This window comes from Pelobates fuscus, chromosome 5 (genome assembly GCF_036172605.1).
Source record: "Pelobates fuscus isolate aPelFus1 chromosome 5, aPelFus1.pri, whole genome shotgun sequence".
NCBI lineage: Eukaryota > Metazoa > Chordata > Amphibia > Anura > Pelobatidae > Pelobates > Pelobates fuscus.
In genome coordinates this window covers 358,599,055-359,175,770 of record NC_086321.1, presented here as the reverse complement: position 1 = coordinate 359,175,770, position 576,716 = coordinate 358,599,055, and the positions used below count along the sequence as shown (strand labels likewise).

The window sequence follows — 576,716 nt, the reverse complement described above, 5'->3', positions numbered from 1 at the left end:
TGCGTTTCAGGGCCTGCCAGGGCACAGTGTCACACCAGTGCAACTCATATCTGGTGTAACAGTAGTGTACATTTAAAAAAAACTAGAAATTTGACTGTGAAATAATAGCAGTGAGTTTCCTTCACACGTGTGCGTTTCAGGGCCTGCCAGGGCACAGTGTCACACAAGTGCAACTCATATCTGGTGTAACATTAGTGTGCATTAAAAAAAAACCTAGAAATTTGACTGTGAAATAATAGCAGTCAGTTTCCTTCACACGTGTGCGTTTCAGGGCCTGCCAGGGCACAGTGTCACACCAGTGCAACTCATGTCTGGTGTAACAGTAGTGTACATTTAAAAAAAACCTAGGAATTTGACTGTGAAATAATAGCAGTCAGTTTCCTTCACGCGTGTGCGTTTCAGGGCCTGCCAGGGCACTTTGTCACACCAGTACAACTCATATCTGGTGTAACAGTAGTGTACATTTAAAAAAAAAAACTTTTTTGACTGTGAAATAATAGCAGTCAGTTTCCTTCACGCGGGTGCGTTTCAGGGCCTGCCAGGGCACAGTGTCACACCAGTGCAACTCATATCTGGTGTAACAGTAGTGTACATTTAAAAAAAAAACTAGAAATTTGACTGTGAAATAATAGCAGTCAGTTTCCTTCACACGTGTGCGTTTCAGGGCCTGCCAGGGCACAGTGTCACACCAGTGCAACTCATATCTGGTGTAACAGTAGTGTACATTTAAAAAAAACAACACTTTTTTGACTGTGAAATAATAGCAGTCAGTTTCCTTCACACGTGTGTGTTTCAGGGCCTGCCAGGGCACAGTGTCACACCAGTGCAACTCATATCTGGTGTAACAGTAGTGTACATTTAAAAAAAAACTAGAAATTTGACTGTGAAATAATAGCAGTTAGTTTCCTTCACACGTGTGCGTTTCAGGGCCTGCCAGGGCACAGTGTCACACCAGTGCAACTCAAATCTGGTGTAAAAAAAAAAATCTTTTGACTGTAATAGATTGAATAGCAGTTAGTTGTCTGCAAGCGTGTGTGTCAGGCCTACAGCGTCTACTCTGCCAACTTCTGCCAGTGCACAGTGACACTCATATCTGTTGTCACAGTAGCTTGCACGCATAGTACCACTAATCGAAAAAAAATGACAGGCAGAGGCAGGCCACCCCTCAGGGGCCGTTGTGGACGTGGTGCTGTGATTCCGTTTGGCCCTAGAATAATGCCCATTGTTCAGAGGCCACGTACCCTGAACTCGAACAGTTCTGAGGACATAGTTGACTGGCTAACACAGGACACCCAATCTTCTACAGCTTCCGCTCGGAACCTTGACGCACCATCCTCCTCCAGCTTAGCTTCGGGCACCTCTCAAGTTACCACTCGCCCGCCTGCCACCACCACCAACACTAGCACCACAGCCGCTTCACTTGATATGTCAGAGGAGTTATTTACACATCAGTTGGTAGAAATGAGTGATGCGCAAGCATTATTGCCGGAGGATGTAGATAACAGGGATATGTCTCAGTCAGGCAGCATTACACACATGGGCGTACGGTGTGATGATGATGTTGTACCCGCTGCTGCTTGCTTTGCTGAGTTGTCAGATACAAGTGAAGCGGTTGATGATGACGATGCGTCCGTGGATGTCACGTGGGTTCCCGCTAGAAGAGAAGAAGAACAGGGGGAAAGTTCAGATAGGGAGACAGAGAGGAGTAGGAGACGAGTTGGAAGCAGGGGGAGGTTGTCGCAAGGAGCTAGTGGCACAGTCAGACAGCATGCATCGGCACCCGGGGTCAGCCAGAAAGCACGCCAATCAACGCATGCTGTTGCCACCACCAGAATGCCGTCATTGCAGAGCTCAGCAGTGTGGCATTTTTTTTTGTGTGTCTGACTCTGACAACAGGGATTCCATTTGCAACCTGTGCCAAAAGAAACTGAGTCGTGGGAAGTCCAACACCCACCTAGGTACAACTGCTTGCGAAGGCACATGATCGCACATCACAAACGCCTATGGGATCAACACATGAGTACAAGCAGCACACAAACTCAAAGCCGCCATCCTCCTCCTGGTCCAGCATCTTCAGCCACGTCAACCACTGCTGTCCTCCTTGCCCCCTCTCAACCATCCGCCACTCCGTCTCTCGCCTTGAGCAGTTCCTGCTCATCTGCCCACAGTCAGGTGTCTGTCAAGGACATGTTGGAGCGTAAGAAGCCAATGTCACAAAGTCACCCCCTTGGCCAGCGTCTGACAGCTGGCTTGTCTGAACTCTTAGCCCACCAGCTTTTACCATACAAGCTGGTGGAGTCTGAGGCGTTCCAAAAATTTGTAGCCATTGGGACACCGCAGTGGAAGGTACCCGGCCGAAATTTCTTTGCACAAAAAGCAATCCCCAACCTGTACTCGATTGTGCAAAAGGAAGTAATGGCATGTCTGGCACACAGTGTTGGGGCAAGGATCCATCTGACCACTGATACCTGGTCTGCAAAGCATGGTCAGGGCAGGTATATCACCTACACTGCGCATTGGGTAAACCTGCTGACGGCTGCCAAGCATGGAGTGCGTGGCTCTGCAGAGGAGTTGGTGACACCGCCACGATTTGCAGGCAGGCCTGCTGCCACCTCCTCTACTCCTCCTACTCCATCCTCTTCCATAACCTCCTCGGCTGAGTCCTCTTCTGCTGCTGCGTCTTGCTCCACATCAACGGCTCCCCCCCAGCTCCCCAGGTACTATTCCACATCCCGGATACGGCAGTGTCATGCCGTCTTCGGGTTGACTTGCTTGAAAGCAGAGAGTCACACCGGACCAGCACTCCTGTCCACCCTGAACGCACAGGTGGATCAGTGGCTGACTCCGCACCAACTGGAGATCGGCAAAGTGGTTTGTGACAACGGAAGAAATTTTTTGGCGGCATTGAATTTGGGCAAGTTGACACATGTGCTGTGCATGGCTGTGACAAGAGCAATCTCGCCACATTGCATTGGAGAAGCCTGGCTGCCCGCCTGCTGCCTTTGGACTATGGCCCTTGGAGATTGGGCCCTTTAAAAACAGTATTCGGCCATACCAGAGTGTATGTCACTCATTCTGGCCCTTTAAATACAGTGGGGTCATTTGGTACTTGCCCTGTGTGAGCTGTGGTAACCCAGATAGCTATGCCATGGAGCCTATTCGTGTGATTAAAGAATTTGGCTCTATGGCGATTAAACTGTATTCGGTTGGTCTGAGTGCCATTCACCTAATAATGTGCACTCAGACCTGAGCTATCTGGGGATATGTGAAATGTCTGTGTGTTATGTGTAAAATGTGACTTTATGTATTTTAACCCCTTAAGGACCAAACTTCTGGAATAAAAAGGAATCATGACGTGTCACACACGTCATGTGTCCTTAAGGGGTTAAAGTGTTTTATGTCGTTTTGCAACCATGTGGTTAATGGAGTCTGCCTCTAGTCCTGGATAACTGGATTACTTCTCCAATTATCTCCAGGGCAGAAGGGAGGAAACCAGGATGCATTGTGCGGATGTTTTTTCTGCCAGCCAGGGGGAACAAAAGATACTTTTACTAACTTTTGAACCCCTGGTCTGATTCATGCCATTTTTTTAATATGTTGTTCCCCTGAATGGATTGATTGAGGATATGTATTTTTATGTGAATGTGATGTATGGTTTTAAAGTTACAGAGTATGTGTGGAAACTGTATTTTTACTGTATGTATAATGGGATTATGTGTCACACTAAGGGGAGGGGATGTGTGGGTTGCACCCGTGATACTATTGGTTATTTTATGCCTCCCCCTGGGTGTGGCCTGTATGTGTACTCATGTAATAAAAACCAGGCTGGGTGCTCCAGCACCTCAGACCACTGCTTGACCCTCAACACGGAGCCTTGTCTCGTTCTTGGGGGGATTCACTGTATGCTGTTGGAGATTGATTGCTAGGAGTGTAAGCTGATGTATGCTTTTCCTATTCGTCTTCTAGCAGCTATTCGTGAGGTTCCAGCTTGGAGTGCTATCTTATTCCCTGGTATACAGTTCGGGAGTTTGATGCATTCGCCTATAGCCAATTCGTGAGTTTTGATGTTCTGCAGTAGCTGTGCCTTTCTGTAAAAAGGGGATTATCGCCTAAACGGATTTTATTCCCTTTTATGCTGAAACGGTCCGTTACAATGGCACATGTGTGTAATCTGATCGTACAACGCTTTGTGCATAAGTACCCAGGCCTACAGGACGTCCTGAAGCAGGCCGGGAAGGTGTGTGGCCATTTCAGTCATTCCTACACGGCCATGGCACACTTTTCAGATATCCAGCAGCGAAACAACATGCCAGTGAGGCGCTTGATTTGCGACAGCCCGACACGTTGGAATTCAACACTCCTAATGTTCGACCGCCTGCTCCAACAAGAAAAAGCCGTTAACAAGTATTTGTATGACCGGGGTGCTAGGACAGCCTCTGCGGAGCTGGGAATTTTTTTGCCACGTTACTGGACGCTCATGCGCAATGCCTGTAGGCTCATGTGTCCTTTTGAGGAGGTGACAAACCTAGTCAGTCACACCGAAGGCACCATCAGCGACATCATACCATTCTTCCTGGAGCGTGCCCTGTGAAGAGTGCTGGATCAGGCCGTAGATGAGCATGAAGAGGAAGAGTTGTGGTCACCATCACCACCAGAAACAGCCTTATCAGCATCGCTTGCTGGACCTGCGGCAACGCTGGAAGAGGATTGTGAGGAAGAGGAGTCAGAGGAGGAATGTGGCTTTGAGGAGGAGGAGGAAGATCAACCACAACAGGCATGCCAGGGTGCTCGTTGTCACCTATCTGGTACCCGTGGTGTTGTACGTGGCTGGGGGGAAGAACATACCTTCAGTGAGATTCAGTGAGTGATGGAGGACATGCGGAGCTTTTTAAGTCCTACGCATCGCCACAGCCCTTCGAGGTCCACCCTCAGAGAACGACTCGACCGACAGGTAGCAGACTACCTCACCTTAACTGCAGATATTGACTCTCTGAGGAGCGATGAACCCCTTGACTACTGGGTGTGCAGGCTTGAACTGTGGCCTGAGCTATCCCAATTTGCGATAGAACTTCTGGCCTGCCCCGCTTCAAGTGTCCTGTCAGAAAGGACCTTCAGTGCAGCAGGAGGTATTGTCACTGAGAAGAGAAGTCGCCTAGGTCAAAAAACTCTAGATTACCTCACCCTTATTAAGATGAATGAGGGATGGATCCCGAAGGGACTGACAGTGGGTGATACATTCGACTAAAAAAGGCCTGATGAGGGGGACTACTTAACACACCACTCCTATCTGGTGGCACATTAGATTACATGCGCAGTGCCCCAAATTTGAAGTAGGAGGACCGACCAAGCATCTTTTTCCATCTCCCGGTTCCTAAAATCGATGCCATATACACGTCCCCTGATAGGGGACGTAACAGGGATTAAACTGATAGGAATAGTACTACTTAACACACCTTATAATAACGCAGAGAGAGGCAACGCAGAGAGAGGAGTCTGAAGAAGAGGAGTCAGAGGAGGAAGGTGGCTTTGAGGAGGTGGAAGACCAAACACAGCAGGCGTCCCAGGGGGCTTGTTGTCACCTTTCGGGGACCCTTGGTGTTGTACGTGGCTGGGTGGAGGAAGAGACCTTCAATGACATCAGTGAGGACAAGAAACGGGACATGGCTAGCTTGGTATCCAACCTTGTGCAAATGGGGAGTTTGCGGTTGTGCAAATGGACTGTTTGCGGTTGTTTGCAGTGCGTTAAACAGGGAGTTTGGTCTGTCACTGTGAAGCGGGCGTAACCCTTACACTACCTGATCGAGACAACATCATACCTGATGTTTTAAAGCACGTTATTCCAAACAATTTAGGAATGTTAGGTGATTTATGCCCTTTATGGATTAAAAACAGACTCTGCATTAACTATGTCATTTTCCATGGGAGTTTTGCCATGGATCCCCCTTCGGCATGCCACAGTCCAGGTGTTAGTCCCCTTGAAACAACTTTTCCATCACTATTGTGGCCAGAAAGAGTCCCTGTGGGTTTTAAAATTCGCCTGCCTATTGAAGTCTATGGCGGTTCGCCCGTTCGCGAACATTTGCGGAAGTTCACGTTCGCCATTCGCGAATGTAAAATTTTATGTTCACGACATCACTACTTCTCACTGATGAACATTGGTCTGAATGGCAGTGACTGCCACACGTTCACTGCGTGATTGAATGCCTCTCTGGGAGAAGCACCTGATGGGCATGACAGGTGCATAGTCACCATATGGGCAGGCAGAATCAGGACAAAAAAAACCCCACATACCTATCCCAATAAAACACGGACACTAGGGTATATGGGTCAAAATTGTCCACAGCTTTTATTAAATAGTAATACATTAACATAGAAAAAAACAGGTCATTGCCCGACACTCTGCCATCACATCCGTATCCTTCAGTTAGATAGAAAAGGCAATGACCCATATATAAATAACATATAACAGTATTCCAACATGATCATGACTTAAAGTGCCAGCATTTTAATTAACCATGGTAGGGGTATATTTTGTTTTATTATTGGATTGTTCCTTTAAGAAAATTGTATTTTCCAAGTTCTTCAGGGCTGGCAATCAGTGAATGTGCTCTGTACTGTTTTCCAATCCATTTTATTTGCTTTGGCGGGAAATTATTTGTACTGCTGTTATCACGATAAACTTTCAAGGTGATCCCTTAGAACTGTGTTAATATCAACACTGTGGGAGTCGGCTAAGTACAAAGAGAAAGCAACTGCAGCAGGGGAGAAGTTGTTACAAAACTCTCTATCTTTCAGTAGAACTCAAAGGGGTTACATTTTACTTATCACTTAAAAAAAAACTAGCAATTATAAAACTAAAAATCTTAATCATCAGAGCCTGGAATTAGACTTCCGTACGTGTTAATGTGTCACTGGCCTACAAATGTGACATGCTATTACTTTACATAGCCATAGACATAGTTATGTGGCCAACAGTTATATCATTACTTGAAGGTTTTATCATCTACTATGCTTAAAATAAAGATGATTTGTTCTTATGCCCAGGAGACCAAGTCACCTCCTCCCCTTTAGATGCCAAGAATAGGAGAAATTGAATTGAAAGTTAGTGGTATTATTTGGAAAGGGACTTTATGGGCCTGAAATGGTCGGGGTTACCCATGGTGGAAATGGACAGCACTACACCCCCCATTCCACTCAATAAATAATTAGTTCTGACCCAGCAGCCAACCTTCCAACACTGAGGTCATAAAACTAGGAGGGAAGGGGGCGTGGCTTGCCGTGCATGGAGTGAGTCGCACACCACAGGAGCTCCGCCGCCTCGGACCACAAAGCCCCATATCAATGCCACACTACACCACAGCGATGGGCAGAACGAAGCGCCAGGGCACCCCGGGACCATCTGGGTCCAGCCCGCAAAGAAAAACCGCAGGTCCGCTCGATGAATTCCTCTCCTTTTCTGATAGCACGAGACCCGCGAGACACGCGGACAAGATGGCGGCCGCTTCCCCAGGGGCGGAGAGTAATGCAAGCTCGGAGCCAGGGGCGGCCGGCGGAGACCCTCTTGCGAGGATCACTGCCGAACTGGCAACCATCTCAGCCAACATGCTCTCAAAGTCTGACAAGACTGCCCTAGTAGCGGAGCTGCGGTCGGCGATACGAGAGGAGATACAGGAGGTACGGAGAGACCTTTCAGCGCTAGAAGAGAGAGTCTCGGAACTAGAAGGGGAGAACCTCAGGGCCATACAACACTCCCAATCGGCAGACCATGCCACAGCTAGGCAAGGCTCTGTGCTGCTTGACCTCCGAAGACAGGTGGAAGACCTGGACAACAGGGGAAGGCGCAATAATATTAGAATTCGGGGCCTACCTGAAACTGACCAAGAAAACCTGACCTCAACCCTCACACAGTTATTTACCCACATCCTGGGCGACATCGCCCCAGAGGACTTTCAAATAGAACGTGCTCACAGGGCCCTGCGCCCCCCCAGGAAAGACGGCCTGCCACGTGACGTGATCTGCTGCCTCCTGTCCTTTCAACTTAAGGACGCCATCATGAGAGCAGCACGCCCTCAGACCATCACCTTCCAAGAGGCCACTATCTCGCTATACCAGGACTTATCCACCCTCACTCTGGATGCACGAAGGGCTCTGAGGCCTCTCACGCATGCACTCCAAGAGAAACGTATTCCCTATAAGTGGGGCTTCCCCTTCAGCCTCCAGGCCAAGCGAGGGAACACGTGGTGCACACTGAGGTGGCCCAACGACGTACCCAGTTTCCTGAGGACGATGGACTTGCCACCGGTTTCCATCCGCAACTGGATTTTGGACCAACCCCCGGCCCGCCCGGACCATCCTGAAGTACCGGCTCCGCTACGCAACCAGGCACGGAGCGACACACAGCCCACACGATGGGGAGGCCCTGATGAGCCCGAAGAATAATCTGATCCATACAGGCCCCGGAGCTTCCCTGCCCTCCTGCACTGACTTAACCTGCTGAGATTACCCCATGGCTCCGCGATATCAGATAAGTACTCACACTTTCATCCACTGGGGTACTGCCATGTTCCCCATCCTGCCAAGTGTAGGGGGACCTAGGGCCTATAGTTCTGACCATCACGGGTTATTGGGGTGGGCCTGCACCCCTCACGATCTGACTGTCTCTTGGGTGGGGTACGGGCGTGGGATTCACCGATGCCTTCCGGGTCAACCATGCAACGGAACTCACCTTACCGGGGTTCCTGAGTTGAGGCATACTGGTTTTGTTTTCCCCTCATGACATGCCATTGCCCCGGTTCCTTCTCGTAGACCGACTTACTGGAGGTCTACCTCCCCCCTGCCCCGCAGACCACCTCGCCAGTAACTGTTGACCCGCATGACAACCCATAAACTGGGGCCGAGTGGACACACACTGAACCAGGGTTGGGTGGCGGGGTTTGGGTATATCGGGGGTTCTTTGCCTAGGCTGGAATGTCACATGTTTTGTGAAATGTAACCTGCCCTGTTTCTTACACACCCGCATGCTATCGTTTGATCTTTCTGTTTGGGGCTCCTAGCACTTTGAGCAGATTGGATGGCCACACCGCAGCGACTCCCTAACCCACGGGCACCAATTGCCCCCCACCCACACGATGTGCCGCTCAAATGATTCCCTTAGCTGGGAGGGGGGAGGAGGGCCCCTTGGGGTGATCTGACCTAACCCCGGTGCTGTGTTGGGCTTGCCTGTCCCCCAGTTCTGTTATATGTCAGTCCACATGCCTCCACGCACCCATAAAGTTTGTTTTCTGTTAATTGCTTTTATGTTATGCTTGCCATGCTGCTGTCGTGTTTTCGCTCCCGGGGCTGAGCGGACCGCCCGTGCTGTCCATGGGACGGCCCGCGCTGCCACGGGACGAGAGGCTCTGGGGGCGGGAGGGCCTGGGTATGGTTTCACTCAATGGGGATATTGAGAGCAATGTATGACTTTGCATGATATGTACTGTTTGTGAACACCCGACTAACTCTGCCTATGTGTGCGACGATCCCTGGACTGGCTCGACTGACGTACCCTCATATACTGCCACCCCGATTGGTCCGGGGTCGGCCCGTGAACCAGGACACGGATTCATTCACTACACCCGACCCACCATGGCATGACTGGAAGGCCCCTATCGTTGCTACCCCCCTAGAGACATAGCATAAGACATAGTGCCCCCTTCCCGGTGCCCGTCCTCCGGATGCTCCGACGAACCTGACGGTTTACGGTAGGACGCCTCTGGGGATACGCGTTAATCCTGCCCGGACTTAATTCCCTGCCCGCCCACTCCAGCTACCTAACGAGACCCCCAGTAGACTTGCCGAGCGACAACGTGGTCCGAGGGGCCGCGGTCCCTGGTATATCCTGACAGACCACACCCGCAAGACTTCCGTGACCCCCTGCGACCGGCCCTCTTGTAAATTAGGTCACCCTAGCTAGACCTAGGGCTACGGTTGCCTATACCACAGAGCCCCTTCACGGGCTAGCACCCTAACCTCTCCCATCCACCCCTCTCCCTACTGTCCCTCTCTGCCCTTTACATCCCTTTTCCCCCTCCTCCTTTCCCCCGGCGCCCCGCTCCCTCCAGGAGTACGGTGCCGCTGCTCGGACATGGCGTCGGGCTTCAGACCCTCGCCTTTGCTCCTGAGGACACATAATGTCCGAGGTCTCAACTCCCCAAATAAAAGGCGCCACCTGCTGCACACTCTATGGTCACAAAAGGTTTCAGTAGCTTTTCTACAAGAAACACATCTGAAAGGAGTTGATGCCCCGCGGATTAAAGACAGGAGATTTCCATTGGGATTTTACGCTAACCACCCCGATGCTAAACGTGCGGGGGTTGCCATCCTCTTCTCCCACAACACCCCGTTTCTCAGCTCAGCGACACAGGCTGACCCCATGGGCAGATTTTTATTTGTTAAGGGCACGATAGCTGACCACACATACACGTTCGCTACAATTTACTGCCCCAATAAAGGGCAACACCGATTCTTGGCTAAATCCCTCGTGCAATTGGAGAGGTTCCGGGAGGGAACTCTGATCCTCACTGGTGACCTCAACATCCCCCTGGACCCCCGGATGGACTCTTCCGTGGGCTCTAGCGCCATTCCCCCGCACTGTATCCGACAAGCTAAGCAAGCCCTGTCCAGATCGGGCCTGGTGGACTGCTGGAGGGTGGCGCATCCTGATGACAAAGATTACACATGCTACTCAGCAGCACATAATAGGTATAGCAGAATTGATTATATCTTCCTAGCACAGGAATACCTCCCCTTCCTCATGTCCTCCTCGATAGGGCTACAACACGACTCTGATCACGCTCCGGTCCAAGCCACCATAAAGTCACCACTCTTCAAACCCAGTGACCGCCACTGGAGGCTAAACGAAACTATCCTGACGGACAACACTATCGCCACACAAATAACCCAGACCCTGACCCAATACTTCCATGACAATGTCAAGCCCGACACTGCACCCCTCACGGTCTGGGAGGCACATAAATGCGTGATCCGGGGACACATGATTAAATTGTGCTCCCGGCGGAAAAAAGAGCGCTCGGCCAGAACGCAGGAGCTGCTACGCGAAATAGCCGCCTTGGAGACAACCCATAAAGGTGACCAGACGGACGAAACATACCGACGCCTCACAGACACACGAAGGCAGCTTAGAGACCTGTTATCACAGAACTTACTTCAGACCTTACGCAAATCCCACAGACACTTTTATGAGTTTTCTGACAAATGCGGTAGGACACTAGCCCGCTCACTGCAGCAGACACGGAGACAACACCATATCCACCAGATTAAAGGAAAGGACGGGACACTGAGAAGGACTCCGTCGGATATCTTGCACACGTTTAGGCTTTTCTATGAGGAGCTATATAATCTAGATACCACGACACGACGATCAGATAGACCCCAACACCTGCACAAAATAAACGCCTTCCTCACAGAACACGTAGGCCGAACGCTCCCGGAGGAACTAGCCGAGGAGCTAGAACAGCCTCTGACGGGGGAGGAACTCGCAGCCGCACTCAAAAGCTCTAAGTCGAATAAAGCACCGGGCCCCGACGGTTTGACGGTCTCATACTTGCGAAAGTTCAAAGACATACTGTTACCACATCTGTTACAGGGTCTCAACTCCTTGCTAGACGGCGGGCGGTTCCCGACGGACACCCTCCACGCCACGGTCACGGTCATACCTAAAGAGGGGAAAGACCCCACTGAATGTGGGAGCTATAGACCGATCTCGCTCCTCAATGCCGATCTTAAGCTTTTCGCAAAAACCATCGCGGTGAGACTCGCCCGCGTCCTCCCCACTCTGGTCCACCCAGACCAGGTGGGGTTCATTCAAGGACGGGAAGCTCGAGACAACACCATCCGAGCCCTACATATGATCCACTCGGCTAGATCGACAAACAGCAGCCTAATCCTGGTCTCCACAGACGCGGAGAAGGCCTTTGACCGGGTCGACTGGCAGTACCTTGAAGCCACCCTCAGTCACATGCGGTTTGGCCCCCACATACGCTCGTGGATCCTCGCCCTGTACACGAACCCGACGGCCCGCATTCGGATTAACGGCGGTCTCTCAGCCCCCTTTGCCATCCGGAACGGCACCAGGCAGGGCTGCCCCCTGTCCCCCCTCCTGTTTGCCCTCTCTCTAGAACCCTTCCTAGAGGCGGTCAGACGGGACGGGGGAATCACCGGGTATAGACACCACCACTCTGAACATAAAGTAGCCGCCTATGCCGACGACATGCTGTTCTTTCTAGATAACCCCGCGGTCTCCTTCCCTAATCTCCTCCGGGCCTTCCGAATCTTCGGTGAGATCTCCAATCTCAAGCTAAACCTCAGCAAATCGGAAGCCTTGCCAATCTCACTCGCCGCCGAGAGAGTCACGCACTTAAAGTCGCAGTTTCGCTTTTCCTGGTGTGATACGAAACTCAAGTATCTCGGCGTCTGGTTGCCCAGTGACCTAACACTCCTGTTCCAGTTAAACTTTCTCTCCATCCTTTCAGTCCTTCAAGCGGATCTTCACCGTTGGAAGGGCCTCTACGTCTCGTGGTTTGGCCGAATTAACGCCGTGAAGATGAATGTACTCCCGCGCCTCCTGTACTTGTTTCAAGCCATCCCCATTACGATACCCAGGTCCTTCTTCCAAACATTAGACACAGCGCTACGGCAGTTTGTTTGGAACGGTAAGGCGAGCAGAATTAGCAGGAAGCTCCTAGAGCGCCCTAAAAGTAAAGGAGGCGCGGGACTCCCTTCCCTCCGGGGATACTACCATGCGGCACACCTACTCAGGGTTGTTGACTGGCACGCACGCCCCACGGCCAAACTGTGGGTCCCCATGGAGCGGACACAGGCGGGGGGAGTACTCCCCTCCCGCCTATGGCTCAGTTCACTCACTCTAACAGCGCTACGAACGGGCAATCCGCTGACCGACGCCACACTGCGAGTCTGGTGTAAATTACGGTTCACACATCAACTCACCACCACCGACGGTCCCCTTACACCCATTACACATAACCCACGGGTGGGAGGGGGACTCACACCTTCAGACTTACGCGCCTTCACAGACACCGGTTGGCTCAGTTTTCGGCAGTTGCTGCGGGGTACCCACCTCAGACCTCTCACCGATATACTGGGGGACAAGACACCAACTGGAATAGATCACTTTCATTACGCCCAAATTCGAGCTTACTACGCGACCTTCCCTAACAAACATTGCCTGACCAGACCGCCCACGCAGTTCGAATCCCTTTGTATAGCACAAATCCATCCGGAAAGGGGGGTCTCACAGCTATATGCGACCCTACTTGACGGCGAACATCAGCCCCCTCCGAGGTACATCGCGAAATGGGAATCGGACACGGGGACTACACTCACGGAGCAGGAATGGGACAAGATCCTCATACTGACTCACAAATGCTCCATCAGCTCTAAGCTTCAAGAGACTAGCTTTAAAATCCTCACACACTGGTATAGAACTCCAGACATTATACACCGTATAGACCCGAGTATACCAAACGAATGCTGGAGGTGTGGGGCCCCTGATGGCTCTTTTATTCATATCTGGTGGAGTTGCCCTGACATCACTCCCTTCTGGTCAGAGATTAGGGAGACCATCCGTCTCATAACGGATATTACCATTCCTCTCCAACCCCTCGCCATGCTCCTTCACCACACAGACATGTCCATCTCTGCATACAAAAAATCACTACTCAAACACCTGCTGTCCGCGGCAGCGGCATTAATCCCAACTAGGTGGAAACAGAAGGATGCGCCTACCCTTTGGCAGTGGCTGGACAAGGTGGGAGAGATACACCATATGGAATCACTCACGGCAGCGCTCTATGGGAGGCTTGAGAAATGTGATCGTACCTGGGCGCCGTGGTTGTGGTACCTTATGATGGATGGAGCGGGAAGCCGGAGGCCTTCACCCCCTTCCCCCCCCCCCTCTCCTCCCCCCCCTCCTCCCCTGTCTCGCCCCCCCCTGACTGAATAATGGACAATTGACCATTCGACTGAATAGGGACCCACTCTACCTCATAAACGCCCACCCTCCCTGGACGTCCCCAGTGTTCATATGTTCCAACTTCCACCGTACCCCACACCCACTGCTACTTACTTGTACGGCCTTGAGATGCCCGGACTCCGGCATCGACAATGCTTACAATGCACAGGCCCAATGCCTGAATGCCGCCCGCACAAACCCAGACGTGCGATTTGCTCCTAGACATGACCAGACGCCCGACAATCGGACCTAAGAGACCGGAACTACCGACATAGAATACCCACACGTAATAACCTCAGACAGAAGGATAGCAATAATCTGACGAACAAGACGGTACTCACTTACCATATGACTGAAATATTAATCTCACCGGGTACATGCATCTGGATAAATGCGCAACCCACTTGGGGTACTGACCTCCTCATTTCGCCCACGATACGTCCTACATGCTAGCGGGGGATTGCCCCCAAAGCGCCCCCTCTGGTAGGGACGCCCCGAGCTCCCGGTTCCCTGTACAGTCGCTGTCACCCATTTTGATAGGAAGCAATCACTGTTACAAGTTTTACCCTCAATGGTTGTTATGGTGCATATATAACAAATGAATAGTAGATATTGTTGTTACTAAACCGATGTTAACTTTTTTTTAGCCAATTAACCTGTTTTCAATGTCTATTGATATAAGTACACCTGTACCTCCCTTTTGATGTATGTCTACTATAAAACGAAAATAAAGATTGTCTAAAAAAAAAAAACTAGGAGGGAAGCATATGGGTTGGTGCCGTGATGGCACTCAGAGCCACCACCACCCAGAGTGCTATGACCTCACATGGGTTTTGCATGTTTTATTATACTCTTGGACTACTTCTTTCTGGGATAAAGTTACCCTAGTTGCTGTGTTTCCCTAAATATGTGCAGGCTATGATTAATTGACAAGAGACTAAATTATTTGGACAACAAAGGGATATGGTTTTGAGAGCTCCTGTAGAAGGAAGGTATGCTCAGAGGAGATACGGAGGTCATTAGGAAAGCTGAAGGATTGAGATGGGTTGTACTTTCTGAAAAGTGAAGCTCTGTAGATAAAATCAGACATTGTAACGCAGCAAATTTAGTGATTTGCAAGGAGGAAACCTGGATGACATAAAATGCATGACTGTCCTAAAGAAAATAGCTCAGAACAGGCAGACCTTGATGTGGCCATGCCACAAGAGCCGTGACAAATACTGAAATTTCAGGGTTGGTTTTATGGAGTCATCTTAGAAAATCAAGAAACAGTTTGCCTTTTTAGTGAGGTTTAAAATCAAGTACAGATTTTATATGCATAGCTGTATTCTAACTTAATTTAATATATGAAAAATACAATTTGTTCTTCCCGAGCATCCACAAATAATGTTTTGTCTATTTTCGATACCATATTGGCCAATGTATCAGTAGAGATGTGAAGGCCGGGTAAGAAAAAAAATAAACATAACAATTCCGAGGGAAATTTTTTTTTTTTCTTCTCTGAAAAAAACGTAGTTTTGCAATATTTACAGAGTGAAGTATAAAATACTTTAGAAAATATTTACTTTCCCAAAAATATTTTCTAAAAACTTTGAGGTAAATTTACACTGGCAATATAACCAGTTATATAAAAAAAAAGGGGTCACAGTGAGGTCCACCAAACTTCTATTTTCTTACCTTAAAAGAAAGAACTGTAGTGGAACCTCATCCCTGTGGTCAGGGCCGGCGCTACCATCAGGCAGCAGCCTTAGGGCACACCGGACCGTTGGGGACAGGATCCATTTGACCAGCAGGAAGGGGACGTACAGTACAGCGGTCCCCTACTGGTGATCACTGCATGTAGCTTAGCCGGGCTGCGGATCGCGGTAGAGGAGCTTCAGTAACCTTTACCCGGCCTGACAGGAAGGGCTCGCAGGGGAGGTGAGCTGGCACAGGGAGTAAAGGGGTAAGAGACATAGAGGTGGTGGATGAGACACAGAGGGACTGTGGGGAGACAGAGACACGGTGCTGAGGGGGAAGAGACACAAATAGAGCAGGGAGGGTAAAGAGACGTAGAGGGGATGGGAAAGGGGAGAAAGAGATACACAAAAGGGGCTGAGGGGAGAAAGAAACATAAAGGGGGGAAGAGAGCTGTGGAAGTGGCACAGAGAGAGACTGGGGAAGGGGAGAATGAGACACATAAAGGGGCTGGGGTAGAAAGAGACATACACGGGGGCTTGGTAGAAAGAGACAAACAAAGGTGCTGGGGGAGAAAGAGACACAAAATGGCGCTGGAGGAAAGTAAGAGACACACAAAGGTAAAAATAGGGGGGATAAGATATACAAAAGGGGAGTGTAAGACAAAAGGGGCATAAGAAGCACAACACGCGGTAAGAAATTAAGTGACACATAGGTGAAAATGCATTTTTGGGGGGGAATAGAGGAGCGGAAGCAAAATGCATCTTCTCCTGTGTAGCCAAAAATACTTGCATTGGCAATGCCTGAGGTCCAATGGGGTGCAGCTTGAATCAGTCCATGTTCTGAATGACCAGCTCCCAACAGCTGTCTATTGATGCCGGAGCTGGGCTGATGTCACATCCCGATTCCTGCATCAGTACAGGGTGCACAAGGTAGCTAGGAAATCAGTGCAGAGACATCCCAGCAGTCCCCGCACTGTACACTTCTCGGTCACTTCACGTAATTGCAACAACTGATCCAGCAATGTGCCGGTAAACAGGTCCCTACTCCGGCGGGAAGGGGCCACTCAGTGCATCCCCATATCACGTTTTACCCAGGACAAACCTACTCCTTCACCTGGTTAGTACAACTCTGCTCTAGGAAATATAACCAGATCAATGGCATGAAAATGCTTGTAGTACATACAGTGACCATTCAATGTATGTGATATAATCATGCCAGTTTAAAGGATGACTGGGTTGTAAATAATGAGATATTTATGTGTGGATAGTGAGACAGTTACCGGAACGTTATAGTGGCAATAAAATGACCTCTGGCTTCTAATCGATGTTTGGTTCCACACCCACATTTATTCTTATTTGAAAGGTAAATGTTTAAAGCTTACTAAAACTGAATTATTTTATTGCCATACCCTTTCGTAAATGATAAATTAATCCCCCATATCATGGCAACATAAATATAAAATAAATGTCATTTTTCTTCTCATTAAAATAGTGAGACTACCTTTTATTACCTTAATATGGCAAGTTCTGCCCAGTAAAAACACTGTCAAATGAAACATGGATTTCCAAAATCCTTGTATGTAAAAAGTGTCCTATGGATGCTATAGTGTCAAGTAACACAAACTTGTACTTCTGACATTGTAGTGTTAGACGAACTATTTAGGTCCCAGCCCACCTTAGACTGCAGTATATATGTGTTTAAATTTACCTTTTTTCCCCATGCCAATATCGTTGCAGCTGGCCCCGCCTCCACAGCAGAGATCATCAATCATGATGATCTCAGCCAATCCAATGCCTTCCCATAGGAAAGCATTGGGAGGCTATTTCACATGCACAGCAAAATACCACACTGCACCAATAATCATCTCCTCATATAGATGCATTGAATCAATGCAGAGCATTGATAATCTGAACGCCAGTGCTGAACACTGTGCAGCACTGGACTATGAAGCACCTCTAGTGGCTGTCACTAGTGACAGCCACTAGAGGTGTTCATATGCAGCAATGTAGCATTGATAATCTGAACGCCAGTGCTGAACACTGTGCAGCACTGGACTATGAAGCACCTCTAGTGGCTGTCACTAGTGACAGCCACTAGAGCTGTTCATATGCAGCAATGTAAGCACTGTATCCCCCCCCAGGGGGCAGTGTTTACATTAAAGGCCTGCACGGAAATGCTATAGGCATCATAACTATTACAAAAACTGTAATGGCTATAGTGTCGCTTTAACAAAAGTAGAGATAAACATTTCTTCTTCATTTTCGTTCTATGACAGTAGATGGCATTTCCCATTAACAACATCTTCTTTAAAGAAACATTACCAGCACTTTTTAGATGCAGTCGTCTGCAACGTGATCTGTTCGTCAAATGCCCTCAGTATGGTTTGAAAAGTGCGTTGTGTCTAATTAGATGCGTGTGCTGTCCCTTGTTCTGTTGTGCCCCCAGATGCAGGGAATCAAGAGCAAACCTGGTAGTACAGGACAGGACCCCCAAGTGTCCCCCTGAACTTGGGGTTTGCTCAGACATATCTTAAAGTACAAAGAAATCTCTACATGATACCTTATGAGTTAAGCTGCAAAAACGTCTTGAAGATTGTAAAGCCAATTTCTTAAGCATTCCTTACGTCTGTATCCGACAGTGAACATTTATCAGAAATTCCTTACCAAATGGCCAAGATAAAAATAGATGTTTTTTTTTTCTCTCCTAAGTGTGTCTCCACTTATAAAATAAAGGAAAGATTTCATAAAGAAATAGGGAATTTATTGCCATCGAACATATGCTGGGTCCAACATTCAAAGGCATATAAGTGATCGTCGCCCTGTTGCTACATTTGACTGCATTGCAAAGCAAACAGCACATTTAGTACTTTCAAAACATACAGAATATTGTCGATGATGACTGTGATGAAGACAAAGATGAAGAGGATTTAGTGGTGCAACACCCACATAGTTTTTCTCAGTTCCTCTCCTTTTCTAAGAATCTTTAGGAGATATATATTTTTTTATTTTAATACTATTGATAACTTCTTCAGTTTTAAGACTGACACCTTCTTCAACTGGCAAAAACCAAGAGGCGTATTTCTTCAGTGTAGGTGTTGCCTACATTTCAGGAAACAAACAAAAGTTGGAAAAAAAAAAATACGTTTGCAGTTAATATCAGAATAATGGACTTTCTAAGCCTAGAAGTCCCTTAGTTTAATATGGTCTTCTTGGCACCAAGGGGACAACCCTTATGCCCGCAATATTGAGTATTGAGTATTCTTCCATCCTGGACAACACTGATTGGCTTAGAGAGTGCTGGGGCATGTTGGAGACACTCTCAGCCAATCGGTGTCTCAGAGGCGGGACACAATTGACATTGTTAATTTTGTATTATCAATGGAATATCTCAGGACATGAAAGTCCTTTGGTTTATAGTAAACCTTTTTTTAAACAGTTTAATATTAAATTAGAGAATGGTACTGGGGATTTCTATGCAGCATACAAATGACAACAAGCTGTATTGGTCATATTGCTTAGAATGCCCACTTAATATTCCAAATATGATAACATTATGCCAAATCAGGTTATTTATAAAATATTTTAATATTTTAATAAAGTCATTCAGTGAAGTGTGCTAACATTACATTATATTGACTGTTTTGGGGGGAAAAAGTGTTTGTTTTTTTCTTTTCATTTTCTATGAATTCAACTTTTTTTTTTATAGAAAGTTTACATGTCTAGGTGCCAACGAAGCTATTATCTTCTTGAGACTCTCCACTAGAGGGCATGAAGACGCTAAATCTGTAAATGACTTATCAAGTGGAAAGTCTAAAATGTGTCTAATCTTGGGGGAGGTTTAATGACTCCTCGTCTGAAAAGAACATTGCAAATTAATGTGAAAAATGTGTGCAGAGATGTTGATTCATTAGCTATAAACCAACAATGAGAATCAAATACCAAAGACTGAAAAACCTTAAAAGAGGAGTCTTTTCTTTCTCGTTTGGAGCCATGGCGCTTGTTGTTAATGAGATTGGGTAACAGCATTATTTTAAACATTGACAAGACTGAAGGAGAAATGTTCTCTTAAAAAAAAATAAAAATTAAAAAAAAAGCCATCAGGAAGTCATCAGGGTAAGACGGCATTGCATAAAACAAAATTCAATGCTTTTTATAGAATGATAACATTTTGTTCACAAAGGGCGTAATTTTTTTTCGGATTCCTATTCACTAACAGGTCTATTCAGTAACAAACTCCCTCTTACATTCTGCAGTGATGGGAAAAATCTTGGATGAATAGTTTGCAAGGACTTTTTTAATTCTTAGACGCCAATTGGGAATAAAAAACAAAAAACAAAACAACGAAAATGTGTTTCTGAAGAGATTCCTAATTAGCATACAAAAATATATGTACAGGTCACAAACAGAATTAGAACTCCTGAAATACATTTTGAACAAATTAGCCTTACTGGCAATGTTTAAAACTAAATAAAAATTAGCGGTGTGGTTAACCTCTGCTACTCGTAAAGTAAACCCCTGACTTGTGAGTTTGTTCTCCATAGTTTTTGGAAACAAGCAATTATTCCAGAAGCTTTAGCTAAAAAACATCCCCGTACTGATGTAGTTTAATTAAAAGCATTGATATTTTTGATGTTGATAAAAAAAAAATTTAAACAAATTATTTTAATTTAACCAAGCTATAGTAATCTTTTTTTTTTTTTTTTTCTTAAACTTTTTAATTATTACTTAAACACCTGACTGATTTTTAAGCATGGGGGCAGCCATTTTTAAATCTTCAGTGACTGTTCAGAAACCCTGTGATCTTATCATAAGTCACCGAGATTGATTTTTCTGAGAGGTGTCTAACATTTCGCTGTGCGATAGAGAGAAACATTATATTTGAACTTTAAGATGTTGGCTACATAATTGACCCAAATGAAGTAAATGATCACAAGGTATAGGCCTTTCTTAAAGTGCCAGATCAAGATACGAAGACTAATTTAGCAAACAAATTTGCAGTGCAGTTAAACTCTTGTACTTGTGCTAAGTAAACCCCCGACTAAACAATATTGCAATACTGATATATTCTAATTAACAACATCCATATTATTTTTTATTCACATGATACTGTTGATAAAAATACGGCTAAGTTATTATTTTAATTTAACCAATCTATAGCATGTGTAGTTTGCCTTTAATTACTACTTTAATGCCTAGAATAGATCGAGATACAAAGACCATTTTTGATTAGTGGCACTCGGAAAGAATTCTGAAGGATGATTTTGCTACATATTTTAAAATCATCCTAATAAATGCATTAAATATAAAACAAAATATTCTCTTTTCAAAGTATCTCTTATGCTACATTGGTGCCTGTCTCACTGCTGTATCCAGTATGCTGTCCAGGAAGCGGTAACTATCCATTTCTCGGCCAACCATGGTCTTACCTTTACTGTATAGAGGAATATTGGTGAACATGTTTGTGTTTGAAGCCGTGTGAAGATGCACTCAATAATTATGGCACATGCACGTACCAAAGCATTGCAAGTGGGTTTTCATTCTCTAGGAAAACTTAGAGAGTCAACGATGAGTGTTTTTCATTTGCCTGAGTAGTTTCTCATTTATTTTACCTTGTAATAAACTGTAAAAAGAATAAACAGGAACTGATTTAATTTCAGACATTAACTGTATTTAAAAGTAAATTATGAGATTATTGCTAGTTGTTGAATGAAAGGTTAATTGCCACTTGGCTGGCAGAAGCTATTAGTTGAAAGATTTGGATCACAGTCTTTTTTTTTATAGAAGAAACAATTGGGAAATCATTTTTATCGTGTCTTACCATCAAGAACAAACATTTAAGATGATCTAGCTAAGGATTGTCTGCCCCAAGTCACCCAGGTATTGGACTCATCATTTTCTTCATTCCTAAGGTGTTCAGGGAATCACGAGAATTGTAGTCTAAACACATAGTGGTAACTTTGATTATCACCCCTTAAATCGATTTTTATTTTTTTTTACCATCTAAGGCAAATGAGTGACAGCTAGACTAGGGATCAGCTCTTACTTTCACCTGAAACAAATCACGAATGACATCAGGTTTACCTGATAACAGATGTTATCAGGTAAACCCCCAGCTGTTGTAGAAGTACTCGCCTATGTCGCATTATGATAGATGCTGTTTTATGTCAGCTTGATGTATCTGGTATGATTATTTTTTTTTTTTAAGGAACAATTCATTCACTGTCCCGAAAATATTTTTAAAACCACTGTTTAGTAGATATACTCAATGAAAACATGCGTGCATTTATTTATGCATCTTTTCTTTGGAGGTACGTAGATCTGAAACCAGCTTGAAAAAGCTGCAGATCTGTTGTCTGCAGCGCACGCAAGTCCTCCTATTTTCCCCCCAGCACAGACTAATACAGGTCACTGAGAAGAGAAGGCAGCTATGCACTTACACAGCACGCCTGCAACTTTAATTAGCCGGGACGAAAACTTTACTGGCTTTCTGATTGACAAGCATGGATGGGGTTTCTGCTCCCAATTATAAAAGTGCCGATTTCTTTTGAAATCTGCACTTTTTCTAAACTATCACTAACGTGACAGGCTCCAGATACATAAATCACTTCAACAAGATGAAGTGTTTAATGTGTGCGGAGTGTTCCTCTATCACGTCAGAATATAACAAAAAGTATGACAAAAAGCAAAAGTATATTCTCAAGTAGTGATGTCGCAAACATAAAATTTTCTGTTCGCAAACGGCGAACGCGAAGTTCCGCAAATGTTCGCGAACGGGCGAACCGGGCGAACCGCCATAGACTTCAATCCACAGGGACTCTTTCTGGCCACAATAGTGATGGAAAAGTTGTTTCAAGGGGACTAACACCTGGACTGTGGCATGCCGGAGGGGGATCCATGGCAAAACTCCCATGGAAAATGACATAGTTGATGCAGAGTCTGGTTTTAATCCATAAAGGGCATAAATCACCTAACATTCCTAAATTGTTTGGAATAACGTGCTTTAAAACATCAGGTATGATGTTGTATCGATCAGGTAGTGTAAGGGTTACGCCCGCTTCACAGTGACAGACCAAACTCCCCGTTTAACGCACTGCAAACAACCGCAAACAGTTCATTTGCACAACCGCAATCTCCCCATTTGCACAAGGTTGGATACCAAGCTAGCCATGTTCCGTTCCTTGTCCTCACTGATGTCATTGAAGGTCTCTTCCTCCACCCAGCCACGTACAACACCAAGGGTCCCCGAAAGGTGACAACAAGCCCCCTGTATTTTTTTTTTAAATGTACACTACTGTTTCACCAGATATGAGTTGCACTGGTGTGACACTGTGCCCTGGCAGGCCCTGAAACGCACACGTGTGAAGGAAACTGACTGCTATTATATTACAGTCAAAAAAGTTTTTTTTGTTTTTTTAAATGCAAGCTATTGTGACATTGAGATATGAGTGGTGGCACTGGGACCACCTTAAAAATATTGGATATCGCTAAAAATCATGATCACTATATACTTTCTCTACAAACCTCTAAAATGAACCAAACTACTCATCCATCCGCTATACCACTTTATCCCACCTAGAACAAGTGCCCAGTTAAAATACTTGACTCTTACTTACCCACACTCAGTCATGCCACACACATTTCACCACTACTCTCACTGAATCCCTCTGACTACGGCTAAATTCATCTTCATCAGAACACTACTCCAAAGATTGGGTTGTATCCATGTCTCGGGTCTTTCATTTAGAATAGGGGCAGCTTCGGTCTCCTTCAACACTGACACTCCAGTGCATATTATTAAAAGATTGGGCAGATGGAAATCCTCAGTCTACAACCGATATATTCCTCATCCCGAGAAAGAAATGAGGAAAGCTTTTAAAAGTTTGGCTTTGTAAATTTGATGCAATAAGTGTGTTTTTCTTTAATACCTTTTCACCCTCTTTGCATGAACCCGATTTACATATATTACTAATATGTTTCTAAACATATATATTATATTATTCACTCACTCACTCACTCACTCTCTGGGCCGGCCTAAGACATCATGCTGCCTAGGTCCAACGATAAATGACTATGGGGATAATGTATAATAAACACAGGTTACTGGCTATGGGGGGGATAATGTATAATAAACACAGGTTACTGGCTATGGGAGGGATAATGTATAATAAACACAGGTTACTGGCTATGGGAGGGATAATGTATAATAAACACAGGTTACTGGCTATGGGGAGGATAATGTATAATAAACACAGGTTACTGGCTATGGGAGGATAATGTATAATAAAACAAAAGTTACTAGCTATGGGGGGATAATGTATAATAAACACAGGTTACTGGCTATGGGAGGGATAATGTATAATATACACAGGTTACTGGCTATGGGGGGATAATGTATAATAAACACAGGTTACTGGCTATGGAGGGATAATGTATAATAAACACAGGTTACTGGCTATGGGAGGATAATGTATAATGAACACAGGTCACTGGCTATGGGAGGGATAATGTATAATAAACACAGGTTACTGGCTATGGGGGTGATAATGTATAATAAACACAGGTTACTGGCTATGGGAGGGATAATGTATAATAAACACAGGTTACTGGCTATGGGAGGGATAATGTATAATAAACACAGGTTACTGGCTATGGGGAGGATAATGTATAATAAACACAGGTTACTGGCTATGGGAGGATAATGTATAATAAAACAAAAGTTACTAGCTATGGGGGGATAATGTATAATAAACACAGGTTACTGGCTATGGGAGGGATAATGTATAATATACACAGGTTACTGGCTATGGGGGAATAATGTATAATAAACACAGGTTACTGGCTATGGAGGGATAATGTATAATAAACACAGGTTACTGGCTATGGGAGGATAATGTATAATGAACACAGGTCACTGGCTATGGGAGGGATAATGTATAATAAACACAGGTTACTGGCTATGGGAAGGATAATGTATAATAAACACAGGTTACTTGCTATGGGGGGATAATGTATAATAAACACAGGTTACTGGTTGTGGGGGGGATAATGTATAATAAACACAGGTTACTGGCTATGGGGAGGATAATGTATAATAAACACAGGTTACTGGCTATGGGAGGATAATGTATAATAAAACAAAAGTTACTAGCTATGGGGGGATAATGTATAATAAACACAGGTTACTGGCTATGGGAGGGATAATGTATAATATACACAGGTTACTGGCTATGGGGGGGATAATGTATAATAAACACAGGTTACTGGCTATGGAGGGATAATGTATAATAAACACAGGTTACTGGCTATGGGAGGATAATGTATAATGAACACAGGTCACTGGCTATGGGGGGATAATGTATAATAAACACAGGTTACTGGCTATGGGAAGGATAATGTATAATAAACACAGGTTACTTGCTATGGGGGGATAATGTATAATAAACACAGGTTACTGGTTGTGGGGGGATAATGTATAATAAACACAGGTTACTGGTTGTGGGGGGATAATGTATAATAAACATAGGTTACTGGCTATGTGGGAGATCATGTATAATAAACAGAGGTTACTGGCTATGGATGGAAAATGTATAATAAACACAGGTTACTGGCTATGGGAGGATAATGTATAATAAACACAGGTTACTGGCTATGGGAGGATAATGTATAATAAACACAGGTTACTGGCTATGGGGGATAATGTATAATAAACACAGGTTACTGGCTATGGGGGATAATGTATAATAAACACAGGTTACCGGCTATGGAGGATAATGTATAATAAACACAAACACAAAAAAAAATACAAAAAAAAATGAATGCAGCTTCAGAATTAATCTAAATTGTATGCTGTCTAGGAGGTGGGAGGGGCTTGGAGGGAGGGGCTGCTGCTGATTGGCTGGCATGTGTCTGCTGACTGTGAGGTACAGGGTCAAAGTTTACTCAATGATGACAATAGGGGGTGGACCGAACATCACATATGTTCGCCATCCGAGGCGAACGCGAACACGCTATGTTCGCCAGGAACTATTCGCCAGCGAACCGTTCGGGACATCACTATTCTCAATTTGTCAATGTCAATCTCCAGCCTTGATGTATGGCTGCTATATATGAGGTTTGCTTCACTATTAGCCATTCTGTTCCCTCCGTGCTCTTTTGTTATCACACCCCCCAGCATGCTTCAGTGACTACAAATTCTAGATGCCAGACAATCGTACTGGACTCAACCCCTTAAGGACAAAACTTCAGAAATAAAGGGAATCATGACGGAATATTTCCGCCATGTGTCCTTAAAGGGTTAACAACGTATTTGAGATTGCAAGTTGCAAGTTGCAAGTTGCAAGACCATCCTTCCAGATCCTAATGATTATTTTTAATTATTATTTTTACATCATGGCTGCTTCAGATACTCCAATATCAGTGGTGTCTGGTGACGTTTTAAGATAGTGGGGTGCTGTACTCCTCACCCAGACTTTTCTCCTTTCTATACAGTACAGAGATACTCATACAATACAGAGAGCTGATCGTAATATAGGGCCCTCTTCAACCTATTGTTCCTGTAAGTTTTCGTAATTGTCTCATTTATTGTTATATCTCCCCCTTTGATAATATTGTAAAGTGCTACAGAATATGCTGGCGCTATATAAATACCAGTAATAATACCAGTAATAATAATAATAATAATAATACAGAGATACTCTTACAATAAACTGGGCTGGGCACAACATAAAGATATCTGTAAAATACATAGAGTTGAGTACAATATAGAGATAAGCATACCAAAAACAGAGCAGAGAAAAAAATATAGACATAATGCACAGAGCTGGGTACAATACAAAGAAGCTTCTCCAAACAGCTATCGATGAGGGGTAGGGGCCCTGCAGAACTTAAAGCTATTAAAGAATTAAAGAGGCACTATTTTTTTCCCAGTATTTTTTTCACATACCACACTTCCCTCCAGAAAAAGAATCTAAGTATGTCTAAAATATTGCAAAACAGGTGGGCACTGCCCCAAATGTCCCTATGGATGATCCTCCACTGCCCAATATATGACCACATACTCCTTTGGAACCTATCCTTACTCCATGCATGTGCTGGAATTGGTAACTGCAAGGGTATGATCCTCCCAGCAACTTAGTTTCCGCTCATTAACAATAGGACCTCCTAAAGTGTTTATAGTAAGATAGAACTGCGAAAGAATGACTGTTTCCTGTCATGTGTTTTGGTCACTAGTCAGGTATGGTGTAGTTCAAATAAAAACTTTAAACTAGGGTTCTCCAGACTCTTGCCCTCCATATGTTGATGGCCTACAACTCCCATGGTTCTCTTGCTATCTAGTTCATTCAAAGAATCATGGGACTTGTAGTTCAGCATCATTTGGAGGGCCAGAGTTAAGTAAGTACACAGCCATTTTTGCTTTGGACGGGGATGAGGGCACTTGAACTTACAACAGGGCACTATAGCATCAGGAATATACATTTGTATTTGTATAACACTAGAGTGTTCCTTTAAGGGAGGCACTGCTTCATTTATCAGAAAAAAATAAAGTATTTATACTTTCACACATAAGTCATTGCTTTTTCTGTTATCCAGCTTCAAATGTTTATTTTCTATTTTATTATTTATTGTAAAATTATTGCCTGGTCTATTGCACCACTGCTTGTCCTTTTAGGCAGTTTTTAAATATAATTTCCTCTGCTCTTTGTAGACCAGGCAAAGAGACGTTTGGCAGAAAATGTGTGAGAAGGTTTTGAGTGTGTAATCCTTCTCCATATCTAGACTGACGACAGCTGCAATAACCTACGGATAAATCACACAGTAGTTTATAGAAGAAACACTGAGCCATCTTATATTTAAAGTCTCTATCTCACTTTCTGCATTCATGTCTACCTGATTTGACAGATTATGGAAATATAATGATCAGCACATTTAATGATACTCATTTTCCAGTGTACACTGCAGCCTCTACCGTATTAAGAGGATAATCACTTATTTTTTACTTTTTTAATCCTCCTCTCAAAACATTTCCTCATACTGGCTGGACATGATGGGAAATGTAGTCCAGAAACATCTGTAGTATCACAGCTAGCCATAAACCAATACAGTGTAATAATGTGTCATATCTATCAAGTGGTTGTAAACCTATAAGAAAGTTACCTAATTTAATCCCTTAGTGACCAGGCTGTTTTTCAATTTTCTTACCCTTAAGGACCAGGGCTGTTTTTACATTTCTGCTGTGTTTTTTTAGCAGTAATTTTCCTCTTACTCATTTACTGTACCCACACATATAATAAACCGGTTTTCTCGCCATTAAATGGTCTTTATAAAGATACCATTATTTTCATCATATCATATAGTTTACTATAAAAAAATTCTAAGATATGATGAAAGTTTTTTAAAAATACACTTTTTCTAACTTTGACCGCCAAAGAACACCCATGCTAAATAGTTTCTAAATTTTGTCCTGAGTTTAGAAGTACCCAATGTTAACATGATCTTAGCTTCTTTTTTTGTGTGCAAGTTATAGGGCTTTAAGTACAAGTAAGAGATTGCTGTTTCCAAATATATATTTTTTAAATGTATCAATAGTGACATTGTAACTTTGCTATTTGTCATCCATCTCTGAATCACACCTTACATGTACATATTTTTTAAAGTAGACAACCCAGGGTATTCAATATGGGGTATGCCCAGTCTTTTTTAGTAGCCACTTGGTCACAAATACTGGCCAAAGTTAGCGTTCATATTTGTTTGTGTGTGAAAAATGCAAAAAACTAGTTTGAATGCTAATTTTGGCCAGTTTTTGTGACTACGTGGCTACTAGAAAATACTGGACATACCCCATTTGTAATACCTTGGGTTGTCTTCTTTTGAAAATGGTATGCCATCATGGGGGTAATTCTCATTCCTGGGCTACCATACGGTCTTAAAGGCAACATTACCAATATGGCAAATTTCAATTTGAAAAAAAGAAAATGTAAGCCTTATATTGGACTCTGTAACTTTTGAAAACACCATAAAACCTCTACATGAGGGGTTTGGTTTTACTCGCGAGACTCCACAGGACACAAATATTAGTGTTTCAAAACAGTAAAACATATCACAACAATTATATCGTCAGTCAAAGTGCCGTTTGTGTGTGATGCAAAATGCAAACATAAACTGCACTTTTACGGACGATATCATCGTTGTGATATGTTTTACTGTTTTGAAACACTAATATTTGTATCCAGCAAAGTCTCCCGAGTAAAACAGTACCCCTCATGTACAGGTGTTATGGTGTCCTGGAAAGTTACAGGGTTAAATATAGAGCTTGCGAACCAAATTCTCTGGACTTTCTGCCTGGGTTGTCAGGCAGGTCACTCAAATTGTAATTAATAAAATTATTTAATTATGTAAAAATATTACATAAATATATTTGTAGAATTTAAATATATATGTATATATATATATATATATATATTTTTTTTTTTAATTCTTTATTTTTGGTTTGACGAAGCAGATGGTAAACATGTAGACGGTTACATTTATGTATGAGACAGTTCAGTGTTACATAATGGTTTACAGAATGCAAATGACAATTGTTAGTTTACGCATATTATATACATCATGTTTGCTGTGGGTGACTTCGTACTATGTACATTAGCTTTTAATGTGGAGGGTTAGGCTTGGGAAGTGGAGTGTCAGTCCCCGCCTCTTTGGGCGTGCGACCGCCCACCCGCTCCTTGCTATGTTCTTCGGGAATTGCGATCTGCCTCCCTCTTCTGCCGATTTGCAGGTCTGAGGTGCTTACCGTGAACAGATAGGTAGAAAGGAAAAGTAGAGAGTTAGAGACAAGTACATGCTTGTAAATATTAGTTTGGTATGTTGTCCGGTTGAATTAATGATAGAGGATTGCCAGTCCCCTCAAGCTGTGTTGTTCATTCCGGGTTTGTTCCCACCCCCGTCCGGTAGTGGTGCCGCTGCCACCCGTCCGAGTGTTGGTGTGGTTTTGGTGTTGGGTGAGTCCCAATCCTGCCATTTTTGGATTGTGTGGATGCCGCCCCACGCCCCGAGTCCTCTTCTAAGTATCGTACTGCTCCCATAGGTCCCAGACTTTTTGGAACTTATTCATGGTGTTTCGCACCTGGGAGGTTAGTTTATCCATTATATAATTGTCTCGCATTTTTGTCATAACCAAGGATATCTGTGGGAGGTCTGGACATGACCACTGCTGTGCCCGGGACCTACGGGCCGCCAAATAGAGCATGTTAAGGAGTCTTTGCTCGTGTCTGGTGAGGCCCTCTGTGGGTCTTGAGAGTAGGCAAGCCCATGGGTCTAACCCCATTCGCTTATGTAGGATTTGAGAGCCGAGCTCCACTATGCTGCACCAGTATTCCGTGACTTTCGGGCATCCCCACCACATATGTACATATGTTCCTTTCTCCCCACACCTATGCCAAAGATCATCAGTGGGGCTCAGTCCCATGTGTTTCTGTTTCACTGGGGTCGTGTACCATCTAAATAGTGTTTTATAAGATTGTTCTTGGAGTGTTACACATATTGTGGTTTTGCTGCATGCTTCCCAGATATCCTGCCACTCTGTTCCCTCCAGCACCTCCCCCAGGTCGGCTTCCCACTGGTCAGTATATCGAAGCGCGCCCTCCCCGTCCGGAGTCCCGTTGAGGTGGCTGTACAGTAGTGTGATGAGTTTAGTTTGTGTTGTCTCATTGTAGCACAATTTTTCAAAGAAGGTTAGTGGTGTCAGGGCCGCCCTACGTATTTCGGGTTTTTGTGCGAAATCTCGTATCTGCATGTACCTAAAGTAGTCTCTCGTTTGTAAGGTGGCTTTGGTGTTTAGGTGTTCGTATGTGACTACGTTTTGGTTCACATATAGGTGTATGTATCTTTGGAGCCCCGTGGCCTCTATCCCCTTATAGTCTCTTGCCTGCATTCCAGGGGGGAAAGCCCTGTTTCTAATAACTGGCGTCATTGGTGACGACTGGGAGCTAAGAGCGTATTTCGTTTTGGCTTGGTCCCATATCTGTATGGAGTTGAGTATGGCTGGATTCGCAGTTCTTAACATGGCTCTTTGTGTTTTAGGTGCCCATATGAAAAATTGTGGGAGATCCTGACCCGTCATCAGCGACTCCAGATCTACCCATCGTCTCCTGCCTGGAGGCGTGTGCCACTGTATTACCTGTGTCAGCTGTGCAGCTAGGTAATAGGCGAATACGTTAGGCAATCCTAGCCCCCCCCCCCCCCCGGGTTTTGGTCTGTACATGAGGGTGCGTGCTATTCGCGGGCGTTTGTTGTGCCAGATGAAGGCATCTATCGCTCTCTGTATGCCAGTCAGGTCCCCCCGGGTTACCCTTATCGGGAGTGCTTGAAAGAGGAACAGTATCCTCGGCAGCACATTCATTTTTATAGAATTTACTCGCCCCATCCAGGAAATGGGCCTGTCCGTCCACTGCTCCAGTTCCGCTAGAAGGGTTCTGAATAGGGGAGTGTAGTTGCGGGCATACAAGGAGGATGTGTTCGCTGTTAGTTGTACCCCTAAGTACATGAATTCCTCTGTGGTTATTTTAAAGTGATACGTGTCGCGTATGTGGGCTAGGTCTGGGGGCTCCAGGTGGAAGGGCATTGCCGCGGATTTGGAGTAGTTGATTTTGTACCCTGCTATTTTTCCGAATCTCTCCAGTACCAGCGTTAGATGCTAGAGGGAGTGCATCGGTTCTCTGAGTGTCAGCATGACGTCGTCGGCATACGCCGAGACTTTGAACGGTGTGCCCCCTATATCGACGCCCTTAATGTGTGGGTGCTGCCTGATGGCTTGAAGTAGTGGCTCTAAGGATAAGGCGAAGAGCAGGGGGGATAATGGGCAACCCTGTCTGGTGCCGTTTCCCAGGGTGAAGGGTGTTTTTCGTGCCCCTGTGATGAGAATCTGTGCTCTCAGGTCGGTGTATAGTGCTTGTATTGCTGTTGTAAAGGTCTCCGGGAACCCCTGAAATCGGAGTAGCTCGAATAAGTATGGCCATAGTACTCTGTCAAACGCCTTCTCCGCATCCAATGATAGTGCCAGAGAAGGCGCCTTGTTTTCCCCCATGTGCCAGATTGTGTTGACCCCTCGTCATGTGTTTTCATATAATTGGCGGCCTGGCATAAATCCCACCTGGTCCGGGTGGATCAAGCGCGGGAGTAGGGAGGTGAGTCTGGACGCCAGGATTTTAGCAAAGATTTTGAGGTCAGTGTTGATTAGTGAAATTGGCCTGTAGCTCGGGGCTAGTGTGTCGTCTTTCCCTGGTTTTGGCAGGAGGACGACGTTTGCCGTTGCCATGTCGCTGACGGGTGCCCTTCCCTGCATGAAGTGGTTACTAAGAATCGTGAGTGGTGGGGCTAACACGTCTTTGAATTGTTTATGATAACTAATGTCATATCCGTCTGGTCCTGGTGCCTTCTTGCCTTTCAGGGATGTTATGGCTGCCTCTACCTCTACTTGTGTAATTGGTTCTTGTAGTGCGTCAGCTTCTGTCCTGTTCACTTTTGGAATAGTGAGTTCAGAGAGAAATTGGTGTATGTCTGTTATATATGGCGCGTTGGTGGCCCGGAGGTGGGGTGAGTGATTATATAGATCTGAGAAATAGGATGTGAACACTTCGTTGATCGTGTCAGGTGTCCTGACTAGTGTGTTTGCTGTTGTGCGTATTTTTGTTATGGTTTTGCCTTGCGGTCTCGGGCGTAGCACCCTAGCCAAGAGTGTATCTGTCTTATTTGCCTTCTCATAGAACATTCGTCTGGACCATAGTATGGAGCGTGACACCGCCTCCAGGGTGAGATCTCTGATGGAGTGTCTGAGGCTATTGAGTTCCCTAAGGTTCGAGTCTGTTGGATTCGTTTTGTGTTGTTGCTCTTTTTTACGTAGGGCAGATTGTAGGTCGAGTAGCTGTTTTGTTTTAGCTCGCTTTTTCTGGGTAGCTAGTTTTATGAAGTGGCCGCGTAGGACCGCTTTATGCGCTGCCCAGATCGTGGTAGGGCTAGTTTCGGGGTTTGTGTTTATCGCAAAGTATTCTGTGATAGCTTGTCGGGTGGTGGCTTGTATTGTATCGTCCCTTAATAGGCTAGTATTGAGCCTCCATGACCAGTTGGATTTGTAGCATAGGTTGCCTAGTGTAAGCGTTATGTCTGCGTGGTCTGACCATGTAATACTGTTAATATCTGTGTGTAGAACCTTGGCCATCCCTGCTCCATTGAGGAACATGTTATCTATTCTGGAGTAGGTGTTGTGTGGTGCTGAGTAGAAAGTGTAATCAGTTGTGGTTGGGTGCTGTAGCCGCCAGGCATCTAGGAGGCCCGTGTGTGTCAGGAATGTGTGTAATTGTTTGTCTTGGCTCCCTCTGCCCTGCGATCGCACTGTGCCTGGTTTTGAGCTTCTATCGGTTGCCGGACTTGGCACTGCATTGAAGTCACCTCCAACAAGGAGGACTCCCCACCCCCCCCCCTCCCAGCCACCAACATCTCCAGATTCGTCCAGAATAGTTGATCTGGTTCGTTGGGACCATATAAATTAATGATATGCACTTTAATGGTGTAGAGGGTGCCCCCTATGTAGATAAACCTCCCTTCTGGGTCAGTTTGGATGGTCATAACGTGCAGTGGGCAGCTCCTTCGCAGGAGAATTGCCACTCCTGCCCGCTTACGTTGTGAGCGTGCTTCGTGAACTGTCGTGTAGGTTCTGTCCGTTAGTCTTGTGGCTGCCGACCTGGGGAGGTGTGTCTCCTGTATTTGTGCTATGTCTACTTTCTTTGTCCTTAGGTCTCTTACCAGTAGTCTACGCTTGTTGGGTGAATTGAGGCCCTTGACATTGAGTGATAGTACCTTAAGAGCCATATGGAGGTGCAATCTGTGCCATGAGTGTGGCGTGGACCCCCGTCTTCCAGGAGCCGCGGTTGGCAGTGTGTGTGGGTTCAGGTATGGAACTCTTCCCCGACGGCGTGGGCAGCATCCAGGCATAGGAATTGGGTTGGAGATTAGTACTTGTCTTAAAGGATAGTGGAGGAGAAAGATAGAAAAGTTGAGTAACAAAAAACATCATCGATAAACATTCATATTCATATATACATGGAAATTGAACATTTGATAACCATCTGGTCTTAACCTGTGCCAGATTAGAGTGGGGGTGTTCACCCCTTCCGAGTGGTGTGTGGAAAGTCACCCCTCGGAGTTGGTGAGTGCCCCGCGCCTATCCACTGTGGTGTGGTTGGCAACCGGCTTCGTGTTAGAGCCCTTGGTTTAGGGTCTTTTGATAAGGTCGAGGGTTGCATTACCCTCTGTATTGTCTCCCCTGGGTTTTTATTGCTTCAGGTGTAGCTGGACGTCCACTATGGTGTAGTTCCCTGACCCGTCCAAGTCGGATATGTCTCTGCGGGATGTGGGGGGGGGCTGCGTATGGCCTCCGCCTTGCTTTCTGCGGGTGTGGTGGGTCTGAGTCAAAGTTCCCCTTCAATTGTATGTGGGTGCTGTCTCGTTTTTGGTGGTATCTTCCGGGGTATCTTTCTCGGGGGAGGTATGGTGTGTGGGTTGTGCAGTTGTTGGGGTGGCTATCCCTCCCTGGTTGGAGGTTGGTCTGACTCCCTTACTGCGTCCCGAGTATATGGGCTTGTTCTGTGTCTTATGTGCATTATCTCTGTATTGTGTTGGTCTATATGTCTCCCTCAGGGCATGCGGTCTCTGTGCGGTTGGCTCTTTGGCATCTTTGGCGCCATGCTGTCTAAGTTTGTAGGCTTTTTGCCGGTTGGCAGCCTGCTTTTCTCCCCCGTCCCCCCTCCCTCCCCCCGCACCTACTAATTCCTTGTCTGGTGGTGGTTTCGCAGTCTAGCAATGTGTTAATGAGTGCTAGCCCAATAGATTATGTCTTAGCATGTCGTGATGCATCTCCCTCAGTGTGAGCGGTCACCACATGGTTTAGTCCAAGGGCTGTATTGTGTCCGTGGCACCTTGCTGTCGAATTACCCCCTCCCCCCCTTGTACCTTACAGTGCATCATTTAGAGCTTCCCCCCTCCCCCATATCATGCTACTGACATTTCTTACGTAAGTGATTCAGCCTATACAAGGCATATAAAGAAAGAGTGAGGGCTGAGCTAATAAAAGCAATATAGAGTACGCTTTTGTGTACCAAGTTGTGACTATTTAAGTGTTAGCGGTCCCAGTGCTTTGGGCCCCTCTGGGTCTAGTCTATGACCCTGGTACCCCTCCACCCAAAGTTTTGTGCAGATTTCCCAGTGTCTTCCCGCTCTTTCCCCCCTCCCCCTCCCCCCCATTATTCATCAATGAGAGTCCCATAATAATAGTTCAATAGAGAATGGTGTGAAATGTCATGGGGTCATCCTCTGGATGAACTTAACTGTCCTGTGTAGAGCTTGCTGCTTCAAGTACTGTGGCCGTTCAGCCCGGCTCCAGATTTTAGTTTTCTCTAGCCGCTTGCGTTGTTGCCGTGTACCAGTCCCTTGGAAGGGGCGTGAGAGCAGGTCGAGCAGGTCCCGGTAGGGCGAAGTCTCGCGGTGGCGCGATGTCCAGGTCCCGGAGGAATTTCCTCGGATCTCCTCCCGGTAAGTAAGCAAATGTCTTTCCATCTTTGAAGGCCACGATTTTGAATGGGTGGCCCCACGTGAAGCGGATTTCGTTTTGCCGTAGTACATCGGTTAATGGCCTCCACTCCTTCCTCCTTTGCAATGTGCTTGGGGCCAGATCCTGGTACAGGGATATGGTTTTTCCCTTGTAGGTAAGTTCATGGTGTCTATTGTGTTTCATTAGCGCCTCCTTAGTTGTAAAGTAGCGGAAGCATATTATTATGTCTCGTGGCGCGGCTGTGTTTGGGTGCCGGGCGCGCAGAGCCCTGTGCGCCCGGTCCATTGCCCACTGTACCTTGGGTATATCTGGTAATAGGTTGCTAAAGTATGCCTCCATGATGGGTGCCAGGGGGCCTTCCTGTGTCACTTCTGGCCATCCCCTGACTCGGAGGTTGTTCCGCCTGGTGCGGTTGGAGAGGTCCTCCACTTGCATTTCGAGTTCGCTAATGTGCTGATTTAGGGATGTGGAGTGTTGCACCACTGAGTTGTGGCCTTGTACTAGGGTTTCCATGCGCTGCTCGAGTTCTGCTGTGCGGGCGCCTAGGGCCTGGATCTCTGCCTTAATATCTAGGGCACTGCGTGTGATCTCCCCCGCCAGAAACGTTTTTACCTCAGTTAATTGCTGTAGGATTTGTGCGGTGGTATCGCCAGTCTGTCCGGGCTGCCCTTGTCTGTGTCTGCAGATGGGGATTGGAGACCTCGTGTGCCCGTCCGGCGGCCATCTTGTGCGGCCTGTGTAGCTTTGGAGGCCACGAACATGTCTGCCACTGTGGGGGAGGAATCAAGCGGTTCCCCTCGTTTTTTTCTGCGTGGGGTGGCACTAGGACCCTTGTGGGGCATGTAGGTGCCGGTTTGCGGTTGCGATGCGGATTGCCGGTGCTTGATTGAGCGTGGATGCGCGGGTGCTCCCTGGTTAAGCTGCCATCTCTGTCGGCTGCTAGGCCACGCCCCCATATATATATTTTTTATTATTATTTATTTATATATAGCTATATATGTGTATATATATATATATGTATATATAAATATATATAAACATATATATACATATATGTATTTATAACATCATACTAAATGTATTTTGATACATATAAATATATATGTATATTAATATCAAAATACAGTTAGAACAAATCTAAACCGGTATATCATTTTTAAAAAAATTTAATTTAATTACATTTTGTTATTTTTTTTATCTTTTTCAATTTATTTATTTATTATTTTTATTTTTTGACATATATAATTATAATTATATATCTAATTAACGTAATCTAAGTGTATTTTAATAAATATATATATATATATATATATATATATATATATATATATATATATATATATATATGATCTAAGTACTTTTATTTACTTTTTAAACTTTTTTCCAACTTTTATTAACTTTTAAAACTTTTTGAAGGCATGAGGGGGACAGGCACTGCACAAGCCGGCTATTCCGGGGTCGTTTTTTGTTGGACGTACCTGATACATTTGAGGTCAGGAAGGTCTTAAAAGGACATGTATCACCTTGAGACAGCTCTCTCATTCAAAAAGTTTAGCTTTGAATGAGTAATTTGCCTCACTCTGCAGGCTTAAAAAAGGAATGTAGATATGATTTTTTTTTCCAGCTTCTTTTTTTCTTATGCTTTCCACACCCGCTCCAGGCGTGACACTGATCTAACCAATCAATGCCCTATCCCTAGGAATGCTGGAAAGGGTCATTGGGCATGACTGACAGATTTACACATGGAAGATCTCTTCACCTTTAAAGCCTTAAGGACCAAACTTCTGGAATAAAAGGGGATCATGACGTGTCACACATGTTATGTGTCCTTAAGGGGTTAAACATCCTGTCAGAGAGAGAAGATAGGGAGTCTGATCATGTATCTTGCAGAGCAGGCTCCGGTGTCCGGTTTCTGTCTCTTGCTTCTGCACAATAATACCCTATTTCTGTCATTAGTGGACTGGTCTGAAACTGAGCTGGGTGTGTAAGAGGGATATGGGATGGGGGAGGATGAAGAAACTCCCCTAGCTAAGAGGCGTGTCCAATAATCCAATCTGACCATGTTTATAGTACATTTATAAATATGTATTTCATACTTTTAAATTTATTTTGTCTTTTTTTTTTTGTATATTTATATAAAAATATTTGCTTGCTGGTTTAAAAAAGAATTGTCAAATTATGCATGTCCCTTTAATTGAATACCTCTTTATTAGCATAACCTGGGTTCTGTATTTATTTTTACCTGGTAGATCAAAGTCTAAGAAAGTTATATTTTCTAGTTAAAAATGCAAATCAAAAATTACATTCCACTATAACTCAACAGTTAACGTTCCACCTTTATTATTCTTAAGAGAAATAGAACTATGAAACAATTCAGGATTAGTAAAAACTCAGTAAACTCGTTCAGAATTAGTCAAGCCACATTTAAATCAAAGCCACAACATATAACTTTAAATCCAGAGAGATCAGTTTGTTAGTGCAACAACAACTTAAGTTCCATTCTCAGTCCTTCTTGAGAGGTCACCTTTAGTAATTTATTCTTCTGACTGGTCATAAAAATGAATACCAGCGGAGATTTCGATGTATCTTTTCCTGGTAAAAAAAAAAAAGAAGAACTTTTATTATTAGGAGTGTCTAGACCTTTGTTTATAAGAATACCATGTCCCAAAGATGTTTTTTAGCAACATGTTTCATGACTAACTTTTTCCCATTTATATTTACCCTATCCAGGACAACTTGTAAAATATGATTTATGGTGTAGTTTAAGTATTATAGTTCTTCTTCTAACCTCAAAATCACAGGGAAAAAAAATTACATTTCCAGAAAAAGATCATACGTGACCTTTTGTTAGGAGTCTCCTTTAGAGGGATACAACATACATTTTATTTGACATTTCATAGTTTTTAGGGAGGTCTCAGCACCCAATCCTATGGAAAAATGGTTAAAGGGTCACTCCGATCCTTTTTTTCCTATGTTTGTTTTTAAAGTATAATCCCCTATTGTTATTATACTTTGCTTTGCTCGCTGATGACAAATGTAAAATATGGACATAATTAACATTAGGCATCCCGGAACAGGGATTTGGGCTCCCCAAGTCACGTGTGCTGGTGGGGCAACTTGCCCCAGCAGACAATTAAAAATAACTCTGTAGTTAAGAATACAAAGCTGTATTCCAAACACTGTAGTGTCCCTCTGCCCCCACTCCAAAGCCCCCTTCTCCCCTCCACGGTCCTCAAAGGGTTAAATAACCCCCTTTGTAACATGTACCTCATACCAGGGCCGAGGTCTGTCGGTGCCAGCTCTGTATCCACCTCCTCCGACGTCATTGCGAGAGGGAACGTAATATGCATGAACAGTGAGTGCCGAGAATTAGGCCTTCCCCATAGGAAAGCATTGAACCAATGCTTTCCTACGCGGATTTTAAGACGCTGGATGTCCTCATGCAGAGGGTAAGGACGTCCAGCATCGTTTCATGGACTTAAACTCAGTGAAAACAGCAGGGAGCTAATACTACTTTAATGTATTTGATAGGTTTTGGCCTCATTAATGTGCTGTAGTTTTTGCACGCTCAAATCTTTATAGTTTTTGCATAGAAATAAATAATTGATTTGCAGAATGCTGCATTCCTTTTTAGCTACACCCTTCTCACCAGAAAAACAACAAAACAACCAAAATTAGGAGGAGAGGACACCCAGGGAGCCATGTAGTACGGATATCAATACCTGTTTGTAGTTTCTCTGACTGTATGCAGCCAGGTTGTGAATTAAAAGCTGCTCACTCTGCGCTGTTAAGATTGAGACTGTGTGCATACTTTTGATAAGTTAGTCTTTCCGGCAAGAGAGGCGTGGCAAAGAAGGCGAACTGCTGGTGTAGAATGCTGCAAAATAGTGTTTTTTGTGCAAAAACTGTAAAGATTTGAGCATGCAAAAAAAATACAGCATATTAATAAGGCCAAAATCTATCAAATGCCTTAACGTTGTATTGGTGCCTGGAGTGTCCCTTTAAATATTAAACTGTAAATTTGATAGAATGTTTATTTTCTGTACATAAAATGGCTGTGCTTTGCAAAAAAGGGGGAAAAAATTACACAAAAGCAAGCCTCTTATCTAAAATAAAGGAAAAAAGGGTTCTGATGTTTTATAGCTATTTGGTCATATTTAGGAGATTTTTAATAATCGCTATTGACTTAGCCATCAGAGAACTTATTATGCTAGTAGCAATGGTGTAACCCAGCCTCTTGTCTCCTGATTTCGCCATCAGACAAGTTAGACATAAACACAGAGGTTTATTTTCTGCAGCCAATTAGAAATTAGACCTCAGGTGCACGCTGGGAAATATCTGTGCTCAAAACAAGTAAATATTTAATTGAAAACATCGGATTAAAAAATGCCGAACTGTTTTAAGAAAAACATCTAAAAATAGGGCTTAAAAGAACCCTTTTTTAAAATGTATTCATGTTGTTTTTAGGTACCATATCAACTTCAACTATTTCTGGTCCATTTGTGTGCACATTCCCAAATATTTTCTTGCTGTGTGATGCTATAGATAACATTCTCCATAGCCAGACTGTGCTAAATTGTAAACAAAATACAAATAAAGATAGTTTTTAGTGTAGAGTAAACCTATCATGTGGCTGGTTTAATTCATAGTTGTTTAGCCTTTAAAATAAACACATTCTTTAGTGAATGCGAAACTGCCAAACTATACCTGCCTGTACATTACACATAATATTATCTTTGTGTGTTAAATCAAATCGAGTCTGTATCAACTAATTCACAGTTAAAGCTTTGCTTTCACCACATGGACGTTTGAATGATCTCAAGATGCTCTGGGAACCTTGATTAAATGCGAAGTAATAAATCTATTTAATACCGCTCTCAGCATACATTAGACTACACAATCTTCTTATACATCGGCAGCTGTAAATATAACATTTTATTAAAGGAGACTCGTTAAAAGCAACTTTTTTTTCTTTTCTTTTTTTTGGGGGTATGTCAGAAAGCAGAAAAATGGATAACAGTCCTAAAATAGACCATTTGGCATTAATTCTCACCTCTCACAAAGACGCATCTATTAAGCATATAGAGGGGAGCCACGGGAATATTGCTCTTTATTTAAGTGATTTGTTGGTTCAAAATAAACAAAATAATAAAATATACCCTATTTCTTAAAATTATCTTATAAAAAAAAGACTGCAGGGGGCATGTATGTACGTAGTGGGGAATCGCGATGCAGCCTAGAACAAAATCTAACCCCATTAAACCCCCCAATAACGACAGACCACTTAGTATGGATGAAACAGGCCACAGCATTTATTATCACAACTAAATTACTGCATAACACATCCATAACTTTATTTATTAAATCTCTTCTTTTCTGTAACCAAAACATTAGACATAAATAAGCATAAATTAACATATATACATATATAACTCCACCCATAGTGTTATACAGTGACCCAACCGTCCTTGCCAATAAAAAAATGGAGTGGTTCCTAATCACCACTCCCTCTCACCTCCCCCCTCGTCATAAAAAATCTCGATCGGCACGAGACCTCAGGCAACCTAAAGTTAAACCTTTAGAGCAGGGGAGGTTTGAGACCTTAAAAAACTTGTTCATCTCATTCCATCTACTTAAACGTAACCTCAAACTCAATTGGCAAGGACATACCCCCGGCTAGCTGCGACAAAATATAGTATAGGGTGGGCGGGAGGGAAGCTGTTTGCTGGCCCGAATCCCAAGTGGCACTGAGGTAAGACCTCCCCCACACTGTCTTACACAGAACATAATCACACCCACAGACTCTTCCCAACCAATCCCATGCATCTATCCCCACACTCCTACATGTGCCCTTGTCCGCTTAGCTGCGCTATCTCCCCAGGGCCTGGATGACATTGAAACTGCAAAAACGTGTCCGCGACCAGAACAATATTTATGGCAGTCAGTCACTTCATTCCAAGACATTGATAGAAAGTAGCCAGTTATGGGCAACACATAAAATGTCTCTGCAAGGTAGCAGACCATAACAATATTTATTGCATGCACAGTATGCCAGTGGCATTCATACAAATTGTCCGTACACGGACAACATGTAGCAGTATTTACCAAAAGTGATATTTTGCATCAAAACCATATAGATTACAGGCTTCCCCAAACTCCGGCCCTTCAGATGTTGCTGAACTACAACTCCCATGATTCTATGAACGAAATAGATAGGCTGAGAATCATGGGAGTTGTAGTTCAGCAACATCTGGAGGGCCAGGGTGTTTGGGGAAGCCTGATAGAGAAGAACCATAGAAAGGATCCAGTCATAAGAGACATGCCACATTTAAAAAGCCTTTGGTTGGTCTTTTCCAAATAGATGAGGACCCGTTTTATCCGTTTATTGCCCTTCATCACGTTTTTTGCTATTAGTTTCCTCGGCTTCACGGTTTCTTACATCCAATCACCTGGTCTGTTATCCACAGTCACAGGCCTGTTGTTTTGATTCCTGTTGTCACTTATTGTCATAACTCTAACTCTCCTCCTTTCAACTCTTCCCTTTCGCTGCTCTGTTCTAATTCTTCTGTTGCTACCTCGTTTCTCTACCATCCTCTCTAATGCATTCTATTCAAGGATAGGCAACCTTTGGCACTCCAGATGTTGTGGACTGCATCCCCCACAATGCTCTTACACCCATAATGCTGGCAAAGCATCATGGGAGGTGTAGTCCAAAACATCTGGAATACCGAAGGTTGCCTATGCCTGGCTCTAGTCGATTGCTCTCCCACCTCTTTTCCATATTCCCACATGCTTATTAATGTCTCTCTACCCTTCTTCCTCATTCTGCTGTCTCATGTTCTTGTTTCCCCATATCGCATCCCTGTTCTTCATTCTTTTTTTTTTTTATTTCCCTTCCAATCATTTAACTATCCCTTTACCTTTTGTGGTTTTATATGATTTATTTTTATTGATTTTTTTTTTCATGCCGCCTTCTCACTCACCTAGCTTCAGGGCAAGAGGGACTGGCACCATCCCTAGTGTTTAGTGTACAAGCAAGCCACAGGTCTAATCTTTTTGTAGACTGAAAGATTATACACTTGAAATAGTAATAGAATTTATCATCGCTGAGAATCTCAAGAACTCTGGATCTTGGGAGGATTAAAAGATATATTTTAAAACCATTGCTCAAATCTCAAGTCATATTTGGTAAAGAACAGTTTTCTTTTTTTACTGCCAGGATAATTAATTTACACAGTACACAGTACACAGTATGTTGATTTATCAAGAAGTGAGAATTGTTATGTATTTAATATAATGTTAACACGGAAACGTCATTTCTATGAAAATCACTCCAAATGAACAAAACATTAAAAATCGCCTATAGCCCTTTGGTTTTTCTAATTTATCCTTTCTCTGTTCTCCTACATCTTTACATTAGTTCATGGTATACTCAGTAAGAAAATGACCTATAACTTGTAGCCGAGTAACAATATTTTTTTCATGTGATGTTTCATTTTCTTTTAAATGTTTGTTAAATATTTAGCAATTGACGTAAAACACCAGTTCAGTCTAGGTAGAGCCAGGGCACACATTGCAATAGACCAGGGTTAGGCAACCTATGGCACCTGTGCCATGCACGGCACTCAAGGTGTCTTTGCATGGCAGGCCTATCAGGAGTCCACGTGAAACTTCAGATATCTGCTAATACGAAAAGGTGGTGAAGGACAATCCTCAATTTATGCATTGCAGCACGTAGAGAAAGTCATCTCATATCACTTCCTCCCAGCACTTGTGAATGGGAATCCACACTGTAGTTGAGCAGCCCGCAGTTGCTGTTGCAGCTTCTGTCCTTGAGCTGTACATGGCCAGCCTGGTCCCCACTGGAACCCAAGGAAGCCACCCACACTGCTAAATATACACAGAAATGCACAATGACCCTCCCCTCATACGAACAGCCCACACACAAACATACACACAATCCACACAAACTCAACACCACTAACAATCCACATACATGCACACAACCCCACATGCAATATCACAAACAGCCCCACACATACACACAATGTGATATATACAGCCACAATCTTATTTCGGCACAGTACTGCTAAAAGGTTACCTACCCCTGCATTAGGCAATGAGAAAATGAAACAACATTTCGGCTTTATCTCCACCACTTACTATGGTCAATGACAGAAGAAAACAGAGCGTATTATAGTCATCGCCAAGGAGCAATGATGGTGGCACCCAGCTCTGGAATAGAGTTGAAAACAGCAGTGTGGATTCTACATGACATTTTATTTTTCAGAAAACACATACTTGTTAAAGATAAGGGAAAAGTCAACATCATACTAAAAAATGTGGGGAGTGACAATTTCTCTTTAAGTGTTTGTCATTCTGTTTGTAAGCCAATGTAACTTGCCGTTCTGAATATGGTGTGTTGTTTTTTTACATTTGTTTATTGTATTTTATTTTTTAATAAAGAATAATATGTTATTCTTTGACCTATATTGACCAGCAGGAAAAGTAAGTACTGTGTTATATCATTTAGCTCTGGACTCCCTGACTTTAAATCCGATATAGAATTTGGCATCCTCGGGGTATCTTCTCGTCCCCAGTAAATGGAAATTGGAAAAGTCACCATTTGCCAAGTTTCCCTGAGTTCATAATTTGGCTAAACAGTTGTACTGAGGGTAAGTTCACCGGACCCAAGTTTCGCCAAGTTCAGTAATTCGGGAAGCATGCAATATGTTTAATATGAAGAAAGAAGACAAAAAGCCGATGGAACCTGGCTAATTGCTTTAAGAGAATTCTGTTCCTTTTGTGCACCAACCACTTCTGTGTTTTGGATTATGGGTAATTCCTCTTACAGATTGCATTTTCATCGTTCTCCAGGGAGTTGTGGCTAGAGTCTTGTTTTTTTGCCTTACACAACACCTACGTAAAATAATCACAGTTAATAACAGGTCTTGACATTAGAAGCAAAACACAAACATTTTAAGGAAAGGCATCCTGATTACTGTATTACATGTAAAAACAGAAACACATGCATGGAAAAACTATCTCTTTGCTATAGCATACAGCCACGAAAGGGAAACGGCCAAGTTTCCCCGCTAAAAATGTCTTGTAAGGTGACATCATTATCTCAGTAAACTGCTTGGTGAGTTTGTTTAATATAAAGTTAACTTTGTAGGTTAAACCATTTGCTTTGGATTGTAGGAGGCCAACAAGCCATTCTCTGGTCGCCTGGGATTCCTGCGTCAATTTTCACGCTGGATTTGAGTCCATGACACTTATGACACAAGTGCCCTGCGTCATTCTAATGGGCCTGGTTTCCATGGCGTTATTCTTGCATCAATCGTCACACACATTCTGGCACAGTAAAACTACGCCTTCCAATAGAACATCCCCGGCGCCTATCCCTTCATATTCCAATCTGTTGCTAAAACAAATTATATACATATTCTTCCAATGTAAGCAAACTGTTATCTTTCCATGTGAAGAGATGTATGGCCTGCTAGATCCTTGGTAACAATCAAGGTTAGCAGTGGGGTATAGTTTATTTGAAAATAAAAAGGCTTTTATTTTCCAGATTACATTAATATAGCAAAATACTGCATTCACCAGAACATCAGAAAGAACATAGTATGACACAAAATACATTTTAGAAACATATTATTATTATTATGACTACCGATATCTAAATTGAACCTGTAATAAAAATTTTTACTTACCTTAAATTGGCTCCAGATACATTAAATACATCATATATCACAGTACTACATGAAGGATTCAATGTAAAATATCAGGATATTCGCATATCACCTCTGTTCCAGTGCCACCATCGTCTGAGCTTCATGAGCATTACTCTTCATGTAACACCCTTCTGTGATTTTCTCTGCTTGGGAACACTTCCTGTGTGAGGTTGCTCTGTTCCTATACTCCCTACTCAGCGCTACCAGTGTTGGGTAGGTAGTCACCATAGCAACCACAGCATATGCATGATGGTTGCGATATTTTAGAGAGCAGAAGTACCATCTGAGGGAGGTCTTTCCTGCTCTTCCTTTGTCACTAAAATCATCGTCATAGAATGTATGCTGAAGATTTGACTGAGAAGTGCGAGAAAGACCTATTTTGAAATAGGATTTACTCCCAAAATATATATTTGCTAGCAAATATTCAATGAAATTGCGTGCTCTTTCAATAGAGCATAATTAGTGCAATTTAATTTTAAATGGCAGCTGTAACATCTCTGGAATGAATACCTTTGTATAAAACAAGACAATAAATCACCTATAACTTGTATTAACCCTTTTTAATAAGATTCAGCATTTTTGTTTAAATTAAAATTAAAATTAGACTCAGAGCACCATAACCACTACGACACCCTGCACTGGTTATGGCACTACAGCGTAAGAAGTCAAACTATTTGCAAGCAGTTTAGACATTTACTTGGGGTCCGCTCCAAATGAGTCATAAGCTCTCTGCATAGATCTAGCCCAGTGGCCCATCTCTCAGCCAACGAGCCAGCCCTGCACTGTTAGACATAGATCAGAGAAGCTAATGGAAGCCTCAGGCAGAAACTTCCAGTTCTCCGGAATGCTGTGCATGGTGCCCAATGGACCACAGGTATGTTGTCACACCATTTGAGCTTTGTATTGGTTATGGTGCTTGGAGTGTCTCTTTTAAAATTTTAGCAAATTCAATCATAATCCAGTTTGACGGTAAAGCCAGGGAAAACATTGAAAATCACAAAATTACATCAAAACACTGCTCAGTTCTCCTTGCTTGTGTATGCTTTCTCTGTACGGACTACCAGAGGGCTATGATGGAGGCGATCACTTGCAGGATTAAAAGGAATAGATTTCTATATTAAATTGTATTTATCATACCTCTGAAACACGTATCTGTTAAATACAGATGTAAGTAAACATAATATCAAAAATCCTGGGCAGTCACGTTCCCCTTTAAATTTATTTCCCGTATATATACACTTTCTGTACCTCAAAACTACAAATGTTGCCTCATTACGTCTTGCAATGCTTGACATTCTCTGTAATAATTCATAACCGTTTCTGATAATTTGTTAGTCATTTCTTTTTATGTAATCATGTCAGTTATGATGCATTTGTGTCCCAGATAAGTGAATTTTCAATGGTTAGGTAAGCAAATCGTTGACGTATTGCCAATCCCCACGAGACTGGTATGCAGTAATTATATTTCTCCCATTTGTTTATTTTAATAGCATTTTAAAATTTCCACCTACACCACAAGTGCATGCAACTACACCCTCTGAGGGCTTATGTCTAATTATGTTGATGGGGATATGTGGTAACTTGGCAGAATTGCTCACCACATACAAGAATATGACTCCGAAAACACACATTAATCACATGACTACGACCTCCTCATCAAACTGGCCTGCAAAGTGTCTTTATACGGGAGCTGGTGGAGCCGTGAGAACACAAAAGATTTTCTGTAGACTATTAAACAAGGTAATTACAATGTTCTCCTCCCTTTACCTTAAATGACTTTTATTTGGGAGATCCCAGCACAGTCTGGTTCACACAGCACCCTGTGCTAGCACCCTTCTTGTTTGCAAGGTTGCAACCTTCTGGGTTGGAACAGGGAACAGGTGTGGGTTAAGGGGTTAATAAAGGGCACTTTTCTGATAAGGATTTACTTTGTTTCAACTGTCTATATTGTTATAGACTGTGACTGTCCTCCAATATCACATCCTACACACATTTGGGCATGATAATGAATGCCTTCTTCAGTCATCAATTTATTGTACATTATGTCTTACACCTTCATGTCTCTGTATTATAGGCCAGTTATTCCACCCCTAGAGACCCCTTTGTCCTCTCGTATGTTCGCCAGACATCATGTCCCTTTCCTGAAATACTTTCTATATTCTCTGTCCCTCCCTCCACGAATGTATCTCTCGCTCTCTCTCTCCAGAATAGGTTCCTGTTTGTCCCATAGATCTTGGACGTATCTTTTTGTATCTCTTCTCTTCGTGTATCTCTCCCCATAAAATGATAATGTCCCTCCATGCAGAATGATATGTATCTCTTCCGGGAGAACCATGTCCAGGTTTACCTTCTCACTACACTGTTGGTGCTTTCTCCCCAACATCATATTACTTATTATTATTTGCAAAGCACTGACATATTCCGCAGCTCTGTATAGTAAGTGTACAGGGCATGGCAGTAAAATCAGAAGGGTAAGTTTGACTTGCATTAACAAGCTTAATTCTAAAGAATAATTTTAATTTGTCTGGAACTCTGTGGTCAATTTATAGAAGGGATTTATTTGTGACAAATTAATTAAAAGAGTTACCTCACGCACTATAACCACTTCAGTGATTTTGAAGTGGTGATGGTGCCTGGAGTCTGTATGTGCAGCATATTGCTTTGAAATGATACATATACAGCGTTCAAACCCCACCTCCAGCTGCGGCATTGAGATGTCATCAGATCTGAACTAGAGTTCCAGGTTGGCTAAGTCACTTCCTTTCAACTTTTGTTGCACGTAATGTCAGTCATTGGCAGTCAATTACGGTCTTGCCTAACCCGTTATTGTAGGAATTGCCATTTTTACAGAATGACTAAGTTTTACATTAAAGGGTTCCACTGCATTCAAACCACTTGGCTGAGATGAAGTGGCCTGGGTGACTTTAGTGGTTCTTTAAACTACTTGTGAGTCATGAATTGCATTTCCCATACCTAGAGTTTATGACCAATTAGCTATGTGCCAAATGGAGAAATTGTTGTTGATCTCTGTCTGCAGAGAGTATAAGGGTCCAGTTTATGTGACTTCCATCCTTACACTTTTCACTGCCAAGACCCCAACTGCTAAGATTGATGTCAGTGAGGGGGGAAAGTATTTGATCCTCTGCTGATGTTGAACATTTGTCCACTGACAAAGAAATGATCAGTCTATAATTTTAATGGTAGGTGTATTTTAACAGTCAGAGACAGAATAACAAAAAAAAAAAAAAAACAACAGAAAAATGCATGTCAAAAAAGTTATACATTGATTTGCATGTCAATAAGTGGAAAAAGTATTTGATCCCCTATCATTGAGCAAGATTTCTGGCTTCCGGGTGACTTTTATACAGGTAACGAGCTGAGATTAGGAGCACTCTGAGCTTGTTACCTGTATAAAAGAAACCTCTCCACAGAAGCAATCAATCAATCAGATTCCAAACTCTCCACCATGGCCAAGAGCTGTCCAAGGATGTCAAGGACAAGATTGTAGACCTACACAAGGCTGGAATGGCTACAAGACCATCACCAAGCAGCTTGGTGAGAAGTAGTGATGTCGCGAATACAAAATTTTCAGTTCGCGAACGGCGGACGCGAACTTCCACAAACGTTTGCGAACCGGCGAACCGGGCGAACCGCCATTGACTTCAATGGGCAGGCGAATTTTAAAACCCACAGGGACTCTTTCTGGCCACAATAGTGATGGAAAAGTTGTTTCAAGGGGACTAACACCTGGACTGTGGCATGCCGGAGGGGGATCCATTGCAAAACTCCCATGGAAAATTACACAGTTGATGCAGAGTCTGGTTTTAATCCATAAAGGGCATTAATCACCTAACATTCCTAAATCACAATGGATATGGATTGACACCTGACATATGACATATTGACACCTTGACATATGGATTGACACCTGTCCTCAGAGACCCTGATACACACTGACACAGAGCAGAATAGGGACTGTTCCCCCTACATAGGGTCACTTGGCAGATATGGATTGACACCTGTCCTCAGGGATCCTGATACACACTGACACAGAGCAGAATAGGGACTGTTCCTCCTACATAGGGTCACTTGGCAGATATGGATTGACACCTGTCCTCAGAGACCCTGATACACACTGACACAGAGCAGAATAGGGACTGTTCCCCCTACATAGGGTCACTTGGCAGATATGGATTGACACCTATCCTAATGATCCCTGATACACACTGACACAGAGCAGAAATTGAATTTTTCCCCCACATAGGGTCACTTGGCAGATATGGATTGACACCTATCCTAATGATCCCTGATACACACTGACACAGAGCAGAATAGGGACTGTTCCCCCTACATAGGGTCACTTGGCAGATATGGATTGACACCTGTCCTCAGGGACCCTGATACACACTGACACAGAGCAGAATAGGGACTGTTCCCCCTACATAGGGTCACTTGGCAGATATGGATTGACATCTGTCCTCAGAGACCCTGATACACACTGACACAGAGCAGAATAGGGACTGTTCCCCCACATGGGGTCATTTGGCAAATATGGATTGACACCTATCCTAATGATCCCTGATACACACTGACACAGAGCAGAATAGGGACTGTTCCCCCTACATAGGGTCACTTGGCAGATATGGATTGACACCTGTCCTCAGGGACCCTGATACACACTGACAAAGAGCAGAATAGGGACTGTTCCCCCGACATAGGGCCACTTGGCAGATATGGATTGACACCTGTCCTCAGAGACCATGATACACACTGACACAGAGCAGAATAGAGACTGTTCCCCCTACATAGGGTCACTTGGCAGATATGGATTAACACCTGTCCTCAGAGACCCTGATACACACTGACACAGAGCAGAAAATAGACTGTTCCCCCTACATAGGGTCACTTGGCAGATATGGATTGACACCTGTCCTCAGAGCCCCTGATACACACTGACACAGAGCAGAATAGAGACTGTTCCCCCTACATAGGGTCACTTGGCAGATATGGATTGACACCTGTCCTCAGAGACCCTGATACACACTGACACAGAGCAGAATAGGGAATATTCACTAAATGCCAAACATTGTTATACAGGGGAATATTCAGTAAATAAGGATAAGGGAGGGGGCTACTGTCCTCCCGCCCCGGCCCCCACCCCTGCGTGGTGGGTGGGGGCCATAAACCACAATGGGGGGGACCTACTGTCCTCCCGCCCGCCCCCACCCATGAGCGGTGGGTGGGGGCCATAAAAATAATGAGGGGGGGGACCTACTGTATGATGTTGTATCGATCAGGTAGTGTAAGGGTTATGCCCGCTTCACAGTGACAGACCAAAATCCCCGTTTAACGCACCGCAAACAACCGCAAACAGTCCATTTGCACAACCGCAAACTCCTCATTTGCACAAGGTTGGATACCAAGCTAGCCATGTCCGTTCCTTGTCCTCACTGATGTCATTGAATGTCTCTTCCTCCACCCAGCCACGTACAACACCAAGGGTCCCCGAAAGTATGCTAATAAACTGAAAAAAGAAAAAATCCCCTAAGAAGGAGATCTAAAACTGGCATAGGAAAAGGTTAGACAACTATAATAAAGTGATACCTACAAATCCTAGTGATCATAGGTGTATAATAGAGGGAGAAAGGGAAAGCAGAGTAATGCTTCCTAATACTATGGTTAGTACCCTTTGTTAAAGTAAATTGAGTAATGGACAAAAGTCTTTATTGTATCATTTATAAATAACAAAGGGATACTATACTCATTTCCCTATAGTGGCTAATTGTGTAATAATGGTAATACTATTACCTATTATATAATATTGGTAGGGGCAAGGAAATTCCCTCTAAATAGATGGGTATAGGCATAGAGTATGGAGACCGGAGTGATAAAGTGTCAATAAGGTGATATAAAGTTAAATATATCACAGACACACAGCCACCCTTTCTCTTAGCTAGTTTCCAGAAATGCTGAATAGGTAGAAGGGCTATAAAGACTCAGAGAGGTCTAAGAAGAATCCTCTAAACTAGCCCTAATCCCCCTAATCACCTTCAATGGTGTTCTAAGCTAAAGCTCAATCTAAACGTTTAGATGACTGCCTGATTTCCCATCACAGATGCTGGCTAGGAATAACAGTGTGCATGACAAAGAGTAGGTCTAAGTGCCCATAGTGCAGTAAAGTGTCCCTAGTGAAGTGAAAAAGAGAATAACGAGGTGGCGCCCAAGAGAATAACGAGCTGGCGCCCTATCAGGGGACGTGTATATGGCATCGATTTTAGGAAGCGGGAGATGGAAAAAGATGCTTGGTCGGTCCTCCTACTTCAAATTTGGGGCACTGCGTGTGCACTCTAATGTGCCACCAGATAGGAGTGGTGTGTTAAGTAGTACTATTCCTATCAGTTTAATCCCTGTTATGTGCCTTTTTTTTGTTTGGTTTTTGAAGCCATAGTGCAGCACCAGAGACCCGAAAAATTAGGCATGTACACATGCCTGAAAAATTAGGTATTGTTGCAGCCGCTGCTGTAGCAGCGGCCATAAAAATTGATGTTTGTTTCCCAGGCAGAAAGTGCCCTAAAACATTGCGTCTTGAACCCTAGTTGGTGGCGGATCAGTCACCCAAGTCAACCGGCATTCAGACCTAAAATACTTAATAAAGGTGAGGTAATCTAGACTTTTTTGACCTAGGCGACTTCTCTTCTCAGTGACAATACCTCCTGCTGCACTGAAGGTCCTTTCTGACAGGACACTTGAAGCGGGGCAGGCCAGACGTTCTATCGCAAATTAGGATAGCTCAGGCCACAGGTCAAGCCTGCACACCCAGTAGTCAAGGGGTTCATCGCTCCTCAGAGTGTCGATATCTGCAGTTAAGGCGAGGTAGTCTGCTACCTGTCGGTCGAGTCGTTCTCTGAGGGTGGATCCCGAAGGGCTGTGGCGATGCGTAGGACTTAAAAAGCTCTGCATGTCCTCCATCAACAACACGTCTTTAAAGCATCCTGTCCTTGCCGGCGTGGTCGTGGGAGGAGGAGGATGACTTTCACCTCTTCCCCTGTATGATTCCCGTTGTGCTGTGACATCAACCTTATACGCTGTGTAAAGCATACTTTTTAATTTATTTTGCAAATGCTGCATCCTTTCTGACTTGTTGTAATTTGGTAACATTTCCGCCACTTTCTGCTTATACCGGGGTATAGTAGTGTGGACACCCAGTACAGGTCGTTCTCCTTCAGCCTTTTTATACGAGGGTCCCTCAACAGGCACGGCAGCATGAAAGACCCCATTTGCACAAGGTTGGATGCCGAGCTACTCATTTCCCGTTCCTCCTCCTCAGTGATCTCAATAAAGGTATGTTCTTCCCCCCAGCCACGTACAACACCACGGGTACCAGATAGGTGACAATGAACACCCTGGGATGCCTGTTGTGGTTGGTCCTCCTCCTCCTCCTCAAAGCCACATTCCTCCTCTGACTCCTCTTCCTCACAATCCTCTTCCAGTGTTGCCGCAGGTCCAGCAAGCGATGCTGATAAGGCTGTTTCTGGTGGTGATGGTGACCACAACTCTTCCTCTTCACGCTCATCTATGGCCTGATCCAGCACTCTTCGCAGGGCACGCTCCACGAAGAGAACAAATGGTATGATGTCGCTGATGGTGCCTTCGGTGCGACTGACTAGGTTTGTCACCTCCTCAAAAGGACGCATGAGCCTACAGGCATTGCGCATGAGTGTCCAGTAACGTGGCAAAAAAATTCCCAGCTCCCCAGAGGCTGTCCTAGCACCCCGGTCATACAAATATTCATTAACGGCTTTTTCTTGTTGGAGCAGGCGGTCGAACATTAGGAGTGTTGAATTCCAACGTGTCGGGCTGTTGCAAATCAAGCGCCTCACTGGCATGTTGTTTCGCCGCTGGATATCTGCAAAGTGCGCCATGGCCGTGTAGGAACGCCTGAAATGGCCACACACCTTCCTGGCTTGCTTCAGGACGTCCTGTAAGCCTGTGTACTTATGCACAAAGAGTTGTACGATCAGATTACACACATGTGCCATGCACGCCACATGTGTCAACTTGCCCAACTTCAATGCCGCCAACAAATTTGTTCCGTTGTCACAAACCACTTTGCGGATATCCAGTTGCTGCGGAGTCAGCCACTTTTCCACCTGTGCGTTCAGGGCGGACAGGAGTGCTTGTCCGGTGTGACTCTCTGCTTTTAAGCAAGTCAAACCCAAGACGGCGTGACACTGCCATATCCGGGATGTGGAATAGTACCTGGGGAGCTGGGGGGGTGCCATTGATGTGAAGCAAGACGCAGCAGCAGAAGAGGACTCAGCCGAGGAGGTTATGGAAGAGGATGGAGTAGGAGGAGTAGAGGAGGTGGCAGCAGGCCTGCCTGCAAGTCGTGGCGGTGTCACCAACTCCTCTGCAGAGCCACGCATTCCATGCTTGGCAGCCGTCAGCAGGTTTACCCAATGCGCAGTGTAGGTGATATACCTGCCCTGACCATGCTTTGCAGATCAGGTATCAGTGGTCAGATGGACCCTTGCCCCAACACTGTGTGCCAGACATGCCATTACTTCCTTTTGCACAATCGAGTACAGGTTGGGGATTGCCTTTTGTGCAAAGAAATTTTGTCCAGGTACCTTCCACTGCGGTATCCCAATAGCCACAAATTTGTTGAACGCCTCAGACTCCACCAGCTTGTATGGTACAAGCTGGCGGGCTAATAGTTCAGACAAGCCAGCTGTCAGATGCTGGGCAAGGGGGTGACTCTCTGACATTGGCTTCTTACGCTCAAACATGTCCTTGACAGACACCTGACTGTGGGCAGATGAGCGGGAACTGCTCAAGGCGAGAGACGGCGTGGCGGATGGTTGAGAGGGGGCAAGGAGGACAGCAGTGGTTGACGTGGCTGAAGATGCTGGACCAGGAGGAGGATGGCGGCTTTGAGTTTGTGTGCTGCTTGTACTCATGTGTTAATCCCTTAGGCGTTTGTGATGTGCGATCATGTGCCTACGCAAAGCAGTTGTACCTAGGTGAGTGTTGGACTTCCCACGACTCAGTTTCTTTTGGCACAGGTTGCAAATGGCATCGCTGTTGTCAGAGGCAGACACACAAAAAAAATGCCACACTGCTGAGCTCTGCAATGACGGCATTCTGGTGGTGGACACAGCATGCGTTGATTGGCGTGCTGTCGGGCTGACCCCGGGTGCCGATGCATGCTGTCTGACTGTGCCACTAGCTCCTTGCAGCGACCTCCCTCTGCTTCCAACCCGTCTCCTCCTCCTCCTCTCTGTCACCCCATCTGAACTTTCGCCCTGTTCTTCTTCTTGCCGAGCGGGCACCCACGTGACATCCATGGACGCATCCTCATCATCAACCGCTTCACTTGTATCTGACAACTCAGCAAAGGAAGCAGCAGCGGGTACAACATCATCATCATCATCACACCGTACGTCCATGTGTGTAATGCTGCCTGCCTGAGACATATCCCTGTTATCTACATCCTCTGGCAATAATGGTTGCGCATCACTCATTTCTTCAAACGGATGTGTAAATAACTCCTCTGACATACCAAGTGAAGCGGCTGTGGTGCTAGTGTTGGTGGTGGCGGCGGCAGGCGGGTGACTGGTATCTTGAGAGGTGCCCGAAGCTAAGCTGGAGGAGGATGGTGCGTCAAGGTTCCGAGCAGAAGCTGTAGAAGATTGGGTGTCCTGTGTTAGCCAGTCAACTATGTCCTCAGAACTTTTCAAGTTCAGAGTATGTGGCCTCTGAAAACTGGGCATTATTCTAGGGCAAAAGGGAATCACAGCACCACGACCACGATGGCCCCTGCGGGGTGGCCTGCCTCTGCATGTCATTTTTTTTTGGATTAGTGTACTATGCGTGCAAGCTACTGTGAGACCAGATATGAGTGGCAATGTGCACTGGCAGAGGTTGGCAGAGTACACGCTGTAGGCCTGACACCCGCTTGAAGACAACTAACTGGTATTCAATCTATAACAGTGGAAAAAGTTTTTTGGTTTTAAATGCACGCTATAGTGACACCAGATATGAGTGGCAATGTGCACTTGCAGAGGTTGGCAGAGTACACACTGAAGGCCCGACACCCAGACGCTTGCAGACAACTAACTGCTATTCAATCTATTACAGTGAAAAAACATTTTTTGTTTTTAAATGCAAGCTTAAGCTATTGTGACACCATATATGAGTGGTGGCACCAGGCAAGTGGGCACAGTATCCACTGTGAGCCTGACACAGAAGCTGGCAGGCAGGAAACTGCAATTACATTACACAGAAAAAAATAAAAGCAGACTGATGTTCCAGCCCTAAAAAGGGCTTTTTGGGGTGCTGTCCTTACAGCAGAGATCAGATGAGTCCTTCAGGACTGTAGTGGACACTGAATACCCTAGCCTAGCTATCAATTTCCCTATCAAATGAGCAGCAGCTACACTTTCCCTCCTCTATCTAAGAATGCAGCTTCAGAATGAATCTAAAATGGATGCTGTACAGGAGGTGGGAGGGTCTGGAAGGGAGGGTCTGCTGCTAATTTGCTAGAATGTGTCTGCTGACCGTGAGGCACAGGGTCAAAGTTTACTCAATGATGACGAATAGGGGGCGGATCGAACCGCGCATGTGTTTGCCCGCCATAGCGAACGCGAACACGCTATGTTCGCCAGGAACTATTCGCCAGCGAACAGTTCGGTACATCACTAGTGAGAAGGTGAAAACAGTTGGTGCGATTATTCGCAAATGGAAGAAACACAAAATAACTGTCAGTCTCCCTCGGTCTGGTGCTTCATGCAAGATCTCACCTCATGAACTTTCAATAACCATGAGAACGATGAGGAAACAGCCCCAGAATTACACGGGATGATCTTGTTAATGATCTCAAGGCAGCTTGGACCATAGTCACCAAGAAAACAATTGGTAACACACTACGCCGTGAAGGACTGCGCCTCCAGCGCCCACAAGGTCCCTCTGCCCAAGAAAGCACATGTACAGGCCTGTCTGATGTTTGCCAATGAACATCTGATGATTCAGAGGATAACTGGGTGAAAGTGTTGTGGTCAGATGAGATCAAAATCAAGCTGTGCGGCATCAACTCGACTCGCCATGTTTGGAGGAGGAGGAATGCTGCCTATGACCCCAAGAACACCATCCCCACCATCAAACATGGAGGTGGAAACATTCAGCTTTGGGGGTGTTTTTCTGCTAAGGGGAGAGGACAACTGCACCGCATCAAAGGGACAATCAATAGGGCCATGTACCATCAAATCTTGAGTGAGAACCTGCTTCCCTCAGCCAGGGCATTGAAAATGGGTCATGGATGGGTATTTCAGCATGACAAAATACACAGCCAAGGCAACAAAGGAGTGGCTCAAAAAAAGCACATTAAGGTCCTGAAGTGGCCTAGCTTATCCCCAGACCTTAATCCCATAGAAAATCTGTGGAGGGAGCTGAAGGTTCGAGTTGCCAAACGTCAGCCTCGAAACCTTAATGACTTGGAGAGGATCTGCAAAGAGGAGTGGGACAAAATCCCTCCTGAGATGTGTGCAAACCTGGTGGCCAACTACAAGACATGCCTGACCTGACTGTGATTGCCAAGAAGGGTTTTGCCACCAAGTTAAATGGGTCAAATACTTATTTCACTCATTGGCATGCAAATCAATTTATAACTTTTTTGACCTGCATTTTTCTGGATATTTTTTTGTTATTCTGTCTCTCACTGTTAAAATACACCTACCATTAAAATTATAGACTGATCATTTCTTTGTCAGTGGGCAATCGTTCAAAATCAGGAGGGGATCAAATACTTTTTTCCCTCACTGTACACGTTTTACTGAGGTGTATTCACTAAGCACTGACTTGTAATAAATTCAAATCTGATTTGTAAACTTTAGGCTAACATAGCCATTCTAGAATACAGTTGAGTTAATGCTTTGTTTTCTAAATCGTCACTAAAGTTTGCAATTCAGTTTGTAATTTATAATTTTTTTTTTGTGAATAAACCCCTTATAGAGAGAGAGAGAGAGTGTGTGTGTGTGTGTGTGTGTGTGTGTATATATATATTTATTTATTTATATTTCTTGAGAGCACTTGAGACCACTGGATCTTTATTAGGTAGACGGCTGACAACTATCATAACTTTAGACCTGTCTGCCTACCAATAAACGGCACATTTGAAATCACTGATAATGTCTTTTTGTCTCTTAAGACCTAGGTTGGTTTTCATGGGCTCTTAGTGTGTTTTCACTTGTTTATTAATTTTTACTGCTTCTACTCTGCAGTAACATTAATCCACTCAATGTATACTTTATACTTATTAAGTTGCTTTTAAAACGCGGTGATTAAGTAGTCATCAGTATAATGTAACATCTTGATTCGGGTGGATGAAAAATGATGTTATTTATTTTCAATTTGTTCCCTGTGATTACGTTACATTTTGTAGAACGGAACAGACAGTCAGTTTATATGTTATGACTATAGACATCGTACAGAAACATAACGCTATGCATTTGTGGAGCCTGTGTGTCCGGGAGGAATTCTCGCACCACGCTAGCTAAACATAACATTATTAATACCACTCCAGAGATTATTAAGCTGAAACCCTGCAGTCGCTAGCTGCATACTGTAGGTCACAGCCTGTGTTATTCTACTGCCCAGTATTCCTGGGCATGCTTCTATGAGGAGAGTTAGAACAAGCATTATGGTAGCAGGCCCAAGGGAAATAGAATGCTTTACAAAAGTGGTCAGTGCATAAAACAGCCTCTCAGAGGTGGAGGTAATCTAGCAGAACTCATAGAAAGCATTACTCTACCGGGATTATGAGAGGTAACGTATATAGCAAATTCATTTGCTTTAAGTGAAATACAGTTAAAAATCACTTAAAAAAAATTCTACAGTCATGTAATATTATATTACAGGATTAATTCATGTAACCTCAGATAAGCCAGATATGCGTGAGTTAATCCAGATATAACCCTTTGTTGAAATTACGTGATAACAGAATTAAAGCTTTTTAGAAATTAAATGCATCTCTCCCCCCGCCCTTCTATGTGTTCTATTTATGCCCCCAGCCCCTTCATGTGTCTTATTCAGGATTATGAGCGTGGCACTTATTGATTGGGGGACTTATTGTAAGCATGGCAATCTGAAGGGGGTGACTGTGTGTGTGGAGGGGTGACAGTGTGTGCATGTGGGGGGGGGGGGTTCAGATACAGACACACAGGTGCATACACTAACACACATACAAATAAACAAACATGCAAATACACACAAAATATCGCATACAGATACATACATGGACACATATGCTGATACACAGACACACAGAATGTCACACATTTAGATACACAGAATGTCACTTCTACAGATACAAACACTGACACACATACAAATAAACAGAGACACACACTGACACACATGTGGATGTGGACACAGACACATATAGATACACATGCAGACACATATGCAGACAAACAGATACACATACATACAAACATATACACATACAGACACACATACAGATAGATACACATATAGATACACATGTAGATACACAGACACACTTAATGAAAAACATTTAGATACACGGAATGACACTCATACAGATATAAACAGTGACACACATAGGGACACACACTGACACACATGCTGATACACATACAGACAAGCCAATACACATACAGACACACACACAGACAAACAGATACACACATAGATATACAGACATACAGAGACATAGCTGAAAAGAGACTTGTGTTGATCAAGTTCAGCCTTCCTCACATATGTTTTTCCTGTTGATCCAAAAGAAGGCAAAAAACCCAGTCTGAAGCGCTTCCAATTTTGCAACAAACAAGGAATAAATTCCTTCTTGACTCCAAAAGAGCAGTCAGATATCTCCTTGGATCAAGCAGCTATTACCCCACTAATTAGAAATTATATCCCTGTATGTTATGTTTTTGCATGTATTTATCCAATTGCTGTTTAAACATCTGTATGGACTTTGATAAAACCACCTCTTCAGGCAGATATTTCCATATCCTTATAGTTCTTACTGTAAAAAAAAACCTTTTCTTTGCCTTAGATTAAATCTCCTTTTTGCCAGCCTAAATGTGTGACCTCGTGCCCTAGGTATAGCCCTGTCTTTGTATAGATTTCCAGATAATGGTTTGTACTGGCCCCGAATATATTTGTATAATGTTATCATATCCCCTTTTGAGGCGACGTTTTTCCAATCTAAAGATATTACAAATTTTAACCTTTCTTCGTAACTAAAATGCTCAATTCCTTTTATCCATTTTGTAGCTTGTCTCTGCACTTTTTCTAGTGCCATGATATCCTTCTTTAGAACAGGTGCCCAAAATTGCACAGCATATTCAAGGTGTGGTCTTACCAGCGATTTATAAAGAGGCAAAATTATATTTTCTTCCCGAGAATTTATGCCCCTATTTATACATGACAAAACCTTACTGGCCCTAGCAACTGCATATATATTTATATAAAAATGAAGGAGGGAAAAATAATTTATACAGTGGTGTATTTTGGATCTGTGCTGCCCTAGGAAGGAAGGAACTCTGGCACTCCCTAATTTACATTTGCCCCACCCCTTCCTGCCAATGCCACACCTCTTCCTGTTAAAGACTAACACACACAATTTCACTGACAGACACACACTTTTAGATACAATGACATACACACACACTGATTTGACACACACAGGCACACACACACACACAGGGCCGGTGCTTGGATTTTTAGGTACATAGGCGAAGATGCATTCCCCCCCCCCCAAAAAAAAAAACATCTTCACCTATGTGCCTCTTAACCAGCCCCTCCCTGGTCCCTTCCCTGTCCCTTAGTGTTCTTCTCCCCTCTCCCCTCTTTTCCCTGTCTCTTGGTGTTTCTCTCCCATTCCCTCCCTGTCCCTTGGTGCACCCCACACCCCTTTAGTGGTCACACTCCCCTTCCTGGTGTGTCAATGTGTACAGAGTGTAGCGGAGCGCGGTACAGGAGCTTCAGTTTTCTGTACCCGGCCGAACTGACAGGGAGTGCTCTCTCTGTGAGCACCTCCTGTCAGTCTGGCCAGGTACAGGAAACAGAAGCTCCTGTACCGCGCTCCGCTCCGCTACACTCTGTACACACTGACAGTCACACACTCAATGACAAACACACAGACGTCACTGACAGACACAGACTCATTGACAGACACACTGATAGTCACACACAGACTCAATGACAAACATACTCTCACTGATTTGACAGACACACACTCATACACTTACAAACACACTCATCATACACTGACAAACACACTCATACACTCACATGCACACACACAGACGCACTCACTCACACAAAGCTGTCACTCGCAGACGCACACTCTGTCATTCGCAGACGCACACGCCGTCACTCGCAGACGCACACGCTCTCACTCGCAGACGCACACGCCGTCACTCGCAGACGCACACGCCGTCACTCGCAGACGCACACGCCGTCACTCGCAGACGCACACGCCGTCACTCGCAGACGCACACGCCGTCACTCGCAGACGCACACGCCGTCACTCGCAGACGCACACGCCGTCACTCACACACAGACACATACACTCACACACAGACACATACACTCACACTCACACACAGACACATACACTCACACACACACACACAGACACACAGACACATACACAGACACATACACACACACAGACACATACACACACACAGACACATACACACACACAGACACAGACACATACACACACAGACACATACACTCACACACACACAGACACATACACTCACACACATACACTCACTAATTATTTTACAAATAAATATTTTCCACCCAGCCTCCCTACCTGGAGAGCTGGTGTGGATGAGGAATCCTTCCCTGGGGTCCAGTGGGGCTGCTGGGCGGCGTGCGGCTGTGCTGAGATCAGATGCGGCGAGGGAGCTCTAACCTCTCTGCTCTGCTCCCTCGCGCGCTGTCTGCTGATACCGCGGGAGCCGGAATATGACGTCATATTCCGGCTCCCGCGGTATCAGCAGACAGGCAGCGCGCGAGGGAGCAGAGCAGAGAGGTTAGAGCTCCCTCGCCGCGTCTGATTACAGCACAGCCGCACGCCGCACCGGGGGCCGAGATGGTGGCCCGGCAGGAGGGAGAGCTTCCCTCCTGCCGGTCACTGAAATCTTGCGCCCCCAGAGCCCGTGCGCCCTAAGGCGGCCGCCTGTGCCGCCTTATGGACGCGCCGGCCCTGCACACACACACAAATCACTCAGACACAGGGTAACCCTCACAGACACGCACTGACAGACATACACACACACTCACAGAAACAAACACTCACTCACAGACACACACAATCACTCAGACACACACTGACAGACATACACTCACTCACAGACAGACACACACTGATAGCCAGACACACACGCACACACTGGCAGCCAGCCAGCCACACACACATTCCCCCTCTTCCCCCCAACACTCACAGATTATTTTTAATTTTAATTTATGTCCATCCTGTCTCCCTACCTTTGGGAGAGCTGGGTAGATTTTTTACCTGGGGTCCAGTGGGGCTGCTAGCCTGGCTGTTGTGGAAGGCAGGCATATACGAGATCTGTCTAGAAAGTATTCAGCCATGTAATATAGAGACATTTACAGAAAAAGATTCAAGATACAAAGGTACAAGAAACATTGTACATAGGACAATGATGCCTTAGTTCTCTTCAAAGTAGGCACCTTGGGACCTCACACAGTTCTCCCAGCATCTCTTCCACTGTTCAAAACACTCTGCAAAGTCCTTTGTTGGAATCGCCATCAGCTACCTCGTTGTGTTTGCCTGAATCTCATTGACAGTGTGAAATCTCTTCCATTTCAGGTGATTTTAGTTTTGGGAAAAGCCAGAAGTCGCAGGGCACCAAATCTTTCAACAGATTCTTAAACAATCTTTGTAGCATTTGTGCCACGCTCTTATTTGTGCTGCACTCATTACATTGTCCCTGAAAGCCTCCTGAATGATCCGAATAAATTCTACAGAGGTATGTTCAAGCTTAACGCAATATTTGATGCAGATTTGTTGTTCTTTTCGCTCAGTCAATTTGAATAATCTAAAAGCCAGAGGTGTGACTAGAGTATTGAGACTATATAAAGGTGAGTTTACCAATGTTTTTTTTACCTTTCACAGGGGTTCCTAATATTCTAAACAAAACAAGATCACGCTAATGTCAAAGCATTCCATTCAGATAAACATTGATCATTTGCTCTAACCATTTATTTTAATTTGCCGATTGCTAGTTTAAACTATACCATTCATTCCAGTACACAGAATGGTACACAGTCTAACACAATAGTATGTGTACTAGAACTAGTAACATGTATTGAAGTTGATAAACTGACCCTCAACACATATACCCGCGATAAAAACATGCATATTAAATGATGGCACAATAAAAAGAATCTCATTCATTTTGAAAGAAAAATTGTATTTCTTTAAAATGAAATGAAGGGAAGAAAAATAATTTAGCAAAACTTTACCACTCCCCACCCAGTGAATAAGCATTAAAAAGGGGGTGCTCAAAGGATGCCAGAGACCTTGTGAAGTAGACAGCAGAAGGTGTTGGGAACAGTCTCACTGGAGTCTCCAGAAAATCTGCGATCCTATCTATATGGTAGTTTTGAGCGGGTTCTACTGAGCCCACTGTCTCCTTGCTGTGTGCATTTGGTTCTGGCACATCACCCTCAAGTCCATTCTGTCTTTGCAGAATTATAGATTTCTGCTAAAGGTCTTGATCAGCGTGTGTTGTTGTGTACGCCAGAACTGCAGTAAGGGGTGGCATAGGGATATGATCCATGACTGTATGGACGTTCTCCAGGGTAGAGTACAGGAGACTAGAACTGACATGGTCGGACTGCAGCTGTAGTAGATAGTATTTTAAAACTAATTGTAAAAAAACAAAACTTTATCGTACAGCTGGGCCCGTCCATCTTAGCTCCCTGTCAATTATACGCTCTGTCTTTCGCGCTTGACAGTCAACACAGAGAAAACCTACAGAAAAGAGGAGAAATGTAAGATATGTTTCTCTTCCTCATTTACAATGCGGACCTTAGCTGTGCCTGGACTGAGCTGGGTTGTGATATTGATTTGTAAATCTTTAGTGTAAATAATAAAAAAAAAAAAACAAAGCATCACATAAAAAAGTTAACACGAGTTCTAGATGATTCTTGATTTTTTTGTGAACGGCATAATTAAAATGACAATAGTTCTGAGAGTTTATATTTTTGGTAATATTCTTCACAAAATCTGCTGAGTTGAGTGGCTAAAACAGAAAGCGCACAGTCCTTTGTTAGGTCTGTAGCTTTACTTTATTGCAGAGCCAGTTAAGTTCACTGTATTCCGCTATATCGTACTGATTATATTTAGGACATTTGCTTGTTTGCATGTTCTCTGCACAGAACACACTTTTCTGACATTTTGCTTAAATTATTTTATTTTTTTACTTTAAACTGGTACACATACAATTAAAGGAAAATTGTCTTTAATGCAGTGCAGGAACAAGTTTTTATGTATATTAAGCATTTTTATTTAAAATATATATTTTATGTGTACTGCTAATAAGCTAGAACTCAGGTAAAGTAATAACTACCTCTCGAATCAGTAATGTATCACTGAATAATACTATCCTCCTTGTTTGTTGTTATCTCGTGTAGTTTGAGTGAAATATAACATATATGCATCGTTTTATTCAATATTGTTCTTAATACAATTCTCTAAAAGAGAAACAGAAAATGTATCAGAAACCCATTCGCGACCAAATGTAAGGCTCTTACTATGACATTAGGCACCCAAAGTAGTGTGCTGTCCCCAAAAGCACCCAAAGTAGTGTGCTGTCCCGCGCCTCCTTACCCTGGACGAACCCAGTTTGGTCTGGGTGGACTAGGCCAGGAAGCTTCGCACTCAACCGTACTGCTAAGATCTTTGCCAGTAATTTAACATCGACATTGAGTAGCGAAATTGGCCTGCAGCTTCCGCAGGACTCCAGGTCTTTGTCCGGTTTAGGCAAGATAGTGATCGTAGCAGACAGTGATTCCTGGTGGAATCGGCCACCAGAGATTAAGTTGTTAAGAGCTTTCGGAAGTTTTGGGATCAGGTTAATGCCAAATTGTTTTGTAGTAATCTACTGTCAAGTCATCCAGTCCTGGTGCGTGGCCTGATCTCAAAGATTTGATGGCCCTCTGGAGTTTGTCTTCTGTAATTGGGGATTCAAGCATCTCGGCGTCATCTGCCTGGAGAGTGGTGGTGACGTAGTTAGCTAGGAATCTGGCTCTCTCACGCTCCCGAGCATGATCCTGCTTATTCCCCTCTGGTCGGGCAATGTTATATAGGGATTAGTAAAGGGTGCGAAACTCTACTGCGATTTCCTCAGGTATTTGAGTCGCTTGTCCATAGGTGGTTTTAATCTTAAGGACTTGTGCATGTGCTTGTTGTCCTCGAAGCATGCGCACCAACAGTTTACCGCCTTTAGCAGCGGTCGCTGCCCACAAGCACCAAAAAACGGAACTTCTTTTAATATTGCCAACTTTATTTATTTATTTATTTATTTCTCCATATTGTTTGTTCCCTACTCTCCCTCCTCCCCCAACAAGTGAACTGCTGCCTCAGTGCCCTCCCTCCCATCATTTCCACCCGGCCACGTACCAACTGCACCTGTTGCCCCTCAGAAGCAGATGTTTCATTGGTTTTGGTCAATCCCGTATTTATGTACCACCAGTATAGAATCAACTGTGGCAACCCTCAAAAAAAAAAATCCCCACAAATCAGCCCCAATAGCGCCCCCTCCTGTCCCCCAATGAGAACAAGTGAATTATGTAATATACCTGGTCCTGTCCATGGTCACAGGTGTTGCTAGAACATCAACAGTCAACACACACTGCATAGTGAGGTGTGAAGAACAGGTAGTGAGGTGTAGCCCCTGTGGTACCCCCTTCCCCCTGTTCCCCCTCCCAAATCCTGAGAGCTCCAGCCTTAGTTGCGAGTAAGACCCAATGTGGCGGGATAGATGGTGCACATCGTGAGGTCCTGGGATATGGACAGCCGCCTCATCGTAGTGTAGAGGAACCAGTGTGACCATGTCCCCATGGTTCCCCACGTCCCCCCTCCTAAAACACAGATGCCCCAAATACGACATCATGAGGGTCCATCCTGGTGGGAAAGAGATGACACTGCATGAGGGCCCAGGGTAGTGACAGTCTTCCAGTTATAGTAACCACTTGCGTCGGGTTTAGGCTGCCCACCCTCTTTCACCCCATCCACAAGAGTCCTCGATATTGGGAGTTATGTATCATACATAGGGGCAATATTAACTCAGCTGAAAAGTAGTAGGCCACACAAGCTTATGGAACAGAAACATTGAGTACGAAACAACAATATCCTACAATGCTTGGCATGTAGCGAAGATTTTAAATTATGAGACTCAATAACATGGTTATTCACTAATGTTATAATTCCAAGGAATTGAAAAAGATGATCCTGTTTACCGATGCACTCCTCCTGAACAGACAAAACATTACAGGAATATCACAGAGTTTTGCTGACAACCTCCCACGTTTGGCTTATAGGCAAAATATGAAGATTCACTTTACCACAGTCATTGGTTAGACTGTCATTGTTTTTGGAACCAGCCAAGTTACTTGATACAATTTATATGGAAGTAAAATTTAACAACCAAGGAATAGATTTATATGATTTCCATCAAGAAATGAATATTCCTGCTCTCCTCCTCATCATTAAACAGAAAGCTATAGATCAGAATAAAACGCAGACACTGTTATCACATGGACTATAAATTATAATTTACACTCGCCAGCATGTAATCAGCTTTTACAACAGCACATATACTGCTGCTAATACCAAATACACTGTAGGTAGTGTTCGTCTGATGAAAAAAATGTATTGCCAATGTTAAGACATTGTGGGTTGCTACTGCTTATATGAATAATGTATTCTAGAATGTTAAGAAATCAGAAGGTTTCCACTGAATTCCAATAACGCCATCAAAATCTGCTTCTTAAAGTCTCTTTGCTGAAATGGAATGCCCTGTTCGTTGTCGGATTCTACTGCAGTTTCGTTCTTAATGCATAGTTGCCAACAGTCCAGACTCTAGTGGGACAGTCATGATATTTTCTTACTAGTTTACTGTTTTTGGAAACACCGGGGAAAAGTTCACCCCAAAATCAGCTCTGCAATTTTCAAAAACATTGAAAATATAGCATAAAGCAAAGTAGGGAAGGCTGACAAATGTTGGAAAAACACAGGGCTTTTACCATCATCTTTTGTTCATTTCCAACAACCCATCACCCATCCTGCTAATGACAGGAGTGGAAAGGCTTTTCGGACGTTACATGAGTTGTTGTTTGGAGGAGCCTGCAGTATTGCATAGACCTATGTGTTGTACTCTCGTGCCTTAAGTACTTAGAAAAATAGTAAAGATGAAATTGTTTTTTTACTAAAAAAAAAATACACATTTTGGAAAATAAAACATATAACTATAAATTTGATTAAAATATCATATTAAAGAAAACTCCAGAGTTTATTTAGTTCTGTAAAAGTGTTACCTTCTCCAGAATAGGTGAAAACTTTTACCATTAACTTGTTGATTTATACATTTTGCGCCCACTTCTTTCACAGGGAAAATGTCTTAGCTGAGGAATGAAATCAACAGTAATGTGAATTTACTAATGAAGGGGTTTGCAAATAAATGTAGACTTTAGGTGCCAGGTAGAATATTTGGAGCCAGTGTGTTTTTGTAGGAGTCAGGCAGTGTGTAAATACACTGACTTGTATATGAAATACACTACTAAATTAACAAATATTTTTTGTAGCTATGGCTCCCCAGTTTCTGGAGAGTGTCAAGCCCTGTGGGACATTCACCACTTCCTATATACAGAAAGTAGTAATGCTCATGTACTACTTAACCATATATCCAACAACAACTTGAGTCTCCGGCATGCCATAACAAAGTATCTATTTGATTGAATTTCGTGAAACATTCGTGTGATTTTAGGTTTTGTGTATGAATGATTTTAGATTAAATTCCATTCATTTATTTTCTGTTTTGGATTAGAAATGTGTTTGTGCCTCGACCTCCACATTTAACCCAACTTTGTCCCATTACCAGACAGATGTACTTCATAGCAAAAATGAAAATCCAAACTGCCAGGAGTCGTACTGGTCTATCTTTAAAAAAATATGGCCAGGTTATTACTTGGACTGATATAAATCAGTTGGGGAAAGTGTGTCAATGCCCAAAGCACTTTCGTTTCTGTAAATGTCTTTGTCCCCCCAAATCGCATGAAATATAAAACGTAAGATATAAAGCACCTCTCCCAAAACTACTGCTGACCATTTAAATACCAAACGCAGGAGATCAATGTAAAACATGTGTTGGGAGCTCAAAAGGTTAAACTAATCTTGATTCCATGGAACTACGTAGAACGCTCCATTTAATCATTCAGTTTTACAGGAGCCTGAAACACAATATATTATATTGTCATTATTTCCTAAGTGTCTAGACATCAGATATTCTACATAGGAGGAGGGGGTTCAAGGCATAAGTAATAACGGAATATAATCAGGTACAAAGCCCTTTTTTTCTCTCTAAGGAAAGTAATAAGACGAAAGATCTCGTAACCCTCTATTTGCCAGGTGGAAGTCCAAAAGTATGTAAACTTTCCCATTGCCACTCAAAGAGTGTAGTCACTCCAAATTATGTTGAGTTAAGTACAGACCTAAAACCCGAAGAAGTTAGATCTAGGTACTTTGGAATTTTGTTGTGAGTGCATAACCAATTAACGATTCAAAGCTACTAAAATTTTCTAGACTTCTTTGTTGATGCATTGAATCCAAAGACAGCTCCACCAAGAAGATGCCAGTTCTGCCCAGATGAAGCTACTCACAGCAATTCAGCTTTACCAGGGACTATATATTTCACAGTAAAATTGGAGCATTTCTTCAGAGAGTGGTTATTGTTGAGCAATTGGCTTAAAACTGTAGAATGTTTGCGTCACCTCCATATTTGTCAGTCCCATGGAATCCGACCATCAAGATAGTGAAGACTATAAGTGTACCTGAAGAATAGGATAAGCACAATGGGAATTCAAATGAAATTTCAGGACAAAATAAATTGAAAACATAGCTATGTTTTCAGCTTAGCTATAATGGGCTAAAAGGTGATTATCACTTTGAACTCCCAACAATTCTCATGAATTGACTTTTTCGTAAAAAAAAAAATGTATTCAAAGTTGTTTTAACGTTTTTGATCCTTTTATGGGGCAAAACAAATAACTTTTAAATTGACTGAAAGCACCCAGAAGGAATTCAATGATTAATGTTGGCAACTCCCCATAGCTTACATACTAATTCTTCCAGACTTTCAAAAAAAAAAGTTTATTGGAGAATAATATATCTGAATTTTCCACAGGACTGCTTTATCATAAGGGGAAAACAATTGACCACCTCCAGTGGTCAGTCAAAGCCACATTAATATTTTGTACGATCTATACGTCCGATCTAGATGTGAATTGGTTGCATTAAAACGTGCCTTATAAAATGGAGGCAGTCCTTGAAGGGTCACTACAATTCTATGATCTTTAACAGATAACAAACATCTGGAATATTTAAAAACACAACATATACTGAATAATCAAGCATTTTGGGCTTTTGCCTATTGATAATTTGTGTACCATGTCCCATCAGACCCAACTCTTAAAATACAAAAAAGGCTACCTATTATTTATTAACCCATCAATGCATCCCTACCCTGCATCCCAAGCCATTTATGAATATGCTACTCTATCTCATAATCCAAACACAATGTTCTGTAAACATTGCCACACTTGTGTTTTTTGATGGATACCACTGAAAAATTCATCAACAATATGTATGTACTGGTCATCTAAGGTTACAATCTAAGAAGATTATACAAAAATGAAGTGTGCTTGCAGTGGTGGTGATGGTGAAGCCATTTTCAAAGATGGTGTACTCTATTTCTTCTCAACAAAACAAATGGCATGTATGTGCTTCTGAAGCCATTATCGCTGACTGATTTGTCAAATTTACTTTCCATTTCTGGAAATATTGCCATTAATAATGTCATTAATTGTATCCATATCAATCACTTTTTATCCGTAGTCAAATGGGCTAACCTAAAGAACAAACCAGAAACTTGAACACTGCTGAAACACATATCAAAAGCATGCCTGCCTAGTTTTCCTTGCTACTGAAGAATTCACATATTTGGAATTGTGTTTATGGCAAATGTACGCAAACTGTGCTTTCCACCCTTCTCGAGTACCAGACTTTCCCATTGTATGTTCTTAGTGTCAATGAATGTGTGAGGCTAAATCAGGAAAGCTTCCAGTGTACCTCTTCTGTATTACAAGATGCACAAGAAACCTTTAAATATATCACAAATGATTGCCAACATGTACGTAAGTATGGTTGTCCACGAAGCACCTAAAGCTATTGCGTTCCACAAAGCAAATATTATAGACACTATATCACAAACACTTTCTTCTGATTACCAAGATAGACGTAAAGTGTCCACCAAACACCTAAAGCTAGCATTATAGACCCTAGTGGCAACTAGCAAAAAATCAAGGTGCACCACTGAAATTTGAGAATGCCATCTTAACCCCATGTACTCAACCCTGGTCCCAATGAGACATCATGCCTTGTTTAAAACTATAAGCATAAAGAAATATATATTTGGGATAAAGCAATTTCCTTAACAAGGTCAGTCTTCATCCTTGATATTGTTACCCTATGACAGCCATAGAAGACAGGTGCTACTCACAGGGATACGTGATGTCACCAGTCCTGTTAGAACATGCTCAGGGGTATTTATAAAGAACATAAAGTGTTCCAAAAACTGGTGAATTGCCTCACCTGCTCCTGCACTGCACATATAACGTGATACAGCACGTTATTTACAAGTTTTTTTAAAAAAAAATCCTTCTTTACTCTTATAATTCCTAAGACTTAAGTGCGATTACCTAGCGATATGAAAGTCAATGTATTTCTGAGCTTGGTTCTGTATGTTGCACTGGTTAGTACATCTGCTTTGCTCACATTTTGTTTCTACTGTTTTTTTTCATGGAATTTGAAGATCCTTCGATGGAGAGCACTACTATCCAGGAATTGGTCTAATGTTGACTGGCAGGTCCTGATCCTTTGAGCATCTTCTAAGCTAGCTTTTCATGTACATATTTACACATGTGGGCACTTTATTGCATGGATTTTGCCACCTTTCCTGTTTCTTTGTTCATAACATTATTTTACTCCCAAGTACTGTACTATATATTCTGTCTAAACATTTAGACTACTAGACACTCTGAAACACCTTTTACACAATTCATCTTTGCCCAACATTTGGGAATAAGCAGTCAACAACTAACTGACAGAATGTTCTTTCCACATATCTACAGCATCAGGTAATTGTACTCACAAAAAGCACTCAAGACTGTCTGCAACCAGGTTTAAGTCCTCTAACAACTGGTCTGTTACAGTACAGTGGAACCTCGGTTTACAAACGCCTCGGTTAACATAATTTTCGGTTTACAAATGAAAATCCATTGAAAATAATGCCTCGGTTTACACATTTTTTACACAATACAAACAAATTTCCCCAGGATGCATTGCACCTGGGAGGTTTATAGCACCACCCCCTGCATGCTGGAGCCTGTGGGTAGCACGTGGCGTCGAGTGTGGATGTGTTGGAGCGGCTTTTACAGCGAGTTTTGGGGCCATTCCGGAAATTGTGTGAAATTGTTTTGGGACTTTTTCTCAAGCTGTGGAAAGGTAGGGAGCTGAGCTTCCTAGTTTGCATGCCTTTTATTGTGTTTTCCTCATTGTGGGTTGGTTCCCATGCCAGCTCATTTTGACTTTTTTTCTGACCTCCAGAACGGATTAATTGGTTTTCAATGCATTCCTATGGGACACCGCGTTTCGGTTTACAAATTTTTCGCAATAAGAAACGTCCAGGAGAACGCATTAAATTCGTAAACCGAGGTCCCACTGTATATCCAATTCCATTGTAAATAAGAGGTCATCAATGGTTCCATGTCCCCCAAACACGCACCTATTGAGGGTATCTTGCCAGATGATTACAAAACAGTTGAACTAATAGATGATAAAAAAAAGGTTGAGCACTTAACATTAAAATAAAGTCCAAACATTGACTTATTCAGATGGACAGCTACAAAGCCGATGAAACGTTTTCATCTGGAACATCATGGAGATTGACGCAAAACGAGAGAACTAAAAAGCAGCTATTTAGAACTGGCAAGGTTGTACTTTTTCTTCTGTGAGATGAAAGGGAAATGAACATTTTGCTTGTATTTTTTAATCACAGTTTGGAAGATCCTGTTTCTCACAGGTGGAGGTTTGAATACAATTGGTCACTGAGGTCCAGTGGTATTAAAAAGTTGGTGTCTGTAATTGATATGAAACATTGAAAGATATTTGAATTAGTATATCACAGCTTTAATTTCAACATATAGAGTGGGCTTGTTTGTGCTTATGTATGTATGTATAAATATATTGTTTAATCCACCAGCATTCTCAGTCTACACACTTAGTTTATAAGCAAACAGTTCAATGTTTCAGTTCAAGCGGAACTTTCTTTGGGACACTGTCACAACATAATGTCCTGAGGAAAGTTGTGATCGAGCTGAAGCGGAGTGCAGGGCATTATAATACACTAACCACCAAGTCTAAATCTAAGCCCTTCAGGCAGGCCGGAAATCTTTAAAATTTGGCTGCTTCTCTCTTTATAAGGCACCAATGAATCGTGTATTGCTTGTTTGTGCTGTCTCCAACATGTGCAAAATAAATTCTGTCAAGGGTGATTTATACGCACGGAAGCCGAAAAACAAACTGACATTTCTAACCCATCAAGTTCTCTGGCCTATTCATTCCCCTCTGCATTACGATTTCTTACTCAGGAGATATTAAACACTCAAGAGCTGTCGATTCTGTGTTAAATTTGTCATGCATGTTAATTTCTGCAAGTCTTAAGAATTACTGAAAAAAAAGGAAATGTCTTGAAATTCTAGAGGCCTAAAATGTCTGTTTTCTGTCTGGAATATTATCTAGTATTGGTATAGATCCACTGTTATTCCAGTGACATCTAGATAACACAAATAGACATTTAATATTGGTGGTTTCTGTGGACTCCTTTTTTATGGGTGGTTTAGTAGGAGACTACTGTCAGTGACAGAACTAAAGAAGACATGGCCCTGGTGCAAGGTTTTTTTCCCATCTGTCGTACATCTCTCACAATTCTTTGCCAGCTAGGGATCTACAATTTGCCCATCCTTGCAGAGGTTGTATTTAGCATTGAGTAGTAGTTTGTAGTAGTTGGAATGTAAGCATGTGTTTGTATGGAGTATGTGTGTGTGAATGTAGCGGTAAATTTGTGCATAGTGTTGTGTGTTTTTATGTTCTGTTGTAAAAGTTTAGTAAAAGATACACAGAAGCACAGATTCTCACACTGACACACATGCAGATACACAGGCACACAGAATGACACACAAGGAGATACAAATGCTTACACACAGAATGACACACAGATACACAGAATGACACACAAGGAGATACAAATGCTGACACACAGAATGACACATAGATACACAGAATAACACACATACAGATACAAATGCTGACACACATAAAGACACACAGATACACAAACAGACACACATGTAAAAAGTTTTTTTTTTGTTTTTGTTTTTTTGTCCCCCTCCTGTTTCCAGTCGGCTGCTAGAAGCCAACTGTACCCTCTCTGCCTCTCTGTGATCGCTGGAAGGAAGTTAGCTGTCACTTCCTCCCAGCACTGACATCACTAAAGGGGCCCGGTCAAGCTATTAAAGGCCAGGCCCCTAACTGAATGGGCCACCTGACAGGCCCCATCAGTCAGCTGGCAGTAGGCAACTTTCAGCACACCAGATGTTGTGGACTACATTCCCCCTGATGTTTTGCCAGCAGTATGGCTTTAAGAGCATTATGGAAGATGTAGTCCACAACCCCTGAAATGCTGAACGGTTTGCATCTTTCTGCAGTATAACCGTGCGCCTTAGCCACACTTCCCCTTTGCTCAAAACGTCTTCTACACAGTGTAAGAACTCAGCTGAGTTCTGCCGCACAGCTAATCACTGTCCTCTTATTATTTTCACCTTCTCCCCTCCGCACAGCTAAATACAGATAAAAGTGTAGTAATATAAGAGGATAGTGATTAGTTGTGGGCATCGACTCTCGGTGACAGAACATGTACTGCATATCTTCTAGTCAGGAAGATTGTGGATGAGGTTAAGAAGTCACGGAAAAGTGGCTCTGTTATCTTTACGGTTTTTTAAATATTTTCCAAAGACCCCAGTAATGGCATCACCATTTGTGGAGTGGTGGACTGGGGTGCAGTAGAGGAAAATTGTACTTACCTGAAGCTGTCCTCTTTGGTGCTGCCACCTTCTTTCTTCAGCTTTGGCTCTTCATCTGGCAGGAGCCACCATAAGTGCTATACAGGTAGTCCTCACTTCACGACTTACCTGTTTATAGATGGCTCAGACTTACCACCAGCTCTCTAGTGCAGGAATTCGAGGGATTCCCCATGTTACAGCGCTTGTCTATGTTCTGGAAATTTTCCCCGAACATAGATTGGAGGGATAACCTGATCTTGTGCATTTGTTTATGCTCTGTAGTCCATCCTCACTTACCGACCAAATCATTTTACGACCAAATCGTAAGAAGGGAACCAGGTCAGTAAGTTAGGAATGTCTGTGACTTTGCACATGTGCGAGTACAACTTCGATTTCAGTGGACCACAGAGCCACCACAGATATTGTCCTGCAATGAACAAGACAACGTCTGATTCTCAGAGCTATCGCTTGCGGTCAAACTACGATTTTACCATAAGACAAAGTTGACCTTATTTTGTCTTATGTTATCCTAATTACTGCTTTGTAATTTCTATAAAATTTGAGCATAGTCTTAATGAATGTTTCATAAAGATGTTATCTTCATGAAATGCTTATAAATAATTTTTGGATGATAGAGCTGCTTAAGTCGTTTTTATATTTTTTGGTGGCTATATTTGTCTTGTTTTTGGCCTGGTGAAATTGTTAGCAAAAAGTAAATATATATACAAGTAGATTGTTTAAACATACTTAAGGTTTAGACAGTGAAACCAATGCCAGTCGCTGTCCTTCCAGCCTCACTTGAACAAATGCAATTCATGACATCCAAATGATGCCGCCAGTTTTTTTTAATCTTTTTATTATTATTTTTTTTTTCAGTTTCAAGAAAATTGGTGCAATAAATAAAATAACTTTGTTTCTCTTTTCTCTATGTAGCTGTTTGAGCTTAATTGTCCGTGGCAGAGACCCTTTCCGATGGAATGTACTTTATTGAATTAAATGGTTAATTTAGTAGGTTTGTGTAACATGCATTCAATGTATAAAATACATCTGATATAGGAATTGCAGCAAACCTTTTTTTTATCGTTTCTATGGCGATGATAATGCCTTTACGAGAGTTTCCATGTTGAGGTTCCACTTGATGATTGAATTGCCGTTAGTGAGAATTGTACTGCCCTGTGTGACTTCCACACCTATTTTCTGAATGCGGTTTGAACAGTTTGAACAAAAACTGTCAAGGTCAAAACATTGCCTGTATAACTTCCGCCAGTACAATGAAGGGTCACAGTGATTTGTTTAAAGGTCTTGCTGTAGTTCTGCTATATACTGTTGGGGAATAGGAGCTTGACTTCTGCACACTGCGTTTTGCTTCCAGTATTCCTTATCTCCCCCTTTTTTCTTTAAGTTTTTCCCCCTCGACTCGTTTGCTGCTTTGGTATCACAAGATGTATTTTCTCAAGTTGTTTTTCGTATTTTTTTGCATCTTGTGCCTCAGTTGCTCTGTTACACAGTCAGGCTGTACCAGGCCCCGTATTATAATCTCATTTAGAGCAGAGAGACACGATTAGTGCACTATGAATAACTGTTCAGAGTTAGGGTTTGTAAGACCATTGGCTCAAAGCCAGAGTGTTATAGAACAAAGAAGGTAGCCAGCAAAGTAATAGAAAGGATAGGATCTGGTCTTACGGCTGCAGCCTAGAATGATATAAAGGGGTTAAGGCATTCGAAATTAATTGAGAACTATAAAAAAAAAAAAAAAAAAAAAAAAAGTCTGACTGTACAAACAAGGCCCGTCAGAAAATCTAGCTACAGCTGTCGAAAGATACGACAAAGTAAGATAGAATAACCGGCTAGACTCTGCGTAGTTTCTGTATGGGCTGTCAATCAAATATGACATAACACCCTAACGAACCAACAATAGTGAAACTGAGGTCAGTGTGTGAGTTTATGATGGCATCATAATATAGCCATAAGAAATTTACAGAATGATATGTTTCACTGCAATGCAACCCAAATTTAAATAATTATAACATTTAGATGGGAGCTCCAGGTATATAGTCATGTGATATCATCATTGGTATTTTAATTTATTGGCCAGTAGACCATGGTCAAACCTCAGATTGAACCTAAATACATTTTGTATAGGTAACTGGTATTTTCAAAGGGTTAATTCCCATGATGCCACTGATTGTAGGGTTTCCTCTATTAAACCCAAATGTTTTTAACCTGGCCCAATGTCAATTTAGGCGTGGAAAAACAGTGACAACGTTCCCATGGATCCTATTTTTCATTATTTCGAATAGGTAACTAATGTTTTCAAAGGGTTAATTGCCAAAGGGCCATCGATTTTAACTTGGATTTACACAAAGTAGTGTGGCCTCTGTTACACACAATTGTCATTAGTCTGGCCAGTGGTGATTTTGGCATGTAAAACAGTGCTAACCTAGCCATAGATCGATGCCTTTTTTCATCAATTTGAATAGGTAACTGGCAATATTTTCAAGGGGTTAATTGTTATTGGGTCCCATTGGACTGTGACAACAGTGTTTAAATTTGACCATTAGTCGTTTTGATGATGTCACTGCACTGTGCAGGAAGTGAAGCAGGGAAGATCAAAGACCATAGAGACTAAATAGAGGTTTTCAAACACTGCATGGCCCAAGGTGTATGTATATGGCTGAAGGGCCTTTAGATTGTAAGCTTACGGGCAGGGTCCTCTACTTGTTGTTTCGGTCTATTCTTATTGTGCCTGTCTTTTTGTACAGCGCTGCGGAATATGTTGGCGCTTTATAAATACCAGTAATAAATACATAAATAGGAATCCTGTCATACACTAAAGGTAGTGATGAGTTTTTCTCATTTGTTTACATCCCATTGTACAGCGCTACGGAATCTGATGGTGCTATATAAACAATAAAATAATAATAATAATAATATACTCAATTTAACACAGAATCCATTTCCTTGATGATCGTGTTAAAAGATAGTGTTGAGGTAACAGTTGTCCTTTAAAAGATCACGTAGTGAATTTTTAAAAAGCCCAGCGACAGCACGGTTTTGTCGACCTGTACTTATAACCAAAGACCATTGACAATGTCTTGTCCCAAAGAACAAGGTTGCGAGATGCACTGGTGTATATATTTGTACATTACAAAATAATACATACAGAGTCTGTTATATGTGTAATCTTTTTTTTTCCCCGTTAATGATGATAAAACAAAGTGTCACAGTTTTCCTTTAAGGTCACTCTGCTAGTTATCCGCCAGATATTGTGTCCATGTGACAATGAAGAAGCTGTTGAAAAGTTGATAGCACTCTTGACTTCATGCAGGTAGAATTCTCCTTTGTTTACATTTCAAAGGTTTTTACCAGGTTCAGTTTGTATGCCCCCCCCCCCAAAAAAATGTGCGCATGTGCGAGAGAACACCACTGATGTCTATGAAGACGGATCCTGTGGGAACCACAACAGACTGAACCTTTTTCCCTGTAGCAGTCACTAGTGATGGCTGGGGGCTTGACAAAGATTGCTAGTGGTACCTCTGCCTTTTTGTTAAGTGTACGGAAAATGCATTAGGCAAAGTAATCTCTACTTTGTCTTATGATACCGTTTGACTGGTTTGCAATTTCAGTGAAATTTCAACACAATGTTTCTGAGCATTTCATACAACTTGTATCTTTATGTTATCTTTATGCTCATTTTTGTTGTGGGGGTTGAGGGTAACAGAGCTGCTTTAAGTGATTGTAAAAAATATATTAATTCAAATAAATGTCCGACGAGAAGTCAGCTATACACCAGAAAACCTAAATTTTTAAATTAAAGAATATTCATTGATGGCCATCAGATGGCACTGGAGATGTTAAAATGGTCCATACAAGAGATTGACTTAATAGAGAGAGTTTGCTTCAAGGCTAAATATGTTTCTAAAAGGCCAGGATGTACTTGGCTGCTTGGCACAACTCAGGGGAGAGTCATATCTCTCGCAAGTTATTACACTCTAAAAGAGTGTTGCCCTGCATGGAGAATGACCCAGAGTTATTCTCTGAATTTAAGATTGTATCGAAATTCAAATCAGAATTACAAAAGTCTCCAACACCAATGCAGCTTTATTACTTTTGGCCCAGTTTTGCAATTATTAGGCTAGTTATTAGAGACAGCTTGAGTTCTGAGCGGGGACCCAACGAAGGGCAGGCTATTTCAGTTGCTGTCCGTTCTCAGAATACTCTTGCGACCCATTTTTTGCTCTCCATTAATCTAAAGGGTAATCCAGAAGTGGACCCCTTGCTCACGGTGCCTAGAGAAATATCAGCTATGCCTCACTGATGATGCCTAACAAGGCTGAAACGATCGTCTGGGGTTGCTGTGTCTCTCGTGCAGAGGGAACTTGCTGGCATTTCGGATCTGGACTGCCCGTATGAGTGGGACCAGTCTGATATGTTTCAGAGATGTTCTCTCTGTAATGGCACAAGATGAGCTAAAACCAGCTTGAGTTCTGAGCGGGCACCCACCGAAGAGCAGGCTATTTCAGTTGCTGTCCGTTCTCAGAATACTCTTGCGACCCGTTTTTTGCTAGTTATTAGAGACAGCCTACTTTGTCTAGGGTTAGGTAAAAGGTAAGATTGTCAGAGAAATCTAATAAAACAAACGTTCATATAGGCAACCCTGCAAATAATAGAGGGCGCCGGACACCAGTTCCAAGAGCTTCTATATAGTTACCATTAACAAAACTAAGGGTTCAATACCACCGCTCTAACTGGAAGATAAGCGTCTCTTCTATCTTCAGCATACTGAGTTCAAGTAAGTATGCCCAGTTCTTCTCCAAAAATAGATCATCTGTTGGGGGACCTTGTCATTAGCTCAACGTGTTTTGTCCTTTTAATCTTTGGACTTCCTCCGGAGTTGTCATCTGTGGCAGGCTTATCCATTTAAATATGTGGTCTTTTCGCGCCTTTGTGATCCGGCACTTGCACATATCGGTCCCGCCTTCCAGTCTTGGCATCTGGGGTTGCCGTGCATGTATTACCCAGCGTGGAATGCAAATAAACTTTATTGTTACTATATGCGTCATATCTGAAAAGCGTCTCAAGACTGACGTCTGAGACGTGCGATTGTGCATGTGCAAAACACCATGGTCCACAAAGAAACGTTATCAACAACTCATATCCGCACCAATACATTTCATCTCAGATTTGACTATGGAAACAGGACAAAAAGTCAGCAACTACAAGGTATATGCAATACTCAGTCTGTAAAAGGGGTGATGATGTACAGTGTCATAATACAAATATACAACAATTTCCTGTAACCAAAAGATCACAAAAAGTATAAGAAGCAGGAAGATTCTAATAAATGTAAATCAATGTAAATAATTTGTATTCCACAATATATCGAGAAGATCAGATCTGAAAAATATATACCAATGATAATAATACCCAGTTGTAAATAAACAAAATATATTTAAAAAGTCGTTAAATTAATATACATAATAAAAATATTTTAAAAAGACGGAATTAATACACATAATTAAAATATATGAAATATAAATAACTTGAAATATCAATCTGTAAATACCAATATATCTAAATCAGTATTAAAGCCTGAAGATACTACAATTTTAGTTTAAAAATCCATTCAGTATTTTTCCTTGGCAAAGGATTTTGCAACATCTCACCGATATGGACCCCTTTGTCTATTCCTATACAAGTAAAATGGTTAAAATCTATTTCTTTACATTCACAATATCTAGATTCACTGTGTTTATATTCTTCCTATTTATACCACAAAAATGTGCTATCAATCTGTCATGTAATGTCCTGACGGTCCTCCTCACATACTGAATACCATGACCATTGATTAAGTTATTAATTTTAAAATTGTTTCTTGTGGTAAAAATATTAAAACTAGTTACCTTTCTCTTTGCTTGGAATTTACATTTCTGGGGAATCTTTAGGTTTCTGATTTAGAAAAATTATTTTCTTAGGAATTATCATCTTACTTATTTTTTGGTAATACACATGGTGATAGGATAATTTTTAAATTCTCTGGGTTTTTTTTGTGTAAATTATACTGGATTTTTCAGGTAAAATCCCTTTTAAAAAGGTATCCCGTTTTAAAACAGGCCAATGTTTATTGATTGCTTTCTTAATTATATTTGCCTTTTATTTGCCATATATGTATGTTATCATATTTGGTTAAAGATGCTATGTCGAAATTACAAGCACACATTCTATTTCCCTTCTTTTTATCTCTTAGTATTACTTAACTTTTAAAATTATCAACCTAATTCTGTGTTTCAATTAAAAAATCCTCAGTATAATGTCTATTTAAAAACTTCTTATTTAAAACATGTACTTGCTCTCTAAAATTTCTAATTTATAGGCCTTTTGGAATATGTTTTAACCAATTTAGGTGACGGCAAATGGAGTTTTAAAAACAAAACATTCCCACGCATGGGTTTAAAATAGGTTTTATTGCACACTCTCCCCTCTTTATTAAAATATGTTAAATCTAAATAATTGATTTGTCTTCTCCATTTCTGTCGTGAATTTTAACCCATATGAATTAAATTAACAAAATCAAGGAAATTCCCAAATAATTAGGATGTATACATTGTTTCCATAGCACCAGGTTCACACTAAAGGGATTTCCAAGCCAGAGCTTTATGACTTCCAATCTGCTACAAAAATATTTGCATAGCTAGGAACGAACCAGGTGCCCATGGCTGTCCTGCAGGTCTAGAGGTAATAAAAAAAGTTCTTAGAATAAATTCAATAATTTCCTAATTAAAATTCAATCTGTAGAATATACATCTCTCATAATTTGGGCAGAATCTTTCACATAAGAGCATGCTTTAACAATATATCTTTGGGCGGGGCCTAACCAGCATGGCCGACGGACGTGTTTGTGGCGACCTCCTCACATACCCCAAGCGAAGCATGGTATAAGATTGAGGTGCAACCCCCAAGAAGCTACCAAAGTGACCACTTAATCACTACATACTGGAGGGAAGTCCTCCCAAGCGACTCGGGAGTCATGTCCACCGACCCGAGGCCAGAATCAGCTCTTGCGGCCTACTCATCTGGTGTGAGGAAATGGCCGATCTTCCAGTCTGGGACTGCTAGGGTACTACAGCCAAACCCAACCCCCCCCCACACCCCCCATGGGCCGGTGGAGGTTATCGTGGTCCACCCTGGGGAAGAAGAGGTTGTGTAATACAGGCATCCTATCAGCCTGTGCTGCCATGTCTTACCTCCAAGCCACAACCAAATGGCTGATGCAGCAGGGAAACTACTTGTGACTGACTGGGAAGCCAAATTCCAAGCCGACTTCGACAAGATCTGTGCAGCGTTCTGGAGCCTGATTGCATCTTGTGCAGAGCAGACGCCTACGCCTTTCATGCTGACATCCATATCTGCTTATGATAACTTGAATGTAAGTTAATAAATTTGCATTGTGCACTTTATCTTGGTTGCCTTATAATTGGTTTGCTTGCTTTTTTTTCTCATTTTGAGACATTGAAAGCTCAAGATCACAAACAGACCTGTATCTACAAAAAACACATTGAAGGTTTTATTACTTCCTACAATTGTGAGTGGTCATTTGATACAAATTTAAATCATTTAAACACACAGTTTTGCACTATGTTGTGCCATTTGTTCCCCTGACAGGATATTCCCTATTTGTATACACTGGTTATTTTTGAAGATTATGCTGAGGAAATCTTCAGGTTTATTATCCTTAAAGGGAAGTGAATTTATTCATTCATCCACTTTGTTTGTATAAACCACTATATTTATTGCAGTTGGATCACTTTATTTAGCTGTGGAAGGCACTATTGTTTTATAATATACGATCCCTGTCACACAGCTTTAGTCGGCAAACCTTACCACAAAGCACTCGTCAGAAACGGAGAATCATCTGGTGCAAAGCCCTCACCATCCAACACAACCCGCCATCCAAGTGGACAGCGCTGGTGTCTTGGCTGCACACTCTTCTTCTGGGCTAGGTGCTCACCTGGAGGTACCTCTCCTTCGCCAACCATACACCTAGGGCGAAGACCAGGACAGGGTGGAACCCTGGGCCAATGATCCTGATGATGGGATCAATGGTCCAATGGCACAAGCTCCCGTTAAGGCCTCAGGTCGAAGACACGTGGTACTCGGGCGCAACGAGTCCACGACCCGCTGGCGGCGGATTGCAAAAGGGGAAGTCAGATGACCATACGGCCAGAGAGGACATCCTGGTGGAATAATGTGGATCTCCAATCAAGCAGGGAGCCGATGGGGTTCCCCCCCATGGCATGATGGACTGGCTTCCTAACGCCATAACACCATCTAACCCTGTGGCGCGGGCTGAGCACCCTGACAGACAAACTGCTAGGCCCGTTACCCTTGCTAGATGTATATAGTTGATTTACTCATATGACAGTTACAGAGGGATAAGCAGCATAGTTATATATTAGATTTATGAGCAGTTCACATTAACCGATAGGCACATTATACCTAACAGTCCCATGCTGCGAGCTGGTGGGTGGGCTGGGGATGCCTAGGCTGAGTATATATGCTTACATACCCTAGGGTACTTCATACCAAGCAACACGTCAAATGTAGAAAGGGATAAACTCACACCCTTCATATGTGAACAGCAGACACGATAAACCTTCACCAGGTCACATCAAAGCTTACCTATATGCTTATAAGCCATGTAACCTAGACAGCTTCACCTAGGATGTTTGGGACATGTCTTTGTTCTTAGTCTTGACACGACTACCTAGCATGTTCACACTCTTGATTTAGTTATAAACGAAAATGAGACGATTAATTATCAGTTATAACCACCTAACCTAGTTTCTCCCCATTCTCTGTTTTATCGCTGACATGCCCACCATCACACTAACATCACGTTGTTTTATTTTATTTTTCTCACCAACACTGAGTTATAGCCACCATTCGTTTTAATCAAAAGGCTACTATTCACATAGCTATATGTCTCAGAAAAGAAAGATTGACTATATATATATATATATATATATATATATATATATATATATATATATCATTGTAGAAAGAAATCTACCAGTTAGAGTTGAGATTGAGCCCTTAGTAGCATTGCTTGATTTTCACATCTCTTTGTATTCGTGCATTTTAGTTTGTGAGTGTTTTTACTTATTTCTCTTGTAGCATATTTTTATACTGCACTTATTTTCCCTATGCACAGGAATATCTTCATCTCAGTGGATTAATACCAGAGTGAGATTTCTCATACCATATTGGTAATTGTACAAAACGTTTGGCACTTGTGTCTGGCACCCTCTATTGCATGTAGGGATGTCTTTATGTATGTCTGTTTTATTTGTATGTTAGAGGATTGGTGAGTCATCTGTTCGAGCGGCTGCCTTCACTGTGTTTCACCATTATTAGCCTGTTTGTATTTTGCACCTTTTTGTCCTAAAAATAAGCATTAAGGTATTTTAACGATCACCCACTGTAAAAGTTGTCCCATTTTGAAACACATCTTCTAGGGATAATGAGACACTAAGTGCTCTTACACTGGGCTTAGTCCATAGTGCAGTAACATTTCTGTGGACATAGGTAACGTATTAAGTTTTCTCTTCTTGATAAACATGGCACCCAGCCATGCAATTTTCACTGTCATAGGATGGCACGTTTCCAACACGTCAACTGCTCGAGCATCAACAGACAACAGTGAGCACTGTTATTTTAAAAGTGGAAATGTCTAGGCGCAATGACAACTCAATCACCAAGTACTTTGCAGTACGAGCTTACATAACGGGATCACTGAATGCTAAAGAGAGTGGCGTGTAAAAATTATCCCATCTCAATTGCAACAATCACTGCTGAGTTCCAAACTGCCTCTGGAAGAATGGACTCTGTGTGTTATATATTGAGTAGGCATTCCAGGAAAGTGCTCCTTATTAGTATAGTTTTAAGACAGCTCTCTCGGATTGGAGACAGTCCCTTCAAACAGAGAACAGATAGCTACAGTTGCAGGCAATGTCTTCAGATTGTGTATGTATACCTTCTTTTCAGGACTGCATCTTTATGCTAAGGACAGTACCCTCTTTATGAGGATACCCTGTTGCCTGGTGAAGGAAGTAGATCATTTAATTTAAGTGAAGAGCTTAAAATCTCTAATTTTCTGTGAAGCTATAGAAGTGTCTTTGTTAAACAGATATAAAAGTATAGATATCACAACAAGTCAGTCCATGGCTACTGTAGACAGATGTTGTTTCTCTCCTTTATCTGTAGTTCCTATATTTGACAAAATCCAGTAACTTCAATTTTTATACTCTACTGTATTTATAAATTGGTACATTTGTCAGTCTGTGATTTAATATGGTTTACTGTTTCAACAAATTCCAGCGTCTGTGAAGAACCTTAAAAACCTTTGTTTTGGAAGGTATTTGTCAAATTGAAAACTACAACAGATTCACTACCTTAAAACTGAAAACTATCACTCAAACATGAAAGAAAGCACTCATAGAGCTTCAAAATAAACAAAAGAGGGGGTGGCACCTAGCAGCCGTGCCGAACGGTCGCATTTCTGAGAGCTCCGTGCTAAACTACTCATAGTCAGCCACAATTAAAGCAAAAGCATTAAATCTTGCCTGCTCAAAAGATCCAGAGACGGGGGTCGACAACTGCGGCAACAAGCGACAGGTTTCTCGACCGAAACTGGCGGCTTCTTCCCGGGGATAGACCTGAGGCCTACTCAGACGGCGTGAGTGAGGTGGCCAATCCCTTCACTGACTGCGGCCCAATCGCCTGGAGGTCTCCCCAACACACTGTCCCCCCGCCGGTGAGGGATATCCCGGCAACCAAAGCCTGCGACTCAGCAACAAAGCTCCAATAGTGACATACCTGCAACCGCCGGACCAGCAAGGAATATCATGGCAGACGCCACGTTTAACCCCTTGACCAGCTCTCTGCAACCCTCTCTTGAGGAAAGGTTTGACAGTCTGTTCACTGCCTTCTGGGCCAAGCTCTATCTTCATGGGGGCACTGTTGAGGAGGCTCCACCGGCACTAACCTCACGTGTTACCATACAGCTGCCCGGGGCTACTGAACAGGGCAATGGTGCGGCTTGGATGGCGGGGAAGAAAAGGCGGGCAACCCAACAAAAGTCTCTATGCCACAGACCTAGACCAACGGTGTGCCACACTATTTCCCAGCAGGAACTACCCCATCAAAGCTTTGCCCCTCTCCCCCCCTCCTCCCCCCATGCGAACACCACGCCACCCACACGTGAGAAGACAACATACCGGGGGACTCCGAGCTCTAGCAGCAATATGCTGTGGGACTGATAGCACAGGTGCTCAGGAGTGCGCTGGTAACTGGGGCTGGCGGGGAGACAACACAAGAGACTCATGCCACATCTATCAAGCCAGCAGCACTCTCCATGCTGTGGGTGTAGGCTGAGAAACCTGAACATATTGTATATGTCATGATAGTTCCATATTGTGCAGTATATAGCTAATTCAGGTCCAACGTTTAGGTACCATATTGCTATCTCTCTCTCTAATTCTCTACCACTCCAAGTTTTACTATGGCACACCTTATGCCAGTTTCTCTGTCCTTCCACTACCTATGTGCAGCCCTATGATGTTCAGTCCCAGCGAACCTCAACTTGTTGGATTTAGTTTTGTTATGTGACATCTATATACCCACATGCCAAGCTCTCTCATGTATTAGTAAGCTTACCTTTAAAGCCAAGTATAGATAAGTATGTAACATAACCTCTTTAAAAAATGTGCATGTAACTGCTGAATGTCCTACCACATGTAAACTATGCACTATGACTTTCTTCTCAACTGCTGTTGGTGCATGACAAGACTGTATGTATTATCTTGCACAGCAAATATATATATATATATATATATATATATATATATGTATATATATATATATATATATATATATATATATATATATATATATATATGTATATATTTGTTTTAATAAACAAAAGAGCAGATTTGTTGAAAGCAGACCTGCATTTGCATATAACCAATGTTTCAGTACAACTACCTTGACATATTAAGGAATTGGACTGGTCCAGTTTGGTAATTGGACTGCAATTGTGAATGTATGCTATTGCACAGCAGTAAAAAAAAAAAAATGTTATCTTGCTCATTTTGAAGTAACAAGAGTGTGCTCTTGGGCTGACAACTGAATGATCTCAGTCAACACCAATTCAATTCCCATAGGAAAGCATTGGGAGGCTATTGCGCATGTGTGGCAAAACTCAGTGCTTCACCACACCAATCAGCATCTCCTCATAGAGATGCATTGCATCAATGCATCTCTATGGGGAGCGTTCAGCAGCTCCACGCAGAGAGTGTAGATGCTCAACATAGGTGCTGCACACTGTGCAGCACTGCACTAGGTAGAAGCTCTAGTGGCTGTCTGAGTGACTGTCACTAGAGATGTTCCTAGGCAGCAATGTAAACATTGCCTTTTCTATGAAATGGTAGCATTTACAGTGCTCAGCCTACAGGGGCAAGCTATAGACACCAGAACCAGTAAACTGTAAACTGTAGAAGTTGTGGTGACTATAGTGTCCCTTTAATACGAAGCCTTTCTCTCATTGGTCAACTCTAAATTACAGGGAGAGTAGGAGACACAAGTGAAGATACCCTTTGTTTGTGTCTTTCTCCCACAAGCCCCTTTCATGTGGCTCTTAGCCCCAGCCCCTTTGTCTCTTTCTCCCCTTCCCCAGCCCTTCTGTTAGTCTCTTTTCCAGGCCACAGCTCCTCTGTGTGTTTCATTCTCCCCTTCCCCAGCCCTTCTGTGAGTCTCTTTCCCCACAGCTCCTCTGCGTGTCTCATTCTCCCCTTTCCCAGTCCCTCTGAGTGTCTTTTGTTCATCTTTCTTAGCCACTCTGTGTCTTATTAGCCCCCCAGGTATCTCATTAGCCCCCCGGCCCTTCCATGAATCTCATTAGCCCCCCATTTTCCCATTACCTCCCTCCCAGCCTTGTATGTGTCTCATTAGCCCTTCCATGTGTCTCAGTAGCCCCCCCCCCCATGTGTCCATATTGCCTCCCAGCCCCCATGTGTCCAATTATAGCCTCCTACCACCGCTCTCCCTGTACCTTGCTGTAGCATGGTCGAGCAGGCAGACCGCGGAAGAGGAGCTTCTGTTGCCCTACCTGGTCTGACAGGAAGCAGTCATGTGCTTTCTCTTAACACTTCCTGTCAGACCGGGTAGGGGAACAGAAGCTCCTCTATGTAGCGTTACTTACCTTATCCGGGGGCCGGCGCGCGGCTCATCCGACTCTCCTAACAGGAAGGCGGGCAGTGACCGCGAGATGCGGTCACGTGTCCCGCCTGAATCTAAGAGCGCGCCGCGAGTCTCGGGCGCGCTCTTAAAGAGACAGTGGGAGCCTAAATTGCAAAAAGGCTCCCATTGGCCCCTGTCATGCCACTCACCCCATACACTTACCTTTTGGGGGTGTGGAAGTGACAGGAGCCAATCACATTAGTTTGGAAGCTACTTATACTTACCCTTTTCCCTTAGTTCCTTGCCCTATACTGGTTTCTGTTTCAGTTCCCTTTAGCGCTTGTTGTGTTCAGTTGTGTTCCTCCGTATTTGACCTTGGCTTTGTATTCTGACTTCGTTTTCGTTTTATCCTTGTCTGTTCTGTTTGCCGGCTTGCTGATTCCTGTGTACCAGACCCCGGCTAGTTCTCGTTTACGCTGTCTCTTTGTGCCCTTGACCTCGGATCGTTCCTGACTCTGTACTTCTCCTATATACGTTGAGTCCGGCCATTCTAAGGTCCGGTAGACGTATCTCTCCTCTGTGTTGTCTTCTATTTAGCTGGATCCTGCGTGTAGGGGTATATTCTCGTTACACTCTACCGCGGTCTGCCTGATCGGCCACGCTACACTCTGTGACCGCCAGGAGGGGAGCGCATCCCCTCCTGCGGTTACTGTGTAATTGGGCTGTGTGACCCACGGGCCGGTGCGCACTAGGTGGCCGCACACCATCCCGATAGTATGCCGGCCCACCAGGAAATTTCCCGGTATCCCGCTGGGCCAGTCCTGCCCTGCTTTTGCCCTCTCATTGTGTTTTCTGCAAATGGTTATGTTGCTTGTATTGCAATAACAAACCACATTGTTGCAGTTTTTAAGTTCTGTCCAAAACCTCTGATATAAATCTGCAATAAATGGTGGCTTGGTTAAGAAAAAAAAAAGGAAAATACATTAGCCTCTTACGGAGCTAATACCTGCTTCTCAAATCCTCTTTGTTCGTGTGGATTGGTTCTATTATACAATTTTTGAGATATGTGGCTTTTTTTCACCATGGCACATGAGAGAAGTATTTAGAGTCATATGTTTTTAATACACACAGAAATAAAAATAATACGTGGGAATATTTTAAACCCACAAACCATTATTATTTGATATAAATGTACCATTTTGAAAAGGAAGCAGAAAGGTAAATGCATATAAATTGGTAATGCACAGTGGCGTACACATGACCCATGGGGCCCCGGTGCGAAAATTTATCCGTGGGCCCCCCCCAACCCCCCGCGCTTACTCTGGCGGACCGGGGCCGCAACACATTGCGGCGGGCACCTGGTCGCAGGGGTTGCAGGGCTGCGAACCCTGCGACCGCGGTATGTACGCCAGTGCATACAGATGCACACACTTAAAGGACCACTACAGACACCCAGATCACATCAGCTCAATGAAGTGGTCTGGGTGTCAGGTCCCTCTGGTTTTAACCCTGCAGCTGAAAACATAGCAGTTTCAGAGAAACTGCTATGTTTCACTGAGGGTTAATCCAGCCTCTAGTGGCTGTCTCACTGACAGCCGCTAGAGGCGCTTCCGCGATTCTAAGACACTGAACGTCCATAGAAAAGCATTGAGTAATGCTTTCCTATGGGCGGTTTGAATGCGTGCGCGGCTCTTGCCGCGCATGCGCATTCGGAGCTGAGAGGCGGAGGGTTCCCCTGCGCCAAGGGAGTCCGGCGCTGGAGAAAGGTAAGTGCTGAAGACACACACACACTCTCACGAACAGACGCATACACACTAGCTAACAGACACACACATTTACTGACAGAGACACACTCAGCGACAGACATACATACACACTCACTTACAAAACATACACTCTCACTGACAAACACACACTCACTAACAGACATCAAACAGACTCACTAACACACACACAAACACACTCAGTAACAGACACACACAGTAACACAATCACTGACACTCACTAGCAGACACACACTCACTCACTGACACTAGCAGACACACACACTCTAACACACACACAAACACACACACAAACACACACAGTAACAGACACACACAGTAACACACTCACTGACACTCACTAGCAGACACAAACACTAACACTAACACACACTAACACTCTCACACACACACACACTAACACTAACACTAACACTCACACTCACACTAACACTCACACTAACACTTACACACACACACTAACACTCACACACTAACACACACTAACGTTTTTTTGTATTTAATCCCCTCAGCCTCCTTACCTTTTGGAGTGCTGAGGGGATTCCCTGGGGTCCAGTGGTGCTGCTGGGCTCCTGGGGGTCCGGTCACCCGGCGGGCAGTCAGGCTGGCGGGCGCGCGAGGGAGCACTCTCCCCTGAGTGCTTCCTCTTCAGCTCCCTCGCGCGCCACGTACGGATACCGGCGCCGGAAGATGACGTCATCTTCCGGCGCCGGCATCCCTACGCGGTGCGCGAGGGAGCTGAAGAGGAAGCACTCAGGGGAGAGTGCTCCCTCGCGCGCCCGCAGGACCGGCCAGCCGGGTGGCAGCAGGGCCAGCCTCGGGGGGGCCCGGAGGTGGCCGGCTCTAGGGTCCCCCAGGAGAAGAGGCTGGCCCAGTGGCTACATACCGGGTCGCAGGGGCGGCCGGGCCCCCTGATGGGCCGGGCCCGGTCGCAGCCGCGACCCCTGCGACCCTGGTATGTACGCCACTGGTAATGCACTTTATAAAACATACTGATTGTAATGAACCCTAAATGCTAGGGGGAGCTGTGCTTTATTTAAAAGGAATTCAACTAAGGCACAGATGTATAAGATTGTCTGGTTAGTAGGCAATAAATAGGAAGAGTGATTGCTCATCTACTTCTGACAAAAACATTCTATGTAAGTAATTTTTTTGACATTAAAGGAACACTTTAGGGTCAGGAACACAAACATGTATTCTTGACCCTATAGTGTTAAAACAACCATCTAGTCGTCGTCCCCCTCCTCCCCCCACACACACCTCCCGATTCCCTTTGCCTCCCTAAATATAGTAAAATCTTACTTGTATTCAAGTCTGCAACTGCTCTCTCTGCTCCTGATCTGCCTGCTTACAGCTGGCATCATCAGAAGTGATTCTGTGAGCCAATCACAATGCTTTCCCATAGTATTGGCTGAAACTGTCAAGGAGGCAGATCAGGGGCATAGCCAGAACAAGTTAAAAACACAGCCCTGGCCAATCATCTCCTCATAGAGATCCATTAAATCAGCACATCTCTATGAGGAAATTTAAGTGTCTGCATGCAGAGGGTGGAGACACTGAATAGCAGTCACACTGTGCAGCACTGCCCCAGGAAGCACCTCTAGTAGCCCTCTGAGGAGTTGCCAGTGGAGGTATCCCTAAGCTATAATGCAAACACTGCATTTTCTCTGAAAAGACAGTGTTTACTGCAAAAAGCCTAAAGGGAATAATTCTACTCCCCAGAAAAAAATACAATAAACTGTAGTTGTTCTGGTGACTTTAACATTTCCTACCAGTGGGTTCCTGCCTTTTTTCTATAAGGTAAAGTATGATGGGGAGAAGAAGAAAAAAGGGTCACTTGTAGCCAAACAGAAGTATCTCTATGGAAAGTGTGATCAGTACAGCCCATTAGGATCAGACTTTGTAGAATTGGGCTGACCAACCCTTAATGGATGTCGTGCATGTCTCCACAAGCACAATCTAAAGTCAGCGCAAATGCTATATAGTAGTTTATGAGCAAAATAGATTCTTATAAGGTTATGGATGAAAAGGAATGTTTTATTTTAGGTCCAGCCAAGCACTTGTATTTATGTAAGTGTGGCAGTATTGCCTATTATAATTGCACATGGAGGTGCCAATAATTATTCCTCTAAGCAAAAAGATGACAGGACCATTTCTGGAAGGATCCTTTGTGGATGGCAATTGGCAATTTAACAATTGTCCACATGGATCTTTGACTTACTTTTTTCTCTTTACGTCAACTTAGTGCTGCATATAAAAAATGGAAAACTGGGTCCTGTGGGGCAAGTACAAATCATCCATCTTAGCGTAGATGGCCCTACATATGTGACTCACGGATGTGACAGAAGGATGCTGCTGAAGTTTTACGATGTCCCATCCAATGTCCTTGCAATCTCCATCAGTATGATCTGCACGGTATGAAAGACAATTCACAGAGATGTGAGACACAATCTCTGCTTTAACCGATTTCCACCAATCACAACTGGCATGTGCTATAAATGTGGCAATCAAAATTGTATCGCACATTGCAATCACTGCACTGGTAAATACTTCTAGGGACATCACGCACAGTCATTGTAGTCTGAGAGACTAATGAGACTCAGGTATTCAACTCCACCAGGAAATACCCTTTTTGAGCCAGTCCAGTCCTGAAGAGCACAGACCAACACCCCATGCATGCACCCACTCCCTTAATTCTTCTCAACTTCTCTGCTGCTTTTGATATGATACTATCGAACGTTCACTCCTTCTTAAAACCCTCTACAAGCTTGGACTCCATGACACTGATCTTTCATGGTTTTCACCCTATCTTTCTGATGGTTCATTTAGTGTCTCTTTCTCTGTGCTACCTCCTCCCCATTGCCTCTTTCAGTTGGTGTTCCCCAAAGCTCTGTTCTTGGTCCTCTTTTCTTCTCCATCTACACTGCCTCTCTCTTTAACCTTATTAACGTCCTTGAATATCAGTACCATCTATATGCTGATGATACTTAGATTTACCTCTCCTACCCTGACTTCTCTCATGGTCTCCTAGAATGTGTCAAAAACTGCCTCTCTTCCATCTCGTACTGGATGTCCTTCCGGTTTCTAAAACTTGAACTTTCTAAAACTGAACTCACCATCTTTCCCCCTTCAAATAGTCCTCCTCCATCAATCTCCCTGTACGTCAATGGGAAACCTTTTACCCCATCCCTTCAAGCTCGCTGCCTTGTTTTTATTTTTGACTCAGGTCTTACCTTTCCTCCTCACATGAAGTCTGTCTCCAAAACCTGTAAATTCCACATTAAAAATATTGCCTGCATTTGGCCTTTTCTAACTCAAGATACAACTAATGCACCTGTTCATGCAAACATCATTTCCCGACTTGACTATTGCAAATCACTATTCATCGGTCTTCCAAATACCCACATTGCCCCTCCTCTGTCTGTAATAAAATCGGCAGCCAGATTCATCTTTTTGACTGACCACTACTCCCACACCTCACCGCTTTGCCAATAATTACATTGGCTTCTTGTGCACTTCAGAATCCAATTCAAACCGCTAACACTAACCTAAAAAGCCCTCACTAACTCACTGCATTTCCTCTTTACTCAGCAAATATACCTCTTTTCATTCCCTTTGCTCTGCAAATTACCTTCTCCTGACAATTGCTCGTTCCCGCATTGTCAACTCTCATCTGCGAAATTTTTCAAGGGTTGCCCATTCTTATGGAATTAATTACCCTGTGCCATCAAACTCTCCCCTAGTTTCCAGTTCTTTAAGAAGTCACTGAAAACACATCTCTTTAGGAAAGATTACTATCTTCCTGGGTGATACGTGTCTCATTTCACTGCCCTCATCAGTTCCCTCACCCCCATAGCCCAGCTCACTCTCTCTCCTGCCGCTGTTCGGTTCTTCCAAGTTCCACATACCACGTTTATTTGCTTATTTCGGCACAGACATCTTATCCGTCAATCACTCTTCCACTCTGACATGCTGTTATTTCTCTTGTGTGTCTTTACCCCTTCCTCAAAGATTGTAAGCTCATTTAAACAGGGCCTTCCTCACCTCTTGTCTCTGTTATATTCTGTATGTAAATTACTTGTCAAATATACAAATACAGAATACCCTGGTGCTAGATAAAGGATAATAGTAACTGTTTGTACTAGTATTATGTAGGATAACTTCTGGCAACTGGCTAAATAGAATCTCTTTCTGGTCTGTAGAGCTAAAGACAAAATACGTTCTAACATTGCTAGAAAAAGGTGTATGTTTGTCTTTAATTAATGGCATGAGATTTTCCATTTCTTTTCATTCAATAACCGGCCAACTTGCTGCCTCTCCTGGTTACTGTAATGCAGCGTTCAGATTACTAGTGTTTAAATAATATGAAATAATAACCCCTTTTCTTCATTTGTAGCTGAATAATAGTCTAACTTACTAACAAATTGTAACAAGTGTAATCAAAAGCGTTCCGGAAAACAATTAGATTTATTAATAGCCTTTCAATCTGTGAATTACTCCAGTTTGTACAGCTCTGAGGCTTAAAACCGATTAAAAGTCTTCACCCCATCCTGGCCCATGGCATTTTCTTGAATTGCTTGGTTTATTTAAAGACTTAAAATGCTATATTTGGAGCCTGTGTTTTGGGGATTAGACAAACAATGAGGCATGTTTGGAAATTTTGGTTAAACAAGTCTTGGCTCTTGCCCGAGGTTTCTGGTGGCCTACTCATTCAAAACTGAGCAAGTAAAGTGGAAATCCCACCGTACTGAGGTAGCTCACGGTGCGGATTTACAATATTTGCTGCATGGCCATATCTATAGCTCTATTCACAAAACCAGTTAATCCAAATCTCGTAAAGCTGATAGCAATTGCTGTCAGCCTGAGCACGTGTCCTGTTCAAATTGATGAGGAAACTGAACTGTTGTTGAGTCCTTCTTATTTGCTAGGCCGTTTAGTATTTGGCAAGCGGAACGAAATAACGCGAAAGAAGTGACAGATTTAATCAATCGCGACAAATATTCTCTGAAAATTAGACGTTTTAGTGTCTGTAACACTTTGATAAAACTCCCCCATTGTTTTTATTTCTCCTCTTAATTTGCAGTGTTTGCCCTGGATTTTCTCCTTTCGAAAGACAAATACCATCGATGGTATTCTGTGAATGTGCACTGTTAAAGCACTGCATTACTCAATGCTGCCATAGCTGTGGCACCAAGGCTGATACAGAATCTGGAACATTGCCGTTGATTAACATTTGAAAGGCAGCAGGTTTGCACAGTGTGTATCTTAGAAGGTATTCCTGATTAACACAAGTATTCAATTGTTTACATAGCAGAATGTAAAGCATTTTGTACTAAACCAGCACCAACGTTTACAAACTATTTCCTCGGCTAAAGCCGAGCTTTCTCTAGATCGCCCACTTAATTACCTGTGTTCTTTTCCTATATACACTATATGTGTCTTTCTGGATGTAATAGTTTAAAAACTGCTGCATTAATATTTTGCATATCGAAAATTGATTCTAGAAAATGATAATTTTTTTTTGTTGTTGTTTTACTTAATTTACAGATAGATTAATGTATTTGCTTTCTCGAATGTGCAGAGCGCGCCCATAAACCGATTTAACACTTCTTACCACATACAGTGAGGGCTTAAACAAACAGAAATCAGACTTAAACACACACATCAGCAAACATACCTAAATATATCACTTAGTTGATAGATTCATCACCCATTTCTCTCTACACAAAGTGGTTTTACGTCAGAGTAGAGAAAGGTGTTCCATTGGAAATAGGAACGTTTATTTTAGTGTTACGTTAGCAAAATCCAGGTTTTGCCTTTCTTTATATACGTTGTAGTATATATGATATTTGCATTATTTGCATTATTATACTAGAACAGCTTTGTTTGAAATTTTTGCATGTCTTGTTACAGTGTTGCAGTTGGAGGTACCAGTGACTTATTCCATTTTTATTTGGAAAACTGTGTTGTATTCGAAAATGTTGTTTTTACTTATTGTGCTGTGTATAGGTGTAAGTATGTGGGAGATACTGGAGGAAAACTACCCCAAGCCCAGCTACAGTGTCCACTTTTTCTTTTTCTCAATTCTTTATTTTTGAATGACAAGGCAAAATGACAATAGTGTATGACCGAGCTTGAGCACAAGCCATGGTACAATAAAGTGTCGTCACATTCTATGTTTCTATGTAAGTATAAATAATACAGCAAATGTGGATCACATAAGATAATGCAAATATAATACTAACATAATAAACATGGTATATAAAATGATTGAGTGGTATTGGTCATTGTATACATGGTATCATTTTTATATTTTAACAGCCTAATATTATGGTCTCGACAGGTGTGCTAAGTACCAGGTGCGTGGTGGCAACTGAAGGTTCTGAACTGAGTCCACCCTTAATACTCTACAATATGGATATGGGATATATTAAGATTTTTGGTGGTGCCGTGGATCAACTGTTTGGTGTCTTGTTCTGTTAACCGTCTGAACCGGGTGAGATGTACAATTATTATGGAGTGTCCACTTTTAAATAAAGTAATAATGGGGTTATTTATAACAATCGATGGTGAGGTAAAGTTGTTAAGATGTGAGTATCATCAGTGTAGCAAACTATACCACTGGATCATACCCATATTGCCTTCATGCTTCCTATTCCTCATTATTATTATTTATAAAGCGCCAACAAATTTCGTAGTGTTGTACATTGGGTGGACAAACAGACAGGTATTTGTAACAACATAATCTGGATGCACTGGTGCAGTGGGTGTTGCAGGCCCTACCCAAATGCGGGCAAGGGTAAAAAGGTAGGTTGCTAGAATCATTTTCAATTAGGTCTTTATTTAATTTTTTTGGATGGCACAGTTGCAGAAGAGAAAACAAGGTCCGGGGAGGGAAAGCTATTAACAGTTTAATTAGTATACTTTCCTGAAGGAGAGAGTTTTCAATGATTTATTGAAGGAATGGAGATTGGGTGAGACTCTAATGGAGTTCGTAGGAACGATGCAGCCCTAGAGAAGTCTTGAAGGTGAGCATCAGAGGATGAGAGTACGACTAGAGGATAGACTCAGGTCTTCAGCAAAGCATAGGGGCCTGGATGGGACATACTAGTGTATTAGGGAGGATAGATAGGTTGGAGCAGCATTATGTAGAGATTTGTAAGCAGGTACCAGAATTTTAAATTGAACCCTATATCTTATGGGAAACCAAAGTAGTGACTGACAGAAGGGGGAGGCGTGGGAGGTGCGGGCGGACAGGAAGATGAGCCTCGCCACCGCATTTATTATTAACTGTAATGGGGCACGTAAGACTGGAAAGTGGATTGCAGTTGTCAAGATGAGGGAGGGTAGCGGCATTGATCAGCACCTAAGATGCGTCTGACATTAAGCAGGGTCACATATGAGCTATGTTTTTTAAATGGAAGCGGCAGAATTTGGTGATCGACAGGGCATCAGGGGCGAATGAGAGGTTGGAGTCAAAGAGAACACCTAGTCAGCGAGCCTGCGAGGTAGAGCTGATGGTAGTGCCATAGACTTGAAAAGAGACAGACATAGAAGTAGTGACACTTGAGGGAGGAATGACTAGAAGTTCTGGTTTGGACAGGTTAAATTTACACAAACTGAGCATTTTAAACAAAGTAATGAAACAAATTGTTATACTGCAGATTTTCTTGGATGATGTATTTTTAGTAGATTTATACACTTTGGTTCTCCAGTAATGTATTCCACAATTTACCCCTTTTTAGTGCCAGATGGCATTGTTTGTTAGCCCTTTGGCACTCCGTCTTGGATTACATTCTCTCTCCGCTGATGGCCTGGCTATTACTTTGCTGCGAGACAAAAACGGAAGCTTTGAAAGCCTGCTATAAAATTCTCGTAAAAGAGCCGGATCACTTTTCTTGCATTAATGAGTAATAATAATTTTCAGAGAGCAAAAAAAAAAAAGAGATGCTACATATTATATTAACATGTTACAACCAAGTGAAAAACCCACATTTACTAGAACCCTATCCTATACTGTTTAGGAAACAAAGGATTCTGGGAAGCTTAAATGGTTTGATGTAAGTTCTATTCATTGGTCTCCATCCATAACTGCTATCTGATGTTACTGTTAAGCTATTTACATTTTAAAAAAAGCAACAACAAAAAACAAACATTTTTTTAAAAATTTTAATAAAAAATAAAGTTTGATGGCTGAGCATAAGGAAAATCTTTCTTATATTTTTCCAGCACAGAGCAATAGATAAAAGTGGTGATTATGACATCAGGTCTGATGTGTCTATGTATCAATTCATTATTAGCAAATAGTACAGCTCATTCTATTAAAAGTATACATGTAACCCTCCCAGCTGTCGCTCAGTTCTAAAACTGAATGTGGGCAGGACCATCACATCCATAAGGCGGCACAGGCAGCCACCTTAGGGCGCCAGAGCTGGGGGGCAAAAAAATCCAAATCCCCTGCCTCAAACTCACCTGTCTCCCTGCAGCCTGTAAAGTCAGCAGGTCCCTCATGATGATGTCAGGAGGAGGGGGCGAGGCTTTCCCCTGTCTTCTCCCAGACTTTGCTGTCTCCCTGTAACCCCACTACAGTCCATAGCCCCCTACTACACCCCCTAACTTTTCAATTACAGCCACTGCAACCTACTACCAGTGCCCTTCCCGAGATTAGGTTCCGGATTTGCCCCTGCTCTGTATGCCTGTATCTACATGACTATATATTACTGTGTCTGTATGTCTATATGACAGTGTCTGGCTGTCTCTGTATGTCTGTGTTGGTATGACATTGTACCTGTATGTGTAGATTGTATGACTGTGTGCCTGTATGACTGTGTTTGTCTGATTGTGTGCCTGCATATCTCTGTGACTGTGGGCCTGAATAATTCTGTGTGCCTTTATGGTTTGTGTTGCTATATATCTATGTCTATATGACATGGGAGGAAAAGGGACACCCAAAATGGGCTGAGGTTAGAGAGCCACAGAATAGGGCATGGGGAAAGAAAAATACACACAAAGGGGTTGGTGGGGAAGAAAGAGACACATAAAGGGGCTGGTGGGGAAGAAAGAGACACACAAAGGGGCTGGTGGGGGAAGAAAGAGACACACAAAGGGGCTAGGGGAAGTAAGAGATACCCAAGGGGGGTTGTAAGAGACGCACAGGTGAAGATGCATTGAAGACATAGTAAAGGGGGATAAAATACACTAGAGGGTAAGAAATTCAAAAGGGGTTTACGAGACACACAGTTGAATATGCAGATTCAGATGGAGAGGGGGGCAGCAAAATGCATCTTCGCCTGTGTAGCCAAAAATCTTTGCACCGGTCCTGGATGAGGGGTAAATATTTCCAAAAAATAGTCATTCCAATCTGTCAAAGTAATGAAACTTTTACACATATATTTTTGGATGTTATAATAATAAAAAAAAAAGTCTACTTTTACTTTCCTTATAAGTCAAACTTGGATAATGATGGAGCAGTATTTAACGAACTTGAACCAAGTATGAAAGTGTTCATATAATACCAGAGTGTGCCTATCCCAGGCCAGCATATTTACTGTACGTCAGTACATTTTCCAGAGAAACAAAAGACTGATATTTATATTTACCAGGAAAAGAAAAAGCATAAAAATCACATTATGACATTCTTCAATGTGAAAAAGAAAGTGACATTTAAAAAAAAAAAAAGAGTTAATTGTTATTATAGGTGGAGGACATTACATAAAACACATCTGCTATTGTCAGCACACATGTTAGAGACAATTACAGAAACATGAAAAACGATTGCAGCTCATGTCTGCGAAGAGGTGGTTAAAAAAATATTGGGGTTCAGCATTGTAAATATGTTACGTCTACAACTGCCATGCTGCGCATGTTCAAAAGGCGAACGATACTGTTTCAACTCTATGCTGATGCAGCCTTGGAATATTTCAGCTTCTAAAAGAGCACACTGTAAGGGGCTAATAGCCATAATGCCTTTTTTAGCCCTGCACCCCAATTCTCCCCATGACAGGTTTGGGTGGGTTATATGCAGGAACTGCAGTCTCTCTTTTCTTTTACCTGTGCGGAGTAATGGGAAAAAGTGGTGATTATGACATTATGCCTGATGTCTCTAAGTATCAATTCATTATTAGTACTTAGTACAGATCATTCTATTACTGTCATTCAGTTCTGAGACTGGACGTGGGGCAAATATGTCCATGAAACAGTCAGTACAATAAAACTTTTACACATATATTTTTGAATGTTATAACCGAAAAAAAATGTCTACTTTTACTTTCCTTATAAGCCAAACCCAGATAATGATGGAATGGTATTTAACGAACTCGAACCAAGTATAAAAGTGTTCATATAATAACTCCAGTGGAAGTCCTTAAAAATCTGACTTCTTCTTAATGAAAACTGATACTTACACCTTCATAAATCGTAATAAATAAGACGACATCTCCCAGGCGCAATACAGAAAAATAATTGAAAAGCAGTGAATAAAATCTATTAAAAAATTCATTTTCACAACTATTTTTTTAACAGCAAACTGAACATGTTCCCCTAATAATTTTAGCAGCAGGTTATTTGAGTTGGAATAAAACCTCACCCTGTTTCAAAAGCTCAATCTTGTGCTCTATTCATTACATCCATCTACAAAAGACCCATCAAGCTCCCAGAATCCACTGATTTATAATTTATTTGGCAGAATCGGTGAGCAGTGTTACATTTCTGCCATTAATATTTTTTTCCCCACTAAATATCTCTAAAAAAATGGCTATTTGCATACACTCCTTTTTTCCATTTTACAGTCAGAAAATACTGCTATCTCCATTTCTGGTACTGAACTGCAATATATTGCCAATTTTTTGGTACCTATTCATTCTATCCTGATTTGGATTTAATTTGAGTTTAGACTAATAAATGCACAGTGAGAATCTATTCTTTAACTTTGTGAATGGACAAAGCGTGTTCGTAGCCTTGATCCAAACATACTTTTTAATTTAAGGAGAGCTGGTTAATTCATTGTCAGAACTTGCAGTTATTGTATTGGCTGATGAGTTCCTGCTGAGTTTACTTTGACTCTATTTTCGCACTTCTGCCGTGCATCGATTTACCTGCAGACCGGTGTAAGCTGCAGAAGATGGAGAGGCACACGCCGATGTCGTTTTTTCAACAACCGGGTGCTAAACACAAACGCCGGCCTTCTAAGGGCGCCCACGGGGCCAGCCAGAGGAGTATGCTGCATGCCTTCGCGGCCTGGTGGGACCCGGACTGGCTCACACCCGATTCCCTTCAGGCACTGACCCAAAAACCAGAGGAGATGGGTAAAAAGACTCAGAAATCTCAGGTGCACATGCTCCAAGGAACGCAGGACATTGGCACGCTGCTCCAATGCACACCAAAGCACAGGGAGCTGGAGCAGGCCGAGACTGAGGCCTACGAGCCTCAAGAGAAGGGAGGGATGAGTGAAGATGCCGAGGGGCCACCCACAGCAGGGCTCCAAGCCACAAATACCCCAAGCAGCCTAGTACCTGCAACAAAACAGGACATTGATAATCTCTTTGACAGAATACAAAAGCTGTTTGCCGCCGACATAGCCGCGGTGCGGACTGAAGTACAGGCGGTCACCACCCGTGTCCAGGCCTCAGAAACCGACATAGCCGACCTGTAACGCAACCTTACAGCAATGGGAGACTTGGTTAAAAAGCTACAGGACACTGTGCTTAACAGGGGACTTCACGTACGCCCTTTTTCCTTTTCGATGTTTCCCCTTCTTAGAAGGCGGGAACAACTTTCTTTTATAACCTGACGTAACTTAAATACTATGCTTTGTTCAGTTCTATGTTATTACTGCTTAGCCGAATAAGCTTAATTATGCATTAAATTAGTGTGCAGGCAGTAATGGACCTAATGTTCTAAATAACACAGGAAACCTGTGCCACATGTGGCTACCAAAACTTATATAATGCCTAATTATTAAATTGACGCCTATGTGGACCTAGGTTAAGTTTTAGGATGCTGGCTTATGCTAGGTTTCCTCTGTACCCTAAGCAGAAATAGGCTTTATGTTACTATGCCTAAATATGCGGTCTTATCATTCTATGCTATTATTGTCTAGCAACTGAACCTGAATTAGACTTTGACCTATAGTGACAGATTGTGATGGAACTTACAATTTTACTCATAACAGAACCGTTTGACACATATGGCTATTAAATTAATATAACGCCTTGATACTAACGTGATATTTAGACATACTTAGACTAAACCTTATGATGCTGGCTTATGCTATTTTTTGTTATGTTGTTATGTAATATGCTATACCATGAAGTTCTATCGCTACATATTATTCTTTGATGCACGTATTTGCCTTTACTGATGTATGCAACGATCAAGCTAATAATCCTTGAATGAAAAAAAAAAAGCTACAGGAGCACCACTCCGCCATGTCGCTGAGAATAGATGCACTGGATGAAAGATCCCGCCAGGAAAACTTAAAACTCTGGGGTGTCTCTGACACAGTGACTATGGAAGAACCGCACTTCATTAGGCGACTAGTGACTACACTACTACCTGCAAAACAAGCCAAGCAATTTACAAATGACAGAGCCTACCAAATCGCCAAGTCCCCTAAGGCGCCGCTAACATCCCCAAGGCACATCATACTACGCTGCGGAACAAGACAAGACAAACAAGCCTTGCTAAGCGCTGCTCAAAATAAGCCGCCTATGGACTATGATCCTCACAAGATCTCACTTTTCCAAGATCTGCACCGCTCCAGTCTCTTATGGAGAAAAACGATGAAACCCATCACACAATGGCTGCAGGAGGCAGGAATACCATACAGATGGACTACTCCTAGATCCCTTATGGTCACCAAAGCAGGCAAGCAGATCAAGGCTACCGCCGTGGTGGAGGTCACCACCTTCTTGACAGCGATTGAAATAGGGAACGGAAGGCCCAAGCCACCAACAGCGCATGGGATATGGACAATATCACCCCTTTCCAGAAAAAGTCTGTGCTTATAATAGACCAAACACTAGTGAAGATTCAGAGCCTACTGACGGCCAACCATCGATCCCCCCCCCCCACCCGCCGACATCCCCACCGGTTAGCGGCTTCGCATTACCTCCACAAACCATGGTGTTTCCAAGCGCTTTTCAAAGCACACTGTCATTAGACAAATATGTTGACATATTAGGTACCTATCTTAATGTTTTTCTCTGTTTTCTGTTTTCATATAGTTCATAGCATGTTTATGCGACTACATGATCAATACGCACCCTAGTACGACCTGAGGGGCTTCATACACCTGACTACGAATCACCCTCACGGGCCCCGATTCCCAGACGACAAACTGACATAAGAACCTGTTAGGTGAGGCATGATTTCTAGTGTACATGACCTAGTCTACTATAACAAAAATCTAGGTGATCACAAAGTGTATATAATGTTCAGCGAATGCAACCACCGTGAACCAAGCATGTAACCTTTTAATCGAAAGTATTTTACCGCATCGCCTGCAAAAATAAAGATTTATTAAAAAAAATGTAAAACTCATGTATATTATTTCATATTACATTGTATTGTCCTGGAGTTCATCCCTTCCTGAATCTATAACTGCTCTATATGTGGCAATTTACTAAGATTATCTCACGAAGACCCTCTTTGCTGTAAACTTGGATGAGTGATTTGAAGTAATAATGTCTGTGAAGGAGTATATTGCATTTTGAGCAGGTACACACATTTGTTCCCATTTATTTTGTTGGAACACATCACAGGTCCTCTCTGGCAAGTTGGACATCCCCATCAGGGATTTTAATAGTACAGAGGGACCTCGGTTTACGAATATAATGCGTTCTCCGGGACGTTTCTTATTGCAAAAAATTTGTAAACCAAAACGCGGTTTCCCATAGGAATGCACTGAAAACCAATTAATCCGTTCTGGAGGTCAGAAAAAAAGTCAAAATGAGTTGGCATGGAAACCAACCCACAATGCAGAACACACAATAAAAGGCATACAAATGACAAAGCTCAGCTCCCTAGCTTTCCACAGCCTGAGAAATGCACCAAAAAGTCCACAATCGACTGCAAACAATTTCCAACGGCTCCAAAACTCGATGCAAAAGCCGCTCCAACACCTCCAACATCTCCACACTCAACGCCACATGCTACCCACAGGCTCCAGCATGCAGGGGCAGTGCTATAAACCTCCCAGGTGCAACTTGCTTTGTAATGCGAAAATAAATTGTAAACCCAGGCATTATTTTCAATGGTTTTTCATTTGTAAACCAAAAATCATGTTAACCGAGGCGTTTGTAAACCAAGGTCTTACTGTATTTGTTTGCTTGTGTTTATTGCTATTGACATCATAAATGACAGTGTTTATGTAACAATTGCTAGATAGTTTGGGAATGCTTAGCAAGGCCTTAAGATTTAAAGGGACACTATAGTCACCAAAACAACTTCATCTAAATGAAGCAGTTTTGGTGTATAGATCAGGCCCTTGCGCTCTCCCTGCTCCATTCTCTGCCATTTAGGAGTTAAATCGCTTTGTTTATGCAGCCCTATGCACACCTCCCTGCATGTGACTTCCTAAACACTTCCTGTAAAGAGTCATCTAATGTTTATACTTCCTTTATTGCAAAGTCTCTTTAATTTATTATTTCGTATGTCATGCTCTGTTTATAGCTTGCTAGACCCTGCAAATTATGTGATTAAAGTTCAATTTACAGAGCAGGAGATAAAAACTTTTAAAGTAAGTTACATCTGATTGAAAGTGAACCTTATTTGTTTCCATGCAGGCTGTGTTAGTCACAGATAGGGCAGGTGTGACTAAGGCAGGATAAAAAGAAACAAAGGTGATTTAACTCCTAAATTGCAAATATATGAGCAGTAAGACTGCAGGGGCATGATCTATACACTATAACTACTTCATTAAGATAAAGTTGTTTTGGTGACTATGGTATCTCATTAAGAATTGGGTTTTTAGGGGTATGTACAGGTGAGTTGGTCAAAGGTACAAATAATTTTGAATGTGAAATATGTGAATTGTCAAAAAATAATGCATAAAACACAGCCATCCATTAAATAATTAAAAATTCGACACCAAAGGCTCTATTTCTGTTTACATGTTCTATTTTTGCAAGAGTTGCCCAAAATATATGGGCGCCAAAGGGACTGCGCTTATTTGCGTCATTGGGTAAAGTTATTAGAGCTACTATTATCCTTAGTGAAAAAAAGGTTTCATTATCGCTGACGGATATAGAAATGCCTTGCATCCCATATGCTTAGGCTATTAACGCTCGCTATTGTTATTAAATTCACAGCAGCCTATTTTTCCTGGGGTTATGTCAGTGGCGTTTGCTGGCTGTCCCAGCTGAATACATCTGAAAAATGAATTAAAAAGTGGACCGTATCCTTTCTTTTTAAATGCAGGCTGAGCTCACTAGAGTACATCAAAAACACTCAATTAAAGGATATGTATCAAATGGAGCAAAGTTTTAAATGTAATTGTTGCAGGAACACACCATTTAAAAGCTGGCAGCCTGATGATAGTTAACACAAGCCTCTGTGGTAGGGTTTAGAGAACGAAACAACATATTCATGTTGATAGAACCTTTAATTCCTCAAAATTTGAAGTTTATTTTAGTGAATAGAACAATTGTATTTAACCTCATTCACAATATAAAAAATCCAAAATGTCTATTCTTTAGACCATAGAATTAGACACTTGGTCAGAGAATGGTTCTATAGCGCGGCCAGTATTGAATTGTGTCTCCTGTCTAGTGCATTCAGTTATGTAGCTCTCCAATAATTGTCCTTATAGTCTAAACATTGGCGTGTATTGTTTGTCTCCTCTCCAGCCCGATCAATGCTGGCCTTAATTAGATTTGAGCATGGCCATCAGATGTTTTTGAAATTTGTGCTGTCCAGGCTGTATGATATAATTGACTACAATCTTTTTATATTGGTACATGTTTCTGCTCCAATCTTGGCCAATCTGCTGGCCACCATCGTAATGGTGTAAAAAGCAGTCCATGGACACATATGTCCTTAGTCATCAATATCTATCAAAGAAACCACACTACTGACATCAAAAATCAACTTGAAAAGAACCGAAAAGTATAGACATCTCTGCTACTCATGAGTGGCCAACTAGATTATTATCGATCGGGGGAACTTGCCAGCAGTGGCTCCTGGTCTCACAATGATTCATTTCCAATCGCATAGATGGTTGGCAGGCTTACAGCAGGCTCAGTCTTTTATAGTCAATTTGAGTGAGTTGATAAGCACAGTTATATTGTCACTTCTACTGCATAGTAGGAAAGATGCATGTGTGAATAAAACATAATTTCCCCCATTTTCTACATATCTGCCCAATGTTCAGCAATGATATTAATATAAATGTAATGTGTAAGAGTGCCTGCATCCTGTCTAAATCTTAAAGAGACACTATAGGTAACGAAACAACTTTAGTTTAATGAAGCAGTTTTAATGTATAGCTCATGCCCCTGCAGTCTCACTGCTAAATATTCTGCCATTTAGGAGTTAAAGGATCACTATAGGCACCCAGACCACTTCAGCTCAATGAAGTGGTCTGGGTGCCAGGTCCATCTAGGATTAACCCTTTCTGCTGTAAACTAGGCAGTTTCAGAGAAACTGCTGTTTACCTATGGGTTAATCCAGCCTTTAGTGGCTGTCTCATTATGACAGCCGCTAGAGGCGCTTCCGCGCTTCTCACTGTGATTTTCACAGTGAGAAGACACCACGTCCATAGGAAAGCATTGAAAATGCTTTCCTATGGACTGGGTGAATGTCCGCGCATCTCTTGATGGGGAAAGGAGGGAGCCCGGCGGTGAAGAAAAGGTGAGTGATTAACCCCTTCCTCACCCTACAGCCCGGCGGAAGGGTGACCCTAAGGGTGGGGGGGCCGAGAGACCCTATAGTGCCAGGAAAACGAGTATGTTTTCCTGGCACTATAGTGGTCCTTTAAATCACGTTGTTTATGCAATCCTAATCATACCTCCCTGTGACTTACACAGCCTTCCTAAACGTTTCCTGTAAAGAGAGATCTAACATTTAAGCCTTCATTACTGCACATTGTGTATAATCTAGAATTTCTTAATTGTCTTCTAGATCCTGCAGAAGCCTCCTGTTTGTGATTAGAGTTCAATTTACAGAGCAGGAGATAAAAAACATCTAAAGCGAGTTAACATCTGATTGAAATCATTTTAATGCAGGCTGTGTGAGTCACAGCCAGGGGAGGTGTGGTTTGGGCTGCATGGATATAAACAAAGTGATTTAACTCCTTAATGGCAGAAAATTAGGCAATGAGATTACAGCAGCATGGTCTATACACCAAAACTGCTTAAAGATGTCTTGTGTATTAAAGAATATTTTGTCATCCCTCAAATGATGGTAGTTTGATACAATCATTTTACTTAACTCTAATAAGCTGTTATCACTCTTCTCCAGTGATGAATGAGGAGTCAGAAAGGATAGCAGTGGCACATCAAATATATCCAAAGTGCAGGATTTATAGAAAAAAAAAAGAAAAGAAATCTGTCCCTTTAAACATAGCTACAGGTGTGCAATTAATGAGGCTGGTACAAATATCACAATATGTAGATTACAACATATATCTATATTTTTTTTTTTTTTTTGTTAACTAGCTATTTTGCTGAACTGCTTAGATTTGGTCATGGACTCACAATTTTACTTGATGACCAGTTGTGGTCTTCTACCTCCTACTTGTTTATATTTTTTGCAATTTAGTTTTTATTGAAACATAGAGAATAGTAAATTCCAGGGAAAGTAGTATACATCCGATCAAGATATTACAGGTAACATAAAGCATAAAACACAATTGAACAACGTCTCTTATTCATTAAAGAAATTAAAGAAGCGAGTAATTGACCAGTGTCGAGTAGATGAATCAGCATCGATTATAAACACACGTTAACACCAGGTTTAAGCTGACTAGCAAGAGGTTAACTGCACTGACCTATGATAACGTCGAACAATAAGCATAAGATCATGTAGGTAACTAAGAGATATTAGGTTGCTTACATATACAATACCTCTACTATAACTTGTAGGCTTTTAAATTCAGTGACTTAACCACATAGAGTAGGATACCAGGGTGACCTGACATAAGATTCTGGCGGTCATATAAAAAACAAAGGTAAAATGGAACATAGTTGGGAAATAGTTGAGATACCTATGACATCTCTCAGCGTCTTGAATGTGTGTGTCTTGGTAGGTTAACTGACACTTTGTTGTAAATATAACAGAAGAGGCTGCTGAGGTCCATATAGGCTCGCTCCCCTCCCTGCCACAAACCCCAGAGTCTTAGAGACCAAGGAATAGACACCAACCAGCCCCCAGGCAGTCTTGCGGGCAATAACAATGCACTTCCCAGTCAAGATGCTCCAAGCATCCAGAGGTTTCCCACTGTAAAAAATAGTTTCAGAAATTTTGGTAAACCTCTGATAACTTCAGCAGAGCTGTGTCCCCAATAGAGGCAGGTCACTACCGATTAAGGAAATTCATGAATATCATGCTCAAAATTTAGCTGAGGAGCCTTTATAGCACGTATCCTGCTCGATCAGGAGTGAAGCCCAACCTTCTACCTCCTGCTCTTGTCTTTTATAACTAAGCATTGCGTGTAGGTATATATTTTTTTCTTTATTAAAAAAATAAAAATAAACAAAAGCTGATTTTCATGTATTACACTGTTGATGCAAATCCAAAGTGCAAATACAAGAAATGTGATATGATTTAAAGTGGCACTGTCACAATCTGGGGTCTTGGCAGAATTTGCAAACCTGAACCAATGGTGACATCATTGCTGAGGGTGAAATTATCGGTGAGGGTCCACTCCTGGGGGAGCAGGAAAAGGTGAGTTCTAGTTAACTGAACCTGTCGCTCGCGGATGCCGTTATCTTTCTCTTTAGCGGGTCCTCTTTAGCATATCTTCGGCACCTCTTTGACATCAATGCTGTACTCTCGTGCATGCGTGAGATTACAGCATTGATGTTTATGGAGGATCCCGCTAGACTGAGGGATCTTCCATAGACAGAGCCAATTCTCTGCAGCGGTCTCTTGCGAAGGCTGTTGATATACACTGTTTAGCTCCACTCATGGTCTAAGAAAGTCGAGCATAGGAAAAATACATAGAATAAAGAATCCGCGATTTTGTCTTGTGTTTTTTAGTTAGAAAGAGATTAAAATTGGAAGAAAAAAAAAGAAAGACAGAGTAGGAAAGAAGAAGCAAAGAGGAAGCGATAGCGAAAAGGTTAGTACGGCGAGGCATTGACGCTTTAAATAAAACACAAAAGGAAACTGTCTACTTCATACTTTAGACAATAGGCATTAGCTGTACAGAATTTCACCCTTTGTCTTGCAGAAGCATTCATAGCTATCCAACCTCCATTTCCATATTCCAACATGCTGTACTCATCTCTCTATGATATGTGCTTTGTTATTCAGCATCTATGCCATATTTAAACAGAGGAGACGCAAGGAGCTCAGGGTGAGAAGTTCAAAGTGAGGAAACCTCTGTCTAAACATTGGTTAGTCTCTAAAGGCTAATTAAAGGGAGAGTATACTACAAATAAGGTGTGCAGACCTTATGCGTTATACCCTTCTGATATAATAAAGAAAAGAAAATCATTTATTTATTTTTAAAGCTGAAGTGTTTTGTAGTTGGTTTTAATTTGTGGAATCCCCGATCGTGCAAAAAAAAAATGTACATTTTTTTTAAAAGTGATTACTGCTTTTTCCCTCCTGTGGGACCAATAGTGACGATTTCCCTGCCGATCCAGTGCATTTTCAGGCGGGGAACATGCAGAGCAATCGTGGCAACCCCCGGCAATTCTTCTTATAGAGAATCTTTGAAACCAGTACCTCTTCAGATAAAATGAGAATGCAGATATGGCCACAGGGGCTCTAAATGTTGAATAAAATTAGGGACGGGTATTTTGTTTAAGATAATATTTTATAAGTTACTGGATTCCAAAGGTATGAGTATATGGAGTTGAGTAGTATGATGAGATAGGCTTGGTTTTCTGTAAATAACAGCACGGGGAAATTCAGCTCTTGTAAAATACTAGTACAGTTTAAAAAGATGTCCATACAGGCATTCGTAACAAAAAAAGAAAGGAAACTGATAGTGTAATATGTAATATATGGTGGAGTAAAAAGGAACAAAAAGCTTACACTCACACGTTTTAGAGCTTGACTTCAGCTCCAACTTGAACGCTTGGGCCTAATGATGCCTGCCTGTGGATACAGCAAAGTACAGGTTCTGCACATAGTCCTTGTAGTGATAGGTATTCTCAAAGATATGGGAAAGAAAATCTGAATATATATTGCAGTATGCCATTGTGGTTTTATTTTCTCTTTTATGTATAGGGAGAGAGACCACCATCACCTATATCCTAGAGTGGGGATCATGCCACTTCACACTATACTTGTGGAGCCATTATTCAGAATTGCTCCATAATATGTGAGTGCACATTTCTATATTGATTTATTGCTGCTAATTGGTTTGGCATTCTGAACTATATATTGTGATTTTCTTTCACATATCTACGAGAATACCCATTACTACAAGGACTACGTGCAAAACCTGTACTTCATTGTATCCATAGGAGGGGATCATTCGGCCCAAGCGCTCAAGTTGAAACTTGTGAGTGTACATTTTTTCATTCCTTTTTACTCCACCATATTTTATGTATTACACTATTAGTTATCATTCCTTTTTCGCTACAGATACCTCTAAGGATATCTTAGGCGCTACAACTACCCTTCTGTTTTATCTTGGTTTTCTGTAAGTGAAATATTATTTGAAGTTTGGAGAAGTAAGCCTTAGTAGGAATACTGCATTGAAAGTTAATTGAGCAAAGGTAAGCACTTGATTTTCATGAAATAATTGATCAAAGTGAAGTATAGCGGCTTCTCTACACAGTTAGGAATTGAAGGTAATAATGATATAATGTAAAATGGATCTGTGTCAGGGTGTGTGTATGTGTCAGTGTCTGTATCTGTGTGTTAGGGTGTATTCATGTGTCATTGTATGTATATGTATTTCAGTGTGAATATTTGTGTGTCAGTGTATTCATATCTGCCAGTGTGTGTGTATTTGTCAGTGTGTATCTGAATGTGTGTGTATGTGACAGTGTGTTTATAAGTGTGCATCCGTGTGTGTTAATGTGATTGTATATCTGTGAAAGTACACATGTTTGTGACAATGTATGTGTGCGTGTGCATACATCCCAGCAATCAAATGTATACACTTCATACCAGCACACCCCTGCAATCAAACACAAACATTACATACAAACACACCCCTGTATTAAATGCCAAAATTATTATATAAACGCCCCATTATTCAGACACCAACACCATACATAAAAGCTCGCCTGCATTTAAAAGCCAACACTAGATACAAACACACCCCTGAATTCAAACGCAAACACTGTACACAAGTACACCACTGCATTCCAATGTCAACAGTATATAGAAATGCATATACTCTACACACAAACTCTATACAAAAAACAGGTTTACATTCAAATGCACAAACATTGCTCACAAATGCGGATACTACACTCTGGACGTTTTATGCTAATTACCAGCACTGTTATTATAGTCCATTCTATTTTATTTTATTTTATTGTTTTTGTGCATCTCCATTTTGGGATCTCTTTCTATTACCATCTGGAGACCAGGCCAAAACTTCATTATGGAGACATGCTGTTTTACCACTGATTTTCTGTAAGTGCAATCTTTGTAATAAATTTTTTAAATTTTATACAATCTGCACTATTTCTATTTTCTTTTATTCCTGAGCAAAAGTGATATTGCCGTATAAGCGATTGAATCTGGAACTTCTCCTCTCCATATACTACGAGACAGACACCTGCTTCCACTGCTATCCAGTCTCTATCATATACATCTGATCCTTCATTTGGACAATACCCCTGACAGGGTGACAGGCGTGATTACCATCTCTCTTTTGTAAGTTCTCTACCACGTGCAAAATTTATCTTTGCCTTATTTACTTCACCATATTTTGTATTTTTGCCATTCAATAGATTCCACGTTCACGATCAGCCATAAACAGGTTGTATTGTTTTGTACCACCCTCTACCTGTGTATATCACCCTTGGGGTTTTATACACGCTTTTGTGCATATTTTATATAGTGTGTGTGAGGTACACTTTTTGGGGGTGTGTCTTTCTAGTGTATTATATAGTAAGCTAATTTATTTTGTCTTTGCTCACAAATGCAACTTTGCAAGGATGGGCAAATAGTAGATCCCCATATTGGCATGTTGTGGGAATAGTACAACAGATGGAGATCTACCTTTTGGCCACCCTAGTGATTGAGAGGGGAGGGGGGGGGGACTCTTGTACCGGGGCCCCCTACTTTAGTTCCGCCACTGAATAAGGGTAGAGATATAAAAAGCAAAACAACAACAACAACAAAAAAGTTGTCAAAATATGTGCTTAGGGATTATTGATAAGGCAAAGGTAGCGTTTTTTAGAATTGCCCTCAAGAAAGATCACTTCGAACAATAAAGTGGCTTATAATGGGAGTCACAATATGGACATTTCTGGTAGCATATAGTCGGCATAAAGTTTTGCTTAAAAAATCAGAAGATACATTGGTCTGGATTTTTTTTACATTAAGTTTGATATTATGCTGGCTTTGAAATGGCTGTAATAATGGCTAAAAGAACATATTTTGTTAAACTGTACATTTGGGCAGCATCTATAACTAACGCATGGAGATGGGAAGTAAGAATATCAGAAAAGAATAATGGAATACTTGGAAAACTCATTAGATCCTAGCTGTTTCCCTTAGGTAGGGACAATATAGTATCAGCTATCTCTTTTGGAGAAAAGAGTGCTAGGGGAGTTTGTGTTTGGCAGTCGATAACGTAGGCTGGGAAACTGGGTCCAAAAAGAGCATTAATGTAATCAATAGGTGGCTGGGGTGTGAGGGGGCCCTTTTCCAAGTTATATATAATGCAATTATATATAATTCTTATGTTATGTGATAAATACTTTGTGTATCTGGTCTGCGTTATAATTTTGCTTTACCTTATAATGGCCTCAATTTAATATGTTTGAATAAGCATGTCAAATGATTTAATATTTTAAAAACTATTTATATATTTTCATATTTGTATCGATTAATATATTTTTCTATATTATAGATTTTTTTTAAATATATTTTAAGATTTTGAAAAAAGTTATTTCAATTTTTCCCCAAATTTTTTAAATAATTTGTCAAGCTGATCCAAAAATATTAAAGGGACGCTATAGTCACCAGAATAGTACAGCTTGATATAGTTACATTTTTCTATAACCTGTCCCTACAGGCTTTTTAGTGTTAACACTGCCTTACTCTGAACAATTACATATATTAATAAAATACACGTTAATATACATGTACATTCTATAGCCCCTATGCACTTGATACAACCCCTTTACCCACGCTCAATGCGTCACGGCAGGCGGGACAGTAAGTCCTGCCAGATCATGGTGGAATGGGGGGAATGGGGTGGACTTGGGGTAGCTTGAGCTGTGTAAGCAGCTCTAAAATTTCTGATGGCAGCACTTTATCTCACCCAAGGTGCATATATATGGCTGAAGGAACCTCCTCGAAGAGTTTTTGTTTTATATAAATATAATTACATTTTATTGTTTTTTTAAATCTTTTTCCTTTTAAAACTTGATGCAAGTATTATATTAAAAATCATATAAGCTTACAGTTGTCACTTATTTAAGGAACACTATAGTCACCTTAACAACTTTAGCTTAATAAAGCAGTTTTAGTGTATAGATCATGCTTCTCAGGTTTCACTGCTCAATTCACTGCCATTTAGGAGTTAAATCACTTTGTTTCTGTTTATACAGCCCTTGTCACACCTCCCCTGGCTCTGACTGACACAGCCTGCATGAAAAAAAATGGTTTCACTTTAAATCAGATGTAATTTACCTTAAACAATTGTATCTCAATCTCTGTAAATTTAACTTTAATCACATACAGGAGGCTTTTGCAGGGTCTAGCAAGCTATTAACATAGCAGGGGATAAGGAAATCTAAATTAAACAGAACTTGCAATAAAGGAAGGATAAACTTTAGATGACTCTTTACAGGAAGTGTTTAGGAAGGCTGTGCAAGTCACATGCAGGGAGGTGTAGCTAGGGCTGTATTAGTTAAAGTGATTTAACTACTAAATGGCAGAGAATTGAGCAGTGAGACTGCAGGGACATGATCTATAAACCAAAACTGCTTCATTAAACTAAAGTTGTTTTGGTGACTATAGTGTCCCTTTAAATTCTGTATGTGCAGCGTTTCATTGCAAGCCATTACACATACAAACTCAAAGCACCCCGACCACCTAAAATCACTGAGATGGTCATGGTGTTTGGAGTAGGTTAAGGATTTTTAAGAAGTTGAAGATGGGATATGTATAAACCTTTAAGATAATATGTTAGGATCTTCATTTAGTTTTATGACAAAAAAATATGCTAAATAGAAGTGAAATATCCAGTGAAGATAAATTGATCAGGAGCTTAGGTAACCAAATGTATCTGGTAGATATATATGAATTCCTTGTGAACAATATCTAAAAACATCTGAAGATTTTACAGGTATCTCTATAGGGCAGATGGAGTATGCTGAGTAGAAGTGAGAGAGGTCAAATTAGGGTACCCAGAACTTGGGGGGGACTTGTGATATTATCAAATGTTCTGTAGTAGAGCTTTCACAAATATCACAACTGTGCTGCAGGACTCGGGACGTCAATTAATGAGGTATTTTAATACCTTTTTTGTTGGAGTAATGGTAAGGAACATGAATAAACCGATATCACAACAGGATGCTACTTGTCTTCCCAAACATATCTAGAACTGAAATAAGATGTAATCCCTTATGTTCTAGAAAAACATGGAAAAAGTTAACAATTCAGTATATAAACTAAACTGGATTTAAAGGTGTACTTCTAGCACTATGACCACTTCACTTCTGGGCTGCTAATGTCAGCAGTGTTCATAGCATGGTGGCAATGGACGGCCAGTGCCACCCAGGATCCTTCAGGATTGGGCTTTAGGGAGAACTCAGCCTTAGAGACTGATTGCAGCAAACTCAAAATTTGTTTTGTTTATTTTAATTACAGAGGGTGGTTTATGCCAGCAAGGCAGTTTTGGTTGAAGTAACCCTTTAAATAGGGAATAATACCTAAATCCTACAAATTTCAAGTGTGGGAGCTAATATTCAAAATTTCATTTTTTTAAATGTATTTCTTTATTTTAGGTCACTATGTATGTCTGTTACTGGCTATTTTATGTTTTGGTACATATATACTCATCACCAACTGAAGTCTGGACGATTCCAAGCCAGGATCTTCCAAAGAATAGTTTTATTGAACTTAATACACACAGTAATCAGCGCAACCTGTTTTTTGTGTTTTGTTTTGGATTTTTTGCGTAGTTTACATAATTTTGGCAGTAACTGGTTCAGAAGTCTGCGTATGTTTGGTTGAAGAGTTGGAGTGGTGCAAGAAGTAGCATCTGTACCCTCTAGATTGCTGCCAAATGTCACCCCCCTTACATGTAAATTTAACCCCTTAAGGACCAAACGTCTGGAATAAAAGGGAATCATGACATGTCACACACGTCATGTGTCCTTAAGGGGTTAAACAAAAAGTTCAAGCTTTTATTATACTTAACATTTATTATAATTTATTATAAATCTACTGGTGCGAAAGCTGTATTGGTGACATTCGTGATTGAATTAGCCCGAGAGAGTGCGTGATACATTTTCTTATCCTTTTTTTGAAAATGGTTTCACAGAAATGGCTAGACACACATAAAATGTGTTGATATTTGGCCAACAAGATTCACTGAGTTTTCCTAGAAAAAAAAAAATCTACATGGATTTCAGCATAATATATGCAGTTGAGAAAGTAAGACCGCAAGATCGAACTAGCAAGTGTCTTTGGCAATAACGTCTGGGCAAATTTTTCAAAATGAAGTATTTTTTCTTCAAAATACATAAAGCAGTGTTTGTTTGCTGTAAACTGTACACACTTAGTTACCGGGAGGTGAGAAAGTTGGCCCGGAGGTAGATAAGACGTCTTAACCAATCAGAGGTCTATAAATACATGCATGAATAACTGCTGTATGATTCAAAAACAAATTCAGCAAAGATGAGTTGGTAAAAAGAATGAATGAACAGACAGGAGTAGAGAAGGTTCTCAGATCCAGTTGTGATTGCCAGCAGACTGCATCTGTAATCTGGAAATGTAATCTGTCCTGCTTTGAGGTATCTGTGGGAAGATATAATTGAGCTTTGACATACAACAATCTGCAAGGAATTTTTCTATTTGGTATAGAGCAGGAATAGCACGCCTGTGATTTTAGGCAGTATAAGATACAAGCCCAATAGTTCCCAGTCAGTCTTTTGGTTAATTTGTTTATCTGATGCCAACAGTAGGCTTAAAGGCTTACTCCGAGAATCATAACCACCACAGCCTGCTGTAGTGGTTATAATGCCAGAAGTACCATGAATAATTTCCCCGGTAATGGGGCAAACTGTTTTACAATGGTTTTCCCTCTTACTTGGGTGCCCGCTGGCCTCCAGTGGCCAGTGACGACATCTGGCTTCTGCAGAGTTGCAGAAGTCAGAAGTCGATCTCGCCGGCCATTCATTGGCTGATCACTCTCAGCCAATGAGTGCAACTCTACTTCCGTGCTGGTCTGGATAATGACAACCTAATGACGCTGCCAGAGGTGGAAGTTGGAATTGGTAAGCGAAACATTGCACATGCAGACTCCAGGCAACATGGCCACTTGAAATCACTGAAGAGGTCATGGTGCTTGGAGTAACGCTTTAAGACCTGCAATCAGAACTACTGAACATTTATGGCAATCGCCACGATCCGCAAATCCAATAGTTTTCATAGAGAAGCACTGAATCTAGTAATTCTCAATGAGAAGCATACTGTGTGTAATGATGCTGCCGAAAAAGGTATCAATGACGAAGCACATCGAATGACTATCTGACAGCTTCTAAAGGCATGTTTTTGGCAAAATCTAAACATTGCCATATATCGGAAACTGCAATGTTTTACATTGCCCAAGAAAAAGAACAGCATCGGTGCAACAAAACTGTTGCATTAAGATGTTATAACTGTGGTGCTAAGAGTGTCCCGTTAAAGGTTATTCAATCCTAGAATCAAGTTATAACCAATAACAGATAAATGTTCAAGGTTCCGTCCTTCCTATAACTAATAGCATATACCAATAACAGAGACATGCATATTTGGAAGGTGAATAAACTCATTTATATTTAATCTATATTTAATATCCAACAATTCAGGTTATACATCTTAAAGTAGAACTATAAGATTTTTGTACAAAAGATTAGGTAAGTATAGGTAGTCATTGGTTGGGTTATTAATTAACTGCATCTACATTAGATTAGCCACTGCAGCGGCATGTACAGTACTACTGAAGGCATGCTTGAGTACACATGGCTGGGAAATTGCGCATAAAGCAGAAGTGTTTTTTTTTCTTTCAGCACTTCACCTATGTTCACTGTGGTCAACCCTGCGACGGGGTGCAAACCACTGACAGTTCCTCTTTAATAACCATGCAGTCTATCTATTTTACAACCTGAAGATTAAAATAATCAAAGGGGGACAATCGTGTCAGGAACACGAGCTATAGTTCTAAAACCACAGATTAGGTGGTCAGCCCCCCTTACCTTATTTTAGAAAGCTGATTTATTCATCTTTTTCAAGTGCCGCGCTGGACCCCTCGCATCTTGCCCTGCTCCCGATCCACCTCTATGACTGACGTCATCAGAATTGATGATCTCAGCCAATCACAATGTTTTCCCATAGGAAAGCATTGGATTGGCTGAGATCGTCAATTGTGATTATCTCAGCCAAGAAGGCGGGGTGGGAGGCAGAGCCAAACGGTCCCCTTGCCAGTCAGCATCTCCTCATAGAGATGCATTGAATCAATGCATCTCTATGGGGAAAGTTCAGTGTCTCCATGCAGAGGGTGGAGACACTGAACGTCAGTCACACTGTGCAGCACTGGCCAAGTAGGCACCTCTAGGAGCCTAGGTGTTCCTAGACTGTAATGTAAACACTGCTTTTTCTATAAAATGGAAGTGAGTACAATCAGTCACTTGAAGGGACTGATTATACTCACCAGAACAACTACATTAAGCTGTAGTTGTTCTAGTGACTATAGTGTCTGTTTAATAATTTATTGGATCATTTGAATGTTTTATTCAAGTTCTACTCAGGATAATAATTCAAATTCTATTTGGACCTTTCTGCACATGTCTGTAAGTAGTCATGATTCACAAACAATCTACTAAGTAACTGAGAAGAATTGTCCTACATTTGAATATATCAACACCGAACTGATTTATTTAGGAAAATTTGTGGCTTTTTCAAAATGAACCACTTACATTTAAAAAAAAAAAAAATTTTAAACAGCTTGTCAGACTCTTGTGTACTTTTCGTTTTACATCCATAGAAAAATGTCCAAATTCATTAAAATGAAACTGAGCACGTTTCTCGGTTTTCTTGGTGTGATACAAAGCCACCATTGATGTCAAGAGAGGGACATTAAAAAAACTTTAACATCATTTTAACACTAAACGGTCTCTGTGGGGTGCTGAATAAACAGACACGGTGAATTTATTACACTATCTTTGCATGTCTCAGTTCTAGTATGTTCAAGTAATTCTTTTTCTAAAACCCCTGTAGAATTTCTGATAATATATACTGCATAACCTGATCTGCATTATTTCCTTTTCAAAATCACTAATCAAAAGCCGACCTATCATTACTCCTGCAGCGATTTTAAGAGAGCGCAAGACGACCATATTTCTGACAGCTTGTTCAGAGCTATGTGTTGACAACTGCAGTAAGTGGTGAGCAAGCCTTGGTGAAGTCCACGGCTTCTTTTCTCTTGTTGGCAAGCCTCTATGTTTGGATTCACAGGATATTTTCGTGTAAGATGATGCCATGAAATGTCTTCGTTATTCGCTTGAAATCTCTAGGCAGTCACTTTCGCAGGTGCTAAATAACTGCTGTGTAGTCTTATTTGGCTACTTGAAGAATAAAACAAGTCTGAGTGAGCAATGACATCCTCTCATAACTTGCCAGAAGGTGTACAGTGCTGCACTGGGTACGCTGCTTTTTAGATTGTTGTCTACTTTAGATCATGTTCTTGCCATTGCTATGCTGAATAGTTCTTATGCTCCAACCAGAGTTGGTTTCACACTCTGCAGGTAGGTGATCAAATTATGCTCCTATGCATTTCAATGCTTGTACAAACATAGTATACTCTATGCCAGTGCTCCTCAAGCCTCTCCTCAAGGCACACCTAACAGTCCAGGATTTAGGGGTTACCCGGTTGTGTCTAAGGTGTTTAGAAAAAGGGGGAAAAAACACCTTAGCATCTAAGGTGTTTATTTTTATTTATTTTTAACACCTTAGACACACCTGGGTAATCTCTAAATCCTGGACTGTTAGGTGTGCCTTGAGGAGAGGCTTGAGGAGCACTGCTCTATGCCACCCTTTCCTTTAATTATATCAACCCACCACCCATATATTCCACACGTCACACCCAGAGTCCTACTATGACCTTCAGGATTAAGATAGGACCTTGGTAATGGAACCACTTGCAGAAGATGCAACTCCTGCTATGCTAATAATATTGAATGCTGCTCCTATACTTTAAAACACAATTTCCGTTGGACAATAGGAGCGTGCATGTAAAATATATAAACACGACCAGCCAGCTGTTTTTCATTGTTACCAAAATGCTCAGTCCAGGTTCACCGGTGAAACGTAGAATTCCCATGCAACTGATTGAGTTTTTATTTTTCACTTCATGTCCTGTTACCTCTAAATAACATTATGTTTAAATACCACACAGCGTATACCTTAATGCTAAGTGCACGTGTATACTGCTCAGTCGTGAGCACTAGGCATGACCCAGGTTGTCACAGGCTGTAGGCTAATAACAAATTAACTGTGAACTTAAGATACTTTCTTGCCATGCTGCTATTTTAGAAAAAAATCAGGCTCTGTAACATTATTTAAGATTAACAGTGAGTTTATTCAATGAACTGAATTAGTTTCCATTTCTCATTCTTTGTTGAAGGGATACAAATCTTTTCACACTCAGTTTACTAACTTTCTGGCAGAGCTCCATAGGAGTAGCTGCCCACTGCTGCTGGAGTGCTGAGTGTTGCTTATTCTTGATTTAGGACATTTCCACCATAGAGGGTAGACAGGTCAGCGATGTCTATCCCGCACAGTAAAGGGGACAAGCTTCCCTCAGTCAGAATCTTTTCATAGTCAGGCTGATATTAGAGTGAAATGTCTTGTGAACCTCAAATGTACAGAGATATGATGTCATATTCCCGTGCCCTTATGTACTAGACACCGTGGGCCTGCATGAGATGGAAAGATGAGAAAGTACTGATTTTGATTTATCTGGATAGAGTTCTGAGATTATCCATCAGAGGTTATGTATAAAGGTTAACAAATTTAAATCTCTTTAGTTTGGAAAAACAACGCCTCAGAGGGGATATGAAAGCATTTTGTAAATATATTCGGGGCCAATAAAAACCATTGCCTGAAAATCTGTTCATAAACAGGACTCGCATTTAGAGTGGTAGAAATGAGATTTAGCCTAAGGCAAAATAAAGTTTTTTTTACAGTAAAAACAATAAGGATGTGGAATTCTCTGCCTAAAGAGGTGGTTTTATCATAATCTATGCATATGTTTAAACAGCAATTGGGTAAATACTTGCATTAACAAGTATTTAATGCGGTGATATACAGGGATATCATTTTTAATTAGTGGGATAATAGCTTCTTGGTTCAATGAGATATCGGACTGCCATTCTGGGGTCAAGGATTGTTTTCCTAGTTTGTTGCAAAAGTAGATCTGCTTCAGACTGGGTTGTTTGCCTTCTTTTGGTTCAACAGCAAAAACAAATGTGAGAAAAGGTGTACTTGATTGGCACATTTTCAGCTATGTAGCTATGTAAGGCAAACCTACCGTGCATGGCTGGTCTGACTGAAGCAAAAACTGATATCTCTCTAATATGACTGACTGAAGCAAAAACTAATATCTCACTTGGTCACTATTATTTTGAACACCTATGACTAAGTGCTACTAAATGTTTTAAAATATGTCAATTTAGACTATGAAGTGGTGACAACTGGATTTTGGGTGCTAATCTAATTTATATTTTTCACACAGTATGCTGTAACCCTAACAAGCCTGTTTGCTCTTTAATGATGTATTCAGTTGATGCTGGTATTTTAGTTTGAGTCCCTGAAGCAGATCCCTGTCAAGGTGAGTGTCCCGCAACATAAAAACCCAGGGCAAACTAGAAAAACGTATTATCAGCGCTTAGAGTGGCCGGGCTTAACGTTATAAAGAAAAAGAACCGTCTGAGAAGTCAGGGACAGGCCGGAGTCAAGGATTAGAGAAGCAAGCCAAAGTAAGGGAGAGGAGAAATCAGAATAAAAAAGGAGTAGAGCCGAGTAAAACCACAACAAGACGCAAACAGTCATAGTGCCAAACATTACGCTGTTAGCTATTGTCAAAAGTGATATCAAAACATACGAGAGCAGCATCGCTGGAATTATGTGATGTGGTCCGATACAGCACCAGAAAGCGACACGTGCCCAGGGAGGTATAACACGCCGGAGAAGGAGAGAAGTCCCTTTTAATGAATTATTTGTGAATCAAAAAGAAAACTGAAACAACAAAAAATGTTTGTTTGTGTATATATATATATATATATATATATATATATATATATTTGAATTTATGCTCATAGATTTCCACCATTTGAGTGACCGCAACCACCAAGAACCACACTATATCCATAGGCGGGGATTGTTCCCCCCAGGCATTTAAGTTGGAGCTACAATTTTAGTGTATTTGTTTTATTCTATTTATTTGGACAGTGACATACTACACTATATATTTTCCTTTTTTTCTTTTTTTCCCTGCTTTTATATATATATATATATATATATATATATTTTTTTTTTAAGGACACTTTAGGCGCTGCACCACTCTTTGTACTTTAATCTGTTTGTGGACGGGACAAGAGACCCCGGCTCCGGTGATTTAGCTGCCGTTTGGAATGTTCCAAATATTGCTTAGTGCTGAATACCCTTTAGCTTTTTTTCGATTTTATAGATTTTAGCTAAATTATTGGCTCTTTTTGGTTTTTTTTTTAGGGATGTGCATGGGCAAAGAATTTGGCTCAGTTCGGAAATTCGGGTAAGTAAAAATAATTTGTTTACATCGTCACTTTGGAACTTCGGCGCTTCAGAGCTTCACATGTGTGTACTCTGTATGGCTACAAACGAGAATTAATGAAGCCCAGTGAAAATATTCACAAGACTACATTTGGTATATATAATATATATATATATACTTTTGTGCATGGTAATGTTATTTCACAGTAATAGAAATTATGCTTTACAGCTATTTATAATCCTGCACAGTAGGAGAAACAGCTCCATTAAAGATTGAATCTATTGTTTTGCGCATAAGCATTTCTGACATATTGTCTAACAGGTAAGTGGCCACCAGAAATTATGCAATCATAGTAGTATTAATTGACTTACAAGTTTTACTTTTGCTAGATTTTTCAGAACATTTGACGTTAAGGTTTTATACTAAAATACCATATTAGAATAATTCCCCAAAACAATGTGTGGAAACAAGACAGTTTTCTCTCATTTCAAGTTGTCTATGATAAAATAGAGTGGCTGTAACACTGATTTGCAAATAAAGCAACCTGGCACTGGTTTGATTGGGGCTATTGAAACACTGTGTAGTTTTGAAGCAGTGAATGGGAGATTTTGCATTGCACTTTGCACCCTTGTTTAATTGGCTGAGAGTTTCTTGTGTTAACACACAAACAGAAGGAGAATGATTCCTGCTTCTAATTAGCAAACTTGGGAAAAAGTGACGAATGCCAACATATGTTTGGGATGCAAATGGCACTTTGGGTGGTATGCTCAAAGTCCGCCTAAGTGGGTCTTTAAAAAACAAAAAAATAACAGCTCTATGTGAATTGTTGTAGCATAAAATTTGCATATATGAAGAATTGATCGTTAAACACTCCAAAAATATATGCATTGCTATTTTAGTGTGCTTGTGCGTTCCTGGTTTTAAATAAAGTACAACTATTTATTAAAACCAACTTTTACTTATCCATTTGTGTTGTTATTGTTGAGCTTATTATTTATATGCAAAGCCAAGTTGGACTACTTTGTGACGTCTATAATCTTTATAAAAGTAGCAGAAATACAAGCAAGTCTTACTGGCACGTAAGTCCTCCCACGAATGAAGCCATCGATCATTATTGACTGGCATCACCTCGCACAGTAGGAACACTGTGACATCAGACATCTGGCAAAATAGGCTTATTTTAGAATCCTGAACGTGGGTAAGGACAAGATGAATTGATAGGCATTATGTTGAGGTAAGCATTCAGTAGCTTTCATTTTATTTTACTAGTTTTAAATTTGGGGTTCGTGGCAAATAAAAAAAAAAAATCTTGCTGTAAAATGAGCTATCTCCTATCATTAATTTCTCTCAATTGGCTTTTCATTGTGTATCTTTTACATTCTCTATTCAACTAGGGATTGGTGCTGTGCTCAAGAAAGCAAAGTTGCCTGATATACATGTTAGAGGAACACTATAGGGCCAAGAACACAAACATGTTTTCCTGACCCTATAGTGTTTAATCCACCATTTAGGTGGCTTGCCGCCCCATTAGCTCCCTTAGAAAAGGTGAAAACTCATTTGATTTTCAGTGCCGCGTGGGTTGACCGACGCTAGCCACGCCCCTGATCCACCTCCTTGGTGTCATCATCAGAATTTATGATTTTTAGCCAATCCAATTCTTTCCCATAGGAAAAGGATTGGATTGGCTGAAAACAGCAAGGAGGTGGGATGGGTGTGGGGTCAAACGCTGTTTTAGCCAATCAGCACCTCCTCATAGAGATGCATTAAATCAATGCATCTCTTTGAGGAAAAGTCAGCTTCTCCATGCAGAGCATGGAGACGCTGAATGACAGTGCTGCCTACTGTGGCCATCTGAGGAGTGTCCACTTGGAGGTGTCTCCAGGGGGCAATATAAACACTGCTTTTTCTCTGAAAAGGCATTGTTTGCATTAAAATGCCTGAAGGCAATGATTATACTCACCAGAACAGTTACATTAAGCTGTAGTTTTTCTGGTGACTATAGTGTCCCTTTAAGTCTTTAATTTAAGGTACACTCTAAGCACCATAACTTGTGAACAATTTGACAACTTAGCTGGAGTCTGCCAGGCACCGCTCCCTCTGCCCCTGGTAGCTTCTGGACTAAGAATAAGCCAAGTAGTGCAGGGTTAAGCTCATTGAGTTAGAGCACTCGGACGATGAGCTGGCCCTGTGTGGCAGTGGAGTTAACAGAAGCTCCTTGCTGGAGAAGGCAAACGGCTTCCAATGGATCCCAGCTAAGATGTCAAACCATTTTCAAACTGTTTGAATACTTAGTACTTACCTAGGGCACTCCTAGCATAATCTCTATCACGGACTGTAGCAGTTATGGTGCTTGGAGTGTTCATTTACATAGAGGAACCTGTTGACTGAGCACTGAGTTGTGGTGAATTGATAAACAATTTAGGCTTAAACAAAACCCATGCTGGGAAAAATCTCCAACTTGGCCAAGATAGATATACCAATAGTGGTATTGCCAGGCATGATCTTACCATCCAGTGTCAAAATATATTTAAGACGCACATCACGCTGCTTCTTCTCCAGTTCTCCAGCTAATGTGGAAGTGTTAGCTCGAGCAGTGCAAGAGCATTTGCGATAGGCATCAGCTGAGTAATCATGTATAGATTTGTAAGCAGTACTTGCAGTAGCGGACCAGTGATAACAGCCAGAGCATTGTCTGATGCTCTTATCCTATTACCACCACACTTCTCCACTGCCTTAGCCAATCACCAGAGAAGAGGCAGCATGACAGGTGCCTTCTTTGTTACACTAGTTCAAATTGGTGGAGTAACACTGGAAAGAAAGATGGTACCAGCCTCCATAACCACTTCATTGAGATGAAGGGATCCCTTGACAAACAACTGTCTATCTCTAGAGATTACACTACTCAAAGAAACATTGAAAATTGCCTATAACTTCTGTTAAGGTGTTTTCATGAGATGCGTTTTTATTTTTGTATTTTTTTTAATTTTTTTTATTTATATTGAAGATTTAAGAAATCTCACAAAACAGTTCAGACATATCAAAAACCAGGGCAAACACTGCAAATGAAAAGAAGATATAGAAACAATGTTTTATTCCACCTCCTCTCTGTATGCTTTCTCTGTGCTGACTACCAGGTCCAGAGGACATAGCTGGGTCCAGAGCTGCAGAACCTAGATGATGATCCTGTTGCTCATTAATTGGCTGTGAGCGTAAACTGACCTCTCCAATCCAATTAATAAGCGACTGTGCTTAGAAAATATACACAGATTGACATCAGTCAGTCCAGAACTCTAGTTTCACCCCTTTCAGCGAAGGCGTAAAACTCTGTATGTGCAGGATATCATTCAGAAACGCTGCACATACAGACTCCGGACACTGTGACCACTTCAAATCACTAAAGTGTTCATGGTGCCTTGAGTAGCCTTTTAAATGTATATACACCATAGCTAAAAAAATAAAATTAAAAAACGCACGTTCTTTCGCACAACATTTTTGCAGGTTTGTGCTCTGTTGATTAATTTACATGCACCATAGGATTTTAAATCTACTCCAGAATAAAAAAAAAAACTAGCAAATTCAGCAGTATCATTTGCCGTTAACAGGCAATGTTTTCCATTTAAAAACTTCTGCCATTTTGTTTGGCATACCATATTCAATATGCACTTCATAGGTGTCCGCAAGTGGTTTTCAAAGTCCGTAATGGAATATGATGCGATGCTGATTATGGCAAAAGAGGAATTTATGCTTACACCTTCTTATAAATCATATTGGAGACATTTTACTTATTACAAGAATAGACATGTTCCATTAAAACTGTTTACATTCTAAATATTAAATGCATTACATCAAAGTTGTTGTAACCAATATTTTCCTAATGGTTTCCAATTGTCTGTACGAATGCTTACAAATATTATAGCCTTTTTTCTCCAGAATGTCTGGATATTTATACTCTTCTTATTCTTCAAGTTCCTTTAGCACACACAGCCCTAAATTGTCATGCATCAATAACCATGAATTCGCTGTTGCTGTTAAAGCCTAATTTCCCCATATGTGCTCAGAAGACATGACAATCCGGAATTTCCTAATTAGCCAACTGTGTAACAATGATACCCCAATCATAGATTTTGTTATTATTATGGTATTAGCATTCCGCAAAGCATTTCCTGAAATGCAGACAACTTATAAAATGTGTAGTGTCTCCTGTCATCGGCTTATTTGATGCGTAAATTTGCAATCTTCTGCAAGATCGAAATTAAATCAGCAACATACGTCTGACCAGTCATCTACTGAGAACACGAACGCACCCCCCCACCCCCCACCCCGCTCAAATAATTCAAGCATAGTGCATATTAAAACTATTTAGAATCCGTGGATGCGGTATATTCTAGGAATCAAAAGTCTGTGGACATTTTAATATAGACTCTGTATACAATGGGACTAATTAGTGGGAAAACTAGCACAGAAGCTGGATGGTGGAAACTTCACTATTAATGAAATGGGAAGCATTGATTGTGTAAGATCATGAGATATATTTCAGATAAAGTTACTGGGACATTCTGGGCACAGGAGAACTTTCCTGCATATTGACATTTCTAACATTATTTACCTCGATTAATATGCGTACACAGCCTCAATTGGTTATACCCGTAGCTTCCCCCCAAGACGGAGAAGTAGACAAAAAGGAATGACATCAACTGATTATTCTCGGCCAATGAACTAAGCCCTGCACTGCTTAGAAACTTTCAGCCCTCCGGTGTTATTACTGGAAGTGGGGGTTGCTCCTGGGGGACCTCTGATACAAAGTCAAACGATTTAAAAAACGACTACTTACAATGGGGTAGGGGCACCCCTGGCAATATAACCACTGCAGCATGGCAACTGGAAACACTTGCCTTTATTGCAAAACATCACCTCTAAAACACAGAAACCATCACTGGTCCTAACACACACAATAACTTATAAAACACACATACCATCACTGGTCCTAGCACACGCAATAACCTGTAAAACAAACATACCATCACTGGTCCTAGCACACACAATAATCTATAAAACACACATACCATCACTGGTCACAGCATACACAATAACCTGTAAAACACACATACCATCACTGGTCCTAGCACACACAATAACCTGTAAAACACACATACCATCACTGGTCCTAGCACACGCAATAACCTGTAAAACACACATACCATCACTGGTCACAGAACACACAATAACCTATAAAACACACATACCATCACTGGTCCTAGCACATGCAATAACCTGTATAGCACACATACCATCACTGGTCCTAGCATACACAATAACCTGTAAAACACATATACCATCACTAGTCCTAGCACACGCAATAACCTGTAAAACAAACATACCATCACTGGTCCTAGCACACACAATAAGCCATAAAACACACATACCATCACTGGTCACAGCATACACAATAACCTGTAAAACACACATACCATCACTGGTCCTAGCACACACAATAACCTGTAAAACACACATACCATCACTGGTCCTAGCACACGCAATAACCTGTAAAACACACATACCATCACTGGTCACAGAACACACAATAACCTATAAAACACACATACCATCACTGGTCCTAGCACATGCAATAACCTGTATAGCACACATACCATCACTGGTCCTAGCATACACAATAACCTGTAAAACACATATACCATCACTGGTCCTAGCACATGCAATAACCTGTATAGCACACATACCATCACTGGTCCTAGCATACACAATAACCTGTAAAACACATATACCATCACTGGTCCTAGCACACGCAATAACCTGTAAAACACACATACCATCACTGGTCCCAGCACACACAATAACCTGTAAAACACACATACAATAACCTGTATAGCACACATACCATCACTGGTCCTAGCACACGCTATAACCTGTATAGCACACATACCATCACTGGTCCTAGCACACGCAATAACCTGTAAAACACACAAAACATCACTGGTCACAGCACACGCAATAACCTGTAAAACACACATACCATCACTGGTCACAGCACACACAATAACCTATAAAACACACATACCATCACTGGTCCTAGCACACACAATAACCTGTAAAACACATATATCATCACTAGTCACAGCACACGCAATAACCTGTAAAACACATATACCATCACTAGTCACAGCACACACAATAACCTGTAAAACACATATACCATCACTAGTCACAGCACACACAATAACCTGTAAATACACATACCATCATTGGTCCCAGCACACGCAATAACCTGTAAAATAAACATACCATCACTGGACCCAGCACATGCAATAACCTGTAAAACACACATACCATCACTGGTCCTAGCACACGCAATAACCTGTTAAACACACATACCATCACTGGTCCTAGCACACACAATAACCTGCAAAACACACATACCATCACTGGTCCTAGCACACACAATAACCTGTAAAACACACATACCATCACTGGTCCTAGCACACACAATAACCTGCAAAACACACATAACATCGCTCGTCCTAGCACACACAATAACCTGTAAAACACACATACCATCACTGGTCCTAGCACACACAATAACCTGTAAAACACACATACCATCACTGGTCCTAGCACACACAATAACCTGTAAAACACACATACCATCACTGGTCCCAGCACACACAATAACCTGTAAAACACACATACCATCACTGGTCCCAGCACTCACAATAACCTGTATAGCACACATACCATCACTGGTCCTAGCACAAACAATAACCTGTAAAACATACAAAACATAACTGTTCCTAGCACACGCAATAACCTGTAAAACACACATACCATCACTGGTCCTAGCACACACAATAACCTGCAAAACACACATAACATCGCTCGTCCTAGCACACACAATAACCTGTAAAACACACATACCATCACTGGTCCTAGCACACACAATAACCTGTAAAACACACATACAATAACCTGTATAGCACACATACCATCACTGGTCCCAGCACACACAATAACCTGTAAAACACACATACCATCACTGGTCCCAGCACACACAATAACCTGTAAAACACACATACCATCACTGGTCCCAGCACACACAATAACCTGTATAGCACACATACCATTACTGGTCCTAGCACACGCTATAACCTGTAAAACACACATACCATCACTGTTCCTAGCACACAAAATAACCTGAATAGCACACATGCCATCACTGGCCCTAGCACACACAATAACCTGTAAAACACACATACCATCACTGGTCCCAGCACACACAATAACCTGTATAGCACACATACCATCACTGGTCCTAGCACACGCTATAACCAGTAAAACACACATATCATCACTGGTCACAGCACACACACCAACCTGTATAGCACACATACCATCACTGGTCCTAGCACACACAATAACCTGTAAAACACACATACCATCACTAGTCACAGCACACACAATAACCTGTATTGCACACATACCATCACTGGTCCTAGCACACACAATAACCTGTAAAACACATATGCCATCACTAGTCACAGCACACACAATAACCTGTAAAACACACATACCATCACTGGTCCTAGCACACACAATAACCTGTAAAACACACATACCATCACTGGTCCTAGCACACACAATAACCTGTAAAACACACATAAAATAACCTGTATAGAACACACACCATCACTGGTCCCAGCACACACAATAACCTGTAAAACACACATACCATCACTGGTCCCAGCACACACAATAACCTGTAAAACACACATACCATCACTGGTCCTAGCACACGCAATAACCTGTAAAACACACATACCATCACTGGTCCCAGCACACAAAATAACCTGTAAAACACACATACCATCACTGGTCCCAGCACTCACAATAACCTGTAAAACACACATACCATCACTGGTCCTAGCACACGCTATAACCTGTAAAACACACATACCATCACTGGTCCTAGCACACACAATAACCTGTATAGCACACATACCATCACTGGTCCTAGCACACACAATAACCTGTAAAACACACATACCATCACTGGTCCCAGCACACACAATAACCTGTATAGCACACATACCATCACTGGTCCTAGCACACGCTATAACCTGTAAAACACACATACCATCACTGGTCCTAGCACACACAATAACCTGTATAGCACACATACCATCACTGGTCCTAGCACACACAATAACCTGTAAAACACACATACCATCACTGGTCCCAGCACACACAATAACCTGTATAGCACACATACCATCACTGGTCCTAGCACACACAATAACCTGTAAAACACACATACCATTACTAGTCACAGCACACACAATAACCTGTAAAACACACATACCATCACTGGTCCTAGCACACGCAATAACCTGTGAAACACACATACCATCACTGGTCCTGGCACATGCAATAACCTGTGAAACACACATACCATCACTGGTCCTAGCACACACAATAACCTGTAAAATATACAAACCATCATAGCACACGCAGTAACCTGTAGAACATGTGAGCATGGCCGTAGCACATGTAATGACCTGTATGACGCACTAGGAGACACTCAACCTTGACATCACTGGCGTTAACACATACAATTGTCTGTATAACACTCTAGCCCGCGTTGACCCTAGCACACACAATGACACATATAGTTCCCTAGACCTCATTGACTGTAGTGCTTACAATGACTGTTATAGCATATTATATGTCTCTGGACGTGTGACCAGTATTGCACTACCACAAGACATGCCGTTTAGGAAGTCACACTACCTATGCCCCCTTGCTCCAGTTTTATACTTATAAAGGCCTAGACAGTGGGGGCTTAACCATGCTCCTTTGAATTGATGTTGACATGAGTCTCTGTACCCTGCAGTTTCAAAACCATTTCCTACCTCCCTCTTTTGAAGGCATCTACTGTATCTGTCAACATAACCTCAATTGCTTGTGAATTCCACAACTTTACTGCCCTAATGTAAATAACCTTTTGCTTTGTTGTGTGTTAAATCTCCTGTTTTCTGTTACCAAACGACAGACCCACATCACATTTTTCAGCTTGGGGGATGAGAATCTGCTTTATGGGAGACAATTCCGCTGTTCTGGAACACATTTCTGGAACTGACAGAACTGTCTTTGGTGGGAGAGTTTGCTCTCGTTATCTGCTTGTGTGTCCTTCCTACTGCTCTTTGAGGTGAAATGACATGATTTCATTTTCTATTATTGTTACAAGACTTTAAGCCACTCTTGATAAAGTACAATCAACATACAACACACCATGACGTGATTTTCTTGCGTGTTGATATTATGACATTATTAACATTTTTGTCTTTTTTTTTTTTTTTATATATATATTTAATTAGTCTTCTTGTTACTTAACGTAGGAATTTAGGACAGCAATGCTGGCAAAGCATCATAGGAGCTGTAATTCCACAACAGTTAGACAGATACTGTTTGTTTATCCTGTTTTTGTGAGATTCCCCATTAGCTCCCAATGATATTGTAAACAACCACTGTGTTTATACCCAGTTATACACTCATAGTCACTGCACCTTATCTGTCTTAAATAATCAAATACATTGCTCAATGCTGTGGAGCTCTGTTACACTCTCACACACTGCACATTACAGTGGAGCTCTGTTACACTCTTACACACTGCACATTACAGTGGAGCTCTGTTACATTCTCACACACACTGCTCATTACAGAGGAGCTCTGTTACATTCTCACATACACTGCACATTACTGTGGAGCCCTGTTACACTCTCACACATGCTGCACATCACAGTGGAGCTCTGTAACACTCACACACACTGCACATTACAGTGGAGCTCTGTTACATTCTCACACACACTGCACATTACAGTGGAGCTCTGTTACATTCTCACACACACTGCACATTACAGTGGAGCTCTGTTACATTCTCACACACACTGCTCATTACAGAGGAGCTCTGTTACATTCTCACATACACTGCACATTACTGTGGAGCCCTGTTACACTCTCACACATGCTGCACATCACAGTGGAGCTCTGTAACACTCACACACACTGCACATTACAAAATATGTGGGTGCTATATAATAGTAATAATAATAAAGTAGCCAAACTGGCAATATATTCCAAGCCAGCTATGCTTCCAGTCTAGCTACTTTGGCCTTACATTTGAAACTCACTTTAAAGGACCACTATAGTGTAAGGCAGGGGTAGGCAACCTTTTAGCATCACTGTGCCGATATAGGATTGTGATGTCCCGTAGCGTGTCGGTTCAATTTTTTTAAATTGAGGTGTGTATGCTGCCGTATTCTGCTTGTGTTATTTATACTGTAATTGCTTTGTATTGTTGTATTTGTGCGTATATGAGCTATTATATTGCATATGTTCATGAGTAGTTTGTGGTATCGTGTATGATACATATGAATGTGGGCTGTGTTTGGTGGCTGCTTGTGGAATTGTGTGTGTGGATGGATATGTCACATTGCATGTTTGGTAGTGTGTGCGTATGTGTGGGGGCTGTTTGGGGTATTGAATGTGAGAGGCTGCACGTGGGGTTGTGTGCATGTATGTGGATTGTTAGCGGGTTACGTTTTTGAAAATCGTATGCCAGGATGGGGTTATTTTACTTCCTGGGCTACCATATGGTCTCAAAATGCAACACAGTCCCAGCAAACCAATCTGGCAAACTGAATCGGGCAAGCCCTATATTGACCCTGTAACTTTACAAAACACTATAAAACCTGTATATAGGGGATATTGTTATAATCGGGAAACTTCGCTAAACATAAATATGAGTGTTTAAAACAGTAAAACTTATCACGATGATGAAATCACCAGTAAAAATGCAAAAATGCTAATAAAAACGCTAACTTTGGCTAGCGTTTGTGGCTAAGTGGCTACTAAAAAAGACTGGACATATCCCATATTGAATACCCTGGGTTGTCTACTTTTACAAATTGTTTGCCATGATGGGGTTAATTTTCATTCCTGGGCTACTATACGGTCTCAAATGCAACTGTTCCTTTGTCAGCAACACATAACAGGAACAGAGAATCCATGCCTAAAGTACAATGTGAGACAAAAATAACACAAATAAACGACTACCCAAATGTTTGACAAAGACTAATAGTAGAATAAGTGCATGGAAAATGTTAAAATACCACAATTTGAAATACCGTAGGGTGTCTACGTTTCAAAAATATATGGTTTGATCTGGGTAAATTACATTGGCCGGCTTCAAAAATGTCCCAAAGAGGACATGGGTGCATGATGACCATCTGTGAGAATTCCAAGTTGGAAAACTGGAATGCGCACCCTCCAAATACGGTCTTTTAGCCCCCAGAGAACCCATGGGGGGTATCATTGTACTCAGGAGATGTTGCTGAAGACATATTGGGGTGTTCTTTGGCAGTAACCCTTAAAGTTCTCCGTACATGTATTCCAAAAATCACCAATTATTTATTTTATTTTTTTATTTGGCATAGATTGGTGGTAAAATGTTTGCATGAAAAGAGTCAAAATACCCCAAGTTTAATACCTTAGGTTGTCTTCTTTTTAAAAAAATATATACATGTGAAAGGGTATTCAGGGATTCCTGACAGATATTAGTGTTACAATGTAATGTTAATTTTGAACAAAAATGGTTTGGAAATAGCAAAATGCTACTTGTACTTATTGCCCTATAACTTTCCAAAGAAAAGATAAGAACATGATAACATTGGGTATTTCTAAACTCAGGACAAAATTTAGAAACTATTTAGTCAGGGTGTTTTTTGGCGGTTGTAGATGCGTAGCAGATTTTAGCGGTCAAATTTTGAAAAAGTGTGTTTTTTTATTTTTTCATCATATTTTAGAATTTTTTTAAGTAAATTATATGATATGTTAAAAATAATGGTATCTTTAGAAAGATCATTTAATGGCGAGAAAAACGGTATTATAATATGTGTGGGTACAGTAAATGAGTAAGAGGAAAATTACAGCTAAATACAAACAGGGGTGGACTGACAGTGCCTCGGGCCCCCGGGCAAAACTAGGACCTGGGCCCCTTACAGATTAATATCTATGCTGGTACACATGATAGTGTAGATGTACCGTGTATTTGATTATATGTGCATGTAAAGTGAATGCACACTATTCACTGTGAGCCCTGGTGTAAGCTAATATATGTATTTATATGTGTATTTTTGTGTGTTGTATCAGGATCCGTGGATTAAGAGTGTTTTTTTAGGGTAGTATTTATGTGTGTTTGTGTAGCATGGCTGTACCAACTACTATAGTCACCAAAACAACTACAGCTTAATTTAGTTGTCCTGGTGTGTATAGTCAGTCTCTGCAGGCATTTTAATGTATACCCTGCCTTTTCAGAGAAAAGTGCTTACATTGCTGACTAGGGACACCTCCAGTGGCAGTCACTCAGAAGGCCACTAGATGTGCTTTCTGGGTCAGTGATAGGCAATGAGCAGCACTGATGTTCAGTGTCTCCATGCTCTGCATGGAGGCGCTGAACTTTCCCCACAGAGATGCATTGATTCAACACATCTCTATGAGTACATGCTAATTGGCGTAAGCAGCGTTTTAACATGCGTGCGCATTAGCTTCCCAATGCTTTCCTATGAGAAAGCAATGGAAAGGCTGAGATCTCAACCAAGGGGCAGAGCATGGGCTGAGCCAGCACCGGCTGAACTGGAATAAAGGTAAGTTTACTTTTTTTTAGAGGGGAAGGGATGTGCTGGTGACCCAAACAGTGCTTTTAACACTATATATGCAAGTTTGTATTCTGACCCTATAGTGTTCCTTTAAATACACTTTTTTTTTATTTTTATTGTTTTTATTCATTCTAGTATGTCCAAGACATCAGTGTGTGTATACAGGGGCATACTTATTGAGAGTCTGTATGTGTGTGTAAATGCAAGACCAAATTAGCATGTAGTTAGTGGGTGAACACAGGTTTGCATGTGTGGAAGGTTAGTATACGTAAAAAAACAGGGGCATGTAGTGGTTATAGTGCGGAAAAGAGGTAATGGGGGCAATAGTGGACGCAGGGGGTAATAGAAGCCATTAAGTGTTCAGGGGAGGGATAGGGGCTGTAATAGGTGCAGAGAACAATGGAGGCTACAGGGGGTAATACGAGCTTTAGTATATTTAAGGGTTAATAGGGGATGCAGTGAGTGCAGGGGGTAATAGGGTCTGTAGAGGGTAACAGGGGCTAAAGTCTGTGCAGGCGGTATAGGGGTTGTAGTTAGTGCAGTTGCTGTAGTGGGTGCAAGGGATAATAAGGCTTGTAATAGGTGTAGCAGTTGTAGTGGGTGCAAGGGGTAATAGGGGTTGTAGTGGGAGCAGAGGGTTGTAGGGACTCTAGTTTGTGTAGGTGATAATAGGGGTTGTCGTATGTTTAGGGAGTAATAGGGGTTGTAGTATGTTTAGGGAGTAATAGGGGTTGCAGTATGTGTAGCGAGTAATAGGGGTTATAGTATGTGTAGCGAGTAATAGGGGTTATAGTATGTGTAGCAAATGATAGGGGTTGCAGTATGTGTAGTGAGTAATAGGGGTTATAGTGTGTGCTGGGAGTAATAGGGGTTATAGTGTGTGCTGGGAGTAATAGGGGTTATAGTGTGTGCTGGGAGTAATAGGGGTTGTAGTATGTGTAGCGAGTAATAGGGGTTGTATGTGTAGGAAGTGATAGGAGTTGTAGTATGTGTAAGGGATGTAAAGTGTTGTAGTGGGTATAGGGGGTGATGAAGGGGTGTGGGGGTGATGAAAGGATGTAGCGGTTATGAAAGGGTGTGGGGGTGATGAAAGGATGTAGAGGTTATGAAAGGGTGTGGGGGTGATGAAAGGATGTAGAGGTTATGAAAGGGTGTGGGGGTGATGAAAGGGGTGTGGGGGTGATGAAGGGGTGTGGGGGTGATGAAGGGGTGTGGGGGTGATGAAGGGGTGATGAAGGGGTGATGAAAGGGGTGTGGGGGTGATGAAAGGGGTGTGGGGGTGATGAAAGGGTGTGGGGGTGATGAAGGGGTGATGAAAGGGGTGTGGGGTGATGAAAGGGGTGTTGGGGTGATGAAAGGGGTGTGGGGGTGATGAAAGGGTGTGGGGGTGATGAAGGGGTGTGGGGGTGATGAAGGGGTGTGGGGGTGATGAAAAGATGTAGCGGTTATGAAAGGGTGTGGGGGTGATGAAAGGGGTGTGGGGTGATGAAAGGGGTGTGGGGGTGATGAAAGGGGTGTGGGGGTGATGAAGGGGTGTGGGGGTGATGAAGGGGTGTGGGGGTGATGAAAGGATGTAGCGGTTATGAAAGGGTGTGGGGGTGATGAAAGGATGTAGAGGTGATGAAAGGATGTAGAGGTGATGAAAGGGTGTGGGGGTGATGAAGGGGTGTGGGGGTGATGAAGGGGTGTGGGGGTGATGAAGGGGTGTGGGGGTGATGAAGGGGTGTGGGGGTGATGAAGGGTGGAGACATAAGAGCTGTGGGGAAAAAAAAGTTAAATAATGTGTTCCCCCCTCCCTGAGCCTTACCTTTGTCCATGGAGGGGGGGAATCCTTATCCCTGGTGATCCGGTAGCAGACTAAGCTTGTTTGCACCCCTGGTGGGTGCAGCCAATCCTGAAGAGCTCCCTCCCTGGCCGGCCATGGTACTGCAGTGGGGTCAGGCTGCCTGTAACACTGATAGAGCAGCTCCGCACGGGGCTGCTCAGTTACAGGCAGCCTGCATGCTGTGTTCAGCTCACGGCAGAGGTTCTGCTCCTGGAGCCTCTGCCGATTTTTTTTTTTCCAGCCCACAGGCAGCACTTTCAGACAGGCACAGTGAGAGACAGCCTGGAGGGTCTTTGATAAGGCCCCTGGGCTGTCTTTCAGTGTGCTGCAAGATCTCTGCTGCGGCCGACCAAGGGGGGGAAGTATTTAATAACAGGGGCCGCAGAAGGTCGTGCGGGCCCCTCACTTAGTGCAGGCTGGCCGAGGAGCTTGTTGAGCTCCTCAGCTGAGCCATTACTATGCTGCAGGCAGGCGGGCCCCCAAGAGCCTCGGGCCCTCGGTCCATGACCGATGTGCCCGAGTGCTCAGTCCGCCCCTGAATACAAACACCGCAGAAATTTAAAAACAGCCCTGGTCCCAAAAGGTAAGGTAAAATTGAAAAGTGGTCTGGTCACTAAGGGGTTAAAGTCACCTTGAATTCCAGACAATTGTCACTTTACTAAATAACCCTGGCTGTTTCACAGTGCAGACTTCAATGTTCAGGGTTGTGCAATGTTATATCATTAGGGCTTTTTACTAAAGTGAGAATTAAAAGTGAATTTTAAATTTAAGGCCAAAATAAAAGAATGGGGGAAAAACAAACAAACAAACTCTAATTCAGCAATGCTTCAAGTTCAGCTACTCTGTCCTAAAATGAGAAAATTGCTTTGAATTCACTTTGAATTCTCACTTTAGTTAATATCCCTGTATTATATATGAGATTTGTCATAAGCCTGCATCTTGAGCCGTGCAGATAATGTATCCATAGTCAAGAGAGCGATGTACAGTGCGGTTAATGCTCACTTTGCCCACAGTGTTCCATCATAGGGAAATGTCTTTTAAAAATATTGTTTTTGTTTTTTATTATTTAAGTGTTTAACTTGTCCTGGAATGGAAGTGATGTTAACCCGGGTCCTCGTTCTCCACCGTGCATCTTGGAGACTTTATACAGAATCTTCTCCTGTGAGGAGTCCATGACTTATGCTCTGTGACTACTTACACACTGCCTGTTGGCTTACAGTGTGATTCAGAGCCCAGCTCAGAAAGAGCACTGCAATAGATCAATGGGACATTACTAAGCAGTATGCAAATCGCCGTCCTTCCGACTTCTGCTGTAATTTGGGGTTTGATGGAAGAATAACGCTCTTGGTTGACCAGTTGATGGTGAGCCTAGTTTTGTCTGCATTTCCATGACGTGCCGGTACATTTTAGTTTTTTGGTTTGTTTTTTTTAAACATGTATGTATCCTACCTCACAAATATACCTACTTTGGAAGTCCTGTTCATATTTTGGACCCCACGTGTCTTTTTTTTTCTGTGAGTGTAAACTAGAATATCTCAGCAATACAACTCACAGTACTTTCTGTTGTAATGTTTAGAGGTATGCATGTGTAGATTGCTCAACCAGGATTTAAACCTATAAAATATATATATATATATACATATATATATATATTGCACATTCTGTTTAATCTAGAATCTCTTATCTCCTCCTCTGCTAATAGCCTTTTAGACCCTGCAATAGCTTCCTGTGTGTTATTACAGAGCAGGAGACAAAAACGTCTAAAGCAAGTTAACATCTGATTGAAAAGGAACCATTTTTTTCAACCTGGGGAAGTGTGGCTAGAGCTACATAAAAATAAACAAAGTGATTTAACTCCTAAATGTCATAGAAATTAGCAGTGAGACTGCAGGGGCATGATCTATACACCAAAACGGCTTCAATAAGCTAAAGTTGTTCTGATGCCTATAGTATCTCTTTAACGGTGACTTGTGTAGTTAAATAATTTGAACACTTTTTATAACAGATTGCGATCATTCATATCAAGGCTCTGGTAAGTGGTGGACCAGAATATCAAAAAGATTGATCCCCATCTCTTGTACAACTCCTACTATGCTATGCCAGCTGGGGATATATTAATTGCCTGTCATTACAGGGTTGTATTTGTGAGCAGTGTTTGTGTGTTTGAATGCAAGCATGTTTTTATATAGAGTATGTGAATGCATATAGGGGTGTTTTTGTATGTACTGTTGCTATTAGGATGCAGTGATGTACTTGTGTGTAGTGGTTGGGTTTTAAAGCAGGTGTGTGTGTGTGTGTGTGTGCTTCTTAATGCAGAAATACTATTGTGTAGAGTTGGTGTTTATATATAATTTTAGCCTTTTAATACAGGGATGTATTTGTATGTAATGATTGTAATTGCGTGCAGGTGTGTGTTTAGATGTTGTATTGTATTTAAATGCAGAAGCACATTGCGTAGTATTGATGTTTGAGTGAATGGCTGTGTTTGTATATTATTTTGTCATTTGAATTCAGGGGTGTCTTTGTATGTAACCTTTGTGTTTGCAGGGGTGTGTTTGTGTTTTGTGTTGGTGTTCGATTGATGGGACATTCATTCACAGATATACATACACATTAACACAGATACACATATAAACACACTGACACATACACACACACTTAGATACACACACTGTCACACAAATACATTCAGAAACACATAGACACACAGAAACACATGCATTAACATACACTCACACACAGCTTGTAATTTTTTATATTTGTAGCCACCCTCCTGTTAGATACCTTTTGTCTGCAGGAATGTGACTTTTGTGGGTTGCAGCTGGCTGAGGCTCCTGTGAGTCTGCAGTAGCTCACTACTCGCTTCTGCCTCCCTGTGATCGCTCTCTCCTGGAGGAAGTCACCTGACTCACTTCCTCCCAGCCTGCTGATACTACAGGAGCGTGATTGCGCTCTTAAATGTCTGCAGCACTCAACTAGGTCCCTGTTCAGCGACACCCAAAGGGTGCGGGCTCCGTTGCCGCGCTAGCCCTGGTGTTTCTTCTTTTACATGTTGTAATTTATACTGCTCATAGGCCTGGACAGCACATTAAATTAGTATTAGTACAAAATTATCATCTAAACTTTACTTTAAAAAATACCAATTAAAAAAATATTTTTGCTCTAGTGATTAGCACCTTTTACAGTAAAAGGTAAAAGGTTAGTCATGTTTTTTTATGTTTTGTTTTTTCTAAAAAAAAAAAAAAAACCCCAGCTGAGACCCAAGTAAGGGACAGCCATTATTAGGCTCTTGGCTTGTCCGGCTCATCACTTGCATAATTTGTAATTTTGCGTTGACCTGCTCTCCCTGAGTGTGTAGTCACCATCTTACATGTGCGTGTATATTTATATGCACACACTCTGTGATATTATCTTGTGAGTGTGTTAGAACGACACACAAATTGGAGTGAAACTGCCATACTCTTTTCTCATTTTCTGTCAGTTTGTTGGGTTATTTATCCTCTGTTTGTATAACTCCTCTTTCTTGGCTGAGATCATCAAAATTGACAATCTCAGACAATCCAATGCTTCCCCATATGAAAGCAGCGTTGCACCAATAAGCATCTCCTCATAGAGATGCAATGAATCACCACATCGCTATGGGGAACGTTCAGTGCCTACATGCAGAGCATGGAGACTCGGAACGTCAAAGTAGCACACTGTGCAGCACTGACCCAGAAACCTCTAGTGGCCATCTGAGTTACTGCCACTTAAGGTACTAATGTAAACGCTGCCTTCTCTCTGAAAAGACAGTTCCATAATGGTGTGACTACATACAGTCGGGGCGCATTCCTTGCCCCATAACTACTATACTATAGCATGATGTAGTGGTTATGGTGCTCGGAGTGTTCATTTAAGTTGTTCTAAACCAAATGGACTCACATAGAAAAAAATATAGAAAAAGTAGTCATTCTATTATTATTTTTTTCTCATTAATTGATAGATTTGAGATTTGAATTAATTTATATGCCTTATTCAAAATTATGTTTGATTTTAAATAAAAGCAAAAATCTCTTTACTTTGTCTGATATGGATTTATTCTGCTCCTTGTTTAGCGGCCATGGTGGATTGTACGGTCTACTAGGGCTTCTTAATAATAAGGAGGAAAAACAAAACATTCTTCTTCCATATGAAAAACCAAAAATGTGTATTATTACATGACTGGCAGAATCAGTGTCTGCATAAAAAAAATAAAGAAATATAGACAAAATAAACAGATAATTATATATATGTTTGTGCAGTTTGCCAATTTAAAGCTTTAGTCTCCTTAATTGTTCCCAGAGCAGATCACCAAACGTGCGTTTGTGTTTATATAATTATATATTTGTATAATATTATGGGGGAAACTGTATTACCAGGATAAAATAATATACCTGTCCCAAGTAACTGTGCCATGTTTGGAAGAGACATTTATAAATAAATGAACTGATTGACTTAAGCGACGTAACTGAAAGTAAAAATTGTGATTTGAAATTATTTTTTTTTTTTTCTGATAGATTGTTTTAAGGAGGTATTTAGCATTTATAATTAGTGCACACAAGATTTTGTTTTTAAAGTTGGGCATAAAAAGGGCAGTTTTTCAAATTCCTAATCTCTGCGTTACACACAAGGACCCATTCTAATTGGTTTTAGTCACCCAAAGGTGACACAGAGGGACAGTGTGCATAGATCTATGTGAAGTTCTGTCTGTGAGCGAGCAAATTGCTTTAATATTATATGTCAACAGGGGGGGAGTGTAACCCTGTCACATAGTCCAACGCTGGGCAAAATTTGTTGACATTTAGTCTTGTTGGCCCCAGTCCCAGCTGCAAATACTTCTGTTCATATAACGCTCATGTTTACCAGTAAAGAAAATGCTTGCTTGTGGCTTTTTTTTTTTTTTTTTTTTTTTTAAACAAACTTTTTTTTTTTGCAATTAAAATCCAGTGTGAAAAAAATAAAATTAATTTAGAAAAAAAAAAGTATTTTATATTCATCAATATATATGTCTACAAAGTTTTGGCCACAAACACAGCAAGTTTTTGCATAAATTCGTACGTGATGAATAGTTGATTCTAAAGCGATTTGGGCATTTGTCAGAACCTCACAAATATACATAGTAACGCTGGTTTGGGAACCCAAATACCTGAATATCCTCTTTCTTTGCGAAATAAATTAGGGGTATGTTTGCATGCCTGGAGTCACATTAGGAATATTTTAAATGTTCAGCATCTCATCCAGGCGCCACACAAGATTAAATGAAAAAAATCATAAAATGAAAGGTATTTAAACATTTAATCCTTTTACAATGAACTCTCAGAGTGGGCAGGACGTCTTGTTGTAAAGAGGGATAAGACAGATCTTCCTCTATATTACAGCTAATAAATACCCCCAAATTGCACTTAACCCTTCTAGTAGGGTTCTGGGGGGGAGGGGGGGAATGAATATTTGAGGCTTGAAAAAAAAAAAAAACATAGATTTATAAAAGACAAAAAATCAGAGGAGATATTTATACAAGACACATTTAATTAAAAAGCAGTAAGCGGTGGAATTTGAGCAAAATAAAAACACAATAAATATTTCATATGATAGCAAGGTAGAGAAGAGGGAAGGTCTATGTGCAGTCTCAGATGACGCTAAAATGACGAATTCATAAATGACGGTTCATAAGAATCTAGAAGGAAATACAAAATGTAGAGACGGGACGCTGAATCCCTTTTTGTTGGAAGAATGGGAACCACAATCTGTTAATGGATATAGCTATCAAACAACTACTACAAGCCTGTGGTACGAGACATAGTGACACTTCAAATTCTCACGTGGTGGGAAGATTTTTTTTTTTTCAGCTATCATGGGGTGGGGTCAAACCCTCCCTTGTAATATGTGAATATCGTGCTTTTATTAACCCATTCCCTAACGAATTGCACCGCTAGATTACAAACATGATTTGTGGCCAGTAACCAAAAAAAAATAATAATAATTTAAATGGTGCATTTCTCCTAGTGAGACCCTGCGGCAGCTACAATCCTATAATCACCCCTCACTCTAGCTTACTGATTGCCACTCGGGTCAATAGTGCCCATTTCTCTGCTGGCTTTTTCCTATGTGTACCACATGATGGCATAGGTTAAAGATATAAAAGCAAAAGTCAGAGAGAAGTATAGTATCACGCTGCAGATTCTGCATATGTGATCTTTAACCATCAATATAACAGACTACGACACACATCTGATGGGGGGGGTTCTAGCTGTACATTGCATAGAACATTTGATCCATGCATGAGCCAGCTATTTTCATATAATCATGACAAATCTGGAGCCTTGTTGGTCCATGAGAACTGGTTTGAAAAACACTGCTTCTCTGAGAAGGTGTTTGCTGATTACACAGGAGTGAGATGACCTTATCTCCTCTGATGTCCTCATTACTATAGATTGCTCAATCCCTTTTGTGTTGTATGTGCTGTTGATTTTAAACAATCAACTAACAAATACCCTGACACCTCTGAGTCTTCCCCTATTGATGTCACTCATGGCCATTAATCACTGATCAGATAAAAAGACACTTCTCCCTTCCACCCTACCCCCCTTTTCCTCACCTCCCAAACCACAAGTGATAGAATTTATGTTGACTTTGATGTAAGTCCTCCTCTACTTTAGATTCTAATCGCAGATAGGGGAGATGGGGATACTTATGTTATCAAGGGGAAAACGCTTCTGTACAACTTAACAGTCATCATCACAAGTGTGTGTAGGCTTGAGTAACAGAAGGGGAAAACTCAACAGCAGTGGAATCAGCTTAGTCAAAGGAAACACAGTTTGCTCTGCACCTAAAAGGGTCAAGTTTCACAAACTAGGTGTGAAAGCCACGTGCTGTATTCTAAATGGGATGTCAGGGAACCTACAGTGTGCACTCACAGAACGCACAGCCTTTGGCAAACTACACAAGGACCCTTTCTGATAAAAACAGAAATATCCCCCCCCCCAAAAAATATTATTATTATTTTTTTTTAAACAGAGTTGCTACTTTATAACATGTCAACATGTAATAACCTTTTGGTTTAAAAAAAAAACAAAAAAAATAAGGAAAAAAAAAATACCATCACTACAAGCAATCTGGTTTAAGCAGAGTTTGACACTGAAAAAAAAAGCATGTTAACCACAAACAATCTTTTTTTAATAAACATGACATGACTGCACCGGTTTCATATTTAGTGGTTCTCTTTTATTCTGCACTGTTTAACTTTTACTACAAGGGGGTGAATAAAAATAAAAGAATAAATAGCATAGTCTTCATTTTTTTTTTTTTTTACAAGATTAATTATTTAATGTGTTTTTGTTTTTCATTCCAAAAAAATGTGTTCTCTATGTACAATAACTGAAAAATATCTCACTCTGTTTTTTTTTTGTTCTATTTTTTTTTTAAGGGAGCTGGGGGGCGGGGGGGTGTTATCTGAGGTCCATTAAAAAAAAAATTCCCTAAAATGGGAAAACATTTTGTATTAAAAAAATAATAAAATAAAAGTAATTTAAAAAAAAAAAAACATTCGCAATGCGAAGAGCTCTTTGTTTATAAATACAGATACATTAGCCAATAAGGAAAAAAAAATATTAAAAATAATTATAATAAAATAAAATTAAACACAACCAGATTACTTAAGTCTTGGAAATACAGTAGACACTGGTGATTTAAAAGAATAATACTGACCTTTTAATAGTAATTTAAACTGATACCATATATACACACATATACATTCCTACATAGTACAGTGCACACACCATTAACCGGATAAAAGCTATGCCTTTTTTTGCAGAAGTCTTTGTGAGTCTTAGTTTTCTTTTAACAGGAACATTTGCACTCTGATATGATGGGGTATTGGATGGGGATCCATGCACACCTCTGGTGTAAACGTCTTTGGCATCTCCACCTTAACACGGTCAAATGCATAGACTTGGCAGCTTTGCAGACCATGCCCTCTGGTACAGAACAGGACCTCTTACTGTAGCAGCTTCCAACTTTCACATAACGAGGCCAAAACCTGTTGCCCAGGTCATTCCATGTGTATAAGACAGGGCAGTAAGTCTGACTCCAGAGCCACATCTGCAACTTTCTTCTGAGCTTCTTGCTCAACTTGTGCTTCTTGCCCTGAAGACCTTCATACAACTCCAGTCCCTTGATGTCAGCAGGCATAGCCCCAGAGGGCTTCTGCCTCAAGAGGAGGTCCAACTCCCCAAGGTCTTCTCCTGCAAACCTGTCCTCAGGTAGGTTGATGGACATGAAGTTGGGGTCGAAATGTCCAGCCATGAGACCCCTGAGCAAGGTCTCGTTAATGTCCTTCTCCTTAGGGTCAAATATGGGGTCAGGGTGCTCAATAAGATCCACCAGTGGAAGGTTTTCACTAGGTGCAGGTCTGATGTGAAGGTAATGTTGACATACCCCTTGGTCAATGCGAAGTCCCAAGAAGACAACCAGGGTATATATAGTCACAAGGCACTGGGAATGATACATGCTGAACACAGCCACACACGGTGAGAATACAGTTCTCCTGGCTTGCCAAAGATCATAAATAATTCATCAGAAAGGGGGGGAAAGGGGGTGGGGGGTTCTCTTAGAGCCAGCAGCCTTGGTGTCACCCCCTGCTCATTGCAGTCCAACAGAGCTCAGAACTTGCTGATTCCTTGTGATCTCTGCCCAGTCCCAGAGCTCAGCCCTGATGGCACCAGGTTGTCTGCCTGCTGGGTCCAGCCTCCCCCTTGTTAAATATTCTTCACTTTCAGCTGGGTCACCATGGTAACCAGAGACTCAATTTCTCCAAGAGAGAAAGCAGAAGAAAGAAGGAGGTGTAGCAAGACTTTCTCTCTCTCTCACACACAGAAAAAAAAATGTAGAAAGTCCTAAACAGACTTGGTTCTCAGCTACTCCTTGTGTAGTGGATGCAGCCAGTGAAATATGCTGGGTTCTCAGGTCTATCCATGCAAACTTGCAGAGTTTATCTGTCCTTGCATTATCTGCTGCTTGATCCTGGCTCTTGCTCGGGAGAACTCCTTCAGCACTTGTGTTACTCGTAGTAATCCTGTAGGTTCTGTACCTTGTCCCTCTGGCTACTTAGGATTTATTAGCCGGGCTCCATAGGGCTGTGATGTCATTTATGTGTAAGTACTGTGCTCTCTCCTGTAGCCGGGTGTGTTCTCCATTGAACACCTCCCTCTCCTCATGAGTGGTAGACTTAGAAAGGAGGGGGGGTGTCCTCTCCTGAAGACTGCAAGCCACTGGGACTGGGAATCTGGCGCCCTCTACTGGTTCGTTATCCCCTTAGGATTCCTACAAGACTTGTAATTGTAAAACTATCTCCTTGTAAGACACATGTAAAGCCATTTTTATAGTGAAGGGATAACAGAGATTCTCTTTTTATTGTTACAGGAATTAAGAGAGTGGTTGTAACACACGTAGAGCTGTATTTAATACAATCCATTCGTGAGATACAATACATGGAAGTGTGAACAAAACTAAAAGCAATGTTTCTTTGATCATGTACAAAACACGTGTGTGTATACAACTTTGCAAAGTATTGATATACTAATGAATTAAAGTTCACTTAGCATAAACTATTACAATTATAACCTTGTTCTAAGATTCTATGCACATATCTCATTAAGACACGTAGTTTATATAGAATATGACCCATTTCTTAATGCAGGGATTTAATAAACGTGATATTTTGTACATTTTAAAGTAGTTTGTGGATACACTCCCGGGTTTTATACAGGCAAAAATAAACTCTAAGAGTAGACAAGACATTGTTAATGTTTAGTGTATAGAGGGACAAAAAAATGCCAAACTCGTTACAATGTAACCAGCAGAATGTGAACGTTCTATTTAGGGTAAATATTTATTAAACCCATTAGGGATTGTGATTCTATAAGGAAACAACGTGCAGGCGTCCCACAGCCAGAATAAAATGGTTATATATGCTAAATCGTCTATATTTTCTTTTTCTTTCAGATCAGTTTAGTGTTATTGTAAATAAGAGTGCCACACAGCTGCAGAGTTCATTATAAGCCCCAGCTAAATATTTTCCTAAGGTATAGAGCTTGTGTTGATGCAGAGAGAGCTGATAAAATGTTTATCTTTGGTTTTATGAGGGGGCGCCTCTGTTGAAGTTTGGTGGAGACAGAATGCTCGCTGTCTGTATTAACCCATCTTGTTACTCTATATATCACGTTGGGAAACGCTCGATCTGTCTCTCCTGCACTAAATTCTTCTGAGTTTTGTGGAACATCTTAATGAGCGTTTAAATGGAGATGCCACACATCCAATTCTAAACCTCAGGAGGCTGAATACAGTTTTAATTATTTAGAATACATTTGTTTAGTGGTTTTTTTTTTTTTTGTTTTTTTTTTTTTTACAATTTGCAGAACTAACCTATCCTGTAAGATTGTAAAAAGTATGTAAATTGTTTTTGATTTTTTTTTTTAAATAATAATTTTCATTCAAATAAATATAAATGTATATATATATATTGTATTATTATTATTATTAATAATAATATGTTGATTTATTTTCATGGTCAGCATATTTGGCTGTTTTCTTTTTCTTGTTTTGAAAATGTATGCAGTTTTGTGGATTCAAAAATATTGTTAAATAAATGAAATAATAATGCAAAAGGATATAGATTTCTGTAAATATGAGATAGAAAAAAGGAATGCAATATTCTCTACTCTGGTGCTCAAAGAGTTAACTGGTAATCACACACAGAAGAGAAGAGGGACTGACAGAGGAATAAAACACAGAGACTTTCACAAAATTGATAGATTTAATCTCAGAGGTGTTAAACGTTTTATTAATATATTCTCTCTTTATTTTGTTGAAACAATGTATTCATCCTAAAAGCAGGGTGGCACATTTTTTTATTTTGTAAATTGAGAAATGACTGGAGAAATTCATTATTAGCCAAAACATCCTAAAATTTGCCAATTCCATTGTCAATTAGCCACATTGTCCTGTTCAGTGAATAAGTCCCATACAATATATACAATGACACAGTTATTATGTGTATATGTCTTACGGCGTCTTTTTTTACATTTTTTTGTTTTAAGATTGCATGATATAAAAAATATTCTTACTTCTTTATTGTGAATAAAAAAAAAATGTACTCATGGTGTGGACAACATATCTCATCATGCTTTGTCAAAAGTAGAACATAGAATCTTAATAGAAGAACATGTCTAACAATGCATCAGATGGTATACATACTATACCTACTGTAACAATTTGTCCATCTAGTTAAGTTCTGCATTTACCTTTGACTTGATGTGTTCTGCGCTACGTAATGTGTTGGTGCCATATAAATACATGATAATAACCGAAAAATGTAATGCACTCTCTGGGTTATTTACTAACAGAAATAGCCTAAATAGAAAAAAAAAATCTCTAAGCCAGCTATGCTTTTATTGTGGCTACTTTGGAATTTAATTCAAAATTCACTTTAACCCCTTAAGGACCAAACTTCTGGAATAAAAGGGAATCATGACGTGTCAGGCACGTCATGTGTCCTTAAGGGGTTAAATTCTAACGTTAGTATATAACTCTGACTGTCTTCAATAGGCTGTAGTCACTTTTGTCTACCGTTGACACAAATATTGTCCTATGGTAGGATGGGATATTCAGCCATAGCATACGTTTCAAGTAAAACCTTATATAAAATGTGATTTATAGCGGTTGAGGCCCTATGGTCGAATATTATAATCCCCATAATGTTGGATGGGAAAAAGGGATAATGCATTCGATTAAATACATAAAATAGATCAAATAAAAATCTGGTTTGCATTTCCAGAGAAATTTTATGAAAGAGAAGAGATTTGGCCTTACTAATATGTTTGGTGTTTGCGATCACACCATAGAATAGACATAGTTCATCTTGGCATTAAAGCTTTTTGTCCTGTCTATATTTCCTGGGCCTCTCCATTATTATTTATTCACTGAATTAAGCCAATAAGGGGGCTATATACATGTCATTGTAACACATGGTTCTTTGGCATTGAATGTATATGCCATCCTATCCATCTTGAAGGATGAAGGTCTTTCAGACAGGATGTAGTAGCTAAAACCATTGGCGTTCCAGTTGAGGTGGACTACGTTGAGGAACTCATTTGCAACTTTATTTTATACATCCGAATACAATAATCAAATAGAGTTGTCTTTTAATCTTTGATCATTTGGAACAGAGTTTCCATATTTTAGAAGAATAATGCTGATTTCAAAGTATCTAACCAGGGAGGGTGCATTCAACGTTTGGTAGTTTCCAAGGACATCCTGTGGTCTTCAGGTTATTACTGACCATTCTCTTTCTTGTGATGTACTTGAATTCACATCTGCTTTCAAATTGTCTAAGACAATGGAAACAACCAGTACAAATACAGCTTGCGAATCATACAGGGATATTCATCAAAGTGTGTATTGTCAGGGGGAATCAAAGTAAATTCAGTTTGAACTTCAAATTTTAAATTACATGAGGGGAACCGAAAACATAGACGACTTAGAGATTCCGTTCAAATGTTGGCCTAAAATTTCAAATTCACTTTCAATTTCCAACAATTTAGAGAATAATCTTGATAGGCCATAGCTACACAAAGCACAGACGAGAATAAACAAACGGCAGCCCCCAAGCCGCCTTAAACCTTGTATTTCTGAAACAATACGACTAAAAAGAGAAATGCTATGTAGCTTAGCACATGTATTTCAATTTCTTTTAATGTGATTTTTGTCCTGATCCTGAGTTGATATATTACTGATTCTTAAAGAAAAGTGCTATGGTCAAAAAGATGTCTATTTTTTTTTCTTGTTTGTTTTTTTTTTACTTTGTTTTATGTCTTTTACACATACAAGATAATTGTTTGTTTTAACCTTTCATGTATGAGATTGGTCTTATCCCCTTTGCATTAGTAGGTGAGACAAGGATCAAACAGAGGGAAAGAATTTACAATGGGCAAAATAGTTAGGAACTGTCAGATTCAATATTTCCTTTCTCTCAAAGCCTTAGTGTATTTGCACGTGATTAGCATACTTATTGTGTATACTGAGGAATTAAACCTATTGTAGGGACAGGTGACTGAGTTTCCTTTTAACTTACTGTGATTGGATAAAAGGCTTACAGTGTGTACTTGACTTCCCTTTCATCAGATTTTAGGAATTCAAATGTATCACCTAATTATGCTTTGATAATTGAGTACTGATTGGTTCCTAATTACTGGGTAAACAACATATAACTGCTTTAGAGTTCAAGTAATCAGCACTAGGTTCAGTCAGATAAAGATCTTTTTAAATATCCTCATTCTCAATGGTACTTAATGTACCATGTATTCACACACAGGTTGTTATAGTTATGGTAAATACAAAAGAGAAATTGTACATCTGATTGCAGCATTAAATAAAAATAAGACACAAACTACTACAAATCCATAAATGATGATATAAAGGTAACTCGTGTTTATTAGAAATCTAAGTGCAATAGCATACATAATAACAAAGTTTTTTTAATTTTGTAGCTCACTGCTACTCAAAGGGAAAAAGAAGGGGACAAGATTTAATATGTGAATTAAAAGATGAATAGAAATAGTTGTGAAAGAAAAATCTTTCTTTGATGGCATCTTTTTGTACGTGGCAAATATTTCCGAGACTGAGGCAAGAGGCAGTAAGATGATAAGACTTCATTTGATGCATAACAATGTATGAAATGTATGTGCTATGCTATTGTAATAATAAATGTGAACTTTTTTCTTGTGAAACATTTATTTTCAGTGGAGACGTGTCCGTAAGGGCACTTGGGGCAGTGCCCCAACAGTTTTATGTGGGGAGAAATTCATTTGCAGTAGTTTTGAAATACTAAGATTCTAGGTAATAAGCCAAAAAAAATGGAAAACATTATGTCTCTTTAATTCTGTAATAGGTTTTATTTCTGCAGGGCCCCAACCCCCTCATTGGTAACGCAGTCTAAGAAAATGGGGCAGTTTTGAAATCTGCCCTGTTTTAGCAGGTTTTGCACATGCCTACTGTTATTTAGGAAGGACCTTATCCCATGAATGAATGCATGCCATGCCATGTTCCTATATAGGAATTGAATATTAGGGCAAGGAACATCTGGTCTTCATAGTCCTATTATATAAATCAATCAAGGGTCTGGAAAAGTTGGGTTATCATCTAGCGTCGATGTCTCTATGGGAACTGGCATCTGTCCTTTTAAATTGGGAAGGGGTATTTATTGGACTGTTATTAGGGAATCAGTGGGGATTCCTGTTTTTTTTTTTTGGTTTTTTTTCTAATAAAGTGCAACTATATATAAAGTGCATAAGTGTATAAATGTCCTGCTGGATAGACTGGAATACCTCTAAATTCTGGCTCTGGCATGATAAATATATATAAAAGTAAGTATAACCTCCATAAAGTGTATGTGCACAAAAAGCTGGGATACTGTTTAACTTCAAAGGTATCAATCGTACAGCAAATTCTCACAAGGTAAGAAACATAAGAGATAAAAACGTATATAGTGTGGTACTTTAATACTCTCTACTTGAATAATTTAGTAAATCTTCCTCTGTAGTGGTGCCCGGGAACTCAGATTGAAATCTTAAGTTTCTGCCTCAGTAAGGAACATGAGAGGGGTATACTGGGGGACTACCAAGAGGCCCCTGGCCCACGGGGCATCAGCGATATTTTTCACCATTTAATGTTGTGCTTCATCTTTTTAAGAGTATTCTTGTTATGTTTTTTTTATATCCTTTTATGTATTCCAGTACTACACTATATACGGTTTTTATTTCTTATGTTTCGTTCCCTGTGAGAATTTGCTGTACTGTTGAAACCTTTGAAGGTAAATAGTATCCCAGCTTTTTATGTTTATTGCGCCAGAGAAACATTTTTTTTTTTTTTTAACAGGAGATCAATGCATTTGGAAGGGAACAATTGGTTTTTAAATAATTGGATGAGAAGAAACCAACGTGTACAAAACTAATTTCTCATAATAAGAAGCTTTTTTAAACCTAATGATTTGGATAATAAAATAATCTTACTGTTCAGCTGTTTACACACTCATCCTATCACTCTCTTCACTATTATGTGAGTCTCTAACACTGTTTCTCCCGCCATCATTTATGCCCCCATCCTGTATCTTTCTCCCCCCTCCCCTCTTTTCCTCCAGTCTCTCCCTCACAACCTCTCCCTCACAACCTCTTTCTCCCTTTTTTCCCCTCATTCTGTATCTCTCTCGCCCAATCTTTCCCACTTTTCCTCTCCTGTCTCTTTCCTCTTAACCTGTCCCTCTCCTCCTCTCCTCCTATCCTGTCTCTTTCCTTGTCCTGTTTTCCTCCTCTCCATCCTAATTCTCTCTTCTACACTCCTTCTCTTCTTCATCCCGACACTATCCTGTATTAAGTGGTGCGAAACAAAAAATAGACGTCATTCACCATTGTTAGGGAGGACAAAGATACAAATTAGGTATGCTATATAGACCAAAAGCAGCCATATGCAATCCAACAAGTGAAGATAAACAACTTTATTGGAGACACACCAGCAACATTTCAGTACACTCATGGGCTTTTTTCAAGTCTGTAGCTTGAGAAAAGCTCTTTAGTGGGCTGAAACGTTGTTAGTGTGTTTCCAATAAGTCTGATTAAACAAGACCACATGAGTGTTGGTTATTTTTATCCACATTCTGTCTCTTTTTTTTCCACCACTGTTTATCCTGTTTGTCTCTTTCTTCCATTTTGTCGGTCTTTTCTCCATCCTATCTCACTCTCCTTCATCTTGTTTGTCTTTCCAACATCCTGTCTCTCTCCTCATCATGTCTCGCTCAATCATCCTGTCTCTTGGTAATCTCGCCACCATCCTTACTCTCCCCTATTTTGTCTCACATCTCTCCATTCCATATCTCTCCTCTTTCACTCCTTCATTCTGACACCTCTCCATACTCTTTCTTTTTCTCCATCCTGTCCCTCTCTTTTCCTATACTGTCACTTTTCCCACATCCGGTCTCTCTCTTTCCCCATTCTGTCTCTTTTTCCACATCCTGTCTGTCTCTTTCCCCATCCCATCTTTTTTTTTCCATATTTTGTTGTCTTTTCACTTCCTATCTATATTTCCGCATCCTGTCTTTCCCTTTCCCCACCCTGTCTCTCTTTCCCCATCCAATGTTTCTCTCCACATCCTATCTTTCTCACTGTTCCATCCTATCTCTCTCTTTTGCTCTCTCTCCTATCCTGTCTTCCTCTTCTCCATATTGTCTCTCTCTCCTTCATCCTGTTTAATACCAACAATGTCTAACTTTCTACCCTGCCTCTTTGTCTTTTACCATAACTATGTCCCCCCACCAAATCTCTCTTTACCATTCCGGTCTTCCTCCTACATCAAGTCTCCCTTTCTCCACTACCTTCCTACCTCTCTCCTCCTCTGTCTATCATTCCCCGCACTGTAAGTGAGAGTCACCACTTTGGAATTAAAGTAGAGTGTCCCGAGCTCGGTGATGTCAGGCAAGGGAACCCGACCATACAATCCATCTATGTAATCATAGAAGAGATAAGGGCAGAACACATGTAGGGAGATTACAAAAACAAACTTCCTGCTATGTACATACTTTCCTCACTACTAGAATTGTTTAGAATCTTTCTATATCTGCTGAGTGCTTGTATTATGCATGTTGTCTTGGTCTGAGAGACCATTTAAAGGCTCGGAAACCCTTTGCAGGTGTTATGACTTACTTAGCTGATTAGAGTGGGACACTGTGAGCCTAGAATAATGCACCTTTTCACAATATTCTAATTTACTGAAATTGTGGATTTGGGGTTTTCATGAGCTGTAAGCCATAATCATCGCATTTATGACAAATTACGGCTTGAACTATCTCGCTTTGCATGTAATGCGTCTATCTCATATATTAGTTTCCCCTTTTACGTTGCATTACTGAAATAAATGAGCTCTTGAACAATATTCTAATTTTTCGAGTATCACCTGTATAATAAAAAAGAAGAAAAAACAAACAAACAATCTTTAGTGAGCTCTGGAATAAGACTTAATTAATAGGCGAAATAACCTTCGCAGCACAAAAAAACGAGAACTGACATTTCAAGGACGACATAGCTGAGCTTTTCCTTCACAGAGACTTAGATCTGAAGACAGAAGGCATCCGCTTCCTCCCTTGTATAATCTACATTACTGTGTGTTTACCATAGTGTACTGCACTTAATTCACCCAGAACGCACCCCCTACATACACAGACACACACACACACATATATATATACTCTCTATCTCTTGGTAGATCACAAATGACCATGTCCGTGCCTCAAGAACAAAGATAAAAAAAATATTGGACAGTTTAAAAAATTGACTAAAGACTTGACGAGAGATTTTTGTTTTTCAACTTGTCAATTAATGTGCTAATTACTGACAATTCCCTGAATATACTAGAATTTGGAAATTCTCCAGACCAGCTAATCTTTTGCTCTGATATTTAAGCCTATAGTGTACAATTTAATTGTCAAGTTTCCAAAATTTTAGTTCCCTTAATCCCTGTTTAGCGAATAAACCCCATCGGTTTGTAATTCAGCACAGTTTGGCTCCAAACAATTTTAGTTAATCCTATCACAAACATTATTGGAAAAAATAAATCAGGCTTTCAAAAATAGACCTCATAGGTCAAGTTCTCTTTTTTTGTCATGTTTGTAAAGGATGAGGGTTAAAATTTCCTCTGACTACAACTTAGCGCCGTTTCATAGAATGTTATCACCCTTGTGGCTTATCCTCATCATCTACTGCCATAACGAAGCGTGTCCGCAGTAAAATGATCCTTTTAGATCATCACTTTCAACACAAACAATGTATCACTCAGCCGCGAGCACTGTTATTTTTCTTATATCTTAAGTTACCTCCTGGGATTGTTTGCGTTCTAAAACAGAATCTGCTTCACACACCCCAGCCCTGTATTTAAACTGGGGGGTCTCGAAGGCTGTCCGGAGGTGGTCCATCCTACAGAAACCCCATATATCTTTGAAGTTGAACACACACATACAGGCCATTGTAAAATGGTCAACTAAATACATTTGTGCTAAAATATATATAATATAGTGACACTGTACTATGAAAGAAAAAAAGAAAAGGACTCCGTAAGTTCACAAAGTTCATCCTTTTTACACCATCTGTTGATGTAGAAGAAATTAAAATACAACCTGAGGCCTTTCCAAATTAGGTCCTTAGAGAAGGGGGGAAATCCTTATAGGGTCCAACATTCTCCATGGATCAACAAGCTATTATTAATAATGACCATAGTAACTATGATTGCCACTTGTGTCCTGATTTACTCATCATTTTTTTTCACTATTTCAAAGTCATTTATTGAATTCGACAAAACCGCCTTAAATGTTATCTCATTATCAACTACTCTGTTGTTGCTGAGCAGTTAGAGAGAAATATTACATCTCTCTGAATATACTGGGAGTTGCATTCCAGGTCGAAAAACATTTGTAGAGCTTCATTCCTTATTAACACATCCTGTGTCTGGTTTTAAACACTCTGGTGGAAAGTCATGATGTGAGAATTAGAATTTAAAAATGTAATTCTTTTGATTTATTACATAAATTATCTTCGAAAATCGGTATTTTAAAATGAAATTTAATCTGGGCCAACGTTCTAAACATGGAGCAATTGCCATAGAAACTAATTGGATTTTCCAACAGCCTGCTTCATGATTAGAACATTTCTTCAGAATCTGAATCCTGTTGGTCAATGGATCTACTTCATAGGTCTTTATGCATAACGTCATGTCAATTAATACATTTATTTTAGAGAAAACATAACTGAAATATTACTAAGCCTACCAAAACCTGTTATCCGAGCTGCAACTCCCAGAAATGTTTGCTGTGATTACTGGTGACAACTGGGCAATTGGAGAGACATAGGTGAAGGATCAACGCCTAATCTCTCATATCCTTTAGTTACATCAGTCAGACAGTGATAGCTTTCCTATGACTGGTCCTTATGTAAAGCAGACAGAGGTTCTAAGGGGAACTTTGGGGCTTATTCACTAAACTGTGGGTTCTGGTGAGTTCACAAATATGTTCACAACATACAACTTTTTTGTTGTGTCTTTTTAAGTCGCTTACCAACCTGTTGCGGTTTACTGTATACTGAGCAGCTTTGTATGTGATATCTGCAGACACAAGACTGTATAGGACATAATATCAAATAACAGCAATTTAAAAAAAAAAAACAAGAAATGAAGAAAATCAAGCGAAGAAAGAAAAACTTTAAATGATTTCTGCATGTTCTAAAGAAGGTTTCAAGGCCTTGGCAGGAGAGGAGCACACAGAGAGTTCCGTTTGTGGAACCAAGAGCAAACTTGACTTATTCCTGCCCCACTGACGATCCAGGAGACTGCAAAACCATATGCACAATGTAACCAACATAACCTAAATATTATAATATCAGAATATTAAAAGTATACCTGTACTGGGTATACACTGATCAGCCACAACATTACAACCACCTGTTGTATGTCAACCTTGTGCTGCCAAAACAGCTTTGATGCTTCGAGGCATGAACTGCACAAGACCTCTTAATATGTCCTGTGGTATCTGGCACCAAGACATTAGCAGTAGATCCTTTAAGTCCTGCAAGTTGGGCAGTGGGGCTTCCATGGATCGAATTTGTTGTTCCAGCATCTGAGGAATTTGGAGGCCAAGGCAACTCCTTGAACTATTTGTCATGTTCATTAAACCATTCCTAAACAGTTTTCATAGTGTGGCAGGGTGCATCATCCTACTGACAAAGGCCACAGCCATCAGGGAACACCACTGACATGAAAGGGTGTACAATCTCTAGGTAGGGGGTACGAGTCTAAATAAGATCCACTTGAATGCCAGGACCCAATGTTTCCCAGCAGAACATTGCCCAGAGCATTACATTGCCTCCGCTGGACTGGCTTGTTTCCATAGTGCATCCTGCTACCATCTCTTCCCCAGGTAAATGATGCGCACACACCCAGCCATCCTCATGATCTAACAGAAACCATAGTTCATCAGACCATACAACATTCTTTAATTGCTCCATGGTCCAGTTCTGACACGCACTTCCCCATTGAAGGACCTTTCGACGTTGGACAGGGGTCGTTATGGGTATTCTGACCGGTCTGCAGCTACGCAGCTCCATACGCTGAAAACTGCGATGCACTGTGTGTTCTGACACCTTTCTATTATGGGCAGCATTACGTTTTTCAGCAACAGGAGCTCTTCTGTATGACTGGACCGAATGAGCATCAATGAGCCTTGTGCACCGATGATCTTGACACTGATTCACTGGTTGTTCTTCCTTGAACCACTTTTGGTAGGTAATAACCACTGCATATCAGCAACACCCAAAAAGACCTGGAGTTTTGGAGATGCTCATCACTATTTGGCCCTTGTCAGAGTCACTCACATCTTATCACTTGCCCTTTTTTCCTGCTTCCAACACATGAAATTCAAGAACTGACTTTTCGCTTGCTGTCCAATAGATCCCACCCTTTGACAGGTGCTTTTGTAACAATATAATTAATGTTTTTCACATCACCTGTCAGCGATTTTAATGTTGTGGCTGATCAGTGTGTTTATGCTCTAATAAAAGAACATTTATAATGATCATATCAGGTCTTTAGATCCCCACCGCAAGGCTCTTAGTTACACAACATTCCAATACAATAACTGGACTCTTTGCAGATGCTTCGCAGGAGTTCCCCACTTCAAATAGTTTTCCCCAACTTGGACATGGAGGGACATAGAGAGTTTTATGGTGTGACAGGTTTTAAGCGGCCAATATTTATCTGTAACTAATCAAGTTATTTTTTAATTAAGAGTTTGTCTTATATGTGACTATTTAGGGTGTTTGGCACTGTAGCTCCGACACCCAGTATGTCCGTTTATTTAATATAAAACAATAAAATGTTTGGAAGAAAAACCAAAAACAAAACCAGGTATACAAGGTGCTAGAAGAAATGCTTGCAAATATGTACAAAAAGCTCCTTTCTCCTGCCTTTAAGTTCTTGGCACAGAGGTCTATGCGGAAAACAAGAAAAAAGGCAGCAGCCACAACCCCTTTTATTATGGCATTGTATATCAAAAATGTTTGCCACCGCTGATCAAAACATTGGCTATCAATTATACAATTCAATTATTAGTAGAATTTCAGTACAGAAGCATAAAAAAATAAAAATCAGCATGCAGATTGGGCCTATTACAGTGTGGGTCCTGGAGCTTCAGCTCCGATAGCCTCTACGTTAATTTGGCCCCGTGCAATGTGATAAGTATTAATCATATCAAGCAGTGCTTCCTGTATTCACACTGCGTACCCCATTCACTTGGGTCATGCATTTGATAAATTGGCCAGATTTTCTCCAAAGTTGTGTATCAACGTTTTCCTTCCCCAGACCATAGAGCCACCAAGTGCCAAATTCCCTGTCCTCTAACTACTCCCTAAAAATGATGTTTTGTTCTTGTACTTTCTAAACCACTAACCAGATATGGACTCTTATCAGTTTTGTATAAAATAATACATCAATTAATTTAGTGAGGTCTTTGACTAGGCATCCATTAAAATACAACAAATTTAAAGGGAGTATTTAAGCACGATGCCACCAACATTTCCAGCCTATCATTCATTTTTCAATGTTTTTAAAAAAAACAGAGATATTCCACTCAAAGGCCTAAGCAAAGTTTAGTGGTTATAGTGGCATGTCTCTTTAAAGTTTCTGAAAAACTGATATTTATCAAAATGAAAGGTGACGGTTTAATTCTGCCATCATTTTGAACATATTTATTAAAGTGTTCTAAGACTGATCTAAAAAGTGAGAGTTTTCTTCATAGTAAATTTCATCAGTTCACCACATTTAAGTCTAATTTCTGGCTAACGCTTGCCACAATTTATTAAATGTGTCAGATGTAAATTATGAATATTCACTACTTTTTCCAATGAGGGAAAGGAATCGTTGATCTTTACGTCACTTTTTCTGACAGAAAAGTTTGACTTACCTTTTTTCCCTGCTCAAATGGAAATGTGATTTGCATAATTGATTTTGAACAAGGTAATGATTTGAAAAGACTCACGACCTTTTAATTGTGTTATCACTTAGGTCGCCCACAGGGATACTGACATAATCTAATCTGATATAATCTAAGCAAGCAGATTACAGACAGTACTACACCTGTTTATCTGACGACAACAACAAAAAATAGGAAATAAAGGGTTACCATGATCACTCAATCAATTACCTGATCAGGACACCATTTGTGAATTGTGATGAATCTTCACATCTTGATTTGAAGACTGAGTGAGTTTTACTCGGTGTAGAGGGGGAAATGCCTCTAGTGGCTGTCTTGAAGACAACCACTAGAGGTGGATTTAACCCTGCAATGTAAACATTAGAGTTTTAAAAAACAAGAAAAACTGCAATGTTTTACATTGCAGGGTTAAAAATAAAAGACCACTGCACAGGGCTGATCCCAGGGTCTCTGATGCCTGGGTTAAAAACATTTTTTAGCGTTGTCGTGTGAGGATAGGGACTGTAGTGGTGGTAGGGACTGTGGTAAAGGTATAGGGGCTGTAATGGTTGATAGGGGTGTAAAAGGGGATGGGGCCGGCGCATCCGTTAGGCTAACTAGGCATTCTATGCCTAGGGCGGCATAAATCCTTGCACCGGCCCCGAAAAGGGGGGGTAGGGACTGTAGTGCCGGGATAGGAGCTCTGGTGGGAGGGATAGAGGCTGTAGTAGGGAAGTTAGGGATATAGGCTGTTGTGTGGGGTTATGGTTGAAATTGGGATAAAATAGGCTGTAGCTGGGGAATAGGGTCTACATTTGGAGAGCCCACTGTGAATCGGGCACACCACAGGATAGAAGGTGAGTAATACATTTTTTTATTCTTATTTGGACGGGGGAGGGCAGAAATCTAAATAGCCTCTAGATCACTCTAATGTTTGGTGTAAATGTTTGTATCCATAATATTAGGGTCCCTTTAACTGATTTCTAATTCTATGGGCAGAAGTTGGGGATCATATGATCATGCTGGATTTATTAAAGCATAGGGTTCTCAGAATGGAACCAGCGGAGTAGGTACTGCCACACACAAGTAATAAGGCATGTGTGGAAGCAGATGGTTCAACCAGTGACATAACAGAACGTAGAGAGATGCATGATCATCATCCAGGCGTGACACACACGTGCCTGACACAGAACTGCTGATGTGACGCATACAAATTATTCTGTCCATGCCCACGCAAAAGGCGAATGATTGATTGCATCCAGGGCCATTTCTGGAGGCAGAAACATTACAATAACTATCAGACTTGTAATAATAATTTATTGTTTTTTCTAGACTGACCCTGGCTGATCAGTGTAAACTGGCTGTAATAACTTTTCCCTCAACCGTCCACTGTTTTCACATGCTATTCGGATGCAAACGTGACCCTTTGTAATTAGACCCCCTTGGCTATTTTGACCCAAATTGTGTGTCTTTATAATAAGCTCACCACAACTCACTATTTAGTGAATAACGTCCATTGAGTTTTGGTTTTGTTATTGTATTTTATTTTCTCGTTAAATATTTGAGAGCTAAATTGATTTTCCCCAAATTAAATTGAATATATGTTTCGTGAAAGATTGCAGCCACATAAAATGTTTGCTATATACTGCTTTTTGCTTTCAAAGCGGGAGATGTAAGAAGAATAGATTGCATGTCCAGGATCCATCTGCCAGTCAACGAAAAACAGTTAATAATTGCGACGGTGTCATTTGGCTGTGAACTGGCACGTTGGGAGAATTCCTGGAAAACAGCGAAGCCTTATTCTTCAAAGTAATTCCTGATGAAGCCTCCTAATATGATCTAGTACTCTATCTGGTTTACAAGGGGCGAAGGGAGGGGGACAAGTGTATTTAACCTCCCTGACAGTGTAGCAGGGTTACATAAATACAATAATATGATACAACATTGCCAGAGTATAATGTAACAGTTATCACAGCTGCCCATACACAAATTTGGGGGATGAGAGATTTGCTTTTAAGCCTGTGGGATATACAAGGGATAGAAAAAGCAAAGCAAGAGAAGGCAGATTTTTTTGGCCTACTTACACTGTAAGGGTTAACAGGCAGCTAGTCAGAGGCACTTATATTTCAGTATTGTCACCAGTGTGGGGATCCTTAAAAAATAAAGTATAGTATACATCTCTCATCCAGGACCGGATTTACAGTTCAAGTACCGCTAGGTACACTATTTTATCTGCTACGAGAAATATCCACTTGATTGCTCTATGATTTGGATGAGAATATATATAAAGAAAAAAAGAATGGTGTATACTGCATAATACAGGTATAAGGTGTTATGGTAGAGGTACCTGCTATCTTAGAGTGAGATTTTTCTCATGATTGTGAGTACCGCTTGACATGCTTCTAATAAGTCCTGTTTAATATTTACAGTTGAGTGTTTTTGATCATTTATTACAGTTAGGAGTAGTTTCTATCATGCAAACGTTTCTAAGAAAAAAAAAGTGTGTGTGTAGTGGTGTACTAGTTTTCCATAAAAAAAAGGTGTCAGAATTATTGGCCCCCTTTTGACAGGGTGGATATATTGACTTCAGTTATGTTCACCCCAATATTACGACCATTTCTAAACTTCAAATCCTCCTGAGACCCAGCCCATTAACTTGTGTCCTCTGTACTGGACATTTCGTTCACATGTACCTACTTTTATTTTTGTGCGCTGCTCTAGCAATCCAGGCTGCATTGTAAAGAGGACCCACTGGGCTTTTCAGTGATATGTCATGTGATAGGCTGGGATGCCGCGGATTTCCTCTTCATTTTCATCAAAAATGGAAAGAAATTGGAAGACAATTTTTTTCTCGGTTCCTAGGAGGTTACACATAATATTATTATTAAAGGGACACTATAGTCACCAGAACAACTACTGCTTAATGTAGTTGTTCTGTTGAGTATAATAGTTCCCTTCAGGCATTTTCATATAAACACTGCCTTTTCATGGAAAAGGCAGTGTTTACATTGCCCCTAGGGACACCCAGGGATGTTTTAGCCATGAGGCAAACAAGGCATTTGCCATGGGGGGCATTTTCCAGGGGGCGGCAAAAAAAGCCGCCCCCAAATGCCCCGGGCAAATGCCTAGGGCAGCACAAAACCAAGATACACCACTGGGGACACCTCCAAGTGGCCACTCCTTAGATGGCCACTGAAGGGGGTTCCTGGCTCAGGGCTGTTCAGCGTCCCCACGTTCTGCATGGAGATGCTGAATTTCCCTCAAAGAGATGCATTGATTCAATGCATCTATATGAGGAGGTCCTGATTGGCCATAGAGCATTTGGACCCGCCCGTGCCGATTTTAGTCAATCCAATGCTTTCACTATGGGAAAGCATTGGATTGGCTAAAAAATTGGCCATTTTAATGATGTCACAAAGGGGGTGGAGCCAGCATATGGCGCTGAAAATAAGGTGAGTTTTAAACTTTTATAGGGCGACTGAGGAGGGGCAAGCCACCTAAATGGTGGGTTAAACACTATAGGGTCAGGAATACATGCTTGTGCTCCTGACCCTATAGTGATCCTTTAACATTTATACAGCACTAACATATTCCACTTTAGAATGTTAAAAATAGGGATGTGACAACAAATAATTGTCATACGGTATAGAGCAGAGTCAAGTGGTGAAGAAATATCCAAAAGCATATTGGAATTTGTCAACATAATTCTGCAAATAGTTAAAACGGCCTTTATAGGTAGTAAAACAGTTAAAGACTCAGTAGTGATGGGTTTAATTAAAATTAATGTGTCAAGAGTCACCTTAAAACTACAGGATGTCTGGCTAACGAAAAGTAACTATTTCAACTATTTTCACACCAAAGTATGTTGGGGGTTATTTGCTAAACCCAGCATTGTACTGAAATGAAATCTTTGAGTAAAACTGCTAAGTTTCTTTTTTTTTATTTTATTTTTTTTGCTTAAATGTATCAATTTAGTTTTTAGTTCTCTACAATTCAGTGCTTAGAATGTAAACCATTATTGTATTGCGTTCTGAAAGGGCGATAGAAAAATCATCTTGTTATGTTATCAGGATGATAATATCATGGTTTGGATAATTTCTCCAAATAGACTATTGTGGCCTACAATGTACAATTCATTTAAGGGGTTACTCCTAACACCATGACCACTTCAGTGATATGAAGTGGTCATGGTGCCTGGATTCTGTACACGCAGTGTTTCACTATATAAGACTGCACATACAATGTTTAACCCCTCAGCTGCTGGAGGTGTAACTCAACCTCCAGCAATTAGCCAGTCCAGTCCAAGAGTTCTAGAATGACTAATGTCAGTTCTGTGCATATTGGATGTCTGACATCAATACCTCTGTGCTCCCCAAGTCCTCTCATCAGCATGTCCTTCCCCTTCATCCATTTCCTTGACAGCTTGGTGAAATGACATCAGCAGAGGAGAACTTGGCTTCAGCGCTACAACGGAGATAAACAAGAAATGAGAAATTTTGTCTATGGGTTAACCCCTTATAGAGTGTTCCTTTAGCTTCCTTTTTCTCTCTTTTTTTTTTGTTCCCTGCAACGGAGATAGGTTCATGCTCTTCCCCCCTTCCACCCCCTCCCCTTCGTTTAAGAAAATAAACGAATTTTGAATTGGATTAATCATTCAACCCTATCTACAGTTAATTGTGGTGAATTGAAAAAAAATTAATGGCAAAGATAGGCTGAAATAGTCAAGTTTAAAATAACGCAGATTTGAAACATTTTCCACACTGCTTTAGCCTAGTTTTTGCAATCAACTTTTCATTAATCTCATTCACTGTTTAGTGAATCGATCCATTGTAATTTATAGACCGATAATATTATTGACAGATCTACAAACAACGGATACTTAGAAAGTAATGTAATATGACTGACTGATATATTAATTTTCCTATATAGTGGCATATAGACTATAGATATGTATTGACAGATTGTTAGTATAGCTAAATAATAAATACTATTTTATAAATTGCTAAATAAATTCATAGATATATATATATATATATATAATATTTTTTGGCAGCATGATAATGCTTAAATGAGAATAATGATGTTATTTTTTGGAACATAGGCATTATGGTTAAATAATATGTAAATGATTGGTGTAACATGGGGGATATTCCATTGGCCTTATTAATTAGTATACAGCTCTGAATGCATTCTGCAATAACCCATTTGTAGAATTCAGTGAAGATAAAGGTTGGAGTATATTTAAAGCGACTATATTGACTTAAACAACTTTAGCTTAAGGAATCAGTTTTGGTGTATAGATCATGCCCCTGCAGTTTCACTGATCAATTATCTACCATTTATAAGATACATTTCTTTGTCTATGCAGCCTTAGCCACACCACCCTGCATGTGACTTACACAGCCTTCCTAAACACTTCCTGTAAAGTGATATCTAATATTTAAACTTTAGAATTTCTTATCTCCTGCTCTGTTAATAACTTGCTAGACCCTGCATGAGTCTCCTGTATGTGATTAAAGTTCAATATAAAGAGCAGGTAAGTTACTATGTGATTGAAAGTGAAACCATTTTTTATGCATGCTGTGTCAGTCACAGCCAGGGGAGGTGTGGCTAGGGCTTTATATACAGAAACAAAAATGATTCAACTCCTAAATGGCAGAGAATTGAGAAATGACACTTCAGAGGCATGATCTGTACACACATCATAAAAATGATTAAATCACATATAAAATGTAAAGCTTGATTGACAAATCATATGATAATCAGTAGATATAATTTATTGGCAGTTAGATAATACATTTGAGAAATATGTATGTTTGAGTGGCACCTACACAATATGATTATGTGATTGATTATTGCTGATAGCTAGATACAATAGTTAAATTGTATTTTTACTGACAACTGATATTATTAAATGACAAAACCAGATAATATTTTGAATGCCTGTAATATTATTAAAGAGGGAGGGTAATCCAGTGGGCTCCCTGGTGGTCCGGTGGTGATATCCGGTCTGCAGCTCCGCAGTGTGTAGAGCTGCAGACCATGTGTCTCGCGAGATCTGGCCAATCAGAGCGCTGCTGCAGGTTCTGACCGGGTCTCGTGAGATACATGATCTGCAGCTTTGCACACTGCGGAGCTGCAGACCGGATATCACCACCGGACCACCAGGGAGCCCACTGGATAACCCTGGATAACCCTGGATAACCCTCCCTCTCAAATCACCCCCCTCCCGCTCAGTATCACCCCCCTCTCAAATCACCCCCCTCCCTCACACTAATACCCCCCTCTCACCATCACCCCCCTCCCTCGCACCATCACCCCAATCCATCTCACCATCACCCATTTCCCTCTCACCATCACCCTCCTCCCTCTCAAATCACCCCCTCTCTTACACTAATACCCCCTCCCTATCACCATCACCCCCTCCCTCACACCATTACCCCCCTCCTTCTCACCATCACCCCCTCACTCACACTAATGCCCCCCTTCCCTCTCACTATCACCCTCTCCCTCTCACTATCACCCCCTCCCTCTCACTTCACCCCCCACCTCACACCATCACCCCCTCCCTCTCACCATCACCCCACTCTCAAATCACCTCCCTCCCTCACACTAATACCCCCTCTCACCATCACCCCCCGCTCTCACCATCACCCCCACTCCGTCTCACCATCACCCTCTCCCTCTCACTATCACCCCCCTTCCCTCACACCATCCCCCCCTCCCTCTCACCATCACCCCTAGATAAACCACATTGTATTATATTTGTCTTGCTTCATAACATCAATATGCATTATAAAACCAGGAAAAGGTGAACATGGATGGTGAGCTGATTCGGTGGTGCAATGGACCACTTGACTGGATTTGGCCCCCAGGCCTAAGGCTGCCAGCCCTCCTCTGGCTGATAGATCCTGCCCCTCTAGATGCATTGGGTATAAGGAGTTGCACTTCTAGGTCCCAATAGGCTCTAAATACAATATGGGCTGAGATCAAGGTTTCTCCATATTAAAGAAGAAACTCTTAATTTCTTTCATTTCTCTCGAGCCTCTAGACCCTGTTAAGAAAGCCCCCTATATCTAACTCCTTCTGCAGCCCCCCATCCTGCTGTCGTTATCCCCTCCATTTGATGTCATGACTCCATGATCCTGCTAGTGAAACCCCCCTTTATATATTTTTTCCTCCAAAGCCACCCCATCCTGCTAGAGGTAGCATTCTTTATCCAAGTCCTCATTCAGAGCCCCCTGTGTTCCTATATTAGTTGTGTCTTCAATGCTATCTGTTAGAGCTCTGAGTCACATTGCATTGCGTGGAATTGCGCTTTATAAAGTGAGGGGACGCTTTATAAGGCTTTCCCCACCCTGCAAGCTCAGTCTGCGACGATCGCTTAAAAAATGAAGATGGATTTTTTTTTTTTTAGTATGTTCTTTTTAATGCGATTTTTTCATTTTAATAGTTCGACGCGACCTTATGGGGCTGAAAAAGGAAGATAGAAGAAAAAAAGAAGACATCTTAATGTTAAAGGAACACTACAGGGTCAGGAACACAAACATGTGTTTCCCCCCACCCTAGTCTTTTCTTACGACAGTGCTCGTTGTTTAGTTTATATGCTGCTGCTTGCAGCACGGCGGGTAGCGGAAGGAGGGAGAATTTAACCCCCCTCTACTAATAGTGGGTTATATGGACCCCAGTGGGTGAGAGGGAGACCATGGGGGAAATTTAGGAAGCGGCAGGAAACACAGCACCCCACAGCTTCTATTTTTAAATATTACAAAGAGTGAGCCGCGAGCCAAACAAATTTCAGTACATTAGCCAGATATTGTTAGTTAACCCCCATTACTATAAAGAGTACACTAACCCCAGATACTGTTAGTAAATCCCCATATCTATAATAAGTACATTAGCCCCAGATATTGTTAGTAAATCCCCATTTCTATAATGAGTACACTAACCCTAAGTATTGATAGTTAACCCCCATTACTATAATAAGTAGACTAGCCTCAAATATTGTTAGTGAATCCCCATTACTATAATGAGTACACTAACCCCAGATACTGTTAGTAAATCCCCATATCTATAATAAGTACATTAGCCCCAGATATTGTTAGTAAATCCCCATTTCTATAATGAGTACACTAACCCCAGATATTGTTAGTTAACCCCCATTTCTATAATGAGTACACTAACCCCAGATACTGTTAGTAAATCCCCATATCTATAATAAGTACATTAGCCCCAGATATTGTTAGTAAATCCCCATTTCTATAATGAGTACACTAACCCTAAGTATTGATAGTTAACCCCCATTACTATAATAAGTAGACTAGCCTCAAATATTGTTAGTGAATCCCCATTACTATAATGAGTACACTAACCCCAGATACTGTTAGTAAATCCCCATATCTATAATAAGTACATTAGCCCCAGATATTGTTAGTAAATCCCCATTTCTATAATGAGTACACTAACCCCAGATATTGTTCATTAATCCCCATTACTATAATGTGTACACTAACCCCAGATATTGTTAATTAATACCCATTACTATAATGTGTACATTAGCTCCAGATATTGTTAGCAAATACAATTTCTATAATGAGTACACTAACCCCAGATATTGTTAATTAACCCCCATTTCTATAATGAGTACACTAGCCCCAGATATTGTTAGTTAACCCCCATTTCTATAATGAGTACACTAACCCCAGATATTGTTAGTTAACCCCCATTTCTATAATGAGTACACTAGCCCCAGATATTGTTAGTTAACCCCCATTTCTATAATGAGTACACTAGCCCCAGATATTGTTAGTTAACCCCCATTTCTATAATGAGTACACTAACCCCAGATATTGTTAGTTAACCCCCATTTCTATAATGAGTACACTAGCCCCAGATATTGTTAGTTAACCCTCATTTCTATAATGAGTACACTAACCCCAGATATTGTTAATTAATCCCCATTTATATAATGAGTACACTAACCCCAGAGATTGTTAGTTAACCCCCATTTCTATAATGAGTACACTAACCCCAGATATTGTTAGTTAACCCCCATTTCTATAATGAGTACACTAGCCCCAGATATTGTTAGTTAACCCCCATTTCTATAATGAGTACACTAACCCCAGATATTGTTAGTTAACCCCCATTTCTATAATGAGTACACTAGCCCCAGATATTGTTAGTTAACCCCCATTTCTATAATGAGTACACTAACCCCAGATATTGTTAATTAATCCCCATTTCTATAATGAGTACACTAACCCCAGATATTGTTATTTAACCCCCATTTCTATAATGAGTACACTAACCCCAGATATTGTTAGTTAACCCCCATTTCTATAATGAGTACACTAGCCCCAGATATTGTTAGTTAACCCCCATTTCTATAATGAGTACACTAACCCCAGATATTGTTAGTTAACCCCCATTTCTATAATGAGTACACTAGCCCCAGATATTGTTAGTTAACCCCCATTTCTATAATGAGTACACTAACCCCAGATATTGTTAGTTAACCCCCATTTCTATAATGAGTACACTAACCCCAAATATTGTTAGTGAATCCCCATTACTATAATGAGTACACTAACCCCAGATATTGTTAGTTAACCCCCATTTCTATAATGAGTACACTAACCCCAGATACTGTTAGTAAATCCCCATATCTATAATAAGTACATTAGCCCCAGATATTGTTAGTAAATCCCCATTTCTATAATGAGTACACTAACCCTAAGTATTGATAGTTAACCCCCATTTCTATAATGAGTACACTAACCCCAGATATTGTTCGTTAATCCCATTATCTAATTCTTCCACCAACCCTCCTGATCCTTTCTACCTTCCCCAGGGAGGGCTGAGCCATGGCTGTAGATTTCACATAGAAGCGAGATCTCTTGTGTGTGTCCCCCCACCGTAGTAAATAGTGATGCTGGGATGTAAAATGCCTTGGTCGTACTTTGTAATTAGCAGGATCCACGGTTTCCTCGGCCCATTCTGTGCCTCTGGCGCCAGGTTCCTAGCCTGTACTGTGTCTATGTCAATGAGACTGGGACAATATTTCAGTTTGGAGCCAAGCCACAGGGATCCACTCTATAAAAGCTCACTAAAAATACCATCCCCCCATCCCCCACACCCCCTCACAGACAGCCCTTAGCACCCTGACTCATTGGCAGCCAGGCAAGCATGAAAAGGAGCTCAGCCCCCGACCCAGCTTTAACTTTCAAACTGCTGATTAACAGAAGCCCCCCCAAGCAGTGATCACCTCTCACTGACTGCCAGGGGGTCTTCCAGCTAAATCTCTGCCAGAGACTGGCACCTAGCAAGTATCTGTGCAGCTCTTAGGGATGGAGCAGTGCAATCTGTTACTATGTTTCAATCATTCTATGGTGCTAGTTTAAATTCATACTTAGTAACCTTAGTACCAGCAGGCAGCCGAGCAATGAGCTAACATTGTATACAGAGCTCCTTAGTGGAGCCCTTTTGTTTCACGAAATAATGTAACAACAATTTCATTAAAAAACATTCACTTTTTTCCCAAGCACTTGCTATTATCACTGGGGTCTGTTCACTAGATAGCACATCATGGGCATAACAGAGTCAAAATATAAACGTTGTAATATTATTATTATTATTATTATTATTATTATTATTATTATATAAAAAAAGCTACATTTTGGTAGTCAGCGTTTGAAACTTACTGCATTTGCTATATTTTTCATTAACCACTAAATGTGACATATAATATAATGATATATAATATGTGTGTGTTTGTGATACTTTGTGATATAGTGTGTGCCGATATCTATCTATCTATCTATATATCTATCTGTATATCATTATTATTATTTTTATTATTATTATTTTTGCCATTTATATAGCGCCAACACATTCCGTAGCGCTTCACAATATTATGAGAGGGGGGATTTAACTATAAATAGGACGATTACAAGAAAACTTACAGGAAAGATAGGTTGAAGAGGACCCTGCTCAAAAGAGCTTACAGTCTATAGGATCTATCTATCTATCTATCTATCTCTCTCTCTCTCTCTCTATCTTTCTATATATATCTTATTAATAAGAACATTGAACATGGATTTAGAATCTTTACTAAAGTGACATTGGATCAAAATGTGGAAATTAACTTCTGATCTGATCAATTCTGTGCTATGAGAAGAAAACCATGTAGAATAACACCTGTACAATAACAAGTATAGGAATTTGGACACACATCAATCACAAAATGTGGCAGTTTGAGGTTAGATTAAATGTACTTAGCAATAAACTGTAAGAAATTGCAATGAGTTAGTGGGATCACATTTGTTTAATTTCTCAACTAGCTGTCTCTCCTCCCTACCTGCATACCAATTAGTGATCTAGAAATGTATCCACCTGCTCTGCCATTAGGGGGCGCTGCTACTTGGCCAAAAGACCAGGGGCTCCGGGCAAAGGGTACCTTTTATGACCATGCTGTATAACCCCACTACATTAACCCCAAATGTTCTATGTTAAAACTCCACCCACTGCATCAAAACCTGCACCCACAGTAATACCCTAACACTGTTGGATTAACACGGAATATGGTGCATTTAAAGTGTCACTGTAACAAATTAGGTAATTATGTAATAATTTAACATAAAGGCAGAGTTTTGAATAGCAACAGGGAATCCTAATGCCAACCAATCAAACAGTGGCAAATAGTTCATAGATAGGTAATAATAAAATCGGTGCTCCCATCCCATTCTTCATATATATGGGCACATTGGTGCATCTTTTATAATGTTTCCAAGTAAAATGGTGCGCATGCATTGTTAATGTCTTTGAAGCCATTAAGAAAAAAGAAAACAATGGAATCTAACATAACTGAGAAAACATGAAATAAGAATAATGTAAAGTTACAAATGGGCGTAAATAAAGGGGATTTACACACCTTGTATCATGGATTGGGGACACTAGAGGCCTCCAGACCACTTCAGCTCATTGAAGTGGTGTGGGTGCACTGTCCCTGTCCCTCTTAGTCCTACAATATAAAACGTTGCACTTTCATAATATTGTAAAGCGCATCGGAATCAGTTGGCGCTATATAAACACCAATAATAATAATAATAATAGAGAGACTGCACTTTTTACATTACAGTACCATGACTGCCTCTACCGCTACTGGCTGTCTACCAGACATCCACTAGATGTGTTTCCTGGAGTCTGACTTCGTGAAACGACGCTGAACGACCTCACACTTTGTATGAGGACATCCAGCGTGTGCCGTGTGCATTAGGTCCTTCCATTGGATGACATCGGAGGAGGAGGGGAAAAAATCACTTTACCTTAATTTTTCCTGCACACTGGAGGGGAGCGGGGGGAAGAGGGGGTCTGAATGCATAGGGTTTGTATTCCTAATGCATTGTGCTCCTTTTAGGTGAACTGGTTTGCACTTTATTTTTCTAAACCATATATTTCTTGCACATCGATCGAAAAAAAAAAAAAAAGAAAATTAGTCTTTGCTTCCATTAGATTATTAAGAGGTCTTAGAAAACTCTGATCCATTTTATTTATTTTGGAGCTAGTTTAGAATTTTTCAAGAATCAATTCCCGAGTATATTTGCTCTCATTCGACTTGAGCTTAAATCAGCTCGTCTACTATGTTGGACAATACAGGCAAAATTCCTATAGAGACACATTCTAATCAGTTTAGAATTTACTTTCTTCACTCCCAATGACAATAAATTATTTCACTTTCCCGTCTCCAAATGGCCTCGAATAACTTTGGTTAAATATGTTACTGCAAATTCATCCTTTAATTAATAATGTTCATATAAGTTTCCTGCTGCCTCAGACCTGACCTCTGCCATGCCCTATCCCCTTCCCTTAACGACATTTACTACATTTTCAGTAAACTGCTCTCTACGCTACCCACAGATAGCAATTTAATGGGGTTATTAAGGTATACATAAATTCTGGGGTAATATTATAAAGGTGGTGCAGTGACCATGGAAACCAACGTAGTGTGTCTGCCAAGTACTCTACTTTGATAACTTTGTACAAATTTTTTAAGTTTATGCAAAACTTCAGATATTCCACTTTGTTCCCTATTTGTTTAATTGCGCCTCCGCTTCCTCCAAACTTCCACGACGAGCGGGCACTAGTGAACATCCATGGCAAATGTTGCACGTGCATTAGTCCTCCCCATAGCCTAGGAAAGCATTGGATGCTTTCCTATGGGGAAAAGGATGTCATCCTGGAGAGCGTGAGGATGTTCAGCATCAGTTACTGGACCAAAGGTCCGTTAGCATTTAGGAAGCGTCTTGAGTGGCTGTCTGGTAGACAGCAACTAGAGGCAGACTTAGTGATGCAATGCAAACATTTCAGTTTCTTTGGAACTGTAATGTTTAACTTTACAGCACTAAGTGCAATAGAGACACGGCACCCAGACCACTTCAATGAGCAGAAGTGGTCTGGGTGCCTATAGTGTCCCTTTAAACAGGAACTGGCACTTCTGAGTATATTTATGATTAGGTTAAGTTATCTGCTATATCTAACAACTACGTGTTTGTGAACTACGTGTTTGTGAATTGCAAAATACTCTTAAATATAGAAGGCTACAGTTTTGTATTTGATTATATCCTGTAATTGAGTGTGTCCATCTTGGTTCCCTGTCAATCATTATTGTAATCTCTGCTCTTTGCACCAGTCAGTCAGCATGAAAAGAGAAGAAATTGAAACACTGTTTCTCCTTCTCAAATGAATTGTCCTGTCAATTGCTAAATCTTTAAAGGGTATTTCCAACCCTTCTAACGTTAAAAAAAGAAAAGCATATGAATATGAATGCCCTATTGGGTAATATTCCTTAGGTCCCCCTTTTTCACTAACACTAAAAATAAAAAAAGTTTTCTACTTACCGAAATCCAGTGCTTGGCGAAGTTCCTTGTGTTGCTCAGGACACCATCACACCTGCCGTCTTGTGGTTCAATCAAAGGCTTCCCATAGTGAAGTGGTCATGGTGCATGGAGTAACCTTTTTTTTTTTTTTTTTTTATTAATTTAATTTATGTTTTTTATTAGAGTTTGGATACTCATAATATAACTTTGCCATAATATGAAGGTAATATCAAGATTAAGGTAACAACAAGATTATAACAACATCTCAGAGTTCACTTTGCTTTAGTGCAAAGTGACAACATGACTACGTCAACATACAACATCTGGTTATAGTAATAGCAGTCGTCTGTTGGGGGCTGCAGTTTTGGCAGAGGTGAAGTTTGAGTGAAGTTTTAGGTGGTGGCGGCCCTTGCGCCGCAGCTGGTCACTGTGCGGGATCCAAAGGTATGTGTGCTGCATCTATGTAGTGAGGCTTATGAGTGTCTCTTTGACAGTTTCGATAGATACATGCTTTTCTTCGGGCCAAGATTTCTTCTCTGGATTCCGGTCTGGCGGTCTCTGGGAGGAACTCCTTTTGGCGGAGGAGGAACTCCTTTTGGTCGTCCTTAGAGGTCAGGGTAAGCGTTTGGTTTCCCCGTGGTACCTCCAGGGATCCATCTGCTCCCCAACGGTATCTAACTCCTGCTCCTTGCATTTGTTTGGCCGCTGGTGCGAGTTGTCTCCGTTCCACAAGTGCTGCAAATGGTAGATCCCCATAAAGGGCCACCGTGCTACCCTCCATTTGCACAGTGCCCAGGTCTCTGGAGCGGGACATAATAGCGGAGCGAGTCGCCATGTCCTTCGTGACCGCTATAGTGTCTCTGGTTGCGTTTTCCGGAGCTGTTGCAGCTTTTCGGATTCTAAACGCTGATATTATTGCGTTGGGGTCTGTGCCTCCTTTAAGGCCCATTGTTGATAGTAGGCGGTGGATGTAGGGTATTAATGCCTCTCCCTCTACGCTTTCAGGGATCCCCCTGAGGCGTATGTTCCGCCTTCTGTGCCGAGCTTCCATGGTGGTGACAGTCCGGGTAAGTTTCTGGACTTGTGAGGAGAGAGTCTGCATTGTGTCTTGGGAACTCTGTATCTGGTGTTCCCTTGCACTTTCCCTGGTTTCCAGTTCTGTGAGCCTTTGCTGGAGGTCACCCAGCTCTTTCTGTGTACTTAATATGTCAGCTCTCCACACCTCTCTCATTTCTTTTAAGAGGTCCCTTATGTCTTTTTTCATTACAGGGGATGATTCTGCCTCTGATTCTGTGTCAGGACATGGGGGTTCAGACTCTGCTGTTGGTGAGGTAAGGCTTTCCCTGTCATCCTGGGAGTCCTCCTCCTCGCTGCTAACTTCGGCCGCCATCTTGGTGGCCGCCTGTGGAGTAGGCCTCGTGAAGGAGAGCCGTATATCGGGCATTTTGGGCATCTCTGATTGGCGACCCTTCCTGTTTTTGCACCCCATTAGTGTCTCTGTGTGGGAGGCGTATGCGTGGCCATGTTTGGGAGCCGGGTGTCGGGTAAATTGCTTACTTTATTATGCGCTGGTATGGAGCTCCACACCCTCGCGTCTTGTTCGCTTGGCAGTCGGCCCCGCCCCCCATGGAGTAACCTTTTCATTTGTAAATGTGCCAATTTCTAAACTGCTTTAGTTGTCTGGTTTGTTCCTTTAATTCCCATTTTAAAATAATAATCAAAATCCCATCATCCAGAAAAAGTTAACAAAACTTGATTTTCAATATTTTATTTAATGGTGTAATTTCTAGAAAAGTGACTGTTCTATTTACAAGTCCTTTTAATTTTACATGCTGCTACAGATGGTTAAGTCCATTTAAAGGGACACTATAGGCACCCAGACGCCTTCAGTTCATTGAAGTGGTCTGGGTGTGGTGTCCCTATCAGTTTAACCCTGCAATTGTAATTATTGCAGTTATGAATAAACTGCAATAATTACCTTGCAGGGTTAACTCCACCTCTAGTGACTGTCTACCAGACAGCCACTAGAGGGACTTCTGGGTGGTTCTGTGACTTTTGGACATCCAGTGTCAGCTAAAACCCCAGAAGAAAGCATTGATCCCAGCATTGATTCAATGCTTTCCTATGGAGTAGCCCTAATGCGCTCGCCACGCATGGGTGTTACATCCCAACTTCAGAGGAGGAGGAGCGGAGGCAGAGCCTGACCCAGCGTCAAGGAACATTGTCCAAAGGAAAAAGACCAAAGGGTTTTTAATGCTTTCAGCTCTACGGTGGGCACGGGGAGTGGGGGGTTACGGGCATACGAGGCGGGGAGGGGGCATAATAGAGTTACTTTGTATTCCTAGCACTATCGTTTCCCTTTAATGCATAACTAGAACAGATTTCCTTGCTGCCAGGCAAGCTTTCTGACTACGTCTTTATTTTCTAGACCTCCATTTAATGCTTCATATATTTCAAGGAAGTTTCCATAACCCAGGTACACATTCTATCAGTTACAGATAAGAACTGACTCTGCATTTCCAATCCAAACTAAATGGACTGCCCTTCATCCACAAGATAAACACAGGCTCTGAGATAAAACTGAAAGAGCTAGCCTTTCCACTGCAGGTTTCTCCTTCATATTTACTATCTCAGCTTAAGCCAACCTTCATATTTAAAGGGGCAATCACGTGATTAAAAAGTTTGTTCAAGCTTTGCAGGACAGTGAAAGGCCTTATACATACTTACATTCGATTAGGGCTTGCTCTTGCTGTGTCAAGTCTCACTCTTCTGGTGGTGTTTTTGGCAGTGTCTACTGAGTCCTTGTTTAAAGAAACGTCCCAGTAACAGATGACCCTCCCTTAGAAGTAATGACTTCAACCAAATTTATTTTATACTGATTAACCCGACATTTGACTTTCTGGTATGATTCTAGAATTTATTGGTCCCTTAACCCCTTAAGGACCAAACTTCTGGAATAAAAGGGAATCATGACATGTCACACACGTCACGTGTCCTTAGGGGGTTAAAGGGACACTATAGTCACCAGAACACCTACAGTTTAATGTAGTTGTTCTGATGGATGTAGTCAGTCCCTGCAGGCATTTTAAAACGGACACTATAGGCACCCAGACCACTTCAGCTCATTGAAGTGGTCTGGGTGCACTGTCCCAGGTCCCTTAACCCTGAGTTTTTAAGAAACAGCAAAAATTACCTGCTAGGGCTAACTTCACCTCTAGTGGCTATATCAAGACGGCCACTAGAGGGACTTTCGGGCTCTTATGTGACTTTTAGTCATCTAATTGATGCTGGACGTCCTCAAGCTATGCTTGGGGACATCCAGGGTCACCCAAAACCCCATAGGAAAGCATTGAATTTTCTTCTCAGAGAAAAGGCAGTGTTTTCATTGCTGCTGTAACGAGTATATACCCCTACACGCAGGATCCAGCCTAACAGAAGACAGTACAGAGGAGAGATACGTCTACCGGACCTTAGAGTGGCCGGACTCGACGTAATAGGATAAGACAGAGTCAGGAACGATCCGAGGTCAAGGGCACAAAGAGACAGCGTAAACGAAAACTAGCCGGGGACTGGTACACAGGAATCAGCAAGCCGGCAAACAGTACAGAAAAGGATAAAGCGAAAACGAAGTCAGAATACAAAGCCAAGGTCAAATACGGAGAAACACAACTGAACACAACAAGCACTAAAGGGAACTGTAGCAGAAACCACGATAGGGCAAGGAACTAAGGGAAAAGGGTAAGTATAAGTAGCCTTCAAACTAATGTGATTGGCTCCTGTCACTTCCACTCCCCCAACAGGTAAGTGTATGGGGTGATTGGCATGACAGGAGCCAATGGGAGCCTTTTTGCAATTTAGGCTCCCACTGTCTCTTTAAGAGCGCGCCCGAGATTCGCGGCGCGCTCTTAGCTGCAGGCGGGACACGTGACCGCTTCTCGCGGTCACTGCCCGCCTTCCTGTCAGAACAGTCGGACGAGCCGCGCGCGGCTCGTGCAGCCGCAGGACCGCGCGCGGCTTGAAGAGAGGACCGCGTCCGGCCCCCGGATAAGGTAAGTACCGCTACAGTACCCCCCCCTGAGGACACGCCCTCCGGGCGGGCAGGACCAGGCCTGGCAGGAAAACGCGAATGGAAAGAACGTACAAGGCGGGGAGCATGAACAGCATCCGCAGAAATCTAACTGCGCTCCTCAGGCCCATAACCCTTCCAATGTACCAAGTACTGAAGCCGACCCCTAAGAAAACGAGAGTCAATAACAGCAGATACTTCGAACTCCTCATGACCCTCCACAGAGACAGGAGGGGGAGGGGGAGTATGCCGGGTATAGCGGTTGTGTACGTAAGGCTTCAACAAAGAGGTGTGAAATACATTGGGTATACGCAGATTCTTAGGCAGACCCAAGGCATAAGAAACGGGATTAACCTTATGTATAATGCGATAAGGACCAATGAAGCGGGGAGCCAATTTCATAGAAGGCACCCGGAGGCGAATATTCCGTGTGGAAAGCAAAACCCTGTCCCCCACAACATTGGAAGGAGCCGCTCTGCGATGCTTGTCAGCCTGAGCCTTCTGGCGGGCAGCAGAGTCCACCAAAGAACGCTGAACCTGCTCCCAAGTATTACGCAAACCAGCCAAATGCTCATCCAGAACTGGCATGCCCTGAGAGGAGAATGCAGCCGGAAGAACAACGGGATGCTGGCCATAGACAACGTAAAAAGGGCTTTTGCCGGAAGAATCATGAGTGGCATTATTCCGAGCAAATTCAGCCCAAGGAAGCAGGTCAGACCAATTGTCCTGATGGTGAGACACAAAACAACGGAGGTACTGCTCTAGAGACTGGTTGGCACGTTCAGCAGCTCCATTAGACTGGGGGTGGTAAGCGGAAGAAAATGAGAGGGAAATACCCATCTCCGAACAAAAGGCTTTCCAGAACCTGGAAATAAATTGGCTACCCCTATCGGATACAATAGATAAGGGAATACCATGTAATCGAAACACTTCTCTAGCGAAGATAAGAGCCAATTCCTTGGAAGTGGGCAACTTGCGAAGAGACACAAAGTGAGCCATTTTGGAAAACCGATCTACTATCATTAGGATGACTGTGTTACCATTCGAAGGGGGTAATTCAACAATAAAATCCATTGATAGATTAGACCAAGGTCTCTCGGGAACGGGCAACGGATGCAACAGCCCACAAGGAACTCTACGAGAGGTTTTCATACATGCACAAGTAGTACAAGCACTTATATAGTCAGTAACATCCTTACGTAAGGTATCCCACCAGAAATACCGAGAAACGGCTGACACTGTTTTGGAAATACCAGGATGTCCAGCAGTCTTAGTATCGTGATAAAGTGACAGAATATCCCGTCTCTCGGGAATGTCAACGAACAATTTATCATTAGGCCTCTCGCTGGGTGCCATGCCTTGTTTCGCTTGTATGGCCTGCAAGAGGGACGAGGAAATAGACAATATAGTAGTTGCTATTATCCTGTCTGGGGGAATGACAGGAGTGACATCAATCTCCTGTTTGTCAATAGTCTCGAATTGTCTGGACAGGGCGTCCGCTTTAGTGTTCCGGTCACCTGGCCTATAGGTGATTATATAATTAAAATGAGACAAGAACAGTGACCACCTAGCCTGCCTTGAAGACAATCTTTTAGCTTCGCTAAGGTAGGATAGGTTCTTATGATCTGTAAATATGAGAATAGGATCCTTAGTTCCTTCTAGCAAATGTCTCCATTCTTTGAGTGCTAAAATGATAGCAAGGAGTTCGCGATTACCCACATCATAATTCCTCTCTGCCTTGGACATTTGTTTAGAAAAGAAGCCACAAGGATGCAATGGCTTGTCAGGAGACTCTCTTTGGGATAAGACAGCACCTACCCCTATATCGGAAGCATCAACCTCAAGTATATATGGCAATGAGGGGACAGGATGCTGTAAAATAGGGGCAGAGGCGAACGTAGTCTTAAGAAAGTCAAAAGCCTGAAGTGCCTCAGTAGACCAGACACGTGTATTGCCATCCTTTTTAGTCATACGAGTTATAGGCGCTACTATAGACGAAAAACCTTTGATAAAACGTCTATAATAATTAGAGAACCCCAGAAAACGCTGGATGGCTTTCAGACCTTGCGGCAGAGGCCATTCTATGACTGCAGCGAGCTTCTGGGGATCCATCCGAAAACCCTCGGCGGAAATCAAATACCCTAAAAACTGGACCTCGGACTGGTCGAATAGACATTTTTCTAATTTGCAATAAAGACCATTAGCAAGAAGGGTCTTCAGAACTGTTGTAACATGTCTGTGATGAGCGTGAATGTCTGTAGAATATATTAAAATGTCATCCAAGTACACAATAACAAATGAGTGAATAAAATCCCTTAAGGCATCATTAATAAATTCTTGGAACACTGCTGGGGCATTGCAAAGCCCAAATGGCATGACGGTATACTCATAATGACCTGACCGAGTGTTAAAGGCTGTCTTCCATTCGTGGTCCTTTTTAATACGTATCAAATTGTATGCTCCTCTAAGATCTAATTTGGTGAATACCGTAGCATGTTTGAGCCTGTCAAACAATTCTGTTATTAGAGGTATAGGGTAAGCATTTTTGATGGTGATCTTGTTAAGACCTCTATAATCAATGCAAGGTCTTAAATCACCTTCTTTCTTTGATACAAAGAAGAACCCCGCTCCAGCCGGAGAAGAGGATCTTCTAATAAATCCCTTGTCTAATGACTCTTTAATGTACTCCTCCATGACACGGTTTTCTTGAACCGATAGGGGGTACACCCTGCCCTTAGGAGGTATAGTACCAGGCAACAAATCAATAGCACAATCGTAGGGTCTGTGAGGCGGTAATTTGTCAGCCTCTCTTTTATCAAAGACAGTCTTTAAAGTTAAATACTGAGAGGGTATAGTCGTAGATAAAGGAGGAACAGTAGGAACGTTAATAGAATTCACAGGCGTGACTTCAATAGTACATGACTCATGGCAGGCTTCACTCCATGATTTTATCTGCCCTGTCTCCCAGTCAAAAATGGGATTGTGGGCACGTAACCATGGATACCCTAACACCAACTGTGAAGAGGGAGAGGTGATGACCTGGAACCGAATGGTTTCATAGTGTAGAACCCCTGTGTACATGTGTAGCGGTGCAGTCTCGTGAGTAACAACAGGAGATATCAATGGTCTACCATCTATGGCCTCAACGGCCAAGGGTATCTCCTTCTCTCTGATGGGAATATTGTTTCTCTTTACAAAACCAGAGTCTATAAAGTTCTCGGCTGCCCCAGAATCAACCAGGGCGTCTATGTTTTCAACTATACAACTCTCTCCCATATGTAAAGAAACAGGGAGAAGCAGTCGGTTAGGAGGCAAAGTAGGAGACTTAGAAATCACACCCAAGGCCAGTCCCCTATAAGGTCTTAGGTGCGAGAGTTTTCCGGGAGCAGAGGACACTCCTTTACCATATGGTCTCTCTTACCACAATATAGGCAGAGTCCCTCCCTTCTCCTATGTAATTTCTCAGTATCTGAGAGTTTGGCAACCCCTAATTGCATAGGTTCCTCTTCAGGTACTTTAACACTCTCCGGTATATTAACTCTGGGTTGAATAGGTGTAACAAAACGTCTATTCCTGTTCTTAGTATAGAGCCTGTCACGAATCCTATTATCTATATCGATGAGGTAGTCAATAAGGTCCTCTAAGGCAATAGGAAGCTCCTTAGCTGCTACCTCATCCAATATAGAGTCTGATAAACCTTCCATGAAGGCCGTAGTTAACCCATTATTGGTCCAATCGACCTGTGAGGCAAGGGTACGAAACTGTATAGCGTAATCAGCCACAGACCTAGAACCCTGTTTAACCCTCATTAATGCTCTAGCGGCATTCTTAGACCTTTTCATAGTATCAAAAGTTCTGCGAAAAGCTGTTAGGAAACTGTGAAAGTTATGCACCATAGGTCCATTAGCCTCCCAAATAGGGTTTGCCCATTCAAGTGCTTTGTCGGTAAGTTGGTGCATAAAGAACCCAACTTTAGACCTCTCTGTGGGAAATGAACGTGGATACATTTCAAAATGAAACTCTATTTGGTTAATGAACCCTCTGCATGTCTTAGAATCCCCTCCATACCTAGGAGGAGGCGTTAAATGTGCTGTAGCGTTAGGCATAGTCGATACTTCAGGAAGCAGGGGTGCAGGAGGGTTAGGTGCGGTTGCTGGAATGGTTCTAGCTAAGAGCGTCTGGAGAGCCTGAGCTATTTGATCCATACGGTGATCCTGCTCTACAAATCTAGCCTCATGGGTCGCCATCTGTTGAGCTAAATCTGCGGGGTCCATGGCCCTATCGTAATGTAACGAGTATATACCCCTACACGCAGGATCCAGCCTAACAGAAGACAGTACAGAGGAGAGATACGTCTACCGGACCTTAGAGTGGCCGGACTCGACGTAATAGGATAAGACAGAGTCAGGAACGATCCGAGGTCAAGGGCACAAAGAGACAGCGTAAACGAAAACTAGCCGGGGACTGGTACACAGGAATCAGCAAGCCGGCAAACAGTACAGAAAAGGATAAAGCGAAAACGAAGTCAGAATACAAAGCCAAGGTCAAATACGGAGAAACACAACTGAACACAACAAGCACTAAAGGGAACTGTAGCAGAAACCACGATAGGGCAAGGAACTAAGGGAAAAGGGTAAGTATAAGTAGCCTTCAAACTAATGTGATTGGCTCCTGTCACTTCCACTCCCCCAACAGGTAAGTGTATGGGGTGATTGGCATGACAGGAGCCAATGGGAGCCTTTTTGCAATTTAGGCTCCCACTGTCTCTTTAAGAGCGCGCCCGAGATTCGCGGCGCGCTCTTAGCTGCAGGCGGGACACGTGACCGCTTCTCGCGGTCACTGCCCGCCTTCCTGTCAGAACAGTCGGACGAGCCGCGCGCGGCTCGTGCAGCCGCAGGACCGCGCGCGGCTTGAAGAGAGGACCGCGTCCGGCCCCCGGATAAGGTAAGTACCGCTACAGCTGCCTAGGGACACCTCAAGTGACAGTCACTCAGACAGCCATTAGAGGTGCTTCCTGGGTCAGTGCTGCACAATATGCAGCAATGTCGTTCAGCAGAGCATGGAGACGCTAAACATTACAATGGGCAGACTAGATGGGCCAAATGGTTCTTATCTGCCGTCACATTCTATGTTTCTATTACCCATTGATTGAATGCATCTCTACGAGAAGATGCTGATTGGCCAGGGCGGTGCTTGGCTGCATCTGCGCCTGTGCACCAGCCTCTCAATTCGTTCCTATAGTAAAGCATTGCATTGGCTGAGATCATAAATTCTGATGATCTCAGCCAAGAAGGTGGAGCGGCAGCTCGGAGTCAGTAGTTTTAGGAATAAAGGCTAGTTTTTGCCTTTTTAATGGGGGCAGGCGGAGTCAGCCACCTAACATGTCTTTTTAAAACTATAATATCAGGAATACACGTTTGTTAATAAAACAAACCGCTAAGGTCATAAAAGTCTGAAGCATCTACAAAAAATTATCCCCCTATAACTTTTTCTAAAATACAATGTTTATATCAGACAGAACTTTTCTTATTAATGCCAAAAAAGTAAAATTTCCTTCCCCCTGTCCACAGAAGTATTACTTACAATAAACTGACATTGTCCAAATTCAGTAGATACCTAAAGATTAGCATAAAAGGTTCTGTGTAATCTCTTTGAGTATATGTTGAGTCCCTTGCTCTTGGGATTTTAGTTGAACAATATTGCTGAGTACCCTGTCTCTTTGAATAGGTATTGACTGATATAAAATGATTTACCCATGGGGTTTGTAGCTGTTAAACCTGATAAAGTACAGCATCTCTCTTTTATTTGTTACATTTTGTCTCTATGGAGACATGCATCATTAAGCGCAAGTGTTGATGGTGTGACAGTTATAGTTCCATAGAAGTTTAAGTGGTTTCTTTTTTTCTGATATAAAATGTGTATTTGGCTTAAAAAGAAGAAGCCATGATTCCTGGTGTGACGCTCAATCAGATGCATTCTTACACCTTACTAAGCACTGCCTAGAGTGTGCCTTTAATTAATGTAACCCATGTGAAGCGTTCCGCATAAAGACATTTTTATTTATTTAAAAAAAAAAAAAAAGCCGAAAAAGCAAAGGTGTGTTCGCTTTGGTTCCATAGGATAATGTCGGTTCAGCTTATTTAATCAGTTAGCCTGTCTGGTGGTAGTCAGCCACATTTATTAATCTGATCCCTCAGTTGGAACAAGTGCTTTGGAAAAGCGTAGAGAGCCTTTGCATTACATATGAACGCAAGGTAGACTTTATTAAAAAAAAAAAAAGGAGTTAGACGCCGGATTTAAACTGTATTTCGATGGACCCCTGTGGGCCATCCCATGTTAAGAAGATTAGATATACTGTGTCTATAGACAGATGGAATATATTTTATCATTAAGGAATAACATACTTTAATTAGTCAGGGTATTTAAATTCAACTTTATGGTGCCAGCCTTCTTATATTCTCATACAAAGTGTTCGTTCTTCAGCTCAGGAAAAAAGATCAGGAAAACTCTGAAAATGACTTGAAAGTAGATCTTTCACATTTAAAATAAATATATATTTTTAAGCCCATTGCAAATAATTTTGATTGTTTTATAATTTTCTTATTTTCTCTTGTGTTATTTTTTTTATTTTATTTATTTAGAATTAGATTGGGAAAAAGTTCACTGGTTAGTCAGCAACCAACTTTTTTAAAAAAGAGCTAATTATTAAATCATCTCAGCTGAACAAACCCCCTAAGGTTCCATGGGCAATAAAACTAATAGGAGAGCATTCTGCAGATAGCAATGATAAATCCAGTCATATATAATGAACGAGCACGTCATTTTCAGTGGAGGCTTGTCTATAGCGACAAGTGGGGCAGCGCCCAGCCAGTTTTTATGTCAGCAAAAATGTAATTTTGCAGTAGTTTAGAAACATACAGATTCTTTTTCAGGCGGGGAGGGTGGTAAACCCCAAAATATTAGTGTATCTTTAATTTTGTAACAGGTTTCAGTTGTGTAGGCTATGCCCCTTTATTGGTAGGGCTTCCAGCTTACTCAAGAGCATCTAGGCATGTCAAAAATGGGACAGGCTTAAATCCGGCCCTGTTTCAGCAGGTTTTTTCACATAGTGTCCTTTAACCCCTTAAGGACACATGACATGTGTGACATGTCATGATTCCCTTTTATTCCAGAAGCTTGGTCCTTAAGGGGTTAAGAAGGAATTTCCATTAAGTTGCCACTCGGGCAGCAGAGACCAGCTTCACCATGAGTGGCGGCATGCAATTGGCCTCTCTATTCAGGGACTACCATTGGCTCATACCACCAGGGGGTAGAGTTACATTGCCCACAGGACAGAAAAGCAAGAAGGCATCTTGGAAGCAGCACAGGGAGAGCACAACTGCTGGCCCCTGCCAAATGTAAATGTAGAACATTATCTTTTTATCTCCTTTAAAAGCCCTAGTGACTGCCTGAAGGCTTTTTTAGCAAGGCGATTTACTCAAATATATCATTAAAGGACCACTATAGTGCCAGGAAAACATACTCGTTTTCCTGGCACTATAGTGCCCTGAGGGTGCCCCCACCCTCAGGGACCCCCTCCCGCTGGGCTGGATGGAGAGTAAAGGGTTAAAACTTACCTTTATTCCAGCGCTAGGCGGGGAGCTCTCCTCCTCCTCTCCGCCTCTGATCCTCCCTTTCGGCTGAATGCGCATGCGCGGCAAGAGCTGCGCGCGCATTCAGCCAGTCTCATAGGAAAGCATTTACAATGCTTTCCTATGGACGCTTGCGTGCTCTCACTGTGATTTTCACAGTGAGAATCACGCAAGCGCCTCTAGCGGCTGTCAGTGAGACAGCCACTAGAGGATTTGGAGGCTGGATTAACCCTATTATAAACATAGCAGTTTCTCTGAAACTGCTATGTTTATTAAAAAAAAGGGTTAATCCTAGAGGGACCTGGCACCCAGACCACTTCATTAAGCTGAAGTGGTCTGGGTTCCTAGAGTGGTCGTTTAATATATATAAAGCTAGGGAAGCCCAGGAGTGACAAGGGGAGGGGGACATTTCTGACACAGAACACTAGGCTGCCTGTCACAAATAGTTTTAATAACTCCTACCAGACATGTGCAATTCATTTCCATCTGAATTTAAATTTGGACGAATTTCAGCAATTCGGACATTCGGATGCTTCCAGAATTCCAGAAGTGCTGAATTGCCAAAGTTCCACATTTCGGAAGTGCCGAACCGAACCGAATTACCGAAGTGTCGAATTGCCGAAGTGCTTCAGATTTCTGAAAAGTGGCAAAACAGGAGAGGGAGGAAAATTAAGGGAATGATGACAGGAATCTAACCCTAACCCTACCCATAACCCTACCCCTAACCTAACCCCAACCCTAACCCTAACCCTTCCCCTACCCATAACCCTTGTAGGTTTAGGGTTGGGTTAGGGGTTAGGTTAGGAGTAGGGTTGGGGTTAGGTTAGGAGTAGGGTTAGGGATAGGGTTGGGGTTAGGGGTTAGGTTAGGGGTAGGGTTACGGGTAGAGTTAAGGGTAGGGGTAGGGTTAGTGCTAGGCTTAGGGTTGGGTTAGGGAGTGAGAGGGAGGAAAATTAAGGGAATGATGACAGGAATCCAAGCCTAGCCCTACTCCTAACACTACCCTTAACCCTACCCCTAACCTAACCCCAACCCTACCCCTACCCCTAACCCTAACCCTTCCCCTACCCATAACTCTTGTAGGTTTAAGGTTGGGGTTACGGGTTAGGTTAGGAGTATGGTTAGGGGTAGGGTTGGGGTTAGAGGTTAGAGGTAGGGGTAGGGTTAAGGTTGGGTTAGAGGTAGGGGTAGGGTTAGGGTTTAGGGGTAGTGTTGAGGTTAGGGGTTAGGGGTGGGGTTAGGGGATAGGTTAGGGCTAGGGATAGGGTTAAGGTTAGGGATAGGGTTGGGGTTAGGGGTTAGGTTAGGGGTAGGGTTAGGGGTAGGGTTAAGGGTAGGGGTAGGGTTAGTGCTAGGGTGTCAGGATCGGGACAGGGATCCAACACGCAGAGTACAAACAGGTGGTAGGTACGTATACCGGACCTTAGAATGGCCGGACTTAACGTAAGGAGTAAGTAGAGAATGGTCTAGGAACAAGCCGAGGTCGAGGGAACGAGAGGACAGGTAAGTGAGAGACAAGCCGAGTCAAAGGGTAACAGAGATAAACAGGGTAGAACAAACAAGCCGGGTCAGAACCAAAGAGACAACTAGAATACAAGAGCACTGAGTGACTAGACAGGCTAGAACCACGACAGGGCAATGAGCAGATGCCGAAAGCCTTACTTTATACCTTGATTCTAGAGGGTAATCACGCCCCCGACGAGTCCTGATTAGTGCTCGGGACTGGACTGACAGGTCGACCCGGGTTGGCGTCATGACGTCGACTACTGAGCGTCGCGTCATATAAGGAAGTGGATCCCTCGCGGTCGGCTTGTAAATGGCCGAGAGAACCGCGAGGAACGGAAGAAACAACCCCTCTGGGAGGATAAACGTCTAAGTCTCTCACCTCCTCTGAGGTAGAGACTACAGGTACCCTGACAGTACCCCCCCTCTCAGAAACGCCCACCGGGCGGAAGGAACCGGGACGAGATGGAAAGCGGGAGTGAAAAGCCCTGCGGAGGCGAGGAGCATGTACATCCTCCTGAGGTACCCAAGTCCTCTCCTCAGGACCATATCCCTTCCAGTCAATAAGATATTGTAACTTCCCCCGGGAGATTCGAGAATCGATGATGGAGTTGATTTCATACTCCTCCTGACCCTCAACCGGAACAGAGCGAGGAGAGGATATAGTGGAGGAAAATCTGTTACAGACTAGCGGTTTCAGTAAAGAAACATGAAAGGAGTTAGGAATGCGTAAGGCAGCTGGAAGAGCTAGGCGATACGCAACTGGGTTAATTCGAGTCAGAACCCTGTAAGGGCCAATGTAACGAGGAGCGAATTTCATAGAAGGAACCTTCAAACGAATGTTTCTAGTACTCAACCCTACCCTATCACCTGGAACAAAAACCGGAGCCGCCCTTCTGTGCTTATCAGCGTGTTTCTTGAACAACATGGAATTATGTAGGAGAATTTGTCGAGTCTGATCCCACAACTTCCTCAAATTGGCAACATGAACATCAACCGACGGTACCCCTTGGGAAGGAGAAACCGAGGGAAGAATGGAAGGATGAAAGCCATAATTCATGAAGAAGGGACTGGAACGAGTAGAATCACAAACGAGATTCTTGTGTGCAAACTCCGCCCAAGGAATCAAACCGACCCAATCGTCCTGGTGTTCAGAAACAAAACAACGCAAATATTGTTCAATCTTTTGATTGGTACGTTCAGCAGCTCCGTTAGACTGAGGGTGATAGGCAGAAGAAAAATTCAATTTGATGCCTAGTTTCTAGTACTCCCTTCTCCCAAGTTAAAGAAACGGGTAGCAGAAGCCTGTGATCTTTATAATTAAGATTAGAGGACAAAATAGAAACACCCAAGGCCTGTCCTCTAGAGAAACTTAGGTGCGAGCGTTTCCCGAGCGATTAGGACAATTTAGGCGTAAATGACCTCTGACTCCACAGTACATACACAACCCCTCCCTTCTCCTGTACTGTCTCTCCTCTTCTGAGACGCGAGTATTGCCTATCTGCATAGGTTCTGGAAAAAGTGAGGTTGTGGATTCAGAACTTTGAAATGAAGGAGCTAGTTTAAAGGAAGGTCTACGGTTTCTCTCTCGAGTGTTCTGCCTCTCTCTTAAACGTTCGTCAATGCGAGAAATAAAATAAATTAAATCCTCCAAATTTTCAGGAAGCTCTCTAGTAGCAACCTCGTCAAGGATTATGTCTGATAACCCGTTTAAAAATACATCTATATAAGCCTGTTCATTCCACTTAACCTCTGCCGCCAAGGACCTGAACTCTAGTGCATAATCCACAAGTGTTCGGTTTTCTTGTCTAAGGCGCAACAGTAATCTAGCTGCATTGACCTTTCTACCTGGAGGGTCAAAAGTTCTTCTGATACCAGCTACAAAGGCATTATAATTATATACTAACGGATTATCATTCTCCCACAATGGATTGGCCCATCTCAAAGCTTTCTCAACAAGTAATGTGATAATAAATCCAACCTTCGCCCTATCTGTAGGATAGGAGCGGGGTTGTAATTCGAAATGGATACCTATTTGGTTTAAGAAACCACGACACTTCTCTGGAGAACCACCATAACGTACAGGTGGAGTGATACGGGAAGAAGCACCTACAGTGGCTACCTCTAGACCTGAACTCACAGGAGAGATAGAAGTATTACGCATCTCCTCTGGTTGATTACCAGAACGAGATAGTAACGCCTGTAGTGCTAGAGCCATCTGGTCCATTCTGTGATCCATGGCGTCGAACCTAGAGTCAGAAGGACCAACCTGAGTGTTTGTACCTGCAGGATCCATTGGCCCTGTCGTAATGTCAGGATCGGGACAGGGATCCAACACGCAGAGTACAAACAGGTTGTAGGTACGTATACCGGACCTTAGAATGGCCGGACTTAACGTAAGGCGTAAGTAGAGAATGGTCTAGGAACAAGCCGAGGTCGAGGGAACGAGAGGACAGGTAAGCGAGAGACAAGCCGAGTCAAAGGGTAACAGAGATAAACAGGGTAGAACAAACAAGCCGGGTCAGAACCAAAGAGACAACTAGAATACAAGAGCACTGAGTGACTAGACAGGCTAGAACCACGACAGGGCAATGAGCAGATGCCGAAAGCCTTACTTTATACCTTGATTCTAGAGGGTAATCACGCCCCCGAAGAGTCCTGATTAGTGCTCGGGACTTGACTGACAGGTCGACCCGGGTTGGCATCATGACGTTGACTACTGAGCGTCGCGTCATATAAGGAAGTGGATCCCTCGCGGTCGGCTTGTAAATGGCCGAGAGAACCACGAGGAACGGAAGAAACAACCCCTCTGGGAGGATAAACGTCTAAGTCTCTCACCTCCTCTGAGGTAGAGACTACAGGTACCCTGACATAGGGGTAGGGTTAGGAGTATGGTTGGGGCTAGGGATTAGGTTAGGGGTAGGGTTAGGGTTAAGGGTAGTGTTAGGTTTAGGGGTATGGTTAAGGGTAGGGTTAGGGGTGGGGTTAGGGGTTAGGTTAGGGTTAGGGATAGGGTTGGGGTTAGGGGTTTGGTTAGTAGTAGGGTTAGGGGTAGGGTTAAGGGTAGGGTTCGGTGTAGGGGTAGGGTTAGGGTTAGGCTTAGGGAAGTGCCGAATTCCCGAATTGCAGAAGTCCTGAATTTCGGATTGCCAAACCGAACCGCCGAAATGCCGAATTGCCGAAGTCCCAAATTTTGGAAGTGCTGAACCAAACCAAAATTTTGGCCCATGCACATCCCTAACTCCTACTGCTAATACCCACCATCTTCTTTAACCCCTTAAGGACACATGACATGTGTGACACGTCATAATTCCCAATTAAGAGTTCGCAGGAGATTCTCCTTTGATGAAAGGTAGACTCCGGGCACCAAAGCAATTTAATCACAATTAAGTTATTTTGGTGTAAGAAGGTCCAGGGTCATTAAAGGATCACTATAGGCACCCAGACCACTTCAACATACATACTTACACAGATAAACATACACATACACGGGCACACAGATTCACACAGTGGCACACAGATACACAAACTTGCACATACAAACACTGAAACACAGATATACACACCTTGACAAATAGATACATACACACACTGGCAGATACACTGACACACAGATACACACACTGGCAGATACACACAGATACACACACCTTAACACACATACACACACTGACACATACACTGAAACACAGATACACACACTTGCACATACACACACATATACACACAGATGCACACATTGGGAGATACACTGACACACAGATACACACACTGGCAGATACACACACTGGCACATACACTGACTCACAGATACACACACTGCCAGATACACACGCTGACACATACACTGACACACAGATACACACACTGCCAGATACACACACTGGCACATCCACTGGCACACAGTTACACACACTGACACACAGATACACACACTGGCAAATGTACACACTGGCAGATACACTGACACAAACACTGGCAGCAGCTCAATCCCCCCTCCTGCCGTCTCTCCGTCCTGCTCGGTGCTCTATATCTGGGAGGAAGTGACAGACTGTCACTTCCTCCCAGCATAGTGTCCAGGTCACAGTCTTAAAGTGCTGTGGCGCCTGACCTGGCCCCTGTATGGCGATACCCATGGTTACCTGATGGGTAAACCATGGCAGAATCCCAATTTTGTTCTTGCGGAACCATAGGTTTCTGTGGAACACCAATTGGGAAACACTGATCTAAATAGACTAGAACATTATAGCATTAGGAATACATGTTTAGTGTATAGTGTTCCTTTAAAATGTTAAAGTCTTAACCAGCTACTTCTCACTACCTGTAGGGACAGGTATTTTAGAGAGTAGTGGCTGGCCGGTATAAAGTTGTGACAAGTTTGTAAACAAGTTCTCTGTTTCCAATGAAAGAAATCTAGGAATTCAGTAGGTCTCTACTAGTTGTATATACAAATAGGACTGTCTTAAGGCAGTGATAAAACTCTCTCTGTGTATTCAATAAAAGCTGCTAATGTTCTGAAACAGAAAACTATGCAACACAGTTAACGGGTGTTTTAAAGGGTAAAAACATTGTAAAGAAAACAATTTATTGGCATTTTCGCTTTACACATTATCTTATACTGTCTGGCAGTCTGCAAGGTCCTGACACTTTCACTAAGAGCAGGAAGTGGGCAATTGGGAACCAACAAATAACTTCAAGGACAGTGTGGCCTTCGGCTATAGTCGGAGGGATGGATGGAAGGATGAGGGGGAGATTTAATGAAGCTTTGGCTCAATAAGAAGAAATGGAATCAGAAAAGAAATAAAGCCTGGATAGCAAGTATTGTATGGCCTGCCATTTATTGGCGTGTTAGATAATGCTAGATGACTGATAATGGATGCTATGGAGCACCAATCCCTTCGAGTTCTACTAGCTTGTGTTAGGCACAGATTTAATCCAATAACGTTTTCTGATTTCGTTGGTGTTACTAGCGCTAAAATGTTTTGTGAACTTCTAATTGCTTTGATAACTTTTGTATCAAACTGGCCAACAGTCATAAAATCACATCAGTTTTATTGCCGAAAATGGCTACAATTTAACACACATTTAATTGTTTTATATTTAAATACGAATTCATTTAATGTTAACCTGTTTGATATTTTATTTATTTTTTTACATCTTTACTTTTTGGAACAAAGTGTAACTAGCTGTGCTGTCTCTCTTTTTACACAACACAACCTTGAAAGGAGATGCTCGTTTCTTTCAAGCTGCACTATACCACTCAATGCCTCGGTGATAAGGAGAAGAAATTAGTCTTCAGGTGTATGTAATTGTATTATGGAACGTACACTCTCTAACCCAGGGGTCCTCAAAATGTGGCCCTGCAGATGTTGCTGAACTACAACTCCCATGATTCTTTGAATTCCATAGATAGCCAGAGAATCATGGGAGTTGTAGTTCAGCAACATCTGGAGGGCCACAGTTTGAGGACCCCTGCTCTAACCTGACATTGACATCAATTCCTGCATCACTCTAGTTTCCCCCATTCTGCGCCCACAACTGGACAAAGAGAGTATAGAGCCAAAGTCCAAAAAGCAATTATTCAAAACAATTAAAAATAAATAAATAAATAAATATATATATATATACTAAAATATATGTAAGTTCCTTACTGAGGAATTTTAAGTGATGCCGTAGGTTAAAGGGTTTTGAAGATACTCATATATATCGTCCTATGTTTTTCATGTAGGTGGGACCTAGTCTAATTTTATATGTTGGGTATGATAAACTAATCTGGATTAGTATAACTAGGTCACAGTTCACACAGTTTTATCTGCTTCACAACTCTCTGCTACAGTTTCTTTTCTAATTGCCTTTTTAATATAGTTTTGCATATTCTCTCTGAATCAATTTCTAAGGACAATATTATAGAGTCCCTGTGAGTGAGAGGTTAGTTCTGCTGCTTACGCCGGTAGAATGCTCATTGCTCCAAATAGATCTATTAGAAAAATATATGAAGCCAAACCCGAAACAATAATAACTTAACCCCTTAAGGACACATGATATGTGTGACATGTCATGATTCCCTTTTATTCCAGAAGTTTGGTCCTTAAGGGGTTAAAGGGACACTCCAGACCCCCTACGGCACTTTAGCTTGCTGAACACTTTCATGTGTGAAGAAGGTGTCCTGTTTTTTTCCATTTTGCAAAAAGTGCAGATTTCAAGAGAAATTGACACTTTTATCAATTAACCTGGTTACACCTCCTGACTTTCAAGCAGACAACTGATTCTGTTACTTCCTTGTTTTATTTAGCTTAGTGGAGCTAAACACAAGATACAGCAATTGAGCAGAGCACCTGTCTTTCAAAAACTTCTCATTGAGCTGCATTGGGAAGTCTGTGATTGGACAGCTAACGAAAGTCTGGCTGGGGAAGAAAGGGAGGGTTTGTGAAGGCAGCAGACAAAAAAAACTGCAGTTTTTGCAAGCTGATTTTAGATATATCTCCAGTTTTAAAAAATGCGTAATTAAATGCATGCAAATTTTAATTTAGTGTATATCTACAAAACCGTGATTTTTAATTATTTGGCATTTGGGCAGTGGAGTGTCCCTTTAATAGGTTTGAGACTTAACAAAAATACAAAAACCACCTCTTTCTTTTTCTGATTAAACTATTAACTAACACGTCCAATCATTTAATAGTTGTTATTGCATTTATTTGATTAGTGCCCCTGAAGGAACAGACTTGTGTCACTGCTCTCAGCGGTTAAGTCCTTACCTCACTGACCTTGGCCTCCCTTCTAGTCTGATCTGGTGACAATGTGAGCCGGGCGCCAGGTGTGTTTTGTATCTAGCTAACATGAAGGAGAAAGAAGAAAGAAAAAAAAAGAAATGCAGAGATAAGAATGTATTTCTAAGTAGTATATGTGGGTTGCACTTTACCTCTCTCGAACTGATGGGGGACAGTGTGGTCAGAGTATAGAATAAAAGGCTAAGAATAGACAGATATATGAATTATGACATCAGATCATCATTTGGATTGGATTTATAATGTCTACTTGGGATAATGCAGTAATATTATATTGTTTTTGTTTCGCTTTTTTTTATTTTTTTTTAGGTGACGATGCCTTAGTGGGCACTATGTATGCATAACTCACAAGTGTTCCTATTTAGGAGGGTCAGTTTGGGCCCAAGTCCCTCTGTCCCTCTTTTCTATCCTAATGTCCCTCTTTTCTAGGAACTCCATATTGTTTTCAATGTATTTTTTTTTATATTTCTTTTCTACATGGGGGGGGAGTGATGTTCAGAAAAGAAGATGGGGGGGTAAGAAAGATCAACTTTTACATACATAGTCAATCCGTGAGTTAACACACTGCATCGGTTTTAACATTCCTTGGGTCCTGATGGGTAAAATACATGCTATGGTAAAGTGCATGTTATGTTATGTTAGGCATACTTCAAGGTAAACCCCACGGGCAAGAGCTGCTAGTAAAGTGTGTTACACATAGATATTTTGGTCAATATTTCAACCTGCTTTCCCTGATCTCCATGATTGCCAAAGCTCCCAAGCAGCCATAGTGGTCGTTGTAGACGGTGCTATAACAGCGTTCGTATATACATTGTGTGTTTATTTCCCTAGGAAGGGAGGAAAAATTGGGGGGGGAGGTGGTGTAGATTTCCACGCTTTCACTATAGACTATTAGGCTGTCAAAATAATACAAGATATTAATTTCCTATTGTGTGCTGGTAGGTCCCCAGGCAGGCCTAGAAGAAGGTACATCAGTGAATTGAACAGTACTGTGCAGGTGGTCGTGTCCAACACCAACTGGTGGACTGATTTTCAGTATCGGATAATTACTGGACATTGCCACCAGATGTGTAACATAGTGCCATCTGTCTGGCCACATCTCCAGAACATTGGGGACATGGTTGGGAAAATCGAATGTAGCCACGCTTTGGTTCATGTACCATCTATACAATATCGTATTATGTTGTTCAATAAGAGTCGTGGATCTTAGCAGATTTTAGGGTTAGTGATTAGTGCCTCCCATTGTTTGCTGGAGATTGTGCATTGCAAGTCAGTAGACCATTAAATAGCCTGTTTTGATTCAAAATAAGGAGTGTATGATACCAGTGCACTATAGCACATGAAGATCAGTTTACATTTGTAAGGTAGCTTTTGATTCATACAGATTTCTTCCCATTTGGTTAGGCATTTAGTGTCATCTGCTATGGGGGTGTCTCGAGGTTTGTGTTTCCACAGGAAGGAACGAAGCTGAAGGTTCGAGTATTGCGATGTGCATGGTATGTGTAGATGAAAGGACTGTGAAGCCCGCCCATTCGTTGTCTTTATAGGCTTGGCTTAGATGTCTAATACCGCAGTCCCTCCAAGGTTTAGCATGGAAGGTAGGTAAGCATTGTATGAGTGCCATGATTGGGGTTTCCATAGAGAGGGGAGTGTCGTTGGTCAATTTGGTTCGGTTCATGTCCCATATTTGGATTGCTAGTTTCACTTGTGCAGGCGCCAAGTGGGTCGGTGGTCTCAACTTTTTCGGTAACCAAAGTAAGTGTGTTATGGTGAAAGGTTGAGTCAGTTGTTGTTCTAGGGCTAGCCATTGTGGTGGTGAGTTAGGGAGAAAGTGTTGCATGGAGGAGGCCAATTATAGAGGCATGATAGTAAATTTTTACATCGGGAAAGACCAATTCTCCCAATTTCAGCTGCATTTGTAACAGCTTATGAGCCACTCCTGGTCTCCCTCCCACCCAGACAAAGCAAGTTAGGTCTTTCTGTATCCTAGCGAAATAGTGTGCGGTATGGGTATCGGTAATGTGCGGAATAGGTATTGTAGCCTTGGGAGGATAGATATTTTGAAAGAAATCATTTATTCTGTCCACGTAAGGAATAATGGGGCCCAAGTGTGGAGTAGGTTTTTGCAGTTTTTACAGGCCCTGAGGTAGTTTTTAGCAAAAAGGTCTGTGTTGTTTTTGGTAAAGTCACCCCTAGATAGGTGAAGTTGTCTCTCTTCCAATCAAAGGTATACTGCTGTCCGAGGAGGTCGGTCATTTGTTTAGGGACAGAGCTACATATTTTTAGTGTCTGAGTGTATAACAAAGCTCTACAGCAATATACTCACATTTATTGTAGTGTCTTTACACTACAATAAATGTGTTTAAAATCAGTCTGTGTAAATAAGATACATTGTTCTTGTTCTAAACTACATTTTAGTTGTAAAATCGTTATTAGTAAGTCACCTAAAAAAAACAGCTCCATCCCTGGCCACATCCCTACTTATACCCCATAAATTAAAGTTTCCCTCTTTGTCCATGTAAAATGTTGAAATGAATGTGTGTGGTTTCCTTCTGATCAGCATGGTTTCTTCACAATCTGCTTTAATACGTATGTCCATGATTTTTTGAAGGAACGGAGACTGGGTAAGAGTCTAATGGAGCAGGTAAGATAGTGACGGACCACCTGGTCACCTAAGCTGGGCACATTTCTCCACAAATGCAGTGGTGTATCCTGGTTTTGTGCTGCCCTAGGCAGGACAAAACTCAGGCGCCCCTCCCGCCTATCCTATCCAGCACTCTTGAACTTTGCGACGGATTGGGGCACTTTTAGGACAGAATTGGCGCTCCCAGAGAGACCATTCCGGGGGATGGCACTGTTGTAGGGATGTGGGCACGGGAACTATATTTTATAATTAGTTTTGTTATACCTGTGCCAAAGTGTATGGTCAATAATTTAATTTCCAGCTCAGGCACAGACACCAAGGCGCTGGGTATGTCGCAATCTATTGTCCTTTTTTTTGAGACCCCAGGTATGACAATTTACTTCAATTAAACACTTATTTTTTTTTTTTTTCTTCTTTATTTTTCTTGTGCTTTACGTTTACAAACAGACTTGTAACGCCACAACAGCGAGTACCAGCTATGCATTGGTATACAATATCATGGCAGAGTTTACAGCACATTTAATTTTTATAATATGACACGCTTAGGATGCTCGAGTAGCATTTGTATTGGTTGTTACTTTGTTGATGAGTCTATTACATAGAAACATAGAATGTGACGGCAGATAAGAACCATTCGGCCCATCTAGTCTGCCCAGTTTTCTAAATACTTTCATTAGTCCCTGGCCTTATCTTATAGTTAGGATAGCCTTATGCCTATCCCACGCATGCTTAAACTCCTTTACTGTGTTAACCTTTACCACCTCAGCTGGAAGGCTATTCCATGCATCCACTACCCTCTCAGTAAAGTAATACTTCCTGATATTATTTTTAAACCTCTGTCCCTCTAATTTAAGACTATGTCCTCTTGTTGTGGTAGTTTTTCTTCTTTTAAATATAGTCTCCTCCTTTACTGTGTTGATTCCCTGTATGTATTTTAATGTTTTTATCATATCCCCCCTGTCTCGTCTTTCCTCCAAGCTATACATGTTTTAACCTTTCCTGGTAAGTTTTATCCTGCAATCCATGAACCAGTTTAGTAGCCCTTCTTTGAACTCTCTCTAAGGTATCAATATCCTTCTGAAGATAGGGTCTCCAGTACTGTGTACAGTACTCCAAGTGAGGTCTCACCAGTGTTCTGTACAATGGCATGAGCACTTCCCTCTTTCTACTGCTAATACCTCTCCCTATACAACCAAGCATTCTGCTAGCATTTCCTGCTGCTCTATTACATTGTCTGCCTACCTTTAAGTCATCAGAAATAATCACCCCTAAATCCCTTTCCTCAGATGTTGAGGTTAGGACTCTATCAAATATTCTGTACTCTGCCCTTGGGTTTTTACGTCCAAGATGCATTATCTTGCACTTAACCACATTAAATGTCAGTTGCCACAACTCTGACCATTTTTCTAGTTTACCTAAATCATTTTCCATTTGGCTTATCACTCCTGGAATATCAACCCTGTTACATATCTTAGTATCATCCGCAAAAAGACACACCTTACCATCAAGACCTTCTGCAATATCACTAATAAAAATATTAAAGAGAATGGGTCCAAGTACAGATCCCTGAGGTACCCCACTGGTGACAAGCCCAAGCTTCGAATATACTCCATTGACTACAACCCTCTGTTGCCTGTCACTCAGCCATTGCCTTACCCATTCAACAATATTGGAATCCAATATATATATCTATTGATTGTATATGCTAACATCCGATACACACTAGTGACTACAGTAAATGAGTATGCATTTTTTATCCTGTTAGATATAACATTGACATTCGAGTAGTTGATGACTGCTATTACTAAAGTTATACAAAAATAAAGTGATTCGCAAAAAAATGCAAAACAACCCTTGTGGCTATCAAATGGGGAAAGTAATATAAAATATAAATACCCCAATTCAGGAGGTGCAAAAGACTCCTCAATGTCTTTGATATCGTAAATATAAAACACTAAAAAGCACAACCTAAAAAGTACAAAGGGAGACCAATAGTGCATGAATGTAGATTTTGATATGGCATGTTTTTTGTAAATAACAATCATTCTCTTGTATTTTATATTTTTTTAGTTACACTATTTTTTTTAGTTACATTTTTTTTCTGAGACTATCTCTATTTTTTCTGATACTATCTCTATTTTTAAGAATTTGATATGTTTTATTTTATTTTATTATTTTTATGTGTATTTTATCTATCGGTTTTATGATACATTTTCTCTCCTCTGGAGCGCATTTGCGCTCCACATTTATAGAATCGAACATCACGGCATTTGGAACGCATATGCGTTGTTTTCCGGTTGTTTGTTTTCCCGTTGTGGAGGGACTGAGTTGTATTCGCACCCACTGAGAACTTCACTTCCTGCTTTCCGACGGAGTGGAACGCATTTGCGTTCCAGACATAGACGAACTGGGACTTCCGGGTTTGCGAAAAAGAGGCTTGGAGCGCACGTGCCTCTTTGAAGCGCGAAAAATAAGGAAACCTGATAGAGAAGATGTTCTACAGCTGGTTCCGATCGAAGAAACCTCCAGGACTGGCTGATTGTTTTTAAGGCAGGGTATTTAAGTGTTTTGAATGTATGTATTATGTGTATATTGATGCCACAAGCCCCTGATGAAGTCTTAACAGACGAAACGCGTAGGGTGGCAAGCTTTGTTTATTCATATATATTTTTTTACTGTGGACCTCTTCATCTCTCGTGTCTCTGAAATTGTGGATGATGAAATCGTTCCTTTGGTGGAAGACATCGATTTTGATTTGAAGGGCCCTTTTACTACTATTATTTTGTAAGTGTGTCCAATAAAGCTTTATCTTTAATATTATACAGCTATACACTATGGTCTGTCTTTGTGCTTCATTTTAAGCATCTGTTTCCACTACTGAGAAGAGAAGAAGCATTTGAAGAAGACCGATTATACCCTGCCTACTTTTTACGTTTGTTTGTGAGTGTATTTTAGTTTTTTACATTATGTGTTTTTAATTTTCATTACTAAAGTTATAAATGATAGTAAATAAGCTCTTCTTACGCTGACTAAAATAACAAGTATACATCTTGCTTGGCTGCCTGAGCGTTGTGAGAGTGGTTGCAGGTTATGTTATGCATTTAAGCTTAGCCTGTGGAGTATCCCCCCCAAGTGAGTCCCATGTCAGCCAGGCGAGGATCAGTCTTTGTGCAGCATGGCTGTTGGTACGGGAAGGTAGGTGGCTGCTCATAGTCCCTTTGTGAGTAGAACGGTCCGGCGCTTATCTCAGACTGGAGAGAGGTTCCAGAGATCATGTTTACTATGGGTGGTCAGTCCGTGTGTTTCGGCTACCTCACTGTGTGCAGCATGGTATGATTGGTAGGCGGTTATACCGTAATAGTTCTTCCTTAGTTCTTGGGGTCTTATTACTCTTTTTGCCGGTTCCCGCTCTGTCTGGTTGGATAGACTGTTTATGAGGCTACAGGATGTGACTGCGCCCGGCTGTCATCAGGGTCGCCTGCCACGTGGTCTCCGCCATTTTAAAAGCGGCCTGTGCGCTGGGCCTTCTCTGTCTCCGCTCCGAGTGCCAGCGTTGTGGAGTTCCGATGGGTCATGGGTTGGGGACCGGGATCACCCCCACCGGCCCAGAGGGGGGGGGGGGGGGCACGGGGCCGGACCTGCCTAGCCCCGGGTTTCTGCTTTACCGCTGATGGGCAGGATAGCTGGGCAGCGGCCGTCCACCCCGCTCACCGCCCGAGCGGTCCTCATCGCGCGACAGGGATCGCCCCTCTGAGGGACTAAAACTGCTCAGCAAGCCTCTCCTCGGGACCAGGGTGGCTTCTCACGCCGGTGTTCAGCATGCAGTTGTCAGGTAAGCTTGAAGCTGTTGTTTTAAGGCTAAAACCGGAGATTTTTGCAGGAGCTACTCCATTTTGCGTCCATTCAGCCTGGCGGTCCGGCCCTGCCCCCTCAATTAAACACTTCTAATTCACTCCTTACCCTTCACTAAGTATAGCCTAGTGTTGAGACTACTATATATTTTCAAGAGAGCCTAATCACTCTGGAGCTTCTACACAAGGGAAGGGCACAACCTAGGCATAATAACCTAACTACTCATGGGTATACCCCCACAGGAACGGTGCAGCACTAGAGAAGTCTTGCAGGTGAGAGTCAGAGGTGAGAGTACAAACAGAAGATAGACGCAGGTCTTTGGCAGAACAAAGGGGCCTGGATGGGAAATACTAGTGTATTAGTTAGGGTAGGTAGACAGGAGCAATGTTATGAAGACATTTGTAAGCAAGGACCAAAACTTTATGGGAAACCAATATAAGCACAGTGGGGGAAGCGTGGGAGGTGCCCGAGAACAGTTATATGAGCCTTCCTGCAGCATTAATTATAGACTGTAGTGTGGCAAGCAGGGAGCATGGAGTCCAGTGAAAAACGGTCAAGGCAAAAGATTATAGTGGCATGGATAAAAACTTTAGCTGCATCCGGTTTTAGCGACGGAAGGAAGCTTTGTTTTTTCGATGGAAGCAACAGGATTTGGAGAGATTGGCTGAGAGAGGCTGTTGGAGACATGATTCAAGAGAGATTCAAGATAAGTAGACGTCAGATAGTTTTGTGCGTCATCAGCGTAGAAGTGATTTTTGAAGCCAAAGGAACCAGATATTTTAATAAGGGAGAAGAGTAGGGGACCGTCGGACAGAACCTTGCAGAACACCAATAGAGAGTGGTTGCAGAGAAGTGTAAGAACAAGAAAAGGAGATGCTGAAAGAGCACTTGGATGGCCCAAGGATAGCCAGGAAATAGCAGAGTCTATTAGACGGAGGTTGTGAAGGATGAAAAGAGGTTCTTCAGTGTCAAAAGAAGCAGAGAAGACAAGGAGAATTAGATGGGAGTAGTGACCACTAAATGCAGCAATTAAGTAATTGGATACTTTTGTCAGAGCTGTTTCAATGGGTGATGAGTGCGCTGTGGTGGTTTGGTGCTGGGAATGTTCCTTTAAGCTAAGCATTCCGGTCACTGTGTCAGTCTCTCACTGTCATTGAGGAACCTGTGCCCCCACTGAGATTGTGCCTTGAATATGAACCCTGTCTACAAATAATAAATCCTGATTTCTAGATAAATACCATAGAGTAATACTACCTTTAAAATATTTAGCAGTAACCATTAAAGGAACACTGAAGGATCAGAAACACAAACATGTATTCTTGACCCTATAGAGTTAAGACCACCATGTAGCCTCACCCTCCCCCCCCCCACCCTGACCCCCTTGCCTCCCTAAATATAGTAAAATCCTACTTGTATTTAAGTCTGCAGCTGCTGCTGCTGCCTCTGCCCCTAATCTGCCTGCTTACAGCTGGCATCATCAGAAGTGAATATGTGAGTCAATCACAATGCTTTCCCATAGGATTGGCTGAGACTGTCAAGGAAGCAGATCAGGGGCAGAGTCAGCACAAGTCAAACACAGCTCCTCATAGAGATTAAATGAATCAATACATCTCTATGAAGAAAGTTCAGTGTCTGCATGCAGAGGGTGGAGACACTGAATTACAGTACTGCACAGTGTGCACCACTGTCCCAAGGAAGCACCTCTAGTAGCCATCTGAGAGTGGCCAGTGGAGGTATGCCTAGGCTGTGATGTAAACACTGTTGTTTTGTGTTTTTTTTCTCGGAAAACACTACAAAAAGTCTGAAGGGAATGATTATACTCACCAGAACAAATACAATAAGTGGTAGTTGTTCTGGTGACTATAGTGTGCCTTTAATGTTTCATGATGGAAACTTATTACAATTTACAAACTATGATTTATGTCCATCCATCTCTCTCCCACCCCAACATATAACAACAATTGGTTATTTGGTCAGATTTGTCTTTACATTCACCCGATGCTTTCACAAGTATTGTGCGGGACCTTCATATACAGAGTATATACAGAGTAAGCCTTGGCTGCTTATTATACCCAGTGGGGTTACACACAATGTGTGTTACACTCTGGATTACAACCTGTACTATGTGAATCAAGTAACATTATGCTTTACCTGTGCCATAATGTATTAATCCATTTACACTTTGGCTTTTACATAGACATATTTAGTTCTCAGACAAAATAATCAGTGTGATTAATTACCCTTTATTAGATAAGATAATTTTCTCTGTAAATAATCTCCTTTTTATACTTAGAGAAAATCAATTAATCCTGAACAGCAAATCAATGAACTGCTTTCAGGCAGGAAATGTCTTATCATTGTTAAATGAATTGTGTTTTGAATAGCTGGAATACACTGTACCAAATGAGATAGATACGAAAGTCAGAGATTATAATATTGAATAGCCAGAATTACTCCTGGCTGATTTATAGGAGATCAGCATGTCAATCAAAACATATAGTCTTGATCAAAACATTGTTCTGAAAATCTGTTTTAATCTGTTTACGCAAATCTGCTTCCAAGAGACAATACAGACACCAAAAGTATTAGCTTCCTGAAAAGCTTTATGTGTGAAGAGTGAGTCCTACTTTTCATTTTGGAAAAAGTGTAAATTTCAACAGAAATTGACACTTTTATAAGTTACCTGGTCCCCCCTCCACCCACACCTTTTCAAGCAGACAACCGGTCTGTTACTTCCTGATTTGGTTAGTTTATTTGCACCGAACTCAAGAGGCAGCAATTGCCCAGAGCACCTGCCTTGAAAAATGTCTTATTGAGCTGCATTGGTAAGTCTGTTATTGGAAGACTCAGAAAGTCTGGGCGGGGTTAGAAGGGGAGGGCTTGCAACGGCTACAGATGAGAAATCTGCAGTTTTTGCAAGCTGTTTTTAGATATAACGCCAATAACAAATAACATAATTAAATGAATGGATGTTTTCATTTGGGGTATACCTACTAAACAGTGATTTTTATTTATTTTGTATTTGGGCAGTGAAATGTCCCTTAAATTTTTATATACTTTGTTAATAAAGTGACCTTCTTTTGTGTGACACTGACATAGTGAAGTAAATATTCCACATTCATATATAGATTTTACCGAAAAATAATTTCTACACGAATAATTGTAATCGGTGATGTTGACATAAGGCATTCGTTTTGTGTTGTTCGTATCCATGTGTTTTTTATGGCCTCCAGCCTGTGTCAGTTACTTACAGGTTTTAGTCTTTTAAATTTCACAGTCAAAATTCTAAAAAAGAAGATATATTTTACTCTTCTAACATCCTTTAAAAACATTGGATCACTGGTTCAAAACAAAGTTTTAAAGTTTTATATGCTACCTCTGAAAGGAGATTTTGAGTTAAATTTCTAACAAATTCTGTCATTGCTTGGTCGCTGTAAAATCTTTATGTATCTGATGTTATCCTTGGGAAATTCTGTGAATTTGTCACACTGTCTTTTTAAGTCAGAAATTATATTATCAGGAGCTTCCTGTAAGTATTCTATAAATGTGGGTTAACAGTCACCCAAGCTAGTTAAATGGGATTCACACGTTTGTATGTTATCCTGGGGCTAAAATCTCACAGGTCAGATTCTAAAGTTGGAGGGGGCATGTTGCAGAGACCAAGTATTTGACGGACAAGGAGGGGATTCGTGGGATAGTGCCCCAAATACGTGTCAAAAGATGGTAAATGTTTATGCAGCATATATAGAGTAAAATTAACGGTTTATAAAACTTAATCATGGCATATAATACCATAAGAGAGGGAGACCGTTAAAAGTATCACTGAAAATTATTCTATCCTATGCTTCTGTTGGGCAACTCTTTTATAAATCCCCAAATCTCCAGCAACATAAGAATATTATGTCCAATGTACCCAGACCTCGCAGCCACAGTTGATCCAAAAGATGGGGCCCACTCACCCACACCTGGATTTCAAATTTTCGTCAAAGAAAGTGAGTGACTAACACTTTTCTGTTGTAAAAAGCGAATGGACAGATTGATAAGCAACAGTCAAGAAAAATTGTCAGAAATAAAAAAAATTGCACCTAAACTAAGTAATAAAAGGAGCGAAACTGAATGCGAACGTTTGTTAAATCTTCCACATTGTACTTAAGATGTCAAAGATCTAGATATAATTGCAATAAGAGGTAAATTTAAGCAACATAAAAAATATTGCATCATTATTCTGCATTCACTGTCATTGCAGAGAGTCGCATGTACCTGCAGCAATTTTTTAAATTGCTGCAGCTATAAACCAACCCAACTGGTCAGGGTCAACTGGGTCAGAAAATAGTCCCGCATATTTAAAACCACAGCGCGCACAATCACAATAACAAACATTCACACCAATAATTTAATGTAGACAGGTTCCTCCTTCATATTCTGACACAAGATAGAAAGGTGCTTCCTCATACTCTGTGATATACGGTACAGAAGTGCTTCCTCATACACTGTTATATAGGGTAGAGCAGTGTTCCCCTCATACTCTGTGATATAGGGTAGAGCAGTGTTTCCCTCATACTCCGTTGTATAGGGTAGAGCAGTGTTTCCCTCATACTCTGTGATATAAGGTAGAGATATGTTTCCCTCATACTCTGTTATATAAGGTAGAGCAGTGTTTCCCTCATACTCTGTGATATAAGGTAAAGAGATGTTTCTCTCACCCTCTGTGATATAAGGTAGAGATATGTTTCTCATACTCTGTGATATAAGGTAGTGCTATGTTTCTCTCATACTCTGTGATATAAGGTAGAGATATGTTTCTCATACTCTGTGATATAAGGTAGTGCTATGTTTCTCTCATACTCTGTGATATAAGGTAGATATATGTTTCTCTCATACTCTGTGATATAAGGTAGAGATATGTTTCATAATCTGTGATATAAGGTAGAGACATGTTTCTCTCATACTCTGTGATATAAGAAAGAGATATGTTTCTCTCATACTCTGTGATATAAGGTAGAGATATGTTTCTCTCATACTCTGTGATATAAGGTAGAGATATGTTTCTCTCATACTCTGTGATATAAGGTAGATATATGTTTCATATCTCTGTGATATAAGGTAGAGATATGCCGGGTATAGCGGTTGCATACGTAAGGCTTCAACAAGACTGTCCAGCAGTCTTAGTGTCATGATACAACAACAGAATATCCCGTCTCTCGGGAACATCAACAAATAGTTTATCCGTAGGCCTCTCGCTAGGTGCCATGCTTTGTTTCGCTTGTATGGTCTGCGAGAGGGACGAGGAAATAGACAAAATAGTAGTAGCTATTATCCTGTCTGGGGTATGACAGGAGTAACATCAATCTCCTGTTTGTCAGCAGTTTCGAACTGTCTGGACAGAGCGTCTGCTTTAGTGTTGCGATCACCTGGCCTATAGGTGATAATATAATTGAAATGGGACAAAAACAGTGACCACCTAGCCTGCCTAGAAGACAATCTTTTAGCCTCACTAAGGTAGGATAAGTTCTTGTGATCCGTAAATATGAGGATGGGATCCTTAGTTCCTTCTAACAAATGTCTCCATTCTTTAAGTGCTAAAATAATAGCAAGGAGTTCGCGATTACCCACATCATAATTCTTTTCTGCTTTGGACATTTGTTTGGAAAAGAAGCCACAAGGATGCAATGGCTTTTCAGGCGACTCTCTTTGGGATAAGACAGCACCTACCCTGATATCGGAAGCATCAACTTCAAGAATATAGGGCAGTGAGGGGACAGGATGCTGTAAAATAGGTGCAGAGGCGAACGCAGTTTTAAGAAATTCAAAAGCCTGAAGTGCCTCGGGAGACCAGACACGAGTATTGCCATCCTTTTTTGTCGTACGGGTGATGGGCGCTACAATAGAGGAAATACCTTTAATAAAGCATCTATAATAGTTAGAGAAACCAAGAAAACGCTGAATGGCTTTCAAACCTTGTGGTAGAGGCCATTCTATGACAGCAGAAAGCTTCTGGGGATCCATACGAAAACCTTTAGCAGAAATCAAATACCCCAAAAACTGAACTTCGGATTGGTCAAATAGACATTTTTCCAGTTTACAATAAAGTCCATTAGCAAGAAGGGTCTTCAGAACTGTTGTGACATGTCTGTGATGAGTGTGTAAATCTCTAGAGTATATTAATATGTCGTCCAAGTACACAATTACAAATGTGTGAATAAAGTCTCTTAAGACGTCATTAATAAATTCTTGAAAAACTGCTGGGGCATTACATAGACCAAATGGCATCACAGTATACTCGTAATGGCCAGATCTAGTGTTGAATGCCGTCTTCCATTCGTGGTCTTTCTTAATACGTATTAAATTGTATGCACCTCTAAGATCCAATTTAGTGAATACAGTAGCATGTTTGAGCCTGTCAAATAATTCCGTGATTAAAGGTATAGGATAAGCATTTTTGATGGTGATTTTATTTAGACCTCTATAATCGATACACGGTCTTAAATCACTTTCTTTCTTTGATACGAAGAAGAACCCCGCTCCAGCCGGAGAAGAGGATCTCCTAATAAACCCCTTTTCTAGTGACTATTTAATATATTCCTCCATGACACGGTTTTCTTGAACAGATAAAGTGTACACCCTGCCCTTTGGAGGTATAGTGCCAGGCAATAAATCAATAGCACAATCGTAGGGTCTGTGAGGCGGTAATTTGTCAGCCTCCCTTTTATCGAAGACAGTCTTGAGAAATAAGTACTGAGGGGGTATAACAGTAGATAAAGGAGGAGTAGTAGGAACATTAATAGAATTCAAAGGGGTGACTTCAATAGTACAAGACTCGTGGCAGGCTTTGCTCCATGATTGTATTTGCCCTGACTCCCAGTCAATAATGGGATTGTGAGTACGTAACCATGGGTACCCCAACACGACGTGAGAAGAGGGAGAGGTGATGACCTGGAACCGAATGGTTTCAAAGTGTAAAACCCCTGTATACATGTGTAACCGTACAGTTTCATGGGTAACAACTGGAGAACTTAATGGTCTACCATCTATGGCCTCAACGGCCTAGGGTATCTCCTTCTCTCTGATGGGAATGTTGTTTTTCTTAACGAAACCCGAGTCTATGAAATTATCAGCTGCCCCGGAGTCAACCAGAGCTTGTATGTGCTCAGCTATGCAACTTTCTCCCATATGCAAAGAAACAGGGAGAAGCAAACGGTTAGGAGGTAATTTAGGAGACTTAGATATCACACCCAAGGCCAGTCCCCTATAAGGTCTTAGGTGCGAGAGTCCAGCCCTTTTCCTATGCAATTTTTCAGTATCAGAGAGTTTGGCAACCCCTAATTGCATGGGTTCCTCCTCAGATACTTTAACACTCTCAGGTTTATCAACTCTGGGGTTAATAGGTGTAACCAAACGTCTATTCCTGTTTTTAGTAAAGAGCCTGTCACGAATCCTATTATCTATATCAATGAGGTAGTCAATAAGGTCCTCTTATGCAATAGGAAGTTCCATAGCTGCTACCTCATCCAATATAGTGTCAGATAAACCTTCCATGAATGCAGTAGTTAACCCATTGTTGGTCCAATCGACCTGTGAAGCAAGGGTACGAAACTGAATGGCATAGTCTGCAACAGACCTAGAACCCTGTTTAATTCTCAATAATGTTCTGGCGGCATTCTTTGAACTTTTAGTTATGTCAAAAGTTCTACGAAAAGCTGTAAGGAAACTATTGAAATTATGTACCATAGGTCCATTAGTCTCCCAAATAGGATTTGCCCACTCAAGTGCTTTATCGGTAAGTTGGTGCATAAGGAACCCCACTTTAGACCTATCTGTGGGAAAGGAACGTGGATACATTTCAAAGTGGAATTCTATTTGATTAATGAATCCTCTGCAAGTCTTAGCTTCCCCTCATTACTTAGGAGGGGGTGTTAAATGGGCCGAAGCATTAGGCAAAGTAGATACATCAGGAAGAAGAGATGCAGGAGCATCTGGTACGGTTACTGGAATAGTTCTAGATAAGAGCGTCTGGAGAGCCTGGGCTATCTGATCCATACGGTGATCCTGCTCTACAAATCTAGCCTCATGAGAAGCCATCTGCTGAGCTAAATCTGCGGGGTCCATGGCCCTATCGTAATGTAACGAAAATCTACCCCAACACGCAGGATTCAGCTAAACAGAAGACAACACAGAGGGAAGATACGTCTACTGGACCTTAGAGTGGCCGGACTCGACGTATATAGGAGAAGTACAGACTCAGGAACGATCCGAGGTCAAGGGCACAAAGAGACAACGTAAACTAGGACTAGCCGGGGTCTGGTACACAGTAAACAGCAAGCCGGCAAACAAAACAGATAAGGATAAAGAGATAACGTAGTCAGAAAACAAAGCCAAGGTCAAGTACGAAGTAACACAACTGAACACAACAAGCGCTAAAGGGAACTGAAACAGAAACCACGATAGGGCAAGGAACCAAGGGAAAAAGGTGAGTTTAAATAGCTAAACAACTATTTTGATTGGTCCCTGTCATCTCCACGCCCCCAAAAGGTAAGTGTATGGGGAGTGTGGCATGACAGGGACCAATGGGAGGCCTTTTCCAATTTAGGCTCCCACTGTCCCTTTATGAGCCCGCCCGAGACCCGCGACGCGCTCTTAGAGTCAGGCGTGACACGTGACCGCTTCTCGCGGTCATTGCCCGCCTTCCTGTTCCTGCCTTCGGATGAGCCGCGCGTGTCTCGTGCAGCAGCAGGACCGCGCACGGCTCGAACAGAGGACCCCGGCCGGCCCCTGGAAAGGGTAAGTACCGCTACAATAAGGTAGTGATATGTTTCCCTCATACTCTGTGATATAAGGTAGAGATATATTTTCCTCATACTCTGTAATATAAGATAGTGATATGTTTCTCTCATACTCTGTGATATAAGGTTGAGATATGTTTCTCTCATACTCTGTGATATAAGGTAAAGATATGTTTCCCTATACTCTGTGATATAAGGTAGAGATATGTTTCTCTCATACTCTGCCATATAAGGTAGATATGCGTTTCTCTCATATTCTGTGATATAAGGTAGAGATATGTTTCTCTCATACTCTGTGATATAAGGTAGAGATATGTTTCTCTCATACTCTGTGATATAAGGTAGTGATATGTTTCTCTCATACTCTGTGATATAAGGTAGAGATATGTTTCTCTCATACTCTGTGATATAAGGTAAAGATATGTTTCTCTCATACTCTGTGATATAAAGTAGAGAAATGTTTTCCTCATACTCTGTGATATAAGGTAGTGATATGTTTCTCTCATACTCTGTGATATAAGGTAGTGATATGTTTCTCTCATACTCTGTGATTTAAGGTAGAGATGTTTTTCTCTCATACTCTGTGATATAAGGTAGAGATATATTTTCCTCATACTCTGTGATATAAGGTAGAGATATGTTTCTCTAATACTCTGTGATATAAGGTAGCAGGGCCGGACTGGGAAAAAAATTAGGCCCGGGCATTTTTCAATCAGAGCGGCCTCCTAAGAAGGGGGCGGGGCCAGCGAGGGTGTGTTTTGTCATCACTAATGACAAGCACGCCCCCTCTCGAAGTGAGCATGTTAGTTCAATGCGCAGAGCCCCGCTGAAGAGCTCCGGCATTAGAAAAATTTGTTCTGCGCAGCGCAAGCAAATTTAATAACATGCTTGCTCTGTGTTTGCTTTTAAATTGTATCTGGTGTCTCCACAAGTGGGATACCAGAGGACAAAAGGGCCAGGAAAGTGCATGGTGCATATGTTTGGAGCCTGCTTGTGGGATTGCGTGTGTGTAGAGTGTGGTGTGGTATTGTGTAAATAGGTCAATTTAATTTGTGTTTGTGGTGTAATATGTGTGGCTAGGCGCTGTAGAGAGTGTGTGTGTATAGGGGGCATAGTGTTATAGGGGATGTAGCGAGTGTGTGCATACGGGTTGTAGTGTTTGTGTATAGGTGACGTAGTGTGTGTAGGGGTTGTAGAGAGGGTGTGTTTAGAGAATGTTGTATGTGTTTGCTGACAAGGAATGTAGTGTGTGTAGGTGGTGCAGTGTGTGTGTGTAGGAGATCTACTGTGTATAGGACCCAGAGTGTGTATAGGAGATTGTGTGTGTGTGTGTGTGTATAGAGGATTACGAGTGCATATAGGGTAAGGGATCTAGCGTGTATCTGGAGCGTAATGTGTGTAGTGGTGCAGTGTGAGGGGTGCTGTAGTGTGTGTGTGTGTGTGTGTGTACATAATATATATATATTTGGACGTATTGTATGTCTGAGGGGCGCAGTGTGTGTGTATGTAAGAGGGGTGCTGTGCGTGAGGGCGTTTTTATGTGCCGTCACATTCTAGGTTTCTAATTTTCTTTGTCTGTTAACTCATTGAGGGTTATTTTATATATATATATATATATATATATATATATATATATATGTGTGTGTGTGTGTGTGTGGGAGTGTGCTGTATATGTGTGAGCGAGGGTGCTGTGTGTGTGTCTGAGGGTGCTGTGTGTGTGTCTGAGGGTGCTGTGTGTGTCTGAGGGTGCTGTGTGTGTCCGAGGGTGCTGTGTGTGTCTGGGTGCTGTGTGTGTTAGGGTGCTGTGTGTGTCTGGGTGCGCTGTGTGTCTGGGTGCGCTGTGTGTGTCTGGGTGCGCTGTGTGTGTCTGAGGGTGCTGTGTGTGTCTGAGGGTGCTGTGTGTGTCTGGGGGTGCTGTGTGTGTCTGGAGGTGCTGTGTGTGTCTGGGGGTGCTGTGTGTGTTTGGGTGCTGTGTGTGTCTGAGGGTGCTGTGTGTGTCTGAGGGTGCTGTGTGTGTCTGAGTGATGTGTGTGTCTGGGTGCTGTGTGTGTCTGAGGGTGTTGTGTGTGTCTGGGGGTGTTGTGTGTGTCTGGGTGCGCTGTGTGTGTCTGGGTGCGCTGTGTGTGTCTGAGGGTGCTGTGTGTGTCTGAGGGTGCTGTGTGTGTCTGGGGGTGCTGTGTGTGTTTGGGTGCTGTGTGTGTCTGAGGGTGCTGTGTGTGTCTGAGGGTGCTGTGTGTGTCTGAGTGCTGTGCGAGTCTGGGTGCTGTGTGTGTCTGAGGGTGCTGTGTGTGTCTGGGGGTGCTGTATGTGTCTGGGGGTGCTGTGTGTGTCTGGGGGTGCTGTGTGTGTCTGGGGGTGCTGTGTGTGTTTGAGGGTGCTGTGTGTGTCTGAGTGCTGTGTGTGTCTGGGTGCTGTGTGTGTCGGGGTGCTGGGTGTGTCTGAGGGTGCTGTGTGTGTCTGGGGGTGCTGTGTGTGTTTGGGGGTGCTGTGTGTGTTTGGGGGTGCTATGTGTGTCTGGGTGCTGTGTGTGTCTGAGGGTGCTGTGTGTGTCTGAGTGCTGTGCGTGTCTGGGTGCTGTGTGTGTCTGAGGGTGCTGTGTGTGTCTGGGGGTGCTGTGTGTGTCTGGGGGTGCTGTGTGTGTCTGGGGGTGCTGTGTGTGTCTGGGGGTGCTGTGTGTGTTTGAGGGTGCTGTGTGTGTCTGAGGGTGCTGTGTGTGTCTGGGGGTGCTGTGTGTGTCTGGGGGTGCTGTGTGTGTTTGAGGGTGCTGTGTGTGTCTGAGTGCTGTGTGTGTCTGGGTGCTGTGTGTGTCGGGGTGCTGGGTGTGTCTGAGGGTGCTGTGTGTGTCTGGGGGTGCTGTGTGTGTTTGGGGGTGCTGTGTGTGTTTGGGGGTGCTATGTGTGTGTTTGGGGGTGCTATGTGTGTGTCTGGGTGCTGTGTGTGTCTGGGTGCTGTGTGTGTGAGTGTGAATGTATATTTTATTTAAATTGAAATTAATTAATAAATAATAATAATAAAAAAAAAGTTATATCCCCCCTCCTCCCTTCTTACCTTTAGCCTGGGAGGAGGGGGGGATCCGTTCTGCCTTGGAGGAGGGGGGGATCCGTTCTGCCTGGGGGGAGGGGGGATCCGTTCTGCCTGGGGGGTGGGGGTGTTCCGTGCTGCCATCCTTCCCTGGTGGTCCAGTGGTGAGAGTGAACTTTAGCCTGTAGGCTAGAGTTCACTCTCGCGAGATCTGAGCGTTGCCGCGGTAATGCTCAGACCTCGCGAGAGGACCCTGCGCAGCTGCTGGATAGAGCTCCGCCGGTCCTCTCTCCTGCCTCCCTCCCTCACACCCTCTCCTGCCGGCGGCCGCCTGTAACTGCCTCTGGGCCGGTGAGAGAGATCTTTGATCTCCCCACCGGCCCATGGAGGCACAGAGCATGGCCGGTGCTCGGGTAGCGCTGGCCCTGCAGGGGCTGGCAGGGGAGATCCTGTGATCTCCCCTGCCGGCCTCGGCCCCACAGCCATCGCGGCCCACCGGGCATTTGCCCGGTATGCCCGATGGCCAGTCCGGGCCTGTAAGGTAGAGATATATTTTCCTCATACTCTGTGATATAAGGTAGAGAAATGCTTTCCTCATACTCTGTGATATAAGGTAGAGAAATGCTTTCCCTCATACTCTGTGATATAAGGCAGAGATATGTTTCTCTCATACTCTGTGATATAAGGTAAAGATATGTTTCTCTCAAACCCTGCCATATAAGGTAGATATGCGTTTCTCTCATACTCTGTGATATAAGGCAGATATATGTTTCTCTCATACTCTGTGATATAAGGTAAAGATATGTTTCTCTCATACTCTGTGATATAAGGTAGAGAAATGCTTTCCTCATACTCTGTGATATAAGGTAGAGATATCTTTCTCTCATACTCTGTGATATAAGGTAGAGATATGTTTCTATCATACTCTGTGATATAAGGTAGAGATATATTTCTCTCATACTCTGTGATATAAGGTAGAGATATGTTTCTCTCATACTCTGTGATATAAGGTAGAGAAATGCTTTCCTCATACTCTGTGATATAAGGTAGTGATATGTTTCTCTCATACTCTGTGATATAAGGTAGAGATATATTTCTCTCATACTCTGTGATATAAGGTAAAGATATGGTTCTCTCATACTCTGTGATATAAGGTAAAGAAATGTTTCTCTCATACTCTGTGATATAAGGTAGAGAAATGCTTTCCTCATACTCTGTGATATAAGGTAGAGAAATGCTTTCCCTCATACTCTGTGAGATAAGGTAGTGATATGTTTCTCTCATACTCTGTGATATAAGGTAGAGATATATTTCTCTCATACTCTGTGAGATAAGGTAGAGATATGTTTCTCTCATACTCTGTGATATAAGGTAAAGATATGTTTCTCTCATACTCTGTGATATAACGTAGTGATATGTTTCTCTCATACTCTGTGATTTAAGGTAGAGATATGTTTCTTTAATACTCTGTGATATAAGGTAAAGATATGTTTCTCTCATACTCTGTGATATAACGTAGTGATATGTTTCTCTCATACTCTGTGATTTAAGGTAGAGATATGTTTCTCTCATACTCTGTGATATAAGGTAGTGATATGTTTCCCTCATACTCTGTGATATAAGGTAGAGATATGTTTCTCTCATACTCTGTGATATAAGGTAGAGATATATTTTCCCCATACTCTGTGATATAAGGTAGAGATATGTTTCCCTCATACTCTGTGATATAAGGTAGAGATATAATTTCCCCATACTCTGTGATATAAGGTAGAGATATGTTTCTCTCATACTCTGTGATATAAGGTAGAGATATGTTTCTCTCATATTCTGTGATATAAAGTAGAGATATGTTTCTCTCATACTCTGTGATATAAAGTAGAGATATGTTTCTCTCATACTCTGTGATATAAGGTAGTGATATGTTTCTCTCATACTCTGTGATTTAAGGTAGAGATATGTTTCTTTAATACTCTGTGATATAAGGTAAAGAAATGCTTTTCTCATACTCTGTGATATAAGGTAGAGATATGTTTCTCTCATACTCTGTGATATAAAGTAGTGATATGTTTCCCCATACTCTGTGATATAAGGTAGAGATATATTTTCCCCATACTCTGTGATATAAGGTAGAGATATATTTTCCTCATACTCTGTGATATAAGGTAGAGATATATTTTCCTCATACTCTGTGATATAAAGTAGAGATATGTTTCCCTCATACTCTGTGATATAAAGTAGTGATATGTTTCTCTCATACTCTGTGATATAAGGTAGAGATTATCTTGTGTGATGTTCTGTAGGAGAGAGCTATTTCTGGCCGCCTACTGTGTGATGAAAAAAGAGGCAGTTCTCTGACGTTCATTAGTGATGTGGTTCCCATACTCGGTGTTATACGGTAGAGAAATTACTGCGCGATCACCTGGTATGAGGAAGGAACTTTCTAATGTATTGACGCATGCCACGTAGCTCCATGGGGGCGGGTGCTTCCTGTGAGTTAATTTTTATTGGACGCGCAGTTTGGAATGGCCTGAGACATGGTGTGGGCCCCTGATATGTGACATTCATGGTGAGACAGGCCTGAAATATGCTGAGAGCCCCTTGTATGTGACATTCATGGTAAGACTGGCCTGGAACATGGTGTGAGACTCTTGTATGTGACATTCATGGTGAGACTGGCCTGGAACATGGTGTGAGCCCCTTGTATGTGACATTCATGGTGAGACTGGCCTAAGACATGGTGAGAGCCCCTTGTATGTGACATTCATGGTGTGTCTGGCCTGAGACATGGTGAGAGCCCCTGTATGTGACATTCATGGTGAGACTGGCCTGGAACATGGTGAGAGCCCCTTGTATGTGACATTCATGGTGAGACTGGTCTGAGACATGGTGTGAGCCCCTTGTATGTGACATTCATGGTGAGACTGGCCTAAGACATGGTGGGAGCCCCTGTATGTGACATTCATGGTGTGTCTGGCCTGAGACATGGTGAGAGCCCCTGTATGTGACATTCATGGTGAGACTGGCCTGGAACATGGTGAGAGCCCCTGTATGTGACATTCATGGTGAGACTGACCTGGAACATGGTGAGAGCCCCTTGTATGTGACATTCATGGTGAGACTGGCCTGGAACATGGTGTGAGCCTCTTGTATGTGACATTCATGGTGAGACTGGCCTAAGACATGGTGAGAGCCCCTAGTATGTGACATTCATGGTGAGACTGGCCTGAGACATTGTGTGAGCCCCGAGTATGTGACATTAATGGTGAGACTAGCCTGGAACATGGTGAGAGCCCCTTGTATGTGACATTCATGGTGAGACTGGCCTAAGACATGGTGAGAGCCCCTAGTATGTGACATTCATGGTGAGACTGGCCTAAGACATGGTGAGAGCCCCTAGTATGTGACATTCATGGTGAGACTGGCCTGAGACATTGTGTGAGACCCTTGTATGTGGCATTCATGGTGAGACTGGCCTAAGACATGGTGAGAGCCCCTAGTATGTGACATTCATGGTGAGACTGGCCTAAGACATGGTGAGAGCCCCTAGTATGTGACATTCATGGTGAGACTGGCCTGAGACATTGTGTGAGACCCTTGTATGTGGCATTCATGGTGAGACTGGCCTGAGACATGGTGAGAGCCCATAGTGTGTGACATTCATGGTGAGACTGGCCTGAGACATGGTGAGAGCCCATAGTGTGTGACATTCATGGTGAGACTGGCCTGAGACATGGTATGAGCCCCTAGTATGTGACATTCGTGGTGAGACTGGACTGGAACGGAACATGGTGTGAGCCCATTGTATATGACATTCATGGTGAGACTGACCTGGAACATGGTGAGAGCTCCTGGTATGTGACATTTATGGTGAGACTGGCCTGGAACATGGTAAGAGCTCCTGGTATGTGAAATTCATGGTGAGACTGGCCTGAAACATGGTGAGAGCTCCTGGTATGTGACATTCATGGTGAGACTGGCCTGGGACATGGTGCGAACTCCTGATATGTGACATTCATGGTGAGACTGGCCTGGGACATGGTGAGAGCCCCTGGTATGTGACATTCATGATGATACTTGCCTGGGACATGGTGAGAACTCCTGATATGTGACATTCATGGTGAGACTGGCCTGGGACATGGTGAGAGCCCCTGTTATGTGACATTCATGGTGAGACTGGCCTGGGACATGGTGAGAACCCCTGTTATGTGACATTCATGGTGAGACTGGCCTGGGACATGGTGAAAGCCCCTGGTATGTGACATTCATGATGAGACTGGCCTGGGACATGGTGAGAACTCCTGATATGTGACAATCATGGTGAGACTTGCCTAGAACATGGTGAGACCCCCTGGTATGGGACATTCATGGTGAGACTGGCATGGGACATGGTGAGAGCCCCTGTTATGTGACATTCACGTTGAGAGTGGCCTGGGACATGGTGAGAGCCCCTGATATGTGACATTCATGGTGAGACTGGCCTGGGACATGGTGAGAGCCCCTGTTATGTGACATTCATGGTGAGACTGGCCTGGAACATGGTGAGAGCTCCTGATATGTGACAATCATGGTGAGACTTGCCTAGAACATGGTGAGACCCCCTGGTATGGGACATTCATGGTGAGACTGGCCTGGAACATGGTGAGAGCCCCTTGTATGTGACAATCATGGTGTGACTAGCCTGTGACATGGTGAGAGCCTCTGGTATGTGACATTCATGGTAAGACATGATGAGAGCCCCTTGTATGTGACATTAATGGTGAGACTAGCCCCAGACATGGTGATACCCTCTGGTGTGTGACATTCATGGTGTGAGCCCCTAGTGTGTGACATTAATGGTGTGATATGGTGTGAACCCTTGTGACATTCATGGTGAGCCTACCTGAGATATAGTGAGAGACACTGGTATGTGACACTCATTGTGAGACATGATGTGAGCCCCTGGCATGTGACATTAACCGTGAGTCTGGCTTGTGACATGGTGAGAGCTCTTGGTGTGTGACATTTATGGTGTGACTGGCTCAAACATGGTGTGAACCCCAGGTATGTAGCAGTCTTGTGTTACTGTGATATTTCCCATGGGCTGCAGGATCTAGAGATGAGCAGAGTGACAGACTGTGATGAGTATGAATGATCAAGGTCTTCATGGAGAGATTGGTGATTGATGGCGTGATAGCACTAAAATATAGCAGATGTTGTGCGACTTCTCTGAAATACATGCCAGTCCAATTATCATTAAAATCACATTTGATTTGCATTTATTCAGTAAATAAGAGGGCTACATTTTAATAGAATAATGGTAAACGTGTTCGATCCGCTTATAATATTTAATGTCCAGAATGAATTTACCTGTGATAATAAAACTACCAAACACAGCTTATATTATGATTTCACTGGGAATAATAAAGAATGCAGCCTACGGTCTATATACTGTTTACATTCTGAATTGTTTAGTTTTAAAAAATAAATAAAAATTAATGTTAATCAGTGACGTGTTTGCCTTATTACCAGCAATATGTTTAGTCTGCTCTCCAGCAGAAGTGGCACCACCATGATATGGAAAGAGTTTAAACCACAGTATATACTATTTAGAGTATTAGAGCTTTGCATGTAAGACCTTCTTATCTTGCTATACCACAAGTTCTTAATCTTTATGAATTGCTCAAACCCAAAAACATTCATTGTTATTTTACAGGAAACCACGTTTATTGACTGGAACGTTTCTGGAGGATCTGGCGGCGGCTGTCTAAATGTTGATGATATCTTCTTACCACTAACGTGCTAACCGCTCTCCAGTAAATAGGACCACCATAACTTTCCGTGGTTGCTTTAGCACAGACCCTGTCCGATACAACTCGAGATTGGGAGAACTAGCTTGAGGGCCTGGATTCCAGAATTCAAATTATCACTCTAAAGGTATTTATTCTTTGAAATAAATTATATAATTCTAACATGTACAAATTGTACACAGCCGAGTGTTCTGATCTGCTAATGATATTTTTGCTCTAGTACTCTTTTAATACAAAACTCGGTGCACTTGGAGCTGTTGTTTTCGATGTGAAAACGTGTAAGTAAGTTTAACCTCATCCTCTGCAGAGAGCGATCTGATATAATTCTCATTCAGGTAGCGCTGTGCAATCAGAACACTAAAGTCAGCCAATGAAACTATAAACCTGCCTACAGAGACGAATCGGCGACTGGCAAATCCAGGTAAGAGGGCAAACCGGGGAAAGGCACCAGGGTACTCCTACTATCTGTAACAAGCTGTCCAAGTAGTGCATATTTGTTCCAGAAATGTTTGTTCTTGTTTTTAATATTAGTAGTAGTATTTTGTCAACTGTCTACCCGAGTTGATAGGTAGATTTCATAACTTGAGCCTTCGCCTGGTTTAGTAAATACTCTCCATCAATGTGTTTTTTTAGGATGGTTTGTGTCCATGGACTGCTGCAGTGCGCCAACACACACATACTGCTTGACAGTAACATTACTATTTTTCTTCTAATATTTCTTTCTGCCTGCATGTCTTGAAAAATCCCCGGCAGCTGTAAAGTTAAGGTTTGCTGCCCAGGGCACCCACAAGCTGATAAGAACAGTTCCTGAAGCTGGGAAAGTGATAGGGGCTGCAAGTCTAAAAAAAAAACAAAAAAACATAGAAAATCAATTTTGGAAGATAGAGAAATATTTTTCCTTTTGCATCACTTTCTATTTGGAGATTTCACTGCAGTGTTCATCCTTGGTTGTTTCACCCTGTTGGTATACCAGATTCTAGCTGTGTGAACAATGCCTCGCTGGTACTGAAAATGGTATTAAAGGGACACTCCAGGCACCCAGACAACTTCTGCCCATTGGAGTGGTCTGGGTGCCAACTACCACTACTCTTAACCCTGCAAGTATAATTATTGCAGTTTTTTTATAAACTGCAATAATTACCTTGCAGGGTTAACTCCACCTCTAGTTGCTGTCTACTAGACAGCCACTAGAGGGCACTTCCTGCTTCATAGCACAGGTTTTCTGTGCTAGAGCGTCGCTGGACGTCCTCACGCTGTGTGAGGACCTCCAGCGTCGCTCATTTCCCCATAGGAAAGCATTGAAATTATTTTTCAATGCTTTCCTATGGGGAGACGTAATGCGCCATTAGGTCTCCTCGGCCGGTGGGCGGGATCAGTCTCGCCCACCGGCCGATGCAATGAAGAGGAGGAGCGGCGCGGAGGAGGAGACAGCGGCGAGGGACATCGCCGCTGCCTCAGGTAAGTGACTGAAGGGGTTTTCACCCCTTCAGTAACCGGGGATTGGGGGGTGGGAGGGAGAGGGACCCTCCAGTGCCAGGAAAACTGATTGTTTTCCTGGCACTGGAGATTCCCTTTAAAGTCTTTTTCAAGTGGTTCACTTCTGACCGGGTTATTCACTACAGTGATTATTCAGGTATGCAATTAATTCAGCTACTTTGGCCTAATTTGGAATTTACTCTGAAATCTCTTTGATTCTCTTTTTAGTAAATAACCATGTGAGAGTTACACTTATCATTTTAAGATGGCAAATGGTTATTTTTCATGTCAGGTTGATTTGTGAAATACGTCTTTTAAATGCTTTAGTGCTATGTGTCCAGCGCTGCAGCATATATTACAGTTATGTGCATAAATAATTAATAAATGTTAACTTTATTTATCCATCATTCAAAAAAAAAAAAACAACCCAAGCACCATAACTATTACAGTCCTCTGTAGTGGTTGTGATGCCAGAAGTGCCCTGGCGCCCTCGAAGGGTAAGTAATCAAACTGTTTGAGAACTGTTTGACGGCATATCTGTGGTCTGTCAGATGCACTTCACCGCCTCTGGAGCCAGAAGCTCCTACAAGGAGCTTCTGTTAGGTTCCTAAGTAAAGTCCTACCATGCAGGGCTGGCTCATTGGTTGAGAGAGTCAGCTGAGTGGTCTCAGCTAATAGGAGCCTTCTTGCACTTAGCTCAGTGCAGAGCTTACAAGCTACAGAGAAGGCGACAGAGAGTGCATGGTCAACCCCAGGTAAGATGTCAAGCCGTTCTCAAATGGTTTGAATCTTTATCTTGGGATGGAGCAATTAAACTCACAGTAATTTGTCTTTAAACTACAGCAAAGATGTTTAGAATTTTTTTTTTTTGTGTTCTGATAGTTCTACAATTAAAAATGATTTCAGTCACAGCTATATTAACCATAAGATGACCTAACATGACTGCCTAAGGTCCAGGGTTCACACTTGGGACCAGGCAACTCAGCTCTTGCAAACACATTTAATTTTCCTTTCTATGTATTAGACAGAACAGCAAGCCACGTCCTCTAAAATCCATTACAAACTCAGGGTACAATCAAGAAATACATTAATGGCTGGTCTGAACCATATGTTTTATGACAACAGCAACACCGGACTCAAATACTTCCTATATACAGCAGGCTAGCCTGTCTCACAGAGTGACACACAACCTCCAGCAAACAATAGGTCTTTGGTGAATGGAGGCAAGTCTCTTTATATGACTAGACCACTATTTAGAAAAATTGACTCACAAGGAGAGCAGGAGAACCCTTGTAGAGATGGTTCTACTGCTCTGTGGAACATGACATATGTACTGTGGTTGCTGTGGTTACTCCATAGCCAGCACTTGCAGACTAAACGAGAATAGAAACAGAGTGACTGATGTCAGTCCATTCAGAAGCCATCATGTCATCATCATGGGGGAGGATTGCCTTGTTTGGGTTTTAGTTAGAGTGCACTTGCCATGACAGGTTCTCTTTGGATGAACACTGTGAGGATCTTTGTCAATAATTGTTATCACTAGTGCATATATATGAACCTCTTTATATAAGGGTAAAGATCCGTGAGGTCCAGTTTTATTTTCACCTCCACCTGCATCTGTCAAAATTGTGCCTTCCTGCTCAAGTTAATTAATTGTCACCCACAAGTCTATTCTCTCTGCTTCTCAAACTTATCTACTTCCCAAGTGATTTCAGAGTCTCTGCTAGGGTACATTTACTTTCTATTATTGCAGATCAGGTAATTGATCAGGCACTGATGTGTGATTGTGGGGAGCTGAGAGCTCTTCGGTATAAGGGTGTGAAACACATGGGTTGCTTATGCCTGTTACACATTATGTTATTATGATTTTTTTATTTTGTAAGTATATAAAGTTATGAGTGCTTCTCAGTGTCACAGGGCAGTCTTGGACCCGGCGGATGCACACTGATGTGGGGCAGTCCCACGACGTCTGTGGGAATGGCGGTGGGTATCTGTGTTACCCCGGCAGCTGTGTTACCCCGGAGCTTTTTATGGCTCCATTGGTCTTGCCCAATATGACGCTCGTAAACGGACATGTGTCTACGATGCGCATGTCACGTGACCTCAGTTGACGAATCAGAGACGTTCTTTGGGTATTTAACCTCTGTTGTTCTAATTTTTCTCAGTACCCTGTCCTGGTTTCCTTTGTGGTTATCCAAGAGTGTGTTATTTCTATTGATTCTTATATATTTTTACCTTGGCTTGTACTTTGACTATTCTGACTATATTTATTGATCTTTGGCTTGTCTAATGTTTACGTGCCTTCTATAGTCTGGCAATTTTTTATATTGTACGTTAAATCCGGCCATTCTAAGGTCCAGTAATATATTTATTGGACAGATACGGATTTCTGATTTATTTATATTTGTTAACTTAAGTTCAGCGTGTTGGGTATTAGATTGTCCTGACACTCAGGTCAATGTTGCTCCCATTGTCTTAGCACACAATACCATTGTCTGGTTCTAGAGGTTATTGAATCTGAACATTAGGCCGAATTGGCACCTATAGAAATCTTACATCCCCAGACTCTGATGGCACGTCAACCCGCATATGCATAGGAAAGACACCGGGTGGCTGTACCTAGATGAGGCGTACCCCTTTGCGTCAGATACAGCATCAGAGTCTGAAATCCTCTTGGCCTTGTCAAATGTAGAGTCAGTTTAAGAGAAGAAAATACAAATAATACTGCTGTCACCCAGATCTCTCATTCAGGAAGATTTTAAAACTATTACAGTGGATCTCCACCGCAACTTCAGTGCTCTGCACCACAGATTCAGAAGATACAATTGAGAAACTATGGACAGCCAATAATTAATTGATTCACCTCACAGAAACAGAACAAGATAAAATGCTAATTAAGATGGCTGACATGGAAGAAAAGTAAGACAGGAGAAATAATATCAGAGTCAGGGTTTTTCCGAGGATATTCCTCCAAATTATCCTCCTTCATATCTCACCTCACTGTTTAAAACTCTGGCCCCTAATATCTAGGATAAAGACTGGCTCTTGGACAGAGCACACAGAGTCTTAAAACTGAGAAACCTGGGAGACAGGTTTGTCCACCTGTGCAGAAGAAACTGAGGAAAACACAAAAAGGAAACAAATGACTAGACTTAGGTAGCAAACACTGGGTACCCTCAAACCCTAAAAATAGACTGCATAAAATACAAAATACTGGTTGCGCCAAAAGGTGTTACAAGATAGAATAATATAATATTAATATAAAAAGTCCAAATATTCACAGTCCAAATTTTACAATCCCAGCCTTTTCTGGATTCTTGGAGAATGTTTGTACTTTGTATATATATGTAGGGATACACAAAATGCCAAATAATGATGCAGGCTGTTTTGGCAGAGAAATAGGACTCACAACATTAGTATATGAGGTAGCTAGCTCTAAGGAAAATTGCTTGCAGCGGTACAATCCCCACTGATGGATTTGTAACGTTTGAGGCAAATATGCTAACTGTAAACATAAATATGTGATGCAGTACACAAATGTATTATACTCACATTTGATAGAGCGTTAAGTCGCTTAAATATCTGCGCATGGGTGGTATAATCCCACCAGGCATATGATGGTAATTAGTTGTCCAGATCTGTTAGGTGTGCTAGGAAAAAATACAATTGTAAAATTGCATACAAAGTGTAATAAATGGTCTATCACAACAAAGTGAGTTAAAACCAAATATACTTTTTATTTTTTTTTAATTCTTTATTTTTCGTGCTTGTAGTGAGTGGAAAAAAGCATCAGGCATAACATAAACTTAGACAATGCTTCAAGTTTGTTCATACATAGGAAACAACATTATGGTAGGTACAAGCAAGTAATAGTTAAAGCACATTTCTAATTTATAGAGTACAAGTGTGGTTACAGACCCGGGATGAGCTAGGGTTGGGCTGCGTGAAAGGGTATTAACCCTGTTCGCTATGTTCCGGGATACTCCAGGCTGGGTAGTATCCGGCTAGTCTAGGTGTTCTAGCAGGACAGGGGTGTGATGTGAAGTTAGGCTAAGTTTGCGGTTTGCTGAATCGTGAGGGAGATCAGGATGCCAATGTACGTAGTATTGTCAGACTATGGTGTCAGTCGGTTTTGAGTAGGTGGCTTGAGTGTGTGTATAAGCCCCTCTATGGGAGAGATGTTTGGCGTCCGTGTTGGTTGCCCCTAACCTTGGGGGAGAGGATGGGGAGGTGAAGCAGTCGCCACCACGCTTAGGGTAGCGTATTGAGAGTTGTCCTGTCAGGTTAGCGCTTAGGAGCATAGTGCTGCAACAATTACAGCTTATAGTTATGTCTATGGTCATCGCCCCACGTGGGAACTAGAGTAGCGCTGTAAATCTTGGATAAATGTTTATCAACAGAAGGAAAAGGGAACAAGGATTATAAAATAAATGAAAACATTTGTGCATGTAGGCCTGTAGGAGTGGCCATATGTGGACTGTATTGTCCCCAATCTAGTTCAAGTCACTGGTTCATCTGAGCGGTGTTTCCTCGGGGTCGTCAGGGTGATGTCGTCTCGGTTCCTCGATGGTTCCCGCAGCAGGCGGGTGTGGTGTGGGCAGTCTCAGTGCCTCTAAAAAGCAGTGAGCAGTCCCCTCATGGTGGACCAAGAGAGGTCCAGTGTGCCCCCATCTGTAGGGTATTCCTGCTTGTCTCAGGGAGGTTGTCACCAGTCCGAAGGTCTTGCATCGAATTAAGGTGGCTCTGGTGAGGTTCTGAAAGAATGTTAGCTGGGAGTTTTCAAAAGCCAGCGATTTTTGCCCTTCGGGGCCATTATGATTTGTATCTTGTAGTGCACAGTCACACAGCGTAGTATGACATCTCTCCCTACCGTGCGCGCTGTGCTGGTTACACAATAGATCCCATCCAGAACAATTTTTTGGGCTGTTGCGTGTGGCAAGATTGTAGATAGCATATAGGTATAGTGCGGCAACTCTTCGGTTGAGACCGTGGCGGGTATTCCCCGTATTTTAATGTTTGTTCTGCACTGTCTGTCTCTAGGGACATCATTTGGGCGGCTAACACGTGTTGTTCAGCTTGGAGGTGCATCACTGAGTCCTGGAGGGTGGTTATGGTAATTTGAACATAAGTTATGTGTTCTTCTGCATGTTTGACTCGGTCTGTCACTTATTGTATGTCCCCTTTAATCTTAGTGACATCAGCTGCCAGTAATTTGTGTATATCGGCAAGTAGGATCTTTAGATCTCGCTTGGTGGTCGGATCTGAGTCGTCAGGGGAGTGGCGAGGTAAGGTTAGGAATGCTTGGGTGGTCTCTGAGGTACTTGACCCCCTGGTGGAAATAGAGTCCATGGGGTGCTCCGCCCGTGCAGGGTCAAGTGGTGCTGGCATCTTAAGCATCTCCCCTATGTCCCGTCCGGGTGTGGTAGTCGCCGTTTTCTTTGTGCGTTGGCCCATTGTTGCTGTGCCGGAGGGGGTGTTTGTTATGTTTTTCTCTGTGGGTGTTCTCGACTCACCCGGTCCGCCGAGCACGGCCTCGAGGCTGAGCAGCGGTGTTGTGCGGTAGGCCGCAGTCTTGCTCCGCTGTCTGGTCTGTTTCGAGGCCTGGAAGAATGGCATCGATCAACTCCCTGTGGCCTCAAGATTAAGATTGGGCTGGGTGTGGAGTCGGATGGACTTCGGGTGAGGAGGTAAGTAGCTGGATTGTGCGGGCTGCTGGAGAGCTACCCGAGACGATGGCAGGCAAGCTCCGCCCCCAAAACTAAATATACTTTAATGCTTAAAAGAAATAAAACATAAATGTTACACTAAGGAACAACGCATTTCACCAATACAGGCTTCTTCAAGTGTAAACAGATTGATCTGGCACATAGGGGTATATGTAGGGGTAATTAAAATTGGCTATTTTGGCACCAAAACCCACAAAAAAATTGTGAATGAATTATCAACCTTTTATAGAGTCTTATATAATCTAGACAAGATCACATAACCAGACAGCAAAACTATCTATGACTTTTTCTTGTTATCAGATGTACACCTGCCCCAACTCCTCCCAGGCCAACATATTGCACCAATCCTGGAAAAGGAAGTATTGAAAGTTGTAATGGCCCTGCACAAAAGCCCTGGGGCTAGATGACTATTGTTCTATGGCATCTTTGTTAGTACCAAATTTAACTAAACTATTTTTTTTTTTTATAATTCTTTATTTTTTATTTGCTTTGCAAATTTCACAGATGAACAGAGACATTGCAAAAGGTATCACAGAAAATCTAAGCTAGTAGAGTATATCACATGTCTGATTCACTGCACTTATTTTTTTAGATTATAATATCAAGATATTCTTGCTTGTAAAACATAGTAGAGTAGGGTAAATGATGGTAGATTGCTAATCACAAGCTAAACTTGCTGAAAGAGGTTAATAAAACTTATTTAGTGATGCAAGAAGAAGTAAGTTGCTTAGAATTCAATAAAGAAGGAATCATTTAGCATGGTATAAGCTTGTACATGTAAATTAAACTAAAGTATGAACTGGACACAGATGCAGGAGGTGAGTATCAGAGGCTTAGGTTTCTTCCTGCGTTGACAATGTCCCATGAGGTGTAGAATGTAGAGACAGGACTACATACCCATCAAATTAACCCCATTTAGCTTATGCCCACAGGGTATACAGAACTGTCCAGCATGGAAATGACTTGCCAGGGAGCTACATGCTCGCTTGGTGAGGAGATTCTCGGCCACAGATAGCATGAGGGGCGGCTCAGAGGTGACTGTGGTGGTTTCTTCATGTAGCTTAAGACAGACGCTTGTATTGTGGGACTCGGCACTCCACGGCGGCAGCGGGCAGGACGTCAGTCCACAACTTGCTTCCTCAGCTGGTAGTGCGGTTTCCGCGGCTTAAGTCGATTTGATGTAGTCGAGTTAGGAGCCATCTTGCGGGTACCGCCATCATGAGGTATAGATGCACTTTGCTGAGTTGACTGAGGAAGGGTAGGTGCCTTCTGAATCTCCACCTTAGCTTCCATGCGACAGGCAAACCTAGACTATAAGTCTGCAAACAGTCTGTCTATTTTTTCCAGGATTGAGGGCTTCGGGTCTCGTGGTGTGAGTTCACACGTGGCGTCCGCCATTGTGTAGGAAGCAGGTGGGCTGCAGCCTAGAGGGTACTGGTGGAAGGCTGTCACCGCAGCACTGGTAATAATTACCGGGATATCCCTCACCAGTGGGGGTGGGGGGAGGAGAGAGTGGGGAGACCCCGAGCTGTCTTGTTGCCATAAGGTAGAGGGAACGGCCGCTTCCCTTCTCTCGTCCGAGAGTAGGCCCCTGCTAGGCCTTAGGTCAGTCCCCAACGAGATCCGCCGAGCCTAGCCAGAGGAATTGCTAGAACGGCCACCAAGGGGTCCAACCGGTTACTGACCAGCATTGACTGCCTGAAGTCTGGAACTGTGGACCGCTAGTCATTTTTTTAGGCAAGTTTTTTATTTTTATTCCCCGGAGTTCTCGAGATGTGCGACAAATCAGTGCGGCAGTCAGGTGATGGTGGCGCCGTTGACTTGGAGGGAGGGAGACACGGGAGTAGCAACACTTGGAGGGAGGAAAGACCAGAAGTTCTGTTTTGGACAGGTTGAGTTTAAGGAAGTGAGCAGCCATCCATTTGGAAATCGCGGAGAGGCAGTCAGAGACACGAGTCAAGATGTGCGTAGAGAGATCAGGAGAAGACGGGTAGATTTGTGTATCATCTGCATATAAATGATAATGGAAGCCAAAGGAGCTGATGAGTTTACCAAGGGAGGTAGTGTAGATAGAGAACAGTATGGTACCAAGGACAGAACCTTGGGGAATGCCAACAGGGAGGGGTTGGGGAGAAGAGGCAGAGCCAATGAAAGAAACACTGAAACAGCATTGGGAGAGGTAGGAGGAGCACCTAGAGAGAGAAGTATCCCGTAGACAGATATTACGGAGAATGAGAAGAAGCTGTTGATGATCAACAGTGTCAAAGGCAGCAGAAAGATCAAGGAGAATAACATCCTGCTAACCATCTCTAACCCCATGGTATCCCTTGCTAACCTCCACCATATTTCGGCACAATTCAGCAGAGAATATTATCACAAAAACAATGCTGGTAAAACCCAGGCTCTCTTTTTAGATCCCACACCACACAGACATATATGACTTTGACTGGAGATTCACCATTATCTCTTACTTAGGAATTCACATTTTAGCTAAAACATTCAACTTTAAAACACAATTATCTTAAGCTGATTCATAAAATAGAACAGACCCTAGATAGGTGGTCTAATCTTGAACTCTCATGGACAGGAAGAATCCACTCAATCAAGATGTCTATATTACCTCAAATTCTCCACGGTCCCCGCACACTGCTAATAACCGTACCAAATACTGTTCTGACCAAGTTTAAAACTATAATCAATGCACAAATATAGAAGCACCCAGAATCTCTCACTCAGCACTATGGCTACTTCCACAACTAGGCACCTAGGGGTACCTGACACTAAAAGGTTTTACACTGCAGCCTCTATAGCCCAAACACTAGCACAAAACAGGTAATTGGAAAACTCAAAAAATACTACACAACTCTTATAGGTCCAAAAAGAAATAATACCGCAATTGCCTGAAATGTTGACCACAACAAGGAATGCTTTCGCTATATAGCGAACTAAGGCTCTGCTATGATAAAAAAAAACACACACACTAAGCCTAGCTCCTTTGTTCATGCTGAAGATGCTCACTTTGAAACCATCCCTAGCAAAATGGACATTGCATAATCTGCCTGTTACACATTATGTTATTATGATTTTTTTATTTTGTAAGTATATAAAGTTATGAGTGCTTCTCAGTGTCACAGGGCAGTCTTGGACCCGGCGGATGCACACTGATGTGGGGCAGTCCCACGACGTCTGTGGGAATGCCGGTGGGTATCTGTGTTACCCCGGCAGCTGTGTTACCCCGGAGCTTTTTATGGCTCCATTGGTCTTGCCCAATATGACGCTCGTAAACGGGCATGTGTCTACGATGCGCATGTCACGTGACCTCAGTTGACGAATCAGAGACGTTCTTTGGGTATTTAACCTCTGTTGTTCTAATTTTTCTCAGTACCCTGTCCTGGTTTCCTTTGTGGTTATCCAAGAGTGCGTTATTTCTATTGATTCTTATATATTTTTACCTTGGCTTGTACTTTGACTATTCTGACTATATTTATTGATCTTTGGCTTGTCTAATGTTTACGTGCCTTCTATAGTCTGGCAATTTTTTATATTGTACGTTAAATCCGGCCATTCTAAGGTCCAGTAATATATTTATTGGACAGATACGGATTTCTGATTTATTTATATTTGTTAACTTAAGTTCAGCGTGTTGGGTATTAGATTGTCCTGACACTCAGGTCAATGTTGCTCCCATTGTCTTAGCACACAATACCATTGTCTGGTTCTAGAGGTTATTGAATCTGAACATTAGGCCGAATTGGCACCTATAGAAATCTTACATCCCCAGACTCTGATGGCACGTCAACCCGCATATGCATAGGAAAGACACCGGGTGGCTGTACCTAGATGAGGCGTACCCCTTTGCGTCAGATACAGCATCAGAGTCTGAAATCCTCTTGGCCTTGTCAAATGTAGAGTCAGTTTAAGAGAAGAAAATACAAATAATACTGCTGTCACCCAGATCTCTCATTCAGGAAGATTTTAAAACTATTACAGTGGATCTCCACCGCAACTTCAGTGCTCTGCACCACAGATTCAGAAGATACAATTGAGAAACTATGGACAGCCAATAATTAATTGATTCACCTCACTAGAAACAGAACAAGATAAAATGCTAATTAAGATGGCTGACATGGAAGAAAAGTAAGACAGGAGAAATAATATCAGAGTCAGGGTTTTTCCGAGGATATTCCTCCAAATTATCCTCCTTCATATCTCACCTCACTGTTTAAAACTCTGGCCCCTAATATCTAGGATAAAGACTGCCTCTTGGACAGAGCACACAGAGTCTTAAAACTGAGAAACCTGGGAGACAGGTTTGTCCACCTGTGCAGAAGAAACTGAGGAAAACACAAAAAGGAAACAAATGACTAGACTTAGGTAGCAAACACTGGGTACCCTCAAACCCTAAAAATAGACTGCATAAAATACAAAATACTGGTTGCGCCAAAAGGTGTTACAAGATAGAATAATATAATATTAATATAAAAAGTCCAAATATTCACAGTCCAAATTTTACAATCCCAGCCTTTTCTGGATTCTTGGAGAATGTTTGTACTTTGTATATATATGTAGGGATACACAAAATGCCAAATAATGATGCAGGCTGTTTTGGCAGAGAAATAGGACTCACAACATTAGTATATGAGGTAGCTAGCTCTAAGGAAAATTGCTTGCAGCGGTACAATCCCCACTGATGGATTTGTAACGTTTGAGGCAAATATGCTAACTGTAAACATAAATATGTGATGCAGTACACAAATGTATTATACTCACATTTGATAGAGCGTTAAGTCGCTTAAATATCTGCGCATGGGTGGTATAATCCCACCAGGCATATGATGGTAATTAGTTGTCCAGATCTGTTAGGTGTGCTAGGAAAAAATACAATTGTAAAATTGCATACAAAGTGTAATAAATGGTCTATCACAACAAAGTGAGTTAAAACCAAATATACTTTTTATTTTTTTTTTAATTCTTTATTTTTCGTGCTTGTAGTGAGTGGAAAAAAGCATCAGGCATAACATAAACTTAGACAATGCTTCAAGTTTGTTCATACATAGGAAACAACATTATGGTAGGTACAAGCAAGTAACAGTTAAAGCACATTTCTAATTTATAGAGTACAAGTGTGGTTACAGACCCGGGATGAGCTAGGGTTGGGCTGCGTGAAAGGGTATTAACCCTGTTCGCTATGTTCCGGGATACTCCAGGCTGGGTAGTATCCGGCTAGTCTAGAAGCAGGACATGGGTGTGATGTGAAGTTAGGCTAAGTTTGCGGTTTGCTGAATCGTGAGGGAGATCAGGATGCCAATGTACGTAGTATTGTCAGACTATGGTGTCAGTCGGTTTTGAGTAGGTGGCTTGAGTGTGTGTATAAGCCCCTCTATGGGAGAGATGTTTGGCGTCCGTGTTGGTTGCCCCTAACCTTGGGGGAGAGGATGGGGAGGTGAAGCAGTCGCCACCACGCTTAGGGTAGCGTATTGAGAGTTGTCCTGTCAGGTTAGCGCTTAGGAGCATAGTGCTGCAACAATTACAGCTTATAGTTATGTCTATGGTCATCGCCCCACGTGGGAACTAGAGTAGCGCTGTAAATCTTGGATAAATGTTTATCAACAGAAGGAAAAGGGAACAAGGATTATAAAATAAATGAAAACATTTGTGCATGTAGGCCTGTAGGAGTGGCCATATGTGGACTGTATTGTCCCCAATCTAGTTCAAGTCACTGGTTCATCTGAGCGGTGTTTCCTCGGGGTCGTCAGGGTGATGTCGTCTCGGTTCCTCGATGGTTCCCGCAGCAGGCGGGTGTGGTGTGGGCAGTCCCAGTGCCTCTAAAAAGCAGTGAGCAGTCCCCTCATGGTGGACCAAGAGAGGTCCAGTGTGCCCCCATCTGTAGGGTATTCCTGCTTGTCTCAGGGAGGTTGTCACCAGTCCGAAGGTCTTGCATCGAATTAAGGTGGCTCTGGTGAGGTCCTGAAAGAATGTTAGCTGGGAGTTTTCAAAAGCCAGCGATTTTTGCCCTTCGGGGCCATTATGATTTGTATCTTGTAGTGCACAGTCACACAGCGTAGTATGACATCTCTCCCTACCGTGCGCGCTGTGCTGGTTACACAATAGATCCCATCCAGAACAATTTTTTGGGCTGTTGCGTGTGGCAAGATTGTAGATAGCATATAGATATAGTGCGGCAATTCTTCGGTTGAGACCGTGGCGTGTATTCCCCGTATTTTAATGTTTGTTCTGCACTGTCTGTCTCTAGGGACATCATTTGGGCGGCTAACACGTGTTGTTCAGCTTGGAGGTGCATCACTGAGTCCTGGAGGGTGGTTATGGTAATTTGAACATAAGTTATGTGTTCTTCTGCATGTTTGACTCGGTCTGTCACTTATTGTATGTCCCCTTTAATCTTAGTGACATCAGCTGCCAGTAATTTGTGTATATCGGCAAGTAGGATCTTTAGATCTCGCTTGGTGGTCGGATCTGAGTCGTCAGGGGAGTGGCGAGGTAAGGTTAGGACTGCTTGGGTGGTCTCTGAGGTACTTGACCCCCTGGTGGAAATAGGGTCCATGGGGTGCTCCGCCCGTGCAGGGTCAAGTGGTGCTGGCATCTTAAGCATCTCCCCTATGTCCCGTCCGGGTGTGGTAGTCGCCGTTTTCTTTGTGCGTTGGCCCATTGTTGCTGTGCCGGAGGGGGTGTTTGTTATGTTTTTCTCTGTGGGTGTTCTCGACTCACCCGGTCCGCCGAGCACGGCCTCGAGGCTGAGCAGCGGTGTTGTGCGGTAGGCCGCAGTCTTGCTCCGCTGTCTGGTCTGTTTCGAGGCCTGGAAGAATGGCATCGATCAACTCCCTGTGGCCTCAAGATTAAGATTGGGCTGGGTGTGGAGTCGGATGGACTTCGGGTGAGGAGGTAAGTAGCTGGATTGTGCGGGCTGCTGGAGAGCTACCCGAGACGATGGCAGGCAAGCTCCGCCCCCTAAACTAAATATACTTTAATGCTTAAAAGAAATAAAACATACATGTTACACTAAGGAACAACGCATTTCACCAATACAGGCTTCTTCAAGTGTAAACAGATTGATCTGGCACATAGGGGTATATGTAGGGGTAATTAAAATTGGCTATTTTGGCACCAAAACCCACAAAAAAATTGTGAATGAATTATCAACCTTTTATAGAGTCTTATATAATCTAGACAAGATCACATAACCAGACAGCAAAACTATCTATGACTTTTTCTTGTTATCAGATGTACACCTGCCCCAACTCCTCCCAGGCCAACATATTGCACCAATCCTGGAAAAGGAAGTATTGAAAGTTGTAATGGCCCTGCACAAAAGCCCTGGGGCTAGATGACTATTGTTCTATGGCATCTTTGTTAGTACCAAATTTAACTAAACTATTTTTTTTTTTATAATTCTTTATTTTTTATTTGCTTTGCAAATTTCACAGATGAACAGAGACATTGCAAAAGGTATCACAGAAAATCTAAGCTAGTAGAGTATATCACATGTCTGATTCACTGCACTTATTTTTTTAGATTATAATATCAAGATATTCTTGCTTGTAAAACATAGTAGAGTAGGGTAAATGATGGTAGATTGCTAATCACAAGCTAAACTTGCTGAAAGAGGTTAATAAAACTTATTTAGTGATGCAAGAAGTAAGTAAGTTGCTTAGAATTCAATAAAGAAGGAATCATTTAGCATGGTATAAGCTTGTACATGTAAATTAAACTAAAGTATGAACTGGACACAGATGCAGGAGGTGAGTATCAGAGGCTTAGGTTTCTTCCTGCGTTGACAATGTCCCATGAGGTGTAGAATGTAGAGACAGGACTACATACCCATCAAATTAACCCCATTTAGCTTATGCCCACAGGGTATACAGAACTGTCCAGCATGGAAATGACTTGCCAGGGAGCTACATGCTCGCTTGGTGAGGAGATTCTCGGCCACAGATAGCATGAGGGGCGGCTCAGAGGTGACTGTGGTGGTTTCTTCATGTAGCTTAAGACAGACGCTTGTATAGTGGGACTCGGCACTCCACGGCGGCAGCGGGCAGGACGTCAGTCCACAACTTGCTTCCTCAGCTGGTAGTGCGGTTTCCGCGGCTTAAGTCGATTTGATGTAGTCGAGTTAGGAGCCATCTTGCGGGTACCGCGATCATGAGGTATAGATGCACTTTGCTGAGTTGACTGAGGAAGGGTAGGTGCCTTCTGAATCTCCACCTTAGCTTCCATGCGACAGGCAAACCTAGACTATAAGTCTGCAAACAGTCTGTCTATTTTTTCCAGGATTGAGGGCTTCGGGTCTCGTGGTGTGAGTTCACACGTGGCGTCCGCCATTGTGTAGGAGGCAGGTGGGCTGCAGCCTAGAGGGTACTGGTGGAAGGCTGTCACCGCAGCACTGGTAATAATTACCGGGATATCCCTCACCAGTGGGGGTGGGGGGAGGAGAGAGTGGGGAGACCCCGAGCTGTCTTGTTGCCATAAGATAGAGGGAACGGCCGCTTCCCTTCTCTCGTCCGAGAGTAGGCCCCTGCTAGGCCTTAGGTCAGTCCCCAACGAGATCCGCCGAGCCTAGCCAGAGGAATTGCTAGAACGGCCACCATGGGGTCCAACCGGTTACTGGCCAGCATTGACTGTCTGAAGTCTGGAACTGTGGACCGCTAGTCATTTTTTTAGGCAAGTTTTTTATTTTTATTCCCCGGAGTTCTCGAGATGTGCGACAAATCAGTGCGGCAGTCAGGTGATGGTGGCGCCGTTGACTTGGAGGGAGGGAGACACGGGAGTAGCAACACTTGGAGGGAGGAAAGACCAGAAGTTCTGTTTTGGACAGGTTGAGTTTAAGGAAGTGAGCAGCCATCCATTTGGAAATCGCGAGACACGAGTCAAGATATGCGTAGAGAGATCAGGAGAAGACGGGTAGATTTGTGTATCATCTGCATATAAATGATAATGGAAGCCAAAGGAGCTGATGAGTTTACCAAGGGAGGTAGTGTAGATAGAGAACAGTATGGTACCAAGGACAGAACCTTGGGGAATGCCAACAGGGAGGGGTTGGGGAGAAGAGGCAGAGCCAATGAAAGAAACACTGAAACAGCATTGGGAGAGGTAGGAGGAGCACCTAGAGAGAGAAGTATCCCGTAGACAGATATTACGGAGAATGAGAAGAAGCTGTTGATGATCAACAGTGTCAAAGGCAGCAGAAAGATCAAGGAGAATAACATCCTGCTAACCATCTCTAACCCCATGGTATCCCTCGCTAACCTCCACCATATTTCGGCACAATTCAGCAGAGAATATTATCATAAAAACAATGCTGGTAAAACCCAGGCTCTCTTTTTAGATCCCACACCACACAGACATATATGACTTTGACTGGAGATTCACCATTATCTCTTACTTAGGAATTCACATTTTAGCTAAAACATTCAACTTTAAAACACAATTATCTTAAGCTGATTCATAAAATAGAACAGACCCTAGATAGGTGGTCTAATCTTGAACTCTCATGGACAGGAAGAATCCACTCAATCAAGATGTCTATATTACCTCAAATTCTCCACGGTCCCCGCACACTGCTAATAACCGTACCAAATACTGTTCTGACCAAGTTTAAAACTATAATCAATGCACAAATATAGAAGCACCCAGAATCTCTCACTCAGCACTATGGCTACTTCCACAACTAGGCACCTAGGGATACCTGACACTAAAAGGTTTTACACTGCAGCCTCTATAGCCCAAACACTAGCACAAAACAGGTAATTGGAAAACTCAAAAAATACTACACAACTCTTATAGGTCCAAAAAGAAATAATACCGCAATTGCCTGAAATGTTGACCACAACAAGGAATGCTTTCGCTATATAGCGAACTAAGGCTCTGCTATGATAAAAAAAAAACCCACACACTAAGCCTAGCTCGTTCACGCTGAAGATGCTCACTTTGAAACTATCCCTAGCAAAATGGACATTGCATAATCTGTCGCATGTACATCAATTATACTCAGAAGGTCAGCACGTCCACCAGACTAGTCTCATCCTGCTAGGTAGCTTCATTAGAAATATTTACATATCTCTGCATTAAACATACCTTACAGACTCAGGGACTTAACACAACCAACACTGCAGCGATTTCTCCTCTTGAAAAAAATATTACTAACGAGAAAATGCACAATGAAACCACTCTCCCTATGTTAAAGCCAAATCACCCAACACTCCTCTGCTGGAAAACTTCCGTACGTGAGACAATGGGAAACTGAACTCAGATGTACTTTCACATTTGAGACATGGCAAACAGCAGCAACCCAGATGTTAAAAACATCACATTGATCTACACACTTGGAATGAAACAGAAAACTGCGATGGTACTTAGTCCCCACCAGACATCACATATATACCCCAGATCACCAGATACTTGTTGGTGCTGTGAAAGAGAAGCAGGTGCGAAGTCCTTAGTGGATTCTGGTCTGAGGTATGTGCATTTATCCTCAAAACCACCACTTTCTCCTTACCTAACTTAGCTGAAGCACTTATGCTTTTCATTTTTCCTCATACCATCAAGGGACCATCCTTATTGCTTCTAAGTCAGTGATAGCATCCCACTGGAGATCTACCATCACTTCCACAATCTGAAGTAAAATCAAGAGTAGATTTGCGAAATAATATGAAGGAATGACTCTTCGTCCATAAGGCTCCTCTGATAAGTTTGACAACGCTTGTCATCCTGGAAGTAACAGGAGAAGACCAGAAAATATCAGACCAGGGTCTCACCACACTCAATCCCCTTCACCATCTCCACCCATCATTCCCCCAAATCTGCCTAAACGTTTCCTGACAGTTCTCAGCTCTCAGGCTAACCTTTATATACCCCAGAGACACCTAAGGCATATATAGTCAAAAGATAACATTGTCCAAAGAGAACAACTGGAAAGCATATACACAGTTGTTCCTTGAGACAGTACAAACAGGTCTACAACAACATCTCCAGTATGCAACACTTCGCTCAATTTTACCAAGCACAGCTTACTGTTGCCATATCCTGTTGATTGCAGCCAAACACTGTCAAATACTTCTATTTACTATGTTTGACCATTGTCAACTAATGTTTATATGTCACATACTAAATGTAAAGCCTCTGGGACCTCCCCCCCTTCTTGTTTTGTATTATGCAAACTCAAAAATGTAAACAATAAAAAAAATATAGATACATTTTCCCCACATTTTACAAATACTCCAGACCAACGTGAAAAGGTGGTCCAAAAATGCATTTCCTAGTTAGTGAAGTAAAAATTCCATTAAAATGAACTTTACGTGACTATAATGTGAATATACTGTTCAGAACCTATGTTGCATCAATGATCTTGACCTTACTTTTGTTTGTGTGGAAATGAAGAGGGTCCAGACTGCCCTTCGATACCGTATGCAAGATCGAACATCTGAACGGTGAAGGATTCTTCTCACTTAACAAGTACTATAAAGCCGTACACCTCCTAGACATAGTACAGGCTGCCTTTTGGCACTATAGTCATAGATATGTCATAGATAAAAGTTACATTAAAAGGGTTGATAAAAGGGTTAAATCCTTTTCCTTAGTTAAGTCCTTCCACATATGCATGGGTTAAAAGCTAAGTTCTTCACTGTTTCAGCAGTTTCCTCTTTCTCATGAAATGTTACGTTTGCTTTAACCTTGTAGATAAGGCTTTCAAGTAAGTTATTGTTGCTTGTTTATTTCACACATGCACAGTAGACTAATGCCATTTTATATATGCAATGCTCTGCCATTAAAGATTAAGAGAAGATTTTGAACTACAACGCAGTGTCTGTGGTTTTATTATCGGTTCTTCCGAGCGCTCGAACACCTAAAATTAGGAGCCCCTGGTTATCTCTCTGGGATGATTTATGCATCATCAAATTCTATATCACTATATGTGCTGTCTGAATTACAGGGGATGAAAGTGGAATGTATCAATATGTATACGTCATTCACCAATTTGAGCTCATCCTTTGTCATCTGAAAGATTTTATTGTCTCCACACACCCTCCAGTCCTTTAAGAACTAAAAATGCTTATCTTTAGGAAAACCTACCATCTTTGTTGGTATTCTCGCATTACAACAGCCCTCATCGCTTCCATAGCCCAGTTTACTCTCTCTCCTTCCACTCCTCCATGTACCACTCATTCTAGCTTATTTCAACATGGTCATCTTATGCTCCAATCTCCCAATCTCTCCTCCTCTCTCATATGCTATTTTTCTTTACTCCTTCTTCATAGATTATAAGCTCGCTTGACCAGAATCTTCTTCATCTTTGTCTCTGTCAATATTTTGTATCTCAGTTACTTCTTCGATATCCCATTTCTGTTATTCTGAAGCATTGCAGAATAAGTTGGTGCTATATAAGTATAAGTAATAATAATACATCCAAAGAAAAAGATGTGTGCATGTGCTTTTGGTGTAGATTAGAACTTTAGATTTTTGTATGGATGATTAATTCTATGAAAGTACCATGTAACTATGTACCTTTTAGCTCCACTATGCGCTAATATAAATGTATGCCGTCTTCCTGACCAGCTGCTCATTACAAATTAGTTGAAGGAATTTTGTCTGGTGTAGAAGACTTAGATGACAAAGGGACAGGTAAGAGGACATGATTATTAAGTGTTTGCACTGAATTACAACACATGGTCTTTGGCCCCTTTAAGGAACACCTAAATATGTAGACAGTCAACCACAAATTAATTTTGCTTTCCTTCTTCTTAACATACAGAAAAATGCATAATAGCTTTTTTTTCCAGATATCATATGCATAAAAATAAGTTAAAATAGGTTTACATGAAGCCTTGTATATCATTCATAGCATACACAATATATAGCATTACTTTCTTAATGAAGAAAACTTGCATTCTTCTGGTTTTTAGGACTTTTATCTCCTTCTTTTACTCTTTTAGATATGATGGAAAAATGATGGTGACCTTTGCTTGCTGTACAACGTCTATTAAATGATGAATAAGCTGTTAAAGAATTCATTCAATCCATAGTATCCCTCTTCTAATCAAAGCTGCTAATTGAGACTAAGCAAGGATTTAGCCTTTCTTCATAACCCCTCCTCGGGGAGCCTCCCCTAAGCATTAAGCCTGCTGCAGCATACACTTACAGTCAAAACATCCTCGCTAGCACAATGGAGTATTTAGCAGGGATACAAAAGGTGTCTCCGAACTTGTCTCCATGGCTTAGCAAGCCAGCATGGGGAATTTAAATTTCCGGCAGTAGGAAGGGAATTATAAATGCGGAGGTGGATTAATAAATTAAGGGCTCATATCAGTAGATGTGTCAAGCGTCCGTAAGACAGAACTGGGACGGTGTTAACAGCTATGAATTTTCTTCCTTTAAATTGAAATTGCAATTTTCATTAAGCAGTCTACAGCAGATGGGGAACCGTAGAACTCTTAATAAGCATGCACAAGCAATATTAGGGATTCTTGGAATCACTGCAGTGATTCATTGTAGCTCATAACGCTGGTTAGGCTCAAGTCCTGAATGAGCAGGATTGTGATGCTAACCAAGTTCAGTCAAATTCATATCAATGTGACCTGTTCATTGTGCAACAGGTAACTACTTTAATGTTACAGAGTTCATTGTTACTCCTAAAAACATTCAGCTATAAAGAAATTTATATTTTTGGAATTTATACAGAGTCCCCCTATTTACATTTATAATCAGGAGTCTGGTTTCCTAAGCATTGAAATAACATTATAGCATTAGGAATACAAATATATATTCCTAACACTATAGAGTTCTCCTCTCTGTTTAGATTCAGCGCTATTCCTAAAAAAATAATAATTTAATTGAAAAGTTTAAATTTATCTATTTTTTCAACGGTGAGACTCATTTGATGCAGTCATCCAGCAAGCATTGTTTCTTTATTTTCTCGCCCAATCCAATCCTCTTCATTGTGGACAAGAAGTGCATGTTCGGTGAGCGCCACTCATCTTAAAGCGTATGTCCTCTATGAGAAGCATTCGGCGGACGTGACGTATGACAACTGAGTCTGGAAGACAACCACTAGAGGAGTGTTTAAACCTGCAATTTAAACATTGCCATACCTACTAAATGGCAAAGATTTACATCGGTGGAATAAAACTACCGGAGATAGAGTCTGGGTGCCTATAGTGGTCTTTTAAAACAAGATACATGTGTATTTACTTAGCAAAATCACCCATTCTCCAGTATACAGATAAAAAGCATATGTAATTTCTGTTGTGTTTTCTGTGACAAGCTGTGTTACATTTTTTTATGTTTTCATCCCAATAACCCTATTCAAACCTGGAGTTTCCTTTTCTGAAATCTTTCAAATTTCTGGTTAAAGCCTGTGATCTACAATTACAATTATTTATAAAACGCCAACATATTCCGTATAATAGGTAAACAAGACAAACATTTAATTCTTATAAAACATGTAGGACATACAGGATCAGCAGGTAAATGAGCAGCTTTACCTAAATTCATCTCAATATATCTTGATATTTAAACATGTAGTAGAAATAAATTGTCTTAATTCAAGCATGCATTGTGATAACCAATGTAAAAATCATATCTCAAAGTATGTGATCGTAGAACAGTTTTCTGATTGGCAGATTTATGAACATTTTATAGCACTTAGTAAGAAAAAAAAGTAAGAAAAAAAACAGACAAAGACAAAATGTAAGAATTTAGTACAAACCATTAATCTTTCAAATGCCACCTTGGCTGGTGGCGAGAATTCCAAGCGTATGTGACACTGGCTGCTCTGCAAACCTGTGTGAAGAATTAGTGTTTGAGAAACTTGTCTTGAGGACTTATTTACGATGTCCCTAAAATTGTCCCGTAGCCAACGGAGGCCCTGAAATGTTATACAGTGATTCAATGTCTGAGGACTGACGTGCAGCGCTCTCAGATCTCCCAGTGAAAAGCCCTGTTTAGCTCAATTTTACATCTCTCAGACACTTTTAAAGCAAGACAGAAAGAAAAACTGTTAGTAATCGAATCCAGCCAAACGAATGCCCCCATGTTAGCCAATTTGTTACAAACCCAACTGGCATCAACACTGTTCTGACGAAATGTCCCTCAAATGATAAGTGGGGTTGGAATGAAGATTAAACCCCAATTTATTTTCAATTGTGAATGTGAAGCAGATGCCCATAATATACTCTTTTCTACGAATGTAAGCTCGATCGGGCAGGGTCCTCTTCTACCTATTGTTCCTGTAAGTTTATTTGTAATTGTCCTATTTATAGTTAAATCCCCTCTCATAATATTGTAAAGCGCTACGGAATCTGTTGGCGCTATATAAATTGCAATAATAATAATAATACGTTATCATTTGCCCTTTCATGGTAAGCACCATGATAGCTTTAGCCATGCCTACCTTTTAATAGCCCCCCAGTTTAGTGATTCCACTTGGGTATCATTCAGGAACCCAGACAGTAATTGCTGACCTCCAGCGGGGGGAGTAGGGGTGATATACTGTAGTATGAGTTCCTGTACTTCGCTTTAGTAAACGTTTAACAAAATATTTCACGGAACTCGTTATGTCAGTTTGGTAAATGGAAATTGAGATTGTAAAGGACCTTCCAGGAGAGATGTACACTCCATTTCTTATGAATTACATAAAATGAATTGAGAAAATGCACATAACAAAATAAAAACAAAATATTTATATTTATAATAAAAATAAATACTCGCTATTTGCTGGTTTTGTCAGGGGTTCGAACATCCTCCCTTTTGGTCCCTAACTTGGAGAAGGCCAATATCCTTTGGGAAAATGAAAGGTTATCAGCTTGTGTTAACCTTTTTCATCTGATTCTTTATTTATTTTAAATGTTTATAAACTTTTTAGAAAATGGACATAACAATCTACTGCTGACTGTCAGGTTCAAAGGGCAGAGCTAATAGCCCTGACTGACTGGAGCCAAGATGGATACTTGCAGTTCCAGGATGTAGTAGTGTGGATTTCTAAGTATATCTTTTATCTTTCAGATCTCACTTAAAGCTGCTTGTTAAATATGGCGCATAAGTAAGCATAATATTAAAAATCTTTGGAGGCGACGGCTCCACTTTTAAACTCCACTGCCTAAATACAAAATAAAAAAAAATAAAAAATGTTTAGTAGCTATATCCCCATTGAAAACGCGCATTTAATTATGCATTTTTTCATTGGCAGTAAATCTAAAACAGTCTGCAAAACCTGCGGTTCTCTTGTCTGCTACCTTTGCAAACCGTCCCCTTCTTCCCTGAGTTTCTGTGGCTGTCCAATCACAGACTTCCCAATGCAGCTCAATGAGAAGTCTGCTAAGCAGGTTCTCTGGCCAATTGCTGCCTCTTGAGTTTAGCTCCACTAAACTATACACATCAGGAAGTAACAAGGTTAATTTATAAACGTGCCAATTTCTATTGAAATCTGCACTTCATTGTAAAATGAAAATAAAAAAAAAAGCGGACATACTCTTCACACATAAAGCAGAGAATTGAGCAGCAGGACTTCAGAGGATCTATACACAAAAACAGCTTCATTACGCTAAAGTTGTTTTAGTGACTATAGCGTCCCACTAATATTTTAAAGGATCACAATAGTACCCTGAGGGTGCCCCTTCAGCAGCTTACCTTAATCCAGTGCCGGACTCCCTTGGCTCTGGTGACCTCTCCTCCCCTGCCGACATCAGCTCCCCCATCCAATGTCAGCAGAGCCGAATGCGCATGCATGGCAAGTGCCACGCGCGCATTCAAAGTGTCCATAGGAAAGCATTTTTCAATCCTTTCCTATGGACGCTCTGCGCGATGGAGGCATAATATGCCTCCAGCGTCGCAGATGTGCCTCTAGTGGCTGTCTCGAAGACAGCCACTAGAGGCTGGATTAACCCCAAATGTAAACATAGCAGTTTCTCTGAAACTGCTATGTTTGCATCTGCAGGGTTAAAACCTGAGGGACCTGGCACCCAGACCACCTTATTGAGCTGAAGTGGTCTGGGTGACTATAGTGTCCCTTTAAATGGACATGCCAGATCCCTGAAACAGTTTATCTTGCTGAAATGTTTTATGTGTGAAGAGTGTGTTCTCTTTTTTTCATTTTGCAAAAAGTGCTGATTTCTATAGAAATTGGCACTTTTATAAATTAACCTTCTTACCCTCCCTAATTAAGCTGCATTGGGGACTCTGTGACTGGACAGCCACAGCATGTCTGGACTAGAAGGGGAGGGCTTGCAAAGGCTGCAGGTTTTTAGATATAACCCCAATAAACAGATGAATAATTAAACTATGAATAATATACATTCTCCGAGATACATACAGATATACACGTATTCCTTCAGCAATCCGCATAAACAGATTAACACAATTACAGGTACACTATCTCAGATAAATACAACTACAGGTATTATTAAAAAAATAACACAGATGTAATATCCACAACATTTTCTTCTTTCTTCTTCACCTATTATCTTTTTTTTGTCAACCTCTTCCTAATCATCTTCGATGGCTTAATATACTTTGTGCAACAAGCTTCATAGTGTTAAACGTAAAGAAGACCAAATCAGCAGAGTTCACAACTGCTCTTATAATGTTTAAATAAAAATATACAGACAGTGGCTATAAATCTGTTGTCCAGACCATATAAATCTGTATGTTAGAGAATGGCTTAAGAGGCTGCTTCTAAAGAAAAGTCTCTGAAAGGCTAAGCGGACATCTGTGAATAATTTGTATTTTTCTTCAATAAAAACTATCCCTGTCTGGGAATACACCAAAAGCAAAACTGTGATTATGGCATTGGAGAACATAGTAAGAGTATAGTACTGGTTTTACGATAAGCTAGATGAATGTTGCCCCAACACTTTGTTACAGTTATGATTCCGTTTGAAGGCAAAATCAATTTCTTCCTTTTTTAAAGAGATTCTGTATTTCACTGTTAACCTCTAAAATGCAAGCCTGAGCTTACCTCCATGCACTGCAATTAGACTATTAGCAGATCTTCTTAGTGGACCTTTTGTGAAACATTTGTTGGCCAGACAATTATCACTTGACTGCTATGTTGACCTTGTATTATTACTCTCATATGTTGGTGGATAAACCTCTAATAAGGAATTGGTTTGAAGTAGAGGGTTTCCAATCTGGCTCCTTTTCTTATATCCCTGACAAGTCATTGCAATAAGAACCAAAGTGTATCCACCAAGGTGAATATTAAGGGAAAGTGACCTTTTTCAAGTGAAATATTCTAACAGAGAGACAGAAACTCCTGCTGAGGAGCTTCCTTTAGCTTTCTTGGGCTATGCCCTGCCGTGCAGGGCTAGCTCGTTGTCTTAGTGCATCAGCTGATCGCTGTTAGTCAATGATCTAAGTCCTGCGCCGCTGGGCATATCTCAGAGAGAGAGCTTCCACATGCGTGTTTAAACTGGAAACATAACATTTTAATTTTGTTTTACTTTTCAAAGTATACAAAATTGTTATACTAATGCAAATTGAGATCCAGTCCCATTTATACAATGCAGTAAGCTAGATTGTTAAATCTAATGCCATCTATAGTTGCCCAACTGAATGCATATATAGGCCCTATGGACAAATTACAATCCTTAAGCAGTTCCTAAACTTAAGGCCTTCCTAAAGCTGGAAACTCTCTGGTGGTGCACCCCGCGGACCCCAGCTAAGACGTCAATCCATTCTCTGATGGTTTGACTCCTTACGATGGGGGCAGGGCACTCCTGTGGAGCTTGGAATGTTCCTTCAAATTCTTCTGCATAAAGTTAGAACTCTTCAGTAACATTTTTGCAATCCAAAGGTCCAATTAAATATAAACCACGCAAAAAAGTAGCCCTTCCCTTTGCTTGCTTAAGTCTTGCCTGCCACTCAAATTGTAATTTTCAACCTACACAAAGTATCTCATTGTATTACAATTCCTTCTAGTCGCAACATGTTGTCAACATTTTTATTATATAAATATATATATTGCTTCACATAGGTAGAATTTGCCTTCTGCTTCTTTTCAATGAGTCTGATTTATGTGTTTAGCGATCATATTGAAAATGTCATCTAAGGGATAAGCAAAGTTTACGTGTGCACAGAATTTGTCATTGGCACTCATCTGACCATGTGGACCAGATTGGCCTGAAAAGTCATATATATATATATATATTAAAGTGATACTGTACGCACTATAACCACTTAGTCTCATTGAATTGGCTACAGTGCCTGGAGTTCCCTGGCACTGTCCCTCCATTTAGTGTTATATTATTTTTTTCTAACCCCTTAAGGACCAAACTTCTGGAATAAAAGGGAATCATACATGTCACACATGTCTTGTGTCCTTAAGGGCTTAAACATGTTATTTATTGGTGATCGTCTTGTCAAATGCACAGTATACAATATACATTACAAGTTGTGTACATTTCTATAAGGATTTCGTTATCTGTGTTACATTCCATTTTCCACTTGGCAATATCCTACATTCTGGCTGGTTGAGTTGTCAAGACACATGAATTTTTTTTTCGTGTTAACCAATAACATAAAACCAAAAACAGGTCAATCTTGTGTTGTGATATCGCTTACATAGTTGTATGTAGCTAGTTGGTGTTATACTATTTTTGAGCAGTAAAAGAGTTCCTTGCCACCCACAGCCCGGGCCCAACTGGGGGTATGGCAGAGATTACAAATTTCTATTTACCCATACACATTTATAGCCTATTTCTGCTCTGGATAATGCATCCTCATTAACTCAAACAGCACAGAAGGTATAAATTGCCTGGCACTCTTTTTAGCATAAAAAACATTAACAGTGGTTACTGCTGAATGAATGGACATTGTCAGGGGACTCCAGATACTATAACCACTTTAGTGAGATGAAGCAGTTACTATGACTACAGTGTCCCTTTAAGTGAACCCAGAGCATAATTCCATCAAATGATCAAGACTTCTGTCTGTCCATCACTGCTCATATATTTCCATTTTTCCTTCAACCTGAAAACAGCTGAAGTTAATCTCCCCCTTCACATGAACTGTTTTTGATATTCTTATACCTGTAATAACCATCATACCTTTTTAATTGCCATTCCAGCATGATATATCTTTATTATTCTATGGAGAAAGAGATGGATTAATTGCGGTTTCCTCTGTAGCATCGCAGGAATAACGATATAGACCGGGCATGGCAAACCGGTAGCCCTGATACAGATAGACTGTTATAAGAACAAAATCAGATTTATTTTTAGAAGAACAAAAACTCACTCGTCTTTAGTCCGTTAGAAATTCAATGTATATGTACACATGGACATTTTTTTTGTTTTGTTCCTTTTCTGATTATCAGAAGTCTTCGACTTTAATCTTCAAAAATGTGAAACAGTCATTTTAACAAACCTTTTATTATTTTGAATGTTAAATGTGTTTTTCGATCTTCAGAATAAACCTCTTTTCACCCATCCTATAACACTGCTTTTGTTTCATTAGGACTCTCTAAAAACTATTCCTGATTACTGGGTGAGACAAACTGAACGTAATTACCTGCATTGTTTAGAAAAAAGTATAGGGGTCAGACCATTAGTAAAATAATCTTTAATTTTCAGAGTGCCCAATTATCTTTAATAGGCCACTGCACTATATAAACAGTATAAAGTGTGTTGTTTTTTTGTATGTGTCTGTGTGTGTATACATACACTAATTTGGCAAATTTATGTAGACAATTGACCATTACACCTATATGAGTTTTTCGAGCATTCCATTCCATACGAGCATCAATATGGAGTTACGCCAACTCCACCTTTCCTTTGTAGTTGGAACAGCTACTAGTCTTTTGGGAAGGCTTTCTACAAAGTTTGGAATTGTGTGTGGGAATTTGTGTACATTCCACCAGTAGTGTATGACAGGAAGGTCTTGCTTGAAGTCCATATTCTAGTTCATGCCAACAGGGCTGCATTAAGAGCCCTTTGGGCCTGGTGCTGACAATTATGATTACAGAATTTTATCGACTGAAAACAATAAAACAGTTATACTTCTCAAGCGTCACGTATCAGGTGGAAGTGGTACTGGAGGAAACTCACAGGCTACAGCTATCAGAAAACACATATCCTATTCTAATCTCTCACTTTCATCTTTCAAGTAAATCCATACACCCTAACAGCAGTGTTTGGTGAAACAGGATTTGGTGGGCCGGATAAAAAGGTGGGTCACTGATGTGAATCAAGTAACCAGAACCGTCCAAAGGGACAAACGTGTTCAAAAAGAGGGTGTATCTGCATGAAGAATTAGATGGTCAGCCTGGTATGAATGCACATCAGGCTGCCTGCCCATCATGCATGATGACCAACAAAGGGCATCCTATGCAGATAGCACCCTGAGCTTGTAATAAATGCGTCTAATAATGCGCTAGCTCTACGCTTTCTAAGGACTGTCCCCTAGCACTTGCTGGTCCACCCCTCTCCTAACTTTCTTACTAACAGGCAGAAGCTCCTGTTATATAGTCTGGGGCAGAGAAAAGTGTCATGTAGTGAGTGTAGAAAAATGGAACATGCCACAGTGTAAGAGAGACTAAAGTAGCAAGAGCATTTGCATAGTGTGCAAAGTCAGCTTTACCTTAACTAATTTAATTGTCAGCCAGTCCACGCCAGTTTTGTTTCCCTACAACCTGCTTACGTTTTTTTAAATGTTTTTATTCAATGGGCCTATTCCATAGGCATGGGCCGGGAGCTGCAGCTCCATCAGCATCTATTTTAATCCGGCCCTGCATCCCAAAGACGATAAGTGAGTTTCATGTCTGGGCTGTCTGTGCAGAGTCCAGTGGCGGCGTGCTTTATACCACTCCAGCCAATTGTTGGGTCCTTTTATGTGACAAGCTTCCCTTAATGGTGGCTAAATAACATCCGGCTTCTGCAGGGCTGCAGAAGCCAGATGCCAATCTTGCTGGTTATTCATTAGTTGAGAACGTCAGCTGAGCACTCTCAGCCAAGGAATGAAAGTGTGTGTGTAAGGAAAATGCACAGAATTGACCTTAGCCATTAGAGAACTCTTTCTAGGCTGGTTAATGAGGCTGCTAGAGGTGGAGTCACAGTATGTTTTATACTGAAATGCTGCACATACAGGCTCTTTATACCATGACCTCTTCAAATAAATAGTGGTCACGGTGCTTAGAGTAACTCTTTAAAAATAAGAGAGGCAAACTCGTAAAAACAGAAACCATGACATTGCAATGCAACAAGGACAACCAAGAAGTATATATACCCTATACTGGGTTGTGATTGGTTACAGATGGCCGTGATGTCACAGGTGTGTACACATCATCAAAAAGTGTCACATTATAAAAGGAGACCAATGGGAAGGTTCCATTTCATATTTGATGTCATAATGAGGCACCAGTAAGGTTGTGGAGGAGTGGGTGTGCATGAGAACACAAAAGAGACATCACTTGCATTGTGCTGCAATGGGCGGGTATTGTGACAATATGTAAAGGATCTACCAACCATTAGCCTCTTTCTGGTTAGCCTATTCTTTTTTCCCCCCTTCTGTTATAAATTTCAGTCCAGCATTTTTTGGGGGATATGCAATTCTGGGTATGATGACTGGAACTGCACATTAAACTGATGGCAGCCATATTGTGGCTGCTATCAGCTTATTGACATTCACAGCTTCATGTTTGTTTACATCAATTTCCTGAGCCACCGCCCAAGATTGGAGGATTATGATGTGAAAGGCGTTCACCTGTGGACAGCATAGGAGTATGTAAAATTCGACCTCTGATTTCTGAAGGGGTTTTCTTATATCAAATCTCCGAAGTTAAAAGTCACTTTGTGTATAGACCGTGATTGGGTAACACTGTATTATCATAAATGTTTTGAGCATACATTGTTATGATGTTTGGAGTGTCCCTTTAATTACTTAAATGTTTGTAGATCATAATTTGTTCCGTGGATATTACTCTATCAATTAATTGCATTCAAACATAAAATACTTTTCAGATAATTCCCCGGTCTCCACTCTAGTTAAATGCTCCCGGCTGTGCCAGGACTCTGCTATGAAAGGGTCACTGAAGACCAATGTTGGCACTGTGTCTCAATCCTTTCTAGCAAAATGTTGTGAGTCAAACTCACAAGAAGCTCACTCTCTTTTTCTTGGCACCAAAACGACATTCTATGTTTTTATTTTAAACTGTTACTACTTCGTACTGCTAATCTTACTCCTCCCCCTTCCAATAAAATAAATGAAGAAGTTGTAATCAAAAGAAAAAAAAATTGTGTCCTTATGTCGCTGATGTTGATTGCATCTCAGCTCCTCAAGGATCTCTATGAAATACCTCTTGCAGGAATAGCTGGAATAGCCTGCAGACACTGTGGCCATTTAAATGCTGCTGACAGACTCCTGTTGATAAAGAGTGTTAAGTCAGCTTAGTGTTTTGACAATCAGTCAACTGCTTGCAAGCAGGAGCCCTGGGGTCTGCACAGCTTAGAAAAAAAAAAAAAAAAAATCTAGGTGTTGTGGTCACAAGGCTTACCCGCCTCCTTTACACACAGACGCACACGGACTTCAGCGGAGCCGAGAAAGAATGATAACACACAGAAGTTTGGCAGGACATGCTTTTAAAAAAAGCAACAATTACATCCAGACTTCTATAGACCTACATTTATTAAACCCGATAAACAAGGTGAGATAAGAGAGGAAATGTGTATAGGATTTGGCACAGCTTGGAACACAGGGCATCTAAGGAGAATTTTATCATTCTGGACAGGGCTCTTTGTGTGTGCTAAAAATATGCAGTCTCCTGACCATTCCTTCATATGGGATTTTTTTTTTTTCTGTGTGATATAGTAATTTTTTTTTTTTAGTTCTTTATTTTTGTCGTGCAAGAATTTACAACAGTGTCTGTATAGCCACAATAGCCGTAACAGACGCCTTCAAATTCAACATTTAAAAACATTTTCGTGGCTTATTTAAACTTAGCACGTTTTTATCATTTAAGGATCATTTAAGACGACATTAAGCTTTGTGCGATTCAACATGTTTGTCGGTAACAGCATTTAAGTGGCTAGGTCACATGTTGGTCTACGCATTTATTATATATATATAAGTAACACGCTTATCTATGTATATGAGGTTGACAGGCTAGTAGGTAATGTTTATGTAATATAACACGCTAGGGTAGGCATGCCTTTAGAAAAGCTAGTCAAGCTTAAGATTATAATTGTGTTGTTTGTATGTGGTGCGACCTGTACGTCCTAAAAGCCTAGTGGCGTGATTAACCAATTCTCAAGCTAGTGGAGGCAGCATTCTATCATGTAAAGCAGGTGTGAGTAGTGTGAGACCCTACTAGCCACCAGGTACGATTCGCATGGTGTAATTAATATATGAGAAAACTGTTACTGTGCCTGGGCGCCATGGTCATTGCTCTCCTGGCCGCCGAGCACAGCAAGGCATATCAGGGTGAAACATTATGCTTTTGAGTTCACAGCAAGATTAAGGTAAACAATAAGCTAATTAAAGGAATAAAATAACAAAGCAATAAAATAACAATAAATTGCTGGGTTGTCCCCCATCCTTTGTCATACCAGAGGAGAAATTAAGCAATTTAGGTACGTGCAAGACAGTTCAACTCATGTCCCCCAAAGTAGAGCTTGGCCCCACGGGACCTGCCTGTAGCTGTTTTAGCCCATTCCCACTTCTGGTAGGTTGTCGATCTTGGGGTGCAGAAGTTCGCTAGTGTCTCGATGGGGCTCGGTGCCGTGATGTGGCTTGGTGGGTTGAGATAGGTCGCGGCAACCGTGCTTGGCTTTTCCCGGCATCTGTGCTATATATTAAACGTGTAAAAATGTTGAAGTGGAGAGGCTCAGATGAGATCAATGAATTTGGCGTTAATATGGTTAGGCAATCTGTTTGGCTTGATGTTCCCGTGCCCCCTTTCGGATCTCAGGTACCCATCGCGTGGCGGCCGACCCTCTGCGCTTTAAATGCGGTGGAGGGCAAGGTGGAGGCCCTGGAGGGCTGGAATGCTTGGACTTTGTCCATGTCCCAGAAGTGAGGGGGTTGTTGTCTCGGGGCTTGGATGGTGCCAACCGGGTTCGTCGGTAGTCCCAGAGCGGTCAGCACTGAGTCCATTTCTGCTGCGTCCGTTAGGCGGGTTGTTGCGCCCCCATGAGAGATGACCAGGCTCCTAGGGAATGCCCATCTATATGGGATAGAGTGTTGACGGAGCGTGGCTGTTAGTGGCTTGAGCCGGCTTCTCCATATCACTGTGGGCCTGGACAAGTCCTGATAAAAGGATAAGGTAGCATTTTCCAATGGGTAGTTTGCCTTGTTTCTCACGGCAGTCATAAGGGTCAGTTGGGCTGCCCGTGTTCGTAGCTGCAGGATGACATCCCGTGGGGTGTCTGCTGGTGCTGTGGCGGCTCTCGGGGATGCGGTAGGTCCCATCTATCTCAGTTAGGCGTGCTTGTTGTGTTGAGAGCAGGGAGGCGAGCAGTCTCCCGACGTAGTGTGTCAGGTCGCCTGAGGCCACAGTCTCCGGGATACACCGGATTTCTACATTTCTGCTCCTGTGCTGGTCTTCTAGTGCGTCTAGGTGGCTGGTGAGTTGAGACTGAGTGCGCCGCATCTCCGTGTTTTGGGCTTCTAGTTGTGTACACCGGGCGGAGTGGTCTTTCGTTTCTCCCTCTGTTGTTTTGACGCGCCCCTCCACTGTTTGTATTTCTTCTCGCAGTGTGGCCACATCTGCGGCAAACATTTTGCGGAGGTTGTGGAGCAAGGCTTTGATATCCCCCTTCGTGGAGGGCAGCTCGCTATCTTCGTCGGAGGACGGGAGGTGTAAGCCCCCTGAGCTCGGGAATTCATCCAGCTCATCCATTGCTTGGTCCTCGGAGGAGGCCAAGGCCATTTCGCCATGTTTGCCCCTGTCGGTCTCGGGGTTCCCTGGTGTTTTGTCTTCTTCCCCATCTCGCTGTGACCCGATAGAGGCTGAGGTTGGAGTGTTTCAGGTGGTTAAATCGCTTATTTCAGGCTTAATTCTGCGGAGCTCTCGATATAGTAATTTAACACTCCAAAATAAAAAATAAAAATACTTTTAACCCCCTCAGAGCAGATGACAAAACATTGCTGTCATGATATCATATAAGATATGCCTTGAAGTCTTTTCTGCCTTCACAGCACACCCACATTCTTGCGTTCCATCATTCCAGAGAGCCTTTTTCATTTCTGGTCACTCTTTACTTACCAGATTGAAATGGTTAATTTCTGCACTTTTACTTGATTCCAATGTTTTTTTAAATGGTCTCTTCTTGATTGTCCAGTCTGTGCTCATTGGCATTTTTTTAGACCTTTATTAACTTTTATCCCACACTTCTGAAGAACTCTCTTTCGTTTTCACTTACCATGATGTTGACTGGCTAGTCAATAAACCTTCAGCAGTAAGATTGTATATTGTCATCCTGCCATGACACTTTCATGGTTTACAGCTGGAGGTCAACTAAAATAAACAATGTGTTTCATCTGTATAAACTTAAATTTTAACAACTAAATATATATATATATATATATTTTTCTTACATTTCCAACATACAACTGTTACGTAAAAATAATTTTGAAATTATTTCAAGTGTTGAAACCTCAATTCTTCTCATAACTCTCTACATTTGAAGATGTTAAATGTGAGTAGTGGGACAGTAGGAGGTGTGCCAGTCACTGCATAGGTGCCAGTCACTGCATAGGAGGAAGGAGTCTGACCAAAAAGGGGGTGTCAGCCTAACATCAATGTGCATTCACAGAGCTCTTCTGGATTGCTGTACATGTGGACTGAATGCCACCAGAATACTTCTTAGCTGTTTCGCTCTGACCCTGTCCTTCAGTTGATCTCAGATTCTTCAAACAGCCCTAAGCCAATTCCCAAAACAGCTTGAGAAACCAACATATTTTTCACAAGATGTTTTTATGAATGAGGAACTACTGATTGGCTTAGAGCATCAGCTGACACTCTTCTGCCAATCAGCAGTGCACCTGTTGGCGGTAGCAGAATGACAGGGGCAGTGCTAAACAGCGCTGGAGAGAAGTCTTTAGGGTCAAACAACAGTTTATTCCCTATAGGTAAGCCTATTCTAGGAACTTCTTTGTACAATTACAACTTCATTCTGATGAAGGTATGGTGCCTAGAGTGTTCCTTTTAGAGTGCGTGTGTGTGTATACAAACAGATGAAATTATCCAAAATTCTGTTAGTCCAGTAAAAAAGGTATTAAAAAAATACTAATTTCATCTGTTATTTTACATCTGCATCACTGGACTAATATTGCCATATAACCATAGTGCATTATGGACATATCTCAGATAGAAACTTGGGAAAATACAATTGATTGTGCACAGTACTTCCAAGCAATTGTATTTCCACAAATCTCCCAGAATTCCCAGAATTGTCCAAGCATACCCCAGATATGTTCAATTAGATTGCTTCCTTCTTCCCATAGTGCATCCTGCTTCCATCTCTTACCGAGGTAAGTGACGCACACGCACCCGCCCATTAAGCTGATCTAAAAGAAAACAGGATTTATCAGACCAGGCAACCTTGTTCCATTGCTCCATGGTCCAGTTCTGACGCTCATGTCCCCAATGCGGTGAACAGGGGTCATCAAGGCAATCTGACCGGTCTGCGGCTACACAACGCCATACACAGCAAACTGCAATGCACAGTGTGTTCTGACACCTTTATATCATGGCCAGCATATATGTTTTTCAGCAAGTTGAGCTACAGTAGCTCTTCTGTGTGATCGGACCAGACTTGCTAGCCTTCGTTCCCCACGTGCATAAGTGAGCCTTGGGTGCCCATGACCCTGACTCTGGTTCACTGGTTGTCCCTTCTTGCACCACTCCTGGTAGGTACTAACAACTACATATTGGGAACACCCCACAAGACTTGCAGTTTTGGAGATGCTCTGACCCAATAGTCTGGCCATCACAATTTGGCCATTGTCAGTCACTCTTTTCAATTGCCCATTTTTTTCTGCTTCCACAGATGAAATTCGAGAACTGGCTGTTTATTTACTGCCTAATATATCCAACTCTTTGACAAGTGTCATTGCAACAATATACCGTATTTTTCGCTCCATAAGACGCACCTCACCATAAGACGCACCTAGTTTTTAGAGGAAGAAACCCAGAAAAAAAAATATTCTGAACAAACTGTCCCATAGTGTTTCTTACTATGGGACAGTTTGTACAGAATATTTTTTTTCTCCCCTGTCCCATAGTGTCCCCCCCTTCCATAGTCGTCCCATAGTGTCCCCCCCTTCCATAGTCTCCCCCCCCTCCCCATAGACTTCATCTCCCCCCCCTCCTCCCCATAGACTTCATCTCCCCCCCCCATAGACTTCATCTCCCCCCCCTCCCCATAGACTTCATCTCCCCCCCCTCCCCATAGACTTCATCTCCCCCCCCTCCCCATAGACTTCATCTCCCCCCCCTCCCCATAGACTTCCATCTCCCCCCCCCCCCTCCCCATAGACTTCCATCTCCCCCCCTCCCCATAGACTTCCATCTCCCCCCTCCCCATAGACTTCCATCTCCCCCCTCCCCATAGACTTCCATCTCCCCCCCTCCCCATAGACTTCCATCCCCCTCCCCTTGTCCCATAATTACTTACCTGTCTTGCAGCGTTGGCCGGCAGCACAGGGCACACCGCGGTAGTGGAACTTGAATTTCACGTTCCGGTTTCCAGCGGGACTGAAAGGAAGTGCGCACTCAGCTTGTGCACACTTCCTTTCAGTCCCGCCGGAAACCGGAACATGAAATTCAAGTTCCACTACCGCGGTGCGCCCTGTGCTGCCGGCCAACGCTGCAAGACAGGTAAGTAAAGCTTCATATTCGCTCCATAAGACGCACAGACATTTCCCCTCACTTTTGAGGGGAAAAAAAGTGCGTCTTATGGAGCGAAAAATACGGTAATCAATGTTATTCACTTAACCTGTCTTAAAACCAAGAGGGCTGCACTTTCCTTAACATGCATACATTGTAACGGTGCTGCTAAGGCCAATTCACACAACATACAATATCCAGTGCACTCACTCAGTGCACTCACTCATTCACTAAACATCAGAATTTAATACACAACCTATATAAACATACCTCCCAACTTTTAAAATGGACAAAGAGTGACACTTTCATTTTAGGGGTGTACATTGTGGGCCTGACCAGGGGCAGGGCTTGTCTGAGAAATTTTAGGTGACTTAGAACAATTTATGCAACTAAAATGCAATTTAGAACAATGTGTCTTATTCACAAAGACTGATTTCTATACACATTTATTGTAGTTCAAAGACTATTCCTGGGAGTATTATTGCTGTGGAGCTCTGTTATACACTCACACACCAACAATATGGAACTCCTAGAAAAGAGGGACATTAGGTTAGAAAGAGTGAGAGGTATTTTGTCCCAATATAGGGACTATTCCTCCAAATAGAGACACTTGGGTGGTATGTATGTATGTATATATATTCCACATTAAATTAAATATTATTAAATTGCACCCGTGTTATTGGTTTTGAGATTGAAGGGCATAATCAGTGTGTCATTTCCTTTGTATATTAGACTAAATTAATTTAAAATGAATCGCTGTTTATTCTCTTGTGATTACAACTTGTACACAATGAACAGTTTCCTGGATCTCTGACTAGCTGGGGTGCCTCTACAGCAAACAATGGATCACTATAAACATGTGTCACTTTGTAAGGTGTTAAATAGCTGAGTGCTTTCACTTTATTTCAAGGCTTCTTTCTGCGTCTCGTAGAAGAAAAGATTCTTTATGGTTCAAGACAATTTCACAAAACTTCTAATAAGGATCTCAAATCCAATATTGAATCAGCGACTGAAGTCTGCCCATTGTGTGCGTTTAGACCTACCTGGATGGGTATTCGCAGAAATTGTTTTCTTTTCTCCCGTGAAGCCTTTGAAGATTAAACAAGGAGGAAATCCTTTGTGGAATATGTCAAACGTGGCTCCTATCCTGTGACTTGTATTCATAAACTTCTCACTAATATTGAGAGCTTGCAGCAGTGTAAATACCAGGCCTCCCCATTCCATATTTACAGGAATTTATATGGAAATGCCTTCGACTCTGCATTCTAAATCTGGTTCCATGGCACGTTACTGTTTCTACATTTTAACTTTTAAACCGTACAGTCGATGTTTATACACAGAGAAGCTACATCCAAAGTATTAAAATAGAAGATCAGGAATCGTTCTGAGTCTGAATCTTTTTGGATTTATTGGGGACTTACTGTGATTTTTGACGTATTAAAAAAAAAAAAAAGATCTGATACACGGCGATGAAAGATTGGAAGCAGGAAAACGTGCAGTTGCTAGATTTAAAAACGTGTTACCCTCGATATGTCCCTGTATTGAAGTGATAGTGAACAATAAAAGTTGAGTGATTATAAAATGCTCCCCTGGATTTGTCAATGTGTTCCTGAACTGATGGTCTCAGAATTAGAAAAAATTTAAATAAATTTACAGAGTTCAGAAACGTTTGGGGTGTCTGGAACGAATGTAGAAATATTGTCCTGTACTCAAACAAGCCCTTTAGAGAAAGCTGAATCATTAGTGAAATTGTTGGATAGCTTTGCCCAGGAAAAAGAACAGATTCTTTATTGGTAATGAATGAATCTCTCCTGCTGTATTCTAACCCCTACTTTTGAAGCTCACCTCTACCTGCCATTTGTTTTTCATACTAGTACGTATTCAAAGCAAAAAAAAATAAAAAAAAATATATGTATATATAGATATAGTAGAAAGGACCGCACTCCAAGGTCTTTGTGGTAGTTTTCAAATAAAATTTTACTTTTATTTAATCCATATAAAAGTCAACGTTTCTGCCCCCACATGGAGCTTTCATCATCTTGTCCTGATGAAAGCTCCATGTGGGGGCTGAAACATCGACTTTTATATGAATTAAATAAAAGTAAAATTTTATTTGAAAACTACCACAAAGACCTTGGAGTGCGGTCCTTTCTACTATATCTACATGATTTTGCCATACCTGCACCAGGCATTAAGAATTTAACCAGGAGTGCAAGCCCTTGTTACACACACACACATATATATTTGTGTTAAGGGCTCCTGATAGTACAGAAGATACAAACACTGTTAGGTGTGGGATGGTATTACAAGAGCAAGTCGGTTGTGGTGTGCCGGAACCGACGATGAGGTAGACCTGTAAATAAAGAGGGCCCACCAAGAAGAAATGTAAGAAAAAGGAGTTGATAAAGAGGAGTGGGTGGGAGGGTGATGCAGCGCTGACCTCGGACGGTATGGAGCCAGGTAAGGGGTGTCCCTTAAGTAGGTAGAAGGTGAGTCATACGCCCCTCCCACAATTACAGGCCAAAAGGCCTTAATACTTGTGTTAAGGGCTCCTGATAGTACAGAAGATACAAACACTGTTAGGTGTGGGATGGTATTACAAGAGCAAGTCGGTTGTGGTGTGCCGGAACCGACGATGAGGTAGACCTGTAAATAAAGAGGGCAAAAGTAGAAAATCAAAATTTATTACGAAACGAGCAATATACATACTTTAACCAGACATATCTTGAAAGGCATTTCTAACTTCTTGTACTGGGTTAGGTGTGTATCTAGAGTATGCAGAGGACTTCCAGCGCTGTAGTGGCTGCTCCTAAGCGGAAGGAGTGGCCCGAATAGTTATTTGCTTTTAGGCCTAGTTGTGTAAGTAATGACCTGACGTGGGTCATGAAGGTGGTGGTAGTGAGTACCGAACCTTGTAGACAAAAGTGGTTGAGATGGTGATGCTTGTAAAACCTGGGTATATGTGTCCAGTAATGTGACGGGGCACCACTCGTTGTGGGTAGGATAGTATCTAACTTCTACCGGAGGTGTGTGTTGATTGGTTTTGGAGTGATGCAGAGGCAAGATATAGTAATCCATGTGTTTTGTTAAGTGTGAGTGAAGCAGAATGTGAGTGGACTGGGTTGTGTAGATGGCGGTAAATTCTCTTGGTCTTAAAACCCATAAAAAGCCATATGGATGGCGGTTTTAATAACAAGGTTTGTGTTGTTGGCAAAGGGTTTTAAATCTAGTAGTTTGGATAGATCTTTGAAAATATTGACGTCTATGGGTAGCCTTTGCGCAGTACGTGGGGGTTCGGATCTCTGAATACCCCTAAGGATATTTTGATCTGGTAGGAGGACATGAAACTTGTGTTGATTGGTTGTAATGTTAACATGTGATGTTGTATGCCTGTTAGATATAGCTTGATTGTGTTGTATGATAATTTGAGTTTGAGGTGGCAAAAAGGAAGCAAAACCCAACAAGGATGTCATAATGAAAGGTTGTGCGATATTGTGTGATGACAGAAATCTTTTGAATAGAAGGAAAGCCCTGTCATAGGTCTTCCGGGTATTGGCGGATAGCGCTAATGTGACAATGTCCTGCTATGTTGCATTATAGCGTCTAGTCCATGACTAGTTGGTGGAAAGGTGGAGTGGTCGTGGCTGTGCGTGCAGCTGACGGAAGTATTTGTCGAAAAGCCTGTAAATTGAAACGAGACAAATGGTCAGCAGCCGTGTTGTATACACCTGGGACATGCACACAAAACAAGAAAAAATTGTGACACGCGGCCAGCCAGGTGAGTTTCCTCAAGAACCTCATAATGGTCAGTGATTTGGATCGACCTTTGTTTATGATGTGGTGCGTTGCTTGGTTGTCTGAGTAGCAACGTACTGACGAACCTGCCCATAGATGCCCCCATGTCACGGCAGCTGCCACAATGGGATATATCTCAAATAGAGCTGAAGTAGTTGGAAAAACTCTCCAGGTCCTGAACCTCTGGAGGCCAACTACCCCAAAGCCATTCATTCCCGTAAATTACTGCGAAACCTGTGGTAGACCCGCATCTGACCAGATGGTAGGTGAAGAGTCAGACAATTCAGGGGGGAACATGCTTTTCCCATTCCAGGTGGTTAAAAGTTTCTCCACATAAGTAGGTCTGCCGTGGCCTGGGTATCCAGGGGTAACCTGTGTGCATCATGCTAAACAGTGGGAACATGTTTAGGAGTCGTGAGATGAAAGCCCGGCCTTGGGGTATAATGCGCATGGCAAAATTTAGTGACCCAAGTAGAGATGTAATTCTTGCGGTTGCAAGTACCGAGGTGTAAGTAAAGGTTGATGTTGGTAAGAATGTTCTCTATCTTGGTGTGTGGCAGGCTGGCTTGCTGGCTGTGGCTGAGTCTAGTATGATTCCTAGGAAAGTGATAACTGTATCTGGTCCTTCGGTTTTGGTGGGGGAAACTGGGACGCCCACCTGTTTAAAAAGACTGATGGTTTCTATGAGGCTACTGGGTGGAGAAATATTCTCTTCGATCAGTAAGAAATCATCCAGTAGTGTATAACTGTAGGGCATCTGGCTACATATAACAATAATCAGCATAGTGTTTCGGCGAATACGTCGAAAATGGCCGGACTACTTTTGAACCAAACGTTAAACGTGAGAAAAAATAGTAGTGCCCGGCCCACTTAATGCCATGCAGGTGCCATAGTGTACGGTGGATAGGCAATAATTTGAAAGCATGTGTTATGTCAGTCTTGCTGAGCCGTGCTCCGACACCTGCCTGCATGATAGCCGTAATGGCGTGATTATTGGCAGAGGTGTGAGGTGCAGACAGATCGATGATAAATCTTTGTTTGTGGGAAGATTTCCCTTTATATCCGTTAAGTATTGCTTAGGGTACATTTTAATTGGACACATAGTTTTCGCCTGTGCTCTAAAGCATGTTTGAACATATATGCAATAACCTACATCCACTGTAATTACATGCACAGACATTGAAATTATTACATATTTGGGATTTTCCCAAAAACTTGATAGGACGACCCAGTTTATCTTTGGGCGTTTCCTCTGCTGAACCAGCGGAACCAGTGCCCTGTGAGGTAGTAGGTTCGTTTGCAGTGGTAGGACAAAATTGGCAGTATGGCCATGGAGGAGCAGTATGCACGGGCCAGTGTTCTCAGACCTGCAAAGTGTCTGCAGAAAATGACTGTATTAATCTCGCTCCAGTTGGACCTTGTCCCGTACTGTGAGAATGCGCCAGACACTTTGGAAAAATCCTAGGGGATGTACTGGCAGGCTAATTATGCCGGGTAAGGCGAAACCATTAATCTTGTTCTTTGGTGACAGGTGAGGCCCTGCTAGTTGCCAAGTGGCTATGAGAGGCTCTGTCTATGAGTTGGCGCGAGGGGTTATTGAGGCCACCCGTCGTAGTGGCAGGAATCGTAGGCCTCTCGGTGATAGTAAAAGAAAACAGGGGGAGGGAGTGACAGGTGAGGCCCTCTCTATAAATATTGCGAGGCGGCTAACTCACGTGTGGCCCGATGGCGTTTGCCTCCGAGACTTGGAGGCGGGGTGTTGGCCTCGCGGACCACTAAACGATAGGCAGAAATGCCAAAAAGGGAGATACCTATTTGGGCCTATACCCCTAACTTGCCAGTACTCTATGGCCTAGAAGAATGAAACGTATGTGAACTACAACGTGAGCAGGCTTACGTACCTGGTAGTATGTATAAAGTTTTGAGAATCGACAGGTATGAAAACCTGGATAAACCTAAAAAGGGATACAGTGAGAATGGATCCCGTGAGACCTGTGTAATCTGTATAGGCTGGGATTATGGCTTCTAGCAGTATGTGTGGGAGGTGTAAAAGTCTATGAGTAGGATAGTGACATGACTGCCCGTGGTTGGTGACAAGCGTTATGCTGAGTCCGATACCTGGCAGCAGGGGATTGGCCGTGTAATGTGTATATATGGAAGGTGATCAGATGATATGCATGTCACTAAACTGATCTGGGAATGTAAGGGACTTTTTAATGTGAAAATGACAATATGCAGAATCATAAATGTTGCTGTAAAGTGACGTATGAATGTATGAACCAGAACATGTGATTCAAAACCGAAAGTCTTGTGAGACGTATATGCCGTGTTCTTGAATACTCGTGTTACGTCGTCTGAGTGTGTCAAGAAAAGGCCTGAGTTTGTAAATGCCATGTGAAATTATGTGGAATGACAATCTATGCAGAAAATGTTGTGACGTATGAGAGGTTGAACCAAGCGTGTGATTCAACCCGAAACCCTCTGTGGAAGGTAGGACCGTGTTCTTATATACTCGTGGTATTTCGTATGAGTATGATAAGAAATGGCCTGAATAGTTAGTGCCATGTAATCGTAGTGTACATGGTTGTAATAACATCTCCATTATACTATTAGAAAATAGGACTGTGTCCTTGAGCTTGTGGTATGTTGTACAAGCATGACAGAAAAAGGAGCCGTAATGTAGGCTAACCATGACTGTTGTATAACAGGATGTTATGCTAATATATCCTAATTTAATAATATATCTTGAGCCCTCACTTAAGTATAATTTATAACACATGAATAGGGAGGATATGCTTAAACATCATATGTATATAAAATACAGTCTGTGTGTGTGTGTGTGTATGTATAAAATAGATGAAGTATCAAGATGAAAATATATATACAGAGGTACTTAATAAAAGACTAAAATTAAACTTATTTACCAGGATAATTGCCAAGTACAGAAAATTTTATAAGGATAAATAGAAACATGGTAACATACTGTGAATACTGAATAAGGATGCATACGATTGCTACATACACGGTACATAGGTTTCCGGAAACCAGAGGGTTAATTCGCCTGTGACTTGGCCGTAAAGCGTGCGGCCGTAAAGTAAGGCCGTGAAAAATCGTGACGCCGTGGGAAGTGATCCGGGCGACGGACTTACGTTTTTGAAGACCTGAGGACTCAATCAACAATGAAGACCGGGTTTTTGTGCGTGGCTGGCCGGGAGGAAAGACCTGAAAGGAGTTCCTGGACACAGCTAACACCAACGAAACGCAGAGTTTCCCCGAAAGCAAGATGGCGCCGTCCGTGAACCGGAAGTGGATTCAGGATGCAGCGCTGACCTCGGACGGTATGGAGCCAGGTAAGGGGTGTCCCTTAAGTAGGTAGAAGGTGAGTCATACGCCCCTCCCACAATTACAGGCCAAAAGGCCTTAATACATATATATATACACTGAACAAAATTATAAACGCAACACATGTTTTTCCCCCCCATTTTTCATGAGCTGAACTCAAAGATCTAAGACTTTTTCTATGTACACAAAAGGTCTATTTCTCTCAAATATTGTTCACAAATCTGTCATAATTATTATTTTATTATTACTGGTATTTATATAGCATCAGCATATTCCGTAGAGCTTTACAGTATTATCAAAGGGGGAGATTTAACAATAAATTAGACAATTACAAAAACTTACAGGAACACTAGGTTGAAGAGGGCCCTGTTCAAATGAGCTTACAGTCTATAGGAGGTGGGGCGTAAAACCCAACAGGACAGGAGGTAGCAATCAAACAAGGTGGAGTGAAGCAGAACTGGAGGAGAGAATAGAGTGCTGGGACAGGTATGTGAGGTAGAGGTTACTCTAGGAGGCCATAAAATTTCCTAAAGAGATGGGTTTTGAGGCACTTTTTTTTTTTATTCTTTATTTTTGTTGTGCATGGTATAACATTATATTTGCTCAGCCACAATAACATTCGCAAACAAAATAGGTATAGACATTATGGTGAAAAGGCGGCTTATCGATATGCAGCACAAATTTTGTATTTTATAATAAGATGAAGAAGCAAAAAAAGGAAACAGTGGAGAGGCTAAACATAGTTAGAGGATTCGGTTTGTCCTTTCTGTCTGCGGTATGAATGTAGTATAAAAGTCCACATTTAGCATACATTCTAGTCTATCCGGTTAGTTGCTATAGATAGGGTATACGGCTATAGTATAAAGGATAGGGTATACGGCTGATAGGGTATACGGCTGTAGTATAAAAGACCACATTTAGCATACATTCTAGTCTATCCGGTTAGTTGCTATAGATAGGGTATACGGCTATAGTATAAAGGATAGGGTATACGGCTGATAGGGTATACGGCTGTAGTATAAAAGACCACATTTAGCATACATTCTAGTCTATCCGGTTAGTTGCTATAGATAGGGTAAACGGCTATTCTATCTGACGTGTCTACACTCTTTATGTAGGCCTAATGACTATAACATCCAGGCATACGTTAATAATACAGGTTTACACCTCCTGCTCTTCGGGGTGGCCGGTCATGTGGGTCTATAGTGGTTCAGGTGGGGGGAAGGGGAGGGAAGGGAAGGGAGGTTTGTCGTTACGGTACCTAACTAGAGCCCATATATGTCTGGGCCGCGTTATGGGTCTGTGGGACATGGTGGCAGGGCCTATGTGAAAGTACTCATTGTGCCCTAAATGCGGTTATTGGTGTGAGGTGGGCTATAGCTGACTAGCATCAGTCTATGACATCGTGGTGCGTGGCTTTCTCCACGTCATCTTGCTGCCTCAGGGTTTTGCTGTAGTAGTTGCTCTGGGTGCTTGCTCCTTCGGGTAGAACGGTATTATAGCGTTCGGGTTCCAGCGGTGGGTAGGCATCGTCGTATCGTGGGTGTGGGAAGTTTGCAGCAAGCCTTCTGGTATTCCTAACTTGGTGAGTAGCGCTGGAGCTTCCGCGATTTCTGAAATTGAGTACGATGTTTCCCCGTGTTTCACTCTTAGGATGCGTGGAGATCTCCAGCTATATTCTTTGTTATGGCTTCAGAGCACAGTTGTGAGGGGCTGCAGCGTTTTGCGCCAGTGTAGCGTGTCGCCGGTGAGGTCGGCGAAAAATGAAGTGTCATGTCTTCGAAGCTGAGCGGTGTTATTCCCTTTAAAGCGGCTTGCACCATCGCTTTGTCGGCACCTGTCCGGAACCGCACTATCAGGTACCTGGACGCCTGCTCTGGCGCCCTATTAGGTTTTGGGATTCTGAAATGGCTGTCCAGAGTGAGGTTCTTGGCCTGTTTGGGCTCTAGCAGGTGGGTTATGAGCCTCCTTAAGAGGATGCGGGAGCTCAGACGCGGGAGTAATCTCTGGTATTCCCCGGATTTTCAGATTGTTACGGCGTCTAGAATCCTCCAGCGCGGCAAATCGGAGGTCTGAGGCTGCTTGTTTCTTGGTGAGGGTTTGTACTTCTTGTTGAAGTTGGGTTACCTGCTGGGTTAGGTGCTCTGAGGTGGTCTCCACTGTCGCTATGCGGCACACCAGGCCTGTAATGTCTTCCCGGAGTAAGGCCACATCCGCCTAGATTGTTTTCTGCAGGGCCCCAAGCATGTTTTCCAGCATGGTCGCAGTGATCGGCCTGGAGTCGGTCCCCTTAGGCTTCTGGGAGGGTTGAGCTTGTATCGTGTGCTCCTCTCCCTCTTCATCCAGAGAAAGCTCGGAGTCATCATAAAAGTCTCCCATGACGGCGGCCATTTTGGGCCCTTGTGCTCTGTATGCTTGGTGGAACAGATCGCCGATATTCGTGCCAGATTTGGGTTTCTTGGGCTTTAATTTTTTGGTTTTCCTGCCCATGCTTGTAAGGGGTGAGTTTGCTGCCGTTTTGCGGCTCCGTTTTCGCTTTTTTACCGGGTTTTTATTGCTTTTTCCCCGGAGCTCGTCGCTTGTACGGCCGCTCTGCTTCGTTGCTTGGCTCTGCCCCTTGAGGCACTTTTTAAATGATTGAAGACTAGGGAAGAGTCTGAGGGTGGTAGGCAGGCTATTCCAAAGGAAAGGAGCCACCCGCGAGAAGTCCTGCAAGCGTAAGTTGGCCGTACGGGTGCGAGAAGCGGACAGGAGAAAGTCACAGGCAGAGCGGAGAGACTGAGAAGGGGCATACCTGTGGATCAGTGAAGAAATATAGGAGGGGCTAGAATTGGTCAGTGCTTTATAGGTGTGGATTAGTACCTTGAATTGACTCCTATAGCATACAGGAAGCAGATGTAAGGACTGACAGAGGGGAGAGGTGTGAGAGGAGCGACAGAAGAGGAAAATCAGTCTAGCTGCAGCATTCATTACAGACTGTAGCGGGGCAATACGACTTGTGGGAAGACCTATTAGGAGAGAGTTACACTAATCCATGCGAGAGATTACTAGAGTATGGACAAGCTCCTTAGTAGCATCTTGAATAAGAAAGGGGCGGATGCGGGCTATGTTTTTAAGGTGGAATCTACAGGATTTGGTTACAGGCTGGATGCGAGGCTCAAATGTGATGCCAGAATCAAGTATAACGCCAAGACAGCGAGCTTGCAAGGATGGATTGATGTGGGTACCACTTACTTGAAGGGAGAGCGAAAGAGGGGGATCAGTATTAGGAGGAGGAAAGACAAGGAGTTCAGTTTTAGAGAGATTGAGTTTCAAAAAGCGTGAGTACATCCAATCGGAGATGGAAGAAAGGCAAGCAGTGACATGTTGCAGGACGGCAGGGGAGAGGTCCGGGGAGGAGAGGTATATCTGAGTGTCATCAGCGTACAGGTGGTAATGGAATCCAAATGAGGTAATACGTTTGCCAAGAGAGGCATTATAAAGAGAAAATAGAAGGGGACCAAGTACAGAGCCTTGGGGGACTCCAACAGAGACAGGACGAAGGGAGGAGGCATCATTAGAAAAGGAGACACTGAATGAGCATTGGGAGAGATAGGAGGAAAACCAAGAGAGGACAGTGTCACAGAGACCGAGTGATTAAAGAGTTTGGAGAAGGAGTACATGGTCAACAGTGTCAAAGGCAGCAGAGAGGTCAAGAAGAATTAGTATAGCTGTGATTAGGTCATTAGTGACTTTAATAAGAGCAGTCTCAGTAGAGTGGAGGGGGCGGGAGCCAGACTGAAGAGTGTCAAGGAGAGAGTTGGAATTGAGGAAGCAAGTAAGATGGGTAAAGACAAGTCTTTCCATAAGCTTTGAGGAAAAAAGGAGCAGGGATATGGGACGATAGTTATAAGGGGAGAATGGGTCAAGAGATGTTTTTTTAAGATGGGTACTACAGTAGCATGTTTAAGGGCAGCAGGGACACCAGAAGAGAGAGAGCAGTTGAAGGTGAGATGGGACAGGATCAAGCAGGCAAGTGGTGGGTCGAGAGGAAAGGAGAAGTGCAGCCACCCTTTTGTTCAGTAGCCTGGGAGAATGTCTGAAGGGTAGGAAAGGCATGACCTAGGTTAGGTTGAGAAAGAGAGGAGCAAGGTGGTGAGAATTCTTTCCTTAGCTGTTCAATCTTGTCATTAAAGTGGCATGCAAAGCTATCGGCTGTAAGGTTAGTTTGGGGGGTGGCCACAGCAGGGCCAAGAAGGGAGTTAAAGGTATTAAAAAGACGCCTGGATTGCAGGAGCATGAACTAACGAGGGAGGAAAAGTATGACTGGCAAGGGAAAGGGCTGTGCTGTATGAACAACAACTTGAATTTATAGTGGAGGAAGTCAGACTGGGTGTGTGACTTCCTCCAGCAGCGTTCAGCAGAACGGGAGCATCTCTGTAGGTAGCGTGTTGATTTAGTGTGCCATGGTTGGGGGCGTGTTCTCCTCAAGGTGCATGTTTGGAGCGGGGCTGCAGCGTCCAGGGCAGAGGTGAGGGTAGTGTTATATGAGGAGATAGCCAGTGAGGGACATGAGAAAGTAGAGATGGATAGAAGTTGGGAATCAATATTAGCTGATAGCTGCTGGAGGTCAATATAATTCAGATTTCTTCCTGGTTGAAGGGGGTTAGATTGAGGATGATGGGGTAGGGGGCTATTGAGAGCAAATGATAAGAGGTGATGATCTGAGAGGGGGAATTGAGTGTTGCAGAGATTAGGGATTGTACATTCATGAGAGAAAATAAGATCAAGGGTATTGCCATCTACATGGGTTGGGGACTTAACCCACTGCGATAGCCCAAGGGAGGAGGTCATTAAAAGCAGTTTTGAGGCAACTGAGGACAAGGCTAGGTTAATGGAAATGTTGAAGTCCCCAAGAATTAGGGATGTAATATTAGAGGAGAGGAAGTAGGAAAGCCAAGCAGCAAAGTGGTCAAGGAAGAGGAGAGGGGAACCAGAGGAACGATAGATAACGGCAATGTTAAAAGGGATGGGTTTGAAATGGTGAATTGAATGAAATTCAAATGAGGAGAAAGAGAGGGAAGGAGGGGTGGGTTGAGGTTTGAAGGAGCAGTGAGGTGAGAGCAGAAACCCTACACCATCACCTTTGTTTTCAGAGTGTCTTGGGTGGTGGGAAAATTGAAGACCACCAAAGGATAGAGAGGCAGGGGTTGCTGTGTCAGAGGCAGAGAGCCATGTTTCTGCTACGGCTAGTAAGTCTAGGGAATGAGAGATGAAAAGGTTGTGCACAGCAGTGGATTTAGTAACACTGCAAACAGAGCGTTCATTCCAGAGGGCAGTATGGAAGGGGGATTTAAAGGAAGAGTGACATGAGATGGGTATGAGATTATTGTGATTCCTGGAGTTAGCACATGGTGGGTTTGCAGAGGTGGGACCGGGATTTGGAGAGACATCACCAGCTGCTAAGAGCAGAAGGATAGAGTAAGAGAAGGTTGGAGTAGTATTTAAAAGATATACTGTCCACTGTATTGTAATGTAACCTGTAAAGTGTTAATTTACAGCTGTTAGTGCAATATAATCATCCACAAGAGAGAGAGAGAGAGTGTGTCTGTATAATCCATGTTTAAAATGGAATTTTGAGGCAAAAATGTGATTCTTTGGTAAAATAATTTGCATATGCCCACCCAGAATCCTTAGCAAGAGTAACCTCGCTGCAATGTTGTGATTTCTGTGGGAAAAGCAAGTCTTATGGCTTGACTGGTGTGCAGATCTATGTTTAACATTGTATTGACTATCCACTGACTTCAGGTGGAAGGGGTTTTCAATCACAATTTCCCCCCACCATAACTTTCTTGGTTTGTGCATTGCAAGTAACTTCAAGCCTCAATAGCAAGCCAGTAACCCACCGCTTGCTGATGATCTGCATTAACAACCTTGTTTAAAACAAAACACTGAGGTAAAAATGTGATTCTTTGTTGAACTAATTTGCATATGCCACCCAGAATCCCTTGCAGAAGTGGGGAAAAGTAAATCTTACGGCTTGACTGGTGTAACTATTCACTGACTTCAGGTGGAAAAGGTTTTCAATCACTTTTTCCCCTCCATGATTATCTTGATTTGTGTGTGTGTGTATATATATATATATAACATACAAGATCCAATGCACTCACTCATTCACTAAACCGCATTTTTAAAGCTCACAGAATGTAACATTTGTTTTTCTTATTTAAAAAAAAAAAACAACAAAAAACCCATAACCTAGGCAAATATAATGGGGGTTAAGTTCCAGTATATGATCATACATTGCATAAACCTGTCACAACGCCACTGTACGCCATTCTTGGCAGGTCCTATCCTAGCAACCTAATGCCTGATCTTATTGGGTTAGTCCTTTTACTTAGGAAATGCTTCCTCCTGGGACTATCTGCTGGGCAAGGTTAAATAGGGCCCTGGAATTAGGCGTGCGTGTGTGTGTGTGTGTGTGTGTGTGTGTGTGTGTGTGTGTGTGTGTGTGTGTGTGTGTGTGTGTGTATCTATACACACTGTATACCTATTGCACTTACTGTACCTCCCCGACTACAGTGTTAGCTAAGTACTCAAGTGCTAAGTACACTTGTTATCACTATATAAATAAACTATAAATACACTTATATACTTAAATACCTACAGCATTTTCTCTACCACCCTCTACTGTAATAAAAAAGGTAACTGATAAGAACACGTTATTGTAATACAAATATACATGCAATATATATATATAAAACTACTGAACTTATTGCTTCTCTTCCCACTGTAATATAACCTGTAAAGTGCCAACTACACCTGTTTGTGTTATATAAATACAAAATACATACACAGTATGACTCACACACTTACTGTACCTGCCCTTATTCTAATATCACCTATAAAGTGCTAAGTACACCAGTTAGCGCTATATAAATAAAATGTATTTGCAGTTTATACCTACTGAACGTACTTTCTTACACACATTCAACCCCTTAAGGACCAAACTTGTCATGTGTCCTTAAGGGGATTTAAACCCCTTAAAGGGACACTATAGTCACCTGAACAACTTTAGCTTAATGAAGCAGTTTTGGTGTATAGAACATGCCCCTGCAGTCTCACTGCTCAATCCTCTGCCATTTAGGAGTTAAATCCCTTTGTTTATGAACCCTAGTCACACCTCCCTGCATGTGACTTGCACAGCCTTCCATAAACACTTCCTGTAAAGAGAGCCCTATTTAGGCCTTCTTTATTAAAAGTTCTGTTTAATTAAGATTTTCTTATCCCCTGTTATGTTAATAGCTTGCTAGACCCTGCAAGAGCCTCCTGTGTGTGATTCAAGTTCAATTTAGAGATTGAGATACAATTATTTAAGGTAAATTACATCTGTTTGAAAGTGAAACCAGTTTTTTTTTTCATGCAGGCTCTGTCTGGGAGGTGTGGCTAGGGCTGCATAAACAGAAACAAAGTGATTTAACTCCTAAATGACAGTGAATTGAGCAGTGACATTGCAAGGGAATGATCTATACACTAAAACTGCTTTATTTAGCTAAAGTAATTTAGGTGACTATAGTTTTCCTTTAAGGAAACAGCTGCAATTTTCCTGTTTTGTACTCGAAGACACCGGCAATTTTAGTATTTTTGTCATGTGTGCGTTCTACTGCAATTTCCATCTTTCTTTCATCGCACCAAAACATATTATATATTGTTTTTTTTAAAGGGCAGAATGGTTTTATGTTGATGGGATATAAACATATATAAATTATCATTAATTATATAGTAAATGCACAAAAAAAAAAATTAAACAAAAAAAATATTTTTCATAGTTTTGGCAATAATAACATGTGCATAAATAGTGCAGCTTAGGGACGTTTATTCAAAATAAACACATTTATTTGTCCTGCTTTATAGAGTGCATTATATGTCTAGGATTTCAGTTTATTTTTGTAGTTACATTTCACAAAATACAAGGAGTAAAATACAATTTCAATGTGGAATGATTTTAGAATTTGGAATGTTTGTCTTGAAGACTTCACAGAAAACTAAATTGCCACACAAGTATATATTCATAAGGGGATTGTGACACTTTTTACATAACCATTTAACTGACAATTTTTTCTAAATATTGTAGTCTACGTCTTTCTGGTGTGAGCAGGGAGGACAAATAAAAATATAAATAATAATTTAAATTATATAAAAACAAAATATTAAAATAATAATAATAATGTTATGGACAAAAAAATAAAAATGCCCACCCCCCACCAAGGCTCTGCATCACATACACACACACACTCTGCATCACACACACACACACTGCACTCATACACACACACACTGCACTCATACACACACACACTGCACTCATACACACACACACTGCACTCATACACACACACACTGCACTCATACACACACACACTGCACTCATACACACACACACACTGCACTCATACACACACACACTGCATTCATACACACACACACACGACTCAAACACACACTGCATTCATACACACACACACTGCACTCATACACACACACACTGCACTCATACACACACACACTGCACTCATACACACACTGCACTCATACACACACTGCACTCATACACACACTGCACTCATACACACACACACTGCACTCATACACACACACACTGCACTCATACACACACACACTGCACTCATACACACACACACACTGCACTCATACACACACACACACTGCACTCATACACACACACACACTGCATTCATACACACACACACTGCATTCATACACACACACTGCATTCATACACACACACTGCATTCATACACACACACACTGCATTCATACACACACTGCACTCATACACACACACTGCACTCATACACACACACTGCACTCATACACACACACTGCATTCATACACACACTGCATTCATACACACACTGCATTCATACACACACTGCATTCATACACACACACTGCATTCATACACACACACTGCATTCATACACACACACTGCATTCATACACACACACTGTACTCATACACACACACTGCATTCATACACACACTGCATTCATACACACACTGCATTCATACACACACACTGCACTCATACACACCCTGCACTCATACACACACTGCATTCATACACACACACTGCATTCATACACACACACACTGGACTCATACACACACTGCATTCATACACACACACTGCATTCATACACACACACTGCATTCATACACACACACTGCATTCATTATATACACACACTGTAAATAAATATTCAATTAATATAATTTTTGGGGGATCTAGTTTTATTTAGAAATGTACCAGTAGCTGCTGCATTTCCCACCCTAGTCTTATATTAGAGTCAATACGTTTTCCCAGTTTTTTGGGGTAAAATTAGGGGTCTCGGCTTATATTCGGGTCGGCTTATACTCGAGTGTATACGGTACTTTGAGCGCTGTATGTAGTTCATCTATCAGCATAGGGTTGCCAATTCTGGCCCCAGTTGACCTGGGATTCCCCTTTTACCAACAGTGAAATGATCCCTGCTGATAAAATACAGCATGGTGGAATTATTCTGTCATGGGTCCTTAATGGAAGAACATATATAACGGAATAATTCAGTTGCGCATCATTAAAGGGACACTATAGTAACCAGAACAACTACAGCTTAATGTATTTGATTTGGTGAGTATAATCAGTCCCTGCAGGCTTTTTGCTGTAAACACTGCCTTTTCAGAAAAAATGAAGTGTTTACATTACAGCCTAGGGACACCTCTAGTGGCCACTCCTCTGATGGCAAAGCATTTGATTGGCTGAGATCATAAATTGTGATGTTATCAGCTAAAGAGGCAGATCGAGGGTGAGTCCTGTGCGGCGGGGGAAATAAGGTAAGTTTCATTACCTTTTAAGGGGGACAAGTCACCTAAATGGTGGTTTTAACACTATATGTGTCAGGGCTTACCTTGGTGGGAGTCCAGTTTGCAGAGATATGCTTACCCTTGCAATTAAACACAGGCCGAGGTGGTCAGGGAAGAACTCACCTGGCCTGTGAGTCTGTGCACGGGGGCTGTTTCAGGATAACCAGGTCGAAGTACAGACAAGGACAAGAGCAGGAGAATCGTCGTGGGTAAGCCGGAGGTCAGGGGATGCCAGAATACAGGAACAACAAGAACAGAGCCAAGGTCAGAAGCCGGAATCAAACAGGAAACACTGGAACGTAGATACGGAGAGACAGGAACAAAACAAGTGAACCAGAGTCAATGAACTGACCCTGCCTTCTGGGAGAGGCAGGGTTATATACCTGGCTAACGGCCATCAGCTTCAGGTGTGCGAGAGTATTGGAGCAGCCACAGATAACGGCCAGCCCCCAGTGCTGGATACAAGGCAAGATGTACTTCTGGCTATCTCTAGAGCTGATATGGTGGCTCAGAGGCAAAATAGCAGGTTCAGGATAGCAAGGTACCTGGGTTCAAATCCCTCATCGGGTATTTCTGGGGCGACCTCGTCTGGCGGTCTGGATGTCACGGTGACTGTCATGACAGTACCCTCCCCTCAAGAACGCCCTCCGGGCGTGAACAGGCTCTTCTTGGAAATCGTATTCATCTTCGGTCTCAATCTCACTCAGGTAGTCTTTATCATTCAGGTATCCAGAGCAGAGTCCTTTTACATCCTGGGATTTTATGGTACCAGACTTGGAGCAGGCTGAAAGTACCTTGATCCCAGGAGTCAGTCTCTCTGTACCTTTTTCCTCATGTGCATTGGTAGGTAATTCTCCTCTGGGCAGGTAGGAAGTGGTGCTTGCTTGAACAGCAGTTTCTTCAAGAAGAGGTACAGATGTTTCCGGGGCTGGAGGCAGAGATACTTCAGAGGCACTGGTAGCTGATTTTAGAGAAACACAGGTAGTATTAACTACCGTGGTCTGAGTACTCATATGTGTCACGGAGCGTGGACCAGACTGACAGCGACTTTGGCGTTTCTCAGGCAGAGGTGCAGACTTGGCCGGATGGGTATGCACAACCCCAACTTGAACGGTTTCTGGCCGATGTGGGCGAATTGGGCAGTGTGAGATAAGGTGCCCTCTTTCACCACAATAAAAACAAAGGCCATGATTTCTCCGCCGGTCTCTTTCTTCAGTAGTCACCTTGCGCTGGACCAATCCTATTTCCATAGGTTCATCAGAGTCAAGAGGAAGGTAGGATTGCTCTGGGGCCTCCCTAGGAACAGGAGCATAATGAGGCAGCACGGGGTTGTGGTAATGGTATAGGTTCCCTTTGTTTCTGGGAATCTGGGATCCTCTGGGACGTGGTGCTGGTTTAGGTACAGCGGTCTTGCTAGAAGTCTTGCACTGTGCCTCCATGGCAGTCATGAAAGCATCCCATCCAGCAAGGACAGGACTCTGAGACTGCAACCTTTCATGTGCCCATTGTTTGATTTTTCCAGACAGCAGGTTAATAGCTGCTCGGACCTTTATGAAGTCATTAGCATAAGTCCGAGACTTCAGGGAAAACACCAATTCACAATCTATTTTAAAGCACAGGAAGGAAGCACGGTTACCATCAAATCTCTCCGGCATAACGGTAAATGGTTCAGGATAACCAGGTTCCAGGGCTGGGCGTACCGTGCCTTTAAGAAAACGAACTTCTTGCTGTAGCTCCAAGACAGTCTGGGCCAGGCTGGATACTTGCTGGGTAAGCAATTGAGACATCTCTGCAGACTCCATTATGTTCAGTTCATTCTGTCAGGGCTTACCTTGGTGGGAGTCCAGTTTGCAGAGATATGCTTACCCTTGCAATTAAACACAGGCCGAGGTGGTCAGGGAAGAACTCACCTGGCCTGTGAGTCTGTGCACGGGGGCTGTTTCAGGATAACCAGGTCGAAGTACAGACAAGGACAAGAGCAGGAGAATCGTCGTGGGTAAGCCGGAGGTCAGGGGATGCCAGAATACAGGAACAACAAGAACAGAGCCAAGGTCAGAAGCCGGAGTCAAACAGGAAACACTGGAACGTAGATACGGAGAGACAGGAACAAAACAAGTGAACCAGAGTCAATGAACTGACCCTGCCTTCTGGGAGAGGCAGGGTTATATACCTGGCTAACGGCCATCAGCTTCAGGTGTGCGAGAGTATTGGAGCAGCCACAGATAACGGCCAGCCCCCAGTGCTGGATACAAGGCAAGATGTACTTCTGGCTATCTCTAGAGCTGATATGGTGGCTCAGAGGCAAAATAGCAGGTTCAGGATAGCAAGGTACCTGGGTTCAAATCCCTCATCGGGTATTTCTGGGGCGACCTCGTCTGGCGGTCTGGATGTCACGGTGACTGTCATGACAATATGGTCATTCATACACGTTTCCATACACTATATGGTCATTCATACACGTTTATGTTCCCTATAACATAAATAGAGGAAAACAGACGGAGGAAAGGTAGCGCCACTAAAACAGAAAAAATTAAATAATAAACTGTATCAAATATGACAGAATTAAAAAGCAGAATAAGTACCCAATATATACCCCCTGTTTCAAATTATTATGCAGATTATATTTTTTTTCATTTACCTAAATAATTGATGTAAATAACAGTCAGCATAATTCTCATGTTATCAACTATTAAGAGTACAATTCAAGTTTTATTGAACAAACCTCCTAATGATAACAGTATGTTTTTTAAACATAAAACACTTACAATGCACTGTTCAAAATTATTACGCACAGTAAGTTTCAAAACACTTTATAGGTTGTAAAGAACTAAAAATTGTCATTTGTTGTGTTTGCAGCATATTTACTGAAATCAACAGCTATTTCAATCAAACTTATAACAACATTTTAACTTTTTAAACATTTTAACAGGTCACGTTACATTTTAACATAGGACCCCTTATTTGATAGCAGCTTCACAAGTCTTGCATCCATTGAACTTGTGAGTTTTTGGACAGTTTCTGCTTGAATTTGTTTGCAAGATGTCAGAATAGCCTCCCAGAGCTGCTGTTTGGATGTAAACTGCCTCCCACCCTCATAGATCTTTTGCTTGAGGATGCTCCAAAGGTTCTCAATAGGATTGAGGTCAGGGGAGGATGGAGGCCACACCATGACTTTCTCTCCTTTTATCCCTATAGCAGACATTGATGCAGAGGTATTCTTTGCAGCATGAGATGGTGCATTGTCCTGCATGAAGATGATTTTATTATGGAAAGCATAGTTCTTCCTTCTGTACCAGAGAAGAAAGTGGTCAGTCAGAAACTCCACATACTTTGCAGATGTCATCTTTACACCTTCGGGACCCTAAAGGGGCCGACCAGCTCTCTTCCCATTATTCCGGCCCAAAACATGACTCCACCACCTCCTTGCTGACGTCGCAGCCTTGTTGGAACAGAGTGGCCGTCCACCAACCATCCACTACTCCATTTATCTGGACCATCCAGGGTTGCACACACTCATCAGTGAACAGGGCTGTTTGAAAATGAGTCTTCATGTATTTTTCTGCCCAATGCAGCCATTTATGCTTGTGAGCATTGGTTAGTGGTGGCCAAATAGAAGGTTTATGCACAGTTGCAAGACTCTGGAGGACTCTACACCTTGATGTCCGTGGGACTCCAGAAGCACCAGCAGCTTCAAATATCTGTTTGCTGCTATGTAATGGTATTTTAGCAGCTGCTCTCTTGATCCGATGCATGGATCTGGCAGAAATCTTCCTCAATGTGCCTTTATCTGTACTAACCCGTCTGTGCTCTGAATCAGCCACAAATCTCTTAATAGTGCGATGATCACGCTTAAGTTTTCGTGAAATATCTAATGTTTTCATACCTCATCCAAGGCATTGAACTATTTCACTCTTTTCGGCAGCAGAGAGATCCTTTTTCTTCCCTATATTGCATGAAAATGATGCTCTGCTTAATAACACCCTCCTTTAGTAGTTTTTCCTTAAATTGGGCTCACCTGGCAATCTAATTATCACTGGTGTCCGAGATTGTTTTCAGTGATCAAAAGAGCGCTGAGACACAATGCCATCCATGAGTTAAACTGAAAAACAAAATATGTAATCTTTGTGACACTTAAATAGAATTTGCATAATAATTTGCAACAGGGTGTAGATATATAGAGTCAGGGCCGGCCTTAGGCATTTGGGCGCCCTGTGCGAAAAATCTTCACAGCGCCCCCCCTTCCCGTCTCCCCCTCCCCCACACTCTGTCACACACACACACAGGCAGACAGCCATACACACACACACACACACACACAAACACACTCAGACAGTCATACACAGACAGCCACACACAAACACACACACAGACATAGAATGTGACGGCAGATAACCATTCGGCCCATCTAGTCTGCCCAGACAGTCACACATAGGCAGTCACACACACAAACACACACACACACAGGCAGACAGCCACACACAAACACACACAGGCAGACAGCCACACACACAGGCTGGCAGTCACACACAGACAGCCACACACAAACACACAGGAAGACAGCCAAACACACAGAGGCAAACAGCCACACACACAGTCACACACACACACACACACACACACACACACAGACACACACAGACAGTCACACACACAGACAACAGTAAAAACACACACTGGCAGACAGCCACACACACACAGGCAGACAGCCACACACAGACAGTCACACACACACACACACACACGCAGACAGTCTCACACACACACACATAGTCAAACAGTCACACACACACAGGCAGACAGCCACACACACACACACACTCACTAACAGACAAACACACTAACAGAAACACACTAACATACACACACTCTAACAGACACACACTAACAGACACAGACACACACTGACAGACACACACTAACAGACACACACACTAACAGACACAGACACACACACACACACTAACAGACACAGACACACACTAAGAGACACACAGACACTCACCCACATTAACACATTTTTTAAAATTTATTTAAACACCCCCCCCCCAGCCTCCTTACCTTTGGGAATGCTGGGGGGGGGGAGGGTCTCTTCCTTCCTGGTGGTCCAGTGGCTGCTGGGCGAGCAGCACTGGCTGGCGGGCGGGCGGCTGGCGAGGGAGCACTTCCTCTGAGCTGTCTGCTCAGCTCCCTTGCGCACCTCAGAGTGAGGCTGGGAGCCGGAATATGACGTCATATTCCGGCTCCCAGCCTCACTCTGCGGCGTGCGAGGGAGCTGCGCAGACAGCTCAGAGGAAGTGCTCCCTCGCCAGCCGCCCACCAGCGCCGCCCAGCAGCCCAGCATGTCTGTTAGCTGCAAGGGTAACAAGACATTTGCCTTGGGCATTTGGGGGCGGCTTTTTTTGCCGCCCCCTGGAAAATGCCGCCAAGGCAAATGTCTTGTTTGCCTCGCGGCTAATACGCCCCTGCCGTGTGAGCTATGCGGCTGCAGGGCGCCCCCTGCTCCATGGCGCCCTGTGCGGCCGCACAGCTCGCACACCCCTAAGGCCGGCCCTGTATAGAGTGTGTGTGTGTGTGTATGTTTAACAATATTTATTTTCAATGTGTGTGTTTGTGTACAAACACTATATATAGAGATATCTCTATATATAGTGTTTGTATGCTATATACTTTGGGCTGGAGGGTTGCAGTAGGAGGGGGGCGGGCATAGACAGCGAGCTGAGCGGTCAGTCAGCTCAGCTCGCGAACGTGCATACCGCGCACATGCGAGTAGAGCGCTCAGTGTTTATTTATAGGGCGGCATTCAAAGCCGCTCTATGAAGAATGCGATTGGTGCAGCACAAGCCGCGCATGTGCACCAGATTGCTATGACTCTTCTCTAAGAGAAGCGTCTGATTGAGCCCTGATTGAGGGGGCACGGCCTACCGAGGATCTCGGCGCTGGAACGGAGGTAAGTTTTATCTATAATAAGGACTCGAAAATATTTTTTATTAAGGGGAAGTTCATATAAAAGCAAGAAAGAAGGCTAGGGGATCTTGTCTTTCTTGCTTTTATATGTTGACTATAGTGCTCCTTTAATTTCTGTTGTATTTGTTTTTGGTTGATTATGTACTAGGCTATGTCTCCTATTTACACACATTTATCTAATATGTGCTCTATTCAAGCCTCGGGCATAGTTAACTCTATCTGTCCAGTGGAATCTTTCTCATGTTACTTACTACAGTTTATTGAAATAGCATTTCTCACACTATCTCTTTTCAACCACATAGAATTGTGTCTATGATGTCTCTAATTAATTTTTCTCACAAATGCGGTTCCTTACGATGCTTTACTCTGGTGAAAAACTCAACCGCTCACTATGCTACTGTTTCTAACTATATGTCGGTATAATGCTTGTCCATGCTGTTGTAGCAATACAAGCTTGTTTGGAATCATTTGCACAACAAAAATAAAGAATTAAAAAATATATATATATATATATATATATATATATAAATAAATAAATCTGCAATTCCATGTTGCCTGACAAGCATTACTTTTGCATAAGCCATTGAAGTCCAAAGATCTTTTATTTAAGGCACCAAAAAGGTATCTTAAAAGTACTATAAATAAAGGATCTTTGGTCCTAAGGTTTGTGCTGGACTTTCCTACTTTTCCAAATTGCTGTTGGCCGCGAGTGGAAACGAAGTCTGTGCTCTATAGGTGGGACAGATTCTTCATTGTGGTAAGTATGGTGCTAATAGCATGTCTGGTAGTTCTGTGTGTATGTTCCGGTACAGCCCTCTGAATAAGACATCTTGATGGATCTTCCATATAGGCTTGCTTTGTATTCTTGTTCGTTAATGAGAATTCTATTCAGCTATGGTAATGGAGCTATGATAACCAAATCCCCACTCTATCTTCCTCTGTTTCTGTGCTTTCTGACAGCGTAGGAATGTGTTCCTATAAATAAATGCACTTTTTTTTTTAAATTGTGTTTTTATTTAAGGGGAAATGAACATATGTTACCCCCTATTCACGGCCTCTAACCTAACTCAGAGAATCATCCCCCCTTCTTCCAGAATCTACCTAAATCCTCTCTATCTATCTTTTCTCCATTATTTCTCTCCTTTTTTCAAAGTGCCAACAAATGTTTCAAATTGCCTTTTTTATTATTTTCCTGCAACAGGACCAGATATTAAATGTAAGATTCCATTCTGCCTTAATCAATAAAGCTGTGATTTGCTGCAGATGCTCCCCTCTGGTCCCCCCGAATCAGTGCCAAGCAACATTACATGAGTCAAGATGATTATTGATGTGAAGCAAAGGCCACTTCTGATTTATGTAAATAGGGCTTTTCTAGGGGGTACAGTGTGAGAATATTAGGCAATAAATCTCATCATAAGTCACCTTGCAAGCAATGAGTAATGCCAAACATGGTAGGTGCTAAAATATGTACATGATATTATTGCTAAACTAACAAAGCTGATGGTTCACTTTATTAATAGAAGACTATCTAAGCGTGATGTAGAAGAAAGTTAAAAAAATCTCTTAATCTAGAAATGATGAGCTTACATGGCATATTGGCAATGATTCATCTTACTACTAGTTTATAATAGAAAATTAAACATGTTTTGAACCTTAAATGGACACTATAGTCACCAAACCAACTACAGCATGATGTGCCGTTCAGCGTCTCCACGCTCTGCATGGGGATGCTGAATTTTCCTCATAGAAATTTGCTGATTGGCGAAAACAATGTTTGTCCCCGTCTCATGCCGCCACCTTAACAATTTTAGCCAATTTTTAGGCAAAAAATTGGCAATTCGGATGATGTCACTAAGGAGGCTGATCAGGCGCGGGGCTGCAAATAATGTTAGTTTTAATTGCTTTTAAGGGGACTAAGAAGGGGCAAGCCACCTAAATGGTGTGTTTAACACTATAGGGTCAGGAACACAAACATGCGTTCCTGACCCTATAGTGTTCCTTTAAATATCCATTAAGTGTCATTTCATTTTACAAAGAGTGCAGGTTTCAATAGAAGTCTGGTACTTTTATAAATAACACTTGTTACACTGCCTGGCTGTCAATCAGACAGCCGTCCCTATCATGTTCTGGTTGTTAAGGTGATATTTTCCGGGTAATAGCCTTGAGTATTCAATGATGATCAATCAGGTCCAGGTTAGCACAGTGTCTGAGTATATGTAACTCTACTGTGTTGAATGAACAAGGAATTTGCTGCTTAATGCCAAATGACACAGCAAGGCCGGCAAGCACCCAAAAATGTTCATGAAAGATCAGTATTAAGGTGGGGCTTAGTCAAAATTCTGGGTAATCTTGGATTCTACAGAAGTAAAGTCAGTCTAATTTTTAAATACTACCGTAGAATTAATGGGGCAAAATTCTGTAAAAACTTAATTTTTTAAAAAATATTTAAACTTTTTAACTTTCCCCAAAATAATATTATATCCCTAAAGTTTAGATAAAACGGCTGATGGAAGCGACACATGAGATGCCTCCCCCACCCCCGTCCCCACCCCCCAAGAAAAACCCTAAAATTAAAGCTACATCTTATTTATACTTCAGCCAATCGTGATCCGGCTAGAATTCTAGCCATACTAAGTGATCAGAGATATGCAAATGAGAATGAACAAATGGCTGCCCTGACTGCTTTAATTTGCAGACTTCCAAGAGCTATTCAAATGAAAATAGGACCCATAACTTTTCACATATTTTTGAACTCCCCTAAAAGCTTACTTTTGTATAAAATTTACTTTTGTTGAAATGTTACTGTTTCTTTAATATATTCTATAGAAGGCCTAAAAACCTTCAACCTGTCTACAAGTTATAAGATGGAATTTATGCTGTTGCAACATTTTACTTGTTTGTTACATCTTACAAATTCTTACATGTCATCCTGCCCATTTTTCAAGGGTGCACCCTTTGTGTTAGTTGAGAGCCGATGACTGAGAAAAGACAAAGCATACAGGATATACAGAGCCTAAAAAAAAAATCTGCTCTCCTTTTAAGCAAGCAATCATCCCTTTAGTAATATATGGCAGGATTTCAAAACGTTAACGCATTCCCAAGCAGAGTAGGATTTTTTTTTTTAAAGGGAATCTATCAAGCTTATGGGGCTACATGTTTGCATTTAATCCCTCTTGTTAACGTATCACTTAACGTTCAGGTTTATGCTGACCATTTAAATTGGGATATAACTGATGAAGTGAGGCTCGAGAACGAGACAGTGACTCGTCTCTCATTAGTGATGTCAGTGCCCTTGGCTTATTTCTACACAAATCCCAAAGAGATACCTAGGAATATTTGTGAAGATACGATTTGTGAGCTATGCTGTGCAGAATCCTTAATCAGCCCTGCAAGGATCACTACCGCGGTAGATGTTTGGATTTTGTATGGTTTCTGTTAAAGTGGACTTGTCTCCTCTAAGAAGATTACATTAGTTGATAAAGCATACAGAACAGTCTACATATGTAAAGAGAAGCTGGCTGACCCTTTAAAAAATGATTTTGGCAAACTTTCTTTTATTGAGGCAACAGAAGGGACATTACAGAAATAAATGGGAGTTTTATCAAATAAAAACATCATATAACATGAACAATACTACAGAAACTCCAGTAAATGACTGCCTCGTTTTTTAAATAAAACAATAGGAATCGTAGTATAGTAGCAATAGAGGGAGAACAAGCTTAAAGACTTAGTGGAGCAGTAGGCATCATGTATTTTTAGAGATAACAAACAAAAAATTATGGGGCTGCACCACAATATAGGAGAGTAAAAAAAGTCATAGCTCGGATAAGTCCCTGTAAGGACAAAGTCCAGAAGTGTGGAACTGAAGTCCAGTGGAAGTCTCCGAAGCCAGGGAGTTGTGATTCTTGCACTTTTCAAATATTCAAATAAATATATAGGAGAAGGTGATAAGAGGGGAGAAATAATGGTGCAGTACGTTCTTCGAAGTACCAATATAAATAAAGTGATAAAATTCCTACTCACATTCAGTAGAGCTTAAGCCAGCTCTGGTTTGTATAGCATACAGCCATGTGATTTTAAACTAAGCTTACATGTTTAGGCATACAGTGCAACTGTAGATAAAGTTAAGCTAAGAATGCCACTCAGTCAAGCTGTATGAAACTATATCGTGGTAAGTGTCACAAGCTTAAGAAGCCACTGGGACCTAGCACATTAAGTTTAAGATAGTGTCTCTTTCAGGTGGTGCAGATATGTAGTAGAGAGGTATCTGTCAGGTGCAGCCCGATTCCCACACTGGGCATGGAGAGTTTCGGGCTAAGAAGGCAACCGAGGGCAGCGTCATAGTGGTGACAAAGTCAAATTTCTACTGAAAGTTGCGCAACTCTTAATTAGTTTAGTTTGTAAACATATTAATGAAGCTAAAAAATGGTTTGCGTGTAAAAAGGCGCTTTATAAAATGAAAGAATAGATTAAAGGTACGCTAAGAACGAAATTATAGGCTGCTCAAATACTCAAAATATTCCTTAATCTCTTGGAATAAGTGATGCGGAAAAAGTGGAGAGCTTCAATAACACAAGTTTATAATGAAACTTCACAAAAAGTAACTACCGGTAGGTGAGATTATTTCAATAAAGTGCTAAATTTAAAGTGCTCTCTCTGAATAAGTGTTATTGAACCATATGGCAATTAATACTTTCCTAGTATATATCCCTGTGGTATTCCGAAAACCTCAAATATAAACATTTTAAAACCTCATAGTGCAGACAATCTTTGTTTAATGATAAAATACAATAAGGAAGATGGGATAGTGGTATAATTGCCAGGTGAAGAGCCTTTATAACGGCTGAATCTCGAATGCCTGTGGAGTCTTTTTTTTTTTATACCACGGAATCACTCGATTACTTTAGAGGCCATCTTGTTCTTCACTTAGGGGTTGGTATACAAAACAATAGGAAAACAAAAACAAAAAATTGTGTAATATGCCTTTAAAAATAAAATATCAAAAAAGGTAATAGACTCACTTGGAACAGAGCCTTTTCCTATATGATCTATTTGTGAAGCAGAAACCTATTCCTAGGGTGGTGTTATCCATCAGAACTACACTGGAGCACTTCAATAATCAAGTGATTTTCAATTTATTTTTAATCCAAATAATATGTATACTAACATTATTAAAAAACAAAGTTAAAATGCAATAACGAGTAATAGGGCTTATCTTAATCTGAAACGCGTTTCACCAGTAGCAGCTTCCTCAGTCAGAGTTCCCTGGTGTTAAAGACTCTGCTGGCTTGATTGAGCCGTTATGAGGGCTCTTCACTTGTGAATTCGCAATTTTACCACTATCCCATCTTCTATATTGTATTTTATTATTAAACAAAGATTGTCTGCACTATGATTTTTTGTACATTTTTATTTTTGAAGTTTTATGAATACCACAGGGTATACCCCACTTGGGAAGTATTAATTGTCTAGTATGTCATTGAAACACGTTTTTCAGTCACTTAAACGTAAAATAATTCAGTGTACTGTTTTGTTTTCACTTTCTGTTTTTTTTTGTTTGTTTTTTGTAAAAATCTTTTATTACGTGGTTTGAGTAAGTGTCGAGTAATCAACATTATTACATCTTTGTGGACACGCAGGTCCTGTGTTTAGGTACGTTTGATTTATAATTGTTTCAAAATTTTCATACAACAAGAATCGTAACATTTTGCATGTTAGTATAGTTGATTTGTATTCACCCTTTTATTATTCAGTATTGTGGTTGTCGGGCTTTAGGTGGAGGCTGTATGTTTTCGGATTTCTTCATACTCCTGTCTATGTCCATGTTGGACGTTATTTATGGCCCCTCTTTGGGGACTGATCCTATTTTGTCCGTGTAGCTACTAACATATTTTCTTTTCCTTTATTGAGTTGTTGCTTTTATTGGGTGGGATCCTTGTGTGTGTTCTGTATTTAACTTTTCAGCCTTTGTTGGTCGATGGTGTATGCTGTCTCAGTGTGTATTAGTATGTCCGATCATGAGTATGTCGTATGGATGCGACATATGTTGTTTTGTAAGGTTTTGGAGGGTTAGGGTGTATGTCCGTCCATCTACGTATAGGGCCGGGATCTTCCGGTTAGTCTGTTATGTTAATAAAGAGAGGGAGAGGGAGGGTGGGGTAGTGGGGTGGGGGTGAGAGGGAGGAGAAGAAGGAGAAAAGAGAAGAAAGGGAGCAGGGGGGAGTATAATCAGAGCCGCTTCGCCCTGCGCCCCCCCCAACGTCGAGTGGCCGTGGCCCGGATTAGCTCTGTTGTCGTCCACCTAGAGACCCCTAGAGGTGAACATGAACCATGGCAGCCAAGTCTCTGCATGTTTGGTGGCTCTGCCTAGTAGAGATGCATGCATCGCTTCTGCTCCCTGGATGTCTTCTACTTTGCGTATCCATTCTTCTCTTTGCGGAGTTTCCGTTTTTTTCCAGTATATGGGTATGAGCGTTTTGGCAGCGTTCAATAGATGTCGTAGGATCGATTTTTTATATCGGGATATTGGCATTGGCGATATATGGAGTAGGGCTAGTTCGGGTGTCCATTCAGTCACCTCCCCTAGGATCTCTCGTATGTCTGTTCTGATCATCTCCCAGTAAGGAGCAATCATGCTACATTCCCACCATATGTGGATCGTGGTGCCCCGTTCGGTCAGGCATCTCCAGCACGTTGGTGATGTGGCTGGGTATATCCTATGGAGGAGTGAAGGGGTTCTATACCATGTTGCCAACAGCTTGTAATTCGTTTCGTTTGTGTGTTAGTATGTCCGATCATGAGTATGTCGTATGGATGCGACATATGTTGTTTTGTAAGGTTTTGGAGGGTTAGGGTGTATGTCCGTCCATCTACGTATAGGGCCGGGATCTTCCGGTTAGTCTGTTATGTTAATAAAGAGAGGGAGAGGGAGGGTGGGGTAGTGGGGTGGGGGTGAGAGGGAGGAGAAGAAGGAGAAAAGAGAAGAAAGGGAAGAAAGGGAGGAGGGGGGAGTATAATCAGAGCCGCTTCGCCCTGTGCCCCCCCAACGTCGAGTGGCCGTGGCCCGGATTAGCTCTGTTGTCGTCCACCTAGAGACCCCTAGAGGTGAACATGAACCATGGCAGCCAAGTCTCTGCATGTTTGGTGGTTCTGCCTAGTAGAGATGCATGCATCGCTTCTGCTCCCTGGATGTCTTCTACTTTGCGTATCCATTCTTCCCTTTGCGGAGTTTCCGTTTTTTTCCAGTATATGGGTATGAGCGTTTTGGCAGCGTTCAATAGATGTCGTAGGATCGATTTTTTTTTTTTTATATCGGGATATTGGCATCGGCGATATATGGAGTAGGGCTAGTTCGGGTGTCCATTCAGTCACCTCCCCTAGGATCTCTCGTATGGCTGTTCTGATCATCTCCCAGTAAGGAGCAATCATGCTACATTCCCACCATATGTGGATCGTGGTGCCCCGTTCGGTCAGTCATCTCCAGCACGTTGGTGATGTGGCTGGGTATATCCTATGGAAGAGTGAAGGGGTTCTATACCATGTTGCCAACAGCTTGTAATTCGTTTCCTGAAATTGTGAACTAATTGTGCTTTTATGGTGCCAGAGCAACGCTTTGTCCCACTGTTGTTGTGTGAGTGGTTTTGCAAGGAGCGTCTCCCATTTTCTGCGGAACGTGTTATGTTCAGTGAAGTGTCCGATTAGGAGGTGTTGGTATAATGTGGAGATCGTTTTGTCGAGTTCGACGGCCTTTGCGCAGCATTCCTCGAACCACGTGAGATCTCGATTTAAACGGTCTTTATTGCGGAGCGTGTTGTGGAAGTGTTTCACTTGAAGATATCTGAGTGTTAGTTGTAGGGTGCAAGGTTTGCCGTTCAATAGCGAATTTAGGGAACGGATCCTCCCATTTTGAAGCACCGTATGTATAGGAACATGTCCCTGTTCTTCCGAGAATGGCCCCGTCCGTGTGGGGATTCCTCCCCCTATTTTGTGATTATAGGTGATTGGTAGTAACGGACTTGGTGTTGGCGATATGTGCTTTTGCTCCCTAAGAGGTCCCCAGCTGCGTATTGTCTGTGCCACTGGTCCATCGTCTTCCCCTCGTGCCAGTGCATTGTGTCCCAGCGTATCCCACACAGTGGAGTGTAGGGCTGCGCTGTTCCCTTCAGTGTTCAAAGTTACCCATTGTTTTTGCCCGGCTTTCAAGTGCCAGTTTAGGATACGCTGTAGGATTGTGGCCTGGTAATATTTCCTAAAGTCGGGTAAGGCTAGCCCCCCGTAATGTCTGGGTAGGCAAAGCGTTTCGTGTTTGAGTCTTGAGCGCTCGCCTCTCCACACGTATCGGAGGACCGCTGACTTCAGTTCGGTGAAGAATGAGTTTGGTATAGCGATCGGGATTGTCTGAAAGGGGTAGAGAAGACGTGGTAGGACGTTCATTTTCAGGACCACTACGCGTCCATGCCAGGAGATGTGCGGGTATGACCACTTGGCTAGGTCCATGATTAACGTCTTTAATAAGGGAGTGTAGTTGTAGTGGTATAGGTCTCTCGGGTCGGGAGTTATCCATATGCCCAGGTACTTCATCTTATTACTACACCATTTAAAAGGGAATTACGTCTCCAGTGCGCTATATTCCTCCTCTGGGATCGTTACATTCAGCACCTCGCACTTGGAAAGGTTAAGTTTGAATCCCGAGATTAGGCCGAATGTTTCGAATTCTGCCAATAGGCATGGTAGCGTGGTCCTCGGGTTGCTGACAAAGAAGAGGAGGTCGTCCGCGTATGCGGCCACTTTGTGCGTCCCTCCCTGCCAGGGGAATCCCTGCACATCTTGACTTTGGCGAATCGTTTGTAGCAAGGATTCCATAGTCATGGCGAAAAGCAACGGGGATAAGGGACACCCTTGTTGCGTGCCATTAGATATCTGAAAGTCGTCTGTGAGTGCCCTGTTAACTCTGACTGCTGCCCGGGGGTTGTTATAGAGGGCTCTGATCCACGTGAGGAAGTTTTGCCCCATTCCCATTTCTTGTAGTGTGGCTATCATGTATGGCCATTGTACCCGATCAAATGCCTTCTCAGCATCTGTGGAGAGTAGGAGGAGGCGTCGCTGTGACCTCTTCGCCAGGTGTTGTATTGCGAATAGGCGCAGCGTACTATCTCTCACTTCTCGTCCCGGAATAAATCCGGTTTGGTCCACGTGTATCAGGCCCGGTAGTGGGGCCTGGAGCCGATAGAACTTTCGTGAATAGTTTGGTGTCCACGTTGAGAAGGGCAGTAGCTACTACAGCACATCGGGTCCTTGCCAGGTTTTGGAAGGACTGTTATCGTTGCCGCCAGAGATTCAGCTCCAAAAGTCCCTCCATCTGTAATCGCATTGACGGCTTTTGTCAGCCAGGGCAGCAGTATTGTTGTGAAGGTTTTATAGTATGTCGTGGGGAATCCATCTTGTCCCGGTGCCTTTCCAGTTTTTGTCAGTTTCAATGCCGCCGCAAGTTCCTCTTCTGTGATCGGTTCGTCGAGGGCGGTCGCTGTTTCCTCTTGTAACTTCTGCAGCCCTGCATTTTGTAGGTATTCTTGGATCCTGGTGTTGTCGGTGTCCCCGTTGTTATTGTGGTTCTGAGTCCATAGGTTATATAGCGTATTATAGTATGTCCTGAACTCCTCTGCAATTTCAGTTGGGTGAATCGAAGGGGTGCCCGAGGATAGTCGTAGTTTGCGAACCTGGGCGCGGGGGGTGTTGCCTTTTAGCAGTCTCGCGAGGTATCGCCCTCCCTTGTTGGCGTGGGTGTAGAAGAAACCCTTGTATCGTTGAATGGAGCGTAGGTAGCGCTTCATCAGGAGTTCCTTAAGTTGCCTTGTAGCTTGTACTAGTTCCCCGTATGTCATCACTAGTTGGGATCTTTTGTGTTGCGTTTCCAGGGTGGTGATTTGTTGATAAAGGTCAGCCATTTCTCTTTGTGCGTTTTTTTTCTTTTGGGAGGCAATACAAATGAGCGATCCTCGGCGTATGCTCTTATGTGCTTCCCATATCGGGATTGGGGATGTGTTTGTTGTTCCATTATCTTGGAAGTAGTGAGTCAGGTCCTGTGAGATCTGTTCCCGTGTTCCCGGGTCTAGGAGCAATGCTTCATTGAGCCTCCAAGGCCATCTTGTGGGTCTAAAAAGTGGTGATTCTAGTGTGATACGGACCGCCCCATGATCCAACCATGTAGCCGGCTCAATAGTGGGCGAGAGTAGGCGTAGGAGCCCAATTTGTCTGGTGAACACATAGTCGATACGGGAGTATCGGCCATGTAACGCTGAGTAGTGGGTATAATCGTTTGTGTCGGGATGGAGGGTCCTCCAGCAATCCACCAAGCTCATGTCGCCCAGTGACTTTTTAATTGAGCGGATGTTACTTTGCGGGATACTGCTATGGCCTGTTGATGAGTCCAGGATGGGATCCATGGGTACGGTGAAATCTCCCCCTAGGATAAGGGTGCCTTCCGCGAAATTTTGTAGTTTAGTCAATGTGCTTTTAAAAAATTGTGCTTGTCTTCTATTGGGCACGTATATGGAAGCGAAGGTGTACATTTTGCTCAGTATGTTTCCTTTCAGGAACAGATATCTACCTTGGGGGTCGCTTATGACGTCTAGCTCTTGGAATTCTAGTTTTGCTGCCAGGAGGATGGCTACTCCGGATTTGCGATGTGTCGGGTGGTTACAGAGATAAGTCTTTGGGTATGTCTTGTTCTGGAGCTTCAGAGTAGCGTCTGCCCGGAAATGTGTTTCTTGGAGTAGTGCTACTGAAATGTGTTTCTTCCTGAGATCTCGGAGCAGGTGAACCCTGCGTTCTGGGATGTTAAGTCCTCTGCAGTTGAGGGTGAGGATAGTGATGGGTTCTGGCTGGTATGTCATGGCCACCTCAGTTCCGGGGTCTGTCCCCGTAGACGACTCTCCAGACCTCCCTTCCTTTACCCCTTAGTGGGATTCCGCGATGGCACTGACCCGGGCCCGGCAAGGCCCGGGCCCGGCAAGGCCCTGGTGATATCAGAAGGTGGATGTGTGCGTGGGAGGGTCGGGACGGGTGGGTGTGAGTTTAGTAGGCAGAGAAGGTGAAGGTTAGGAAGAAAGGTAGATGAGAGGAAGTAGGTTAAGGGTAGTGCCCGTGGGTGAGGGCGTCACCACTGGGGTGGAGATCAGTCTCCCAGTCGTGTCTTGTCCTCTGAAAGAGGAAACCCGTGCAACGGTGGGGTACTCTGGAGGTCTGCCCCAGTTTCCAGACTGAGATGCAGTCTCCTTTTGAGATCCACCGTTCAAGACAGTGCGCGGGTATGGGTTGAGGTACGTGGCCTAAGTACCTTCCAAGTGTATGTCGTCTAGGTCTATAGGTAGGTTGTGGTCAGCCTCCACCTTGCCCTGAAATGCGTGGAGTCTGCGAATGGGATAGCATTCCGTAATCAACATAAAATACAATAACAAAGAAAAGCTCGGCATAACAGGCCGCAACATAACAATAACATAACGCTCTCCCAGTATCACCCCACCCCTTCCCCAGTATCCCAACCCCCCCCACCCCGCTGCGGTAATGTGGCTATCTCTATTGATATATGGGGCCAGTATGTTGACCATTGGCTGGGATCTGTCCGAACCCTGAACATTGCAGATCGAGAGTTCTGTTGGAACAGAACCTCGGAAGAAGGATCCGGAGTCCAGCAGATAGTGCCGTTTGTTAGGCATGTCTGCATATGGGAAACTGGGTGACTGTGTGAGTATTCGCCACCCCCTCCTCCCCGATGGGGGGGAGGGGTGTGTGTGTGTGTGTGTGTGTGCACGCGCTAGGTGCCGTGTATATTCCTTGCTGGTCCCAGTCCCTCTGCTAGTTTTCCCATAGTCAGCGATGTGGCCCAGGTCCCCTAGTCACTGGAGGCTGGCAAACCCGATTGGGTACTTGCGGTCTTAAGTATCCCTACGTGTTAGTAGGTAGGGATCGTCCCAGTGATCTCTGTTTGTGGTAGGGGTCTTTAGTTCTGACTTGGGGTCAGCTGCCTTGGCTCCAGGGCCGCCTTTGCGGATGTGTCTCGTTTGTCCCCAATCCCCCCCAAACTCCCCCCCAACCTACAGGGTACGTAAGGTGGTTCGCCCCTTTCTACATTGGGTTGTGGGCATAGTTCTTCTCCTGGGGTCCAGAAGGGATGGATCCTAGGTCGGGTGTGGGGGCTAACTAGTGCTATGCATTCACTCATTTCCTCCCTCCCCAAAGCGTCTCGTGTTGTCCCACCCGCAAGGCAACCATGGGAGCAATTGAGGCCCTCCGGATCAAGGTGGGTCATGGCTGTTTCTGACACGAGTGGCTGGGGTTCCGGGTTGGTGGGGACACTGTCAAAGCGGCCGGGGTCAGTGGGATGGCGGGTGTACTTACTCCGCTGGGTTTCCCTGATCTGGATGGCGTCTCGGTTGGGGTCCTGGTGGAGATCCCCCTCTGCGTCTCCGGGGTATCCGTTGTGGTCGGGGTCTCTGCCCCAGCGGGTCTAATATCCAGTTAGAGATCGGTGTGGACGGCAAGCCTAGTTCTTCCAGTAGGCGCGGGACTTCGTTGGGGCTTTTGGCAGAGATCCACCCATCACGGTGGCGCGCTTGGAGGGCGAATGGAACCCCCCATTTGTATGAGATGTTGCGCTCACGGAGGAGAGCTGTTACCGGTCTAAGTGCCCGTCGCGCATCCAGCGTCATGGGAGAAAGATCGTTATATAAGGTAACTTGTGCACCCAAATATGGCCACGTGGGTTGTTCTCTGGCCTTGTGCATTATTGCCTCCTTAAGTTGGAACGAATGAAGGCAGCATATTAAGTCTCTCGGCATTCTTCTGGTGTGCGAGGTCTCAGGGCTCTGTGAGCTCTGTCGAACTTAAAGCGTGGTGGGGCCTCATGCTGTAGTATGCTGTTGAATAGTGCAGAAAGCAGCTCTTTGGCCTTTTCCCCGTTGTCTGATTCAGGGACCCCGTGGACCCGTATGTTGCAGCGTCTCCCCCTTTTGTCGAGGTCCTCCATGGTACGCCTCATGGTGAGTAAGAGCTCTCCTTGTCGAGTGATGGCCGTATCTGTCGCGGTGATCCTGTCCGCTTGTGCTTCGAGGGAAGTTTCTAGGGATTGGATGCGGCCCGCCTGAGCTCCGACCTCTGTACGGATTTCCGCTATTTCCGCCCTTAGTGCATCTTGTATCGCGGTGGTGTGCGACAGTAAGTCGGTTTTAGTGGCCATGGATGTGGCTATTAAGCGTAGCTCTTCCCCTATGCGGTCCAGGGCTGATGGTTCAGTATCGGCCGTTGAGGCTGGTGATGGCGGTGCGGGGCTTGTCGGCTCGGCCTCGCTGTCCGGTCCATTTTGGGAATAAACATAGCCGTCCATCGGACCCTGTTGGGGTTTTGATTGTGCACCCATCCGGGTTTGGGGGTGATCTGAGCGGCGGTTACGGCCCATTTGTCGGCCTTGGCTTATTGTGGAGTGCTTGGTAAGGGCTTGGTGGAGCGGAGCACTGTGTTTAAGCGTCCATCTTGTGCAGCGTCCAGGCCACGCCCCCCCCCCCCCCGTTGTTTTTATTTTTGTGCCTTGGGATGAACTTTATCCATATGGTTCAATAGTACTTTTTCAGATAGAACACTTTACATTCATTGAAATAATCTCACTTTTTGTAAAGTTTTATTATACACTTGATGTGTTATTGAAGCGATCCGCTTTTTCCACTTCAGATTAAGAAGCTTTAAGTGCATGCTAGCAGAAACCATTTGCAGTTAGATTCATTTGAATTCTTTCAGTGGGAACTACAAGTCACATTATCCTCTAGATCAGTGTTTCCCAACCCAGTCCTCAAGGCACACCTACCAGTCCAGGATTTAAGGATTACCCAGTTTTGTCTAAGGTGTTTTTTCTTTTTTTTTCTAAAAACACCTTAGACAAAACTGGGTAATCCTTAAATCCTGGACTGGTAGGTGTGCTTTGAGGACTGGGTTGGGAAACACTGCTCTAGATTCCTGCTCTCCGGGGTCATGTAATAGCATTATGTCCAGCTGTATCATTGACACAAAAACTGCAGGTTGGGAAAGGGTCAGACAAAGTGCAAAATTATTTATTCTATCAAAAAGTAAAAACAATAATAAAATCCACCCTGTATGTAACTTTAAAGGGACACTATCGTCACCAGAACCACTCCAGCTTGTAGTTGTTCTAGTGTCTATAGCATGTCCCTGCAGTCTTAGCACTGCCTTTTCAGAGGAAAGGCAGTGTTTACATTGGTGCCTAGTAAAACCTTTAGGTGCTGTCACTCACACAGCCTCTATAGGTGCTTCCTATTTCACTGGTGTACTATGTGCAGCACCTACGTTCAGCGTCTCCACACTCTGCATGGAGATGCTGAAGGGTCCTTATAGAGATGCATCTCTGTGACGATATGCTGATTGGCGCAGCACAATGTTTTTCTGCACAATAGTCTCCCAATGCTTTCCTACGGATTTTTAAAGGGTCAGCTAGCGTCTCATTACATATGTAAGATTGATGTTCTCAGCCATGGAGGCAGGGGGCCAGCCATGAAGAGTCCTACTCGGGGACGGGGAAATGGTGAGGTTAAATACCTTTTTACTCCATTCTGAGGGGGGCTAGACACCTAAACAGGAACTCCAGCAATATAACTTTCCTTTAACGTGTGGGTAGCTGAAGTGTTAATTTAAGATGTACCAGCACTTTTCTTATGATTCCTATCATTCAATAATTTCATGTATAACAAGGTCACAGTTTGGTTTTGGTTTTAAGATATAGAGATATATATATATATATATATATATATTTTTTTTTTAATTCTTTATTTCTTGTTGTGCAATGAAACAATGACAGACAAGCTTGTGGTGCCCCAAGAGCAATCCTCGAGCGTATTTTCATGTGTAACAATAGGAACATTGGGTTAATCGGCACAATTTTTTATAATATAATAACTTTAGCATAACCATCATATTCAAAAAGACTGCGCATTTGGTTAAGATATATTTTAATATATGCTATACTAGAAAAATTAGTAGTTCATCTATAATTATATCTACTTGGCTGTTATGGTGAATTGGAGAGCATACATATATACCTAGGTAAAATTATTTGTGGCGGAGTATCCAACAGTGACTAGCATGTATACCTGCTGTGGTGGGCCTTATCTGTAGTATTTATCTCTAAGCTGATGGTTTACATGTAGAAAATAGGAGGCCCAGATAAAATCATTTAAAAAGATTTTAACTACCGGTATATATTTGCTTGCTGATTTTATAATGCACTAGCATGATTGGCAAATGTTACGATATTGTTATTGGTTTGCTTACATTTTCTGTGTCTAGTCCTTAAAGCATGATATACTATATATCATGTCATTTCCATGATCTCTAACTAAACATGACTTAACAGGCGGTCTTTTTTATTTGCAAATAATTTTATTTTACTCTTTAATGTTCATCAAATATAAATTGTAAATTACCTTATTTTTCTCTTTAATTTTCAACAAATGTAAAGTGTCTTGGTAGAGCCTGGCATCTAATGCAAATGGCCCAGAGAATAATGTTCCCATGATTCCCTATGTTCGTGTTTCTAAGCACGCAGGGCATCATGAGAAAATATTATCGCAAACAGGAGATCTCAGGAAATAAGCCTGTCATCTGCAGTACAGCAGAGCTTAGAACACATCTGCACCTCTCACCACATAGTAATCAATTGCATTGACAGGGATGAGCAAAACCTAAATGGTCACCTATAAAAGATGTTAAAACCTTAACCCCTTGGTATCTACTCTAATTTTCTCAGTAGATAAATGGAGGGATATATTATATCCTTCATAGACGGTGGGTCCAAATATGTATATATATTTTGTTTAAATGAAAGCCTTCAGAACAGTTATTCACAATCATGAGATGTTCCTAATAATGTAGCTATAACATTATATGCAAATCCAAACCGTGAGAATTGTACATTGATTCAATAAATGTATTGTCCATGTCAGGTTACATGGTCCTACTCCTGGTTTCTACAATAGCAATGTTAGCTGAATCCCTCTTGAGTCCACTTGAAAGGATACACTGATCCCAGATGTGCCTTTTGAGGCCTAATCCACTGCACTTGTAGTAATAGGCATTACGATGGGTGCTTGTCGAAGAGGGAAATCTGGAGTGGGCACTCAGCCTATCATGTACAGATCTCTTGTGATTGAAGTGCTTGATCATTTTAACTATGGCCACTTTAAACTCTAGGGAACAAGATAACGATGGAATGACAGCGTTTTAAGGGCTTCTTACAATGATCCTTGTCTTTGCTACAATATAAAGATAAATGATCGGTGTGAGTTGAAAGGATGTTGTCATATGCAGAGAGTGTTCCAAAGCCAGAAAGTGCAGAAAAGAAGGTGTGACTCGGGAACTACACAGAATAGAAACCACGGAGAAAACGGAAAAGGAGCCATGATTTGCACCGTTAAATTGTACGTTGCTTACCTGCTGGGACGTACTGACCGGATTATGTTGTGTTTAACTTATTTTTAAATTGTCACTGGTCAACTTGATCATTGATCTTTTTCCCCCCTGTTTTTACTCACTGCTGATTGCAAGCACATTAGCCTCCAATTACCTGAACAATATAACTGGTCCATCTTATCAACGAAGAGATTTGTTTATATGCGGTCTGCTCAGTGTAGACGTTTGTAAATAGATCTATGTATGTGTGGCCTTTTAGGAAATCTGGTTACACAAGCCTACTTCCCATATTGGTCTGTAAGATGACCTGCTTACCCAAGGCCTGCTCATCATATCAGTTTGTTGGGAGACGTGGTTTTACGTAACTTGCACATAGTATCAGTCTGTAAGAAAATGTGATTATAGGTGGCTCGCTCATTGTATCAGTCTGTAAGAAAATGTGATTATACGTGGCTCGCTCATTGTATCAGTCTGTAAGGAGAACTTGTTATGTGCTGCTTACAGTATCGGCTTGTAAAGAGATATTGATATACGTGGTCTGCTCCTGGCATCCGTGTGTAGAGAGATCCTCTGGCCTATTCACCCTAATGGTCTGTGTGGAGACCTGGTTACATGTAGCACAGTACATGCACACTGTGCCAGTTGTGTTAGGTGTCCTGTCTGCTGCTGGGGAGACTTTCAAGATTGGAGACTGTATGGTTTTAGTAAATTTTAAATATTAGATGAAATTACCCACAAGCAATAAAAATGCAGAATTAACACCCTTCGCCACATACATTAGATTTAGATGATTTATTTGGTTTGAACCATAGATACTGTCCCTATTGTTTACTGACCCACGCTTTTTTTGTATAGTGGGAACAATGAGCAGGATCTAGCAGTTGTCTGCCACTGAATGCTAAACATTATCGCATTTTAACTTTAAGTCATTATTGTAAATAGAAGAACCAGGTTTTGGAAATGGTTAAACTCTTGTTAGTTTTTCCCAGTGAATTTGCCAAGGGTTCTTAATGCTCAGGGAAAGATCTCTCTGTAGGTTTGAACAAGAAACATGAATCTTTTAATGGACATCATGGCACCTCTTGTGATGTGTAAACATTCTAATGTGTGAAATTCATCTTGGAACTAAAGATAGCTTGATTACTCTCCATTCAGTATTTTCACTCGCTCAGCCTTCTATTTACACGTGCTAAGCTTCATTGTAAATATGATCCAAATTAGCATCCAGGGTAGGAAGCCTGTAAACTTTGCATCAATCAAAAAGAGCTCACCAGGATCCAGTGAGGAGACGGATACATAGTAACCTTCGTTGAAAAGGAGATAAAGTTCATTCTTTAACAACAATCATTCTGTCATTATGTAATTCTTTCACTTATTTCAAATGTCTGCATATTACTAGGACTAAATATATGGAAATAGTGAATTTAATTTAAAAATAAAATAAATAGAACCACTGCCATGCAGAAAATGCCATTAAAAATAAATTATTATATAATCCAAGTAAATAACAATTGGAAAAAAGTAAACTTTTTGTGGGAAAAGGTCACCTAATTGTAACCACAAATCAAAAACTATAAAAAATATAATCCAAAATTAAAAACTGTACTCTACTGAATTAACACCAGGTTGCAAAAGTTAGGCTACAATGTTGTGATTGAAGCTCAATTTTCAGTTCACTGCGTTGCGACAGGCTCAAGAGTTAAAGCCACTGATAGAAACACACCGATACACATGCAGATACACAAACACACACACTGACACACATGCTAATGCACAGATACAAACACTGACACACACACACACAGATACAAACACTGACATAAGCAGACACGGACACACAGAAACAGTGTTTGTATCTGTATGTCTGTGTATCTGCACTGTATATACTAATATATCTGTGTAGTTCCCTGACTCACACCTTCCTTTCTGCACTGTATACAGTATATATTAGTATATTATAGCCTGGGGCAGAGGATGAGCAGGGAGAGCCTGGGCAAGAAGAGAAGCAAAGATAGCCTGGGGCAGAGTAACCTACAGCAGAGAAAAGGGCAAGATGGGGCAGATAAATATGTATAAATTTGAAACAGCAACATTTTGCCAATATGAGGGGTCCAATTTATGGAAATGGGCTGCCAAGGGGTACACACATGGAAAAAGGTTGGGAACCATTGAACTAGCCCTTTCAAAACGAAGTCCAGTTTTCTTTTACTGTCCGGGGTTCCATCCCAAGTTCTTCTTGCCCAGATAACTAACTAAGCATTGTTGTCACTTGTGGGGTTTTTGCATTGTTTTGTAAATCAAGCAGAACGGGATGCATCTGTTGCATGGTGGTGCCGGAGTGGTAGAAGTCGGGGGAAATAAACGTTGCTTGGTGTTGTCATATTCCATTACCCTCCATCTTTAGCTCCTGTCTGCTTCATCTTGAGTTTCTCACGCATGAGTTTCAAAAGTGCATTGTGCGAAGTTTGCAAGTGACGGCTGATGGGAAAAAGTTAATTGATTTTGATTTCCAACATCATGCTAATAATGGGCTTGTTCGTAAGTCAAAATAGACTCTGTGTTTTGTGAGAATATTTTTCTTTTTTAGGAAAATTTTTACCTTTTTTAAAACCTCAAAAGTGACAGTAGTTATATACATACAGGTGCTGCCCTTCCATGTTATAATTCCTAATATCCCATGTTAGTTCCCCCCTTTTCCTAAAGCAAGATAGTCCAGATTTCAGGGGTCCAATGCCGCTTTAGCATCTGGAGACACCAGGAACTGTCCCAGGTAACACAGCAAGAGCGAATCATTAGATGCGCCCGCACTGTGCAAATGGCACCAGGGCAATGTAGAGAGTGAGACCTGCATGGTTCTAAGGGCTGGGGAATGAGCAGGGAGACTGCCAGTGGGGAGGCCCTTTTTCTCTCAGGGTTCCGCCAATCCCATCCTGATTCTTCTTTCCCAATAGTTGGAATGTATGTTGATGGGTGAATAATGTAGCCATGCATTCAACCCAGGGACAAAGGATGTAGTTTTGCCTAAAAATCTCCTCATTCAGTTCAAATCCTTGAGAACCTATTCGTTTGCCTGGGACCTAGAAACTGCTCTTTTAATGTTTTGAATGATAGAAAGTTTATTTACCATAATGCTATCCACACACATGGAGATTCTGCCCACTCACCCTCACAATTCATCTATCCCTCGTGAAACCTTTAACTCAGCCCTTTCAGCCCAATATTTCATCTGGTCCATTTCCTTATGCACAAAATCCTGTTCGCTGAAGAATTGTTTCATTTGTGGACTCTGCATTCGCTACCAATTCTGTATCGGTGAACCGTCTATCATTTAAAAATAAAGTTGTGTGTACTATGACTGGTAAAGTTTAAAGCCATAGGAGACTAGTCCAAGAGACTTGTGGGAATAATCTTGGACGATGTAGCTCCCCGAATGAAGCACTGAGTACGTCTTTATAAAATGTATTTCTGCGTGTGTTTGGAAATAGCAGTCAGCCTACAAACACAGTTACGAGTTACACATATCACATTATCTGATTTTGGGATACATTTCATCATCATTATAGAGATCACTATAAGAAAAGGTAAACGTAGTTTCCACAATCATTTATGTGACCGGATTTGCAGGAGTGAAAATGAGATTTGAGTGTTTACTCAATTGTTTGTTCTTTTATTTTCAATTTCTTGTGGAAATAATAAATCCATTCATCCAGAGCACCCCGGAATGGTGATTATTTTAGGAGGCAAGCTGCTTGCAGTTTAGATTATCTCTGTACTTACCCACGTCTTTGAGTCACAGGAAATTGGCCTTTGTTTTAACAAATAATTTACCTGTCAACTATGGTAGAAAATGCACAGTATCAGAGGCTGTTATCAGTAGCGTTTCACAGCTTAACTAAACAGTGATAGGTGGCTAATTAAACCAGGCTCTTTCTTGGCAACCATAACAAGAATTTCACTTTTAAATGAAAGAATATTTATATTCCACGCACTTTATTTTGTAAACTTGATTTTTACTCTAATGGAAGAGGGGACGTCTATGTGCTACTATCTCTTAAAAACCCCTATGGCGTTGAATGTTTGAATGTGCTCTCCCCCAATCACCTCCAAAGTGCCCCCTTATAAATGTGTTCATAGTAATTGATAGGTTGTGAAAGGAGATGATCTATATCTTCTTTTGTTGCACTATTGACATGGCCAGTAATAGTGGCACAGCTTTCTTTCTTTCCTAAACAGTTTTTCAGTTCCTTAATAGGCAGAGCAGGATTTGCCAGTTATCATAGTAGGCAGCTGCCTATAGGCACTGGTCTGCCATTGGTGCTGCACCTGATTAAAAAAAAAATAATATATATATATATATTTTCCGGAGAGAAAGAGGTTTTCCTGATTCTCTGGTGCGTCCACCAAATCAATGGAGCAAAGCGGTGGTTCACTTGTTGATTTCAGAAGAGATTCCTGAAATATATTTATTTTCTTATATCTTGTCCCTAGATTCAAAATGTTCTTTGGTGTACTTTGGAAATATATATGAGAGTAAATAAGTGTTCTTGCATAGCAAGACCACTTAATGTTATCTCACATATATATTATTATTCTTATTATAGCCAAATTTACCACCCTAACTCCTCCCACAGTTTTTACACTACACAGACAAAAATATACCAAAACGTGCGGATTGTTCCCGATTGGTGTGCTATTACTTTGTGGAACGTTTCATGGAATATCGTCGTTCTCGAGGCAAAATTGGTCCCATAGGAATGAATGGCAAAATGTTCAAAGCTAGAGTGGGAGCTGGCAAAAGCTGAAAAATCAGGACATGATTTCTAAACTGCCACCACTCCCTCATGTTCAAGTCCACCTACACAAATATTATATCAAAATGTTCAGCTATCCCTGCTGCCACTAGAAATGTCCACGGCTAATCCATAGTCCTGATTGTTTTCACAATATGACCATTTGTTTGCAACTCACGCCGTCCATTGACATTCATTGAAACTCCACTCTAGCCAGCTCAAATTTGAAGGGCAATTTCTAAACTGCGACTGTGCCTTCATTGTTAATATTTCAGAGACATACTATATGCATCAAAATGTAGCTCTGCGTCTTGTGATTCTCACAATATAAAGCTCTTCACTGTAGGATTTATAGTTTTTAAAATACGACCATTTGAAGATGGCAACCACCAAAATACTCTGACCTGTGCCAGGCTGGAGCAGCAAGTGATGTCATGTGCTATATAAATAAATAATAACAGTTACTCTGCCCACTCCAGTTGTAGACTACTGGTGGAGGCAAGAACACTTCACACAATTTCCCCAGAAATTGTAGCTTTTCTAGTTTCCTTCTGCTGTTTTATTCTTGAAGCTTAATACCATATTTACAGATCTCTACCTACTAATCATGTCATCACACTGCCTCTACCTACTCTCTTATAAGAACGGCCCATCGCCTACGCTCAGCAGGGGTGACCTATGGATGGGGGATGCCAAGGCCCTTTTCTTCACTCACAGCGGGACTTCCCACAAACTCACCACAGGTGCCGAAGCACATACAATCTTGTCATCGCTGGGCAGCGCGGATTTGTTGGCCGACACTTCTGACTTACACGCCACTCCAACATGGGACCCAGCTACTGTAGTACCATTCATGCCAAGGACGGAGCGGAAGAACCCATCAGCCACTTGACTAATGCTAGTAATAAACTTACCTCTCAACATTGGCTGGAAGCCACTCTGAGTCCTCTGAAGATACTTTGCTTATTTTTTTTTGTTCTTTTTAACAAAAACAAAAAACAAAGGAAAAAAAAGAAAAACACAAAAAAGCAATAGGGAAGAAAAAAAGTTACAGACATGTATTTATTTTTCATTGTTTTATTTTTGCTAGGTTCTGTTGCTCTGAAATGCTTACTCACTCTGTTTCAGGACAGCCTTTTAGGCCGCTGTTATACGGCCAAACCCAATGATAGGATGTCCGCAATGCTGGTCTGCTCCCACATGTGTACTTGGAATACCATCAACAAGGACTCATCCCCCCCCCCACCCCACGCCCCCTTAGTTAGAGTTACTGCCCTTCTGGAGTAGGCTATAATGCTCACACATACACCGCACCTTCTACTGAAGGGAAATGCTATCTCTCTTCTCATGGTATCACTCATTCCATTTGACCTCTTCCGAGATACTCTTGCTCTTAACTTGTTAATTGTTATAAGTCCAGTATAAATACCCCAACGTTTTTTTTTTGCCTAACTCAGATCACACTTACATTGTGCCTTACCCACCTAGAATAAGACACCGGGAACTTACAAAAGTGTCTCTGCTCAACCATTTTTCGCCATGTCATCTAGGACCAAGTTCGTGATAAATAAATATATATATATATATATATATATATATATAAAGTGCAGAAACTCAGCAACATTGTATGTTAACTCCTGTACAATGTATTTCAATGCATAAATGTGTTTAATGCACACAAAAATAAAGAATTAAAAAAAAAAATAGACCTGCACCTTTCCTTAGCTCATACTTGTAATTTCCACTCATCTTAAAGACGTCTGTAGGGCTGCACTGTCCCTATGGAACTCCCTTCCTTGCTCCATTAGATGCTCCACAATTCTTAATTCCTTTAACCCCTTAAGGACACATGATATGCGTGACATGTCATGATTCCCTTTTATTCCAGAAGTTTGGTCCTTAAGGGGTTAAAAAAAAATCCCCCAAAACTCACTTCTTCAATAAGGCATATCAGCTAAACTGTTAACTTCACTCTCCCACTAACCCACTCTGCTTCATCCTCCAAATGTGTCGTCTAATAAATAGGATTTTATTGTAAACTCTCCTCGCATGAAATACATTTTAACCTTAATTTTTGTGTATTTATACATTTTTCCCTTTAGAATGTAAGCTCATGTGGACAGTGCTGTTTAGAATGTTGTCACTTTATAAATGACAATGCTTTGCTGCAAATCATAGAGTAAGTAACAGAAAACTGGATTTATTGGTGGCAGGTAGTGTGTCTGAGAATCCTGCACCAACAGGAATCAGAGATGTAAATCCAGCCCTGTTGGGATCACAAATCTCTGTGTTCATTACTTGGCAATAGCTAAATCTTTAACACAAGCTTAAGACAGCATGTTTTCTTAACAGAGTACACTCAGTCAAACGTAATGGTGTATTGACTAAACAGTAAATTACCGTGAAATGACACATTTATTGTCCATTTTAAAGGAAACTCATACATGTTCTAACACTACTATTTTGGACTAAATATAACTATTCACTTATTTTGTTCTTTTAAACCTTAATAGAAAGGGGAGATGAGTAGCGCATATATTTTCCTTTAGATTTTGTATTTAGGAGCTTGGCAAAGTATTTGGACAATAATTCCCTGTTCCCTTCTGGCAGCACCAAACTTTGGATATTCCATTGATGAAACACACCATCAAATTCTAGATTTTAAAAACTCATGTCCCCTGGCTTTGATGCCACCCAAAATCTATTCTTTCTCCTTTCTTCTAGCAGCTTTGGTTTGAATAGTCAAGGTGTCTATAGTAAATAACTGTGCATATAGCCCTTTGAAGTCTATTTGAAGCTCTTTGACTGGATATGGTACAAAGGTTGTATTTGTCGTAGGCAGAGTCAACCCGAGGATTTATTTAATATTGTGTATTTATTCTGTACATGAATTACTGAAGGCTCACCGCTTGCTCCTTTTAACAAGTTTGTTTTACACATTAGAAGAAATATTGCAGCAGGCTGGAATGTATTGGATCACCTCTCTGAAGGCTTTGTCTGCTGTTTGTTTAAGAAATAAGCTGGAAGATTATAGTGGATATTTTCTGCTTAAATCATTCCTGCTTCTCTACAAATCAAGGTTTCCATTTTTTAAGCTAATGCAATGTATGTCGTGGAAGATAGCATGTTACAGACACTCAGACATTTAGCTTCAGACATTAATGGAATTCTCAGACATTAATGGAAGTCATGTGACTTTAATTACTTATTTTTTACAGGTTTCCTCAAAATTAAATTGACTGCAAAATGGCACAAGCCAGGTCAACAACTGGATGATGGACCTCACATGACCAAACGTTTGATTTTGGGGTAGTGGCTGGTGGCCTGGCAATATTGATCCTTTTTATATCAGTTCATGACCTGTTGACAGCTGTTTATATAGTGAAGTTTTTTAGAATACGAGCAAAGTATTTTATTTACAGAAACTGATAGAGGTATGTATTCATGCACTGCATTCAGTAATACACTCACACCTCACATGTTACTGGGAGTTTATTGCTTCGGAGCTCCGTGATACACACTGTACATTACGGTAACATGGAGTTCTGTGATATTCATACACACTTCTCATTTCTGTAGTTTTTTTTTTTTTATTTGCAGAGCTGTAAGATATTTCTCTTTGACCCATTGATTTTTTTTATTAGTGTTATTAGTATTACGGAGCTCTGTGTCATTTCTATAATGTATATAGTTTCGGAGCCTGTGGACACATTTGTACAAAACTGCACACTCCAGTGTGTTTTTTTAAATTATTATTTTATTTTATTTAAAGATAGACTTAGAAAATCAGATATTTTTCTGTTTTAAAAATTCAACAATTTGCATTGGAAAACAGTACATTCAGAAAAAGACAACAAAACACAAATCCTGGTGTCCAAAATCACAAACAAAATCACAAACGTGCCAATACAAAAGGGATTCCTTCTTTCAGTTACAGAGAAATTCTGTTAAAAACTGCACAACATTAGGTCCAAGCGATCGAAACCCTCCAAGGAGGGAGAGAGAAAGTATAAGGGCTTTTCCGGTCTTTATTCGCACAATAGTGTCACAAGGAATTTTAATGATCACCTTTACAATCTTTCAAACACAAAGAAGAAAGAAATGGAAACATTATCCAGTTAAAAAACACACGGCAAAAAATGCATGAAACATGCAAGAACAGCGCAGAAGAACACGTAGACATGCACATAAAATATTTGTTTAGAAGTTGCATTGTTCGTCCGGTTTAAACAGTCCTTAATTCAAACAGGAGCTCTGATGCTCTGAAGTTTATGGAGAATAAAAGCTACCTTTGGAAAATAAATCTTCCATTGAAATACTGTTCCCACCTGGATAGCTCAGGCTATAAATAAACCTGAGCGAACGCTATTACCTAATAAGATTTTGTTCAGAATCAATGAGTCACTAGAAGAATTTAAACAGTCAAATTGTATCTAACCTGGTGGCATTGTATAGATTATGTAGTGTAATGCCCTATTGCTGTCCTGTGTACAGAGAATTTTGGATCCAGTATTGGGGGACTATTGCCTTTCCTCCACATATAAAGTACAGTGCTGGTGGTGCCGTGAGTGGAACTGTGGAACAAACTAACTTTATCACACATACCAGGTGGTAAAGCCAGTGTAAGACTAGCTTTACATTTACAAATCTACTTGTACTGGATCAAAATATAGATTCATTTATCCTTTATGTCACTAATATTTAAACTCTGCATTTAGACTCAATTTTATTTTGTGTCAAGCATGTTGCCACTCGTGTGGAGTGGCTGCAATAATTTTGATCACTTTTCTTCTGGATACAAGAAAACTACCAAGCTTTGGGGTGTGTTAATAACGACTGAAAAAAACCCAACTCAGTTTGGGACCATGGTACATATCACAGGGCGGTACAGCAATGCATGATCTGCATCAAATACATTAATACGTGCAACACAGGATTGACACATACAATGGCTGCTGCTGTAAGGGATTTTCATATATTGGCAACCTTCTTATCTCACCGAATATTACAGATTCTTTATTCTTCGGTGCAGTTTGATTATTTTTTACCTGGGATTGTCTAAATTCTAGTTAGTAAATCAATTCAGAGATCCAAAGTACTAAATTTAAATTTGGCCAACTTTACAGAGGTTGTTCATTATAAAACCTTTTGACTAATATCGGTCTGTCATGGAAATTAATTGCCCATTCAAATTGGTTTGAAGAATAAAAAATGCTGACAAAATATATAGTTTACTTCTGATCCCAAACTTGCTATGTCGATGAATATAATAAGCAATAAACTATTCCCTGGTAAAGATGCTCAACACTTTAAAATACCTCCCTTTTTTCACTTAGCCCATGTTTATTGGTTTAAATTGCTCCCGAAGGATAATCTTCTAGTTAAAACAAAAATGGTTACCCTGAAGACTTGAAATCTTACCACACATGTAACTAATCGTATATATATATTTTTTTAATATAATGCCTTAGTTTAAATCTATTCTTGGGGAAAAAAGTTTAATGCATGAAAATAGTTCTTCAACCTTTGTGGCTTTAAAAATGTGGTTACACAGCTATACCCCTCCCATTCCCTCTCAAAAAAACCATCGCAAAACCTGCATACAGTATATCTCAGCAGCTTTAAAAAAACTAGGCAATACCTTCAAGTTTCAAAAATAGTTCTCTGGTTTTGGTGCAGATAATCATAACATGTAAAATATATTATATACACAAGAGCAGACAAAATAATTATGATACATATGGTATTTATATATAAATAGTCTATTGCATATGTATTGACAAAGTACAGCAATTACAATTAACAAAACATCTAACTTACTATATATAAGAAAGGCATAAATTTGCAGGGATATCCCTAGGCTCTGTATGACCAATAAAACATTCCGGTCCTAAAGCTCAGCAGTCTTGATAACAGGCCAATTGACGTGTTCGTGGGCCCCGAGGACCACGACAGTATCATTTGTTTTTGGTAAAATGTGCAAGTATTTCCCGTATCACATCTTAATAAATTAACAAACAATGTAAATTTAACCCAACAAAAAAAAATGTAACATTGCAGTTGACAGATCTTTGAAAAGAAAGTATAAAACACATCACCCATTTGTTACAACCACAATGGACAACATGTTTTGGTAATTAGAATATCTCAATCAAAAACCTAAATTACAAAGTCACAAAATGGAACACTTCATTTTAGGGCATTGCTGGTGCTAATAACTAGGTGGCATGGGATAAATGTTCTGATTATAGCTCCGTCACCTGCCCTGCTTACAAATACACATAGTACATCCATCAAGAGGAATAACAACTGCAAGGATTTAAAAACATAACACAGCCGTGTCAGAAAGACCTTGAACACGCTTATCCATTGTACTACATGCTATACTACTGAACAATAAATAAATAAATATATAAATACAAGAATAAATAAAATGCAGAACATATAAGGACAATGATTGTAAATTAAATAAACTGAAGGAACAATTTCCCATACTTCCCAACGTTCAAGATTTCAGCAATTTTTCAGCAGTCTTGGGGTACGTCGACCTTCTGTTAATGCAGATAGCTTGGCCATACGTAACAGTAATTAGATTGCATTTGAAACATGCTGCATTTTAGCACAATAACCATAATAGGCTATCCTCTCTATTTCTGCTGGTGTTTTGAAGAGGTGGGATAAGACAGGTTGGTTGGGAAGACATGGAGCGGGTATATAGAGGACTGGGAGAGAGTGAACATGCGGGAGGTATGGGATTCTAGACTGAAGATTTCTTGAATGTCAGCATTTTTCGCATGCAACTTAAATCTGCAGTTTTTTATTTAAGCTTTTTGCACCATATTTACGAAACTGAGCTGGAGGAATTGTAAGGGTATTTATTTGGTGCAATCCACACTAATATCCCATTAGTTCCCATCTTTATTGTGTTCAGTTTAACGTTCTGGCTGTATTGAGTGGCAGAATGGAACAACTCTAGACATTTTGACTTTTGTTGTATATTCTACCATTACACAAGTCACTGCCCATCCTCTTCCAATTTTGGGGATGTTTTTAAATCCAAATTTGTATCTCAATCATTGTCCTTATCAAAATGCAGTAAGCAGCCTTATATTCATTGTAACAAATGTAGTGTAATTAAATACCCTTTACCCTTCCTTCCCATCCATGTCTGTCCATATCTTGTAACTCGCATCCATCCCAAGCTACCACTTCCATATATCAATATTATCTCTTGGTCACTCTCTGACCTCCATCTCAATATCCCTCTTTTCAGAGAGCACAGGTGTTAGGTAACTGGAAACAATGTTCCAAAACAAAGGAGACAGCCTTTACTGAAATTAATAAATACCAGATACGGGCATTTGTTATAGTGGAATATGAGAGAGCATAAAGGGACACTATAGTCACCCAGACCACTTAATTTCAGTGAAAAGTCCTGGGTCATCCTGTCATTGTCACCCTGCAATATTTACATGAAAGGGTTGAATCCACCTCTAGTTCCTGTCTTTCTTCCTCCTCCTGACCGAGTATAATTCTGAGAATCTGCTGAGAGTTGCGTTGGTCGGAGCACAGCATTTTGCCGCGCAAGCGCACCTAGAATCCATTGCTTCTTTGAAAATCAGCGGATTGGAGGCTATCGTGGGGGATGCCAGCTTGGATGCTGGCATCACCAGAAGCGGGTCTGGAGGCTGCGGCAGAGGCACCCCAGTTTGCCATAAAATAATGAAAGTTTTACTTGCCTTTATTCCATAGCCGGGCTCCCTCAGTGCTGTTCACCACCTCACCTTCCAAGACGTAACGCAGGAATCATGACCTCTGCTAATGTCCAATCCAGTGCTCTTCATAGAGGAGCAATGGGGAGCTTATGTGCATGCGCGGCAATCGCTACGCTGTCTCTCACATTATGTGACCGAGTTTTACTTGGTCAGAGTAGCGGAAGCGCCTCCAGAGGTGGACATTTTTTTCTAAAAACAAACTTGAGATGAAGTGCTCTGGGTGACTATAGCGCCCCTTTAATGTGCCCCTGGCACCTTTTTGCAAAAATATAGTAAGCTTAGACAATTAGCTGTAGTTCAGGTATAAAACAAACAATATTTCCTGCTCATTCTAGAAACAGAAGTCACATGTAAATATATTAGCTATATATCATTTGACTTTGTAAAATGTGGGCGACATCCTTGCATATGTCTGTCAGTGTGTGAGAATGCATTGCAGGCACAGACAGGTCATAGGGCTCAGGGCTCTACACGGTGCTATAACTGAGCTATAAGTGAAAGGGACTGACGGTGTTTCCGTCAGCAGACTTTCCCAGAGCTCTAACACCATTTAGTACACTGGGCTATAAATGCTTCAATACAATATATTTTTTACCATAGCAGCATGTTCTTGGTAAATACAAATATGTATACCAGGTAATAAATATGCAAAAGGAAAAACACCAATGGTGCATGTAAGGCGGAATTTAAATCCTAACAGTCACATGCCGTAAGAGTGTGTGTAATCGGAATGAAAAACAGAGAACCATGTCTAGATATAAAGTGAATGTATCTTTGTCTTTCAATATTGCAGCAGTTGACCAGCAACTGCCAAATCTCTGAATGTTATATTTGTGCATCAAAACACCCTTGGCTTTCAAATGCTTTTTTTTTTGGAGCAGGTGCTGGCGTGCAAAGCGCAAATTACACTCCCCCGTCCCAGCAGTTTGGGCAGAGTATATTTAATTAATTTCACCTCCAAGCAATATTGGAGCACTGATAATATTAGGATTTCCAAATATTCATGTGGAATGTGGTCACAGAGCAGTAGTGTCATCTTATGCTGACAATTGAAAACCGTATCAAAACCAACACATTTGAGAGCAACTTCTGTATTCTGCCTGACATGTTTTTGGATTTCATCCTAACATATTTACAGTGTATATCAGGGGTCCCCAACACCCGGTCCGCGGCCTCTGGTCAGCTGGGCCATGCGCTGTGAAGAGACTCTGACTGATTCACCCCTGCGCTGCCGGGGACCGACAGTGCTGGCGGGCGGGCGGCTGGCTTCATTATACATACAGGCGCAGAGTCCGCGGCCAGGGCCGGCGATGCCATGCAATGTCAGGCTGTCTGCCAGGAGGGAAGCGCTCTGCAGTCCCCTCCAGCCGGTTACTTTATGTAGCCAGTTACTTTATGAATCCCCCCCCTTAGCATGAGAATGCATCTCTTTGGTAGTGCTTTGCCAAAGTAAATGTTTTAATTTTTCTGTGTGCTTGCCCTATTATGTTGAGCTCATTGGTTGAGAGTGATCAGCTGACTCTCTCAGGCCATGAGCTTCTGGCCCTACATAGAAAGTAGTTGAGGCAGGGAGCGGCGCCTGGCATAAACCAGGTAAATTAAACCATTCTAAAATGATTTGACTCCTTACAGTGGCAAGGAGGGGCAGTGTACTGGTTTTAATGTTTGGACTGTACCTATTACTTTAAAAGTCAGTAAAACGTGTACAAATTAAAAAAAAAACTTGATAGCTAGGAGCAGCCATTTAATTTGAATCCGACTTAAGCTTGAGTAACTTTAATGATATTTTGTTTGTTAAAAATATCACAAAAAGCCTAATTTATTTGTAGAGTGATGGGAGACTAAGAAGATCCTATGGATCGCTGTATATAGAGCACAGTATAAGCTCTGTAATCCTCAAACTGTGCAGAGTGCCGATATACTGACAGCAGCATTGCTGAGCTGTTACTCTGAGCACATCTATGGCTCATAAGACAATTACAACTGTGTTCACCACATGGAAGGGAATCTAGATTATTTCAAACTATTTTACTTATTACACATACTGATGGAAATTTTGGTTAAATTGTGGCTGACATTCCATTTAAAATGACTTCCTATCAATATTACATTGAACTCCTGATAAAGTATTTTGTTTAAGGTAGCATAGCAAACCTATATAGAATCTCTGAACAAACTGTTTGTGGTATTGTATCATTTTATAGTTTAATTATACTGCAGGCTCCTGCAGTTATTTGTCTTTACAAGTAATACGTTGGTGACAGAGCCTTCAGTGAACGCAGCTATTGTGCTTTTGGCACAAAGAATGGAGCGTCTTGTGAAGGATTGTGGCCATTCACTGTAGCGTGCTTATATATACTAAGAACAGACAGAAGTGTTGGGGTTTGTAAATATTATCTTTACAATAAAGGCACATGTGATAAGAGATGAAGTCAGATATGTGTTGCTCCAATGTCTCACTTTAGGACAAAAGTCATTCAGATTGGCTTCCAGGGTTAACAAAACAAACACAGGCTGACTCCGCTGTGGCTGGAATGAAATACTTCAAAAGGAATCACTGGGATGAGTAAATTGAATAAATAAAAGCCTGTCAAAGGATTGCAAATGACAGAGCTGGAGGCTTGTCATGTATACAGGCTGTGCTACACATGAAGGGATCATGCATACTCCATTATAAGGAATGCTTGTCATTTTTATTTATAGGAAAACTTACTGAAATGTTTGTCGCAATTCTGTCACCTTAAACAGTTTCATTCACATTAATTGCTATGTTACAAATGTGTATTAATAGTTCAGCAATTTTTATGCCGAATATATTTTCATTTATATTTCTTCTCTAATGTGTTGATAATTCCCACTTGGCATCTCACATCCTGCTTATGACTGGTAATTTTTCTAACTTTAAAGAGAACAGGACAAGAATTTAGTTTCTTTGTAGGGAATGCTATTCCATTCAGACATTTTGCAACCAAATTATTAACTGTTGTATAATACAAGGAGCTGCCATTTATCCGTCTCCCTACATTCCATTACTTCGGTCTGCCACAGTTAGTAACAATTTTAGCATCTATAATACACTGTCTTCTTACCATACAAGTACTTGTATGAAATGTGTACACCATAGCACAGTTCACAGGTTTCCTTATTGGTTTAATACTTGTAGCTTAATTCATGAAACATAATTGAGATATTTGGTAAGGTAACCCAAGCCTACGCAAGAAGGATGTACGGGATAGGTTCAACGCTCCCTTGAGAACAGAGAGAGGGGCATGGTTGGTTTTAGATATACTAAGAATTCAGAGCAGAATTTGCAACTTCTAAAGATTATTCACAATAAAGGGAACATCAAAATTGAGTATATTTTGCACTATATGTTTTTAATTTATTTTAGGAGAATATATAACAGGGAACTGTTATATTCTTTCTAGGTAGGATAATTGTTATTTATTTTATCTCTTCCACCTCTTGCTCACCTCCCTTTTTGGATCCATCTCAGGGAGAGTTCTCAGCTGCTCATCCCTTTCACAATATATACAACTATATAGATATATATGATAGAGAAATAAAATCCCAGTATGTGCATTGTTAGAGACGTGAAAATCCTCCACTTGATCTGTAGCTATTTATATAACGGTGGGGTGTCTTTATTATCACTTTGTTCAGTAGACGACGGCTCTTCTAGGATTGAAGATGCTAATATGGGAATTTGAAGAATTCCTTCCAATCTTGTAGATGTCTGTTATTCTAGTTTAATCCTCACTGACTGTGACTCTCAGACAGATCCTATTGGTACTATGGTATCACAATATACATCTCAGTAGGTTAGCAAAACTGTCTGCCCAAAATTCACTCATTGAAGATAGTAATTCAGTAGTTTGGCTGCAAACAGGTATAACAGGCCTCCCTGCTAAAGGTTTTTTCATATGGAAAAACATTGATGAAGCCACTGGTGACACCTGTCGGGGTTGACACTCCAGCTCCATCCAGAGTTTAAGAAAGTCAGGCTGAAGAGAAATACAGTAGTCCCTGCTTTATCTCTGTACATCTCTTGACTGGGTTGGAATTTCGTAATTCCATCACAGTCAAAATTACTATATTATAAAGATTATATCTCTATGAAATACTAATTTTGTGGATTGTGTGTGTGACAGTGCTGCTTTGAAGGCACCCCATTTAGTGATATAGTATTTAGACGGAATTGCCACACACCGAGACTAATCTCTGGGGTTCATGCATTATTTAATCTTTGGCAGGGAAGAGAACAAAGTTCCCACAACCTTAATGTATTTGGCATACCCACTCTCCCTCTAACATCCAATCATCCTGCTATGAGCCTGAGGGGAAACCCAGGTGTACTAGAAGAAAACCAGTCCCTCATTCATTTGACTTTTTTAAACGTATTAATTTGTACCACAATTAGTAACTTACTTAGAAAGTATAGAGAATGCTGATACACTCCTAGTTTTACTTATTGTACAGTGGATATTTACGTGCAGGTACCAGGGACAGAGTGTAGTTTTCATATCCCAGAAATAGCAACACTCTGTCTTCTCTGAAACGAATTGCAAATATTCTTAAACATTATTTACAGATCCTGAAATATTTTTTTCACACAGTGCTTCATATTCTAAAGAAAGTACATGTTATTGGATAGGCTTCTATAATGTCTACCTGATTCAGCCTCTGTCAGTCCTTAACACTAGCAGCCAATATTGGTTAATCCTGTGCATGCAATGCTAAAATGACATTCTCAAATCAGACTGTGAAACGTTAAATACCAAGTTTTATGTTAGGTGCCAAAACATTACCATCCCAGATGTTGTAGAACTGCATATCTTATGCTGCAAACACCTCCTTGTTTTCATACATCTGGTATATTTTCCAAGATAAAATGATTTTTATTAGCCTGTGTCCCATGAACCTCATTTTGAGTTGGAACATAATTTTAGACAAACAAAAAAGGAAATAAAATAATAATAAAAACAAAAAAACCTCTGCTTCAACAGACTTCGATGTCCGGAGCAGAAATACTATATTAAAATATATGTCTTTTTTTTACATGTGTCTGCTTACAAACAGGCTTGTTTTCAGTTAGTTGAAAGTAAATGTTAACGCCATAGTCTGCCCTATATTAGGGGCAGAATAAACAGTACCATGCCTTCCAACAAAGGGAGTTATGGATGCAGAATGCAAGGGTTGGCAGGCCACTAGGGGGCAGCGATGAGTTCAACTTGTCAGTCTGGGGTGCATGTAAGGGCTCAGTAGTACCTTGAGGTTACATAGTTGAAGTTTATCTGCTGATGGGGGGCATTTGTCTGATGTCCGCAGATGCGAGACAAGAGGAAACAAACCTGTGATGTTGGGACAGGACCCAGAATTTGGGACTGTTGAAAGGCACACAGTGCGTTAACCCAACTTCCTTAAAACTAGACAAGTTTGACAAGTCCGTATGATACTTCCACGTATGTATTAATATTAACTTTGTTTATAAGACACTGCACTGGGAAAACACTATTCTACCTCCACGCCTGTAATACTGTGATTAAAAGTGCATTATATAGAGTTATTACATAAATAATACTGCCATATTTTACGAATTGAATTCATTACTGATCTTTCTTTTGATATCATAGTCAAATAATTGAATTTTAGGAACGGTTACTAAAACAAAACAAACAAAAAAATGACTCCAAAACCAACCCTTGAAATTAGTCTGTTTGGTAATGAATTGCATGTAACAGACACCGCAGCATGATGGATTAATGCGCACCAATAATTCTTGCTGCATAGAGCTTCATTTTTCTTGTTGAATTAAAATATTTTTTTTTTCTTTAGGATATAAAAATAGAAACCATTTTTTGTGAGCTACATACGGTCCATATAAAAGTGCTTCCTTGTGGCAAATATTTAACTGTACAGTTAAAGGGCTGCTTTTAAAATGTCCCCATAAAATACTACTACTAAGAGATAACCCACAAGCTGTTCATTTGAAGGAGTTTTGAAAAATCGCAGCTTGTCCAGTTCTGCTATACATGAATAGTTCCTTAATAAATATATTTGTTAACTTGTACAAAAGTGAATTTTTTCACGCCTAAGAAATAAATATGGGCTGGAGTGTACAGCACCGCAGAATTTGTTGGCGCTTTATAAGTAATAATAATTTGTAAACAGGTTCAAACTGTAGGGAAGGCATTAGTTGGTTTACCTGCATTCTGACCTAACACCTTTTTATTTGACTTTTGATTCATTTGATCAGACATTCATTTGACTTTTGATTCTAACCCAGTGTATAAAATACTGTATACAGACCACACAGTCCATTTTCTCTGACATATTATCCTCCTCCTGCCTTTCCACTAGGGCTATACACCACAACATAACGTTTGCAAAGGGGTAAGTACCATGTTCATATGTAAAAATAAATTGCTACTGGCAGGGAGTTTAGGGAATTGTTCTCCAACTAGCTGGAGGGCCAAGTTTAGACACACCAACTTTAGGGACTACTACTTCCTCAATGCTAGTAAAGGGGTTTTGCATATGTATAAAGATCTCAGCATTTTAATAACCTGATTACTTGGTCACTAATTGTTCTTAAATATCTCAGGTTTACATAGTGCATCAGAATCAGAAAGTGGCAAAGAGCAGTGCAAAATATTAAGTAACACATCTGGGAAAATAACATGTATTTTCTCTTAAAAAAAAGAGTAATTCATTTTTAAAAGAGTAATTAATAACTTTTCTTGCAGCATAGATTAATACAGGCTACACTACAAAGCTGTAATAGGCATAGTCTTTTAGTTTAAACAATGTTGGTGATTTTATTCCTTCTCCAATTTGAATTAGTGCCTGTCCGTACCCCTCCTCTAAAGGATTGTGCATCAGGCTGCTGCCAGTGACAGGCCAATTGCTGTCTGTAACGTACTCGGGAACCGGCAGCTCATACTGGAAGGAGAACTATTAACCAACAGAACCCCTTCATGTCTTTTACCCAAGAGAAATATGGTTGTTACAGCTTGAAATGTAATGTGTATTAATTTATGATGCAAAATATAAAAAGTTTTTTTTTCTAATAACAGTTCAATTTTAAGTGAAAATTAATTACTGTATTCCACGATCTGCAAAATATCGAGATACAATTTCATAATGGTTTCCTTTTAAGAAATGAGCGATCCCATCTGCCAGTGTTTTACGTTTAGAAACGAAGAATATAATGTAGTGTCTCTTATGCGGACTCCAAGATTAGTTGAAATGCCCTGTCTATTGTATTACAACATTATGCAAATACATTTTTTACGCAGAAGCTCCCTGTGAAAAGATTTAACAGTACTATGAACGAAGTGATGGAATTTACACCCACCTTAATGCACGATCGTACTCCACAGCACAGCGAGCTATTAAGGTTGATGCATTCAATCATGCATAAGGAAATTTATAATACCTATGGACAAAGGCGTATGCAAAAACACCAGCATGACATAAGATGACAATGTAAAGTAGACAAAGGATTTGCTGAATGGAGTGATATATTCATTGTCTTATTTCTACCTCTGTCCTATATCATCATAATGTGCTACTGCACACTTCTGCGAGCTGCAAGTTGGTCTTCTCGTCAGGTTCCATATCTTGTCCTGATAGAACATGCAAGCTGGGTTCCTTGGCAGGTAGCTGTGATCCCTCGATGCCCACAGTCCACGTTTTCCTCTCCCTTTCTGGCAGAGTTTGTTTGTAAGGCTCTACATAAATTCTGCGCACATTCATTTTGGATTCGTTGTACTTTGTTTTGCCCTCTTCGGGCAGGCTAGAAGCATGAGGTAAAAAAGTACTACGGGGGATATCTACTGGAATGGTTATGTGTTCACCAGAGGTAGGCTCTTCATTAAAATCCACCGCTCGAGACATGTGCTGAGTATAGATTCCTTCAGATAAAGACACAGATTGGGATTCACTGTGGACCCGCAGCCAGCGGTGATGCCGACTAAAGTAGTTGCAATGTTGATGCTTCCCTGACTTCTTTTTCCCTAAAAGGCCTAAGTGTTGCTTTGAGTTGGATGATTTGTCCATGGTCTTGGAAGGGAAACCCATCACAGAGAGGTTGTCCATGTGCCTTGTGCAGTACTCTGTATTGGAGTCAAAATTGGTGCACTCTTCCTTCAAGGTCAAACAGGGCTTCATGTCGTGCACCTGGAGGACGTCAGGGGCACTGCCGCTTAGACCAGACATTGCTTGCTGAGATATGTCCGTAGCAGATGAATAAACTAAATCCAACTCCCTTGGGCTTAATGCATCACTGGAATCATAGTCGCTGTCTGTTGGTAGAAATACTTCAGAGCAGCCTTCTTCATCAGAGTATGTTTGTGAATCTGTAAAAGAAATAAAACAATTTAAGGGACATTGCTATAAACTAGAGATATTCTGAATGCACAGATAATGGTGAGAATTCTCACCAGAACAAATCCAGTAAAAAATAAAAATGCTACAGGGAACTGTATTTTCATGAAATCCATGAGTATCTTGAATGAATACTCAATTTAGTTCTCCTCCTTCCTACTCTGTGTATAAAACATGTAAATATAGTGGGGCATTGACCAATAGCTGGGCAAAAAATATATTTTAAAATAGCCTTTTATCCTAATCTATACATTTCCTAGAAAAACTACTAGCACAATGTATAGATAAATTTGTATTCTCAATTTAACCCCCGGTTCCCTAAGGACGGAGGGCGTTCTATGCCGTCCTTAGGGAACCGGCTCTAAATGCTGGAGGGTGGCATAGAACACCCAAACCATCCTTTCTACTTACCCGGTCGCCGGCGATCGCGGTCTGGGGACTTACCTGGGAGCCCAGGGAGTCCCCCTCCATCATCTTCGGCCACCCTTTGGCCAGTGTTTGTGACTAAGTGGCTACTAAAAAAGACTGGACATACCCCATTTGCAATACCTTGGGTTGTCTACTTTTGCAAATGGTATGCCATCATGGGGGTAATTCTTATTTCTGGGCTACCATATGGTCTCAAAGGCAACGTAACCAATCTGGCGAATTTCAGAGTGAAAAAAACTGAAAAATGTAACATGCTATATTTGACCCTGCACCTTCGGAAAAACACCATAAAACCTGTACATAGGGGTTACTGTTTTACACGTGAGACATCGCTGAATACAAATATGTGTATTTTATTGCAGTAAAAGCAAACAGTATTATGACACTCACAGTTAAAATGTCATGTACAACTAATTTTTTTTTCAATTCTTATTTTTTCCCATTTTTAAAAACTATTTATTCATATTAAATTATGTTTCATACCTAAATATTTGATGTTAAATTAAAGCCCTGTTTCCTCTGAATAAAATGATATAATAAGTGTGGACATAATATGAAAGAGGCGAATTACGCCTGAACAGACATATAGCGCAAATTCAAGTTTTTGTTTAAGTTTTGTTTTGATCACAACGTGTACATTTGGCTCAGTCCTTAAGGGGTTAATGAGCATAAGTTGTTTGGGTCTGACTGGTCCCCTTTAAGAATTGAAGCAGTTTATATATGTGCTATAGGTATTTTGGTGCATATTCATTGAAATGTTTTAACAATGCATGTTAGGTTGCTATATATGCAAGTAATAGTGTCCTGACATTGACCATAACATAACATAATAGTAAAGCAATTTAAAGTTTTGCCACAGAATGGGAGGAAAAAATACTTGTTAGCTGTTATCCGACATGCAGTATTATCCATTATACCCTTAATATGAAAAATAAGAACAAAAAAAAAAAACAGCATCCTGTCAATGTTTGGAAATCAATATATAATCTGATAATGCAACTTTATTAAGCAAAAAAAAATAATCCAGCAACTTAACTATTTGCATTTTGAGCCATTTCCTCTGCTGTGGATGAAATGCTTGCTTTACTTAAGGAAATTACAAATTGCAGTTATAATTAAAACCAAACTTTAATTTTCCCGGAAGTGACAGTTCTTTGTTCCCCGATACTGAAGCATTTTCTGGGATAAACCTCCATGGTCCATGGCACTGCTTCCATGGTCAAGGAGACACTTGGAATGCTGGTGGCACACTCCGCATTCCTTCAAATGTTCCATATGTACAACTGCAGGGGGTTATGTAGAGCTAAAATTAATGGGACACTCTATGGACCAAAACAACTTTAGCTTAATGAAGTGGTTTTGGTGTATAGATCATGCCCTTGCAGTCTCACTGCATTTACAAATTAATTCACCTTGTTTATTCAGCCCTAGCCACACCTCTTCTGACTGACTCTCACAGCCTCCCTACACACTTCCTGAAAAAGAGTTATGTTTGTCAGCTTCCCTTATTGCACAGTTATTTCTTTCCCCGCTGTCTCGTGGGATCCTCCATTGATGCATTGCCTAGTTTAATTCTTGGTTGTGCATTGTAATTCGTATTAGCCAGTTGTAATGACTGAGAACATTGGCAGTGTATTTCGGGTCTCAGTGTTCTGCCTAGAAAGGAGTTGCAAGCTTAATGCTGTGCACTGCAGAGCTGTCCTGGGAATGATCGGTACAGTACACAGCATCTTCATTGTACTTTGCGTTATATGCTTATAGGACTTAAAGGTAAGACAGCAGGAGTTGAAGAGGTGGTGTTGTTTTGCAATCACAATGGCATGGACTGCAACTAAAATCATTCTTAACCAGACAGTGACAGCACTGTCATTGGTTGCATGTGTACCCCTATAATCGGACACATTCCATTATAATTTTCTGATTGCCACACACTCAGCAAGTGCTGTAGTATGGTGAATATGCTTCTGTAATCTGTGACAAAATAACAGCTAGTCAAGTAAATATTTCCTAACTGCAAGAGTGTCTTCCTGTGGCTTTACTGAATGCAGAAATCTTTGTATCTCTGATTGTTTGACATTGGCGTGGTGGAAGAAGCATTTCTTCTCGTACACAGCCATTACCATAGTGTGTGTTTACCATTTTAGGATCCTGTTAAGTGATTGATCGAGTAAGTTCCTGTTCTCTTATTTATTTCTGTAGGCTTGGTGACTTCCTGTGTTTTTGCGCTGGGTCTCCTTGTAGTGTCTCTGTGGAAGCGAGAGGCAGAGATTATCCCATCAGTAGCACTCAGCACCATACACCCAAGGGACATGTTCTCCTCAAGTGTTTGTTTAATTGTCAGTGCCACAAATCTCTATCATTTAGTCACCATGCATCTCTCCCTTGTTTTGTCCTCTCTGTATATGTTTGTCAGTAACTCTTCTCTATCATACAAACTTTATCAGGATTGATGATTTCACCATAGGCGGATCAGACTGCAGTGAGGATACAAATTTTATAGAGTTTTCTAATTATATATATATATTAAAAAAAACAAAAAACTATCTTGAATACACATAGCAGTTTGTGTGGAGAAGTTCATCTTTGGGCTCTACTCAGACCTTGGCACCTCAATGTCTTTTTGGAGAACCTCCATAGGAATAATGCAAGGACATATATACTATGTTGCTAAATTTAAGAAAGAACGGCAAGAGCAAGAGAAATCTTCGTTCCTCAATACTTCAGTGTTATGACCTCTAGATTGCCTCTCCTAAAGACCTTACTGAAAGAGCCTACCTGGATGAAACAAATTTACTAGACACCTTTCTATTGGAATGTCCTTTAGCCCAATCTTTTTTTAATCCTTTATTTTCATTTTTGTGCATGAAGATGCATACAGACACATGCCTGATGCCATAAACGTGAGAACAAGCAGTCATATAAATAACAAGGTAAAACAGGTACATGGCATTTAAAAGAATTGCACTTTTGAGTAGTCTATACAGCCGTAGGGGTCCGTCCAACTTTATGTACTTAATTGTTAATATGAGCTAGGTACTGTGTGGCGTTGCTTGTAGTAGTCGGGACGTATCATTTTTAGTGTGTTGCCGTCAGGTGTAATTTTGCTTGTTAGGGCGGCCTATTTTGAGAGTACTTTTGGGCGTCTTTTTGTGCCAGAAGTCACATCTTTCTGTGGGTTAGTTGATTTGTAAGAGTTGGAGAGTGGTCGCTAGTTAAGCTAGCGTGGTTGTGTTTAGCAGTAAACTCACTGAGGAATTTCGGGGCGAGGGCTGCGGTCAGTGTCTAGTAGTGTCTATTATACATTCACACCAGAGCTGGCTTGTCCCCAGTCCCGCGGGGGCCCCCTGGGGAGAGGGGGGAGGAGGCGGGGGGGTGTTGTACGTCATATGTCACCGGAGTTTGCTTGTCCTGCCTAGTCTTGGTAGGCTCGGATAGTCTTGTCAGTAGGTAGGAATAGTTAAGCTAAAACTTTAAACAAAGTAAAAACACAGAGAACATAAACAATGGTGTGCTCGTATGTGGTGTGGTGATTTGTGTTCATGACTCAAGCCACATTGCCAGCTCCCCTGCTAGGTTTCGTGGGCAGGCGCCCGTGTGGTAGGCCGCGGTACCTCTCTTGCAGTGTTTCGTGCCCGATGCGAGAAAGAAAGGCATCCGCGGAATCCCCGGAATGCTCTGAGGTGTTGCCCGCACTTGGTGTCAGCTGGCGGGCCGTGGATCGGCTGATATCACCCGGATTGTGCTCTGGTCTATCGGAGCCGTGAGTAATGTCTCCGCCCCCCAAATAGTGTATATTCTTAATGCATATAGTCAAGCAAAAACAATCATACTCTCAGATCACCCACCTTTATGGGCGGGATGGTAAAATGGCCTGTAATGCAACAAAATTAAAAAAATCTCTCTTTACAGACTATTTCCATGAAGTTTGTATGGTTTCCCCTGATAGCCTTGCCCATGTCTTGGCGACCATAAGAGTCTCAGAACTTGATAGACTCCCTACTGAACAACATAATATATACTGAATGTTCCCATATCAGAACTTGTTTTCAAACAAACCCACTCCTTACTTGCTGCTGGCGGAAAAAAATGATCCAGATAGCTTTCACCATTACACTCCTACCTAAAATGCTGGTCAGCATTCTCCAGGCATCTATGCCTTATATCTTACTTTTTCAACAGTTGGACTTTGTGCAGGAAATCCGGTGCCAGACATCCTGAGTGACCTAGCTCAGTGGCGGAACGAACGTAGAGAGAGTGCAAGAATTTTTTTGTGCGACCCCCTATCGCAAGGGTCCTGGATTTGGCACCCCCACACCCCCCTCTCCAAACCCCCACCCAAAAACACCTACTACTGATACCGGAGAAACTGACGGAAGCCAAGCACAGAGAAGTGGACACAGGTTTCTTCAGGAAGGAAGAGATTCTTTATTCGATTCACCGACCGGGGCTCAGAGGGACTAATGTCACCAAAATACAGCAAAATCTGAGCCCAGAACTGACTGTGTAAATGCATGATATAGACATATAGCTCCTCCTATAGTTAACTCTACCCACATATACTCTTTACACAATCAGCTGAACAAAGCCTAACTTCCCTTACCTGTTAGACCACATGGCTCACCCAGAACAATAGAGGAGGGGAAGTGTTTTCAGTTTCTGCATTCCTGCATTTGCTCAATACAGTGTTGATTGTATCTTAGCTACGTGTAACTAACTAACTGATACAACATTTACACATATGCCACATGGCAATCTTGTCCTAGTAAATTTATTTTTACTGAGATTCCACCACATTCCCCCCTTTGATGCTTCTGATATTTCACAATTCCAGATGCATCACTTAACCATAGTTTGCTTACACCTCAGGTTGCCATGAATCAGAACAGACCTCGTAAGCATCTTAGCATCCTTACAAATTCCTTTAGCACTCCTCATTCTGATTCTCTCTGGGCTAAGGGTTCATACTTGCAAACAGCCATTACATGCGCAGCTGGTTTCCTTTCTGTCGTGCTCTCTATGACACTCTGTATGGACCTAATTACCAATGGAACCAAACATGGTAGAAAGAGACACACTATAATCAACATGACTCCTCCTACCAATGTCTTGATCCCTCCAAGCTGCTCGTACCTACTTCCAAACCAACTACTAGAATTGTACCCGTTCCAGGCTTAAGTCGGTACATGCGTCAGTTTAGCCATGTGGCTTGTGAGATCAGCCACTGCCTGCCCTTCATCATCTATGTGCAGACAACAGTTGCTGAGATTGAACTTTCCACATACACCTCCTTCTATTTGCACTGGAAGTGAATGGAGGACTTTATCAACAGCCCAACTGGTTTACCTGGTAAGAAGGCTATGTGCTTTACAGAGGAATCCATAATTGCCTAATGGTAGAATGAGGCTTGAATCCCTGTATTAGAATACAATAACACTTCATGGGCATACAGTTTTGCTGTTAACCAGTTCCCTCACATATTACATCCCTCCTATTGGCAATGAAGCGCGCTAAGGTAGCCAGTGCCACTCATTATCTTCCCAGCTACCTACATTCAAGGATGCTAGCTTCTTTTTATGATTCACATCATACACTTTAACTCTCAAGGTCTCTCCTGTTTCAATTGGCAACAAGAAGAAGGATGGTTTGAGCATACCTAATACACATGCCCCTTCCCAGTCCTGTGGTAACTCCGAATAGGCTTTCTTACCACAGATCCAGTACAAATTTGCTGGGGCTTTCCAACTAGATGTAGCAGATAGGTCAAACCACACATCCTTTAAATTGGTATAAACTGCAAACGGATTAGGTGGTTCTGAGACATTTGAAGCTGACCACCAAGTTGTATCTTTTGTACTATCATTATAAGCTTTTTGCCCTAGACAAGTTAGTTCTCCTACAGATGTGTTAAACATTATTCCTTTTCTTGCTATGCAAACATAACCTATAATGGAGGTCTTTAATCGCCACTCAAATTTACCTCTAACACTCACTTGATAATCAGTTTGAGAAGATATTAACTGTTCAATTGTCTCAGAACCGGAATACATTACCTCCTTTGCTTCCCATGGCCATTGGTCTCCCATGTTAGTACCTCCACACACATAGCAGTTGGTTACATTAAGACTACCATCAATGTTTTCGGCTAGATCTATAAATACGTTTTTAGCGTTATGGGGGATCTTATTTTCTACACTCATCTCTTCATAAAAAGAATGGAAAACCTGATGAGTTTGGGATGCTACGGTATCGGTCTCTATCCCTATAAATAATATTGTCCCAGGATCTAAACCCGTCCCATATATTTGGAACCCAAATAAGTTACCGAACCAAATCTAAAAATTGTTCAGGATTATTTATGAGTATATGGATTGGGTTGCATTCCCTAGACTTACAATATGGCTTTGTAGGCAACTTAGTAACAATCATATCCTTATCTACTGTCGGTCCCCAAGTTGCCCACCCCACACAAGACCAATATGGGCAAAAGTTATATTCCCTATCTGGGCATCTCGGACTTACATACTTGTTTTTACTACTGGGACAAATATATTTATCATTAGACCCATACGTTCTCTCCCACTTAAGATCCCCACATACATTCCACGGCTTTCTACCACTTGATATTGCTTTACATGCATCAAATAGCAGAACACCCGAAGAATGTACGGTTTCTAACTCAGTTTTATTTATTAGGGTCCCCTGAGGATCTCCATTCCTGAGGGTCAACCAAATTGTACGGGGTTGATACTCCGGATTGAAGCACTTAGGTTCTCCTACTCCTAAATGGCATACACTATATTCTATACCTAGATATATACACCTAGACACATCACCTTTACACTCATATTGTGAATGCCAAATTAGGGTCTGGGAAATATGATTACCTGTCTTAGTAGTCTTAATGCAAACCTCACAGCTAGGAGTGTCGGTACCTCTACCTTCCTGAATATAAAAAGACACAAAAATATACATTATCAAAAGCACTTCTTTCGACGTCTTCATCCTCAGTCTTCGTCCGTGCGATGGCACCTCAGCTTCCAGGATGTAAGGGCTGCAGGGAATGGAGTTCTGCTCGTCTTCACAGGGGTCCCTTCGAGACTTTCCTGGCTTTTAATAACACGTTGGTGAGCGGACAGGCGTTATTATGGCCGTCAAAAACACTCACTTGTAGATCTTTGTTGATGTTCCCTTTTAACAATATTATCTTCGCAAAAAAAACACTTTTAATCCAACTCGGTCACACGCTTCAACTGGATCTTGCAAGGATTCTCTGGATCTATGGTAGCTTGTCAGGAATCTGCCGCTGTTTTTTTTTTTACCCTAGACTGATGAATCCACGGAGTCACTTCTACAACCTTTACAACTGTTGGGGTAGATAAAAGAACAACATAGGGACCTCTCCACTTGGAACCTAATGGAACAGTGTTCCATTCTTTTATCCACACTTGATCCCCTGGATGGTAAGAATGAACAGGTGGATAAATATTCACAGGTACTTTACACACTTATCCACATAGGTTTGTATATTTTCCTTAGCCCTCTATAATATATGGTACTAACTAAGGCTAACAGGATACGCTCCAAGCTTTAATTCAATGTGTATTGGTGGAATATTGCGAGCAAGTCCTGGAGGATTATTCTCTGTCCATATTCTTGAAATGTCAAATAAGGATTCATCACTCTTAGGGTCTGTATTTGTTATTATAGAGTAGAAGTGCCTTTCTTCTTCCCTTTGCACCGATACTGATATTATGCCTGGTGATCTATTAAACTTCAGAGACGTTGATCCGTTGGGTTTAAAAGTTATCTGGGCTTGAAGCTTTAATAATAGATCTCGTCCTAGAAGCTGAACTGGACACTCCAGCATATACAGGAACTGGTGCTTAACAAAATGGCCTCCTAGAATACAAGTATGACTCCTGAGAATTGGTCTAGCAGCGCTTTTCCCAGTAGCTCCTATCATAATTATAGTCTTCCTGAAGGAGGAGCAACTAGGTTAGTTACCACAGAGTACTCAGCACCAGTGTCAATCATGAAAGAGCTCCTCTTTCCCTCTATTGATACATCGACCATAGGCTGCACTCGGCTAAAGGGGGATGGAGCCCAGTCGGTATCAATAGTCTTCCATGACAGTGTCAGCCAGACCGACAAAATCTCTATCTTCTCTATCCCTTAATCTCTGGGTAGGGGAATAGTATCTACTTCCCTGAACACATCCTCTGTTACTACTGTCATTCCCTCCAAGACTTTCTCTATAGCCACCTCTGTAACCATCTCGTAACCTTCTCTCTTGTCTTATCTATAACTTGCTTTATATTCCCTCTGTGGGCAGTCACTTTTCCAATATCCTTCCTCTCTACAATACACAAAGTGATTCCTACTTCCTCCCTTACTCAGCCTATTCTCAACTCCTCTATTCACCTCCCTGTTCATATACACCTGACTTGCAATTTCCATTAACTGTGATATGGACATCCCTACAAATCCCTTTAACTTTAGCAATTTTCTTATCACCTTGGGTCTGGCTGACGAATGCTGAGTTGTTCATTCGAGAGTTTTCAGGGGCCTCTGGATTAAAAGGAGTATATAATCTATATGACTCCAGCAATCTCTCATAGAAAGCATTAGGTGACTCGTCTGCTTTCGTAAAGGAATTATGGGTCTTCCAATTAAACAGATCAGTCATGGTGAACGGGACATAAACAAATACAGGGTCTGCCAACTGTAATTGACCATTAATATCAATGTGTGGGGGACCAGGGGTAAGCTGCAGTGACATTTGTAAATGTCAAAGTTGGAGGGCACCGGTCATTTGTCAGGTTAGGGTGGGACTTAGATAGGGTTGTTTAGTCATAGGTTCCGGTCAGGGAGTGGTGAGGTAGGTGGAAATGGATAAATTAATTTTACTGGTCAGTAACTCGGTTAACAAAATGTTTCGGACAGGGCTAGGAGGAGCCTGACCAGTAACAAAAAATGGTAAAAGTGTATTCCAGCATCCTATACCATTGACCATTTCATCCAGTTGTATTTCAAAACTAATTTACTGTTACTAAAGGCACACAAGGCTCAGTAATTATAGTGTTATGTCAGTGGTTATGGTGTTTTCAGTGATTATGGTATTATCAGTAGTTATGGTATTATCAGTGGTTATAGTGTTTTCAGTAGTTATGGTGTTTTCAGCGGTTATGGTGTTTTCAGTGGTTATGGTATTATCAGTGGTTATGGTGTTTTCAGTGGTTATGGTGTTTTCAGTGGTTATGGTGTTTTCAGTGGTTATGGTGTTTTCAGTGGTTATGGTGTTTTCAGTGTTATGGTATTATCAGTGGTTATGGTATTATCAGTGGTTATGGTATTATCAGTGGTTATGGTATTATCAGTGGTTATGGTGTTTTGTAATTGCTGAGAATTATCTGATTTCAGTGGATTCAGTTACTGTTATTAAGAATTCTCCTCACAATTTTGACTGCTAATAATAAAACTGAATACAAAGAACCAGTTGGGTGGGTAGGTAGGCACAGAAATAGGAGGGGACAGGCATCTGAGAGCCAGAGACAATTAGAGCACAGGGGGACATACCAGCTGCACCAGTTTTTGCTAAAGAATTTAGTTGAGGGATGGTCAGATGGGTCAGATTCCATTGGGGATGGACAGACCAGTTTTGAGAACCATCTAGTAACACAAACTGTGTTAACAGTCAAAAACTGGTCATTCTCTACTACATAAGGTAGTCCCCAAAATCACACACATTATATCCCTTTTTAAAGTTATTTAGCATACATTCTAAGGGATCAACAATCTTTAAATTCCGGCGCTGCCATACTTGGCAACGGAGCGTCTAATTCAAAGAAACACAACAAACACACCTCTAACAGTCACACTCGTTTCCCTGGTAACAGCACCATGTGGCACAGTTACTAGGTCAAACTCATACAACAAAACATACAGGGAATTCCCGTACACACACAGCTGTTACACCAGTCACTAAGTAACTAATACTGTGCCCTTTGGCGAAACTATACAGTCACCGACGCTATTATTCCCTATATCTGAATTACCCGTCTATAACATACCCCAGTAACATCGTCTTTACAAACAGTAGATATAGTACGGTTAGCATTGGTTAGAGTACAATTTAAGGTCACAATACAATTATTAGTGGTTATGGTGTTAGACATGCAATAGACGACAATTATTAGTACTTATATACAGTGTCAGTAAATATACAGGGTTATGGTACCGTGCACTATAATACAGCAACACACTATTAACACTCTCGCTAGACGGCAGAGCTCACGCTATCTAGCAAGATATACACGTTACTAAACAATCTTTATCACATATACAATTCCCAACTAATCTATTGGCCAGTACCTTGATGGACTACCTAAAACTATCTACATCCGTTTTGGTTAGCCACACTGCCCAAGCACCACATATAGCGAGCTAGAGGACCGAATTTACACAGACGCCTCTTAGTCGATTACTCTATCAAAAATCTAGTGGGTTCCAAATTTACACGCCTTCCCACTTAGCCAAGATAGGTTGAGAGCTAGCGAACCGAATTTACACAGACGCCGCTTAGTCTCCCGGTCCCTCAGACCTAGCGAACAAAATATACACCCTAGAACGCTAGTCTAGACAAGACACCGGTGTCCGGCTAGGGCTATTTACACCAGAACCCCGCCTGACTAACCAAATCAAACGGTCTTACTAAAGAGCATTCGATTGAGCGGTGCGCCTTCGCTCCTTCCCTCCGACAGAGGGGGCAGATTCCATACACAATTCAAACCCCTTATGGGCCTACCGCACAATCGGTATACCCCTAGTGGGTCCGCCGTCTAAAACAGCAGTCGTCTTACCTCCTCGTTCCTGAACCTGGGTTCACACTCATCGACGGGGACACCCCAGCACTTACTACGTAAAGGCCGATGATCTCCTGGACAACAGACCAGTGGCGCCGAGACGAAGGGAGGTCCACGCAGAAGTTCAGGGGTGCAGCCGTAGAGAACGTGGGCAAAGAGACCGTCTCACGCCTCTGCTTCTCAGCTACCGTTGAATGATGAGCTTCCCGGCCCAATGCACCAAATGATACCGGAGAAACTGACGGAAGCCAAGCACAGAGAAGTGGACACAGGTTTCTTCAGGAAGGAAGAGATTCTTTATTCGATTCACCGACCGGGGCTCAGAGGGACTAATGTCACCAAAATACAGCAAGATCTGAGCCCAGAACTGACTGTGTAAATGCATGATATAGACATATAGCTCCTCCTATAGTTAACTCTACCCACATATACTCTTTACACAATCAGCTGAACAAAGCCTAACTTCCCTTACCTGTTAGACCACATGGCTCACCCAGAACAATGGAGGAGGGGAAGTGTTTTCAGTTTCTGCATTCCTGCATTTGCTCAATACAGTGTTGATTGTATCTTAGCTATGTGTAACTAACTAACTGATACAACATTTACACATATGCCACATGGCAATCTTGTCCTAGTAAATTTATTTTTACTGAGATTCCACCACACTACATTTTTAAAATGTGTTCTTTTTTTACATTTGTATTGAACAAATTTGTAAACTTTTTAAAACCCCTGCCCCCTTCTACAAAATCCCTGCACAGACAGACAGTCACACACAGGTACAAGCAGACAGTCACAGGCAGTCATACACACAGTTACAGGTAGAGAGGTAGAGTTACACACACACACACACACAGTCAGTTACAAGCAGTTACACACAGTCACGCACACAGTTACAGACAGACATTCACACACTCTTACTTACAGACAATGTGGGCTGGAGGAGTGGATTCCCTGACGTCCTTCCCTGGAGGCTGGAGCCTGGTAGGTGGAGGAGCAGGGATTTCTTCTTGCTGCACCACCATGTGCAGCAGTTACAGCAGCTTGTAAGGGCAGTGTTAAGCCCCGCCCCTGCTCAGGCTCCGCCTCAAAATGGCAGTAGCTCCGCCCCTTCTTCCTCCCGTGCGGCCGGTTAAGTTTGCTGGTCTCCGTGTGAGCTGTGTGACACCCCCAGCTGCCATGGGGTGCAGCTCACACAGTCCCCATTAGCCCTCAGACCAGGGTCATGGCACCCCCTACCAGATGGCACCCGGGTGGACAGTTTCCCCTCCCCCCCTTAGTCCGCCACTGGCTGTAGTAGTTATGGTTAATGGAGTCTTTTAATGGAGCCTTTTAACCCGTGCTGCAAAAGTTAAATTGTAAGTTGGACTAGCTCTCTGTCCAGCCTAAAATCTGATCATCACAAGGTTTTGTGGGACTTGTAGTTATATTACCAGCTTTGTAATTAGAGTGACACTATAGTCACCAGAACAACTGCAGCTTAATGTAGTCTTTCTGGTGTCTATAGACTGTCCCTGTAGGTTTTTTAATGTAAACACTGCCTTTTCAGAGTAAAGAGGCAGTCACTCAGACGGCCACTAGAGGTGCTTCTTATGTCAGTGCTGAACGCTCCTCACAGAGATGTATTGATTCTATGCATCTCTACGAGGACATGCTGATTGGTGCAGCATGGTGTTTTGTCACCCATTTTGCAATAGCCTCCTAAGGCTTTCCTGGTGATCTCAGCCACAGAGGCAGAATGAGGTGGAGCCAGGTGCTGCAAAACTGGTGAGAATTGGTGATTAAAATCACCCTTTCAAAGGGAGGCAAGAGGGGCTGGTCACATAAACCGTGATTTTACCACTATAGTGGCAGGAATACATGTTTGTCTTCCTGACACTATAGTGTTCCTTTAAGAAAGCCATTAGCTAAACTTTTCTGGGCTTCTTGATGACATGCAGACTAGGAAAGAAAGAAACCAAGCTTTATGTACGTGCAATAACCAATATAAACAGTATATTTTAAAATGGAGGAGGTGGAGTTTGGGATTACAGGAAGGATGCTACAAATATCCATGAACTTTGCAAACTGCAAATATGCTGCCTATCTTATATATTGTTAGCAAAACATAGCTAATTATTTAAATTACTTAATAGCTTCAAAATATATTATTCACAATATAGCAAGGCTTTTAACTCCTTGCTATAACTAGCAATTGCAGATAACAATGAAGTCTACTTTATGAGAAAGAAAAAAATGGTTTTGTGTGTCAGAAATTCAAGCAGCAGTTTCTCTGAACTGAAAGAAATTAGAATCCACAAATAAAGCTTGGGCCGAAGAACAGGGCCGGTGTAAGGATTTTTGGTTCCCTGGGTACTGATAGGCATGCAACAATTCCCCTGCTGCTGGAAATGCCTACAAGAAAGCTCTGGTTAGTGCCACTGACCTACGCCCAGCCACGCATTAACTCGCTCATTGGCTAACAGCGCTTAGCTGAAACTCTTAACCAATAAGTTAGGTCCTACATGGCTGGGCTTAGCTCAATAGCAGGAGTTTCTGGTGGCAGCCTCCTGAAAATTAACCCCCTCCCTAAGCAATATTAATAATCACATAGGCCTGCAGTTTACTCCATGCCTCCCAAAAATTGGAAGTCCTTATTTCTTTGCAATTATACCCTCCTAAACTAAAATTCCATATTTCTCTGCAATGTACCCCTTTCTCCTCAATTCACATCATGGCTAGCTTCCCATAGCAATTAGGTCAATTAACCCCTTCCAGGTTCCCTGTGTGCATCCTTTTATAAGCTTTTCCAGCTACTTCTGCTCTACACACTTACAGTGTAACAGTCACAAAACACTCACTCACAGATAGGGGCACACAGTCATACACACACTGCCCTCAGTCACACATGAACATAAATTCTCAGAGATATACATAACAATTACATACAAACACATTCGGTTACAGTCAAATAAAATCACAATCAGAAATATTCTCATACACATTTACAGTGATACACACTCACAGCATACACCTACAGTCACACTCATAGACAGGGCCGCCATCAGGGCATGACAACCGCAACGGTTGTCATGGGCCCGGCGGTCCTGGGGGGCCCGGACTGCTCAGGTCGTCCAGGCCCCACATTCAGTGGGAACATACCGGGTCGCAGGGGGCCCTGCGACCCCGGTATGTTCCCACTGGGCCAGCCTCTTCTCCTGGGGGGCCCAGCAGCCGGTCACCTCAGGGCCCCCCAGAGGCTGGCCCTGCTGACACCCGGCGGGCGCGCGAGGGAGCACTCTCCTTTGAGTGCTTCCTCTTCAGCTCCCTCGCGCACCGTACTGATGCCGGAGCCGGAAGATGACGTCATCTTCCGGCTCCGGCATCAGTACGCAGCGCGCGAGGGAGCTGAAGAGGAAGCACTCAGAGGAGAGTGCTCCCTCGCGCGCCCGCCGGGTCACCGGGTGTCAGGAAATTTGAGTGGGTGGGGGTGGGAATTTGAATGAGTGGGGGGAGAGGGAAGGCAGGACATTTGAGGACGGGGGGGAGGGAGGAAATATGAATGAGTGGGGGGGAGAGGGAGGGAAGGGAGGAAATTTGAGTGGGTGGGGGTGGGGGGTGGGGAATTTGAATGAGTGGGGGGGAGAGGGAAGGCAGGAAATTTGAGGGAGGGGGGAGGGAGGAAATATGAATGAGTGAGGGGGAGAGGGAGGGGGGGAGGGAGGAAATATGAATGAGTGGGGGGGAGAGGGAGGGAAGGGAGGAAATTTGAGGGAGTGGGGGGGGGGAGGGAGGAAATTTGAATGAGTGGGGGGAGAGGGAGGGAAGGGAGGAAATTTGAGGAGTGGGGGGGAGAGGGAGGGAGGAAATTTGGGGGGGAGAGGAAGGGAGGAAATTTGATGGGGGGAGAGGAAGGAAATTTGGGGGGGAGAGGAAGGTAGGAAATTTGGGGGGAGAGAGAAAGGAAATTTGGGGGGGGAGAGGAAGGAAATTTGAGGGAGGGGAGGGAGAGGTAGGAATTTGAGGGGGGAGAGGAAGGGAGTAAATTTGAGGGAGGGGGAGAGGAAGGGAGGAAATTTGAGGGAGGGGGAGAGGAAGGGAGGAAATTTGAGGGAGGGGAGAGGAAGGGAGGAGATTTGAGGGAGGGGGAGAGGAAGGGAGGAAATTTGAGGGAGGGGAGAGGAAGGGAGGACATTTGAGGGAGGGGAGAGGAAGGGAGGAAATTTGAGGGAGGGAGAGGAAGGAAATTTGAGGGAGGGGGGAGAGGAAGGGAGGAAATTTGAGGGAGGGTGAGAGGAAGGGAGGAAATTTGAGGGAGGGGGAGAGGAAGGGAGGACATTTGAGGGGGGGATGGGAAGGGAGGACATTTGAGGGGGGAGAGGAAGGGAGGGAATTTGAGGGGGGGGAGGAAGGAAATTTGAGGGAGGGGGGAGAGGAAGGAAATTTGAGGGAGGGGGGGAGAGGAAGGAAATTTGAGGGGGGGGGGAGAGGAAGGAAATTTGAGGGGGGAGAGGAAGGAAATTTGAGGGGGGAGGGAGGAAGGAAATTTGAGGGGGGAGGGAGGAAGGAAATTGGAGGGGGAGGGAGGAAGGAAATTGGAGGGGGAGGGAGGAAGGAAATTGGAGGGGGAGGGAGGAAGGAAATTGGAGGGGGGGAGAGGAAGGAAATTGGAGGGGGGAGAAGGAAGGAAATTGGAGGGGGGAGAAGGAAGGAAATTGGAGGGGGGAGAAGGAAGGAAATTGGAGGGGGGAGAAGGCAATGAGAGGGAGGGGGAGAAGGCAATGAGAGGGAGGGGGAGAAGGAAATGAGAGGGAGGGGGAGAAGAAGGAAATGAGGGGGAGGAGAAGGAAATGAGGGGGAGGAGAAGGAAATGAGGGGGAGGAGAAGGAAATGAGAGGGAGGGGGAGAGGAAGGAAATGAGAGGGAGGGGGAGAAGAAGGAAATGAGAGGGAGGGGGAGAAGAAGGAAATTGGAGGGGGGGGAGAAGAAGGAAATTGACGGGGGTAGGGGGAGAGATTGACATCCATCACACACACACACACAATGCACCCCTTGCACACAGAAAAACACACAATGCATTACACACAGACACACATACACAAGCAATGCATCCCTTACACACAGCAACACACAATGCACCCCTTCCACACACTCAGTGCATCCCTTACAGACACACACATGCATCCCATACATACACAAACTCACCTTGCAGCCCTTACATATACAAACACAGATTCACACAATGCATTCCTTACACACATCAGGACATCCCCCCCCCCCCCCCCCCACACCCCTGTGAACAAACTCATTGGTGGAACATGAAGGTGGACCCTGGGACCCAGACCTTGAGCTGTGTAAAGGGCCCTCAAAAAATGAAGCTGCTTCTCGCTCTCCCAGAACATTGATTTTTGTGACCACAGTTACAAACCGCCTCCAGAGAGCCTGTTCTACACCAGACCAGTGGAGCCAGACGGCAGCTGAAGCCCATCATCATCCTCATCTGGTTGTAAGTAGGCAATCTAGTATATTATTTGTGGCACTAATCTTTAATTTACCTCACATTAAAGGGACACTATAGTCCCCAGAACCACTGCAGCTTAATGTAGTGGTTCTGGTGTCTATAGCCTGTCCCTGCAGGCCTTTTATTGTAAACACGGCGGCACTGCAGCACTGTGTTAGTTAACATGGCAGATCATATGGGTGGGGCACTGTGATGTCACATGGGGGGGCGGCAAACTTTACTTTTGCCTAGGGCAGCAAAAATCCTTGCACCGGCCCTGCAGACACTGCATCCCTGTGGGCGGACTCAGGGGGTGGGGGGGGACTCGGGTGCAGGCGCCGGGGGGCCCAGACCTTGAGCTGTGTCAGGGGCCCCAAAATTTCTGATGGCAGCCCTGCTCATAGATGCACAAAATCACACAGACACAGACTTACAATTATGCATGCAGGACATGCACACTCACAGTCAGACATTTATACTCTGACACACACAGACAACACACTCACATTCACAGACCCTAATACCCAATCACTTTCACACACCAGATACTCACTCACAGTCACTCATGGAGACACGCCATCAGACCTTGTAGCCAGGGGCGGACTGACCGGTCGGGCACTTCGGACATGGTCCGAGGGCCCGGCCGGGAGGGGGGCCCGCCGCCCCTTTAAATGCTGCAGCCGCCTGAGCGCTCTCTTAAGAGCCTCAGGCGGCTGCAGCTTCTCACCTCCCCTCCCCGTAGCGTGGCCGAGCTGCTGTGTGGTCCGCGGTGCCGGGCCGGAGTGATAGGAAGGTGCACACTCAGTGTGCACCTTCCTGTCAGTCCGGCCAGGTACAGGAAACAGAAACTCCTGTTCCGCGCGGAACAGGAGTTTCTGTTTCCTGTACCCGGCCGGACTGACAGGAAGGTGCACACTGAGCACCTTCCTATCACTCCGGCCGGGCACCGCGAACCACACAGCAGCTCGGCCACGATACGGGGAGGGGAGGTGAGAAGAAGGAGGGAGGGGGTGAGAAGAAAGAGGGGGGGGGGATGAGAAGAAAGAGGGAGGGGGGATGAGAAGAAAGAGGGAGGGGGGATGAGAAGAAAGAGGGAGGGGGGGGTGAGAAGAAAGAGGGAGGGGGGGATGAGAAGAAAGAGGGAGGGGGGGATGAGAAGAAAGAGGGAGGGGGGATGAGAAGAAAGAGGGGGGGTGAGAAGAAAGAGGGAGGGAGGAGGGGGGTGAGAAGAAAGAGGGAGGGGGGGTGAGTTGAAAGAGGGAGGGGTGTGAGTAAGAAGAGGGGGGAGGGGAGTAAGAAGAGGGCGGAGTAAGAAGAAGGGGAGGGGGGAGTAAGAAGAGGGGGAGAGTAAGAAGGGGGGTAAGAAGAGAGTGAGGGGGGAGTAAGAGGAGGGCAATTGCCCCCTCCCCTGTCCGCAGGCACCGTGCGGGCAGCCTGCAGGGGAGGGAGGAAGAGAGGACCCGGGAGCTCAGTCTTCAGCTCCTCTGGGTCCTTCTTGCGCGAGCACAGATCGTTGCCGCGGTTACCACTGCAACGTTACGGCTCTTACGAGAGTACACTCTAGCCCTGGAGCTACGGGCTAGAGTTCACTCTCAACACTGTGACCACCAGGGATTCCTGGTGGTCGCAGTGGTGAGAGTGAACTCTAGCCCCATAAACACACTGCCCCCACACACCATACAGATTCACACACTGCCCCCCATACACATTTACACACATTGCCTCACACACACACACACATACACTGCCCACCCATACACACACAGCCCCCCCCATACTAACATTGCCACACACATACACAGCCCCCTCATACACACATTGCCCCACACACCCTACACATTCACACACTACACCCCCTCACACACACTGAACCTTTCACACACACTGCACCCCTTACACATTGCACCACTGCTCCTATACCCTACTACAGCCTCATATCCCAGCAGACCCCAGGTAAGTTGTCAAACTGTTCTTAAACGGTTTGACTACTTACTCTGAAAGGGGGGCCCGGCCCTCCTGGCACCATAACGACTACACAGAGCAGTAGTGGTTATTGTGCATGGATTATTCCTTTAAATAATCTACAAGTGCCCCAGTAGCCAGCAAGCCAGCCAGCCCACAGGCCGGCCAGCCAGCCAGCCCACAGGCCACCAGTTAGGCTTACAGCCAGCAAGCCCACAGCCTGACAACCGCAGCCAGCAAGCCACAGCCTGCCAACCAGCAAGCCACAGCCTGCCAGCCGCAGCCAGCAAGCCAACAGCCTGCCAGCCGCAGCCAGCAAGCCCAGAGCCTGCCGGCAGTAGCCAACAGCCTGGCAGCCGCAGCCAGCAAGCCCACAGCCTGCCGGCAGTAGCCAGCAAGCCCACAGCCTGCCAGCAAGCCCACAGCCTGCCAGCCGCGAGCCAGTAAGCCCACAGCCTTCCAGCAAGCCCACAGACTGCCAGCCAGCAACAGTAATTAAGGTAAGAGGAGCCAACTTGGCCTAGGTATCAGCGAGCTATGTTGTGTTGCTATATTGTGAATAGGAACCAGAGTGTTGGAGAGACCCCCCTCCAGGCCCCATTAGACTCCATTGTAGTCTCTAATGGGACCTGGAGGAAATTCTTTCTAACACACCCTCTAAAGGACACCGAGATAGCCTCTGCTAGAATGCTCCCCCCCTCCATGGCCCATTAGCCCTCAATTGTAATCTCTACTTGGGCCTGGAGGCGACTGTTTCCAGCAGGGACACTGAGATGGCCTCTGTTAGAAAGACCCCCTTCCAAGCCTATTAGACTCCATTGTAGTCTCTAATAGGGCCTGGAGGGGATTCTTTCTAACACACTCTCTAAAGGACACTGAGATAGCCTCTGCTAGAAAGACCCCCTTCCATGGCCCATTAGCCCTCAATTGTAGTCTCTACTGGGGCCTCGAAGGGATTATTGCACTTTTGTTCCTTGTGTCTAAAGATTGTGTAGGGTGTGGCTGGAGGCGGGACATGGGTGACGCTTGCTGAGGAGTATGGGTGGGGCCTGTAAGGGGGCCCTTGATTTATTTTGCCCGGGGGCCCTGAGGGTTCTCAGTCCGCCCCTGCTTGTAGCTCCTCATGCACCCTGAGCTCCTGTTGCTGCTAATTCCTTTCTGCCCCATAGTGCTCCTCACTGTAACAGGCAGTAAATATGTTGGAGCTGGAGCCAGCCTTCAGAGTGGGAGCTTGTTTCCCACTCCCTCGCGGTCCGATGACATACGTCATGTTGTGGGAGGGCTGATACAGAGCAAGGGGGCGGAGCTTTGCAGACAGCAGCCAATGAAACCTCTGCAGGGCTGTTACAATGTCTCAGGGAGGTCCTGCAGCATCCAGGCTTCCATAGTGTGTCTCCGTAGCAGCAGCTCTGCCCTTCAAAACACCGGCAGTGTGTGAGTTGTGAGGGGCGGCTGCTGTAAGCTTAGGGTGTCAGAAATATTTAAAAATCCAAGTCTGTGCCGCCTTATGGACGCGCCGGCCCTGCCGAAGAAACAAAAGCAGCTTCTTTGCAGAGTTGACTGAATTAATTCACAGAACCTTTTGCTGGCGGATGCAGTTGTACTCAGTGCTGAGCTACTTCGTGTTGTGTCTCCATTCAAAGTATGCATGTGTCTGGTAAAGCACGTTCTTTACAGTATTCATTTCAACAGACTGGACCAGAGTAACCGGACACAGCTCGGTGGTGATTATACATTACCAGCAGCACACTGCACTGATAATACACATTCTGTGACCAAGTGCTAAAAGTAGGTGATTCTTCCACTTGCAGAACTCTCATTGACTATATGGATAGCATCACAAAATATTGATGCACATCTACACAAGTTACATTATACTATAAAACCACGCAACTAGATAGATTACATTGTACAATATCTCCAGAAAAAATAAAAGAAGCCCCAGCATGCGTTATGTATTACATTATAAAATATTGGTACAATATCAGCCTCTATGGCTTTGATTTTACACTAATGACATTTATAATGTAACATTATAGAGTAGTAGTAGGTTACGTTAACTCCTTAAGGACCGCGGACATACTAGGTATTCCTTAGTACATACCCGATCACCGCTGTTCCCCCGCTGACGATTGGTCAGTCCTCCCAGACAGTCCCCACTCGGCAAGTAAGGCCATGAAAGAGCAGTCACATGGCCGCAATAGGCGTCCATAGTGCTGCCTGCAGGGGAACTGACGGGCAGTCTCCCTGCATGTGTAAAAAAATTAAATATATATATATATATATATATATATATAATAACTATATATATTGTATATATATTATTATAAAATGTAAATAAGTCAATAAAAATAAATTTTAAAAAATGTAAAGATAATTGTAAAAATTATATATATATATATATATTTTCAGCCTCATTGAAGTGCACTCATGGGACTCAGTATTATTTCAAAACGTGCTGTTTATTGAAGCATCACATTTTCAGTACAAATAGTGTCAACATTTCAGTCCCTCTTGGGACTTTTTTCAAGATATATAAAAATAAAAATAATATGAAATATATCCATCCATATACATAATTACATAAATAATTTAATAAATATATACGTAGACTTCAAATATATAAATCTGTATATATATAAATTCTACGTGCATATTTATGTAATATTTTTATTAATTATTAATTATTTATTAATTGTAATTTTAGGAACCTGCCTTACAACCCAGGCCGAAAGTCCAGAGAATCTAATTTGCTAGCATTGCATTTAACTCTGTTACTTTCTATGACACCCAAAAACCTGTACATGGGGGGGGGGGGGGTACTGTTTTACTCGGGAGACTTTGCTGAACACAAATATTAGTGTTTCAAAACAGTAAAACGTATCACAGCGATGATATTGTCAGTGAAAGTTAAGTTTTTTGTATTTTTCACACACAAACAGCCCTTTCACTGATGATATTGTTGTTTTACTGTTTTGAAAGACTAATATGTGTGTTCAGCGAAGTCTCCAGAGTATAACAGTACCCCCAAAGTACAGGTTTTATAGTGTTTTTGAATGTTACAAGGTCAAATATAAGGCTTGGGTTTCATTTTTTTTTACATTGAAATTTGCCACATTGGTTATGTTGCCTTTGAGAGCGTATGGTAGTCCAGAAATGAGAATTACCCCGCTGAAGGCATACCATTTGCAAAAGAAGACAACCTAAGTAAGGCATTGCAAATGGGGTATGTTCAGTCATTTTTAGTAGCCACTTAGTCACAAACACTGGCCAAAGTTAGCGTTCATAATTGTTTTTTGCATTTTTAACACACAAACAAATATAAATGCTAACTTTGGCCAGTGTTTGTGACCAGTGGCTACTAAAAAAAGACTGGACATGCCCCATGAATACCCTGAGTTGTCTACTTTAAAAAAATATGTACATGTGGGGTGTGATTCCGAGATTTGTGACAGATAACAGTGTTACAATGTCACTATTGACAAATTTTAAATATATATATATTTTGAAACACCTACTTGTATTTATAGCCCTATAACTTGCAAAAAAAAAATCTAAGTTAACGTTGGGTATTTCTAAACTCAGGACAAGATTTAGAAACTATTTAGCATGGGTGTTTTTTTGGCGATTGTAGATGGTCAAAGTAAAAAAAAAGTGTTGTTTTATAGTAAATTATATATGATGAAATTAATGGTATCTTTAGAAAGACCATTTAATGGTGAGAAAAACGGTATATAAAATATGTGGGTACAGTAAATGAGTAAGAGGAAAATTACAGCTAAACACAAACACCGCAAAAATGTAATAACAGCCCTGGTCCTTAACAGCAAGAAAATTGAAAAACGGTCTGGTCACTAAGGGGTTAAACAGTGTGGAAGACCTTTGGTAAACATTTTTAGGGGTTACAGTACACAACATCAGCACTACCAATACAAAATATAGTTAAACTATCAGTAAACACCTATACGGCTTACCTTAAACAATGTTAGCATAATAGCACACAACTATACGGAAACTTCATAGGGCACTGGCACATGACTATATGGGCTACTTTATACAATGCTGGCACGCACCTATACAAACTAAATTTTAAAATATTGGTATGCAACTACACAGCTGCTGGTAATTTATGGTATATTTGACAGTCTTCATAATCAGTGCACACCTACATAGGTAACATTTTACAATGCTGGCACACACCTATATAGGTTACAGTATATTATTATTTTATTATTTATATAGCACCATCAAATTATATATAATACATATATGTTGTTTACATTGTATAGAACTGGCACACACCAATATGGGTAAACATGATAGGATACATCTATGCTGGTTACATTGTATACTACGGGCACACACCTATATGGGTAACATGATAGGATACATCTATGCTGGTTACATTGAATACTACTGGCACACACCTATATGTGTAACATGATAGGATACATCTATGCTGGTTACATTGTATACTACTGGCACTCACCTATATGGGTAACTTATACCAGGGCTTGACAAATTTGCTTGGAATCTAAGAGCCAGCAATACCAGTTAGGAGCCAGGTTTTTCAATGTAAGATAAACAATTCTTAAAGGGACACTATAGTCACCAGAACTACTACAGCTTACTGTATAGTATACAGCTTAATGTAGTTCTCGTGTCTGTAACCATTTCAATGTAAACCCTGCCTTTTTAGAGAAAAGGCAGTTTTTACATTGTTGCTTAGTAACACTTCTAGTGACAGTCACTCAGACGGCCTCTAGAGTGCATCTTGGGTCAGTGCTGTACAGTGCGCAGCACCTACTTTTAGCGTCACCATGCTCTGCGTGGAGGCACTAATCGTTCCCCATAGAGATGCATTGATTCAATGCAACTCTGCAAAGAGATGCAGATTGGTGCAGTACGGTGTTTTGCCACACATGCGCAATAGCCTACCAAAGCTTTCCTACTGGAAAGCAGTGGATCGGCTGAGATCATCAAGATTGATGATCACAGTCATGGAGGCAGGGCCAGCTGTGGCTGTGTTGTGGACAGAATATTACTTTAGTAAAATGCCTATTTACTCTGCAACTGTATTTAGTATTATTTAATGTTTACTGTGTTAACCTAGTTGCTAGAAGCTCCCCCTAACAGCCCCTCCACTCCTGAGTTCATTAACAGCTCAGAAAAAGGCTGCTAGAAATTCCCCACCCCCCATAGACTAACCACCGCATGTTACAAGATGGCGCTGGAATCTGGAGGAGCATCCCATGGTGACATAGACATCACACCATGTAGGTTGTGCATTAGATAAGACACTTAACACTTAACCAATTAAAGATGTATTTTCTCTGTTATCTTGCTTTCTGCATGTGATGTATTTCTGCCTTATAAGGGGCTCTCTGCCCCCTGATTAAACATTCCTGAGTTTTTCATCAACCTGGAAACTTGTGTCTGGTGTTAATTACTTTAGGAAGTGTGCACGCATTTAATTTAACAATTTGGACAGGGGCAGATATACAAAATGATCAAACAAATCAAACACCACGGCTACGCCGGACCGGACGGCAGGAACTGGGAACGGAGCGGTCCCCCAGAGATAGGACTGGAAACTGATCACTTCCTATATATACGGTAATGATTGCATATTAGCACTTTGCCTGTATTTCCTATTTCTGTGTTGGCCTGCCTCCGTGTCCACTCCGGCCTCCAGAAGGCATCAAAGACAGGTAAAATTCTTGCCCGGTGTCTCTTTATAAGAACCTGTTGATTGTATATCTGCATCCTGAGTGTGAATCCTGAGTGTGAAAGAGTTTGCATGAGGATTTAAGGTTTTATTGTTATTATATATTGATAGCTTGACTGCCTAGCGGGCAGGAAACGCGACCACCTAGAGAAAGGCTGGGGATCGCTTGACTGTTTAGAGAAAAACAGGGACCGCTGCCGCCTGTGAAGAGGCTGGGATTTTGCTATACTGTTCAGAGTGGAACAGGGTTTTGCTGATTTATTGTTGTTATGTTTGATATATTGTTATTCCTTATTGCAATGTGGTTATTGTTATTATTTGGGGTTGCAGTGTGTGTGATTTGATTGCATCTGTGTGTGTTGTGTGTTATTCTTGATTCTTGCAAATGTCTTCTTATTAGCATTTCTACTTTCACCTTGTATCTGTATTATGCACCTCCTGATATATATGTCTCTTTGTTTGCAATTATCGTGCATGTCTCTGTCCTTCTGACTTGTTACTTTACGGCACTCACATAGTTAAATTTCGTGCCTGCTGCTCTGTGTTTCTCTCTCTCTCCCAGACCCAGAGAAACTACCCATGCCCTTCTACTGAAGAATTGCCCAAATCCTACAGGCCCATTCCGCCGCATGGCGTGCCTTATTTAAGCCCAAGGTCAATTAGCCAATCAGGCTACCTGTATTAACGATGTCATCCACAATATGTTAGAATCTTTGGAGAAGTATCACTCCAGGTTGTCCCAAATATTCTCTGACTTGGGTTTTAGTATATAACAAGGCCCATACCCAAGGGCTATCTGCGGCCTTCATAGTGGTGGAGAATACTGCCTGACTCCTCACTTCTATTCAATATTGTTGCTTCCTGCATAGGTGTAGATGGCACTTCTTGGAGTGGCCTGCTAACTAAGCCCTGCTTTGTGGTTTCCTCTACCTGTCTAATCCATTTGCTAGGTGCAGATGTCTTTCCACGCCTGCCCAAGCTCTTGCTATTTCCCAACAGGTTAGAGCTCTGGTGTCAAATGGTCCCCTGGTCCCCTATAACTCTCCCTGCAATACCCCACTATTCCCTGTAAAGAAGAATTCTGCGAAGGTTGAGTCACAAAAATACAAGCTACTGTCCTGGAAACTCTCATTGTGCTTAAGCCCCACATGCTCCTGTTTCACTCTACTACCTTGCTGAATAAGGATACATGGCCTCCAAAAGGATGCTACAATGGTGCCGGCCCTCTGTGGTCTCTTCTTGGGACATTGTCTTTCCCATGGCACCTGTCACCTCACCCGGGACCGAGTAAGGGGAATCACACCTATTTGTACAAGCCCCTCCATGTCTTTTTGGGCCTCATTTCCTACTGCAGGGCTTGGATACTTGAGGCCTTTACCCTCATGCAACCCCTGTATGATGCCATAAAGACTGTACCTTTTCCTCAAAGACTGAATTTTTTCTCTGTCCCCTGAAGCCTACTCCAGCTTATGTGCTTTGCAATGTGCTATCACCTCGGCCCCTGCCCTGGGCCTCCCCAACTACCAGAAACCTTTCAAACTGTTTGTCTCTGAAAGACTGGGTCATGCCTCTGGTGTTCTCACACAATCTCATGGTTCCCACCTGTCTCAATTCAGTGTTTGCAGCACAGGCACTCCTGCATAAGACAAATTACTTTGTCCTAAGCCATAAACGCACTATTCTTGCACCTCATGACATTGCTGCCATCCTCTACCAAAGTTCAACCCAGGCACCTCTCATCTGCCCGCCACCTCCGTCTCCTCTCCAAGCCTCCCTTCTGCTTCCAGATAATGTCACCCTGCAGGGATGATACTCTCTCTATCAGGCCACTCTTCTGCCACTTCCCAGGTGGGAAATGGTATAGCCTTGACATACAGCCTTGACATGGACCCCGACGTTCTTCTTGAACTACATATACAGAAACCCACGGTTTCACATGATGAGCAGCCACAGCCTTTACATTACACCCTGTGGTTCAGAAATACCCCAGGACCAGATCCACACTACGAAAAAGAACTATTCAGACTGGTGGAGGTACGCCTCATCATGACAGACCTGTTTTGGGACTCTAAAGGAAACAGTGTGGTCCTGGTCCAGTTACCCATGGAAGTAAGACACATGTATAACCACTGGGAGGTGGCTGTTCCTCTAGTTTCTTTCACAAAGTTTCTAGAAATCTTGTGGAAATAATATGGCCCATTGGCCAGCACATGGAGCATTGCAGACCACGATCAGCTTACCGCAGAGGGTGTTACCAAAATAACTATGAATTGCAAAACAGTTGGTTACCCTCAATACCACACAGAAATTAGTGAAGATACTCCTCCTACAGAACAAGACCCAGATACTCCATATAATTGCTTTGAAGAGATGAAAATTGAGGCAACACATCTTCCTACAGTGCATGCAATTGATTTGCCAGATCCTGACTTCACCCTGTTCATGGATGGCTCTAGGTTTGCGGACAAAAAGAGAAGGTACCATACTGGATTTGCTGTCACTACAGAAGATCAGGTACTTCAAGCATCTTCACTTCCCTCATCCATGTCTGCTCAAGTAGCTGAATTAACCGCCCTCTCAGTGGCATGCAAAATGTCTGAAGGAAAGCGTGCTAATATTTACACTAACTCAAGATATGTCCTGGGTGTGGCACATGATTTCGGATCAATTTGGAAGACAAGAAGATTTCTCACAGCAACTGGCATGCCAGTTAAGCACAGCACGGCTATCAAGAAGCTGATGGATGCCCTACTGCTTCCTGAAGAAGTGGCCATACTGAAGGTGAAGGCCCACAGAAGACTGAATTCAGAAGAAGCACATGACAACTACTTAGCTGACCAAGCTGCCAAACAAGCCGCAAGTGCACCAAGGGGAGTGGACAGAAGAGTATCCGCCAAAGAAACTCCCATATTCACCATGTAGATCCTACCCACAGATCTCAAGCTGAAGGAACAACAAGCAGCTGCTGACCCTTAGAGACGGGTTGTACTCCAACAATCTCAAGTTCTGTTTACCCAAGAGCATGTACTCAACAGTGGTCCAGTGGGCCCATGGAGCATCATACCTGTGCAAGACCCTTATGAACTCTGTGATCAACGAATACTCTGAAGCACCTGGAATTACCTCTCTGACCAACAGTTACTGCAGATCCTGCGCCATCTGTGCCAAGGGAAACTCAGGCAGAATGGAGAAAAGCCCCCCAAGTATCTAGCCAAGTCTCACTATCCCTTCCAAAGGATCCAAATTGATCATATCCAGATGCCAAAGGGTGGCCGGTTCAAATATGCACTAGATATAGTAGACATGTTTTCAGGATGGTCAGAGGCCTACCCAGTCCCCAATGTGACAACCAAGACCACATGCCAAGTAGTACACCATGAAGTTGCAGAGATCACCCTGTGGATTCACCATTCCAGAATCAAGCCTGCCTCTGCTCCATGGGAAGCAACGTATGTTGATCTTGATAACCCTTTGACACGCCATTTTAGAAAATAAAGGTACTTGTTGGGGAAAATATCAACAAGTAGGTGTTTTGATGGCCATAATAATGCCTGACCACCTGCCATCGATGGAAAGCCGAGGACTCCAAAGAGGAGACCTCGTGAAGCTAAAGAGAATCAGATGTACTCCTTACCCTGCAGCCTTCACGTCCGTAAGCTGCGGTGCCTACACATGGTTGAAGCGTCTTCAGGATCATCTACTCATCTTGAGTTATGGGGTTATTAAAGGAACACTATAGTCACCTAAATTACTTTAGCTAAATAAAGCAGTTTTAGTGTTTAGATTATTCCCCTGCAATTTCACTGCTCAATTCACTGTCATTTAGGAGTTAAATCACTTTGTTTCTGTTTATGCAGCCCTACCCACACCTCCCCTGGCTATGATTGACAGAGCCTGCATGAAAAAAAAAAACTGGTTTCACTTACAAACAGATGTAATTTACCTTAAATAATTGCATCTCAATCTCTAAATTGAACTCTAATCACATACAGGAGGCTCTTGCAGGGTCTAGCAAGATATTAACATAGCAGGGGATAAGAAAATCTTAATTAAACAGAACTTGCAATAAGGAAAGCCTAAATAGGGCTCTCTTTACAGGAAGTGTTTATGGAAGGCTGTGCAAGTCACATGCAGGGAGGTGTGACTAGGGTTCATAAACAAAGGGATTTAACTCCTAAATGGCAGAGGATTGAGCAGTGAGGCTGCAGGCGCATGTTCTATACACCAAAACTGCTTCATTAAGCTAAAGTTGTTCAGGTGACTATAGTGTCCCTTTAATTTTGAATAGATGTTCTGAGTCCATCTATACTGAGATAGCATGGGATAGGATTTGTATGTTAGAAATAAGTAAATGTGCCCCAACCAAGGTTATTATGCCCATACACATATCTGACAATAACAAAGGTATCCTTGACACCCCACATACTTATTTCAGGACAAAAAGGAGCACCCCTGTAAAGGGCAGTTTTTTTTTTTTTTTAAGCTTTATTTTTTGAGTGCAGAGATGATGACAAGCTTAATCGGTGACACGTTTAGTATACAATATGATTGCAAACAATTGGTATATATAGTCAAGAGGTGCTGCACTTTTTTTTTTTGTCGAGTAGGAACACAAATTAAACAAGAAGTATTGCAAGATAAATACGTAGTTATAGTTGTGTTGTGTAACATGCGAACTTAGATGTTTAAGATTTTTTGTAAGGAGATGAAGTCGTGTTCAACATTAGTTTGATTAGAAGCGGGTAGTATCTGTTAATCTTAGCTTATTTCGAGGCATTCACAGTGAGACATGCATAAATCCTGGTACTTAATGGTGGACAGCTAATTGCGGGTCTAACCCAGGCTAAACCGGTTGCGAGAGGTTAATAAAACTGGTGTAGGCTTGAGTGCTGTAAAATGAGGGAATTTGCGTTATAACTACAGTAGAGAGTCATACATTCAATTAGGCTTGTATGTGGCTAAAGCATAATGTGTCTGGGCAGGTTACTCTTGGGCTTATGTAGCACTGTAGTCTGGAGCTGCAGTGAGATGACCACATTAGAGCAGTGCTGGGACATTGAAACAGTGTATGAAGATAACGTTAAAACTTATTGCTGGTCTGCTGTCAGCATTATCCCCCTAGGAGACCTCCTTGGGATGGTAGAGAAAGGCATTATTAATTGAGAGCCGAAAAATAGTATGTCGGCTATCAGGACTGCTGGGATAATCATCTGAAAAGAAAAATAAAGATAATAGGAAACAATCATAGCTTAAAAGAAAAACAATATTTGGTCATTAGTCCCAGTGAGTTTTTTGTCAGCTCAGCTTACCCTATGCCCTCGAGGGGCAGAGCATAGTCCAGTCTTTTGGAAAGATGTCTTGCGCTTCCAGGTTTCAGAGTGGATTGTAGGGGAAAGCCACTCACCGGGGTCGATGCCTCCACCCCTACCTCTGGCGCGTCGACTGGTCTAAGGTTTGAAAAAAATGCCCGCTCGTGTGGCGCCCGCTGCTGATGCGGAGTATGCCTCTTTACTCGCCGCCATTTTGGGGCCTTCCTCGGTGCTGGGGCCTTGGGCTGCTGATGCAGGGTTGTATTCCGCTTGAGAGGGGAGTGTTTTGTCGGCTGCTGCAGTGTTTTTCGGTGCATCGGTTGTTGCTTCGGGATGGTTTCCCTGTTGGCTTTCTGCCCAGGCGGACCATGTGTGTGCAGGCTGGATGCTGGGTGTGCAGCTGTGCCTGACGGGGCCCCATGCACCCCTTCTCCCGATTGCCTCCGTCCGCTCCTCTGTCCCCCAGTCACCTGTGCTGAGCGTAGTTCCAGCTGCTCCCAGAATCGGGTGAAGATCCCGTCGAAGTGTAGCAGCATGCGATCAATCGTGGCGCAGCCGTCTGGCTTGGCCTGCCTCGTGTCGCTTGTGAAAGGTGTATCCACCATTTTGGAGGAGGAATGCCGTGTGACAGCCTCTCGCAGTTCCGGCTGCCCGTTGTCCAGAAGGTGAGTGCCTGTGCTGAATGTGGACCGGGATGACCCGCCGGTTCGGGGGGGGGGGGGTGTGTTGCTTAGGGTGCCCACCTTCTGCTTGAGATCCCGGAGAGCGGCCGCCTCTCCCGGACTCAGCCCTTGGTAGGCCGCAAGCCTCGTTTGGTCGGTCCGGTGTCGTAGAGGTTCGGTTCGGCTGGTGCAGCAGCCTCCCCCAGGTTGAATCTTTATAAGCTGCGGCCCGTAGGTGCCAATTTCTGGGTGAAACACCCCGTTTTTCGTCCCCAGACGTGGGAGCTTGTGCTGAACACGTCTGGGCGGCTTGGCTGCCAGGCTCCGCCCCCCGTAAAGGGCAGTTTTGACCCACATATATATTAATGCCATAGGGGTGCCAAGGGGTGTACTAAATGATTTAAAAGTAAAGACGAAGTTTGAATCTATTCCCCTAACCATCACTGCTAATAAACATTTGTTTGGATTAATTATATCTATTACAACCAACAGCGCTTTGTTAATTATACCAGAGATGCCCTTCAAGGGCTGGCTGAGCACTTACAAGCCACTATTTGTCCTATGCACAGCAGAAGTGTTCGAGGGGTCTGCGGGACAGATATGCGGCAGCCTATTGGGGATAGTATTAGGGATAATAAGTAGTTGTTTTAAATCGTAAATAGTCATTTTGTTGTGGACAGAATATTAACTGTATTAACTTTAGTAAAATGCCTATTTACTCTACATAACTGTATTCAGTATTATTCAATGTTTACTGTGTTAACCTAGCTGCTAGAAGCTCCCCCTAACAATGACTGGTCATCTTTTGGGGGTTCTCACACGAACACAGACTAAAGCTCCCCCTGGCTGTTTGGATACAAATGCTCCCCCTGTTCGGTAGTTTATGCCTCCCAAACGCCGTTCTCATAAATGTTCAGGAAGTTGGATGGGCAGCGGTACCAATTTACAGGGTGTTCGCAGGGTCATTAGCTGAAAACTGTTCCATGCTGTCGACGACCATGTACTGCTGCCCGCTTTCGGGAGACAAAATGGCCACAGTTGTTTGAACACGTGTGTTCGGTTATACCAATGGATGCCACACAGGGAAAGCACTTAAACTACGAAACAATTTGTGGTTAACAGCCAGAGGTGGTCGGTACTTAAAAGGTGCGAACAAGGACGGTTCGGTAAACTAATGGGGGTGTACGGAGAGCCAAACAAAAAGGAATAAAAGTGTGTTAAGAGAAAATATGAGTTACAATCTACAAGTTTACCTTTATAGGTAACATTATACAGTACTGGCACACAGTTCATATTATGCAATATCGACACATGACTATATGGATTACATACTAAAATACTGACGTGCACTTGTCTGGGTTACATTGATCAATATCATCACACACCAAATTGAGGTATATTATTCAATATTGTCACTCGCCTATACAGATACGTTTTGCGGTTAATACTAATTAACTAAGTTAATACATGCTTGTGGCAAACCCAGCCACTTCTGACTTATATGTATCGTATGTTGTCCATAGGCTGAATGTATACTGCAAGTCGTTACCTGTGATAATGCTATGTACAGCCGTTCGCCGTATGAATGTGGGCTCCCCAGGTAGACCACACCTTCACCAGTCGTGTGGCACCAAGTAACCGAGTGCATCCCGGTTGCAATCGGTATTTCAAGGCTCTCCTAGGTGGCCGCCGATCGGCTACCGACCATGCGGCGGTCGGCCATCTTGGATCCTTTGTCTCTGCAGCGGTGTTCGGTCGTCGAGAGCCTGGAACGGAAAACGGCTACTCGATGAGTGAACACCGCTGGACTTTCAGAGCGTTCGGGAGTCCCGCGTTCGGTGCATTCTATGCCCTGTACTTATTCGGTACTTTTAAAACCACTTTAATGTTTTATCATATTATGTGCGGCGTTCGGTCAATTCAGCTGGGATCGGAGCGGTATTCTCCCAAGGTGTGCGCCCCGACCCCAGCTATCTACCGAACGTTCAATTATTATAAAGTACCGAGTATTGTGTGAATTGTGTATTTTAAGGTCAATTGTCGGTTTTGCTGCACGAGGAGATAATCCACTTAAGCGTCCATTTTGGTAGGAGTATCCTTCTCGTGCAGCAATGCCTGTTGGGAAAGTCGCAGTGCATGTTGGGAGAAATCCCCTGGAATTACTGTCTGGAAACCCCTTGCATGGGGAACTGTATAAATATGCTACCTGTGAATAAACCGAGTTAGTTGATTCCCAAACTGTGTTTCGTCCGGTTATTGGGAGGATGGGGAATATTGCCGTGCTTTCTGTCTTGACTGTGGATTTCCTGAGGATACCAACGGATATCGTGGACTAATATACTGCGTTCCGTTACAATGCTAATGTATGTACCTATACAGAGTGCATTATACAATTTTGGCACATGTCCATACAGGTTACAGTATAGGCACAAGCCTATATGGGTAAAAATAAACAGAATATCCGTACACACCTGTGTGGGTTACATTATACTATACTGGCATTAGTTATGTTATACTGTACTGTATAACAATGGCACAAACCTACAGGAGCTTACAATGTACAATTTTAGCACAGCACTATATTTTGTGGTTCACCTTTTTTGGTTACATTGTACAATATGCAGCTTATGGATTACATTGTGCAATGTGGATGTGAACGCGGGAACCTATCCTGGATTTATACTATTATCATTAGACAAAAGTTAGAATTAGTTTGGGCATATTTTCCTTTAATAATGTGACTGGAAGGGCAATGATTGCCTTACTGAGCACAGACATAATTCTCCTTAACTGCTCACTATACATTTCTGCCCCCTTCATCTCAGGAAAACAAATTAATTTGGACTGAAGAAAAATGCAGAAAGTACACCTCTGAAACTATTTATAACTATAACGATGACTCAAACCACCAACACAAGCATCTCAACCACAGGTACGCAGAAATCCCAAGCAAACCTCAGGCCAAAAAATGAAATAAAATCTAAAGCTTGCTCCCTGTGCACAGTTCTAGAATGCCACAATGATGGGATTGAGCAGACCCTAATGCAGTATGCGAGGACGGCAGTACCCAAACTGAACAGGCTCACTGTTTGAGCTAGACTACATCCCCAAGGCATGGCTGTATTTTTAGGTCGGCAATGCTGCTGAATAATGTCTCTGTGTGCTGATAAGTGACTCTTGCTCAGTACCAAAACCAGCTACCTGTTTCACAGCTCTGGTGCATTGCGCGGCAAAAGTCAAAAGCTGTTAAGTCCCTGCTAAGACCGTACTTTATTTTTCAGGAGAGAACTGTAAGTGTTAATCTGGAGTATTTGCGCAACTAGAACTGGACTTTGTTTTGTTAAAAAAATTTTCCTTCGAAAAACTTGCAGACAGCAAACTGGCAATGCATCGTGACACGTCTAGAAAACCAACTCATTGTACAGCACTGTGAAATATGTTGGTGCTTTATTAATAAGAATTAGAATAAATACAATATCCTTTGTGTTATAACCTGCCTGCTCTACACTAAATAAATTTTTTTATCTTAAGGCATCAACACTGACCTTTAATAAAAATTATGGATAAAATAAATTCCTGATTGAACTCAGATTCGGTGATTGGTAATATTAAGTTTTTTAAAATAAATCAATTGTACCGCTAGTGGTTAATTTGTATTTGTCTTATTGCCAAGCAGCATTGCGCCAGTGCAGCCAGCTGATCCCCTAAGGAGGAGCCAAGGATGTGAACAATAGAAAAATCTTTATCTGAAATATTGTGCCGTGGAAAAGAAAGATGTACTGCTTTCAGTGGCATCAAAACATCTGCTGGCCAAGGTCACATTAACCTCGAGATAGGTCATGGCAGTAGGAAGAATGAGACGTACAGATTCCTGCTTGTATCTATGCCAGAATATCTCGTAGCAAAAACTATTTTTATAATTTTATATTCAATACTAAACAGCCACAATTCCTAAAATATTACTCTTGGCACTCAGAGTTTCATGTTATTTTATACTGATCACTGGATTTGTGTACATGGGTTATTAAGCTCTCTACTTATCTAACTCACTGCAGACTCGGTTTCTTCACTCTGGTTAAATGCAGTCTAACAGCGAAGACACTTATATCCAACATTTCAAATAATATTTAAAAGAATGTTATAAAAGTTATTAAAGGGGGTGGGTGGGATGGAAGGATATGTTTAATGAAACTGACTTGTATCATCTTGGAAATAAAAAAAATAAACAAAATTCTATGAACCTAGAACAGGTAAGCTGCTAGCATAGTCAGACTGTAAATAATCCCTATCTCCGTGTATCTGCATAGCTCTTTCTAGTGCTGGTCGGATGACCAAGCAAGAACCACGCGCGCCTGGTTAATGGCATCTTGTCTGCCAGACAGAAACTCTTTTCAGTAACGAGCAAACTGCTATTTGTCTCCTTGCTGCAGAATTTTTTCCCCCTTTTTTGAAGAGCAGCCCATTCTGAAATGAGTTATCGGACTGTTGTGGCATTCACACAGCTCGAGGTAGAAAGGATTAAGTATCCGTCCAATGTTAGCGCTGTATTGTGTGTCGGTGTGCGGTGATTAAATGCTAATCAGGCTGTATAGAGACCCTTTAATGTTCCTTCATTGTGAGGCTGCGATTCGTTATCATTCAAGTGTTACCACAACTCACTCCCAATTAATATTAAACAGGGATTATGGGTCATACTACATTGTGGGGAGAGTTTAGCAGGAATGCCCTTAAGGGGAATAAGATACATGTAGGTTTTTTTATAAGCTGAAAATGATTTCATGGATCCCTGTCAGGTCTTTTTTTTAAATGTACTCCTAAGATTTCCCTTTTGCTGTACTGGCCTCTGTGACAGCATCAACAGGACGCATCCCTTGGGTATTTTTATTAGTCTAATATCATGCAGACAGAAAACTATTTCTAAGCTCCATGGTGACTGGAGCTCTGCTCTGAAAATATAAAATGTAAGTTTTATCAATAAACATCAAATTATAGTGATTTGCAGAGTTTAGTCTAAAACAGCCAAGCTATGGCACAGCTGAAGAACCTTTCTAAATCTGCCATTGTTGCTTACATTTTACTGTTTCAAAGTTAATTGAAAATATAGGCAATCTGAAACCAGAATTGTAGAATATTATTATAGTTATTGGTATTTATATATAAAATAATGAAATGGAGACATTTTACGATAAATTAGCCATTTACAAAGTGATACAAAAATAATAGGCAGATTAGGACCTCGCATTTGTATTATTATTTTAGTATTTATATAGCGCCATCAGATTCCATAGCGCTGTACAATGGGACTCCATCATTAAATTCTGTGCTTGTATGTGGTCATCACAAGCATCATTGTCGTGGGCACATGTAGAAAGATCAGATTTGGTTTTAGAAGTTTGTATAATTTCCCTAATTTCTAAATCATGATAAAATTACTTACAGACATTCAATATTCAATATTGATGTAATCTATACTAAAAAATAAAGATTTGTGTCAGACTAGGTCATCTAAACTGGCAGAAAATCACCCAAGTTGTAAATAATGTGAAAATAAACAATTTGGTTGTATGGCTGTAAGAATAGAGACAGGAATAGCATGAGCAAAGACTTTATATGTTAATGCTGGGAGCATGTCATTACGGGAGAACTCTAAGTCATTAAGGAAGAGTCTCATGTAAATCTGGGCTCTGCCTGGCACCCAGAGACCACCACCCTATCTAGCTACATTGATAGAGGACACTTTACACTTCCACATTGTTAGTGCTAATTTCTCCAATCTGTTAGCCCAGCTCTAATAGCCAGTCAATACCCGTCAACAGCATTCCTTTAAAATAGAAAACAAAAAAAGATCGATAGGTGTATATTAAAAGGTGTTTTCTAGTTAAAGGGACACTATAGTCACCAAAACAACTTTAGCTTATTGAAGCATTTTTGGTGTATAAATAATTTCCCTGCAGTGTCAATGCTCAATTCTCTACCATTTAGGAGTTAAATCACATTGTTTATGCACCTTAGTCACACCTCTCTGCATGTGACTTGCACAGCCTTCCTAAACACTTCCTGTAAAGAGTCAACTAATGTTTCTACTTCTTTCTTTGCAAATTCTATTTAATGTAAAATGTATTATCCGCTGCACTGTTGATAGCTTGCTAGACCCCACATAAGCATTCTGTATATGATTAAAGTTCACTTTAGAGAGCAGGTAATAAGAACCTTTAAAGTAAGTTACATCTAATTGAAAGTGAAACCATTTTTTTCATGAATGGTGTGTGAGTCACAGCCAAGGCAGGTGTGGCTAGGGCTGCATGGACAAACAAAGGGATTTAACTCCTAAATTGCAGATAATTGAGCAGTAAGACTGCAGGATCATGATCTACAAGTTAAAACTGCTTCATTAAGCTAAATTTGTTTTGGTGACAATCGGGTCCCTTTAAGCAGCTGTGCTGAATTCTGTGACCATTGGTCCCAGCAGCAGTCTCACAGTGCATGTTTAGGTAAGTGAAACCCTCCTGTTTCATATATATGTGTATGTCTGATACACACACACACCTCTTACCCCCTATTGTGCATTTATACCTTTCATGTTGGAGGTATGCTGTTTTATGGAGTTCCAAATTGTATTCACGGATGCCGTTCAAAGGAATTCCCACAGTCTGCAGCGTGCATGAGAATCCCAAGCATGGACTGACAGTTTGGCAGATTGTGGTGCAGTGTTCCCCACAGCTGAAAAGGAAATAGGTTAAAGGAACATTACAAATCTTACCACTTGCAGTTTTTCTACGGTGCATTTCTGGTGATGGAGACGGGGATGGGAGGCAGTCGAGGTGGGAGGAGGTGGAATTATTCTTCGTTTGGCTTTGATCTTCAGAGAGGTCTATAAATCTTGTTATTGGCAAACCAGTGATGGGCTGTTTATAACGTGCATACTGAAGGGCGTCCATTATCCAGCGCATTTCACGCCATTTTTCATCTGTTTGCTGCAAAGACCCCAAAAAAGTATGTTTTAAACCTGTTATACAATGCATCTGTAAAGTTTGTCCAGACTCAATTTGTTGAGTTTCAGAGCTGCAGTTTGTTATGCATGCATTTCATGGATAAATGATGAAAGTAAGCACACATTTTTATACTTCTTTTTAAGCTTGTTTATTGTGTAACTCCTTGAAAACAAACAAGGATACATCCGCGGCGTGCCCTTTTATAAAACAACGCTGGGTGATTTAAGGTAATCAATAATGTATGTATATATAAATGCACATGGTCTTAAGAGCGGAGCGGATGGAGTGATGTTTCCCCTCTAGTTAAAGGTCCATATGCATGTGTAGATAAGACCTTCCATAGTGAACATCGGATAATATCACCGTTAAAATAAATTAAAATATAAATACCCTATTACTTCGTCTTAAAGTACACCCAGTGGAATTCACATAGGGGACCATCATACTGGAGAGCCACAACCACTAGTGCAATGTGTTTTGTGTGTTACCACCTCAAATGATGCATATTTGATGTGCTAACACATGAAACATGAAAGTGTGGGTAGTGGTCCTGGTTCCCCGGTATGATGGTTCCCCCTTGTGATTTCCAGTTCATGCATTTTAAGATGAAGAAATAAAAGTATTGACTTTTTCAGATTTAACCCTTTTATAACCTGAACCATTGAAAGCTTTACCTCAATGATTTAACCCAAATACAACCAGTAAACTGCTACAGTCAAGTGGAGTGCAGTGAGCTTGATTTAAGCTGCTATCCTGTTGTGGACCTGCTAAGAATGGGCAAGCTGATATTTTGATTTCCAATTAACATACCAAACACTGGCTCTGTGTGTCTTTTCTAGATGGAGTTTAGTCACTGGGTAATATGACGATGTGAATATTGGACAATGATAGTTGCATCCCAAAAACACATACATCATGCCCATGATATTTCTATAATTATAATTTAATGAAGGCTAATAGTGGAAAAATTAATGTGTTTTCAAAAAAATCATGAAAAAAAAAAAGCAGGTGAAAAGAAAACTGTAAAAAAATAAATAAAATAATTGTATGTAAATGGAAACTTTTTCTTTAAATCCAGCTTCAGGATTTTTTCTCTCCTATATTTTGATAAGTACTCCATATTTACATAGCCTTTCCCTGCTCTCTATAATGTGCGGTTTGTGGAACGGCTGTAGCACGGTTTAAACGTATGATCACACACATGTTTCTGTGGTTTGTGGTCAGGGCTGAAGATTTATTTCTTACAAGGTAAGGTACAGCTGTTTTTTATTAGCCGGGTAACTGTGCAGCCTTGAAATTAGTGCATAGATATACTGTCCCTTTAACCATACACCACGTGCCATTAACACTTTGATTGCCGCGGTGTCAATATACTCTAGCATCCTGACAATGATATGCCTAGTTCCCAGCAAAATATCTTACATCTTGGCAAGATAAGGTTGTACATAAATGGAGTCTGCAATCTGTATCATTTACTGGTCTCTACTTGTACATGGTTAGAAGAAATCTTTTCATACACAGCGATGCACAGATATGACCCGAATTCAAGGGTTACATCACTTCTTACATTACGAATGAAGGACCTTGACATGACTTATCCTCATGTTTTATTTCAACTAGTGAGATTGGCTACTTCTCTTCTGTCAACTCCACATATTCACTAAAATGAATGCCAGAATCCCCCAGCATGCATCCCTGATAAGGCCTGAAAATCAGGGTGCCAAGTACGGGTGAACGAAAGTTAGATCCCTAAATGTTTTAAAACTAAAGCTTCCATGACGCTTTGTCATTCTAAAGGCACGCAAAGCATCATGGGAGTTGTAGTTCTACAACCTCTGGGGATCTACCTTTGGGCACGTCTGCCGTAAAGGATAGTGCAGGATAACACTTTCAGTGTATCACTTTTTATATTTTCATTTTTGGCATTTTCTTACACTCGTTAAATTAAGAATACATGTGTTCACAAGATTGTAATGACAAGTTCATCTCAATCAATAGGTTGCATCTATATTGGGCTAAATGTATGTTTTCAATAATGATGTCCAGGGCACGGCCAGCAGTTAGATGAGAGACAACGTTTGCTGAATGTTTGGGCTTTCTTTGTTAAATAAACCAACTAAAAAAGAGAAAAAGAAGAAGAAAAAGAAAAAAGTAGTGCAATAGTAGTGCAAAAAGGTGCTTGCAGTGCCAAAAACAAAGCAGAACACTGAGTGCTGCAAATTAAGTCACTGATTAATTGGTTTAAAATATACAATATTGTTTATTATAACTTTGGTGTTTTCTTAAATGGTTCGATAGCAGAATAGTTTATGGACATTTTTATTTCTAACTGTACCATTGTAACGAAAATATACCCCAACACGCAGGATTCAACTAAACAGAAGACAACACAGAGGGGAGATACGTCTACCGGACCTTAGAGTGGCCGGACTCGACGTATATAGGAAAAGTACAGAGTCAGGAGCGATCCGAGGTCAAGGACACAAAGAGACAGCGTAAACTAGGACTAGCCGGGGTCTGGTACACAGTAAACAGCAAGCCGGCAAACAGAACAGATAAGGATAAAGAGATAACGTAGTCAGAAAACAAAGCCAAGGTCAAGTACGAAGGAACACAACTGAATACAACAAGCGCTAAAGGGAACTGAAACAGAAACCACGATAGGGCAAGGAACTAAGGGAAAAAGATGAGTATATATATCTTAACATCTATTTTGATTGGTCCCTGTCACATCCACGCCCCCAAAAGGTAAGTGTATGGGGAGTGTGGCATGACAGGGACCAATGGGAGGCCTTTGCCAATTTAGGCTCCCACTGTCCCTTTAAGAGCGCGCCCGAGACCCGCTTCTCGCGGTCACTGCCCGCCTTCCTGTTGCAGCCGTCGGATGAGCCGCGCGTGGCTTGAACAGAGGACCCCGGCCGGCCCCTGGAAAGGGTAAGTACCGCTACAGTACCCCCCCCCCCCCCCCGAGGACACGCCCACCGGGCGGTGAGGGCCAGGCCTGGCAGGAAAACGAGAATGGAAGGAATGCACAAGGCGAGGAGCGTGAACAGCGTCAGCGGAAATCCAACTGTGCTCCTCAGGACCATAGCCCTTCCAATGCACCAGGTATTGAAGTCGACCCCTAAGGAAACGAGAGTCAAGAACGGCAGAAACTTCAAACTCCTCATGACCCTCCACAGAGACAGGAGGGGGAGGAGGAGTATGCCGGCTATAGCGGTTGCGTACGTAAGACTTCAACAATTAGTGTGAAAGACATTAGGAATACGCAGTAGTTGGAATATTAATAGAACTCAAAGGGGTGATTTCAATAGTACAAGACTCGTGGCAGGCTTCGCTCCATGAATTTATTTGCCCTGACTCCCAGTCGAAAATGGGATTGTGAGCACGTAACCATGGGTACCCTAACACGACGTGAGAAGAGGGAGAGGTAGTGACCTGGAACCGAATGGTTTCAAAGTGTAAAACCCCTGTAAACATGTGTAACGGTACAGTTTCATGAGTAACAACTGGAGAACTTCAACGGCCAAGGGTATCTCCTTCTCTCTGATGGGAATGTTGTTTTTCTTAACAAAACCAGAGTCTATGAAATTTTCAGCTGCCCCGGAGTCAACCAGAGCGTATATGTGCTCAGCTATGCAACTCTCTCCCATATGTAAAGAAACAGGGAGAAGCAAACGGTTAGGAGGCAATTTAGGAGACTTAGAAATCACACCCAAGGCCAGTCCCCTGTAAGGTCTTAGCTGCGAGAGTTTTCCGGAAGCAAAGGACATTCCTTTACCATATGGTCTCTCCTACCACAGTATATGCAGAGTCCGTCCCTTCTCCTATGTAATTTTTCAGTATCAGAGAGTTTGGCAACCCCTAATTGCATGGGTTCCACCTCCGATACTTTAACACTCTCAGGTTTATCAACTCTGGGGTTAATAGGTGTAACCAATCGTCTATTCCTGTTCTTAGTATAGAGCCTGTAACGAATCCTATTATCTATATCAATGAGGTAGTCAATAAGGGCCTCTAATGCAATAGGAAGCTCCTTAGCTGCTACCTCATCCAATATAGTGTCAGATAAACCTTCCATGAATGCAGTAGTTAACCCATTGTTGGATCAATCTACCTGTGAAGCAAGGGTACGAAACTGAATAGCATAGTCAGCCACAGACCTAGAACCCTGTTTCATTCTCATTAATGCTCTTGCGGCATTTTTTGACCTTTTCGTTGTGTCGAAAGTTCTACGAAAATCCGTAAGAAAACTATTGAAATCATGCACCATAGGTCCATAAGCCTCCCAAATAGGATTTGCCCATTCAAGTGCTTTATCGGTAAGCTGGTGCATAAGGAACCCCACCTTAGACCTTTCTGTGGGAAAGGAACGTGGATACATCTCAAAGTGGAATTCTATTTGATTAATTAAACCTCTGCATGAGTCCCCTCCATACCTAGGAGGAGGTGTTAAATGGGACGAAGTATTAGGCAAAGTAGATACTTCAGGAAGAAGAGGTGTAGGAGGGTTAGGTGTGGTTGCTGGAATAGTTCTAGATAAGAGCGTCTGGAGAGCCTGGGCTATCTGATCCATACGGTGATCCTGCTCTACAAATCTAGCCTCATGAGACGCCATCTGCTGAGCCAAATCTGCGGGGTCCAATGCCCTATCGTAATGTAACGAAAATATACCCCAACACGCAGGATTCAACTAAACAGAGGGGAGATACGTCTACCGGACCTTAGAGTGGCCGGACTCGACGTATATAGGAGAAGTACAGAGTCAGGAGCGATCCGAGGTCAAGGGCACAAAGAGACAGCGTAAACTAGGACTAGACGGGGTGTGTTACACAGTAAACAGCAAGCCGGCAAACAGAACAGATAAGGATAAAGAGAAAACGTAGTCAGAAAACAAAGCCAAGGTCAAGTACGAAGGAACACAACTGAATACAACAAGCGCTAAAGGGAACTGAAACAGAAACCACGATAGGGCAAGGAACTAAGGGAAAAAGGTGAGTATATATATCTTAACATCTATTTTGATTGGTCCCGGTCACATCCACGCCCCCAAAAGGTAAGTGCATGGGGAGTGTGGCATGACAGGGACCAATGGGAGGCCTTTGCCAATTTAGGCTCCCACTGTCCCTTTAAGAGCGCGCCCAAGACCCGCGGCGTGCTCTTAGATTCAGGCGGCACACGTGACCGCTTCTCGCGGTCACTGCCCGCCTTCCTGTTTCAACCGTCGGAAGGGCCGCGCGCGGCTTGAACAGAGGACCCCGGCCGGCCCCTGGAAAGGGTAAGTACCGCTACAACCATAAGGATGATAAGGGCATATTTAATTCTAGATAAGATGGAGAATATTAGGGTAAAAATAGAAGTATCCTAGCAAGAGGAAAAAAGTCTTTAGCACTGAATTCCTTTGGCCGTAAGGGGACATGTGCCCAATAAGATATTTAGAACTGAAATAAAATAAGTTTAAACAAGTGATGGAGTCACCCTTTAATTTGCCAAACATGGTAAAAACAGCTCATTCTGGAGACAGGTTTCGAAGGGATATATGGCACGCACATTTTGGAAATCTGGGTAAGAGAGAGCATGGATTAATTGGGATTCATATCCAGTCAGGAAATGTACTAACGTTAATGTTTCTCATTCAATGTAATCTGTAAGGCCATGTGGAAAGGAATACAGGCAGTAAAATGTGGTGAGAAGTTTTGCTGTTTAGGCAGGGCATTTCATTGTAATGTATAATGTTAGGGGTGAGGTCTCCAAGTGCCAAAGTTCACATTTTTATGAGATTAATATGGGTGCTGGTGTGTGCCATATACATTTGGGAAGGTGAGACTTTAACCCCTTAAGGACCAAACTTCTGTAATAAAAGGGAATCATGACATGTCACACATGTCATGTGTCCTTAAGGGGTTAAACATGTTTTTATCAGAAACCTTCAATATTATTTATAGTATCTGCAAAGGATGGAATACTTGAGGAAATATGATTTATTTTAACTAGATCTTGTTATCCTAAAAATGAGAAGAAGGTTGGCGGGTGAAGTCCTTAGGTGAAGTCTCATAGAGCAAAGAGAATGTCTAAGATGACACCTATATACACTGAACAAAATTATAAACGCAACACTTTTGTTTTTGCCCCCATTTTTCATGAGCTGAACTCAAAAGTCTAAGACTTTTTCTATGTACACAAAAGGCCTATTTCTCTCAAATATTGTTCACAAATCTGTCTAAATCTGTGTTAGTGAGCAGTTCTCCTTTGCCGAGATAATCCATCCACCTCACAGGTGTGGCATATCAAGATGATGACTAGACAGCATGATTATTGCAGAGGTGTGCCTTAGGCTGGTCACAATAAAAGGCCACTCTAAAATGTGCAGTTTTATCACACAGCACAATGCCACAGATGTCGCAAGTTTTGAGGGAGAGTACAATTGGCATGCTGACTGCAGGAATGTCCACCAGAGCTGTTGCCCGTGAATTGAATGTTCATTTCTCTACCACAAGCAGTCTCCAAAGGCGTTTCAGAGAATTTGGCAGTACATCCAAACGACCGCAGACCACATGTAACCACACCAGCCCAGGACCTCCACATCCAGCATCTTCACCTCCAAGATCGTCTGAGACCAGCCACCCGGACAGCTGCTGCAACAATCGGTTTGCATAACCAAAGAATTTCTGCACAAACTGTCAGAAACCATCTCAGGGAAGCTCATCTGCATGCTCGTTGTAACCAACTTGAGTGGGCAAATGCTCACATCCAATGGTGTCTGGCACTTTGGAGAGGTGTTCTCTTCACGGATGAATACCGGTTTTCACTGTACATTGCCAATGGCAAACAACATGAATGGCGTTGTGTGGGTGAGCGGTTTGCTGATGTCAACGTCGTGGATCGAGTGGCCCATGGTGGAGGTGGGGTTATGATATGGGCAGGCGTATGTTATAGACAACCATCACATGTGCATTTTATTGATGGCATTTTGAATGCACAGGGATACCGTGATGAGATCCCGATGCCCATTGTTGTGCCATTCTTCCACAACCATCACCTCATGTTGCAGCATGATAATGCACGACCCCATGTTGCAAGCATCTGTACACAATTCCTGGAAGCTGAAAACATCCCAGTTGTTGAATGGCAAGCATACTCAGCGGACATGTCACCCATTGAGCAAACACGGATGCTCTGGATCGGCGTATATACGACAGCGTGTTCCTGGTCCTGCCAATATCTAGCAACTTCGCACAGCCATTGAAGAGGAGTGGATCAACATTCCACAGGGCACAATCAACAACCTGATGAACTCTATGCAAAGGAGATTTGTTGCACTGCCTGAGGCAAATGGTGGTCACACCAGCTACAGACTGGTTTTCGGACCCCCCAATAAAGTAAAACTGCACATTTTAAAGTGGCTTTTTATCGTGGACCAGCCTAATGCACACCTGTGCAATAATCATGCTGTCTAATCAGCATCTTGAGATGCCACACCTGTGAGGTAGATGGATTATCTCGGCAAAGGAGAAGTGCTCACTAACACAGATTTAGACAGATTTGTGAACAATATTTGAGAGAAATAGGCCTTTTACGTACATAGAAAAAGTCTTAGATCTGGGGGCAAAAACAAAAGTGTTGCATTTTTATTTTGTTCAGTGTATATAGGTTTGTATATTGATCTGTTTAAATGGATAGGAGGAAGGGTCAAGGTATTAGACAAATGGATTTTTAGAGACTGGTGAAAAACATGCCACCTGATCAGAAATTCCATCGACATATCCACAATAGCAAACAGTTTTCGTGTTTATTTAATTTAGCAGGAGGCTGGCTCAGAAAAGCTATGGGACAATACTGCCTATTGGGAATTCCGGCAATACAGGGTACTAATTCCATGGTTTAAAGTAAAAAGTTGATTGTACATCCTTTACATCCCTCTCCACAAATTAATGGACTAAAAAGTTAATTTAAAAAACATCTAATAGATTGAGCAGGGCCTACTTCACCTCTGCACATCCCCTTTCTTAACTTGTAAAGCGCTGTGGAATATGTTGGCCATATATAAATGTATTGAATAATAATAATTAATGCAGTATATAGACTGGCTTTACAGCTTGATGTGTTAAGGTGAGATTAGCCAGGTTCTGCTTAGAACCTCAGTTCTGTTTCTTTAATCTACATTGCATAAATCTCAGAAAAACACAAATCCCCAAGTCCTTACAATACTGAACAAGATCTCACACATTGATTGGCCATGCAGCACCCAGGCATTGTATGTCTTTCCTCTAATTAAAGCCCACACATGCATATGTTTCCATAACACAGATAGATAAGCATTGTATGCTCACGCAGACAAATAAAAATTCTGTTCCCCAGTTCCTCTATTTCTAGACGGACTGTTTTGTTTGTGGGGAACACGGACGTCTTTACATATGTGGAGGATAATGATGCCATTGTCAGGTAATACAACATGACAGGATGCCTTTTATTAAGCTGTTTACCCATGCCTCGGGTAGCTTGGGAGGCACAGAGTCAAAGGCCAAGTGATTTCAATCATCCGAAACCGGCTGAAAGTGCCAATAAAACACAGCTCAGTGTGTTCCAGGTTCCACCTAAGGCTGGAGAATGAATGGGAAGCAGCAGGGAAGGTGAGCAGTAAAGGCAGCCAAATAGGGGGTTGTATCCCCAGCTTCAGCTGATAATAAAGGGGGTAGAGATGTGGATATGTGGTGGGGAAACCTATCCCTGAAGCAGGCACCATTTACACATGCATGTTAAACTGCTTCCACTACAGACTGGCATTTATACCTGGCTGCACTATGTTAATTATGGAATGAAAAGGTAAAGGGGGGGGGGGGGGGGGTTCTTATTCATGCATTCAATGCCAATAGGTAAGTACCTACTGGCCCAACTGGTCCAATCACTATCAATTATAGATTTGACCTTCAAGAGAGCCTTGCATTCAATTACCTTAAACATGTTTCAATGGTTTGCTGAGTTAACTTCCAGTGAAAGGCTATTACAGTTATCTACTACCATTTTTATATCAGGACTAGAATTCACTACTATTTAAAATGTAGCAGATACTTCAACAGTCTCTTAGTGATTAACAGTGGTGGTAGATCCCTGAAATAGTTTTCCTGTGTTAAAAGAACATTATAGGCACCCAGACAACTTCATGTCAATTAAGTGTTCTGTGTGCCATGTCTCTGTCATTTTAATCCTGCAAATAACTACAGGAACAGTAATGTTTATATTGCAGGGTTTAAATGCCTTTTGTGGCGGTCTCATATAGACCATTAGTTGAGTGTGGTATTTTGCTGCACATGCGCACTAGCCTCCCAATGCTTTCTTGATAATCCTGGCCAAGGAGGCTTGCCAGCAAAACAGAGACTGGCACGGCGAGGGATGAAAGCTAAGTAAATGCCCTCACACGTTAGAGAGAGCAGGGGACACTACTATAGATAGATTAAAACTATAGAGTTAGAAATACATGTTTGCAGTTGTAATGCAATAGTGTTCCTTTAACAGTAAAAGAGAATGGCTTGTAGATATCAGAAATAACCTGCCAGTGGCTTGATATTTTACTAGTCAGAATTCAATGCCACAAGTTGGGGAGGAGGATATTCAGAGCATTACTTCTATAAACTTTTTTCTACTAAATGGTATGTCAAATTGTGGGAATATACACACAAATGATCCTTTCATGGGAGTTATGTGAAATGTGTAACCACTTATGAACAAATTCACTTTCTGTCATCACATTTAAGACCCTGTGCCAACCTAAAATATCCAACTTATTGAGCATCAGCAGTGTCATTCTGCATTGCTTTCACTAAATGAAGACATGATTCCAGGATGGATTTGTTATGATCTCACAGAATGACAGTAATCCTTAAAGTGGGACTATCACTTTACAACAAGTGACTTGTTCCCTCACGCAACTTTTAGTTACCTATTCAATTTTGCATAACTCTTGCAATCTTGCCCGTTACACTTTAAGAGGTTTGAATATAGATGCTGCCCATGCAGAAAGCATTATCTTTCAGTGTCTTACCTGGATATAATCTAAGACTTGCTGGTGTCTTTGCTTGGCAGTTGCAACTTCATCATCTGAAATTGCTTCTCTCAAAGCCTGCTGGGAAATTAAGGAGTCCAGCTCTACTATAGCAGACAGTCGGCAATACAGGCTAATAAACTTCTCTCTGTAGCTGCAAAAGTGAACTGGAATTTAGAAAAAGGGAGGAAAAGTGATTTAATGGAAATACTTCTTTTGACAGACTTCATGACTTTTATTTCCCACCAGACCCTGTATTTAAAGTAACCCCATCGCCAAGCCTGGCATATCTCTAGTCAAACAAGAAGATTATTTTCATATCACGGGGAACACATAACAAGAGCCACCAGTAAGACAAGGCCTCATTTTTTTTTTTGTGGCATTCACAATACAAGACATAACATAGATCTGATATTCCTAATTAGACTATATTGCATCATGACAGTTTGCTCGCTCCAGACCCTAAGCTGACAATGCTGCGTTGTACCAACACCATTGTTCTGTAGGCCAGCTACTGGGAAACATTAAAGGGACACTATGGGCACCCAGACCACTTTATCTCATTGAAGTGGTCTGGGTGAAGTGTCCATATCCCCTTAGCCTTTCGATGTAACCATGCCATGTTTATATTGCAGTGTTAAGACTGCCTCTAGTAGCTGCCAGACAGCAACTAGAGACAATTCCTGCTGTTTTACAGAGTTTAACTCCGTGAAACGGCACTGGACATTCTCACGGATTGCACAATGACGTACAGAGACTTCTAAATTACCATAGGGAAGCATTGAGACAATGCTTTCCTACAGGGAAGACCTAGTGAGCATGCCGCGTTTGCAGAGCATGTGCTTTAGCTTCCCTCCAATGGCAGAGGAGGAGCCCAAACCAGCGTCGAGGAGCACCTGCACTGGAATCAGGATTTTTTTTTGTAACCCCCCCTTAATAGCTAGTGGGGGGCCGCTGAGGAGGAGGGACACTTGGAATACAACTATAGCGTTGCTTTAAGGACCAGACTGTTACAATGACATACAATGTCATTGGTTCTTATTAGTTAACAATTTAATTGCACTGGGGCCCAACTTTTCATGTTTACCAGTAAGAAAATGGTACATTTCATTACGGAATACTAAAAAACAGTAGTTCTACCAGTATGAATCAGGCCCATGGACAGTGGTGTATTTTGGATATGTGCTGCCCCAGGCATAATGGAAATCTGGAACCCCCTAATTCAAATTTGTCCGACCCCTTCCTGTCAAGGCCACACCTCTTCCTGTTAAAAGACTAACACACACTGACACACACACTCACTAACCTGTATATCCCCTCAGATACACTGACACACTCACTGATTTGACACAATGTGACAGACACACACAATCACTCCAACACGCACTGACAGACACACACACACATTCACTGAGAAACACACATTGACAGACATACACACACAAGCTCACTGACAGACACACAAACTCACTGACAGAATTACGACACGGACACACACATTCACTGACAAACATACATGCGCACACACATTCACTGACATACACAAACACATTTTCCCTCAACATTTACAAATTATTGTTATTTATTTTTATTTAAATTCACCCAGGAGGATAGGCTCACAGATCAACGCTCTCTCGCTGCCCGCTTGTAATGCAAACTGGCTGACTGCCCCAGGGGCTCCCAATGGTGGCCAGACGGCCAACTCTTGGGCCCCCCTAAAACAAGGCTAACAAGGGATTTGCCTGGGTGGTTTTTGCCACCCCCTGAAAAGTGCCGCCCAAGGCAAATGCCTTTTGCGGTAAATAAAGCGCTGCCCATGGAATTACTGAATGTCTTGACCACCACAAGGGAAACTGGAAATCCTTTAACTAGACCAGTTCAACTGCAGAATGCCATAGACAGAAGTGACACACTTCAAAGAGTATCCCAGTTAGAAAATTTGTGGAGGCCCTGTATTGAATAATTTAGCAAACCAACACTTGTGTGAGATCGATGTCTTCCATTCCCATGTTGCTTTATAAAATGGATGGATCAAATGTATTGATAGAGGAACCCTAGAACATTATATTAAGGGCAGAGGATATAGTCTGATGTACATGATACATCTTCTTTGCCAATTCCTATCTGCCCATCAAGTTCTAATGCAGTGATGGCCCCAATGTAACTCAGCTACAGAATGTATTTACCACTCTCTACCCAAGTGTGTGGTACGGTGCTCTGTGATGGTAAGCTATTATGCCAGGCCCCCAAAAGCTGCAGAGAGAGCAGGTTACAGGACAATAAGTATTCGCTGCTTGGGAAGACATGAAAGTGACTGGCTTTAAATCTCATCGATTTTACCTGCCATTACACGATGGCTTTATGCCGTTGTGACTTCACATAGTAAACAGTTTCTTTACATTCGCATGAGCTAAATCGGAACAAACCCCTTTACAAGGAATGCAGGGAGCTTAACGAGTGTTTAAACCCTTTGAAATAACACACATGACGAGTACACTGATTAATGAATCTTCATCTATCTAGCATTCAGCACGTATTCTATATTGGAACACGTATGTGCATGAAAAACTCCACGGCCCAGGTTCCTACTATTTATTGAATAAATTCATTGGAACATAATACTGGGATTTTCTATAATGTTAATAACCTTAAAGAACAAAAATGCTGAACCTTTTCTTCTCAAGGTTTAATTCCGCACCTTTTAAAGTGTGAGAAGGAGAGTGTAGGTGCTTAAACAATGGAGAGTGAGAAGGAGAGTGTAGGTGCTTATATAGTGTTTTTAATGCTCATAGCCAGAATAGCAGACTTGTAAACCACGTTCCTGGCCTTTGCAAGGCAGTCTGCGATTGATTATTAGTAATATAATACCGGAAGGGATAATTATTTAATTAGGGGTTTATTCACCAAACATGGAAAATTGCATACGTCAGGTCAGAATAGCCAAACTAGATACCCAGGTGAATTTAATATTTTTTGGCTACTGAGTTGGCTATTTTAACCTAACATTTTCAATTCCTTTGTGAACTTCCACAGTTTGCAGTTTAACGAATAAATCCCATACTGGGTAAGGGCTCCTGCAATCAGTGAGTGGGAGCTGTATTTATATTGTGCTCGCTGGTTATATCTGCCAGTATAGTACAGTGCCTTGCAAAAGTATTTACCCCCCTTGGCATTTTTCATGTTTTGTTGCCTCACAACCTGGAATTAACGTGGATTGTTTGAGGATTTGCATCATTTCATTTACAGAACATTCCCACAACTTTGATGTTTGATGTTTTTTTTTTTATTGTGAAGCAAACAACAAATAGGACAAAATAACAGAAAAAGTCAATATGCATAACTATTCACCCCCCTAACGTCAATACTTTGTAGAGCCACCTTTTGCAGCAATCACAGCTCCAAGTTGCTTTGGATAAGTCTCTATGAGCTTGCAACATGTTACCACTGGGATTTTAGCCCATTCCTCCTTGCAAAACTGCTCCAGCTCCTTCAAGTTGGATGGTTTGCGCTTGTGAACAGCAATCTTTAAGTCTGACCACAGATTTTCTATTGGATTAAGGGCTGGGCTTTGACTAGGCCATTCCAACACATTTACATGTTTCCCCTTAAACCAAAGTGTTGCTTTAGCAGTGTGTTTGGGGTCATTGTCCTGCTGGAAGGTGAACCTCCGTCCTAGCCTCAAATCACGCACAAAGTGGTACAGGTTTTGCTCAAAAATAAGCCTGTATTTAGCACCATCCATCTTTCCCTCAACTCTAACCAGTTTCCCAATCCCGGCTGCTGAAAAACATTCCCACAGCATGATGTTGCCACCACCATGTTTCACTGTGTGGATGGTGTTCTTTGGGTGATGTGATATGTTGGGTTTGCGCCAGACATAGTGTTTTCTTTGATGGCGAAAAGTTAAATTTTAGTCTCATCAGACCAGAGCACCTTCCTCCATACATTTTGTGAGTCTTCCACATGCCTTTTCTCAAACTCAAAACGTGCCATTTTGTTTTTTGCTGAAAGTAATGGCTTTCTTCTGGCCACTCCGCCAAAAATCCCAACTCTATGGAGCATACGACTTATTGTCGTCCTATGTACAGATACTCCAGTCTCTGCTGTGGAACTCTGCAGCTCCTCCAGGGTTACCTGAGGTCTCTGTGCTGCCTCTCTGATTCATGCCCTCCTTTGCCCGGTCTGTGAGTTTTGGTGGGCAGCCGTCTCTTGGCAGGTTTGCTGTTGTGCCATGTTCTTTCCATTTGGTTATGATAGATTTAATGGTGCTCCTGGGGATCATCAACAATTTGGATATTTTTTTATAACCTAACCCTGACTTGTACTTCTCAACAACATTGTCCCTTGCTTGTTTGGAGAGTTCCTTGGTCTTCATGGCAGTGTTTGGTTAGTGGTGCCTCTTGCTTAGGTGTTGCAGCCTCTGGGGCCTTTCAAAAAAGGCGTGTATATGTAATGACAGATCATGTGACACTTAGATTGCACACAGGTGGACATCATTTCACTAATTATGTGACTTCTGAAGGTATGCACCAGGGTATGATGGGTGCCTTGTTGTAGACCACACCTCCAGTATACTAGACAGAGAGAGATATGCAGGGGTCTTAGACATAGCTTTCCATTTCAGGATGGGTCGCTGCAGGCTACATTAAAACTATTTAGGGTAGCTTCATAGTTTAATGTAAAATGTAATTTGAGACCCCTGTTCTACACAATCACAAAAGAGCACAATCTACAGTCATCGCTGTGAATGTACAATGAATCCACAGCTCCTGCTCTCTCGCTCACTTCGTTGCACTTATTACTCCCGGTCACTCTCTGCTGCTGTCTCAGCCCTCCCTGCTATTATGCGATCAGTATAAAATAGCAATGGTTATAGAACCATACACTGCATTGAAAGTGCACCAGGAGATGTGCCAATAATTTAATTCATTCACAATTAAAATGGATTCTTAGTAGATCTGCTAAATATTATACACCTTTTTACTTAGTTAGATAAAACAAATGTAGCAAGGCACACAATCTATAAATGGATGGATAGGAAATTACATTTTTGAGACCCGAGGTATCAGTGGTTTCGTTGTTTCTCAGTCCCAATCCTATTTTACTGATTTGTGCGAAAAGTGAAATCCTTTCACCACATATTTGTAGTGTATGATATTTTACACGGCTGCTAGCAACAGCGCTCTGACTTCTACCTTATTGTTCAGGAATGGGTAACACTGTAAATATTGTTGAATGAGTTTAGTTAGTTTTGCTGGCTGCGTTCTTGATTTATGAAGCGTAATATGATTGATTAATTAGAGGTGTATTTTTCCATGTTTGAAGAGGGGAATAGAGTGATGAATGTTTTTATAGGCGGTTTTAGTCCTGATGAGAAGCTCAGGCTCTCGCATGCTTGCTCGCCAGTGCAGAGTAATACATTATTTAATGAAAACGTGTACAGCCATCCCCTTTTCATGTTATAATAAGAGTGTTTGTCTTGGCATGAAGGCTCAGTACCATGGCAGTCTGCTGAAAGAACAATTCATTTAAAAGATGTCTGAGTGGACAATTTTAACAGAACGTACAATTTCAATACGTTGGCCTGACACACAACACAAATGTTTTAAAAAATGTTAACCCCCAACTTTGAATGTGGCATTATTCCCAGGTTGTTACAGGACTGTCGACAATGCGTGGACCACAAGGAAAAGCTGTTTATGTCATTCTTTCGAGTTGGGTTTGACTTGCTGGGAGACTTGGGCATGTCAGAACACCAACATTAGGCTATATTAATGTCACATAATGAGACATACCTCCCAGAACCTGAAATTAAATCCACCAAGAGAGATTGAAGTCATTACAAGGGTATACTAGCACCCTGCAAATTACCCTGAAAGGAGATCTATCATGAAATCGGTTTCTATTCCATATGATTGTTTCACACATAGCCAGAACCTTTTAAAATATTTTTTTAAACAGCTAGATGTTTAGCCGAGTACCAGGCAAATACATGTGCTCTAAAGAAAGAAAGAAAAAATATCCAACTTCTGTTCATTCCAAGATACACCACACTATATGTCCTTATTTTCTTGCAAAACTCCTGGGTCTGCAGAGGCTATAGTGTAGCTGAGATTTGTCAGGTGGAGTGCTGAGCATATCACATAATAGTCAGTATAGCAATGGTTTATGAGATATGAAGATCCATTGTCAGCTCTCTAGAGAAAGAACAAACCAAGTACTTTCATTCATGAAAGGAAGAACTTCATTCATATTTTTGCATGAATTAAAAAAATACTCACATCCGTGTCTGCTATGAAACTGTCCCTGGGTGCGGTCTGTTGGGGTGCTACAGGGCAGATTAGAAGCATTGGTGCCCTGCCTGCATCCGAGTTGCTACCTCTTGAACGGCATGTGCGTTGTCCATTGGCACAGTCTGCATGAGAAGGAGCTTCTCAAGAACTCCTCAGAGTACAGGGGAAGGTCCTTCTCATGCAGGCATGTAGTGCAAGCCGTATCAATGGGGATGTGACATCAGAGAAATAACCCTGGGTGGTCTCTCCTTCCTAAGCAGTCCTACCTACTGCTGTCCAAGAGAATCAGACAGTAGCAGAAAGTGAGTCTCTCTAGAAGCAGCAAAAATACAGTCCACCAATAAAATAATCAGAAGAAAATGAGACCAAAAGCCTTCCTCCCACAAAGACACAGGTGGGTAATGGATAGGGATGTGAGATTGGGTATGGCATAAAACCTCACTGGATTTTGTTGCCTGGCTGACACTAGCAGGTATAGGTTACAGTTCGTTATATTACAACAGCTTTCTCATTAATAATATAAAATAAAAAAACATAAAACATTATTGCCATTAGGTGAGATGAGCACGCGTCTCTTATAGGAATAGAGAATATAGGAATTACAAGTGTCTCTGTAAGCTACAAAGCATTATAGAAGTTATGTGGTCTCTTTAGTTTAGAAAGACGACGCCTCAGAGGGGATATGATAAAATTATGCAAATATATCTGGGGGCCAATACAAACCATTGTGTGGAAATCTATTGACAAAATGTGTTCACTAATATGTCTATACCCTCCAAACATTAGTGGTTTGAGATCAGAGATTGTATGTGTAGTCCTGTCACCTTTTCTATAGAACCATGGAAAGGGTTACAAAAGGATGCTGCATTTGGTTTCTTAAGCATACTTAGATGTGTCTCTCAGCAAGTGCTAGAACTGAACAACTGAACAACACTAGCATGTGTAAATAATATATATAGAAAAAACAACCATTGAGTCCTCCAATTCTCTTATCAACTGTAACATATTATTTATTTATTTTGTGGGCATTTTTCTTAGATGCATTTCACACTGAGGTATGGTTGGTTGATCTTGAGTGACATGAACAGATGACAATAAGTGTTACAAACAATCTTCTATTTCTGAGTGGCCATGGAACATAGGATGACCTAATACAGTTATTAGACTTTGTAATGCTTGCACATCCACACTAGTGGTGTATATATAGAATGTATATGTGGAAGGGAGACACTGAGACACCACACTGAGTGTCCAGCATATACCATCAGCTGCTGACCAATTTAACATCAATAACATAAGAATTGGCTTTGTATTTGCAAAGCACGTAGAATAAATCTGCTTTAATAAGAAAAGCCATGAAAGTCTGATTGTGTTATATTATGTGACACAGATGAACATATGTATAAGAAACATATGAATAAGTATCGTATATAATTATTATTTTAAGATTTCATTTTTCTATATCAACTCTGTAGTATGTGGTATTAAAATGGACGTTTCCCCTTTTGTAGTCAGAACCTTTGCTATATAGTCGGCAAATCACAGTGTAATGCACGTGACAGCTAATTTTTAAAGTATACTAGGGCTGAAACATGCAGAAGAAGTTATCTAATGTCTAACGACATCCTCGTGTGTTTTAACCCAGGAAATTACTGCTCCTGTATGATCAGTACCCATGCTTTCAATGGTTAATAGATATCTGGGAGATAAACACTTGTATCTATTTTTACCATTATGTAATAATGCACCAACACTGGAAAACAGAAAATATGTTTGAATTACTTCACAAACCTGAGAACACTCTCTTTCTTCTTCAGATTATTTACAGATATCTAACTCTTGTCAGCTGCTGCACTAATAGCAGACAAGAGACAACTTTTCATCATCTATAAGGAATTTTACTTTGCTCTTTTACAGGCGCATTATGTTTGTTATATGTTGTGACATTTTCCTACAAAGAAAACAGTTGCATTCTCATGACGATTAGTTTTCCGTGTCTGTCAGAGTTCATTACCTGAAGTTTACATGACATGTGTCTTAAACAGGGGGGGTAATTTGTCTCGTTCTGTCAATTGAGTAGTTTGGATTTGTAACCGTGAGGTTAGCGAGCCGGTATCTGCGAGAGCACCTTGTGTACATGCACAGTCTCAATTAGCCAAAGGGCAATTGTTCTCATCTGACAGAGATGACTTATGCGGGATCGGCTAAGTTTACATACACTGCTAGCCTATACTTGTATACATGTCGAAGGAACAGAGTGGTACAGTTTATGACTCTTCATGACTTCATTTCATTGCCAATATCGGCTCTGAAAGGCTAGCTGTTCAGGCTATAAGTCATAATTACCAAGAACGTGCGGGAAGCAAGACTTATTTTTTTGCTGTTTAGCCTGAAACTTAATGGGGCAGTCACCCTATCCACCCCCTGCAACATGATTTTAGAGTGAGTCTAGTCACATGCACAGAACACAAGACCGCTTTTTGGACTTAAGCAATTTGTAGGAGATACACATACATATAAAAATTTGTATTGTATAAGGACAGCCTAAGCCAACAGTAGTATAATATCTACAGCATAAATATTGAAGATATGGAGCCAAGATTAGATGCAATCTGAACTGCAGATATGGACCTACTATCACTAATTATTATAAATATAAAAAAGCCATTATATTCAACTATAATACCAAATAAAGTGTGAAAAACTGAACATGCCTTGTTAACTATTTCTGTGCTTCGCTAGTACCTCAGAATCCTGACAGGGTTAAACCGTGGTTTACTATGGTGCAGTTATTGTTCGTATATTTCTTTAGACAATTAAAAATAAGAGAGAATTGTGCCGTGCAAGGTCAATCAGGGCAAGGAGCAAATCTCTCCATATATTGCATCATCCTGGCACTGGCGTACGTCGAGCAGACAGTCAGCACATGGGACCATACACAGCATGTTCCACTAAATTAAAAGTTTAATTAAAAGCAATTAAGTTGGAAAAGCAGGAGTATGATGTCATCTAATGAAACATTTTTGTGTGCAATTTCAAGTCTGGAATGCTTGTTTTGACTATTTGTATTTATGCACATTGTTAGAGCACCTAGCCCAGCTCAGAATTAACCCCTCGACTTCAGGGCACAGGTTGGGTGTTAACCACATGTGAGCCAGACGGGCACCAGTTTGAAGTCATAGTGTGCACACAAACTGGGCACTGTGCATGTAATCAGCATACCCTCCACAGCAAGGAATCCCCCTTAATGCCTAAAATAGCATTGCATGTTACCTTTAATGTTATTTAATATTACGGCATGTTTAGTGGTCACATTATGATGATAAGTGCTCACATTGCGATGACAAATGACAAAGCCGCCCATTTCTCCAGAATTGCTAATTAGTCGTCTATTTTAGCCTAGAATTAACATCTTCTCAATAAAGTATTACTGTGATTAATTATATATTAAATGCACAAGGAGCAGTGAACCTGACAGGTTGGGAAAAACTGCTTGCTGTCAGCATACTTCCCTACACTGAACAGGAGCAAACACAATGCTGACGAGCCCCTCAGGAGAAACCTGTGCTGTCCAGGTTTTGGCATTGTTTCACTGCTATTTTATAGCTTTTTTTCCGAAGGGAGTCTAGAAGATATGGGGCCTGAAAATGTAAAAGCTGTCAGTGATTACCAGTAAACCTTTTTTTTCTTTTTTTTTTTTTTACGGTTACTGTCAAAATGGACATGTAAAGGAATTTAGAACCAATATTATGTGCATGTCCTATGGATTTCCTTGATTACTGTATAGTTTGGTTTAATTTGATATATACAGTTAGCCATGAGTTCACAATGTTAAATAGAAAGAAAATACCTATTTATTAAATAAATTCCAACATCTGTGCCCCTGTATGACAAAAAAAATTCAGGGTAATTTGGAAGGAAAATTCAGATTACGTTCACTGAATTAACCATCAGACCACCTCTAAACTGTCCCTAAAAAGCCCTGAATCGGGTCTAATTGCAGAGGTGGTGCCCTCCTCTGGTTAATATCAAGAGGATTCTGTTTAAGATATAGTTTTTAACTCCTTATGGATGGTTTCACCCATATTTATCCTATATTATATATTGTCTTGTTTTTTTAAAGATAGAAATGGTTTTCTATTAATATTTGTTACAAATTTTATGACATTCTTTTTGTGTATCAAATTGCACAATAAAAAGATTCATCTACTGAGTCCTGAGAGTTCAGGACTAAATAGTCGGAAGAAACTGAACTCTCAGGACTCAATAGATGAATCTTCAAATTTTTTATTGTGCAATTTGATACACAAAAATAATGTCAACGTTTCAGTCTGTTGGTGGACTTTTTTCAAATGGACTGAAACGTTGACATTACTTTTGTGTATCAAATTGCACAATAAATTTTTTTGAAGATTCATCTATTGAGTCCTGAAAGTGCGCTTTCCTCGGATTATACATTGAGGCTGAAGTAAGCACACCGGCAAACATAAGACCATGAGACCCACGTGCTGGACCCACGTGGAAATATATATATATTTACACACATATACCTAACTCAGGTCAGACAACATTATATTTTCCATAGTTTTGAATAAATAAATTATCAATTGCAAATAAAAAAGAGAATGAATTCAGAATAGATTCACACATCAATACTGACTGTTAAATGCCTCATATGTCTTGGAACTAAATTAATTTTTGATACACCTGCCCCTAAACCCTATGCTTAGACTAACTCTAACCTACCCTAACTCTACAATATCCCTAACATAGCATTACCTTACACCAGCCCTAACCCTCTGCTTAAACTAACTCTAACCTACCCTAACTCTACAATATCCCTAACATAGCATTACCTTACACCAACCCTAACCCTATGCTTAGACTAACTCTAACCTACCCTAACTCTACAATATCCCTAACATAGCATTACCTTACACCAACCCTAACCCTATGCTTACACTAACTCTAACCTACCCTAACTCTACAATATCCCTAACATAGCATTACCTTACACCAACCCTAACCCTATGCTTAAACTAAATCTAACCTACCCTAACTCTACAATATCCCCAACATAGCATTACCATACACCAACCCTAACCCTATGCTTAAACTAACTCTAACCTACCCTAACTCTACAATATCCCTAACATAGCATTAACTTACACCAACCCTAACCCTATGCTTAGACTAACTCTACAATATCCCCAACATAGCATTACCTTACACCAACCCTAACCCTATGCTTAGACTAACTCTAACCTACCCTAACTGTACAATATCCCTAACATAGCATTACCTTACACCATCCCATGCCCTATGCTTACACTAACTCTAACCTACCCTAACTCTACAATATCCCTGACATAGCATTACCTTACACCATCCCTAACCCTATGCTTAGACTAACTCTAACCTACCCTAACTCTACAATATCCCTAACATAGCATTACATTACACCAACCCTAACCCTATGCTTACACTAACTCTAACCTACCCTAACTCTACAATATCCCTAACATAGCATTACCTTACACCATCCCTAACCCTATGCTTAAACTAACTCTAACCTACCCTAACTCTACAATATCCCTAACATAGCATTACCCTACACCAACCCTAACCCTATGCTTACACTAACTCTAACCTACCCTAACTCTACAATATCCCTAACATAGAATTACATTACACCAACCCTAACCCTATGCTTACACTAACTCTAACCTACCCTAACTCTACAATATCCCTAACATAGCATTACCTTACACCAACCCTAACCCTATGCTTAAACTAACTCTAACCTACCCTAACTCTACAATATCCCTAACATAGCATTACCTTACACCAACCCTAACCCTATGCTTAAACTAACTCTAACCTACCTGTCAGGCCTTAAGCCTCCCAATGTCTCCTCATGCTTCCGGGTTTGACGGAGCTTAGCCACACCCCCATTGACGCGGTCTGCTATTTAATGCGACCGCACCAGCTGATAGAGGCTGCATTATTGAAACGCGTACCGCATCTTACTCACCGGCTCACATACCTCGCGGAGACGACCACATGCTACTAGACCGGACTGGAGGAATATTCAAGTCCCCAACTTCTCTCCTCATCACCGTCAAGTGCCAGCACTCTCTGAAACCATTCACTGAAGCAACCGCCTCAGAGGAGAGCTGGGGACGCAATCCCTCTACTTCTAGAAGTTAAGTAACTTTTAGTCTCTGAGATAAGAGCTAACTATGCTAAAGCTTTATTTCAACTTACTAAAGTCTGCTATCAAGTTGTCCAGCAAGCCTGCTACAGCTTTCCTCAAATCAAGTATTATTCAAGTTCAGCTGTACCTGTCTTGCTACAGATAATCTTATTTCTTCATACTAAAGTCTGCTATCAAGTTGTCCAGCAAGCCTGTTACAGCTTTCCTCAAATCAAGTATTATTCAAGTTCAGCTGTACCTGTCTTGCTACAGATAATCTTATTTCTTCATACTAAAGTCTGCTATCAAGTTGTCCAGCAAGCCTGCTACAGCCTTCCTCAAATCAAGTATTATTCAAGTTCAGCTGTACCTGTCTTGCTACAGATAGTCTTATTTATTCATACTAAAGTCTGCTATCAAGTTGTCCAGCAAGCCTGCTACAGCCTTCCTCAATTCAAGTATTATTCAAGTTCCGCTGTACCTGTCTTGCTACAGATAGTCTTATTTCTTCATACTAAAGTCTGCTATCAAGTTGTCAAGCAAGCCTGCTACAGCCTTCCTCAAATCAAGTATTAATTAAGTCTTGCTGCACCAGTCTTGCTAATGATAATTCCAATGTATACGATCTCTTATAATTTGAACTGTTAACAAGAATGACGGACTCTAATGAATTCTGAACCTTGTCATTGCTAAATGCAACAAACCGTTTATTATTTAAAGAAACAGTACCTGTAATTCTGGAACTGAAGGCTCAGTTCCATCTAAGTGTCTTAATAAAATATCAAAGTCCTAAGAAATCTGCAGTTGTGTTCCACATCATTTACTGTGAACGTGACACTACCCTAACTCTAAAATATCCCTAACATAGCATTACCTTACACCAACCCTAACCCTATGCTTGAACTAACTCTAACCTACCCTAACTCTACAATATCCCTAACATAGCATTACCTTACACCAACCCTAACCCTATGCTTAAACTAACTCTAACCTACCCTAACTCTACAATATCCCTAACATAGCATTACCTTACACCAACCCTAACCCTATGCTTAAACTAACTCTAACCTACCCTAACTCTACAATATCCCTAACATAGCATTACATTACACCAACCCTAACCCTATGCTTACACTAACCTATCCTAACTCTACAATATCCCCAACATAGCATTACCTTACACCAACCCTAACCCTATGCTTAGACTAACTCTAACCTACCCTAACTCTACAATATCCCTAACATAGCATTACCCTACACCAACCCTAACCATATGCTTACACTAACTCTAACCTACCCTAACTCTACAATATCCCTGACATAGCATTACCTTACACCAACCCTAACCCTATGCTTAAACTAACTCTAACCTACCCTAACTCTACAATATCTCTAACATAGCATTACCTTACACCAACCCTAACCCTCTGCTTAAACTAACTCTAACCTACCCTAACTCTACAATATCCCTAACATAGCATTACCTTACACCAGCCCCTAAACCCTATGCTTAAACTAACTCTAACCTACCCTAACTCTACAATATCCCTAACATAGAATTACATTACACCAACCCTAACCCTATGCTTAGAATAACTCTAACCTACCCTAACTCTACAATATCCCTAACATAGCATTACCTTACACCAACCCTAACCCTATGCTTACACTAACTCTAACCTAACCTAACTCTACAATATCCCTAACATAGCTTTACCTTACACCATCCCTAACCCTATGCTTAAACTAACTCTAACCTACCCTAACTCTACAATATCCCTAACATAGCATTACCTTACACCAACCCTAACCCTATGCTTAAACTAACTCTAACCTACCCTAACTCTACAATATCCCCAACATAGCATTACCTTACACCAACCCTAACCCTATGCTTACACGAACTCTAACCTACCCTAACACTACAATATCCCTAACATAGCATTACCATACACCAACCCTAACCCTATGCTTAAACTAACTCTAACCTACCCTAACTCTACAATATCCCTAACATAGCATTACCTTACACCAGCCCCTAAACCCTATGCTTAAACTAACTCTAACCTACCCTAACTCTACAATATCCCTAACATAGAATTACATTACACCAACCCTAACCCTATGCTTAGACTAACTCTAACCTACCCCAACTCTACAATATCCCTAACATAGCATTACCTTACACCAACCCTAACCCTATGCTTACACTAACTCTAACCTACCCTAACTCTACAATATCCCTAACATAGCATTACCTTACACCAACCCTAACCCTATGCTTGAACTAACTCTAACCTACCCTAACTCTACAATATCCCTAACATAGAATTACATTACACCAACCCTAACCCTATGCTTACACTAACTCTAACCTACCCTAACTCTACAATATCCCTAACATAGCATTACATTACACCAACCCTAACCCTATGCTTAGACTAACTCTAACCTACCCTAACTCTATAATATCCCTAACATAGCATTACCCTACACCAACCCTAACCCTATGCTTAGAATAACTCTAACCTACCCTAACTCTACAATATCCCTAACATAGCATTACATTACACCAGCCCCTAAACCCTATGCTTAGAATAACTCTAACCTACCCTAACTCTACAATATCCCTAACATAGCATTACCATACACCAACCCTAACCCTATGCTTACCCTAACTCTAACCTACCCTAACTCTACAATATCCCTAACATAGAATTACATTACACCAACCCTAACCCTATGCTTAGAATAACTCTAACCTACCCTAACTCTACAATATCCCTAACATAGAATTACATTACACCAACCCTAACCCTATGCTTGAACTAACTCTAACCTACCCTAACTCTACAATATCCCTAACATAGAATTACATTACACCAACCCTAACCCTATGCTTACACTAACTCTAACCTACCCTAACTCTACAATATCCCTAACATAGCATTACCCTACACCAACCCTAACTTTATGCTTAGAATAACTCTAACCTACCCTAACTCTACAATATCCCTAACATAGCATTACATTACACCAGCCCCTAAACCCTATGCTTAGAATAACTCTAACCTACCCTAACTCTACAATATCCCTAACATAGCATTACCATACACCAACCCTAACCCTATGCTTACACTAACTCTAACCTACCCTAACTCTACAATATCCCTAACATAGCATTACCTTACACCAGCCCCTAAACCCTATGCTTACACTAACTCTAACCTACCCTAACTCTACAATATCCCTAACATAGCATTACATTACACCAACTCTTACCCTATGCTTACACTCTAACCTACCCTAACATAGATTAGGTGGGAGAGGGTTCATTAAAAAAAAAAATGTGTACATATGTCCTCAAATTTGGGAGTATTTTTTATCAAGGCTGAAATGTCACTCAGTAATGGCAAATGGGAGAGTGGAAATTTTGAACCCTGCTTCTATGTTTGACAAGTGACACTATACTTTGTATTAAACTACACATTTTTTTTATTATTATTTTTTGTTTTCACACAAATGCAGTAAATCAAGTAGCCATGTCAAGGAATTCAATGTGCTAGTAGTGGTTAAAGGAACACTTCCAGCACCATAACCACTACAATACAGTGTAGTGGTTATGGTGCAAGGTGTGCCCTGGCACCCACCTATTGTAAGGATTTAAACGGTTTGACTTTATACCCGAGTTCCTCTCCCTGTCTCTGCAGCTCAATGAATTACAGTTCCTGAGCTAAACCTTGCACCACCGGGCTTAGCTCAGTGACGGGAGCTCCTGGCACTCTGGTGTTGGTAGTGGAGGCAGGGAGAGGCTCCTGGAGGAACCTCAGGTAAGAAGTCAAACAGTTTGACTCCTAATAACGGGGGTGCCAGGGCATTGATAATGGTGCCTGGCGTGTTCCTTTAAACAATGGTACCTTATGTTGCAATACAATGATTTTCTCAGGATTTTACAATTTAGAAAAACATTCAAATCTTAAACCAACATAAATAACTAATGTATTGAACTAACCATTTACCTCACTTTAGGCCCCCCACCCCCCAAATAAAATAATAATAAAATAATTTCACTGTTACCTTGTGGGGAGTTTATACATTACAGGGACAGCAAAGAGTTCTTTAGCTGTTTCTGTATAGAGACAAATTGTAACCCAGTAAAAGGAGACAGTACAGTGGGAACACCTAGACCTGAGCGGGGATTTGCCTTTTTTTTTAGATTTGTTGGTAAGATCACAGAATTTAAAACTACACATTGTTATCAGAAATGCTTGTGATGCCAGGATTGTGTTATTTACTCCAGCCCACCATGTCCAGGCCCATCCTACCTCCTCTAAATCTGACAGGCTCCCATCTGTCTGCTTCAGACTCCACGCCTGAGTGGAGTATAGAGAGAACATATTACCTGTAATACACACCATATTGGCACTACAAGGGTTAATAACACCCCACCCCAGGGAAATTAAGCCAAGTAATTCCATTACTGATATTCAGCGACTAACAATCCATTCTATTAGCCAGCCTGCTCAGGCAGAGGTAATATTAGCCCGTGTTGTTCCACTGCAGGTCAGGGCAGCCTGTGTGTGACATATCACAAGGGGACTCAAATCCCTGGTTCCATCCTGGCTGGCTCCGGCCACCCTCAGGCACGTTACCTTATCAGATTCCTTCAGATTTCACTAAGCCACATGTTGTACTCCAGCCGCGTGTCTTAAATGGTGTCCGTATACCACATAACAGACTCCCGAGGATGCTTCTTAAAGGAACACTATAGTCACCTAAATTACTTTAGCTAAATAAAGCAGTTTTAGTGTATAGATCATCCCCTTGCAATTTCACTGCTCAATTCACTGTAATTAAGGAGTTAAATCACTTTATTTCTGTTTATGCAGCCCTAGCCACACCTCCCCTGGCTATGATTGACAGAGCCTGCATGAAAAAAAAACAACTGGTTTCACTTTCAAACAGATGTAATTTACCTTAAATAATTGTATCTCAATCTCTAAATTGACCTTTAATCACATACAGGAGGCTCTTGCAGGGTCTAGCAAGCTATTAACATAGCAGGGTTAAGAAAATCTTAATTAAACAGAACTTGCAATAAAGAAAGCCTAAATAGGGCTCTCTTTACAGGAAGTGTTTATGGAAGGCTGTGCAAGTCACATGCAGGGAGGTGTGACTAGAGTTCATAAACAAAGGGATTTAACTCCTAAATGGCAGAGGATTGAGCAGTGAGGCTGCAGGGGCATGTTCTATACACCAAAACTGCTTCATTAAGCTAAAGTTGTTCAGGTGACTACAGTGTCCCTTTAATTGACAATGTTCTGTAGCAGCCAGTGCACTACAAAAATCTATAGACTTATTAAGGCACTTGCTGCCATCCCAACTGATTAGTAACAGAAAATTACCCTCAGCACCAATGATCTCAGCATCTCTAGTGTGCTGTGCATGGCAAGGGGGCATAATACACAGTTACATATATTATCATCATCTCTATCCTCAGCATCTAACATTGCAAACACAGAGCAGGAAAAAACACTGGAGTTAGGAAAGGTTGGCATTCACATCAATATTGTGCCATGTTTAAATTACTAGGTATACCACTATGGCATTGCATCTTATTGTAATGGTTATAGGGACGAAGGGAGCTGGCTTTCCGAGCCTCCCTCTGCATAATGTGAGCACGCAGTGTGTGGGACAGATAATGTGAGATTTCCTCATCACGTTTGAAGTTTAGGTTGGGGTCTTAGCCAAACATATTTAAAACTGTGGTACAAACAACCCCACCTTACCTGTGCTGTGGACTAGTTGAGCGGTCAGTAGATTGCTCCTTAGTGGCTATGCATAAGTCAGAATGGAGTCTTTTACTCATATACAGACTGCAGTCTCAACTGCTAGCATGTGCCTTTCATCCGCTTTGCTGAACTATGAGTAGTGCCAGACATCTATGGAGTGTTCCTTTAAAATGGACAATCCAGGCACTGTAACTGCGTCATCTCACTAAAGTGGTTATAATGTCTGGAGTCCTCTGGTGCTGACCTTTCATTAAATTTTAAAGCAATTTAATGGTTTAATTCTAAACAAGAGCCCTTGCAACCCCCACCCCCCTGAAAGTGTAAGACTAAGCAACAATTGGTGATGGTGATTAGTGGAGAGTGTCAGGTGACCCCTTTCAGCCTATCACAGCTGCTTATTGTTGGTATGAATTGGTATAGCTAGAAGGAAGTGTGCAATCTCTGTCTTAGCCACAACTACAGTAGGGCCAGGCTTGCCAGAGACCCTCATCTAGTATTAAATGCTCAAAAATTGATTAACATTGAATTTAGGCACAGTAGGTATTGCAATCATTGATTCACCGCTGGGACAGATATACTTTGTCAGATATTTTAGTGAGGATATCATATAAGAAGGCATGGTTGCTTACCTAACTCGAACATCTGAAGGGGGAGGTGAAGGAATCCTGAGTGTGGGGTGTAAGGGTTACTCTGTCCTGGAGCACTGCAAACATTATCTGGAGCAGGAAGGAGGAGAAGAAAGCAGACATTGTGACCTAGCTCCAACACCTCCTGTGTGTACAGACGGAAGTGCTTGGCCTGTAGAGAGCATAAACAAGGAAATGGTTACAGTGCGGCAACATCATCATCACAAACTGCAAATACACTCACAGAGCCGGACAGAGTTAGAAGGCTGGCTACAAAAATCACGTGTTATTGTTTAGTGCTGCCCACTCATCTGACAAAACCAGCTCAATAAAGGGGCTATGAGCTGGAGTAGTTATGGTCATTTGAATGTCTCTTTAACCCTCTGAGGGTAAATGGACACTCTAGAGACAAAAATTCACCTCATACAAGAATGATCCTGCTTCATAGCCCCAGCCCCTCACTTCCCTCTTACAGTAGGAGTTTAGCCGACTACAGGTTGGTTGACACCATGACATCCTGAAACATTTTTTTCTTTTATAATATTGCTTGTAAAATAGTGCATTACAATCTATGTTTACATGTCACTATAACAGCATTGTTATTGATAAACATTCACAACCATGTTTGAATGCTTTATAGTCCGTTTGAGACACACAACTTACTGGGTATTTGCATTAAAGGACCACTATAGGCACCCAGACCACTTCAGCTTAATGATTTAGGATTAACCCTTTCTTGCTGTAAACATAGCAGTTTCGGAGAAACTGCTATGTTTACAAATAGGTTAATCCAGCCACTAATGGCTGTCTCACTGACAGCCGCTAGAGGCGCTTCTACGCTTCTCACTGTGATTTTCACAGTGAGAAGACGCCAGCGTCCATAGGAAAGCATTGAGAATGCTTTCCTGTGGACTGGCTGAATGCGTGCGTTGCTCTTGCCGATGACAGCGAAAAAAAACTAAGTTTCCTGGCACTATAGTGGTCCTTTAATAAGCATAAGTAGCTACTGAGTTTATATGTGCAGTGATTACAGGTGCTTGGAAAATAATCATGTTGCATTACAGGTTAGCTCTAAATCCTATATTTTTATAGTAGTTTAATTTTTCTTCATTTTTTTTTTTTTTTTTTTTAACACACCACACTACTGTGCATCCTAACAAAACGTTTTCTTGGCCTAAGCACAATAATTCCATTATCCCCTCCGGAGCCCAAATGCAGCTATTTCATTCTGATAGATACATGCTTCTATAGTCATCGCTCGTTGCCATCAGAAGATGTACCTGACACTTTTCAATTTAACCTTTCTGTACACAGTACTGCCACATATCACTTTCAGGAGAGTAGTTGCACAGCAAAACGAACATGAATTCTAAATGAATTAGAGGATTTTTCATGGGAAAACTGTAACTGTCATATGACGTGCTTGCTGGGCTGAACATTAACATAGCAAACAGTGCTGGTATTTATGGCCCAGGATAGAAGAGCACACACAAATTAAAGATCACCTATCAGATGACACGGACAGGCTCCTCCTGGTGAAGGGACTTATAGGCAACACTATGACAAACTTTGCCAACATATACCTACCCAACAGGAAACAATGCTAAACCTTCTGCAAAATACTCTGCAAACTCAAATACTTCACCGAAGGTCTCCTGATACTGGGTGGAGACTTTAACACCTCTCTTGACAGTCATCTAGATACCTCCTCCTCCACCCATCACTACCAGGCTTTTACCTGGCGACAAATACAATCCCTGCTAGATACTGCACAACTCTTCGACAGCTGGAGAGCCTTACACCCCACCACTAGAGACTATTCCTGCTACTCCCACCCCTCAGACACCTACACCAGAACTGATACTTTTTTCCTCCCACACCGATTTCTACACCTTATCAAGTCACGCCACGATGGCTCCATCACTTGGTCGGACCATGCACCCCTGTGTCTTGCCGTTACAATTCCCTTGCTCCACCCCTTCACCAATCAATGGAAACTCAACAACACTCTGCGAAATGACCCTGACGTAACCTTCCAACTTACATCAGCCATTACGCAATACTTCTCACACAACACACACCCAGAGTCCTCTCACTCTACTATCTGGGAAGCTCACAAATATGTACTCAGAGGGACGATCATCAAACTTGCATCACACCAAAAACGTAAGAGGGAAGCAAAAACTAAACTACTACTAGAAGGCATTAGGGAATTAGAGGACAGATACAAATCAGTGACTAACTTGTCCACATACAAATTACTGACAGCAAAGAGATCGAAACTAGCCATCCCGTTAAACCTACAGACCAAGAGGAAACTGCCCCTGACTAAAAGTTTATACTATACACAAGGGGGCAAAAGCAGTCGACTATTGGCCAGGGCCCTCCAAAAAAAGAGACAAACTACCTTTATACCCACCATAACCAAACACGACGGCACTAAGTCTAACCTTATGCCAGACATAATGGATGCTTTTCAAGACTTCTATACCAAACTCTACAACCTCAAAGACTTCCCACCATCGCCCACCGACTCTGCCCCAAATTAGCCTCCACTATTCCTCAGAATGTCTTACATTCCCTAGACCAACCCATATCCATGGTAGAATTTCTATCAGTGCTTAACGACTCCCACTAGGAAAAGGTCTAGGCCAGGACGGGTTCACGGCTAAATATTACAAACATTATGCCTCTCTTCTATCTGAACCCTTTATCAACTCTTAACTCCCTTCTGGACGACTCACGTCTCCCAACCTCAGCACTGGAAGTCACGATCGCCCTTAAACCCAAGCGAGGTAAAGACCATACACAATGTGGAAATTATAGACCTATCTCCCTCATAAACATCGATCTTAAGGTTTTCACGAAAATACTGGCCAACCGCCGTCGCCCCTTACTCCAGGGGCTAGTTTACCCTGACCAGCTTAATTCCAGGCAGAGAAGCCAAACACAACACCACAAAATTGTTGAACCTTATCCATGTCTCTAAATTCACACAAATCGCTAGTGTATTGCTATCTATAGTTGCTGAGGTAGCCTTTGACGGGGTGGACTGGTCCCTAATGCTAGCAACTCTGAATCATATAGGAATTGGACCACACTGATTGTGCTGGCTGAAGACCCTCTACTCCACACCCACAGCTAAGATTAGGATAAACGGCCAACTCACGAACCCCGTCCCTATCTCAAATGGCATGAGACAGGAGTGCCTCCTCTCCCCCCTCTAGTTCGTTCTGGTTCTTGAACCATTTCTGCATGGGATCAGGGAAAACACTCAAATCTCAGGTTTCAAAGTCCGTGATAAGATTTACAAGGTTTCGGCATTTGCAGACGACCTTCTATTCACAGCCTCGGATCCAGCACGCTCATTACCACACATCTTACACGAAATGGCACATTACAAAGAGGTTTCCAACTTCCAAGCAAACCTGTGCAAATGCGAAATTCTAGCATTAAACGTTACAAATGAGTTACAACACTAACTTCAACGAGCCCTTAATTTCGCATGGGCCGACACTTCTATTAAATACATAGGAGTCTCCCTCCCCAACAATCTGGCCAGCCTATACGACCTAACTTCTCCCCGCTATTACAATGTATTCAGGGCCGGTGCAAGAATTTTTGGCTACACAAGCGAAGATGCATTTTGCTGCTCCCCCCCCTAAAAAAAAATGCATCTTTACCTGTGTATCTTATAACCCCATTTAGTAAATTTTATCCCCATTTAGTGTTTCTTACACCCAATTGTGTGTGTCTCTTAACCCCTTGTGTAACTCTTACTTACCCAGCCTTTTTGCTTGTCTCTTTCTTTTTTCCAGCCATACAGACACACACAGAGACATACAGACACCGTTCCGGTCTGTAGTAGAGGATAAGAGCTGAATGTGGTGGTATAGAGGTTATAGTTGGAGGGATGTGTAGCAGGGGAGTTAGGAACTGTAGGGGAGGCAGGGTCTGAGAGGGGGTTGGGACCACCGTATCCCTGGTGGTCAGGGCCTGTAAAGGGGGTCATAGGGGCTTAAGAAGGTGGGCAGGGGTTGAGATGTGGGAGCGGGGATGTAGAGGGGGGGGGGTCAGGGGCTTTAGAGGTTAGTGATAGGGGCAGTAGAGGGGGAAACATAGGCTGTAGGGGAGGGTAGGGGCTGTGAAAGGGGGGCAAGAGATGTAGAGGGGGGACACAGGGGCTGTGGGGGGGCAGAGGATGTAGAGGTTGTCGACAGGAGCAGTAGAGAGGGGTACAGGGCCTGTAGAAGGGAAATCAAGGGATGTAGAAGGGGGGGCACAGGGGCTGTAGAGGAAGGCAGGGGTTGAGGTGGGGGGGTAGGGGATGTGGAGGTTAATGACAGGTGCAGTAGAGAGGGGAACAGGGGCTGTAGAAGGGGAAGCAAGGGATGTAAAATGGGGGTACAGGAGCTGTAGAGAGGGGACACAGGGGCTGTAGGGGGGCATAGGGACTGGAGAGGGGGGTCCGGGCCTGTATAGGTGGGGGGGGGGCACTGGGGTGTAGAAGGGCCACAGTGGTTGTACCGGGGGCCAGAATCTGTAAAGGGGGGAAGGGGCTGTAGAGGTGGGCGGGGGGCACAGGGGATGTAGAAGGCGCACAGTGGCTGTTAAGGGGGGCAGGGGCTGTGGTGGGGCCTTAGAAGGTTGAGAGGGGATACAGGGGCTGTAGAGGGGGGCACATTGGGGCTGTAGAAAAGAGCACATCGTCTGTGGTGGGGCCATAAGGGCTCTATGGGGGCACAGGAGCTGAGAGGGGGCACGGGCTATAGACAGGGGGGGAAAGGGGCTGTAGAGGGAGATACAAGGGCTTTATGGGGGCACAGGGGCTGAGAAGTGGCTGAGACCACCTTAAAGAGGGGTACAGGGGCTGTAGAAGGGGGGCATAGGGGCTATAGAAGTGGGGTGAAGGGGCTGTGGTGGGGGGGGCAGGGGCTGTAGAGGAGGGGGTAGGGACTATAAAGGGAAGATAGAGGCTGCTTAAAAGTTTTTTTTAAAACTGTATTCCCCCCTTCCTGAGTCTCTGAGTCTTCCCTTGGACCAGAGAGGGGGAAGCCTTGTCCCTGGTGGTCAGGTGGGACAAGAACAGCCAGCACACAGAAGCAACCAGGAAAGTCAGTCGGCCGGGCCCTCCCGATGATGTCAGTAGGAAGGGTCGTGATTTCCACTGCTCTACTCCAGGACTCCACAGCACTCCACTGGGGAGTCTGAGAGAAGAGCAGTGGAAGTCACGCCCCTCCTCCTGACATCATCGGGAGGGCCAGCCGACTGACTTCCCTTTCTGCTTCTGGCTGCTGGCTGCTGGGAGACAGGTGAGTTGAAAAATCTGAGTCCCCAGCCAAATGCAGGGGATTTAGATTTTTGCTCCCCCCTGCTCTAGCGCCCTAAGGCGACCGCCTGTGCCGCCTTGTGGATGTACCAGCCCTGAATGTATTACACAAGATTTAACATCCTGGCACCTTCCTAATTTGGGTGGTTTTGCAGATTAAATATCCTTAAGATGAATGTACTACCACGCATCCTATACCTGTTACAGGTATTGCCCATATCTCTTACTCAAACTCTTCACGAACTTGGTCCAGTAAACACCCTAGGCTCGCATACTCTCTACTCGCTAGACCAAAAAACAGAACGTGGGCTCGGACTACCACACATTGAACAATACTATACTGCCATTCTCCTTGCCAGAATCCGAGACTGGGCGCACATGGACACAAAAAAACAATGGGTAAACATCGAGGACTCATTTTTCCGGGTCCCAGTCTTCACGATCCCATGGCATAAATCAGGTCAAGCCCTGCTCATACATCCTCAACACCCAACTATTGCCCCCACACTGAGAATGTGGTCACACATGAGACACAACCAGGACATCTCCCCCAACCCATCACCACTGTACCCAATGCGAATGCCACACATCATCATACCTCCACCTGAAAACCCTACTTAGTGACTCAGGAGTCATCCCGCTAGAAGCTATATGCCTATTGCTCCCACACACACACCTTTATAAACAAATTCCACTACTCCCAACTCCTCCACTTTCTCACAGCCAAACAACTGACTACAATGGGTAACCAACTCTTCAAGTTTGAAAACCTTTACCTTAAACAATCCTTGAAAAAGGGCCATATATCTACCATGTACAACATCACGCTATCAATCCAATACAATGGCCTCCCACCCTTCACAGTCCACTGGACACGAGAGCTACAACTGGCCCTCACTCCAGATGACTGGAAAAAAAAATTCTTGTTACCCACAGTTCTTCCTTCAAACCTAGTCACACAGGAGAGCCACTTCAAAAGAATTGCAAGATGGCACTATGACACCTGAAAAGCTAAACCGACTCTACCCAAACACTACACCTGCTTGCTGGCAGTGCCATCAACCTAAAAGCAACTCAGCACATATGTGGTGGCATTGCACGATCATAAACGAGTACTGGTCCCGCATCACACAATATATTCACACAATCACCCCCGAGGTATTTAATCCCCTCCTGCTCCCGCTATCCCTACCAAAGTTGAAGATCTTCCTCTCAAAGCACCTTTTAACAGCAGCGAACCAACTCGTACCTGCCTTTTGGAAAAGTCGAAGGCATCAGAGTCATGGAAGAGATGTCCTCTCACTCTCCAAACATTATTACCAATATACAATCACATGGATCACCTATCTTAAAAATAACCAATTACCCATGGACAGGTCTTCAATAACAGGGGCATGTTGACCCACCAAAGTTTTTAAAAAACCTACCATATCATCTCCAACTACATCCTGGACAGCTTCCGCTCCCCAACTTTATTTTATTAATAACAAAAAAACAGACTCACTAATTAAAAGACGACATGCACCACAAAATCCAGGCACTCCCCCTCAATACTACTGCCTCTTCACCACATATCTGAAGCTCCTACGCATGTCCCCCTTGACACGACACCATCGCCAAAACCTACACGATGTAGGGAATTGACCACACCCCTCAGCTTGTCCCCAATCCCATGTCATCTACTCATCAGGGTGTTGACAGGATGCTGTAGTGCAGCGTGAGAGCTGACCTCCGACCAGGGCCAGGCCCTCTGAAGGAACCTGGTCGGATGGGAATGCCATGAGTTACCATACCCCTGATGACCCCATGTCCAATATTCTGTTATGAGTGATATTTTACCTCACTAAATTGTATTCCACTGTAATTCATTATACCGGTTCAACACTTGTTTTTGCAATGTCATACTACGCTGTCTGTAATATTGATATCTACCAAATAAAAAAAATATAATAAAAAATGAAAATCCCTGATAATGACTAAAAATGAACTGTAACCTTTAAACGAGTGTTATAAATGGGTTATGTAAACAAAGGCCAACAACAGAAATACAGTTTAAACACAGACATGCATGAAAACAACATGCACCAGTGCACCTTCCTCTTATTGGGAGAGGACCATGCTATTATTTTGTCATTCGCTATTCTCAGACCCAGGTTATTCTGTTCATAACTGTAACCCCAAACTTAGCAGCATCCAACCAAGATCCGGCCAAAATCAACTGACCACAACTGCTACTTTTTGTTATATATAAGATCCATATTTTGTCATATTATATAACACTCAAGAGGGACTGTTTAACATGGGGCACAGTACCTGGTGTAGAGGTAGATTTATCAGTTTCAGCAAGGCCTTTACTGCCAGCTGGAGATCATAGAGTAACTGTGGAGCTTGCTCATCCATGGATAGGTCCACGCTGTCAACAGACTCTGACACAGAAAGACTTTGAATCCATTCCCACTCCTCTCTGTGCATTAAAAAAAAAAAGACTAAATAAACAAGCCATGTCACTAAAATAGGTTAAACCAAGGGACCCAAACCTTCCGCCTGTGAACAAGCTGCTGCTCTGCACAAGAAAAAGATGTGTGTAGGAGTTTGATAGCTTGGGTTATTGGTAGGTTTTACCTGCAATACATTCAACATAGAAATATCAGTGTGCATTAGGCTTCTAGAATGTTGTTTAACACCTTGGAAGTTCCAGCAATGTGTGCTCTCAAATTACATCAAAGTTATTAATCATAAATAATATACATATAAGAGCAGAACCGCATGAGTACAAAAAAAACAATCAATGAGAAAAACAGTCAATAATTCAGTATCTTGAACCCGTACTATGAGGCTAAACATTTGTTTGACTATGGTTTTGTTTAATGAACCTCTGTGTAAAATGCCATTAAAGATTGTCACAAAACAAACAAACAAACAAACAAACAAACAAACAAACAGTATATGGTCATAGAACAGAGATTAGCTTAAGGCATATACACGTGGGTTATTTTTTAGATATTCTGATAAATGACAGGTCATACAAATGAAAGCACAGTAGGGTAATAATTGGCATCTATTTGGATATACGCTATTAAATGTTTGCATTTTGATAAACCACATCAGAAATAAGTGAGAATCCCACAAGCGACACCGCCTCTCCACAGGCAAAGCTAATCGGAGACAATAACATTACAAGGACTGTTATTCTAAGTGGCTGTATCATTAAAGTGAATAAAATACATGTCTGGATCAGTGGCAGTGAGTAATCCTACAGAGAGAAGAGATATTATCTTACGCCAGGAAAAAAATAACATTGTTTAATGAATGTAGCACTGTGTTAAGTGGCAACTCATAAAAAGATAATTACATTAGACTCGATAAGGATGTAAAGACAAATCTGGAGAGTAACCCTTTCTGTACCTAGCGCACAAAGTAGAAAACTAAACGGGTTAGACAGAAATGAATTTCCTCCCAAAATCTCTAACGTATCTTCTTCGAACCACAGAGAAATACTATGACGTTTATAGGTTTTATGTAAAATGTACTTGTTTTTCTGCATGGTTTTAAAGCAAACTCCTGTACAGTATGCACAATTTAGAACTTTTTACATGTGTGATAGTTGATATAAAAGTTTATCATGTGAATACATGAGATCTTCCTTATTTGGGTAACTTGTATTTAAAATAATGTAAAATTCATTCATATAAAACCCAAAATGGGTGCAGCATTCGAGCTCCCATTCATATGTAATTCAGCGTTTACTAATATAAGGCAAAGGCAATCTCACATCTGTTAGAAGACTGACTCCAATATATATTTCAATTCACATTCTTCTGCCATAATCAGATCCATTGTTGTTTTTACTCTAAGAATAAGAATTGTAGGTTTATTCACTAAACTAGGAATTGTGGAGAATTGCCAAACTTTTTTTTTTTTTCGGGATGAGTAAAGTAACGTTTGTAATGGTCACTGCACCTACCTGGAAACATTGCTGTTGTCACGGATTTTGACATGGCACAGCATATTAGGAAGTCTTTGTGAGACCAGGACCTTGATCTGATCAACAGAACTGCACAGTTTCAAGTATCCCAGGTATAAACCAGGAGGCAAACGCTGCTGGCTTCGCTTCTGATAAGACAGGATCTCCTGCAACACACAAAGGTCAGGCTGAGTCTGAGTGCCAAGGCAAGAAGCAGTTAGAGTCAAAGCCATAGTAAAAGTCTAACAACTCAATCCCATTTTCCTTGTGGGGCTAAGGGTTAATTGGGAATGGTTATAGGTATTTTACAATCAGAGAAAACCATTATTCAAACTTTAGTATATTAAAAGAAATACTAAAGTGAGAATTCAAAGTGAATTTCAAGCCGAAGTAGCTAAATTGGAGGCACTGGAAGCAGGAATTAGAGAATTTGTATTTGGTCTATTCTGACATTAAACGTGAGATTAATTTTGAATTCTCACTTGAGTGAATAATCCGGTCAGTATTGGTCCCTGTCAAGCTCCCGTATATGCTTTATTCATCCATATAGAAGATGCGGTCTGTGGGCCTAGATTTCTACATAAACAATAATTCTGGGTCAAACTCCTAAATGTGGATCAAAGTTACAGAACACCTTATTAATTTCCATAGTGACTTCCTAACTGAAGGAAAACCTAAATATTCTCAAAACACTGCATCTCTTTATACGTCCACTTAATCTTACCAACTCTGCCTATTATTCATTGACTGTTATTGTAATTTAATTTGAAGGAATAAGAAACTTGGAAACATGGGAATTAATAAAATAAAGAAATATGTCCTTCGTCCTGGCTCACAGTAACAGATTCTTTGTCACGCTCCAATGTATAAAATATTTAAAAGCTCAGCCGTCAGTGGATTAACCTAAAACAGACGATCTTGCTAAAAACACTACTTCTTAGGATGGAGGATAATGGTAAACTAAATAAACACAGCACAACGTGTCGCACGCCTTATACCTAGCATTAATTAACACTGATTGAGCCATTTTATCAGCATATATAGACAATATAAACACATTTAAGTAAAACAGATTTTTTTTTGATCAGTGTTCATGTGGTGGTGTGCACATTGGGCTTCCAGTTGATTCTATTGAACATATGGTGATTACAGGTGGGACTCATGATAAGTTGATATCTCACTGTCTCGCTGTATGTTCTGCATCTGTTCTTGTATGTTATCTAGTAAAACGAATGCTGCAAATAAAGGAAATGTAACAAACTCAAATTTCCAAGGTGCCCTAAAGCCAATCCTTTATTCTTGGGGAAGGTATTGCAGAATACAACAGACGTTGCTATATGGGATAGCGGAGTAATGATTTGTTTATTTGCTGTGTTAGGGGATATAGAATCGATAGCTACACCACATAATAAGATGATTTGCTGAATTAGTATCCTCAGAAAACCGTTACCTGGATAGTTATAAGCAAGATGTCCAGAGCTGTTGGTTCTTCGGGAGTTGAAAGGGATTTCCTCTGGCTTTGCAGTTTGGAAATTTGCATCCATTTACCATTAAAAAAGGAATACAATGTTTCTACCTCCCTGATGGTCAATATGACAACATTTCCATGTCGGTCTTTAATGGGTTCGTAATAAACTCTACCTAAATTATGAGTTCCAAGCAGATTCTGCAAAACAAAACAGGAAGACTGATACACAATTCAGAAAATAGGGTCCTACACAATCCTGTGAGTGCACATTTTGTTATACATAATATGTCTGCTTAATTCTAGGAAAATAATGAGTGAAGTACACTTGGTCAATAATGGCTAGTTTTTGGCCCTGGTGACACTTTCTATTAAGGTGTGAGGTGAACATTTCTTTTTTTCCTAGAACATTTCAAACCATCCTTTGCTCTTTAAATGATGCAACCTGGTACCTGGTACCAGTTGTTCCCAATCCAGCCTTCTAGACACAACAAAGGTTCAGGATTTGGACATTTTCTAATTTTGCTCCAATATGGATACTAAAAAAATCTTAGACTACCTTCCGCTAGACATGATATGCTAGATATGCAGTCATGTTGTTTGAGGGCGGTTAGCTTGCTAATGTCTCTAAGCATATAACAAAACAAACATTTGAGTTTCATGGTCAGATTTAAGAATTATTATTGTGTGAGACAGAAAATAGAAAACATATTTTATTTGCACTTATATGTAATAGGTTAAAGTTCCATTGTCAAGTTTGAGTATTTAATGGTTACTCCAAGCACCATGACCACTTCAGTGATTTGAAGTGGTCATGGTGTTTGGACTGTATATGTGCAGTATTCCAGTGAGAAATGCTATGTTTATAGAGTTAAAGCACTTTGCTGCCGGAGGTAGAGTTTCAGGCAGGCTAATGCTAATAGTATGGTGACGACAGGCGACTAATGGCAGTACGACGTCAGCGGTGTAGTATTGGTCAGCAGGGAGAACTTGAGCTGAATTACAGGTAAGACTTTAACCTTTATTCTGTTTTGGTGGCATACCAGCAAGGGTTGGTTCAACCAAAAGAGTGTTTTAATAAAACACTGTTATTATTACTGTTATAAAGATATGAAAAATTATTATTGACTGCATCACACTTTCACTGAAATTCCACCCCCATAGCAAATTGTGCAGGTTAGACCGGGACAGTACTGGAATAGAGAGATATAACCGAATCCTGGGTATAACCTCTAAATGCCCTGGGTTGCTGGTAGACTCGTCCACATGTCAAGACCACCATTTGGCCCTTATTTAATGAGTTTGAGTAGACTGGCTGACGGGGTAGCAGTGTTTACCTGTGCTGTGAATGCAGAAAAGCCTCATTACCAGAGTACAGGCATTGCAGTTATGTGGCAGAATGTCAGTGTTGAGGCTGATCTGTACACAAAGCAGGGATATAGCCTCCATTGACAGTCCATGGCTTTACTTGGTGAGTGCTCTAACTTTATCAAACATTTCTATTGACTCTTCCAGCAGATGGGATACATTGATTTTCCAACACTGTAAGCTTCTGTCTTATTAATAGTTTATATTGTTGCCACTTTGGATTTGACACATGTTAAATTGACAAGTTTCTTTAGAGTGTCAGATTGAATCACAATGCATAAATTAGACATGTATCTTTTCTGACTTCCAGTTTTAAATAATTCATTTGTACAGGTTTTTTTTAACACCTCAATACCGTGTGCAGTATAAACTGGTCATTTCCATATTATAAATTACTATTGTTTTCCCCTGCTTGGGATCACACCAGAAAGAGACTCACATACGTACTGATACACAACAATAATTTAACTGCTAAACAAAGAACCAATTTTCTTATATTTTGCAATATTTGCATTTGATGTTAAATTAACACTATAGTGTCAGGAATAAAAACATGCATTCCAGACATTATAGTCCTGAAGTGGCTGTTTAAGTGACCAGCCCCCCATCCAATCACAGTAAGAAAGTGATTTTACTGGTCCCACCTGGTTCCACCTCCTTGCAGAAATCATCAATATTGGAAATCATTAGGAGGCTATTGTGCATATGGCAATCAGTACCTACTCATAGAAATGCATTGAATCAATGCATCTCTATAGGTAATGTTCAGCATACAGAGCATGGAGATACTGTGCAGCACTGGACTAGGAAGAACCTCTAGTGGCCTTTAAAGTGACTGCCACTAGAGGTGTTCCTACGCACCAATGTAAACATTGCCTTTTCTGTGAAAAGACAATATTTGCAGTGCTAACACTGCAGGACCATGCTATAGACACCAGAACAAATACATTAAACTGCATAGTGGTTCTGGTGACTAGAATGTCCCTTTAAGTGATATGCAGTTATCTAGACATTTTAGAAGGAGGTTGCCCCTTCACCCTGGGTCTAATTTACTTTAAATCCGAAATATAAACAGCCGTGCAGTAAATTTGGCAGATAAAGCATGTCCCTGATAAATCTGCAAGACTATTTTAGCTAATTATCTCTAATCTTTCAGCCACTCTCATGCGAACTTCCTCCTTAGCAAGGAGATAAATAAGCAGGCGGCCAGCCGTAAAAACAAAGTATGAATTGGCCACATTCAGGAGCTTCACTGATCCACAGTGGCTTCAGGAGTCTCCAAATATCACAATCACTAATGCAATAATAAACGCTGGGCTTTCGGGAATAAACATGTTGAGCTGACAAGTTAATTCAGATTGGCAGATTAGATTTTAGGACAGAAAGCATAAGGGAGTTGATTTCAGGAGCCAGAGAAAATTACCAGATAATTTAATATAAGAGATGTTGCAATGGTACTGACATATAGCCCTGTACCTGCACCTAAGCACTGAAGGATTCCGGAAATGTTGGAAAAAACTTATCTCAACAGTCCATTTATGGTTTGTGCACACATGAAAATACAGTTTTAAATGTTATAAGGCTACTTAAAATCATCTATCTCGACAAAAAAATATGGGGATTTCGTTCTATCATATGGCCACTACTTCACAGTACCCCAATATCGGTGGGTCCTACACTAATTCCAAAGTGGAAGACTAATTAAATAGTGCTAATGCTAAACGAGCAAAAGTGTATTTAAGTAATCTGTTGTAAGAGCATTGTGAATATATAGTGTCCAAAACTTACACAGTAAAGATAAAAAGGGAATTGGGGGCATCCCCTAAACATGCATGAGGTGAGCTTAACACGATATGGTCATATGGTGGAACGGAATCCTAATATTTGTTTGCTGAGATAGGCGAAGTATTATTATGTGTGTGCTGTTACTTAAACTGTATTATGTAAACATTTTGTTCTCTGTGGCAGTACCATTGCTGAGAAATGCATGTTCCGGGGGTGTCCCCCCAATTCCCTCTCTTTACTATGTAAGTTTGGAATCCAGACCAGATTCCTTTTGAGTTGAGCACCCTGCTCCCCTCTTTCCCTCCCCCCTCTCCCCAGCTTCAGAGGCCCCATTTGAAGGTGACCACAGGGAAGTATACATTTGAGGTTTAGGATAGTAATAAATAATAAAGAGACACTACTTTCAAAAGGAAGTGTTGGGATTTATTTTTTTTATACTTTCCTGAATTATAGTGTACCAGCCTGTCAATCCAAACCTGTTAGAGTTAGTGTGTGATCAGATCTCACTACCCAGGGACAGGTGTTTATCTGTGACTAACAAGTCTAAGATACCTTTAAATGCCAGCCTGTAGTTCCCCCTCTGCCATTCAGTATTGCTCAACACAAATATATTAACAATAATAAACAATACGATGATTCATATATGTAATGGAATTTCCACCCTAATCTGTCAGATGACGTTAGAAACACCCACATTCTGCATTGCTATGATGCAAAAATGTTGAATCATATCTAGTAGGTGACTAACTCATATCTTTCTCTCCCTATTGTACTTTTGCAAGAACCTCACCTGAAGCTGGGCCGTCGCTGCCAACATCTTCTGCCGGGCTTGGAGTGCAGTGGATGAAGACATGGAGATAGACATACTCTGCCGTAGCCATCGTATATCATCCCACATGCACGACAACTGTGCAGAACAAATATAAAAAAACAGGTCACATCAGATGAAGGCAAATTAAAACACCAACCAGATAGCAGCTGCAATATTACAACACTGTTCATTTTTACCTTTGTAAACCAGAGGAAGTCTTGCATAATGGAACTGGTGCAGGAATCATCAATCTCCACGATTGGGATGTGGTCCTCATTAGTTACCAGCATATTGTCCTTGTAATGGAATATAACGGCTATGTATAAACCCCTGTAAGGAAGAAACACTATCATTAACATGAGATTTTTAGGTCTCACTGAGCTGGTCAAATTCAATGCAGATCTACACAACAGCTCACTGCATGCGCCGTCCCCTCCCCCAATTAGTCTCAAAACATTTTAGGGCAGTTTGTCAAAGTCTGAGGCTCTCCCAGTGCCTTCTCCCATTAGCCTGCCAAGCGTTTGTGTGACAATAATAATAGAGCGCTGGAGGCAGGTTATCCCAGAGATCCCAGCCTATTAGCCGAGCAGCAAGTAAGAGGCTATGGTGTAGGGGCCGAGAGAGTCCTGTGTGTTGTCAAACCATGCCCACAGACTCACTGCACAATACTCAATTCCATGAGTACTAGTGGTTATGGTGGTACGAGTGGCCCTTTAATGGAACATTAAATCACAATTTGTTTCAGATTCAGGCTTTTGCAAAGTAATGGTGAGTTACGGGGCCTTCTAAACAAAATGTAGCTGTTCCTATAGTTCAGTGGGACAATTTTTCCCAATCTGCCACCTTGGTCTACATTTTGTATTTTTTTCTCTCAATTCACTCTTTATTGAATAAAACAAAGCATTTTTTTAATTTAATTCTATTTGTAAGCAGATTCGGGGATTTTAATAATTTATTTCTCATTTACTCTTTTTCTGTGAATTTAAAGTCTAACGTTCCAATTAAGAGAGGGAGATATTCTATTACCTGTGCTTGGCAGGTGGAGAGAGCATGGAGTCATCAAGCTAAAATTCCATCAGACCCTCCAACATCATCTGTCTTACATACCCTTTTTTATATTCACCCTATTTATGAATGCATCATTTGGTTTTATTGCAGACAATGTGTCCACTATCAACTACCTTCTCAAACTGGGGATTTAGCTCACATCAGGAACAATTCAGCAAAAAAGGAAACTGCGGGTATCTGGCACAGGGTTGTGTCCTTTTTACATTGCTATACAGTGCGCTCACCAACAGCTTCTGTCAAAAAGAGAACTGTTGGCTAAGCCATGTGTCTATTTAACCGCAACCTTTCAGTGTCATGGAATATATTCTTTGCCAATTTACAAATCTCCTCTCGGTCACTGAAAGGGTCAACTCACAGGATGATGTCCGTAAGAAAACATATACCGTATTTATTCATTTTTAACCTTGAATAGGTAAGTGAGATAGAGCAGGGATGAAGAATTATGTATATTTTACTAGATATGCAACGTACAGTTGGATTTTCTGTGAAGTAGAAACAGAATTATGATAATCAGGCACAAATCACAAAGACAATTTTGTCAATATATTGCAATGTGAGGATCAGGCAGGTTTAAATTGCTGGATGGTAAAGAGCAAGAATTAGCTGAAGGCAGTCTACCTTTTCAGATGGTTATTTAATGTACAACGGTTCTCCGCTCTGTGTAGATATAGCTTAGCTTTAGAATTCCCAGCTAGACTGCACAGTGCAGACTAAAATCTCATCAGTCCAGGAATAAACACTGATCGTATCCGGAGGCTGACTCAACAATGAAGTTGTGCACTGTTACACTAGAAAGGGAACTGGGTTCCTCCTCCCAAAGGACCCAACACATTTGTAAGAGAAAGTACATTCCTCAACTATAATAACGTTATATCATGGCAGATACAATTTACTTGATTGGATTGGGTGAGTTTTGTCTTGGCACTGTGTGGCATTATGAACATGTAGATAATCATGGAGGATGTTAGCGTGACACTATCTGTCCACTGGCAATACTCACCTCCAGCAGGCAAATAGTTGGCAACACGAAGTGGGTGATGGCTGACCAGACCTTGCTAGTCAGCCGTCCCAAAAAAGTAAAAGTTGAAGGGATTGAAAGTTAGTCTCTCTATTGGAGGAATATTAACCCCTTAAGGACACATGGCATGTGTGACATGTCACGATTCCCTTTTATTCCAGAAGTTTGGTCCTTAAAGGGTTAAAGGGACACTATAGTTACCAGAACAACTAAAGCTTATTGCATTTGTTATGGTGAATAGAAGCATTCTCTTTTTGCAGCAAACACAGTTTTTTTCAGAGAAAATGCAGTGTTTACACTACATCCTAGTGATGGCCACTCCTCAGATGGCTAATAGATATGCTTCCTTGGGCAGTGCTGCACACTGTATAGTACTGCCATTCAGTGTCTCCACCCTCTGCATGCAGACACTGAACATTCTTCATAGAGATGCATTGATTCAATTAATCTCTATGAGGGGATGCTGATTGGCCAGGGCTGTGTTTGACTTGTGCTGGCTCTGCCCCTGATCTGCATCCTTCACAGTCTCAGCCAATCCTATAAGAAAACATTGTGATTGGCTCAGACCACCACTTCTGGTGAGGTCAGCAAACAGCAAGCAGGTCAGAGGCAGACAGGGGCAGAGCCAGCAGCTGCAGACTTGAATACAAGTAAAATTTTACTTATATTTAGGGAGGCCAGGGGAGCTAGATGGTGGTTTTAACACTATAAGGTCAGGAATACATGTTTGTGTTCCTGTCCCTATAGTTTTCCTTTAAACAAGCAGACAGTTGATTGTACTAATGAGGGTTGTAATAGTGATGTTTATGCAGCGTGATTAAGACCTTGGTAGAAACTAATTCTACTATCTATGTAAGGTTCACATTGGTAACGACAACACTGCTTTTTATTCCTACACGTAAGATAGTTTTTCCCCCTACTTAGAAACATAGAAACATAGAAACATAGAATGTGACGGCAGATAAGAACCATTCGGCCCATCTAGTCTGCCCAGTTTTCTAAATACTTTCATTAGTCCCTGGCCTTATCTTATAGTTAGGATAGCCTTATGCCTATCCCACGCATGCTTAAACTCCTTTACTGTGTTAACCTCTACCACTTCAGCTGGAAGGCTATTCCATGCATCCACTACCCTCTCAGTAAAGTAATACTTCCTGGTATTATTTTTAAACCTTTGTCCCTCTAATTTAAGACTATGTCCTCTTGTTGTGGTAGTTTTTCTTCTTTTAAATATAGTCTCCTCCTTTACTGTGTTGATTCCCTTTATGTATTTAAATGTTTCTATCATATCCCCCCTGTCTCGTCTTTCCTCCAAGCTATACATGTTAAGATCCTTCAACCTTTCCTGGTAAGTTTTATCCTGCAATCCATGAACCAGTTTAGTAGCCCTTCTTTGAACTCTCTCTAAGGTATCAATATCCTTCTGAAGATAGGGTCTCCAGTACTGTGTACAGTACTCCAAGTGAGGTCTCACCAGTGTTCTGTACAATGGCATGAGCACTTCCCTCTTTCTACTGCTAATACCTCTCCCTATACAACCAAGCATTCTGCTAGCATTTCCTGCTGCTCTATTACATTGTCTGCCTACCTTTAAGTCATCAGAAATAATCACCCCTAAATCCCTTTCCTCAGATGTTGAGGTTAGGACTCTATCAAATATTTTGTACTCTACCCTTGGGTTTTTACGTCCAAGATGCATTATCTTGCACTTATCCACATTAAATGTCAGTTGCCACAACTCTGACCATTTTTCTAGTTTACCTAAATCATTAGCCATTTGGCTTATCCCTCCTGGAACATCAACCCTGTTACATATCTTAGTATCATCCGCAAAAAGACACACCTTACCATCAAGACCTTCTGCAATATCACTAATAAAAATATTAAAGAGAATGGGTCCAAGTACAGATCCCTGAGGTACCCCACTGGTGACAAGCCCAAGCTTCGAATATACTCCATTGACTACAACCCTCTGTTGCCTGTCACTCAGCCACTGCCTTACCCATTCAACAATATTCGAATCCAAACTCAAAGATTGTAGTTTATTGATAAGCCTTCTATGTGCAACAGTGTCAAAAGCCTTACTGAAATCTAAGTAAGCAATGTCTACTGCACCACCCTGATCTATAATTTTAGTTACCCAATCAAAAAAATCAATAAGATTAGTTTGGCATGATCTCCCTGAAGTAAACCCATGTTGTCTCTGGTCTTGAAATCCATGTGTTTTTAGATGTTCAACAATCCTATCCTTTAACATGGTTTCCATCACTTTCCCCACTACTGAAGTAAGGCTTACTGGCCTATAGTTGCCCGACTCCTCCCTATTACCTTTCTTGTGAATGGGCACAACATTCGCTAACTTCCAATCTTCTGGGACTACTCCTGTTTTCAATGATTGGTTAAATAAATCTGTTAATGGTTTTGCTAGTACACCACTAAGCTCTTTTAATAGCTTTGGGTGTATTCCATCAGGTCCCATTGACTTATTTGTCTTTACTTTTGACAGTTGAAATAGAACCTCTTCCTCTGTAAACTCACGTGTAATAAATGACTCATTTATCCTTTTTGTTAACAGAGGTCCCTTTCCTTCATTTTCATCTGTAAATACCGAACAAAAATATTCATTGAGGCAGTCAGCTAGACCTTTATCCTCATCTACATACCTTCCTTCTTTTGTTTTTAATCTAACTAATCCTTGTTTTACTTTTCTTTTCTCATTTATGTATCTAAAAAAAGTTTTGTCCCCCTTTTTTACTGACTGTGCTATTTTCTCTTCTGTGTGGGATTTGGAAGCTCTTATAACTTGCTTAGCCTCTTTCTGCCTAATCTTATAGGTCATTCTGTCTTCCTCACTCTGGTTTTTTTTATAATTACTAAATGCTAACTTTTTGTTTTTTACTATTTTGGCCACATCTGCGGAGTACCACAGTGGTTTCTTGAATTTTTTGCTTTTACTGACAAGCCTAATGCAATTTTCTGTTGCCTTCAGTAGTGCAACTTTTAAATAATCCCATTTATTTTGGACTCCATATAAATTGCTCCAGTCTGATAATGACTCCTTTACACATATTCTAATTTTAGAAAAGTCTGTTTTTCTAAAGTCTAAAACTTTTGTTTTTGTGTGGTGTGACTCAGTCACTGTTCTTATATTAAACCACACTGACTGATGATCACTGGATCCTAAACTTTCACCTACAGTGATATCTGATACCAAATTTCCATTTGTTAACACTAAATCTAGTATGGCCTCTTTACGAGTTGGCTCCTCAACGACTTGTTTTAGAGACAATCCCAGTAGGGAGTTTAGAATATGTGTGCTCCTGGCACAAGTAGCTATTTTTGTTTTCCAATTCACATCAGGAAGATTAAAGTCACCCATGATGATAACTTCCCCCTTCATTGTCATTTTAGCTATTTCTTCAACTAGTAGATTATCTAACTCTTCAATTTGTCCTGGGGGCCTATAAATCACACCTACACGAGTTACTGTGTGATTACCAAATTCTAACGTAACCCAAACGGACTCTATGTTCGCCTCACTAACCTTTATTAGGCTAGATTTTATGCTATCCTTTACATACAGGGCCACCCCTCCCCCTTTCTTGCCTTCCCTGTCTTTTCTATATAAAGAGTACCCTGGTATTGCTATGTCCCAGTCATTTTTCTCATTATACCATGTCTCGGTAACAGCGACTAAATCTACACTATCAGTTGCCATTATTGCCACAAGTTCATGTATCTTATTCCCTAAACTGCGAGCATTTGTAATAAGGTAGTTTGATACTGCCGTAATAGGTTTTATCTTGTGCTCCATTTTATTGCCGAGTGTGGCTTAACGGCAGAGGAGGCATTGAGGGATCATATCGAGCAGAATATTACGGAGACTGCGATCAAATAGCTGACATTGCGGACTCTGAAGATTGTGACTTTAATATTGTGCATGGTGTGAAGCATTTATACCACACATATTAATCTATGAAATATGTATTTGTTTTGTACATTTCTACTTGTATTGTCTCTACTAGGAGGGTCATATTGTATTAAGTATTGTTTGCGTTTTTACTTCATCTATTTTGATGATTTATGTTTAACATGGCTGCACTTGATTATTTGGTTCACATGTAGCGCCAGTATCCACTACTATTTATACATTTCTATGTATGATTTTAACCGTCCAGTCCCGGATTTCAGCTGTTTGGTTGCATGCGGACAGGCAAACTCCAAACTTTGATAAATCGTGTGAATAATGTCTGGGTTTTGCAGCCTGGGTGGATCTAGAGCATTTTTTCATTCGACATTTAGTGAATGACTATGAGCCCACTCGTAAGAAATGTTTGCCATACAGAATGAAATAAGGTCAGTCAGTATTCACTAACATTTTTTTTTTACGGTGACCATAACGATAGCGATTTATAAAGATTTATAAAGTTTAACCCCTTAAGGACCAAACTTCTGGAATAAAAGGGAATCATGACATGTCACACATGTCATGTGTCTTTAAGGGGTTAAGCCAATGCTTTCTATTGGTGATTAAGCCATGGAAAGCCATGTGTGTCGTCTCATACATGTATTAGTCACAATTTATTTCTGCTCACCAAAATGTTACTTCTTTTAAATACCTGTTCAATAAGATAATCCACAATGCAATAATTCTGCAATATGTTACACTGACTGCATCCTGTGGACTCATTAATTGGAACTACCCTCCTGTCACGTTACCTTTTGTTGCCCAGGCTGTAGCACAGCCTATTGTAGTCCAGATAGGGGAGAGGGCCTCTTCCCACAGTCCCTCTCATGTCTCCAGCGATTCAGACGCCGACCGCTATAGCTCCGCCCCTTTTTAGGACGCGTGCGTGCGCGCCGACATGATGACACCGATGATGTCACGGCCCGCCAAAACGTTCAAATTGTTTTGGGGCTGTGGCTATTATTTAAAGACATAGGGTATACAAGGCACACTCAGGTAATGGATCATTGCCCTGTTGTGGTTTCTGTTTTCAGTTCCCAAGAGTGTGTATATCCTGTATCTATTCTGGTACTTTGATCTTGGTTTTCTCCTGACTATTTTACATTCTCTCCTTCCTGGATCGGCTATTGTTTTTTTCGCTTCCCTGATTTCTGCCTTTCCCGACTCGGCTTGTCCCTGACTATTCTAGTTCTAACAGTGTATAACCCGGCCATTCTAGGGACCGGTAAACGCTGTCTAATCGATTATCATATTTATTTATTCTGTGTGTTGGGTCACAAGTTATCGTGACACCTCCTTGGTAAAACTGACTGGATCCTTTTCTCTCATATGAACACAATTATTTCCCACGAAGAAGACACAACCAAGTTACTTTAGAAACAAAACTATTACACTGAACAAATAACAATATTTAAGGCACTACACAGAACACACATTTAACGGGAGGTTAAACATTTATACACAATGCACAAATAGAACTCTGCACGCATAGACACAAATCGAATGATTACATATCTTGCCAGTGCCACAATGTAGGTGGGTCCAAACCTAAAACTGTTGAAAAATTGGGGTGATTCCCCACCCCCAGTGTTGGGCTTAATGGGCCATTATAGGGATGCAGACCACTTCATCTTATTGAAGTGGTCTGGATTAAGTGTCCCTGTACCCTTAACCATGCAATGTAAAACATTGCAGTTTTAGAGAAACAGAAATGTTTACTTTGCAGGGTTAACACAGCCTCTAGAGGCGCTTCCCGCTGTTTTATGGAGTTTAACTCCACCAACTATGCATTAGGATTTCCAGTGTCTTGAAAAATCCCATAGGAAAACATGAATTCAATGTTTTCCTATGGGGAAGACCTAATAGGCATGCGGCACTTGCTGCGCATGTGCATTAGGTTTCTGGCGGATGATAGACCCGATCCAGCACTGAGGAACATCAGCGGAGAGGGGGTGGGAGGGAGGGGCAAAGGGCACTATAGTGTTAGGAATACAGCTTTGTATTCCTAACACTATGGTGTTCTTTAAGCACAACGAGACCATAAGGTGTGACTAAATGAGTGTATTTTTTTTCAATGTGACATGACAATTTAAGGAGCTTTGAAAAATGTTCGAGTTCCAAAATGATTTGTGTGCGCTGATCCCTACAATATAACACTTGCAGATGCATTTAAATGTTATAAAAACGTTATAGCAACACTACGTATTAAGACAAGCTCCTGCAGCCAACTGAAAGAGCTTCTAACAGATAGCATACGTGATACTGAAATAATGTGATTTTCATTCCAAGTCATGACCCACCTCTTCAGTGTCTTGACAAACTTATTTGATGAGTGGAAAAGATGCTTCAGGCTTCTGGAGACGGACTGCTTGCGGCTGGGGTTTTGTAATTTCGCACTGGCGTCTACAATGAAGCATACAGGGGATTATTTTTAAGTGGCTGCAAAGCATTAGGCTTTATTATATTTGATCAAAAACATAGCACAGGAGCACAGTGAGGATATGTAATCCGTCCAAAAGCTTTTTTACAGGCGCAGACAAACTGTAGGGGGGACAGAACTGTCCGAGCAATGACAAAGGAGATTAACACGAGCCCTTTATGCAAGCGATCAGGTCCCTTATCAGTGCTATTCACAGTACTAACCAGTAATCAAACCTACATGGCTCCTTTTAATAATAAGTGACCCCTCAATAGACACCCTGCAAAGGAGGTTAATGCGGGATTAAATCCATGTTTAATCGACTCTCCTTTATATTGTGTATTCTAGCCTCCATTCAATACATTGTTTCTCTTGCAGTCGCTACTCAAGTATGTACATCTCATGCCTGTCTGAGGGACAATAATTCATTTTAATGCAAACTCTTTATTCCCCTGAGAAGTAGTGGCCTTTGTGATGTGTGCTTTTTTAGTCTTATACATTAGCTACATATTCAAATACAGTCATTGAGAGGCAGCCATCTTGCTTATAAAATGTTCGTAGAAATGGGAACGGCAGCACATAATGTCTTTTTACAAAGCATGTCGCTTCCTACAAAAATCTCAGAAACTGAAGATAAATAAAACATGGCATGCAAAAGACACTGTTTGAAGGTAACACATAGCTTGTGTTTTCATTCTGGTTTACAGTCTTGTTCTTTACCCTGAAGATGTAACCTTTCTCCTATTAGTTTTTGTTTGTACTTTTTTTATTGTTAGGACATCTTAACGAGGAACGTTATGTTCTTACCAAGACGTGATTGCAATTTTTTTTCTTTATTAAAGAACAATACAACACAAAAAACATATACACATGTGAAAAGAAGTGTGAAGATAAATGCTATTTATAACCTATATTCTACATTAAGGGATGAATCCCAGAACTAGGAAAGAGATCACATCAAGGCATGGAAGAACACGTAATACCCTTGTGCCAGTGTTAGGATGCTGCGTATCTGACGATCATAAGATCAAGTCGCCCCCTTGTGATCCGGAGATACAATAATGTAGGAATGACTCCGGTGCTTTGGCACATTTCCTGCATTGGGTCAGTAATTATATATTGTATTTGGACATTTATTGGTGGATTTAGTTCAAGATGTTAGGGATCAACTTGACAGACAAAAACATGGCAACCATCGACAGTTATTATTGAAATAAAATATTACACATAATATAGAATGTTATTTTGTAATGCTTACATAAATAAACAGCACTTTTTAATGCATCCCCTGGCTTACCCTTACTCCCTAAGAGGAGACATCTTTATATCCTCCTTATTTTTCAGTCTGAAACTGAAGGCATGGCCTTTTTTTCTTTTAGGATGCACAGAAAGTGAGATTTCATTAACACACAAGCTCTTAGATACCTGTATGATCTTTGCTCAAACAATCTCGCTTCTGACTAAACACAACTTAAAGGGACACGGTGGGCACTATAACCATTTCATCTCATTGAATTGCTCATTGTGCCTGGAGTTCCATAGTGCTCTCTCTGCATTCGCCTTTAAACAATTTATAATTTATAAAAGGTCTGGCTCCCATTGGAGGAATGGCTACGGCAGAGATTACCAGCAATTACCAGCAATGGGCACTGTGGTTGGCTTAACTCAGTCAGCTGATATGTTTAGCAAATCACAGCCACTCACTGATGCTCAGGCTAATCCTTCCCTGGCCTCATGGTAACTCTCGTAGAGCATTAAAACATTCAAAACAACGATAAAGCACTTACAGTTTACAGATAGCCACTTCCAACAGAGGGAGGGTTGTATATGCTACACACCTATCTTAAAATGAGACTGTCATGTCATCTTATGTTTTCAATAAATTAAAAAGCAAAAAAAACAACAACTTTCTTTTAACCATTTGCAGGAGGTCCTGATATCAGTTGCAGTCATCCAAACCCCCCAAAACACTGATTTGTATAAAATTAAAAGTATGTTACCATCGCCAAGAGACAATTTAAACTAACAGATTAATCATTGCATCATTGTTACAATACACAGCCAATATTATGACATCAAGTGTCCAGTCCATGAAGCAGTATTTTGCCATCACACGTCCCATGTAATGCCCACGAGCCAATGTCATGCCATCCCGAAAACTAGACTGTGAGCTAATATTCTTCACCAGCCAATACTACGACATCATTCTTGCAGATACAGGGCCAAGATAATGACATGATTCACTCTGTCCCGTAAGCCAACATGATGACATCATTTTAGTGATATATGAAGCCAAGATGATGACGTTATCACAACAGCCTTAAACTGATCATTCCAGGGCTTTACAGTCATGCTTCCAATATGAGGAGCAAATTAGATGGCGTCCAGGCTGAAATTGTATCTAATTTGCTATCAAATTCCACTCGCAAACACTCCTTTTAAAATGGACCATGAAAAGTTGGTCCCCTTGGAAAATGCTAACACTAGTGGTACATTTATTGATATATTCATTGCAGTTGACTTGTTATATATCTGCAAGGGAAATATGTTTTCTATTTACAACTCACCCTAAAGTAAAAAGAACTGTAAGCAGAAAGGGAAGCTCGTTTTTAAGGATGCTCCTTTTACAGCTTGACATCACATGAATTACTTGACACACTGTTGCAAGCATTAAGCCTAAAATTCTTTGACAAGTGTTTAGCGTGGATAATGTTTGCACGGTTTCTCTTGGAAAAACTATTACAGATATTTACAAAATGCCATAACAATAACAGAATGCAAGCGTTTACTCCTCATATGCCTACAATGCATTAATACAGGATGCTAAAGTCTACTAGCCTCCAGCAATTGGTGTTATTTTTGATCATATCTCCACCCAGCAGTGTGTAGAGCAAGAGTAAATTAATAGTTTGGTATGTGATGGCACAATGAGCAATAATATGTTCTATTTGTTAGTCTAGGGCTAGGCCATCAAAATGAGGGGAATTGTAAGTGAAGATGTGAGAGGAATGGCAATATTATGAAGTTGCCCATTAATTCTTACTGTAAATACAAGGAGCATATCTCTCCGAATAGCTACATTTTCTGGTTAATTTATCTATCTGATATGTAGATAAAATATATTTACACTTATCAGCCCCAAACCACCTGCCTAATATCGTGTATGTCCCACTCATGCTACCAAAACAACTCTGATGCATCGAAGCATGGACTCCACAAGACGTCTGAAGGTGTCCTGTGGTATCTGGCACCAAGGCATTAGCAGCAGATTTTTTACGTTCTACAAGTTGCGAGGTGGGGCCTCCATGGAACGAATTTGTTGACCCAGCATGTCATCCACATAAATGCCAGGACCCAAAGTCTCCCAAAAGAACATTACCCAGAGCATAATACTGCATCCACCGGCCTGCTTTCTTCCCATAGTGCATCCTATTGCCATCTCTTTCCCATATAAACAATGCACGGCTATCCACCTGATCTAAAAGAAAACAGGATTCATCAGACCAGGCTCTTCTTCCATTGCTCCATGGTCCAATTCTGATGTTCATATCCCCATTAAAGGTGCTTTCTGTGATGGACATGGGTCATCATAGGTGTTCTGATACCTTTGTATCATGGACAGCATAATCTTTCTCAGCAATTTGAACTACAGTAGCTCATGACGCTAGTTCACCGGTTGTCTTTCCTTGCACCACTTTTCGTAGGTACTAACCACTATATACCGGGAACACCATACAAGACCGGACGTTTTGGAGATGCTCTGACCAGTCATCTAGCCATTACTATTTGGCCCTTGTCGAAGTCACATCTTTTCGCTTCAATTAATAAATTATAGGAAAGGTAGCTCCAATAATAAATGTCTTATATGGTGTTCTTGGTCATATATGGCTCAGAATCCAAGTGTGCATATGTAGAAACGCTTGGACTCCGAGCCATACATGACCCAGAACCCCACATAAGACATTCACATCAAGATTCTACTATTCCCCTACAAGTGGTATTTTATTTCCTTTTGAATGGACCTTTTACTGCAGACTTTTTATTTTATTTTATAATACTTCTTTATATTTTTAGAGATACTATTTTATTATTGACGCTACCTTTCTTCTAGTTTATTCTTTGTGTCCATAACCGTTTAGGGTTTGTGAGGGAACCCTATTTCCTGCCTTGACAATATTATCCTTTGTGGTTTTGTTAGTTCTGATCCTTTGTTTTATTATACCTGTACATCTTTTCGCTTGCCCATTTATTTCAGCTACCAACACATGAGATTCAAAAACTGCCTGTACACACTCTGCCACCTCTTGACAGGTGCCATTGTAACAACATAATCAACGTTATTCACTTTAACTGTCGGTGGTTTTAATGTTGTGGCTGATCAGTGTATCTTTCACACTCAACAAAGCAAGACACTAGGAAACTGTAAAGGAAAGCAAAGGGAGTAAAGACCGAATTTACGTTTAGTGCTGATGAGAGAAGACTTTGTTAAGACCAATGTCTTTAGTTTCTTCTGGAATTGACTCATCATTCACCCACTAAACAAACTATGTTGTTGGTTGACACTGAATCAATCTCCTTCTCAACACATCATTTTAACAAATACCTGTAACACTATGAAGTTTATTTACAAAACTGGGGATTTGTGAAGAATTAAAGGAACACTATAGACACCTAAACTACTTCATCTCATAGAAGTGGTCTGGGTGTAGTGTCCCTGTCTGTTTAACCCTACAATTGTAATTATTGCAGTTTTTGATAAACTGCAATAATTACCTTGCAGGATTAACTGCACCTCTAGTGGCACCTTACCCTGCGTCAAGTGAAATTGGCGATGGAATCAGGTAAGTAACAGAAGGGGTTTTACAGGGGGAGGGCACTGTTTCCACTTTACAGTGTCTTCCTAAGTGTTATAAAACCGAACACAGGTGATCATGGAAGTCCAGCGGTGTTCGGGAGTTTCAGTGTTCGAAAATAGTTCCATGAACTCGACAACCAAACACCGCTGCCTGTGTTCATGCAAACAAGATGGCCACCACCTCGTGGTCATCCATGGGAAATGTGGCCACCAAGACAAACACTTAGAACACTGCGGTGGAAATTGCTACAAAGTAGCAATTAGGCTTAACAAGCTCATGGGTGGTTTCCGGTTCGTGCGACTGTTCGGTTCCAGAACCATATAGTCCAAATACACGAACAGAGACTTTTACATTACATATTACAGGCTCCATAGTCTGTGGGCAGGAGGCTGGCAAGCAGGCTCCTCCAGGAGCTTGTGGCAAACTCATGTGAAAAGGGGAGTTTGTCACAATATATATATATATATATATATATTACACACATATATATCTAGAGAGAGATAATGGATACACTATCAACTCAAGCATCATGAATAACCTGGCTAAAATGCATCTTACGCACTCACATGCTGTTAATAAAAGTAATGTGCTGATAATAAAGGTAATGCTAATTTTAGGGAAGTGCACAGCATGCTTTTGTGAACAAACCCAGGACTGACCTACTGTAGTTATTGTCCCAACATGGGCAGCTAGGTAGCCATGTCAGATGATGGCAATAACCTCACTGTTCTAGATAGTTTGGGCGTAGGTAGGTCAATCTTGGTTTGTTTTAGATTAGTTGTATGCCTTTGACGTTAGTGTTTAAGATGAAATGATTTGTTGTTTATAATTACTGACCCTTTAGATGATTTCATCAATTCCTACAGACTCTGAGATGATGCCCTCATGTCTGGGAATCTGTGAAACACACATGCATGCTGCTTTGTAGTGTTTAGAGAATGTGTAGCACGGGTTGCTCGCCAGGGCTTTGATTAAGTCCTGGATCCAGCTACAAATGTTACAGTAACCAACAACCACATTTTACATCTCCCAGTACACATGTAATTCACAGGATAGCGTCAGAGAACAGGACACAAAATTACATCAATTAGCAACTAAAACAAACACCGCGACGGAGACTAGCAACAGAATTAAAACCCATTTCTGCCTCTCCAGCTAGGAACAGCACCATGAGGGTGAGAACTGAACCCATGGCTGGCTCTCCAACTAGAAACAACACTCTGCAGGTGACAAACCGCATTGCGCGGGTGAGAACTACACCCACAGTTGGCTGTTTAGCTAGACACTGCTCTCTGTGAGCCAGAAGTAAACCCATGGCTTGCCATCCGACTAAGTTCTTGCCCACTCTGAAGGCAAGAACTAAACCCACAGCTGGCCCTCCATTTACAAACAGAACACTGAGGATGAGATCTAATCCAACAACTTGTTCTCTGGTAAGAAACGACACTCCACAGGCAAGAACTAAACCAACAGCTGGCTGTGCTACTAGAAACAGAAATATACAGGCGAGAACTAAACCCAGACCTCAAACAGCACTCTGCTGGCGAGAACTAAACCCAGAGCTCAAACAGCACTCTGCTGGCGAGAACTAAACCCAGAGCTCAAACAGCACTCTGCTGGCGAGAACTAAACCCAGAGCTCAAACAGCACTCTGCTGGCGAGAACTAAACCCAGAGCTCAAACAGCACTCTGCTGGCGAGAACTAAACCCAGAGCTCAACAGCACTCTGCTGGCGAGAACTAAACCCAGAGCTCAACAGCACTCTGCTGGCAAGAACTAAACCCAGAGCTCAAACAATATTCTGCTGGCGAGAACTAAACCCAGAGCTAAAACAGCACTTTGCTGGCAAGAACTAAACCAGAGCTCAAACAGCACACTGCTGGCAAGAACTAAACCCAGAGCTCAAACAACATTCTGGTGGCGAGAACTAAACCCAGAGCTCAAACAGCACTCTGCTGGCGAGAACTAAACCCAGACCTCAAACAGCACTCTGCTGGCGAGAACTAAACACAGAGCTCAAACAACATTCTGCTGGCGAGAACTAAACCCAGAGCTCAAACAGCACTCTGCTGGCGAGAACCCGAGTGCTACACTTTTCTGCTATGGGGTGTCAGCGTCATGTGACTTGGTCAGGGCCACTTAAGTGCTTCTAGTGCCTGTAATACTGACAGCCACTATAGGTGGACTTGTGTCTCAAAAAATGTTTTACATTGCTGTCATAAGAGGACAGGGACCCTGCACCCAGACCACTTCATTATAACTATAGTATTATAATGAAGTGGTCTTAAAGGAACACTATAGATAACTAAAGGGACACTATAAGCTATAGTGTTCCTTTAATCACACACAGGAGGCTACTGCAGGCTATAAACAGAACAGGAGATTAAACACTTTTAAATTACACTGTTATAAGGGCAGTTTAAAAAAAATATATATATTTTTCAGGAATTATGTAGGGAGGCCGTGTGAGTCTCAGCCAGGCACGGTGTGGTTAGAGTTGCATAAACAGTGATTTAACTCCTACATGGCAGAGAATTGATTAGTGATACTCACTAAACCGCTCCATTAAGCACAATAAACTGTCTGTAAAATGCGTGAGGTTCTCAGCCTGGTTGTAACCTATAGAGGGTGATGGATCCTTTATATAGGACTTGAGCAGGTAGTGATTTGGGTATATTTAACATTTGTAAAATTATTCAAGGAGTAGCATGTTTGTATATGTGTCAGAGCTGAAGCAATCATCCATCTGCTTTGTTAACCAGACCAATTAAATATTTATTGTGAACTCAGATCAGTTTGCCAAGAAGTCCTGCCGCATTTTAAGCCTTGCCAAATGAAAGAGACACCATCAATGAATATGCAATCTGTATTTGCAAGAGCCTGCATAAGACATCTTATTGTCTAAAACTAGACATGTGTTGACTCATTTACATCACCCTGGAATGGAATAAGACTCGGCGTGTGTAGGGTAACTGTTGTGTAGGAGAATGTGAAAATTAGCAATTGATGAAATGTTTACTTATTGCTTATATTTAATAAATATGAATTTCTAAGGTCTGAAAACCGAACTAATCTAGAAATCCAGCCTGATGTATTTATTTATTTATTGTGGAACTGAACATCTTGATTTTGGCTCCCTGTCAATCATTGTTATAAGCTCCGTCCTTTACACCTGTCGTACAGGTCATACACCATACACATGGTGGGGCTATTCAACTACAGTTATTCCTTTTTCAGTCATTTGAAATGTTGAGATACATGGAAAAAAGGTCAGACCGAACCAAAGTCATAAATAAGATGAAAATGAAATGAAATCCAGAAAAGAGACGGAATGCAAAGTTTGTTGGTTGACATTCCGATGATGGTGGGGAAGAATATTAAAACACATTTTCGTGTTTATTCAAGTAACATTTGTCCCTCTATTTGTTTTTTCATTGGACGTTCCGCCCTTTGAATCAAATACATATGACACCCTTGTTCCACCATTGCAGTAGAAGAGAAATTACTTATATAAAGTATCAGTCATCGAGCGGTAATATATTAACATAATATATTCATGTATAATATAGCCAACAAAGACCTCCTTGTTTTTGCAACTTGACAGATTAATTTTGGGGAAAACGGTCCAAATTGGAGAAGGAGTCTTGTTCTCTCTGTATTGTTAGCTTAGAGAGACTGATGGACCAAATACTGCTAGATTAAGGGTTTCGACTGGAGGTACAGACAAATGCTAATGAATCTGGTCTTTCGAAACACCAGTTATAATATACCATAAAGAAAATAAATGTGTTATCTATCTCAGCTAAAAAAAATAAACAATGCTTTAAATATTTGGCTTTAAAGCTTTTTCCTGGAAAGCCGTGAATACAAACAGAACTGCAGAAGACTTTAAGGAATTAATAGGATAATCCGGGGACATAAAGGTCGTCCTGTAAGTTGGAAAGCTTTTGACAACAGGCCTGTTTTTGGGAGGTGTGAAAGGAGCTGTCAGTGGCCTGTTAATGCATTCATGCCAATAAACCCTCCCGAATGGAAGGGATTGGGAGGGAGGACAGAGGTCAGACTGGAACAAGCATTTGTTTGGGGGGCGTCTGTAAAAGGTGAAGCCACAGGGCAGCTCGTGTGGCACAGGAATGAGGCTGTTGAAATGAATTGCCAAATACATGAATGCTACAACATAGCAGTAACAGGATCCCAAATTAGCAGATTAAACAGGCAGCTATTGTATGTGGCCGAGGAATGCAGAGCTGGACCAGAGCGTTCCAGAGGCCGTTCAATAGCCACATATTCAGAGATTTCACTGAAACCAAGTAAGTGCTGGGTCCATAGGGATATAGAGGAATTATTCTACAGGGTCACAAAACATCTTTTATGCACTTCTCTTTACCTATCGGCTGATATCTGTATGTATCAACCATCCATTATCAGTCTCTCTGTGATATGACAGGCAAGTTGCTGTGTCTCTATGAATTGAAAGCATTGTTTGCAATATTATTATTGGCATTTTTAAAGCACCAACATGAACATGATTGGGGACAGATACAGTACTACTAGGGGAGAGGGCTCTGATGTAAGCAATATAAGGTCTGTACTCTCCCTTACGCCAGGCACAATTCTATTTCCGCTAACTTTATTTAGTAATATACACTAACTTTATTTAGGGACACATTTTCATTCCAGGTACCCACAGCCCCAAACAATATTGGAGTCTCCAAATGCCAAGATAAAAGATTTTAAAGCTATGCAGGGGCAGGCTTCATCAGGTCCGCCATGGACCCTCCTTAAAAGTGCCACAATTTGCCTTTCTAATTGCACTAGAATAGAAGATATCCAGTTTGTGGGTGTGATGATAAAATATTAGCCTTTCTGAACTGTGGGTAGGTAATGGACACTCACATACAACAGTGTGTCACTTCCTGTGCAGGTGTGACATTTTGTACCAATTACCAAGATGCGGCACAATAGAGGGCAATAATAGGGTTGCAGAGTGTTTCCAAATTCCACCATCTGGGATGCATGGTGAAACACTTCTATAAAGGTCCATCCACTAACTGCCGATTTTGCTACCTCACATTTGGTCACTTTCTTTTGGCTCAGTTCTCCTCAATCTGGCTCATAAAATTATTTGACATTAAATGTATTCACTATTAACTGAATTGAAACACCACTAAACTAAATGGGTCCTTGCTATTTCCCTATAGATCTCTTTGCAGCAGTGAAGTTTGAAAATGGCTCCAGACAAATTGCAGAATATCCCAGCTATAAAATAAAAATTATATATATATATATATATATATATATATATATATATATATATATATATATATATATTTATTTGTGTTTGGGGCATAATGCCCCATAATTCCACAACTACATGACATGCGCACAGTCGATTATTCGGCAGGTGCGCTGTGTACCCCAACCCCCCAATAACTTACAGACACCGTATTTCTGTTGGAATAAAAAAAGTCCACAGCTTTATTTATTATTATAAACAAGGTAACAAATTGGGGTCATTGCCACAAATGTAAATTTACCTCCACCCCCCACCGTACATAAATTACCCCCAGCAATGACCCCGCCCAATAACAATAAATAACATTATAAATAACAAATAACACATAACACATGGCCTACCAAAGAGGCCCCATATCCATAACTTTTTTAACTGTAGGGGTGTACCGAGACCCCCCTACACCACCTGGTTCGGAGCCACCGATGAGCTCGAACCCACAAACCATTTCACACTCCAGTCTAATCCAGCCTAACCAATTTATACTCCTCCTACCTTCCAATTACCCAAGCCCTATCCCGCCGCTGTGACCAAACGGGAACTACAAAAACAACAGGGAGGGTGGGAGGGACAATTACCAGGTAAGTGTCAGTTTAGTTAAAATGTCCCTTACTCATAAAATGGCCGCTTAATATACTCCTATTATCCAGCCCCCATTTACCAATAACCACGCCCCTTTAACTGGTTACTCCCCTGCCTACTCCTGGCTCTGTCAAGGCCCACTCCCCTGACTGCGCTGTTCCATGGGCTTCATGACATGCGCACAGTCGATTATTCGGCAGGTGCGCTGTGTACCCCAACCCCCCAATAACTTACAGACACCGTATTTCTGTTGGAATAAAAAAAGTCCACAGCTTTATTTATTATTATAAACAAGGTAACAAATTGGGGTCATTGCCACAAATGTAAATTTACCTCCACCCCCCACCGTACATAAATTACCCCCAGCAATGACCCCGCCCAATAACAATAAATAACATTATAAATAACAAATAACACATAACACATGGCCTACCAAAGAGGCCCCATATCCATAACTTTTTTAACTGTAGGGGTGTACCGAGACCCCCCTACACCACCTGGTTCGGAGCCACCGATGAGCTCGAACCCACAAACCATTTCACACTCCAGTCTAATCCAGCCTAACCAATTTATACTCCTCCTACCTTCCAATTACCCAAGCCCTATCCCGCCATAGCAAGAGACTTGAACCCTTAATGTCTCGAGCGACCCCCACCACACATAAATAGGGCTTTGGAAATACCATCCTGGAAACCTATATTTAATAGGTCACACCCCACCTCAGACAGGTGCACACCATCCCGCCTAAAATAACCGGGCAACCCGCCCTCCAATTCAAAGTGCCTCACTGGGACCCCCCCTATCCTCCTAATAAAGACAGACATGGCCTTGTTTACTTTACCCCGGCAACGTGCCACAGCCGCCGGGTCCCTGGCATGCCTCCAGTTCAACCGCGGCACCATCTCAGACCACACTATTGTAACTCCAGGGACCAGTGCCCTCACCCTATCCAGGTCCCTCTTCATTCTCCTGACCAACACCTTCTGGGGGACCAAACCTAAATCGTTGCCCCCACCGTGAATCAAAAGTATATCTGGGGCAAACCCCCTTGACAACATCCCAAAAATCTCCCCACTTATGCTCTGCCAGCTGAAACCCCGAAAACCAAACCACCGAAGGTCCACTGTGTCCAGAAGAAAACCCAGTTGTGTGCCTTGTCTCCGAACTGCGGCCCTCTTCTCCGCCCAGTAGACAAACGAGTGACCCACCAGCCAAGCGACCAAGCCTGAAAGGAAACAAATTCAGTTAACCGGCAGAGCACCCTTTACCCACATCCACAACAATCCATTCACACCAACCTTTCCGGCCTTACATATGCCCGGAACCTGATGGATTCCCATCTCCCAATCTGCTTTATCCGCTCCTCCCCTAGCCCGAGACGCGCCGCCTCAGTCGCAGCCCCGATACGGAAGGAGTGCGTACCAAATTGTCCGGGCTGCAAGCCCAATCTCGTCAACCCCATGCGGAAGACTCGCAAGAACTGAAAGCGCGACAGCGCTTTCCCATCCTCGTGAATCAGGAAGCAACCACCAACCTTCGGGCGAATCTGTAAAAACACGTCCCCACACACTACCGGGCACACCGGGGACCCTGGTAGCGAGGACAGGACAATTTTCTTACCCTTTCCGAAGACGTCCGTCTTCGAGCGCCGGAGCCAAATCACGACCTTGTCCTGTTCGATAACCACATCCTCATACCGGAGGCCCGATGTCCCCGACCTATTGGCGCTCACCAATTCGCCAATACGAAAGGCCCCAAAGAAAGCCCATACGAAAGCCACAGAGAACAAAGTTACCTCAAATGCCGAGCTGCACACTTCGCTCAACAACCCCACCAACCCTTGAAGGGTGGCAAAGGACACCGGCCTCCTCGTATCCACGGACCTCCTGCCCTTCTTGAAACCCTTCAAAGTTTGCTTCACCAAAAAAAATTTTGTCAAGTCTTCCCACCCGTTAAACTTGAACAGGAAAGCTAACGCAGACATGTAGCGCTCCACCCTAGAAGGGGACGACCCACCTGCCACCAACCTGCAAAGAAGCCACAACAGCGTATCCAACCTACCGGCTGCGGAATCGCCTGCTCCCGCCTGGGACATCATTTCCTCCCATTCACTCCAAACCTTTGTATAAGCGGCCCAAGTCCCCGGTGCCAGCGAGCTCCTTATGTATCGCCCAAGCACAACGTCCCGAGCCGCCACATCTCCTCCGGGCACGCCTGCCCGTCGCTTGCGCGTCCGGTGCTGCCTCCCGGAACCGCTCCCACTGCGAACGAGACAGAGCGTCAGCGACCACATTCAGCAGACCCGGCACGTGCCGTGCCCTGAAGACAATGTTCCAAGACATACACAAGAGCACTAGCTGACGCAACAACCTAACCACTGGAAGGGACGAAGCCGACAGACTATTAATTACCTGTACCACTGCCATATTATCGGAGTGGAAGATAACTTTCTTGTCCTTGAGCTCCCTGCCCCATAGTGATACCGCTACCACAACTGGAAAAAGCTCCAAAAAGGCGAGGTTCCGAATCAAGGGGCTCTCGGACCAAGCCGTAGGCCAAACCTCGGCACACCACTTGCCCCCAAGGTAAGCCCCAAAGCCAACGCTCCCCGAGGCGTCCGTAAACAGCCCGGCGTCGCCAGATGCCTTCATCGCATCCCTGAAAAACACCCGCCCATTAAATTTAGTGAGGAAGCGGTCCCATATGTCCAAGTCCTCTCTCATGCCTACAGACACCCTGATGTAATGACTCGGCAGTCGAACACCACAGGTAGCCCTAGCCAGCAATCTACAAAAAACCCTACCCATAGGGATCACCTTACAGGTGAAGTTAAGGCTGCCGAGCAAGGACTGCAGTCCCCGAAGCGTAACTTTCCTAGCGCCCTTTATCGCGTTCACCTGCTGGCGGAGCACCCTCAACTTCTCCTCCGGCAGCCTACATTCCCCCACGACCGAGTCGATTTCCAGCCCTAGAAAACTCAGGCACTCGGTCGGGCCCACTGTCTTGTCCTCAGCCAGAGGAATCCCAAACTGTTGCGCTATCCTCTGAAAAACCCGCAGTATTTGGGCACATCTGTCGGACCCAGCCGGGCCCACACACAGAAAGTCGTCCAGGTAATGGACCACCGTACCCCCGCCCGTTTCCTTACGCACTACCCACTCCAAGAACGTGCTAAACTTTTCGAAATACGCACATGAGATGGAGCAACCCATGGGTAGGCACAGGTCCACGAAAAACTTACCCTCAAAAAGGCACCCCAACAAATGGTGACAGTCTGGGTGGATAGGAAGGAGCCGGAATGCTGCCTCCACATCCACCTTCGCCATCAAGGCCCCTCGCCCTGCTCTCCGAACCAACTCGACAGCATGGTCGAATGATGCATACGATACGGAGCACAGGGCCTCATCGATATCATCATTTACCGACGCCCCTTTTGGGAATGATAAATGATGAATCAACCTAAACTTACCCGCCTCCTTCTTGGGGACTACCCCTAGCGGGGACACCCTCAAGTCAGGCAACGGCAGAGCCTCGAACGGCCCTGCCATCCTACCCAGTTGCACCTCCTTCAGCAACTTGTCCCGCACAACTCCCGGGTGCTCCCCCACCGACTTGAGGTTACTGCATAACCTCCCCACATCCCTACTCTGAAACGGTATTGAAAAACCCTCCGTAAAGCCTCGCCATAAGAATTCGGCGTCCTGATGGTTACCGTACTGTTTTAGCCACGGTAGCATCTCGCCTACTTTCACTGGGGTTGCCCCCCGCGGCAGCGGAGGGGGCCGCCGCTCCATTGGCTCCCACTCCTGGTGCAGACTTACCTTGCTTAAAACACCGACTGGCTCCATGGGCCCCCCCACAACCGGAGCACTCGTGCTTAAACCGGCACGCCGTTCCCCACTTGCATTGGCCCTCGTTAAAGAGCCAACAGAAGCCTTTCTTTTGCCCGGCCGATGCAGGTCCCCCAGGGGCCGCACCGGCCGTCCCGTGAAAGGGCGCAGCCTTCTGCGCCATCATGAGCCGCATCCAGAGGGGAAGGTCCATTTGATCCCACCGCATGCTGGGATTCGCCGCTAACCTCTGGCGAAACTGTTCGTCGTACCGCCACCAGGCGACCCCGCCATAAGTACGGTACGCTTCCCCAATCCCGTCTAGGTAGCAGAACAGTTGGGAGCATTTATCTGGCGACTTTTCCCCTATCACACTGGCCAGGATACAAAAGGCCCTTAGCCAGTTCCCAAATGTTTTAGGAATCTTCCGATACCTACGCTTTTTCTCCTCCTCCTCCTTCTTCGCGTCCTTCTTGTCCTCCTCCTTCATGTTTAAGAACTCCTCCAGCGGGAGTAAGGAAAAAACCTCCACAAACTCACCCTTCCAAATTTTCTCCTTTATGTCCATTTTTAGATGACAACCTAATGGGCCCGAGAAAGACACGTGCACGTTTTGCCGCGCAGCGTCGGTAATTTCGCCCCCAATACCAACCTTCTCCCCCGACTCCTTAATAGATTCGGACACAGATAACCCCACCTCGCTATCCTGTGTTGGACCCACTGCCCTACCCGGTAACCCTTGGCCCTTCTCACACGTCCACACTCTCCCAAACTGAGGTGAAGCCATTTCCCCACCCGCCCATGAATCTAAGAAAGATTTTAAACAAGTCAATAGTGTTCCTGCGTGTGGTGCAACAGTTGACTCACCGCCTGAGCCCGAAGCCGCAGAAGGCCGTGGGTTCGTTTCCCTTCCGTCCGCCATGCTTGGCTCTGGAGCATCCGATTGGCGCCGACTCCTGTCAGCCTGGCCCTGCCTCAGGACCGCGGGTGTAGTGCTGCGAGACCTGCAAGGAGAACGACACCTGGGTAGTGTGTCCACATGATCACATACCCGCCCAACCTCCTTATGCTCCTGCCTGTAGTTCCGCACCATGTCCCGCCTCCCTACCTGGCCCTCCCGGCCGTAAGCGCTGCGCCGCTGACCTGGCGAGCTCCTGCCTGATGACCCAGACGCACTGCGCCGCTGCCTCCACCTCCGTTCCCCTGAAACCGATCTCCTCCTGCTAAGCCTGCTTGCTGACCTGCTCCTCTCTCTACCCCTCCACCCGTCAGCCCGCCTCCTGTCATGCCTGGCACTGACGCCGCGCTGCTCCCTGCTGCGACGCGGCCTAGGGCTCCGCGAGAGACCCCGCCGTCCCCGGGAGCCGTCCCTGTGGCCCTCCCGCTCTCTCCCAGCCCGTCCTGTCTCCATGCCCTGGGCTGATTCCTGGGAGCTATCCCGACCCGCTGAACCTGGCCCCTTTTGGGCCGCCTTGTGAACTGGGGATTCCACTTGTCTGTCCTGGCGCTTCCGGTCCGCCAAAGCTGCAGGCCCTGCCGGCCCCAAGGTACCTGGCTGGGCGGACCCGCCGTCTGTGTCCCTTGTGCTGCACCTGGCCCCACTAGAGGCCGCCCCCGTTGTGTCCCCTTGCACAGGGGCTCCCCCTGCCATCAGGGGGACCGCCTGTTCTCTAGGGGCCTCCGCTCTGCCCCCCGCCCGCTGCCCGGCCCCAGCGCCATTCCCTGACTCACCGGGCCGCATCCGCTCACTGCTTCCTCCATCCGATCCGCTCTGCGTCCTGGCTCCAGCCGCAACCGTCCCGCCTGCCGCCTCCCGGCGGGGCGCACACCGCGTGGAAGGCCTCGGCCTAGCTGCTGCCCGCGCCCGGCCAGCACCGCGTCGAACAGACGGTGCCGGCCGCGGTATCTCCACTCCGCTGGGGCCCGCTACCTCATCCAGGGCCCTAACAGACTCCGCTGACGGGCTCCTCCGTCTGCCGACTTCGGGCTCCATGCCTGGGCTCAGCCGCTGGGGCGGTCTCGCCCTCCTCATGGAACGCCGTGCAGCCGCCGCAGGGGTTGTAGGGGGGGGACCCTGAGCCCCCCAGTTGCTCATGAAGCCAGGCCAGTCCTCTATCCCGCACAGCAGCTCTCACTCCCTCCAGGATTTCTTCCATTGATGCCATGATCTGAAAGACAAAGAAAAAACCAACCCAGACCTGCCAAAAACAATTACCAGGTAAGTGTCAGTTTAGTTAAAATGTCCCTTACTCATAAAATGGCCGCTTAATATACTCCTATTATCCAGCCCCCATTTACCAATAACCACGCCCCTTTAACTGGTTACTCCCCTGCCTACTCCTGGCTCTGTCAAGGCCCACTCCCCTGACTGCGCTGTTCCATGGGCTTCAGGCCCAGCCTTGAAATACATAATCCTAAATAATAAGGGGGGTTGATTTAGTTTTGGGAGTACTGTTATAAAGTAAGAGTAGTTTGAGGTAGCATTAAGGTTACATGAATTTATTTATTAAACTCTTATTAAAATAGCCAGTTTGGAAAAAATCTCCAGCTGCACGATAGTCACAACTTGGCTATTTGTTCCAAATTTCAGTTCAGTTTAGAATTTTCTTCATGGGATTTTAAGTGAATGAACCCCTTGCGGGTTACAGGTGCTATTCCCCTGTATGGACCGGGTCAACTTTATGAATCAAATTCATTTGATTTGGTTGCAATTTGTCTATGATTTAACATTAGAATGGAAGGGAGAGTACAGAGAAGAGACAGCAGCTCAAGTAGCCTGCCCTTTGGTGAGTCTCCACTCAGATTACAAGCTGGTTTTAGCTCATCTTTTGCCCTTACAAAACGAACCAGGACTATTTGCATATAAGACGGATCCCACCCAAAAGGCGGTTCAGATCTGAAACACAATCTGTCTCTCTGCATGAGATATACAGTAATCCCAGACCATTGTTTCAGCCTTGCTAGGCCTCCTAGGTGAGGTAAAGCCGATACCCCTCTAGGCACAGGGAGCAAGGGGTCCACTTCTGGATTACCCTTTAAACTTGGGGAGAGCAAAAAAAAAAATTAGTATGAAAGTGCACATATGGCTGAAATAACCAACATTGCAATTTTTGACCAGCTAAGTGGGTGTCACATTGCAAACTCTCGGTTTAGATGACTCCATTTGGTACTTGGTAAATAGACCTCCGTTCTCATTGCATAATGTACTGAACTAAGCTTATTGATTGGATGGTTAGTTACAAATTCTGCCAGAATTCATCACTCAATATCAATGTCTCCATACACGAACAACACAACTCTAATACACAAACATCCTCAAAATCCTAAGGAAGGCATAGTTAGAATCTATTCAGTGCAAACGTAGAACATAAACGCAACCCCTCTCAAAAAAACAAACCAACCCAACACAAACACATTGTAGCACTAATACTGCATGCTAGACTGCACAAGGCCATGTATTAGGCATTGGGATACAGTTTGCCAATCACCATAGGATGATTTTCTTGGCATTGTGGTAAGCGCACAGCAGAGACGGTTACCAACTTCTTTTTACTGCCATTTAAGCTCTATTGCAAACCACAGATTACACTTTGTAAGTTACTAAACTAATGTAGGTCAGGTCCACCTTTGTCTTACTTTGTCTACTGGAGTCCAATATACTATTTCCCTTTAATACACACTCACTTGATACTCAAAGTGCAATAAAACATAAATTAATCCTGCCTTTTAATAAATAAATAAAGTAATGTTATATAATAATTCACAAACCATGGTTATTATACAGCAGGGCAGACAGACATAGTTTGGCACCTATCTGGTTAGCTAATTGTGACAGGAGTTTGAATCCATGGGTTCTAAGAGGTCCATTTATGGAATGAAAGCGTTTAATGTAATAATTGTTTTTGCATGAAATCTGGAACAGACAGCTCCATTTCAAGACGTCAAACTAGGTATCTTTACTGGGATTTATTGTACTGATATTTATTTCCCTTAGTTTTTATTTTGCTTATTTGGCCAGTGCTGGAAATCCTGCTGCCTGTTTTATAGGGACACTATAGGCAAGCAGACCACTTCATCTAAATGAAATGGGCTGTGTGCAGTGCCCCTTGCATTTTGCTCCCGCAATGTAAAACATTCCCATCTTGGAGATATGGCAATGTTTACATTACTAAGCTAAACACACCTCTAGTGGCTGTTACACTGACAGCCACTAGATGGTGCTTCTGCAATGAGAACAGAGTCTAACTTAGTTATTGATGTAGCATACTCTATTAAATGCTTCTCTGTGCTAATCATTTGATTGTTGCATTGTGCTGAGTGTTGCACATGTGCATTAAGTCAACAATGCTTCTCAATGAGAAGCATCTGACTGGGCAAGGCTGATCACATTCGGGCAGGCATACCGGTCTGCACAGAAGAGGCTGTCTTGGGCCTGGATTACAGGTGAATAAAAGGTTAATTTACTGCTCTTTTTTTGACCCTTCAATCTAAATTACCCCTTTAACAATTTGTGGCAATAAAAAAAAAAAAAAAAAGTTATTAAGCTCTATATTGTGTTTCTTTACAAAAACACATTTTCTGTTGGTGTACACCTCAGTTCTATACTATACAAAGAGATGCACTTGCTTGATCATGCACAACAGAACACAAAATATTCACAGTGGTCTTACTATATACCTATAGAAGATCTATGGTCTGTAGGAGGAGAGTTGGGAGGAGTGACTGCAATAATATGTGACTTGACACCTCTGCTTCTTAAAAAAAATCCTATGGACATTCCAACACTCCAAAAAATAACTGCAGAAAGATGTTGAAGCTAAATAAACCAAAATATTCGATTCTCAAAAGGTTAAAATAAGGGGAAAATAGAATTCTACTAATTAAATATTTAAAAAGTCACAGATGACCATTCCTATTGCAAAGATAATGGGGCACTGGATGTCCCTTTGGAGGTTTTTTTTTTTTTTTTTTTTTTTTTTAAATGATCCTCAATTCATCAGTGAAAGGAATCCAACAGAATAGCAAACAGCTGACATCATAGGCAATGGAGAACACAATGGCAGTACCCGGATACCGAGGTTCAGCACAAGGATGAAAAAATAATCAATATAAATAAAGGCAAGTCGCATATTGTAATGATTGTCTCTGCTTTTTATCATAAATTCTGTAGCTAGCTACAAGCAAATATTAGATGCATCATCATTAGTTATGTCCCAAAAAATAGCATGTGAGCACTGCTATGCAGAGAAACAACAAACACTGTGCAGCACTGACATTCATCGTCTGCACCCTCTGCATGGAGACACTGAAAGACACTTTCCTCATAGACATACATTGATTCAATGCATCTCTATGAGGAGATGCTGATTGGTCAGTGTGGCATTTGGCTCTGCCCCTCCGGCCCGCCTTCTTGCCTGAGATCATCAGAAATGACAATCTCACCCAATCCAATGCTTTCTTATGGGCAATCATTGTGATTGACTGAGATTTTCATTTCTGAAGATGTCAGCCAAGGAGGCAGATCAGGGGCAGAGCCAGCACTAGGAGGCTAGATCTTGTTTTAACACTATAGGATCAGGAATACATGCATGTGTTCCTGTCCCTGTAGTGTTCCTTTAAGTTGCAAACTTTGATGGGCAGATGAGATCAATTAGCTCAACAGCGATAAGAAGAATAAAGTATTGGAAGAAACTGGATGTGATCCAAAGCCTGCCACTTTATCTGTGACACTTATTGGGGGTTGATTTGAGCAGTATCAAAAGGATGAACTCTGTATTAGAAATAATGTATGTGATTAAGAGCATTTATGGCTAATTGCTAAATATCCGAGTAACTAAGCTCTCCTAATTCTGATGGAGCAGATATGAATTGACGGTAATTCTTAAATGTGCGACAGTTATACATGACGGTTTTGCACGTTATCCCATTTATTCTGTTTCAAATCCCACGCGTTCGAGCACAGAATAAAAACAGAAAAATAAGTGTCTGAATGCACTGTACAGACCTAGCAAATGTTCTGTGATAAAAACATAGTTTTAAGGTAAGAAAACCTGAACAATATCGTAATCCGCTACTTTTGTTTCTATGAGACCGACCTAAGAATCGTAGGAATTGTCTATTTAGTTCTTTTGCATTAGTTTTGTCACCCCCAACAAAACCAATTCAAAGGGATTAAAATTCTCTGCACGTTTGTGGATGGACAAAGATAAAAATATAGTGAGAGACACAAATCTGACAGCGGTGTTAGAGATGTCATTGTAGGATTAATGTTCTGGTAACAAAGCCGATCCTTTTCCCTGCCAGGGCTTAGGAAAAGGGTTACAAGGTTACGAAAGACTTGAAGAATTCACAGTTTAGTGCATCTCTGCCTACACTGGAATCACTGATTCACTGAGGGGAAAAAATAATACAATTCAATATCTTGTCAACATAGGTAAACAGTAATTTAGTCATGCTAGTGTATGGCATTATAAAGATAAATGAAGGATTCTGTTTTCACAATCATTTATTTTTTCCAGAAGATTAAACCTACAAAAACAAGTCTCCGCAGCTATTCCCAGGATGATTTAGTCATATTCGGCTGTATCCAAGCTGTGCACAGCCTGCATGGTTTCAATTAATTTGTATTTTTAGTCAGATCCTTATTTTGATTTTTCTTTTTTAGTTTGTTTTCTTTTAATGAGTATAAGTAATTTTTAACATCCCCCATTTCAAACAAAACTTTTCCTTTTGAAACCACTTTTTTTTTTTAAATTAATCATTTTACTCTTTCTAGTTGTATTTTTTTTTTTTCCTTACTGTAATATTTTTTTTATATATCTTTGAGGGTATTTGCGTCAGCCAAGTTGTCATTGGAATTAGCAAACTGAATGGATCAAGATGCAACGGGATAGTATGTGAATCCCTAGTCCCCCAACAGACAGTGCTTGCCACCCCTCCACTATTTAAGTGACTGGCACTGTAGGTGGGAAATCAGTGTAACTACATAATGCTTAAATGGACACTATAGGCATCCAAACCCGGTCAGTTTAACACTGCAATTGTAATTGGCCGTCTACCAGTCAGGGATGCGTCGGGATCAATTGATTTTGATGCATACTTTAAGGGTCTTTGCTGCAGAGACAGATGGCATGTCGGCTGGCTGAAATCAGAGTTTATGAAGAATCTGAAATTTTTGGAATTTTTTCCCATCGTCGTGGCTATGGAACTCTGGGGCGACGTTCTGTGTGATCATACGATGGTTTTTCACATGAGCGTTCCTTTTCTCCTCCGGTGTTGGCTTTGCTGCGGTGGTTAGTTTTGGTAAGTTTAAGGTTTAACGTGTGGATTAAGGCATGTCGTGTCTCGGGCGTTTTAAATGTGATGGCTGACTCGCTTTCTCGGTTTCAGTGGGACTGCTTTTGAGAGTCGGCTTTAGAAGTGGAACCAGTTTGATGGAGCTACCCATCAATGATGGGCCATCATCCTATGTTGATTTTAGGCCTATGGGGCCTGGTCTGGGATTATTTGTCCGAGGCATCCTGGAGAGCATATTGAGTGGTGTGGCATCAATGGCTGTCCCTGGTGTCTCAAGAGAGAGGTGTGTCGTCGGGTATTTTGAAGTGGTATTGGTTTTCTTGGAGGGTATGCCCAATCAGGGTAAGTTGAGTTTGTGTGTCCGAGAGGGCTGTGGCTGCTTTGTCTTTTCTTTTCCGGTTTATGGGCTGGAGGGATGTAAATAAGGAGTTTTATGTGCATTGTGTCGTAGGGGTTGGAAACTTAGGAAGGTTTAGGCATGTTGCTGTGGGTGCGGTCAGCTCTTTGCAAGGTGTGTGTCTCGGAGTATGAGACATCAAAATTGATAGTTAGGTATTCTTTTTGGGTTTTTGGGGCTTTACAGGTTGGGGAGATGGTGTCTCGCAATCTGTGCTTGGTTTCTTTGTTGCTGCTGTCAGATGTCCTGTGGTCCGACGTGTCGGTGGATCTCTTGATTCGCTGTTCGAAGAAGAAACAGGTCGGAAAATGTGCTTGGGTACACAGCCAGGTATTCAGTGCAATCAACACTATCTACTAGGTGTGCAGAAAAATTATATTTCTTAACATCCACAGCTGACAGTCACATAGGAGCACCACCCCTCCTCCTAAATGGTCTGGTGGAGCACCAGACTACTGTTTTTTTGGGGGTGGGGGGTTTGTCTCTTTTTAATACAAGGTGTTTGCTTTGAAAAGCTCTGCCTGATTCAAAGTAACAAACCCCTTTACCTAATAACTAATATCCTCTTGCCCTTCTCCATCTACTGTAGAGATCTGGTGCTATTGAGGCCCACATCTGGGTCTTTAGCCAAAAAAGCCCCCCACCACTAGCAATACCAATAGCAATCTTCCTAAATCACTGGTAAATGTAATAAGTATCTTCTACTCCTCCAAACTCCAGGCAGCTATAGTATCCAGATTAGTATAAGCAAAAAGCACTTCTTATTACAGAATATGCAATGGCCTTCATTTCCTTCTAGGAATCATTATCTGTTTCCTACCAGGGACAACAAACAGTTGTACAGTAATCTTGTATGCAGACTCACGCGGACATACCAGAAGAGGGACGTTTGGACAGTAATCCTACAGATTCTCAAATATGTTTCTATCTGCCATTATTAGGCACAAACCCTACAATGATACCCCCATCTCTGATCTCTTCAGTGTTAAATGTCCTCTACCACATTTCCTCTCAATCCCTTACACATTTTTTGGAAAAAGAGAAAACAAAGCGAAAATAATTGTCACTAGGAAGGGTCCATTTCCCATCTCAACATTTATAACACAGGGTATATGTACATATATATATATATATATATATATATATATATACACACACATACACATAAATATCATTTACACACATAGGTACACCATTATTTATTTTAAAATAACAATGGACAGAGGATCAAAGAGCATCTATATCAATCCACATGGGATTTCTTCTTCAACGTCTGGGTCAGATATCACATAGGTATCCTGTATTTTCACATTCCTCTATGGCAAGCAAATTCACTTCCTGAAATCTCCATTTTTGTCTGATGTTGTTTGGCTATGATTACACTGGCTCCGAGGAGTGTTCAGATTCAGACATGTCCTTCTACCATTAAAGTCTCCACTAAACGTTGGAAGAATGTCTTTCAGCTGCTCAGAAAACTAACATGCTGCATTTAGGATAAGACACCGTTTATCCCAGAATTATGTCTCAACTAATTCTCCCCCTTAGCTGCAGTTTACTTGGAAATACAAATAAACCACATTCCATTTCAAAGAACAGATTTTTGTGTGTTTAATTATTTTTTTTCCCACCTCGGCCCTAAACAAATAAGTCGTAATTAGTTTTGAATGTGATTTATTTACAATTGCTTCAATATTTGTAATATTTCAAATTCTTTGAACTTTCTAGCAAATTATTCCTCCTAACCACAAAATAAAACCATTTCCTCTTTCTGTCTTAATTCATGATTTTTTTTTTTATTTAGCTGCTCCCTTAATAGTATGTTTAACTACCACCACTTAAAAAAGCCCTCTAGATAACAAATTTGGAAATAATTTAAAAGGTTGTTAGACCGCATGCACACATAAGTAAATAGACCTGAAATTGCTATGCAAACAACACGACCAGACGTATCAGACATAAAAAATATATATAAAACAGATTATTATAAAAAAAAAAAAATGTTAAAGCATTAGAGACTATTATCCTATGGCTTTGCTTTTTAATGAATGGTTATGTGTACAAAGAACCAGAGATTCTGAATAGTTATTTTAGACAAAAACTTTGACATCACTTTCAATTCCTAACAATTTACATTTTAGTGAATAATCGTGAGTATGACAGTGACGAGAAGGATATTTTGCGGTGGCTGTGAGTTAGACAGTGTCATGAAGGTTATTTTGCGGTGGCTGTGAGTTAGACAGTAGAATGAAGGTTATTTTGCGGTGGCTGTGAGTTAGACAGTAGAATGAAGGTTATTTTGCGGTGGCTGTGAGTTAGACAGTAGAATGAAGGTTATTTTGCAGTTGCTGTAAGTTAGACAGTGGCATGAAGGTTATTTTGCAGTGGCTGTGAGTTAGACAGTAGAATGAAGGTTATTTTGCCGTTGCTGTAAGTTAGACAGTGGCATGAAGGTTATTTTGCGGTGGCTGTAAGTTAGACAGTGGCATGAAGGTTATTTTGCGGTGGCTGTAAGTTAGACAGTAGAATGAAGGTTATTTTGCGGTGGCTGTGAGTTAGACAGTAGAATGAAGGTTATTTTGCGGTGGCTGTGAGTTAGACAGTAGAATGAAGGTTATTTTGCAGTTGCTGTAAGTTAGACAGTGGCATGAAGGTTATTTTGCAGTGGCTGTGAGTTAGACAGTAGAATGAAGGTTATTTTGCCGTTGCTGTAAGTTAGACAGTGGCATGAAGGTTATTTTGCGGTGGCTGTAAGTTAGACAGTGGCATGAAGGTTATTTTGCGGTGGCTGTAAGTTAGACAGTAGAATGAAGGTTATTTTGCCGTTGCTGTAAGTTAGACAGTGGCATGAAGGTTATTTTGCGGTGGCTGTAAGCTAGACAGTGGCATGAAGGTTATTTTGCGGTAGCTGTAAGTTAGACAGTGGCATGAAGGTTATTTTGCTGTGGATGTAGGGACGTTTTAGCCGCGAGGCAAACGAGGCATTTTCCAGGGGCGGCATTTTCCAGGGGGCGGCAAAAAAGCCACCCCTAAATGCCCAGGGCAAATGTCTTGTTAGCCTTGCGGCTAACTGACATTCCAGGCAAGCTGCTGGGCGGGCGGCCGGCGAGGGAGCACTTCCTTTGAACTGTCTGCTCAGCTCCCTTGCGCGCTGCAGAGTGAGTCTGGGAGCCGGAATATGACGTCATATTCCGGCTCCCAGCCTCACTCTGTGGGCGGCGCGAGGGAGCTGAGCAGACAGCTCAGGGGAAAGTGCTCCCTCGCCGGCCACCCGCCCGCCCAGCAGCCAATCAGCCCAGCAGCCACTGGACCACCAGGGAGAAAGAGAACCCCCTACCAGCATTCCCAAAGGTAAGAGGGCGGGGGGGGGTGTTAACTTAAAAAAAAGTGTTAATGTGAGTGTGTGTGTGTCTGTTAGTGTGTGTGTGTCTGTGTGTCTGTTAGTGTGTGTCTGTTAGTGAGTGAGTGTCTGTTAGTGAGTGTGTCAGTGAGTGAGTGTGTGTGTCTGTTAGTGTGTGTGTCTGTTAGTATGTGTCTGTTAGTCTGTGTCTGTTAGTGAGTGTGAGTGTGTCTGTTAGTGAGTGTGAGTGTCTGTGTGTCTGATTGTGTGTGTGTGTCTGTTAGTGTGTGTGTGTGACTGTGTGTGACTGTTAGTGTGAGTGTGTTTGCTTGTGAGTGTGTGTGTCTGTTAGTGAGTGTGTGTGTGTGTCTGCGAGTGTCTGTGTGTGTGTTTCTGTTAGCGAGTGTGTGTTTCTGTTAGCTAGTGTATGCGTATCTGTCAGTGAATGTGTGTGTGTGTGTGTATTTAGAAGGCGGGGCAGGGGAAAGGGTTGGCGCGGGGGGGACGGGAGGGGGACGCCTAAGTTTTGTCCTGCCGAGGGCAGCACAAAACCAGGATACACCACTGGGTGGATGAGAGTATGACAGTGGCGAGAAGTATATTTTGTGGTGGCTGTGAGTATGACAGTGGCAAGAAGGATATTTTGCGGTGGCTGTGAGTATGACAGTGGCATGAAGGATATTTTGCGGTGGCTGTGAGTATGACAGTGGTGAGAAATATATTTTGCTATGGCTGTGAGTATCAAAGTGGCATGATGAATATTTTGCGGTGGCTGTGAGTATGACAGTGGCATGAAGGATATTTTGCGGTGGCTGTGAGTATGACAGTGGTGAGAAATATATTTTGCTATGGCTGTGAGTATCAAAGTGGCATGATGAATATTTTGCGGTGGCTGTGAGTATGACAGTGGTGTGAAGGATATTTTGCTGTGATAAGTATTTATATATATTTATATATATATATATGAGAGCAACAATCTGTAACAACCGGACTCCCCTCCCCCCAAACCTAATACAGAAAGCCAATAATGCTTGTAAATGTCAACAAAGTGCACCATTAGCAGTATCAGACAAATTGAGTGTCCATGTAAACTGACCTTTCGTTTCATGTTTGAGAGGTTCATAGGGATTATATGTCTATTTATAGCACAACCCGATAATGATGCAGTCTTATTTGCTAAAACATTTTGCCTGTGTTGGGCAAGTTTAAGAATGATTTAATGTCTTATTCTGTTATATCGTCTTTAATATTCCTACGCCGCGGTGAAACATTCTTAATTACCTCTCTTTTACAGGAAAAAAAATACTCCGTCCATTACTCAGTCACAAGTTAGTTTTCAAGGAGAGTTAAAATATCCACTTAAAAAATTGTTGATTTAAATCCTCCTAGAATTCCATCATAATATTTACAAGTTTATGTAGAAAGAGACAAATGGCTTTAAAAGAAAGTTAAAACCTTTTAGGTAAACAAACCACACTTTCCTGTTGCCTTTGAGGCTCGGTGACCACGTCTGGGTCCCATGCAGCTGTTTGTATGCTGTAAAGCTGCTAGAGACACCTTCTAAACCATCTTGTTTTTCATCCATGATTTTTTGGATATTTTACAACAAAAAAGCAGCTTAAAAGTCAGTATATAAATAAATAAAAATAAATAAAAAATCACCAATTATTTTAGCTGTAAAGTGAAATTGTTATGGACCGGACATTTGTGCTGCTTGCTCCATAGCAACCCAATAGCTAAACCTAAAACCTGAAAGAGCATTAAAACAGCAATGTTTGGCACATGTGCCCTAAAGGTAGGTTCCTACCTCTGCAGCTGTAATGTTGATGAACAGCTCGAACTTGCTGAAAGAGACGATCCACTGCTTCAGTCTGCCCCTTCTGCCTGCACTCCCGTCCATCGCAGTCTTTCCAGTCTGTTAGACAAACACATGCAGAGGTAGTTACTGAATATTCGGCAGTTGCATTTCTTATAGCACAGATATCATTCTCTAAATCTGAGAACCTCAGCTTCACGTCTTGTGCATTTAATTAATTTCAAATGAGGATCGAGAAAGACGCATGGACCAAGGTAGTAGAGATAAGGCAGAGTACATGAGATGGACCAAGGTATCAGGAATTGATGAACATACGAGAGATGAACCAAGATATAATAAATGGATGTGATAGACCTATGTATGATGGATAAATAGATAGAAAGATGTCTTGCAAAGTTGTGAGCTTTTAGCACTTTGACAATTGTTTAAGAGGATTAATCATGCTTTTAAATACCTTGTCCATGATTATTGGGATATTTACTCCCAAACAGCACTGGCTTTGCAATTATTCATATTATCAATATTGATCAGTACTGCTTCTGGTCAGACAAAATGAGGACCCTCTCTAAAGTTTTTCTTTTCATAGTATATATAGGCCAGTAGAGTTTTTTCTTTGTTTTTTTTATTATATGTATTTGGGTTGATGAGTACTATAGTCATTGCGGACACCCTAAAGTAGTGGGAGTTTGAGCACAGGGCTTAATTATGTATGTTTGTATTTGCTTTTGTATTACACACCCAAGTTACAGTGCTGCCACCCACCCCATGCGTCCCCTGTCATTCGAGATTTTGCCTTATAGCTAAAGACAACAAGGTGAATTGTTAGTTTAGGACTAGTTTGCCTTGATGTGGCAGGTGAGCTTGCACTTTAATGGCCATTGGATTAATACTAAAAAAAAAATCCAGTTATTTAAATATGTATAGGGATTCAGGATAGTGCGCAGGTAACTTTTCTTTTTTGGTTTTCGTTTTAAAAATGTATCTCTGGCAAGTAGCTATTCACCCTTGGTGTGTGTGTGTGTGTATATAAATATATATATATATATATAGAGAGAGAGAGAGAGAGAGAGAGTGAGAGACAGACATATCTATATATCTATGCATACTCTCCTTTCTCTCAATGAACATGCAGGCTAACTAGTTCCCACCCTTTCACTCTCCCCCCGCACTCCCTTCTTCAATTTTCCAAACTGGGCCACCTTTCAGATCTACACATCATATTCTTCATTAGACCAGAAGCTATACTGGTTGACACTGATGATATATTTTCTAATAATGCTCCAAATTGATGCATACAACATCCAACTCACACACATAAAAAACCCTTATAATGAAGTAGTCTTTTGAAGGTCACTGATAAATAAAGGGACGATCAAGGAAGTGACGACTATAAACCATTCTAGAGCCAGGGTTGTGAGTCCAATATTCTTCTTCAGGTAATTTATATAATCATTATACTGTTGGCCTCTCTGTCTATATTCATTCCTTTGTGAACAAATGAAGGAGAAACATCAAATTGCTACCATTAATGGCATCACTGCATACAATCCGGAATCAGAGTTCTAAAGAATATAAGTGTTCGATTGTACTTACATCAATTTTGAACACTGAAATTAAAACGTACTGCACTTTGACTTGTTTATTTTTTATTGCTTCTTATATCTGGATCCATCATATTGATCTGAAGAATGGTGTAAGTCATTATAAACAGACCACTCCATCACAAATGTCCTTCTACTTGGGAGAGATGTTAACATGTGTGAGACCCTAATGGGAATATGGTCCAGTATACAAGGGATACACAAACAGTTATTCACTTAAGTGAGAATTATAAGGCAATTTCAAATTTAAATTCAAAATGCCCTGAAATCAAGCACTTCATAATGTAGACGTGTCAAAAGCAGTCCTGATGTTGCAGAACATCTAAGATTGCTGCCAAGTAGGAAGTCAATACCTGTGCATGACAGCGGAAGGTGCAAGCTATACAAGGACTGAGAGGAGGGAGGTTGGAGGCAAGAGGAGAGGGAAAATTGGGGAAGAGGTAGCATGTGGTAATGATGGCTGGGGAACAAGCAGATTATTAGAAATAAGCATTGCATCCCACAGACTTTGATAGCGATATTTAGGTCATTAGTGGGCCATTAAAATACAAATATTGTCAATAATTGCATGTAAACATGCTGGTCATTATGTTTAAGTCAAGTCAATTTGTATCCTTGTCTGTCAGATTAATAAGTGTGTTACCAGCTATTCACCAGAATTATTAGAGCATATTCTTAACTCGAGTTACCTCTGTCCCCTATTGACTTTTACATTAGTACATCCTCATGCAATATGATTCCCTTCATATAATGAATGCATGACTTGATAAAGCAAGCAGATCATACATACAGATATAACTTGACTACCAGCCTAATGCTAGGTGTCAAATCAGTGCTGGTGCTGTCTCATTTGTCAATGAAAGCTGACAGCGTGTAATAGAATAAGGTGCAAAACATTGGCCTGTAAAGGTGCTCTACAGGTTTTCTCGTGGATGTTTTGCTTCTGGCCAAAGAGTGTGAGTTCGATGTTACGAAACGTTGTCATAGACACAGATCAAGCTCCATGATCAGCAGATAAGGCGAAGATCCAGGAATTTGCAGTGACAGTCTGTTAATTGACAGTGTACGCCTCCGCTGGAGCCGTCCCTGGGGGATTTCCAAGAGACTTAACTGGAATTAATCAGCTTGTTGAAAGATCATGTTTCCATATGTTATATGCTCAGCCTTCCATCAAAAAGCAAAGTTTACTTATGAATATATTGTTTCCTTCTTAGAATGAAGAGATTTGATACATTTATTTTTCATGTTGGGAACGCGAGATTTCTCTAAAGAAAGATTCTCCTCCATGTCCTGAATTTGTTTAGGTCATATTGGTCTAATTTATCGCTGTGATCATGGATGTTCTGGTCTTAAAGGGATATTATAGTGTTAGGAATACAGTATAGTTCCCTCTGGCACCCCCTACCTTGCGCTTACTGGTTCCCATTCTTACATGCGCATTAGGGCCCTCCCCATTACTATGGAGGTTTTTACGGATGCTTGATGACATCCAGCGTCGGTTATGGGACCTAAAGTCTGGTAAGAGGAAGCGCCTCTAGTGGTGGTCTGGTAGAAAGCAATGTTTTGATTTCTCCTCTTCATTTGCAATGTTTGCCGTGGCTTTGTCTTGCCTGAACTAAATTATGATGTGAGTTACTAAATCTTTAATATCAACTTAAAAGAAAATGTAACATTTCATGAAAAACAAAATACAGAAAAAAAAAGTTAACCCGTGTTATGGGAGGCTATCTTTATATATATTGCCAACACATTCCGAAGTGCTTTACAATTATAGAAAGGGGATAGTTAGAGGTGAAGAAAGCCCTGCTCATAAAAGCTTACAATCTATGAGCAGTCCTTCGTGTTGTGAATATGTTGTGAAAATTAGGAATTTTTTATACTGTGAAATTAGTTGGGATACGATTGTATTAATGTTGACCTTTAAGTAAAGAATATATATATATAACAAAATAGATTTTAATTCTTCTTCCTCTGTAGAAAATAAATAGTACTGCATATATTTGTATCTGTAAAAAGTAAGTCTAAATAAAGAAAGATCCTTTTTTAACCATATAGATACACCTGTCCAGACTGGTTTTTGTTTAATTTTTTCCCTTTTCACATACAATGTACAGACTGTACATAATGGGCAGAAAAGCTACTTTTATTCTATTTAAAATAACATTTTATATAGAAAATCTTTTATTTTCTGTTTTGCTTTCATTAAAGATAAGCTTCTGTAAATGTTAAATCTGCGGATAGGAAATGTTCCAGCAAGCAATTAGAAAGGGGTAAATAAACAATACCTTGGCGATCGGTACATGTATAAAGGTGGTACAAGAATCCTTAAAGTATTGATATACAATGGGTTCTGGAACTCTTTTAGATGTACCAGGAGGGCATCGTCATTTAATGAAATAATGCATTAAAAATAACTCAACTAGAATATGAGATTCAGTGGGTGCAAGTGGCTTAATGTACATTTAATCCTCCGTCAGTACCATGGAGAGAGCACACTGGGAGCTGCTGGAATTCATCCCCAAATGGAGCTCCATCACTTTTTTATTATTATTGGCAACTATATAGCGCCAACAAATTACTCAATGTGGAGATATAACAGCAAATATGTAAACTATTAAAAACTCTAATGGGAAACAAGAAGATATTAAAGACCCTGTTTGAAGGAATTCACAGTCCAGAGATTGTAAGACATCTCAATGCAGTCACCTTGTCTGGTCAGGGAGAATATATATATATTGTGCTATTGGCCTTTAATGACTGTTCATTACATTTTATTTTTAAAATGTTAAGGCTTCTACATACCCACAGGCTGTCATCAGCCAGTGCTCATAGGGAGATCATTGTGAACCAGAATGTCTGTGGATTTACATCTTTAGTTGTAGGTCTATCAGAGTTAGAAATTGTGAGTGGGGCACACGCGCACTTTTTTTTTTTGTTTTTTTTTTTATACAAAGGCTTTTAATTAGTTTTACATAAATGTTTTAGTGGGATGTATATAATGTTTAAATAACATTTAAACCACTAACAAAACACACCTACACATTTTCCTAAAATGACAGCCTAGAAGGGACTGTTTATAAGTTTACATTTTTTTTTTTTTTTTTTAAATTGGAAAAAATGCAAACAATTTGCCCAGACAATTAGCAGCAGCAGTGAACTCTGCCCTGACCAAGAAGTGAATCTTTCATTCTAGTGAATGGGTTCTGAAATTATCCCCCATAAAACCCTGACAGTTGAGACCTCTGCAGCACTCCATTCATGTGATGAGTTGGATCTGCTATTAGCCTATTGACAAATCCATTCATAGTTTGGTATAATGTGAGTGTAAATCTATTTTGAAGGGAACAAGCATGCAACAGTACAAGAGTACCAAAATAGAAGATTTTGTGGTTAGTTTAACGTAAACCCCCACTAAGTACTGAAACAGTGTAATACAGTAATACAGCAAGTTAACAGTCAAGTGACCCTCTGAAATAAAACAAACAGGGGAAATTAATATATGACAGCCAGCGTGCAGCCAGACTCACTAGATAGAAAGCTTAGACTGCAGTAGTATTTACGTGTTCAGTACCTACAGACTGAATCTACACTAAGTCTAGGAAATTCTAGTAGTCTCAATACAGGTATACCAAGTTAGGGATTATTGGGGGTCTGAAGAAATCATATACTGTGAGACCACTGTTCAATATCATAAAACTTTTCTTCCCTACCATTGTTTTTTCGTGCTCTGACATTTTGACATGAAATCATTTGTTTTAGAACAAATCTCAATTCATGTAAATCTTGCTTAGGATCCGCCTCCCCCCATCAAGTGATTAAAGAGACACTATAGTCACCAGAAGAACTACAGCTTAATGTAGTTGTTCTGGTGAGTATAATCATTGACTTCAAGCATTTTTATGCAAACACTGCCTCTTCAGAGAAAAGTCAGTGTTTACATTGCCCCTAGGGACACCTCCAACTGGCCACTCAGATGGCCACTGGAGGTGCTTCCTGGCTCAGTGCTGCACTGCCATTCAGCGTCTCCACGCTCTGCATGGGGACACTAAATTTTCCTCATAGAGATGCATTGATTCAATGCATCTCTATGAGGAGGTGCTGATTAGTCAAACAATTTGGCCCCGCCCCCTTGCCAATTTCAGCCAATCCGATGCTTTCCCCATGGGAAAGCATCGGATTGGCTAAAAATCGTCAATTCTGATTATGTCACCAATGGGGCGGAGCTAGCACCAGCGGACCCACACTGTGCTGGAAATAAGGTGAGTTTTAATGGTCTTTAATGGGGGTAAGGGAGGGCAAGCCACCTAAATGGTGGGTTTTGCACTATAGGGTCAGGAATACATGTTTGTGTTCCTGACCCTATAGTGATCCTTTAATTACTCTGTATCACTCACTTATCTTGAAATCTAATTGCGTATTACACCCTTATAACGTGATATCAGAATTTCAGTATTGTATTAGCTAAGGTTTATTATTTATGATGAGTGAGAGCCTTTACTTTTGCAGCTTGCATTAAAAAAAAAAGGAGATTTTTTTTTTTATATTACAAACACACACGAAATGCACATTAGCAATGTAGTAACAGTTTTGTAGTGCAGACAACTCGTGGCGCTTTCAAATTGCAGGGAAAAAGTCCAGAAGCCCACATGATGACATCACCTGACAGAAGACGTCAAGCTTTCATTTTCGTACGCCAAATCTCATTTCCCCTCTGCCTCTTCTCATTGTCTTGCTGTCATGAATTTTTTTTTTTTTTTTTGGATCTGTAAGCTAGATACATTTCGTGAGGATGTGATCATCTTCTGTGCAATTACTGATCAGCAGCATAAGATAACAAATATTCTCAATCTGTCCTCTGCTGGCGATTAGTATCGGAATAGTTTTATTGTGTACATACAGGCGTGAGTGGCAGCTGCCTTAAGGGTGCACTTATAAGTATTATTATCCGCAGGTACGTATATCAGAATAATAACACAAAGTGTCAGTAAAAAAATATATGATCTGCACATACAAATAATCCTGTATGCCACAACAGCCTTATCAGAAAATCTCTAAAATCCTAAACTTAAAGAAAAACATTATTAAAAACAGGATGAAGGCCTTTATTGGCAGGAAATGTATAAAACGCCAAAAAAAAAAAGTGTTACAATTTCTGCCTTCGTATTTCAATAAAATTTAGACAAACCATGGATTGTGGCAGCCAATGCTGAAGCTTGTGTATTTAGTGTATATATAAAACTCATTTTGAACTTGTTACTCCAGCATGGATTTTTTTTAAAATCTCTAAATTGCGTCCTAAGTTACAGAATTTGCTTTGCCGAAAGACCAACGGAGGAAAAATTATATATTCTGCGCTTGTTAAAATATTAGAAAATAATACGATATGCTGCAGCCCAGATGTTCAAAACATGGGCCTCTTTGTGGGGTTCCATGGGAATGACACACGCCTAATTAAAAGATATGAGTGTGGCGATACCGACCTTTGAATATACACCATGGGTGAAGGGAGGATGCACATTACTACACCAACTATGGGGCAACGATAAAATCTTGCTGTTTTCTGATATCCAAACCAAGTTCCATTTACCCAGTCGGACGCGGTTTTCATATCTCCAACTAAAGTCTCTTTTACATAAAGTCAAAGTGAGCATTAAGCCCACTGAGTTGATAGAGACCCTAGAAAAGATATGTCTATCCAAAAGGACCAGAGGAAAATTCTTTATCAATTGTATAGTTTTCTGCTGAAACACAACATAGACAGGGGTGGGGGGGCTTTAGGGAGGCATGGCAGAAGGAATTGGGCAATGAGCTGGATGACCCATCATGGGCAAAAGCAGTCTGAATCCATAGAGGTAAAACCTCATGAGCATCTCACTTAGAAATGATTCACAAAATACAATATAGATGGTACATGGTCCCTGACAGGTTATCCAAGGTGTTCCCAGGGACATCCAACAAGTGTTGAAGATGCAATGCGGGAGATGGTGAATTGTCTTCTGGAAACAACCTGCAGAATGACACCCAAGCAATGTTTATTATTTATGCATATCACACCTCGCTCAAAAATAGAAGTAAAATCGTTTTTTCTGGTTCTGATTGCATCAGTCACACTCATTGCGAGGGTGTGGATAAAACAGGCCCCAGCGAAACAGGCACTAGTGTCCCAAATCACTACATGGGAGTATGAGGCCATGGCACATTAACACATAGCTAGCGTCCCTTGTACCCTGGAGGCGAAAACAAAATGGGATGTATTTAAACAAGAACAAGTACTTAAATGCTACTGATACGTGAGGTTTAACAGTACACAAACATGCCTGCTGTACAAATTGTTGCTACTATGAGCAACTTAGGTACCAAACACTGATCTAGCAATTGGACAACGGCACACATTGAGGGAGAGGTGAGAGATACCCATGCAGGACACCCCCTATTTCCCCCTGAGCCAAATGGTAAATATAAGATAGCAGGTAGTTGACCATGATTAATACAACAGCACGAGAATGGGCGGTAGGATATAACATAACATAACAAAACTGTGAATGTAACAAAATGTGGATGAACTGTAAGGTAAACCATATGTATACATATACAACTTTTCCCCCATAACCGTCCTCTCTTTTTTTCTGTACCCAAAACTCAATAAAAATTGTCAAATTAGGGGCGGGATTTAGCCACTGAAGCAGACGGTCACATGATCCTGAAGCTCAGGGCTTCATGCAATTGAAAACCCGATTATTGGAGCTGTTCCCCCGACTAGCTGAACTTGTGAGATATCACCAGTTAGCCCAGAAGATATGGTGCGCAAAACTAAAAAGCCCAAGTCCGAAAAAACCACACATGGGGATGAATATCGGAGAACTCTGGAGGCAGGCGCAGGGCACGAGCGGACCCAAAATGGCCGCCCTCTCAGACGAGCTGTCCATAGAGGGTGAGGAGGAATACTTACCGGATATTACGAAGCCAAAACCGAGTCCACCGGCACCAGACTCCGCTCCAGTTACCACCGCTGTACTGAAAAAGTTTCTGGCAGACTTAAAACACACCCTGCAAGCAGACATGGCAACGATCCGCGGAGGCCTACGGGGCCTGACAGGTTGCCTTACCTGCAACCTCTGCCAACTTTGCAGCGATTTAACAACCTAATGCTCATGTGCGGCAAGTGCCTTCCCCATAGGAAAACATTGACTCAATGCTTTCCTATGCGGATTTTGAAGACGATGGATGCTTTCATGCAAACCACGAGGACATCCAGCGTCATTTCACTGAGTCAAACTCCATGAAGCACCTCAAGTAGCCGTCTGAGAGACAGCCACTAGAGGCAGTCTTAACACTGCAATGTAAACATTGGATTTTCTCTAAAACTGTAATGTTTGCAGCTGTAGGGCTAAGGGGGCAAGGACAGTGCACCCAGACAACTTCAATGAGATGAAATGACAATACCAAGAACAGATACTGCCATACTGCTAGCCCTGACATCACACATAAGGCAGGACACAGATATGTAGGCAGGATATCACTAGTAAAGTGGAAATTTACTGTGAAGGAATGGGGCAGAACAAGAGCAGGGCAGGCATTGCTGACATAACAAGAATGGAAGTGGTTGGAATACATTTATCACAGCTGAGAGACTGTCATAGTTAATGAAACAGAAATACGGTTTGTTTAATGAGAATGAAAAGAGTTGCAGTAAATGGCTGATACAGTGTCAGAGGGTGCTCATCTCCGATTTTTCCCAACAGCCCTAATAAAATGGTTTTCAAAGCAGCTTCAGAATATGGGCTTCAGGGAAATCAGGATCCTTAAGCCATGGAAACATTACAGTTTTTTTTTTGTTTTTTTTTTTAATTCTTTATTTTAGTTGTGCAGATTAATACAAATAAGCAACAGACGCCACAACAGCGTGTTCCATGAATTGCAGAGGTTATACTGTGGCATAGAATTGTGCACATTTTTATATTTTTCACAGATAACAAGGATAACCAAACGTTTCTATTATCAAAATAGTAGTGAGTGAGTATCGTTAACTTCGTTAGTGTGGCTTACGCTACCGTGTGCTTAGTGCAATATTATTGGCAATATTATCGGTAACCGTGTAGTAGCGATCAGCTTAGAAGTAGTACTTAGATGGCTTGTGTGTCAGTTCCTTGAGAAATAACTCATGCTTGGTGAGGGCGCTATACTGTCAAGGTAGGGTTAAGTGAGTTGTGATTAGCCGTGTCAGTTTAGCTGTGTCTATGGGGGTTGTGTGGGAGCATATTACGCCTCGCGGTAGTGGGCGGGCAGTATGCAGTCGTGCCATGAGTAAATGGGCTAGTGAGTTTTAGACGGTGCTCCGCCGGGCCACCCGTACCCCAGGTATAGAAACCGGTGCCCTATGGTATGTTTAGCGCCTATTTGGGCTTTTGTATCGTGTTGCGCGGTTAGGGTTGTCTCTGTGGTATTATTTTCTATCATTATGAACCTTAACATGTAAAAACAAGTGTGTGACCAAAATGCAATTATAAACTGTTATAAACTGTGATCACCATCGGGGGTCTTCGCAGGCTAGTCTGCATGGTGAATTGGAAGTCTCTGAGTGCGGGGTATTGGCTCAGTACAGCTGGGTGCCCTTGAGGGATTCACCGTGGGTCCTTGCGAGGCCCCTTATGAGTCCATCTCACCGTACATTCAAAAGTCCTGTGTAAAGGGTTTGAGTAGACCCCGGTTTGGCGTGGTCTCCAGAGCGTCCAGCAGTGTAATGTAGCCAGGTATACAAGGAAAAGTCAACGGAAACAAAGAAAATATCACCGGGTTAGTCACTGAAGTGAATAGCTGCAATATCTTGCCAGAATAGAGCGGTTTTGCCACAATTTCCCTTGTCAGCTGTGTATGCAGTTCAGCTGTATTGGCTGGATTATCAGTGTTTAGTGCCCGGTGTAGCCGGCGGCCACCCGCCTCAATTATGCAATCCAGTCCGTGCTTCAACCTATACCCTGTTTCGGTGTGGTCGGATTGCTCGCTGACGGTTTCTCCAGGGTCGTGGAGCGGTGGGGGCAGCACTCTCCCTCTTTTCGGTTCCGGGGTGGTTCGAGGGTTCCCCCTGCTGTGAGTTGTGGAGGGGTCCTCTGCCTGGGGTTCCATCCTGCAACCGACCTCACCACATCCCGGTTTGCGTCGCGGTCGGGACCATGCTTTCTCCCATGTGGGAGCGTGTCACGCTGAGCATAGGTTGCTGTGGCCGCTGAAGGGCGAGCAGGTCGGGTGCTCCGGCGGTTCTCTCTCTGGTGCTTGGGGGTATTTACTCTGGTGTCTATGCTTTCTTGCACTGTTTCCTGCTGTGTTGGCCTTTGGCTCCGGTTCTGTCTGGGGGCAGCTCTGGCTCGAGGGGGATATACCCTCAGGCGGCGTCGGATTGTTGGTCGGATCCATCCTGCTGCCGCTCTCATCACCTGCTTGAAGGTCAGTCTCCGGGAGTTTAGCTGTGTCCAGAGGCTGGTTCGGAGCCGGTCATAAAACTCCCATGTACTTTGAGGAGGCTCAGTAAGTGGGTGCTTTGGTGTAGGCTGCATCCGTGCCGCCATCTTGGGTGGGCCTCGCCCTCCACATTTTGCTTTAGAAGTCGTTGCTTGGTCAGGCAATTTTGTGAGGGTATTCGCCCCCGGCGAGGACCGGGATATCCCCCGCCGGTCCAAAGGGGGGGGTAGCAGGGCTGTGTGGAGGTCTCGCTTGCGAGCGTGTCCTGTGCCGGGTGGTCGGCCGATTCCCCCGTACCTCAGGCTCTGCTCTGATGTAGGCCGCATGGTCGGCACAGGTTTTCCTGCTTCGGATTGGAACCGGACCGGTACCATTCTTTGTCTCACGGTGTCCTGGGTTGGTCCCCGGGTACCGTCTGTTGCCATTGTTAGTAGGTCGCTCAGTAGTATCTCGATTATGCTCTGTATGGCAGGAGCCCTTAGATTGTGTGACCGGCCATCTTGGCTGCCAGGCCCCGCCCCCCGGAAACATTACAGTTTATCACTGTAAGTTCACTCTTTCGCTTCAAAAAAATCTGCCTATTGACCGTTGTGTTGTATAAGGCACACTGCCATGCAGGTTATTTTCTATTACGAAATGGCTGTTTATTTAAAGATATAGTAAGTTTCTTATTAGTGTTTTGGGAATTTAAATAGGGTCAACATATTGAGCAGCACTTTAAAGATTTGTTGTAAGGATGTAAATTGAATAAGAAACAAATGATTACAATGAACAGGAAACAAAGGATTATTGAGGACTTGAATAAACCAGCTTACAATCTAGACAAGGTGCGATATAAAATGTGGGAGATGATGTTAAACAGGTGAGTGTGGACCTAAATCCAAAGCATTAGATTGAGAAAGTAAGAGAGTAAAATAATAGTGGAATCACTAATTGTGGTAGAGGGCAGATGGCTTTAAAGGGATCCTATAGTGCAGGGGTAGGCAACCTTTTAGCAGCACTGTGCCGAAATAAGATTGTTATGGCCCATAGCGTGCCGGTGTATATGTTGCCATATTGTGCTTGTTTTATACTGCAGTTTTTTTGTATTATTGTATTTGTGCATGTATGAGCTATTATATTGTATATGTTCATGAGTAGTTTGTGGCATTGTGTAAATAAACCTATGAATGTGGGCTGTATATGGGGGCTGCTTGTAGAATGGTGTGTGTGGATGGATATGTCACATTGTATGTTTGGTTGTGTGTGTATGTGAGGGGCTGTTTAGGGTATTGCATGTGAGAGGCTGCATGTTGGGTTGTGTGCATGCATGTGAATTATCAGTGGTGTTGAGTTTGTGCGGAATGCGTTTTGTGTTTGTGTATGGGCTGTTCGTATTATTTGTATGAGGGGAGGGTTATTCTGCAGCTCTGTGTATATCTAGCAGTGTGGGTGGGTTCCCTGTGTTCCAGTGGGGACCAGGCCGGCCAGGTACAGCTCAAGGACAGGAACTGCAACAACAGCTGTGGGGTGCTCTATTACAGTGTGGATTCCCATACACAAGTGCTGGGTGGAAGTGATCTGAGATCCCCTCTACGTGCTGCAATTCATAAATTGAGGATTGTCCTTCACCAGCTTTTCGTATTAGCAGATATCTGAAGTTTCACTCGCACTCCTGATAGGCCAGAGCCTGTTTGGCTCTAGCAGCCTTGAGTGCCGTGCAAAGACACCTTGAGTGCCATGCATGGCACTAGTGCCGTAGGTTGCCTACCCCTGCTATGGTGCCTGGAAAACAAAGCCATTTTCCTGGCACTTTAGAGTTAGTAGGCCCCCTCCCTCACAGAGTTGAAGGGGTTAAAACCCCTTCAGCCACTTACCTGAATCCAGCGCTGGGTCAGGCTCCGCCCACTGACGTCAGCTGGCGGAGGAGATTTAATGGGCATGCGCGGCAATGGGCGCACGCGCATTAGATCTCCCCATAAGAAAGATTTTCCTATGGGGAAAATCTGACGCAGGAGGTCCGTGAGGATGTCCAGAGTTACCAAAAGTCCGTTAGGATTCCGGAAGCGCCCCCCAGTGGCTGTCTGGCAGACCTAAAGCTGCAATGTAAACATTGCAGTTCTGTGGAACTGCAATTTTAACATTGCAGCACTAAGTGGAAAAGGGTCACAGCACCCAGGCCACTTCAATTAGCTGAAGTTGTCTGGGTGCCTACAGTGTCCCTTTAAGGAATGAGAGCTAACAAGGAAGGCTATAGGATTGCTGTAAATATCAAATCATTTCTAAAAATTACAGAAAGTTCTCATCTTGAAGCAGTTCACACTTACTCAGCCTGAATATGATCCTGATCTCGAATTACACTGAAGCAAACTCTCATATACATCATACAGCCTTCTTTTTAATGTGCTCAGTGCTGGGTTCCTTCGCATTATGACTGTGCCTTACCCTGTTTGTAGTATCTTATATTTAGTAGATTAGAGTTGATGCTTCCAATCAAGAGACGGAGCACTGGACTGAATTTTGACTTCTACCAGACCAGCGCTTAAGGCCCCACTGGAATCGGATATTGCCACATGGGCCACCGAAAAAGAGATTCAAAACTTATTGACTGACATACAAAACCTATTTTCAGCTGATCTGGCCATGGTAAAGGCAGATGTGCAAGCTGTAATAACACAAGTAGAGGCCTCCAAGGAGGATGTTCTTGACTTACCAAGGTCTGTCAGCACTAGGAGAAATAATGCAAAAATGGCATATACCACAATCTCACATATCTGTACGGGTTGATCACAGAAGAGAGTTACAGTCTCTCTTCCCTCTGAGGAACTTCCACATTTTATTAGGTGACTGGTGACATCGGTTTTCCCTTCAAGTAAAGTCAAACATTTAATTTTTTTGATGGGTTATATAGGATCAATAAATCCCACAAGCACCTACTACAACCCCCTGTGATATTATTTTGCGTTGTCAGACACACGCTGTAAAGCAAAGTTTGATGATCCACTCTGCTATGGCGTAAATCACCGTTACCAAACTACTGCAAAACGCAGGACTTGCATATCGCCACATTTTAGGTCCATCTTAGTCATCAAAGAATAAACATATATACAGCTGCGAAGTTCTCCACATTTCTCAAGACTCAGGGCCTTGCAGACCTCATCCCAGCATCACTGAGACAAATTTCCAACCACTCCTGAGATGTCGCCAGAGTAGTGCCCTTTGTACTTGGAATGGAAGGGGACTCTGTGACATAATTGTACCTACTTTGTTTGTAAAAGGGCATCCATGTTTGTTTTGTTTTAAAAAAAATTCTTCACTAACATAAGATCCTGTTTATGGTACGGAACCATCTCTCCATGGTTTTAATGGTGCACGTGTTACAGAAGGCTTTTGCAATATAATATGTTGCATATTATGGATGTAGATAGGTACATCTATATTGTTAGTGTAACTCACCTCCCCTCCCCCGCTGCACCATGGGTTAGGGTTTACTCTTCCACTTGGAGGTCTCATCTAGCATCCCTTGGGCATCTTATATTTTGTTTTCAATATTATGTAGTTATGATTTGTCCAGTGGTGTATTAGCAAACCCACCGTATGCTCCTACCTCACTAGCTATTTTATTATAAAATGGATGTATTTCCCCCAACACTTGTCTGTTCTATGCAAAATAATGTTGTGCTTACTGTTGCACCATTTGCAAAACATTAAAAAAAAAAACAAAAAAAAACTTAAACTGTACTCCCATTAAAAAAAGTTGCTGGTCAAATTGTAGACTCTATATCCTTAAGGAACAGAATGCTGCCATGGACCACTCTGCAGAGAGAGGGATTTAAACACATTACACATCCCACTGGCCGTTACCTGACTGGACACTTACTGGAAGGAGCGGCACATACTGGGGTGGAGATTTCAGCAGGTCCCCATCCTTTCATGTTACAGGCAGAAACTCGAACATAATAAAGTTGCCCCTGCCAAGAAAACCAAACAGGAGACAAGGTTAGAAGAAGTAACCTCTTACCACGTATCAGACATGATGTCCTCATGCTGCCGAAGCCAGAGGGAGGTTTGGCATTGCCTTATTTTCTCATTTACTGCCAAGCCACACATCTACAAAGAATAATAGAATGGTCAAAAAAGGGGGTCACTACATTAGATTGAGATGACACAGAAGGTACAACCTATGTTGGTGGTGCCATGACCGAACCCACCTGTTGGTGCCAGACTTGCAACACCCCATACATTTATTAAAGGGATGTTCCATATCTGGCATACAGAAGCACCTAAGTTAGGGCTTACTTATTTTTATTATTATTATTTTTTGGTATTTATATAGTGCCAAATTATTCCGCCGCGCTTTACAATACGCTGTGATCTATATGCCTTCCCACATGGTTTGGAACCTACAGCCTTCCAAAGACTGATGAGGGAGACTCTGCCCCAGATGAGGCACCTTATGTAAGAGGGCAAAGTCCAAAGCATGACAGCATTAAGAGGCACTGATAAACCAAAACTCTCTGAAAAAATTTACACCGTAATTCAGATGACACACCCCCATTACGCCCGGCCTCCCTTCTGCTGCACCAAACCAAACTCTGGGCCCTGTTTACAAAAAAATCCCTAACAATCAGGATGTAGCTTGTAGCATCCCCTCAAACTATGGTTTTAACACATGGAGGAACTTCTCTTTCAAACTAGTGGTAGATCCTAGATATACCTAGACATTTGGACCCATTTGATACTCACCACGGCATCTGCTGACTTCCAACCGCTCATACGATAGTTTGCAAACCCTGACCCAACCAATTAGATTAGAGGAACATACACACTTGTGAGTGATAGAGAAATCCGGGATTGGGGAGGCAGACTGCTTAGGCCCAGGTGGTGGGGAAAGGGGACTGAGGGGAGGATCCTACCTCCTTCCTTTTCCCTTTTCTTCTTTTCTCTTCCCTCTCCCTGTTTCTTTATCTTTACTCTCCTCTCCCTGGCGGGATGGGAGGACTGGGCTGGACCTCTGTCATTCGGACAAACTTCTGCGGTGTCATATGGTCATATGGTTTGCTAAAACTGTAGGCTTTAGTTTCTGACTAGATGTTCTAACTGTGTAAATGAGCCAAGCCTTACTGCTACTTTGTCAACAACAGAGGAAACTCCTAGGGAATTAGATGTTTTCTTGTTTTCAATTGTTTGTTTACTATTCCGTACATTGCTACCGATATGTTTTGCAATGCCTGCATCCTTTTATTCATGTCATGAGCTATTTAAATTAGATACCTGTGTGTCTCCTGAGATTTTACGGCTGATAATAAAGGACTTGCGAGTCCTAGAATGAAGGATGTCTTTCTGATTGCTATTTGTTTTCTGCTCAAGGCCTGCGTGCCTCAATGTTTGCCATACCATTTGTTCAAACTAATGTGAAAAAGTAATAAAAAATAAAAAGATACTCACAAAAAAGAAAATGTCATATTCTATATTTTAGCTGCTGAGGAATGTGCACACCAATATAAACACAGATCAACATATTCCCTTCACTAGTGCTCACACCCTTCCTAGGGTAGCACCAAGAACATGCATACACATGAGCATGGGTGCATGAGAGTGATGGGAGTCAAACTCCTGGCTGACATCATTAGTTGTGTTCCTTTTGCCATTAGTGATAAGCCAGATGAGTAGACGAGAACAGAGACTGACAATGTTATTTAGTACAGTGAAAATTCAGATTCAAAGAAAAAAAAGGCAAACTGAAAACATTCTAAATAGCTATTTCAGCTATTTTGGACTTATATTTGAAATTCACTTTGAATGCTCACTTTAGTGAATAATCCTGACAGTGTCCCGCTATATCCAGCCGCTGTCCTTGCATATAATCCGGGTCCCTACTTAGCCAATGAGAGATCAGTGTGAACATCCAGTCACTGTCCTTTTATCTGCCCTCTTTCCGCTTAGCAAGGCTTTGAAATACTACACAGGTAAAATGATAACAGCCATGGGACGAACTCAATTCCGCCGCTCAGTTCACAATCATCTCTCATTGGCTGAGCTAAATAGTTAATTGGGTTAAACAGCAGAAGCTTTAGAATTTAGAAACCACATAATTAAAGGAACCAGTCCTGGTTGGGACTACAAAACTGTATGGCTAACACTATAGTGTCCCTCTGCACCTGCAGGTTCCGCTGGTAAACAAAGGGTTTACCACCTTTTTTTCACTTACCTGATTCCTGGTTTGATCTCTTCCTCCCGCGATGTCACGCAATACGGAAACCTAATGCGCATGCATAGCGAGCGCCGCGCAAGCATTAGGCCTTTCCAATAGGAAATCATTAAATAATTTGAACATGGAAAATATACAGCATGAATATAAAGCCAAACATTATCAAATACACTTAAGCTGTGTTGTTGACTGGAGTCAGAGGAGGATAAAATCTCACAGGGCCCTAGGCAGGTTTCCAGCTTCACATAGGGACCTCGCCACCTCACTTTGTGGTGACGGTCTATATGTTTACATAGAACTACACATGTCCATACATATACATAAGTCCTGGTTTGTAGAGGTTGGACAGTCACAATATTCTTATTTTTAGAATTTATAATAGGCTCTGTTTATTTAATGGCCTAATACCTTCTGCCTGCCATGGTGTTGATTATGAACTGAGGATGTGCCATACAAAGCTAGCGCCATTCTGAACCCCCATTTATACACGGCCATTTTGGATAACGGCTGTCAGTTTGTGTATGTCATCTCCGAGACCAGACAAATGATTTTTATTGCCTGTTTGCCAGCAAAGCAGGGCCTAACTTGTCTTGCCAAGATCTGTGAATGATTTGGCAAAGTAAGAGGTTTAATTGAAACGATTTGGCACTTACCATACGCAGGCCTGTAACAGTACATCTCAATGATTGAAGATTATCCACCATGAGTTCTCCAGCTACGGGACTGAAATCTGAGGAGCAGCTCCATTCAACTGAAAAGAAAAAGGCAAGTTAGGTCAGATGTCGGAGCAGACATCAGCAAACTAATTATTTCATCAAACTGGAAAAAACGAATAAAAAAAATAAACAGAAACAGGATTAAAAAAGATTTTATATATACGATGCCAACATATCTTCTCCTTCACAGTCAAAAAGCTTGCAGGAAAAGGTGTTAATCACACACAGCATCACTAACTGAATGAAACCAGAAATACTAAATGCTGTTATTTATACAATAAAAGGCGTGATAAAGCACATTTAGCTTCTACCTTGCTCCACACAACAATGCAGACTGCTATCGTAGCTTTTATTTATCAGATGCAGTTCTGTGCCTTTGTAGTGGGAACTGATGGTGGCATCTACACTGATGGTATATCACGGAAAGGTTAGAAGTTTTTTTTTTACATATCGACCTAGCACATTTCACCACAGCAAATCCCTCTGTAGTGTTTACTGGGAGGAATGTACACAAACATGACAGTTCCTTTTTAAAATGGATCTTGATAATATTACTAGACACACAGATTCTGATAAGACCCCCAATAAAACAGACAGCATTGTGATATATATTGCCAGACTAATGATAGACAGTGGTTTAACATTCCGTTCTGTCTTGGGTAAACGGTATTAAAACGATGAGACCATAAATTAACATTGAGTTGCTGAGAGAAATGACTCCATCAAGCAGAATAGCAGCAGTACGGCATAAAGCGTTATTGTGGAGCTACTATGAAGAAACGACGCTGCTCTAGAAATACGTGTAAATCACTGTATAGTATACAGACACTGCCTCAGTGACACGTCCCTGCCATATGGTTCCTGTACAGACACCATAAAGCTAAAACGGGCCTAATATAGCAAGAAAAACTGCAATTCATCAAATCATAGATTGCAAACACACAAATTCCAATATTAGCCACAGTGCTTAGCAAGGACGCAACGATTAGTAATAGAAAAATGAAGTAAAATGTAGACAGACTGAAGTGCGTATACCTCCCCTATGGATTAGAATTTTATTTTTTTATCACAAATTTGTTTCAGAATAAACCAATCTTCAAACCAATAAACTATTAGCACAGTGACCTATAAAGGAGTTTCCTCTTATAAAGTGTTTTTATTTGTGTCCTGTACCTCAATAGCTCACAGGGGTTATTACACAAAGAAGCGGAAGGGGGGGGGGGGGGGGGGGGAAGAAGCTGTATGGATGCTTTAACTTCTCAAGGGTTGGGGAAATAAATTCCTGATATAATTGTCATGTAATGTCATTGGTCCTTAAGATGCTAACACTGCTCTGTCTATTCATTAAACTCTGGATTTATTCACTTAATAGCGAGTTGGGGTATCCTGAACTTAGGCCCTAAATAGCTCAGGTGGATATAGCCAATTGGGGTGATTTTTCCAGCCTCGCTGTTTTTACCTAATATTGTTAATAAAGCGCAAGTCACTGTTCGTGAGTAAACCTTTGCCATGTGAAAGCTATTCATAGGGTCATCATGAGCATAAGTCTCAGCACATCTCCCCTGGACCCACACTACATGACGTTTATAGAGACTGTCCCTGTTTCCAGCTTAGCGACTCCATATTATAATGAAAGTTCTCTGTGTTTCAAAGTCGGCAAACAGACGACGTGTTGCTGCGGTTGGCAGCGTAAGTACACATTTTTCAATAAACAGCAGTGTAAATAAGTATATAAAACACTAAATTGTTGGCACGTATGTTAAGTTAAAATTATGCAGCTGCTTCTCTGCCAAAGTTGTTTTTTTTTCTTCCACTGGTATTGAATGTCTTAATATATCCCACTGCTCAGGTCTCTAAATGATTGGTATTCTGAGATTATTTAACCCTTTCTCCCGTGTTGAGAGAGGCTTCGGAGTGCAAGAATCCTTCAAATTTAGGGGGCAATACACTGAGCAATTAACACTCAAACTGACAATTTGAGTTAAAAATAGGCACATTGTAAGTTTTCCCAATTCAGGTAATCTAGATATCAAATTGTGTTTCATTTACATATACTTTTGTTCATGTTTACATTTAGGAAGTAGGCTGTTGAGGTTCAGTATGAAGAATGGTAGTAGTTACCTGGAATAGTCCACCAGTGTCTGGACAAACACTTTCACAATTCAATATGTTTTTGTAAATATAAACAAACTAACATTGTGATGTTTCAGACAGTCTATAGAAGTTCCATTAGGATATAAATATCCCCATGGTTTTGTGTAATAAGATAAACAGCAATTTCAGGTGGAATCCTCTGCTAATTAAACAATTAGAGAAACATCAAGTAGTACATTATTCTCTGTAAATAGGCGATTAATCAGGAAGCTTCTAAACATAACCTAGAAAAAGGAGGAATTTGCTGCGTTTATGCGTAGATCGGGCTGTGGAAGCATTTGGTTTCCATTGAACACATTAAATGCCTCAAAAATGAGGAGGAAAAAGAGCCTTTGGGCCTTTTTAAACAAAAATGAAAATATGAAAAACTGGGGGAAATGTTCCAAGGAGACTGTGATCTGTTTTAACTCATTGCTGCTGCTGTAATCCAAGCCCAATTCTCTGATAAAATGTTTGTTTCTCAGATAGTAAGAGCCATAATAATATCCTGTGTTTTCATTATAGGCATCTTAAGTCTTCTCTAAACCCCAGACAATAAAACAAGGTTTCTATCACATGCAACAAGGCTCAAATAAATGGCAAATATCTGATAGGGAGTATGTTATAGAACAAGGGTAGGCAACCTTCGGCACTCGAGATTGTGTAGGCTACACCCCTCCAGATGCATTTCCTGCATTATGGCTGAAAGAGCATTATGGGAGATGTAGTCCATAACAACTCAAGTGCCAAAGGTTGCCTACCCTGACGCAACTTTCGTCCTACTACATAGAGTGACGAATACAACTAGTAAAAATAGAATGTATTGATCACCTAGACTGTATCTCCCATAATGCTTTCAGCCATATTGCTGGCAAAGCATCAAGGGAGATGTAGTTCACAACATCTGGAGTGCTGTTGCTTACCCCTGACCAATAACAATGTCTTCATCCTACATAGCTAAATCAAAGGCAGTCAGAGACATGCAGCAGTTATGATCCCGACTTGTACAACAGATCAAAGGCTTGTCAAGTTAGCCAAAAGTGATGGAAATGCAGTGGCACGCGCCATAGCACAAATCATGAGGACATGTGAAATAATATCTCTATATGCTACATGGTTCAGAAATGATTGTGGACTGTGGGAATTTTCATAAACGACCAGATCTGGCACAATCAGCAAGCAAATGCCAGGGAAATAAATGCACTACAAACTAGAAACAAAACCTACTTTGTGAACATAGTGAGACCTCTGTTTATTATACCCTAGGAAGATGTGCTCTCCCTGGCTGGAGGCTCGTGTCTGCAATTTCTATGGCATTGTGGTGAGTGCGGGGCTTGACTGGCATATTCAGAGCTTGGTGTCAATCAAACAGAAAGTTGACTGAAACACATACATGGAAATTATACCTTATGTGTGGTTAACGCATGAAATATCAAGGACAGTCTGTAATGGAGACGTTTAAAAATAAAAATAAAAGACCAGATTACCCAAAAGACAGTCTGGAAGTCTTATAGTGGATGATGGAGAGATTACACAATTCCTGATTTTAGAAAAGAGACATGGATCAGAAGATGTTTCCATAGAGATGAAGAAGAATGGCTACCTGCTACGTAGTAGGACAAAGAGCATCTGAAACTATATTTGTGGCCAGTGGCTGATGGGAGCATAAGCAGTAACCATGAAGGTACAATAAAGGTAAGTGCAGGAGATCTAGTAGTCCAGCACTTGGATGGTAATAAACATAGCACATCGGTGAGCCATGATGGTCACTTATCCTATAATTCCCTGGGCATGTAACAGGGGCTTTTAACCCCATAAGGACACATGATGTGTGTGACATGTCATGATTCCATTTTATTCTAGAAGTTTGGCCCTTAAGGGGTTCAAGACACGTGGATACTTGACCGGCGAAGGTCTAGTAGTGTTTTGAAGACTGTTTAGGTCATATAATTTGCTAAATGAACAGGTTTGGGGCTACAAATTGCGGTGCTAGAGTTAGATATAACTATATAGTTGTATATTATGTTTATAGCTGTATGCAATGTTTTGTAGACTCAGGACACACTTGAAAACAAGAAAGATCTCAATGTATCCTCCTTGGTAACATATGTTTTATAAATAAATGCAATGTTTATACCTGTATATTATGTTTATGGCTGTAAATAAGGATACCATGTCACCTGTCATATGGCCTGAACAGAACAAATTGCCTCTAAATTAAGAAGACAAGCAGCACACTAAATAGTTTGGCCTGGGCTTCCAGTGAATAAGGTGAGCCTTTTTTCATAAAGAATAACCCCAACATGCAGAGTCTAGGGTAACAGTAACAGACTGGACTGAAACAGATGTATTTCCGATCCTTAAAGTGACCGGATTTAACGTACAATTGGGAGAAAACTTAATCAAATGCAAACCTCAGTGACTGTACCTTTTAAACATGCAATTCATATATAGTTATTCTTCTGTGCCTCTCCTTTTGGAGGCTTTAAACACGGATGAAGCCCATCTCTTGGATAACCAAAGATATCTTGGAGTCGGTGGGTACAGTTAATAGTAAAATGAATGCACTCACAGCATCATAACAACCAGCAGAGAAAACAAAACAATGCATGAAAAGCTCTGGGGTGGTACAAATAACATAGGAAGGAAAAAAAACAAAACACGCCACATGTTATAGTTATGGTATGTATATATGTCATGTATAAAGCTGGCAGAAGCAGCGGCACAACAGGGGTTAACTGCTCTGTCCCACGGCTCACAGCTTTTCTCCTGACTTAATCTCTAAATTCCTCATTCCCTTTGCGCAAGGCAGAGGGTAAAGAGAGAGAGAAAAAAAATAATAAAACAAAAAGCTTTGAAATAATTAGAACAAGCCTTTTAAAATATCTTAATTATGCTGGAGTCTACAAGAATCTTCAACTCAATTAGTCTACACGGCAGAATTGGCAAAATCCTTTTCATGTAGTTGTAATTGCAATTTGGGTCTACATTATTGTCCTGAATGAGTAAAGCTTGTCTTGATTACTGTTTTGTAGTTGTTCTCCCCCCAGTTATCCCATGGGCTCCCATGATCCAGAGCTGGGATCTAGTGATTCCATATGTGGCCTGCTTGCTGCAGTGTTGAACACAATTGCTAGTGACATTATTCTGGAGTTCCGAAGAGCAGTTTACTGGAGGTTGTCCCTTTCAATGGCTGCCAATAAACACAAATATTTGGTTTACAGCTCCTTTGCTTCACAAAAACTAATTATTACATTCAGATGTATTCCAAAAATATACCCTGGGTAAATTTGATCTGCACAGAGGATTCTACTGTCTTCATGCATCCTCCCATGATTCCAGAAGGAATGCCAGGCTTATTAAACAATGGAAATTTTCAGGACTCCATATTACGGCAAGTTCCGGAGACTAAATGGTGGGGTACAAGAGTAAACACTTTCAAAACAATGTAAAAAACACTGCAGGGAAAATATAAAAGCTAAAAATACTTTAAGTAGTATACTGTGTTTTACAAACTGGATATCAGGGAGAAAAAAACGTATGCAGGCCACCATGATGGTAAAATTGATGCCAGCGTTTAAAAGGGTTAACATTTCTCAAGATTCGCATAGATGAATAATGGTTAAAGAGTACCAGGCTATTAACGAGGGGCGAGCCCTATAGTGGCGTGGTGCACTCTCAGTGATCTTCTGTCCTATACGGAATTGTGCACAGCACTCCCACTGATCCTATGTCCTATACAGCATTGGGCACTGCACTCCCACTGATCCTATGTCCTATACAGCATTGGGCACTGCACTCCCACTGATCCTATGTCCTATACAGCATTGTGCACTGCACTCCCACTGATCTTCTGTCCTATACAGCATTGCACACTGCACTCTCAGTGATCTTCTGTCCTATACAGCATTGTGCACTGCACTCCCACTGATCTTCTGTCCTATACAGCATTGTGCACTGCACTCCCACTGATCCTATGTCCTATACAGCATTGGGCACTGCACTCCCACTGATCCTATGTCCTATACAGCATTGTGCACTGCACTCTCACTGATCTTCTGTCCTATACAGCATTGCACACTGCACTCTCAGTGATCTTCTGTCCTATACAGCATTGCACACTGCACTCTCACTGATCTTCTGTCCTATACAGCATTGTGCACTGCACTCTCACTGATCTTCTGTCCTATACAGCATTGTGCACTGCACTCCCACTGATCTTCTGTCCTATACAGCATTGCACACTGCACTCTCAGTGATCTTCTGTCCTATACAGCATTGCACACTGCACTCTCACTGATCTTCTGTCCTATACAGCATTGTGCACTGCACTCCCACTGATCTTCTGTCCTATACAGCATTGTGCACTGCACTCCCACTGATCTTCTGTCCTATACAGCATTGTGCACTGCACTCTCAGTGATCTTCTGTCCTATACAGCATTGTGCACTGCACTCCCACTGATCTTCTGTCCTATACAGCATTGTGCACTGCACTCCCACTGATCTTCTGTCCTATACAGCATTGTGCACTGCACTCTCAGTGATCTTCTGTCCTATACAGCATTGTGCACTGCACTCTCAGTGATCTTCTGTCCTATGCAGCATTGCACACTGCACTCTCAGTGATCTTCTGTCCTATACAGCATTGCACACTGCACTCTCAGTGATCTTCTCTCCTATACAGCATTGTGTACTGCACTCTCAGTGATCTTCTGTCCTATACAGCATTGCACACTGCACTCTCACTGATCTTCTGTCCTATACAGCATTGTGCACTGCACTCCCACTGATCTTCTGTCCTATACAGCATTGCACACTGCACTCTCACTGATCTTCTGTCCTATACAGCATTGTGCACTGCACTCTCACTGATCTTCTGTCCTATACAGCATTGTGCACTGCACTCTCAGTGATCTTCTGTCCTATACAGCATTGCACACTGCACTCTCAGTGATCTTCTGTCCTATACAGCATTGCACACTGCACTCTCAGTGATCTTCTGTCCTATACAGCATTGTGCACTGCACTCCCACTGATCTTCTGTCCTATACAGCATTGCACACTGCACTCTCAGTGATCTTCTGTCCTATACAGCATTGTGCACTGCACTCTCAGTGATCTTCTGTCCTATACAGCATTGCACACTGCACTCTCAGTGATCTTCTGTCCTATACAGCATTGCACACTGCACTCTCAGTGATCTTCTGTCCTATACAGCATTGTGCACTGCACTCCCACTGATCTTCTGTCCTATACAGCATTGTGCACTGCACTCTCACTGATCTTCTGTCCTATACAGCATTGTGCACTGCACTCTCACTGATCTTCTGTCCTATACAGCATTGTGCACTGCACTCTCACTGATCTTCTGTCCTATACAGCATTGTGCACTGCACTCCCACTGACCCTATGTCCTATACAGCATTGTGCACTGCACTCTCACTGATCTTCTGTCCTATGCAGCATTGTGCACTGCACTTCCACTGGTCTTCTGTCCTATACAGCATTGTGCACTCTCAGTGATCTCCTGTCCTATACAGCATTGTGCACTGCACTCCCACTGATCCTATGTCCTATACAGCATTGTGCACTGCACTCCCACTGATTCTATGTCCTATACAGCATTGTGCACTGCACTCTCAGTGATCTTCTGTCCTATACAGCAGTGTGCACTGCACTCCCACTGATCCTATGTCCTATACAGCATTGTGCACTGCACTCCCACTGGTCTTCTATCCTATACAGTGTTGTGCACTGCACTTCCACTGATCTTCTGTCCTATACAGCATTGTGCACTCTCAGTAATCTTCTGTCCTATACAGCATTGTGCACTCTCAGTAATCTTCTGTCCTATACAGTATTGTGCACTGCACTCCCATTCAATATCCAGTCCTAAATAGTACAGTGGAGCACTTTCCCAATTGATCTCCAGTCCTATTCAGTATTGTGCACTGCATTCCCACTCAATACCCAGTCCTAAATAGCAGTGGAGCACATTCCCAATGGATCTCCAGTCCTATACAGTATAGTGCATGGCGCTTCTAATAATCTCCAGTCCTATACAGTACAATGCACTGCTCTTTTTTCCAAACCTACACATGACAGTGGACTTGTTCCTCACTGGATCCTCAGTTTTATACAGTCTGGTGCGCATTGCACTACTGCTGGATCCTCAGTTTTATACAGTATGGTGCGCATTGCACTACTGCTGGATCCTCAGTTCAACACATTTTGATGCACTGCACTGCTAGTAGATGTGCAGTCCAGTAATGTAAATTGTACTTCACTACCATTTCCAAGCAATACAGTGCATGGTACTGTCTTTAGGGTACTTAGTGATATAAAGTACAGTAAACTCAGCACAGTAAAAATGGTATGATGTACTGCACTCCCATTAGGTATCCAAAGCTATACAGCATGATGCACTCCATCCTACTGGATGCCCTGCCTCAAGAACCTTCACAATTATACAAATGAAAAGAGAAGGTGGGTCACAAGGAAGTGGTCAGAAAACATTTGCATTTGGTTTGGCTTGCCCTGTGGATTCTTACAATTTGTTAGGCAGAGCCTATCCTTCCCATCGCTTTAGAACTGCTGCCCATTCAAATTCTCTTTCTTTTAGGCAAATCTTGTGTTCAGTCACCTACCCAGAACCCCAGGGAACTATTTATCCTTTGTTCCAACTTGCACATTTATGAACTATGAATTAAATATCTGAAAATGGCTCCTAATGTACACTCCGTTTATAACACAGCCTGCAGGCACAGGTAATGTTTACAGCACATTAAAGTATAGACGCAGAAATTAGCATTTTATTCCAACAAGTTTTGTTTTTTTTGTTGTTGGGTTTTTGCATCTTAAAACTTCATAATCATTTACCATTCAGAGCCTTTTTTTTAACACAGGGTCTGTCTGCCCTGTAGCCTCTTTATTACATTTCTTTTATTTCCTTTTTTGAATAAAGCAATAAAGGGGGTGATGTGGTCCAATTGCCACTCTAACCCAGATTTATAGGAGTGCTCTAAGCTTTTACTTAATGTTGTAAGATTTTATAGGACGGACACTTGTACATGTAGAGAGATGGGTGAGGGGGTGATACTCATGGACCACATACCAGCAAACTTTTGCCTTCCCTGCTGTACACAATTCAAATATAAATACAATTAAATGTGGAGGTCTTTTAAGGAAACAGTAGAAGTAAAGTAAAATAAGGCAAGAAAAGTTTAAAAAATATATATATATATTACTATATCAAAATTTCTATATCCATACTCCTAAGGTTCGTAGTGTTTCTCATGTAAAAGAGGAGCCTACACGGTTGTTGTCATGATAAATTCTGAGAATCACTTGGTACAAATCAGGGAATTTGGACAATAAATAATGGAAGTAGTTAAATATCCTTCGAAATTTACCAGACTGTCTCCAAGCTGATCTGGACACATTGAGGGCTCATTTAAACCTCGTCAATAAATGTATGCCACCAACTGGTAGCTATTAGCGGTCACAACATTGCCTATTGCTAGTAACGTCAACCGCAACTGAATGTGACCACCACATAGCAATTACTTTTGTGCAAATTGAGGAAAAAAAGTGCAAGTAACCGTAAATTAGCATAGTTACACCAATAAAGAACACAGTAAAGTAAAATAAGGCAAGAAAAGTTTAAAAAATATATATATATTACTATATCAAAATTTCTATATCCATACTCCTAAGGTTCGTAGTGTTTCTCATGTAAAAGAGGAGCCTACACGGTTGTTGTCATGATAAATTCTGAGAATCACTTGGTACAAATCAGGGAATTTGGACAATAAATAATGGAAGTAGTTAAATATCCTTCGAAATTTACCAGACTGTCTCCAAGCTGATCTGGACACATTGAGGGCTCATTTAAACCTCGTCAATAAATGTATGCCACCAACTGGTAGCTATTAGCGGTCACAACATTGCCTATTGCTAGTAACGTCAACCGCAACTGAATGTGACCACCACATAGCAATTACTTTTGTGCAAATTGAGGAAAAAAAGTGCAAGTAACCGTAAATTAGCATAGTTACACCAATAAAGAACACAGTAAAGCCTTTCACTGCCACGTCAGCATTTAAAAGTGCTAAAAGTAAATAAAATTGTCACTGGAGTGAAGGTTAATCAGCACAGGAGACATTATATTACATTTATAGCGAGAACCAGCCTCCTGGGCTCAAATATCTCAATTATTATGTTGGCCCCTCAGTGGAACTCCCCCCCTCCCATTCCCCTTAATGTTCCTCTCCCTTATCTTTTAGTGCCCCTCCCCCCAACCCAGTGTTCCTTTTCCCTTCCCTGTACATAAGTGCCCTTCATTAATGTTCCTTTCTCTCCCCCCTAGTATTCTTTCCCCCCTCCCCTGTCCCATAGTGTTCTCCCCCCCCCCCCCCCCCACAGTGTTCTTTCCCCCCGGTCCCATAGTGTTCTTTCCACCACCCTCCCCTGTCCCATAGTATTTCCCCCCCCCCTCCCCTGTCCAATAGCATTTCCCCCCCTCCCCGTCCCATAGCATTCCCCCCCGTCCCATAGCATTCCCCCCGTCCCATAGCATTCCCCCCGTCCCATAGCATTCCCCCCGTCCCATAGCATTCCCCCCGTCCCATAGCATTCCCCCCCGTCCCATAGCATTCCCCCCCATCCCATAGCATTCCCCCCTGTCCCATAGCATTCCCCCCCGTCCCATAGCATTCCCCCGTCCCATAGCATTCCCCCGTCCCATAGCATTCCCCCCCGTCCCATAGCATTCCCCCCCGTCCCATAGCATTCCCCCCCGTCCCATAGCATTCCCCCCCGTCCCATAGCATTCCCCCCCGTCCCATAGCATTCCCCCCCCCGTCCCATAGCATTCCCCCCCCCGTCCCATAGCATTCCCCCCGTCCCATAGCATTCCCCCCCGTCCCATAGCATTCCCCCCGTCCCATAGCATTCCCCCCGTCCCATAGCATTCCCCCCCGTCCCATAGCATTCCCCCCCCGTCCCATAGCATTCCCCCCCATCCCATAGCATTCCCCCCCGTCCCATAGCATTCCCCCCGTCCCATAGCATTCCTCCCCCGTCCCATAGCATTCCCCCCGTCCCATAGCATTCCCCCCGTCCCATAGCATTCCCCCCCCGTCCCATAGCATCCCCCCCCGGTCCCATCGCATTCCCCCCCGTCCCATAGCATTCCCCCCGTCCCATAGCATTCCCCCCCTGTCCCATAGCATTCCCCCCCGTCCCATAGCATTCCCCCCGTCCCATAGCATTCCCCCCCAGTCCCATAGCATTCCCCCCGTCCCATAGCATTCCCCCCCGTCCCATAGCATTCCCCCCGTCCCATAGCATTCCCCCCCATCCCATAGCATTCCCCCCCATCCCATAGCATTCTCCCCCCACCCCCCTCCTGTCCCATAGCATGTTTCCTCCCTCCCTCTCCCAAAGTGGAACTTCCGGTCTTTTCTCCCTCAGTACCGGAGATTCAGTCTCCTGTACCCGGCCGGACTGACAGGAAGTGCTCTCTCATTTAGCACTTCCTTTCACTCCAGCCGGGTACAGGAAACACAAGTTCCTGTACCGCAATGCGCACTGCTCCGCCCGACCACACTACATAGAGTGCCTGGCAAGAGGGAGCGCTCCAATCTAGCGCCCCCCCCTCCCATTCCCTTTAATGTTCCTCTCCCTTATCTTTTAGATTCCTGTACCGCAATGCGCACTGCTCCGCCTGACCACACTACATAGACTGCCTGGAAGGAGGGAGCGCTGTGCGCCCACCTCTTGCCGGTCACTCCAATCTAGCGCCCCCCCACTTGTGCCGCCTTATGGACGCGCTAGCTCACCTCATTATCGGTATTACCTGTGATTATCGGCCAATACCAATACTTACAACAACAACAAAAAAATCTGAATATCGACTGATAGTCGGTCAATCCCTAACTGCTAGTGTTCCAGGTGAGATCTGGGAAAACCATTCATCCCTGACTTAGAGTGACTCAAATTCTGTAGGCAAACAGCATCCCTTATAAAAGGGGTACATTACACTCTGTGATTATTCAACATAATGGCACAACACTTTAGGGAGGCTAAAGAGGAAAGCAGGCTTTAAAGGAGCAACTTGGTAAATCGAAAATAATTGGTCTTACTGACCACTAGAAAATCTCATTGTTGGGACACATCAAATATTGGATCCTTTGTTCCAGCTGTGGAAATACAGGGTTTGCCATATTCACAGATAACTTGAAGCCAGGATTGAGTTCATTTTTGTTTCAGTTTTATCTAATTACTCTTTTGTTCTTTCGCTATATAGGACAACCTTTTGTTTACAAATCCTTTGGTTTTAGGGAAGATTCCTACCTCCCCTCATTATTCTGTAAAGCACAGCATTATTCCAGTTCTAGTATGGGTGTGGAACTACACCCAAGATTCCTCTTAATGTAGTCTGTACGAACACATGATCGCCCAAATACATTTAAGTCACTGTTTAGTAGATATAACCTCAATGAAAATGTACATGCATCTAATTATGCATTGTTTTTAAATTGGGGGCATATCTAACACATCTTGCAAAAGCGCAGATTTCTTGTATGCAGCCCTCCCCTTCTAACCGCACCCAGACTTTCTGTGACTGTCTAATCACAGACTTCCCACTGCAGCTCATAAAATAAATCTTTGCAAAGCAGGTGCTCTGGGCAATTACTGTCTCTTGAGTTGAGCTGCACTGAGCTAAACAAACCAGGAAGTAACAAGAGCAGTTGTCGGATTGACAGCTGGGGGGTAACAAGGTTAATTTATAAAAGTGCCAATTTCTATTGACATCTGTACTTTTTGTAGAATGAAAACAGAACACTTCACAAATTAAAGACTTCAGCAAGTTAAATTCTTTAGTGGTCTAGAGTGTCACTAAGTTATGCATTCGCACAAATCTCACTTAATTTGACTTTCTACTTTGATACCTGTTTTTTTGTTTAACGAGATTTTAGTATTACTTTTCTTTCTATATATAAAAAAAAATTAAAAAATCCACAGTCTCACGTTATCCTATTTTTGTGATTTCACTAGTATACATAATGGGTTCGTACTTCACTGTTAATGATGTCAATACCTTATTTGTGTAATACTTGTAGAATATGTTTCTAAAAACACAATTAAATATATTTTTTTTTTATTTAAAAAAATTATATACTGACAAAATTAAAAACATGAAGCAACAAAACAAATCCATCTTCACCAGTCAAGGGCCCTAGCAACAATTAAGCCTTCAGGCAGGAAAGGTCTTTCCACACAGACAGAGAGAGACAGACAGACAGACAAAGTATGCAAATTAACATCTCCTGAGCATTTCATGACTTTGATTAATTAAGTGCACTCACTCACAGTATCATTTGAGTTATACAACACAAAACATTTTATACTCTTTATCAGCCTACCACTACTTTATATAACTAGCTGTTTTTTATACATTTAATTCAGTATATACATGTTATTACACAACATGTTGGTAAAATACAGTCCAGAAGTTGGACAAAAGGATAAAAGACATTCTCTACCAGCATGGGGGCAGCTGGAGGGCTTAACATTTACCTTGCTCAAACAAAAAGTGGCATCTTCTGATGGAGGCTGAGGATTGATTGGAAAGGAAACAAACAGCACATCCAAGAGAATTCCCTGCCAATGTACGTGTGATATTTGGGAAGAAATTTATGATAGAATTGGCTAAATAAATCTTGTCGTGATGAAGGCAAAGAACACTCCAATATAGGATCTATAAACAAAATTGCATGAACCCAGCTAACCTAGCTAATCGAGTTAGCATAACTCACCTATTTGGAGTTTTACAATATTTTATTTAATCAATCTTATTTAATACAATTAATAACAATACTATGGTTGACCTACTTACAAAGGATAGTGCATGTTCAGCATGTTTGACAAAATAAAGTGCAGCAGGATTTCCACCAGCTAGAGGTCTTTATCAAGCCTAATCACATTAATTGCATAATGAGGATAAATGGCACATACACAGGAACTGTAATGAAAGATAAACTCATTCACAAGAGGCGGTAATAGCTTCTGGGGTGCCATTCTGGGGTAAGGAAGGATTTTTCCCCCTAGTTTGCTGCAAAAATGAAGTTGCTTCAGACTGAGTTCTTTACCTGCTTTTAGATGAACTGCAAAGACAAATGTGAAAAAGGCAGTTGATCGACGCATGTCTCTTTTAGCTATATGACTGTCACTATGATCTTGATAATTAATAGATCACATGCTGTTTACAAACACAGGATTGTGTAATCTTATCTTTGTGTAAGTTAAAAGTGAGTTAGAGGCCAGTGGAATAACACTCTAATGGGCAAGTTTTGAAAAAGTAATGTGGACATCAATTTCAATTCCCTTTGAATTGCCAACAATTAATTTCTTGAAAATCCCTGATCAGCAGCGTTGCTAGCTTCCATAAACACCCGGGGCTCGAGCACAAAAGACAAATCGATGACCTTTATACTAACAGAGCGGTGGGCATATGTCATGACGTATTTATTCCTTCCTTTCTAGGTTATGTCTCCTGCACTCTGCACACGAACAGCGTGCTGCTGATGCTTGCAGGGTCACAATGTATGCATAACCAGAGACAAGCACGTGCTACACAGTATTCAGTGCAATCCTAAAACACTTCCAAACTAATAGAGGGGTGTGCAGCAATGTTCTGCTCCTAAGCACCAACTTCCGATAGTTTCAGTGGGGGGCACCTTCCCCTACCTAGCCTGGCGGACCTCTATAATACTTATGTTTCTTTTTAGAATAGGTAGATGCTTTGAGAAGCAGCTGCCTGATGAAAAATTAAAGAAAACACTAATATCCTCCGGCCCACTCCATGAACTGTAGAGATCTGGGGCTAAAGAGCCACACATACTAGGCTTTAGGTCCCGAACAACGCCTATATAACCCTGATAAAGAATAACTTGACAGTATATTGGAATTTTCAAAATCATAGAGAATTGCGCGATAAGTAGTTTTCATTCATACAAACTTTGTATCTAGCCTGCATATTGTTTAGTAGTCGCAAATCGGCTTGCTGGAATTACATTTGCTTGCATCTACCACTTTCTATGAAATATGCATCCGGTCTGTGAAGGTCCTGTAATAATGTAAAGTGAGTCCAATATATGGAAACAAAGTATTCCAGAGAATAAAGTACAGAATAAAGAATGGTCACTGCTTATTACTGTTATTTTATTATTCGGTAGCGCTGTACAATGGAATACCAGTCTTCCTCATCTGGACAATGGATTTTATCAACAAAAGTCTCGACACCTTAAAACTGAAATCCTGCTCAAAAAAATTCTGGGGGGAAAAAAAATAGCACACAAAAAAAAATTACACTCCCTATAGTTTCACTTGTAATCTGAATTCTGTACAAAGAGCTCTGTCATAGAATGTTTACGACATACACTTGCAGACTTAACAGAAAATTGAATATTCATGTTTCAAATCTATAAACTGCCTATAAAAGCGAACAATTCAATGGTTTCAGTGCAGAAGCTTCTTATGCGGCATATGATGGCCGACTTTCCATTCTGAAGCTTTTATTTTTATTTTTTTTTATTCCAGGAAATGCCCCAATTCAATTACTAACCTGAAGCTCGGGCCTGTGCCCCTAATAAGGCAGTGACTGTTCAATGAAGTTTTGAAAAGTTACGCAGCACAGAGCTGGCTGTATTCTGCAGTGAAGTCACCGTGTGTGGACAAGACCTCCGTCCTAAGCACGCGAGCATCTCACAACCTACACACTGAATATTGGTATAAGGAACATTTGTGGTTGCATTAAAATGTTAGGAGATGCAAGTTGCATGTATCAAATGCCACAGTAAATATGTTTTCCATGTGTTGACATACATTGTAAGTAGAAGATATGAGAGCAATAGAAATCATTAGTGTGATGGCAAATGGTGTGATAGTTTCGAAACATATCTGGGTGTTTTCCTTCTATTTCAATGAGCAAAGGAAATCCATGAAATGATTTGTGTTTTTACTCAGAGGTATGTTTATTGTACATTTTTTATATTTGCACTGTGGAATTATTAAATAGGTGTTTATAAAAGTGAGTCTGATTTCAATGATACCCCCAAATCTGTACTAGCCATACTAAGCAGATTGGATTTTAAAAGGCCCAAAGTAACCCTTTAGATTCCAGTGAGGTTACCTTGGCTGTCCTCCCAGCCCTAAACTCTATTACAACTTCACAATTAACATATTTTGCAAATAATTACGCTTTAAATTCGGTTTCCCCTTATACCAGAAAAACACGAAATTTTGAGTATTGATGGTTTAAAAAAAAAAAAAAAAAAAAATAATACTTTGCCAATAAAATCCTCAGAAAAAAATAAACAATTATTTCTAATCATTACACAATTTATCACTGTTTTTAATGTACAACCCATGATAATCTTATTCAGCAAACCCACACACACAATAACTTACTGGATAGCAGCCTCATTCCAGTTGGGGAGGCATACAGGCTCATTTATTAAAGTGAGAATTCAAAGTGAATTTCGAAAAATTATCTAAATCAGCTATGCTTTCAGTGTGGCTACTATGGCCTTAAAATCGAATTCTCACTGATAACCCTGTTGATCATTTCCTGATAGTAAACCTCATTTAAAATCTGAAATTATCCACAAATTATACATAGTGGAGTTGGTTATAGATTTCTGTTTTAGTTTCTCTGGTTCATTTAGTTATTTTCTGGCACTAATTTAGATTTTCATCCTGGCTATATAATATTTTTCATTTTTTTCCCCACTATAGTTTTTCAAGGCATCTTATTTTGAAGTCATTGTTATGAAAATGTAGAGACTTTTTAAAATCAGCAGTGATGCCTGAGGTTAGCCAATACTCAAATGACAAAGTGATCTGTGCGAAAAATGAAAAACGCTTAAAGGGACACTATAGTCACCTGAACAACTGCAGCTTAATGAGGTTGTTCAGGTGAGAACTATAGCTCAATGCAGCCTTTCTCATGTAAACACTGTATTTTCTGAGAAAATACAGTGTTTACATTGAAAGCTAGGAACACATGATATGCCTCCATCCACTCAGATCTGCTGTGCACGAGAATCCTGTGATTCAGTATCTCCTCCCTCTGCATGCAGACACTGAACTTTCCTCATAGAGATTCATTGATTCAATTCATCTCTATGAGGAGATGCTGATCGGCCAGGGCTGTGTTTGAATAATGCTGGCTCTGCCCCTGATCTGCCTCCTTGTCAGTCTCAGCCACTCCTATGGGGAAGCACTGTGATTGGATTAGGCTATCACATGTCAGCAGACTGCTTGTTTTTCCTGAGTCTAACAGCATGCAGATTTACAGTTTCTGGCTTGAATACAGTAAGATTTTTACTATATTTATGGAGGCATGAGGGGCCCATGGTGGGCTAGATGGTCGTGTTAACACTAGGGTCAGGAATACATGTAGATGCACTGGTGACTATAGTGTCCCTCTAAATAGCCTTGGAAGCAATTTAGCAGTCTGTCTTGGTCCTATCAGAAAGACGAACCATAAGGTTAAACAGTCACTATCCTTCAAAAAAAGGATTATGGGACAAATTAGGAAAAGTGGAAAAAATATATTATATTTAATGAAGAGTTTTCTGCATAAATTACAGTGCAATACTTAGTATCTGAGAAAGCACTTTCGGAATTTATCTGAATTGCTGCTCAAAATTGACTTGATGGAAGACACTTGACTAGTTTACAGTTACGGCGGTGGAACCCTGCTGCTGCTGTCTATGTCATTTCTATGGAAACATTTGTTGATTTTCTCTGGGTAAAATGTGTTGTTTATAATTAAGAAACTAATGCAATTTGAGTAGCATATGAAGCTGGAATATTTGACCATGGTCTCAAATGTTCCAACTTTTTCAGGAGAAAAATAAGAAAAGCTAATTAATTTCAGAATCAATTTGTCCTCTACCCTCCCATCTCTGATTACAATTTGGCCACAATAATTTTTTTTTTCAGAGCAGAGACAACTCCCATTCTGTTACCACAAGTGCATCAGTCTGTAAACGATCGCTTGGGTGCTTGCTGAAAATATAGGTTTTCAGGTCACTTGTACTTTCCTTGAACGCAATACAAAAATAGCAAACATTTTCTGTCCTGTGGCACTATAGCCATAAACCCTTCCAGTGACAAAATTCCTCAGTGTTAATCTTTTTAGTAGAGCTCACAATTTCAGATTCTAAGATGCCGGGCCCACAAGTTACTTGCCATGGCAGAGTGGCTGCTGGGAATGGACCGGGAAGCACCGCACACTTGTGCCCTCTCTAAAATTGACTTGAGTTGTAGCATTTGGCAATTTGTAACACGTTAGTGGTAGCTTGGAGTTAGAGAAGCATTAAGCCACCTGCTTGGCAACTTTATATTTGCTGTTTATACATGTATGCCAATGATAGCAAGAGTTATGGTCACATTTACTACTTACTGGCAAGGTGAAAAAAGGGGTGTGGCATTAGGGTATTTAAAAACAAGCAGCTGGCTAATTGGTGACAACCCCAGATAACAGTGTCAGTGTCGCAAAACAGCCCTGAGGATCCTCAAAGCCAATAGGAGACCCCTGAATTTCCACTTGCCATTTTAAAGCCCTGGTTTTAATATTGCGTACATATCTTCTGGTAAGCCTAATACAGAATAACTAAAATATCAATGGTTTACATTAGGGATGCACCGAAATGAAAATTCTGGGCCGAAACTGAAAATGACTTTTTTCCCCCAAATGATTTAAAAAAAAGTTTTTTTCCTATAATTGTATTAATATTAGACTTTTTAATGAATTTAATTAATCTAATATGAAAAACTTCCCTTCTCTTTTAATTCCTCCCCCCCAGTTCTTCCCTTTTACTGTTCCTCTCTCCCCCCCTCTAGTGTTCTTTCCCCCCTCCTACCCAGTCCCATAGTGTTCCCCCCTCCCCTGTCCCATAGTGTTATTTTCTCCCCCCCTCCCCTGCCCATAGTGTTCTTACCCCCCGTCCCATAGTGTTCTTTTCTCCCTCCCCTGTCCCATAGTATTCTTTTCTCCCTCCCCTGTCCCATAGTGTTCTTCCCCCCCTGTCCCATAGTGTTCTTTTCTACCCCCCTTCCTCCCCCGTCCCATAGTGTTCTTTTCTCCCCCCTCCCCTGCCCATAGTTTTCTTTTCTCCCTCCCCTGTCCCATAGTTTTCTTTTCTCCCTCCCCTGTCCCATAGTGTTCTTTTCTCCCTCCCCTGTCCCATAGTGTTCTTTTCTCCCTCCCCTGTCCCATAGTGTTCTTTTCTCCCTCCCCTGTCCCATAGTGTTCTTTTCTCCCTCCCTTGTCCCATAGTGTTCTTTTCTCCCTCCCCTGTCCCATAGTGTTCTTTTCTCCCTCCCCTGTCCCATAGTGTTCTTTTCTCCCTCCCCTGTCCCATAGTGTTCTTTTCTCCCTCCCCTGTCCCATAGTGTTCTTTTCTCCCTCCCCTGTCCCATAGTGTTCTTTTCTCCCCCCGTCCCATAGTGTTCTTTTCTCCCCCCGTCCCATAGTGTTCTTTTCTCCCCCCGTCCCATAGTGTTCTTTTCTCCCCCCGTCCCATAGTGTTCTTTTCTCCCCCCGTCCCATAGTGTTCTTTTCTCCCCCCATCCCATAGTGTTCTTTTCTCCCCCCGTCCCATAGAGTTCTTTTCTCCCCCCCGCCCCATAGTGTTCTTTTCTCCCCCGTCCCATAGTGTTCTTTTCTCCCCCGTCCCATAGTGTTCTTTTCTCCCCCCGTCCCATAGTGTTCTTTTCTCCCCCCGTCCCATAGTGTTCTTTTCTCCCCCCCGTCCCATAGTGTTCTTTTCTCCTCCCCGTCTCATAGTGTTCTTTTCTCCCCCCTGTCCCATAGTGTTCTTTTCTCCTCCCGTCCCATAGTGTTCTTTTCTCCCCCCCGTCTCATAGTGTTCTTTTCTCCCCCCCGTCCCATAGTGTTCTTTTCTCCCCCCCCCCCCCCCCCCCCGTCCCATAGTGTTCATTTTTTATTTTTTTTTTAAATTTGCCAAATTTGACCAGTTTTCGGCTGAAATGGGATAGGCCCATTTTCGGCCAAAAATTTTAGTGCATCCCTAGTTTACATATGAATGCTAGGACTTTGCGTGCCACATTTTTGTGGGCTACTTGAAGTCTGCCAACAGTAAAGTTAGATACACTATGCTGTGAGAAAAAGAATAAAAAATTTTGATGGAGTTATCACTCATTTTAATACAGTATAAATTAAATGTATTTAGAATAATCTACATTTAAAACATCCCAGCCAACCTATGGGCTTTTGGTGAGCACATGCGCATGTTTCTATGCTCCACAGGTGGAGCGGTGGTGGTTATGGTACCCTCCCAAGTGTAGTGATGGACTTGGCTGCTTCTGGGGGAGACTGGTTTAGCCTGTATAAAGGAAGGGAGATTTTTATGAAGCCTGGTTAGTTCTGTTCAGTTGAGAGATATTTTATATAGAATACACAGATTTTGGACTAATACACAAGATAATATGATCAAAAATAAATGCTGTAGAATGCAAGGAATAACAGGATCCCATTCCTACCCTTGTATTTGGTCACCACAGCGGAGTTAACGCTCAAAGGCTCCTGGAAAGTCACAGTGAGTGATGTGCTGCTTGTTACCATGAGACAGACATTGGTTGGTGCCTCCGGTGCTCCTGGAGAAGAGACAGAAAGTAACAAAACACATGGTCAGTAAATCCCAACAAAAGAAGGGGCTGGGTACTGGGGAACATAAATTGGGACTGGTAGAACTTGGCCTTTTAATAATTGTCTTAAGAAAGAGTAAGTAACTGGAAAACCTGCTAATAATCTGCAAAAAAACAGACCCCCTCCAAAAACATGTAGAGTTTTTGTGACCGTTTATTATCTTGTTTTAGACAATGAGCTTTACTAACATTTACTACTGTGTGTGTACATATATGCATGAGTGTGTGCACACAGTTAATGACATCAATAACTGTATATATTTATATATATATATATATATACACACACACACACCATAAAGCATGGTAAGAAACAAGTGCTTTGCATGGGAGTGAATGGAATGGTAATTTCTATACCACTCCCATAAAGCAATGCAGCAATATGCAAATAACTCCACACGGCACAGTGACTCTACAAGGTTTCTACTTACCACTCTGTGGGTTTCTTTAGTGCTTGTTCTATATACAGCTTTTTAGTGTTATTTTTTTGCCTGGACACTGCATTCCATGCTTGCTTTAGTAGTTACAGTAACAGGTTATGGGTTTTTTGAGTGTCCCTTTAAGACAGATTCATTTTCACCTTTTTGATGTGCAGGTTATGCACTCAGTATTTACGATTTTACTTTTTTTGCCACTCCTGATTGCAGAACCACTCATTCCTCTCATTTCCAAGCAGTATTTCTAAGCTTCCATTGAGTACAATGGGAAGACCATAAGTAGAAGAGGAAAAACAAACCAACCATTTCCAGGTCCATGCGAATGCTGACAATTTGCATAGCACAATGGACAGTGGTGGGATGTTTAAAATGTAGTTGTAATGTTCTTTCATGTCGTATTTCCATTATGAATAAAAAAAAAAAAAAAGGGTCAGCTCCAACATGGAGTGTGTGTCCCTTTAATATGGTCTCCTAACTACTTAATGACAACGAGAAGATTTCTGCATTATTAGCAATACGCAGAGCTGGCAGACTAACTTTACTAAGGTAACTTTATTTCTGCAGAATACTGTAACAGCGTATCACTAAGTGTTTAAACTCGCTCTGAATTGACACAGGGTAATCATGTTTGTAAAACTGTGTGACGCTGTGTGCTATTCCTCTAACACGTCCATTGACAAAGCTCCCTTACACACAGATAGTGCTTCTGTTTGCAGAGATAGAGGGCAGAGTGAGAGTGGTCTGCAGTCAGCAGAGCAGCACGTCACCATCCCCGCATTGTGGGAGGAGAGAGGGTGCTACATTGATGTGCCAGTTGGAAGCATGGTTGACACTTTTTTGAGGGTTAAAGTGGAAGAAAGGAGTCTTGTTGGAAATGGCCAGGCAACTCACTCAGTGCTATTACAGTGGAGCCTGTTTGGTCTTCAGGCCTTGCAGAGTCACGGCCGGCTGGTCAACCATCGACTGCCAGAGAGGACCACCCACACACAGGACACACTGGGCTCTCTCACGGGCCCCTCTAACCCACCACTAATTACTTGACTAGAAGATACTTTGCATCCAGGACAAACGGGACTAGCGATGCATAGCTAACAACTTGAATGTGTCTGCCCTAGGATGATTAGCATGTTTTCAGATGCTTTCCTTTCATTTACCAGCCGTGTGTTCGGTTTGGATAGGTGGATAATGACACTGATCACCTACTTTCTAATTAATGCTGCACTTGAAACCAAATGAAAAAGGGATTATAGAAATTAGTAATTGTTCTGAGACAGTAATTGCTAGGAGAATCTGGGGTAACAATGGAGAGAAATTTTTGTTAAATACTTAACACACATTAACTTTACTTTTATTTTTACAAAGAAATGCAAACAGGGAATAAAGTGAATTACTCTGCTGATGGCTGCAGCTCAAAAAATAAATAAATAATAAAATAAAAAAAAAGAAATCAGAGACACCTAGATATACTTGGTGAGGAACAGGTTAAACGAAGAGATGATTAACGTTCATTCCTTCAGTTAAACAAATGCAGTAGGCACTTGACTGTCCCCTTATCATTATGGTTTCAAAAAGATACCGGATCACGAGTGGAACGGAAGATAGCTTGGATTTAGGCTGTATTGCATTTTCATTATATAGCACAGACCCTGAGAAAAGATTATTGCTTTAGCTTCTACCTATGTCATGGTATAATCAGTGCACAGAGCCATTACTGCACCTGGGAAATACATAGTGCTATGTGCAGGTTGAAGCATAGTTTTACTATTGTTGGCTTAGCATCATGGAAAATGTAATTTGCAGTGACAAGAATTGCCGTCATAGATGACCCATACTCACTTGCATGATCATACCCAGTTTTCATCCTTTTATACAGGCGGTATCTCCACTCCCAAGACTTTAGTTGTTTCTCCTTGTCGTTGCTGTCGACCCCTAAACCTTCGTTTTGTATCTTTGCTGATAATTCGTTCATTCTCTGCTGGGCCTCTTCAACCAGAGTGCTCAGGTGCAAAGACCGGCTTTCGTGGCTTGTAACTGAAAAACAGGATGCAGAACAATCGTTTCTCTGAGTACTGACTTCTTCACTATGACAAGAGGTAGCAGTACATTTACATCCAGCACATACACAAGAGGGGCAAGAACAAATACAGCACGATAAATGGCACTTCAGCCACTAGAACAGGTTTTCTTTTTAAATACAAAATAGAATTCATTTTATTAAATTAAAACAAAACATATGTTCCTTCTCTGTAGTGCTTGCTCTGATGGAACAAATTCCATTTGCCAATGAGCATTGTGTTTGTTGCTACATATTTGATGGTACAAACGGCTTGATAGGTGTGTATAAATAGATCAGCAGTAAGTCTATCTGCACTGCGCAAAAACACCCTTTGAATAGCCTGTTTACACCCCATTTAGCTAGACATATTTTAGTTGATAAAGAGATTTATTCCAAGCATCATAACCACTACACCACGTGGTTCTCTGGTAAGTGGGAAAACTGTTTAGCAACTGTTTGCCCTCCTACCTAGGTCCACACCAGGCTCCAAGGCTCTCTCCACCTCATTGAATGACAGTGTCATTAATCTGCCAGGAGAGCCACTAGCCAGCCGGAGAGTTACATTAGCCCGGCCTAAACTCTAGTTCCAGGCAGCCTAATGACACATAACGCAGCCAAGGTGGTTAAACCCTGTGTGTGTGTTTCACAGCGAAACGCTGCACATACAGACTCCAGGTACCATGACCACTTCAAATCACTGATGTGTTCATGATGCTTAGAATAACCCTTTAAAGTTTAAACAGATAGATTTCAACTTAAATAGCCACTGTCCATTTTAGTCACTTTCACTTTTCCTTTCCCCAGGTGCCAATATTTAATGCATTAAACTCCCACCCTTTTCACTTTTCTTTTTTCTCATTGAGCTAGATTTCCATACCCCGGGGTGCTGCCATTTTCGTTGTTCTACCAGTGCTGTGTGCAGATTGACTTAAGTGACCTACTGCGGGAAAGCGCACAGATTCCTATCCGTAACTCACCACCTCAATCCTGCCCAAGCTCTAATATGGCATGTTATTGTGGACATCTTCGAGAAAAATTGTGAAAACTCATTTTGAAGGGCATACTTTTGAAAACTCACAAGAAGAAACCTAGGACAGTGATGGCTAACCTTGACACCATGAATAGTTTCTGTACTACATTTCCCATGATGCTCAGCTAGCTTTTAGAGTCTAAAAGCTAGCTGAGCATCATGGCAAATGTAGTCCAGAAACTATTCATGGTGTCAAAGTTAGCTATCACTGACCTAGGAGATAGGTTGGTATATTCTTCAAAAGACATGTGCCTGGTGGATTATAGGTAAATTAGCATAGCAATGCAAGCGAAAGCAGAAGCTTGCTAAGGCTGTAGCCATTGCCGAAGATCTTGCTCTAATACATGTGTAATCCAAGCTTTAACTTCTGAATCATTAAAAATATTTTTTAAAAATGCAAATTCCAAAAGAAACGATACACAGCAATAATATGAGGGATATAGATAGATTTGATGTAAAAGCCACTACAGCTTATAGGAGTACTCCCCCTGTGTTATACCTTGATTGCTACAATTAATTTTTTTACAAATATATATTTGGTAAATATAAGGATAAGTAAACATGCTAAAATTCCTGGATACTGACAGCTCCCCTATGCTAGTTCATTTTAACCATATTTCTACTAATTAAATAAGCCAGAGAGACAACGTGTAAGCATCTGTTTAAAATATCTGACCCATCTCATTAGTAAATTTGCCAGAAACAGACATAGTTGCGGGAATTTCAACCCTGAGCATTAGAACGTTGAGTGTCGTAGAAAGGATTAAGTCCTAGATAATGATGAATATCTTGTCCTCTAAATGTATGTGCAATGCACAGTCCACATACAGTAAGCAGTTATACCAAGCATCCCTACAATAAAGAGAAATACAGGCTACGATTGCAGAATCCATTGAACTCATTGTGCTTAGACTCCTCCAGTTCTTCCAAGAATGCCAGCCATTATGCCTCACCTATAACATTCAATCTAGAGTGTGAGAGGAGGGTGGTCCCATCTGCAAAGGAGCAGAAGGACAAAACAGAGAGAAATTTGTTCACCTCTGCAAATTAGTGTTTGAGCTTCAACACATGTACACCCATTGTTAGGAAGGTATGGCTTAAAGGGACAAAAAAAAGTGTTGCTATTTTTTCCCATACTATGAGAGGGTTTTGAGCTGTGAGCTGGGTATGAAATGTTAGTGTTTTGACAGTAGGCCAGATAAGACTAAGGTGGTTTAGAGAGAAATCATACACATTGAGAGAAACATACTCTTTGGATGACAGTTGTGTTAAGGATCTAATCATAACTACAATTACAGCATGGATGCCTGCATCAGATAAAGCATTAAGCCGGCAACAAAATGGGGTTTATCTTAGGAACACTATATATACAAGAGTCAAACTGAAATGACAAATAATATTAAGAGTACATAAAAAATGTGGGATGCTTGTTCCCCTAAGTGACAACATTTTCTTCCAGTTTCACTCATCCATTCATTAGATCACAAGTCATCCTTCCCTGCTATGCTGCTTTATCTAATCCAATGGCTCTAAAAATGGAAATATTTACACTAAGTTTTGAAATCAAAGTAACATTTTTAGATGCCTGAATGATTTTGTTTAGGAGTCTCAGAAGGCTGCATCCATAGCAGCTGTATACAAGAACCACGGAACTCAGGCGGCAGAAGTAAAGTTTAATGAGCCATAGCGCTCTGGTTCCGAGATTTGTAAAGTGCTGGTACACCAAACATTTAAGGAGTGTGGAAAAAAGAGGATCTCGACCGGCAACTTTCTGGCAAAGTAAAGCCTTCACACATCCCCACGTAGCACGTAGACATCCACTTTAGAGGCTAGAGAAACAGAAAGCTTGACACAGATCACAAACAGGAAAGACAGTGAAATAACTCACAGAACACAATACGTCAGATTAAAATCGACACATCATGTAACTGCTCACTCACCACGCCTATTGACAATACTCGTTTACACAAGGTCAAGTCTTAACAAGGCACATTTCTAGGCTAGAAACACACAAATGTGTCTATTCTGTTGTGCTTCCCAACCGATAAAACATTTACTCCACCCGGCTCTCTGTTATTACATCCATTCTGACACTGTATAAATGCGCAATCATCCTGTGTGTGTGACATGAAGTATATAGCAAAGAGAAACCAAAAAACAAGATTTTTCAATGAAATGTGTTTCATATGAGTGTTTTCATTAAATAGGTTCCAAGGTTGTTGTCTGGATCAATATGAGTGTTTTCATTATATAGGTTCCACACAGACAGCCGTGAGAGGGGCTTCCTGGGTTTGGTTCTGCAAAGATTGCAGGACTAATGTTCAGCGTCACCTTGCTCTGCGTGGAAACACTGAACGCTCCCTATCGAGATGCACTGAGTTAATTAATCTCTATGAAAAGATGCTGAGTGGCGCAGTTTGTCGATTTCCACCCAAGGGGGACGTATTAGATTGTCTGAAAGCATCAGGATTAATGGGTAAGGTAAGTAAATATATTTAATGTATGTGGAGGAAGGGGGAAGGCAGTAATCTAAATAGATTGTATAACACTCTAACGTTGGGAATATTGGAAATGCTTGTATTCCTAACACTAGTGTTCCTTTAAACATGAAGCACAAATTACTGTTGTAATATCACCACTACCAAGCTAGCAGACCCGTTAAAGCGACCGTTAAAGGTGTGGGTCCCTGAAGGCGTGCATTTTGGATCAATTAACTCATCCCTGTGTACCAATCCCAAGTTTTTAGCAAGTATTGAGCGAACATCTAGTTCAAACTAAAATATAAAATTAAGTATTAACCAGTGTTTGATTTCACCAGACACGTTTGTGAACCTAGCAATTTAAATTCACTAGGGGACATTACAGAGGATATCATGAATATTATTTACAACAGTCAGTCTCAGGTGGTGATCTGAATCAAAACAGACATTCTCCTAATAGAAATAAATTCAGCAAATCTGATCACATCTGGGAAGGTTGTTCCAAGGCCTGAACGACATCTCCTATAAAGACCTGCTCAATATAAGTTTTCAATTAAAACATGTTGATGCTTTTGCACAACGCATTTGTAAAGAGTGTTTGAGTTACCTGTGGCCTTCGCCAGGCTGATTCAGTCTGGCATTTCTCTTCTGACATTATGTGTCTGACACTCACTTTATTTATTGCCCCATTATCCATAAACTATAGAGTTGCTTGTTTCCGAGATGCTAGATCGGTATCAGTGACTTAGTTCAAGCATCATCTAGTTCTAATATCTGTCAGACCAGCAACAAACTCTAAACCATATCTGCATGCCTAATATACGCCTTGAATTGATATTGTTGGATAAGCTTTTTAAATGATTTAGTATTTTTGGGCAAACTTTAAAAAAAAAAAAATTCAACATATTAAAATATAACAAAAATATCATGTATAAAAATAAAATCCTAATATTCTCAAAAAATATAAATATTTTTGAAACAATGATTATATCTCAAAAGCATAAACTATTAAACTATTTTTCTACATTAACGAAAGGAATGGAGTAAGGTAATTTATGATTACCTTAAAACCCCCTGTAGACTAAACGTATTTACATACGAGGTGAAATCTTTCTTTTAATATATTTTCTGCTACTTACAACACTCGGGACTGTGTTTTTAAGACAGATTTGTCACGGCTGATGAATGTTGCCTGGGCAGTCAATCATAAACTCTAAATAGTGTCACACTTCTCCGAGGGAAAAAAACGGCATGACCCGTGACAGAAAAATAAACAAATAAACAGAAAGAAAGCCTGCTGGTTATATATGTAAAGTCCCCTGGGGGAATTAAAGGGGAGCAAGGAGAGAAGATAATGTAGCTGTTGTGGGTTACTTTGTAAGTAGGCGTACTGATGCTGTAGTCTTTTCATTACCACTGGAAAAGTTGGTGATATTTGGAGGCTGAACATGCAATTTCCTGCAGATTGACATCAGTCCTAAATGTTAATTTAACTTACTTTAAATTAATGGTATAGTCTCCAAGATCGGCCACCATCAGCTTCACAAAAGGCCCCATTATAGTCTTCATGAGAAAGCACTAAATTTAGACAGTCTGGAACCTAAATCAAGGTAATTTTAGACACAGAAGAGGCATGCAAGGTGGTGTAATCGTTTAAGGAATTAAGTCAGTCCCAAACATCTCAATCTTCTATCCATTCAATAAAAATATACAACGTTTAGATAAACAGCAAACATTTTAAATACTGCTACAGGGAACAAGAAGGTGGAACAACTAATGCTGGAGGAAAATGTATCATTATGAACACTTTGCTTCTAAGAAGTGATTCTCACCACCGACGAGACAGACATTTGTGTATTGCACAATCTGATTAAAATGGAGAGGTGCATATAAATTCAAGATTAAAAAACAAAAAGAAACTGAATGTAGAGGAGAATGCAATGAAAAGTCAAAGGAGAAGGGACAACCAAAGGATTATCCACAATATTATATGCGCTTTGCATTATGATCGGACTTGGACGAGTACGGATTGTGAAGAGTTAATGAAACACATGAAGATAACAAACAATAATAATGCCACATAGGGATTCTGGAGACCTCGTAATAAACGGAGATCGAAGGTTGAGTGGCGAATAAATCTGCCCAGGACCCAGGGACAGCATGATTTTCCCTCAATACAAGTTTATTCATCTTTTACATGATGTTATTTTTAAGTTAGGGTTAGTGGTGGTGTATGTGTTAAGGTAGTGTAGGAGTTAATGTTCAGATACTGTGGGATTTAATGTTTAGTGTTAGTGTAGGGGGTAATATTTAATGATAGTGTAAGCAGGGGCGTACCTAGAGCATTTGGCACCCGGGGCGGACCCTGAGTGTGGCACCCCCCCCCCCCCCCCATAATAAAAATGTAAGAAAACACCCACAATTTTTTGCTTTCCTATGGACTGTTTAAATGTGCGCGCAGCTCTTGCCGCGCATGTGGATTCGGCTCCACTCGGGAGCTGACGTCGGCGGGGGAGAAGAGGTCACCCCTTAAAACCCATTCAGCCACTTACCTTTCTCCAACATCGGGCTCCCTCGGCGCTGGTGACCTCTCCTCCCCCTGCCGACGTTAGATCCGAATGCGCATGCGCGGCAAGAGCCGCATGTGCATTCAAACTGCCCATAGGAAAGCATTACTCAATGCTTTCCTATGGACGTCCAGGGTCTTCTCACGGTGAGTTTTACAGTGAGAATTGCGGAAGCGCCTCTAGCGGCTGTCAGTGAGACAGCCACTAGAGGCTGGATTAACCCTCAGTGAAACATATGTTTTCAGCTGCAGGGTTAAAACTAGAGGGACCTGGCACCCATACCACTTTATTGAGCGGATCCTTAGAAATAGCATAGGAAAGGGATTTGAGTTCAAAAGATGTAGCGGCTAGGACAGAGGTTTTGTAGAAGGGGGCCAGGGCAGGGGTTTTGTATAAATGCGCCATTTTTGTAGAAGGGGGAAGACCAGTGCTTTTGTAGAAAGGGGCTGGTGAGAAACTTCTAGAAAACTCCTCCCCTGCCCCTTTCTACAAAGCCCCTGGTCTCGCCCCTTCTAGAAAACCCCTGCCCTTCGCCCTTCATATAAAAACCCTGCACACTGATCACATAAATTTCATACACTCCCTACACTAAAAATACCTCCACCCCGATCACATAAATTTCATACACTCCCTACACATAAAAAACCCTGCACATCCCCCTTAATTAAAAAAAAAAGCTGCACACCCCCTTAAAAAAACCAAAAACCTGCACAACCCTCCTTAATTAAAAAAAATCCTGCAAACCCTTAATAAAAACCCTGCACACCCCCTTAATAAAAAACAAAAACTTTCACAACCCCCCTAACAAAAAACATGCACACCCCCCTTAATAAAAACCCTGCACACCCCCTTAATAAAAACAAAAATCTGCAGTGCACATCCTCCCTTAATAAATAAAATACTGCAACCCCCTTAATAAAAAAAAACCTGCACCCCCCTTTAATTAAACATACCCACTCTAAATAAACTTCCCCCGTGCTGCACCCCCTTTAATTAATCCACATCCCCTTTAATTAATCCACCCCCTCTTTAATTAATCCACCCCCTCTTTAATTAATCCACCCCCTCTTTAATTAATCCACAACCCCTCTTTAATTAATCCACAACCCCTCTTTAATTAATCCACAACCCCTCTTTAATTAATCCACCCCCTCTAATTAATCCACCCCCTCTAATTAATCCACCCTCCCTCTAATTAATCCACCCCCCCTAATTAATCCACCTCCCTTTAATTAATCCACCCCCCTTTAATTCACCCCCCTCTAATTATTCCACCCCCTCTAATTAATCCACCCCCTCTAATTAATCCACCCCCTCTAATTAATCCACCCTCCCTTTAATTAATCCACCCCCTCTAATTAATCCACCCCCTCTAATTAATCCACCCCCTTTAATTAATCCACCCTCCCTTTAATTAATCCACCCTCCCTTTAATTAATCCACCCCCCTCTAATTAATCCACTCCCCTCTAATTAATCCATCCCCTCTAATTAATCCACCCCCCTTTAATTATTTCAGCCCCTCTAATTAATCCACCCCCTCTAATTAATCCACCCCCTCTAATTAATCCACCCCCCTTTAATTATTTCAGCCCCTCTAATTAATACACCCCCTCTAATTAATACATCCCCTCTAATTAATACATCCCCCTCTAATTAATACACCCCCTCTAATTAATACACCCCCCTTAATTAATACACCCCCTCTAATTAATCCACCCCCTCTAATTAATACACCCCCCCTCTAATTAATACACCCCCTCTAATTAATCCACCCCCCTCTAATTAATCCACCCCCTCTAATTAATCCACCCCCTCTAATTAATCCATCCCCTCTAATTAATCCACCCCCTTTAATTAATCCACCCCCTCTAATTAATCCACCCCCCTCTAATTAATCCATCCCCTCTAATTAATCCACCCCCCTCTAATTAATCCACCCCCCTCTAATTAATCCACCCCCCTTTAATTATTTCAGCCCCTCTAATTAATCCACCCCCTCTAATTAATCCACCCCCCTTTAATTATTTCAGCCCCTCTAATTAATACACCCCCTCTAATTAATACATCCCCTCTAATTAATACATCCCCCTCTAATTAATACACCCCCTCTAATTAATCCACCCCCCTTAATTAATACACCCCCTCTAATTAATCCACCCCCCTCTAATTAATCCACCCCCTCTAATTAATAAACCCCCCTCTAATTAATCCACCCCCTCTAATTAATACACCCCCTCTAATTAATCCACCCCCTCTAATTAATACACCCCCCTCTAATACACCCCCCTCTAATTAATACACCCCCCTCTAATACACCCCCCTCTAATTAATACATCCCCCTCTAATTAATACACCCCCCTCTAATTAATACATCCCCCTCTAATTAATACAACCCCCTCTAATTAATACACCCCCCCTTTAATTAATACACCCCCCCCCCCTCTAGTTAATACACCCCCCCTTTAATTAATTCAGCCCCAGACATAAAATAACTACTTTATACTTACATTTTGATGATGCCTTGCTTGCCCGCCGAGTCTGACCACTGGGTGCCTCACCGCCCGGAAATGGATCCTTCCGCTGAAGATCCGTGAAGGCGGACTGACGGCACTGCGCACGTCGTCATCACGTTGCGCGACGCCGCGGCCCGCAACGCTCCTCCTCCTCATAAAGAAGGAAGTCCCGCCGGTGTTTGGCCGCAAAGGTGCTGCGGCTGTGCGCAGCGTAATGATGGGGGGTGACACATGACACTGGAAGTCATGGCACCCCCCTAGTCAGTGGCACCCGGGGCGGGCCGCCCCCCCCGCCCCCCCCTTAGTACGCCACTGCATGGCACCCCCCTAGTCAGTGGCACCCGGGGCGGGCGGGCGGGCCGCCCCCCCCCGCCCCCCCCTTAGTACGCCACTGAGTGTAAGTGTAGCAGTTAATGTGTAATCATAGTGTAGTATGTTAAGGTATTGTAGGGAATACTCCAACATTAAAAAAAAACAGACAGGGAATTGAGATACACAGAAACAAAAATAGTGTGCAGCGCATATATAGAAGAACCACAAATATTTATAGATAATACACGCACAGTGGGTAAATGTGTGATAATAATGGATGAGATAAATACCCCAGTATCGATCAATCTTAGAAGATCACAAGCATTTATTAGAGTCTGTTTAAGAAACTGGCTCAGGTAGTGTCGCTTTAAGAAAATCTTTAAGAAAACAGGAAGAAGCTTGGTCCTCAGAGTATAGGAGGCACGAAAATGAAATTAAGAGAGTATTAAAAGTAACATTTATTACAAAGAGATAAAAAGCCTTACATTAAGGTCTTGACATATCAGCACAACGCGTTTCGACGATGGATCGCGTCTTTCAGGATTCACACTTCCTGGTTAACATGCGAACGCATGCGAACCAGGAAGTGTGAATCCTGGAACGCATCGAAAACGGAGGTGAAACGCATGCGACCCAGGAAGTAAAGAACGGTGGAACGCATGAACCCGGAAGTAGCGAGCGGCAAGCGTGATACCATTCGAATTTTAATGTCATCATAAGAGGACCTTGCGAATTGGTTTACTGGTGAAGGGGGCGGGTTCCGAGTACCCGTACCCTGCGCCAAAAGGCTTTTAAATATGTGTATAGTTTGTGTCATTTAGAATTGCACCTGAGGAAGACGAGATCCATCGTCGAAACGCGTTTTGCTGATATTTCAAGACCTTAATGTAAGACTTTTTATTTCTTTGTAATAAATGTTACTTTTTATACTCTCCTAATTTGATGTTCGCTCATTTTCGTGCCTCCTATACTCTGAGGACCAAGCTTCTTCCTGTTGGAGTTATTTCAAGAAAAAGCTCAAGATTTTCTCCTTAAAGCGACACTACCTGAGCCAGTTTCTTAAACAGACTCTAATAAATGCTTGTGATCTACTAAGATTGATCAATAATGGGGTATAAATATTTGTGGGTCTTATATATGTGCTACACACTATTTTTGTTTCTGTGTATCTTTGTTCTTGTGGGATTTATGTGATTGTGCCCACCAGTGTGTCCTAGCTGCTACCATTCTAGCGCCACAGATTGTATCTTTCTCCTTTAGACAGGGAATTGAACCTTGACCCTTCTGTATCCTAGAACATCTTCCCTGCCTCTGGGCCACTTCAGAACTTCTGGTTCTGTTTACCTGGTATTGTCTGCAGCACTGGGGGCTGGATTTCACCTGTGGTTGCGGTCACTGCCTCTCCCTGAGGGCGGGGTCAGTTTGTTGTTTTATGTTTACTGTTGCTTTAGACTGACTTGGCTTGTGTACCCTGCTTATGGATCTTTGTTATTGCCTGTTCACTGCCTGCCCTGACCGTTGGAACCGTGTCTGACTACTCTTCTGGATTTGCCCTTGTCTGTTTCCTCGTACCGGTTACTGTTCCTGCCTAAGCCCCCGTGCACAGATTCCAGCCCAGGTAGCTTCTTATCTGGTTACCGTGGGCTGTGTTTATCTGCAAGGGTGAGCAAACATCTCTGCACTTCGTACTCCAACTAAGGTAAGCTGTGAAAAGCAGGCAGATGCAGCAGGGAGGCTGAATGAGCACGTTGGCGGTGAGGGAGCTGTAATCTCCTTGATTTGCTCCCTCGCGCGCCTTCCGGTGATGCTAGAAGTCGGAATATGACGTCATTCCGGCCCAGCATCGCTAAAAAGCGCTCTAGGGAGTAGAGCAGGGAGATGACAGAAGCCCAACTGAACCCCAGGGAAAGCTAATCCACTCCAGTTCTCCCAGAGATAGGGAGGCTTGGTGGATTTAAAATAAAAAAGCAAGGATTTGTGAGTGAGTGTTGCACTGTGTGTGTTTGACAAATCTGTAAAAGTGCGTCTGCCAGTGAGTGTGTGTCAGTCAGTGAGTGACGTGTGTCTGTCAGTCAGTGAGTGAGTGACGTGTTTCTGTCAGTGAGTGTGTATGTGTGTCTGTCAGTGAGTGAGTATGTTTACGTGACCTGCCTCCCGTTGCTCTACATAAAGATGGCCTAGGCTATAAGAAGATTGCCAAGACCCTGCAATTGAGCTGCAGCAGGGTGGGCAAGACTATACAGCGGTTTCACAGGACAGGTGCCACTCAGAACAGGCCTCGCCATGGTCAACCAAAGAAGTTGAGTGCACGTGCTCAGTGTCATATCCGGAGATTGTCTTTGGGACATAGATGCATGAGTGCTGCCAGCATTGCTGCAGAGGTTGAAGGAGTGGGGGGTCAGCCTGTCAGTGCTCAGACCATACACTGCACACTGCATCCAATTGGTCTGCATGGCTGTCGTCCCAGAAGGAAGCCTCTTTTGAAGATGATGCACAAGAAAGCCCGCAAACAGTTTGCTGAAGACAAGCAGACTAAGAACATGGATTACTGGAACCATGTCCTGTGGTCCGATGAGACCAAGATAAAGCTATTTGGTTCAGATACTGTCAAGCGTGTGTGGTGGCAACCAAGTGAGGAGTACAAAGACAAGTGTGTCTTGCCTACAGTCAAGCATGGTGGTGTAAGTGTCATGGTCTGGGCCTACATGATTGCTGTCGGCACTGGGGAGCTACAGTTCATTGAGGGAACCATGAATGCCAACATGAACTGTGATATACGAAGGCAGGGCATGACCCCCCCCCCCCCTTCGGAGACTGGGCCGCATGATAACGACCCCAAACACACCTCCAAGACTACCACTGCCTTGCTAAAGAAGCTGAAGGTAAAGGTGATGGACTGGCCAAGCATGTCTCAAAACCTAAACTCTATTGAGCATCTGTGGAGCATCCTCAAATGAAAGGTGGGGGAGCGCATGGTCTCTAACGTCCACCAGCTCTGTGATGTCGTCATGGAGGAGTGGAAAAGGACTCCAGTGGCAACCTGTGAAGCTCTAGTGAACTCCATGCCCATGAGGGTTAAGGCAGTGCTGGAAAATAATGGTGGTCACACAGAATATTGACACTTTGTGCCCAATTTGGACATTTCCCCTTAGGGGTGTATTCACTTTTGTTGCCAACGGTTTAGACATTAATGGCTGTGTGTTTAGTTATTTTGAGGGGACAGCAAATTTACACTGTTATACAGGCTGTACACTTACTACTTTACATTGTAGCCGAGTGTCCTTTCTTCAGGGTTGTCACATGAAATGATATAATAAAATATTTACAAAAATGTGAGGGGTGTACTCACTTTTGTGAGATACTGTAAGTATACTGTGCCTACAGACTCTTTGCATCATAACTAAAGCAATGAGTCGTAGTGATAATAGTACTTGGAAGGCCTCTTTGGCATGCAGAAAAAAAAAAGGAAATGCATATGTGGTTCTTATAAAGTATATTGTAAAAGGTCAAAAGTCAGTTGGAATGTTACTGGATATACTGCAACATACTCTTCAGTATTAGAAGTTATTGTCAGGACTTGCAAGTGTATTCATCTTTCTCTGCATTCATGTCTAACACAGTTCTTCACTAAAGTGTTAACTTTGGTGAAACTAAATTGCAAAATTCATGCTACAATAGTCAAGCTGTGACTACAGGCGAGTTATTTAATTTCTCTAAATCAGCTATTTTTGCCAAGACTCTGCAATTTAGTTTGCAATCAACTCCACTTCTCAGAGAGAGAGAGAGAGAGAGAGAGAAAGTGAGGGTGTGTGTGTGTTGGATATTCGGACTTCTGCCACCCCTTTATAGGAAAAGTAACTTAACCTGACTATGTGTCCCTTATCAATATAATCCTTGTTTGAATGGTGGACTTATGGATAATCAAAGAATACCTGCATTACAGAAGATGTAATATATTGTTTAACACCAATATTCTGAATTTAGGCAGTGTTGTTGACTTGTTGCTCTCAAGCTGCTAGCTGTCTTATATCGCCATCATCGGGTTGAATGTTACCCACGCCGCTTAGCCTGTGTGTTTTCTGTTTCCAAACTAACTAATCCGTGTGCTTTCTGCAGAGAACAAAGGGATGAGCTAATCTATTGGTTTTGAAAGTGAAGCGGCCAGGCTCAGCCAAGTTCTAAGTGAATTCATCATGAGAATATTGTGCGACTGAAGCTTTGGTCTCAGAGGAGCCCGCAGGACTAAACATGGTTTTAATTGGACAGAGCCTTTAGGACTGATGTGAACTAATAACCTGTTCTGTGCTATTTTAAACCTACACATGAAAGTATCACATGAATTTGAACAAAACAAAACACCCAAAACATAAATAGAGCATCTAAAATATTATTCAAAACGTGTCACTGGTGGATTAATTTGAAACCTGTGATGCATACCTAGCACATACACATAGGATACATAGCTAAGTTTTTATAGTTTTCAGGACTATAAAAATAAATATAACAAATTACAAAATTGCAATGTTTAACTTATTACTCCATACTTTATAAAAATGTTATAATAACAAAGATTATATAACACCCCTTGTTTTGTAACACTTCATTACATTTCTGACAAGAAGCGCAGAAACAAAAAATGTTACTACTGCATACAGTAAGTGTAACAAATTATCAAGAATATGCTCAAATATTCGGTGCTTAAGAATATTTAAAAGCAACTTGCTTGTATTTTGGAAATGTGAATATATTTTGACACTATGTGGACATAACACCCACATACAGTAAAGATAGCAACTCTTCTGAAGTAAACCATCTCGATACAGCTTCAAGGGCACAGGCTTTGACATTTCGATATATTCATAGCCCTTCCTTTCATCCTCCTTCCTTCCTGATACTCTGCAAAGTCCCTTCCATGTATCGGTTTCTGAGCATCTGGATTCCGCGCTTGTCACTCTGTTGAAACAGCTGTGACCAAAGTATACAATGACCGTATCACTGCTAAATCCTATGGCCACTACTCTATCCTAATTCTCCTCGACCTTTCTGCTGCTTTTGACACTGTGGATCATCAACAGCTTCGTCTCATCCTCCGTAATCTCGATTTACGAGGTACCGCTCTCTCCTGGTGCTCTTCCGACCGCTCCCAGCGCTCATTTATGGTTTCTTTCTCTGGCTCTGCCTCTTCTCCCCAATCCCTCTCTGTTGGTATTCCCCTAGGGTCTGTCCTTGGTCCCCAATCTACACTGCCTCCCTTGGTAAACTTATCAGCTCCTTCGGCTTCCAGTATCATTTCTATGCGGATGAAACGCAAATTTAACTGCCCTCCCCTGATTTCACACCACCCCTCTTGACTCCTGTCTCTGGCTGCCTCTCTGCTATTTCCAACTGGATGGCTGCTTATTTCCGTAAACTGAACCTCTCTAAAAGAGAACTTCTAGTCTTCCCTACCTAAAGTGTTGCTACTTCCTTGTCTGTGTCCCTCCAAGTCAATGGCGTTACCATCCGCTCTTCCTCTAAGGCTCGCTGCCTAGGTGTTCTCTTTGACTCCAACCTCTCCTTCACCACTCATGTCAAAGCAATCACCAAATCCTGCCGCTTCCATCTCAAAAACATTGCCGCATCCGACCCTATTTAACACCTGATACGGCAAAGGTGCTTGTCCATGCTGCAGTCCTTTATTGCCTTGACTACTGTAATCCGCTTATGAGTGGTCTTACGTGTTTCCAACTTGCCCCGTTACAGTCTATAATGAATGCGTCGGGAGGCTCATCTTCCTGTCCACCCGCACCTCCACAGTTTGTCAGTCCCTCCATCGGCTTCCCGTAAAATACAGGGCTCACTTTAGGATCCTAAAGCTTACAAATCTCTACACAACGCTACTCCCACCTACTTATCCTCACTAATACACAAATATGTCCCGTCTAGGCCCCTACGCTCTGCCGGAGACCTACGTGTAACCTCTGTTTGTACTCCTACCTCTGATGCTCACCTTAAAAACTTTTCTAGGGCTGCACCGTTCCTATGGAAGACTTGCCCCTCTCTGATATACACTTACCCAATCTCCACTCCTTCAAAAAATCTTTAAAAACTTACTTTTTTAGGAAAGCATATCAATTAAACTGTGAATAGCTTTCCCTCCCCGCACCCCAATTCCTCTCCTGAAACGGTCATCAAAACAAAACACTAAGCTCTCAATGAATACTATCCTAGCAACCTACCTTTCTACCCTACCCTTACCTTTTGTGTCAATATACCCCACTACCTCTAGCATGTAAGCTCATTAAGCAGGACCCTCAATCCCTCTGTTCCTGTGCGTCAAACTTGTCTGGCTACAAATAAGTGTCTGTTAGTGCACCCATTGTACAGCGCTCTGAAACTTGTTGGCGCTTTATTAATAATAATAATAATAATAGTTTATTCTGGAACTGTTTAAAAGAATTATAAAAACGATGGTCCAGGAATGAAAATTGAGGTAGATACAAAATGAGCTGGATATCTTACTATATGGGCAGCACAAAAATACTAATACAACTTACAGTATGCCAATAGAGGGACTTCCGGCTTCTTAGACAACTTTTGGTCGTCTAAACGACACTGGACATCCTCACACTATGCATGAGGACCTCCAGCGTCGCCGGAATCCCCGTGGGAGAGCATTGAATAATGTTTTCCTCTGAGGAGGTGTAATGCGCACACGCGGCCATTGCCACTGACGGGGGAGGAGAGTGGGCGGACCGAGGGACATCGGCGCTGGATTCAGGTAAGTGTCTGAAGTGGTTTTAACCCCTTCAGTGACGTGGGAAGGGGAGCGGGAAGGAGGGGGGCACTCCAGGATTCTCTAGTGCCAGGAAAATGGGTGTGTTATCCTGGCACTGGAGAATCCCTTTAATCCCTTTAATCCCTTCAAAAGATTCCATGTGTATAAGTCAAGGAGAAAATGGCAGCTACAAAGGCCCTCTTATACTTTGAGTATCACTTCCCTTTTACACATAATAACACGGGCGATTTATGCAAACCTGCAGACTCACATACATTTAATCAATAAATTGACTTCATTTCACGGTAGATCAAGATTGCGGAATTTGCGTGCATGTGTGATTTGGCCCGAATCTCGACTTATCGTGACCCAATCAGAGTATTTCACAATTACAGAGTTATCCAAACAGCAGCATAGTATGGACTGCAAACGTCCATCAAACGAGCACGCACCGTAATAACTTCTTAAAAGAGCTTAGCCTGTGGCTGAATCCCCCGTTTTTCCTACTTTTAATGGAAATTAATCTGCGTTGCTGTCAAGGGTGACGAAAATTGATGGTAAACCAATTCCTAGAACAACATATTGCCATGTGAGTGACATTGTAGCAGTTATAAAAAGCACCTTAGATCACATAAGCAAATAGTATCAAATCTCTGCTTTTCATGGAAAGGTTTTTTTTTTTTTTTCTATCAGGCCATTAATAAAACAACACACCACTGGTCATTTGTGAAAAAGCGGTGGTCTCCTGGCTCCTCTCACTGATTGCTGAAATACCCCCTTAACAAAAATAAACTGTCCCCTGTATTAATTAGTATATAGGATTTTAATTTCGAATTCAGCCACTGGCAAGTTCAATATTATCTTTCAACATCAAACAGGAAATGAACGACTCAACCTTGCCTTTGTCTGAAAATCTTATTTGAACACCGGTATATTTAAAGGCATACTGCTGACTACAATACTTTCTCATTTCGAATAGGCACAAATAGCTTTTGCCCATGTTAACCCATCTGAGACCTTCAGTGACTTCACTCCCATAGACTTTACTAGTTTTCCATCCCATCAAAAATAGCTACTTAATCTGGTGTGCAAAGTTCAGTCTTGCATCTCCACCCTAATTATTAATATTCTCCAGACGGCTTGATTCTCATGGCAATGCATGTGGGATGCAATGTTGCATGATCTCTAAGTTACTGCTTCCTGCTTTGTAAATGCTCTCTCAAAACAACTCTTTAAAATGCCTTACAAATCATCATTTCTCTAACCCCAGATTTCCAGAAAATAACTGATAAATCTGAAACAAACACATTCCTCCATCATGGCACCACACATCTATCTCTGTACCACATTTTCACATCCTCCTGTTCCTTTGAAGAAAAAAATAAACCTCTAACAATCTACATGCGTGTTTCTCTCTGTCAAATTAAGCTTATTATTACCTTTAACCCCTTAAGGACACATGACATGTGTGACATGTCATGATTCCCTTTTATTCCAGAAGTTTGGTCCTTAAGGAGTTAATCAACATAATCAATGCTTTAGAACCGGTCGGCTCAATACACGTTAACATTTTTTATTTGAAAAAAAACAAAAACAAAAACTGTTCTGTGATTATTTTTTTTCAGAAACATTTCTGTAAATTTTGTGTAAGCTAAAATATGTACGTGTTATATAACTGTAATTGTAAAATATGTTGAAATATCTTGACTACAGATTATGTGGAAGGTACTCTAGGCTTGAATGATAATCAGCTTCAGTAGCTTTCACTGGGACTTGGCATTCCACCACTCTTGTGCAAAAAATAAAAAGTAAATTTTTTTTGTAATTATGACTATACAAACAATGATGAATTTTGTTCTAGCATCAATGATGATAAAGCAAAGAATTAAAGGGATTGCTCAGGCTGTAAGCGACTTCGGTTTTAAATGCATCATATTGGCAGAATGGTACAGTATGTTGTATTACTTACACAACGATTGAACTAAACAGAGTCTAAGTAGTGCAACACCGACTCAATCAGAATCGTTTACAACCATAAACGTATTAAAATAATAATAATGTGTCATACCTAACATTCAATGAGTACAGTAATGACATGTCAACAAGCTTTGGTCCAGTACACATCGCCAATGGTTTTAACATTATTTGAACAGAAAATAATATATACAAAAAATAAAAGTGAAGAAGAGACAGAGAAGAGACAAAAGATAGAAAAAGGAAAGAATGAGGTGAGCCCTATCTTTGGACACAGTTTGGGAGAGTAAAGACATTTTTAAAAGTGTAGGAAAACAGCAAACATGATGGGGTTGGAATGACGATTGGGCCACAAGCTGTGTTCATGGGACAATGAAGCAAGGACCGAGTGATGGTCAGGCCGTCCACCTCCCCTACCCCCTTTATTTCCTAAGTATTTAGGTTGCTAGTTAACCATTGTTCCCATACTTGATCAAACTTTACTTGCTGTCAGCTTGTCAATGGTAGATGTATCTCTGATCTTGTGTATTATTAGGCAGACTGTCCCTTTTTGGGTCTGCTCCCCATCGCCATCTTCTGGTGGCCAGCCCATTCCTATCTTGCATCCATACTTGCCAAAGTTGGGGAGGTATGTACAATGCATAGAAATGGGACACTCCAAACACAATAACTATTACAGCTTGTAGTGCAGTTCCTATAGCTCTTGACAAAGGCACCTAAACTTGCATCAAGCTTTTCTTTCGGCTGATCTTTTGGTTTTTAATCTCTGGGAGACTTGGTCGGCTTTAGACTGTGTGGTCCATGGAGGCAGGCTACTAGGCAGGTTGCCACGAAGCAGCAGTAGGAGATAGAGGATAGACTTTATTAATTTAAGGCATGTCTAGCTAACAGTTTATGTCTGTGGGGGGGTCTATTGGAACCAGGAGATTTCACACTGTGGTTATATCGGTGGTTGGGCGATCATTTAACTTTAGGTGTTATATATATATAACCACCTTGATTAGTTTCATCCAGTACCTGCAAGATATTGTTAGTGTACAGTGTAGCTGTTTTCAGCAATCCTGGCAACCCTCCTAGTTCATTTAAACCCTTATGTGAGCTTATTGCCTTTCTAATTGACCTCTATCCGCCTTACCTGCATTATACCCATCTCTCTATTGCACTCCTGATTCGGCAGGATATGTGAATATGCGATATCTTTGGAATAATGTCTGTAATGTGGCCATCTCATGAATAATCCACCTAGCGACTATCTGAAACTTAGGATATTTAGTATCCATTAATATGCTATGGGTGAATCTATTGAGTCTTGATATAGACCCTGTTTCCATTTGTTACTGATACAATATCATATCCTGCTGTGGGAGCGTATTTCCTACCATAGTCTCTGTACCTTGTAGATAGATTTATCTACACACAGCCGATGCATTACCTCAGCCACTGATCATTTATATACCAATACATTGGAGGAGTCCATCCAGGCATTTATTTACCTACTATATTGGAAGATATTTTACCTAAAATTTTTCTCCTGGTATTTAGTGTGGCAATTTAGACTAACTCCACCCAGATTTTAAAGGTGTATTATCACTTGTTTTTCACTAGTATTTCACTGTTGTGAGGTTTCCCATTTATATTTGTATGTATGTATTCGGCTCAATAAAGGTTATACCATTAATACAAACTTTTAATATTAAGAGATATCTTTTGGTATAATGGACATCCACCCGCTTTATGCGGACGGATTGGCCACTCCACTCTAGTCTTTTTTCTTTTGTCATAAATTTAATTTGGGGTTCATGCCCCTGGATATCTCTGTAACCCTAAAAGGGACATCAGTGTTGGCTCTGTCTAACATTGTAGTCTCCTTCTCTCTTTTTCTTTACAGTTCCTATAGTTTTTTGTGTTTTTGTCTGGTTTTATAAGCAATTTACCATTGTATTTGAACACGTAACAATGTGCAATGAAAGCAACAAACATAGAAAAGGAAGCGCGAGGCTTCGCTACTTTATTTCCTTATAAAAATTTATTAAAAGAATAGCACTACCAAACTGACAATACATAACCACTAGCTAAGCAGCTTCATTGGTCGTTGTGACTGGCAAGTTGTATTATACTTAGCCCTCAGGTGTATAGAAATGGGGATGGGCTTATTTAGGTCACTTAATCAATATTTGCAGAGAAAAGTGATATGCAGAAAGTGCTGACCATGATACCAAAACCTGGTTCATCGTCATTAGAAAAAAAAATCATGACCAGCTACTCACATGAAGTAAAAACACGCGTGCTCACAGCCAAGCACACTTGGGTTCTCCTCAAAGATCTACACATTCTGCAAATGATCACAGCCAAGATCGGCCGAGAACACTCCAGTTCCTTCCAATGAATAGCATATCCCCTGAGGGCTCACATCCAAGCTCTCTCTCTTTTTTTTTAAATTTATTTACATGGTCTGTGAAGGATAAACGTAAGGAGGTAACTAAATACTTTCAAAATCTTCTAAATAATTAATATGCATTGTCTAACAAGCGATATGTACGAGTAAAAACAGAAGACCCCAAGCATGCCAGAAGGTTCTAACATCAATAGCACACACCACTCTGGCACTTCTAAGGTTAAAAGCACAACACATTTATTTATGCTGGACTAAACGTGCTTTCCTTTACAAGCTATAGCCATCGGATATAAATGGCTTAAGAACGTGAAATCTAATAAGCATGGATTTGTCAAGCACTTTAGATGCGGCTCCTTTAAACTGTGTTTGTCATTAAGTCTCCATGTTAAGCAGTATAAACCCCGACAGAAACAGATACCAAAAATGGGGCAGGGGGATGACAAGTATGAATGGACACATCAGCTCTGATTTAAGGCCGTGTGATCACAAGCCTACTTCAAATAAATAGTTCTGATTAATCAGCCTCTCCAAATGTTTTACATTGTGTGTTATTTTTCATGCCTTCCAGAATGATGCTATCAGCTCTCCGAGCCTTTGTTTGTGGTGCAGAATGAAAGATCGAAGCCTGGTTTTACCACAATAAACAGGTTAAATATCATAATAACAGATCTCCTCTGATTGTACAAACAAACTTTAATGTGCTACAAGGCCTGCTGGCACTCAAGGGGTAAATAACATGGAATTACCTCCTACGTTGTCTTCGTATTACTGGGTCATCTCATACCGATGATGGATGCTCTAATACAGAACACTGTTTGTGTGCCCAAGGAAGGAATGTTTGGCGTCTTAATGTCCACAGTCATCATTACGTACAGGAATCCTGATCCCAGCTCGAGATCACAGTCTAACCATGTGTCCTGCATCCTTTAAGACATTTTATATACTATAAAAAGACGTATCGACTAATTGGGGCATACACAATACATATTATCTGAAAGATAAACTAAAACCACTTTCTAATTTACAAGTAATTTCTTATTTCTAATTAAAAAAGGGATGTGGTCACATTATATGGCCATATCATGTTCAGCATAACACTGTACAATAATCCAATTTCCGTGTCTCCTAAACTAATCTACTGCTTATAGGAGGCAATTCTCACCATTTATATATATAAATAGCTCCAGTCTGATGGTGTCAGACATATTATGAAGAAAGTACTAATATGATTGTATTATGAAGGAAACCTAGACAGTAGGCACAAATGACCTTGCCCATTTGTAAGATAAAGATGAGACAAAGGTCACAGATAAAGGACGTTAAAAGACAAGTAACATGGGCATGATTCCAGTGGAGTCAGTGGAGTGATTTGTAGATTGAGATAGCAGAAGAAGAACAATAGTTGAGGAAGTTAAGCTATGCGGCAGAAATTTGTATATTTCGGAGATGAGACAGTGTCAGAAAAGTCGATACTAACTTAGCTGCAGTAGCCAGGCTGTATATTGATGAAAACATGCCCCTGCCTTAGCCGTGCCCTTCTAAATGCAGACTTTTTTTTCCATTTGTGGCTGCTTAATAACAGACAAACAAATACAGTGGCCCTTATAGTGTTGCCTTATTTTATTGAGCCGTTTAATGCAAACGTTAGTGTATATATTATTACACAAACTTCATTTTGAAAATTTTGATAGCTTGTATAATTTTCTAGTGTTTTATGGGAGATTGCGTTATCATCAATCTACTCACCAGTTCTTGTGTCATGACTCATATATACACAGAGGTCTGGATACGGATGTTATACAAAAAATAAAAAAAAATAAAAAATGTAATGTAAGAAATGGTATCAGATCAGCACAACACTACCCAACAAGGGGTTGTTTAGAAACGCAGACAAAAAACAAAACAAAAAACATCATATATGTGTTTGTTTCTGAACCAATCTTTAATAAAATTCAAAAATAAATACAAATTTAAATAATAACATATATAAATAGATAACATTTGATTAGAAGCCAGGTTTGGACAATAAAATGTAAGCAAGGTTTTAGGGACTTTTTATCTATCTGTTGTGTGTTGAAATAGTTAACACTGGGTTGAATATAAAAGAAAGTTCGAGATGTTGTTCAGATAAAGTAAGGAAGAATTACCATCATTTTTAGAAAAGCACGAACAGAGGAAAAGAAGGTCACTCGCATAAATATCATATAGATCAATCAAAGCAATATTAATACATTATTCTCTGTGAGAAATGTTCACAGATGGTCTGATAACTTATACTCTGACAAAAGTTCTCAGTACCCATATGGTATAGTCCTACATATATATACCTTTCAAATAGAATGTTGCTCACATTGAATAATAATAATTGTGAACACCATATATACACACACAAATAATAAAAATGTTCAACTTGCAAGGATTACAGGGCCGATTACCAGCGGCAGAAACAAGGTTCAAATATAGGATATGGCAAGGTGCAACCACAAACAAGGCAAAAGGCAGTAATAAAGAAATAAAATATAAATATATATCTTATGTCAACAAGTCGAGAACAAGAGAAATGATTTCAAATTTTCCATGTAGAGTTGCCTGCATGGAACAACATTAAACATTTCAGCTCCAGTTAAGGTGTTCCTTTTCTTGTGTAAATGTTGAGGCCTAACTATATATGTATTTTTTTATTATTGTACTAAATAGTTTCACTCTGGCAGAATATGTGCGCTTAAAATGCTCCTAATAAAAAACATGTTTTTTTTCTTTCCCCCACCCACTGCATGTGCGATCCTGAACTTTAAAAGAAAAAAAAGAAAAAAGAAAAATGCAGAACGCAATATTTATTGTCTTCAGCCAAACGCTTTTTTTTATGCACAGGAAATTTGGAACAAATAAATGTTCACCAATGTTTTCGGCATTTTCTTAACTTCAGACGTAACTGAGGTTTTAAGAATTTCTGTTACATGAGAAATCTTTTTTTTATTTAACAAATTAATAGATATGTAATAATTAAAAACATGTGCTTTCATTTTCTAAACACATATCTAAATGCTGGACTTGTTTTTTTCTCCGTTAAACTAATAAATTAGCTACGCTCAGTGGAAATGTATCCTTACCAGTAAGCCGGTCTCTAATGGGGCAAGCCAAAGTCAATAATGTTTTTATGATAAATTGTTACAATTGGCAAGCAACATTAAAGGCAAATGGATCATTAATTATAACAACATCAAGTCCAAAAATTACAAACAAGGGGATCCACTTGCAGTCTTTCCTACTAACGAGGACGCACACGGGCAGTTCCAAGATAGGTATTAATGGTGGTCAATGAGAAACTATAAACCTCCCAATCAGCAATTCCTCTCATTATCATGTAAACAAAACTATTACCTTAGTCTAACCCTAAGCCATGTAGTAAGACTCATCCCATTTAACGCTCTCAGAAATAAACAGAAAACTCTGTGAGTTCTGTCTAGAAAGAAATTCTTGGACCAAGGTCTAAATGCGGAGCAATCACCATCGCAACCGATGGCTCTTCTTATTAGAAAGTTTCATTAAAATGTTTGATTGCAAAGGGCAGCCAAGGATGGGAAATATAATCCCTGTAGTGTACAGACTTAAAGGTCCAAGGATGTTTTATGCCCAGAAATTTGTTTAAATATGAAATATGCAATAGATATTGCACTCAAAAGATCCACCTCCAACTGTACAATTCAGGAGGTGTTTTTTTTTTTACATTCTGAGTGAAGACAGGGGAGTGAATACTTTCATTGACAATGCAGAATCTGTACAATAATCATATGGCCACTATTTGAGACTGGGCTATGTTCCTGTCCGTGTGTTCAACCGTTTGAATTTTTAAATGTAGATATCCCAACTACCTAACTTAAATTGTTACATTTAACACAAGCAGAACTTTGCATATTGGTATCAGTTATTTCGAGGATCCATCACTATTTCCAGATTGGGTGTTCTTTATAATAATAATATAACCGGATTCCACGGGGGACTACCAGGGATTCTCTAGATACTATCTCTCATTCTGTTAATCATAACTACAGCTGTAAAAGTGGTCACAGAGGAAGCTGTCATGGTCTGTATTCTTTAGATAGCGACCACAGAGTCTGTCCCGGAGTACAAATCCGCAGTGCTAGGTTACAGTTTGGAGTTACCTCGCTCTCAATAAAGCCACATTGTTTAGGAAAAATGATTCGTTCTGAAACCTCAAGAGCTGAAACAGGTTAAGTGTTTGACTAAGCTGTCAAACTTTGGCAGTCCAGTATTTAATAAGAAGCTGAAACCAAATAGGTTTTAGACATGACCTAAAAGTATCCACCAATATCTTTCAAAGAAGTAAAGTACTGTTTGCTCTCAAAGCTGTTCAGAAAATCAAGCTTCTGTGTAATATGTACAAAATATTAAGAGTTTCAGGGCCGTCACATCAAATTGAAAGCCAGTGAAATAAATTTGAAAATATAATGTGACACATTGGAAATTAAGACACTGAAAATAAATTTTAATTTCACTGCTAGAGAGAACATTATTGAACATCGCTCAATTAGAAAGGCAGCCCTTTGCCTTGTTGTCACCTAATGTCAATCTATTCTGAAAGAAGAGTTAACTTTGGACGCAAGCGCCATTCTCTAGAGACAAAGCAAGGTCCACAGGGGAAGTTTTCAGTGTTAGACCCTAACTGAATTCAGCAACTTGGTGCACTTTGCACTGCACCCAGCACTGAATTCAGCAACTTGGTGCACTTTGCACTGCACCCAGCACTGAATTCAGCAACTTGGTGCACTTTTCACTGCACCCAGCACTGAATTCAGCAACTTGGTGCACTTTGCACTGCACCCAGCACTGAATTCAGCAACTTGGTGCACTTTGCACTGCACCCAGCACTGAATTCAGCAACTTGGTGCACTTTGCACTGCACCCAGCACTGAATTCAGCAACTTGGTGCACTTTTCACTGCACCCAGCACTGAATTCAGCAGGGACAGCTCACTGCGGACTCGGGTGAGAAATAGAATGTGGTTGGAAATAAGATAAAAAACTCTTCATAGCACCTATAAGCATCCCTAAAACAGTGGAAGATACCGAAATATCAAAAGTTGTTTATTTTCAACATAATTAGGGTTATTTACTTAAGTGTGAATTGTCGTAAATTCAATCTATATGTACATTTTTAGATGAAATAACAGTTTTGAAATATTTATTTGTATTAAATTGAATTTAAAAAAAAAAACGTCTTCCATATTATCATTATATTAACAATATCTGACAGGTCACGCATTCATTTAAACTTTTAGACCAAATAAAAGAGCAGAAGATAAGAATTTCTAAAATAAATACACTAATGTGGTATTTTTGGAGGCTATGTGAGGAACATGCATTGGAAGTGTGGCTAGGGCTGCATAAACAAACTGATTTAACAGTGATATTGCAGGGGAATTATCTATTCACAAAAAAGCATAATTGAGCTAAAGTTCTTTTGGTTCTTATATTGTCCCTTTAATGAGTGCCCCTTTTGCCCCCCTATGAATTAAATTACCCCCTATAAACTATATGCCAGCATGGAAGGTCCTGCTTAATTACAATTGGGGTATGGGGGGTGGTGGGGGAGTAGTATAGGATTCGTAACAGAACAAATTATTATGACAACATAAATATTAATTAGCCATTAAGTGGTTAAGACAAAAAAGAAAAAAACAAAAGAAAACGTTGACAGATGTTTTTTATGCACAGAACTCACATTAGGCATTCCGGAACGGAGTTCTGGGCTGTTAACGTCACGTGTGCTGGGGGTGCAACTAGCCCCAACACACAATTACAAATATCTCAAGCAGAAACACTGCACGTACATATGGCTGCCACCATGACCACTTCAAATCACTGTGGTCATGGTGGTTGGAGTAACCCTTTAAACTAGACACACCGACCAACCGCAGCCATCACTTTGAAAAGGTTTTAGATATTTTCACGAATCAACTGATTCAAACCTTACACCTACAAAAACACACAACACAAAGATTTTCCAAATAATAAAACCTAGGTGACCTATGTTTTTTTTCCAACTGCAATCTGCTCTCAGAATTCAGTGTTTGTATTGAAGGTTGTTTTTTGTTTAGTTCTTTTATTTCCCTTCCAGCTTTCTTGGAAGTTCACTCAGAATAAAACCCTGTATTCACAATGGCTTATTACATAACCACATGGCTAAAAGAGAAGCTGAGCTTTTTAAAGGAATAACGTGACACACAGCCCCCCCCAAAAAACTGCACCCAAACATTATAAAGAAAAATCACAATTTAATTTTGTTTACATCAGACCAACAGAAGTATTCGTGCTGATAAAGGCTTCGTTTTTTGTTTTTGTTTTTTTAAATAAGATATGGACGGTTTTTGTTTGCAGGCACCAGCCCAGTGGCTAGCCCATATTTTGCCCTGCATAATATAAACCTGATGATCTACATGGTGTTGGCTTAATGACCCTTTTCTTTAATTTTAACATTAGCTTCACCAATTTTTCAATTGTAACTTATATAGTACTCTATGTTCTTCCAAACGCCTTCATTCTTATGAAGTTCTTCTAGCTGCACAAACATTTTATTGTGGGTAGATGCCTCTGCTCTGATTAAAAAAGTACAATTTTCAACCATTTAGGACACACTAAAAAGGCAAGAGGACCTAATTTTAAGTCCCCATCTGCTGTGATCATACATCACTGTTTATCCCATAAGCTGTGTGCATTTGCAGGGGACACACTGCAGAATCCACAAAGACTAGAGTATTGCAGCAAATGCAAGAACACTTGATGTGAATCTTTTATGATTTTAATGCACTGTCTAAATAATGCATTACATAATGGGCCAACTCCAGCCTGATGTGTTCCTATAAGTTTATAACACATGAAAGTTATATTTTTGGGAAATGTCTGGAATACTCGGTAATCGCAGGAAAGTTCACCAACATTCAATCACACCACTCTCGACACTACTCTAGAGTTTGTTGCGCTAGATCTAACACATTTTGCAGTTAGACAGGGGCCAATGCTGAAGGAACCAGATGAGCTTATAAAACATGTTTCTTTCTTTCCATTTTTCTGGTTAATTTTCAGTAACAATTCTACATTAGCCTGTATTAAAGAGTTTGGCTGCCAATTACAACTTCATCTTGATTTCTTTTTTTTTTACTGGAATAAACTTGGTAACTTCCAGAAAATATGCTCTTACAACAGACAAGAAAACAGTAAGAACCATGCAGTGCCCAGTCACAACATTCTGGGGACTATCCCTTTTTTACAAAACTCCACGGATTGTTGGTCCTAGTAGACAATATTGTATAACAAAACAATGGGGGGGAAAAAAATCAGGACAAATAAAATACATAAATGGTCTAATCACAAAGCCAGCAACTATGGAGAACCAGCATTTGGCCACCAGGATACACTCTACAATTCCTGGTAAAATACTTAGATGCAGATTTTACTCTTATAATAAAGATAAAACGTGTACGCAGTCACACCATTAGTCACCATATAATGACAGTAAAAGATGAAATTCCGAAGCCAGATCTTTCTGCAAACCCCTGCACCCCCCCCCCCACTCCCTACCCCCCTCAGCTCACTGGTCCCCCCGGATATTTTTGTGGCAACTAATGACTGTAGCTTCTATACAGCAGTGTTAGTCAATGAATGGCAGTGCCTGACAGATCTAGCTGACAGTGAAAGGAAAATTCGGCTTGGTTCCCTGGCCTGTACTTTGTTTCAGCTGATGCCTGGGTTTGCTACACGCATGGTAATATCCCTCTTTTTTTTTTTTTGGTGTTTTGGGCATGGTCCGGCCCCAGGCTCTGCTAGTGACACAGCCCGCCGAGGATTCAGCTGCCTCTGACAGCTGGCTCCAGCTTGTCCACTGTCTAACAGCATTTCCTGACTGGTACCCATAAGGCCGAGCAGCGCTCCGACTTGGTATTAAAGACGCTTTGTGCTGCCTGCAGTCATTAGCAATAGCAGAGAGACGGAGTGGGCCTCCCAATACAAATCTTAACAGAGGGGAAAAGTAACATCTGAACCTGTTAACCCCCTCACACTGTGCCTCCTGCTAAGCATGTCTTTATTTTACTACACTACTTTAACTCTTTCACACACCTACTGCTAGGAATATAATTATTTTCTTATATAATGTTACTGATTATACCTTCTGATGGATGTACTTTGCTCTATTTAGAAAAAAAAAATCCCATAATTAACTACTGAAAACAGTCAGTCATTCACTTGGCCGCCCTTTGATAATTTAAGGTCACTGGCAGCCAGGTAGTTAATACCACAGTTAATGGGAAGGTAAGCAGGCATGGGTAGCCCAAACGCAGGGTAAACAATTATCATGAATAATTAAGACAACATTGGCGAACATATTGCTCTTACAAACAGAGAAATCAGGGAGTCTGCAAGAGCCCAAATAAGAGGGATTTTTTTGTTTTGTTTTCATTTACTTACAGCAAGACAATGTATGATAGGTGGCGGCGGGTGGGACAGAACAGAACAGTATTCATTTCTTTGGCAGGCATTATGAAAGCCCAAATAAAGCCATTAAAACCTCCAGGAGGAGTCATAAGTAGCTAAAAATAAAAATTATTCTCAGGTTTGCATCATTTTATTACCATTCACACTCTAATCTTTGGGCTTTATGGGTTATTTAAATGCAGAACGCTGGTAATTTTTGCATTTTTCCACCTGCTACACGTAATAATCTGTTTATTTCAACCGTTATGTTCCTTTTTTAATTTTACCATCTAATTTACATAGAAACATAGAATGTGACGGCAGATAAGAACCATTCAACCCATCTAGTCTGCCCAATTTTCTAAATACTTTTATTAGTCTCTGACCTTATCTTATAGTTAGGATAGCCTTATGCCTAATTTCTCCTGTAAATATTAACGCAGTAAACACAAACACATGGCATCGTGACTGTAGAGTTTGCGCACAGTGGGAGAGTCAGTGTAGGTAAATATCACAACTGGTGTTCATCTGCATTTCACGAGTACAGATGTTAAATGGTATAGCTCTCTCCAAACTGTAAAGAGTCTGTGCTTAATTTGGGGGCTGGCAACCTAGCAATTGAAATTTAGTGGTCCCATGTCTAAGCGAACTAGCATTTTGAATAATCCCAAAACATTGTACATACAAAAAAAAATGGACAAATAAATACATAACAGATTAAGCAAGCTATGGTATTTGACTGAGGGCATTTAAACATATTTCAGGCAGTAATTTTAAGTGTATGCATCCTTCCGACAAATGACTAAACTAAAATACAAGCTAACCAGCTACTTATCTAGCAAGTTAACCAGCTACTTACCTAGCTAGCTAACTTACCACATAATGTATTAAGGGACGTTAAATTGATGCCGTCATCCATCGTCAAAGCTATTGCCTTGATCATCCTCTCTCATTAAATGGTTTAATGAGGATTTAAATTCAGTCAGATTTATTTGTGTATTTGTTTTAGTAACCTAAAAATTTTTGCACGTCACCCAATTAAAGCGTTTCCTGGTGAATAAGTGGCCTAAATGAAGGCAATGCTTTTGGATGAGCGATCCCAATGAAAGTAACGTTTTTGGGATATTTGGCTCCAATAAGAGTATTGTTTGGTATCAACTTAGCCTTAATAAAAGTAATGCTTGCTATACACGCAGCCTCAATAAAAGTAATGCTTGCTATACACGCAGCCTCAATAAAAGTAATGCTTGCTATACACGCAGCCTCAATAAAAGTAATGATTGGTGGAAAATGTGCCATCAATAAAATAAATATTTGGTGAATAATAAATATGTGGGCTCAATGAACGCAAAGCTTTTGGATAAGTGGACCAATTTCCTTTGTAACACTTTCTTTGTAAATTGTATCAAGGATCAGATCAGTAAATCTCAAAATCCCAGCACAGCCTGCACATTTGCATCAATGCTCTCCTCCAAGAGACTCCACCAGTCCCATATCCACCGCACTAATAGAAAAATGCCCAGGCACTGCATCATAAACAAGATGGAGCACTTCCAATTTCACTCTCATTTTAATAATAAATTACACTTTTATTCCATTTTGCTCTTTACATGAATGGATTTTAAAGAGGAAATCAGAAGCTTTCCATTTCATTCCTGCTGCAGTACCTTGACATTTATCAATGTGTCTCCCATTTCCCTTGCCTGGATACTCACAGTGCGGGCTTTCCTTGGCTCCAGCTCTCAGGAGGGTCCTTGCAATAGGCACATTATTTGTCATAATTGCAATGTCAAGTGGAGTTAACCCTTCACTGTTGGGAGTGTTTAGATCCAGTTCCTCTGACGTGTACTGATACAGCAGAATCTGTACAGCGTCCAGGTCCTGCTGCTCCACTGCCTCGAACAGGGCTTCATTGCACTGAAAGTTCTGTGAACAACAAAAAAAAAAACACATTTATTAAGCCACAGTATTAAAACTGCACCTGCTTTACACGGCTTACCACATACACATAATCACAAATTACGATGCACAGCAAATGATGTCTGTGTTCCATGCTCAGCAGCCTGAATTGACATGGTAACACTCACAATAATATCTACTAAATCTTTACATCAATCATTAATCAATATATCAGCACATGGCCAACTCACTGTTCTCCAATCCCCCCAGTCAGTAGTGCTTTAGTGGGTATTTGTTAAAGCTAGATAGCAGAACATAAATTAACAAGGTGCACCTTAGTGCTCTTGTAAGAAAGCATATCATCTTACCCTATGACACCATCACGTAATGCTGCTGCATTAGTGCCTTTTGACCCCTTGCACTATATTACATGGAAAACACATCTATAATAGGGAAACATGTATATGTAACCTGCTGCATAGGGTACAACATTGGTGGTGCACTAGTAAAATTGCCTGCAAGGGTGTGGGGTCTTTTTTTTTTATTGCTAATAGAAAGCAGGAGTGAAATGAAGTACTGATTTATTTTTATGTTTTTGTGCACTGAATCTCAAAGGAATATAGTAGTGCTGAACACATGTTTCTAAATTTCATGTAGCTAATTTACTAGTTAAGGTTCTTAGGTTTGTAAAACTCCCAATCACATATTGTTAAAGGTTTTCAACATAAAATAGGAATAGAAGCAATGTTTACAGGAGATTCAGCATGAAACACACATGTTCCCTGCAATACTACACAACATAAAGGGCTCTCCAATTTACCCCGGATTACGGCTTTCTGCAGAATATACAAACACCATATGGAACCCTGTAAGAGACACAGCCAGGGAGATGTCAGTACATGTCTTCGTATCACGAACAATATAGCGTCAAAAAGGTTCGCTTTGATTTCTCTACAGAGGTAGAACTGATAAGGACATTTTCTGCTGCCCTTCTAGTGAAACCTCTAGGGGTAATACACTTTGGGGACCAAGAATAGGGACAGGAAGATCTGCACCTGATCTCTCTACTGTCTATTACAGACCAAGAGACAGTATGTCAAAACCTCTGCTGTCTAACCACTCTTCAGGTATCTGTGAATCTGTGACTTCTGGTAAAACCTGTATCACTCCTCTCTAATAATAGAACATTACATTACTTGTTTTATGTCTGTAACACATGATAGATGCATGCCCATGCTATGTAATACAGCTGGCAGTGGAGAGATCTGTGCCTGCTAGCAGGCACACCTCATTCTGTGAGCACTGCGTGATACACAGCTTCCCCAGGAGAAATCTTTCAGGATCTCTATAGCGCTTTAAAGAGATACCCGGGTCTGCTAGCAGGGCACATCTCACACAAAGCTATTACAGACAGAGGAATAGAGCATCACCTCCTGTGTCTGCTATCATACAATGCTTTGATGAGAGATCTGTGACTGTTGCAGTAGCTGCAGTTCATGAACACAGTCGTAATTAAAACCCCATCTCTCACTGGAGCTATAATTATGGAATCAGGAGTTGCCCATTGTATTATGGATGCCCAGAGACTATTTTTTTTATTTATTTATAATTTTGTCACCAGAAACCTCTTTCCTGACGCAACTCTTTCGTTGTCATTATATCTCAATGATGGTCAATAAGTGCTTACATAATGTGATCTGTCAAACAAAGAACAATGTCCCAGAGCTCTGCGAAGGTTAAATCCCAAACTAATAATGTTCAGGCCTTGAATATTACTGCACACTTGTAACAGAAAGTATTAGATTCTGTAAAGGCTATTTACAGAGAAAAAAAAGCTCAAAAGGCGACAGCTTTTCATAACATCACACAAGATAAAAATCAATTTATTAACACAAAGTTTATTCTTCTTATGTAGTACAGGTTATTAGTAATGAACTATTTATACCATCTGTTCTGTAAGGGTTATCTACCTACCCCAGTGCAGCAAGCCTGATAGCTCTTATGGATTCATTATGCCTACACACAAAGCTACATTATATGTTTAACGTGTATTTAGCAGAATAGTAGCCTCTATACATCTGCAGAAGGTAATAAGGACACATTGTAGTTTACGGTGGGTAATAATGGTCTTGCATAGGTAGTGTTCGAACAGGCAGACAGTTATAAATGCTATGGCACAAGCCTTACGAAGGTCATACAGAGAGAGACTTTGTATTTTTAGCTTAACAATCCGTTCCAGACACCCTGCAGAGCCATGAATAAATAGCTTACTTCAGCCAAAGAGATAGACTGAAAGCCAACCAAAGATCTGTATTGTAGGCCATGTCCAAGGTTCTACCCCAAACAGATTCATCATATCTACCTCCACACACAGACTGCCTTTATTACTGCTCGCACTGCCTGAGGCTCTGTACAAAAACAATGCACTTTTCATTCTACCCCCTCCCTGGGTCAGGGGAACATTGGCCAGTTTCTCTGAGCAAAGCAATGAGTTTTAATCGGAGCTTCTGATCAAGATCAGGCTGGGTGTGTTTGAAAGTGGAACAGTTGCTTCAGAAGAAAAGGAGATCTTTTAGTAGTGCTTTTATTTAACGTAATAAAATATATTTTAAAATAAATTTTATTTTATTATGTGTAGCATCACATGCAAAGAGTTTCTGGACTGCACTAGCAGCTCCAGCTTATTCCAAATGACTGTTAGAACTGAAGACTGGGTAAGTGTGTTTAATGCAGCAATACTGGCAGGAATATTTACAATACCATAGACTGCCAGGCAAGCTCATATCTTTAATTAATTGACACCAGCATTTTAGCCTATATGATTTATTAACGGAATTCCTTTAGATATAGTCCATGAACCAATTGGCATCTAAGAGTAAACGGAATATGTTGGTCATTCCCACGATGGTTTAACAAACAGGAAATAGTAATAAAGAAGCTATACAGGGACTGTAATCAGTCTTAACCATTCCTATCACATGTTATCAACCAGGCAATAGTAATAAAGAAGATATACAGGGACTGTAATCATGCTTTAGAATCTTTACTTGAGGATATTCTACTTGATATGTAAATTCAGGATACTAAGACACAGTTTAGATTTAAAGGACACTATGGTAACCAGAACAACTACAGCTTAATGTAGTTGTTCTGGTGTCTACTGCCTGTCCCTGCAGGCTTTTCAATGTAAACACTGCCGTTTCAGAGAAAAGGCAGTGTTTACATTGCTGCCTATGGACACCTCTAGTGGCAGTCACTCAGAAGGCCACTAGAGGCGCTTCCTGGGTCAGTGCTGCACAACGCACTCTGCATGGAGATGATGAACATTTCTCATAGATGCATTGATTCTATGAGGAGATGCTGAATGGCCAGTGCGGCGTTTGGCTCTGCCCCCCGGCCCGCCTCCTTGGCCAAGATCCAAAGGTAAGCATTGGATTCACTAAGATCGTCAGTACTGATGATCTCAGCCAAGGAGTCAGTGGCAGAGCCAGCAAACTGATGGAATAAAGGCGAGTTTTACAGCTTTTTAAGGGGTATAAGGGAGGAAAGACCTAAACAGTGTGTTTAGTGTTTTGTATTCCTGACCCTATAGTGTTCCTTTAACAATAATTTAAAGGCAAACATAGCATGTACAGACTTGCAAGCATCTTCTAGCACAGCACTGGGTAGCTAGCATATATTTTAGTTAATTCCAGGAGAAGAATCTGAGTTTTTCTTTCAATAACGGATTGTAGACAATACAATGATTTTAATGCCTTATTTATTAGCTACATTTCTCTACTGCTTTGGAAAAAAAAGCATGGAATGATCTGAATATCTTCTTTTACCTTGAGCTTATGATGAATATAATGATTCCAATGCCAAGAGAAGAAACAAATATATCTGCTCCAGACGTCGGAAACAAAGTTATATGTGAGAAATGGTATAATTATTAGAATTCAGTATCTATCCAGTAAGCCCCTAAACATCACAGATACGTATAAAGAGATCTCATACATATTAAAATGTGTTTTGTTCATGATATGTAGCCAGATATTGAACAAAACTAAATAAGAAGAAAGGCTTAGTAATGTACTTTGAGAAAAGCAACTGAATAATAATAATAATAATAATAATAATATCCTTGATGTAGCAAAGAGTTTAGTAGGAGGGATGGTTCTTGGTGTAAGGATCAAGTTGCGAGACCATGATAACCCCCTTTCCAGTCTGGGATAGATACATAGTGGTGCCTGACAACAATGTAGCACTTGTATCCCTTGACTGGGGGATTTAGCTCTGAAATGGATGAAGGGGTTTAATTGGTAGTAAACTCTCTAAATCACAATTCTTACACCACCCAGACTCATAATACTAATACCTGCAGAGTTTTTGTTCTGCAGTTTTAAAAGCTGTATAGTTTCCACTTTATCTTACTGTGCTCAGCAAGTCCAAAGCATTAAAATGATTTTTTTCTGATTTGTATAAAGTCTATGCCACTGTCAGATTCAATTTTCCACAAGTCATCCAGGTGGTGTTCCTGGCCAGTAGATCACAGATCACGTCACTCTTCCGCAAGATACTAGCACAACAGTCCAACATTTCTATCATTGATCATAACATCCAACTCTAAAATTTAGTAACCCTTGAGTACATAGGGCTTCATTTTACCTTTATTTGAGATTGGGAACAACACCCTAGTGGGTGTTATGAAAAGTGCAGGGATAGTCTGTATTTTCCATTTTAAAGACATGCTGTGACACCTGACTCTATTAACCTCTATTCTGCAATGATTGTTACCCACTTACTGAATGAACATGTACCTTCCAGATGTTTCTAAGTTCTTGATATCAGCTTCCATCACTATAAGCCAGCAATTAAAAGATATGGGCAACAATAGGGTCATCTAAGGTGAGTTAGCCTGCAGGAGTTACCTACTATTTCAAAGTGGTGTGTGTAGGGACCCCTGAGATCAAAAGGGGCACATAAAGAGTAGCAATTTTAACCCACATTTTTGTATTTTTCCTGAACAATAAGATTGCATGATAACAACCAAAATGCAATACTGGACTACAAGCCTACATGATAAATGAAAAATAAATGCAATAACTTTTATTGATAACAATGAATGCAAGGAATACACAGATATTTAAAGTCCAATACACTAAACAATTTGAGATGGGTCAGTCTAAAAGCTGGGTAAAATCAATCAGTTCCATGGACCTAGAAATCAGAACCTTATAGATTATATGTAATTTCATAATGCATAATGTTTAGAGTGTGTTCTGTGCATTGCACAATGTCATGAGCAATGTATGTGAAAGGTGATGGTCTCTAAACATACTGACATACTGTGCCAAAGAAGTAGCCAAAAGAGCAGCAAGTATCGAACAATCAGTTCTATATCTTACCGCAATAGCTGGTCCACCTTCCTGCTTCTAATTCTTTTCCAATTCAACATAATACCTAGCAAAATGCATTACATTTCCTGTTACAGAGTAAGACTGAACACACATTCATATTGTTTGATAGACATGTGCAATTTGTTTCGGTCCGAATGTGAATTTGGACGAATTTCGGGCAATTCGGACATTCGAGTACTTCCGAATGTCCGAATAGATGAATTGCCGAATTCTCAAAATTCCCGAAGTTCCAGAGCACAGTATTGCCTAAGTACTAATATACTTACCCAGTGGAAGAAGAAGAATGTTACACTGTATACAATTTTAAATAAAAAGTATACAAACATAGCCAGGATTCAGCTGTAAGCATTTGCAACACTTACAACAATCGAGTAACATACATTCATATAAAATGTAAGTAACTTAGCCAGTCAATGTAATGACAGGAATGAATAAGTAGATAACTCCCTAATTCCCACGGTATTAGAGAGCTATCTACTAAAAGGCTGAAAGACATGAATTGGTCTTTCAGCCAAATTTACTAATACTAAGTAAAGATTACTTAGTATTAGTAAATTATGCCCCTATTCGCTATACCGCGAGTAGGGGCATGTCTATTAAACAGTGAGCAGCCTATGGCATTTAGGCTGGAAAAAAGGAGATTTCATCTAAGGCAAAGAAAATGTTTTTTTACAGTAAGAACTATAAGGATATGGAATTCTCTGCCTGAAGAGATGGTTTTATCAGAGTCCATACAGATATTTAAACAACAATTGGATAAATACTTCCCAAAACATAATATACAGGGATATAATTTCTAATTAGTGGGGTAATAGATGCTTGAACCAAGGAGATATCTGACTGCTATTTTGGGGTCAAGAAGGAATTCTTTCCTAGTTTGTGGCAAATTTGGAAGTGCTTTGGACTGGGGTTTTGCCTTCCTTTGGATCAACAGCAAAAACATATGTGAGGAAGGCTGAACTTGATGGACGCAAGTCTCTTTTCAGTCATGTAACTATGTAACTCGAAAGTCAGTGGAGAGTCTGAGTTATACTGTAAATGAATATATAATGGGAATGAATAGACATGTGCAGTGTGTTTTTACAGAGTGAGGACAATACAGAGCCTTCCTAGTAATGTGCCGTGTATACTGGGATATTACAGAGTCTCCCAGCAACGTCTAGTACAATGTTTCCCAAACCAGTCGTCAAGACCCACCAACAATCTAGGTTTTGTAAGTATCTCTATTGGAATAAAACAGTGTGATACATGTTACTCTCGGACTGTTGGTGGGCCATGAGGACTGGTTGGGAACCACTGCTCTAGTGTGTACTGGGGTATTACAGAGTTCTCTTTCCCGCCCAGTTATGTGCTGTGTATACTAGGAAATTACAGAGCCCTGTGTCACTAGGATACTAGGGGACACAGTGAGATCCGGGGACACTAAGACACTTGGGAGACATAGGGGCACTGAGACACTTGGGGACACTGGGAGACATGGGGGCACTTGTGGATACAGACATGGGAACACTGGGAGACATGGAGACACTGGGAGACATGGGGACACAGACATTTGGGGACACAGACATATGGGGACGCTGGAAGACATGGGGACACTAAGAGACATGGGGACATAGACACTGGGAGACTAGGGGACACCGGGAGCCTGGGGACACTGGCTGGGAGACATGGGGAGATTGGGAGACATGGAGACACTGTGTACCTAGTGTCTTCGTGTCCCAATGTGTCTCCCTATGACTCACAGCGTCCCCATGTGTCTCAGCGTTCCCCTGTCTCACAGTGTCCCCATGTTTCCCAGTGTCCCCTAGTGTCTCAGTGTCCCCATGTCTCCCTGCTGCCTTTCCCCCCATCCTTCACATACCTGAGCTGTAGTCTGTCTCTTCAGGCTCAGAGCTGCTGTCTGGACTCTCTGTGCTGTATAGCTGCTTCCCCGCGTGTCAGTGAGTAGAGAGAGGCAGGTTGATGCTGTAACTTCCTATCCCTGCCTCTCTCCACACACAGTGACCCCTACTGGCCGGCGCTGGTATTGCAGAGTAATCTCCGTTTATACTGAGGAAAATATTTGCATTTGTATTACCGGTATCTCGGCCAGGCAGCCTCAAATGCCGGCCCATTTTTTTTTTTTTTTTAAATGGGCCTATTCCATGGGCCTGGAGCTGCAGCTCCATCAGCCCCTATGTTAATCCGGCCCTAATGTACTGGGGTATTACAGAGTCACCCCCCCCAGTAATGTGTAGTGTGTACCACCAAGGGGGGAGGATCATGAATGGCAGCAGGAAGGCTAGGAAGGCAAAATACATGAACATTTTGGAAAAGGGAGATAAAAGCCAAAATGATCCCAAAATCCCCCAGCTCACTGATGTTCACTGTCCTATTAACCCGTAAATAAGGTTAGAATGTTAAGAAAACTAGTATTCCGAGAGAGAGCGAAGGTAACGGTCAAAGGTGTACTTTGTGAAGTGACTTGCTTAGGTTATTGTAAACAATTACCTAAGGAAACAATGCAAACACAATTTAAATGTCAGAGTACATTAATTTACAAAGATTAATGTTGCTTACCACAGATGGTTTACGGAAACGGTCAGCTCTGGCTCTGAAATAAGCCTCATCGAACGAGGAGTGGCTCCCTTTCAGCTTTTCAGACAGATTTCGATACAAACGTTTTGCTGCATTTGGAGAAGATGGGGCACTTATTTTTTTAGATTGTGTAAGCTGGAGGTTTTGCATCTGTTGTGTCATCTTTGTGTGGAAAATCCTAAAAGAGAAAAAAATGGTTATTTTTGAGCAAATTTCGAATTTTTTCTTTTGGAATTTTTGTTAAAGGACCACTCTAGGCACCCAGACCACTTCAGCTTAATGAAGTGGTCTGGGTGCCAGGTCCAGCTAGGGTTAACTAATTGTTTTATAAACATAGCAGTTTCAGAGAAACTGCTATGTTTATCAATTAGTTAAGCCTTCCCCTTTTTCCTCTAGTGGCTGTCTCACTGACAGCCGCTAGAGGCGCTTGCGTGATTCTCACTGTGAAAATCACAGTGAGAGCACGCAAGCGTCCATAGGAAAGCATTATGAATGCTTTCCTATGTGACCGGCTGAATGCGCGCGCAGCTCTTGCCGCGCGTGCGCATTCAGCCGACGGGGAGGAGAAGAGGCGGATCGGAGGAGGAGAGCAGGAGGAGAGCTCTCCGCCCAGCGCTGGAAAAAGGTAAGATTTAACCCCTTTCCCCTTTCCAGAGCCGGGCGGGAGGGGGTCCCTGAGGGTGGGGGCACCCTCAGGGCACTCTAGTGCCAGGAAAACGAGTATGCTTTCCTGGCACTAGAGTGGTCCTTTAAGGACACACATTATATAAAATTGTAAAGCACTATGGAAGATGTTGGAGCCATATGATTGATGTTAACGGTAATAATTTTACATACATTACATTTTATAAAAAATTAAATAAAGACACAAAAGTAGAGGGCATATCAATGCTTGTACGTTGAAAATAACACACATGAATTAGAAGAAGAAGACTCTACATTAAAATTGTATGATTATCTAAACTGTAGAAACAACAGAAGCATAATATATAGTTTGTCAAAATCTCTACAAAGGTTACACTTGCCCTGGGAGAAGAAACAGAGACGGAAGTAAGGGGCAGGAACTTGGAAGGGAAACTAGGAGGAACATGCGGGGAGAGACAATATTTATTGTATTTCAAGTTGCCCTTGTGTACCATTGGTCTCATGCTAGGAAGATCTTTCAGAATTTCTCCTGGGAACCCAGCATTCTATGGACCATCCTATTATGGTTGGATCCTGGGGGAGGGGTCTCTGCCAATTTGAAATGCCTCACTATATTGGTTTGAGCTGCTAGAATAATGTTCAGAACCCTGAACTGATGAATTGAACATATCCAGAAGGAAACACTGTGGAGAAAGCAGCAACTTGATATGGGTGAATTCAAGAATTAGCATATTTTTATAAGACCAACACGAGAATAAGTGTGAGCATTCCCCCCCAAAAACCCATTATGATATTATTTATGTGACTAAACAACCAACGGGTAAAAATGAAGAACTATATAAATATTTTCCACCTGCTTTTCTTCATAAAGGTATGAAGTGTGGAACTACTGCAGAACTCACAGCGGGTCGCGTGGGAGAAAATGGCGCTGGGGGAAGAGGGCTCCTCTGATACCTCCAACGACGCCTATCTTGATTTTGGAGAGGGAGCTTCAATGGGCCCATTATCTGTACAAAAGGCCAAGACACCTCAGACCGGCGAACCAGTTACTGCATGTTTGCTGAACTGGCCTACTTTAAGGATGCCATTAAATACACTGCTAAGAGGCTCACTCTCCTTGAGGCTTCGACAAGCACCCACGATACGCGACTGCCGAGAAGGTGGAAAGCACTGGAAGACAAAAGACAGAGACTCAACTTCTGTGTTAATTCTGTGGGGTCCCTGACACCACAGGCCTCTCTGATCTCCTACACTTCTTGAAGCACTTGTTCGCCACACTGCTACAGCCTAAACAGGCCAAAATTGTGAAGCTGGACAGAATGTTTCACCTGCCAAAACCGGTGAATGCACCCCCAACTGCCACTGCGGACTGCAGTTTCAGACTCGCCATGAAAAGGCCCCACTGTTAACAGCTGCCTGAGGGAGAACTCCACTTGTATTTGAGGACTCTCACATCTAGCTGTTCCGGGATCTAACAAAGAGCACTCTTAGCTGATGAAAAAATGCTTCAACCATGCCTACAACACCTGCACTCCAAGAATATTCATTATCAATGGGGGGTGCCGAGGCTACTTATATTTGTACACCAAGGGAGTACCTACTGGCCAGGAGCCCACACGAACTGGACTCAAACGTATGCCAGTTAGGCCTGAAGGAACCACAGCAAGCGAACAGCACAAGTCTGTCCAGACTGGACCCCTCTAAAGTAGCAGAAGTAACCCCTAGACCTTCTCAGCGCACCTTACCAGTAGGAGAGATCACCTGAGAGACCAACATTGAGGCACAACCTGCTCATCCTTCAGGGTGCCACACTTTCCGTCACCATGAACTGAGTTTCAAGTCTACACCACCTACAACATTACTATTCTTTTAAGTTTCCTTTTATGTTTCTCAATACTTTGTGATCTCTTAATGGGTAGATTTACACTCCTCATCTACTGTTTACCGTTACATAAAACGTTAATGATGCATACTTATGGTCAACCGCTAGAAATAGTTCTACATTAGCTGTCTCCAATACCACTCCCTCTACAATAATGCTAGAGTGAACTTTGTTTGTACAATGTAAGCCCCTGGTGGGGATGACCCCATGTAGCACAAAAACACTAGTGAGTTACATATATATATTGAGATAATCTAATGTGCCCTAGAGGGTTTGCAACTTCATAATTACTTTAATGTGATATATTGTCTTTTAACTCATATAAAACCTCATTCTGCATGTTTCCAACACAAGCCAATTACTGTATGTAACCTGTCATAGGTCAGTCCTGTTTGGCAATATCCTATTAACTGTCTTACTCTCATGTGGAATGATATATAATTAAAGAATATTTTTTATAAAAAGGTATGAAGTGTGAATAATAGACAAGGGGAGGGAATAATACCAGTTAGATATTAAAATTGTAAGGACCCACCAGGGATCCAAGGTGCAGAAATCTGCGAGAGCACCATTCTGGGAACCGTCCTAATTTGTTCTGTCCTCCGTGAAACGCCAGTAGTTAAAAGTAACTACTATAGCTTGATCCCATCATCTCCCAGGAACACATAAAAATAAATAATGCTGTTTATTTACCTCTGTTTAGTTTAATGTGATACATACAGCATGTTGAAAGCTACACAGAATCTACATATATGGCCAATGTTGGAAAACTGTCTAAATGATTTATCTACAAAATTTCCCATAGCCTAAATTATAATGACTCTTTTTATTATATCATTTGAAATCTTTTCTAACAATATTGAATCATTTGGGAAGCATATTAAATCGAGGCCATAGTCTTTCTGGAATTTAATATCAGGTAAGAAAAGAACCCACTTCTTAATGTTACCAGCAGTGAGGGCCCCTAATCTTCTTCCATCATTTCCTGGTAGAATTGGGGAAGAAATCACGAGAAAGGAGGTGATTTAGGCAGAAAATGCCCCCAACATAATAAATGTCACAGCAAATAGGCTGAAATCCATTATTAAACATTAACAGAAAGTATCCCCATCAATAAATCAGTTTAGTCAGTTTGGTGACAACACACAAAGGGGTAGTCCTTTACTATTAGGGCATGATAAACAGAGGTGCAAAATAAGGTATGGAAAGAGAAGCAAAGAGCAAAAGTTAAAATATTTTAAAACAACTACATTCCAAGTTAAAACAAAGTAGATAAAGCTTCATGTACTGACACAGGCTCAGCCTGCAGAACTGATGAACATGGAAGACAAGGTGGCATCTTTGCAAAGTTTTTTATGAAAGCATAAGTCCATGTGTGACGGTCCGACTGACACCCTGACCGGTTACCTCTGTCAATCGCTGCTTCCTAGTAATCCTGGAGTACCATAAGCACTGGACACCATAACCACCGTAAACCCCACAGCCAGCGTTACAGCTTGGTTGGGGTCTCGCTGTCCTCCACCCACGCTGGACCCAAGACCAGGATCCAGCTTCCAGTGGGTAGACCTCTACTAGTCCAGAGAGTAAAGCAGGATGCTTTTACAAGAGCAAGTTTTGTAATCCAAGGGAGTATAGTGGGGGTGTAATTAGAGGGGGTGTATTAATTAGAGGGGGGTGTATTAATTAGAGGGGGTGTATTAATTAGAGGGGGGTATTAATTAGAGGGGGTGTATTAATTAGAGGGGGGTTTATTAATTAGAGGGGGGTTTATTAATTAGAGGGGGTTTATTAATTAGAGGGGGGTGTATTAATTAGATGGGGGTGTATTAATTAGAGGGGGGTGTATTAATTAGAGGGGGTGTATTAATTAGAGGGGGTGTATTAATTAGAGGGGGTGGATTAATTAGAGGGGGTGGATTAATTAGAGGGGGTGTATAATGTATTAATTAGAGGGGGTGTATTAATTAGAGGGGGGTGTATTAATTAGAGGGGGGTGTATAATGTATTAATTAGAGGGGGTGGATTAATTAGAGGGGGGTGTATTAATTTGAGGGGGGTGTATTAATTAGATGGAGGTGTATTAATTAGAGGGGGTGTATTAATTAGAGGGGGTGTATTAATTAGAGGGGGGTGTATTAATTAGAGGGGGTGTATTAATTAGATGGGGGTGTATTAATTAGAGGAGGTGTATTAATTAGAGGGAGGTGTATTAATTAGAGGGAGGTGTATTAATTAGAGGGAGGTGTATTAATTAGAGGGGGTATATTAATTAGCGGGGGTGTATTAATTAGAGGGGGGTGTATTAATTAGAGGGGGTGTATTAATTAGAGGGGGTGGATTAATTAGAGGGGGTGTATTAATTAGAGGGGGGTGTATTAATTAGAGGGGGTGTATTAATTAGAGGGGGTGGATTAATTAGAGGGGGTGGATTAATTAGAGGGGGTGGATTAATTAGAGGGGGTGTATAATGTATTAATTAGAGGGGGTGGATTAATTAGAGGGGGGTGTATTAATTAGAGGGGGGTGTATAATGTATTAATTAGAGGGGGTGGATTAATTAGAGGGGGGTGTATTAATTTGAGGGGGGTGTATTAATTAGATGGAGGTGTATTAATTAGAGGGGGTGTATTAATTAGAGGGGGTGTATTAATTAGAGGGGGGTGTATTAATTAGATGGGGGGTATTAATTAGAGGAGGTGTATTAATTAGAGGGAGGTGTATTAATTAGAGGGGGTGTATTAATTAGAGGGAGGTGTATTAATTAGAGGGAGGATATTAATTAGCGGGGGTGTATTAATTAGAGGGGGGTGTATTAATTAGAGGGGGTGTATTAATTAGATGGGGGTGTATTAATTAGAGGAGGTGTATTAATTAGAGGGAGGTGTATTAATTAGAGGGGGTGTATTAGAGGGAGGTGTATTAATTAGAGGGGGTATATTAATTAGCGGGGGTGTATTAATTAGAGGGGGTGTATTAATTAGAGGGGGGTGTATTAATTAGAGGGGGTGTATTAAAGGGGGGTGTATTAATTAGAGGGGGGTGTATTAATTAGAGGGGGTGTATTAATTAGAGGGGGTTTATTAATTAGAGGGGGGTTTATTAATTAGAGGGGGTGTATTAATTAGAGGGGGGTTTATTAATTAGAGGGGGGTGTATTAATTAGAGGGGGGTGTATTAATTAGAGGGGGGTGTATTAATTAGAGGGGGTGTATTAATTAGAGGGGGGTGTATTAATTAGAGGGGGTGTATTAATTAGAGGGGTGGATTAATTAGAGGGGGTGGATTAATTAGAGGGGGTGTATTAATTAGAGGGGGGTATATTAATTAGAGGGGGTGTATTAATTAGAGGGGGTGGATTAATTAGAGGGGGTGTATTAATTAGAGGGAGGTGTATTAATTAGAGGGGGTGTATTAATTAGAGGGGGGTGTATTAATTAGAGGGGGTGTATTAATTAGAGGGGGGTGTATTAATTAAAGGGGGGGTGTATTAATTAGAGGGGGGTGTATTAATTAGAGGGGGGTGTATTAATTAGAGCGGGTGTATTAATTAGAGGGGGTTTATTAATTAGAGGGGGTGTATTAATTAGAGGGGGGTGTATTAATTAGAGGGGGGTGTATTAATTAGAGGGGGTGTATTAATTAGAGGGGGTGTATTAATTAGAGGGGTGTATTAATTAGAGGGGGTGTATTAATTAGAGGGGGTGGATTAATTAGAGGGGGGTGTATTAATTAGCGGGGGTATATTAATTAGCGGGGGTGGATTAATTAGAGGGGGGTGGATTAATTAGAGGGGGTGTATTAATTAGAGGGGGTGTATTAATTAGAGGGAGGTGTATTAATTAGAGGGGGTGTATTAATTAGAGGGGGGTGTATTAATTAGAGGGGGTGTATTAATTAGAGGGGGGTGTATTAATTAAAGGGGGGGTGTATTAATTAGAGGGGGGTGTATTAATTAGAGGGGGTGTATTAATTAGAGGGGGTGTATTAATTAGAGGGGGTTTATTAATTAGAGGGGGTGTATTAATTAGAGGGGGGTGTATTAATTAGAGGGGGGTGTATTAATTAGAGGGGGTGTATTAATTAGAGGGGGTGTATTAATTAGAGGGGTGTATTAATTAGAGGGGGTGTATTAATTAGAGGGGGTGGATTAATTAGAGGGGGGTGTATTAATTAGAGGGGGTGTATTAATTAGAGGGGGTGTATTAATTAGATGGGGTGGATTAATTAGAGGGGGTGTATAATGTATTAATTAGAGGGGGTGTATTAATTAGAGGGGGTGTATTAATTAGAGGGGGTGTATAATGTATTAATTAGAGGGGGTGGATTAATTAGAGGGGGGTGGATTAATTAGAGGGGGTGGATTAATTTGAGGGGGGTGTATTAATTTGAGGGGGGTGTATTAATTTGAGGGGGGTGTATTAATTAGAGGGGGTGTATTAATTAGAGGGGGTGGATTAATTAGAGGGGGTGTATAATGTATTAATTAGAGGGGGTGTATTAATTAGAGGGGGTGTATTAATTAGAGGGGGTGTATAATGTATTAATTAGAGGGGGTGGATTAATTAGAGGGGGTGGATTAATTAGAGGGGGTGGATTAATTAGAGGGAGGTGTATTAATAAGAGGGGGTGTATTAATTAGAGGGGGTGTATTAATTAGAGGGGGTGTATTAATTATAGGGGGTGTATTAATTATAGGGGGTGTATTAATTAGAGGGGGGTGTATTAATTAGAGGGGGTGTATTAATTAGATGGGGGTGTATTAATTAGAGGAGGTGTATTAATTAGAGGGAGGTGTATTAATTAGAGGGGGTGTATTAATTAGAGGGGGGTGTATTAATTAGAGGGGGTATATTAATTAGCGGGGGTGGATTAATTAGAGGGGGGTGGATTAATTAGAGGGGGTGTATTAATTAGAGGGGGTGTATTAATTAGAGGGGGTGTATTAATTAGAGGGGGTGTATTATTTAGAGGGGGTGTGGATTAATTAGAGGGGTGGATTAATTATAGGGGGGGTGGATTAATTAGAGGGGGTGGATTAATTAGAGGGGGTGGATTAATTAAAGGGGGGGTGAATTAATTAGAGGGGGTGGATTAATTAGAGGGGGTGGATTAATTAGAGGGGGTGTATTAATTAGAGGGGGTGTATTAATTAGAGGGGGTGTATTAATTAGAGGGGGTGTATTAATTAGAGGGGGTGTATTAGAGGGGGTGTATTAATTAGATGGGGGTGTATTAATTAGATGGGGGTGTATTAATTAGAGGGGGGTGTATTAATTAGAGGGGGTGGATTAATTAGAGGGGGTGGATTAGTTAGAGGGGGTGGATTAGTTAGAGGGTGTGGATTAGTTAGAGGGTGTGGATTAGTTAGAGGGGGTGGATTAGTTAGAGGGGGGTGGATTAATTAGAGGGGGGTGGATTAATTAGAGGGGGGTGGATTAATTAGAGGGGGTGTATTAATTAGAGGGGGTGTATTAATTAGAGGGGGGTGGATTAATTAGAGGGGGGTGGATTAATTAGAGTGGGGTGGATTAGAGAGGGGTGGATTAATTAAAGGGAGGGTGGATTAATTAGAGGGGGTGGGTTAATTAGAGGGGGTGGATTAATTAGAGGGGGGTGTATTAATTAGAGGGGGTGTATTAATTAGAGGGGGTGTATTAATTAGAGGGGTGTATTAATTAGAGGGGGTGTATTAATTAGAGGGGGTGGATTAATTAGAGGGGGGTGTATTAATTAGAGGGGGTGTATTAATTAGAGGGGGTGGATTAATTAGAGGGGGTGTATAATGTATTAATTAGAGGGGGTGTATTAATTAGAGGGGGTGTATTAATTAGAGGGGGTGTATAATGTATTAATTAGAGGGGGTGGATTAATTAGAGGGGGGTGGATTAATTAGAGGGGGTGTATTAATTTGAGGGGGGTGTATTAATTTGAGGGGGGTGTATTAATTTGAGGGGGGTGTATTTATTTGAGGGGGGTGTATTAATTTGAGGGGGGTGTATTAATTAGAGGGAGGTGTATTAATAAGAGGGGGTGTATTAATTAGAGGGGGTGTATTAATTAGAGGGGGTGTATTAATTAGAGGGGGTGTATTAATTAGAGGGGGTGTATTAATTATAGGGGGTGTATTAATTAGAGGGGGGTGTATTAATTAGAGGGGGTGTATTAATTAGATGGGGGTGTATTAATTAGAGGAGGTGTATTAATTAGAGGGAGGTGTATTAATTAGAGGGGGTGTATTAATTAGAGGGGGGTGTATTAATTAGAGGGGGTATATTAATTAGCGGGGGTGGATTAATTAGAGGGGGGTGGATTAATTAGAGGGGGTGTATTAATTAGAGGGGGTGTATTAATTAGAGGGGGTGTATTAATTAGAGGGGGTGTATTATTTAGAGGGGGTGTGGATTAATTAGAGGGGTGGATTAATTATAGGGGGGGGTGGATTAATTAGAGGGGGTGGATTAATTAGAGGGGGTGGATTAATTAAAGGGGGGGTGAATTAATTAGAGGGGGTGGATTAATTAGAGGGGGTGTATTAATTAGAGGGGGTGTATTAATTAGAGGGGGTGTATTAATTAGAGGGGGTGTATTAATTAGAGGGGGTGTATTAATTAGAGGGGGTGTATTAATTAGATGGGGGTGTATTAATTAGAGGGGGGTGTATTAATTAGAGGGGGTGGATTAATTAGAGGGGGTGGATTAGTTAGAGGGGGTGGATTAGTTAGAGGGGGTGGATTAGTTAGAGGGTGTGGATTAGTTAGAGGGGGTGGATTAGTTAGAGGGGGGTGGATTAATTAGAGGGGGTGGATTAATTAGAGGGGGGTGGATTAATTAGAGGGGGTGTATTAATTAGAGGGGGTGTATTAATTAGAGGGGGGTGGATTAATTAGAGGGGGGTGGATTAATTAGAGTGGGGTGGATTAGAGAGGGGTGGATTAATTAAAGGGAGGGTGGATTAATTAGAGGGGGTGGGTTAATTAGAGGGGGTGGATTAATTAGAGGGGGTGGATTAATTAGAGGGGGTGGATTAATTAGAGGGGGTGGATTAATTAGAGGGGGTGGATTAATTAGAGGGGGTGAATTAAAGGGAGGGTGGATTAATTAGGGGGGTGGATTAATTAGAGGGAGGGGGGATTAATTAGAGGGGGTGGATTAATTAGAGGGAGGTGTATTAATTAGAGGGGGTGTATTAATTAGAGGGGGTGGATTAATTAGAGGGGGTGGATTAAATAGAGGGGGTGGATTAATTAAAGAGGGGTTGTGGATTCATTAAAGAGGGGTTGTGGATAAATTAAAGAGGGGGTGGATTAATTAAAGAGGGGGTGGATTAATTAAAGAGGGGGTGGATTAATTAAAGGGGGTGCAGCACAGGGGAAGTTTATTTAGAGGGGGTATGTTTAATTAAAGGGGGGTGCAGGTTTTCTTTTTATTAAGGGGGTTGCAGTATTTTATTTATTAAGGGAGGATGTGCACTGCAGATTTTTGTTTTTTATTAAGGGGGTGTGCAGGGTTTTTATTAAGGGTTTGCAGGATTTTTTTTAATTAAGGGGGGTTGTGCAGGTTTTTGGGTTTTTTTAAGGGGGTGTGCAGCTTTTTTTTTTAATTAAGGGGGATGTGCAGGGTTTTTTATGTGTAGGGAGTGTATGAAATTTATGTGATCAGTGTGCAGGGTTTTTATATGAAGGGCGAAGGGCAGGGGTTTTCTAGAAGGGGCGAGACCAGGGGCTTTGTAGAAAGGGGCAGGGGAGGAGTTTTCTAGAAGTTTCTCACCAGCCCCTTTCTACAAAAGCACTGGTCTTCCCCCTTCTACAAAAATGGCGCATTTATACAAAATCCCTGCCCTGGCCCCCTTCTACAAAACCTCTGCCCTAGCCGCTACATCTTTTGAACTCAAATCCCTTTCCTATGCTATTTCTAAGGATCCGCTCAATAAAGTGGTATGGGTGCCAGGTCCCTCTAGTTTTAACCACGCAGCTGAAAACATATGTTTCACTGAGGGGTAATCCAGCCTCTAGTGGCTGTCTCACTGACAGCCGCTAGAGGCGCTTCCGCAATTCTCACTGTAAAACTCACCGTGAGAAGACGCTGGACGTCCATAGGAAAGCATTGAGTAATGCTTTCCTATGGGCAGTTTGAATGCACATGCGGCTCTTGCCGCGCATGCGCATTCGGATCTAACGTCGGCAGGGGGAGGAGAGGTCACCAGCGCCGAGGGAGCCAGACGTTGGAGAAAGGTAAGTGGCTGAATGGGTTTTAAGGGGTGACCTCTTCTCCCCCGCCGATGTCAGCTCCCGAGTGGAGCCGAATGCACATGCGCGGCAAGAGCTGCGCGCACATTCAAACAGTCCATAGGAAAGCAAAAAATTGTGGGTGTTTTCTTAAAATTTTAATATGGGAGGGGGGGGGGGGGGGTGCCACACTCAGGGTCCGCCCCGGGTGCCAAATGCTCTAGGTACGCCCCTGTATGCAGGTCCCCATGCAAGGGGCACTCCCTCCTGGACCTGAGAGTAGACTACAGTAAAAACATACACACAATTACATTGGCTCTCAGGTCCAGGACACTCCCATACAAAATAGGTTAATCCCTCCTCTGTGCCTGGGAGATAATTGAGTCAAGCGCAGTATTAAACTAAATTATCTCCAAGGACAGAAAACACATTTTTACAAAACCTCACACAAAATCCTCACAAAAGTGACATCCCCTGATAGCCCCGATCTGGATGACCAACATATTCAAAAATCACCTAGATCAGCTCAGGGGTTCAGGAATTTCTTGAAAATCATAATTTGACCGACTGCACGCATGGTCAGGCCCAAAATAGGACATTGCTCCCTATGAGAAGGACGAACCTGAACTGTGTCTCTAAATGAGGTTAAGATAAAAAGATAATGGACAAACTATGTTTGTAGGTGTATTCAGCCTTTTCAGGTGAGGAATGCTTTATAACTGAGGGAAGATCTTCCTTTGTGGTCACTACAAAAAAAATGAATTCCAGTGAAGACAATTATCACAAATAATAAACTGATTTCTACAATAGACTGGTTAACAGATTGAAGGGCAGTTTATCTGGTTGCCTCAAAATATTCACAAATATAAGCACAAATTAATTCACAAGTCAAGGCCATTAGTAGCCACTGCATTCCTTAATGTCATGTTTTTCTATATGTAGTGTGCCATGGCAGAATAACAGTAAATAACTGAATGTACAAAGTACCCTCATCCACTAGGGGGAGTGCTTATAAATGACAGGAGTATGTGTGACAGAAGCATCTTCATTGAAATGTGGGAAATACAAAACTAGCAGATTGACATTATTAAAAGCAATTAATTTCAAGCACTTCTTCCTTGTTCAGATGTCACCCTTTGATAAGATAAAATAGATTTATACTAAGAAGCATTTATTTACATGGGATGTGCTTAACCAGGCAGAGGAGCACTCTGACATTTCACTGGTTTTAAATGATGCCCCAGAGAACACAGCAAAACCACAATGCAGCTTCAAAGTTACACGTTTAAAACCAACAGACGCAGAACAAATAATGGAACATTAGCAATTGTCGCAAAACTGGCAGTAGATTATAAATGAATGGATTCATTTAGTTCAACCTAGATCAGCGTACGATATAATGGAGAAAATGCACGCTTGGTCAGGAAATGCTGGAACAATGATACAAACATATGTCGATGTGTGAATTTAATGACAGAACAGAGATTGAACTTTAAACGCATTGTAACATGGTAACCACAACCTAAATTTTACATCTTTAGAAACCCCTCATTAACACATATTGCTTTGCATTGAGCTTTGTATACACCATTGAACGTTTTCCTTTATATTAAAACGGAACACACTGCTCGTTTTTAACTTTTGAAAAAAAAAAAAAGCGTCCGTGACACATGACAATGACTATTATTTATCAATGGAAAACACAAGTGCCTCTGGCACTAATCAACACACTAAATGCTGGGATATCACCATGGAAACCAAAGGAATGCTTTTATTGGGTAAATTTATCCTCCAGTGTGCCTCCCCTTTCCTTCTCTGGCATTTACACCAATGAATAAAAACATTGAAAATCATTTAATTTCTCTTCTCTGTCTGCTTTTTCTATGCTGACTGGCAGATGTAAAGCTTATAACAATGACTAATAGGGAGCTAAGATGGAGACACCCAGTTGGAGGATAAAGAGGTATGGATTTTAACATTTACATTTATTTATCACACCTTTGTTGTATATAGGATTATGTAAACTATATTACTGTTCCCCTTTAACGACACATGACATGTCTGACATGTCTGACATGTCAGGATTCCCTTTTATTCCAGAAGTTTGGTCTTTAAGGGGTTAAAGGATCACTATAGGGTAAGGAACACAAACATGTATTCCTGACCCTATAGTGTTAAAACCACCATCTAGCCCCCCTGGGCCCCTCATGCCGCCATAAATATAGCAAAATCTTACTGTATTCAAGCCTGAAACAGTAGATCTGCATGCTGTTTGCCTCAGAAAAACAAGATGTCTGATGACATCATCAGAAGTGGTGGCCTGATCCAATCACAGTGCTTCCCCATAGGATTGGCATAGACTGACAAGGAGGCAGATCAGAGGCAATGCCAGCATGATTCAAACACAGCCCTGGCCAATCAGCATATCATCATAGAGATTAATTGAATCAGTGAATCTCTATGAGGAAAGTTCAGTGTCTGCATGCAGAGGGAGGAGACACTGAATGTTTGGATGCATTGTAGGCAGCCATGACCCAGGGAGGATCTCTACAAGACATCTGAGGAGTGGCCAGTGAAGTTATCACTAAGATGTAATGTAAACACTGCATTTTCTCTGAAAAGACAGTGTTTACAGCAAAAAGCCTAAAGGTAATGATTCTACTCACCAGAACAAATTCAATAAGCTGTAGTTGTTCTGGTGACTATAGTGTCCCTTTAATATGGCTTGCGTGCTAAAAAAAAATAAAATAAAAAAAAAATGATTTTTTTTACAAATGACACGTGTCTAATGTCTATATTTAAGCCTTGGTGTGCCTAAACCACGCTATTTGTATTGGAAATGAATGGAGCGGCTTGAAACCAAGAAAATGCCAACCAGTGATCTCGACCTTCTTCACCTTGTCTCTGTTCCATAGTTGCCAAATGTCCAGTTTTTGCTGGAACAGTCCCGGCAAGCTGGAGCTGTCACGGGCAATTTACTCTCCCGGGACAGTCCTGGCAACTTGCAGAGCCATGTGCTTTTATTTATTTTAACAGGCTGTTACAGTCCGAGGAAATTCAGGAGAGAGGTGCTGGGAGCTAGAGAGAGATGCTGGGGGCCGCAGGGAGCACTGACAGTCTCCCTTCCGATTTGCCAGCAGGTTCCCCTACACACAGGCTACTGCTCTGCCTCGTGGATGCAGGCTCTGCCCCCCCCCCATCAGAAGGTCCACCCATGCACGCAAGCTCCGCCCTTATGTTAAGTAGGAGACCTTGCTGCAGATAATCATGGCTACCTGACCTCCCAGCAACAGCCTCCAGTGCCAGGTAGGCTTAATATACTCAGCCGTGTGTGTGTATGTGCCTGCTAGTGAGAAAGCTTGTGTCTGTGTGTCATAGTTACATAGCTACATAGCTAAAAAGAGACTTGTGTCCATCAAGTTCAGCCTTCCTCACATATGTTGTTGCTGTTGATCGAAAAAGAAGGCAAAAAACCTAGTCTGAAGCGTTTCTAATTTTGCCACAAACTAGGAAAAAATTCCTTCTTGACCCCAAAATAGCAGTCAGATGTCTCCTTGGATCAAGCAGCTATTACCTGACTACCGTATTTATCGGCGTATAACACGCACTTTTTTCCCCTGAAAATAGGGGGAAAATCGTGGGTGCGTGTTATACGCCGATATCCCATAATTACTTACCTGTCCTGAAGCGTGGGCCGGCTTCACAGCTTGCACCGCGGTACAGGAACTTTAATTTCATGTTCCGGTTTCCGGCGGGACTGAAAGGAAGTGTGCACAATAGTGTGCACACTTCCTTTCAGTCCCGCCGGAAACCGGAACATGAAATTAAAGTACCTGTACCGCGGTGCAAGCTGTGAAGCCGGCCCACGCTTCAGGACAGGTAAGTAATTATGGGAGGGGAAGTACACTATGGGAGGGGAGGGGGGAAGTACACTATGGGAGGGGAGGGGGGGGGGAGTACACTATGGGAGGGGAGGGGGGGGAAGTACACTATGGGAGGGGAGGGGGGGGGGAGTACACTATGGGAGGGGAGGGGGGGAAGTACACTATGGGAGGGCAGGAGGGGGGAAGTACACTATGGGAGGGGAGGAGGGGGGAAGTACACTATGGGAGGGGAGGGGGGGGGAAGTACACTATGGGAGGGGAGGGGGGGGGAAGTACACTATGGGAGGGGGGGGAGTACACTATGGGAGGGGAGGGGGGGGAAGTACACTATGGGAGGGGAGGGGAAAGTACACTATGGGAGGGGGGGGAAGTACACTATGGGAGGGGAGGGGGGAAGTACACTATGGGAGGGGAGGGGGGAAGTACACTATGGGAGGGGAGGGGGGGAGAATACTATGGGAGGGGGGGAGAATGGGAGGGGAGGGGGAGAATACTATGGGAGGGGAGGGGGAGAATACTATGGGAGGGGAGGGGGAGAATACTATGGGAGGGGAGGGGGAAAATACTATGGGAGGGGAGGGGGGAAAATACTATGGGAGGGGGGGGAGAATACTATGGGAGGGGGGGAGAATACTATGGGAGGGGAGGGGGGGAGAATACTATGGGAGGGGAGGGGGGAGAATACTATGGGAGGGGAGGGGGGAGAATACTATGGGAGGGGAGGGGGAGAATACTATGGGAGGGGAGGGGGGAGAATACTATGGGAGGGGAGGGGGAGAATACTATGGGAGGGGAGGGGGGGAGAATACTATGGGAGGGGGGGGAGAATACTATGGGAGGGGAGGGGGGGAGAATACTATGGGAGGGGAGGGGGGGGAGAATACTATGGGAGGGGAGGGGGGGAGAATACTATGGGGGGGAGAATACTATGGGAGGGGAGGGGGGGGGAGAATACTATGGGAGGGGAGGGGGGGACACTATGGGATGAGGGGGGAATACTATGGGATGAGGGGGGGGAAATACTATGGGAGGGGGGGAAATTTCCTGGAATTTCTTTCTAAAAATGAGGTGCGTGTTATACGCCGGTGCGTGTTATACGCCGATAAATACGGTAATTAGAAATTATATCCCTGTATGTTATGTTTTTGTAAGTATTTATCCAATTGCAGTTTAAACATCTATAGTGACTCTGACAAAACCACCTCTTCAGGCAGATAATTCCATATCCTTATTGCTCTTACTGTAAAAAAAAAAAAAAAACTTCTCTTTGCCTTAGATGAAATCTCCTTTCTTCCAGTCTAAATGTGTGACCTCATGTCCTATATATAGCCCTGTTTATGAATACATTTCCAGATAAAGGTTTGTACTGGCCCCGAATATATTTGTATAAATTATCATATCCCCTCTCAGGTGCTGTTTTTCCAAACTAAACAGATTTAATTCTTTTAACCTTTCTTTATAACTAAAATGCTCCATTCCTTTTATCAATTTTGTAGCTCGTCTCTGGACTTTTTCTAGTGCCATGATATATTTCTTTAGAACAGGCGCCCAAAATTACACAGCATATTCAAGGTGTGGTCTTACCAGCGATTTATAAAGAGGCAAAATTATATTTTCATCCCGAGAATTTATGCCCCTATTTATACATGCCAAAACCTTACTGGCCTTAGCAACTGCAGATTGACATTGCATATTGCAGTGAGCTTGTCTATAGTAGTGAGTTTGTGTGTGTGTGTGTGTGTGTGTGTCTCTGTGAGCTTGTCTGTAGTGAGCTTGTGACAACTCACCACCACCAGACCACAAGGGCACAGCAAACCTGACATAAAGCACCCCAGCACACACACTGCACCCCTCACACACAGCACCTCTCTCACATACACACAGCAACGCTCACACACAGCACCCTCACATACACACTGCACTGCTCACATGCACACAACACCCTTACACAAACACACACAGCACCCCTACACACACACAGCACCCCTTAAGAAAAACACATACACTGCACCCCTTATTGCAATCTGTGTGTACTCAGTAGTCTGTGTGTGTATGTATTCAGCAGTCTGTGTGTGTGTGTGTGTGTGTGTGTATAAAGTGGCCTGTGTTTATTCAGCAGTCTCTCTGTGTGTTCAGCAGTGTGTGTATTCAGCAGCCTGCGTATGTATTCAGCAGTATATGTGTGTGTATTCAGTTTACTGTGTGTATGCACTCTGTGTGTGTGTGTGTATTCAGTGTACTGTGTGTATGCACTCTGTGTGAGTTTGTGTGTATTCAGCAGCTGTGTGTGCACGTGTATTTAGCAGTCGGTGTGTGTGTGTGTGGGTGTATTCAGCAGTCGGTGTGTGAATGTGCTCAGCAGTCTGTAACTGTATTCAGCAGTCTGTGTGTGTGTGTATTCAGCAGTCGGTGTGTGAATGTGTTCAGCAGTCTGTGACTGTATTCAGCAGTCTGTGTGTGTGTGTATTCAGCAGTCGGTGTGTGAATGTGTTCAGCAGTCGGTGTGTGAATGTGTTCAGCAGTCTGTGACTGTATATATATATATATATATATATACATATATAGTGTAGCCTGTGTGTTTTCAGCAGTCTCTTTGTGTGTGGTCAGCAGTGTGTGTATTCAACATTCTGTATGTGCGTGTGTACTCAGCAGTATGTGAGTGCGTGTATTTAGCAGCCGGTGTGTATGTATTGCATTTGTTGAAGGTACCAATAAATATACGCTTAATTTTAACGATAATTTAGCGATAATACAGGTCTGTGTATAATATCCTGGGACAGTCACTGCTTCCTGTATAGTGCTGCTCTCTGTATAATTCAGGTCTGTGTATAATATCCTGGGACAGTCACTGCTTCCTGTATAGTGCTGCTCTCTGTCCCGGGATATTATACACACTTAGACCTGTATTATACAGAGAACAGCACTATACAGGAAGCACTGACTGTCCCAGGATATTATACACACATAGATCTGTATTGTACAGTTAGTGCTCCCTGTATAGTGCTGCTCTCTGTATTCTACAGGTCATTGTGTGAGTAATATCCTGGGACAGTCAGTGATCCCTGTATAGTGCTGCTTTCTGTACAGTACAGGTCTGTGTGTATACTATCCTGGGACAATTAGTGATCACTGTATAGTGCTGCTCTCTGTATTATACAGGTCATTGTGTGAGTAATATCCTGGGACAGTTAGTGCTCCCTGTATAGTGCTACTTTCTGTACAGTACAGGTCTGTGTGTATAATATCCTGGGACAGTCAGTGCTCCCTGTATAATACAGGTCTATGGGTGTATAATATCCAGGGAGAGGCAGTGCTCCCTGAATAATGCAGCTCTCTGTATAATACAGGTATGTGTCTGTATAATATTCCAGAATAGTCAGTGCTCCAGGTATAGTGCTGCTCTCTGTATAATACAGGTATGTGTGTATAATATCCTGGGACAGTCAGTTCCCCCTGTATAGTTCTGCTCGCTGTATAATATATGTCTATGGGTGTATAATATCCGGGGAGAGTCCGTGCTCCCTGTATAGTCTGCTCTCTGTATAATATATGTCTATGGGTGTATAATATCCGGGGAGAGTCAGTGCTCCCTGTATAGTCTGCTCTCTGTATAATATATGTCTATGGGTGTATAATATCCGGGGAGAGTCTGTGCTCCCTGTATAGTCTGCTCTCTGTATAATATATGTCTATGGGTGTATAATATCTGGGGAGAGTCAGTGCTCCCTGTATAGTCTGCTCTCTGTATAATATATGTCTATGGGTGTATAATATCCGGGGAGAGTCAGTGCTCCCTGTATAGTCTGCTCTCTGTATAATATATGTCTATGGGTGTATAATATCCGGGGAGAGTCCGTGCTCCCTGTATAGTCTGCTCTCTGTATAATATATGTCTATGGGTGTATAATATCTGGGGAGAGTCAGTGCTCCCTGTATAGTCTGCTCTCTGTATAATATATGTCTATGGGTGTATAATATCTGGGGAGAGTCAGTTCCCACTGTATAGTGCTGCTCGCTGTATAATACAGGTATGTGTGTATAATATCCTGGGACAGTCAGTGCTCCCTGTATAGTCTGCTCTCTGTATAATATATGTCTATGGGTGTATAATATCTGGGGACAGTCAGTGCTCCCTGTATAGTGCTGCTCTCTGTATAATATATGTCTATGGGTGTATAATATCTGGGGAGAGTCAGTTCCCACTGTATAGTGCTGCTCGCTGTATAATACAGGTATGTGTGTATAATATCCTGGGACAGTCAGTGCTCCCTGTATGGTCTGCTCTCTGTATAATATATGTCTATGGGTGTATAATATCCGGGGAGAGTCCGTGCTCCCTGTATAGTCTGCTCTCTGTATAATATATGTCTATGGGTGTTTAATATCCGGGGAGAGTCCGTGCTCCCTGTATAGTCTGCTCTCTGTATAATATATGTCTATGGGTGTATAATATCTGGGGACAGTCAGTGCTCCCTGTATAGTGCTGCTCTCTGTATAATATATGTCTGGGGACAGTCAGTGCTTCTTGTATAGTGCTGCTCTCTGTATAATACAGGTCTGTGTGTATAATAAGCTGGGACAGTCAGTGCTCCCTGTATAGTGCTGCTCTCTGCATAATACCCACAGACTCCAGGAACTAGAAGAATCCGAAAGCAGTGGAGTGGTGGCTGAAGCCTCAATCTGAGACATTTACATTTTGAATTGGGGACATGAAAATGGGCTAATGGAATATGTGCATATGTTTTCCCTTTGCTCCCATTTCTCTCATTAATTCCATTCTGTAAGTTCTCCTTTTATATCTTTAATTTCCTATTTTCAGCCCCCCCCCCCCCCCCCGCCGTATATTCACTCTCCAATATAATTAATTTTGTGAACTAATGTATGCTCTATGGTATAGAAATCTCTCTGACTGATGCAAGTTTAAAATTACCATCTCAATTCCCTGTAATTATCTCTTTATTGAGTAGACCCTGCACTATAAGTAGGCAGAGATTAATTATGTGGGTGGAGCTTTGCGGCAGAGGGTGTGGTAAATTTTCAAGGTAGTAACTGATAGCTGTCCTGCAAAGTGTCCCTGGAATTTTTTTCAAATGTCAAACTACTTGTTGTATTTATATTATATATTTAAATATATATATTTTTTTAATTTATCGATAGTGACATTGTAACACTACTATCTGTCATAAATCTCTGAATCACATCTCAGATTTTTTTTAACCCCTTAAGGACCAAACTTCTGGAATAAAAGGGAATCATGACATGTCACACACGTCATGTGTCCTTAAGGGGATAAAGTAGACAACCCAGGGTATTCAATATAGGGTATGTCCAGTGGCCAAAGTTAGCATTTATATTTGTTTGTGTGTTAAAAATGAGAGAAAAAAAAAAAAAACAATTATGAACGCTAACTTTGGCCAGTGTTTGTCACTAAGTGGCTACTAAAAAAGACTGAACATACCCCATTTGCAATACATTGGGTGTCTTATTTTGCAAATGGTATGCCATCATGGGGGTAATTCTCATTCCTGGGCTACCATACGGTCTCAAGGACAACATAACCCATCTTTCAAATTTCAATTTGAAAAAATGGAAAATCAAGTCTTATAATTTGATCCTGTAACTATCAAACCTGTACATAGGGGGGTACTTTGCTGAACACAAATATTAGTGTTTCAAAACAATTATATCATCAGTGAAAGTGCCATTTGTGTGTGAAAATTCAGAAAGTGTCACTTTCACTGACAATATAATCGCTGTGATATGTTTTACTGTTTTGAAACACTAATATTTGTGTTCAGCGAAGTCTCCTGAGTAAAACAGTACCCCCCATGTACAGGTTTTAGGGTGTCATAGAAAGTTACAGGGTGAAATACAGTGCTAGCAAATTAAATTCTCTGGACTTAAAATTGGACTCAAATTGCAAATCAATAAAATTCTTTAATTATGTAAAAATATTACATAAATAAGCACATTGAATTTAAGTATATTCATATTTATTTATTTGAAGTCTACGTGTGTATTTATTATATTATTTATGTAATTATGTATATGGATATATATATATATATATATATATATATATATATATATATATATAATTATGTTCTAAGTGTATTTTGAGATATAAATATATATATACACACATACATACACACACAAGTGTAGTGGCACTCACCCTTTCAATGAATAAGTAAAAAACTGCCTTGGTGCAATCCCACGCTGGGTATGTAAAGCAAGAAGGAAAGAGATGCACTCTCAGGTATCGAGTTTTTTCTACAAAGACCTGAGAGTGCATCTCTTTCCTTCTTGCTCTCTCTCTATATATTATATATATATATCAAAATACAGTTATAATAAAATAACATATATGCCAATTTTTTTAAATATTTTATAACAATTTATACATGCATATATATATATATATATATATATATATATATATATATATATATATATATATATATATATATATATATATAATAAACAATATACAAGATCCAGCGCACTCTCCTATCTACTAAACAGCAACTTCTATGTTGACAGATTTTATTAGTTTGTAAAAGTTTTTTTTAAAAACACCTGATCTAGGCAAAGTTGCTGTTTAGTAGATAGGAGAGTGCGCTGGATCTTGTATATTGTTTATTGTATAATATGGCCCCCAGCAGCACCCCATTTAAGCAAGTTTAGGTGAGTGCAACCATCCCCCCATGTTATATATATATATATATATATATATATATATATACACACACACACACACACACACACACACACACACACACACACACACACACAAGATATATATATATACCTATTATTTATTTATTTATAACATATTTTACCAGGATGGATACATTTGAGATTTCTCTCTCTTCAAGTATGTCCTGGGTCTTTGTCCACAAAACATTGCATTGTTACAATAGGGTACAATATTACAAAAATACAATATACAAACTATATACATACACACATATATAAATGTAATACATAACAGTTAATAAGTATATTCAACCACGACAGGTGCATTCTGTGCTGAGGTATATTGCCATAGATCTCTTTAAAGATTTTAGATTGAATGAAGATTTGACTGTGTCCCTGAGGTTATTCCATAATTGCGGTGCTCTTTAGGAAAAGGAGGATCGAGACACTTTATTTTTATTTTTGTATTGCGGTATACTAAATATCGTGCTAATAATGGATCATATATATATACACGCACGCAGGGAGACTGCCTGACAGCCCAGGCAGTCCCTCTGTAGGCAGCACTATGGACCGCTATTTCAGAGCAATCACACAGCCGGCGGAGGCCTAATTTGCCGGTGGTGGACTATCTGGGCTGTCAGGCAGTCCCCCAGACCAGGAGCAACACAGATTGCCAGCGGGGGAACGGCGGTGATCAGGTAAGTTATAAGGACAGCTCATACTTGCCACGGACATACTATGTTCGTACACGGTCCTTAAGGACCGTTTTTTTGTCGGACGTACTAGATAAGGGGTTAAAGCAAGTAAATCCATATAACGATTCTATATCTTCAATAGCACTAATGGACATATTAAAGGCATTTGTTATGCATTACTTGAATCATACCTTTTATTTTAAGTAAAGATTTGATTGTTTTGAAGAGCTGGTGGACTGTTTCTTTAGCCTTAAAGGAATACTATAGTCACCTAAATTACTTTAGCTAAATAAAGCAGATTTAGTGTATAGATCATTCCCCTGCAATTTCACTGCTCAATTTACTGTAATTTAGGAGTTAAATCACTTTGTTTCTGTTTATGCGGCCCTAGCCACACCTCCCCTGGCTATGATTGACAGAGCCTGCATGAAAAAAATACTGGTTTCACTTTCAAACAGATGTAATTTACCTTAAATAATTGTATCTCTAAATTGAACTTTAATCACATACAGGAGGCTCTTGCAGGGTCTAGCAAGCTATTAACATAGCAGGGGATAAGAAAATCTTAATTAACCCCTTAAGGACCAAACTTCTGGAATAAAAGGGAATCATGACGTGTCACACACGTCATGTGTCCTTAAGGGGTTAAACAGAACTTGCAATAAAGAAAGCCTAAATAGGGCTCTCTTTACAGGAAGTGTTTATGGAAGGCTGTGCAAGTCACATGCAGGGAGGTGTGACTAGGGTTCATAAACAAAGGGATTTTACTCCTAAATGGCAGAGGATTGAGCAGTGAGGCTGCAGGGGCATGTTATATACACCAAAACTGCTTCATTAAGCTAAAGTTGTTCAGGTGACTATAGTGTCCCTTTAAACAAGGAGGAAACTGTCCACTTGTTCACACTGGAATGAGTATGAAATTCAACCGACGAGAAGAATACTAGTAATGTAATTTTTTTTACATACCACTAGGTGGGCTATAAACATTTCTCCTAAACCTTGGAGGTGATCATCAGTAAGTTTGTAAATAATGATCGGTTGAAGCATTGACACTTCCTACTGAGTACTGCAAAGAGGGAGGGTTTATACAATTCAGAGAAATTAAGTAATCACAGAGTAAAGCCTATCAATGTTATATTGTCAGTTGCTCCAGGATAAGTGTTAACACATCCACATATACTGTTCACCAGTAAGGTAATCAAACTGAAAGGGTTGACGGAGGAAGAGGAAGAGACTGGGCTACTACTGGTCCTGAGAAGAGCATGAGGTATTGGTACAGGGCTGGGGGGGGGGGGGGGGGGGGGAGGGGAGAATAGGCTACTGGTACCTTACAGGAGAGGGGATAATTGACTAGTAGACATGTGAGGGGTAGAATGGGCTACTGGGCAGAGGAGGGGGATGGTACAATACTGGAGACTAAATAAAGAATAATTGAGCCACATCACAAAGGATCTCAGTGAAGTGGTTTATTCCACCAGAGTGGAGCTGGAACACACACACACCAGCATTCTCACACACTCCACACAAATATATCCCATCATTCAAATCTATCAAAATATCAGAAGCCAGTCACTACTAGCAATACAAAGTCTAAACAGCACAACCTAGGTGGCACTGCAAAGTTTCAGTTCAATATGGAGCCGTCATTCCCAAAAAAGATACTCAGATAAAACAAAAATGTTTTTCCAATGGACCCATATTTTGGTTTCTAAATGAAAATAACCTATAAAAGCACCATGGTTACATGTGTGTGTATGCCTGTATTAAATGTATATTTTATCTTCGTACTGTTTTAGTGCTACAAATAAGGACATGTTGACTTAGGGTGAATACTGCAACTCTTTCTCCAAGATATATGACCCGTGCTTCAGCTGTTCCTTTGACTCCTGCCCTTGAAATTTAGGATGTTTCGAGCATTCTTTACCCTAATTATTTCAGTCAGAATCATGGAGCCAGCTTCCATTTCAGTCCCAATGTCTTCCAGGGTCAGGGGAATAAGGTCTGTGCAAGTTCCTTCACGCCTTGCATTTGCTACGATTGTTTATAAATAGGGGCAATGCCTTGTATCCCAAACAAAGGGGTATTTCATTACAAATAATCTCTAGAGGTAACGATCCATTGCAAATAGACAAGAGCTCATCCTTCCGAGGGACAGTTAGAGACTGGAAAGAATTGGAGTGTTTGACATGTTAACATCCTTGTTATGTCAGCGTGTGTACAAACAGGAGAGTCAGATTCTTTGTGAGTGGTTTGACTGAAACTGATGCGGAAAATTCCTGCAATGTCAAGCATGCACTTTGAGGTACATGCAAATTCCAAGTGAACTTGTCTGTTATTGCAACATTTAACAAATAAAGAGATATTGTGTCAGGCGCCATGCAAGGTAATTTGGCTATTAAAATTCTACAAGGTATAAAACTGAGATTAACTGATGTTTAAACTTTAATCTGGATTAAAGGCAGGAACAGAATATTGTATACTTTGGGCCGTTTCGATGCTCTCATGTTTCGAAGCAACATTCCCAAGTTTAAAGCAAGTAAATCCATATCACGATTCTATATCTTCAATAGCACAAATAGACAGATTAAAGACATTTGTTATGCACTACCTTCGCTACTTGAATCATACCTTTTATTTTATGTAAAGATTTAACTGTTTTGAAGAGCTGGTGGACGGACTGTTTCCTTTAGCCTTAAGCAAGGCTGAAAGTGTCCACTTGTTCACACTGGCATGAGTGTGTGAGTAAGTAAGACAAAGGCGATAATATATAGCATAAGTAGCTCTGCGGCTGTGTAAAAAAGAGTTTATCATTAATCTGTATCAGATGTGCAAATTTAATATACTCCCCTATGTCTGGCCACTACACACAAAACATTAGTTTAATGCTGTTCTCTCCAAGACTGTTTGCCTTGGCAGTTGATGATAGTGTAAGAGCGTCTCCTGACATTATCAGTCTATCACTGGCCATACATTGAGAGTAATATTAAGTACCAGTGAAAATCAGCTTATCACAGACACAACCTACAAAGATCACGCACAGTTCAGAAGTATTGCATGGACTCATCGCGTAGTAACACAAAACTCACTGTCACACTGGTAGAATGAGCACTTTGCATATTGCAGTTGTTTAAATTATTTATCTAATCCCAATGTACAACCACTTTTTAAGATTCAAGAAATTAACTATAAGTGAATTACACCGTGGTATACGACAAACTATATACTTCACTGTACTCCAGATGTGCTGAGGAGCCATAATAATGTTACATCTAGAAGGAATGCCCAATATAATCTCTAATGAAACATGACCATCAGTCTCGAGATATGCACACTTTTTAAACAGAATGCAATGCCATAGAATGTGATCCAAAGAAAACATACAACACAATCTGTGACCACTTCTCTCATTCCCAACCTCTGAAGAACACGAGTGTCCCTCCACTTCAACAATGGACAGCCAAAGTAGAGGACACCAGTTGTATGTCAGCTTTAAAGGAAAACCATAGTGTTAGGGATACAAACTTGTTTTCCTAACATTAACCCCCTAACGATGGAGGCAATTGTCCACATTCTGAACCAAAATGAAACCTTGAATTATATTGCTATAGGTGTGTTCAACCATAATTGAAGGGTTTTTCTTCAAATGCCACCATACATATAAAATATATATATTTTTAGAGCGCAGAAAGGACTTTCATTTAACATCCAATATGTATACCTAGAACAACATTATGTTTGAATAAAATCTTATAAAATGGTAATATATATATATATATAGCTTATGGTTATTACACACCCAGTGCAATTAATTACAAAAAACTCAACATAGATTCATCTATCAGTCCTGATTATTAAATACCAAACATGTTTAGGAACACTAACCCTATGCCAACCCCACCCTTACCCAATGCTTACAGTACCTCTAATCATAAGCCTACCCTAATCTTAGCATTATCCTTAACCTTTCACTATGCGTAACCCTAAAACAGTATTAACCCCTATCCAGCAATAACCATTACCTTACTCTAACACTGCAACTAATGCTAACTATAACCCTACCTTATTACCAAGTCTTCCCTACTCTTACCCCTAAATCTAAACCTAACCCTAACATGACCCTAACCCCACCACTAACCACAACCATAAGGTAACCAACTGCTAATATAAATTCTGATATAAGAAATGTGTTTTACAATTTAACACAGTGGTATGTTGCCACCATCTACAGGCTGTTTTCAGAATTACACTCATTGTAATTCTGAATGGAGTCCTGGTTCCTAGACCATTATATGGAGATCAGTGCTGGGAAACTGGCAAAGCCCAGCACCAGTCACAACCTACTAGGGACATTCTGGGAGGACCACCCCTGAGCAGCCTGCACAATTGCTCAGCTGCGGTTTTATCAACTGAGTTTATAGGGCTTCCAGCACTGCACAGAGCTTATTGGTCAGTCTGGGGCCACTAAGAATAGCCCTAACTGACCCCATTGATACCTGGGAATTAGTTATGTCAACAGGATTGATCACACCACAATTTCTATGTAGGCATCTAAATGGCTATTTAAAGAGCTTCTTCCAGTGCTGCAACACGCTCATCAAAAAGTCTGGGACAGCAAAACATAGCCCCAGAACACTCAATGGAGACCCAGGTATCCATACCTGGGGTTAGTGGCAAGAATGTAACCCTGCTCACACCACAATCTTTTAATACACATTTAAATGCATATCTAAAGAGATGTTTGATGTCCTGCCCCAGCAGACAGAGTGCAGCTATAGCTATCCATTGATACCTGGGGTTACCTGGTGTGAGCAAGGATTTAACTCTGCTCACTCCAAATATGCAAAACGTGTCACTACGCCCCAAATGCATTAAATCTTACTATAGTTAGAGCATGTCCTAACATCCTTAAGAGGTACAAGTGCAGCTGTTATAGTCCTAGTTAGGTACAGGAACCCCTCCCCCTTTTTGTCCCAAATAAAATAGAGACAATAAAGAGTTTTACTCTCTCAGCACCGTTCGCCTCTCTGCCTTCTAGCAACACCATCGAGTAGGCATGGCCTCTTCTGGCGATGGTCCAATCCAATGCTCCTCATGCAAAAGTGCCCCATGCACATCCAACCTTTCCCATAGGAAAAGGTTCCATGTCATGTGACCGAGTTACACTCTGTCAGTGCAGAAGATGTACCTCTAGTGGCTGTCAGCTGAGATAACCAATCTTTAAGATCTCAGCTAAATCAATGCTTTCATATAGCATTGGGAAGATATTGCGCATTTTCTCAATGGGTAACATTTAGCACCTCCATGCAGAGCGTGGAGACACTGAACAAAGACACAGGACTCTCTAGTGGCCGTCTGAGTGACTGTCACTAGAAGTTTAACTATGCACCAATGTAAGCATTGCCAAAGTACTGACATTGAAAAAGGCTACAGAGACAGGCTACAGGCACCAGAAAAACTACAATAAGCTGTAGTGGTTCTGGTGACTATAGTGTCCCTTTAAGAATCATATATTTCTCGTAAAATTAAACTATGCTAGTTTTAAAAAAAAACACAAAAAACTGGCTCCTAACTTTTTTAGCTGGCTCCTAGATTCCAAACAAATTTGTCAAGCCCTGCATTAGCAAACACTTGAACCTATATTATGCCTAAGTCTCTGAATTATAGGTAACCTAATGCCAGAGAGTGAGAGAATCTCTTCCCCCTTGTGCCCTTTTCTTTCTTTCTCCTTTCCTCCTACTTTACCCATCCCATATTTTCCAATTCCAAATTCTATCATATGTTTATCCTCTACTCAAGTCACTTCTTGCACCTCCTATACAATCATCTATTTGGAATTCATGCTTCTAATTAGGTCACTGAAAGTCTGCATAATCACAGTCTACACGTGCTCCTTATTGAATGTGCCCAATGCTATAATACCTTGCTAATGATCCTATTCATATTCCTGTTATTGAAAATGTGTCCTTGACATTATATTTTCTTTGATAAAATATATATTTAAATCAAAACTGTGTAAATTAAAAAAATATATATATTATTATTATGAAACGTGACTGAATTAAAACCAAGAAAAGGAGCGGAGTACATCTAACAGCGGCTGCTGCTGAGACTATACAAATGTCGACACAATCACAACATTATGATATTTTTTCCATTTTAGGTTCATTATAAAAACGATACATTATGTTAAGAATTCAAGCTTAAGCGATCACATTCGGAAGAATATTTCTCGACACATTAACAGAACCATTTTATCTTATCAAATTCAACAGGCAACACTACTTCAGAATTGATACTGTTTTGCACATTTCCAGAACAAGCACCACAAACACCACTCATAAATTGTTGAAGTTTGAAGGCAACATCACCATGCTTATTCCTGGTTGCCTGAAGTACAAATAAGCACTGTTACAGTAACATAATCGAATAAAAGACACAACTAATACAAATGTGCACTACACCCAAAAGGTCTGCTTTCAACATGCGCAAACAAACATGCATACATTTCAATGTCAATTTAGAACCCAGCAGGTTAATGTCTACCATAAATAACCGTCAAACTGTAATGTAATTGAAAATACTGTGATAATCGCAGTTTTGTGGTTGATAATGCAATTTCAACATATTGATTGCATGAGTCTTATTTTAAGTCAATAGTTTGTTCTAAATTTAGTGGCATTAACAGTGGGGGGAAAAAGTTCTGACATTTTGGATTGCGATTGTGATGAAAACACGAACGATTTTGTCCCAAGTTCTAAAAATGTTATTGATGGAATACCAGCGGTAGATTGTGATAGAGGGCTTTGTGTTTTAATTCATAAAACAGAGAGCTGAAGCAGCTCAGAGAGGGTTGATGATTTTAAGCATTCGTTGATCTCCAGGGCACCCTGGGAAAATACCTGTCACTTGCTAAGCAGGCTTCCACTGATAGGACTGACCTGTTAGAGATTGTCTGTTATGTGACAGTCAGTCATGCAGCAAACCCAGGACCCATCCTAATAACCCACCCCTTTCCCATCTTTTAATATCCTTCGTTTTGGTGGTATATAATGTGGTAATGGTTACCTAGCAACATGATTTAATGAATGGCGTGCTTAGCACTGTAATTCCCTGAATTCTAAACTCACAGACTCTTGTCTTTACTATTGCAAGCTCCACAGACGTTCGATGACACAAATTGAAAGCTCATTACAGCCCAAGGTTTAGAAAATTGATCCTTGGCGTGTTTCAGGTAGAACAATTATTCAGGAAATGATTATTCAGGCAATTTAAGAGGGAAACTAGTCCTCAAAAATGTGTGACTCCTTACAAAATACATCTAATACAAGACAAGTATGTCTTTTTTTCAGAGGGTCAATTGGGGATCCTACAACAAATGCATTTGTTCACATTTTCTGCCGCCAGTACACGAGAATAGCCTTCATATGTACAGATTATGTCGCAGGAAGAGATACTTGCAGCCTATGCACCAGGCTTCAGATCTATAACATACACGGATATATTGATCCATTATAATAAACACAAGTCAAAATTTACACACAAACACCTTCTCTGATCAGTATTTCACTCTACACTTCGGTATTGTCATTTTCAACATTTCAAATAAGCAAACAGCTACACATTACTTTGGGGTAGTAGGTGATGATATGAATCTTTAATTTATTGCCTATTAATAGCTGTTAATATTATTGAATAAACAAGTTTGACCAAGAAGATTACAGTATTTAAGAAGATAAGCTAATTTATAAAAAAAATTTAATGATACACTCCTATACCACTTTGCTGCTTGGCTTCCCTACTTCCTCTCCTCTAATATTCCATCCCTAATTCTTGGGGACATCAACATTCCCATTAAGCAGCCATGTAGCTGACAATACCCTTCATCTTATGTTCTCTCATCAAGGGACAATCTCTAATCTCTGCAACACTCCATTTCCTCTCTCAGATCACCACCTCTCATCATTTGCTCTCAATAGCACCGTAACCAGTGGTGTATTTAAGATTTGTGCTGCCCTACGCAGATCTGTGCTCGGGTAACCCCCCTAATTTAAATTTTCCCCACCCCTTCCTGTCAAGGCCGCACTTCGACTGAGCGTCTGTCAGTGAGTGTGTGTCTGTCAGTGAGTGAGCGTCTCTCAGTGAGTGAGCGTCTGTCTGTCACTCACTGACAGACACACACACATTCTCATATACACTGACAAACAATGACATACACACACACACTCACTGATTTGACACACTGATAGACAGACACACACTATTACCTGGACACACACTGACAGACGCACACACATTCACTGACCGACACACACAATCAATCTCAATGAACTCCTTGTCTTTCCTCCTCCTAATACTTATTCTCCTCCTTCACTCCCCCTTCAAGTTAGTGGTACCCACATCATTCTATCCTTGCAAGCGCGCTGTCTTGGCGTTATACTTGATTCTGGCCTCACATTTGAGCCTCGCTTCCGGTCTGTTACCAAATCCTGTAGATTCCACCTTAAAAACATAGCCCGCATCCACCCCAAGATGCTACCAAGGAGCTTGTCCATGCTCTAGTAATCTCTTGCATGGATTATTGTAACCCTCTCCTAATTGGTCTTCCCAAAAGTCGTATTGCCCTGCTACACTCTGTAATGAATGCTGCAGCTAGACTAATTTTCCTCTCCTGTCGCTCCTCTCACACCTCTCCCCTCTGTCAGTCCTTACATTGGTTTCCTGTATCCTATAAGAGTCAATTCAAGGTACTAATCCACACCTATAAAGCACTGACCAATTCTAGCCCCTCCTATATCTCTTCACTGATCCGCAGGTATGCCCTTTCTTGGTCTCTATGCTCTGCCCGTGATCTTCTCCTGTCTGCTGCTCACAACCGTACGGCCAACACACGCTTCCAGGACATCTCATGTGTGGCTCCTTTCCTATGGAATAGCCTGCCTACGACCATCAAGCTCTCCCCTAGTCTTCAATCATTTCAAAAGTGCCTCAAAATCCATCTCTTTAGGAAAGCTTAGGGCCTCCCAGAGTAACATCTACCTCACATACCTGTCCCTTGCCTTCTCCTAAAGGGCAGCACTCTATTCTCTCCTCCAGTTCTGCTTCACTCCACCTTGTTTGATTGTTATTTCCTGTCCTGTTGGGTTTTACACCCCACCTCCTATAGACTGTAAGCTCGTTTGAGCAGGGCCCTCTTCAACCTATTGTTCCTGTAAGTTTTTGGAATTGTCTCATTTATTGTTAAATCTCCCTTTTTGATAATATTGTAAAGCGCTACAGAATATGCCCGGCGCTATATAAATCCACGTAATAATATTAATAATAATACAACCGACATTACTGTAAGTTTTATTACTGTGGAGCATCGGGTTTCTTTCACAAATTGCAATTTACTGTGAGTTACAGAGCTCTATATTACACATAAAGTACTACCTGTTCTTTTATTGTAAATCAGTTGCTGGAAACACTTCCCCCATTGGCCAAGTGATATATAGGATTAAATGCATATACATTGAAATGATGGAAAAAAAGTGACACAGACTTACTAATTAGATAATGTCACATGAATCATTACCTGAACTCACACTGCAGGTCAATAAATAACTGTAGAATGCAGACATACAGCTTTATTAAACACCCATTGACAACGCTGTTATAGTTGTGTGGACCTCTGGGCAATGGCACTGGGGTCAGGAGCGACAATAATCTGGTTTCAAAAACAAATTGGGATGGATGGGGTGGGGGGTTGGAAACAAAAATTCACATCAACAAATATAAAAAAAAAAAGTGATTTAAAGAAGAGAATACAGCCAACCCTATCTGCAGGATTACATTTAGAAATAAATACGGATATGTTTATATCTATCTAAATGCACAAGCTCCCTATGTGACTTTTTTCAGAGCCACTTTCTCACTAGTGCAAGTAGTCAAACAGCCAGCCATGTGGCTACAGCTGGAAATATAGTAAAGAATGCAGACACGGTTAAGAGGTGAACATGTTGAGCAGCCCTGATATAGAAAGAGTGGATATTTCCTTATCTGTGGTAGGGAGACAGGCATATTTGAAAGCATGTTGATCTTGAAAGAGGATGATATATAGGAGAAGAATATAGTGCCATGTTGCATTTCAAACACCTACAAATGTAAAGACGCCACGTGGCTACAGTGTGCATGTGATCAGCAATACTGGATGACCAAAGAACTGAAAAGCATTGCTTGGTTTTACAGCAGAACCTCTAGATCAGCTGTGGCATGCAGATTTTGTAGTGAGCTCCTCCCCCTCCGCAATGATCTGATTCAATACTTCTCATAAAGAAGCATGGGGGACCGAATGTGCATGCACGGGCGCATTTAATCTTCCCCATATGCAAGCATTGAATTCATACTTTCCTATGGAAGCTTTTTGCACTGGTAGCACCTCTAAGTGGCAGTCAGTGTAATCCTGCAAGTGTTAATATTTTACATTGCAGGGTTAAATTGACAGGGCCACTGCACCAAGATCATTTAATTTAGATAAAGTATTCCCGGTGATTATAGTGTGGCTTTAATCAGTATAAATTCTGATTATCAACACATTAGACCTCCAGCAGTAGGGCATTGTATGATAATGCACTACCGTCCATCTCCCTCCACAGTTCAGGCATAGGCTACTTTCGGCACTCCAGATGTTTTGGACTACACCTCCCATGATGCTTTGCCAGCAATATGGGTGTAAGAGCATTATGGGGGATGTAGTCCACAACATCTGGAGTGTTTTATATGAGAAATTGTATAATTGGGCTACTATCTCCCATTAAAAGCGGTGACAGCTAAATGTGAGTCTGTATAATATATGGGAGACAATCACTTTGTACATTCTTACAGTCCTGAATATGTCAGACAGGTGACTCAAAATATTCCGCTATTGCAGAATCAGGCAGCGGCGCTCTCAGCCAGTTAGTGAATTCCCATTCCTAAAACTGGCTTGAAAAAAAAATGTATGTTTCTTTTCAAGTAAGTTTTATGAATGGGGATTCACTGATTGGCTGAGAGTATCAGCTGACCGCTCTCATCGGTGCCACTGCCAAATTCTGCAAGAACCTTCCAGTTTAAAGATTTTTTTTAAAAAATGTAAGGGCAGAGACTGGGAGATTTGTCGCTAGAACAGACTAAGGTGAGGCAGCGCCTGAGACCTCTTGACACCATAACAACTTCATTTAGATTAAGTGGTTATAATGCCTGGCGTGTTCCTTTAAATTTAGAATTCTCACTTTAGTAAATAACGCTGTCAATGTTGGGCCCTGTGTGATATGAGACAGGTAGTAACCAAATACACTCAAGTAACATGCAACTGTATTCAAAATCACATGGTCCTCATACAAAAATATATACTGCAAAAATGTCTAACCACAACATGAGATACATAGAAGCATAGCAAATAGAGCGATGACTTATAAAACTGTCGGCAAGCATTCCATTGGTGACAAATATTTTTCTGAATCTTGCCCAAAATCCAAACATCAATTTGATGTTGACCTGACATGCCACATGAAGGCATATGGCCTAAATATTCCAGCATGACGTCTTGTTCATAGGGTATTACTTGAAATAAGTCTCACATGCTTGCTTTATTTATCTGTGAATGAGAACTGTGTCTTTCTATACAAACAATGGTTATTTGGGACATATATTTCTAATAAAGAATGTTTTGTCTATGTTTAAATGGTGTATAGTTTCCTATTTACTTAACCATTTAAATGCATCTGCAACTCATACGAACAGCTACTAATAGCAGAACAATATTTGGTAATTTGCTAGGAGTGCGAGTGAAAATGAGGATTGAAAAACAAATTCTGCATTCGCGTGTACAACCAGCGATGAAAAAGCATTGAGCACAGTGGAATATCCTTAGGGAACACACAGCAGGGGACCTAGCTATGCGACCCCATCATGCTCCAAAAAACACAGAAATAAATGCCATGTTACTTCCGTCTCTCTGAGTGAGTTGGGAGCTATGACACCTTGGGAACATCTCAGATGAGCTGACCATAAGGCAATTTAAATGAATCCCTTTAACAGCCCAGAGCACAGATAATATTTAGTGAATTACTAAATGTTGAGATCAAATCTAATACCGGTCCACATAGCATGAACGGTTAAGATCCAAACATAGTAACATGAGAATTCCTTTTTCACTCTGAGAATCTGCCAATTCACTCTGGAATGTATAAAAAAAAGCAAAATTACACATTCACATGAGATGCTCCATTCATCAAGAGAGTTTGGGGATACCCCTACTCATCTGAATAATGTACACAGAGATAGTCTGCATAATTTATTCAATTCTGCCCATCCAGTATGAGAATATTAGAATCTGCACATTAGAACCAGAGGACCAGTCTCCACCCGAAAAAGGTGGGAAACATCCCATTTACCAGAAAATGATCTGCTCTCTTTCCCTTAAATCACAACAATCTGCCATTTACCTGGGATACTTGAGAATCTGCTCATTTGTCTGAAGAACCTAAAGTTCTGCAGATTTGCTTGTAGAACTTGACAATCTGATCATTCATCTTGATAAGTGATAATCTGCCTATTCAGGCTAAAACTAGGGTAAAGATATCAGTCACTCCAGGTCAAACTGTGGGAGTTCCTAGTTATGCTAAACACTGATAACCACAAACACAATGTTTACTCTCAATGCCGAACCACTAACATGATTTATTTCTTGCGTGCCAGATCCTACAACCTTATTTCATTCGTGAGGACAAAAAACCCTTAATAACAAATTGGAACAAATGTTGCCACAAGATGCAGCACAAATAACCAACTGCAGATATTGGGAAAAAGAACACAAGACAATTAACGTAAATAATTAATAGGAGAGGTGGTTAATATATGTGACTTAGAATTGCAAATCTCAAATACTTCCTGTTGCCATAGGCAGCATGACATAAATGGTGTCATTTATGAGGTTAGCGCACACATTGTTTTATACATCAGCTGTTTGTTTTTTTATGGAGATCAGAGGGATTGTGACTTGTTTGGCAAATTGATGCACCACACTGAATCCCAACTGGGTTAAAGCTACATTTAAATGATTTAACACTTTGAGGCAGGGAGGACTACTCAATACGTGGATGAATCTTTACATACACAAGAGATTAGTTTTACGGTCTTAACCATCACGATGCCAACTTTGTAAAAACAATTCCATTGCACATAAGCCAATATCATTTCTATACCCATTGAAGCGCTAAAAAGGATGGTGCATAGTCAAAGTAGCTCCATTCCGCCGCTGGTACACTAAATGTTAGACTTTGGACAATCTGTAAATTAAACCTAGGTTATATACAAGAACTTTCACCAAACCAAATTAATGATCAGCAGAATATTTTAAAAGGAAAATGTAATTATTTTTACACTAACGGGATAGTAAACCCGTTATTCTAGTTAGTTTCCAACATTAAAACAGATAATACATTTTAATTCATGGTAACATTATTTGCCTCACAGCATTTGATTGAACAGTTGTCCATCAATCAATTACTCACTTGTTTCGATGTGAATGTAATCAGGCTGCAGGTGTGTAGGATTCAAGTCAAGGGTTTTTTTTTCCTCCAAGTTACAGCGTCTCGGTGTCCATATATTCCAACCACGAGCTAATTTCCTCTTTAGCGTGCTGTGTGAATAATAAGACAGCTTACTGAATACAAGCACCAAAGAGCTTCACTGGAAATGCAACATGCAATACAGCACTGTTATTAAATGAATCAACGGCAAATCCCAGAGTTCAATAGACTGGCAACCTGTTACAATGAGAGCATGCCATGCTTCCCAGGAGTGGCTACCTCCTGTGTAACAATGCTGGCCAGGTCAGCGCACAAGCAAAGCTGCAGATGGTAAGGAAAATAAATGAATAATGTGCTTAAATGTCAAGCCGCCTGCTTTTTACAACATTAACCCAGCCATCTCCAAGTAATTACTTATAAAGGAGCATCAATGCGATGAGGAGTGAATGAACCATCCCAGCACTGTATACTGCGCTTAGTCCAGCAACGCATGCTTGCAGCTGATGCTCTGCACATGAATTCAGGGCTGAATGGTTCGCAGAGCTCTCTGCTATGATCATAGCAACGCAGACAGCAACCATATTTACTGCTGTGGGACATCGGCAAGATCATCAGAGAGTACGGAATGAGATTAGATTGTAGAAGAACGAGGAACACCAGTCAGATTATTTTACTTGCGGGAGAAATGGAATTAAAAAAAATTGATTGAAAGGTTAATGTTTGAACTTAAAATGTTAATGCCAATTTTAAATACAGCATTGAAAAAATCTGGTTTTCAAATAGACATTTACCAGCATATAAATATATGTTTGGAATATTACATACTAAGAAGAAATATCTTGATCACGCTGAGTTGGTGTTCCTGTCTCACAATTTAACCTCTACACCTGCACACCATAAAAAAAACCAAAACAGGTGCCTCTTGTAAGTCAGAGCATGAGGGTGTTAGCTGTGGGGTACAGAGTTTTTATTTAGTCATTTTTGTAACAACCCCTCATCAATCAAGATGCCTAATTTTGGCAGCTGGAATATATCAAATGTTATAAAAATCGTATGACAAATGTTAGTTAACTAATTTACTAAATACAAAAACAACAATAAAAATTGCTGCATTTACTCATAAATGCCCCAAAAACATTCCTCTACATATTAGAAATGTGCAATAAAGAAACCACTTTAGAATGTCCTAGATCAGAAGTTTAGAGCTTAGAGCATCACTAGGTACCCAGCAACCAGTTTGTTTTCCTTCTATCCTCCCTACAGGTTTTGCTAGTGATTGTTAACTCTTTAAACCCATACAAGTCAGGACTGCACAGTAAATATGTCCATCCAATGATGGATTAGGGAGGAGGCGTGAATGTGACATAATGCATACTATTTTTGTATAGACCAAACAATTTTTTGCTTTGTATTTGTCTTGACCGCCCATCATTTTGACTTAATGAGGTTAAACTTTGCATTGCTTTGCGACATGTTGCTTTCCTTTCTATTACGTCAATATTTAAAATTATAGCAAAATACTGCAGATATAACTGGGACCTGAATGGTGTGTGGCTGGAGATCTCTGTGCAGTTTGATTAGTAAAATACTCGATCAGTTTAAATCTGTTTACGGAACACAAGCAGCCTGAAACCGTGAGCTGAAACACCTGCAGTTTATCCAATATCTGGGATCTGTCAAATGCAATTAAATGGCTCACAAGACTCAAAAGAATCTAGCTGCAGGGGAAAAAAATCACTTTGATTTCACTGCAACTCCTTCTGGAGAAATCATTTTAATCTTTCCTTTCCAAATGCTTTGCGCAGCATGTTTAGTGTCCCTGGTGAGAGACCGTTTAATCTCAGTAACACAGTTGTACATCCCCGGGTATCTTAAAGTGGCTCTGTCCCCTAAAACTTACCGTTCTCTTTTTTGTTTCCTCTTGTTTTCCATTTTTCCCAATCAGTTCTGATTTTCTTAATTTCTGATCAATTTCTCTTTAAAACATAAGATAAAGTAGGGACTACTTTGTCTTATGTATTTTTTATACGCTTGACTAAAGGGTGGAGCTTAACCAATCTCCACTTCCATTGTCACAGAAAATTCTCCCACACTGCTCATCTATCATCCTTCCTTTGTTGCCTCCGCTGAGATCTTAGTGTGTCATTTCTACTGATAGTAGACTTGGGTTATTCGTCGATTCAACCGAAAGACGAATGAAACGAAAGCCAAAGTGCTCATTGGATGAAATTTCATGCAATTCATTCGTTTTAGTTACAAGGGGGCAGCTACCAGCCCAGTAATATTACTATTACAATATTGCTCTAACAGGTAAATCAAATCTCAAAGCCAGTCAGAGCGCTCTGAGACAAATTGCACTTGCCATGCAAGCTCAGTCCGCTTGGAGCCCTAGCTGGGGTGAAGATGGATTTTTTTTTTTTTTTTGTGATTGGGTCCTTTTTAAAAAAAAATATATATATTTTAATATTTCAACATGACTTTATGGATTTTTATTTACCCTTTAAATAAGACATTTAATAGTAAGTATAATTGATGAGATAGGGTTGTTCAGGTCTTTTTGGGAGGGGGTAGGTTGTGGCTAGAGGCTGGGGGGAGGGAGGGTGGAGAATAATTTTTCATTATTAGCTCCCACCCACCACTAATGGGGGAAGGGGGAGACTTTGGGACTCCCTCTTTTAGTTTAATAGACCCCACTCACCGGGCACAGGTTGGACACTAGATTCCTCCAGTTAATTATTTTATTAGGTGTCCCATCACGTGCCACTTTCACCTTTACTGGATGAGCGAATGAGCAGCAAAAGCTGCAAGATGCAACCGCAGCTAGCATCGGAATTGCATTTGTGCGAATGAAATTCCAAAATGTATTTTTGTTTAAATTTTTAGGTTTGACAAATAAATAATTTGGCTGAAATACGGTCCTATTGAATCTAAAAATGTTTTCCCATCCAAATGTATTAGGAGGAAACAACGATTATGGTGGCGGCCAAGGCTAACTGATATGTGCACAAAGATCATACGCAGGTCGGAGAAGGCAGTGACGTTAAAGGGACACTATAGGCACCCAGACCACTTCAGCTCATTGAGTGAGAGTACACCTGGGGGCCTTCTGGCATTTAGATGAAGTTGTTATGGTGCCCCAAATGCTCCTTAAAGAACAAAAAATACCAAATACCTCTGGGACTACATCAGGCAAGGAAACAGTGGATGCATGATACCTATGCACAGCTTCTTTGTAATCCTTCTCCATCTTGTGTTACCTCATGTTGTTTTAATCATGCCACATTTACTTTAGACATTTAAAGCAAGAAGTGGTGGTTATTTTGCTTAGAAGTGTCCCTTTAGCTGTCAGGGTTTAGAATTCACACGGGGAAAGGGGTCTGGAAACCTACAACATAATATAATGCAAATTATTTAAGCATATGATCTGCTGCATTCCTACACAAGAGTCTTCATTCAATAAGTACACGTCCTCTAAGACCCAAATATTTCCTCTCCCTATGTCTCTTTTTCATAGGAGTTCAGAATGTTCAGTGTTTATGAATAACACAGACAGGGCCGCCATCAGTTGTCACGGGCCCGGCGACCCTGGGGGGCCATCAGGGGGTGACAACCATGACCGCCCGGGCCCCACGTGTAGCGGTGGAACTGCCGCCAGTGCAGTTGCACCGGGGCCCGCACGCTGATGGGGCCTAACGGGTGGCCTGCGCACTTCGGGCCACCCGATGGGCCCTATATATTCAGGTGCCCGGTCAGTGCTGTGGCCGTGTAATAGCGCGACCGGGCCCCTTTAAAAAAAAATAAAAAAAACGCAGCCGCAGCGCAAGTGCTGCTGGGAGGAAGTGGTCACTTACTCCCAGCTCACTCTGCGCGGGAGTAACGCCAGTGAAGAGGGAGAGCCGCGACGACTCCCATAAGCTCAAGCCACCCTCCTGCAAAGAAAAGGTAAGAAACATGAGGGTGGCTGAAAAATATGCTCTGTATGCATGTCTGTCTGTCTGTCTGTCTGTCTGTCTGTCTGTCTGTCTGTCTGTCTGTCTGTGTATGTGTATATATATATATATATAGCTGTATGTCAGTATTAAAGTATGTCTGTATGTATGACTGTATGCCATTATGTATGGATGTCAGTGTCTGTATGAATGTATATATGTCTGTATGTATGTCGGTGTGTATGTATGTATGTTAGTATGTGTCTGTTATGCCTGTGTGTGTATGTCTCAGTATGTGTGTGTGTATGTCTATTTCAGTATATGTATCTGTGTGTGTGTGTATTCCTGTGCGTGGGATTTGGAGGCGGACCCTGTGGGTGGGATTGGAGGCGGGCCCAGACCCAGACCCTGAGCTCAGTTAGGGGCCCCAAAATTTCTGGTGGCAGCCCTGAACACAGAGCTCCACAGCAATAAAAATCCACAATAATATGAGTTGTATGTTGTATATTAAAACAGGCCTAAATATGGTGCATAACAAAAAATTTTTAATATACATTAAATCCTACGAGCAAAGTCACAATGAAAGTGCTTCAACACCTATAATCCTTGTAAACATACTCACAATAAAAATGGATTATTTTCTCACAATATATTCATAAGGATTATAGGTATTGAAGCACTTTCATTGTGAGTTTGCTTATAAGGATCGTATATTCTACACAATTTGTTTTTGTGCACAATATTGACGCCTTTATATTTATTTAGTTTTTTTTTTATTTAAGCTACTTTTACAGAGCCAGCAGCCCCTGCTTAGGAGCTTCAGCTAGCTCTCATGAGCTAGGTTCTGCACTGCTGGAGAATATTAGCTCAGACAGAGAACTTCAAACTTTCTTTAAAAAACAAAACAAAAAAAAAAAACTGATGCTACTCCAATGTCCTCCTCTTGGAAAAAAGATATATATCCTCCCAGCAGAGGTGGTTAAGCAATACTGTATAAGAATTGGACAAAGATGAAAATAATAACAAGCAATTTGTAACCACATGTATGATCATTAGCCATGAATAAAATGACTGCAATGAAATCTATAATAAAACATATAGCAATAATGTGAGCAGAATCTCTTGTCCAAATTATATTTTTTTTGTGTAAAACCTCACAGATGTGTCCCAGTATGTGACCCCTGCAGAGCACTTCCCGGAACCAGCGAGCATTTGCGTCGGTTTTGGCAAATAAAGGGCATGAGTGGGAGCTGAGGGGCAGTTAAAGGAGTTACACACTGTGCTAATCATGGGTGTTGACAGAAGCCAATGATTACAATTGTACAAATGCCACAAGCTTAAATCAACAGCGTCCAAATATCAGCAGAGAAAAGCTGCTCCAGTGTATAGCATTATTTTTGTCATAATAAAACAAACAAAATATTACTCAGGTACATACAGATATCCCTTTGTACAGCGCTACAGAATTTGCTGGCGCTATATAAATAATAAAATAATAATAAAAATATGTGACTGTGATACTGTAGAACTTACCATATAGGTAAACAAAAGAAACATACAGGTAAAGTGTATTTTTGCCCTGTTCAGTATTGATAAAATGGCAATGCCCTCCAGTGGCAAACAGGGTTAATTACAAGTCATCATTGGTAAAATCAAGCAAAGATAAAAAGTGGTGCTCTACTGGTAAAATACAGCATATTCCCTGTATCGCATTGGTTATGGCAGGGCATCGGCAACACAGAACAAATCTACTGAATTCAATGTCAGCAAGTAGAGGAGAAGCTGAAATCAAGTCATGCAAGAGCTCAGGAATTTGAATTCTACCAATTATCAGCGCTGCTCATACTTGGGCTGCCTTGGCGTTCTGAAAATTGGTCGCTAAAACAACAAACTGCAGGGAATTGAAATCTAAGTTGCAAATTTTAGACTAAAATGACCAGGCTGTGACCCAACTCATCTATCTTTACCTTCGTTTTTTTTTAACTCGGCTTAATATGCACTACAAATTGGAGTTTAGTGCATAAATCCTGAAGGAATAAGGTGGGCTAAATTATTTTCTCAGTAGGTTTGAAAATTCATTACTATAGAAAGAAAAATCTCAGAATTAGACTGGTCAGATTACAAAACTATATTACATGGTTACTTCAAGCAGAGGCCAACACTCCACCACAACGCTCAGTGGCAAACCTACCCCACGGGCCAAATCACAGGTAGAGCCTCCCATCGCCACTCGGCAACTAGTTAGGTTCCCAAGTCACTAATTTAGCTTAATCGCCACAAGGGTCAGACAGTACCTGGGTGTTACACAGTATCTCCCATTAACAAACTGTTTGTCTTTCTAACATTAACAAACTCTCCCTCTCATGCCGGCTACAGCATTACACTGCGAGCAGGCCGCAGAGCAAGATCTCTGGTCTGCCCTCCGGTCATGCAGAGCCGGCTTGGGAGGTGGAGGCAAGGAGGAAGGAAAATATTTTGCGCCGCCCCTCTGTGCCCCTTGCAGCACCCCAGGGTCCCGCGGCACAGTTTGGGAACCACTGGTCTAAACTGTTGTCCACAAAAGTGAGTACACCCCTAAGTGAAAATTTCCAAATTGGGCCCAAAGTGTCAATATTTTGTGTGGCCACCATTAATTTCCAGCACTGCCTTAACCCTCATGGGCATGGAGTTCACAAGAGCCTTACATGTTGCCACTGGAGTCCTCTTCCACTCCTCCATGATGACATCACAGAGCTGGTGGATGTTAGAGATCTTGCGCTCCCCCACCTTCCGTTTGAGAATGCCCCACAGATATTCAATAGGGTTTAGGTCTGGATACATGCTTGGTCAGTCCATCACCTTTACCTTCAGCTTCTTTAGCAAGGCAATGGTCGTTATCATGTTGGAATACTGCCCTGCGGCCCGTTCTCTGAAGGAAGGGGATCATGCTTTGCTTCAGTATGTCACAGTGCATGTTGGCATTCATGGTTCCCTCAATGAACTGTAGCTCCCCAGTGCCGGCAGCACTCATGCAGGCCCAGACCATGACACGCCCACCACCATGCTTGACTGTAGGCAAGACACACTTGTCTTTGTACTCCTCACCTGGTTGCTGCCACACGCTTGACACCATCTGAACCAAATAAGTCTATCTTGGTCTCATCGGACCACAGGACATGGTTCCAGTAATTCATGTCCTTAGTCTGCCTGTCTTTAGCAAACTATTTGCTGGGCTTTCTTGTGCATCATCTTTAGAAGAGGCTTCCTTCTGGGACAACAGCCATGCAGACCAATTTGCTGCAATGTGAGACGTATGGTCTGAGCACTGACAGGCTGATCCCCACCCCTTTAATCTCTGCAGAAATGCTGGCAGCACTCATAAATCTATTTCCCAAAGACAACCTCTGGATATGACGCTGAGCACGTGCACTCAATGTCTTTGGTCGACCATGGAGAGGCCTGTTCTTAGTGGAACTTGTCCTGTGAAACCGCTGTATGGTCTTGCCCACCCTTCTGCAGCTCAGTTTCAGGGTCTTGGCAATCTTCATATAGCCTAGGTCATCTTTATGTAGAGCAAAACTTTTTTTTTTTTTTTTAGATCTTCAGAGAGTTCTTTGCCGTGAGGTGCCATGTTGAACTTCCAGTGACCAGTATAAGAGAGTGTGAGAGCGATAACACCAAATTTAACACACCTGCTCCCCATTCATACCTGAGACCTTGTAACACTAACGAGTCACATGACAACGGGGAGGGAAAATAGCTAATTGGGACTCAATTTGGACATTCCCACTTAGGGGTGTACTCACTTTTGTTGCCAACGGTTTAGACATTAAAGGGAAACTCCAGTGCCAGGAAAACGATACGTTTTCCTGGCACTGGAGGGTCCCTCTCCCTCCCACCCACCAATCCCCAGTTACTGAAGGGGTGAAAACCCCTTCAGTCACTTACCTGAGGCAGCGACGATGTCCCTCACCGCTGTCTCCTCCTCCGCGCCGCTCCTCCTACTGGCTCCGCCGGCCAGTGGGCGAGACTGATCCCGCCCACCGGCCGAGGAGACCTAATGCGCATGCGCGGCAATTCCGCGCATGCGCATTAGGTCTCCCCATAGTAAAGCATTGAAAACAAATTTCAATGCTTTCCTATGGGGATCTGAGCGACGCTGGAGGTCCTCACACAGCGTGAGGACGTCCAGTGACGCTCTAGCACAGGTTTCCTGTACTATGGACCAGGAAGAGACCTCTAGTGGCTGTCTAGTAGACAGCCACTAGAGGTGGAGTTAACCCTGCAAGGTAATTATTGCAGTTTATAAAAAACTGCAATAATTACACTTACAGGGTTAGGAGTAGTGGGAGTTAGCACCCAGACCACTCCAATGAGCAGAAGTGGTCTGGGTGCCTACAGTGTCCCTTTAATGGCTGTGTGTTGAGTTATTTTGAGGGGACAGCACACTTACACTGTTATATAGGCTGTAGCAGAGTGTAATTTCTTCAGTGTTGTCACAAGAAAAGATATAATACAATATTTACAAAAATGTGAGCGGTGTACACACACACAGACAAGCATAATACCATTCTGTGCAAAGCAAATTGAATGAGAGTGTGTATAAATACATAAAAATACACTTCATACTAGACTTTGCCCATTTCAGCCCATCCCCCTCATAATAATCACCTGATTGTATTCCATTCCCATACATCCACCTCTGTGTAACTCCCCAGTGACTTGCTATATATCCATTGTTTGAAATGTATGCCTCTTTGATTCCTCATACATCTCTCTCATCATAATTACCTTCACCCCTCCTCCATGTCTGAACCATAAAGGATACCAATCTTGGACCCCTATCATTATTGATCTACAATAAACACTGTTGTTGGCTGAACATCCCATGTTGATCCTAGCCAGAGACCGGTCGTGCTCGGTGATCAAGCAATGCTGCAAAGACAGGAGACCTTACAGGGGCCTGAAATGAGTCGTCATGGTAACTCAGATAATCTGGTACTGAGTACCTGTATTCAAAATACACAGCACTTGGTTTAAAAGCTGCTTTTTATTGCCATTTTGACCCCTACTGGATAAGATATTCATTTATTCCATTAATAGGTATAAAAAAAAAAAAAAAAGCAATGTTAGATGATTAGATTATTCAATGAACCGAATGATCACTACTTTATTCACTGATTATGTAAGATATAGTTCTTTTTAATTCTATAGGAATGTCACTGCATTTTTTAATTTTTTTTTTTCTGGCTATTACAAGTGCTGGCTCCTTCAGTTCAGTGGTTCCCATTCTATATTTAGCTGTTTTACTCTCCAATTGTGAATTTTTGTGAAGGTCATTTTGTGAATTAAATTACTTATTGGAAGAGAAAAAAAAATGTTTCTTTCCCTCGGGAACATGATCTCCAGTCTTCATGCCTGATCTCTTGTTCTAGAGTTTCCGTTTTCTATGGTACATTTGTTAAACCTCGATACCTAATTAGGAGTTTGTCCAATTAAAGACTTCAACTTTTTTTTTTTTCCCAGTGAGCGAGCTGCCACAACACATTCTGACTGTCTGTTTCATTAATGATCTGGCCATAACAGAAACCAATGTAATCTCGTTAATACTGTATTTTAGACTGAAGACAGACTCCCAGGTAAGTAGTCAAACCGTGGGGAAGGGGCACCATGACACGATAACAACTATATTCTACAGAAATTGCTATAATTCGTTGAGTGTTCTTTTAAAATAATATTTTTTTTTTTCTCTTAATAGCTGGTTGTGCAACCGGTTTGTCAAATATTAGAAAAAAATATTTTTTTACTGGAAAACAAAGACGTTAGAGCTGCATATTGGCTTGTGGTTACCTTTCAGACTGCTTGGCAGTTTCTCTCTTAACATTAATAATACAAATTATTAGTATTATTTGGCCAGTGTTCCTAAGGCAGCTGTTGGTGGATACTGGTTCCCAGAATAACAGAGAATTATAGGAAATATGGTTTAAAAGTCACAACAGCAAGGCCAAAGATGAACAATCTACATCTAAGGGTTAGGTGTACAGCTAACAACAATAATAAAGCTAAATAATGTCATACAGACAAAACTCCAAAACATTATCTGAATTGTATTTAGCCAGAGACCATCTCTTTCAAAACATAATGTGTCAAAGCCTTTAGTTCCCACACAGGTTACAATATGTTAAAGGAGATCTCTTCATTTTTTTTGTTATTATTGAAAATAAAAGACTGCATAATTATAGCATTTTTTTGTATTATTTAAGTGCACAGTTTTAACACAATAACCATTTTCAGTGCATCTCCTGTCTTACCCTTGCTCCATGGGGGCAGCCTTCTTTAAATCCTCTTTAGTCAGAAACACCACTTATCCATCAAGACCACGCACAATTTAAACTACTAGAACTGACCCAGGGTGTTTATTTGAGACGCCCAGCTCTTGCATACAATACCAAGATTCACGTATTTGCACTAGCTCTCAATTACTTACATGCTCTTGGGTTAGATAGATAACTAGCGAGTCCAACCATAGAGCCCATAAACCAACAGTGAGCCAGCATGTTTTTAAAAGAGGTATTTATGTGTGTACAATGCACAACAAAATGCACAAATTGGCTAGGATCATGTTTTATTTAAAAGGTACCAAATACTGCCTTTTTCTAGAGTGCAATAACCAAACTCTAACTGGAGTTATCATGAAGCTGCATTCAGGCAGACATTAAGAGATTGCATGTGCATGAGAAACCCATTTGTTGCACACAATAGACAAGATACTAAATAGCAGAACCTATTAATAGAGAGATGTTCACAAAGAATGAGCATGACACATTTCTTCCAGAAGCATTACAAGATGCTAGTTAACCTGTACCTGTCAGAAGACACGAGTCTGTATTGGGTTTTTTGTTTGTTTAATTAGTATATACACAAATCCCCAAATGACAAATTAACCTCATGAGCTAATCTGTGGGAAAGTTTCACAGGAAGTCCTTAAACAATTAATGATTCTCAATTCTACTGACATAGCTTGCTAATGAATCAATTAGAGCATCTCACAGTACAGCGTAAACCGACTGTCACAACAATATAATTTCTGAGTATTTAGAAATATCTTAATAAAACATGCATGATAATTGCAAATTCCAACTCAATCAATACATATATTCAGGTGTGAAGTTTGACTGTTCGGAAGAAGTGTAGTATAAAGACAGGGCTCCAGGCTTCTCACAGTATATCAATTTACCTCCACTCTCACATATTTCTCCCTGCACAGCCTGCTTTTATCACAGGTGTAATAAATGTTCCTGATTAAAAGCTAAATATCTTCGTATTCACTCATTACTCAACACACATGCAATGAAAGAAAAAGATTTTAAAGGGACACTCCAGGCACCCAGACCACTTCTGCCCATTGGAGTGGTCTGGGTGCCAACTCCCACTACCCTTAACCCTGCAAGTGTAATTATTGCAGTTTTTTTTTTATAAACTGCAATACTTAACTTGCAGGGTTAACGCCACCTCTAGTGGCTGTCTACCAGACAGCCACTAGAGGGCACTTCCTGGTTCCTAGCACAGAAAACCTGTGCTAGAGCGTCGCTGGACGTCCTCACGCTGTGTGAGTACCTCCAGCGTTGCTCAATTCCCCATAGGAAAGCATTGAAAATAATTTTCAATGCTCTCCTATGGAGAGCTCTACCGCGCATGTGCGTTAGGTCTCCCCAGCCGGTGGGCGGGATCAGTCTCGCCCACCGGCCGACGTAATCACTGGGAGGAGCGGCGGCGAGCAGAAACCACCGCCGAGGGACATCGGCGGGTCTCAGGTAAGTGACCTGAAGGGGTTTTCACCCCTTCAGCTACCTGGGGATGGGTGGTGGGAGGAAGAGGGGACCTGCAGTGCCAGGAAAACTGATTGTTTTCCTGGCACTGGAGTTTCCCTTTAAGGACCAGGGCTGTTTTTCAAATCTGCGGTGTTTGTGTTTAGCTGTATGTTTCCTCTTACTCATTTACTGTACCCACACATATGTTATATACTGTTTTTCTCGCCACTAAATGGTCTTTCTAAAGATACCATTTTCTGTCTGTTCCTGGCTCTGAGACAGCAGGCTGCTGAATGCAGCCTGGTACAGGATGTAAATGCTCTTTAATGCCTAGTCTATATATTTATTCATAAACAACATTGATATATTTATAGATAAACAACATTGATAGTTAATTTTATTTTATGCTAGAGAAATCCACTTAGATTATGTGTTTCTAATCTGATTGTAGTCACTACAGGTACAGTGATAGTACCACTGATTTAAGTAAGCTTTCCCTTTAAAAATTGGTGGACTTTAATCCTTCTGCTATTGCAACAGACTAAAGTCTGTACCTGAATAGGCAAAGTCATTATGTGCAGGAATTGTGCAATTTAAATAGTAGAATGCGTATGCTATTCAATTGAATTGGGCCAACTTGGCTTAACACATTATTTAGTATATTTTGGTCACATTTAAAGCTCTAAATGTATTTAACATGTCATTTAAATAAAACCTTTCCATAATTATGTTTTAATTATGGCCTTGAATATGTTATTTCGTCTGGGACAAAATGGCGTAAGTTAGAACTACGCAGTATAGCCTTGAATTTGTTTTCGCATTAATTGTTATTGTATTAAGCCAAGACAAAAATGGTGCAAGTTAGAACTACGCAGCATATTAACAGATTTTCTAGGGGGGGGGGGGGGGGAGAGTATAATTTTCAACTCTGTATAAGCTAGTTAGCATATATTATATAGTTGCAAGAAAAAGTATGTGAACCCTTTGGAATGATATGGATTTCTGCACAAATTGGTCATAAAATGTGATCTGATCATCATCTAAGTCACAACAATAGACAATAACACACAAAGAATGAAATGTTGCCATGTTTTTATTGAACACACCGTATAAACATTCACAGTGCAGGTGGAAAAAGTATGTGAACCATTGGATTTAATAACTGGTTGAACCTCCTTTGGCAGCAATAACTTCAACCAAACGTTTCCTGTAGTTGCAGATCAGACGTGCACAACGGTCAGGAGTAATTCTTGACCATTCCTCTTTACAGAACTGTTTCAGTTCAGCAATATTCTTGGGATGTCTGGTGTGAATCGCTTTCTTGAGGACATGCCACAGCATCTCAATCGGGTTGAGGTCAGGACTCTGACTGGGCCACTTCAGAAAGCGTATTTTCTTCTGTTTAAGCCATTCTGTTGTTGATTTACTTCTATGCTTTGGGTCATTGTCCTGTTGCAACACCCATCTTCTGTTGAGCTTCAGCTGGTAGACAGATGGCCTTAAGTTCTCCTGCAAAATGTCTTGATAAACTTGGGAATTCATTTTCCCTTCGATGATAGCAATCCGTCTAGGCCCTGACGCAGCAAAGCAGCCCCAAACCGTGATGCCCACACCACCATACTTCACACTTGGGAGGAGGTTTTGATGTTGGTGTGCTGTGCCTCTTTTTCGCCACACATAGTGTTGTGTATTTCTTCCAAACAACTCAACTTTGGTTTCATCTGTCCACAGAATATTTTGCCAGTACTGCTGTGGAAACATCCGGGTGTTCCTGTGCAAACTGTAAACGTGCAGCAATGTTTTGTTTGGACAGCAGTGGCTTCATCTGTGGTATCCTCCCATAAAATCCATTCTTATTTAGTGTTTTAAGTATTGTAGATTCGCTAACAGGGATGTTAGCATTTGCCAGTGACTTTTGTAAGTCTTTAGCTGACACTCTAGGATTCTTCTTCACCTCATTGATCAGTCTGCGCTGTGCTCTTGCAGTCATCTTTACAGGACGGCCACTCCTAGGGAGAGTAGCAGCAGTGCTGAACTTTCTCCATTTATAGCCAATTTGTCTTACCGTGGATTGATGAATTGTTGAATTGTAGAATTGTAGAATTGTTGACTTGCATAAAGCTGGAACCCTTTCCAGCTTTATGCAAGTCAACAATTCTACAGGGCAGCTGTAACCAACACCTCCAATCTCAACTCATTGATTGGACTCCAGTTGGCTGACATCTCACTCCAATTAGCTATTGGAGATGTCATTAGTCTAGGGGTTCACGTACTTTTTCCACCTGCACTGTGAATGTTTACATGGTGTGTTCAATAAAAACATGGCAACATTTCATTCTTTGTGTGTTATTAGTTTAAGCAGACTGTGATTGTCTATTGTTGTGACTTAGATGATGATCAGATCACATTTTATGACCAATTTGTGCAGAAATCCATATCATTCCAAAGGGTTCACATACTTTTTCTTGCAACTGTATAAAAGATATGTTGCAGTGTACTGCAATGAATGTTTTAAAAAGTAATGTCTTTTTCTTTATGGCTGTGTGTAATCAAGTTGTTTATAATTTGGAATATAAAAAAAAAAAAACGACTTCTCAATTCCTTGGAATGGAAGCATGTTTATCTGTCTTTATAACTCGCTGGGCGTCAAGGCTGCTCTGCAACCTTTGCTTAGAAATACCATACTCCAGAATAATATGCTGTTATAATCCCTGATTTTTTTTTTTTTTTTTAATCAACAGGAAGTGTAACTGACAATATGGAAATTATAACTGTTTTATTAAACTTTTCATATGTAGTGGATATTACAATCCAGAAGGCAGTAATGCAATAATTAAAATCCTGTCTGTATGTTGCTTCTGTGGCATGAATGTTTTCATTAAGCCATAATGCAATTTTCTTTGCATTCTTGGAATTATACTTCGAAATCTATTAGTAATATAATAGCAAGTGTTGCTTTCATCACTTTGTCTACTCATTTTTCTCTTGATAACATCTTGCATTAATCCTTTTTTTTCCTGCGCATGCAAACTATGCAGCTACAGAGAGAACATGGTCCCCTGCCTACAACTCACTGTCCTGGAACTAATGGACCATGCTGTGCTGGTGTATTAGGCATTTTAGGGAGTTTAACAAATATGCATATATGTTTTCTTATGATATTCCTTAAGATCCACAAGTTTAGCATTGTATGCTAATTATAATGTGCCTGGCACCTGAACTCAAAGTGCCTTGTACAAGTTCACATTAAAATCATCTCTTTATGATGAAGATCTCTCTCTGAGTCTGGGCTACAAAAAGCTTGTTAGATTCTTGATATTTCAAGACTTGTGCCATGTCAAAGTATTCTGTCTTTTCTTATAAATATAAGAGGTAACCTAAGTGTATATATATATATATATATATATATATATATAAAAATTATAGTTAACGCTTCCAAGTACAAGCCCCACGTTGAGCGCCAATTGTAACCGCAGCTGGTTCCCCTATTTACCACTAAAACGTCTTAAAGCATAGAATTTAGCAGGGCTAACCATATAGATATCGTAGCCATAATTTTATATATTTAGTGTAAGAGATCCTCTATTTAACATATATAAATAATTGAGAATACAATATAAATACCCATTCCATGTAATTCTCACTATAATTCCTCTTTTAAAGCTGCCCTCTGGAATGCACGCTCTGTGTGCAGCACCTTTAAATCTACTTCCATCCATGACCTATTTATCTCACACTCCCTAAACCTACTTGCACTAACAGAAACATGGCTCTCTCCCTCGGATACTGCTACCCCTGCCTCACTGTCCTTTGGTGGTCTTCACTTTACCCACAATCCAAGACAAGCGGAGATTAAAGGTGGCGGTGTAGGTTTTCTTCTCTCACCCCACTGCTCCTTTAAAACCCTGCCCACCCCCCCTTCCCTCTCTTTCCCATCATTCGAAATTCATTCAATTCGCCTTTTCAAACCCTTCTCTGCTAACATTGCCGTCATCTATCGTCCCCCTGGTTCCCCTCTCCTCTTCCTTGACCACTTTGCTGCCTGGCTACCCTACTTCCTCTCTTCCAACATTCCATCCCTAATTCTTGGAGACTTCAATATTCCCATTAACCCACCTTTAACCCCAGCAGCCTCTAAACTACTTTCAATTACTTCCTCCCTTGGACTATTGCAGTGGGCTAATTCTCCCACTCATGTAGCTGGCAATACCCTCGACCTTATTTTCTCCTATTCATGTACATTATCTAATATCTGCAATACTCCATTTCCTCTCTCTGATCACCACCTCTTATCGTTTGCTCTCAATTACCCCCTCACCCAACAACCTCAGCCTAACCCCCCTCAGCTCAGGAGGAACCTTAACTCTATTGACCTCCAGCAGCTGTCGGCTGACATTGATTCACAACTGCTATCCATCCCTTCCCTCTCCTGTCCCTCACTGGCCATCTCCACATATAACACTACCCTCACATCTGCCTTGAACACTGCAGCGCCACTCCAAACATGCACCACAAGGAGAACACGACCCCAACCTTGGCATAATAAATCAACACGCTATCTGCAGAGTTGCTCCCGCTGTGCTGAACGCTCCTGGAGGAAGTCCCGCACCCAGGCAGACTATCTTCATTATAGATTCATGTTGCTTTCGTACAGCGCAGCCCTTTCCCTCGCCAAACAGTCCTACTTTTCCTCTCTCATTAGTTCATGCTCCCGCAATCCCAGACGTCTCTTTGACACTTTTAATTCCCTTCTCCGCCCTGCTGTGGCCACCCCCCAAACTAACCTTACAGCTGATAGCTTTGCATATTACTTTACTGACAAGATTGAACAGCTAAGGAAACAATTCTCCCCTCCTTGCCGTTCTCTTTCTCAACCACACATAAATCATGCTTTCCCTACCCTTCAGACTTTCTCCCCAGCTACTGAACAAGAGGTGGCTGCACTTCTCCATTCCTCTCGCCCCACCACTTGCCCACTTGATCCTGTCCCATCTCACCTCATCAGATCTCTCTCCCCTTGTCTTGTGCCTATCCTAACACACATCTTTAACTGCTCTCTCTCTTCTGGCACTGTTCCTGCTGACCTTAAACATGCCACTGTAATACCTATCCTGAAAAAAACATCTCTTGACCCGTCCTCCCCCTCGAACTATCGTCCCATATCCCTGCTCCCTTACTCATCAAAGCTTTTGGAAAGACTTGTCTTTACCCGTGTGTCTCACTTCCTTAATTCCAACTCTCTCCTTGACCCTCTTCAGTCTGGCTTCCGCCCTCTCCACTCTACTGAGACCGCTCTTATCAAAGTGACTAATGACCTAATCTCCGCTAAATCCAAAGGTCACTACTCCATATTAATTCTCCTTGACCTCTCTGCTGCCTTTGACAAAGTTGATCATTCTCTCCTCCTTCAAACTCTTCAATCACTCGGTCTCTGTGACTCTGTCCTCTCTTGGTTTTCCTCCTATCTCTCCCAACGCTCATTTAGTGTCTCCTTTTCCAAGGATACCTCCTCCCCTCGCCCTGTCTCGGTTGGAGTTCCCCAAGGCTCTGTCCTTGGTCCCCTTCTATTTTCTCTTTATACTGCCTCTCTTGGAAAACTTATTGCCTCTTTTGGATTCAACTACCACCTGTACGCTGATGACACTCAGATATACCTCTCCTCACCGGACCTCTCCCCGGCCGTCCTGCAACGTGTCACTGCTTGCCTCTCTTCCATCTCTGACTGGATGTCGTCACGCTTTCTCAAACTTAACCTCTCTAAAACTGAACTCCTTGTCTTTCCTCCTCCTAATACTGATCCTCCTCTCTCACTCTCCCTTCAAGTCAGTGATATCCACATAAGTCCAGCCCTACAAGCGCGCTGTCTTGGCGTCATACTGGACTCTGGTCTCACCTTTGAGTCTCACATCCAGTTTGTTGCCAAGTCCTGTAGGTTCCAACTCAAAAACATAGCCCGCATCCGCCCCTTTCTTACGCAAGATGCTACCAAGGAGCTTGTCCATGCTCTAGTAATTTCCCGCATGGATTACTGTAACCCTCTCCTGATTGGTCTCCCCAAAAGCCGTACTGCCCCGCTACAGTCTGTAATGAATGCTGCAGCTAGACTGATTTTCCTATCCAGTCGGTCCTCTCACACCTCGCCCCTCTGCCAGTCCTTACATTGGCTCCCTGTATCCTATAGGAGTCAATTCAAAGTGCTAACCCATACATTTAAAGCACTGAACAATTCCAGCCCCTCTTATATCTCTTCACTGATCCAGAGGTATGCCCCTCCTCGGACCCTCCGCTCTGCCCGCGACCACCTCCTGACCGCTGCTCGCACCCGTACGGCCAACTCACGCTTGCAGGACTTCTCACGGGCGGCTCCTCTCCTATGGAATAACTTGCCTACTGCCATCAGACTCTCCCCTAGTCTTCAATCATTTAAGAAGGGCCTTAAATCCCATCTCTTCAGGAAAGCGTATGGCCTCCCAGAGTAATCTCTCCCTTACATACCTGTCCCTATGGGATAGTGCTTTGCTCTCTCCTCCAGCTCTGCTTCACTCCTACTTGATATTTCCTATCCTAATGTTTCTAATACCCCACCTCCTATAGACTGTAAGCTCATTTGAGCAGGGTCCTCTTCAACCTATTATTCCTGTAAGTTTTCTTGTAATTGTCTTATTTATTGTTACATCCCCCCCTCTCAAAATATTGTAAAGCGCTACGGAATCTGTTGGCGCTATATAAATGGCAATAATAATAATAATAATAATAATAAAATAAGGATTGTCTTGGAAGCAATAACATTTTGTCTTTTTAGATATTTATTATATAAAAATATAAATATAAAAATATACTATAAAATTCATTACAATAATTTATAGCAGAGTTTATAAGATTAAACTATATGCTTGCAATATCATTTTAAATAACATAATAACATACCATCTTGAACATGTCAACATCTCTCAGTCATTATAATATGGAGCAACAGTGTCTCTGTCTCCAAATATCTCCTCTGTGTCCTAACATTTAAAAGGTACACAAATTTATATTTTAGATGTTCATTTTAGGACCTACCTTAACTTGGCAAAGATACAAGGCCATAACTAAAACATAAATGCACACGTCATGGTAAATTCCCTGACTTAGGACAAGATGGCGTCTTAAAGTCTGAACATCTTATCTATTGTTTATACTAAAACTTAAGATGGCTTCCTAAAGTCTGATGACGTAGCATAGCCTTGAAGATGTTATTGCATTACTTGCTTTGTATTAAGCTAAGACAAATTGGCGTAAACATATTATGCACCATAAGTAGGTTAGAGGTTATTGCTTAAAGAAATATGTATGGAAAATAATATGTTCCATTTATAACACCTTGTCAGTTTGCAATCTCTCTTAAAGACAAAGTACACAGTTTAAGAAATACATTTCATTCTAAAACTTGTAATATTTGCATTTGCCCATAACATCATCATATCATTTACTATAAAAAAAATTCTAAAATATATATATATTTTTTTTTAAAAAACACAACTTTTCTAACTTTGAACCCCAAAATCTGGTACGCATCTAACACGGCCTAAATCGTTTCTAAATTGTGTCCTGAGTTTTGAAATACCCATTAACATGTTGTTAGCTTTTTTTTTTGCAAGTTATAGGTCTATAAGTACCAGCAGGGCATTGCTGTTTTACAATTTATCAATAGTGACATTGTAACACTGTTATCTGTCATAAATCTCTGAATCAAACCTCACGTACATTTTTATTTAAAGTAGACAACCCAGGGTATTCAATATGGGGTATGTCCAGTTTTTTTTTTTAGCAGCCACTTAGTCACAAACACTGGCTAAAGTTACCGTTCATATTTGTTTGTGTTAAAAATGCAAAAAAAAAATTATGAACGCTAACTTTGGCCTGTGTTTGTGTTTGTGGCTACTTAAAAAAAAAAACCTGAATATACCCCATTTGCAATACCTTGGGTTGTCTTCTTTTGCAAATGGTATGCCATCATGGGGGTAATTCTCATTCCTGGACTACCGTACGGTCTCAAAAGCAACATTACCAATCTGGCAAATTTCAATGTAAAAAAAAAAAACCTGAAATGCAAGCCTTATATTTGACCATGTAACTTTCAAATACTCTATAAAACCTGTACATGGTGGGTACTGTTCTACTCAGGAGACTTCGCTGAACACAAATATTAGTGTTTCAAAACAAAAAAAAAATATCACAACAATGATATCATCAGTGAAAGGGCCATTTGTGTGTGAAAAATGAAACAACGTCACTTTCACTGACAATATCATCGCTTTTGTGTTTAGTAAAGTCTCCCGAGTAAAACAGTACCCCCATGTACAGGTTTTAGAGTGTTATGGAAAGTTACATAGTTAAATACAGTGCTAGCAAATTAAATTCTCTGGAATTAAGGCCTGGGTTGTCAGGCAGGTCCCTCGAATTGCAATCAATAAAATTACTTAATTATGTAAAAATATTACATAAATATGCACGTAGAATTTAAATATATACATATCAATGGTGACTATAGCATTAGGAATACACATTTGTATTCCGAACACTTTAGTGTTCCTTTCAGTACGTAGGTTTGTTTCTTTGTGGTGGTGGTGGTGGGGGGGGGGGGGGGGGGAGGAGTGATAGGGATTTGGACTTTTGTATTTTAGCCCATCTAATAGTTGGATTTCTTTTTTTCTTTTCACTTTCTCTGTGAAAAAGGGTTAAAACTATCTCAACACTGCCTTTTTTTGCAGATAAAATATTGAAATGCGTTTGAAAATCATCCTTTTTCCCCCCATATAATGTTACTATACTGACATGAGGGAGGGATACAGTAAATGTAGCTAGCAAGCATTTCTCCAGCTTTAACCCTTTGAGTGTTAGTGTTATGGCAATGAAACGGGATAGCCCATGCTTGCCTTGCATTGTAATGGTTTGTCCAAAACATTCATTGTAAGCAGCACAACTGTCGCCCCCTCCGCATATCCTCAAATAATGCAAGAAAAATGGAAAAATGTCAAACCAGATGAAATTCTGTATTAAGCATTCAGATCCCCCGAGAGGCTGAGAACGCTTATTAAATTATCTACAATTCAGCTGACTTGTTCCTCCACATTCAAATTAATTAAAAAATGTTGTTGGCATTAGCATATCTTAGCTTGTACTACATTTGCTATTCTAAAGAAATAAAACACATTTCATCAGTGTAATCAACATAATTTGAGAATTTCAGGCTTTAAAAATCAAACTGACCATGATACACAGATCAAGCCAAGCATAGCAAGCTCAAATAAATATAATTTTTACTGATAACATATACTATAAAAATAAGAAATGTGAGTGTTATCCTATAGAGGGGTTCTGCATCCAATAAGTATTTCTCCAATCCTTCTTGCTGGATATTAGGGATAGTACTGAGAGCGGCCGTTTGCGAAAAAAAACTTGCGGGATTAACTTCTGATGGACAGGAATGTAGAAAGGACCACACAAACCGATTTTAGTTGGTTGGTATCAGAGCCTCGATAGAAGACATCCGAGACGCAGAGATGGAAAAGTGAGCAAATGCTGGACAACGGTTACAATCTAAGAATGGTTGAACCCAAGCTATGAGTGACGCAAATCTGAACCATTCACAAATCCAGGAGACTTGTCTGGAATAATGAAGACAATTCATGCTACACTCCTACCAATATACATATCACAATCAATGGACCAATCCTTTCCAAGATAGACAACAAATACTCCTGTATTTATCCAACTCAGCTCCTCTCAATAACAAGCTTATTCCTCCTTTTCTCTATAAAATCTGTCGTCCACGCATTGGTAAAATCACATTGATAGTTTCCTATAGAGAAATGTATTAACATCAGATGTTTCCTTATTTCTTGTAAAGGTCTCTGACTATAAGTAAGTGGAGACTTAACATAAAAGAATGGATTTTTAGGGGGAAAAAAAATGAAAAACTAGCAAATAATTGCTAGTAATCAGGAGTAGCAATTTGTATAGTCAAGTTTTGCTAAATGGTCTTAACTATTCCAAAGCTTTTATTTATGATGATGTTGGCAACATACTAAAATCTCTCCCACTTAGATATTACAAGCCCAACTTCACAAGTCACTGGGTATAGTTTTTGAGTGTTTATAATAATCAGGACACTCCGGTCAATTCTCCATGGCAAACTGAAATTTGTCTTATAAAGCTGTGACATGCAAGAAATGTTTTTCCTTACTTCATGATCTGCCCCCTCTTCATCTGAAGATGAACTGTCTAACATTTAACTAGTCTGAGGGGATTCCTGTTTATTGTGCATTACAGTTTAGCCATATTCTCTGCTGCTTCCTGTTCATGATAACGTCTTACCTATGTGCATTAATAGGATTTAGTTCACTTTAATCTCCAGTAGGTGCCGTTCTGCTCTCTGTAATCCTGAAGGTGCTCATCTGTGGGTTGGGGTCTGTGAGAGCTCATTCATCACATGAGTCCGATCCATCCATAATGTGAGATGTGCATTATTTTAAGAAAACATACTATTGGTTTAAAATATCATCACATCTGCAAGAATTCCATCATCACGTCAGGCTCAGAGATGCGCTCATCCAAACCAAATCTGCTAAAAGGCTATTGACTCACTATAGCACAGGAACTGCTTTAGGCTAATTCACACGTAAAAACATTCTATTAATAAATAATAATCATCATAAAAAAAAACCACAAAAAAAACACACACAAAAGATTACAAAATTGTCAAAAAAAATGACCATGTCTCCTTGTAATGTAATAGTTGGGTAGATCCTTGTTTTGTTTCACACATTATTCCTCCTAAATAAAACTTACCTGTTGTTTAGATTTTTACATCTGTTCCACAAAAAAATACTTTTTTCTATTTTTTTCTCTCCAGCCACCGCAGACAACATGAAATTTAACGGCTGAACACAACAGAAAATAGAAGATTATGTTGCCTATCGAATGGCAATTAACTGAATATCAAAGCAATTCAAAACAAGTAAAACACAAACATGCAGATTTCAATATCTGTCAAGTAACCCATCAACCCTGGGAATGAGATTCAGAGAAGATGGAAACACGCCATGAAGAGGATTCTTAGTGATGGGAATCCCTCCCTTCAAGAGGCATATCAAACTTTGCACAAGAATTTGTTCCTCCACCTTCTATCTTGTCATTATAAGTTCTGCTATTCTTGGTTGGACACTCTGAAGCCCAAGTGTTCCATAACAAAATTTAAAAAAGTTTTATACATGGCATGTGCCATTTCACGTTTTACGGCCAAAAAGACACTTTGTGTATAGAAATACATCCAAAGAGGAACACAATCTATACAGCTGGTCCTTGAACCGAGGAAGCAGAAGTGGACTATTCTTCAGTCTAAAACTATCTGCACCAAGCCCTCCAGGCATGTTTTCACCCTCAGTCACTCCTGCACACAACTAGATCAGTTCTGCCCATCCAGCTGCTCTCCACCTAGAAGACGTGTTCTCACATTTAAGGTTCATGTTGCATTGATATTGCTACACTGGCATTTTCACCAACGTGATAGCTTTAACAGTATACTGCTTCAAAGATATCATGGAAGTTAAGCTGGAGAATAATTTCATGCCCAGCTGAGATGCATGTGGGACACTGACAATCAGTGGAAGCTCATCCATCTTTAGGGCACCAGGAATGGAACCCTACTAGTTTTGAAACAAACATTTTAAAAAAATTCTACTGGCAACGGTAAAGACAATTTATCTAAACTCCTGTGAGTTAGGGCAAAGATTGAAATGTATTATTATTTTCATGAAAATAATCAACCTAAGTGCATATAACAAAATAATTAGCAGTATCAATTTCCAGTCCTGCTCTTTCGCCTTCCCCAACTGGTGATTGCTGGTTGCCTGGCTGTGGACAATAGCTAATCATGTCAATATCACAAGGCGTTTAGGAGCAAACTGTGTCAGGTAACCACAGTTTACATGATTTGTTTGTAAAGTAAGAAACAGCAGCTGTAAAACCAAACTTTTAGTAGTCATTGAAGGAAGTTTTAGCGGATTTGCACCCCCCTGGACAGCTGACCAAGTACTGATAGAGGTTGTCCAATAGGTAGATAAACTATGTCAGTCTGTGTGTGAAGTTAATTGTACAGTCTGAGGCTTAGGGCTGACTGAGAGTCTGAATCAGAGTTATGGACTCACATTCCAATGTAGTTGGGAGAAGGGAAGGGAAAATTGAAGCCTCAAACGGGAGAATGTGGATTTGAAAAGGGAAACAAGAATCTTTGAAGAAGATTTACATTTAATTCTTTATTTTTGTTGTGCATGTCATACATAGCAACGACATACGCCACAACAGCGTGTCTGAGAATACACTTAGGTTGAACAGTGGCATGAGGATTTGCACAGTTTTATATAATTATAACAATCATCAGCTTGGTAAAGCAGCGAAGTCGTGAGAGTAAAGTGAAAAGGTCAGCGCTTAACAGTGCTAGGCTGGTGGTGCTAAAACATTTGGAAACTGCACATTTTTAATTATGATGACTTGCTAGCCACAATTAAGTATATAATGGAAAGAGAACCCGATAAACATATGTCTTTAAAAAACAATGAGACAACAGGCTAAGCTTGAAGTACTCTGACTGATAGCATAGAAATGAGTAGCCAAGGTGAGTATCCAATACGTAAGCAGGGTTGCAGTTAGTGCCTGTCTATCATTCAGTGTTCTGCAATGAGCATCCTGATGTACACAAGATTAACAGGTTCACAGGTTAACAATAGACGCCAGAACAGCGCATTTCAAGATTCACCAACATTAAACAGTGGCATGATACTTCTCACAATTTTTATATTTTGCGAGAGTAGCTAAGCAGTTAGTTTGTCAGAGTGAGGTTTAGTTAAAATAAAATAAAATAAAGGTGCTCGGTGCCTAACCCTGCTAAATCAACTTTGCTAGTATAGGTATACTGTGTTAGCACGTTTTGTAGTGTAGCGATAGTCGACCACAAAGCTAAGCACCGATACTTTGTGTTGTGAGTGTTTAGGCTAGGAGGTGTTAGAAACACAGGTTGGTACCACATTAATGGTACCCAAACATTCTGCGTGCTGTGTGACTGTCATAAGGCAATTACAGCACAGGTTTAATTAATGCTTTTTTTTTCTTTTTTTTTAAGCCTTTCGGTGTAGTGTACCATGCTAGACAATTTGCACATTTGCAGTGTAGTGTGCAGCATGCTAGACAACGTGCACATTTTTAAGGTAGAGTGTATCTTGTTGGACAGCTTGCAGTTTTAGTTTTAGGTAGAATATAACATGCTAGATGGCTTGCGCACTTTTAAAGTAGGAGATAACTTGCTAGATACCCTGAGCATTTTAAAAGTAGAGGAGAATATGCTGGGCAACTTGCCCGTTTATATGGTAGAGTATATCATGCTAGATAACTTTTTTTTTTTCTTTTTTTTTTTTAAAAAGTAGGATGTAACATGCTAGATAATTTGCACCCTTTTAAAGTAGAATATGATATGCTAGGCAACTCGCCCATTTTTAAAGTAGAATACAACCCGCTAGATTACTTTCACATTTTTAGGGTAGAGTATAACATGCTATTCTTTGCATTCCCCATGGCCCGGTTTACTTGGTGTTATATTCATGTATCGAATTCAGCTGGGTTTAGACTGTGATTGTCCCAGTGACTCTACGTCGTGATCGCTGCATATGCCTCTGGCGTGGAGCTCTGGGGGATGAATGGGGCGCTCCGATCTGGATCCCAAGTATGGGTGCGGTTGGGGGAGCTGTTGTTGCCCGTGGTGGCTGGCCCCGCCGGGGTCAACAAATCTTGGGGTAAGTTAAGTAAGGCCGGGGCGTCCCGGATTTCCTGGATGTTGTGTGAGTTCGTTCCTCACGTGATTGATAGTGTCCTGGGGGTCGCCACTTTGTGGGCACGGATAATTAAGGTGAGTGGCCTTAGCGATCTGCGCCATGCTAGGGTGCTGCTGGACAGATCCGAGTAGAGTGAGATGTCCATGTTCTCGAATCGGAAGGGGGTCTTGGCTCGGAAGGCAGATAAAATCATCGCTTTGTGTCCGCTGTTGTGGAGGCTCAGGATGACATCCCTCGTGGCACGTTTGGCGCGTTTGTTGGTTTGGGGATTCTGAAGATCCCTTCTGGGGTAATCGTTGCGTGCTTTCCTTGTGGTAGTATTTCAAGTAACATGCGCTCAATTAGTTTAGGTAGTTCGGCCTCGGTAATGTCCTCGCGAACTCCCCTGATTTTTATACTGGAGGCCCGCCTGGCGTCCTCAAGCGCCGTGATGCGATGTTCATATTGCCGGGTCTGTTGTTCCAGGCCTTGTACCGTGTGTTGTAGTACGGTGACTTCCTGGGCTTGGGATAGCGAGGAGCCTTCCAGTTTGGAGATGCGGCCTGCAGGTCTGTGCGGAGCGCTGTGACTTCCTCGCGGACGCTACATTTCAGGTCCGCCATTAACGCCTTCATGACTGGTGATCGGTTCTGCATCTGCCCCTTTGCCACAGTGTTGTGCCTTCCGTGGTGCATCTGGAGGCTGTAAATATCCTCCTTCCTCCGCATCGGATATGTCCTCGGAGAAGTCCGAGCACCTGCCGTGTTGGGCCGCCATGTTGGCTTCAGAGGCTCTGCGTGCCTGCATCCACATCTCCCCTATTGTTAGCCCCGAGGTGGGCTTGTGTGGTGCTGTTTTTTTTCACTTTCTCCCCATTTGGTCTTGGGGTGTTCGCTTGTAAGTAAGAGTAAAACTTGAAGAAGATTTAGAATCTCTAAGGATTGTATTTGGAGAATAGTAAATATAATTATCAAAGGGGTATATGTGCACTTAGATATCTTCTAATAGATGATTTGCTCCTTTTTTATTTATTTTTGTGATGTTATGAAACCAGTACAACATGGTTTTATTATTCCCTTTGAGATCCGCTTTTTGGCTCCAGCAGATACAATCCCATCCAAGTTCCTTCACCGCAATCCACCAGGCATCACTACAATCCCAGTTCACCATCCAACCAGGGACCGGGACCTCACGCCGGCTGCATGGAACTCTGCTTCAGATTGGAAGTTAAAAACATGAGTTTAAAGCTTCCATTCGGTGGTGTTCTATGACCAGGGAGCCTACCAGAGCCCTAATTAGAGAGAAGGACAGGGAGGAAAAGAACCATCTATAGGCGCTTAGGACTCTAGGCAGCTCTCCTTTCCAGGGTCCAACGAACATCTTTTCCTTGAATGAGACTAACCAGCCGCAAGCGTGGAACTCTGACCCGGATCGGAGGAGAGCCGTGAACCGGTCAAACTGTAAAGCATCTGGAAGCAACCTGGGGATGTACAAAAATTGGGGAGTATATGTTGGGAAGAGGTATGTTTGGGATTTGGAATCCCTGGCTCTCAATATCTGTGAAGGTAACTAAACAGTGATTGAATCTCAACCCAGACTTGGTGGCGCCGGAGAGGAATTGATCTATTGATCACCCCCTGCTGTTTCCTCTATAAATACCTGCATGTTAGGCTAATAAAGGTGGCACTAAAGGGCTACAATCACTCTTGCTGTTCCCTGTGGCTAAAAGGAGGGGAAATAATGTAGATACTCAGACTGAGTACCGTGAACAATACTTTAATAACTTGGATGTAAATAATGGCCAAAAAAATATTCCTTTCTCTTTAATTTAAAATCCTTGTTTTAACCTACCTGGGATGTATACACTAAACATAACAAAAAAATAAGAAAAAAAAGAGAAGAAAAAAAGAAAATTGAATTTTGACATAATTAACCGAACCAGAAAAGAAAATTCACATTTCCCAGTTTAGTGAATATAATCGTTCTAAGTCTGTTGGAAAGGGTGAAGCACTGTTACAGTCAGTGTTTGCATTTCACTGACATACTCTGTGCCCATAACATGAGCAGTGTCATTCCATTCCAGCGAGAGGTCTGCGTTCCACTTACACCATGTCATACATTTATATAGCCCCATTTATTTTTCAGGCATTATGACCAATTTATTTCCATTTACACCACTCACAAAAAAAAAATCACTACTGAACGGCTACTGTATAAACGCGGTTTGATAACTAAGTGGCTTAATTAGGAAAATTCAGCTTTTTAGCCAGAGGAAATCATTTCCTCCAGAGCCAGGGATTGGTGGCCGCTCACAGACATCACATGAGCCTCTGTACAGTTTCGCAATGATTAATGGTCTCTGCTAAGAGACTTACGAGGTGTTTTATGGGGAAAAATGAACCAATTTCACACAATGTTAATGAACTGATTGGATGCTAAATGGCCTCACATTTTACATGTGCGCTTAGACATCCTGGGGTGGCTGAAGCATGGATGGAATATACATTAACCCTTTGTATTTAGAATGATGTCTTGATAGAGAGACAGACGTGTGCATTTGTGAAATTCTGTATTGTTTAGATTGTAGCCATTTGCTAAACCAGGCATAGCAAATTAGAGTTTAACAGAGCAAAGGGGAAAGTCAACCACATTTACCAGATATCGTAATACACAAAATAAATTACAACTCATTACAACAGTTTAACTATAAATAAAGGTGATTGGAGTAATAAATAGAAATGCTTGTCAGCCGACCAATTACAGCAAGTGTGAGGAGGCTGGTAGTTGTCAGGGCTTGTGATTGGCCACAGCATGTAAATACTGCAGTATATTTATAATTATTAGTGATCTCATGCCCCACTCCACGCTGTCAGAAAGCTCACTATAATTTTATTTTATTCTGCATTGCTTTGCTATACTGTAACAAGAGATTAGGAGAAAATAACATGAAGAGCAACATATCAGAGATAAAGGCAGTGCCCTGAGGAATTTTGGGGCTCCTTAAAAAGCCACATGAAGAGATAAATACTCCCAAATATGGCCCCAAAAAACCCCCACACACACTCTCTCGTGAATATCACTGGATCACGTCCTTTCCTGTCCCCGTTTAATATAAAAGGCCAGCACAGGCAGCATAAATGCCACTGTGACAACTCTGCAGCGCCCTCTGTTGGTAAACCAGAAATATGTTGAGTTGCATAATGCCAATATTCAAAACCATGACGCCAATTAAACACTTATATCTAACAAGAGTAACTCACTAACGGAGTTTAGTGTAAACAATAAATAGTGCTTCAAAATTAATGTAGTGAACAGCTGCTCTTAAACACCCGTGAGGAAATACCTTTCTTCCCTCATCATAAATATATAGCAAAAATTATTAACAAGATAAATCTTATAATCAGTGGGTGAAGCGCTAAATAATAAATGAGCAAATGATTGCTTACCCCTTACTGTAAGATAATATAGATCTCGATGTGGGGTAATATGAAACGAGAAAAAAACAGAACAATTCTAGTGCAGACGGTACTTTTAAATGTTGCCGAATGCAAGGTAAATATAAGTAGACACACTCACAATCTCCAGAGCCTGAAGATAAGCCTCTATAGTAGCGCAGATGTGCTTTTATAGGCAGCACCCCATCTTCTTGGACAGATGAGGATCTCAAGGCAAACAAAACAGGAGAATATGGTGCAGTATGTCTCTATATAAATCACTCAGAAGGGGACCTTAATAAGAGCCCATATGTGCCATATGACATATCTGTTTAGGTTTGGCTTTAGCTGCATATATTAGATTTCCATTGATATTTATGTGTGTATATATAAATATTTAATTTTTTTTCCCCCACAACTTGTGTAACGATAAGTGTCTGAAAGGTGGTGAAAAAAATAAATAAAACAAGGGTTTTCCACTCATAAGATCATTGGTCACAGTTATTCCGTTATTAAGGTTGCCCTCTCTAACAGTGTCTTAGGACCTGTTGGTGGGGAGAGCCGTATCACTTTGCCAGTTAGCACAAATGCCTTTGTAAACATGGTGCACCGAGATATGTAGGCAGAAGGGTCCATTCCTGTCTGGGAATAAGGCACTGGCAGAGGGGTTCATTCCTCTCTGGGAAAAAAGCACAGGCAGAGAAAGCGAGGCAGAGGGGTAAATTCCTGCTTGGAAGGAAGCGTAGGGCTGCGTACCAAGACCAATTAAACTGGGGAAGATATAGCTGCTGGCTTGACCCTGGTCTCAGCAAAGATCCCTCTCTGGGGTGGCAGACCCCTGACTATGGCAGTAAGTCCTGAAGATCAATGGACACAGTGCAAGATGGCCACACAGTCACAATGCGATATTGCACGTCTGCTGCCTACCTCTTACTAGCAAACACAAGCAACACACCACTTGCGAGACTCAAGGATGGATGATTTAAACCCTTTACCCCTTGTCCCACACTTCAATTTCAATTAAAAAAAAACAAAAAAAACCACATTAAGATGGTAGAGCTGTAAGTCTGTCCATAATATAGTGCATTGAAATTAAAGTGTGGTGTATAATAGAGGCCTGCTGGGTGTAACAAAATCTTCCCCACCTTTGAATGGGTGCTCTGTGGAACTGTCATGTCTTAATAGAGATTATTTGGCTAGTGGAGAAGCTTGGAGGCAAGTCTCCTTCTTAGAGACTATGGGCCTTCTGTAACACTAAAAGAACCATGTGGACCTATAAGGGGTTAATACTGTGTGTGACACTAAAAGACCAAGTGTGCATAGAAGGGATTAATAATGTGTAAATGTTATGTTCTATGTGTCTGTGTTTTAGTTTGTGTAGTTGTTGTTGGGCGTAATTTATTTAAACCTGTTATTGCTATCCGTTGTTAAGTTTTATAGATGTCCCCTTCAATAAAATACACATTGTTCTGGGGGGCGGGGCCAAGCCAGCAAGCTGAGCAGTTGCATGAAAGCTGAGCTCCCGTTTTGCTTGCCGATTTCCTACAAATACTCGCCAAACTCGAGACACCGGGGTACACTACCTGATTAAGGGGGACCTGGTGACATGCCTGATTACCTTATCCGAGCGTTTTGGAGATCGGGAGCCCAAGGTGGCTAGACGTGGCCTGCGGGTGACGGAGATGGGGAGAGACGGCCGCTCTCCCCATCAATACATCGGAGTCGCAGACCCACTGACACCCTGCCCTCCCCCCCCCCCCCCCCGGACCGGTGGGGGTTATCCCGGTCCAACCCTGAGAAGATACGCATTTGCAGAGACCCCACAGATGGAGCCATGCGAGCGAGACGAAGCGCGGCCCTGCAAAATGGAAACACAGAGCTACCTAACTTCTTGGCCAAGCTGGATGATCTACTCGCTAAGTTCTGGAAGAAAATGGCAGCCAGGGAGCAGTAAGCTGAGGTACACAAACCAGCTAAATGATTACCCACAGTGCTGACGACATGCTCCCAACGCAGATGCATACTCCCTCCTGCAGACAGGGCCCGAAAATGGCACCCAAAAAAAAGACGAAGCTCCCTGCGGGCCCGCAAACCTACGCGACTGACCTTACCAACGACGGTGCTCCGCCAAGACAAACACCCTGCAAAATCCAGCCCACAAACATGGCATGCAGTGGACCCTCCAACACCAACATCCACCTAAGCGATGGGACCCGGCACTGCCGAGGGATCCGGGCGGCATTCTTCGAGCCTCTTCCACCTACCTCACATAGATGCAAGCCCCCACTCGGACATAACGCTGGGCACACTCCTAGAACTATCACGGGAACCTTTAACCTCCCAACAGGGCATCGGCTGATCTTGGCGTAGAGCCTAAGAACTTACCATTGCTGACTGAGATGGAGCCTCATAATACCCGCAGACACTGCAAGTTGTGGGGATGGCAATGTTTCATTTTATTTACTAATATTTTAATTAGAAAGGTTTTGGGGGAATTTCGCTTACACTATGAGGGTAGCTTCTTGGGACCTCGCCTGTGAGACTGCTAAGTGCAATTAGAAAGCACCATAAGCTTGCTCAACCAGCCTAGGCCTAGCATGCTATTATCTCTCGCTACCTCGTTTAGCCTGACCCTATGTGTTTCTACCACACAAGTAATGTGATCTATAATTGCTTAGTTAAATCTTGCCTGCTCCAACTACTCTGCTTCTATACCCAGCGGTTCATTCCAGCATCTATGCTGTACAGCATGATGCCACATAGTCTTTATGTGTGTCTTCTCAGACCTTCACTCATGTATATCTTATGTTATTATGCACCTATACAGATTTAAAGGCAAAGTTTAAGCTCATGTTTATTCATTAATATGCATACCACAAATGCCGATTCACTTGTATACATCCTGTTAAAAAACAAAAAATGTGCAACTGAATCTTGTCATGATAATGTTTGCTTTAATATGCCTGTACCTGCTATCGTGGCACCGCAGGCTTGTTTGTAAACCCTATTGCACGAAAAATAAAGAATTAAAATAAATTAAAAAATACACATTGTTCTGAACTGCAAGTCTTGTCTGGTGTTTGGGGAGACATGCAAATCAGATATTCAACACTCCCTCAAGTGACTGACTGAAGGTTGTGGAGAAGAAAGCAACTGACAGAAGAATTTCTGAGATTGTCGCAAAGAGCACTTGTAGGCAGGGAGAAGGGACGGATGGTGTAGCAGGTTCAGATTTGGTACGCAACCCTGAGACCAGTCTATCTAGTTCCTGTTACACAATGGTGGGGCCTCTTGCTTTCATGAAAGCCAGAAGGTCCCAATACCTGTCTGAAAACCTTTACATTACACAGTCAATAACTCCCTGATGGAAAAAAAGGAAGTAATAGGCGCTCACTATAGTGATCAGGCAGCAGTATACAAAACAAGGATTCCCCAACCTTGTGAGTGTGTAGTAGAGAAACAAAAAAGGAGGCGTATACCGCGCCTAGTAATTTACATATGTAGAAAATACATACATGGGTCTTTGAATTATCCAATAAATCGTAACCTCGGAGAAGAA

At 41.8% G+C, this 576,716-nt stretch overlaps 2 protein-coding genes across 2 annotated transcripts; both read right to left on the bottom strand.

Moving 5' to 3' along the window:
* Positions 1-143,104: 143,104 nt before the first annotated feature.
* On the bottom strand, positions 143,105-144,588 carry NOG (noggin). The gene has a single exon (XM_063453346.1). It carries the CDS (start codon positions 143,923-143,925, stop codon positions 143,257-143,259), a length of 669 nt encoding a protein of 222 aa, XP_063309416.1. The 5' UTR covers positions 143,926-144,588; the 3' UTR covers positions 143,105-143,256.
* Positions 144,589-311,014: 166,426 nt separating this feature from the next.
* On the bottom strand, positions 311,015-544,186 carry ANKFN1 (ankyrin repeat and fibronectin type III domain containing 1). The gene is made up of 18 exons (XM_063453345.1): positions 544,140-544,186; positions 508,560-508,755; positions 500,418-500,628; positions 469,964-470,158; positions 467,526-467,639; positions 446,749-446,846; positions 443,765-443,855; positions 428,840-428,947; positions 401,323-401,425; positions 393,167-393,299; positions 392,949-393,065; positions 388,991-389,206; positions 387,541-387,707; positions 385,890-386,040; positions 378,251-378,419; positions 359,341-359,507; positions 349,070-349,283; positions 311,015-311,850 (listed from the first exon to the last, which is right to left on the bottom strand). Exons 2-18 carry the CDS (start codon positions 508,737-508,739, stop codon positions 311,051-311,053), a joined length of 3,234 nt encoding a protein of 1,077 aa, XP_063309415.1. The 5' UTR covers positions 508,740-508,755; positions 544,140-544,186; the 3' UTR covers positions 311,015-311,050.
* Positions 544,187-576,716: the final 32,530 nt, after the last annotated feature.

Excerpts from the sequence above, each read along its gene's own strand:
- NOG (XM_063453346.1), bottom strand. The coding sequence starts at position 143,925 with ATGTATCATTCCCAGTGCCTTGTGACTATATATACCCTGGTTGTCTTC.
- ANKFN1 (XM_063453345.1), bottom strand. The coding sequence starts at position 508,739 with ATGACACAACAGATGCAAAACCTCCAGCTTACACAATCTAAAAAAATA. Across the intron at positions 443,856-446,748 it reads CTGTTACAGGCCTGCGTATG|GGGCAACTTTATTATGTTCG; the intron begins GTAAGTGCCAAA and ends TTTTCTTGGCAG. Across the intron at positions 387,708-388,990 it reads TCTTGCTTATAACTATCCAG|GAGATCCTGTCTTATCAGAA; the intron begins GTAACGGTTTTC and ends TGTGTGTTGCAG.